The sequence below is a fragment of the Meleagris gallopavo genome, chromosome 2 (genome assembly GCF_905368555.1).
Source record: "Meleagris gallopavo chromosome 2, MGAL_WU_HG_1.1, whole genome shotgun sequence".
NCBI lineage: Eukaryota > Metazoa > Chordata > Aves > Galliformes > Phasianidae > Meleagris > Meleagris gallopavo.
The window spans coordinates 8,811,545-9,326,557 of NC_139405.1; the positions used below are offsets into that span (position 1 = coordinate 8,811,545).

Genomic DNA, 515,013 nt, shown 5'->3' on the forward strand with positions numbered 1-515,013 from the left:
CAAGCTTTACCTTCCTATTCTATCTGCTAGAACTTCAGAAATTTGAAAGGCTGGATGAAAGAGATTTGTGATAGATTTCCAGTCACAAAACTCTAATCCAGCTTCAGATGACCCCCAAATGCAGAAGTTGCACTCAGATACTTGTTTTGGGCCTGATTCAGTGAACAAAGTCCCTTGCCAAGACTTTCTTGAACAATATCTTAATGGCAATAGCATTTCTTTCATCTGGTCTACCACTTAGAAGATTAGCAGTCTCAATGAAATATTATTTTAACTGCATTTGAGTTTTGTGTAATACAGGTTAACAGGATTTCTATAAGCAGAAAAATTGTACATGTTATGCCTTGATAATATACCAATAACTGTTGATCGTTATCAAATGACCAAGCATAGGAACCAGCAAAGTTAGCTCACTTCAATCCATCCACAGTCTGTCCAAACAGGAACTGCATGTTCTACATGATTTGTTCAACTAGTAGTTGCTGAACACAGAAACTGAAATCTGAAAGTATGGTCCAGATACCCTAATACTAAGTACAAAAGCTATAGTTTTTAAGGCTAATGATGTGTTAAGTCCTGATATTTCTTACAGCACTGGATGGGCAGCAGACATACTTAGGAAAGAAGCACTTCTTGCCTTCTAGAGGAACAGTGAGCATGTGGCAGATGCAAATCTGTGAGTAGCAGTGATACCTAATGCCTGGCAATGCAACTGAATGGAAGCTGCTGCTGCTTCTGTTGTTGCTGTTAAAATGGGGTAGGTGAGAAAGGACTGCCTGATGACTCAATGAAATGTGTGGTTCACACAAGCTCCTGGCAGATTTAGTATTTTCCCAGAAATTGGATGTTTTACTTGGGCATGGAAAATTGAGTGATATATCTGGAAATGAAAAAATGGAGTCTGCACAAGCATGGGAGAAACTGGCTACATTGCCCATTTTCAAACTTCTTTACCTATGCAAGCGTGATGCCACAGGTTTGCCTGTCTCCCCTCCCTCCTGTAACTAAAGCATGAAACTGCTCATAGAACTCACAAAAACTCGCATGCACAGAAGCGTTGTTGAAGAGGAGAAGGAGAGCAAGGAAAGGACACTGAGAGTTAGGTGGGAATAGCATGCGATCTGAGGCCAGATGCAAACACTGTCAGAATGAAGAGTTTTAGGAATATAACATGTTTGAGGGAGATGTTTGAAATTTTCCTTTGTTAGCTGAGTGAATTGCAAAGCAGAGGAAGCCTTGCATGGCTTAAAAACTGTAAGGAGAAATATGGATCAGTGTGGTGGTTATTCTGGAGTGGCATCTGCTGTAACAGCAAGGATCAGCATCTGCGTGTGGTGTGAGGTGCTCACAGCTGTGGCAGCTGCTCGGAGCTCAGCGAGGAGATGGACAGCAGTGATGTGAGGGGCTCTCAGAGCTTCTGCTACATGCTGCTTCCTAAAATAGACTTTCTTTGCCCATCAGCACATTTGCTGTGATATCTGTATTATGCCAAAGCAAGGTCTGTAAAAGTCAATTCTAGGCAGCTTATTTTAACTGTAAGAAAGCAAACAACAGCATATTGAATCTTGAGTCAGAGTACATGGTAATGAATGGGCTCAGTTTCCCTTTTGTTTACAGTGATATAAATTTGAGCTAACTCAATAGGACAACGTTTGATCTCTGTTTATATAAGTGATAAGCTGAATTTGGCTCAGGATATATTTCTTCTAAAATGACTAGAAATGGTATATATCATAACACTAGATACCGTATTTTTCATGACGGGGGGATGATTTTATTTACGGTGGTTTTTCTTTATATTACTGTCTGTGCTGTGACAGACTACAATAGAGAGATAACACACACCATTGAGGCATAAATTAGTTAACAATTTATAGTAGACTGTTTTTAAAATTGAGCCATAAAACTCCCAGGGCTTTTGTCTTACAATATTTGATACAAAACTGCCTTGGAAAAACATTAATTAATTCTAGTGGGCACTGGAGTAGACAAGCTGGCTTCATACCACACATAACAGCAGAAATCCCAACAGCAATGTAGACAACTTTCAGATGATCTTCAAATATCAGAATATAACACAAAATTAGCATCCAGAATGCAAAACTGTTTCCTAGCAGCTTTCACTCCTTTTGTTTAGCTAATTCCTCTACTATGAGTGTGGTTCTTGTCTTGTCTTTGGGAAGAGAATGCCTGTACACTTGATTTCAGTATAGTTAAGTGTCTCTGCACTCAGTGCAGGGTATGTTTGTGCATTCATAAGTGCAGTTTTATTTCCTGTTGGGCTTGATCTTGCAAGCTCTACTCACGGGGACAATTTGTGTGATTTTAGCTCTTCTGCAGCAAAAGTAAAAATACTCCTCGTGAGGAAAGCCTGCCTGGGGAAGGGTCTTAATCCTCTTGTGTAGCTTAAAGCTTAATGGACTAAAACATCCTAAGATGCTAAGAAACAATTTGTACTTCCAGACAACTACCCTGATCTTTAACTCCCAAATACTCATATGCCTTTTACAGCTTTTTTGCTTTGCTTTTTAAATGATAGAGAAAATTTAAAGTCAAGCCCAGGTATTTAAAAAATGTCCACCAGTGGTTGCAGACATGGAATTTCTTGTATCTAATGCTTTCATAACAATGAATCCCTGACAGCCATGAGAAATTTCTCCACTTTGAAAACTGAATTTGATCTTTGGAACCACCAGACTTAGCATTAGTGCCTCGATCTGAAAGCCTACACAACAAGCTCGTCGTTTCAGCTATAATTATAGTCATACAGATGTTTACATCTGCACATTATTCTTGCCAGTTGATTTCAAATATTTTAATATAGATTTCTGTTGAGCAGTTTACTGGCTTAGAAGTTGATGCTAGTTAAGTAAGACACCCCAGCCTATTTTCTCACAGGTATTTAAAGATGTTTATCACTTGAGGGCTATTCCATAGCTTTTAAGAATTGAATGTGGATGTTCTTAGTCCCCAGACAAATAAGGGAAATTCAATACTGTGAGCCCAACACTGAACTTTCTCTGATTGCAGTGTAAGGCTTAAGCAAGCTGTGCAAGGTTAGCTGTTCCCTTTACTCTGACAGCTGTCTATAGAAATCTGGGGCAAGATGATGTTATCTTTCCCCAGCCATCTCTCACATATAGGAACGGAGAACTTTTCTGAGGAATCTTAAAGACAATAAGTTCCAATTAGGAGTTTATAGAGCTAACACAATACAATATTTCTACTTTCCTGATGTAAAGTAGAAGGATTCTTACCTTGCTTGGTTAAGAGCAGGTTCACTGGCAGCTGACACAGGAGCTGGAAGGAAGAACCGGACCCCTGGTCGACGGTCGGAGAAACTTCTCCTCACAAATGGCTGAGGACTGGCAGCACTCAGGGACAGCTTTCTGGTTCGAACTCCCAGCTGCTGGAAAAACAGGCTGCTCTTTTGGGAAGAGCTTTTTGAAGCTTCAGGCTGACCCGTGACCTCCTCTGAGGGTTTGCTGGGTGCTGGTGGAGATCTTGCTTCAAATAAGGAAGAGGTGGCTGGGCAAAATATTGAATGTACATTGCTGCCCTTTTTGGAGGAGGAAGGCTGGGGCTCATCCCCAGCATCCAGACCTGCTCTTGATCTTCTGTAGGAGTGAGATGGGGAGGTTGGTGGGGATGGGGTGATGGGAAATGGAGCAGGGCCTGTGTCACGGCGGTATGCTGGGGAGCCTGGTGGCCGGTGTGGGCTTGATGAGTTCTGTTTATGCTCTGCAGGAGGGCTGAGCAGTTTGCGCTGGGCTGGTGGAGAAGGCAGCTTCTTCTGTGAGGGAGGGCTGGGTGCTCTGGGGCTGGCAGGGGGACTGGGTTTCCTCTGCACGGTGGGCGAGCTGGGCTGGGGGTTGCTAAAAGCTTGCAGAGAGTGTCTGTGATGTGCTGGAGGGCTGAAAAGCCGTTTCTCAGTTGGAGGAGAAGAAGGAGGGGTTCTTGCTGGGGACACCCTCCTGGGGAATGCTGAGCCTTTTTCATTTCTCCTGAGAGAGTCAGGAGAGCCGTGCTTCTGGTACGGCACTGAAGTTGAGGGTGAATTGGCCTCCATGCCCTCTGAACTGTTGCGGTGTGGTTTTGAAACCCCGCTGGGATTTTGAAGAGGGATAATTTTATGCGTTTGCTTGTACAAATCTGCAGCCTCTTTTCTCTGGGTCGCTAATATCTCTTCCTGACTAGGGATGTGCACATTGGTAGGGTTCAACTCCAGAGAATATATCTGCAGTTTATCATCCCTTGGATCACTGTTCCTTAGAACTTTGTTAGCAGCCACATTGGGGCCATTGATATTTTTGCTTGGTAATAAGTCAATGGACTGAAGAGAGGCCCTCATTTTTGGGGAGACTTGTGTTCTCTTAGTAGCTTGAAATTCTGTTTGGAAGGCTTTTTGGCATCTTCTGATGAGCTTCCTTCTATTCTTGCAGTTTCTTCCATCTCAGAGGAGTCAAAAGTACTGTCCATTAGCATTTCAGGGGGTGGTGGTGGCAAGTTCTCAATATCTTCATTTGTCTCTTCCTTTGTCTCCTTGCTTAATTCTGCAGCTGATATAGGAGGAAAGGTTTTTGCAAAGTTAGAACAAACGCCACTGTTGTTTGAAAGGTTTGTGCCTTCTACTGGCGAAATGCGATGCTTAACATTTAGAGGCGCTAGGCCTCCCTGAAAGGGAACAGTGGGTGGGATGACTGGAAGTCCAAATTTTCTGACGCATTTTACTGGTCCTAAAGATCTTAAAGGTGCGGCTTTTCCAAGCTCATCAGTGGGACTGAATGTTTCAATGAGCTTTTTGACAGACTGGCGGGGGGCACAGCTGCTGCCACTGAGCATTTGAGTTCCAGAAGGCTTGTTTTCTTCATTCCCTGATGATGTCTCTTGGGTGGGCACAGTAGCTTTCAAAGGCTTCTTGTCTCTTTTTTCATCCAGCTGATGGGCAGGATTTTGATCAACTATGTACAAAGGGACTTTATCCTGGTTAGGCAGGATGCTGAAATTTTTTGAGAGGCATGCCTTCAGTTTGCTAGAAGACCTAGAAGTAACTTGCTCATCCTGCAAGTAACATGTTGTTCTCAGTTTCGTAGGCTCTTTGTTGTTATCTGTCTCCTTCTTTCCATAAAACATTTCTAGCCTTTTGCTGAGCTCCTTTTGAGTTCTCTGAAGCTCTAGGAGGGTTGGGTCCTCTGCCTGGCTTCTGAGGGACTCCTCTGACCGGGATCGCCGTTGTTTACCATAGGTTTTCTGTCTGCCTGTTGCTGTACTAGGCCTTGCTGTTAAGATGGCTGTTCCGCTCTCATCCTCCATCCATTCTTTATGCCTAGACTTAGCTGGGACGAATTTGATTTTTTCACTGATGGCATCTTTCATCTTCAGAATCATTTCCTCTGCTTCTGCATTTTCTGTCCTTTTGATAGACTGCCTTTGTGTGCTATCAGTGACTGCAGGTGAAGACTGGGGCCTCTTTGGCAGGGCATCCTTCCCCATTTCTGATAAACTTGTGTTGTCGTCATCCTCCCCCAGGGTGCTCCCTTCATCATCATCATCTGAAGGAAAATCTATTGATTCACCAACTTGCAAATGTTCATGATCTTGAGTAGAGTCAGACTGGAAGGAGTTACAGGAGTGGCTTTTACTCAAGCTTGCATCTCGTGCCATGGTGGAAATACCTTCTGGTATTCCTCCCTGACAACCAGTTCCTTCTCTATTCTGTACAGATGAATGAAGCACATCTTTAAAATGCATTTCAAATGTGTAGATATGAGATGTGGCTGTGCCTGGTGACCTTGTCCCATTGTGAATATGCTCCATCATTCTGCTGTGCTTTTGGGATAGAATGCCATGCACAGAGGAATCAAAGGTTGCTTGTGCTCCAAGCTGGCTGGAAGGACTGAAGTCTTTGACGGATTCATTGTCCACACCAATGCCACTGTCCTCAGAACAGAGAGTCCTGTCATCACCATGGAACTGAGGATTCCCCATGGTTGAGGCTTCAAGCAGCCTTACTGTCTGAAGCAGGCGCTCATCAAACATTTGCTTTGCTTTCAGTTTTCCTTCCAAGTTGCTTGCAGCGGTCTGCAGGTAGTTGCATGTCTCCTGCAGGGCATCGGAGGTGAGAGAGGCTAGCGTTCCATTCAGTAACTGCATTTTGTTGATTGTGTACTGTAGTAGTTGTTGCAGAAGATCAGGGTGCTCCTTCATATCACCTTTTTCTGATGGCCATGCCAGATTCCCCCCCACGTTTTTGAGAAGATTTTCCCCATCATTAGCAATTTCTTCCAAGAGCTGGTTGATTTCATCAAAGCGAAGCACGAGGAAGCTTACCATCTGTTGTAGGAAGAGCTGAGTTTGGGCAGCCTGATCAGCCATATGAAGTATTGCTTCATACTTGGAGAGATTGGGATTTAAGTAAGCATATGCACTCTGATGAGCCTTAACAAGCAGTTCTGGGAAATCCACCTTTTTCTCTGTCTCACACGGGGACAAAATGGACTTTTCTTTAGTTTTGCTAAGTCGACCTTGTTTTGCTGACTTCTGATTCTTTGGCTTCTTCCCTTTCTTTAGGATTTGCTTTGCGTTGCTTTCATTCTTATTATCCGAAATGAACACTGATGCTTCTGATTCACAGGAGCTTTGCTTTCTGATCTGTATAGCCTCAGTGATGTGTTTTTGAGATTCAATCAGTTTGGATATAACTTCAGCCTCTGTGGCTGTCCTCTCAATTACTTTGTCTTCCCTGGAAATGGGGACGTTTGGATGAGAGTTGGAAGAAAACTGCAGATGATCACTCTTATCCCGCTCAGATGTTTTCTCCTTGGTTTCTATCAGGCAGTTATTCCTCTGGACCCCATATTGGTGAAACTCATCAAAACTGTAGCAAGACGAACCTTTAACTAGCAGTGGGATTCCTTTATCTGTTGGATCAATACGCAAAACATCTTTGGGCTTATTCAAAGCTTAAGGCCACTTCTTGCAAGAGTATTAACAATCTCACTGTGAGATGGTGTGCAGCCCATCTTTTCTTCGTCTTTGGCTGTATTTTTGATTTGAAATCCAGATAACTATAGAAAATACAACAAAGAATCAAACTCACTGTCTCATCCCGAGCTGTTGACTGGCCTTTTTCTCACAAGTTTTCCATCACAGTATTAGTTTTGTTGATGTAGTTTGCCTTGAAATCTCATATGCTCACCGTCCAGGATCTGGTCTTGCAGTTGTGCATTGTCCCACTGTATGTTCTGTATGTTTCCCCACAAGTTTTCTTCTTTGATTAAAAAGAAAAAAAAAAAAAAAAAAAAAAGTGTGTGAAAGCTCTGCTGGATTTAGGGCTAATGGATTAAGAGGACTTGCGTGCCTCACTTCTGTCTTGACAGATGTCCACTGCAAGTAAGACTTTAAGCTCATTAGGGTAAGCAGGCACCAACCAGTCAGCATCCATGTTGTATTTATATAGGCAGATTTTTTTCTGCATTATGTTGGGTGCCAAGAGGACTTGGTACCTGCCCCTGCTTCTTTTCCTTGTTGCAAAACTGTAATGCATAATTGAATGTAGTGATCCAAAGGAAGAAACTGTATTTTGAAGCCTTTTCGAAGGGAAACTACTTGAACATGTGCACAAATGCCATTAGATACTGCTTAACCAAGAAAAAGATGACCTTGATGGAGTATATAGCAGCTGGAGAATACAAGGAGAATCAAATGGGTTACAGGTACTTGTTATACTTCTGCCTTAAGGGGCTTCAATATTCTTCAGTATTTTAATTTTGGGAGAAAAAAGACAAATCTCAGGCAGAACTATCAATTTCAGTCTTTCAAATGTATGGGTTAGGATCACAAAAAAAAAAAGATAATAGGTCTCTAAAACTAAACAAACAAACATAAAACAAACAAAAAAACCCCACTGAGTTTCATGGGATAAAATGCTTCACAAGCACAAAAGTTACTTGCTTGCCTTTACTTCTTCCTCATCTGCCAGAGACTGGTTCTTTTAATGAATTAACTTCAAGAGTTAAAACTTTAAGGAAAAAAAAGTAAAATAAATAAATAAAAATATAGACCCATTTCTAAAAAGAAGTTGTTATTCAAACCACTTAAAAAGCCAAAACAGGATTGTTCCTTTTGTAAGTTTGGCTATCACTTGCTGCATCTTTTTCTTGGAAAAACAACCTCCAGGATAACCTAACTCTGAAAAAGAAGTTAAAGAAGCTGAAGCAGAAAGTGGAACACTGTGACGAAGCAGAAGAGATCTCAGCTGGTGTACTGTGCCCAAATGAAGAGTACTCAGTAGAGGAAAGATGTGGACCTGCTGGAGCACATCCAGAGAAGGGCCATGAAAGTGATCCAAGGGTTGGAAAACCTCTCCTACAAGGTTAGGATGAGAGAGCTGGGGCTGTGCAGCCTGGAGAAGGGAAGGCTTCAGGGAGACCTCAGAGCGGCCTTTCAGTATCAAAAGTAGGGCTAGAAGAAAGAAGGGGACAGGCTCTTTAGCAGGAGTGTTGTGGCAGGACAAGTGGAAATGACTTCAAACTAAAAGAGGGGAGGATTTAACTGGATATAAAGATGAAGATTTTTACATTAAGGGTGGTGAGGCACTGGCACAGGTTGTCCAGAGAAGTGGTGGATGCCCTGTCCTTGGAGATACCCAGTATCAGGCTGGACAGGCTCTGAGCATCCTGATCTAACTGTAGGTGTCCCTCTTCATGTTAGGGGAGTTATACCAGATGACTTATAAAGGATCCTTCCAACTCAAACCATTCTATGATTCTATATTGTCCAAGTATTTACTTACAAAGGGCAGTACATGGGTGAGGATGATAATAGCACTGACTTCCTGTTTCCCTCTTCAATATTCACGTTTGATGGATTCATCTTTTAATTTCAAAGAGTAGCTTTTCTACTAAAGTTATCAATTTCTCAGCGTCAGAAAAGATTGCAGAAAAGAGTGGCTAAACCTATCTCTGGGGAGAAGCCTTCTGCTTCTCTCTAGCAATTTCTGTGTGATTGCAGGTAACTTGTCTGCTTCCCCAAAATGTTTCCATACTGCCGAACCTCTAAAACATTTTCAGACTTGAATGAGCTGCATACATGACTCATTCCTTGGTGCTGTAGCAGATTGTTCTCCCGGAAAATAATTACTTTCTGTAGCCTGTTTATTCGCATTTCTTCTGTTCAACAGGAGCTGCAAACTTAACTTGTTTTACAAGGGAGAAGACATGCCAGTGACTCCTAGGAAAATGTTTAAAACTATTCCTTTCTCTCAGGTAATTTTTCTGGGACGTATTAATTGCAATTAATGTATGTGATGGCACAGCCATATTCCTCAGTGCTTTTCTGGAAAACATCAAGCAATTATTTCTTGGCTCTGCTTCTTCCGAGTCATGTAGCTAATTCTTCAGATGCTTCTGCATCCCACCACCATGTGGCTTACCCACAGTGGCTGACTTATGATGGCTATGTATTTATTACTCTACAATTAATATTAACTAATATTAACTTATGCTGTTTTATTTATTTATTTTTAAGTAGAGATTCTGAGTCATAGAAAACATGTCTGAACAAGGCACTTGTTTTGTCCTAACTTTGTTGCTTGCACGTCTATGTAGTATAACTACTTTAATGTTCTGTCAAACTTATTAGCTTCTGTGAGAGAGGAGAAATTTTATGTCTGTTTCCAACCACTTATGAAACTGCATTTGTCACTGATATTCTTGTTACTAAGTAAATATATATTGTGTTGAAAGTCTGAGGTATTTAAAGCAGAAAAAAAAAAGCTTTACCACATGGAAAATGCAGAAGAAAATGCTTTGTCTCATGGTAATTTAACCAAATGAGATGGCAAGTGAAAATGGTGGTAGAAGAGATTACTGATGAGGAGAGTGACAAGCAAGTATTTTTGACATTAAAGTAATGAGATGAATTTGTCATCTGTTGTTTATGAATGCTATACATTGATGTAATTCCTGGTAGAGTTACTATAGTAATACTTTGGCTTACAGTGCTATAATTTACAGAACAAAAATCAAAAGGTAAACACTTGGTCTGAGTCTATGTTGTTACCTGTGAACTTGCTGACTTGAGCCATTTTACAAGTGCCCCATGTGAATACAGGACTGTGTTTGAGGAGCAGAGCCTAGGGGAGAAGCATGGTAAGATCATTAAGGATTAACAGAGACTTTCCCTTGAATGTTGGATTTAGTTTAAAATGCCTTTTCTCCTTTCATACCCTTTCTTCCTCCTGTTAAAATTGGCAATATTTTCACTGCTGCTTGGTTGCATGGCACTCTTACAGGGAAGAACTTAAATATTCTTGAATCCTACCAGAAATAACTGGTGCAGTAGATAATAAAAACCATACTAGTCTGCAAATGGTCCTAGAAGCACTGTAAATGCCCTTTGAAAGGCAAGAATGAGGCCTGAGTCTGGATGGAGATGTATGGTACTCAGCCTTCAGAGATGTTGTCCACGTAGTAGCTGTGGGATGGATTTCAGGGTGGGATGATGGAAGAATCTGTTGATGGAAACAAAGAGTAGTGGTGGTGGTGTTTTCAATACCAGCAAATTGAATATAACCAGAGAGCTGTTCAAACTGTTGGTCTATAAATCACTAAACAAATAGGAAATTTAGAAGAAATATAGTAGAAAAATTAGAGACGCTTATGTGGATCAGCCTCTACAGGGGCTGTTAACTGCTCAGATGCCCCATGGGAATAAAGCAAAATCATATGGGACCTAACACTGCTCAAAGTCAGCAGTGATTTTGTAAGATATGTTTACACATGCTCACTGCTTTTGAAAGGAGTATTCTGGTCACTTGATCATCATTACTCATTGCTGTGAATCCCCTAGTATTTAAAAGACAGCTGTCTGGCAGATGTTCACTGCTGTTTTCAATGGTTAAGACAGTGCTAGAATGTAAAAATTAGAACTAAGAATTGTGGGGAACAGAATAATGTTTCAAATACAGATTTCCAGAACTATGCAAATGTACATAATTAAAAGGAGACAGGCCTAGCCTCAGCAGTAGCTGCATCAGTTCTTACAAGTGGATGCAGGTTTGTGGTTGTGGAACAATGTCATGGAAAGCAAGTTTCTGTCAGGTGACAGAATTTAACAGGCAGGCAGCTGGTTCTGTTACTTCTGCTGGGAGGTGGCTGTGTTGTTTTGGAAATGGATTTAGAGGCTAGGTCCATGTGACTTGTATTCCTGAAAAAATAATCCAGGCCACTGTAGAAAACAGTGGAGCTGTTAAGCCTACTGTGGAGAGGCACAAGGCTTCCTTATCTAAAGCATCTCAAGTGATCTCTGAACATCAAGATAAGCACTCCTATTGGCTTTTTCCTGCAGGGTGCCTCAAAGCATGAGCCGCATGTGTATACGCAGCTGTCCTGTTAGGCACCTAACTGAGGGCAGCTCCCGGAGCATTCAGTGTCTCACAAACGTGCTTGCTGCTCCACTATTCTCACTATTCTTCTGATCTTTGCTCCAGAGTAGCTCTGCTGGAAGCTGAAGTCTTCCAAAGCTATTTAAATGACCCTTTTCCTCTGATATGAACATTTGAGAAGATGAAGGAAGTGGTTAGTAATGCCCTGTTTCTGCTCAAGAAGAGAAATAAAAGCAAAATAGTACTTTACATTTAAAAAAAAAAAAAAAAAAAAAAAGTTTTGTTGCTCACAAGCTTTGTTCTTCATCATCTTCCTGATGTGGTGAGAGGGGCTGTAGTTCATTGTTTGAGACATTACAGTTCTCCAGGTGCTCAGCAACTATACTGCCCATGGCATCACAGAATGAGTCAGACAGGATAGGCTGGACAGAATTTTATTTAGACTCACATCCTGATATTGTAAAAAGATTTTGTAAAAAGGCATAGAACTAGGCTTTATTTTTAATTTCCATTGTGGGGTGGGTAAGTGGAACTCAGGACGTGCAGGCATTTTGTCAAGCACAAGGGTTGATTTCCCTTGTGGCTGCAGCCACAGGGACATAAGGATTTATTCCAGGTTAAAATGTTTGGGATTTTACCTTCACTGCTACAACCAGAAGGTTCTGATGAACCTGAGATGCTTGGCTAGATGCTGCCTGCTTTCACTTTCTAACAGAAAAGTATCCATATCCAGTTTTATCCTCATATTCAGTGTTCACTTTGAATTAATACACCATTCTCCACAGGGTATGGCAGACAGCAACCATAATCATCTGTCCCACTTTTCATTTTGCTGCATTAAACAAGCCATGCTCTTGTGAGCCCCTAAAATAGACTGTTCTTTTCCTTGGTTGTGCTAGGAAATCATCTGTGAACATGTGAGATGAGCTCCATCTTTGAGGAACGGCAGTCAGAACTGCATAGTATTTCCAATAGGAGATGGTAGAACTTGCTAACATGAATACAACTGGAAGTTATGCATCCTAGGGTAACTATTTACTTTTTATGTGATTCCACTGTTATTGGCATCAATGTTTCTTGAGTAATTGTTGACTACAGTCATATCTATCTCTTAGTTGCTTTCATTATGATGAGATAATCTCATAATAATAATAATCTCATAATAACAATAATCTCATAAATGCATCCTTTTCCTAACAGCAATTCTTTTCTTTTGTCACATCAACTTTTTTTTTTTTTTTTTCCCCTGCCAGAATCATTGAAGAGAAATACAAAACAAGAATTAGTTCCAAGAAGAACACCTCTGGATGTCATTGCTAACCTTCCCCAGCCCAATACATTCATTCAGCTTTGCTTTGAGCACTGTTTCCCTCTGTGCTTGCACTTTACTCATGTTGTTGATCTTTTGAATAATAATCTGCTCCAGAATTGCTAATGATTTCCCTATCAAACTACTGTCCGTTATTTAGTATCTGCCCTAAAGTTGTCTAGTGATGTTGTTGATGCCCTGTTCCTGGAGACTTTCAAGGTGAGGCTGGATAAGGCCCTGGGCAACCTGACCTAGTTGTGGTGTCCCTGCTTATTGCAGGGGAGTTGGACTAGATGGCCCTCAGAGTCATCTAGTCCAACCGTAAGGATTCTATGATTCTAATATCAAGCATCACATAAAACGTGCAAGCTGGTATCAAGCTTATCTCGCTTATATCTATGTCTTTTGTTAAACTTCAAACTCCTTCTTTAAGGTACCCTTCTGGTGAGCATAGCAGATCTGCATTTACCCAAGTTATAATTTTCTCTGCCCTCTTCCAAAGTATGAAACGTAGCTAAGGAGTGGAGGAAGGACTACCTTAGTTTTTCCCTAGATCTCTGGCATCATTTTACTCCCACAGCTGCACTTCCCTGTTCTACTTGCAGTTTTCAAGTCTCTGGGAGCTAAGTTCTTTCCAGTTCTTGCCTTGCAACTGCTCCGTTTCAAGGTAATCTGCAGTTGTTGTTTCCATTATTCATCTTGCCTCCACCCCCGCAATTAAAAATATCACTGGAAAAACAAAAACAAAGACTGGTTATAAACACCAAGTGCATCTGGTGACCCAGCTGGGAATGTAAAACATAGCAGCGTTTGTCTAAGTTACTATCTATGATTCTTCCCCTCCAGTAGCCTGGGCTCCAGTTGTATGGAGTTGCATTTTCCATGGCAGGATCTCTCAGTTTCCTGAGTTTCTTTGGATCTAGATCACTGTTAGGTTTAGAGTACGGAGCACAGGGACTAGGGCCCTGCTTGCCCACGGATCCAGCTGCAGCGTGCCTGCCTTTAATTCTCCCTGACTTTATTTCCAGGAGTGCTCTGAGCAGGGCGGGTGAGCAGGGCAGGTGCAGAGGATTAAGCACGCCGCTTCCCAGCCCTGCCCGCACCCAGCAGCGACGAGAGCTCCCACCTCCGCTGCAAGCTGCTTCCGGGTGAAACCGGTTTTCAACCTGTATTTAAGGCTGCGCGTTTTATTCTACAGCCACGCAGGGATGTTCAAAACCGCCTACGCCGCTTAAGCAACGCGAAGCCCGTGAAGAGAAGCGCTGGGGCGGGCCGAGGGGGCGGCGCTGGAGCCGATAGGCGCACGGGGCGGGGGCGGGTCGAGCCCAGCGCTGCGACGGGTTCGGGGCCGCGGGTTGGGGGCCGGCGAGCGCGGGTCGGCTCGGCCGCGCTTACGGCAGGTATGGGGCGAGGGGGTGACGGGACCGGGGTGGGCACCGCGGGGCGGCGTGGCCCACTGTGCGAGGCTTCCTTCCGACGGCTCTGCGTGCCCTCTGCGGGAGCAGCCGGGCGCCGCCATGCATGGGCAGGCGGCGCGGCGGAGGCCTGGCGCCCCGGGCTGCGGTTTTCTTCTTGCTCCCACGGACGTACATCAGCAGGTCGTTGTTCGTAGTGCTTGTCCAAAATGGCACCCACCTGCTGACCAGGCCTGCTGCTGGGCTCCCGGCGCAGGTGTGTGCCATCGCTTCGAGTCCTTCAGAGCTTGCAGGTGCTGTGTGGTGCTTGCAGGGAAGCAGTTCGCTGCTGCTTTGCAGTAAGGTTGGAAATAGTGCAGTCTACACGAAAAAGTGGATCCTGTGTTACACAACTTCTTGTTGGGTGTTAGGAAGCCTATGCTTGCCCTCAGCCTTGGCAGCAGCACTGTATGTGCAGATGATGACTATCAAATTCTCTTAATTCTTTTTTTCCAGTGATATTTCTCTTTCGTTTTCAGGTTGCATTTGGATCACAGCAACGTATGGCTGGCAGATAGTAAGTATGGTGCACTCTGCTGCACTAAGCTGCATCTAGCAGTATTTAATAATGCAGTGAAAAGGAAAAGTGGCATTTTTTTTCATTGAGTTTCTCTAACCATTTCCTTCTGCCCTTATTGACTCTTCCATACTTGGATTTCTGGAAGCTATTTCATTCCGTTTTCCATCTGAGTCAGTATATCTTGGCTGTTATTAATATCTCAGTGCTGTGCCGTTCTCTTTGGAACGGAAGTCACGACAAAGATGGTGTTTTTCCCCTTTTTCCATTTCTTAGAAATTGTCGTCAAACTTTTGCTTTCCTTTTGCCTTTCCAGGTGCGTGTGTGTCACGCTAACTGTTGTCATGCTCATGTACTTGAGCTTGCGGGCTCTGGAGGTAGTCACAGGTGCAGAACGTGTTGCCTTGACCCTTCATGTTTCAGTTCTGAGTCATAAAATGGTAATATACTTCAAGATCCTAATAAAAATCTCACGCTTTAAAGATGTAGGCCAGGGGCTGTTGGCGCTGGTGTGAGCATTTGAAGTCATTCTTAGTGGCGTTGTGTTGGCACATTCATTGTGGTGCTTGGGTCTTAGTGTCATCTGCCCATCAACCCGAGTTGTTCCCCGGCCTGCTTTGCTCAGTTGTTTGTTTCATTTGTGTGGGATGGATTGAGTTCTTCCTCTGGCCCTTCCATGTAAAAGATGACTTGGCCACTTGCAAAAGCACTGATTCTGTTCTGTTCAGTCTGTTTGTGTGCAGTACACAGCACTGTTTGTACTACCTTTCAAATCTCTCTGCTGATCTCTAGTTCCAGCTGATTTTGCAATCGAACCTTATGCATCTCACCTGTTAGGAGCTGCTCAGTCAGGTGTGGCTACTTTTGATCGTATTGCTTTTGTTTTTTCACTGTTGTACTGGCAGTGCTGTGTGGAAATCTTTTAATTCCTTTTTTTTTTGTTTCTGGCTTAATGGGTTCAGTTGTCTTCTACATGCATGCATATTACTTGTGTGTTCTGTAAGAGTGTTGTATGTGCTTCCCATGGAAAAATGATGTGGATTTGTACAGCTTTGTTTTGATCAGTCTCTGAACAAATATCAGAGGGTAGCAACTGTATTTCACTGTTCCTTACAAACAAGATGAAATTACCACCTTACATTTTAAAAGACTTCCTAATGCACTGTACAAGAAAGTCATTGCTGTCAACGTTTATGATAATAATAAAGCTATTCAAAATGTAAACTGTATGTTGCTAGATGAAAACACCAATTGAAATAATTAGTGATAATTTTGGCCCTGTTGAATTGACTGCTGAAGCCAATGCAATTTAATAATGTAGTTGGAAGAAATAGTCCTGTCATTCCCAGTAACCTCCCCCTTGATCTTTCTTTTGTGCCAACACATGCATTTATTTGTACAGGTGTAGCGGACTGAGGAAGTAAGCTAGTAGGAGAAAAATGATCATTTGTCATCTGGACCTCTTTTCCAAGTTGAGAAAACTTGGAGGTGAACTGTCCGTGACGTGGAAGAAGAGATTTTATTTCCTTCAAGATTGGCAGCTGCAACCGTTGCTAAAATGTTTTCTATGTGCGAGGTCCCAAATGGTGTTGCAAATTTATTTGGGAAAATGCTAGAACAAATGCATTCACTTGTTGTGTGTAGGAGAGACAAAACAAATCTTTAAAATCAAAATAACAAAAAAACCCACTTTTTCCTTCTCATTCACTTGTGCATGGATAAAATGTAATAAAACCAGGCATGCCTTGAATCTCCATTAATCCTTTCTTTCAGTGAAAGTGTTTAAACAATTCTGAAGCCTTAAAGGACTGGCATAATGTTCTCCAAGATGAAAATGTAGACTCGTTTAATAGATGTGCTCCTTTTGCTTTACTTAGCTAGGAAGTTTCAATACACAGAAGTTCAGGTTTTTCAGCTATGAGATTCAGTCTGTTTCATTCAAAAATAAATTTTTTTTTTCATTTGTTGCTGGATTTGCCCAAGTAGATGTCTTATGAGTGGTAGCCAGCTCTTCTCTTCTCTTAGCAGGAAGGCAGTAAGTAGAACGCAGCATGGCCTGGTTGGAACCCGTCGCTAGAGCTTTGTGTGGCCATCTCATTTTTCTTTTCTCTCCCAGGTTGCTGTAAGGCTTGAAAACTTGGTTGGAAACAACAGCTGGGTGGGTGCTCTAACACGGCGGTAAGCGTGCTATTTTAATACACAGAGAGGAGAAGCTGGGAAAGGAGGCGATAGAATCATGCATCCAGGAGTGAATCACTCAGTGATTAATCTTGCCGCATAAAGCTGCAGACAGTTCAAGTCATGAGAATTAGAAGAGGAGAAAGCAGTAGCTGGGAGCGTGTTCTTGCTGATAGTGTGAGAGAAAGATATGTGCCAAATGTGAGGAAAAGTATCTGATGCTTTAACCTTTTCCTGAAGTTGTAAAGCATCTAAATCTGTTTGTTATTGCTTGTAGTTCCTAGTTACAATGTAATTTTCATACTGCCTGAGTGGGAAACTGATGAAATTTCATGCTCTCCATTAATTACATGTGAGTTTGGTGGTGAAATCAAATCTAGAAGCTGAGTATCCTTGATACCATGCTGCAATCACTTCTAAGAATTAATACATTTTATTAGTTCGCTAGAAGATGATATTTGTGTGTTGCATTTTAGTGCAACAGAACTAATCCAAAGAATTTCTAACAATGCTGTTCTTTTTTCCTTCTTGCTAAAGGGGCTTTCTGGAAGATGACCATAGAGGGTATCCCAGAACCTTCCTTTGAAGGAGATTCTTTCACTGAAAGAGATCGATTTCTGTTTCCAAGCTCTGAAACATCTGTAACTTTTTCTGTTGCTGCAGCACCGATGCCTTCAGACTGTGGTACGTATGTTAACAGAAGAAGAGTTTGTGGTAAACAGTGAGTAAATTTGAGTGATAAATACTGAGAAAAACTATTGACTCCTTATACTCTCTTTTCAGAAAAAAAAAATACTGCTTATTAAATGGATTTTGTTATTTTAAAGGGAGATGAAAAATTAAGACTCATGCTTTTCTCATTTTTTCTTATTACATATACTTTTAATTATGTCTTTTAACTTCTACTGTTTCTTCTCTATATGTGGATTGGATGCTTACAGGTCTAGATGTAGAATTGGATATCATATTAAGGTGCAAAATTGCATTAATTAAATTCAGCTCTAGTTGTGCATGCATCAAGCTTTTTCTCAGTGGACTTTCAGTATTTAAACAGTGTTTCTGTTGGAAGGGTAGGATGTTTGTAGTAGTGAGGGCTGTGGGAATGGTTGTTAATGGGAAACTATAGCACCTTCTGGTGACTGGCTTTTGGAAAAAATGTCAAATTGTCTTCACGTGTTTATAATAATATTTAAAACAGGAACTACAATAGATTAAAATGTCCTTTTGTCTAATGATCTTCATAGGTAGCTACAATTATAATGTCTTCAAAACGGCATCTATATACCTTAAAAACCAAAGTTTTAAGGTATCTAGATGACATTATCATCTTACTGTAGAACTTTTTCTTTTAAAAGATTTTTCTATATGATGATCTTGCAAGCACTGCAGCTGATTGGCTGTTAAGCACTTATGATGGTTGCTGTTGATATATTTTAATATTTTTTTTAGCCTTGCTGGAGTTGTTTACTGGTATGATTTGGTTCATGTTAATAGCTGGAAAACTTGGCAGAATAAGTCACGTAAGGTGATTAATCTTGTTGGCTGGTCATGTTTCCTTCATAGCTTTCAGCTTGAGATAACTGAAGTCTACACAGGGGCTAAATATTAAACGAGAAATCAGAAGATCTGTGTCAGTGCATAGGACATCAGTTAAGAAGCATGCTTTCTGTAGTGCAGGGAAAGGAGTGGTGTTATTTTTTTTATTTCATGAAGGCGAGATGCAAATAAAAAGTCGTGCTAAACATCAGCGATGGCGTCTTCCTTATTCATTCTTACTGAATCAAGGAAGTGCTGTTAGAGGAGCACTGAGTACTCGGGAAGTGAGCTGCATATGTGCTCTTGTTTGTTAATCCGATCTAGAATTGTGGTGTGCTCTCTTTGAAGAAAGGTTAGGGTGGTACGTCCACGTACACGCAGTCCTGTTGCAGATGTCTGATGCTATATGTTAATTATCCTTCGTTAACTATCCATTCAGAGAGCGTTTTACCTGTGGTTGGTGCAAGCTGATGTACGTTAACTTGAAACTTTTTTAGAAGGAAACTCCATGACAACTGTAGCAGGGGTGAAAGCTGAGTGTTTTCCATTATTCCATCGTTTGAAGATGGTAGTTGGTTCTGCTTCCCTTCCTTCTGCTAATAGCTACTGCTATCCAGATTCTTTCCGAGTTGGAAGAAATTCCATCAGTTTAAAACAGTACAGTTTTTGTATATGCACAGATATATGCATGAAAGTAATGCGAAATACCATGCTTGAATAATAAGGTATCATGACATTCTCATGACTGAATTTTGGGTTGCCTGAAGCAATCTGAAGCTTAAAATCTTAAAGATAGTTGGTTTTTTTTCTCTCACCTTGATTTGATAGCTTATTTTGTTTGTTACCTGCAGTTGCTATCAGGTGGGATGGATACATTCAAGACAGGAAAAAAATGGAAGCCACTAATGCCTTCCTGATTTGTGTGTATGTTTTGCTATGTTTTATGTGAACTCTGATGGAAGGAGAAGGAAAAGATGTTTTATGGCATATGGAAGAATGGCATGTATATTTCATCACTTAACTGAGACATCAAGAGGTTTGCCTGTGCTTTGGGAGCAGCTTGATATCAGCAGCATTGCCTCGCTTGAATCAAGGCTGAGCCATTGTTGGCATAACCATTGCTCATCTCTGCTGGTCCTTGCCTAAACTTAACCTTGTAGTACTACTTTATTTGATCCCAATTCAAAACTTTTTCTGACTGATAAGCAAGACTTTATTGTAAATAGACCAGACATTAAAGAGCCTTATCTGAATTAATCAGATATTCTAATTTTCTAGTGGTTATTAATGGAGTAATCTCTCTTGTGTTCTTTGCCTCTGAGATTGAAAACTATACATATTCTTGGAGAACGTTAAAACTTCTAATTGTACGTAAGCACCCCCCCTTTTTTTTTTTTTTTTTTAAAGCAGAGTTTTCCTTCTTTGATCCCAATGACGCAGCGTGCCAGGAAATACTTTTCAACCCCAAAACGTCCGTTTCTGAATTGTTTGCTATCTTAAGGCAATGGGTTCCACAGGTCCAACAGAACATCGATGTTATTGGGAACGAGGTGAGGTATAAATGAAGGTCCTCGGACACTTACAGCATTAAATGTATGCTTTAGTGACACCAATTTAAAACAGTTGATTTAAAAGCAGGACTGTTCCTAAATGCACATACAGGTTTTGTCTTCTCACAGTTACTGGTTAGTGCCTTATATCTCACATACTTTCTGTTTTCAGTTGGAAAGGAGGAAAGGATTGGTTGACAATTCAGCATGTTTGGATAGATGGTAGAAAATGAATGTTTCTTCTCACAGTGGTTATTTCTCAGAGGCCCTCAACCTTGGTGCTTCATGTTCTTATTTAAGAGTAATTATAAAATTGATGCATGAAGTTTCACTGAAGCCTGACCTTAAGGGTGATGTTTCCAAGGCCAAAGTGAGGTAGAATCCAAAATATTTTTGAGACTTGCAGTAGGCTGCTTTCATAGGACCTGCTGTTTGTGTTCTATCTTACATTCATATTTTTCTTCTGGATTACAGGCTTTAATGGGTAAAATTCTTCCTACCATAATGTAACAAGTTTTCTAGGGGGGAAATCATTATTGAGAAACCAAATAATGGGAGGGTGGGACTTCTAAATGCTGCAGTTTTCCTGTTGTTCAGTAAAATTTTTAACTTTTCAGCATATGTGATATATATCATTAGTAGTAGTGTAAGAAAGTTTTAGAAGTGTTAAATAATGAAAGTTAGCTATATTCAGATAATGCTGTCTATTACATTTCTGCACCTTGCTCAGTTCTGCAGTTACAGTGTAGCCTAGGAAGCTTCTTTGTTATTAGCAAACAAAAAGAACCCATATCTGAATTAACTTGCTAAGTAAGGCTGATGTCAGGGATGTACCACAGCTAACGTGTTTTCTTCTCGTCCCTCAGATCATTAAAAGAGGTTGCAACGTGAATGACAGAGATGGACTGACTGATATGACTCTTTTGCATTACACTTGCAAATCAGGGGCTCATGGTATTGGTGAGTAAAGAAATGTCATTATAGACGTACCAGCTTAATTAATTCAGAAAGGTTTCTACCATTGAATATCACAGAATGTTTTCCTGCAGTAAACTGTAGTGCTTAGTTTTGGCTTCCAGTGGCTGTCAGAAAGGAAGATACAGAACTGTGATGAGGTTATGGCTGTGACAGTGGTGTAGGTATTTCAAAAAGCAGTATTAGTTTTAAAATCTGTTTATTATAGCAAACTTTGTTTCAAGCTGAGGTACAAACTGTGAGCTAAGCTATGTTTTGTTTTATACATAAATATGTGCATATTTCTGAGGGCCTGGAAGCAAATCTGATGCATGTTTCAAAACAATTGCCTTGCAGGTGATGTTGAAACCGCGGTAAAATTTGCAATGCAGCTTATTGATCTGGGTGCTGATAGCAGCTTACGCAGCCGTTGGACAAATATGAATGCCTTGCATTATGCTGCTTACTTTGATGTTCCAGAACTTATTAGTGTTATTTTGAAAAATGCAAAGCCAAAAGGTAGGTGGTGTTACTGCTGTTTTCGTGTAGTTGTTTGTATTCTGTTCACTTGTGCTTTGTATAAACTGATAGAGAAGTATCTAAGAAACAAAAGCAAATATGTTAAATCTAAAAACTTCACATGAGCCAGCAGCGTGTTCTTGCAGCTTGGGAAGCAAATGGTATCTGGGCTCCTTCAGAAGAGGGGTGGCCAGCAGGGACAGGGAGGTGATTGTTCCTCTCTACTCTGCCCTTGTAAGGCCCCATCTGGAATACTGCATCCAGGTCTGGGGTCCCCAGTAAGAGAAAGGCAGGGAGCTGTTGGAAGGGGTCCAAAGGAGGGCCACAAAGATTATTAGAGGGCTGGAGCATCTACCCTACGAAGACAGGCTGAGGGAGCCTTCCAGTACCTAAAGGGAGCCTACGTACAGGTTGTGGATGCCCATCCCTGGAGGTGTTCAAGGCCAGGTTGGATGGGCCCCTGGGCAGCCTGGTCTAGTCTTAGATATGGACGCTGGCAACCCTGCCTGTTGCAAGGAGGTTGGAGCTTGATGATCCTTGAGGTCCCTTCCAACCCAAGCCATTTTATGATTCTATGATTCTAAGTTGTTTGAGAAATAAGGGGATGGACACAGAAAATGAAAGGTGTGGGTGTTGTGGCAGGTCCCTGGGGTTTTTAAAGTGCCTTACTCATTGGGAAGTGTGTTTGAAGCACTGGGAGAATGGTAAAGAAGAGGTGGAGCTGTGACTGAAGCAGCTTTGACTTGCTTGTTTTTCCCCACATCTCCACTACGTAGAAGTTTATATCTAAGGAACAGCTTGACTTCAGTGTTTGGCATAAATAAATACATACTTCTTAAGAAGATAAAACGTCTCTTTGGTGGCCTTATCAAACGTGGAAGCTTCACTATTTGCATACTACTGCACAGCTTCTACCAAACTTTAAACTTGTGGTATTTTAACATTTGACAGATAAAAGGCAGCTTTGCTTACATAGCTGTGGTTATGACTGCAGAAAGGAATACAGTCTTTTTTTCGTGCATGTGCACGAATGTATTTGTATTTGGAGCATTTGTAAAATACAGTTAAACTTTAATATCTTTCATCTTTTTAAAGTCAGTCAATATTTCTTAGGATGTATCAAGTTCACATACAGATCATTTAAATATGGAGAAGTATGCCAATGTTTACATCTTATGTGCCCCCAAAAGTATTAATTTGTATAAATGTGTTAGGATGCTGATAAAATCAGGGTGAATTTTGTTTGTTAGTTTGTGGACAGGATTAGTGTTTTTTGGGACAGACTTAGCTGTAGAATACCAAAAGTCTCCCACAGCTCTTAGGAGGAAAGCTTTGGGTCCCTCATCAGTATTTCAGATTGGTTCACTGTTGCAAATATTCTTGTTATTTGGTTTGTGGATGAAATCAGCTGGCATTTTAAATAAATGGTTATATACATAACTGACTTAAGTTGACACCTCTCTTGTATAGTTCAGGAGAAGTACCCAAGACTAACTTAGAGCACATTGAAAGATATACAGGGAAAAATTAATGCCAGTGTGTATTGTGAACTTCATCTGATGCAGTGCTGTGTTTTCTGAGCTGTCTGTGCCAAACCCTTCTGTGTGCAGTTCTTTGGAAACAGGAATTACGAAAAATGGCTAGCTCACATTTAATTCTTGGCCAGTGTAAGTTCATCTGTGTAAAGCAGAGGTAGAATCAGTTTTCCATTGCCCTGTTACCTGCTTACAAAGGAAGGCACCTGGTTGAAGATGCATCTTGTTTAAACATTTCAAGTCAAGTAAAATATAAGTATCAGAGAAATATGAACGTACATGCAAACCTGTTTCTTGTTATTTTGTCCCTGTAGGTTGGGTATCTCAAATATCAACAGTTTTGCACTTAAGTCTTCAGAATTATAAAGTAAATGAAAGTAAAGGCTTGTCTTCCAAATTAACTCATGGTCTGAATCAACATTTGCAGATAAGGTTGATGCTCTATAGAATTGCCTCTCATATGTATTCAGTACGTAGCTCATTTTGTTTCTGTATAAATGTTAATATAAATTATAAAACTGTGCCCTCTCAGGAAACTTTTAGGGTGGAAAGTACAAGTAACATACTTACCTCATGTGACATTTAATTGCAGATGTGGATGCTACCTGCAGTGATTTCGATTTTGGAACAGCTTTGCATATTGCTGCATTTAACCTATGTACAGGAGCTGTGAAATGTTTGCTGGAACATGGAGCAAATCCTGCCTTTAGGGTAAGATGTTAGGTTGTATACACCTCAGTAATTATTTGTTTATCTGGGGAAATATAGCTGGAAAAATGGAATAGTCTGTCCAGGTTTGGTTAGCTAAATATCTATTATGTGAAGAGAGAGCACCTCTTGTTTGTAACTTGTAGTGGATGATTTTTGTATGCTTTGTCATATTTGTGTGTTGAAGTTTGTTTTTTTCGTGTCCATGTGTAGTTCAGTAGTTCAAGTAGAGTTCCATTTTTGATGTTTTAACTCTCATTTGTGTCTTGCATCAATTGTGATGGCAGAGGTGGATCTCTTCAGAAATACAGAGGTGAAGCACGTGGCCTCTGGAAACTCACTGTATTACTTAGTAGTTTACTTGGTCAGCATGAATAACTGATAATAAAAGAACATCAGCTGCTCTGCTTTGTAACCATACAGTAGACCTGATGGAGGTCAAATGCTACTGTATGCAGGCCACCAGTCCTGTATGTATTGTAAAGTGTAGCTGGTATCTCAGTTCTCCATTTTCAAATTCATTTTCATGGGACATTGTAACTGTCAAAAGTCATTACATGGTATATCATCTGATGACGTGAAATCTTTTGAGACATCATTGTTCAGCAAGTTCTATGTGATATGCAGTCCAGATATCTTTGAAAATGTTTTTTCATATCCAGGTGCTTTCTTTTCCCACGTGTCCAGAGTACTGATAATGTTCTTATGGTTAAGAATTTGTTATGCTATTAAATGCTGTGTTACGTTATGCTTTTATAGAACGACAAAGGGCAGATCCCAGTGGATGTGGTTCCTGATCCAGTAGATATGCCACTGGAAATGGCAGATGCAGCAGCTAGTGCAAAAGAAATCAAGCAGATATTGCTGGATGCGATGCCTCTGTCATGTGACATCTCAAAAGCCATGATTGCAAACTATGATCATATCACAGGCAAGGCCATGCTTTTATCACTTGGCCTGAAGCTGGGAGATCGTGTCGTTATTGCAGGACAGAAGGTATGATGAGTAACTTGGTAAGTGTGCAGATGACAGTGAGCTGTGTTGTGTGTGCTGGGTGCGCTGCTGGGAAGGGATGTCATCTAGGGAGCTGGGAAGTCTTGAGGGGTTGGCCCAAATAAAAACCTCATAAAGTTCAACAAGGCCAAGTGCAAGGTCCTGCACCTAGGGCAGCAGGGATTGCGAGCAGCCCTGTGAGGGAAGGGCTTTGGGAGCAGCGGTGGATGGAAAAACTCAACGTGAACTGGCAACGTGTGCTTGCAGCCTAGAAAGCCGACTGTATCCTGGCAGCATCAAAAGCAGTGTGACCAGCATGGCAAGGGAGGGGATCATCCCCTTCTGTTCTGTCTTTGTGAGGCCCCATCTGGAGTACTGCATCCAGGCCTGGGTCCTCCAGCACAAGAAAGGTGTGGAGCTATTGGAGTGGGTCTAGAGGAGGCCACGAGGGTGTTTAGAGGGCTGGAGCAACGCTCCTGCAAAGAAGGGGTGAGGGCTTGTCAATGGTTTACGGGCTGGTTTGGCTGGGCTTGTTTAGTGTGAAGAAGAGAAGGCTCCAGGGAGACCTCATTGCATCCTTCCAGTATGCAACAGGAGCTTATGAACAGGAGGGACGCTGACTCTTTACATGGTCTGATAATGCTAGTACAAAGGGGAATGGTTTTAAATGAAAAAAGGGGAGGTTTAGATGAGATGTTAAGAGAAAATTCTTCGCTGTGTGGGTGATGAGTCACTGGAACAGGCTGTGCAGAGAGTGGATGCCCTGTTGCTGCAGGCATCGAATGGGCCTTGGTCTCTGATCAAGTCTTGGGTGACAAACCTGCCCATAGCCAGGGGGCTGGAACTAGATAATCCTTAAGATCCTTTGCAACCTAAGCCTTTCTGTAACTCTGTACTATTCTCATGACTTACGGACAGTCGGTTTATTTATTCCTTTGGAGACATATTTCAAATCTGAGTGTCTGAAACCCCTTCTGGAAGGTCTGAATTCTGGATGCCAGTAAGGATTGGGTTACAGAAAGTAATGAGCTGAATGTATTTGGAAAGCTGCTTTGACATGAAACGTCTGCATCTGTGAACAATTTTTTAAGTGTCTTGTACTACATCAGCACAGTTCATTATTTATTAATATTTCTGGTGTTACATCAGGATGATAGTAATATTTATTGCTTAGCATTCATTTGTAAATTAACCCTATTAGCTTCCAGAAGGCAATAAAAAAAAAACAACACTATCAGTTCTACTTAACTTAGGATAACCCAGTTTCACTGGTGCAATGCAGCTGAAATCTTTGAAGCAGTGCTTTGCTAAAGGGATTGGTGTGTTGTTCTGTGGAAGTATAAGAACATAGCTTTTACTGGTCTAACTCACATTTGAATAGCTTTTAAGAAGCTTGTTAGACACTATTTAAAAATGGATTTGAAAAATTGAACTTTGTAGTTAATGGTCATACTTCTTATTCTGATATCAACAGATCTGGAATGATTGAAGAATATTAGTACTTTTTTTTAAAGATTTAGAATATTTTTCTGGTAAACATCGAAGGTATTTGTGAGCAAAATTTTATGTTTGTGTATGTGTGTATATATGAAGTTTCAAAAAATAAATTAAGAAACTTTAAATCTAGTATTTCCATGGAATCTTCAATTCAGCAAGTTTTCCAGTCAGGTTTCTAGTACTGTTCTTGTGGAAGGCACTGAAAGTAGAACTAGGTGGGCATGTACCTTGCTGGGTTTGAGTTGTATCGTACAATAGGTGCTTACTGTTGAATTCCTATCTGTTACATGATCTGTCAATAGCAGCTGCTTCTGCTCAACAGACACAGATGACTGATAGATATTGGAAAATGCAGTGGCTGGCATTGAAAGATAGGAATGTCAATCATCGAGGGAGATCATTATGTTTGTATTTCTCATCTGTTCTGATTAAAAGCTTGGTAATTACCAGCTCTCTCCTTCCTAAGCTATAGTAGATTGTTCTGAACCATGCATTTTTAACAATATCTTTCTATGTTGTTGCTTAATGCTTTAGGTTGGTACGTTAAGATTTTGTGGCACAACAGAATTTGCCAGTGGGCAGTGGGCTGGCATAGAGCTGGATGAAGCAGAGGGAAAGAACAATGGGAGTGTTGGAAAAGTCCAGTACTTCAAGTGTGCACCGAAACGTGGTATAACCTTTATTTTCATTTCTGAAATTCTCTTAAAACATAAATTAAAAAAGTATTGGAAGATACAAACCTTTTGGGGAAATAGATAGATTTGGGTGTGGTTTCATTGTTCTATTTGAGTTAGTCCTTGCACCCTACAAGTGCTTCAACAGTAGAACAAGCCACAGTTGTGGCTAAAAGAATACTTAACAGCTTTAAGAGAAAGCAAAAAAGTGTAACGATGTTAATGTTGTCCGTGGTTCTTTTTGGCCATGCAACCCTCTTTTCCAGGTATATTTGCACCTCTCTCTAAAATAAGCAAGGCTTATGATCACAAGAAAAGCTCCATACGAAGTTCTTCCACACGATCTTCACCTCTGATCAAATCCAAGAAAATAGATGTGACGCACGTAACTTCCAAAGTGAATTCTGGTGAGTGTTTTCTCTTACGTTGAGACAGGATAGAGAGATCAAGAATGAGCACCAATCCTGTAAATATTAGTATGAATGTACTTATTTGGGCTTAAGTCATTGCGTGGGAAGAAAAGGTGATAATGGACTGCATGTTGCTGTTACTTGATGTTCATTGGCCAGGTACTGGTGGGACACTGAGTACAGTTGTTCAGTGATTACAATGATCTGATGTGCTCAGAAGTTACAGTCTTTATTATAAACTCTATAGGCACTCATCAGAACGTTTATTCTCAAATGTTCCAAGTGTTACCTGAGTGGCTCTGATGTCAGTGACATGTCTAAAAATAGTGTGATTTAATTTCCTGCGATGTTCCTGGGTAACTTGGAACACCTTGCTGAAACCAGTGAAAATCTGGAAATAAATGTAAATACAACTTTGTTTGCAGAAACAGAATACATTTATTTTCTGGCAAAATGATCCTGGAGCTATTTAACTGATTGTGTTTTATTTGCTAATTAAATTCTCTGAGTAAATCCAGAGGCAGATGAGAAGAGAATGGATATCCTTGTGTTAAATATTACGTATATGTAATATATATAATATTACGTATTGCAAAGGATGTCTTTTGCCTTTTGAATCCTATTTTGGTGATTCTTACTAAGGCAGCTCGGCTTCAAGGATGGAAGAATACTCTCACACTGCCATGTTAAGTGGCCTAAAGCCTCCCCTCTTTACCAGCATGATGCAGGCTATAAAACAGTGTGCGAGCTGGTAAGAGAGCGGTGTTTTAGCAGCATCGTAGAGGATTCATGTAACCCAGCATGAGAGGAAAGTAAGCCCTAATTATGTGTATTTACAATCAGCAAAGATTTAAGCTGTTTGTAAACTGATGTCCTGCATGACAGATTGCCCAGAGTGGTTGAGAATGCTCCCATCCTGGAGCCCTCAAGGCTGAACTGCACTGGGCTGTGAGCAACCTGGTTTAGGTGGGAGGTGTCCCTGCCTATAGCAGGAGGTTGGAACTAGATGATTTTAAAGGTCTCCTCTAACCCAAACCATTCTATGATTCTTTGATAACACTCTTCTGTGAATATTATGTTAGCAGTACTGCTCAGGAGCACGTCTGTGTTGACTTTGTGTTCTTCGGTGATTGATACAGTTTGTTGTGAATCGTTCAGAACCTGCTAGACTATGACAGAGAGCAGTGAGGCCTTTGTCACAGACACAGTGCTCAAGTCAGGTTAGTCATGAGCTGCCTCTTCTGTCCCAAAAGGTGCACAGGCTGTCTTTGTAAAACATTTAGACAGTTCCTTTAGGTAAAAATCAGAGTGAGTTACGCATCATTTGCCCAGCGGTGCTTACATCCACAAACAGTAATCTTCAAGCTGTCGCTTTTAGGATGTTCATGTCTTGAAAGGTCCACTAGAACGAACATGCCTGACTGATCACTGGCTGCTGTGGGAGGATGAAGCTGCATAACGCATAACTTAGTTTGCCTGTGCTCATGTGCATTACTAGATTAAATTTCTTCTTTCCTTTAAACTCCATGCCTGCTTATCACTAGCTTGTAAAGATTAAAAAAAAAATAAAAAAAAATTTATATGCTTTTTGTAGATGCAGTTATAAGTTGAAAAGTAAAATGATACTGTATAGAGGTTTCAGATTTCATTTATTTCTGCTGGATTTGAATCATCCATCAGATTGATTATAGGTTTTTTTTTTTCCCCAAGTTTCTAGAAAAGAAGATGACTTCAAATTGAGAAATACGCTAGCCACAGCATGGTAGTTTTTTTTATCTGATGTTTTGATGGCTAAAATATAAAATTTCTGAAAATGTATCTGCACATGAATTCAGCCCCTGCAGCTGAATTAAGCTGACATACAGTTAAATAAAAAAAGATGGGAATTCTTTTTTGTAAGAGGGAAGGGGATGCACCAGGATCAACTTATTCTCCTTGAGGTAGGGTAGGGAATGGGCAGAAATACACAACAACTGTTCGTTGCTTGTAGCAGGTTTCAGTACCTGTTTGTGCACACCACACCATTGCTGCTCTAAGAGTTAGGCTCTTCTAGGCCATAAAAATGGCACTGGCATACTTGCTTCACTATTTGTAGACTGAAGACTTGGTCTCAAACTTTATGTAGTCTTCAGCGTAGAAATTGTGAACTGAATACCCGTGAATAATATACATGAAGTGCTTGTAAAGTCTTTGTGTTTATGCAATAGATGTAAATGCTTGAAAGATTTAAATGAAACTCCTTCACTGTAAACATGAATATCTCACAGGCAATTCTGTTGTGTGATGAATAGTTTGGACTGTTTTAAAATGCGTGAAGGTGTCTGACATCCATGAGAACAATTCTGCAGCCTTGTTTTACCTGCTCAGCAAGAGTCTGAGGAACTTCACAGCTTGATCCATTTAATCTGTGCATCTGCTAATCTGCAGGTCTTTTAGATTGAGTTTGTACATGGCTCCCCTTAAAACTGCTGTTTGTTGTTAGCACACACGTATTTAATTGTATATTTATATATATTATTTATTTATTCCAGGCATAAATAAGTCAAGAAAACCCAGTGGTTCTGAAAACAAATTCATGACCGTTAACAGGGGAAAAACTGTACCTGCAAAAGGTAACTAAATCAATGTTACTTTTTTTTTTATTTTAAACCTAGTCTCCTAGTAAATGATCTTACAGAGTATTGCAGGTGTACCTCCTTGTGTTTCTGAGGAAGCCCTTTTGCTCTGTGCTGCTCACATTCCATAATAATCTTCATCAAAATAACAAGTATGAGAGAGAATTCAGAGAAGACAGTGCGATAACTAGAGGTGTATAAAATGTGACTTAAGAGAAAACACTGTAACTTGTGATTGGATGAATAAAAAGACAAAAGGCTGAAGGAATAAAACAAGAGTCTTCCAAATGCAAAGAACAATATAACATCTTCTGCATATGTAAAGAGAGTAAGAAAAGAAATCTTGAGCTAAAAGTCTGGTAACTTAGGCTTTATATTACGGGTAAAAACATCCTCTAGCAGTAGTAATTACGTGGTGAAGTAAGTTGCTGAAGAAGCTGTGAGATCTCCCTGACAGGAGGTTTTTAAGAACAGATCAAACTCTCATCTGCTGGGGAAAAGCTAACACAGTTGTTTTGCCTCATGGAAGAGGAATGGCTTATTTGAGCTGCTGAAGTCCTTTTTGCTGTTTCTTCTCTTCCCATCCCATAATTTCCCACAAAATGAAGCATCTCATTGACTGCTTTAGCTTTCTGTACTGCTGTATCAGCAGTTGTTGTGTTCATGTGAGAACACTGGGTGGTTTGACCTCCATCTAATGTGATTTCTAACTACAGACTTGTAGTATGTGATTGCAAATGCGCACATTTTTTATATTGTGGACTTGGAGTTGAATTTTTCCTGTTCTGTCATCGTTCATTTACTAATACGCATTATCATTTGTTCAGTGCAGCATAGCTGCAGGCTGTTCCTCAGGAGTCTTCAGACTTCTGTCCTCTGCCCATAGGTACCAAAGCTGTTGCTTTGATCCATCCCCCTGTGTTTGTCTTTCTGCAGTTCTTAATGTTTTTGCCGAATAGAAGGATTAAATCTTACTGAATACAGTAACCCCATGCTGATGTTGAGGTGCGTTGCAAAAAACGATATTAGTAGGCCTCTCAACTTTCTGCAGCGTTTGATACGCAGGATTATCTTAATATATGACATTGATAAATTGAAGCATAGATGAGACTGGCTGTACTGTGCCTCACTTTGTGAAGAGGGTAGTAGGGACAGGAGAGAACAGAAGGAGAGTCTTGAAAGTGAGGGATGAAAGCTGAACATAAGTCTTATCAGACAGCCTAGATGTCAAGGTTTGCAAATGGATATAAAAAGTGATTTATGTCCCATTCTTATTTTATAGAGCAGACTTTAATATTAATACAGTATGGAATGGGATAGAGTAGGCTTTGATCCAGATAATAATTCATTCATGTGGTATCACCTTTCTTAGGCTTCTCATCGAGCCTTTAACAGGCTGCATGCTGGAGGAAGGGGTGATATGATCACTTATTGACGCTTCCATAGCACAGTAAATCTGCTTGAGGCTGTCTGCAAGAACTTCTGTAGAGTAAGAAAGAAGAGCCTTTTGGAGACCTCTCTCACCACTAAACTAGCACCTTTCTGCCAAGGGAGGATCAGATCTACCTATGTCATTCCTCATAGGTGGTTGTATAACAAGTACTACTGAAAAGCCCTCTATTTTTGACCCTTCACTTTGTATTCAGCCCACTGGATGGACAACAAATAACTTCTTTCAGAAGCTTTCCATTCTGCTTACTCTGTTCTTTTCCAAATATCATCTCTGAAGGACTATTTCTATTTATTTGTCTCTTCAAGGTTTTCCTGAATACAGCAGCTCTTCCTCTTCTACTACCTCCTTAGAAGGCAAGCAGAATTACGCTAAGAAGCGGAACTCAACTGGCAGCAATAAAAAGCCACTGACTAGAGTGTCTTCTGCTTCATCTAGAATTAGTGCTGGTACGGTACGTTTCTGTGTTAAATGGGAAGGAATGTTACTGTTGGATTGAATACTAATGTAGAACTTACACGTGCGGTTTCAGAACTGGAAAAGGTTAAGGAGAGGCACTTGGGAAGTAGTTTATCTGTACATTTTAAGCTTTGCAACTTCTTAAAAGTTTTCTAGAACATCTTCAAGCAGAAAAAATGTTAGTCTTGTTTGCCACTGTGCCTTTCAGCTGCTGAGAAGAGTTTCATGCTGGGGCAAAGCAATTCTATAGGCAAAATCTGTATGTATTCCCATGTGTTTAAAATACACTATGGTAAAGATAGACCTTTGACCAATCAGTTGGTTCACTATCTCTGAAGAATTTCTTAAAGATGTAAAGCTAACAATGCCAAATGTTGTTCTTCTGTTAACAGGATTGTACAGTTCTTCTCCAGCTCCAAAGAAAACCCCTTATGATGAGAGAGGAATTCAGGTTGGAGACAGAGTACTGGTAGTAGGACAGAGGACAGGCACTGTTAGGTTTTGTGGGACGACAAAATTTGCACCAGGTAATTGCAGCACTCTTTGTGTATGTTGTAGGATAGTTCGGACTAGGTTGCACGTGAGAACAGAGACATTAAGAACTTTATCTTCACTCCCTCCAAAATACTTTAAATGTCAAGTTCTGTCTGTATTATCTTTCACTGAACATAAATAAGATAATAATTATATATATATATTATTATAATATATAAAGGAATAATTGTAATCTATTGCAGGGTTAATGCAAAAGCAGTACACATTGGTATAAGTACCAAAGTCTGTTGGATTGATACATAATCAGCAATATTTGTCTTATAGCACTTCGTGGCATCAATACTCTCCATTTCCTATTCTTTTTGCTGCAATGCAGATCTTTATGTCTGGAAACAGGAATGGGAGAATCTGACAAATTGAGACCTTTTAATTCATGAGTTGTCATTCCTGTGCTCCTTGAGCTGATAATTAGAATTAGCATTTTATCCAAAGCCTTAGTACCAAGTGACTTGAATTAAATTTTGGAGTCTTTTGGGGATGGATAGCATAAGGCCTGCTAATGGAGTATGAAATCTAGTGCATTTACATAATTAGCTCACATTTATCACTCGTTACAAATGATCAGGCTTATTAATGTCCTGATGCCTGCTCAGCGTTGTGCTGGCCAGTTCCAAATCACGCCCTTCTCTCCGTGTCATACCGTCAGCCTTGCAATTTGTATTAATTAGAACTCGATAGATGGAGAGAAGGAAGAAATTATTATCAGAACTGAAATTTTAGTGCTGATGGTCTCAGATGAAAGCATGTGATCACAGGGCTGAGGAGGGAAACTTGAACATCTACTGCTGTTCTTTTATGTCTCTGTTGTCCACTGTTACATTCAATAATGTTCCATTCAACTTCAGTATACACACCAAATGTTTTACTCTCTCTGTATTAAGTAAAATAACATTTTTTCTGAAAGCATATGAAAATGCTGAGAGACTTATTCCTATACAGCTTTTTGCCTAGTTATTTTGTATTATATATTTTGAGATCTATACCTGTTTATCATTATTACCTAGCCAGTTTCTGTTTCCTTAATGCAAATGAATACCTAGTGTCTAGACAAAGGAAAGCCTGCCGTGTTTTGGTAAGAGGTATCTTTGGGTTGTTTTAAAACCTGGTAGGATTCTGGTGTGGAATTGAACTGGACAAGCCTCATGGTAAGAACGATGGCTCTGTGGGTGGTGTCCAGTACTTCAGCTGCCTTCCTCGCTATGGAATATTTGCGCCTCCTTCTCGTGTTCAGAGGTAAGCACTGAAGCAGGTGTAGTGGTTTTGTTGTCAAGTGCTTTCTTAGTATGTCTCCCATGAAAAACAGTTTTGAAGTAGATATGAGCAGATACAGAAGAAATAATCTTTGTTTTCTTCTGCTAGTGGAAAGCCTGTAACCTCCATTAAAAAAATCTCCTGGTTTTTAGATCAGCTTCCTAAAAGCAGAATATAAATTGGAAATAATGCTCCCCCATTTCTCTCGCTGCCACTTCAAGTATTTTCATTTCATGGCCTCCATCTCCAGGACAGCCAGTGTTCATTCAGCCTTACCTTTCTGACCTAGTCCTGATGCTCCAAGCAAAGTTCAGTTCTAAAAGGAAGTAGTATTTGGACGTGACTGGAAATCCTATTTTCATTCCAGCTAACTGTATGGAAGTCCCAAGAATTTGGGATAACATCACCTCTAAATGATAAATGCTCTGAATAAAATAACTTGAGTATACTCCTTAACCATACGCATCTCTTACATACCAGCCTTCTTACACCAAGGTCTTTTGGGTGGGGTTGGGGAAGGAAAATTAGAACTTAACTAGTGTTTGACAAGAAGTACTCAGCAGTAGTTTTTACTAAAAATTGCGTTGAAATGGTATCTTTGTTGTGTTATTGCTTTTCAGATTAACAGGTTCGATGGATTCTCTTGCAGAGACTTCGAGTAAGATAAATCACGCTTTTCCAGGTAGGTGGGTAAGATGCTGTAATTTACCATGTAGCTTATGTAGCCTGCTGTAGGCTACCATTCCTTAATTAGAGCCTGCAGCACTAAGGTCACACCTCTGAAAGCACATGAGATTTTCAAGGAACCCAAGGTTATTTTGTGAAAAGCCTGCTTCCAGTTGCCTCTTTTCAGCTTGTTTTAATTTCTTTCGTCTCAGAACATATAAAACATTATGGACACTTACGTTCATGAAAAGTTTCATCAGTTTCCAAACTGGAAGGGAGAATGTGTAGCAAAGATAGTGGGAGCAATATAAAGGAAAACACAGAGATAAGGGACTCGTAAACAAAAATCTTTGTAAATCCCGCATAGCTCATTAACTTTCTCATTTAGGTTTTAGACGCAGTTTAAGCACAACTTCTGCATCTTCACAAAGAGAGATAAGCAGAAGAAACTCCTTTGCTAGGTGAGTATTTGGGTTTTAAGATGTTTGGGTGAGCCGGCTGATAGCTTTACTGCTGCTTGCTGCAAAGAAAATCTTTGTGCTCATGAAGTGCTAGATGTTATTGTATACACGCACTCTTTTTCCTCCAGAATTACACAGTAGCCTATTGTTTTTTCTGTGCCTATCCTAAGATACAGCCCTTGGATTCAAGGTGGCATCAAAATGTTTTCCAATTGCTCATCGCTGCATATTTTACAAATTCTTGTATTGCCATTCAACTGTTTGAATTCAGCAGGCCTTGGTAAAGGACTGCACTTTGTCCTGCCTGCTGTACCACCTACCATGAACATCAAAATCTTGGCATTGAGTGACAGCAAATGGGTTCTCCAAGTATTTCAGACTGCCCTCTGTTGTAGCACACTGAAGTTGTTACATGTTTTGCTAGTAATATGAGATCAAACACAAGTTTTCTTATGCACTGCACTAAGTTAGAAATGTGCTTTGGGTGTTTTATAGAAAGATACCGACTTTTTTCCCCCTGTTTTTTAAACTAGATCCAAGAGTTCTGTGTCACGGCACAGCTGGAGCCACCCCAGCACAGCTACAACAGAGGGACTGGTGAAGCTGCACGAAGGCTCGCAGGTTCTTCTCACCAGCTCCAATGAAATGGGCACCATCAGGTACATTGGTCTGACAGACTTTGCGCCAGGGATATGGCTTGGCCTTGAGCTGCGAAGTGCCAAGGGGAAGAATGATGGCTCTGTGGGGGAGAAGCGTTACTTTACCTGCAAGCAGAACCATGGGGTCTTGGTTCGACCTAGCAGAGTAACCTACCGGGGGATCAATGGGGCGAAACTCGTGGATGATATCTGCTGAGCCAAAAGATGCTCAGATGATAGGAAACATCTAAAGCACACAGGATGCCAACTTATTTTTGAATTATCAAATCTGCATTTATATTTTATGTATAGATAAATATATATTATATATATTTGTATTTATATATATACACACACACTAGGTATATAGAGATATATATAAACAAACAAAAGTTTGGTGACATTAAGAAGTCAAACCACTGCTCTATTTCTCTTAATGAAAACAGCTCTTACCTGGGAAGGTAATTCCAAAAGCATCTTGGTTTTGAGCTGCTGTGTTATTTGAATCATGCTCCAGCTGGAGAACATGAGTACACCTAAAGTTCTCTAGAGTTGCTTTGTGATTCATGCAGTATTTAAACGATTTTCCTCTGTGTAGTAATGAACTGATAATGCTTTGTGCATTGCCTGCTTTTGAACAGAGGGGGTGGTTAATGAGTGACATTAGTCTGTTCACCAGGCACTATGTCAATTTCAATACCAGCTGCTAGCAATAAAAAAAAGACCCTTTTTTCCAAGTAGTTGTGAGATATTTCTATGTTTTATCATCAGATTCCTCTTCTTTTTCCCCTGCCATTATCTCCTCCTGAATCCAAAAGGGCTGATAATAAACACGTATTGCAGTGATCCTACAAAAAGCAAATAAGTAAAGAGCCTTTAAAAAGCACAAACGTAGTGCATGTCAGGCAGTAAATGTATTGTATATAATATGAAGCACTCCTTAAAATAATGCACTTTGCACTCTCCTGAAGAACTCTCCCTCATTTATAAAGGTTTGGTGTGCTGCAGGCAATGGGTATCATAGTTTTTAAATGCACAGAAACCCTGAGAGGAGCTACGCAACATAACTGTCCAGTAGTCCTCTACAAATACAGCAGTATGTGTTATGGGCTGGGTTTTCAAGCAAGCTATAAACACTTCAATTATTTGGTTTTTTTTTTTGTACAGTTTCCAGTGTAAATTCTTAGAGTCTTAGGATAAGTTAAAGATAATTTTACATACAGCACTGTAACATAAGTTGACATGACATCACTTGCATATCAGCCTTTTTTAAAAAAAAGCTTGTACTTGTCCATGTTTTAAACATGTAATGTGTTTTAATTGCTCACCTTTATCTCACTATTATCAGGGTGGTTCTGTGTTCCAGATGATCATCTTATACTTAAATGATCTGCTTGCTTTTACCTACTTGAAAGAAGATACACTTTAAATGAAGTTAATATCCTATTTTTAGACAGAATTCTGCTGCTATTATGTTATTTTAAATACTACAGTAGCTATTTTTCCTTGGCTGTATTTAAAATATTGCATATTGTACTCTAGCTTATGGGGTGTTATTAATTGAATATAAAAGTTGTAAATTTTGAACGTAAAAAAAAAATAAAAATCAGTGCTTTATATTTGAAGATGTACCAAACTCAGTGATGTACTGAACATGACTTTGTCCAATATCTGTTTCTTGGTCTATTAGTAAAATGAAAGCCTGGTGAATAGTACAGCAGAGAGAAGCTTCCTGAGATCTATACAGCACATACATCCTCTTATTTCTATTCCTATTACACAGGCAGGTACAGTGTGAAACAGCAGCTATGGAATACCACATGAAAGTTCTGATGTCTCCTAGCTCTGTCATTGAGGGTTGTGCAGTCACTACAGAACCCAGCACACAGGAAGCCAGTTACAGCCATTTTATTGGTCTTCATGCCTTTTGGTTCACTACACTTGTTTACAATACAAAGACACTATTCAATACAAAATACTCAATTGACCATATATTAGCATTCTTCTTCATAGTATCCCTGAAGTGCACAGGCCCTTCCTTTATAAACAATGTTGCATAAACTGCTGTACAGGAGACAGACATTCCTCTAATGAAGCTCTGTTACTAAAAGAAGCCAGATGCAGACAGTTCAGACAGTTCTCATGACAGGTTTAACTTTGGGACAGACACTTTGTGATGTCTTTGCAGCTGTGAAAGACAGTTCTATGCTATACCCACCTCAAGGTTCTTGTCACCAAGCAGACAGGCTCAGTAAGAGGAGCAAACGATGCACAGTTCAATCCTTCATGGCCTAGCAGAGACCTCTCACCTGGCGTGAGCATGCTGGTCCTAAGAACCCTCCGCATACCCTCTCCCACCACCGCTCCATCCTCTACCCCTCTGAAAGTGGAACCTGAAAGTGGAACCACCCCAATGCCTTGCTTCGTTTCCAGGCATGATGGAGAAACAAGGGTCAGTAGCAAAACCAAAGATGGAAATACAACAAGAAAGGCAGATAAGCAGCCCAATCTACTTGACCTTCAGCAGCTTACAAATCAGCACTGGATCAGAAAACCTACCTAATGTCTATAGGACACCGATAACAGCCACAGGGAAATAGGTGCTTTTCAGAGCGTGAGAGTGGTGACGCAGGGCTTTCCCATTCATGCTGTACATCCTGGAGATCGTACTGCTTCCTGCTTTTCCACTGCAGAGCAGGAAAAACACATAAGACAGGAATGTAGATGTTGCCAATGAAGAAGAGAAACAGTCTGAAAGCAAGTTGTTCCACAATGCAAATTTTTGAAGTATCTAGCTCAAAAAAATTATACTAATGTTAAAAGAAAAAAAAGGAAAAAGTGATGACAAAAACTTGCAAGAGATTTAGAGTAAGTTCAGCTTTTTCTCCTCTGACACTCTTGTCACTCAAGTCTTGTGTGGAGGGGCCTGATAAAGGATCTGGCATTTACATGCTCTTTGGTCAGGTAAGCTCACAGTGGCCTAAGCCCCTTCTGGGACTTCAGATCTGGACAGGTGCATCTCTCCTGACAGGTTAAAAATTTGCAGTTCCTAACTGGACAATAACTGGATTAAATGTTTCTGCTAATGGTGTACACATAAAAGAAATTTGTTGGAATGGAACTGGTAGAAACCAGAACATAGACAATAACACTGACTACTACTTGTTGTGTCAAAAATGCTAAAGTAAATGCTATTAAAGACCTTCTTGTACAGAAGGTAAGACATCAGCTCATCACAACTATGATAAGTAATTACTCGGCTCTTTAGACACACACACAGTCTCTATATTAATCATACCTCTAAAATACCATCTGCTAATTTTACATCAAAGTACTCAGCCAAGTTTCTGGAGTTGTCCTGGACTGCCCATAGAAAAAGCCTCTTCATTCCTTTCCCCAGCTCCACATAAACTCCTGCAAGTAATTCTTTACCCAAGGCGCAACTGCAGGAGAAGTGCAGCTCTCAGAGGCAGGTGAAGTAGGACTTGGGTGGCTCCCGTCACAGCCCCAGCTAATCAGAGGTGGGACAGTAATCAGTATTGCTTAGGTGGGAATCATTACTTCCTTGACAGAGGAAATCAATTATTAAGGAACGCTTTTTACATTAAAATAAGCCCAAACGAGTGCAGCTGCTGCCTACTTTACAACTTCTTTGGTCTTGTGTATTCTTTTATAATGCTCATCAGCACACAGGGCAGGCTTGTTGACACATAAGAGAGCAAAACAGCCTGTCTGCTCCTATGCAAAGATGAGCTAAAGAAAACAATGAGGAGCTTCAACCCATTCAAAAATCAGAAAGCAAGAACATTTAAATTAAGATTGCTCTTACACATGAATAATACCATTTCCTTAGGCAGACAGGAAGCTGACTTACCTTGGTGTTTGGAGCCAGGGCCAGATTCTGGATCACCTCACTGAAATGGAATTTCTTGGACCGAAGAACACCTCCATCATCCTTTGCTGATGCTTTAGGAGGCTCCTTTCTATGGAGATAGGCACCCCCTTTTCAGACTGCACTGATGCTAAAACAGCTCCTTACAACCATAAGTTGAAGTTACTAACGCATATCTTTACACGTGAATAATTGCCTACGTCTATGGTTTGACAATACACTTACTGGAATATTTGTCATGCACAGGGTGTACAAAATGAGTCAATGCAGTGCTTGTTTTTAAACCACTATCATACACGTTTTGTTAAAGAAACAAGGGCTCTCGGCCCTTCAATTACAGACAGTATCTGGTATCTAGATTGTGGCACGATGTCATCTTCTGCCTTTATCTTGTTCTTGCTTGTACAGGGTATGTTGAAGGTTACTTTAAACCTTTGAGCTACACAGGTGGCAGTCCATCTTCAGGGCACAGTTAAAAGTTTCTCTCATAACCACGGTCCTTTAAAGCTTCACTTTGGTTGCACTTGACACGCACAAGTTTGTGATGAAGGACATTCATTTGTAGAACAGAAGGAATTTTATGGGTTTTACTCCGTTTCAGTATTCAAGCACAGGAGAAAAAACGAACAACAAAAAACACAGAGAAAAACAACACCCCTGCTCCAAGCCAGAACCCATCCTCTGTGCTTCCTGCTGTCTCTTGCAAGTGATGTAATCTGACCAGTCTTCCTATTGCCCTGCCAGTGACACCATAACCGCTGTGCATTCAAGGACTTTCAAAGACAAGACTGTAGCTGGAACACAACTTGGGAACGTACCATTGCATCACCATTCAAAGTTGTCGTCTCCTTTTTCAGTTTGGACAAAGGACGCTTTCCCCAAACCTGCTCTGGCCTCTGCCAGTTGTAGGTGCTCTCCAAGTGTTCCTCAGTAACCACAAGTTTGGCACAGAAAATCCCAGACGTGAAACACCCAAGGCAGCGAGCCGTGGCTTTACGCTTAAGCAGAGAACGCAGAACTGAGAAAAGCTCACAGGAAGGGCATGACAACAACCATGCAGATGAGTTAATGCAACAGGAAGCTGGGCCTTGCAGTTAACATTTGTTTCCTGTACCCTCCCTCCCTCCTCCTTGTTTATTTTACTGTACTGGGGCTCTGGTGATTTGAAGCCTCTTGGATTATTTGAAATTACAGGTTCGAAGGTGGCACTTCTAGAGCAAGTTGGCACAAATAGAAGGTAATGCCTCACATCACTTGCTCGTGGTGTACTGGGTAACAGGATATTTCTTCAAGGCTTGGGACTACAGGGGGGAAAGTCAAGAAGGTAGAGGGCTCTCAGGGCCCCTGCTGGGATATGTGGCTCTTGTTTCTAAGGGTGGGGTCCTCATAACTGCTAGCACAAGGTGGCGTGGAGGCTTCCAAAGGCAAGCCCTGCTGTTGGTATCCATAGTTGACATTCCCACAGGGGAAGTGACGGAGCCTAAAGAGAGGCACTTCTTTAACACTTGCTGTTAGGGAAGATGGCTCTAATAGCAGGGAGGAGCCTGGTAGCCTGCCAGTCACTATGTTGGGCCCCACAGTACAGTTTCCTTCGTGTCCTAAGTTCTCCCTCTCAGGCATCTCTTTCTCCAGCAGAGGTTTGTTTTTGCTGGCCTGCTTCTCGGCAAACCAGGAACCATAGGTTGGATTCCAGAGGTTGGTAGGCTTGTTTCTGGAGCCCCGGCCTTTGTGCAGCTCAGAAGGGGGGTTGGACTGGGCATAGGCCATGTTGATATGTCCCCCACCTGAGGCTGCCTGCACCTTCCCAGGGACTGATGACTCCAAGGATCCTGCTTTCCCTAGAGCTTTTCCTGCAGTGATGGCTGATGGCAGGGGTGGTGGAGATGGCAGGGTTTGCTTGTCATCCTTTCTGTCTTGGTGCGAGGAAACCAAGAGAGGAGGAATTCCTTCTGGATCTTCTGGGCGTATCGCTACCTTCTCTTCCTCTTCAACTGATGGGCCATATTCTACTGGCAAAGCAGTGTTGATGACATCTGGGTCCTGCAGGAGAGAAGAATGAGAATTTCTCCAAGTCTGCTGCCATAATGCACACTTAATACTCAACTAGAAAACTGAGATATCTGACCATGGTCATACTGTGATCAGAAAGCATCTTTCCCATCAACTAGAGACCATATCCCGCATGTAAAGGATGCTGACAAAATATGGTTGCCATGAGAGGCAATGAGATATCCATAAATCTGAACTCTCAGAAAAAAAAAAAAAAAAAAACCACAAAAAAACAACCCTAAAACTTCACAGAGAAGAGTAGAGAGCATAAAAACAATAAAAAACATTTTTTTTTTTTATGTCCAGCCAAATTTCCTGTGGGAATGTTGTCTTGCAAGCTGTATCATTTCAAAGTTCATAACGTTCTCAGATAATATTGAGAAAGTTCCAGTCATGAAAGTATTGCTTCCACTTAACAGGGGAGGAGTGGGAAGGCATATAGAAGGCAATAATGGCAGACTACTCAAAGCTCAAATCCACAGAGAGAGAGGTTTTGAACTATTTAAGCAATTTTGAAAATTAAAAGGAGAGAAATGTGGTGTTCTAGGCAACTCTACTACCAGACACCAAGGCAATCTACAGATAACAGAACACAATGCTTTCCAATCCCAGGATCCGAACTCTCATGAAAAACTGATCAAGACTACCAGATATTGAGGGAAAGAAAGCTGTCTGAGGCAAATAATTGCATACACCGAGGCAGGCAGCAAAACATTTTCCAAACTACTCTACTCCTTATGAACTACAAATGGTGGTTAAAACAAAAATTGGAAAGCTCAGATTTCAGGATGGAAAACCAGACATACCCTTTTTCTCTGCTGCCTAGTCACGGAATCCCACTCTTAATGGCAGCCCCTACCTGCCTTCTCCAATGCAGTAAGAGTCAAAAAATTGCCCACAGCTGCCCACTTGAAAAAGGTGCTCCAAGCCAGGACCATTTCTGCTCAGTGTTGACCATGTCTTGAGAGTAAACACTGGGACAAAGCAGCTGACATGAAGCCTGTGAAAAACGTGCAGATGCTGGCCTATCTTTCACTTGTTAGTCATCTGTGTCTTCATAAGTGTAAGCAGAGCTATTTGGTCTGCTATTTCTAGAGCTGTGCAAGCCTATGGCATCAGTCCCTCTGGACTGCTGACTGCAGAAATGCAGTGCCACCTCCTCATCTCACACTCTGGCTTGCCAAACTGCTCATCAACTAGAAACATCCTCACCCATCTTACGGGAGATGAATGAACACAGATACCTGAGTGCAGTACTCGATCCTCTCCAAGATTATGGCAAAGTTTGGCCTGTCTTCTGGCTGGTGCTGCCAGCACTGGGTCATAATGCGGTATCTGAAAGAGCAGAACAAGAAATCTCTTAAGTGGTAGATTGTGTTAGTATGTAAACAGCAAGCCACTGCAGCCTACAAACCATAAGCACGCATTGCTACTCTTCTAAGAAATACAGGGGGTTCTGACATCAGGGTGAGACAACTGATATACTGGTAACTACAGAAACGTGGCTGCCAGTAGAGTGAAATCTGCACCCATCAGAAAAATAACTCGTCCACCTGAAATCCCTTGGGGAATTCATTAAAGGCAGGGTAGGGGAACAGATAATAGAACCCATTTTTTCCTACCTGTGACCAAGCTTACACACTTGCAGTTTCACAGCTATTCTAAGACAGAATTAGTGCACCAGCTTTGACCAAACAAGCAGTGGCCTGTACTTTTTCCGATGCCTAAATTCTTCCACAAAGACGACAGAAAAATTAACTGCTAGAGAAGTCACTGGCACTGAACTTCAGTGAGGCAGATCAACTACAATCAATCTAAAAAGTCATTAGCTTTTAAGTAGAGAACAGCATTCAAAACAGAAACCTGTTTGCATGAATATATCAAAGTTAGAATCTCATACACAGGGCCAGGGCAATTTTTAGGTGGATCCATCCTTCCTCCGTTGGTTACAAATTCCAAAACCTCCTGGTTACTTTTGCTAGGGTAAGGCATGTATCCCAATGAGAATATCTCCCACAGCAATACGCCAAAGGACCTGAATAGAGAAGAGATCAAAGTGAAGGATACAGGAATGACTACCATCGTCACTGAGGGGGAACATCTGCGACAGGAACCCCCTCCAGAGCATTCATCTGTCTGGCTGCTTGGAAATCACCATCTTGAGTGAAACTGCATAAGAGCTATAAGCAGCAATGGAAACTCAGGCACCATCTCAGCTCTATCAGAGAGGGTGCCTTTATCCTCTTCTCTGTGTGGGCTTGCTAAGGAGCTGTGCCCTGACCAGCAGCCCCTTCCCCTCCAGGCACAGCCTGGGCTCCCACCTCCCTACAGCCCCAGCAACCTTCCTCCTTCACCTTGGCTTCGTCTCAGCACTACAGCAGGCGAGGTGAGGCCAAGATGCATTATAAGCAGCAGAAGTAACTACACCAGGGACTCGATTCTTCTGGACGAGCCCTCTGCTTTCAGTTCACAAGTTCACTCAATTTCTTTCCTCCTCTGGCTGCTGGAAATTCAAGAGCTCATGGTGCCACTAGGACAGGAGGAACGTGAAAGCTGCTGAATGTTACACCCTTCTCCCTAACTGGCAGGATGGATCCTGTCTACAGTCCCTTATTACATGTTGACTGCTTTCATTAGTTTGGAGCTAATGCATTCCTCCCTATAGCAAAAAAGCAGCACATCCAACTGCCTCAATCTGCCTTCCCTGCCTGCTTGCTGCCCCAGCAGCACCTGCCTTTGCTGACTGCCTGTTCCCTCATGTCCTACAGGATTTCTGCCTCTGAAGGACCTTGCTTGACTAAGGGGGAAATGAACAAGAACACTTTTTTTTTTTCTTTTACAAAACATTCACACTTCACCCAATGGATTACAACAGACAGACACATGCACGTACACGCAGATGGAGCAGTAAGGGAAGCTCACCATGTGTCTGTTTTTGATGTAAATATCCCTTCCATGAAAGCCTCAGGAGGCATCCATTTGACAGGCAGCATTGCACACCCTCCCTTCCGATAGTAGCTGGCTCTGCAGAGAACAAGCAAAACAGCCAGGAATTCAAAAAATGTTCTAAACTCAGAGTTTTTATAACAAGGAATATTAAAATTATCATCTGAGGGAGGGATTAACTTAGGGAAAAGAGCATGCTAGAGAAAATGCTGAAGAGACCTGTTTCTTCTCACAAAAATGATGGCAATGGGCCACGTAAGGACTGCTCTGCAATCTCCCTCACCTTAGGCCTGATCCAATGAAACTGAGTTATTCTTATTTGTGTGCATACTTGAGTATCTTTCCTCCTGCGCTTTTCAGTCCCAGCAAGACTTGCACATCATCTCACAGGTGGTGGCCTCAAGCATCCCCAGCTACTGTAAACAAAGCCTGTCCCAAATGTACCCAGTCTAAAGCACTGCAAGAGGGATCCAAAACCCTTAGTAGAACCTAAGAGCAGCAAGGAGGATGGTCAGACATTATAGCTGGGGTAGTAGATAGAAAAGTCACCTCCTATGCTCCAGAGACAAGAAGTATAACAGTCTTTATGCTGTTTTTGTTTAAACTAAAAGCTAGAATCCCCAAATCCTGTGCTGGCAGCTACAGTATGTATCTCATGCAAGCCAATATTAATGTTCGTAACTAAACAGCCTGAGCACACAAAGCATACTACTAGACACTGAAACATGTGCAAACTTCAAAGACACCTCTGAAAACTCAGCACCAAAGCATTCATCTTGGCAGCTGGTTCAACTGATGGTGATGAGTGTGACAGATGTTACTTTGTCCCAGCAGAGTCCTATCTGACAGTGGGGCAGAGCAGGGGCTCTTTGTGAAAAGGGAGATGGGGGGGAAAAAAAAAAAAAAAAAAAAAAGCAGTTCTGATATGCTTGTGTTTTTTTGAAAGTAACACTCTGTTCACATCACCTCAGGCTGTGATACGGCAGGCCTCAAGTTAAGCAGAACCAGGCCCGGCTTAGTAATTGCACAGAAGAATCCCCAACCAGGAAAAAAAGAAGCTGAGACTCTGGAATAAAGAGTGCGGATGACTGACTACAAGGCTTTCCTTCCTTTGAGTCGGAGGCAAATCAATTCCTCAGCACAGCAGGACACGGTGCTGTGCTTCTGCGGGTGCTGTTTAGAAGATGAGATCTCAAACTGCTGCCCTGACTGCTTGTGGTCATTAAAGGCTTCCTGACACTTTCTTGCAAGAATAGAGTAGTTAACTCTGTGTCCTGACTGAATTCCAGTTTCGGTGATTGCATTTTCCTAACTTTCCTCTGCACTCCTCCTCCTTTACCTGCAGTAAATTGAGGAGATGTATTGATGACACCAAGCCAAATGGGCAGGGGTAGTATCAAGCAGAAAGATTAAATGCAGAAACGTTGGGAGCCACAAAACAGAAGGGCACATCAGTGCCATTCAGTGAGACAGCAGAAAGGCAAGAAATTGTGGATAGAATACAAGAGGGAGGAAAAATGCCTTCCATGGCCATCAGACTTCATTACTCAGAATAGACTCTCGGGGAGTGGTAAAAGTCTCCAAAGCACACCTAAAGCATAGGGGAAGGCAAAAACCAACAAAAACATTAGGGGGATTCATTGGGGTTGGATGTCTCCACTTTTGCCTTGCTAGAGTTACACAGAGCAGCACATGAGCTTGCTGTCCTTCGGAGACGCTTCTTCCTCGATTTTTGTGAGCTTCTGCTTGTGGATAACCTGGCTTTAGATCTGCTACCTGTATATATCCCGGGCCATGCCAAAGTCTCCAATTTTAGCCACTCTTCCAGGTCCTCGACAGGTAAGGAGGCAGTTCCTAGCAGCAATATCCCTACAAAAAAAGGCAAGAAAAGCAAGAGAGAGAGAAGAAAATCATTCCATGGTTTTGCAAAGCAAAAAGAAAACAAAGAATAGTACCTATTTTCCTGAAGTGCAGGGAACTCCCACCACCCAGAAGATCAGTTTCACAGGTAACTAGTGATGTCCCACATTTCAACGTATTCCAATAGCAGGAAAAGTTCTTCTCTTAAAAAATTTCCTCCTAAAGCTTCATTTAACATCTCTTAGACAGGATGGCCTCCAGCAAGCCTCTTGTCACCCAGGAGCTATTAATTTTTCTAGGGAGTTGCAAGCAATGAGGTTGATTTCAGCAATGTATCAGTGCTAGCATCAAGCTGTCTGGGGAATGACCCATTGATCTGTTCCTAGCATGCTTGTTCAAATGTTGTCCAACAGGTATTGAACTGTCAGAGACAGGAAGAACAACAACATGCAAAAGAGCCTGAATCTGTGGACGCAGGTAAAGCTCCATCTCTGCTGAGCTGAAATAAACCCTGAGACCAAAATAATATAGTTGCACCCCTCGTGAGTAATTCAGAAAAGTGAACTGCAATCAGGCTACAACAGCTTCACGCAGCTCTTTGCAAAGCCACATGCTAGCACTGGGCTCGTCTATTGTAGGCAGAGTGGCTATGCACATTCATCATGAACAACAGCAGTGCAGGATTAGTGGGAGCCAAAGAACAACTGCTGACATCTCTGCTTCCCTCGATACTTGCTGTTGTTAAGACTTGGAAGGAATACAAATGTGGTCACTCCAGATCATGTTAAATGCTATGACATTCATTTACAATTTTCTAAAGTTAAGGTTGTAAAAAATTAATAGAAAATGCTAAGGAAGCTGTAAGACGTGGGAAAACACACTGACTTCTGCCCTATGTTCTCTGCCTTCCCAATGCCCTCCCCCCTCTATATTCTCCAGGGTGTTTGCATGGCTATATGCAATGCTATAGGCAGAATTTTGGATGCTTCTCAAAAACCCTTTTCTGCAGAAGCAGGTAGCAATAGTCACTAAGGTGCTGTACTTCTAGCTGTACTTGTACTTTGAGAGGGAGAAGAGTTCCAGAGTGAGCAGGAAGACACTAAGCCCAATTCTCAGTGGGGAGGAGCTTCGAAGACATCTGTCACACGATTGGGTACACAGCAAAGGGAAACAAACTGGCTGCAAAAGCACTGAAAAAAAGAGCTCAGGATCTTTGATAAAGCCACAGACCTCTGCAATTTGATCAACAGCAGCATTTCTGTCAATTGCTTCTGTTATTCTGGTTTTATCTACCTTGTTCAAAGCTATCCAGCCACTAGAGTGCAGCAGGACATAAACATATCAAACAAGGGTATTATGAGTCATTCTGGCCTGTATGCAAGTCATCCCCATGCTGACACAGATGCATTCATCTACCTGTGAATGAAGTGATTCTCCTCCAGGTACTGACACCCACAAGCAATGTCATGAGCCACGTGGAGCAAGTCCAGCATGGAGAGGGAGGAAAGCTGATTCTACCAAAAGACAAAAGGAGAACGTGAGTTAAAAGCAAGAACACAGCATGATTCGTGACTGACAGATCACTGGGAACTATCCATCCAGTGATGTAGCTCACACATTGATATCCAGAAGGATTAAAAAGAAAAATTGCACGAGAGATCATATCCATGAACTATGGAAAGCACGTGCAGGAGGACATCATACAAATCCTACAGACAGAATCAGATCTGACTTGCCAGCTCCATCCTGGAATCCCCTGTAAGAATCTTTCACTGTTTTGCATGACACAAATGGATTTCCCCCAGTTCTCGTGGGAGACATTTCTGAATTTTTAGTATATTTTTATTTGAGGAGATACATAGCCTGGAGACCTGATGCTCCATCAATTACTTTATATTATTTCTTGCTCTTCTCTGCAGTCACCTTGAACAATGAGAATGACATTTTGTGTAATGGCATGAGTCACATTTGCTCTTTTCCTCCTCCACATCTGTGTGGGTTTTATTTTGCCCCTCAGAACACTGACACAGGTTTGCTTAGCCAATGGCTACAGAAGATGAGAGCTGCCAACTCCTTTCTTCAGTCCCTCTGATGAAGTCTACAGCCTTAGCCAGCAGAAGCCAGATGCCTTTGTGAAAAAGGTAGGCTGAGCAACAGCTCCTGCTTGTGGGCCTCTGAGACCAAAATGAGGTGTGAATTAGTGATCCTGCACTAGTCCTGCAGGAGAGGAGGAAATTACTTCTGCTGATGACAGGGCTGATGACAAACAACTAGGTGGCAGTGATTGCTTATTCCACAGCAGCCATTTGCTGGGTAAGCGTTTATCTGTGGCCTTAACTATTTGACTAAGCAATCCTATCCCACTCTCCAGTTCTCCCTGCTGACACCTACCCACCTGCCCAGTGCCCAAAAAGCACACCTGTGCATGGGTTTTTCTCTCAGGGCACACCAACCAGCACAGTCTCCAGTGATGGGAACTGCTGCCTGTGCCAACCTGTCTGTTGCAATGAAACACTGCCCAGACTGATGTGATGCTGTCAGCCTTATCACTGGCTCTAAAGCACCATTGAGTGGGACTGAAAATAAGTTTGTGATTTGCTGCCAGTAAATATTAGACACTGTCTAAACCTAAACAAGCCCTCATGTCTCCTTAAGAGGTTAGGAAAGCCCTAGCCTCCATATTTGACTAATGCAATGATGGAAATATACTGTGTGAACAAAGCCTATTTTTTCAATGTGGTGTTATAAAACAAAATCATTTGTGACTATCTACCATCTGCCTGTATTTTATTTACTCACTACATTGCATATATATTTAATTCATTTTTTAAAAGCCTTGATTGAGTCTCCCCTCTGAACCTTTTGTTTTGTGGAGTAACCATTTCCTAAAGGCATTAAAATCTTTCCTCCTGCCTCCAACAACATTTGTGGGCAAGGGGAATTCATCTTTTTCATCTCTCCAAGTTAAAGTGACTCAGCAGCTACGAGACAACAAGACAGCTACAGTAACAGGATGCAGTTGCCCCTTTTCCCCACATTTCAGGGCACAATCAATGGGAATTTAATATTTCAGACTATCCATTCTCTTCACTTTTGAGCAAGGCTCAAAATCTTGTTGTGAGAACTGAGTAAAAAGCCCCGTTCTTTACTGTGCAATTGACTCCAGACCTGAGCTATAGTGCAAGTCAGTACAATGAAGCCACAACAAGCTAAATTGAACAACACAGCTTTTCTCCCTCCACCCAACCCTCCTTCCCCCCCCCTCCTCCCCACTCCTTGGATGAATTTCTTCCACCTTTTATTTGGCTAAATACAATCCTAAAACAGATGTGACTGCCCAGCCAAGGACACTTTAGCCATGCAATTTGTTTGAGAAATGGATGGCTTGGATTCATTTTGCAGGGGAAGGAGCCTTGAGACTCTAAAGAATTCACTTCACAGCTGTTCACAGCTTCTGCTCCCCAGATGAATGAACAATGCCAGCTGCCAAGCACCACTGCTCGGAGCAGCAGGCTGCCAGAAGCACTAATGTGACACCTCCCTGGGTGAGGCTGGAGCTTGCTAAAGGGGAATGAAACTCTGTGTATTGTTCAGTGTAATCACTGCTCTGTGTAACAGGTTGCAGAATGCACAGGGAAAAGTAAAAGAAAGTAAAGAGCTGGAAAATACAAAACTGACTAAAGGAAGGAGAAATGGTAAGAGTAATGCACAGATAAAGCTCAGTAAGCACTGCACCTTTGCTACTGAATTAGTCAGCTGGGTCTTGTGTGTTCAGTTAATTCCTGTTGGAAGCAAAACTGATTGAAACCTGTTGACTGCACTGTTCTCCCTTTCCCTCCCTTCCTCCTTTTCCAGGAAACTAGAATCACAGTTTCCTGTGCCTACTCTCTGCCTGTCCTGAATCAGCAAAAGGAAGAACAAAGGAGCTCAGGACTCATTCAGATTAGAGTACAGATACAACCAGCAGTACAGAGCCACACTCAAACGTGATACGTGTGGTGTATGTACATGGGTACTGTCACTTCAAGTACGTGCAGAAGGTAAACACACCTTCACAGCTGGATACCATACATCATAGAGAACAACACCCTGCACATAGCCCATCTCTCATCAGTGAGTCTCCTAGCCTGCCTGTTTTTGAGTCAGCAGAGAAGCACGTGTACCACAGGTGATTTCTCAGCACTCAGAGTTGCTCAGGAGCTGCCTGGGCAGCCAGACAGTGAATTACCCTGTCATTCACTCCAGGTCAATCTCAGATAACCTCAAAGAGATTGAGAAAGACAAGACGAAAAGAGGAAAGGAAGGAGAGACAGAAGAAAGAAATAGCAAGGACACAGTGTATGCTGCTGCCTAGAGCAAGTCCTCTGTCTCTTCTGACATTAGCTTTCACAGGTACAGCACAGAGCTACCACTCACAGAAATGAAAGCCCTGACAGGCAGGGAGGAACTCATGGCTGGAGTAGGTATGGACAGAAAGAAACCCCTCAGATGCAAAGGCTACCATGACTACATCCTATAATGAACCTAGAGGTTCATTTTACTACAAGTAGGTCAAAATTCCTGCTGCTCAGGACTAATGGTCCTCGTGCTTCCTCACAAGACCTTGATCATTGCTGAGTTGGCTTCTTTTAAGAGCAAAAACGAGGATTCCATTACAAAGCAATGGATGCCTTTGCCCTACATCTGTTTCACCTGCCACTTTATACATATAGCACATTCTGTCCTGGCACTTTTGAAAAACACATCTACCATTGGCCCATGCCATTTCAATCTGCACCAGCTGAAAGCAGAATCCACATTGCAATACACGAATTTCCCCATTCACCTGCCACCAAGTCCATCTGCACGACCTGAGAAGAGAACCTCTAAGTGCTACAGAAACCCAGCCTCTCTTTATAAAGACTGCTTGCTCAGACTCAGACTTCTAGCACCTTGAATTTTTGTGCGTCTAACTTTTCTTTTACCCAGGCAGAAGTCACTTAACTGCACCCTTTCCAAGACCACAGTGGTTTTGGGCAACACATACCATTTTACATGCCTGAAAACTAGCCTGCGAGGAAAAAATCAAGTTGATCTTTTTCCAGATGCGTCAAGGAAGACTCTTATTTAAATCTGTCAGAGCCAGTGTATGTCTTTTTGTGCTGATAAAGTCAAGCATTTTTTCCTCTGTCAAATAAATGTAGAGACAAAGAGTGAAACTGGGCTCTGGCACTAAACTTCAAGTGGGTGCCTTTCTAATCCAGTCGCTTTGAGCAAACTTTATTCTTCTGAAGTACTGATTCTTCTCCAGAAGTCATAACACATTTCTCACACATTTCTAACAGTCTCCCTTTTCACACTGATGCTGATTTCAGGGAAAAGCTTTAAAACTCTGGACTAGCTATTAATTCAACAGCTCCAGGCTAGATAATCTACTAACCTATGCAAAACTTCCGACAGATATCCACAGAAATGCACTTGATTGACAGTTTAAACATCAGCTTTATCATTACTTGTTCAACATATTTTTGTTTCATTAGATAGGATCTGCAGTGTTATATAGCAAAGTCCATCGATGAGGCTCCTCTGCATAACCACAGCAATATTTATTGCATATACATTTGCATCCTGACCTCAGGAGTAGCTTTCTGGCAACGGAAAGCTCTGACTCTAAAGCGTTGGAAAACGGTAGCTGCATGGATCAGCCCTTCTATGGTTACACATTTGCCCTGTGGCAGCAGCTTACTGAATACAATTCAATTTTCTTTTTTCTTACCGGTCTGGGCCGCGTCTCCCTCAGGAACGATTTCAGGTCACCTCCAGCCATGAGCTCTAGCAAGATGAAACGGGGCAGCGCCTGCAAGCTCACTCCGATACAACGCACAATATTCTGGTGATTGAACTTGCTGTGGAGAGAGAGGAGGCTCATAATGGATTAGCTTTGATCCAAAAAAGCACGATTATAGGAAAGAATCAAAATATTTTGCTGTGGGGAATGTGTCTGACTTTTTTTTTTCTCTTCAGAATAAGTAACTAATCTTAAAGTCAGAGGAACTGGATTAAGCCAAAATACTCCCTTTGCACGGTGCAGAAACAGAAGGTGGAGGTTGGGAAAGAGTGGCTTTTAGCTGCTTTTCAGTTTCCTTATATTCTGTGTCCTCTTCATGCAACAGCAAGACTTGTGGGTCACATGAAGCACAGAATGTCTGTTAAGAGTCTGCTCCTACTTTCTTGTGTCTCAGGGCACAAGTTGGGCTAGGGCAGAGTTGTTCCAAATAACATGCTGACACAGGGATCAGCTTACATAGAGGCATATTCCTCTAGGCCAAGTCTCTAGTACTTATTTCTTCAGGCCTTAATGTGAAGGGGAACTACTTCCTTGGATTCCAGGACGCAGTCTCTGACAAGTGATGTGACAACAGCACTGGGTTAATGACATCTGTTCATTTGGAACTTTTTTGCTTATAGTGCTGTTTTACACAAGTCCTCTTGTTTTACACAAGTTCATCTTATCCATACACACCTAATAATGAGAGCTTCCATGAGGAAGTCCAGCTCGTCTTGCTCTGAACACACTTCAGGCAATGTCTGGAAAAGAAAGAAAGGTTAACAAGGAGAAGACATTTAAACTGACAGATATCCAACATCTGACACAGTGAAAAGCACTAATGTCTGCAGCCATCCCTGTTTCTCTTGAAAGAGCCCTTGTTCTAATAATAGCTAGACCATTAAAAAATGGACTGTGAAGCTTGGTGAGAGATACAGATCAAGACACATAAAAGCCACTATCATCCTCCTCCTGGTAAAGGAAGCACCTCAGAGCACACAGGGAACAGTGCTAATATATGAGACTCCACTGTGTACAGAAGGAAGAATGAGACCTTAGCTCCTGAGCTCACAGACAGTGCAATACCATTACCTCCCATCAGAGCTATTTAAGACTACGCTGCTACATAACCTCTCGAAGAAAACAAGGTAGCCAAGCTGCTGAAGGCCTGAAGAACCCTACCAGACTTCCTTAAGATTTGCCTATGCACTCAGTGCATATTCATCCCATAATGGAGTGGTGAGAACCATGGAAATCGACCTCCTGCCTACAGGCTTTTTGATGTACGTGCCAGCTGCTCTTAGCCACGTGAAGACTTCTGTCCCGCTGACTCAAAGGCTTTGAACAGATTACCACACCAAGGATAGCATGCACAGGATGGACAGAGGGCAGACTTATTTCTCATTCTTGCTGCAGCTTTACGGGAAATGTTTATCTATTTACTGCTAATAAACAATTTCTTTTAAATCTTACAAGCCCATGTGCGACAACCTGTACCACCACTGTGATGAATGGAAGTGCTGCAATAGAACAGCAACCTTTCTACACACATCCTACAGTAATGCTTAATTCATCTCTATTTTTATAACGCATTGGGACTCTTGGGTGAAAAGTGCATGAAACCATCATGATAACTCATACGCTGTCACTTACTTTCACAGCCACCTGCAAGGGAGTGGGGTCGCTGGGGATCCCTGCCACCTGACCTTCATATACCTCACCAAAGGCTCCGTGGCCCAAACCCCTGGACAGACCAGAGAAGACAAGAAGGTTTTACTACAGAGAACATACATTATAACACTGTGGTCACAGCTCACAGAATGGGCTCACAATTTTCATGGCAGTGAAACAGGGAGATCTGGATACTGGCACTGATAACAATGCAGCTCACACTATGCAGCAGACTGAACCTTTGTATAATTGATCCTGGACCTAAAATGTATGTGATTGGTAGAGAAAGCAATCCTCAGAAGTGAGCTGCTCCAGCAAAATCAAACTGCTGGTACTGCAAAGTGTAATGGACAGCATTTTCTACTGCTTTGGTGCCAGTGCTCTAGTGGTGGGTTCTCCAAAGCAGGTCAAAAAAGATGTCTCTAAGCATTGGTGTTTCCACACCACTAATTAATAGTTCCCATGTTTATGCACTCCGGTGGAGAAGATATTGAACAAGAAACTAGGAAGCACAGTGGTTCTCAGAGGACCTAGATTTCAAACTAATGATATTTTCCTTTTTGTTCTGTGACTGTAGGTAAATATCTCAGCAAGGAAATGGTGATAACAGCGTTTTGTAAAGCACTTGGCTCTACGAATTCATGCTGAGAATTGTAACAAGCACTGATTATGAAGCTTATGGCTTTATGTCGAATAAGGAGGATACAGGAAAGAAAAATTAAAATAACCACACACCACATCCTGTCCTGTGTCCTTGTGATACAGATTTTGCACGCCTGCCTATTCAGTCTTTGCTCACTGAGTATTATGCCAACTGGTGCTACCACATGACCCTCTGTCATGCTGTGTACGCTCTTTTTTTTTTAAATACTGTTTTTGTATACCACATAGGTGGTATACAATGGTATGGGAGAGATCTCCTAACAACACAGTGAACTCTCTCAGAGAATGAGACTACATCCCAGATCCCAGGACCCTCTTAACAGTGCATGAGTTGCACGTTGGGCAGCATAAGCTTGAGACTCCCAGAGATATTCCTGCATCTCAGTCTGGGTTAAAAGGTGCTCACTTCCACAACAAGCACTTTCCTGGTAGTGCCAAGTCTGACCTCAGAGCTGCACCGAGTGTCTGTTCTCTGTTTTTTGTGGCCAGCGTGCTCTGTTAAGAGCAGTCTCAGCAGTGAAACCACAGTGAGGCCTGTAGTAACACAACCACTTCTTTAATAACATTTTGTAGGTATCGGCTCTGCTGTGCCTGACCAACTTCTTACAGATTACAAGTCTACTGCTCATAATTCACTTTCCTGTTTGAAAGCCCAACATCCCTGCCCCTATCAATTCCCAGCTGCATCCTCTGCTCTCTGCAGCTTGCCACACTTCAGATGTCCTTTCAGAGCCCAAGTAACAAAGGCAGCAGCAGCACAGGATACACTAGAAACTTCTAGATGCAGTCCAGCAAGATACACAGGCAAGGAGGAAATGTGGTAACAATGCATTAAAGCTACAGGGCACTGCAGACTGCATGCACAGCTTTATCAGCATCTATGTCTTCCAAGCTCTCCTGATTCATCTTGGGATTTCTGTATAAAGCTATGTGGTAGTGGAGTGATGCCACATTAATGTGGATCAGGGAGAAGGCAAAGATGAATTTACCGGATGAGGGAGATGTTTTTGCGAGGCACCTCTTTGAGGTCACTAATGGATGTGGTCTTTCCTGCAAAGCAGTAGTTGGGATTGTAGTCTGTCATAATAGTGGAGGTACGCAGCTTGCTCAGCTTATATTCTGGGCTCTGTAACTCCATTTGCATGGCTTGTAGCTCCTGGTGCTTCCGACGATACACTAAATACAGAGAACATGGTAAACCAGTGATGCAGCTTGCCTCTGGGAGACGAGGGCAGCTGTGCAGTATATCTCATTGGAATTAGATGCATGGTCAAATTCCAGTGAATGAAAACAGACAGTGATACTGTCATATTTCTGCACATCAAGTAATTACAGATAGAAAATGGAATCTGAAGTTATCCAGGAACCTCTGACTTATGTACCTTATGAAGAATCCAGTTTGCTCATTAACTGCTTGGAAAAAGCAAAATGAATTTCACTTGCAGAAGTCTCCGATTTCACAAACCTAAGGTTTTTGTTTTGCCCTGTTTAGTTTAGCTGGACTTTCCGATTATGAATCCAGATTTAAACCTGAGGGAGTCTGGCTACAGTCAACTTTCCTAAATCATAGAAAAGTGACTAAGAGTCTGAAATAAATTATTGCATTACATTGTTCCAAACAGACAGACTAAACTTTTACTTCAGAATAAAACATTGTACGTAAAATAAATCTAGTTTGCAAGTCTTCCTGTTTCTAAACAACAGAGTTGGACTAAATTTGAAATCAGCTTATAGTAGTTTTATAGCTCTTGAACCTCTTCACTGGTACCTTTGAAATCTCACTGGAAATCGCACCTTGAAAAAAGACATCCTGTGGATATTCCTTGGAATAGTAATTGATATTGCATGTACTTTTTTCAAAGCAAGATGCCCCATCTTGTACAGATTAAATCAGTATCACCTTTACCTTGATTTCTATGGGAGCTGAACTGGGCCCAAACATTATGACTGTAACAACTACTGCATCCACTCCAACAGATGTTCCTCAGAGGAAGAATTTAAGGCATAAACACTCACTGGCAAAGGCAGATGGATGTAACGACCTATCCACAAGCCCTCCCTGTCCTCCATTTTCCTCCTCATTGCTTTTGCTTTGATCTTTTTAAAATTGCTGCTCTTTGCTGAGATGAAAATGATAGTCTGGTTGGACAGAGAGCGGATTATTCTTCCACACTCTGAGATATAATTAGTAATTTTTAAAGGGGCACTGCCAGGCCAGGAAGCACGTATCTAGGCCCATATGTGTGCAACTGATAATTCCCAAAACTCTTAAAATTGAAACAGCTGTGCAAATCTAATTTACCAGTTGCCATTTGTTACTCTGGGTACGTCACTCCCTCCTCTCAATTCTACACAGTGCGGACAAAGAAAGGTGGCAGAGCTGTGGTTTGAATCACTGGCTGATTTTCCCTGATTCAGATCTGTTCTGCTTGCAACCGAATGCAAGAAAAGCATTGTTTAAAATAAGAAAATGAAAGGGTGAAAAAATACCTTTTTGAATTTCAAATAAAGATGCCAAGAACATCCACACTCTACAAATCAGCAGGCTGTATAATGAGAACTTTGTGAGAATTTCAAGTTTAAATGTCATACATTAAGGAGCTAAATCTGTATACAGGCACACAAATAAAGAGGTCTGCTTTTAGATAGTAAGCACCAGCAGCTCTCACAAAAACAGTGACAGCTCTGTTCTGGCAACTTTACACCACAGCACAAACAATAAGATCTCTTTAAATATGCACTCAGTAACTGAAACTCCTCAAATTGGTCAATGTGGTTAGAAACAACTACAGAAATCCCAAGTTAAAGAGTGTGTGTGGGAAGGTACCATTCATTACAGCAGCAACTAAAAACTGCATCTCCCAGGGTCCGATTATTCTTGGCTCAGATCCAGCCATCACATAAAAATATTTGCAGAGAAACACTCACCTATCATGATTCCTGAAAAAGCCAAAATTAAGGCAGCAACCAATGCTGAGGTCACTACTGACAAAACCAAGGAGAGAGGGAGATGAACTGTTGGCTCAGCTGCAACAGAGACAAGAGGAAAAGGAATTACATTTGACACAATCTTCAGACACTTTTTTTTTTTTGCAGCTAGATTTTTCTGCTCCTCCTTCCACTTACTTATCTGCTGCTCTTATAGCATAGGAGCAACATCTGACCCAATAGATGATCTCAGGATCGATGAACTCAAATATCTCATTGTTTTACTTTCCTCAATTAATACCAAGCCATTAAAACAGATGGTTTGCTATCAAGGAATTAACATGTGCACTCCCTGTATATGAAAACAAGACCATAAAAGCTGGGGGTAGGAGGCTGGGGAGATGGAAAGAACATTAAATAGCCTAGTCTAGAGTGCTGCTATCAATGCCAAATCAGAGCAGAAGGAGGACTGCAATATATCATCTCCTAAACACATCTAGTCCAGGCACACAAAACTGATAACATATGCACTACAAAGTATTCCCTAGCTGCACCCTCGCTTGGATCACAAGCCACTCAATGACCGTCTATTAAGGTTTACTTCACCCTGCAAAATGACCGTGCTTTTACTCACTTTACAGGTGCCTGTGGAAAAAATACAGAACCATTTTTTCATGTCAGTGACAAAGCTGAGAGCAGGATCCCAAAAGCCTGGAGTCACTTGCTATACTGCTGGGCAAGAATATGAAATAAAACCTTGTAATGGATTTCTAAGCATTCGGTTTCTTTAGTAAGGCAAGTATAGGTACTGTCTTTTGATTTCCTCAGAGACCTCTCATGCAGAATTTTTTACAGATCCTGCACATACACCTTGTGTCCAAATCACAGCAATTGCACTCCCCTTCACTTGTACATTGCCTCGGGGTTCTTCAGAGAAATAACCTGGAAACTTAGTAGACAAACTCCTTTTCTGAGAAAACTTTCATGATTTCAAAGCAAAATGTGACCATTATTGTAACCACATCTGCTGCCCTTTGCCTCTTGTGGATAAGATTTGGCTCACAATGCTCAGTGCCCAGTATGTCATTGATATACTATAAAGCAAACCAGAGATGCTGCTCTTTGCACCATACCTCTGCACTGAGATGTGCGTGTTCTAGCAAAATAACTGTACAGCCAATACCAGCAGAAAAGAAGATAGATAACATACAACAGAAGCCATTTTTAAGAGAGACAAGATAAGATTTCCAGATGCTTTACAGTCCAAACAACAGATTTTGACCGTGTGTTTTCTCTGTTACGTTACCAGCCTACCATCTACTTACCTATGCAAGACACACCATCCTCAGCCAAGTCTGTGCCTGGCTCACAAAAGCAAATGACTTTTTGAGTCTCAAGATCAACACGGCACTCGTCCATCTCACAGTGACTGCAGTTAAGGTGCAGCCTAATATCCACCTCTCCATGCCCCTCTGTCACTAGGGAATGGATGAAAGAAGCAATGTTAAATACTGGAAAGATCATTCATATCATTCCCTCGGGCACTGACAGAAAGGGAGGCATTGTGGTCTCAGTTGCTAGCTGTGGCAGAGGCAGCCCCATCTAAGAAACTGTATTCTCTCCACCTTCCATGCTGCTGTCCTTTTCTCACATGGAAAATAATGTCCAGCTACATTAACCAGCTGAAGTGCTCTGGCTCTCAGTAGGCAGTTCAACCAGGGTAGCAAACCCGATCTTCCAGCAGGCAGTGAGACTCACTCTTCTCTTAGCCTTTACTCTTTCTGAGATCAAACAATGCAGTATTTTCAAATTTTTTTGGCTGAATCTAACAGGTCGGAGTCCATTTGCATTTGAAAACATTTCTGGCTGTTCCTAAGCAAACTTCCCCCCTCCCCCCTCCCCCACATAGATATTCCCATATTTTCTAAACACAATGAAAACACCCAGTGACATCTGGGCATACACAGGCCTAGAGATAGCCGGAGTGGCAGTATTTCTGGGGAGCGTTTATGCTCAACTGGATTGGCTAAGCAGTCTTTCTCCCTGTTGTTTAGAATGACAATAAAATGTATCCAAAGCTTTCTGAAGGGTCTTACAGATGCAAACTAGTCTTAACATGAAAGAAACCCACTAGAGGAGACTGCAGACCAACATGAGTACCTTTAAGTGCTGGAGTGTATAAAGTACCAATCGGGTTAATAAAGGACACACCATCCTCCCCATCCATCTCTGGATCATTGTCCTCTGCAGCATTGCCACCTATGTCAAACCAGAAGTTACCTTAACAGACCGAGGCTCGTTAGCACTAAAATACAGATAATCATTGCAACATGCGTGGCTTCAGTGTATTTAGGGAGACATCCAAATGAGAAAAGAGAATACATCGAAATATTTAAAATATAGGGATTGCCTAGTGAGTTGTGGTATGAAACACTGGTCTTTCAGGTCTAGAACTTCAATTTATAGAAGCAGATTATTACAGTCCTAGGTCTGTTTTAGGCAAGCTATTGCAAACTAAGGTATGTATTTCATCTTTAACCATTTGGATGCTGTGAAAACACATAAGCCCTTTTCTGTATCAATGTGGCCAAGAGACTGGAAAACACCAGTGCTCAGTTCAGTATCCTTGCTGATCGAGGTATGTGTCAGCAGAGGGAAATGAGTGAGCTGATAATCCCTCTTCTCCTTTGCACCCTGAAAACAGGGTGGTCCACCAGGAATGGGGACTGGAGGAATTTGCTCTTCAATTGCTCATTTGTGTTTGGGCACATAAAACATACTAGGAGCAAAGTATGAGCAATCCATGGAACAAGTCAGAAGCATAGTACAGTCCATGTATTTCGTACAAGCATGCAAAGATCCCCACCACCCCCCACAAAAATGGCTTTTCTTCTTTAATCATCTTCAGTACAAAGCAAAATTATATCATGTGAGGCATTCTGTTGGGAAAAGAAGCATTACACAGAAACATTGGTACAAAACATGCACTTATTTAGACTCATTACTTCCTCTCAGAATTTCAAGTATCATGGACTTGATTTAAGCTGTGGAGAACCAGGGGTTAAAGAGTCCACCACAGTGCAGATGGCTGAAGAAACTATGAGGCCCAGGAGATTAAGGATTAGTAGAGATCTTGAATCTGGTCAACACCAGTTATAATCAACATAATGCCATCTGACAGCTGTCCTGAGTCCCACATGAAATTAGTTCCTTGTTGCCTGAAGTCAACACCACCATCATTATTAAGAGGGGCCCTGGCTGGCAGCCTGAGCACAGGAACCGTGGAGCCGCTCTGCCCCCAGAGACCACCTGTGTAGGACTGAGGCCTTCCCATAGCAGGGCAGGGTGGAAGCAGCTGCACCCTTCACCCAGCATAAAATCTGGCATCCAGTCTCCAGGACCAAAGTACTCAAAATACTGGAGCTGGCAGTGGAGCACACAGCCTACGGCTCCTGCTTCTTCAGCATTATAACCCCAAAATGAATGGCTCAAGAATCACAGAAGGATCTTGACGGCATATTTTCCAGACTGCAAAGCCAAGATTAAAGCTGAAGGACTGACATCTGGCTATGCTCTAAGACTAAATGCCATACGTTCATCTAGTGCTAAAAAGGCAACACACAGACATACTATTATGTAACAGTCAAATATGCTAGCTACAGGAGAATTATCTATCAGCCTTTTGCTGACCATTAGCACTAAAGGAGGGGAAGGGACACCTTGAACACGAAGCCACTTTACCTATATATCCTCCGCCTCCTCCACCTGAGGAGCACCCCCCTCCACCCCCTCCGAAACCCCCTCTTGTCTCCCACCCCCACTTCTTCATGGCCTGGGGGCAGGATCTTCCTCCAGTAGCACCTTCCAGCAAGGATTTTCCTGACCACAGGAAGGAAGTGTTATCATTCCAGCCACCTCCACCACCTGTGGTCAACAGAAGAGAAAAAGCATGCGCAAAGGTTATTTTATTTGTAAAAAACAAACACACCACAGGGATCCACTGAATGAACGCTCGTTCAAAGCATCTCAGCTGAAAGTACAAATTTCATTCTGTGGTTAGAAGAGATGTCCTTTCTACACAGTCCCACAATGACCTTACATTAGGGCTTTGATCATGTTAATCATCTGCACTTCTTTTCACCTATCATATGAGGACTAGTATTTCCAATGGAAAATGTCAAAAGATATCCCTACCTACTCTCCAACTACTTGCTTCTAAGCTTACAGAGCATTCTCTTCCTCTTTGCATAAAATAGAATGTTGTTTCTAATGTGGAACAAAAGGAATTCAGTGGAAGGGATGCAAAAACATGTCCCACTCTGCTCTAAATACAACATAGTCACCTGTGACTCACTTTCAGCTTTGTAGATTGCTCAATACAAGGTCTCTTCACAGAGACTCCTAGCCAGCACACAATTATTCTCCTTCTACATAAGCCAAAGAAACTATGAGTATGTCTAAAATAGTGCAAAGAGCTGTATGGTCTTATTATCATAGCAAACTCCCTCCACAATCATGATTTATCAGAGGGTTGTTAGAGTTAGGGTAGCATGATTAGATTGTGGTTGGACTTGATGATCTTTAAGGTCTTTTTCAACCTCAGCAATTCTATGATTCTATGAATTCCATGATCAAAATAACAAACTTCGCTTATCAGAGGTCCAACACTATTTTACCAGCACTCCACCATTTCTGATATCCTTATATAGGCCAAGTATCCTGCACTGTGGATACATCCTACACATATCTGTTGTATTTCCATGCTCCCCTGAATGTTTTCAGAAGTTTCACTTCACCTCCACAGAATCTGGGAAAAATCAAATATTCACAACGGTTTTCTTAAAAAGAATTTTTTTCTTACCTGCAGCTCCTGAATTTCCATTCAGCCCTGGAACAGAGGAATCATTCTCCAGCCTTTCTGGATGAAATGTGTCTGTTTTGGCTCTGTAGGCCCTGCCACCACCTCCTGCTGCAATTATCAAGGGGACTGGTTCTCCATTCTCCATCTTAAGTTCAGAAGTAAAGGCAGTATTCAGACTGAGTCACACATACAAATGGAAGTTCAACCACATGTTGCACTAAGCAGGCATTTAGGACTGCTGAACACTGTAAGTTACCACAGCATTACTTAAGCACCAACATCAAAAGATTAATGAATAGCACTAGTTCTACCAAATCTACAGGGAACAGAGGCAATTGGCAGCTCTGTGAATTATAAATCATGTAACGTTATGTTATAAGCTTCATCAAGCAAAACAGCTAAGGTGTAATGCCCTACACAGTGCAACATAATGTCTGCATTTGTAAAAGACTACTATACTGGAAACTGTCCGAACATGCAGAGTTATGTAAAATTATGTAGAAGTCAGACTGTTCAAACATATTATTCACCAGGGTGAAACTGGTGTTTGGAAAGAGTATCATCTCAGACAATGCACAACAGTACAGATCAGTGGCTTCTAGCTGTAGAGTTGCCCATACAAAACATACAGGCTATCTTCAGCTTTTCTTGTTATTACTTCATGGAAGTTAAATATCTAGCTGAAGTCTCATGTTCTACAATGACATATTTGAATAAAAAGGAAGTTGCCCTTTGCTGTAGGTATTATGCTTCAGAATCTTAGTTTGCATTGAAAAAAAAAAAAAAATCTGTTTCCAACTGTTGCAAAGCCAATTCCAAACCACTAAAGCAAGCACGGTGATACCGTGAAGCCATTCTAAAACATGTGAAAAGCCATCTCTGCTCTGTACCTCTCTATCACGTGGAAACGAAGGATGCCCAGAGCTCTTTGTGGCCCCTTTCTCATGGGTGTATAAAATAGCTATTTCAGGCTGTGATACTGGAGGCAAGTGGCAGTATGTATTCATGCTGAAGGTGCACAAAGACTATGTTTCCATACCTTAAATATATAAGTTGCACCTCCCCCGCCTCCACCTCCTCCTGCCCATTCATTGACACTTCTGTTCACACGTATCTCCTCTTCAATCACATTGTTCTCTCCAATGCAGACTTTCTGTATAACGTCATTAGTCTGCAAACAGAAGAGCAGGGTTGAATTCTGAAAATAAATTTCTAAGTTCTAGCATATACACAAACTGTATGGTCCCTCAACCCTCTCAAACCGTATCTGTCAAGAGCTAAAGTGTATTGGAGGCTCACACGTGTACCAGAGCTAACCTAAATAGTCATAGCACGCACAGTAGCAATGAGCTCAGTGTAGATTAATCCAGCAGCACTAATATTACAATTACCAGAGCTAGGATGTTCAAAGCCTATGAAAACAAGTGCTATCCCACCTTCAACTGCAATGTTGATACAACATTAAAGAAAATACTTAATTAGAAAACCCCCACAATTCCCACGTAGCATTTTTTTTTTCCCTCCACCATTTAGAACCAAACATAACGAACCTTCCACATCAGGCAAATCAATCAATTCACTGACTTATTTCAAACACAACATTAAGCCATTGTTTCTAAGTGCTTCTGGACTACAATCTAAAAACAAAACAGAACAATAATTCCTGCTTTGGTTTTAAATTGGAGCATTAAGTGCATGGAAAGATGGGTTTTGCTTTGAGTTTTTGTAAACAAGAAGAGAGCTTGTGATTTATTTTGTTTTATAAGTTTCACCTGAGTAACCCTATCTTGTTGTGTACACTATACTCACTAAGCTAATGACATTTTAAGGAAAAAATGCACAAACAGTTGTACAGTAGAACTGTTATGTTTCTATCTACTTTCACGTATGTATTTTCTTTTGGAAGAGAGACCTGATAAAAGCATCTTCCTTAAGTTACAAACTATTCTGTTGACCAGAAAACAGTGTGCCAAAAAATGAATGTCATCTACTTAGAGTTTGTGGACTTGTCTGTGGAGCAAAACGACCCTCTCCTTTACCCTTTCCTTAATTGACCAGAACTTGAGTGGGGATGATTAATATGATGACAAAGTCAATGACTCAGAGGGGCCACTAGATTACAACTGAATTAAAAAAAAAAAAAAAAATCCTTCATAGCGAAGACATAACTGATTACAATCCAATCTAGTAAAGGTCCCTTCTACAAGTCAATACAGTCTCTCTGCTTCAATGAAAGAATTACATTAGCACTCAATAAATTCTCAGTGAGATTACAGAGACCTGAAATCTAATGACTCCATATATTACACTGAGCTGGAATGTCCTAGTTATAGATGTTAGATGGAAGTTTGAGTTAGGGCACTTCTTATTTCAAAGAGGCTTCATATTTATGGTTTGTTTGTAGATGTGTGTAATTCCAGGTTTAACATTATTTATTTCAGCACATGGCCTCGAAAACCCCACTTTCTTGTCTGCATCTTTCAAACCTTCTCTGCTCTAACAGACGGTCAAACTTTCACTTCCTGAATGCCAGCCATCTAAAAGTTGAGAAACGCTCAGCATTTAAATGCCCACCTCAAATCTGTAGGTGAAATTTCAGCAGATAAGGCTTAGTTCCATTCATAACAATCTCTTAATCCCAAATCCTCCAAAGAATACTAAAAGATTAACAGACTACTGCAAATGGCAGAAGTTGCTCCTTTCCATCTAGATATTTGCAGCAATGTTTAGCTAGTACCACAAAAATCAGAGCTGTCTCAGCAGGAATTCATTTGTGTCTCCCAGTCCCACACAGAAAATAAACAAACAGGCACTGTGAGGTGGGCATCTCCCATTGCAGAGTATTGTGCCAGCTGTAGGGTTGGACTGAACAGCAGAGCAAAGCCAGAGCTCTTTGCAGTCAGAGGAAAGGAAGGCAGGGTTGACTTCTCCCTCTGCAAACCCACACAGGTGCTCTGAGATATACAGATTAATCAGCAGCTTGTAGTATTATCAGTGGGGCTGGAATGTTGAAGGAGTGAGCCTATTGATATGGCACTTTATCTTTGGATATTCAAACCCTCTCAGTAAAATTGCACATATCCCTTGAAACTAATAAACCCAGATTTCTCACTGATAATGATTTTCTCTGTAAACAGAGAAAATTCCTCCAATTTGTAAGTATTACGGCAAAGCAAAAAGGACAATCTCTTACACTAGGGCAAGCATCTTCTCCTTGCTGTCCCACCAAGATATACAACGTATCATCCTTCTGGAGGTCAAAAATTCCCAGTACAGACACGCCATGGGATCTCACCATAGTGTTCTTCCCTCCTTTCCCACCAGCAGCTCCATAACCTGAGATGCTAAAGGAAAAAGAACACAAGAACATGTGTATAATAATGAATATAAAGATGTTATAATTATGAAATAAACTAGAGAGTTTGGCTAAGCAGATTATAATAACAAAAAGAGAATAGATAGAATGCTTATCCATGTCCTGGGCTCGCTGCAAAACTCAGAGGAGGGATCTCTAGAAGAGATCCTTCCCTACTGGCAGTCAGGTCTTAGATGGGATCTAGGAGAAGTGCAGCCAGGCTCCACCCCTGCTGGTAGTACAGGAGAATTGCCTTCACCTGTGTTCCCGTGGCTGACTGACTCACTGCTCACCTCAGGTGATCAATCAGAGGTTCAGGCTGTGACTCAGCAGTTCCCATACAAACGTGGCACCTGAGTTGTTCCAGACAAGTGGAAGATAATATCAACGACTTATGGGCACTGAGTACTTTGCACACCTGAACTGTATACAGCATCACAGAGCCTGGCCCCAAAGACCTGACAACTCTAAGTACATATAAAGTCAAAGCTTGAAGACTGAGGTCTTCTGTTCTATGTGAGTCTATGAACTTGAGTAGCTACAAAACAGCTTCTTTCACACTGCTGAGGACACACTGCACAAGTCCCTGTAGTTTCAAATTTTAGTATATGTAACATATCTTGTTTCCCAGAAGGCATGCCCTTGAGAGGTTTGCAGTGAGCGCTGGAAAGATCAGAAGCAGTAGAACTAATGAGTACAGCACATATGCCTAAATAGAACGTTACGCACAATATTGATGGGGAAATTTGAGAAAGCAGACTGTCACCGGTACCAGTACAGTAGACCAGATGGGAAACAGTTCTCAAATTTCCAGGAACAGAATGAAAAACAGTAAATGGGCACACTACTGGCAGTAAACAGGGAAGGCAAAAGCCTCCTGGCTTACCTCACAGTCACCATGAATATCACACTGTCTCCAGCCAGGAGCAGCTGGTTTGCACGCAGAGGCTGCTGCGGTCTCAGGTAAGGCTCTGGGACTTTTATTCCAAGCAGTCAAGATTCAAAAGTCCTTACTATTGTTGATATACTCAAAAATTGGACTGCTCAAATCCTCCCCCTCCTTTTCTATGTACATAAACGTCTCACATATTTGAAGCAGTTTTTACCATGAGACTGCAAAGCATGTCATAAATACCATGAAATGCATTTCTGCTGCAACAAAAGACATAGTCACTTGACTTCATCAGCAAGTGAATGGTGGCAAACCAAGCTAGCTCAGTTTAGATCTGAAATAAGTAGGTGATTTTCCAGTGACTTCCATAGCTGTGCAGCTATTTCTGTGAGAGTAAAATTCAACCTGAGTGTGTAAACAGTGATGCAAGGCTGAAAATACAAATTTTTTCCCAGTCTTCCTACCTATTCCAGTAAAGATGCTGTCCTTAACTCCTATCCTTTAGCGTATGATGGGTCTTTGCCTTGCACAGTCCTGCAGGCTGAAAGCAAAACAAACCAGCAGAGCTCAGTGTGTATGAGCACCCTGACCAGGTCAGGCGGGCAGCTTCCTCCCTCAGGGAACAACCAGCTCACTTTCAGCTAGCTCTTGCCCTGAGAGGATCTCACCTTGTGACACTACTACGAGGCAGCCAGCCTGGAGCAATTTTGATGTCATAGCAAACATGGAGCATCAAGTGCCTCATAAAGCAGATTAGATCCTTGCAACGTGACACGACTATGTTCATGCCACTCTCGGTAACCAAAGCAATCATTTCTCAGTAAGGCTGCACTGGAGCCAGCAGAAAAAGTGATAAACACACAGTACTGGGCTCCCCTGAGCAGACACTGCATGAACCTGAAGACTGAGCTAAATTTACTGTAGAATTTTGGAATGCTTAATGAAGTGCGCTGTCAGGCACAGCAAGCTGGCACAGCTAATTGGCTGCAATTAGGGCCATATTTTTCTGTGCATAAACAGATTTTGCATATAAGCAATGATATCACAAAATTCGAGAAAACCCATTTCTGCCTCATTCAAGGGCTGCAAACAAATAATAAATGGCAGGTTTGGGAGATAGTCATTCCATATTTAAAATGTGTATTGCTATTTAAAGAGATGGGCTATCTTGACTTCAAGTTAGAGCAGGATCCCTTTCCTTAGGCAAGACTTTTTAATGGGAGGGATACACTTAAATCCATACTGGCCTTGAAGAAAGTCACACTACCTGAGAAGACATTAGCAAAACACAGCATACCTTCCTAAAAACTTCAGGAAGGAGCAGCATGTGCAAAGGGCGCTGACAGTACAAGCACAGCCTTGTGTTTTTGTTTTACGTTACAAGAAGGGACAAGAAAAAAGAGAATTGTAGAAGTGACATCAAATGGTCATACAGAAAAAAGGACTAAAGGTTCTTGCTTTAAAAAATGAATGAATTTGGTTAATGGATGGTAATGTAATTTGTTACAGCTTGCTTCTTTCATAGTTGGTCATAGGCATAGATGTGGGATGACAAAGTCTTCTGAATGCTTTGAAGACAAGCTAGAAAGAAAAAATATTCTTTTATACTGCCTAACTTTATTATTATTATTATACAATGCTCACCTCATGGATTGAACCAGCTTATTTCGTCTGCAACAGCACTGGAGTATATAAGAATGCAATCTTCAAATGAAGCAATGTACAGTGTGTGGCAGCCTACCCAGGCCTTCACAGATAGTGGGGTAAGCTTACGTTAGCAGAGTTCAGTGAAAAGTTAAGCCTTCTATCTCTGAGAGTTAGTAAAGCATATTTTGCCTTGTGTTCACATGATCTATATTCAGCTTATTCAATTACTAGGTATGTAACTCACTGTGCTGCATTACACAGTGCAAGATGCACTGATGAACCATACCAGCTTTCTAAACAGCCCAACAGCCAGCTGGAGGATTTTATCTCTGGGTCAGATAAATTGGAGATGGGTATCAGATGGACCTGCAGGATTCGCGGTGCAGTAGGCCTGCAAGGGAAAGCTAAATATAGGCTGTGGATTTAGAATCTGGAAAGCCTACTGCTGATATTGCAACTTGATGTTTTCCTAGAGCTGTGCTATGCTATGGGGGTCCCTCCTGCTCCTCCAGCAGCTCCGAATCAGGAATATGTCAAGATAATTTAGGTCCACAGTTGCTGTTTCCTTTCCTCAGGCTGTGAATTCTCTACAGCAGCCTTAGGAAGCACAGAAGAGAATGTCATCTAGTTAATGATATTAGCCATTTGTTATCTATACTGAACTAAAAGCCTGTTAGGTCATTTATAGGACCTTAAATATTTACGTCCTTCCTGCAGGAGCCTCATTTCACCCGTGGTTTGTATTGTGTAGCAAAAATCAGCCTACAATTGCACTAAAATTTTGGCTCTTTCTTGGCCTCCAATATTAAAGAAATGACAATACTGTAAGTTTATTGCCTCTTCTCTTTTGGGCTGTACTTTATATCTTTATTTACTGAATGCTGGTCCTGAAAAATTCTCTTCACCTCAGGCAACTCATTTTTGATAGTTGAGTAAAATACCGTGAATGCTTTCTTCATTATCATCAATCCTTCTGGTAATAGGCACACTGGCAGAACTTGAGCATTGCCTAACCTAGCCAGTTTCTCATAACTGCTTTGCAGCAGACTTCTGTTATAGACTGGTATCTACCCCCAATATACATATTTTTTAAATAAGACTAAAAAAAAAAAAACCAACAAAAAAACCCCCAACAACAACAGAGAATGTGCCAGTAAGTTTTAATTGAAATTTGTCCAAAGACTACACTAGAATTTTCTGCTTCAAAATCCATGACACTATCATTAGTTTTAATAGGGAATGCTGCATTAAAAATACACTAGATAATCATTGATTCATTGAGACAAAGTGGTGCATGTTATGGCTTGATGTTACTATTGAGATACAGTGGGCTAACCTTTGCACCTTTTCTCCCAGTAGGAGCAAAAATAGGAAAAGTGGTAAAAATCAGCTTAAGTTGCATTAAATTGTACCTGATCATCTCCCTTTAAGGACAACTCTGTAGGGGGATTTAAGCATTTTAACTCTCATGTCAAAGCCTAACACTTAGGTGGCTGGCTTCCAAAATCAATTCTACAGTGCTGATAGGCATAGAGACTCAACCTACTATATCTAGTTCCAAAACAGGGCAGAGGCTGATGCAATCTGTCCTGTAAGAAAAGCTGACAAAGTTGTACCTCCTATATCAGATGAAGAGTGAGAAAAACTGAATCTGATCCCAAAATTCAATTGGTAGCATATAGGATGCATTGACCTGGGCTCGGGGAGGTCAAAATACTCAGTTTTCAGTTACTTATAAAGTTCTCCCATCCTGTAAAGTATTTAGGCTGAATATTTATGTGCCTCGGGACAGTTGTTTTTTCTCTTCTCCATTTCACCAAATAGTAGCATCTGCTGGACAACAAATCTAAAACTGGAAAGACTGGAAATCACAAAATCAAGGAGAAGTAGATCTGCCTAAATTTCTGAATACAACACATACACGTCTAAGCACGTATCCACAGCTTGGAGAAATTTTAACACAAACTCATATTATGAGAGCAACAGATGTTTCCCTTACCTGTATGTGTTGGTTGCTGGTACTCTCCAGATTTGAATACCTTGGAGAATCCCCTCAGCTCCGACAATCACACTGAGGTTGGAGTTCCTGTAGGCATCATTGCATTGGCTCTGTGTGGGGCCATAGGCTCCACTAGCACCACATGTTGTGAACAGCCAGTGATCTGAAATGAGAATGTAGACAAACCATGCTCTGAGCACGCAAAGATCAAATAGCTGCTCTGCTCTTCATCCACTCTTTGTTATTGCAGTATCAAGAGAAGAACTTGGCCCTTGAGGTTTTAGCCAGAACAAATATTCACCACAATTCTTTCAAATGACTCATAACACTGTACAGCTTTGACAGCTTCTCATCTAAAACTTCTCAAAACTGCTACAACCATGAGTACGGCTTTATTTTTTCTAAGGCTCAAAAAGGTAAAGATAACAGAGTAGAACAGAAGTAAAACGCAGCACAGACCACTCAGTCTCTGGCTTTGCTCGTTAGGCTGTTAAACAGCATGCTCCCAACTTCAAGAGTGTACATTTTAGCCATTTCAGCTCATATTTACATTTGATCATTGAACCTATTTTGTATGGGAAAGTAGCTGTTAATTAGATAAAAGCCTGTAAATACGACATTATCTCAGTGAGTACAACATAACAGTAAACTGAATAATGATTTAGATGAGATTCAAGTTAAGTTTCAGAAGGCAGAACCCCTAACTGGTCTGTAGAACAAGCATACAGCTCTTCATGTTATAGTTCAGATCTTTGGGTGTAAATCAATGCATATCTATTGCAGCCTTTTTCATCAGATGGAAAGACCAGCTCAGTACAAATAGATTTCTAGAACATGGCTTTGATGATTTGTGCCTCACAAACCTGAATTTTAATTTGAATACATGATGCCAGCATGTTGCAAGATCACAATGCTCTTATAATACCCACCTCAACATATTGGCTCATAAATAAGGAAATATTGCCTACGTAATCAAAACTAACCTCTAGATGGAAAATAAATAGACTGGGCAGTTTTTGGTGCACATTGTGTGATTTATCATCCATATTTGTTAACAAGCAAATCCACACAATCCAATGAACTCTATTATTGGAGTTCATCCCACTGACAGAGAACATGGCAGTATAATAAACTGCCGTTAAAGGCAAAAGACTTGAAACATGTCTAAAGAAAATATTATTTTTATAAATGATGCTGGGCCAGCCAATTCTCCTTCTAGCACTGGCGAAGGGTAGTGCAATACAACATATGCAGGCTTTTTCAGAACTAACTAGCTCAGAAAGTGAGAGCGTTAGCTAGATTCTGCTTCTTGGCACCTGACACTATTTTCTGAGCAGCCCTGGTCCAGAACTAATAATGAACAAGTGTCTGGATAAGAAAGGCAAGCACTTCTACCATTATTGCTGCTGTGGCAGCTCACCTGTCAGAAATAAAGGCAACACAGTAGTAAAGCCAACCACAAGTTTTCACAAACTAATCCTGGAGATGGGCTAAATTCATTCTTCAATGCATGAAATGGATCAAACAATTTGATAATAGTGCAAGAAATAAAGTGGCTGGTACTTCTGAAAAACCTTTATAACTGAGCCCTGGCAGCTCCTGAAGTAATGCAAAACTGCTTTAGGAAAGCTCCCCTATCTAAGCATTGCTGAGAGAATAAGCTCTTATGTCTTACTGCAAAATCTGTATCACCTGTCCTCAAGACCACCCTCCAAGGACCTTCTAGGTACTTTTCTACTGTTGTACACAGATGGACTTATTTTACTTTTTTCTCAAATCCCTCAGCAATGGATAGCTATATAAAGTCTTAAAATTAGTAGATAGCAAATGGAATAATTCCCCTCTCCTCTTCGGACACCAGCATGCTTCCCTCCATGAACAACAGGCAAGAAGGGAAAGCACCTAAGAAAGCAAGCGGGCCTAAAGGTTCCTATGCAAAATGCTTCAGTAGCTCTGATTCTGCAAATACTTATAGTCTTATACCTGAAGTTACTTACGTTTATTATTTTTATTGGGGAAAAAAAAAAGAAAAAAACAATGAAAAAACCCATCATCAAAAACAAAGTGAAATTTCACACAAAATGGAAGATGAGACACCTTCTGTCAGCTATCACAGCAATTTAACATTGCAGCATCCCAGTGGGCTAAACCACCTGCACTGAAACATATGTTTAGTAAAGCAGACAGGTAAATGTCTTTGCTTGGAACAATAAGAAGCCATTTGGATGTCTCTGGTGAAACATCAAAAATGTTCCCAATGGTAGCAGCAGGTGACCTTGTAGAGGACAATATACCCAAAAGATGAGAGAATGATATGGAAAATGGAAAGGGATATAACCTAACACAGACCACAGCATATGCATACTGCTGCTATGGTTAAGCTTTGCATTTAGAATTTACTCCATTTAAACAAACTTCCCTCCTTAGTTATCTGCTTACATGGCAGAAGTACCTATAGACTGTCACACGTGCAACACACAGCATGGCTGTACCTGCAAGAGGCAGCTCTTGGCTCTCACTGGGTACCATGGGCAGGGGATCAATGAACTACATCTTATTCCAAAATGCTTTGTAATGACCCTCTGTTTCCTTAACCAGCTCAATGCCCTGGAAAGAACAGAAGAAAAATACCCTCCTGCTGTAAACATCATGCCACTAAATCTTGAACTGAAAATATTTGGTATTTTCTGCTTCTTCAATAGCCTGTAAGATGCTCACTTCCAGAGCACAGGCAGTATCAGGGTAAGACCAAACCGTGCTGGTGATCTAAGATTAGTGAATGTGCATCTAAACTCTCTGAATTTGACTTTTAAAGCAGAGCATGAGAGGTGTGGAGAAAAAAAAAAAAAGCCAACAATATACTATGACTGGAAGTGTGACATAAGGAGCCTGGAGATGACTGAGCACAGGAGTTATCTTAGATTTCAGAAGCGGTCTAAAGCCTACCTGGTTCTGCACTTGCTGCATTCTGTGCAAGCAAACATATCTAACTGCTCAGTTCATGTAGATGGTGGGCAGGAATGAAGACATGTTTCAGAAGCAGCAGAGCTGTGGTAATATCCACAAAAACAAACAAACAAACAAACAAAAAAAAAACAAAAAAAACACCACAGTTGGAAGAAGCCTGGCCCAAGTGATGTCTGACTGCAACTGATTTCAGGGAACAAAGGTTTCAGTAAAAGCCTACAGTCAGGTATTGCATGATATCCTCATTTGTCACTACTGCTCTGATCTGCAAAAAGTAGTTTTTCTCTTGTTTATCTCCACTTTTATTTTTATACCAAAAGCCATTCCAACATTTAACAGCTTTGCTGCTGAATTCAATGGAACAGAATAGCATGGGAAGAAGTTGCCCCTCATTTCAACATAAATAGCACAGATAGGCCTCAATTACAATTTTGGATACAGACGAAAAAGCTTTCACTTCCCCTCCTCTTCTCTCTTAAGTTTCACAAATCTCATCCTCAATCTGCAGAAACAACAGTAGCTGAAAATCTTAAATCGGCATTAAAACAGATTCAGAGTACTCCCTACCTTAGATAACCCATCATTTCTTTTTGAAGTAAGGATAGCTGTTCTTTTTTAGAGCAAGAATAACCATTCATTCATTCCCTGTAATGTATAGGTTTTCTCTTGATTCTCAAAACGACTGCAGCATGTCTCTTGAGCTCAAGACTTCAACATGTTGCTGCCTGCCACAGCACAGCAGCTCTCCCTAATTCCATCTGAAGCATTATTTTCATCTCCAAAGACTAAAGCAACAGCCCTGATCCCAAACTCCTTAAGCAGGCAGCGGAGAAGCACTTCTTTTTTTCCCCACTCGCATACAACTGTGATCCATTGCATACTGCATGGCACTGCCTCTTCAATCTGCACTGGATGATGGGGAGCACTGCTGGCACTGCTTTGGAATTTTGCCTGACTTCATACAAGATACAGATGCCTGATTTCCAGAAACAGCTGAGAATTCCCATGATGAAAATTAACAGGAAGCCAAACGCAACGTCCCTAATAGATCCTACCATGGGCAGTTGTAAGATGCTAACTGGATTTAAGAACTGGAAATGCCTGCTTAGTGTAGGTGGAAGAAAATAAATGAATCGAGATTCAGAATTGGGGTATTACATTTCAGTGAATAATTTATATATTGATAGAATGCCCACTTTCATGGAAAATTTGGCAGGGAACTATTTGGTCTGCTGCCTGCTCACCCACACACCTGCCCTCCTCAAGCTGCCTGGGAGGCTTCCCAACACACTGCTAAGTTCACAGAAAAAAAATATTGTGCAAGAAATGACATTTAGCCCCTATTAAAATAGATTAAAAAAATAAAAAAATAAAAAAAATAAAATCCTTCTTCCCAACTTTTCTTCCCAATTAGATTTACTGATATATTTATACATGTTGACAATTATTTTCTTCTTTAGAGCAAAAATTCTCATTTCTGCACTGCTTGGCTGGGTACATAAGATGCACAGCAATTAACAGCGCTGGATTTCAGCTGCAGCAAAGGGGACGGATGCCTGGCTCAAGCAAAGGAAAAAGAACAAAAGCCCACAAGACTTGAAATGATTAATTATTTTGAGGCTCAGATACAACTCACAGCCCAAGGCAGCGCTGCCGCAAAAAACAACAAACAGCAAAGAAAAGAAAACAGAGGCACAAAGCCTAAAGCACATTTGTAGTGCTAACGTAGAAAGCAATTTGACTGTCACATACAGCATATGAACCCCACATCACAAAACAGCCGCGGGCATTTTAGCTATACCTCAAGGGTCTAAATGTATTAAATGGCATTTGTTAAATTAAGCTGGTTTGAACCAAGGTCCAACTTGTTCTAAACCAAAGTTTTCCTGTGATTTGAGGAAATCACAAACTAAGCACCATGGTGCTGGGCATCTTTTGGAATCTAAAATAAGGCAATGGCAAAATGCATCAGTGCAATATAACTACGTGTAGGCACTATTAGGGACACATTGCCACAACCTCTATTCAGGCAAGAGGGTATCTCACTTCCACTAAATTAATAAAAATAAGAGTTAGTAAGGGTTATAAAGCCTACCACTTTAGGAGCACAAAAACCACAGTGGCTAAAATTATGGAAGCAATTGATTCTGTTAATTGTCCCTCAGGGACTTCATTTCACTAAGGCAGCTGTGAATGAACACAATGCCATGGACAAGCAGAACACTTCCTTCATCTATTTGTAAAAGCATTCACAAACTCCTTTGAAACATTCAACCCACAAAGGAATTCAGAAGCTGACTCAAGGCCAGGCTGGATGTGGCTCTGGCAGCCTGGTCTGGTGGTTGGCAACCCTGCTCATAGCAGGGGGTTGAAACTAGATGATCATTGTGGTCCTTTTCAACCCAGGCCATTCTGTGATTGTAACAGGAGACCAGTGACATTTGGCTGCCATTGATGAAGGCAATAGAAGACTTGGATATATTATTCAGCTCAACAAGAGCTGCTGTAATTACGAATGTATATCAGATCACAACTCAATGCCATTTCTAGTAAATACACATAACTTCGTTCTTGTATTAGAATTTTCTTACATGTCCATCTAGATAAAGGAAACACCATCAGGGCATCCTTTGAGGAAATTATCTGTGGTCAGTATAACAGGGCAAGGAGCTGGCTTCGAACAATGATGAGAACAGTTTGTTTCTTGCTACATTCAGGAAGCATTAACTAACAAAGCAGCATGAATAAAATTAATTTCCATAAAGGCTGCTTAGTGGGAGATACTAGTAACTTTTCGGATTTTTTTTCTCATTTAGTATTGCAAAAGGTAATAGAAATGCAAGTTGGATAACAGAGACCAGGTCAGGAGGAGGCAGCAAAATTATTTCAAAACCTTTCCTTAGATTTATAGCAGTTTCTGCACAGTTTAAACTGTTGTTTTTAAAGAATAAAGGAAGCTTTAAATTTTAGGCCTAAAATCTGTTTATTTCAATGGTTTGTTTAATTCTAGAGAGCAGGAATTCCAATTTAACTTAGCTGTGTTGGTTCTCAGTATTGTACCTTTGCTATTTTTTATCCTCTAGATAAAGGAAGTGCAAACACTGCAATAAAGAAATTCATGCCTACATCATCTGAGATCCCACTATCCATCCATCTCTGAACGTTTTCTATCACTATTCAGAATGCTCCTCTTGCTGAGGAGGAGGGTACTGAGCCATTTGTTCACTGTGCTAATTGATGCTTAATACAAAAATACAATTCTGCAGATACCTTTATTGCATTACGCCAACAGTTCAGTTAGTATAATTGCGCACAAAAAGCAACCAAATGTAATTTTCTTCTACTTAATACTCGCTTTGCTGTTCCTTTCAGCTCCTTCATCTGATTAACTAATGTGACTCAGAGTTCTTCCGAGAAACAACTATGCAAGTACTTGCAACAGGACACTCTCTGATGCAAAAAACCCAAAGTCTTTGCAACCACCAAGTGTGTGGGGAAGAAACCGGAGCTGAAGAAAATGGCAATCCAGTCCAGAAGACTACGTGGTGACAGCTTCCATGCAGGAAACCATGGTCTCACAATAGCAGATCGGATGGCACAAAACAGTGCAAGATTTGAGGGGAAAAAGCTTAACATTTTTTCATTCATTTTATAACCCACCAGTACGTGGTACAGTTTGGTACCATGTACACTGACACAAATAAGTTGTCAGCAGGCTGATGAGATGCTGAAACATCAAAAGAGAGGCTATCCTCATGGCATTTTGGGCCTACTCAGAAGCATCAGAAATCTTTAATTAAAGCTTGAGCGCTCCAATTCTTGTTATCTCCTTTTGCCTACTGAGAATCCTATTTTCTCCCCTCACATATCCATGATAGTCATTTGTTTACCTAGAATTCCTCATTAGTGCTCTCTGTATCTCTCTGTGCCTGAATTTCCCATACTCTCGTCTTGTCTATAAAAGGAAATTGCATTGGTTTGATTTAAATTGGCTTTTTAATTGGTTGTTCAACTCCCTGTAGAGAGATGCTGTGGTTTGAGCAGTTGTCAGTTTTACTTAAACTAATAGCGAAGAAATTTAAAAACTAAGCTGAAGTAAGCATGCTTTACATCTGCACAACCTCTGTGCAGATTTAATCTGAAATTTCAGTCAAAAGTTCTAGTTACAAATGTGGTTGCTTCAATACTCTGGTATAAGCAGCCTTTCTTGTAACTTTTTGGCAGGCTTCTTCCAGAACCAAGTTTCACTTGCAATCTTTCTGCAAGAAGCTGGTATTCTAGTAAATGACACATTAATGAAATAATTGAAAAGGAAAACCTGTGCACAGCCTTGTGGCTGTCTGTCTTGCATTGCAACTGACGGGCAAATTCAGATTTACATGGATTTTTTGTGTGTTAGCTCTGGTCATCATCAAGAAACTTGAGAGAATAACATCACTATTGTAGCAGTTTAGGGTCTTATTCCCCACACAACACATTCATTGGCCTGTCCTTTATAAATGACAGTGGTTAATAGATCTCCAGAAGCTTCAAGATACTTTACGGTGTGGCTGTGTTATATACTTCAAACCTTTTGCTGGCTTCCTGTGTATGGATCACAGAGACGTGCCAAGCCATGTCAAGCAATGGCAGGGCTGAAGTAATTCACTCAGTACAGGGCCAGAGAATAAAGCGGGGGCAGTGACATTGGCAGTGATGACAATTTATTTCTTCTGCCGAAATTGGATATTCTAGCACAGTCAATGTCTATAAGAGGTTGTTCTCAATTACAAAGGAGCAAATCCAGCCCCTTACCCTTAAAAGCAATGGACTTTATTTGGATATATGGTCAGGTAACCGAAGCGGTGCCTGTCTTTCAGACTGTACTCATAGCTGTGTAGGCTGAGCTGGCTCATAGACTCGAGGAAGGCATTTTATTATTCTGTTGTCTCCTTAGCTACAGAAACAGAGTTTTTTTCTTAGTTTCAATATGATTTCTTAAGAAGGAAGTATTACAGCCGGTGAAGCACCATATGAGCCAAGGATCACATTAGCTGTAATTACTTCTGGCTGAGCTTATATTGGTCAGTGCAGTCTTCAGGACTTCAGGGTGGTGATGATGCTGTTGCTTCACTCACACAATAGTAAATATGAGGCCATGAAAGCAATGGCCTTGGCAGACTCTGCCTGAGGTTTCTTAAATGCATTACAGGATGCAGAAAGTAACAAGATTAAACCAGGGTAAAATGCATAGCCCAGGGACTAAACAAGCATCTGCACTGTTTACTGAGAGCAGGGAGCAGGGAACGTAAAGGTAAAAGGTGATTCAGTACTATAGAGACTACCTTGTCCCAGAGGTACAGAACCTGTCATTTGTTCTCGTTAAACTTCCTGTGTTTGGTGACTGATCAGCCAGCTCCCCCTGCAAGGCCCCTCTATCCTTAACAGCTCCTAGTTTAGTATTGTTTGCAAACTTATGTAGGCAAGCATGTAAATTCAGATCATTTAGGCAAACATGAAAGAACCCTAATGCACAGGTCCACACAACCCAGTATCCTCTCATAAAGGCTCATTCTCCCTACCTAATCCTTTGCTCCTGCATTTTTCTTGCTGTATGACACAGTACAGAAAATATCAATAAACTCCACTTGATGCAACCCTTGGCAGACACTGCAGAGATTTTCCACTGTTGGAGGTCACTTTACCAGAACTTGCTGGTTCATGTACCAGCAGCTGCTCTGCTGGGGCTAATATGTCCAGCTTTTCAGTCAGGCTTGCAAGACTGTATGGAGCTTTTGATCACACTGGCTAGACTGCTGTTGGTATCAGAACTGACTTAGCACTAGTGCATGCATTTCAACAGTACACTGCAGGTAGCAAAGTGAAACATAACGTAGAATAGAACAGATTTAAAGTAGTCTTTTTAAAATAAAGGAATGGGAGAGAAGGAGACAGCACGAACAAACTCCTGGACTTACTCATGCCTACTTACTTACATCATAAGTAGGCATGTACCAACCATACTTCTGTTTTCTAACTTAAGCAGAGTGGTATTTCAAATTGTCAGGTAATTGTCAACTTTAGCACCGTGTGAGGAGAAACAGCTGCACACAGTGCTAAAGGTGGCACTTGTAGCCAATGCTTCTTTCCTGTATTTCCATGGTCAGCCCCCCTTCTCCAGGTAGGTCTGTGGTGCACCTCCAGGTTGGTTGTGACCACTTGAATTGAATTAGTAAGAAAAACTGTCAAGGAAGAGGTAAAAGGAATAGACTGAAATATAAATGCATGTGTACAGCACAGATATTGAGAATGTGAGGGCAAGCATGAGAGAGGGAAGAAGCAAATCCTTGGGACACAGCTAAGCTGGAAAGGGGAACCATGGAACAGGAGAGAACCAGGTATACAGGACTGTCATTTCTGACTAGCTGAAAATGATGTTTCTAAGATCAAGTCCCTTACTATACTTCTTCAAATGGGGAATGAAGATATTACAGAAAAAAGGGAGTAGTTACGTTATTTCAAATCAAGACTATGTTAATTAGAGATGAGTGTTCAAGTTACCACATTCTAGACTCAGTTAAATTGCTTTGATTCCTTCCTATTTTTAAATCATGAGATCAAATAAACCTGTCTTGCAGTTTTTTTTTTTTTCTCACAAATTTGCAAGCAAAATTACAGTTTTAACAGCTAAAGGTAATTGCTTTGTATAGAGTTAGGTTTTTTGTTTGTTTAGAACAAACTTAGGAAAAGTTCTGAAGAAAGCCTTAGGGAGGGGAAGGGGGGGGGGAAAGAAAGGAGGGGAAGGGGAAGTCATATTGCCTTTAGCTCCATTTAACTGAAAACTGCACTTGTTGGAAATCTGCTGTCTGAAAATAATTCTCTGTTCAGACCATTACCTGCTGGACCAGAAATGGGGGCAGTGCCGAGTTGGAGATTTCCCAGAAGTTTTTGTTCCCATCCAAAATTATTCGGGCCTCTTCTACTGGTGAGCAAATTGCTTGAGTCTGGAGTAGTACTTCGAGGTATCTTCTCTCCATTGACTAGAAAACAAGAAGTCACAGACTGATTCATCACTGTGCTGAGTCAGCATGTAATCCAGAGCTCAAGCTAAATTAAGGGCTGGAACCTTTTCTGTTGGGAATTAGAGCCTGTAGTCACAGGATATACCAGCATTAAAAGGAATGGGCAGGTTGACTTTCAATTGCTGTTATGGAAACTGTGACAAATTAAAAATAAATAGGAATGGGTGGTGGACAAAACAAGTGAATGAAGACGCAATGTAGAAGTACAAAACAATCTTTAGCAGCTGTTAGAAAGCTTTTCTTTCAACCAGTTAAAAGTTGTACATCTTTCTCAATTACAGCCTAACTTTAAGATCTCTTTAGAATGTCAGAACCTGAGGTGCATTATTTCTATGCACAATTCCATAAAAGGAAATACACACAAACCCAGACAGTGCAAACTAACACGAAGCAAATGAAACTTTGACTGCTGTTGGATGAGGAAGTGGCTTAGAGGTTTTCAACCCGCTGAAAATGACAGAAGTTGTAGCTTCAAGCCTAGGAGATGAATAAGTAGTCAAGTTCTACTGTTCAACTCAAGTCAGAAGTTTCATGTGTTATGAGCAGCAATCCTCATGCCAGTTTTTGTTTCAAAGAATGGAGCGTCAGATAATTAAACACATTTATAATTTAAGCATCTCAGTATGCATGAGGTTATAAGCTAGACACAACTGCTCAATAAAAATCTAAATGGGGTGAATCTGGCAGCAGAAGTATAGGCTGAATCTATTTTAGAGGCTGATCAATCACAAAGTCTGAATCTAAATCCAAACCTTTCCGAAGGCTATGAGAGTGGAGATCTTAGTTTCTGATTCAGACTTAAATGCACATCAGTCCAAATCAAAGAAAACCAAACAACAACAACAATAACAACAAAACACAACAACAAAAAATTGTTCTAATTTAACTAATTCATTGAGCTGAATGTTATTGCAAAGTTAGTGTCAATCACAGACTGCCTGTCTTTTCTGAGACAGAGTCCAACTGCCATTCATTTTGATAACTGTCACACAACAAACCAGGTCATGTCAAACTCCATAATTAAAGACTGGCTTCTGCATCAGTTTGCCTGGATAGGTGATGCTACTATTCTAGCTGCAGCTGGCTCTCTGACACCGTATGTCTTGCTATCCATTTACTGCCAAACCTGGAACCAATTCACCAGTCAGTTCCACTAATAAGATATGTGCCTGAATGGTCTCCTTTATCTGAGCACAAATATTTCAGACACATACTTCTTTCCAAGAGTCTTTTGAAGGCAGCAACACACAATCCCTTCCCCACAGTTTCCATCCCTCTCCAAATTTCAGCTGCAAGGCAAATAGAAGACAAACCACCACTTGCAGACAGAAGGAAAACTTACTTGTTAAAAAACAGTCCAGACTAAGGGAGACATTGTCAAAAGCAATAATGGCATTGGATCCTCTTTCCCACGAAGCAATGATCTGAAACCAAAACCTGCAGAGATTGGAAGAACAGGGATTAAAAATCTCTCTGGTAGAGGGATGAAACAGAGCTATTCAAAATTAAAGCAGTTTTAGAATGGAAGAAAAAGGCTTTCTTTTCACACACAAATATATTAAATTGATAGAGAAAGAGTCCTAACCCCAAACAAGCAAAGATGATCTGAGGAAGGGAGCTGCATGTGAATTTATGTCCCTTGAGAAGCACACAAGGTGCCACTACTTGTTGGTTGGTGAGTTCAGGATTTAAGTTGAAATTCCAAACCATTAAACTGATTTTATTCTCATAAGCGATTTATATCCTAAAGTGTTAAGAAAAGTATGTAAGCTGGGACTCCTGAAGTCATTTAAGAGTTTTTAAAAGAATCTAGCGGTCAGAGGCTGAAATCAATTTATGTATTTGGTGTTGATCCACCTTCAAGGAAACAAAAGATATCCAACAGTCCTGAAGAAAAAAAAAAAAAAAAGAGAGAGAGAGAGCTGAGACTAGCTAGTCCATAGGAACAGCAGATCTCAATCATCCCCTTCCCCAGTAGAAGCTGTACCTTAAATCACCCTCATTCTCATCTGGATTTTGCAGTAAATAGGCTTTTGCCATTTCTACATTACCAAAAGAAAAGACTGCTGTAAACTCATCCTCATTGGTATTACAAATCGATTAGTAGACAAAAAAATATATATATATAAAAAAATCCACAACCAAATATTTCAAACCTGATAGTATACAGACCATGGCATTTTTATTTATGTATTTATTTTAGGGCACAGACAGATTTGTATTTTCTTTTAGCTTAAGAATTTCATGTTACTTGGAAGCATACAAGGCCAGGTTGGATGTGGTTTGACTTAGTAGTTAGCAGCCCTGCCCATGGCAGGGGGTTTGAACTGGATAGACTTTAAGGTCCATTCCAACTCAAGGCATTCTATGAAACTATGTTCTCCAGATACACATTTGCAACATTAAGTCATAACACTGTGCTTGAGACCAGAAATCAATTTATAAAAGCACAATGACATGGAAGTCAGATACAAAGCCAAGAAGTTGTATGAAAACTTAGAAAAAACATGAAGACAGCAAGCTTTATGATGCAAGCTGCAAGAGAAAAAGAGATGTTCTTTAAACTACGTTCACTTTTGTATCTTAATGTTTTACACCAGGAGAATTTGAAGCCATCTATGGGTCTCTTTAATGTAGACAACTTGCTGATGGCTGCTATTCTATCTTTTGGATGTAACCGTTTAGCCATTATGAATTCTTGCAGATGTTGCAGTTCAGATGACAAACAGATGAACAAAAAAGGTTTTTCTTAGTAGCATTCCTGTTTATTTAAAAAGCTTATACAAATCCTGTTTCCTGCGCTACTGCAAGAATCTAGTAACCAGCAAGAATTTTCTTCACACAGACTCTCATCCCTTATATCCCTTATAGTTACTCATCTAAAACATTTTCTCTCATTGTTTTGGTGGCTATCAGCATTCACATATTAGACTTGTTGCCTCCAGCAGTTTTAAAATCTGCCTCTCCTTCACCATTGAATTAACCTCACAAATCAACACCCAAGTGATGCATTTCTGCTCAGAGTTACTTGCACTTTGGGGACCATATGCCCTTGTGTTTTGATTGAGCTGTTGGACAAAGTGTGCTCTGATTTTCTTTCTCATGTAAGTTAGCATTCCAGTAGTAGAAATGACTGAACTGTATGTGAAACACATCCTAATCTTGTCCATCCAGACAATGAATGGTTGTTCTTACAAAGATTACCGAATGTCCAGTTCCTAAACGCAGGAAGGCATGATACAAAAGAGTATTTCTGTCATGAAGTGGAATGTCATCTAACATGCCCAAGAAAAAATGTAATAGGTTGCTTTTAATTCTTTTTTAAAAGACAGCCTCGCCAATTTCCACTGCAGAAACACTGAGTCCAGAACACATAAGAGGTTTCCTGAAGTTCACCAGTGATGAGAAAGATAGAAGAGCCCCCAAAATAGAAAAATTGTGCAAATGTCAAACACTGTCAGGACCAACCACCAGTGTTGCTCTGGTTGCCTACTAATCTATGGTTTTTCTTTAATTTTCTAACATGAATGCAGATTCAGTACAAGCCTTCCCTTGAGATCAGCATTACTGCAACAAATAGTTCATCTTTTTCTCTTCTCCAATTTAATGCCACTATTAATTTAGAAATATGATGTCTTTCAAATTCCACTGAAACAAGATCATCAGTTAACCAACACTTCAATCATTAGCTTTGGTGGTTTTAGCTTAATAGGCTAATTAAGGGAAATTTAATCAAAACTGAAGATGGAAATGTCACACATCAGTGAGAAGGAAAAAAATGACAGACGATCTCCTTCCTTTGCCCCCTCCTTTTTCTTCTTTCTGTTTGATCCGTGCTTACTGGAATCAATGAAATAACTCCCTTGGCATTGCTGAAAGCTGATACTGAAATACCAGACAGACAAGCTACAGTGGTGACTTAGTGTAATGCAGTAGGTAGCCGTGACTCACTGTTACTTCTACAAAGCTCTAAGTGGGCTATGCTGACTGTGCATCCAGTACTTGATTGAGCACCCATGCAGCACAGATGCACTTTGTGGATGTGGTGAATGGCCATGAAAGGCCATTCATGAAGGTTATTATAAAGAAGCAGCAAAATCAGCGTTCACAGTTTTGTTACAGTTTTGTTGCTTATTGAATTCCTGCAACATCCTCACATGGAATCCAAATCCTGATCAGATAGCTGTGCTTGCAAGCTACATTTCCTCATTAGAGTGAAAATACGGCTTTTATGAAGGGTTTTAATGTCTTTGATGCTAAAAAAATTGCTACTTGAGGACTGGTGGATATTTCTGTCTCTTCTTTTGCCCTATTTGGATTAACACAGCGAGAAAAAAAAGTTCCTTAGATGTCTGACAATCGGGAAGTTACATAAAGCAAAGCTAAGCATCAGCTGAATTGTAAACAGAACATGTAGTCTTTTTTTTTTAATTTTTTTTTAATAATCTGTCTGAGGCAGATGGAAAATGTTGTACCAGGTGGACAAGAAAAATTAATTCAAATCTCCCATTGGGGAGCATCAGCTCAGCTTTTTGAAGGATTCAAATTTCACATAAATTCAAAAACCACTCAGGGGTGACTACTGATGAAATACTTCAGAATCACAGTTAAGAAATGCCACCAAAGGCATAGCAAATTACTTTCATTTAGTTTGTTTCTTTGGCCCAACCCATGAAATTAGAATCCAGATGAGCTGTTCTTTGAAAGGTAACACCAAGTACATTCCAAATAAGTTAAAAGTGACACAGAAACAGGACAGCACTGAACCTTCTGTAATGCAGTCTTCCTCACTTCTCACAATCTTTAGATCCTATTTCAGAGTGCTCAGTATTTGAGACTAACGATATCATTTGGGTTTATCATTCAGTTGCTTCTTTTTGTTCTCTTATGTTTTCCTTGCTACTAACAGAAGACTGGTTCTCCTTGTGCTTCATGCCCCCTTCCCAAAATCTAGGGAAATAAAGAGCCAAAATTAAGAAAATACATCTACATAGCTTCCATGAAGACAAAATATTTTGCTTATGACACCTATCCTTAGGTCTTCACTGCACAGAAATGTTAGATTTCAGGTGTATTACATCCTCTGCTAGGTAGAAGAGAAAAATCATTCTCCTTATATTGAGAACCTCAGCAAATTTCATATGAATTCTCTGCAGCTCCCTCCCTTCTGAATTCCACTTAGATATTCTCTTTGGTTCATACAGCCAGTTAGGTTTCCAGGTAGCTATCTATCTGCTATTATTTTAGAATGTCTCACAGCAATAATTAATTTTTCATCTTATCATAAAGACAGGGATTATTGATCAAAATTGAATGTAAATCTTCTAAGTAGTCAACCCCCCATGCAGTGATGCAATCACAATGTGCCTGTGCTGTTTTGCCTCCGATGGAACCAATTTTTCTCTCTACCTAGCTAAAATAATTACAGCTGAGCCTGCTTGAGATTGAGGTACTTAGCAAAGAGAAACGTTTCGGGTCAGTAACCCTTATCACATACGGGTTCCCATTAACTCCTCTGTTAAAAATGATGTATTGTTATTTCACAAAGAACTTACTATTTGGGATAAAAGACATATTCAGGTGGAATGGGATTATTTGGAGAACTATAAGCATATTAACAGTTACAGAGTCTCAGTTACAGAGACAGAATTAGCCAGTAATAAAAGGTTAAGTTTCAAAGGTGTTATTAAGAGCAACCACACAATATATACTCATACAAAATCTGTCACAGGTACTCACTGTCACCAAAACCCACTTTTTCAGAACAGAACATCTATTTCAAGAGAACAGCAGCAAACTTAGTGCTATAGAACAGCAGGGCAGTGATGCAGATATTAAAGACTCATTCTGTTTTTAACCAAGTAATGTGGGACTACTCATTGGATCCATAGAGGAAGAAAGAATAAAGAATTCTGGGTGAAGAACACACACAGCCAATAAATACAGACATGGTAATGTATAAGGAGTCTAGCTTGCATGAAGAATCATTGGTTCTTTGTGGTAGAATGGGAAGAAACTTCAGGAATAACATGAGACAATCGTGTCTCTGAGCACAAGATATTGCCGAGAACTTTTCTTCCTCAATGAGAAACTTGGTGTCCTGAACTTAAACAGAAATAAGATTTGAAAGGAGTATGATGAGAAAGCAATGCAAGAAGAAATGATCAGACAAGAAGAGTGCTTTGGCACAGCTGGCAAAATGTAGCAGAGTGGTATGACTGTGAGATGACTTCTTTATACTGCAGCAATGAGCCAGATGTTCCCCAGCTGCCATTGAGATCAGAGTTACTGAAAGAGACAGACAGAACAAAAGATCTCATTCCTGAGGACCAAAAGGGAATCCTGCTTTAACATAACCATGAGAAGCTGATGAGCCTCACTGCAGTTCAGACAAAACCAGTGAGCCAGCAAGATTGGAATGGGTAAAGATAGCAGTTTAAAGAAAGAACAATCATCTGGACACCAACACAGAACATTCACTGTGTGTCCTTCCACGTGCCTACTTCAGCTTCACCAAGAGAGTAGGAATCAAGAAATTGTTTCTTAATCAAAGCACTACTTTTCCAGTCAGGTATCAGTCTATTTGAGCTAATTCTCTTTAGCCTTAACTCTACCTAGTAATACAGTTGCTAGATGAGCTGGTGATAATCAGCATTAGCCTGCAGTAAGTGCTGGAGAGTCACTTCTTTACACATGCTAGCATTCCATCTACAAGAGATATTCTTCTCTGAGATACACTTTAACCATACTGTTAAGAGAGCAATATGTCCAATTGTTAGCTATACAAATTACTCATCTGCAATTACATCAGGCTTCTGTTTGCTCTTGCTGTCACATCCCCATGATGATACCATTATTAAAATTTAAGCTCACGTTTACTAATTATAACAATTGTAAAAAAATTGAGCCCTGACTATCACAGAGCTTTCAAGGCTGTGTTGCCTACTTGCATTTCCATGACGCTGGAAAAGGACAACCTTCAGGAGCCTTATCATTTACCATTGGAAAAGCAGCAGAATTTTTCCACTGAGTAAAATAATTCTTTGATAATGTTCTCTACGCTATTCTCAACCCATATATTTAGTGTTACATCATTGCATAAAAATGACCAATTTCCTAGCTTTCTCTAGTCTCTGCGTATGATCTGATTTGCAGATAAACTGTCCTTCAGGGAGGAGTAGTAGCTGGACCCTTTCCCTTCTTCACCCGAGCATTTGGAATTACATTTCTGTTAACCCACACACTGAGCTGATCCTCAAGACTGTTTTGCCAACACCCCCCAGAAAAAGGGAGGATGTAAAAAGCCAGGACTTGAGCATCTTTAAATTTCCCAAAGTAAATGAAATTTTACAGAGTAAAATTTCAACTGCATGTGTTCCTGAGGAACAAATGGCAGGAAGGACAATCCTCAATCCTCTTCCCTCTGTACTCTCTGAAATTAAGGATGTCCAGAGTTCCCCAGGCTAATGCTAGAAATTTAATGTCCCTCAGTCCCAATTTAGCTTCTTTGTCATGCTCCTCCATACTTTCTGTTCCTGCCAAATCACCTGAAATGTTCTAGCTGTGCTTATCTGCCAAAACATAATTTTCCCCCAGGAACTTGAGGGGTATAAAACATTTAAGAAATGTCTGCTTCTAAAGACAGAAGTGGTCTAATAGTTTTGGAAATCTTCCTAATCTTAAAGGTCCCTTCCAACCCAAGCCATTCTATGATTCTACGATAATGATTCTTTGAAGGGCGAGAAGCCAAACACAGAAATAATGGCTAAGCAGTTTTTGAACAAGCATGCTTTTGAGCAGTTTTAAGGCATATTATCTTGTTATTAATAACACTTTCCACTCCGTTCCCCAGTCAAAATGGATGGCACTTTAATTTTGTGTGGAAATGGTACAATAGTATGCTCTATTCAAGAGCTTTACTGCTGTGGGATGACTTAAAGTTTCAGTTACTCCTGCAGGAATATCTACAATATCCTGCCTCATTCTGTCTAATGCAGACCCTCATAGCTACTGACACTAGCACCAATTACAAAAAAAGACATGAACAGTAAACTTTCTGCAGTCCCACCACAGAGTTCACATCAATTAAATAATTCTTACAGTTCAATAAAACTATCTGTCATTTATCTCCAAATATAAATGACATAGAATAAATGCAATACTGCCATCTCCTGAGCACCACTTTGGTGTGTCACTTCCATAGAGTTCCTAATGCATGCATCAATCCAGATTTCCTAAGAAGCAGACTTCACAGTGAAGTCTGAATGAAGTCACATTGAAAGATGCCTGCAGTATTTCCACATTGCACAGGAAGAACTGCCTTCAACTAAATCAGACTTTAAAAAAGTTTTTAAAACAGCACAATTTCTGTGAATAAATAAGGATTAAAAACTTTTCAAGGTACAACAAAACTTCCAAGTTCTCCTTTCTTAAGTCTTAACACCCAACAAGCTCTTCTCTCAGTGAACCCAGCTGTCTTTCTCTGAAAGTAGTAGGGAAGCAAGGGTGTCATAACCCTATAAATAATAGTCAGCACTGTATATCAGTTGGAACTGCGATTCCACATGAAGCATTTCTAGTCTGGTTCCTAACATCAAAGTATCCTCTGTCTGATGGTGCAACAAGAGAGAATTTAAAGGAAAACAGTAGTATAAGAGTACAGAATAATTCAGATACAAAACACTCCCATGGCAACATTAGAAAACAAACCACATAAATAATAATGGCAAAATACGCCAGTCTTGAAAGTAAACACAGCTGAAGAGAATGAAGCAATCAGGTATTTTTACAAATGGTGCTTCAGCAGTGACTGCACAAGCCTAATGCATATATTTTTAAAATCTTTGATGCACACATATTAATTATACATTCCAGACCGAAGCATTGGTTGTGTCCTTGTTGTATTCCCAGCCTACATGCAGCCCCCAGAGACAGCAAGATAAAAGACATTCACACAATGTTTTCTCAAACTTCTTATGAGGCAAATCCTTAATGAAATCCATTATTTCTAGGGCTCAGATTCCCCAAAAGACAAAGGACACCAGTGCTCATGACACAGCCTGCAGATGCCTAAAAGCAGGGCAGCAGGAGGTGAAGTATCTTTGTCTTCTCTCTAAACAGCATAGGCCAGATTACACACAAAAGTAAACAAGGAGCAACAGAGCATTTCCTTAAAGCTGACTTGTAAGAAGCAGCTAAAACAACACTCTGTAAATAAGCATATGCCACAAGATTAAGCATATGCTACCAGATAAACCTTTTATGCTTAAAGACTACAGTCGTAACTGACACAGCCATTTTTATGTTGATCCTCCTGCTACAGCTAACACGAAGGTGCTCATAAGCATCCTTGTCTGATTTGGTAGTAGATGCTTCTCCCATGTCTTTCATCCTCAGATTTAGAGGCATCAGAAGTTAAGGATTTTGTTCTCCAGAAGAAAAAAACCAAAACTAACTGTAAAGCTCACATCAACTCTAGCAAATCATAAGAGAACTGAGACATGCTACACAAATAAACGTGTGAGGAGAATGATTATTTCAAGTCAGTGAAATGGAGATACAGAAGTTACACCTTGCACAACCAGTGAACCAACGGGGGAACCAAAACCACCATTCAGTTCTAAAATTGGATGCTAACTACTCAAGCTATTTTCACTACCTTTCTCAGAAGACACCTCTCAGGGACAAAGCACTTCCCTCTCCCTAAGGGAACTACTTCCAGCAGTGATGTTAGCCATCTTCACTGCCAAGTAGCAAGTGCTGAAGTGACTGATCAGTGAAAAAGAGAATGATGGGGAGAGACTCATACCTGTCCAGTATATCTGGGAGAGGTAAGATCAACCACTGCCATATTCCCAAACCTTCGCTGTTAGCTGAATGCCAGAATGTCCTGCTCAGCTCCTTCCCTGTCTTGTTCTCAACCAGCACCAAGGATATATTTCCCAGCAAGACACCACGGATAAGCCATGACATTCGTAGCTAGAAGAAAGAGAACATAAGAGATTAAACATAACAAGCATTATCCAAAAGTTAACAAATTCCTAACTCTTCATTTCTGTGTTTTCCTATCACCAAGAAGTCAATTCTCTCTCCCTTTTTACCACGTAATCCTTTAGAAAACTCCAGTTTCACCACACACATGGAAGCCTCTAAGACTTAGTATATCCTATTTACTGTTGGCACTACTGCCCTTTCTTCTTGTTAAAGTTGAGTCCAAAACCATATGTTTTTGCTATTACATATGTGTCTGTCATTTAAAATGGAACAAGCTAATAATCTATTACTGCAGAAAAAAGACCTCTCTCCCCTTAGATGCCACTGATGAGATTCAAGTTAAGACTGAACTTTTTCAGCAACATTTTTTTATATGCAGGCAGCAGCAAAAACATGGGGAGCATTAAGTATAATAATTATATTCTCATCCCTCACTTACTATTTTCAAAAATTAAAAATTCTTACCTTCTTGCTTCTACAGACTTCCTAATTAAGATTCAGTAATAATTAGGTGTTGTTTTTTTTTCTTTTAAATTAATTAAAATACTTTAGGGAACCTGTTTTCTACTTTTTGTTGTTACATTAAATGCAATGAAGTCCCTTCCTATGTACTTATTCCTATGTACAGAAAATTATTTCATGTAGATTTCACATTTTATGATTTTCCCTCCCTTGTTCTTTGAAAAGAAAAAAAACCCTTCTCTATCAGGCTAGTCTCAGAATCTTGTATGAATACAGCTGCCTGATCTTCTTGGAAAGAAGAAAAACTAGCTCTTTGTTAATAAAATATATATAAATATTACATCGGGTCTCAATAACCATAAGAGGTGAGAACGTTGAAGAAATAAGTTTATTAAGGCTACATTAATGATGGATTTTTGGACACAGAAAGGTGTTCAGCACAGTGCTAATGCATGTTAAAAGATGGCCCTCAGTCTTAACACTTCAAAACCAACAACTAAGTCAGGGAGCTAGGAATTAAATTTATATTTTGCAAAGGAATATCTGATACTATTACTTTCTTTCTTGCTTTGATGGAATAAAATATTTATATCCATTTCTTAGCATAAAACAGAAGCTGCGAACTCTGGCCTGAGCTCCTTTATTGAGTGTATTAGGAGTAAGAAACCAATTATGTGACAAAACACCAGAAATCCTGTTTTGAGAAAACTTCATCTCTGGGACAGCAAAGTCTCAGGGGGACACAAAGAGTGGACTGAGGCTAACCTAAGGCTGCATTTGTCCTGCTGCGCAACGAAATGAGGAAAGATGATTTGTGGAGTCAGGACTGGTGTACATGATTGGATGTGTTTGCATAGCATTTTGTTGCTAAGTGTACATCAGGAGCAAATTTCAGTGGTGGGCTCTCTCTCTCATTTCCCTAATAGCGGAGTCATTTTATGATCAGGACTAAACTTTAGTGAGAAGTTTGTTATCTACCCTTTTGTCCGCTGAAATTACAGTGAAAATTGCTTTCCCTTCAGTACCACTGGAAGATCTTTCAGATCCAGTGAAGTCTCAGAATCACAGACTGTAGGGGCTGGAATGGACCTCTGGGGATGATCTAATCCATCCCCTGCTAAAACAGGTTCCCTGCAGCAGTCTACATGGGAAAGCATCCAGATGAGTCTTGAATAACTCCAGAGAAGGGGACTCCAGGTCCTTTCTCTTGAAGAAGTTTATCAGGACTAAACTTTTGTTTTTGAAACTTCCAAAACCAGACTACAAAACAGGCTGATTATGGTGGACATGCAACAAATTCAACCTATTGCAGGAAAAACAAATCCTCTAACTGACAAGCTTCATGTGAAGAAGTTTCAGGACACTAATACCAATTGTACTGTAACACCTTATGTGAAATTCCTAAGACAGATAAGTTGGAACAACTTCACTGTGCCATTTTCACAATTCAAAATTGAGGAGGTAAAGCCTTGAACATCTTAATACACACAAGATTTCAGACCTCTGTTTCTCTTGGAGACCTGCCAGACAATAAGAGGCAGAATCTACATTGTCAGAAGTGAGGAAAGAGCAAGCCTTTGATAGCTATTAATGTAACACTAGAGTACAAGCTGAAGCAACTGATGAATTGGAATGGATGCCTTTGCACACATGTCAGCTGTTTGAGGGAAAGATGTAGCTGGCATTAGATGTGGGAGATCAGCTCGCTGGCAAAGTGCAATGTGCAGGCTCTAATGAACTGGCTCCGAGTGAATTGACTGTCACTGTGTCCAAATGGGCATTTTTGGCCACGTTTTCTGTCATTTCTAAGCTTCACAGCAGGGCAGTCCAGGTCTTTTCACACCTGCTGAAGTGAACCAGAGCAGATGATGAGCTGGATGCCATAGTAAAGACTTCCAAATGGGGCTGGCATTCATTCTACAGAATACACCATCAGTGATGGCAGGTGGTGCCACATACATTATGAGTTCCTGTAAATAGCGTAGGGCAATGCTTAGAAAAATCTGAATTTGGGCTGTTGGTGGCATATCCCCAATATTACATATCAAATATCTTCCTCTGGATTAAACCAGCAGCAAAAAAGTCAGAAGCAAAAGAGTCAGAAACATCATTTAGAAATTAATTAAGCACTGCAGGTAGACATTGGTTCAATACTACCTTGCTTTCTGGCTTTAGAACCCACTGTAACTGATGATTAGCTGTTCACATGAAACTCACTGACTCTGTAAATGAAAGAGCCTACACTGATTTGCACAAAATTAGAGGGAGAGAGAACCCACTGTTAAGACACAGCATATTGAAGCAAAACTTTGGTCAGGTGTCTACATACACTGTACTGCAAACAATACCTGTAAAGATGTTTTCCTAAGAATCTTCTTAGCCTATGGGTATGTGGAATACCTGAGCTGACAAGCAGAAGACTCAATTCATCTATGAAAGACCACTAATCTTCATCATTATCAACAGGGCTTGGCAAGTTTAGAGGTGAAGAGAAACAATAAGGATACCAGATACACAGCTCCAAAACTATCTGAGAACTAAGCAAAACTTGCATTTTATTTCTGTAAGCGCTAAAGAAGTAGAATAACAAGACCCTCCTGCATAAACTTTGGGCCTCTGAGAAATTTCAGATCTCATATATCATTCAGTGACACAACAGCAAAGTGTCAGGAGAAGAATCAGTTTCGGTAAGAACAGAAACAGCATATGAACGGCACAAATATTAAAACCAGCTCTTAAAATAAAAAGGATGCTAACAACATTTTGCAAAATAAAGCACATGAAAGGATGTGCTAGAGGCATATCTATGTTGCATTTTTCATGCTCATAAATGTTGTGAATCAATGTTATTAACATGTACATTTCTAAGTTGTTTAAAACTCAAAGAACAGAGGAGAAAAAGAGACATGCCTTGCTGCTGCCAGCATGAGGCTCAGAATGTGCTCAAGGAATTATTTCAATTATTGATTTACACGCTTTAAAAATACACTTTGCATAGGAAAGAAAACTGAGTTAATAATCACATAGCATGAAACCATCTTTCATAACCCAAATGAGAGGGCAAACTTCAACTACACTGTTTTACATCAACATATTATGTTCATCTTCTAGAGAGACTGGGTTTACATTCAGAAAGTAATTTCAGGTTAAAAAAAAAAAAAAAAGTCTGGCTCAGTTTGGTACCTCTTTCTATAATAAATGGAGGCTTACATGAAACAGCTAGTTGAAATGTCAAAACTGCATCAGAAAAAAAAAAATCATTATTTTAAACATGGCCAAAGGCACAAAGCTCTTTTACAGGATCTCTTTTCATTGTTTTGCAGCCCAGCTATACCCTTTAAAATGTTTGAAGCAGGATCTAATGAAAATGAAATCATCTCGTTACCAATTACAGCGGAGTCCCACTTGCAAAGAACGAGCTTCTCTTCTATGAGTATGATGACATTTAAAGCTAATTTTAAGTTCATCACAAATCAGGAAACACCATCTCTATTGTTATTCTCCTCCCATATTATAGCCCACACCAATACCTCTTGCCCAGGTTTTAATTTTCAGATATGGCACTGAGGTCCATCAGATTCTCTTGTGCTGAGCAAAGTGCAGCCTGTCTAAAAACAGTTTCCAGGCTGCTCATGTGTCTGCAGTGACTTTCAAGCAGCAGTAATAGTCACGAACCACCACAAAATGAGATCTCTCAGAATGGTTATAACTTCTGCTGCCCAGCCAGGTATACATTGCACCAAGCCCTCAAAAATGCAGTAGTTTAGGCCTGGTCTTATATCTCTTTATGACAGAAGTCCAAACACTTGGGGAAAACACAGCGCATGACTTATGATTAACAAGCACCACAGCATGCTTTGAAGCATAAGGCTGCAGATGTTGGAGAACGTCTCTGAAAAACGGAATAAAAAGCAAAGTCAGTGTAGTGACTCTGCATCTGCCTAGCAACAATTCTAGGACTGAAGGAGATTGGATTGCCACTTCCAGATGTGGGAGGTCAGAATGCAGTTCATAACTTCCACACAAAGGGCAAGTTCTCCCTTGACATCTGCAAAACTCTTTTGTCAGCTCTCTGACATCTTTGCATAAGTACTGAGAAGCAGGTGGCCATTATAATCTGGAAACTGTGTACACCTAAGGGATATCAGCTGTGGCAAAGTAATTTAGTTTTGCCATGGGTGGCGTCTGAGATGACAGCACTTCCTTTGGACTTGAATTGCAATGTGGTTTCCTGAATTCCCAGACTGTAGTGCAGTTAGTGATGACAGGCATATGGGCTGCTTCTTTAAAATGAGGAAACGTCCAACCATCCTGTGAGTCTGTGCTCTTACAGCCCTGTGCAGGCCAACCAATTCCTACTTTGAGGAGGGGATCAACAAGATGAAGAGAAAGGGATAATAATGCTTTTCTCTACTGTTCAACCTTTACAAAACTTGCCTTCTAATCAGGTCAACATCGGATTAATTCTTCAGAGTTTATGTGCATTCCTGTGCTCAATTACGCATGTTTTTCTTTCTGATGAACTTTTAGATGTGGGTTAAAAATATTTTCCATTTTACTACCGTGTCTCAGTCTTGTTTCTGAATCATTTTCTGTTTCTTTTTTTTCATTGTGTTCACCCTTGCTGGTCACCTCAGAGCATCTCTTTGTGAACTGTATGTACCATTTCCTGCACAATCCCAAGATTTACTAGAATTGCTAGTTTCCCTCTTGCATTTAAACTGGGCATTAAATATACTGCTAATGGGTCAACAGGCAAAGGGCTCTACTGAATGTGCAACATGAAAAAGATAACAAAGACTGTCTGGACAGCAAACAAGGGAGATTCTTTGAAGTCAGGATACTCTAGCCAAGATCTAATAAAGTAACAAAAAAGAAAAACTAACTCAACCAAGAACAAAGGGCAGCATCACAAACTAACAGCTCTGACCTGCCAAAAGCACTGCGGAAAAAAGAAAAATGAAAATATAAAGCTGCTCAAAAAAAACAGGAGCAAAGTGCAATACGAAGCTATATACAAAGTGCAGGGCACATTAGGTCCAATCCCAAACGTGTGGGAAAGTACAGGCTGTGTTTATGACTCTGTCTCCTGCATGGATTTTTACTCTGTTTTCATCTTTTGATGCATGTTCCTAGTGACTGAGCTCAAGCAGAGGAAAGCACAACACGGTAGAACACAAAGATGAAGGGATGTGCCTATCCTGTACTCAGCAGCAACACCTAAGCCAAAGATCATCCAGGATCTAGAGTCTCTCAGTGCTTTATATCACTACTGCTGCAAACACCCATCCAGAATCTCAGTAGGTACTGGGTCTCAGACTTTCTGTAGCTGGCAAGCACCACAGAATGCTTGACTGTTTCCTTATCAGCATTGGGTCCTGGTTCCATGGACATTTTGGCCAGCTAAGAGAGCCCCCCTGCATGGTAAATGCTACTGCAGCAGAGAATGCTCATGATCAGGTTAAAGCAATTAATTCCTCTGTTCAACTCAAGCTAAAAAGTCAACATTTGTTATGGTGGATGTTATTGTCTAACATAGCTCAACACAATAGAGGCAAATTAAAAGATAAGAGAAAAAATAAGAGCTTCAGGAAACAGAGAGGCTAGTGCTCCTGTGTAGCACTAGGAAGAGGGGAGTCAAAATCAGCAAACTGTGGACATCTGCTGGCCTCACTGCTGCTCTCACACTTTCCACGTAAGGCCATAAGTGCCCAAGGCAAATGTGCTCTATGCACGCAAGGGAGGTGAACAAACTGTGCAGGTGGGGTTGTGCATTCAACCCCACCAGCAGGAGTTCAGCTGAACTGGCTGTGCTGACATTGGGGAAGACAGATACAAGAAGGAGGAGGGATAGAAAATGACCAACCTGAGGAAAGCCTCCATCACTTTCATATGTTGGTGCCACCTGTGAATCTGAGGAAAATCTCTCTGGATGGATTGAAACAAGCTATCAGAACTAACAACTAAGAAAGTGAACATGCAAGGAGAACAGGCAGATACATAAAGGAGCATGTAAGCTGTATCAAATACAAGAGGGAGGGCAGGTTTATGGCTTGTTCTGACTGCAGAAGAATAAATGGATCTAATCTGCACGCACATGCTCAGATCCCTTTATCGCATGAATCAAGAGTGAACTTTGTCAGTGGGATTTCAGTTGCCAACGAACATGTCCTGTTTGTGATATGCCAGGTGGAGCTGTCAGCGCTGACAGGTAGAAGAAAACTCCTCTTTTAGAGCCCGACCTTGAGTCAGTTCAGTTGGGAAGTGATTGAGGGTGAAAAAAATACAGGATAGGACTGCGGTATTTTCACAGCCTCTTTTCTGACCTTTACTTCACTGCACAGGAGCTTGTTGGCACCTATTGGAAGAATAAGTGCGTGGGGGAGTATCTCTCTTCTCCTCTTGTGTTGAAAAGTGGAATCAAATTATTCTGCTCACAGAAAGATTGTGCCAGTAAAATAGAATTTGAAGCCACCAGGGGCTCATTGAGAAGAGAAGCTTTTACACTATATGAAAAGACAAGAGACAAAAACCCTTGCCAAACTCCTTTACTCTATATTACCAACAGCTGCAATGCTGGATGTGTCCGGATGCCTTTTAAGTGCCAAGGGGAGTGACGGAGGTGGGATGGCATGTAAGCAGATGAAATACACGACAGCTTCTCCCCTGATGGCAAGTTTAATTATTTGCACTGTTGTATACACAAGGTAAAAATATAAACATATTGGGAAATCATTCACTCTGCTTCCTGTGTCAGGTAGATGATGAAAAATACTTGCTCTTGCTGGTCCACAGCAGAACAAGGTCTTAAAATATTCAGAACCTGCATATGCCTTTGTCACAGAAGGGAGGAAAAACAAGGTAGAATGTATTTCCTAAAGAAGGAGGACATTAATATATCAAGAGCAAACACAGATGTGCTTTGCTATACGTACTGAGATACACAACAGAAGAGAACCAAACTTTAAGCAAAAGAGACACTCAAGTATTTTAATTTCAGAGGATTTTCTTATGTATCCCTTCTTGTCCTTTCTGCATTTTTAGATCAGTGGAAGAGGAAAGGTCTGATTTTTTTTGTCTGTTCTAAGAATCAATTTCCCCAAGCAATCCTGCTCCAGGATCCAGAAGCTCAGGATGAGCAATCAAGATGTGTGACTCAAAATCATAAGCCATAAATACAATCAATGATGATATAATCTGGGAAGCTATAGACCAGATAAAAAGACAGAGATGATATCTTTCTCTAACCAAAAGTTTAAGGGTTAAATACAACTGATTTAGAAATGACAACTACTTGTGCACAGTTATCTAACAAATGTTGATATACTTGCTTAAGTTAACATATTATGACTATTAACTATTAGCTTTTCTGCTCGAGTATGAATTCTGGCTTGTTCTGTATGAATTTATCTCCACTGCTGGTAACTCAGGCGCTCCTAAGAGCATTGCCTCTGTGAGGAGGCATAGGTTTGAGGTGCAACTTGATGAAGGCCTGCCAGCTTGAATCTCAGCTGAGCTAGAAGAAGCATGCACTGTATTTTCTGAGTAGATTTTCTTGGATTTTGCAAATATAAAACAGCCAGCCTCTTCCTCTTTGCATCTATGCAATGCTGGCTGTCCTACCTTAGCTCATAAATCCAATTACAAAAACTGTTTCTACATCATGTGGGATTGCACAGTCAGGGCAAGACACGCCAAGCTTCTCAGTATACATTTAGTGGCATTTCAAGCAGATAACCACCTCTTTTCTTTGCACATTGAAACATTAAGTAAGTATATTTCAAAGACAAACCATGGAGAAAGTGGCTGCTGGGCTACTGATTTAGTGCCTATATTTGAAAACCAGAGTCAGGCATAGTAAAAAGCTTTTTAAAGTGTGAAAGAAAAGAAAACATTATGACTTGCCTCACAGGGGGAGTTCCTCAAAGGGGTTGGAAATGTAGCGCTGGTCATTACAGTGCTTGCTCCTGCTGGTGCTTTGCTGGTGTCAAGGATCAGGGCATAATCTAGATAAAAGAGCAGGAAGAAGGTCAAACTGCAGAACCCACCTTCTGGTTTTGGGAAACTTCCTTTAAAGCCAATGTAAGCTGGCTCCTACTACAGCAGGATGTCAGACAGGAAAATATATTTTTCAATTTCATAGGGAAGCAGCTTCACATTCTCACTGGGCAGCCCAACTATTTTCCTCCTACAGTTATCTTCTATTCCTCCACAACTTCCAATTTCTCTTTCTTGCAAGGGTGATTTAGCATCTTTTTCAACACACAAACTTAGAAACAAATCTTCATCTTCATCAAAACAAAGTCAAACAGTGGCAACAAAATAACATGAGAGAAGTATTAATGCAGCTTGAAGTACTTTTGCTACCTTAAACATTAGTAGTAACCAGAGGAACAAGGGCAGTAGTAACATTAGAGTTCTTCCTTGACAGCTCTAGACCAAAAAGTATATATTGCAATATTTCAGTTCTGGAAGGTACCACTACCTGGATCTTAGTTATTTGGGCTTACAATGAAATTACCTCTACAGCATAGATAGATCATGAATCATCATCATTTCTTTGTCATCTCTCCATAGTAACCTCTTTCTGGGCCTTTGATTTCTTGTTTACCTATGCTTCAATTCATTTGTGGTTTGCAGTACTGTGAGCTGAGCCATCAGGTGGCATAAATCAGAATAGCTGCACTGTAGTCTGTATCAGTTCACTGGAAAGCAGAGAATCTCACTCTTTATGTTTAACAACGAATGTAACTTTGTAAACCAATGTTGGGATTATACACCATTAACTTTGCTGTTATTGCATCCTATTAAGATGCTCTATGCCTCAACAATAAATGCTTTCAATGATTTACATTATTGCATTAGGAAAAGTCTTATCATGCCAGGCAGCCTGCATACCAAAAACTCAACCAGCAGTAGTTCAATGCCCAGGGTATAAACCTTCAATGGTTTCTATGAGAAGGATTAGGAATCCTGAGATTTGCGTAGAGGAAGCAAGCATGCAGTAGTTATATATACATATACATACATATAAATACACAAGTGGAACTCAAGGGACAAGAGCGCAAAGAGAAGGAAAATTTGGAAGCGTGAAGGGAAAAAAGAAGCAAAACAGCAAATCAGAAATAAAAAACGGTTCAGTGTGGTGGAGGGGCACACAGATGAATGCTTCATGTGAAGTTGTCTAGAGGGAGGCAGGACTATTCTCTGTGGTCAGCCTAGGAAACCTGAGGTACTAACTAGCCTCTTCCTAAAGATGGGAAGTAAGCAGGATAGTCCTGCTCAAAGCACAGATAGCAGAAAGATGTTTTTGTTTTACTGAAGGCTGAATCTGTAAATACACAAGAAACCTCCCCACCATTTGCTTATCTTTTTTTGCTGTCTGCTTTCTGCACTATTTACTTTTCCATACCTTCTACTGAAGGAAAACGGTTGTACTCCACGCTCCCAATTCTCCACGGAGAAGCACGGGACGCTGATGAGCCCTCCATCCAGCCACAGTCCCCTTCTTCAAATGAGCAGTAAAAGCCAGAAGGAAGTTCTCCTGCAAGATGGAGAGAAACACACATATAGAAGAACACAGGTGAGCTGTGGATAAGACACGGAGGCACACACAGAAGCTGACTATTTTTACAGAGCTGCCCAAGAAATGCAGACAACTCCACAGCTGCTTTTTATGTGGAGTCATGCATGTGCCTGACCATACAGACAGTGGTAAGGGAGGCAAGCCTGGGACTGTGATTAACTTCCTCCCTCCAGACAAACTGAAGGAAGATGATATATTTCAGTATGCATCATGGGGCATTGAGGAATTTATCCAGCCTCTACTGCTGGGGAAACCTTGGACAGTGATAATTACTAACATGCTTCACTCTTCATGCCTGTAGCCAGCCCAGCTCAGCACTGTGACCTCTCCCCTTTGTGAGAAGTGCCTCTAATGAGGTCTCAGATAAAGCACTAAACCCTCCTGTGCTTCAGTTTCTGCATCTGTAGATCTGTTTGGAGGGGTGAATGGAAGAAAATAGTTTATTTTAAGCCATACATTCAGGATTCGAAGCCCACTCATTCTGTCATTGGCTTTGGATTTCAGGCAGGTTTCCAGCTCCAAACAATGAAGACACGTTAGCTTTTTGCCTTTAAATTAATGAGTTTTAAAGTAATAATCATCACATTCAAAGCAGCACATGTCTGCATACCTTCTTCATCTCCTTTGTCCACATTGCAGATTCTTACAGAATGTGTAAAGCACATCTGAGCCATACACTTACACTGCCGCAGGTAAAAATGCTCCATTGTGCCACAATTCACTCGATTTGAAAATTTATAAAATCACATTTCCCATCATCTTTAATAAAAACACATTGCCTAATTTCTACTGATGATAGGTTCTACCTTTGCATTTCTCTTCTTCAGCACAATGGCAGATTCTGACCTTATTAAGTAACCTCAGAGAAAACGAGCCTTGTAAAATGTCATGTAAAAATCACCTGCATTATAACATGATTCTCACTTACAGTGAATAACTCATCATCTATAATACAGATCTTGTGCCCAGGGTGTAGCTGACAACGCTGCCAGGTATGGGGAAGCTTCCCAGCAGAAAAAAGGGCACAAAAACTTTCTTTTATGGGAAAAGCTAGATTGGGAAAAAAAAGTGCACTTTAAATATGGAGTTCCATTACACATCAAAGATGCCAGAATAGACGTAAAGAAGAGTGATGACTGCTTTTATCCTTCAATATAGACAAACCAGTCCTAGGGTGTGGCAGTACAAAGCCCCTGAACACAGGTGCTCAGTGGGTCTGTTCTTTCTTCCAGTAAGGTAGAAAAAGTGCTGGGATGTTCAGATTTAGCAATAAAAGGGATGATGATATTCCTGGCTTCTCACAGCTTTTACAGTTATGTACTCAAATCTGCGCTAGCAGTTTAGCCTATATTTATTTCTCCTTCCCTGTGCCCCTAAAGATCCCCTAAAACTGTCTTTGTTGTTTTTTTTTATTTTTTTATTTTTGAAAGGAAAGAAAATAAGATCAGAAGTCTGTTTGAAATTGCCAGATAAAAATAAATTTAATGTGTAAACACATTATAAAACCACATATCCGGGAAATTAGTTTTTCCTTTCAACTGTTTGTCAAAGTCAGAGTAAAAAATTCTTGACTTACAAAAAGTAGGATAAACTACAAGCTCCTAAAGCAAGAAAATCTGCTGGTGAGGTGATACCAGGAATTTCATTAGCTTCCGTATGAGAAGAAGAGGCTCCTGAATGCATGAATGTGAAGAATTTTTCCCTCGAAAGCTTTCTGTCTATAAAGTGGGAATCAGTATCCACACCCCAGATAATTCAAAATGTTTAAATATGATCAGAATTCTCTGTCTGAGATTGCAGGTCAATCAAACATCTCTTCACAGGGCTTCAGCTCTCATTTATACACAAAATAACAGGATGGCTTGGGTTGGAAGAGGCCTAAAGCCCACCCAGCCCCAACCCCTGCCGTGGGCAGGGCTGCTCCCCACCAGCTCAGGCTGCCCAGAGCCCATCCAACCTGGCCTTGGGCACCTTGAGGGACGGGGCACCACAGCTCTGGGCAGCAGTGCCAGGGCCTCACCACCCTCTGAGTGAAGAATTTCCTCCTAACATTTAGCCTAAGCCGTTATCTCTTGTCCTGCCTCTACGCTCCGTCATAAAGAATCCCTCCCCCCCCTTCCTGTGAGCTGCTTCTAAGTACTGGAAAGTCGCAATGAGGTCTCCCCAGAGCCCTCCCTTCCCCAGGCTGAACAAACCCAGCTCTCTCAGCATGTCTCCATAGAAGAGCTGCTCCAGCCCTCTGAGCATCTTTGCAGCCTCTGGACCCGCTCCAACAGCTCTGCATCCTTCTTGGGCTGGGAGCTCCAGAACTGAACGTAGCACTGCAGGTGTGTTCTCATGGGAGCAGAGTAGAAGGAGAAACATATCCCTCAACTCTCTGCACTTCTTTTGATGCAGCCCAGGATACAATTAGCTTTGCGGACTGCAAGTAAATACCTCAATAGGCAATTCACTGTCAGTGACACATTCATTTTCCTCCTGGTCTACCCTGAGAAAAGAGCTGGGAAACAGAACAGCATTGTCGGGACCAGGAATACTTCTAGGATCCTGAATCACCTTGCTTCACAGAGGTGCCTGAAGCAAATCTTTCATGTATGGCTTTTTAGTAGGTCCAAACTTGAACCCAGAATCTGACATACAGGTGAGGGGTATATTTTATTGCTTTTGTTTCCCTCAGTCACACAAATTTGTTATCAAAAGATCAAAAACTGAAAGTTGAGGCTTTTTTAAGTCTCTCCTTCAAAAAAAACCCATCTCCCAATTCATTCAGCCTAGTCTTTAAATGTGGAGCTGTTAAGCTGAAAGTTGCTTCCCTGTGCTTTACCCCTCTACAGAATTTGATTATATTGCATTGTGCTGCCTGAGGCTGAGATCCAAAGAAAATGACAAATTATGATGTGTCCTGAATTCCTACTGAAACAGCTTGGCTTGGTGTCCAGCTGAATTCATTTCACGGCCCTACGTTATCTAGGTTGATGCAAAGAAGTCAGAGCAGCAGGAGGAGTCTAAGTAGTAATCCCTGCCTGGAAGCCAGAAAAAGCTCACTGTAGATGAACAAGTAAGGGTATAAATAAGAAGCTATTACTTCCCCAGAAATTTGATTGCTCCTCCACAAATTAATCTTTTATGAATTTTCAGATGTCTTGTGCACCAGTGCAATGTTCTTTGCTGCTCTTTCTTACTTCAAATACATGGAATTGTAAGTGCTGTACGTATAGCTGCTTCACAAAGCGCACTTTGGTTAGCACTCCTCTGTCAGCATCTACTTCTCAGTGTTCTGAATGCTTATACTTCTAACTCGCATTAGTGTTCACACTGCACTGATGAAGGAAAGCTAACCTGATTTTATTGTAAAAACGAGTAAAACGGAGCAGTCATTATGCCTACTGAAACAGTAGGTCATGTTGGGTATTATCACTGGTGAAAGAAACTTCAAAAGGTTTAGGACTCCCTAAAATCAAGAGGCAGCTTATGGATTTGGGACAGAGAATAAAGTAATCCAGTCAAGACTCAAGTACTGTGAGAATGCAAGTCTCTGCTTTTCTTTGAGAAACAGAGATGCTGAATGGTGTTAAACATTTTTTAACCAAGATTCAAGCCTTCTGAATGATTTTGCCTGAGAGGTAGTTAAACTCAAGTGACTTCGTTTGTTTTAAAAAAACAAAACCAACAACAACAACAACCGTTACCTCAATTCTTTTTCATCCTTTAACAGCAGAAAACCAAACTAGCAACTGGAATAATTTATGAAGCAGATGGAGCAGGTTCATTATTGGCTGGCTCTTGACTCAAAACCAGGTGCAAATCAATAAGGGGCAACTACAGTTTAAAGTTTTGAGTGAAGTTCCAGACCTGTACCTGTATTATAAAGGACAAAAACATAAAAGATTACTCATTTTTTGTACAGACCTTTCCCAAATGTAGGAGAAAATCTCAGAAGGCATCTACTCAAAAAGTTTAAAGAAGCACATGAATCTTAAATGTGAGCTTGTTTTCAATGGCTGTCTCTGTGCTACCAAAGTTGTTTACCAAATTCTATCAGAAATGAAGAACAGAAAGGGAAAATACATTTCAATACAGCCAACAAGAGTTTTCCTTTAATGATGGAAAGCACTGCTAAGTTGAGAAGTGCCAGAAATTAAAATTCACTGCTAGAGTTGCAGCTTTTGATCAAGAAAGGAACAAAAGGATGTGAGTATGCAAGACAGGAACCTTAAGAGGATTGCAATGCAGCAGGCTGTTTGTTCATTTGGTTTGCTGGGGGATTCTGCTGCCTGTACCTATCTGTAAGACATATATGAACCCACTGTTGTTTTTTTTTTGCCTGGAAAGTAAACTGGCTCCTCTAGAATTATTTACCTGTACTTTTTTTTTTTTTTTTTGCCAATTGCTTGTGCTATCTCAAATTCAAACTTTACAGGTTCCTATTCTACTTGTCATCCAATTTTTGGCAGCTGTGTGTATGCACCTATCTGCCTACACAGAACAGTTTGAGTCATTCCTAACGTGAGCCAGATACTAGTCTTTCTTACCTCATCTGGTAGCATTAATCCAATTTGTTTAACATTCTTAAATATTCAGTGAGGCAAAGAGTGAAAATTACTCTATAACCCAGTGGTTATGCAATTCATGTGCAAGGCAGAGGATATTACTCTCAATCCTTCTTGAAGGTAATGTTTATATAGCGTGGAGGAGCAAGATCAGGAGAGACTGAATAATTGCTTTCTCTTCCAAATGGTATATTCCAGATCACACTGCTTTGGAAACTTTCAATGGAAATCAGAAGTGTGGGTTCAAATTCATTCAGTCAGAAGAAAGAATCAGTCCTGGGTTTGTCGCATTCTGAGTGAATCCTCTAAATTCTACGTCTCCAGATAAAAAACGTACTACCAACACTTTCATTTTTACTATATATTTTTTAAAAATACATCCACAAATTTCCCACATGTTCTGCTTGATCAACCAATATTTTCCCAGGCTGAATGTTTCTGGTGAACCTGACCCAGAAACTAACAAAGTCACTGGCCCTAGAGGTGTTCAAGGGACTCGGTTTAATGGGGAAATACTGGTGGTAGGTGGACAGTTGGACTGGATGATCTTGGAGGTCTTTTCCAACCTTTATGATTCTATGATAGTTTTAGACTAAACAAAAGTGTATCCACTTTTGTTTCAGTTAAGCTTTTCTTCTCTAGGCTTACTGCCCTCAACAAAAGATCCTTGAACCAAAATCGAAGATGTTGTTACCTAATAAGAGAAGTACAAAGCTACTAAAACAAATTCTCTCTGATAGAGAAAGAGCTCTGCCAATCTGTATTAGTAAAGAATTTCTCTCTTTTTTCTTGTTTTTTTTTTTTCTTTCAGTAAGTTACGATTCATAATCAGGAATTTACTAGTAAAGACATAAGGCCACCATTATCTGAAGTCTTAACATACATCTGCAAAGTATGCTTCTGCAAAATAATCTCCAGAGGGGCATTTCTATCAGTCTGTTAGATCTGTAACTCTGATCCCAAATCAACATGGTTCAGCATCTATCTCTACATCTGCCTCTTTGAAGCTGTCTTTTCCCCCTGTGAGCTTATTTGATTATGACTCAAACAGCAACACAGCAACATGCTTTTCTCTAGGGGTCATCCCTGTCTGATTTTATGCTTTCTACAAAGACTAATTGGTTGCTTGCAGAACAAGCACCGTGACTTTTCATTGGCCACTGATAATTAAAGGGATGTTAACAAATAGCAGGTTTAGGGAGCTTTTTCCATTTAAGAAAGGAATAAGAATCAAATTATAAGATGACAAGAAAAAAAAAAAAAAAAGAAAGAGGAAATGGAAAAAAGAATTATTCCAAGCAGCTAAAAGACTGTGAAAGGAAAAAAAAAAACAACAAAGAACAATTTTGAAGCTCAAAGTTGGAAGCCTTGTTTAAAGGTAATTTGAAAAGCTCCCTTTTCAGCTGCATACATGGCTACACATTTTTCTGACAGTTCTTTCTTGTAAGCAGAAATTCTCAGGAAACCCCTTTCCCTGCTCTATATGTCAGAATCACTTCTTGCCACACCTGCAGAAAGCTGATGAAAATATCCACGTTACTCAGGACTAAAACGATAACATTTTGATCATTTTTCTGTTTTGTGTAAGAAATTTTATGCTAATAAAACTTAGGTGTTCCTGCTCTGGCAGGGGGATTGGACTAGATGATCTTTCCAGGTCCCCTCCAATCCCTGGCATTCTGTGATTACATTCAACACAACAAACAGGCAGAAGCAGAGCAATCAGCAACAAAAGAAGGTTTTAAAGAAGAAGGTTTCTTCTAAAGAAGAAGGGCAGTTTCCTTCTAAAAGAAGAAGGTTTTAAGCGTGGGAGCACAACCCAAGCTCTTCCAAGCCTTTCTTTTTTGTTGCTTGTAGTGGAAAATGGTGCCTTTTGGGCCTTTTGGCTGGGAGCAATGTGTCCCACTGCCAGCACCTGGGGTTGAAAACAAGCTGTGAGGTCTTCTCAAGCTGGGAACTGTTCTGCTAAATAGGTGGTTAATTATCTTCCCCTTCTTACCTTTTCTGTATTTTCAGTAAACCTAAAAATTTTGAAAAACTTTTATGTTGACATAAATGTACTATACTGCTTTATGCGAATAGCTATGGATGAATGCTGGCTAAAAGGCAGCTGAACAAATCCTCATGAATAGCGAAAATAGAGTCACGTTCCTTTAGGCCTGCCCTACGCTATGATGGTGTTTAGTCTGCATTCATGACTAGCACAACTCCACAGAAGGAGCTCTACTGTTCCCACTGATATAGATAGGATTACTCTCACAAGGCAGAACCATTTAAGAATATAACAGTCTATCTGAACATATAACCAATCCACGTTAAATAAGAGTAAGTAATATGTCTCTGTACTTCCAATGACACGAAAATGCATTACACCTACCCACTGCTCATTGGAACTAGATGATCTTCAAGGTCTCCTCCAGTCTACCCCATTTTATAATTCCACGACTATCATAATTTTGTAAGGATGTTCAATTTAAGTGTAGAAAATAGAAATATCATTATCAGATCTGAATATCAAAATGATTTAAGGGCTGGATCACCTCTCCTGCAAGGAGAGGCTGAGAAAGTTGGGGCTGGTCAGTCTGAAGAAGAAGAGGTTAAGGGAGGATCTTATCAATGTCTATAAATCCCTGAAGGGAGGCTGCAAAGGAGACAGGCTATTCAATGGTGCTTCAATGCTGCTGGGACAAGAGGTAGTGAGGACAAGCTGGAACACAGGAGGGTCTATCTAAACATCAGAAAGCACTTCTGTGCTGTGCAGGTGATAGAACACTGGCACAGGTTACCCATAGACGTTGTGGAATTTCCTTATTCAAAAGCTGCATGGACGTGGATTGGGGCAACCAGCTCTGGGTGGCCCTGCTTAAGCAGGGGTTGGATCAGAGGGACGCAGAAGTCTCTTCTAACCCTAACCATTCTGTAATCCTGTTTTAGAGCTCTGTTTTAAAGCTCTCAGGTGAAAGGAAGGTTTTGATACCAATAATACGAAGCATTCTTGGTTCTAAGCAGTTACAGGTTGGTAGCAACATCATTATTTCTACGGAAGTGAATTTAATACTCACTCAGCATGTGTCAGTAACAAATATTTCAAATTATAGCAACTCATGACACAAAGTAGGGTCCTATCACTTCAAGCTTTTAACTAATTTCCTAGATGGACCTAGGCCAAACCACTGTTCTCCACACCAAAACTGTTACTTTCTTTGTTAGCAGCAAAGAACTGAAGTGTGAAATTTGCTAGGAGTTGTGTATCACTGCTGTCTTAAGTTTATGCTGAAAGGTCTTTTAGTCTAGATGTCACCCATACCCACAGTTTGTTTGAGTTACTTCACCAAGGTTGACCTCTGCTCTAGATGTCACGCATGAAAACTAAACTGAGAGTAATTGTTCTATTTCAAAGGCTTTTGGAAGTACAGGTATTTTGGCCAGAGAATGCAATTTTGCATACTAAACCAGTCCTGTCAATAGGAGTCCATAGGCTAGATCTATTGGCAAATACAACAAACCACCACTCCTCAGTATTTGTAGACTGACAAAGGGAAATACAATAGAGGTAGAAAAGATAGAAGTATATATATAAAAAAAAGACAACACATTTTGAAGACTGTTGAAGAAATGCTATAAAAATATCGAAAGTAACACAATTACAGAAATATTTAGGCATATAAAGTTTCCAGAAAACTCAAATTGCTATCTAACTCCTGATCTACAGACTGACAAAGATCAAGCACTAAAGACTGCTGAAGAAAGTACAGAAAATGAGAGTAATTAACAAAGACACAAGAGTAGGAGTTGATCTAAGACAAGCTTCCTAGCTCCACTCACTTTTCATACCTTAGAATTCCTCTCCTTCTTCCACCTTCTGCCACATGCTGTACCATGTTTTGATTAAAAGCACTAACAAACCACATATTTCATAATTCTGTAAAGCATCTAGCTATTTAAGCTATACTCTCTTTGCATTTTTGATCAGGATTTTGTTAATGAGGCAGTAAGAACAGCTTAAAAACCTGCTGCGGAACTAAACAAGGCTAGTACAGAAACATATCAAGTGGTCCACTCTAGGCTGATATCCAGAGAAAGTGCACTATAATGGAGGACGTTGGTCTTTTGACAGTACTGAATTAATTACTACTGAAGTCTCAGGCATTTAAAATTCAAAATAATTTATGCTTTTAGAAGGAGTTGCTTAGCTTCCATCTCCCAGAAGGAAAAGGAGGACAGCCTAGGGGTTTGGATTTACTCACTGCACATTGCTCCTTCGTCTTCTCCCTCAGTGCAGTCTCTGATGAAGTCACATGTCTGGCCCAGACTGATTGATGTGCCATTCCAGCAGCTGAAGGAACCTTCCAGAGCCATTTTTGAGACAGAAGCAGCTCCTAGAGAAAAAGAAAATAAAAGCCACTTCAGATTACTAAATTGTCTTCTCCCCATCCAACATGGCCATGGATAACAATGAAGGGGAGAAAGATGTTATAAAAATCCCTCAGTCCAATAGTTACCTGATAAAGTAGTAGTTTTGTTTTGTCTGTCCAGATCTTTCCAAACACCAAAGAGTCCACCTAATGCTGAACTAAGATTCCCAGGCACGTCTGTCATTTTAACTTGGAAGGCAGCTTTGAACCTTGAAAACAGGGCTGAAACCCTACAATCTGCTCTATGGTACTTATCAAGAACAACATGATATGCATGATGGATTGTGTGCAAGTTGCTGCTAGACTGATGGTACTGAAGACTGACATGCTCTCTCTCTAGTTCAGGAATAACGTCTACATTGCCTGGAAAGAACATAAGCTTTCATCACACTCTCCTGTCAACATGTATTACCTATGACTTGGGTCTATCATATCCTCATATCTTTCTGCAAGAAAGAAAACAGTTTGACCTCTCTTGGTAGTTTTCGTTCTCTTCTAGATCCCCTTCTGCTTCTGTACTCCTGCCCCCATGAATCATGGAGTCCTGCTACAGTCTACATCTACTAAGATACAAAGATCATCAATTCATTTTCCCTGTGCCAAGCAGCAAAAGGCAGCTAGCAACATGGAAAGGAGCCAACAGTTGTGACATGCAGCCACTGAAAAATACTATTAGAAGTTCATACCATCCATTCAGAAATGATCTGGAGAACTTGTCTCTTGGCACAGCCCTTTTCTGGAGGCACTTGATTTCCTTGTCAGTTGAGTAGTCAGAGACCATTCAATGTGATGAGTGAAGTAAGACTTCTCTCAATCTGAATCCTTTCATTATGGCTAAAGTACACGGGGCAAGGACTGATTAGACTACTTAATTTTAATGGTCAGTTACACATGGAAAGTAGGACTTTCAGTCAGTATGTATGGAGGAGGCCAAGCTTGCTAAGTGCAAGAATCCATTCCATAAAAATCTGGGCGTAGACCCAATGCACAGAAACCTTCCCGACTGTCTGCACAGATGAGTCTATAACAATAAAGAGGTCTGTGCTGTGAATCCCCCACTGCAAAAACTCCTGCCCTGTCTCATATTAAATGGGTAAGTACTAAAGATTAAACCAAAGCCTCTGGGCAGAATGAGCCATTGTTTGCCTAACTCATCCATGCTTGCTAAACAGAGCAGCTACATCATGTTCTCTGGTACTACAGGGAGCTGGGAATCATTGGTGATTCAATTAGATCTGCACTTGATACTTTTATTTATATTGCCTGCCAAAATTAAAATTAATGAAGCATGTAGGAAAACAACCACTACTTCTCTTCAAGCTTATTTTATGGTGCAAATCAATTCAGGAGTGGGGGGAATACATGTCAACCTTTTTAATAAAGGACCCGGGCTCCTGAAAAGGGTGATCTGCGTTACTGTCAGCTCAATTTTTTGGACTGCCTTAGAGTCATTCTGGCTTGCTGCATTCAAGCTGCACAGTGCCCTCGTATTTCAGTCAGGGTCAAGGCATGACTACAGAGGAGAACTTTGCAGAAAAAAAACAACAAAAAAGACCAACACAACTCAGCTGGTTGCTGACAGTTTCTTTGGGTCCCTCTATAAAGCTTTATGGCAAAGAGAAGATACCCTCCTCGCCCTTGCAATGCTCTTTGCAAAAATGCACTCTTCAAGACACTGTCAAAAGACTTTACTATGTTAGAAGCAAAGCTCTTTGCTTGCCTTAAACCAGTCTCAGTGTGCAAACAGATGCCAACAAAGCTGTAAGAAGTGGCTCCGGTACCTTAGTAAATGATCCTTCCTCCATGGGGGATGCACCAAACCCATGGAGCACCATGTTGCTTCAAATACCAACTAATGAAAACTTAAGCAGAGAATTTCCATAAGGTTAGAAATATCAGGATATTCTTAAAAATGTTGAAGTCCTAGTTAAATTCAGAAGTATTTTTGTCTTTGAATTACCCCGTGTATCCTTTTGAAGAAACTCTCACATTTATTACCAGTTCTCATATCCAATTTGGCTTATCTGCAACCTTTTCAGCATTGTCTATATTTTAGCCCAGAAACTGTTGCATTTCAAGGTCACATGCAGACGTTCAGAGTAGAGGTTGTTGTAAGCAATGGAGTTGTTTTGTTCACTCAATTCATTACAACTTTGTAAAGGCACTCAGTTTTCCAAGCACGAGTGCATTAACACTAATTTTAATGGAACCAAGGCGCTAAAGAGCATCTACTATCTTCCCAGATGTCTTTGTTGTAGCCCCCAAAATCACAAATCTCGTGAAGTCAACTGACTACGATATTAAAAGCCATCAGTTACAACTAGACATTAAGCAATTCCAGGAGCCTGTCCTCCAAAACAAAACAGCAGATTTGCATGCTTATTCATCTCTGCAGAGATGGCACTTGAATTGGCTTGAATTTGCATTAGATGCACACATACATGCTCCTGGTATAGCTTAGAGATCACAAATAGCAAAGCTGCAGCTGAAGGAATGGCTGGGCTCTGTGACAGTGCACGATGTTTTTCTGTCTCCCATTTACTTCCTTACAGAGTGCACAAAAGCAAAATGAACTGAAGATTAAGTTGTAAGGCAAACAGCTAATCAAAAAAAGCCCAAATACAAGTGATCCTTTTACTAGGCCACTTTATAGAGGTGTCTGTGTACAAGTTCAAGGAAACTTGATTTTCAGTTAAAATATTTTGTAACAGACATTTGATCTGATTTTTCATTTCCCAACCCCCATCATTTCTGGCCAGTGGAGCCAGAAGGACGTTCATCACTAAATCAGGAGGTCTCAACTCATATACAGAAGATGTTCAAGGAGAGGAAAATGAACTGTATCAAACGAGTATCAAAGGAAAATTTGTGGGAGACATCCTTTATATTTACAGCAATGTTTATGTATGTAGTCAGGGGCATCCATAAATTACAGCAGTCATTAAGCTGTACCATGGCTGGCTTAGAGCCTTACAAATCATTATTTAAACAGCAACATTAAACAAATGGTATTTCAGGCTCTAAATCGAAAGGAGAAACAAACAACTCCTTGAGGACCTCACGTGCCCTGCTTCTGACCACAGTCCAGAACTGGAAATGTTCAAATCCAGTACCAGACCTGGGAAAGAAATGATAAGTCTGGTCTCTTGACTTACTTTTAGTTTCTATGCAGCATGATCAGCATAAAAGGCAAAAATGACATGGCTTAGCATAACACAGGATAAACAGCTCAGACTGTGAGGCCAAGCGGGGACATAATTTACTCTGCAGCAGATGTTGTTCTGGGTTGGGCTGCCTCTTCTCTCCTCCATTCCTCCTTGATCAGCAGGGAAATCAAAATGTATTGGCAAGTTCTGGCAAATCGGTCCCTGAGGAACGTGGCTAAACGGGACCATTTGCTTGTGATGGTTGCTCAACAGATCACTGCAAAATAGGAACCTTCTACTGACTGCCACCACACGTGAAAGTGGGAGAGAAGACAAATTCTTACAGGCATTCACAAAGATCTCCCTTATCTTGCAAACTGGCTGCACTACTAATTAGCATGCAGAATCAATCGAGCTGAACACAATTACACCTTCAAGTGTTACATGGAATCTCTCAGGCCATAATTTTCAATGTTACTGAAAGCTTCTGGGACCAACACAGTCAGGTAAAGCACTCCCACTCAGTGCACAGAGAAACAAGACAGACTAATGGGACATTTCCTTGCTTGCTTTGAAACAACTATCACTTGTGCCTTGTAAAACAGAAGAACAGACTTTGCAATAATTTGGGATGAACTTGCACCCTTGTGTGGTTTCCATCAACAAGAAAGGGCTCACTTGGCTATCTTGGAGGAACTGAGCCAGACACAGCTGAACTCTGGTTATGGTGGTTCTTAGGACAAGACCCTGCATACATATAAGGTGAAAAATTCTAACTTCTAACTGCAAATACCCACATATGGAACTCTATCCTGCTTATCTCACCACATATGCTACCCTTCAAAAAATAGAACTTTCCTATGAAATAAATGGCTTTAAACTGGAAGAAGGTAGATCTAGACTAGATGTTAGGAAGAAATTGTAACTGTGAAGGTGGTGAGACACTGGAACAGGTTGCCCAGAGAGGCTGTGAATGTCGCCACTATGGAGGTATTCAAGGCCAGACTGGATGGGGCTGTGAGCAGCCTGGTCTAGAGGGAGTTGTGCCTGCCTATAGCAGGGGATTGGAACTGCATCATCTTAAAGGTCCCTTCCCACCCAAACCATTCTATAATTCTATGATGATTCTCTCTGTTTAAAAATAGTTCCACATGCTAGTGCTGCAGTTTCATGCTCCTCCCCCCAGCCATGAAATGCTACTGAAATCCATGGATTGTGGAACATTATTGTTATTGCTTATTTGATACAAGTACTCACCATTAACTTCTCAATTTCATTTGCTACTCCTTTGGTTGGAGCTCCAGGCCCTGACTCAGAGATATTTGAAAAAAGAATACTTGGGGATTTGAAGGTTGCAGAGACAAAGAAAAACTGTTGCTTAGCTATAATGAAAGGATAGTGAGAATTTGAGGGAGTTTTTGATCATTGACTTTGCTATGAATTGTCCATTTCTCGTGGGCACATCAATTTCTCATTGCTCATCAGTTTTACAAGCAGTGCAGACATCTTGTCCTGGTGCTGAGGATAGCCGTATTATAGGACAAAGCAAATTTTCCACTGATACTGAGACAATAATATCCCTAATTCCAGGAGTTGGAAGATGTAAAATAAAGGAGGTAAGAAAGAGAAAGAAGAGAAAGCGGGGTTCACGTTTAAGGAAACTGAAGCCATCCTTGGTAAATGGCCTTGGAAATCCAACATGATATATGGCAGACACATAAATCGCAATCTTACAGCCAGCTAGACTGCCCTCATGTTCCAGGTACCCAACCCCAGGACACCTGTATTCAGATCTGCAGAAAAGTCAAGCAGTCACAGCTGCAAACGAGACCAGAGAAATATATGCTTGGCAAATACAATGTCCTAAAAAAAATGCTTCAACAAAAGATTGGAGTCCAGATTTCTCAAGCCAAGCAGCCAAATTTAGTCAACAGTTTATAATTTCTAACTTTAATCTTTGTTACAGCATCATTACTGTTACTGCTGTTGTCTAAAGCTGCAACTGAAGCCGCATTTGTATGGAGGTGATTTCTTTTTATTACATTGCCTGTTAGAGGCAGAAAGAACAGCCAATGTTCATATGTCTGAAAGCTTGCCCATCTTTCCAGTCACATAAACTGTCTTCAATCTTTGTATTTCACTTCCTATCTTCAAAATGGGACAAACTCATTACAGAAGCTCTGTGAGGTTCATTAACACTTGCAAAGAACTAAGATGTTATGACAGCAGAGCCTTGAGAAAAACTGTAAGGAAATTATTTACTGTCTTTGAGGTGCAATTTGAGTAATTTACAATACAAAATGAACAGGACCATACACATGATGAAGGTAGGCCAAAAAGATACTGAATAGCTCCCACTGACCAAGAGCTATTCGGTAGCTGTCCTGCATGCTACAGGGGCACAGCTCCCACAGAGAGCTACTCTAAGGTTTGCCTGTTAGAGCCACGTAGAAAACAGAATTTTCATTGCATATGAAATCTAACATTTCAGAATGTACTCTACCCTAAAATAAAAAAGCCAAACTTTCTCAGAGAACAAAAACTTCACAGCAATTCTGGGTTGGAAATACTGACTTTAGAGATCGCAATATGTACCTAAGTGTCATAAAACCAAGAAATCTGAAAACAGTTGAATTCAGACAAAGATAATGCCTTTTGTCAGGAAACTTAAGTGCAAAGCTACTCACTCACATCAATAATTCAGCCAGCTCAGTTCTAACACACTCTCTGCTGCTGTTCTTTCAAAGTGGGATTGTTATGTTTAGTACTCAGTGCTTGCAGTGCCTGCTCCTTTCTCCTTGCCTAATATCAACATTACACCAAAGAGAGCTTAAAAGCACAGCCTAAGAGCAGGCACTTACTCAGCACCACATTTCAGTAGCATGAGCCAGCATTCACATCCTCTGCATTTTCCCTAACTGCTAACTGAATGAATTTCCCACATTACTGTTTAGGTGATGTAGCCTTCCTAAGGCTACAGCAACAACCAGCTTTCTTAGAACTAATGCAGAATTATTAAAATACAGCCAAGTTAGCTGTATTTTACACTTCCCCATTTTTTTTAATTAGGGAACTTGACTGAGGATCTAATATTTATCTTCATTGCTCCTGAGACAGCAAATAATTGCTGAGTATAAGAAACAACACGATAACATCTTTTCCTATTAATCTTGCACAAAATGTAGCCGTTGCTTTGTTGGGGCTCATGGTAACATAAGTATTTCTTCCTCTGTTTTGCTTTCCAGTGAACAATTTCAACAGCACATCAAAACATTAAAAGGAAGTAAAGAGGAAGTAAAAGGATTAAAAGGAAGTAAGGAGATGCAGCAAAGGATTTCATAGAGAAAGCATGATTTTCCAACATGCAAAATATACTGGATACCTACAAGGTTGAAAGTGGCCAAAAAGGATAGAAAATTAATACTTGTTCCCAAATATCTATGAAACACTGTGTACACAGACATTGGATATTGTTATTATTATAACTCACACAGCAGATCTTTAGTTTTCTTTCTGGATATCAATATCCAGACTTCTAACAATGTAATGAGATAATTTGTTTTGAAATCCCAAATATCGTTTTCTTTTGTTTTTGTTGTTGTCAGTGCTTCAATATCAGACCATATTTGCTATTTGATTCCCTTTTTTCCTAAGCTTCCACTGTATCTTCATGAAATTAAAAAAGCCAACAGCCCAGCTTTCATCCCTCTCCTAAAAGCAGTGATTACTCTAGCAGTAAGTGGCAAACAGACACAAAAAACAAACAAACAAACAAAAAAAAACAACAACTAATAAAAGCAACAAGAAAACTCAAAAAAGAGAAAAAACACCAAACTATTTTCTGTGATTTTTACAAAATACAGACCTTGGAGAGGAAAAATAACACATTTACGTATGTTTACAATAACAACACGTACAACTTCTCCCATTAGCTCAGCCATTCCCATCAGACCTCTTTGGATCTGAATGGGCTCAGACGCCAGCTCCTATCAGCCAACAGTACCTTCCCTGAGGGAAATGATGGCTGGACTGATCGCTAGTTCAGTGGAAGATCAATGCTGCTTGCCACAGGTGATGGACTCTGACAGAATCATGAGGTGGTTAAGATCTCAAAGTTTATTTGTAGACAGCAGCAGCAGATTTAACACTGCTCTACTCTCAATATCAGACATAGAACTGCTTTGAGATAAAATGAGCTACTGAAATAGGACAATAGGACTTTTTTGGGTTTTGAGTTAATTCAGGACAAAACGTGTGTAATGTTTTTCTTCCCAGAAGACTAGGTTCAAATCCACTTGAATTATTAAGGTTTATCTTTGCCCGTTGAGACTCCCTAGTTCCAGGAACAACCCAATAATGGATTTGTTTTCCAAAGCACTACATTCAGTAAAACATTAATAAAATTTTAAAGATGATGAAACTAAGGCAGCAACCAGTTTCAAATAATGAAATGAGGCTATGAAGTGCCAAAACCAGACTAACTGATTCCCATTCCAGCCTGTAGCTGTTGCACTGAAGCTTCCCAAATGCAAGAAAAGCAAAAAAAACAAGAGCGGAGAAGACTGCTTGGATCATCAAGAACTGAACTCTGCAACAGTCACATCTCAGCAATCTCTGCCAAAGCAGTAAATAGGTACAAGAGTCTTCCTTGTCATGAAAAACACATAGAAGTATGATGACACTTGCTGTGTTCAACCATCATTTTAGATTTAAAAAGAAATATTTTTCATTTCTAAAATGTAATTTTGCTTCTATAACTGTTCAAAGTAGCACCTCTCCTCTAGCTGTCAGCAGTATTAAATTAAGGTTTATAGCCTTACTGCAGACCAGTTGCTGAGGGAGACGAGTGGAATATTGCAAATCTACACAATCACAAACATGCTTATGTGGATCCTTTCAGCAGGATGCAGTGATGCACACTAATATCACAGCCAAATGCTCGTCTGTGCAAAGCAGGGGTTCCATAATAGGAAATCAATAATTACTACAGGTAGAAGCAGAAGCTTGCCAGGGAAGAAAGTTTTATGTCACAGCACTCTTCACTGTGCCAACCCCTCTGACTCTGCAATTGTACAAGTGCAGCAAATTGTTGTCAAGGAGATAATTTCCACTTTGTTCAAAACCAGAGAAGCAATAGCTCAAAAACTCAAAGCATAAGCAGAACGTAATTGCACACAAGCACTTGCTGCGAGGGAGAGCAATAACACTGGCCACTCATAACAGATTTCCCTAGAGGGGGACCTAATGTGGATAGAGGCAATCCAGCTTTCACTTCTATGCAAGTAAAAGGACATCAGTGCAGTGCTGTCCTATCTCAATGTGTCCTTGAACATCAGTATGTTGGTGGATGCTATGACTCATTGGTGACTTTTCCAGTTGAGTGCCCTGAAGACTGCCTATACTTAGGTGCTTTGAAGTCCAAGGGGATGGAGAAGAAGCAGTTCCTTACTCGTGTGCTAGGCTGTGCTTCAAGCCTTGATAAACTTCAGTGAAATTATCCCAGGAGCAAAGCTGTTGAAGGTCAGTGGCACTGGACATCAAACAGAGCCTGAAGAAGAACTCCTTTCTGGAATCTCTGTCTCTACCAGAGGCTATCTGCTAACCCATAAACACGGTGAAGACTTATGAATCAGGAAAGATTATAGAAAAACAAGAACAAAATGACCCACAGATGTCAGAGAATAACACAGTGACTGGCTCCATGTAAGCAATACACACTGAAGACATCATTGAAAAACACAAGAGATGACACTGCAATTCTAAGACAACCACCTGCGTTTCAGGCACTCTTCCTACTGTCTTGTAGCATGCTGAAACACACTTTGGTTAATGCTCTCCATGCAAGAGCTGTTTCCCAAACAAATACCGAGGTGCAGAGAGAGTGGTAAGAGTTGGTCAATATTATTACTCAGAATTACCATGCCCTGAGGATGAGATGCCTATAGGTTGCTGGCCACGGTGAAAAAGCTAGGTAAATATTAAGCACTATAAAAACAGCTTTTTTTAAAAAAAAAAATAATACACTAACATGAATTTTAATAAAATTATTGCTATGTGTAAAGATAGATCAAGTAGATAGAATATGTCTTCTGGTAATGTGTCTCCAGGTTTTCTTTAAGATCTTTGTCCTTCAACAAGTAAACCACACAATTAAACAACTCTCAGAGGATTTTACACAACCACTGAGAACTGATAGCCCTTTGCACATTTCTCAAACTTTCTTTTGGCCATAAAGTTGACTAGGTGAGATCTAAAAGGTGTTTTACATGTGTCTAAACTTAAAAAATAATTTGGTCTTGATGTATCAATTTAAAAGACCAAATAATGGTTAACAGTTTTTGTATGCATTTCATGAAGTGTTACTTCTGAGCATCGGTGTATGGGAACTGCTGAATCACAGCCTGAACCTCTGATTGACCATCTGAGGCGAGCAATGAGTTAGCCACGGGAGCACAGGTGAAGGCAATTCTCCTATGCTACCAGAAGGGGTGGAGCCTGGCTCCACCTCTCCTAGATCCTAGATTTAAGTGCTGACTGCCTGGAGATCGTTCCTCATGGAGAATATTGTGAGCCTACAATACCAGTAAGCATTCTCCATTTATTGTCTTCCTGTTGCAATAATCTTGCTTAGCCTACCTTTCCTGTATATTTCTTAATTATAACATCTGTATATTCATTGATTATAGAAGTGGCCATCTTTGTGAGGTCAGTCATTTTAGGGGGCACAAGTTCTTCTTGATTTTTCACTTGAGTCTACAGTTTGTTCTGAACATTCACCTTCAGCTGCACATAGTCCCCTCCATGGTGTCTTAAATTATATTGAGTGCAAAGGTATTACACACCTGATATATATAGATATATCTGTGTGAGTGTGTGTGTGTGTGTGTGTATTTACAAAGAGAGCAGTTAAAATATCTGACCTTCAGCCCTCCTGGGTCCTTCCTTTAGGGGGATATGGAGGCAGTAATAATGAATGTCACCATACAATTGTTCTCATCACTGCAGCACTAGGACGTAACTTTTAACACATAGGGAATCTACGCTCAGAAAGTTTAGTGAAATAACACCAACAAAATCAACTACTCTGGACTCTGCACTTAAGTCAGGAAGAGACATGCCATGCCTCCATAGCAAGGATTTCTTGAACAGCAACAGGACTCTTATGCAGTAGTAATTACAGTAAAGGCTCTCAACCCTACTTCCACAATGCTCTTCTTTCCATTTGACATGTAATTACCACTGCTTTTTAGTTAGTAATATAATTTTAAACAGTCTTTCCCTGTTATCACAAAGATGATAAAAGAGCCCTACTCTAGCCTCTAAAATGGATAAAAATCAATGATTCACTGCCCAACAGGTAGTAACACAGTCAAGAAGGTCAGAGGCCTCTGCATTCATAGCAGCCAGGTCTTTATGGATAACAGTCCCTGCAGTCTCTGAAATATTTTCAGCAGAAGAGTAAGAAAACTAAGCAAACCAAGAGTTGGCAAAAACAAGGTGGCAAATCCGGATTAACAGCCCTTTATATGTGTAGAAGCTTCAGTACCTGCAGTAGCAGCCGACGTTTTCTCCATGCTGCAATTCATCCTACTTCCATTTTAGTGCTCTCTCCACTTTAATCCAATGATAATTCTGCTGGGAAGGTCTATGGACGCACCTCAGTCTTTGTCAATTGAAAGGTGTATTACAGCAGCCATTAAGCCTCTTCCAGGTAGATCATGACTAAGTTACCACTTCAACCATGGAGCATATCCTCAGAAATAAAAAGCTTAGCATTCTTTTTGCAATATGCAAGAAAGGAAAGAAAGAATCAAATAACCAAGAACTGTACTCAAAACTGTCAAAACACAGCTATTCAACTTTTTTTTTTTTTTTTTTTTTTTTACGAGTTTCAAACTACCATTCTATTTGGTTGTGTAGGAGCCTTGAATTGCTAGCCAACCACCTTCAAAAATGCTGCCAATCAAATACAGAATCTGACCATTACTCTTAAATTAGCTCTTAGGCTATGACCTTGGGGATATCTCTTCACTTCCTCAAGCTTCCATTTCATTGCCTGCGCCAGAAAGAAATACATCTTGTTGGGATTACGTGGTCTCCTTATTGTTTAGAAGTAGAGCTATGTGAACAGCGTACTTGTTCTTCTGTGCAAGAAAATCTCATTTTTAAGAGCTTATCTAAAATGAAAATAACCTTTGAATAAGGAAAATGTTTTCTAAGCATTAGTTCAAAAGATCTTACGTGACCTGGAAAAAAAATACTCAATCATAGAATGGCCTGGGTTGAAAAGGACCACAATGATCATCTATTCTCAACCCCCCTGTTAAGTGCAGGGTCTTCAACCGCTAGACCAAGCTATTGCTTAGTTTCATTTTTAGAAATGCTTAAAATTTGCTTTATTTTGGATATTAAATCAATATTTTTTTAAAGGAAGAGGTATTAAAATGTATAGCTTTTCTCATCACTTCTAATTTTTCAGTCAAAACACTTAGTAAATTTTACCAGAAATTTGCACATTTTCATCTCACTGAAGTTACATTTTTAACAAACCTAGAATAAAGACAGAGATGCTGCCTACTCCTTTTGTAACATACAGAGGCTCTCAAGTGGAAGGCTGTACTGAGCGTATCAGTAAACGCTATTCACAAGTCCTGAGGGTGGCAGAAGTGCTGGAATCATTACCACATGCTATCACAGCATCTGCCTGAGGAAGCCCTGGGTCATTTGAGCTTGGTCCTGTCCCCTGAAATCTAATCATTCAAACGCTGCACCGACTGAGATGATTATTATTATTATTATTTTTAACTATGTTAACTAGGTTAGCACTGATGTAACTGAAAACATGCTCTCCATTTGGCAAATATTAAAAATGCAAATACTAGCAAAATACAGGTATTACCAGGAACCTCAAATTTGCACAGCAGTGAAACATGACCACTGCTGCTTCACACTGCTTCACATGAGCACTGAGGGCATATTATGCTGCTATTGCTTTTTCACTGAGTACCAGTATGGAAAATAGTTAATGCAAAACTCAACATTAAAAATTTCACTGACAATTAAGGTGACAGATTAAAGTGATCTACATGCAATCTGCAAACTAGTGTGGCATTCGCTGATTAATGCAGTAAATTGGGTAATAACAAATCTTACATGCAATGATGTAAATCACTAACTTCACTCAGCAATATATAGATGGTGTCAACTTTTGATGCTAAGTTATTAATTTTCTGTAGGTGAAGCACTGAGTGTCTATTACAGTCTTAAAATGAGATTATGAGCAGAATAATTTCCAGATTAACAGTGGAGTGTCTGGTACTAATGTAACTGCTCAGTTTTCCAAAATTCAAGTGAAAATTGCTTTTTATTGTGGTGGAAAACTGTAATAGAAACCTACCAGCATCTGAATCCAAGCTTTTTAATGGACATGTATTTGAAGGTAAAGGGATGCTTTATAAATGTGACATATTTCTCTAAAAAGGTGCTCTCAAAAACTCACGTCTCCAAGCTCTGCTTTGATACTTTGTACAATACAGACCTGCTGCTTTTAGAAATTGCAGGAAGGAATGTCACAGAAGAGGCCTGAAATCTAGAATATTTGACCCAACTACTGGAAGCAAGGCGTAGTCCCTCTCTGTATTCTGCAGGTGCTCAGTCAACAGACCCCAACTTCTTTCAAATACAGTCACAAATTCATGAGGTGAAGATACTTCCCTCTACAAATCTCAAGCAGTGCAAGGTTCTAGCTTTAGCAACAGCACTTCAGCTCATCGTTTTCAATGCTAATGAGTTAAACTTGACTGTAACAAGAACTTGGAGTTATTTGTACCTGTTGTACAGGTAAGTGTCTTTGGTTACAGGCAGACACACACCTTCAGCTGCCCTGGCAGGACAGATTATTGCCTACATCTATTAAGGACTGCTTTCCTTTCCGACGCCCAAGGGAAGAGCCACGTGCAAGTACTCCCTAACGTTTCAGACAGGGGAGTCCAGAACAACAGCTCTTACCAACTCAAGGATTTTATGTTAACCTGTCTAATCTCCACCTGGCAGCAGCAATCTGGGCAGGATTTAAATGTCTTACACACTCTTGCTGCCTGCTTAAGGACTAAAGAAGCAAGGCCATGAGATGATGCTGCAACAAGGCAGAGGAGTACCTCAGTGGCTGTGCACTAGTCACTACTACAAAGATGCCATTCTATTACGCAAAATAGTTCTGATTCATAATGATATTGTTATTATTCCTTTCAAGGCAATTTATGGAGGAGTATTTTTCCCTTTATTTTTAAAAGAGAGCATATTGAAAAACATCAGACTTCTAACTATTGTTACCTTAATGGCTTTGAGATCTGTTAGCACAGCTTGGTCTTCATTTCAGATACTCAGCTCAGTTCTGTTTCTACAACTAGGAGAACTGTTAAAAAAAAAAAACAAAAACAAACAAAACAAAACAAAAAACCAAACAACCAAACAGCTGCAGTTATCTGCACATCCAGAGAAAATTCTGTCTCCACACAAGAAATGCACAAGAGGGACCTTTCTTTAAATCAAAATGGAGATTTTAAAAAAAGTGTGTACAGGAAATCATAGTGGCTTTCTCAGAGAGTATTTAAAACTAGTAAAACATAATGAGCATACAAACAAATGAATGCAGGAACTTGCTACAATTTTATACCCAGAACAGAAGTTTTTGTTTTAGATTTTTCCTAGTAAAGTAGACATATTGATAATAGAAATGTAATGGAATATTAATTCCCTGACATGACTCCTAATGGTATATTATGTCAAAGATATCCTGTCAGTTGAAATTTAGGCTAGAACTTGGTGATCTCAGAGAAACGGATTTGAAATGACTAACTCCTGAGTGTAACCAGATATTCATAAAGTAGTCAGAAGGATTATGGTTCAAGGCAAATGCTTCACATAATACAGATCTTAACCTCATTTAGAAGTAACATTTAAGCCATTATTAAGGGGTTGAGTTACCACTTCTGCTTAAATGGAAGAGACACAGTCATTCATTCACAAGGTAAGAAAAACGAGCAAGACAGTGCAAGAGAGGGAACTGATCTAGTGGCAAAGAAGTGATTGGAAAAAAATAATAACATGGATCTTCTATTACCACTCTATGGGAAAGCAGCAAGCGATCCAGTGTCCAAATGCAACTCAATTTGGGCAGATTTTTCAAAAACCCTTCACTGTGAGCTTTCTCATAAAGGAATGTGTCGAACAAAAATCAAAGCTTCTATGTCAGTGATTTTATACGGACACAGAGAAGCAGAATGATCTACAGGATTCCATCAGAAGTCTTTTGGTGTGGCTCTGGTTCTAAGAGAACCAATTTACTTACAACAAGCTGCTTCTGTATCTGCATACTCTTCTGCGTGATTGTTCTGTTCAGAAATATACCTGCTGTTCCAGACCCATTCACCCATTCATAAAATATCTATAGACAGTACTGTAGTTAAAAGCCCAAGTTTGATTATATTTGTAATCTACACAGCTGATTTTTTTTTTTTTTTTTTTTAATTTGTTGGGTTTTTTAAGCCTAGAGAGGATTCTAGCTATGACTGGAAGCATCTTGCCAATGCTTTTACTAATAATGCCAGTATTACACAGTATTCCTGGATAGCACTGTTAGTCTTGAACACAACAGCCATTTAGCTTTTTCAGGGTTTATCCTAAGAGACTTTGAATAAACTGCTGTAAAATAATTACTATAAAAAGATCTATGTAGCATACTAACCAGTGAGCTTTGAGGAAAATCCATTTGTTAAAGATTCATTACCTGACACAATTCATTCAAAAGTAAAGAATCGGTGTTCTTTTAGGAGTTCTGTTAGAAATTCCAGGCTACAATTCTTCAAGCAAAGCACTGTACCTTTTCTGACACTGATGGTGCTATGATGCTAAAGGTAGAATGAATTGATCTCTGAAGTGTCTCTTTTTCTCTCTGCTGATTGCAGATGGACCCGAGAGACTAGCTTTGACATGACACCTGACTTCCAGATACCTGAAGTCACAAAAGATGAATACCATCTTGTCTAACATAATACAACAAAGCATCTGAATGTCTGAACTAAATCTTGCATAGGGAGATTGAATCCTGTGATGTTGTGAATTAGATGACTGGTTTATCATACAAACTTCACTCCCTGACCATACAGTTATGGTCTAGATTGAACTGCTTAGGAATAATCTTTGCAAATAGAAGTCAAGGAGAGCACTTTTTGATCTCCGCTGAAAATATTTTCTGGCCTTTGTTCAAAGCAGCCAACATCAACAAAATTTAGGCCAAAAAATAACCAAAGGTTGGGGGGACAAATTCATTGCTTTTTCTATGCATTCTTTACGAATATTTGGCACTGTGTAAAAGTCACGCAAGCACAGCAAGATTTCTCAAACGTACAGTGAAGCTCTGCCATGCCCAGCCTCTCTGCCTGAGTAACTTTTAAAATGAGTGCAATTTTCTAAAGGGGAGTCCCCAGTGACAGCTCTCAATTATACCAACACAGTTATAGCTTAAGCAATGCCTAGCATTAACTAAAAACTCAAAGCTGACAGCAAGGCTACTCTTTCCTGTTTCATCAGCCAAGTACTTCTACTTAGACTTGTTACAGATGCTCCAGTAAATTCTTGGTTATTATTATTGCTACTAATGGCCTGATTCTGTTCACTGTTTCACTCTCACTTCTAAGATTGATGGAAGGGCCATTTAAAATAGTTTCCATTTCCACCCATCTGATTTCATCCCAGGTGCTGACTAATCTACTACTCACTCACTGTGTCTCTTGCCAAAGGGCTTTGCTCATTTCTACTCATCTACTGCAACTTGCCTTTATGTTTGTACTAAGGTATTTACAATCTCAGTGTAACACACAGACTGGAGACACCTGTGAGTACTGGTGTGAGAGGGCACAGCAATAGGAATACACGGAATAGTAATAAACTCCTCTGTAGTAGTGGCAGAACAGTATCACTGTAGGGTTGCGATGTCAGAAGAGTAAATTTGCAAAACTGACTTTCATTTGGTGGCATCCTGCCTGGTCATGACATGATAATTACCCGACTGGTACAGAAAAGGAATGCACTCTTTACTTCAGATGCTGAAAAATAATTTGAACTAGAGAAGGTTCTGGCTGCTATTATTCTTAAGACACTGCTGATAACTGTAACTGCTAGGAACAGAAGAAGCAAGTAGAAGTACATTTATTATAATTTATGGTGAGCTACATGAAGCCACAAACTAGATGACATTCTACAAATCAACAAATAAGATGAAGACTATATACTATAATGTACACTTATGATGGAGTAATAATTGCCCTAACAGTTGCATGATGAGATTAGATAGGTAGGAATGTTTTATGACTGAAAGGAAAAATAAAGGAATAGGCTTGCCCAAATGAGAGAAATTGCTTGATTTCACTTGGGAGCAGAGCAAGTTGGAGATGCTGTTAAGATAAAATTAGAGGAAAACTGAAGACAAACAGTGTAAGCAGGGAGGACCACACTAAAGAAAAGCAAAAAGCAGATTAAACATGTTCTGAAGTAGAACGTTTTTATAACACGCCACAGAAATTATTATTTTGGATTTCTCATTTGTCTTGATTAGTTGCAATCTATACTTTTAGAAAATACCTTTGGTACAAAATGTATTTTGCAATCTAAGTTTTTAAAAAATGTAACATTACAGGGATATGCGTAACTAGAAACACTGAGCATCAGCTCTAGCATCCTTTACCAAGAAAAACAATGCCAGCTATAATGTAAACCAAACTCTCCCATTGGCTGTGAAGAAACAAGCAATGACAACAAGACTGAAATCCAAAACAGCATTGTTCCTATCAAATTTCTTAGGTTTCTCCTTTTTCCCAAAAGCTATGATAAATACGCAGGCGCAGACCTTCAACCAATGCAATCAAAGCTCCAACAATGACCAATGAGCAATCTTCTTAACAACTTTCACTAACAGAAGATCTACCCAACTAACTTCAGAGTTACTCACTTCACTTTCTTTACTTCATGAAATAGTTCACACCCAATAAATACTTGCATGTAAACTGAGCCACTTGGCATCTCTTTAGACATTCTACTCACTTCTGTTTTGTCACTGATGTGTACCATAGAAGTGCCTGATGAGTTAATGCTACTGCCAAAACTTTACGTTTAGTGTTTCTGAGCTTAGAGTGATAGTTTTCATTTTGGTTTCTTTGGTATCAACTTATTTTCATAGTTATTGCATGAGGTGCATAAGGAGTCAATAATACACACTCTTTAAGTTAACATAAACATTGAGAGTATTACAGAAATATTAAAACTTCTTTGGTTTTATATTCATTCTTTTTTGCACCATATATCACCGTGCTGAACTTACATAAGTGTTGCTTACAGCTCTAAGTGACATCTTAAAAATTCAGCCATAGTTTATAATTTAGGCTTAAGTGCACAGAATATTCAGTACTGTAATCTATGCAAAATCATCTACTTCAGATTGTGGCTAAAAAAAAAAAAAAAAAAAAAAAAAAAAAAAAAAAAATCAACCAAAACAGCTCAGATCCCAGTGCGTCACAATCTATTATTTCACAAAAGTGGATCAATTACCTCTTACCTTCCAAGTCTAAAGGTAACATAGTAGTTGCTTTGTTCAGATTTATAACAAATTAAAAATCCAACACTTACATCATTTTTGGAACAACACGACAAATCTCTCTGTAAGAGCTGACTAAATTATATTTCCTTGTACATCTGGAAAACATTTCCAAACCTCTTGTTTTGCTTATGAATTTGCTGCTACTCCATCAGTCATGCCCCATAGACAATACACTTCAGCCTGGAATGAGACCCAGAATCCAGCTGACTCATTTAAGTGCTTGCAACCTCCCAGTGATACAAAACTTCTGCACTTCAGTTGGCACTTATTTAAAGCAGGAGGGGAAGCGTTCTTCGAATCTCTTTTATGTAATAAAACCTAACAGGTAATTTAAGATCTCTCCATCTGTGTTTGACCTCTCGATCAATATGCCTTAGTACCAGGGCTTTCAAAGGCTCAATTCATAAAAGCAATGTATGCTTCATTTACAGAGATACTCCTTAAAACTGCCTCCACAGCGTATAGTCTTTCCTTTCTCATCTTCACAGGTGGAAGGCATGCCTCAGTGCAATTCAATAATGATGGGATTTTTGAAAACTCCTGGGGGACTAAGGAGCATAGTTCCTGTTAATTTGTGCTCCTAAGTCACTTGGCAGCTTTTGAAAGTTCTCTCTTTCCCCAACTTTTTCCATTACTTCAAAGTAAAGGATCACAATGTGTGAATTTAATGAACTGACCCAGATTCTGATGTGCAGCTACTGGTTTTGAGTTTCCAAATACAGCATAAAGAAGTCTCCTTTGTTCAAGGGGCACGCAGTCCTCTTCAGAAAACTTCACTCCCCAATTATAGATCGTTACATTTTCAAGAAAAAAAATCACCTTTTGCATCTGTTTGTTCTTTTTTTTTTTTTTTTGTCAGCTGGCTTTTCTAGTTACATGTTATGCATTTGATTTGGAATTACAAGGATAGGACTTTTTAACTTCAGTTGTTCTAACACAGAGTGCCTACTTCACTGTATCAATCACTGCTAACACTAATGTGTCACACCTCTCTCACACTAGATACAGCCCCAAACTATTAAACAACGTCTCTGTGGCTTGGTACAGCAATTGGTTTGCTAAGAAAGCTGGTTGAAGTAACCCATGCAGAAATAGAACAGCTGCACAAAGCAAGCAGGACTCCCTGAGGCAGAAAGAGAAAGGTTTTGAACAAGACAAGAGAAGAGCCAGGTAGGTTATTTTAACAAGACTGGGGCAGATAAGTAATGAGACCTTGCAGACAGAGAAAACAAGCTGAATACAAGTACTGCAGAAGATAAACCCTGAGGTGTAGAAGTGCCCTGTGCCAGAATCTAAAGAACATTTCACTGTAGTACAGAAAGCAGAGGAGTTACCCTGTCCTTCGATTCTATATGCACTGCATCACTACAGGGCAGTGGCACCTTAGAATTCAGCACTAGCATGTGATACTCATACAGGCCTTTAAAAATAAGGTTCTTGTTGCTGACATGATCTTGTCTTCTACAGTCTGGTACCACACATAGAGACAATCTTTTCTCCTTGTCCCCTCATCTTCTCATTCTTGTTCTTCACCCTCCAAAACTAATTTTGTTCACCAGTGTCCCCTGCGAGCCACAGAAAAAACTAACTTCCACCTGAACACCCTATGCATTTATTTCTGCATATGATCATTTTAAATATTCATTTTTTTTGCATTTAATCAATTTTCACAGTTTGCTGAATCTCCCTCAGTCTCACTTGGCTTCTCTCCCTGTTTAACATATTATCTATCTAGTTAGTCCAGTCTGGTTGACTAACTGATCAAATTTGACTGCTCTACTAATTAATTGGATTGTTTTTCCCAATCACTTTAGAACTGGTGAAACCTTTAATCATTTCCACCATCTAGACCAGTTCTTCCTGCCTGACAATATGTCATTTGTTTTTAGCATTACTGGTTTATAACCGGCTTTCCTTTCCTCACCTCTTCCCATCTTGCTTATTCTTTTGTTCTCTTAGTTCAATTCCTTCTCACCTAATCATCTCTCTCTTCTGTTCTGACTTCCTAAACCTCCCTGCTGCTGATCATCTCTTCTCAAAGAACACCATAATTCTTCAGTAACATGAATCAAGTTGCGTAGCCATCTTTTAGCATCTGATGAAACCATAACCTTTCCTAGAAAATCCAGGAAACTATAGGCCAGCCAGTCTTGCCTCTGTGCCTGGCAAGATCAGGGAGCAGATCCTCTGAAGGCATATGGAAAATAAAGATGAGCTGACTGGTAGTAACCAAGATGGCTTCACCATGGGCAAACTGTACCTGACAAACTTGATGGTCTTTTATCATGGAGTTACGATGACAGTGGATAAAGGAAGAGCAACCGATGTAATCTACCTGGATTTGTACAAAGCACTTGATACTGGCCCACACAATACCTCCATCACTAAATTGGAGAAAAATGAATTTGATGGATACACCATTCACTGGATAAGGAATTGGCTGGATAGTCACACTCAGAGTTGAGATCAATGGCTCAGTGTCCAAGTGGAGACTAGTGATGAGTGACTGGATCCTCAGGGATTGATGCTATTTAACATCTTCGTAGTCAACATGGACAGCAGGATTGAGTGCACCCTCAGCAAGTTCACAGATGACACAAGGCTGAGTGGAGCAGTTGGTACACTAGACGGAAGGGATGCCATCCAGAGGGACCTGAAGAGACTTGAGAGGTGGGCCCATGCCAATCTCATGAAGTTCAGCAAGGCCAAGTGCAAGATCCTGCATGTGGGTCAGGGCAATCCCAAGCACAAATACAGACTGGGCGGAGAATGGCTTGAGAGCTGCTCTGAGGAGAAGAATTTGGAAGTGTTGGTTGATGAAAGCCTCAACATGAGCGAGCAATGTGCACTTGCAGCCCAGAAGGCCAACCACGTCCTGGGTTGCGTCAAGAGAAGAGTTACCATCAGGTTAAGGGATGTGATTTTGCCCTTCTGCTCTGCTCTCGTGAGACGCCACTTGGAGTACTGTGTCCAGTTCAGGAACCCTCGACACAAGAAGGATGTGGAGCTGTTGGAATAGGACCCAAGGAGGGCCATGAAGATGACCAAGAGGGCTGGAGCACCTACCCTATTAGGACAGGCTGAGAGAGCTGAGGCTCTTCAGTCTAAAGAAAAGGGGGATCGTATAGCAGTCTTCTATTACGTGACGAGGGGATTACAGGAAAGCTGGGGAGCGATTTTTTGTAAAGGCAGGCAGTGACGGGTATAAGGGGAGATGTTTTAAATTGGAAGAGTGTAGATTTAGATTTGATATTAAGAAGAAATTCTTTGCTGTGAGTGTGATGAGACACTGTAACATGTTGCACAGCAAGGTTATGAATGCCCCCAGTCTGGAAGCATTCAAAGCCAGGCTGGATGCGGCTTTGAGCAACCTGGTCTAGAGGGAGGTGTCCCTGCCTATAGCAGGGGGTTGGAACTACATCATTCCAACCCAAAGCATTCTATGATTCCATAGCTAGTAGAAATTTTTATAAATCTATTTAAAACAAAACCTTATGCAAACCTACCCTTTACTTCAAGCAAAATCAGAGACGGCATGCCTTCTGTTACAACCTAGCAGTCCTTTGAAAATAAAGGAGTTTATTAAAGAAAGAGAAAGGGAGGAATAGACTATAATCTACTTACACAATAGATCAGCTCGCAGAAATCTTTGAATTTGGAGTAACACTGGTTTAAAATCATTGGATCATCCATAAATCATAATTGTCCTAATTTCTCAGGTGAGTACTGTGAATCCTATGATTGTTTCAATAAATCCAAGCAATTAAAACATCACAAGAACTAAGTGGCAGCAATTAATAGTAATAAAAAAAAAGTTCAATTTGGGGAAAGCAGATTACAGAGTTCATTTTCCTCCACTGAATCAATGGCTCCTCTGTTGAAATAAGCCTTAATTAAGGGAGAAGGTCAGGATAAAAATCATATACATCATTAAAAAGATAATGTATTGGCCTATTCTTCAAGGTGTTAAAAAGTACTTAGTACCCACAACTGCCAACATTTGCAGGAGGCACTGATGGATTTACAGCATCTCTCAAGCAGCTCCCAGTATCTCATAAGAACAGACATTTCTCTTTGGATAATTAAAGATCTGAATTTTGCAAGTTGAGATTTCTTGCTATTGTTTCCGAACTCAAATCACCTAACATTTTGAATTAGTGGAACCTGCCCACTCTGGTTAAGACAGTAACTGTGTGAGAAACATCCACATTCAGTCTTTCTGTGTCAGATTTCAACCTTCTGACCTTCTATATGAACACATCCATTTTAAACACCTGTTTTACGAGCACTATGACACCATTTAAAACATTTCTTTATACCTTTTTCCTCATCTTAGAAAAAGAAATACACAATCAGATTACTGAGTAAAACAACAGAACCCTAAGTCTCATTCGCCAACACGGTGCCATGACAGACCTATGAAAAATCAAATCCTTTAGATATTCAGGTTCATCTTTCACTCTTTGGCAGGTAGACTGATGTTTTAAACACATTAAATTACTTAACATAATCATAACTGTCTAAATGTGGTTTTACAATAAGTAGGTACTAGCAGTCAGCAACAGAAATGCATAATCACTGATTCATTACTGTCAGAATCTACTCTACTAATATAATTAATATTGCTCCTATATAAGACAGAGTAAGATGTAAATCACTTTACTTTTTATTCCTAGATACTATCACTGAATTTCAAAAAGATGAAAATAAAAAGTGAAATGAAAGATGAGGCCCAAAACAAGTGCTTTAGACTATTTTACTTAAATGGGCACAAACCCACAAGTGAAATAATAATTCCAATAACTCTGGAATTAACTTCAAATGATTTAATTTCACTACAGCCACTACACTCATCTGTAAATCACTACTTTTCCTCCAACATGAGATTCCTAAAGGATTAAAATACTACCAGGTAGAGGTGTTTTTTTGTACCCAGCCTGAAGTCAGAATAATCTCCTTTATGGGAGGAAGAGGTGAATGGGGAAGAAGGTGGTTGCCAATGCAGTTGGAGACAAACACTTTCATCTTAGTATATATTTTCCAAATGTCTACTTAGTGATATTAGATCCAAAGGAAAACAAGCTCAGTCAAACTACACGAATAGCACAGGCCACTCTGAGAAGTATGCAGCCAATCTGCTTTTTTTTTTTTATTTATTTATTTAAAAAATGAGGGATGCTCAGAACTTAAGTCAAACACATGGAATAATTCCCATTGACTTCATTTTACTTTGGATCTATTCCTTGTCTTGTTGACTTCCTTAACTGCAGCATTAACATCAAAGGCAGTTCTCCAGTTTCACAAAAATGAGCTGGGTAGGTCATGTTAGTATTATGGAATCGTAGAATGGCTCATCCTGGAAGGGACGTTAAATCCCATCCAGTTCCAACTTCGTCCTGTGGGCAGGGCTGCCACAGACCACCTCTCAGGCTGCCCAGGGCTCCATCCAACCTGGCCTTGAACATCTCCAGGGATGAGGTACCCACAGCTTCTCTGGGCAGCCTACACCAGTGCCTCACCACTCCAAGTAAAAAATTTCCTTCTAAAATCTAATCTAAATCATCCCTCTTTTCGTTTAAAGCCATTCTCCCTTGTCCAATCACTACCATCAGTCCGAATACAATTTGGTCTCTTTCCTGTCTGTAAGTTCCCTTCAAGTACTAGAAGGCCACAGTGTGGTCTCCTCAGAGCCGTCTCTTCTCCAGAATGAACAACTTCAGCTCCCTCAGTCTTTCTTCATTGGAGAGGTGCTCCAGCCCTCTGATCATCCTTATGGCCCTCCTCTGGACCCTTTCCAACAGCTCCACATCTTTCTTGTGATGGAGGCCCATGCATGGACAGAGTACTCCATCAGGAGCCTCATGAGTGCAGAGTACAGGGGAACAATCACCTCCCTCACCCTGCTGACTACTTCTCTTCTGTTGCAGCCCAGGATACCGTTCACAAGCGCACACTGCTGTCTCATGTCAAGCTTTTTGTCCACCAGCACCCCCAAGTCCCTCCCCGCAGGCCTGTTTTCAATGAATTCTTCTTCCAGTCTGTATTCATATTTGCAATGGCTTCAACCCAAAGTGCAGCACCCTGCACTTGGCCTTGCTGAACCTCATTAGGTTCTCATGGGCCCACTTCTCAAGCTTGTCTAGGTCACTTTGGATGGGATCCCTTCCTTCTAATGTATCAACTGCATCACTCAGCTTAGTATCATCAGCAAACTTGCTGAGGGTGCACTCAATTGCACTATCTATGTAATTAATAAAGATGGTACGTGTTGGTCTTGAGCCTCAAATAGAGACTAATACTTCTGAAATGAAGCACTAAGTATTTTAATGTCTACTTTTCAGTTTTTATAACAATGGACCCATGTTGACTCTGCTCATTGTTTTGTTTACTATTCTCAGCAGTGGTGGAACTCCAAACCAAAGAAAATTACATGTTGGGTTCCTGCTGAAAGTACAGGTCCCGTAATTACAACTGAGGAAATAATAATTCATAATTTAGTTGCCTCATAAATTTTCTGCAAACATCTTACAATTTTTACTGAGTTTTATTTATTTAAAAACTGTACAAAAATATAAATTATTAATATCTAAGTTAGCTGTGTGTCATGACAAGGGGATATGGTTTAGCAGTGGGATATGGTAGGTCAGGTTAATAGATGTACTTGATGATTTTGAAAGTATTCTTCATACTTGATGACTCTATGATACTATTTCTTTGGTCTAGAAGAGGTTAACTTTTCTAGGTAGTATTGCAGTAGAAAGCATCAGGAACTCATTTTGGAAAGATTCTCACTGGTATCTTCCTAAGCTCAGCTAACCACAACGTCCTGACAATTAATTTATAAGACAAAATGCAGAAAGCAAGTATATATGGGAAAATGATAAATATTCAGTTACTATATGAATTCACAAATACATAATTAATTTTACTAATGATTTAGATACATAAGCAATCTTGTTTGAAGAAAAAAAACCAAACGTATTGATCTACTAAGTTAATTCATAAGTCTGTTGCTAGACTATTTATCAAAAAGAATCATGGAAAAAATCATAGTTCTTCATATGTTTCCAGCCTGTAATCTTTACACTTCTTTCACTATCTCTTTTCCAAGTAAAATTACCTTTAGGTCTCCAAAACCTCTCTCTTTTGACAATTTCTTTGCTTTGGATCAATGCTTTTGCTTTTAGTATAACCTTAACTTCAACTTTCAGAAATTTGCATGAGTGTTACAGCTAGAGGATCATTACAGAACTACTTACCAGCACGGAAGGTAATGAGTGTATTTCTATGTACTTTTAGTATCTCCTGAAAAAGCTATTGCTGAATGGACAGAAGCATTAACATAAGAAATCAACAACACACATTCTCTCCCCACTTCAAAATAAATACGTTTATGTTGCCTACTAAGATTGAAAACCTTATAGCTAAGTGCTTTCTCTTGGACATGGTGAGTGTCTGAAATAACCATTTTAACAGCCTCAGAGCATCATTAAACCTTTAACATGTTTTAGAAGCATTTGAACTTCATGCTCCTTACTTAAAAAGTTACTTGAATTGGTAAATCAAATACTGCTAAGTAAAACAACGTCTTGTAATTTACTTGTGCTTACTATTAAGTACTTTAATTAAGACTTTTGGAAATAAGTTAGCAAACTAATTAATTTACAACAGCAATAAAAATAGAAAGAAACCCATTAAATATCATTAATAAGTCGATACATTACTTAGGAAATTAGCTCTATTTTTATTACTAGAAATTACCATCAACTATCAAATGCCACTGTAGCAATTATTTTACTTGTACAAAGAACAAATTTGTAACTTACATTAAGTAGGTGTATTTCTTCCCTGATTTTTTTTTTCCACCTATGGATTACTGCACTTATTTAAATAGTAAGTTGTAAGAAAGAAAATTAGACAATCAATAGTTTAGGTTTTAGACACTGACAAGCACAATCTGCTTAAGACAATAATAGAAAGTCAATTGGATGTAGGACCAAGGGCAATGCTACCTGTTAATTGGCCTGATCCCAAACCTGTATAATTTCAAGCAGCATTTTTATTGATAACAGGAGTTTCCTAATCAGAATCTAATCCCCTGCCACAGGAAAACTTTCTATTAAAAAAAAAAGGTATTAAAATCATGAATCCATGTAAGATGCTAAAATATCCAAGACTTGATGGAGTGTATGAAAATAACAGTGGTGATGATGTATAGCAATGGCAAGAGATGCACCAAGCACAGTTACCATTCATCCTGAGCATTAAAACCAACAATGAAATAAAATCTATCAATTTGCATGGGTTTTCATTTTTCCTATCAGCCTAACCTGATCAAGACTGATTGTATATAGGAATTGGATAATGTGAAGATATTCAAGCAACAAATCACTTTGATTTTCTCATCTGTTGAATGAAAAAGAAAGGGAAGCACAGAGAATTAGGTAGAAATCTATTTCTAATCAATATTTTTTAGCTAGATGGGATTTCAATCTTGAATTTTTGACTTTAGAAATATAGAAAGCTTCAGGATCAGCACCAGAATTCTGATTTGTTAATTTTCATTCCAAATATACTTCTATTTTTTCACTTCAGATGCAAAAATTCTATTTTTTTTCTTGATAAAAGAACTCACAAAATGGAATTCTCCATGCTCTAAAGCAAACTCCAACCCCAAAACTCCACCTTATTCATGCCCCTATTAGCATCTAATTTAGATTCAAATCCATATTCTACCACGGAAATAGCAGCCTAATTTCGTAAGAAAATGCCCCTTGATTTGTTTTTAAACTGTATACAGGTCTTTAAAAGGCTTAGTAAAGTCAGGCTGAAGGGTTATTACTGTTTCTCAGATGTTTCTTTCCCAAATTCATGTGTTTTAGACTCTTCAGTGGCATTAAGGTATCCTATTACCTAAACTGCCTAGAGCCTCAAACAGCTAAAGAAAAATTAGATGTAGATGAATCTTTTCATGTAGCTTTCCCTATTTCCCAAGCCTCAGGTGCTACCTTGCTTGCCCATTACTACTTCCTTTCTAATAAGTGTGCACAGTACCACATATTTACTTGCATGCATAACACTCAACAGTTTCGGCTAATGGAAAAAATAATGTGGGTTTATTTCCTAGTGGTATAATTTATATACCTCGTACTGTAAACAGAGTAGAAGAACCATTTTAGCCAACTGCTAAAAATCTGTAGATAAAAAAGGACATTTGGTCCTTCTGTGCTCACAATTGACTTTAACAGCCTCAGCAACTGAATTCTGTCATCTTCAGAACTGCTTCTTCTCCTGCAGAGAAAGATTTGGAGGATACTGCTAGACAAAAAACTGAATATGAGTTGTCAAAATGCTCTTGCAGCCCGGAGAGTCAATTATAGCCTGCATCAGAAGAAGTGTGTCTAAATGATCTAAGGCAGCAATTCTCTCCCTCTGCTCTTGTGAGAATCCACCTGGAGCATCAAAAGTTCAGCGCTGGGGGTTGGAGCATCTCTCCTATGAAACCAGGCTGAGACATTTGGATGTATTTACTCTAGAGGTGGTTCCAAGGAGACCCTCCAGTACTTAAAGTGGATCTACAGGAAAGATGGAGAGTCTAGTAACAGGACAAGGGGTAACGGTTTCAAACTAAAACAGGTAGGTTTAGATATTAGAAAGAAATTGTTCACTTGAGCTGATGAGGCACTGTAGGTTCCCCAGAGAAGCTGGAAATGCCCCATCCCTGGAAATGTTCTAGTACAAATTGGAAAGGGCTTTCAGCAACCTGATATACTGGAAGGTGTCTCAGCCCTTGTCAGGGATTTGGAACTGGATATTTCATGATATTTCCAACCCAAACCTTAGTCTTCGTTTCAGCTGGGATAGGGCTGTTTTTCTTCATAGTGCCTGGTATAATGCAAAGTTTAGGTTTTAATAGAAAAATGATAGCGCACTGATGTTTCAATTTGCTGCTGAGCAGTACTGTACAGAGTCAAGGCCATTCCAGTTTCTCAGCTCCTACTAGTGAGGGGCTGGGAGTGGGTGGCAGGACAAGGAACTCAGAGGGGGTGGGATTGGGACAAAGAGATATTACCATATACCATATGACATCATGCAGAAGCAAAGTTTCATAGGGAGTAAGAGGCTAGCTGGGCCTCTTTTTTTTGGTGAGCAATTGCTTGAAGTCATTTGTTAGATGCATTCAGACACACACACACGCACACACTTACATTTGTCATAACAATTATTCTTTTTCTTTTCTCTGTCTTAGTAAATAGTTTTATCTCAACCCAGAAATCCTACTTCCCCACTGGGAAGGGGGGAAAAAGCAAATGACTGTGGTGTTCAGCCACCTGCTGGTTTAAACCAAAGCACCAGCCCATGGCAGGGATTTGAAACTAGATGATCTTCCCAAACCAAAGTATTTTGTGATTCTATGATTGTGTGTCATGTATTGGTGTGAGCTTCTAACAAAAGTCTCACTAAAACATTAACCTTTCACTCAGCAAACAGTGCCCGTCTTTCACCTAACCATCACTGATGGCTCTCCTTCAGGCATTGCCAAGCAAAAAAAACGTATGTATTTTCACAGCAGCTGAACATCTCCCATAGCTCATTGCTATATATTGGGAATATATCATATTCCCAACAATATTTGGGAATTTCAATGATTTCTGTCCTATTTACTTTGTTTTGCAGAGTTGCAACACTTCATTTTCATCCTCACAGAGATAACAAGATGTGTTTTGTATGTAACCAGAAAAGTAGGTGCATTCTATCTCAATTTGCCTTGCGCTTCCAGCACAAAGTCAAGCCATTCATTGTTGGGGCCTCGAGATCATCTTTACATACGGACAGTGCAATAAACCTCTTAATACAACTTGCCGTTGTGAAGAGCAACGTAAATAACCAAAACCGCATATACTCTCCAACAAGTCTCCCTGTTCCAGAAGGCTGAAAAGGAGAATGTGTAGCTCTGCAGTATTCCAAGTAAATAAAAATGACAAAAAATAATGTGTTAAGTGCTAGAAGTAATAACATTCTTCACCGACACGCCACCTAAAGATTTCAGTATGATTCACAAGCTCCATAAAGATGGCAGAACTAAAACGCAGGTGCTTCTGACACAAAGCACTAAATTTACATACTTAAATTGATAACTAAGCTTGTATTTAAAAAGGTAACTCCCATTAAGGTTGTCCATTACTAAAATTTCATGCCCTGTATTGAGCTCTTTTAGGGGTAGTTCTGCAAGAACTGCTTTGGAACATTTCCAACAAAGCATGCATTTTATAAAACCAAATTCATGATAGTTGTTTAAAAAAAAAAAAAAAAAAAAAAAAAAAGACTCAAATTATTACCAGGAACATCCATACAATGGCTTGCAAGATATCTTTCTAGGCACCAGTTACCTGTTCTATCTTCTGCAGAAAGTGGAGTTGTCAGGATATGCATCTGGCAAGCTAGGAAGAGTACTCGTCTGTGTTTTCCAAAATGTAATTTCTCTAGAATTTCTTTCCAAAACAGGAAAAAAATATCTTGGTTCTTTCAAGAGGTGAAAAACTTCTAATACAAGATTAGCAAAACTATTCCCTGGAAGGTATCCTACTTTTTGTTTAAATGACTGATCTGACAAGAAATTTTAATTCTATGAAGGTTCTTTAATAGTCAGAAATTATGGTCCTCTCCTAAAAGACACCAAAACGTTGTAAGACAGAAACAATAAAATAAGGTACATTACCTGCAGTGCAGTTCTTCATTGCAAATGAATCCACAGCTGCTATGCTCTTGTTCCCATTAGCAATGTACTCCAGTGAGATCCGAAATGGTTTCTCTATATGTCCAACTCTTCTTTGAAGCAGCACCCATCTGCTCTCATCATGCAGCGAAAGGAAATAACAAAGGAGAAGAGTGATAAGAAAGGCTACTTTACAAGGGCAAAAGCCTCCAGAGAAACAGCTCCACATGCTTATAGTATGAGTACACACAAGTATACTCATACTATAGCCCCACCACCATCCTCTCACAGTGCATCTCAGTCAGGGACTCCCCTCCCAGGGATTTTGCAAAACCAAGCTTCTAAGCACCAAGATTTCAAAAAAGCTAAATGTGGAAACCCCAGCTAGTGGCTCTTCTATCACACTTTGCTCCTGAACTTCTTGCAAATGTCACCTACCATTTCAAGTAATTTTCTTAATTTTCTTTGCAAAGCAAGATGTGAAATTTGTAGCATGCATGCATACCCCTCTCTAAGTATCACTTCCCCTGCTTCTTGTTGGCAAGGACTGTTACAGTCAGACTCAGGCTATGAGTCAGTCTCAAAGGCTTGCACTGCACTGCTGGTTCAGGTAACATACAGGAAGCACGACAACTAAAACATACCATTTCTCCTGGCTTAATTTACTCTCTGAGATGTGAGAGGACAGAATGGGCTTGCTTTCTCTAATGTCCATTTTCTACTGCCTAATCAGCTGGTTCTGCAGCTCCATCTGAGACATCTTGCCAGCTAGCACAAGAACTGCACCTAGATGCTCAGTTACATCACCTCTGATTTAACATCTGACTACTCTTGTGCCCAGTAAGACATGTCTAAATACAGGTAGTAAAAAATATAAATATTTGTCTTTTCCTGAATGTGCTGTAACGCTTATCTGCCTGTCAGTTTCATTTTAGTGCCTAGTAACACTATAGAGAAGATTATTCTAGTAGTTACTGAAAGATATTGCAGTCAAAGGTCACAGCCAGTATAGGTTCATGAATGAAGTCCTGTTTAACCAACTTAATCTACTTTTACAACAGGGTTACTCACCTAACTGAACATGGGTAGACAGAAGATGTAATTGTTTGTGATTTTACAAAAGCTTTGATGCAATAGGTGAACAACTAGCTGAGGGGATATGCTCAAAGAATTACATTAAATGGGGTTACATCACATTGGTGACCAGACATTAGTGAGGTTACCCCACAGCTCCTTTTTAGGGCCAATTCTCTTCAGTGTTCTTATAAATCTAGACATTGACCTCAAATGTGTACTAAGTAAATTTACAGATGATACATGAACTGGGAGGAGCTGCTGACTCCCCCAAGGGTAGGGAGGCCTTGTGGAGAGATCTAGACACATCAGAGAGCTGTGCAGTCACCAAATGCACAAATTTAAAAAGAGCAGTGCCAAATTCTGTACCTGGGATGGGGTAGCCCTGGATATACAAGCTGGGGGATGAGAGCAGCTGGAGAGCTGCCTTGCAGAAATGGATCTGGAGGTGAGGGAAAGGCTCTGCCCCAGAGGGCGGGGGGCATGGCGCAGGCTGCCCAGTGGGCACGGCCCCAGCACTGGAGCTCCGGGTTTTGTTGGGACAGCACTCAGCCACAGGGTTTGGGTGGTGCTGTGTGAAGCCAGGACTTGGGCTCAATCCTTGTGTCCCTTCCAACTTGACAGATTTGACAATTTTTAGGAATGAAATAACAATGGTAATGCTCTCTGGCCCATTTAACTTTTTCTTTTTTTGAACTGTGCACAGGCTGCCAGTAAAAACACTTAATGGCACCATTTGTGAAGGGATGCCTTCCAACAGGAAGCTTCAGCAGCTACAGAATGACCATCATCCATTTCACGCCAGCTTGTCTGCTGCCTGGTCACTCACCATAAACACAGAGATGAGAAATTCTCTGCGAATCCATTCAAGTCATTACTAATCTACTTCTTCATTTTTCTTTTCTGTTACATGAAAAAAACAGCACCAAGCAAAAAACCCATCTCTTAGCATACTGTAACTGGAGATAAACTACACAACAGGTAATTATAAAGCCTACTACAAAGCATCTTTTATTGCTTCAGCTGCAAATTTTAAGATGAGAACAAAAACTTACTGCATTTCCTTAAGTTGATTTCAAGGACTCAAAATTGAGCATTTTTGAGGAATACTGGTTTTTGTTAATGTAATTGGTCAGGGCAACAAATTTTCCGTTGCTCTTTCACACTATCCTCTTGAAACATAAATGTTTCCTTATCAAGTAACTCCTATCGTTCTACTATGTATTGGGTTATGTGTGTTCATCTGTGTGTCTCTCCCTGTCCTTCCCTCACTGAACCATCTGCACCAACAACTATTTGTGCCTGCTACAAGCAAGGATCAATACAAAATCTCTAACTCTACACCAGTAATAGCTAGGAGACTTTTCTGTGTCTCAGCAGTAGTAGACACATTCTTTTTCTCAATAGAAACACAGCAGTGTCACTACACCCTGTTCAATATGACAAAACTCCCATCAGGCAAAGAAGCTGCCAACAGGTATGTAAAAGACCTAAATAAAAGTACTAAGCAAGGGTTGCAAAAAAAGCCCTGGCAATACTAACTGTTCAACTTTTATCTGATGAAATTTGATTTTTTTTTTTTTTCCCCTGTGGTTTGCTATGTTTCTTTCTCCACTCCCCTCCAATTCCAACAAGCAGACTGGTAAGTTTTATGAATCTTCTATTTTCCACATTCTTCTGACTTCTATGCTTGAAGTTCCAGCTTCAGAAGGTGATGCTTAGCATCCTCTCCTTTCCAATCGCCCTCATCCAAATGGCCAACTCCATTTTTACTGAAATTAAATAAAATGAAGCACTGAAAGTGGTTTAAATGCTTATCTTCTTTATGCATGCATTATTTCTTTTGATGTCATCCCAAGTTAGGTATATTACAAGGATTAAGGATATGAATTTCCCTACAAATAGGATAGAAAACAGCCATAGATCTAATTTTTGTTATGAACTACAGAAGCATCTGTATGTCACAAAAATTGTTCTCCTCAGTTTCAGAAGACTGATGGATTTTAATTCCAAGTACGCAGTGGCTCTCAACAATGATTTCCATTTCTGTGCTACTGCTAACCCTCTGGATAAATGTGCCAGGAGTTTTAGGAATTGCTTTTCTGAGTTACTGGCGCAATAACTTTAGTTTGAAATTCTCAGGCTTCTCATAGTTTACCACGGAAACTTTATTAACTCACAGAGCTGTTGCCAAGCAGGTATTTTATTTCACTGCAACGCAAGACTGGAAGAGGCAGATTCTCTCAAGTCCAGATTCATAAAAAAATATATTCAAACCAATTTCTACAATAGACTGCCTGAGATTCAAAGATTCACGTGAAATGATTTCCCAAGTATTAGACCATTTCTTCATGGACACAAAAATAAATGATCTGAACATGACACTAACTGGTAGATTTATTAGGGACACTAAAATAGCTACTGGATCAGTACAGATACCCATGGGCAAATGAAGATAGGAATCAATTTTGCTGTTACCCCATGGCAGAATAGAGACTCTGATCTCCATATCTTTCCATACAACACCCTGAATGTAACAAAAACACAGTCACCTGGAGATCTTTTAATATGGGTTTTCTGGCAGCAGTAAGACCTATGGAGGTCACTTTGAAAGCAAAACCTTCTATTTATTTGCATGGAAAGCACAACAGATAGAAAGAGCACAATAACACTATTTGATAAAGAAGATTGTCAACTACAAACCTGTTTTTCAACATAAGCATTAGCTATGCTATTTTGCCAAATAGAAATTCCGTCACAAGAAAAACATGAGTTTACCAAAGTGAGCCCTGAAAACAGCCACAGAGATTATTAAGGTGCTGATACAACTGATGCATGAGGAGAGGCTGAGAAAACTGTGATTGGTTAACTTGGAGAAGGGAAAGCATACAGAGGATTTTGTCTATGTTTTTATGTTGTGGAAGGGTATCGAATCAAGAGAGGCAGACAGTGATAGCTAATGAAAGGACTTGTTAGTGATGTGCACAGATTGGAATACAAGAGATCCCATTTAAAGACAAGAAAAACATTGCTTAATCTAAGGGTAATTTAACAATTGAAGAAGATATTCAGAAATGATACAGAGTCTTTGTCCTTGGACATATTCAAAACCGAAATGGCTCTGGGTAACCTCTTCTTGCTGACCCTGCATTGAGCAGCAAAGTTGAACAAGTCGATTCCAGAGGTACCTTCCAACCTTAATCATCCTGGGATTCTGTGAAACCTCACTCCCAAAAGAAAGTCATAGCAGATAACAGATTGTTCCTGTTAGCCTCTGTATAACCTCCAAGCAGTGTACAGAATGATGGATTGGACTGGTAAGCTGACAACTGCAAGGACAAATGCATCAGTTATAGTGCATATAGCTATAATCTCCACACAGCCTTCAACAGCAAAGCCTGTTTTTACCACAGCATCAGCCATAACAGCCATGATGATCTCTCTACCACAAACAATAGACAAGACCATAGTTTAACGTCTTAATGTAACATTTTAGGCTGTAAAGCAACACACTATAATGCACTGATTAGACACTTTTCAGTCTTGTTTCAGCAGGCCAGAGCCACCCAACAAAACTCTCACCGAAGTCATGGTAAGAAAGCAGTTGGCTCAGATATCTAAAATCTGGAATAAGCACAGGTGACAGAATAGCTCAGAATTGTGGAACCATGTATTTTCACAGTTTGGACAAGCTCAGATCTATATATTAACTACAGAGAATTTGGTGCTTGAAGAAAGTCTGGACTACACTCAATGTTTCTCTTATAAGGCTGTATTATTGTTTCCCAAGCCACAAAATGCTGCTTGACAGAAACCAACCGCACAACAAGATCTAAATTTTCAACTATTCACTTGTAGATTCATTTACACTCTGGAAAGTGAAGGTATGCTAGAAACACAGAACTTCCACAGCCCTGAAAGAGTGAAGTGATCAAACAGACTGTAGTGGTCCTGAACAATGTGAACTGTTTCTCACTGACCTCACCTTCTTCTTAGTGTTCTCTCTGACCTTCTGTTCATAATTCTGTTTGCCGGTTATGCTCCCCTGCCTCTATTTCACAAGCAGTTACCCAGTTTTAGAAGCATAAGTCAGTTTTCATGGAAACTTAGCTACTGACAGATATTTATCATCTACACGCTGTTTTGGTTGTCATGTAACAAAGTTTCAGGAGGAACATATTACTGATTATTTTGAATCAATATTCTAATGCATTAGATGCCATGACGCTCGCTGCTCTGGGTAATACAAACAGTGACTAATTGCAAGTGCATTCCGGGATGTTCTCTTAGAAGCAGTGAGTTCATAAAAAGATGGACTTGAATTCTTAGTCTGTCTTTGTGGATAAATGACTCATAGCTTTTGAATCCAACGAACATACTCATACATGTTGGGTGCTCTTTCATTGTGCTAGAGATGCTTCAAAGTGCTAAATTTCAGCAAGCTTTAGGACTTGGGTCTTCACAACCTAAATATAGCAAGCATTTTAGTGCTTATTCCCTCAGCCTTCCATCTATATATGGAAGATAGAATTAATTTCCATGCTGACAGCCAGCCTGGCACCTGCCTTACCATCTATGTCTTCAGGCACATGCACTGTGGGTCTCTAGCATATGCGCTGGTCTCTAGCATAGATTGTTTCATCTACTAACATAATCCCAGCCTTGCTCTGATAAAGCCAGTGTTTTCTTCCATTCAGGGCCAATTTGAAAGCAAGCGTCTTAATCATAAGAGAAGATGCAAACAACTAGCCAAAAGAAGGAAACAAAAAAACTCTACAAAGATCCAATTCTAAATCTCATTACCTCACATACATTAAACGTGGGCTAAATGTACTAAAAATATATTTTGGGAAATAGCTGTATGGCCACTCCCCAGTCACAGTGTGGCTTGTGCACTTACAGGAACAGCTATCATGAGGCTGAGACAGGAAGATCATTTCTAGCCTACTAAAACTTAAGAAAAAAAACTCTCTCAATTCAAGTTCTATTGTACTCTCCCATCTCCACTCCATTGACCACCCCACCCCAGAATTTAACAGATTTCTTGTACCTGAGTTACAGTGTGATTTTGTTTCTCCAAATCTATGCTCTCTGTTGTCAGAAACACTTTTCGTGGCTTGCCTGAGAAGAAAATGCAATCTACCTAGGCAAAGGACTTATTCTACCCTTGGTAAAGCATTCAACAAATTTCGAGAAATTACAAAATTAAATACCAGTAACAGGGAATGCATCAGAGTATTTCACATCAAAATCCACAAGTGGCACGATAAAGAAAGTGAAATACTGAAAGCTGCCTTTTGAGAATGAAACCTTGTTAAGGACAGGATTAAATGCAAATAAATAAATAAATACATATATATATTCCTAGGAATCCAAAAGAGAATTTTCCCCCTTTACCAAATGAATTGGTAAAAGAACGTAACTTTCTCCATCCTACATGCCACTGCATAATTATAACTGAGTTTACAGCAGGCTCTGATCTTGCCTCCACGCTGCTCCAGACTTACTTGCCCCATAGGAATTAACAGGTACTGCACAAACAAGGAAGCAGGCTAGATTTTTTAGGCTACAGTAAACAGGAATTTTTTTTGTGTGAAGATGCCATTATAATTCCAAGAGACAGAAGGAGAAAAAAAAAAAAAAAAAAAACATGAACAAGTTTTTTTTGTTTTGTTCAAACAATAGAATACACTGCTTTGTAATTGCTTTTAATTATCAATTTTAAATCAATTTCAGTTTACTGATCTTAAAATTACTTAAAAGACATCAGAGCCTGAATTTGATGGATATATACTTAATCTTGAAAAGGATCTATTTCCTAATATGACAACAAATAAAATCAGTGTATACTTATACAAGACATTATTTTTAGCATTAAAGGAGAAAGCAATGATGTGCAATGCAGAAAGTCTACAATGCAAAGTCGTCTTATCACCTGGCACTCTGCTTAAGAAAAATGGGATGCATTTTGCTCCGTTGATTTAACAACAATTGTCCACTTGCCTCTTACTATGGTCTCTTGTATAGGAAATAAGTAATTGTTAGGGATAGGTTAAACACAGTTAAAACCTTTATTAGTGTCTCTGGATCAGACCTTTAATACCCCCATGACTATTATATTCTACTAGTTTCCAGAATGCTTCTCAGTTGTTCCCTCAAAACGGATTTAGAAGTTGTATTCACAAAAGTTTTGCCATAAAAAAAGATGGAATTGTAATGATTTTCTTTCCTTTCAATGTCTAAGGAAAAAAAAAAGCACGTGGGTTTTGATGCATAAAACTAGTGACCTCCATACAAGGAAATGCTATGTAATTGTTCTAGGCCTGGCTGATGGGTCAGACACACACCTAATTATCTTACCTAGAACTAGAGAACAAGATGATTTTGGCTCCAGACTGTAAAGGTACTGCCTCCCTTGTACTGAGGAGGAAGCTAACTCAACCCTTTTAGGATTGCACTTCTGGGTCCTTTTGTACAGCTAGTCTTTTTACAATTCTAAAACCTTTAAGGAGATCACGGCAGAAGTTGCTTTAGGTTTCAGTGAGACATGAGTAACCCACAAAAGATATCTTTAAGTCATTCTTAAATAACATGGAAAGTTTGCAATTAAGCCATTAGTTTCATTATTATTTGGACCTTGTGCTGTACTTAGACAGCATGCTACAAGACCACAATACAATGATTGTAGACAGGATTTTTTCTAAACAGATTTTTATTTTTGACAGAAAAGCTATGAAAAATTACATTATCCTGTAAACTTTCATAGAACTAAAATATTAGTGTTTTCTTAACCTCTTTTCTGCACATCTTGTGCAAAAGTCAACGTTTCAGGTTTTTTTTTTGTTTTTTGTTTTTGTTTTTTAACTAATCTGGTTAAACTAAATTTTCTTCTCTTTAAAAACTTACATTTGAACTCTGCAATAAACTGAATCAGGTAAGTATCTATCCAGAACTGCAGCCAGCCTCATATTTCAATCTAATTTGTGTGTTTACAAATGAGAATCTTTTAATGGATTTTAATACAGAACAAGGCCCTGAAAGAAACAGCACAGAAACTCAGAGGGATGCAAAGAAGGGTAGTGAGATTAGGCTGCTCAGTAGAGGACTAACTTCTTTCCAGCAGAGAGTCAAGTGGTGTTCTGACATATAAACACACTTGTGTTTTGGGTGTTTTGTTGTTGTTGTTTGTTTTAAGACAAAACCAATGGATTTATTTTATACTTCTCCACATAGCTCTTTTATAGTTCTCCACATCCATTAAGCAGTTTTCAGTTATTCTGCAAGGTCTACACAGACATGACTAACCACTACAGTAAGAGGCTATTGCAATAGCAAATAGACATACAGTACAAATAAATATTCTTTACTAAGGAATACATTCATCTGGCACTCCTTTTTTCCTTCTGCTCTCTGGTTACACTGCATAAGATTGCTTTTTTTTTCTACCTTGTGAGCAGAGCTTGGCTGGAAGCACCCCTGAGATGCTACAGTTAGTAACTATACTGAGACGTAGCATCAAAACTGTTGAGAGAAAAAAAAAAACAAAAAACAATAGCTCAGCACGTTTTTCTGATGCACAATGGCTCTTCAGTGTCATCTCCTCTTGTAGTCCTCTCCCTGTTTGCCCATGAGCTCGATTACATTTCTTTTAATGAAGCTAGCACAGCCAAAAAATGAGATTTCACTCTATGAAACCAAATTGCAATAACTGCTTGCAGTATACAAGCCAAGTAACCCTAGCAAGACTTAGCTTTCATATAACCTATTACACCTTTAAACTCTTATACAGATCCCATAGCTCCTTTACAAAGAAATCAAACATCTCGTTTTTCAGGTGGATGAAAAGGCGGCATAGAAAGGTTATATGACTCATTCAGTCACTCAATAAATAGATGGCAGAAGGAGGATCAGAGATAAATTTATGATACTTATTCCTATGTCCCAATCCACTGCATCATGCTGCTTCTAGTGAGAGTAATTAAATTTCATGCTTCAGAGAGTAATTTAATTGTCTTTGAGGATCATAGGGAAATTCCCTTCTTTCAACCCAATGTACATCATTGCAATATTTTTTTTTTTCCAGGTGTCCCAAAGAGCAGTTCCCTTTTTTAAAATTTGAACAGTAAAAGTGAAACATTATCAATGCTAATTACAGTCAAGTGTGGCCACTGCTTCAGGAAGACAGGAGGTCTCTTCAAAGAGAAGAGTACATTGGTAAGGTATTCTGAAATAACTGAGTTCTCAATAGCTGCATGTGGGAGACCAATTAAATAGGAATCTTTACCTCTGCACTCAGCAATGACTTTTCATAATGCAACTAAAGGAAAGTACAGATACTCTGTCTGCCCACTGGAATGAGCACTTGGAAAATGTTGGCTGAACCAGTGGATGAAAGGAAAGTTTCTACTTGAGAGAACCGCTGTGCTCTACTCTGTATCCTTCAGGGATATGCTGCAGTTATCTAGCAGCTTTAATAACCTGGACTTCAAACTTAAGTGTCAATACACCCAAAGAAAGATTAAGAAAGAACTCTTTGGATCATAAAATTCAGAAAGGTTTATTGAGTATCTACTCCAGGCATTCCCACCCACAGCAAGACAGTCCCCAGGTTCCTGTAAGACACTCCTAAAAAAAAAAATAATAATCAGAGATTCCCACAAACAAAGACAGGAAGATAATCCTCAACAGATGCAACCTTTCTCCTAACTACAGCATTTAGTTGAAACAGAAAGGTGGATGTATGATTCAAAGAAGATTATTTCACCCATTCTTGTGATTTGCATGGAAGGTAGGGCGTGTAATATATGGTGCAAATAATTAAAAAAGCATGCTATGAGATTAATATTGGTTAAATGTCTAATAAATCTATGCAATACAGACAGCTTATAGATAGTATAGATAGGCAACATAAAGGGTAGCATGAGAGGAAATTGCAGGAGTGAAGAAGGAAGATGGGCTACTGGATAAACAACCTCTTTTTCCAATTTAATTTACTTCCTTCAAACAGACTTTTTAAAGAAATGACTCATTAGGAAGGACCTGAATCAGAGAAGATGAAGGGTGCAACGCAGAAAAGTTAAGTCTATTGTTGCATATATAGAAGGTATTATAACAGTTACATTACTGGGCAGGAGAGGGGTTCTCTGAATTGTATGATTGAAATTTGAATGGAGAAAAACCTTAATGAGGAAAAAAAAAAAAAAAAAAAGACAGCAAGTAAAACAATTACTTTATCGCTGTATTCAAAGAAATGGAATCTGCTTACCAGAGCAAATGGCACATCAGAGGCTGAATAGACTGTACTACTTAACAGCTGAAAATTCAATTTTGAAGTGAGAGAAACACACAGCTTTCATTCAGCACTGCAGTAATCACCACAGTACTATCATAATTGATAACAATGTGCTCACTACATTACCAGATTTGGAATGTATGTGAGATTAGTACCTGCTGTATAGGTCCAAATATAAGAAACATTGGCCAAAGACAAAACAAGCTTTTGCCACACACGCTGAGCTTGTTCCGTCCCATAGATCTAATCTCCCCTGTTTAGTATTGGACAATTCCAAGAAAACAGAATCCTAGGAGGCCGTGAAGAATGTCCCAAAGGGAAGCCAAGAGTAGCTCTCCACATCTGCCACTGCCTAGAAATACACGTTTAAGTCACTCTCTGAGATATTAGCTTCCCAGAAGCTGGAGCACAGGGATGTTTTATTTAGCACGGCACACATTTGCCTGTTAGTCTCAACATTTGGCACATATGCTTCCTCTTGGCATAAATAGAAAAAGTCTTGACAAGAAACATGCCAAGCAGACAGACTCCACAAGATGTTTTAGCATAATTCACTGGCTTTTCACAGTCAAATAAAAGGTACCTAAACCAAAAAGCTCACTTCCTTGGATTAACATGGCCAGGGAAATTGAAGGTGTGTTTTACAAGTGATTTTGAAACAGCATGAAAGTGATGGCTGTCTTTAGTGTTCCTCAATAACAAAACCAGGTCTTTTTACAGACTCTCAAAATACAGCAAGTCCTTCCAACGTTGTTATTTTTCAAATTCAGTAAGCTTTTTATTCATTTATTTTTTGCATCAGTAACTACAATAACATTTGCTGGGATAGCTTATGCTGGGAAGAGACCATCTGACACAGTGTCCTAGAAAACTCAGAAATGTGACCTCAAACAGGAAGGACTCTTGCAAGCTCACTCACATTAAGCAAAGTCTGAAAATAAAACCATTCTCAGACTCCCTCACTGGGAGTGAGAATGGGGTGAAAGGTCCCTGCTGTGATATTCCAGGGTGAATTTAGAAACACATTTCTATGAACTCAGGTATAAAGCTATATACTTGGTAGCTGAGGATATTGTAAGCCTAGACTAAGTTAAAGAGATCCAGCATAGATAGAAAAAGGTCAAATTAACCTAGGTGTCATTTCTAGGTCTGACTCGAGCCCTATTTTGCATATATTAATTCTGAACAAGGATGAGTTTTGCTATATGAAGGTGCAACAACCTTTGAGCGCTTCAGACAGCAAAGGCTGTAGATATGCAAAGCATCCATGCAGCTGGCATACTGTCAGCTCACCTACAGGTAAAATAAAACTGGGAAGAAACCCCAGTACTAAGATTACTTGACATTAATCAAGTGTTTCACATCACATCAAGAGGATTTGTTCATGCACTACCTCCTAGGATTGTTTCCTTGCTATTCCTCCTCTCCTGAACAAAATCGTAATCTGAAAGCAGCAGGCTGACCTGGAAGACATGATAAATTTTTCAGCCCTTTTGTTCCACCCTTTTCTCCCACATGTACCATCTGAGTACTTGCTTAAGAGTAAGATTTTGCCTCTCTCACCAAAATTTAGATTGATTCTCAGCATCTCTCAATGACCTCTAATTTTCCTTAATAAACATAACCACAAAGCTCTTAGACTCTGTATCTGACATGAACAATCAATACTGTTGAATAAAAACTAGCCTTTAGACTGCAGTGGCTCTCACCTCTACCTAGCTCGACGGTGTTATGCATTTTCAAGTTGTTCCTGGGTGAACCAGCTTCTGGATAATTAAGAGGTCAGATGCTTCTGAACAACCCTTTTTGTATGGGTAAACTGTCTCAGGATATATTGAACGCTGGCCGTTAGGCAAAAATCCCATCAGAGCATTCAAGCAATTGTATTTTTAGTCAGTAATTGCATCTAAATACAGAACTACCCAGTTCATCCACGTTACTCCCAGCTTTGCCATTAGCTCACACAAGGATGACTTTCTACCAATTAAGTGCATTCATCTGACATGATGACCAACTCTTCTTTCCTGGACAGCAATTCAAAAACTAACCAAACACAAAGATAAACAATGGTTAAAGGTAGACATGCTAAGAAACTGTATATGGGTATGCCTGAAACCTTCTGTTGGTTTCAAGTCTCCAGGCTTCAACAAAACCAGTAACAGCGATTTAGCCCTCTTGCTGCAGTAAGAATGCAAAGAGAAATGGCTGAAGAACAACCATGAGCCTGGGGCCTTAATGAATTCCAGTGGATCCCTCCTAATGCCCTGCTCAATTACAGCACAAGTTGCAAAGGCTCTTCTCTGTATGCAAAAAAGAGCTCAGAACAAAAATCAGTACAGAAGAATAATGACCTTTTGGTCTAGTAATATTTTATATTCACTTGAAGTAGAAGTCATTGAGAATAACTGAGAATTAGGATGCCTGATCATGTAGGAAAAATGAATTTAGTTCAAATAGTTTTACAATTTAAGAGAGGACTTTTTCCTGCCCCTTCCCTTTTCCTTCTACCATTAAAAGCAAAGATTACAACAGTGCACTAAAAGCCATAACAAATTCTCCTCATTAGCAATATCTAGTAAGTGCCTGTGTTTGAGATTCACATCTAAGTAAAGGCACAGAACATGCCACAGATCCATCAACATTTCTGAAGGTGAATGAATAAAGTACTCGGAGAGCAGAGCAGCTGTTTCAATTAGAGTATTAACAGCCCAAGCCCTGAGCACTTGGTACTCCTGGAAGCTCAAGGAAGGGTAGGGAACAGAGCCATCCTTATGGATTATAATTAAAAGACCAAGGCCAATTACACATTATGTTCAGAGCAAAGAGGCAGCAAATGCTTTGGTTGCAACGATCATTTTCTGTTTCAGCCTTCCACATTTTTGTTTTTGCTTTGCAAATGCGAACAATCTCCTGCGGCACTCCTACCCTGCTGCTTATCTGGTTTTCAATTTTACTTCACTAGAAAAAAAACAAACATATCTCTTCTTCCCTACTTCTTCAACAAGAGACAAGTTTGAATCCTGAAACACTTAATGGATGCAAAATGTTCCATGTAAATCATCACGAAAGGAACATTGAATCTACATATTATGTTTCATGCCTGGTAATGCGAACAAGAATTTGCCTTAAAATGTCTGTTAGTCAGACATTTATTTCTCAAACAGCAACTGTTACACAGAAAATAATAGCATTGGCTCAAAGACACACACAAGAGATTCCCTCCTTGAGGGAATTTCTGTTCAAGCACATACAGTAAAATAGACAAATAAAACACAGCGATTTTTACTAAATTCTGACTAAAAATTCAGCTTTATTTCCCTTACCATAATGACACACCAAGATAATGTAGTTACTTCTGGTTTGAGTCCTACCAGAATTTTAGCAGAGCACTACAGCACGATGTGCACTGGGCTTGACCACGAGATACTGGGGAACGACATGTTGCAGTCCTTAACATATCGCTGAATAAAGCTTATGATGTTTGGTTGATATGAGAGAATCAGAGATGCAACACATGAGCAAACCACAAAAGACACTGCTAAAGGCTCGCAGAAATTGCAGCCTGTGGTCAAAGCTGTGGATTTAGCAAACTCTCTGAACAGCAATACTTTCTAGTAAAGAGGGCAGGCCATCTTTGCTAGAAACTCTGAACACAGCCTCCACAAACATCCTTCTCGTTGTAACTCAGACATGCCTCCTATCAGTAGAAGAAACATTTCTCAGTTCTCACCAGAGAAACACGAGGAGAAACAGCTTCCAGACATGTTGCTAAGTTGTAGGAATAGCTTGTGTAATGTATGTATAATAACAGGTTGCAGCATTTGACATACGAGACCAGGTTGCTAGAGATGGGATTGCTGAACCTGTCTTAATCTGTCTTCACTGCTCTTTTCTTTAACAAAGTATGCTGAATTACTGACACTATTGGATCAACGACACTTTAGGCTCAATAGTAGCCACAGTGTCAATTTTTCTCTTTAAGCTATATGCTTAGATCTTCAGTGGTATGAGCCTCATTTATGCTGTAACAGGACACACAAATAAGAAAATGCACATTATTGACTTATTGAAGTAAGCTTTGCTCCTCTTGATGTAGGCCTTGAAAATGAAAAGAGCCAGAAAAGCATCAAGTTATTCCTGAAACTTCAATTGAATATTTTGAACCTTGCTCCCCTTTAAATTTATTTCAGAGTGAAAGAACCATTCCATTGTTAAGTGTGCAAAACTAAGTATCAAGCAGCCTTTCCCTTCTGACCCTCTTCTTATACATCTGGTCTGTGCCTGTTTATCTTGTACTTTGTTTCCCAGTCACTATTCTCTAAGAGTAGAAAAGAAAGGAGGGGAGAAGGAGAACAGTTTTTTTTTTTTTTTTTCTTGTTATTTTGTGTTAGCAAAGGGCAACACTCGAAACAGAAAAATTTATACATGTGGATGAACAGGGCACTTACAAGGGAAGATCATATTTAGGCCACAAAGTTCATCTGTCAAAGAGCTGAAGCAAGCAAAAAGATAGAGAGAAGACTGTGGGTGAGCTAGAGATCTACAGCAGAAGTCAGAGCCTGAAGAACATGTGGCTTATAGCAAAATAAACACAAGAGCCCTGAGTCAGACATGATGTACCAGAGGTAGCTAAGACTATGACAACATTCACATTGTAGCTCTGACGTGTGGTTAAAACACAATGAGAAAATGGATGTTCTCTGAACACTTCTTGGTGAAAACAACAGCCCAGCACAGGACAAACAAAAGCAGTGTATTCAAATAGCTCAAGCCCACCATGGACCAACTCTCTGCATAAACTTCTTCTGTCTTGGACTATTTATTCCCTTTCCTCCATCCCTTGAGATGTCAGGGTGCAGTCACGAGTTAAGAGTAAGAAACACAGCACACTATTTAGTATTCCTTTAAAGGCATGAGAAAATTTCTAGAGCATTTCACACACACACACACACACACACACACACACACACACACACACAGAGTGATATTTTGCTAAAGTGGAAAACTGAGCTGCACAAATTACACAAACTATAGCCCACGGGAAACCTCCATTGTTGGTCATTTGCTTTTGGCTTAGATATTGCTATGAAGAATCTTCACAGACGTATCTGTTAACATCAGAAATAACACAACTGAAACTTACAGGCGTGGAGCAGAAGTTATCTGTAAAAATGCCAGAGAAAAAATATTGCTACACCAAAAGGATTCATAATAGTGAATTTCAACATCATCGCTTCTGGGAAATAGCAGGTGGGGACAGGACAAAGAAAAAGGAAAAAGAATGGAGAAAAGGTGAAGATAGCAGATTAGAGACACAGGATATAGTCTCCTAAAATAAAGCAATCTGTAGAACTGAGTGAGACTACTGAACTTCAGTTCATCTGAAGAGGGTGAAAAAACCAATCCCATTACAGTAGAAGACCAGAATGCCACAGACTAACTCGTGCCCCAGCTCTTGCTAGTAATTGTTCCCCATCTTATGTTCCTAAATTTAAGTCATATGTTGTAAGTCAGCCAAAAGCTGCTTGTGATCAAAAGCTGTTAGAATCAAACAGCTTTTTAAATTCAAAGAGTGCAACAGGGTCAAAGCCTTCTCCGCACTCTTTTAATGTATTTTTTTTTGAAAGGCTAAATTCTGTTAGTAATGGTGACCAACGCAAGGTTGAACAACACTGCTTTTTAAAAACAAAATGAAATGAACAAAACTGTCAAATCTCGCTTACCCCTTTTTTATCCTTTGAGGATAAACTATACTTGGATGTTAGACCATAGATTCAGCTCCCTAAATTTTACTTAAAAATCTGCTAAATATCAACATTAACATTTTAGTTTATAAGAACTACAAAATTTACTGAAGAGTCCAGTAATCCTTCATTTTTAAACTTATCTCAAAGAAAAGGATGACTACAGATTATGTTATGCATCAGCAATGAAGGCAAAGCGTCAAAGAGACACATTTACAGGACCAGGGCACCTGAAATGACAGTCAAAAGAAGACAGGTAAAGCAGAGATGGAAAAAAAATTAGAAACATGAACAAATGACATGCAGAAACTTAACTCCTATAGACATGGAATTGTATTTATATATTGTGTATTTGATGAAGTACAGAAAGTGAAGATTAATATTCTCACCCTGACTCTCACCCTTCATTTCAGGGTGAGGCTCTTTCAAGAAGCAAGCTGAGAATGTGTACTAGATGTCAAGACTAGATCTTTTTCTCACCACTAAAAACTATTCCTGTAGTTTACAGTTTAAACATATTGGCACTGCAGGAAGACATCCCTGAATAAACGGAACACTGTCTCAAAGGTAGATAAATCTACTTCATACATTAAAAAGAGTTAAAAATGTCAGATCCATACTGAAAGTCTACAGTCCGTAGAGTCATGCCTGAAAAGTAATTAAAACGGCTGTGATTCTGCTTCTGAGCAGATTTAGGTTTACAGCCAGCTACAATCTACTGCAGCAAACCACCACAAGTTGGGCAATGACAAACTACGTGTATTAGCATAAGTTTCCTTTGAAGGTTCAATCCCTATCTAAACTCTTTTTTCTGATCTGAATGTATTTACTTAATTTTAGCCCTGATTCAAAGAAAGCTTCTTGATGGGGCTTTTGGTGTGCTGTAACAGTCCTCTTCCAAGCGTTTTTTTCCTATTGATACGTTCTTCATCTTTCTCCAGCTGCATACAGCAAAGAACTACAGCTGAATAATTTATACTCAGCAGAGGTATGTTTCTGCAGGCATAATGTATGAAAGCAACAGGTGGCCAGAAAAATATCTTTAGATGTTCCTTCAGTTCAGCCTGCTACAAAAGAGAGTGCAAGCTGACAATATACAGCAGCTGTATCCAGCACATGTTAGGCACTACAACTTAATGTTAAGTTCAGCTGCTAGTAGTTTCTGTTGGAAGTGCATTTGAAAACTGCTCCTTTAACAAGCCTACCTATAAACCAGTAGGGATTCCACTGGCCAATTACTGGGGAAAGGCTCTCAATCTTGTAGTCTGGTGGGGAATTAGAGATGAAGTTGCCATTACTAAGAGAGTTCAGTCTTTCAAGAAAATACATTAAAAGAGTCGGCTGCAAACACATCCTTCTTTTCTGGAGAAGACAAAGGAAAGTTGAGCTGAACACAGTACAGATGTTTGCTTATTTAACTGGCTGAAATCTTGATACGATGATAACTTAAACTTTGTTTTAAGGTGTTTTAGTTTTTGCGTTGCACATAGAAATGTACTGAAAACACTGCATAGTTACGCAAATACGTTAGTAACTCAAGCTGAAGCGTGTGTGCTATCTTCTGGGAGACTAATGTTGGGAATGATAATAATGAGATTCAGAACTTTCAAAAAGGGACAGGAAAAAGTTAAAGGAGTAATAAATATGCATTTGTCAAGGTATCACTTCTGGCATGAAGTGGCTCCAGTCAAATACATGCAACAAGTCAAAGACACTGATTTTACAGCTACCTAAAAAGACATCTTAAAATGGTCCTCAAAATAAGGAAAAAAAGAGGAAGAGTGTCAGGAAAATTCATTTCTGCTAGGAGTGCAGTAAGATCTGAATGCTCTAAGCAAGTCTGAGGCACCTTTGTATAGAAAACAGCTCAGAGACTGAAGATATCCTTGTCCCAAAGCAATCCAGGTGCTGCAAAAAGGAGGCATGTTTATTTTCTTTCACAATCAGTTAGAAAGAATTGACACTGCTGCTTCCCAAATTTTCATTAGTCCACCTGTTTCAATTTGAAAATCACAGAAAATCCATTCAACCTGACGCTATTTCACCAGGTTTTATTTAAAAGAAGAAAGTAACTTTGAGAAAGTTTTGCGTCAGCTCTCAGCCTACTTCCACCTTCTTCATCTTAGTTGCATTGGGCTGATAAGTCTCAACCTGGCTACTGTCTTCAAAGCAATTATATGCTAGAGGCAGTATTACAAGTATTTGGTCACTGCCCACCAGACTGCTCCAGCTATGACCTTAACAGCAGCTTTTATTTAGAAGCAGAAAGCAAGGTCAATACCCAGGATCTCTTTATTGCTTGACCTATCTACTCACACAAACAAGAGCGCCAAGTCAAGTCAGACATAAGGAAGCACAGTCTTCTCAAAAAATAGACACTTAGGTTTAATGGAACTTACTTAGCTTGCTTCACTCAGACAAGAGCCAGACAAATGTTTATACTTTCAAAAATGACACTTTGGTTCAGTAAGCGTTATACCAAGTTCAGCAACTCATTTTATAACAAACTGATGAGCCTTTGAAAAAAAAAATAATTTTAAATCTGTACAAATGATATGGTATTCAAGATCTTTTCATTTTTCTCCCCCGCACATACACAAAAAAACATTTCAATTTTGTATTTAACTTTCAGCATCTCTAACCCAGGTAATCAGGGAACAGCATGCTACCTGATACTGAATCCACCAAACTGCCATGACCGATCAAAACCATCCATTAGTTTCAATATCTAATATAGCTACATAGTATTTCAGCCCATCCACACACCAGAAAACCAACATAAGTCACAGCCATTTTTGGCATCTTCTACATCCCTCAAAAATCACTTTCAAACTATGACTTATTGTAGAAGGATTATGGAGTTCTTCAATTTATGGCACTTAACAGTCAGATCCTTGCAGCTCACAGCAAAAAAATTATTGTGCAGGGAAGTGCCACACGTGATGCTGTTCAGAGTGGCTGAAAGAGCAAACACTCCTACGATATAAATTAGCTGTAATTGGGATAATGTTCTAACCTTTATCTGACACCAGTGCATCCTTTCATTTAAAACTTTTATGTAAGAAATCCCCTTGTAGGTAATGCAGAGCCAGTCCTTTAAACATCTCTCTCCAACAGATTTTCTTACAATGTAATGTTAGAGAAGGCAGCTGCTTGGGCATTTCCCTCTGCACGCTTCTGTCTTCAAAAAGATTTTTGTTGTTAATTAGCACTGGTTATCAAACTCTTTGTTTGTAATTTGTGTACCATGCTGCAAAACACAGATCAGGGAGACATACAAAGTTCCAGTAAAGGGCATGACCATAATCCTGATTTCTGATTCACATGGATCCACTGTTAAGCACAAATGAAGTCAGTTAATACTCATAGTACTATAATTTCATAGACTGAAAGCATATTTTGTCTCTCTACAAAGCACCAGAACACATCTTTCTTTAACACTTCAGCTTTGCTTAAATCCTTAGGGCTGTATCCTAAAAGCAGAAATTTAATACTATCAGTATCAAACTCAGCAAGTGAATATGCTGGCAAGCACAGCTCTCATAACCACTGATTGGATGATGCTTCTCTACTCTGTTAAAGTTTTGATTGCTTCATGAAATTTTTACATCTATTCTTCCCTCAGAATGAATGGAATATGTTGAGGAATTCTTTACAAAATCATTTTTTCCTCTAGGGAAACTTCCTTCCTTCCAGCAAACATATTCAGTTTCCTTTAGTTTTATTTTAAAAAAGGAAAACTGCACCGAGAAATTTAGTGCAGAAATTGTACTGTGGTTTTAACAAAGCCTCCCACGGTACATAAAGAACATAACATAGAAAAATGAAGTGTTTGTTAATGGAGTTTCACATTTTGGGAACAAGATGGGACTGCACGTTTACTGTCTTTCCCAAGTCTGCTCAAAGCCACAAAGCCAAATGCTCAACTGTTAAGTTACATTCTACAAAGGAAGAGCTGGAAAAAAAGTGTGCCATTCTAATTAAATAGCAAAGGGAGGCTACTCTAGAAGAAAAGATCACAATTTGCAAATAAATCCTTAGATTGAGATACATAAATAGAAATGCATACAGTAACTGTATTTCTATTATCTGTGCTTCTTCATAGAAAAAACTAAGATGAGTTAGATGGCCAACTGGCAGAGCTCAGAGGGTTATCATCAATGGCACAGTCTGGTTGGAGGCTGTAACTAGTGGTGATCCCCAGGGGTCAGTGCTGGGTCCCATCTCGTTCAACATTTTCATTGGTGACCTCTCCCTTTTTCATCATTTTCCTTCTTTCTCTCTTTCTGCCACGTGAATGACGTCTAAAGAAGTAGATCAGTATTTCAGTAAGATGAGGCAATAAAATTGACTTCAACTTTTTTTTTTTTTTAATTTAAAGATAACTATAACATTGCCTTTGTCAATATTCTTTTTAGAACAGCCAAAAGGTTGAAAGCAAAAGAAAAGTTTGTCCACTGACTCATCTCTCTTTGAGCAACATATAAACTACAGAAGGTATGTATTCATAGTGGGTTTGTTTGTTGCTTTTTCCCCCCTTCTCTCACTTCTGTCCTTTCTTCTTCTTTCTTTTATTGTAAGAGGAGGCCTTCCCTTGTGCTGGAAAGGCTTGTTAGCTGGTAGGTTATAACTTCACAAAAGCTATAACCTTGCTATACAAGCAGCCCATAGAGAATATTAAGTCAGGAAGACTCAAGGTCTATTTCAACTCCTGAGAAACAAGGTTTAGGAAAAGAAAAAAAGGGGGGGAACAACAACCCACAAGCAAACAAAAAAACATCTTGCAAAAGCTGTCCCTGCCATTCATCTGAAGGCTCAAGACTCAGCACCCACTGTAATCTCTGGGTGACAGAATGAAGTCAGAGAAGGCTGAGCAGATCACGATCAGCAAACACAAGCAAGGCCGGGCAAACTGGGGGAGGCTCCTTTGACACTGTGATCTGTGGGCAAATTCAGGGAGGCCCTGGAAAGGAGGAACAGCTGCCAGGGGAGCCCTGCCTTGTCCCTGCAGCAGCTCAGAGTTTCCATGTTACCCAACACTTGCTTTCCTCTCATTTTGCACCCAATTGCAGTCCTGTAGCTCTGAAGAGCATCAGCCCAAGAGCATTTTGTCAGAGCTCTCCTTTCTTTTCTAATGTCCTTTCCTCTCGTATCACATATCACTGTACCCGTGGAGGTAGAATGAGGATACACTATGTACTGGGGCTGTGAAGCAGAAACTGATGACTTTAATCTGCTTCTGGGCTTTTAAACACAGAACGACACATTATTTCAGCATTTTCTCAAGTAGGTATTACTTTCTTGTTGCTCCTGATGTTCGCTCCCAAAAATTGTGCAGGACAATTTCAAGCATTCACTCTCCTGGAGTTCACATAGTATGCCTTGAGCAAGTCTGCAATGAAAACCTAAACTTTCTCTATACATAATGACAGAAGAGCAAAAAGGTCTATCTGACTTTATAGGATTTTGTAAGGTAGAGAGGGAAAATGATCTTATTTCATTCTCTTCCTGAACTTTTCAACTCCTGAGAAAATTATTCTGCATCTAGCCCTGATAGAAGTAAAGTTTCTCAGGTGTTTCAACCATTGTGCCAAGCTGTCTGGGAAACATAGGTTACTAGAATGTATGAACGGGCTTCTCTTATGATATCATTAAAGTCAAGCTCTTTTTGCATATTGAAGTTGAGTACTAGGAAAGAATAGTTTCCATGGGCAGCACTGACAAATTCAGAAACTGTTCTAAAAATGAAGAAAGTCTACCAGGTGTCTAAATTGGTACAGTTCACACCACCACTTGACCTCCTCCTGATCATGGTGACATCTAAATCAGCATAATCTCAAACATGGTATGTTCTACCTTAATGCCTCTGACTCTTTGGAATCATAATTAAATCCCCACTAAGAAAACACTACCAGCTGGTAGGAGCAGTATAACAAGGAGCAGAAGAACACAAGAAAAAGAACACTGAGGGGCAGAGGAGATTACTACAGTAATGTCAAAGTAGTCTGTCCTCTGCCACAGGTTAGACCTTCATAAATTTCTTTTGCATATACCCTGTTAATCTTTATCCAGTTACACACAATGAAGGACTGCATAGAGATCTATTATCTTATGCACGGTCTCCAATATCGACCTTTCCTGAATGACAGAAATTGTTTGATACTGCAAAGCTAAGCCATAATTCTGGAGAAGTGCTGAGTTTTGCCTGTCCTCCTTTTTCTCAAAGAGCAGAAAGATTCAGAAAGATTTCTGAAAGAGCAGAACGTTAGGATTATAGAATAACATTCAGGTAATTGCTTTGGTGATAAGAATTATTCATTTTGGAAAATAGAGGCAACGATTGTTAATACATATGTGTCAAATTTCAAAACTACCTTCCTCTTTGTTTGTCTAGAGAAATTCTAAATGAGAGAGTGTTTTTAAGGAAGGGCTTGCAATATTACAAATCAGCTCAGCAACACAGGGTCAGAAAGTATGTCATTCAAGTGAAAAAGATGTGCAAACAAATCTAGACGAACCATGGCAGGGGATCTTAGTGCAAAAAGGTAGATAAGTGCTGTGCTTAAGGGTACAAGTGGATTGATGATAACACAGAAAGAAGGAAAAAAGTAACTAAATAAAAATAGATGGCTCCTATTCAGAGAAGAAAAATTAGAGAGTACACAAAAATTACAAAATTTTGCAGCATTATATGCAGACAGAGACTTAATCCAATCTAAATTTAAACTCAACTTCAACATTTCAGCAGTGGAAACAGAAGACAACTTCAACATTGAAGTAAGGCTTCCAGTTTGGGAACATGGGAAAGTCTGCTTTCATTCTTGCTACCGTAAGGAATGGATTAATAAACTTGAATAAGCCTCAGCCTGGGCTTAGATCTGTTTAAAAAGGTACATGGCAATAACAGAATGGCTGCACTTAAAAACATAATGTGATTTTGCAACTCAGACACACTATGTAAGCAGAATTCAAGTTATTAACACAGTTGGTACTTCTTGCCATTTAAGAATAAATAAAAAAAACTGAGGTGAGAAATTAAAGTTAAGATCACACAGGAAAAGCGCCATTCTGCCTTTTAAAAAAAAACTTTTTCGAGAAATCAAAATGTGAATTATAACGTCAAAACGATGGACAGGTCATAGATACGATCTCAATCAGTACATTAACACATAAAGGCAGAAAGATAAAAGGTGCAGGAGGTTACTAGTCCCTCCTCAAGCCCCATCCACAGAGTCCACATGAACTCTAAAATGCAGTCAGCAACATTTTTCAAAGAATTAATCGCTTTTCAAGGAATGCTGGCCTGTTTCAAACCAGCACTCTTTTAAGACCACAAAATTCATCTGGGAAATTTTCTGGTTTCCAGAAGTTCTTTTTTGGAGGAAAAAGAAAGTCACATACACACACACACAAAAAAAAACTGAGGCAACAAAATGAAGTTGTGGAACGATAAAGCCATTGGATAAGAGCTGAGAAAAAGAATGATATGCTACACTTCTATAAGGCTGTATTGATCAGCAACTATTATTAAAAGGCTTACAATAACTATGAATTGAGATACCAAATTGACTTTATTTCCTAATTGCTTTCATAAACTTGAATTTCAATTTTGGGTCATCTTGGGGATAGATTCCCATCAAGTCTCAGTTTTCTCAAGGTGAACAGTTGCATCAGCCAAAGACAGCTGGAACTCCAGATAATTAGGTCAAGTATGCCTAAAAGGGCAGGCACAAAAACATACAGCACCATAGAATGGCTTCAGTTGGAAGGGACTTCAAAGACCACCTATGTTCAAGCCGCCCTGCCACAGGCAGGTTTACCAACCACTAAAACAATATTTCCCAGAGTAATTATTTTTCTTGTGGGATGTGTTTTTTTTTTGTTTTTTTTTGTTTTTTTTTTTAATAGTAAGAAGCTTGAAACTGCTCAGAAAGATTGCCTCTCCCATAGATTTTCACTGCCCCAGTGAAATACGTGGAAGATAATGTTTGAATATTGTGTCATGTAATGAAAGTCTGCTCATACATTTCTCAAATTGGGCTTTTAAAAACTAGTGAGTACTTTCAAACCCTTCCTCCCTCCCCCCCCTCAGCTCACCAATGCAAAAGCGCAACATGCACAGGTTTTATAACCCAACTTTAATAATAAGCCCATAATAAAGTTAATCTCCCCACCTGAGCAGGCTTGATGTGAAAACAAATCAGTATCAGAAGTATTTTAAATTCCAGTCATGAGTGTGATAAGAAAAAGATGGTAAGAAAATGAACAAATTTGTCTTCTGAGTGTGGCTTAAATAACTTCAGTAAATAAACCACAGAGGCATTGGCTGAACAATGAAAAGAAAAAAAATTGCACAGCTACTCATTATGTGAGAATCATCTATATTCTGTGCTTTATCAAGTACGTATCTTGTACTAAAAATACTATAATTTACATAATTAAAGACTGTATCATAATGAATATAATTATAAGAGGTAGAATTAAGATAGGGCAGGAAAACATTTCAGCATTTCATATTCTGAACACTTGATTTTATCCTTCAGTAATATTCTTTGAATGTGTACATGTATGTAGGAGTACAGCAAGCAGGATGTCAGAGACTCACAACAGCGTCAGAGCTTAATACTCAGAAAAAATGAATAGACTTCAATTTGATTTTTAATTACAAGATTTGGAGAGTAAGACCGCATTACAGGTTGTGAAGGCTCATGGTGGCTTTGGTCAAAATAGTAGCTACCTTTTGCATATTGCCACCTTAAGCTAGATAAAAACAGCTTTACATCTTGGTTTCTGAAAACTAAAGTAGTACCCCTGTGCTGCCTCAGTTGTGCTAAAGAAGAACCAGAAATTACCAACTGACTGAGCCCAAGGGATTTGAAATATGCAAGTCCTGGTATTTTAACAGGCTTAGGAATTCTAGTTTTGCTACATAATTCAAGACTTGAAAGTCAAAAATCAAATACACAATACACGAGGAAAAAAATAGCCTCTAAACCAAACCTCTGAAAATACTCTTTTCTCCACCCTGACAGACACAAAACTTCCCGATTCCCAGGGATACCTCCAGCATGTGCAGCAAGGCAAGCCTTACACCAGCAAGAGACCACATTATTAAAAGATCACCATGCTCAGTTTAAAGTATCAGTTCATTTTAAGATGTGTGTTGGCAAAGTAAAATTACTGTTCCTTTACTGTAGAACACCTGAAAACAACGGACATAATAAATTCACTGGAAAGATGTTATAGAAGCAACCAATATATAACCAATAATAACCAAGCCAGTGGGATGAAGTTCAACAAGATCAATTTCTGGGTCCTGCACTCTGGCCACAACAACTCCAGGCAAAGCTACAGACTTGGGGCAGAGTGGCTGGAAGACTGTGCAGAAGAAATGGATGTAGTAGTTGATAGTTGGTTGATACTCGGCTGAACATGAGCCAGCAGTCTGTCCAGGTGGTCAAAAAGACCAATTGCATCCCAGCTTGTATCAGAAATAGTGTTGCCAGCAGGAGTAGAGAGATGATCATCCCTCTGTACTCAGCTCTGGTGAGGCTGCCTTGTTCAGACTGGAGAAGAGGTTCAGGAGAGACCTTACTGCTCTCTACAACAGCCTGAAGAGAGGCTGTGGCAAAGTGAGGGTTGGCCTCTTCACCTGGGTAACAGTGATAAGATGAGAAGGAATGGCCTCAAGGCACACCAGAGGAGATTCAGGTTGAATGTTTGGAAAAGCTTCTTCTCCAGAAGAGTGGGCAGGTGCTGCAATGGGCTGCTCAGGGAGATGGTGAAGTGACTGACTTGGAGGCATTCAAGAAACATTTAGATGATGTACCGAGGGATGTCGTTTAGTGAGGAAATGCTGGTCGTAGGTGAACAGTTGGACTGGATGATCCTGGAGGTCTTTTTCAACCCTGGCTAGCATTTCTCCTTACTCACTCTTTAAGACTCATTTAAATATGTAAACTGCCTATCTAATTTTCTTTCAGTCCTGTATCTTGCACCACTTTCTTCTCAGTAACACTGATTCAATAATTACTCACTATGCCTCCTTATCCCCATTGCTACTGGTACCAAAGCCGTCTGTTCAAAAAGCAAGACTAGATATCTCATTACTTTCACATATCTACTCAGTCCTTTATCTGCTAGGCACGTTTATATAATTTTATCACTTCATAACTCCAAATGCTCAGAGCTACAAAAGATGGAAAGAAGATGAACTGTATTAGTCTAAACACAAACTACAGCTAGTGAAAAAGTATGTAATTTTTTTGAAAGCTTTTGCAAATTCTCTTTTTTTTTTCCTGTCAAAACCAAGTATTTCACAGAAAATTGCGATACAAAAAGTTTCTAGGCAGCTCTAAAAAGTTTTTAGTTCTGTAGAATGTCTTCCTTCAAAAAAAAAAAAAAAAAAAAAAGGACTAACAGGAAATCATCACAGTATCTCTTTCAGTAGATGAATTTTAAGAGGCATGTTGTTCCTCTGTACACTAAGGTATTTAGAGGTTCAAAGCAAGGGAATCCTTCAGATCTCAAGAACCAAATCTGACTGCTGTCAAACAGAACTGAGCCATCAGGAGGTGATGCCTGCACTGTGACATAACCCAGAAAGACAGGGCAACCGCACATCAGGAGGGCTGTGAGTTGTAAGCAGGCAAAACAATCACATATCTGCTGTTGTTTTCATAAGCCACAGATGCAAGAAAGCCTGAAGAAGCTTGCAGGGCTTCATTCCTTGGTGAAAAGACATTTTACTTTCTAAAGGATAGCCACTTTCTGAAACCCTGCTTGCAGGCTATGTCGATATGCATTAGACACTCTCTTTTCAAGATCAGTTAAAACAGGAGCTCTCAAAACATCAGTGGTGTTCTGTCGATTACACCCATTCTTTGAGGGCTTTGAAGAGATGGCACTTACTCCATAGGGTAGGCATTGGGCTACAAAATCCCCTCTATTTAGTAGAGCATCAAATACAAAGAGAGAGTTGCACCTCGAAACCCAGTGGCAAAAAAAGCCTAAAATCAGCAAATTAGATGCACTTGGACTCCCTCACAACAGACCAAAGCACAAAGATAACTTCAGATCTAACCACATCTATTTAAGGGAGGGGTAAATACCTGGTACAGATAATCAGAGAATGAAATGTAGTATGATATGGTATGATGCTTCGAATTAAATGTGACTGCAGAAATGGAATGAAAAACTGGAGGCTTGGTTTTTGCCTGACCAGTTCATTAGCTGCATTCTCAAGGTTAGCATTTATCTGTTTTCAATAGGCCAGTAACATTACCGGCCACACAGATTCTAATAACCATGGCGTAAAGTGGAGGAAAATGTCTCAAAATTCACTGAGACATGCAGAACTCAGGCACAGCAGTACAATTCTTAGGGAAACTTCAGTTAATTGCATATGTTATTTTAAATATACATCTAGAGTACTTGGGAACAAGAAGTGTCATACTTTTTCTCCCTTGATGTACTGGCTCTTCACATAAGCCGAATATTTCATAGAAACGAACAAAAAAAAAGAAATACACACATCATACTTTTGCTCGTCTATGTGTGCACATGCATCCCTCCTGGTGCAAGAGGAAATTTATATACATCAAAAAATAGAAAATAAAAAAGTCACAGTCAAAGCTCTATGGATAATTTTCCATAGCTGATCATACAATGATAAAACATTCCAAGTTGGAGGGGACCCAATAAGGAATCATCGCATCCAGCGATGATCAACTGATGTAAGAGCTGGCAAATTCACCCTTTTAGAAGTTAAAATATGAACATAAACAGAAGTAAACACTTTACTAAGCTGTTCTGCAGATTTGCTAATAATCCTCATTTCAGAGCTAGGATTTTATCATCTACTTAATGTCAGGACAAGCGCCTGAAGGTTTTGTTGCTGTTTTCCTTCTCTCAGGAAGAAAAGGTGGCTGTGTACTTACCATAGTTTACTAGGTTTCAAGATATTGAAGTTTAACTCCCTGTTCCATGTCAATAAACATAAAGAAACAAAGGAAGAACCCAGCTATCAGGTGGGAGTTCTCTGGGGTTCTTTATCTGAATATGTCTGGTATGAATTTGAATTACAAACGCTGTAAAAAGGAGTTCCAACTGTTTCTTTTTTGAAGCAACAGGTAGCACCATAGCAGCTCCACAAACTTCCAGAAGGAAGCAGAGACAAAGAGGAAATCCTCACTACCCAATGCAGCCTGTTATTTACTAATCATTTCCAAAGAACAGTCAGAGATGAACTTGTGGTCAACTTCCACAGAGTCTGAGAAAACACTTTTGACAACAAATTCTGCACAGCACAAAACTTCCCACAGATTGGCTTGAACCTCCAAAACATTCACTACAACATCAGTAGATTAAAATACATCGTAATTTTGGGTTTAAAGCAAAGATTTCTGAGAAGTGCGATACACTTTTCAAGTACCTCAGTTTGGAAAATGGAGATGGATTATTATTTTTTGAGAGAGAGGCTGTTCTGAACCCTAGCTCAGAGTTCTTCACTTTCTGGTCACAAAAGGAACAGCATATCCCAAAATAAAACTTCACCTCCTTTTGAAAGAGGTTATTCACGAGTCCTGAACTTGTACCAGTGTACAGGCTTTAACTTGCTCTGAAGTTTCTTAACATTCACATTTGATCAGATACCATCTGGCTCTCTGCACCAGCCACAGGTCACAGCTACCGTTCATGTACGGTAACCTTCTATGGTAACCTCTCCCATCATCCCAGCAAACAGACTGGATTACAACACTACGATAGGTTACTGACCTCAGCAGCAGCTATATATTCCAATTTCCTGGCACTGCGGGGAATTGCAGAATCAGAGATCTCTCCCTCATTTAAATTGAAAGCATTAAGTAAGAAATACAACGCCTGGAATATTTTGATGATTCCCAAGAAATTCACTGGTCATTTAAAGACAGTACTAAGATGCTTTAAAATGCTGTATTTGGTGCACACCGGGCACAACTTCTGCCAATAAAGCTTGGTAGGTCACTTTGCAGGAGGACAAAATCCAAACATATAGAGCAGGAGGCCAACTTCTAACTAGATCCAGATCTAGATTTTGACATCAAATTCAAAACTAAACACAAAGCCTGCTCTGAAGTTCCTGAATCAGCTTAGATGTCGTCCCTGAAAAGATCTTAATGTCTTTATTATGAACCACATGCAGAAAGAAATTCAACTGATTTCAAAAGCAGCCACAACAATAGGTCAAATAATAACTGCTGCTTCACAGTTTTACATGATCACACCTTTAGTGTTTGCCTTTCAAGGCAAGAGAAATTACACTGAAGATGACGTCTACTTTCAGATAGAATATTTTATTTATGCAGAGTTAAAGAAGTACACGTTACTCTCATGAGAGTATTACACACCTGTATATGGTAGTGAAATGACTATCTCCCATTTAATCAGCATTACTGGGAGCAGAAGATACATAATGAATACATAACACCTAGCAGAAATGCTCCTAAATTTCTGTCTCTTTAATAAAATTCGCTGACAATAAATTAGGCTTGACCAAGAACATGATAATGCATTTCCTATAGATGAGATTTTGAAATGTTTACTTTGTAATCTCCGTGGAGCCATTAAAATTACTGCTGTTGCAGTCTTATTAAACTCTGGTCTTGTTCAGTAAACCATATTAGTTTGTGTATGTGGACAACTACAGCACTCTGAAAAACATTTTTGCCTCAGTGACAATTAAATGCATTTTGTTATTTAAAAGTTACAGCACCAGGAAACCTTTGTATATGGAACTAGTTTAATTAGAAGGCAGTTTACATATTTCTCAGCCCTTTTTGCTGTCTTTAGCACGTTGGTAAAAAAAAAAAAAAAAAAAAAAAAAAAAAAACAACGATGGCTAAGATTCCTCCTTCCACTTTTTATTTTGGATAAATTACTGTTTATAAGAACTACAGTGAACCAGAGCCTTTCACTTGCACATTACAGGTCCTTTCTTCTTCTAGGCAGCCCCTATAACCTACATGTTCTAGAGAAGTGTATTACGTGCTCAATAGTCACGGTGGAATGCCAAGAAAAGGACATAAGAAAACATTATAGGGCTTTGTTCTGACTAGGTTCCCTCTTTTACCTGACGATGGAGATGACTACATTGCCACTGACTCAACAGTTTTTTGCTGTTAGTATCATTTTTCTGGAAATCTGTTGTTTTTTTGTTTTGTTTTTTAATTAATAGGATACAGGTAAAAACATGAATATAGGCAACAAATATTTAGTAAGAAAGCATGAAGGAATTATTTTTCTCTGTCACACTTGCAGGTTAGCACAGATCACAGCAGTTTTCAGTCCTCCCCTCCAAGATAAGTGCTTTGTTCACATTAGCTAGACTTTATTCACATCATCCCCCCTACACGGAAAACATTTATTTAAAATAGCATTTTTGGAATGCTTTTCTGAGAAGCTGTTTGGCACTCATGACCTAAGGTGAAAGAAAGCAGTGCAAAAAAGCTATTGAAACAACAATCCAAATTAGGTACCAATTTCACTGTAGCGCCTGGGATGCATACAGTCTATGCAGATAACAGAATTTTATGCAGATAACAGAATTTAATGCAGGTATGAAAGACCCAAGGAAAGAGCCTCATGCTAATAGGATGGGGTTACAGCAGGAAAGCATGGAAAAAAACGTTAAATACTGCCTATGTTACTGTTAAGCTGACCACAGACAGGTCATGAGCCATCATTTTGAGCACACCAAAGCTCAGGACCAGGGGAAGCTGTATTCACTGTTTTTCTGCCCTGCTGTGGTATGTGCCTAAACCACAGAGACCACTGTTTTATACTGAGTGCAGTCAGGGGATTTTAGCAAGTCTGAAAAGAATGATGCTGATGATTAATTGGATAAACTTGATATTTGTTTTAGTGCAGCTTTAAATATAGATATATTCAAATGGTGAGCAATTGGATCTGAATGCAAGCTGAAAAGCAATCATGGAGTTTCAGATGTTTGGCTCACTAAAAGAAAATAACGAGGGATTCAATATTCTGATCTAGTCATGTTTGAAAGTGGCTGGGTCCAAGATTTGGTGACCTTATCACTTGCTTCAGAATTTCAGAAGGAAGTTGCCGCTGAAAACGAGGTAGAACACTGACAAAGCTAAGCAGAGAGTTATGAAAAGAGAACCAGTTTTGCTAGAAGACTAAAAATCTACCATCAACTCTAGTGCTTTCATTCATGTGCATAGGGACTCATGTAATTCCCATTGCTTGGCTTCTGGTATTTGCAGAAATTGGCTTAAATGCTTATAAGCTCTATACTGTTTGGTACTTAGGTAAAAAGCATTCTGTTTCAATGATTACTCGAATGGACAGAAAGTCAGGCTCTTACTGGTAGTTTTAAATTACTCTTTTGTTTGCAACAAGAGTCAGTACATTTTTTAGCATGCTAAGACATTACAGCTTGAAAATGAACTATGAGACGGAAAACATCACAGAATAAAAAGCAAACATTTTGCTGATGGTGTAGCCAAACACCATATTAAAATCAATAAACAAAGACTTACAAGTATATCGGTGATGTGTTTCATACATTACATGTCCCCAGTTGGAATAGCATTTATTTATATTGATTTTTTTTTCCAAAAGTTTTTTTTAAAGCCAAAGTTAATTATAAGAAATGTAGAACATAGTATAGCTGCAAATAGTAAACACTGCAAAGAGCAAAGATAAAATGAATCTTTGAATTATGATATTAATTATGAAATAAATGAAGAAAATGAAGCTAACTTTGCTTTCCTGAGCTGCTAACACAAAACAAGTCAATTCAGTTTAACAAGTAGCTGCCTTTCCCTGGTAAAAGTCACTTTTTCAACTTCTCCTTAAACTAAGAACCACAGAAATGAACATGCAGTTAGGAAACAAAATGAGAATTGTCCTTAAAAGTCCTTACGCAGCCCACAAAATGACTGCAAACCTCTAGCTAATCTCTGAAACATTTAAATTATTACTTAATCTTTAGTATTTGTATTACCATGACACCTATGAGCCATGGCACTGTATTAAGGCAGTCCTCCTCCTCAGCAGAATGCCAGACATTTGAGATTAAGATCTGGAAGTCCAACATTTTAAATAAGTTTAAAGGCACGTTCACCCGTTTGTGCACCACTGAACACAGGAATGAGGCAGACTGTTAGAGCTGCTCATAAGGTCTTCCTGGATGCAATACAGCAGCAGAGATGAAACAGCATGCAGCACAGTGGCAATGACATCTGATACAATGCTTGAACACCATGTTCAGCTGCAGTCCACAAGGAGCAGTCAACTTTGCAGTTAAAGGAGAAGAACACTGCTTTGCCAATCACTTAATGCATTTGGTCTTCCTTCAAAAAGGTACAAGTAACTGAGTCAGTATTAAAGTACAAACTATTTCCTGTTGTAAGGAGAAAATATTCCTCTTGGTCCCAGTACAGATTTCAGCCAGAATTTCAAATGTGGAAGCCTCACTTGTATTCAAAACAGACCCTATGGGCAATAAGCACGGCAAACTCTTGAGTGTAAAAGCGAGCAACTATTGACTGACATTTTTTTTTTGTCTGTACACAGCTACACATCATCTCTACATCTTCAAAATGCTGTCGTGCTATCTCCTGTGAGTTCATTACAACCCTACAACACCTGATTTCAGCCCAAGTACACGCTCTGATGCACTAAGAAGTTTCCTGTCCCCACCAGCTCTTAGTTACCTTCAAAAGCAAGACTAAAGAAAGTATTTATCTCCTATGAACTTCTCACCTTAGATGGCTGGTTTGTCAGGCAATTTTCTTCAGATGTGATTTTGTGTTGACAATCTACACCATATGAGTCTCAATTCAATTGCACCCCATAGGATCATGCTGGATGAAGAGCACCAGGATTCCAGGTAATGGAAAGAACGTTTATCCCCAGCAGAACAAGCTGTTGAAGATTTGATAAAACACAACACTGATTCTCTCTCTTCCATAACAAGCTGACCCAATGGATACTTTCCACCATGTCTGCATCCTCACAGATCACACCTCTTGATAGAACCGGATGAGGTTCAACAAAAGCAAGTGTAGGGTCTTACACCTAGGGAGGAATAATTGCATGCACCAATACAGGCTGGGGGATGAGCTGCTGGAGAGGAGCTCTGCAGAGAGGGACCTGGGGGTCCTGGTGGACGACAGGTTGGCCATGAGCCAGCAGTGTGCCCTCGTGGCCAAAAAGGCCAATGGCATTCTGGGGTGCATTAAGAAGAGCGTGTCCAGCAGGTCGAGGGAGGTGATCCTCCCCTCTACTCTGCCCTGGTAAGGCCTCATCTGGAGTACTGTGTCCAGTTCTGGGCTCCCCAGTACAAAAAAGACAGGGATCTCTTGGAAAGAGTCCAGCGGAGGGCCACAAAGATGGTGAAGGTCCTGGAGCATCTCCCCTATGAAGAAAGGCTGAGTGAACTGGGTCTGTTTAGCCTTGAGAAAAGACGACTGAGAGGGGACCTGATCCAGGTTTATAAATATCTGAGGTGTGGCGGCCATAGCGGTGAGGCCAGTCTCTTTTCAGTGGTACGTGGAGACAGGACGAGGGGAAACGGACATAAGCTGCAGCATAGGAAGTTTCGCACGAATGTGCGTAAGAACTTCTTCACGGTGAGGGTGACGGAGCACTGGAACAGGCTGCCCAGGGAGGTTGTGGAGTCTCCTTCTCTGGAGATATTCAAGTCTCGCCTGGATGCCTACCTGTGCGACCTGGTGTAGGGAACCTGCTTTGGCAGGGGGGTTGGTCTCGATATCTCTAGAGGTCCCTTCCAACCCCTACAATTCTGTGATTCTGTGTAATTACAAGTGTGGAAAGGAGCACAAATGCAGACCCAGTAACAGAGGTATCCCATTGAAATTAATCAGCAATATCACAGAGCTTCTGTAGGTATCTTGTGTTTGGTTTGTGCTTTCTTTCCCTCCAAAACCAGACACACTCTCAATGGAGCTGTACAGAAGGCAAAGAAAGAGTTCCTCTTCCCTCCTGCAGCATACCTGTTTCTAAAGTTTGTGTGGTAGCACATACCCTGCATTGCCATCTCACATAACAAACACACCTACACATTCAGACGCAGGTTGAAGCATAACAATTTCATCTATTCTGTGATGCTGCCACAGCACGTGCTCATTTCCACACCTTGCAAGCCCTTCCTGCAAAGTCCTGTGCCCTCAGCTAGATTTAATAAAGAGCCCCCATACTGCAGGATGTGCAGATCAGTCTGAAGCCTGTTGGCTCAGAGAAGAGGCAGCACTGACATGCAATAGCAGATGCTGCCAGCGCAGGAGCCTAGACTTTGTCTGCTCGGTTTGTATTGAGTACTATATTAAAGCAGGAGACCAGAAAGACACTCAGTAAGTGTATGCGGATTGCTAGGTCACGGCCTGAACCAGTGACTGAGTACCAGGTGAGAAGGTATGGCTAATCCAGGGTGCACAGGTGCAAGCAATGTACCCAGGCAACCTCCTCATATTCATTTGAGGGTTAGCAGCCAGGGGAGCAGGAACTCTATTTGGAGATCATCTCCTTCTGGAGACCCACATTTGGAAGGAGTAAGCCACTTTTCCCCGTATCATCTTCTGAACTATATCTTGATGAATACATTTACAAGCATGTTTATATCCTGGTAGAAGGCAACATCATTGCCTTCCCCTGTTCCACAATAAGGCACAGGACGCATGAAGTTTAAGAAACTTCACAGCAATTTTGGCAGTGAATCTCAGTGTGACAGTATTACTTACTTCCATTTCACATACCAAGGATAAATAGTTAGCTCTGTTAGAAATCAAAGGATCCCTGACCTCACAGCATCCCCTCGCTTTCCATATCACAGTAGAAGATTCAGGTAAGAAAAGAGTCCTACAGAGCTAGAGCATAAGACTGCCACACGGTAACCTGGCGTTTATGGAAACAGCTCTCGCATGAGAAATATGCTCTTTATCACCATTACACGGGCTTCACATCACTGAGCATTTCACAGATATCATCTCTCAAACTTATTCATTGGATTAGGAAGACACAAATTATTGTTGTCATGCTCACAAAGAAGTAAAATTGCTTCTGACAGGTTCTTGGTGATACCAGGCAACATACCTGCAGGTAAGCCAATAGTCATAAACAAAAAGAAGAGCTGAACTCACCAAACTGCTGAAAGGGCTCTCCAAATACACAGCACTCCTTCTCAAGAAGCAACCTAGGTCCACAGTGATGCTCTCCCTTCAGTGGCTGCCCTTATATGAGCCCAGACTGACCTTTGGGTCAGGTGGTGAGCACAGGTGCAAACAATGTTCCTGTGCTCCCTGGGCCAGGCACACCCCTTCACCAGGTGCTCAATCACCAGTTCAGGCTGTGACCCAACAGTTCCTCTACAGTTTTTAATTATGTTCTCCTGAAAATATAATAAGCTTTGGTATCAAATATATAATCAGTAAAAAACAAACAAACAAAAAAAAACCCCAAACCAAACTCACCCAAATAAAAAAGTCTCCTCCCTAAACTGAGAAGTCTTTCCCAATTTCAGAACTGCTAGCATTTATAGATACATGAAAACTTGTAATGATAATTTAAATGATGAACTTGTATCGTGAGATATATTTTTCTACCTTAAGTAGAAGAAAATAAGCTTATGCTGGGCTCTGGAAGCGTAGTGTCTATTTTTCTACCTGTGTATCAAATGTACCAGACCATTGATTTCACTAGTTCTGAAGTCTGCCTCTAGCTTGCAGCCACTACACAATAGTAGTGATAACATTTTTAAAAGCAAAAACAAAACAAAACAAACAAACAAACAAAACCCAGCAATCCTGTTGTTACAGGATGATACACTGAGAAGAGATCAATCCTTCCTGACCTTCACAAGATACCAGTTGAAATTCCCTGCACTTATTCTTTTCTCAAGTACTGGAAGAACCTGAACTCAGTGATATCATACAAAGAAAGAAATTCAAGTTTGAATATCGATTTGCTATGGACAATAAAAACCAAATACCAACTGCCCAAAATTGTAACACATAGCTTCAGACATGACCTAAAACTTCTGTAAGTTCACAGGAAATCTGACTGTGAACAACAGTTTGAGGCTTATCACGAATAGAACACAGCTGAGTAAACAAAACAGAACTTCAGCTGAAATGAAAAGATGAGAATCAAAGATCTGTGTTCAATTTTCAGACAGCAGAATCATAAATGTGTTGGTTGGAAGCCATCTGGTCCAATAGACTCCATTATACTGCATCAGCCCCTTTCCAGGGATTGGAATAAGGTTGATGAGTTCTTCAGTCCCTCCATGTTCTTGCCTTACCAAAACCCTGCTCTAACACTCTGAACCATCAGGATTTTTTCTCTTTCCTTCCCGATCACTAAATATTCTCACAGAAATTCAACATTAGCCTCATAAACACACTGGCTTACTCTTTCAGAACCCTTGGGCATATCTAGTTCCATGGGGCTGAATACATTCACCTTCTATAAGCAGTTCCTGTCTTGCTGCCTCTTGGATGTTGCCTGCACTTCACCTTTTCAAGCTGTACTGATGTGCTCAGAGATCTGTGAGCAGGCTGTGAAGACTAAAACAATAAAAACATCTTTTGCCTTTTTTCTTTTTTCTAGATCCAGAAAAAAGGATGGAGCTGGAGCGCAGGGTGATCAGCAATGGCATGAAGTTCAACAAATAGAAATGCTGAGTCCTGCACCTGGGATGGAGTAAATGCCAGACAGGCACAGACTGGGAGATGAGTAGCTCAGCACGGAGGGACCTGTGGGTGCTCGTGACAGCAGTTCAGCGTGAGGCAGCAGTGTGCCCTCACAGCCAAGACAGCATTTTGGGGTCCATTAAATACAGCAGAGCCAGCTGGTCAAAAGAGGTGATTTTCTGCTGTGCAATACAAAAAGGATGTTAAAACCCTTGAAAGCATCCAGAGGAGGGCAGCAAAGCTGGCAACAGGGCTGAAGGCATGTCCTGTGAGGAGGGGCTGAAGACTCGGCTTGTCAGCTATGTAGAGAATGATGCATTTGTGGAAGTTTCAAACAGCCCAACGTCAATCATGAAGCAATGGGGAAGAGAGTTGTAACAGCAGTGCGTACAGAAATGCTTTAGTGAGTCATAGTGGGAGAAAGGGAGCAGATTAAGTTGTTAACTCACTTTTACAGCTGTTTACTCACTCATAAAACCAGCACAGCTCTAACAGTTGTCACAACTTAAAGCCTCCTACCAAAGCAACAACCATTATTCATAATTCCCAACATCAGCATCTGGGACAGAAATAATATAAATGACAAGCTGCCAGTTATAAAACATAGTATCAAAACTGCCGTGTCAGAAAAAGATTAAAAATTTGTAACAGCATCGAATGTTAATATCTTTTTAAAAAGAATTTGTTAAGATGACACTTAGGGGAATTTCCTGGCTAAATACTTCTTGTCTGAAAGTGAAAATGCAACAAAAGAAACGTTTTGATAGAAACACAGCTATCTCAATTACACTTTATCTCAGAAATCTTCATCTCAGAGTGGGATTTCTGTTAGCAGAAAGAGGGATCAATACCTCATCTCAAACACCAATAGAATAGATAAATCCTACTAGGAGGTGCACAGAACAGTATCCCAAGGCTGGTACTCAAGGTGAGGGGAATGGATCTATCGTGTGCACCAGGACAGAAGAGAAGGACTTAATAAGCAAATGTGTGTGTAACTCTTGGAAAGGTGTTGGCTCTTTTACAAAGTAAAAACAGTGCAAGGTAAAACAAAAACAAACAACAACAAATTACTGAGAAACAAAAGTTTTCCTAAGATGTGACCTTATTTTTTTCTAAGCTTAGGGCAGTTTCCAGCTGTAGAAAACACTAGGATAAAAAACTGGTATAAAATCTAAGATGCAGAAATGCTGATAATCCAGTATTAATTTAGTGCATAGTTTTCTGAAATGCCTATTCCACTCCTGAAAACACAGCATTCGTCCAAGAAAGATCTGATCTAGCCTCTGCTCCTCATAAGTTTCACTGCCAAATCTTAGCTTTGAGTTTTTGGGCCAATTCCCATGTTTGGTCCACCATTTTCAGTCCAAGTCCACATGGGAAAACAGGGCAAATCATATTGCATATCAACACAATCCTACGAACTGTGTGCTTGGATTCGTCATAAGAGTTTGGCAGCTTGCAGAAGATAAAGCAGAAAGTTATACGCCCTCCAAAATTGCTGTACGCATTTCTGTTTGAATGCTATGTAAGAGCTGTGAATGCTGTACGCACAAAACTGAAAAGGAAATAGTAGAAAGAAGAGATGCACAATTTAGCAGTTTACAGGTGGAAATATCTCCAGTGACTCAGTCGGGAGCAACAGATGACTAAATTCCCAAAGACCATTCCAGATTTGAACAAACTATATTCAACTTAACAACGTGGAAGTTTTCATTATTGGCATTCTGAACTTGAAGATTCAACTTATGATTAAGATTTATGCTGAACTAGAAAGGTGGTAATAGCAAGTATCTGAGAAAGAGCTAATGAGATTGATGAGAGAACTTTAAAATTTTAATTCTTTGCATCTAACTGTAGCTCTGCACCATTGGTACTGCCTTTTTTTCCCAGAAGTGGGAAACCTGGATTGCCCTGGTATGTACGCCCCCAGTTTCCAAGAGATAGGAATGTCATTGTCATAACGTGCAGAGATTTGGCTTACCCTTAAGGTCTTCATAATGACAGCAGCTACTGGTAAATCTTTTAGAATTGCTATTAATTCCACGTTGGTTTTTTTTTGTTTTGTTTGTTTTTTTTTTTTTGTTGTTTGTTTTTTTTTTTTTTTTAATTTAAGGGCAAAAGAAACTTCATTGTACTAAGAGAAAGAAAAGGAATACAAAGGGAACAACCAACAGGGACACAGGTCTAACCAGTACTCCAAGTCTGACCTGTTCTTCCCTATGCTGGAAAATTATGACAGCAAATGAAAAACAACAGAACCTACTGGCATGAAAGACAACAACAAACTTTACAAATAACGCTAGGAAAAGCAGATCCCAGCAGGTCAAGTTTTCAACTAATAAAAAACATTCTACCCATTCCATTATGCTGACTAGAGCTGGCAACCTCTTTAAGTTGCCATTTAAGGTTGACAAATGCGCACGACCACCACTAATAGTTTGTGGAAGGGAAATTGATCACAAACTATATAGTCGTTAAAGGAAGAATTTCTTAGGTTTGGGTGCTATTCCAGGAGACATAAATTTGCAGAATTAATACAGAATTGTCATAGATGTGTATTTGGATTCTTCTAGTCCAACTGAAGGCACAAAACACCTCTCATCTCAGTGGTGGGGTAATACTATACTTTCTCTGAAATCAGATGTTTTTGAATCCCTATAAATGTCATACTTTGCCCAATATTCATATTTAGGGCAGGTTTCATTTCATACAGACAAATATGTTTATTCTTATCTCCCTGTGAACTCTGGAAGATACTCCAAGATATCATATCTGCTCTGGGCAACAAATTATCCTGGAGAATGAAGTGATTTCATCTGTTGGTCTATTTTATCAGTCCAAAGCCATAAAACTTCTAATTACAGAATTTGCTTTTATTACTTAGAGAACTGGAGGTTGAGATCCCAATTACAGCTGTATGATGGAAAAACTGCACTTACAGAGAAGAAAAAAAAAGGCAGTATAAACAATGTGATGACCAAACTTCTTCCAAGTTCAGCAAAATTGTACAAGTGTTCAGAAGGACAGCAGCCCGAGAATGAAGAAGTCTCATAACACCACACAGGACCATGATACAGGACTGCTGCGCTCTGAATACGGAGTTGCGAACAGCCCCTTGACATTGCTGAACTTCTGATCTGTTATCTGTAGGATAGCAGAAAAGTCACCATAAAAAACGCTTAGTATTTGATAAAGTCCTACAGATTTTTACCTGAATTTTTTATTCCAGATCTTTTGCTGGAGTGCAAAGCATTAATTTGTACATAGCTAAATTCTGTCATGCATCAGTATCAGTTCTTTGTTCCTCTACTTTGTCTTTCTGCCTTAATGACCATCTCACACCATCTCCCCCAGGGAAAGCTTGCTAGCAGCCAGCATTGGCAGTAGCTGAAAATCAACATTATATCTACAATTCACTGTTGCTGCTTGGAATTCACATATTAAAATTTACTTTCTGGAATATTGTTTTGAAGATAAAACTGGCAGGGAGATCTGGGCTCAATTTCCCATATTGCTTAAAAAACAAAGAACTGCAACAGAAAAATCAAACCAAACCAAACTACCAGGGGGTGACACTCTGTTGAGATGTTTCAATGCCTTTCTTTCACCAAGCTTATCTGCCACATGCTGTACACATTAAAACAGAAAGACGTAAAAATACTTCATAGATGCATTGTCTAATTCCACATATTTCAAAACATACCAGAAAAGTGAAATGCATTGAAGATGGCTGCACTCCTGGTTGATGTCTTAAGATTTGCACGAAAGACTGTTAACCTCTATGGACATACTCATAATCAAAAGAGCTAGAAGTGGACAGTGAAAAGACTTGATGCTACCCTGCAGAAGACTGTCATCAGAAAATGCTTGTTTTGGGACACTGAAAAGCTCATGCTCTATTTACCTGATTCTATATACAAGACTTGATATCACTCTTCCAGTCGCCAGTCTGTAAGTGTTTTATACACACTGCTTGACAAGTTATTGACAGTGGAGTAAAGCTGAAAGTATGTCTTCAGTGACTATCTTTTAAGAGAAGTTTGCTTTGATTCAGATTGTACCTGCTCCATGTTTCCTGTGCATACAATTATACACATATATTTTGCTACAAATGATCACAGAAGAGAAATTTTAAAAGAAACAGCAGTATTCACAAAAAGTCCACTCGATTTGTTTTGGGGTGATTAGCACCACAGGAAAATCCTGACTTCAAAATATTATTTATATTGAAAGAAATAAAGGAGATCACACAAAAACTTTCCCTGAGATATATACTGAGACAAGCTGTTAATTTCTAGTCAGTTCTAGTTTCAGTCAGACACTGATATGCACCTTTATAATACGCTGTATTTGCAATATAGATTGGTTAGCTACACTACTTCATAAATGAATTAAATCGTTCAGTCTTCAGTACAGTGCTAAGATATCCTCAATCACACTGGAGCTCCAGGATTAACCTCCCTTGAATGAGCAACCTCACGGCAAATGAACAGTTGATCAACTTATTCTGGAACAGTGCTTCATTCTCACACTCATTCCTCCAGAATTTTTGGGGTTGTACCCTCCCAGAATGTGGTTCTGCAAGTAAATCGAGTGGTTCAGATCCTCCACCAGGCAACTGTGAAGGGGGAAAAAAAATAGAAACAAAAACCCACCACTTAATTGCCATTTTGAGTACAGTCAGGATTTCTTGGGATGCCACTGTGGCTTGCAATCTCAGTGGAAGAGAAAGGAAAACTAACTCCTTTCACTGAAATATACTGTTTCAGTGGTTTGCTGGAACCATTTCTGGCTAGTAATGAAGTGCTTGGAAAACCTCCACCAACAAGAAGCATTTTGAGAATATAGTAATAAGGTTATGCTGTAGATCACTAAGATGTTAATGATACTGTTAACATAAGTTTAATGTAAATATAAATGAATTGTTGTTGATAAGAATTAGATATCCTAATGTTTGATGCATCATCATCAAGGCACAAATGCAAGCAGTACATAAGATATAAGTGGCAAGCTTAAAGGAATGCTTGTTTGGAACGTTTTCTAAAGCACCTGTATGTCTAGAATCCCACTCTGCTAGGCCACAGCAAGGGTAAATAGGGCAAGACAGTGGGGTGTGGTCAGAAATCAGTAATTATAACCACACTTCTTAATTTCTGCTAATGTCATTCTGCTTTCTGTCAGTTCATACTGATTGGTTAGTCAGTGTTAAGATGTTTCTTTGACCCTACCTAAAATTCGGCCAACCTGACAGTCTGTAAACTGAAGAATCTTAAGATAAAACACCATCTGTTCTTCCTGCCTTTTATATAAGCTATTGTAGAAATTGGAAATAGTTGTTCCTTAGCTCTGTTACTCTGCAGCTTAGAGAGGCAAAGAACCATGAATTTCAGTGACGTGCCACTTTTGGAACATTTTCTGGTTGCCTCCAAGATTTTTCCAATTATACACCCAGAAATTAATGCACAAAGAAAATAAGCTCTCTCTCCCTTTCATACAAACTTGAAGACAAATTCAAAAGCACAAATTAAAAAAAAGAATCAGTAATTTTGTTCACTGATCTTTGGCTAATCAGAAAATGCAAATTGAGGTAATTGGTCAATGCCAGCTAAACACAGTTCAGAGATAAGAGTTGGAAGGCCATTTCCAGGTGCTACAAAAAAGCTCATAACGACAAGTGGAGGAGCCAACTCTCCAGTCACAGGAGGATGGTGGATGAAGGCATGAAGTACGGATGCTTCTTCTAGGATGGAGGACAAAGGAGTAAGGAAAAAATCAGCATTCTAACAACACAGTAACTTCCCACTATCAGTATATTAATACAAAAACTCTCAATTATATTGTAAACTTTCTTCCAAATCACTCTGAAGATAACCGAGACCTCTTGGGTAAGGTAAAAAAAAATTAATTACAGTGTAAGAAGGTAATAATCAGCTTTCCATGCATACATACCTCCTGGATGGAGTAAGGGAAGTGGATGAAACAAAATACAAGAAGGTAATCTCCTTATAAAGCATTTAACTCATTCAAAATTCTTTGGTCACAGTGGGAAAAATGCAGTTTTCACTCATAGCATATATAGTATTGTTTGGTAATATAGAAGATCTACAACATAAAGTCTGTACCTTCATACCACAGGGAAGATCATTGCTTAACATGTACATCCAGTAAGTCTTGTTTTCACACTGGAATGCCTTCTTCCATTTAAGGCGAGTGAAAGAGAAGAGATATGTATTCAGCCATTATAACTGTAATCTGAACTACATGTGTAAGCCCATCGAGTATCCTAGGCACAACCAATTCATCATTCTGTGAAAGTATTAACTTAAATTTGTAGTGTTGAACTGATATGGCCAGATGCATAAAATCTTAATTACGCTTACAGAAGAAATACTAACTATATCTTTCTTTTCTCACCCTGCAGTACACACAATTCTCATTTGAAACAATAGCTGAATATGCAATAATAATTTGTAATGTGAAATACTGTTAATGTGTTTCCTCTGAGAGTTCCTTTTTCCAGAACATAGCAGAAACCACTTTTATTGCTCAAGTTTTCATTACAGAAATGCCATAGTACATATATCTTTGGTCTCTCATGTACCTTGCTACAGAGCGTGACAAGCTAATGGCAAGGGTTTTTTCCTGCTTCTCTTCCCCCCTCCCCTTTTTATTATCATCAGTGCACTAATATTTAGATAGATTTACTTTGGAGCAAATAGTAAATGACTAGGAAGCTGTTTTCATTTCTCATTTTGATTAATGAGCTGGAGGAACACACCCTCCCTTCTTTCTACTTCTGTGGCTGAAAACATATTGAGCTTATGATTCTTCTACACCATTAAAAATAATTTTAGAGTTGCATTCCCAAGCAGATGGATGAGACTTGTGTAACACTGATAGCTTTTCCAAAAGGGAATAAGGATCAGCAGCGTCACTCTTCAGGATGAAGGATGTAGGAAGTTACAGACTTAGCAGACTGTTGGAAGAGTCAGAAAGTAAAGCATATGTCTCTCTGTCTCTCTTGCTAGATACATAAGCATTGAACAGTGCATCACAGGCCTCTCACACCAAATAAAACCAAATGTGAGACAGGAGGGAAGGAGGGGAGTGATGATGATACAACACAGTAATAACTATCTAAGAAATGAGAGAGAAAAGGCCAGTTGCTGCATAGAGTGTAACACACTTCTGAGGGAGACTCTGAGAGGAATGGAAGGGGGAATGTGAAATACAGAAAAGAGAAAAGGATCAAGCATATCCCAGAAAGTACTCAGGGTGGTACAGAGAAAAGACTGGAGAAGTATCTGGGCCAAGCAAGCTGTGAACAACAAATTCCAGTCAGCAACTTTTCCAATTTACAAAGACAACCTGTGAATCCTGAACTTGGAATAACTATTCTGATGGAAAGTATAACAGTATAAAAGACTGTTAGAATGGTGTATGTCTTTGTCCCTCAAGGATATTCTGAACTTCCTGAGAACATTTGAAATACTTCTGAGCGGATAAAAAGGCATCAGCTCCATTTTTCACATAAACACTGAGAAAAAATAGTACACATCACTTCCAGTAGGTAACCTAGGGCTGTCACAGGCAATGAACACAAAACACAATACTTTCTGATCTATAATTGAGCAACAACAGAGTAAAGGATGACATTAACCCGCTGAAGTTATTACTGCGGCTTGCTGTGCCAGCACCAAGCAGCTACATTACAATGGATGCTGTTTGTAAAACAAACAGTGTTATCAGTCAGAAGATAACTGAACACAATCAAGGCATAAATTATTACAGCAGACTACTAGCAGAAGTCATTAAGAAAACATCAGGAAAGTTAAAATGCTGTCACATCATCCCTTGAAACAGAACAAGTTGGTAAGTAGCAACAAATCTAAGATTTGCAATCTAGCAATTTGATAGGCAATTTCTTTTTGTCTAAATTATTAGTAAAGTCGTCCTACAACAGAGTGGTTCTTCTTCACAAAGTAACGTTATTTTGAAGTCTGAGCACTGCCACACTTCTCATCACAAGAGGTTAAAGACAGTAGAAGCAAATAGGGCGTGCTGAAATTATTCAGCCTTACAGTTTTGGAAATGAAAATTGTCTCAGCCCCTGCTGAACTGTTCTGGTTGGCCTCATGACACACACATGCTGTATGGTTATAAAATAATGCCTTTAGATTCAGCCCTTGCCGTGTGCTTTTCTTTAAGAGCAAGATCCGTGTAATTATGAATATTAGGGATCCCAATACAGTTCTCAGGATAGTAAAGACGTGATAACTCCCAATGTCTCATCTGAACTTTAATCAAAGTAATTACCACAGCTTATAAGAACAAATCAGAACTCCCATCTCAGAGAAATAGTTATATTTCTGATGTATTTTATCTAAAAATCAGAGGGAAAATGTTCCTCGGTTGGATACTAATGAAGTATCAAAAAAAAAAAAATCTTCAATAATGAATTTGACGTTTGTTACTGCAATTTTAAAGCAAAACACTCAGATTCATTTATCTGCATATTTTACTTCACTTTCCTGAGCTGACCTGCAGCTTTTCTCCCAGGCTCAGTTCATCATTAAAATGCACTCTTGTGCCGCCGTAGTGCTGTACAGCACAGCAACTCACGCAGTGCCCTTATTCCTTGTACACTCACTTTCCCACCACTGCTCACATTTACACAGCTTCCATGGCATGCCACATCCTGGCTGGAGCAGACATGCAGTCTGACCACAGGCACCATGCACATCCCTGTGGAAAAGGACACAGAAACACTGCTGCACATGAACCCAGGCAGCAAAAGGAAACCCAATGTTAAGCTGAAGAGATAGCTGAAAAGTGTTTGGTTGGGGCCGGCTCAAGAAACCAGTACTTCATTCAGCTGACCTAAGGCAAAACACTTGATCAAAGCTAAACTTTTCCCATGAAAAAATCTGATTTCACGGAAGACAATTTCTAGGTAAAAGAAATTGTGCAGTTGTGGCGTTTCAATTGGATATGATGTGCTTCATTTTGAGTTTTGCCCCCTTCTTAACATCCCTGAGACTCTATTACATACTTGGGGTTACTTTCCAAATGGCTGTTTGTTTCTGAAATAAAGTCTAGCTTCAAACGAGAGGCAGAGTTTTTTTCACGGCTTACAGCACCTCTCCTATGTTCTGGAGCTGAAGCATAGCCTAATGATTGCAGTTAAGCCTGTGACTCTGTCAGGAAAGGAAAACTAATACGACATTTTTGAGAGAGATAGAGTTGACTGCAGAGGCAAATAACTAAAAAAAGAAGAAAAAAAAAATAATCAGGATTTTTGCGATTTTAATTTCTCTGCTCATTGAAGCTTTCTACTGTAATGCAATTAAAACCAGGCATCAAAGGCACATGAAATTGGGATTGAGTAGTGATTAATTTGAAAAAGAAGTTGCTTTTCTTTTTTTTTTTTTTTCACGATTGAGTTAGAAAAAGACATCAGTGTCTTAGGAGTGGGGAAAATTAACGTGACAAGAAATGTTGGGAGGGCACAGGGAAAAGAACACTGAACGAGTATCTACAATGCCTGTCCCCTGTGGGGTGGAAACGTGTCTGCCATGTGGTGCTTATGATGAGGCAAAGAATCTAGGACTGGATGCAGACTTACAGCTTTCCTAACCTGAGTGTAATCTTTTTCCCTCTTTACAGTGCCCCTGCAAGTGCTCCTAGAATACAACAAGTACAGCATTTGGATTTTGTGCATATGCTGAAATTCTAGGGATGAATGCCTTCTCAACAAACAGGGCTGGCCACTCACTTGAGGTGAAGGGGATACACTTCACTATCTCTGGTGAAATAAATTCCAGACTTCAACATTTCACCTCTCCACTAAAACCTGCACTCTTTTAGTACAAATATCGACGTAAATAAAGTGCCACTCTGCTGCACTTCTACTGAATACAAACACTAATGACATGCTAAGATATCTCTTTAATGCTCAGTTGTGTACATCAGTATAGTACTACCTACTTCAGTCATGTCTTAATGCTTTAAGAGTCCTCGAGATCGCTCCATGAAAGCTGCTGTAGGACAGCTGCAGCATCACTTGCTCCACTTTGGAGGCTCTTCCTGAGATCATTCACCTCAATGAGGCCAGTTTGCAAGGCTCTAACAGGCTGATGTGTGTATATACTTGGCAAAGGTTTTCCTACATAAGTGGCAGCTGGGTTCTACACAAAAGAAGGCGTCCAAAGCTCACATTGGACTTCAGCAAGCAGTACCAGACCTCAGCACACAGGCTGCTTTGTGCAGACCCCAGCCTCTGGTCCTGGAATATTTTAAGAAGAAAAATATCTGAATCAAAGAGAACAAGCTAGAGGCAAGGAGTGAGGATGAAAAGGGAGAGAGAGAATGAGATCTACTGAGGAATTGGAAAGCCTGGTTAGGAGAAATGTCTTGAACAACAAACCACAAGACAAGGTCACGATGAGACAGAGGGAGCAGGAGCAAGTGAGCAAAGACAAAACAACCGATAAGTGAGGGAAAGATGGAAAATCTGTTTTCCAAGATGGCACCCCTCTGTCTCTTTTCAAGTTATTAAGGAGAGAAGTCAGCAAAATTATATAGGATTTTTTCCTGCTTTTGTAGTGGAATACCAGTGGGAAGCAAGAAGAGAAAACAAAGCAGGATGTTCTTTGAAAACTGCATTTAAAAATTGATAGTAGTCTGCTCATAAACAATGAGGTTGACGGTGCTTCTCGTGTTTGAGAGGTACTGCCAACATCCACTGCCTTGATCCTGGCAATCAGAATCCATTATCTAAAGCAGAAGTAGTAATAGCAGAGTTGGTTCTCTTGCAAACCTAATCTTGACCTGGAGAAATTGCCCATAGGAATGAAAAGAGAACCAAATTCCTCCCCCCCCCCAAAAAAAAGAAAAAAAGAAAAAAAGAAATCAAGTTATCTACTCATGTTAGATATTATCTACAGATCTCTAAGAAACAAGTACCTGAATAGGTCACCTAGCATGAAATAATAGCAAACTATAATCATCATGGCTTTGATATCGATCTACATCATCAAAAGCATTAGCATATATTCCCCACATCATGGCCTCTTGAAAGCCAGGAACTTTGAAAGAAAAGAAGCAGAGATACATAGACAGCTGCTAGACTTGAAAACAGCATTTCCTTTCAAGCTAAGACAACATCCAAGTGGATCAACTCATGTTCTTATTTTCTGGTTTCTGGTAGGATAGTACACTTAGCAAGAAAATCTGCAGATGTTTGACAGCTTAAAAATATTCAGGTCATCCACTGCACTTAAAGTACTGGTAGCAATCTTCTAACTGAAGTTATCTTAACATATCTGAGCAAGGACATTGCTGAGGATAACATTTTTTCTACATTTTGCATTTTTCTTATGCTGAATAAAATCAAATTATTTCGTTTCTTATTAATAAAGTATTTTGATATAAATATTTTGATAAAATCTTCCCCTCAGTCTAATTTTATTCTACTGTAAAGGAATTGTAAAAACTGGTCACTGATCTGAATATGAAGGACAGCTAAATTTGTCTCATTCACTCTACTTAATGATTCTATTGCTCACATTCCTTGCTAGATGAAACGAAATCATAAATTCTTCATTGCCTCACAAAAGAATTAGCCTTGTGCTTAATTTCTGCCGTTTTATCCTTACGCAAAGTTCATCAAGGATGGCAGATGGTGCTGTTGGTTCAAGTCCCAGATTAGAATAGTTTTGTCTTGTCAAAAGGAACTCTATTATGCATCTTTGTGGCCTCAGTCCATCAGCACGAATGGCACACCACGCTGGGGATGATCAGAAAAGGCTCCAATTATATTCAGTAAACAAACTTCACTGCTGCTATTTCCAGTTGAAAATCATATTTAGTCAACCTGATATAGGAGACAACAAATGTCATGAGGTTATTGGCTGACTTTTACAAAGAGCTGGCAACTGTACTCAGTGACTCAGAGAACTCAATGCTCACAAAGAAAACCAGATGAATACAATTCCTGCAAAAAGGTAGTGAGGAGACAAGTAATTCCAACTTTGCTATATTGATTCATTTTAAGAACAAATGTTATACAGCACGGTTGGTGGAAAAACCTTCTGCCATAGTAGAGAACACAAGAAGTCCGATGTAATATAGCAGTGTGCAAAGCATCTGACAGTCTTCTCTGAAAACTCTGCCATTGGTGTTGATGTCAAACCCAAACCATTTTTTTGCCATACTAATCACTGACACTAACAGTTTGTTACTGCTGGCACGACAGAGCCCTCAGCACTTTATATTAGAGAAATGTCATTTGTACTGTACTAGAACTGCACCAGAGAAATGAGAAAACAAAAGTAGCTACGTGATAGGAAAAAATGACTGGGAAATGCATTCAGGCATTAGTAAAGATAATCATCAAATACAGTACATGAATTTTAAACTAAAAGCTCTGCAAATTGTTTCACACTGGTATCAAATACAACAGCCATCACTCTATTCCTGAGAAGGAAGGCCTTGTACACACGTTCCTAGATCACTGAAAAGAACCCCACGTTTCCTCCTTCGCCACTGCAGTAAGGATCAGAAACTAAACTGTTATATGTAGCCTTTATTTTTTTTTTTCATTTTTCCAGTTGGGGAACTCCTACAATTACTGCTGAATATATCTATGAATAAATAAGAGGCATTACTTTCAGAGCAAGCGATGTAATACATTCAGAAGTAAACTAAGTTAGTGTCCAAATTTATCAGTGTTCTTGCTCTTCTTTCTTCAGTGGAAAACATCTGCCTTACAAGCACATGAGAATAATTGGCAATGTTTTTGGTTACGCATCAATGCAGGTGTTCTTTAAAGCAAGGGAGTGAAGTCGCCCTACTGGACTCAAATCTTATTGTGCACATCATGAAGTAAAACTGAGATAATTTAAGAGTATTACCTGAGAACCTGGATTATAATATAGAATCAACCATACGAGTGTTGCTCTTAGTCGACAGGTCAAATTTACGATTTTAAATTTTGCAAGCATCTGGTTAATCAGTTCTCTGAATTTGAAGGGGGGCATAGAATCACAGAATTGTTTGAGTTGGAAAGAACCTTTAAAAGTCATTTAGTATAACTCTCCTGCAATGGACTGGGACACTTGCAGCTAGATCCGGTGCTCAGAACCCTGTCCAGCCTGACCTTGGATGTCTCCAAGGATGGGGCATCCACCACCTCTCTGGCCAACCTGCGCCAGTGCCTCACCACCCTTAATGTAAAAATATTCTTCCTTATATCCAATCTAAATCTTCCCTTCATTAGTTTGAAACTATTTCTTCTTGTCCTATCAAAACAGACCCTGCTAAAAAGTGTCTCCTTCTTTCTTATATCCCCGTTCCTTACAGCACCTTGAAAAATGTGTAAAGCACTTAATATGGTATATTTGCTTCAGATAAGAAGGAGATTCTTAAGAATTAGATTCTTAAGAATTAGCAAGGAAAGCTCCTAGGAAATTGCACATGGCAACAAAACCACAGTACATGGTGGGACAGCTGCAGAAGAGGTTTCATAGAACTAGAAATTTATTTATTTATTTTTAAGTTCGAAAATAAGTAGGAGATTGAGAAAGCAATTATGCTGCAGGCTATAAAAGTTTGCCAAGAGCAGAATGACAGAGAACTTGGCTAGAGGGAAGCAGAAAAATAACTAGAAACAAGGCTGGCAATATTAATGAGGCATGGTGCACAGTCTCCAGAAACAAGTGTTGGAAGTGTTGTAACTATGAGGAAAGCATACTCAGGGTTCCTCTGCTATGTAAATTCCAAGAAATTCCTTACCATTCTGCACTGCAGGAGGGACACTTAAAACAGGAGAAGACAAGACATCAGGACAAACTGAAGCATGTATGAGCATGCTTGGTGAAAGGAAGCTTGGGTGGTGTGTGTGGTTGATGTTTGTGCAGGTTTTAGGAAACTGAAATTCATCCTGGCTTGTCTACACAGATATGAAGTACAAAATGGGCTAGTGGCAATACAGGGCTGTAAAGATTAGCTCAGAATGGCTTTTAAAAATTGAAGTAGAAACCTTGGGAAGAGAGGAAAACAGGAGATCTATAAATCAGGGGAAACAAGTTAAAGGAATGAGGGAAAGAAAGAGTAAAAAAGAAAAAAGAAAAAAAGAAAGACTTGGAAATTGAGATAACCAGCAAAGAGGAACCTGCAAGGAAGACAGATTTTTATGCCCTGGATAGTACAGAGTGATTACATTGCTCAGATTGGCCTGAGATGATGTTTCAGCCATATTTGAAATAAATTTTATTAAAGCTTATTTGGGTTCAAAAAAACAAACACCCAAAACAGCCACTTTCAAGGATGTTCCAGATTTGTTACCATGACCAAATTGGCATCCTTCCTATAGGGTCAGATGTGATAACCTCTGGGGCTTCAAGCACAGAAGCACCTTCCAGAAACCAGATAAGCTCACTAACAGGTATTGTAGCTGCCCCAAACTGATTTCTGATCAGCTTTACTGAGACTGTAATGAACAGCTAAAAAAATAATTAATCATTTTTGAACTTATTTGGTTCATTTTGGTTGGCACGAGAGGTCATATAATAGTATCGCTTCACTATATGATATACCACAAAAATGAATGGCACTCCAAATTCAGTTTCTCGCAATATTAATATATCATTCTTTATGATAGTTTACTTCCATATATATGTCTGGCAGCAAACTGGTACAGTCCAATCTCAACTGACGATACTGTAAATCTGTCTGGAGCAGTTTTAAGTGTTACTGCTTTGGTGCACTTGAGTTGAAATGCAAAAATAAGGCACATTCAAAAGCTCAATAACGCTGCACAAAATCTACAAATAGGAACAAAGTTTCCCTCAAGAAATTACATAGCAGTTTCTCAGCAGCAAAATCACTACGTTATGGGAGAAATGTAGAGACATTTGCCTACTTCCAGTGCTAAAATGACAACTTAATCTACATAATCCAGTGCTCAAGTGGAATGAGAAAACAATCTTTGCACACCTGAAGACAATTGTAGGTCAGGTTTCTAATGTTTCATAAAACTCTGAAGGGTTTCATTTCACCTTAAATTTTCTGAAGGGCTTTGGATTTGAATCTTGTCATCCATTGAAAATAAACTAGGATTTAACTCCTCAAGGTGACACAGTCAACAGAGTTAAAGCTTTCTTCAGACCTACAGTTGAGATACTGAAAGAATCAAGTTTTTATTAGGCAGAGAAGAAAAACATGTTTCCAAAACTGAGCAATTATTGTGAAAAGGACTGATACATTGAAGTCATCAAGTATGGTGCCTTTTGAAAAAGAAAAGGAAAGGAAAGGGACACAAATGTAATCATTTTTTTGCATTCAATTTGCCAGACAGAAATGGACGAAGAGTTGGCTAGTGGATAACAGCATGGGAGAAGCTTAAGGACTAATTTTCTGTCTAGAATAGTTGAAGGTCCATCTTCTAAAGTGAGGATTAGTGGTGCCTGGCATTACTGTTGGAGAGCTAAGTTTCTAATGAATCCATACATCCAGATTATTTTCTGTATTAACTGGACTTCACAAATGAGTAGTTTAGACTGGACGATTTAAACTCAATTTTAGGCAGCAAAATACACAGCACATTTTTCTCACGGAGAATTCTAAATCAGGACTTTAAGTGCTTATATGAAGTACCCCAGATACAAATATTTTGGTCTTTGGTTTTCTTATGTTTTAGTAGAGATATCTGCAAAACAATGTCAATTTTTTTTTTCCCTCCATAAGTTAGTAAAATGTTTTCAGGGAGAAAATAATAATAATAGAAGAAAAAAAGCAAATTCATCATGCCACTAACTTGAGAAAGGCACTTTTAAGGTTAAAGGGTTCCAAGAAAGTAAATTATTTCTACTAAGCCCATGGATTTGTGAGACAGACTAGCAAAAGAAACTATGAGGAGAAAAAAAAAAAAAAAGACAAAAAGAATAAGAGAACAGGAGAAAGAACAACTCTAGTACAGGAATAACCTTCAGACTTCAAGATCCAAGGTCAAATGTGACAGACGATAGCGAATCCTTCATTTATTTCTCTTGACATCTATCCATGCAATCAATCCTGAGTGAAGTTGTATATGCCAGAAATGGAATAGCCTATCATGATTTGTAGTAACCTTCAAAACTAGATGCTCTTTCTTTGTGAAAAGTTCTCTGTGCAGAAATATATATATATATGTATACCTACTAGAGTACTGTCTGTGTGGACAAACAGCATTTTGTGGCATGTTCAGATTTCAGGCTTTATTTCAGAGACATCTTTTACTTTGTGTATTTACAAAAAAGTTTTCAAATGAATCTTAAAAATGGTTAAGGCTCTAAACTAGTCTAGAGATCCTACTCAGCTCAAAAATCACAGGTAGCTTCCGTAAGACTCCTTAAGTCAAAAGACATATAGTTTAGTACTGCTGTGACTTCACCCTGATGGACAGTTACACTGCACCTGAACTGCTCTCTCATTCCCCTTCCACAAAGGAAAAGCAGGACAGAAAATACAACAGAAAAGAGCTCGAGAGTTGAGATAAGGACAGGGAGATCATTTACCAGTTACTGTCACAGACAAAACACACAGCTTCGGGAGATTAGTGTAATTTATTGCCTATTACTAATGGTCTAGAGGAATGAGAAACTAAAAGCAAACTAAAAACACCTTCACCCTTCATCCATCCTCTTTTATCTCCTCCCTCCCACACCCTTCTACCTATTCCCTCCACGTGGGGCAGGGGAATGAAGGTCGTGCTCAGTCCCTAATGCTCCACCTCTGCCATTCTATCATGGTCACTCCCTTTTCCTGCTCCAGAGCAAGGACTGTCCCACAGAATGCTGTTCCTGAACTGATCCCTCATAGGTGTCCCACAGGCATGGGTCTGTAGTACGAGGCCCATGTAACTATCTAGCCCACCTCAACTCAATTCAGAAGGTTAACATTTCAACAAGTCTAACATTTTGTTATTCCTAATCAGATAGCTGATCTGAGGCTCTTCACTCTCTCCATTTTTCAGGGAGGCCTAGATTGCCTTCATGGGAACAGTAACAAGATGTATGTGTGATCTAGAATTTGGGGCAAAAATGTGCTTATGGAATTAGTAATAATTTTCTGTAATGAAAGACCAAATTGAAGTTATGTCGTCATTTGCTATGTGCTTACTAAGAAGTTCTGTTTGATGTACAGTATGTAATATAATTGTTTCTTTCACTTTACTATTAAGAGTATAGTAGAAATGTAAAGTAACAATAGTAATTAAAAAGTAGGATGCTATTTTTCTAACCTGCCCAGCTCTAGCTTATCTGAAATAAACAGGTCAAAATAAATAAAAATCACTCCTGTGTTACAAACTCTGACCTTGTTGAAAAGATTTCTTCTGTGTTTTCACCACTCCATTAAGTACATTTACAATCGCAGTAACTTCATAATTATAGACACATAATTACAGATTTAACAGATGGGAAAAATAATTAACAGGTGAAATGAGATCAGTGGTCACAGCGACAGCCTGACAAGCACCAAGGAGCTCCTGGTCAACATTCAAATTGCTATATTAACTCTGCTTTCCTAAATAACCAATATGATACGTACACATACTTTCTGTCTGCTCAACTACAGTAACACAAAAATGCAATCCATTAAATAGCAACAAGAAATGAATGTGGGCGCAGGAAAATAGCAAAAGAGCATACATGCATCTAGTGACATTTGGGATAAATCAGTGCTGTGCTCCATGGCAGAAACTATAACAACTTTTTTTGCCATGAGAAAGAATTGATAGCACTGAATGGATTCTCTCCCTCAATCATTTGCAGGTGGCTTGTGAAAGACAACAGAACTTTTAGGAAGGCAGAAGAGACTAACCATATCAAGTCAGATAATCTAAAAACTCTACCATGCAACAAATCTAACTGAATATAGCAATATGTTGTTCCTCATAGAGCAGTCCTGCAGATTGCTTAGCAAAGGTCCATCTAAAAGTATTCCAAAACCAGTAAGATTAAATTCAGAGTAAGATTATTTTTTTTTAATCTTTAAAGAAAAGCAAAAATCAAAAAGCTACATTATTCTGCTGATTTGATAAACAGGGATAATTATCTTTTGGGTGGTAATGATCGTTACAAATATTATGCAGAGAAGTTATTATTCTATTTCACAAAGTTTCTGTATAATACAAACCAAGAATCCCCTTGCCAGACTCTGGTATTCCATTAGTCAGGAACCGTTTGCAGTTATCTCTTCTGGCATACTGTTCCTGGTGTCTGCTCCATCTGCCCTATCTTACTGCTACGTAACATGTCTTAAATTACCCAGTTTTCTTCCTATGCAGAATATATGAGAGGCAGTGAAATATGTCAAGTAAGAAAATAAAGCAATTATGCACCTTCTAAATAACAATTTCTGTAAGGCCTAGGCTTTACTATGAAATTATTACTTCTCTAGTCCATGGGTCCAGGTTACATTTTTTCTAGGCTGAATGAGACCATAGGAACAAACAGAACATTACTAGCTCTGCCTTGGACTCTTAATGTATGCTGAGTATCTGCCCAAATGAAAACGTGTCTTTTGCTCACAAGCGCAGCATGATCGAATCCTGGTAACAAATAAATATTTGGTGCTATACTGTTGCTAATAAAATTTCATGGCTGTACACATATTTTACTTAAAATTACTTTCACATGCTGCCAATCAAAACCTTTGCTTGGTTGCTTTCATACCAAGTGAAATAGTATTACCTGACGGCATCTACATTTTTCTCTTGTGAATGTACATGAACTGTGAACACCTTGTAAGATATTAATACATTTAATTCAGGTAATGGAGTTCAGAAGAAAAAAAAAAAAGAAAGAAAAAAGGTACTGACATCTGGTATAGCTCAAGACATGAGAAAATCCAGCCTAGAATTAATACACTGCATTCTTGAAGTGCATTTGTTTCAATAAAGCATTCTTTTTCTCATATAAGCCTGATTTTGAGCAATGGCATAGAGTCACAACCGCTGATACAGGTTTACTCTGAACTGCAAATAATTTCCATCTCTTATTTGCAAAACAGTTCATAAAGCGCATTGAAGCGAAGAAGTGTCACCTGTAAAACTCCGAGCTGTTTCCATTTATAGCACTGAGGAAACCAACTACCTTCCATTCTGAGCTTTAAAAAAGTTGTGATAGAGTAGTCAAAGAATATATTACAAGACAATGCGATTTTTTTTTTGCAATTTCTAACACAAATTAAAATATTAAAAGGAATACCCGCTATAGCATTGATAGTTCATTTAAGAACTTTGTTGAATTATTATTGACTTCTGATCAGTTGTTCTTGCTTCCTACCTAAAGAAAACGTTTTTACAGAAGTGAGATTTGCATGCTTTTTTTTTTTTTTTTTTTTTAATCAGAGATAGTCAACTATTCTCACTCCAAATAGAGGGCACAGGAGCACTTACCAATTCTAGAATTAAGGTTAAGGGCAAATGATAACAATGTTAGCCTATAATCTGTGGCTGCAGTCTGATGGGCAGATACTTAACTATCATTATGTGACCTTTATGTGAGCACAGTAGCAGAGCCTTTCTGCTTTGCTGAGCAGGAGAAGAGCTATTATTCTTGTGGTGAGGAGACAAGAGTGGAGAGGAAAAAATGAAATGGCCAGTTGCTCCACTTGCAAAGTTTTATAGCACCAGAGTGCCAGTGAATCAGCTGTACAGCATGGCAAAAGCCATAGGCAAATCCTACCCTACAGCAATACCACCCTACGTGCCCTGGAAATGCTGCTGTGGGACAAACTGTACTTCTCTAAACGTTTTTGACAGCAAAGCTATAACCAAGACCACCGTCTTTAAAAGCGCACTCCTTTTGCTGTGGTGACAGTCTCTGCCTGCCATCTGCAATGCGCAGCTGAATAGCCTGTATTGTCTTCAGCAGATGGCAAAGGTATGCATTTGTTATCATAGTTAAAGTGATCTTTCTCTTCCCTTTAGGGCTCCTCACATTTGGCACTTGCCTGTGCCCCTGGTGGGCTCTGCCTGCCCGCAGATGTGAGCTAGAGTTCCTCCGTGCAGCACAGCAAAGCACTTTACACACAGCAGTACCCCTGCAAATGCCAAGGAGCAGTGCCGCTGCCAATGCAGGAGGAACTTTGCACAAAGTACGTTTATTAGCTGTGACATACAGCACAGCATTTTCAAAGAGCTAAGGAAAAAGACAGCTGCTGCAGTTTCCCTAATTACCTTTCCCCAGACGTCAACAGTAATTTACAATTTGGATGATATTGCTGGAACTAAGTACAATTTAGATCCACACACAAGCTCTCCTCCTCACTTTTATAGGCCATGTGTTATATGAAAATTACTGCTATTCAAACTGTTTCTATGACTTAGGTTATCTTCTGTCAGGTTTTTTACTGCACATTCTTCTTTTGCTACTGGAAAATACAGAATTTGCTGTAGACAGTAATCAGATAATCACATCTTGTTTCAAGCACAAGCTAGCAGGATTTGCTACTTGAAACTCTCTAATTTATCACATCAAAACTAAAAAACATTTGGGATGCTTAGTAAAAATTATGCTTCTTAACACACATTCCATAGCAACAACAAAAAAATCTGTATACAACAGGGACAATATTAACCTCATATAAATCCAAATTCAATTCTGAATTACTCCACTACTCTAGTGTTTAAAAATATGTTCTGTGTTCAGCTACAGCTTCTGCTAACTAAAATCTAAAAGGATAAATGGAAAGTCTGACAAATTAAGACATCATCAATAATTGATCTTAATTGCACATAGATGATAAAACATTTCAAACAGTTGCACCCTTGAAAGATGAAAAGCTTTCTTCTGCTGGCAGTAGCTCTGAACTGCTTTACTCACAAGAGGTGCCATTTAAAAAAAACAAATGCAAAGTAAAACTTAAAATTCATGCAGATGCACAAAATTGCAAAGACTAATATTCTAGGCCTAACAGCACACTTGGGTAAAGGAGAAGTAAAAAGAAATCAGATCAAATTATTACTTGCAAGCACTGAGAATAAAGATTACGCCAACAGAGACTCGTTAAGTGGATCCAGGAGTTTACTGATGCTTTGCATAATTAAATAAGCAACTCTAGTTTCTGCAGTGACTTAGACCCACACAGTATCTACTCATTGTGGTGTCCTGCTCTCCTTAATAGATGTGTAGCGAGCATTTTGTGGCTTTATCACTACACAATTGTATGTCTCTTCTCAATCACGCTGTGAGTCAATTGAGAGGATGAGACTTACCCACGTTTTTCTGGATTCTGCTCTGTCAAAATTTCACTGCTGCTTTCGTCAATAGGAAGGATCCGAACAACATATTCTCCACTTTGCCGGAAAAACTTATAAACAGCCACTTGAACTACGCATTGCTCACTGCTGCTTCTCAGCCAGGGGCTCATGATGACAGGGCTCTCAGACGCATTAAGAAACAGGAAATAACCTAGGACAGATAAGGCAATAATAAAGCTTTAAAGAAAAAAGAAAAAGACAAAGAAAATTGCAGTGCACAGATTAGTACTTGTAATTTTTATGCCACAACTTATTCAGCGTTCTCAGTCATTCTGATATTATTGTTGCCACCTACTTTGGAAAGTGTGCCCTTGAAGGGGTGTTAAACCCTTCATGATCTTCAAAGGCAAGCAACATTTCAATTCACAGTTGCATGGTTCAAAACAAAGATGATATCTAGATTTAACTCCGAGAAGAAAAGGCATAAAGAAAAAAAAAAAAAAAGCCCATAAATAATATTAGAGGGAAAAACAAGAAACAACAAAAAGAAAAACCAGTCAACCTAATTTTGCTACAGAGACTTCCAGATTTAAGCCCAGGCAAGCAACTAAAGAAGTTAACGTTTGGATTCTTGTTTTTATGTACTTATTATTGCCTGGACTTTATTCCCACCTCTGCAACTTCCCAAATGTGGTCCAGAGCCAAACATTACTGCCTTGGTCCAGTGGCATCCCGATTTGACAAGGTCAAGTATTATACCAGATCTTGGTATCTGTTCTTCTCACACAAATAAAGAATACATTTAAAAGCTCTGTTTGCTCTTCTAAAACAGAAGAGATCAGCATTCTTAAGTCACTAGAGTCAGGATAAAACCCTGACATTTTATTTCTTCATTAATTCTTTCTAATGTATTAATTTTGTATTTTACATGAATTAGCTGTATATATCCCCCTGAGCTCCAGCAATGGGGCTGTGCCCACTGCCCTGGGCAGCCTGTGCTATGCTCACTGCCTCTGTGGCAAAGCCTTTCCCTCACTCTCTGACCCTCCCCTGGTACAGCTCCATGCCATTCCCTCTCTGTACCGACCCTTCCCCATCTTTGTGGCCCTCCTTTGGATGCTCTCTAACAGCTTTATGTCCTTACACTGTGGCACCCAGACTGCAACCAGTGCTGGAGGTGAGGCCACACAGCACAGAGCAGAGGGGACGGTCCTTCCCTGGCCTTGTTGCAGCGCTGGACCTGGACCTGGTGCCCCCCTGGCTGCCAGGGCATGCTGCCTGGTTCATGTTCAACTTGCCATTGTCCACAACCCCCACATCCCTTCCTTGGGGCTGCTCTCATCCCCTGGTCTGTACGCGTATCCAAGGTTCTCCCACCAACACATGTGCAAAACCTAACACTGCTCTTCTTAAACTTCATGTAGTTGGTGATTACCCAGCCTTCTGATTTGCTAAGATCTCTTCTCTGCTAGACCTCTCTGCGCTTGAGGGAGTCAATTGGCTCAATTCAGCACTATCAACAGACTTACTTAGGATAGTCCTTTATGGAGTCACTGATGAAAACATTGAAGAAAACTAGCCCTACATGACCTAATTAGTGACTGGCTGCCAGCCTGATGTGACCCATTTATTACAACCCTTTGGGCCTGCCCCATCAGCCAGCCGCTCACCCATCGCACCATGCCTGTGTCTAGTTGTATGCTGGGCATTTTGTCCAGAAGGATACTGTGAGAAACAGTACTGAAAGATTTGCTGAATCCAAAAAGATTACAACAACTGCTCACCTTGGTCAACTAGGTGGGTAGTCTTGTCTCAAAAGGAGATTAAGTTTGTTAAGCAAGACTTTCCCCTTTCGAACCCATGTTGGTTGTGACAAATAATTGCATTGCCTTTTAGGTGTTTTTCAATAACTCCCAGAATAATCTTCTCCATAATTTCAGTACCATTTGAGGCTTATCCAGTTGGACAGAAGTAATGCATTTTTTATTACACTGTTGCACATTTCAGGTAAATCAAATTACTCTCTTTTCATAGTTGACCAATTTACCAATTTTCCCACAGAGCAAGCACATTGAGGTGTGTAGTCAGGTAAATGAAAGGTCAGTCAGGTAAATGGAAGGGATCAACACTTGAAGCAAGGAAAATTGTTAAATTCCACAGATCGTAGCAAGACTGGTTAGATGTTCAGAAAACAGGATTTTGCTTCCTGCATTGTCCACCAAAAAAATTTTTGTTAGTACTTAAAACATACAGACCTCAAAAACCATTTAATTTCATAGAGAGAGAAATTAAGGCCCAACAAGGATGGACTCAAAAACAGTTTATGTAGCAGCTTATTTTATTTTATTTTTTTAAATATCAAGGCTGAATTTTCAGAGGAATCATTTTCCATGTGGCTGAGTAGATACTGCCTAAAGCTCTGCTGAGACCCAGAGTGCGTAAGAAATCCTGTGGAGCCACAAATGCATGATGCTCACCTTCACACTGGTGTGTGCCAGCCATTCTCAGCTCCCATGACAGTTTGTCTCATCCTAAAAGGATCTGATTAATCACCCTTCAGCAGGTCCCACTTCTCTCCACTGAGTTGAGTCACGAGCTCAGATTTTAATCTCACTGTCACATGCCAATTTAGAACTTGGGAATTGTACTTATGCTCACAAATGTCCCCCACTTTGAAAAAATCCAATTTGGCAATTCATCTCAGGTTCAATAGAGTAATACCAGAAAGGCTAAAAATGAAATTCAGACTCTTATCAACTACTATATTTCATACACACACTTATCATAAAGAGCATTTTTGACATGCTTGTCAAAAACAGTCTTCTTGACATTACATCACATTAATGACATATCTAAAACTAGAAAATATTTGTACTGAAAGAAACAAGCAGAAATAGATAAGGTATGGCCTTCTCAGATGTCAAGACTTGTAAATGAAGAAGTGAAACATATTTGCTACTTTTCTATTAATAAGATTCCTTTATATGAAATAGTAGCCTTTAATCCAGTTACTAAAGGGATGGCTTGAGGAGTTTAAACAAACTCTGTCATTGTTAGTTTTATATACACAATATTTTTGCTGGTCAGTAAAATAAAAACAGAAACCCAACCGTATGTTTCATACTTCTTTTATTGCCAACAAAATAGAATTAGAGCACTAAATCTTGTGGCTTTAATTGTATCATCCACATAAGAACACTGTAATCTCCAACATAACAAGGATCAGAAAGACTTCTGCTGCACTAAGCACTGCAGTAATTGCTGATGATTATGTGACAGGTGCAAGAACCATTTGCTCATCTTACTGTATTGCACAGAAAGTTTTTTAGCATAACAAAGAAACAAATAGAAAGCTCTCATTCCTTTTTCCTTTCCTTTTTTTTTTTTTTTTTTTTTTTGTCCCTTGCAGTGAGTAAATAAACTAGTACACTCTTTCCATCCTGACCTGGGACTTGACTTTACTAGTAGTAAACACACTAGCTGCCACAATAAATACGTTAGTTGCTAATCTCCTATGCCTTGGCTATGCTTACAGGGTTCACCTTGAACAATTTTGGCTTATTAACCATTGTGAGGACAAGTCTACCTGCTGGTTTATATTGCTAAAAGGGATTCCATTCTGCCACAGTGGAAAGCTACCCAGCCATACTTGCACAGGATGTTAGGAATAGCCCCAAACTACACTGCTGTGGAGCGATGTCTAGAAAATCATTCTGAAAGACATAATATTCAGCAGCATTGGCCACACAAACAGTACTCAGTCAGAAACGTCCTGTGAAGGCAAGTATTAAAGCTAGAACAGATTACCTTTTTGTTCTCATTATTTATAAATAAATAAAGGAGCACATAAATACAACTTTGTTCTTGCTTTTGCAAGTTCAGCCATCTTGCAGGTGACAATACTGTCTGCTGTGGAACTCTTGCTCTTATTGCTAACCTAATTTGTAAATCCTATGAAAGAAGTATCAGAGTAGCATCTGGTCCTGTTATTCAGAGTGTTTGTGTTTCATACTTAAAATGAGAGAGACCTGCTATGAAAACAGAACACGCAGAAGCTTTGTTACACACAAGAATCTGAAGATTCGCCCTCCCAAGCTACAATTTAAGATTTACTCGTTACAGAGCAGAGCAGTGAGTTCCTATAGTAACCAGACCTGGAACATAACAGTGTACATTAACATTAAACATATTCTTTTCCACGTAAGCAGTAGACTCAAAACAGCAATTCAGACAAACCCAATTTCACGAATTTGGTGTCTCTGAAGCATAAGCAATGTAACTGTCAGTCAATCAGCTACATACACACATGCACAACAAATTGCTGATAGAGGCCCACATCGTATTTCATTACTGTTGACAGGACTTATGCTACTGCAATCAATGGTGTCAAACCCACAAAGGAGTAATTGAAGTGTCTGAAGTGAGAAATGATACATTTTGAACACAAATCCTCATACTCTTTCCTTCCCTCAAAAGCACAATCCTTCAGTCACTGCTTGCCACTGTTTCACAGGACAGCCTCCCATGGGATCAATACCAGCACTGTGTCCAGGACCGGATTAGAAACACTACTTCAAAAGAATTAAAGAACGTACAGAAATCAATTCCCCATCCATGCAGAAAGAGAGAAGAATATTCTGTTTCACACCAATTATCTGGCAAAATCAGGAGGTATGCACCCACCTGTTCATTAATTTTCTACTTCCCTCTGATGGGACAGAATCTACGTGGCAAACTCTATCTGACACTACCACTTAGACCCTTAAGACTGAAAGATTCCACTATAATTTCCTTGCACTTATTTTCCTTTATTAGCTCTAATAAGGCTCTTGGGATCTTACTTGGTGAATAGCTAGAAAAATCACGGTAGCTTCAAACCTCTGCTGCTATTTTGATGCGAGAGGATGTAACCTGAGCTGAAAGGTCTCTTCACGGCTCACACTGTCAGTGAGATGTTGTACTACTCATGAGAATGAGTAGCCAAACACAGAAAACCACAGCACAAAAATCAAGCTCTTCTCTCTCCGCTTCGTCCCAACTAATCAACAAGGATGCGTTGAAGGGACCTGTATTTGACAGTACATGGCACAGCACGGACCTTTTAATTGCTAAAATCAGGACTCTGAATGGTCTATTCATTTTCAAAAAGATATTCACCAATGAGTCATTTCAGGAGTCTTCTGTTACAGGTTTTAAATTGGACTCTGGCTGCACAGTGCAGTGCTGATATTAAAGAGATGCAGTTAAAATAATCACATTGTAACTAGATATACAGCCACAGACCCAGCCACTTAGCACTTCCCAGGTCATGAGCTCATTCATAACGATCATGCAGAACCACGTGGTTGCAGTGGGGACAGCATTCAGTCCTTTTCAACAAACACATCTGTATCTGCGTTACATGACATAAACCCTACTGGCTGATACGGCTTTGCAGAAACCGTCAATTTAAACTGCAAATACTTTATACTCCACATTCTCCCTAAACACTCCGAAAATATATGAGAAACTCATCACAGTATTCAGCTTCAAATAATATTTTCCCTAACTTTTAATAGCTGATGTCATAGTGCGAGCTTTCCTCATCCTGCCATTTGTGTTTGATAATGACTCTGGCAGTTTGCTCTCTCTTCAGATGAACACAAATGAAAACATATTTACACTTAAGCAGGGGAATTTATTGCAGTGGACATAAAAAGAATATAATAAGACAAATTAATATAGCTCACATGAAAAATTGCTGTTGATCTTTCAAAAGCTTGTTTATAACATTTTAACATTCATGACAAAAAGATCATTGGCTTAGAAGCAAGATGTTTCAAAGATGAAGAGCAGATAGCTATTCAAAAGAGAGCCCATCAATAGGCTTTTAGAATTGGCAAACTTCCATTCTGTTGCTAACTCTTACAAAAACTATTGCCTAAATAGCTCTGAATGCATCTGCTATCTGTTTCTACCCTAAAGCCTTCCTTGACAAACTTTAGGGCAGATACAGCACAGAGCCGGATCAGTTTCTTTTGCTAAATAACCCCATGATGCTTAGTGAGGTCAGTTAGCTCTAACATATCATTTGCCTATTCTGAAGCAGCTGTCTAGCAAGGATGGCTGCAGACCAAAAAGTTAGCAGCTTGAGAAGTTACAGAAGAAGATAATGATTTCCAGGGAAGTATTCACTGCAGAAAAATGGCAACCAGCTCTTCTGGGGCAAACACAAAGGCACCTGTACAGCTTGCACTCGAGGTCTAAGATTTCCTACGTGAGATGTCCATGTATACCAGACACCACACATGCAAGTATGATCCCAAAGAAATGACATCAAATGAGGAAAGGGGACATAAAAATCAATTACAAAAGTGGCATGCATTAGAATTCATGAAGTGGCAAGTATAGTATTTCTAACATATCCACGCTAATAATACACAGTGGACATGCTGATACCTGATACAAATTAAAGTGTCCCCATTAAAGTGCTAAGCGTTTAATTGTTAACCCGAATTAAAGTGTTTAAGGAGATGTCTTCCCAGAGATCACACTTTTGTAAGTTTAATGTATCTTCCGGAAAAGCAGGGCTCAGGACAATGTGAGGCTAACTTAATCTGATTACAGTTATAAAGCAGAAATTTAACAGCCCTTTGCAAAACTGATAGAGTGTTATTCTGAACATAAACTCCATCTTCGTACTAAAAGGATTTTATTACCTTTCACATGCAAGTTCAATACCCTACCAGATTAAATTAGAGCTGTAAAAACTATTAACAGTCAACGTCTGTCAGGGACTATACAGTAGAAAAATAAATGAATCAAGTTTTATGTTCTTTGGAGATGCTGACTGGAAAGAGCATTTCCACTGGTATCACAAAACATCCCACAGAGCTGGTCTTCAGATTCCTTATTTACCATCAACTTCCAAATTAACTATTCCAGTAGAACTCTCATAGCAGAAGTTCAGCATTTGGTAAAAGCAACTGAAAACGGCATGTGGAGGAAATTGGTCTCAGAGAAGAAATGTGGAAGGCAAAAGTCTTTAAAATCATCTCCTATTCAGGTATTTAATTTCCTAAATATAAAGGGAAGGGCTAAGAACTGATAAAGCAAAATAAAGACCGATTTTGTTCTCATAGCAAAGCACCAGGCAAATTTAATTTCTCTTAAAGTCAAAGACCACTCATATAAAACCACGCCCCTCAAATAACGAATATTTATTGTGATCCTTGGAAACCACACTAGTGCTATAGAAACATAACCTGAAGTTTTAGAAGACGAGTCTTTTCCTTTTCTCACAACTCCAGTACCAGGAATATTCCCTACTAATCTACCTATTCTGTTAGAGTAACTCTGAAGTCCTACACAAAGAGGCAGCAGCCTCAAGCAGTGACCTTCTTGCAGCCCTTTTGATGCTCACTGTTGCTTCCCTAGAACATAGCCTGGAGTCCAGAGGAAAACCATTAGGCTCAGAAAAAGACCATGTTATTATTAATCAGTTTAAGTTCTGATAACCTCTAGTATGCCCATATAAAAAGCTGAATTCCATCATTATACTTATTTTATTGTTTTCTATCTGAAGTCTGTTCTTGCTCACCAATAATTTTATGGCTAGTTTTTCAAATGGAAAACAACAAGTAAATGCTCCAGGTATTGTCTACTGTAATGGGAGCTAGAACCAGATGCTGTTACATCCCATTTCCTAAATGACTCAGTGTTTGCTCCTAGCTGAAAAGCATTGAACCAAAGAAAGTAGTTAATTAAAAACTCGAAATTCAATGCTGAGATTAAAATATTTCCTAGAGAATGACAAAAGCGTTTAAATATTTCAGCCTTGCACTGCTGATTAACCAACACGCATCTTCTCATCTACTGCTGACAAAAGTAAACAGCAAGTTATTTTTGTGATCTCTGTTCTGAGACTAGAAGATGGGAGAATTTTTCATCATTGTGAGCAGGACAGACATACCTAAAGGGAAAGCCAAAATGACAGTGGTCCTGTCAATAAAAACAGGCAGAATGTCTTTTCAATACTTTCCAGTGTGCACAATAGCTAAAGAGAAGGTGAGAAAGGAAGCTGAATGCTGTTCCTCTAGTTACCACTTTGCTCGAGTGTGCTTATTTGATTACACTCAGGAAGCTAAAAGCTTAAAAATTAAGAAGCCTGGCAATAATCTCATGCACAAGAATAGAAACATGCCTGGAACAGAATAGGTACTGCAGTAACTCACTGTTCAGTAACATCAGAAACAACATTAAACAAGGAACAAGTTTTGTGAGTTATTCCCCTGAAAAACTAGAAAAACACAGGAAAAGGGGCATAGTTGTTATAGTTCTTTTTGCTTTTCCTTCTGTGCCAGGATCAAGCTTATCATATAAAGGCTACCGCAATGTCAGTGTTAAGTAAGCAAGTGTCATATCTCAGATGCTCAGAGAATCATGACCTTGGTCCAAAGATAATATAAGAAACATAAATCTCAAGAAGCTGGTGTATTTTAATGTCTCATACAGTTTAATCTGTCCTTGTCAGTCTCTCCTCTACATACTTATATGTACCTTCATGCCCACAATCCTTAGAGATAATTAGACACTTGTAGGCTGCCGCCAGCTCACCTCTCAACTGCTTCTTTCTATCCTAAGTAAGACCAGCCCCCACAGCCTCTCTATGAGGGCTGTGTGCTCTGGACCCATAAGCACACTTGCAGTCCCCATTGCATCCCAGCCAATTTCTCCATATCCGCTCTGGCCTAGGAATGAGAGCCAAGGCTGGACACAGCAACCTAGCTGTGGCTTTATCACCAAGCAGGTCTGGATGATAACTTCACTCAGTGGTTGTTGCCTTCCTTGCACCATTGCCTAGTGGGCTGCCTACCCTATTGGTGATAGGTTGGGTCCTCTCTTCATATCGTCTTCAGCAGGATAACATATACCACCGCTTCCCAGCCCAGGATGATGCACCAGCAGGTCTTGTTCCAGGGGCAGAGCTTCTCACTTCTCTCTGTGACTCCTGTTAGCCTAGTCCTCCAGTTTACCAAGATCTCTCTGGAGCAAAGCTCCCTCGTTCAGTGCACCAGCCAAAAAGAGCACCATTTACAAATCTGCTCAGTCATACAACTTACATGAAGATACTGAGCACTACCAGCCCCAGTACTGATCCCTGGGCTCAACTCTGCTCAGTTCCAGCTACCACTGGGCACGAAGCCATTGAGCACTCTTAGTTAGCCTGAGACAAATAGTTCCACTGCTGCTCAGACCTCCTCAGATCCCAAGTGAGAATGCTGGGAAAGATGGTGCCCAAAGCCAGACCTAAAGTCAAGGTGATGTACATTCCCCGCCCCTATCTTGCTCTCCCAGCCAGTCATTTGACATACTCACCTGTTGGGGAATGGAATCCAAGAAGACATACTGCATGCTCTTTTCAAGGAAGATACAAATTGATCTACAGGTCCCCCTTCTTGCCCTTCTTAGAAATGAACACAGTATTTTTTTGGTTGCCAGAGACCTCCCTCAACTACAGTGGTTTCTTATAAATGTTAGACACCAATTTCAGTTTACTTTCACAGCATCCCTGGGTGTACACTGTCCTAGGAATCTAAATACATTCAGCTCCTCTAAGTAGTTTTTAGTGCGGTTTCCTTGTGTTGGCTACCCCTTTCCTGAAGCCATGCTGGTACGCGTCAAGATCTGGCAGCAGCCTTGGCCTGTAAATACAAAAGAAAGGCACTGAGACCTTTCTAGTATCATCTGTCACCAAGTCATGTTGTCAACTCCTACAAATGCTTTAATGTATGCCAAAGAAGACCAATAGGTGATTTTTATACATATTTTTTACAGGGTCTTGTTGAAGGGCATTGAGATGGGTAGCACCTAAGAAGCTTTGTATACCTGAGTCCAAGAGAGAGCTGGCTGCTACAAATTGTCAGACAAAGAAACAAAGAGGAGCTTCAATTATTGTCAATGACCATTACCAAACATATCTCTAAACACAATATTTTACCCACAATACCAATTGTAATTCCAGTGCCTGATCTCTTTACAGCATGCTGTTCTTACTGTGATTGCACTGTGACCAACTTCAATGCTACATCTCTGCTGAAAACGAGCCATTTCTCTACTTATTCTGCAAACCGACTACCATGCTTTTGGGGTGTGAATACAATGAATTGACTGGAATAATAAGGACATTGCATTTCACAGCAAAAACAACAAGCCCTCTGTGCTTATTGTGAGCAAATACCTATGGGGTTTCAATGTCGGTTTTGCATGAGTACAAATTGTAGAAGTTAAAGCTCTCAATGAGCACTACGGATGAAAGATCGTACAGTTTTTTGCTCTAAAACTCAAAAAACACAGCCACAGGGGATCTGTCCACTGAACAGGGCATGCCAATCATTTCACATGTTGTAATTCTAACTTCAGTATGCCTTTGAAAACAATTTTACTTCTCAGAAAACAAATATTTACCTTTAGAACAGCAAATTTGGATAGCACAAAGTCCAGCTACAACACAAATTCATTTTAATTGCAAGAAAGTCAACTAAACTGCACTCAGTATTATTTAACATAGGAGTTTTCTTCTTCATGGAACTCCCAGAAAAGAATAGTAAAACTTCTCTGAAACATCATCCCAGTCTATCAAAATTTCTGCCTCAAAATCACTGGGGAAAGGTGGGTACTAACGCTCACTTTTCATTCTTACTGAAAGTACTTCAGGAGAGAAAGATCCAAACATCCAGACTTAGTCTGTGGCATCCTGAACAAATTAGTCTACTGATGCTCTAATTTCATAGAAATAGGTATAATTATACTAAGTAGGTTATGACTTGTGCATCTGTCTTGCTTGGTTACAATTACTTCATCCTCTTTTCCCTCTCCTAAGATACAGTATAAACAAGATATTCTATTTGTTTTCTGTTGGCTGATGACTGAGAAAGCTGCTGTATTATTAAAAGACTAACTCCAGTTTCAGCCTACAGAAAACCAAACAAGGACTGGATGGCAGGATGGAGCTGAAATGAACTGTGGCTCAGAAAGTGGATCTTACGCAGCCCAGGAAAACGTTCAAGTTTGGAAGCCATCTCCCCCTGACAGAGTGGTTCCATTTGAGTCCTCATTGGAAAGTCATTATCATTATCTGTACCAAAGCAAGATATTTTGATAAGGTGGTGCAAATGAAACTTGATTGGTTTCTGTACTGCAGACACACAGTGTATTTTAATCTCAGTGCTATCTGGTTCTATCTGCATTGAAGTCCAAATGTGTCCTAGTGCTTATTGCTATGGAGCAAGACCCCCCAGAAATATTACTTTTGAAATGAACAAGGACAGAAGGGATCTGTGAGCCTCAAGAGCTCTGGCCCACGAATGGAAATGACTTATTTTAAGACAACTATTCATGCCCTCAGATTTTCACTATGTCAATAGCTGACTTAGAGAAGAACTAGTAGAAATACGTTAGCTCACAAACTGATGCTTTATGGTAAACTGGTGTGGCATTTTATGCTATATGGGATACATGAAAGTCAAAAGTAAGTAGAGTGATTTTAAGGTACTTGTGGGAAACCACCAGTGTCCTCTTCAAACTCAAAAAGGTCACCTGGGATCTAGAGAGAGATGAAGACAGTCACTTAAGGGTTAGTTTTAATGAGGTTGAGGTCATTCTAAAAGCCCACGCTATAAATCACCATATTATTAGGGGAGGAGAGATCTTACCTGTTAATTCACTTTTACACCATTCACATAATTTGCTTACATTTTGCATTTCACCTGCAGGTCAGTTTTATTTGCATGACTATACTGTCTTCCTTTCCTAATTGGATGCACTGACACAGGCTGCCTGAAGTAGCAGCAAGGGATAAGTTGCTTAAATCCAGACAAGATTCTGTTTTCTTTGACTTTGCACAAAACCTTATGACCACCTGTAGAATGATCCAATGTTCAGTAAAACTGTGGTTTTGGGGTTTTTTTTTGAAAGCATCTGAAAGTTTAACTTCTGACCTGAAATCAAACTGACAGTCTTCTTTTAAGGATGGAAAATAAACTCCCCTAGGAATAATGTGGTGGAAGCAGACATTGTAAGCTGAAATACAACAATGAAGAGCAAACAGTGAGTTCTCCTATTTTTGTGACATCCAGCCACACAGGATTTACCATGATTGCTTTTCAACAACCTGAGTTCTACTTAGAGTGTATGTGCTATGGACTGCTACACAGAGGCTGGCAGAGCGCAAAAAGGTTACAGGAGATAGCTAAGCTTCATTGAACAACTCCCTCTCTCTTTCTTTTTAGATGAATATAAATATTGCAGGGTCACATGCTGTACAAATACACTGCTATACATATACATCACTACAGAAGCACTAATAAGCCCGGAGGTGTTTCTGCATATATGTCATATTTGACAGCAAGTCAAATAGTTCCTGCAAGCATTTTTTTTCATCCCAACTGGCCAAGGTTTAAATGTGTTTTATTAATTTTTTATTTTATTTTATTTTTAAGAAAAAGGAATAACATGGCTTTTCTGCCCATTACAAACATATAACTGATTTTGGAAGAGCCCCGCAGAGACCTCCAGACTGAAAAATCTTTCAAACAATTTCTATCTTTGAAGATGAGCTATTGAGGCAATTGATTTGGTTAAATCTCAGTGCTTTTTCTGGATACAGTTGATGGCTTTTTTTCCCCCTTATTTTCTTTCCCATTTCAGCAGTTCTATTGGTTTCCTTTTAAATATTTGACCTAAAGGAAAACACCTTTCATCTTTTGACAGTCTTCAAAACACTGAACCACTCACTTGCATCATGAGAAAAGATGCAGATATCACTTCCAGCTCTTGGCATTTTTTGTGAAAATCAGCTGAATGGGAACTCTGGATACCCGCAGATGTAGACAAAAAGAGTGTGGGTGAAAGGTATGATGTCAGCATCCTCTCTTCAGTGCTACATTCAGAGTTTGACCACAGACAGATGAGAAATTTAGAACCTATAGAGTTTGAGACACTTGATATTTAAAGCCTCTGCTTGAAGCTAAGCTCCCCTAAATACCAGTCAGAAGCAGCACATCTGACTTACAGAGACCATCTCCTGCTATTCTGGAGATGCTGGCACCTTCCAGATTGCAAAGCAAATTGAACACTAAGACATGTCCATAAGTCTTGAGTCATTTTTACAATTTTCACAGTTATTTACTAATATTATGGCCACATGAGCACTGGGCATCGTACTTTGAAAGTGGAGAGTTTGAATAAAACGAGCTGATTCCAACAGTTCTTTTTTAGTAGCCATTAGCTGGTACCCCCTTCTAGTACTGTGTCTAAGAAAAAGGCTCGAGATACTTTAAGAATGGTTTCTAAAGTCAAGTTTGAAGCAGGCTGGTAAATTCAGTTTCCTTTTACTGCTTCATGTCCTACACTTGGTTTAGTGAATGCAATAGGCATTATTTGCAAAAAAATCAACATTGTACATTTGACCAATTTTGCAAAGAAACTAATGAAAATGCCTTCAGGGTGACTATGAAACAAACTAAGAATGATGCTGTATGAAATCATTTTCATTTTAAAATACCCTATCTTTAAAATATTGTCAGGTTTTTCAAGTACAAAAAAAAGGTTTCAAGTATAAATTGCATAATGTCTTTAAGTGGAGAAACATCCTCGTTGGAAATAGCATACAATAGCAAAGCCAAGAAAACACTCTTTTTGAGAAAATACCAGCTTGGTACAGTTAGATAGAAATCAGATGGCATCTTGTGTTACAATAATAGCATCATCTTAAAATATATAAGACCAAAAGCCCACTCTAAACAGAATGGAATGATAAACAAAGCTATAAAAGCCAACTTTTGTGGCCCTGTACTCAAACTAAGAGGACTAGAGCAAATTCAGTTTGATACTACGGCAGAAATACTAAAGGATATTTAGGTGTTTGACTTCAACTTGCTAATGACGTAATGCCTTGTTGCAGGGAGATGCTGCTTAATCAAGAGGCACGTTTCCTTAAAGCAGAAAATACTCTGAAATACAACAGCACTCATAAGAATCAAAATATTTTATAATTTCTAAAGAGTTTAAATAACAGTTAAGGCTAGCACCACTCACATTACAGCATACAGAATAATCTTGGTTTTCCAGAAATAACAGTGACAATTTGTTCCTTGGCCTCTAGACTTCCAGCAACTATGACAGAGGGTTTTTCTGTCATGTGGATACTCATCTGGTCAGAAATTGCACTGCAGTTACTATTTATTTCACGTAGACCATCCTAAAACCTTCAGAGTTGGTAAATTTTGTTCCTTAAGACCAAGATATGTTTAATACAGCACCTTCCTTACCCAGCCAGTTCTTCAAAAACAAACAAACAAACAAATACACATAGCTGCCTTTCCATTTCATCAGTGATACACATTCCCATGGCGCACACGCTTTCCTCAACTTTGCAGTTATTATTTCAAATAGATCAGTAAGAAAAAAGAAAGCTCTCTTTATCTAGCATGGTATATCACGTGAAAGACTTAGAAGGATCTCAGTTATAAGAGAATATGTTTAACAGGAAAAAAGCACTCGTCCTATTGTTGTTCCTTAATATCAGTGTCCACCTGAAACTAAAGCCTTCATACAAACAAACATGTTCAACCCAACCTTTTTTCTTCTACAGCTTGAGAATTACCCTACTTACCCTCTTTTGTCCCAAGCACAATCAATCTCTATACTTAACAATCATTTCCAATTATATTAACAATTCCATGCTTTCCCTCTCCCTCTTTGAGTGTTTATTCTCATAAAGTACTAAGCCTATCGACTACATCTTTTATTCACCACTTTTTACATGCACACAGCATTTTGCACAAGAAGAAGACAATAAGCAGCCCCCAGACAGAGAATGTGTGTAAGCAGAGAAAGGGAGAATTTTCAGCCCTAGACAGCTACTTGTTGATGGGGTGAAAATATTTCTGAGATAGAATTCTGACATCTCACTATTTGGAGACATTTTAATAAGTATCTTGGATTTGTTTAAAAGATTGTAATAAACACAGTTCTGTACTATGTCAATGACGATCTGTATCTTAGTATTGCTTTTCCAGTTCTATCCAAAGACAACTTCTAACTAACTAACTAACTTCTAATAACTAACTTCCATGTTACTTCCATAATAAGAAGATACAAAATTTAAAGAAAAAAATGAATGTGTGCTTTTTGACTAAAGCAAGTCATGCTTGCAAGTCAGCTCTTTCTACCTCTCTGTGCCTGGAACACTGATGGTGACAGGTGATTTCTTTGTGCTACCTTGATAATAAGCCAATTATAAAGCATTTTAAAAAACAATCTCCTATAAAACAGTGTGGTTAATGAAACACAGATATAGCTCCTAAAAATGGAAAATTAAACCAAAAACCAAAACACAACAAACCAGAAGCTTGGCTGTACTAGTGTCTGACCATGAAATGATAAAGGTTTGACAACCCCATAAATTGCAAGCATCTCATTTGGCTGTCGGGAAATTGCTTGCATACAAGTCACCTCAAATCCAATAAGCTTTCCTGAAAGTTTGATTATAAGTGAGATTATAACTCTATTATATTAATCACTGCTGGAGAAACAGACAAAAAAACCCCACACCATACCAGACAACACCCTAATTGAGAACAATAAGAAAGATGAGTAACACATGGTAGCTTACATAGGTGCCATCGCTTCATAATTGCTAAGTTCAATTAAAGGAAAAAGAAGTCAGAGATTCTGCTACTGCTGTGAATTGCACATTACAGCTCAAAAAAAAGAAAGCCTTTCAGGTGGTTCTGAAATCAATCCTACAATACTAACAGCAAAAAAAATATGTCTGTACATTTTTGAATAAATGCCAAAATGAATTAGCGGTGAACGTGCATACATTAGAGAAGAATTGTACATAAAATCTGTAATAAATAATTTGCATTTCCATAGCACTTTTCATCTGAGCCTTAAGATTTGATTCATAACACATTAATTCACGGCACCTCCCTGATGTAAGCAAATGTCATACAGTGATTTAATTTGCTCACCAGGAAAAGCATTGCATTTTGATAAAACAGCAAGTGTCACATAACAATATGAAATATGGTAAGGAATGAAGATGGTAAGATTTAGAGAGAGGAATGTCCCCCATCGTCAAGACTTCAGCTATCATCCTTGACCCTCTTTTACCAAAACACAGTTGTCTACAGCACAGGTGAAGGAAGTAAGACTCCCTTGCAATCTCATAAATACGCATTAGAAGGTAAATCCTCAAAAGGGAGAAATACCTTTACACTTTGTCATTTTGCTGCTGAAAACTCATTACCTGGTGGCCTCACAATGGCACATACATAATACATCAGCTTGCAAATTGACACATTTTGCCCTATATTCTTTTCCTGTATTTTCTTCTGCTTAATTTTTAAAGCTTAAACTAAAGAATGACTTAAATCAAATTAACATTAAGCATATTGAGATTATGAATAGGCTGAACAGCAATGTGCTTCCAGGACACCACGTTGCCTCCAGCCAAACGTCATTATCCTCCTGAATTTTAGAGGATAAACAAGTTTGTCTATTTATTTTTAATTTTTTATCAGAGAATTAACTTATTTGGCATTCAGCAATAGCTGCAGCAAAGTTACTTGCACTTTCTGAAGTGGTCTAGAAGAGGTAAAAGGGGTGATGGAATGAACTTCCTTGATGCAAATGGATTAGTTGCAAACTACAAATCCCTACAATTACTATCATGTCTTGTATACATCTCTCTCTGTTCCAGTTGACTGTACATAGCAGCATTCCTGATGGTCCTAAGCTCACAGCATTAACCCACTGATATTTGTTTTACATTTTTCATATCTCTATGTTATTTTTTTTCATCCTGCGTACTTCTCTTTAGCTATTACCTCCTCTGTTGCAAGTAGCATGCTGATACTTCATCATCTCTGTCAGTTTCAGTACCCTGCTTGCCACCACTATCCTCTAATAATTCCCTACTCTCTCACAGCTTTGGGATTCCATGAAATCAAAGATGAACCAGATACACATATTATCAGCAGATCAGGTTTATTACTGCTACATGTTCCTTCTTTGCCTGCAGTGAGAGAAACCAGAGGGGGAAAAAAATGGAAAAACACTATGAAACACCTGATAATCATTGACATTTGTGATCAAGTTTAGTTAGAAGGAGCATGCAGTCTAATCACTGCTTAATAACATATGCAGAAACCAAAGGTATTACTCAAATGCAATCTGGCTTGCAAGACAGCAGACCCAGCAGCAAAGATTATCTTTGAGAAAGCACAGCTATTAACACAGTTTGAATCTCTGTTCTAAACCATAGTTTGTGGTCTTTGGCTACATTTTTCTTCCCCACTTTGTGAAACTGAGGTCAACATATATAATTTCATCAAGTCCTAAAGAAGGTGATAAGAAACGTGATCGTGACAGAGAAGCAAGTCAAAAAAGCTGCTGTTTGTGTGAGGCTCCATCAAGCTAATAATGCCAGCTGACTGCTTGCATGTTCCAAGGCTCAGAAGATTTTTTATTTTTTAAGTATTCAGAAAAGCTTATAAATCCTACAATATTGTCCCAGCCCTCCCTCTTCCCAAGCAGAGAAGAACACTAATTCCCAACTACATTTGATCCTTGCAGTTTGGTGGACAGGTAATCAAAATGTGCAAATCTACCAGCATGCTGGAACAAGTTGGTCTCTCACCCATAGAATTTACTTGGGAAGGTGCTGGTATCACAGCAGCAGTTGCAAAAACATGAGTGCTCAAAAAATTGTTCACCCCTACACTTACTTTGTAAAAATTAGAATTACTTATTTTTATAACTTGAGAGTGATATGACAAGTAGTCACTAGAAGAAAATCAGAAATAGTTTCCAATAAGTAAATGCAATCTCGTATTAAAAATTGTAAATTCAGTCCCTGATCCAAAGGGCATCAAAATTATTTGAAATATATTCCATTGAAACACCAGAGATTTGTAGTCGTTCCATCAGTTTCGGGGAGTTTTGAAAGAACGTTTTTCATGTAATCTTCTACAACAGGTGTGTGTTTTCCAAAATGAGCTTGGGCTTCCCGATCCAAGAATACAGGTTCTGAAAACCACTACATTACAAAAAATATAAATCATAAAACACACCTCTGGTGTATCATTGGATCTGTTGAGTTTTAAATACAACTTGTCTTTGTAGCACATCTTACCTGGTCATCTTTAAGGTACACACTGCCATAACTGAATTACACTGGAATTTCTACAGAGTCATAAATCATCTGTAAACAGATGGGAAGTTTTTACAAATATTTGATGAAATTGTTTGGTGAGTGCTTTGTGTGCACATAAGATTGCTCTTGAACTGCTTAGAAAGTATGAGAATTCAATATTCTTAATTCACTGTTTGAACTTTTATGTTTGCAGTGTAATGCAAACACACCCTCTGATTCCATGATGTTAACTCTTAGAAGCAACTACTCCTCTCTAGGACTGGAATGCAACTCTTGCGTGATTCTGAAAAGAGTCAAACAGGAGGATAAGATTAAGCCACAATACAAACAAGCTATTAGATTAGCAACCAGTGGGCTTAAAACAGTATTTATAAAAGCATTCAGTTCTGTATTCTCCAGGCAAGAGAGTTGGCTCACTACGCGATTTTCTTGAGCCCTCCTCTCTTCTACAGCCATTGCTGTACAAGCTTTCCTTAAAAATACTTCTGACAATCCTATCCCTATGGACCAAAGACGTATACCTGATTTACTCCCAGTAGCTAATCATGCAGCAAGAATTTTTTGTTACTCTCACAGCTGTTTCAGTAAGGAGATGAGTGCATTAGTTTTCCATAGAACAAATATCTACCTCAAAATATAAGGAAAAAAAATCCTCATATAGAATCATAGAAATATTAAGTTTGGAAAAGACAGCTAAAATCATCATGTCCAACTGCCAACCCACCCTTACCAGTCCCTCAGTGCCACATCTCCATGTTTCTTCACGTCAGTGACCAGCTAACACTCCCAGGTCCTTTTCCTTTTTGCAGCTTTCCAACCACTCCCCAAGCACGTAGCAATGCATAGGGTTGTTGTGACCAAAGAGCAGGAGCCAGCCCTCGGTCTTGTTGAAGCTCATACCATTGGCCTCAGCCCACTGATCTAGCCTACCCACATCCTTCTATAGTGTCTTTCTACCCTCAGGCAGGTCAACGCTTCCTCTCAATTTGGTGTCATCTGCAAACTTACTGACAGTGCACTCAATCCCTTCATCCAGATCATCAGGAAAGATATTAAACAGGGTTGGCCTCAGTATTGACCCATGGGGAACACCACTAGTGACTGGTCACCAGCTGGATTTAACTCTATTCACCACCACTTTCTGAGCCCGGCCATCCAGCCAGTTTTTTACCCAGCAGAATACATTGTTCAAGTCATGGGTTGCCAGCTTCTCCAGGAAAGTATTGTGGAAGGCAGATGAAACCACAATATGGTACACAATATGAACCTACTCTCTTGTCTCACTGAAAGGGTAGCTCAGAGAACATGACCCTGTCAAGCTTTTGGCTTCACTGCAGAAGCTATTAGCAGAGGTGGCCAATTAGTGCCAGTTCACATGGACAGTTTTGTCAAGGTAAAGAGACAGAACTCCTTCAACACAACCCCCACTGACTATCGAACACCCTGCAGATGGCAATGATTTCCAGCATCTGGTCACTGGCCAAACTCAAGCCAGCGACCCTCCCAAACTTATTACCAGTCTCTTGTATTTCAGATAATTTTACAGCTATGAAGATAGGAAGCTGCTCCTACCAGTTAGCAATTCTGAACCCGAGCACACAGCTGTACTGCTAAGTAAGCATAGAGCTTTTCTTAGAGTTTTTGGGTTTTTTTTTCCATTTCAGATTCTACACTTGGAAAGTGACAGAAGTTCCAATACTACACGCTTTGCTCTGAGAGCTGTTTGCCAAACGAGCAGTTCCATTTCTCAGCTTTAAGGTAACTCTGTGGAGAAGCAATTTGAGCAAAAGCAGTTTGTTCTTGGTTTTGGTGTTTTTTTTTTTTTTGTTTGTTTTTTTTTTTTTATTTTTCCCCTTGTTCTCCAAACAGCTCAAGCTGTTGGGTTGGTGGTTGTTCCTTTTTCGGGAACATAGATTGGATACCACTTAAGGAGCTAATATCAACCTTGGAGAGGCGGAGATGAGAGTAAGTGTTCCTTCCAGAGATCAGTACATCTTTTGTGCTTCAAAAGCATTTGAAAGAATATAAATCAAAGCAGAACATGAACTGATGAAAGCAGTTCGCTGCCTAGCTCCCTTGTTTCAGTTGTGTCTTTCTCAGTTTCCCCAGCCAGGTACATTCCCTGAAAGTTACATAACAAATCAAGTAGGTGGGTGCTGGGGAAGGAGAAAAAAAAAAAAAAAAAAGAGGGGAGGGAGGAGGGAGTAAAATTTATTACTGCCTAAAAGGGAAGGTGACTCATAAGAGAGTGGTATTAACAAAGTGACAGTATGAGACAAAGAGGGAGCACTTTGAACTCATTCTAATGATCTAATGACTAATATAATCCATTAAGAAAAGCAAGGGCAAGATCTTTTTCGCTGATTAACGTTGTACCTTATCCACGCTTTTAATAAAAAATTTAATATGTACTGCTCCTCAGCTATCTGCATGTTTAATTAAAATGCCAAAAGCTTCCAGAAAGTATTCATTTCACTCCATCTGATGAAATAGTGAAGTATCCAATTCTTAACCATGGATCTGGAAGCAATAGGAGAAAGTGAGAAGAACAGGGAGAAAAGGAACAACTATATCACAATAAGTACAAGAACACTCATTGGCTTAGCAACCTATGAAGGATGTATGTGAAATGCCTAGACAAATATTAAAAGAATTTAACATTATATTATATTAGTGAAACAAATATTTTATTAAGGACAGAGATAGCATAAATATCTGTGAAAATATAATAATTCTGCTCTAATACTTCACTGATGTATAAATGAAAAGAATGGACTTTTTAGGGACATACACGAACTTCATGCAGACATAATCACAGTATTAAAAAAAACCCTAGAACTCCACATTCACCATTTGCTATATAAGTTTATATAAATATCTAATGCCCTCAAGAACTGAAAGAGAAGATCCACCTTCTTCATGTCTAATGAAGTGCTGTGCAATCACCTAAAACCATGAACATCTCCCACCAGGAAAAGCACAGCAGTGTGTGTGCAGGTAAGTTTCTGCTGAGCTCTGTATAAATACATATCATGGTTAAAGAGGCTAAATGCCATAGAGTGTTTTAAAAATGGAATATATTATTAAAATAGATTCAATTCAAGCACACAGATGAACTATTTTTTAACTACTTCAGAATAATGGACAGGGATCCAGATTGCTTTCCACGCTGTCACAGCTGGACTTCCTGATCACAATCTTAAATAAATTCAAAATGGAAGCCTCTTGCCAAGTTTCTGTTCAGCTGACTGACCTGAACGTTCATGTGCCAAACTCTGTTAGAACAGTCCATTCTTCAGAGCAATTTGCTACTGTAAAACCAACATATTCAGTACTGATTCAGGAATGCTGTTCAGCAACAGCAATTACAGACACTTTTTTTAAGGTACTAAGGTCGCTATGAAGCATACTAAACATCAATATTTGATATCAACTAGTACCAGTTTCTTATTATTCACAGTGTTTTATTAGTAATTCACACAATACTTATTACATTGCACAGTTTTAAGCAAATCACTGTTCAATCAGTGCTAGATTTTAGAGGTTGGCAACCCTACACATAGCAGGGGTGTTGAAACTAGATGATCATTGTGGTCCTTTTCAACCCAGGTCATTTTATGATTCTATGATTTTTTAGAAAACTTTACAATAACAGGAAATTTCCAAGAGAAATTCAGCACTAGACCAGTATTTTTAAAAAAGGTTCAAAGTGATGATTCAACCTGTTAAACTGATATAGAGCCTCATATTAATTACTTTATCAATACATTTTCTTCTAATCTATGTGGTCTTAAAGAGAACTGCAGCCTAACTTATAAATGTTTTGAAAATATTACAAGCTTCCTACAGAAAACTAGCAGGTTTGGTTTTGTTCTGCAGAACAATTGATTTAGTTCCATGTGGTATTTTGATTAAAAAGACAGCAAAGAATCAAAATGGGACAGGTTAAATGGCTTCAGAACTGACAAGTCCTACAATGAGATAGACAGAAGATCATTGTTAGGCATATATACTTTCACAAGGGAAAGGATCCTGCTATATAACTGACATCAGGAAGAATACAGTTGGCAATAAACTCTACAGCTAGAATAAAGACAGTGTAATCATATAAGAAAGGCCAAATCTTTTATAAAAAGGAAACCAGTACAAACCCTCTATATGGCGAATGGCATACAAAGACAAAAACACGGCAATATGAAGATACCCATTCTGGAGAGCAGTGGCACCAAAAAAGAAACAATCACAACATCAGACAATCAGTTGAGCTTGTGGCTGAGGTCAGGCCCAATCTGTGCTGCCCTGACGTGATGACTGAAATGACTCCAAATAGTCATACAGAAGCATGTCAAGAAGCTGGTGCCTGACTGTAGCTCTGAGGACAACCATCATGCTTTCAGGTCAGGCAATGGAAAGAAGCATAGCTTAGAAGAAGTTTAATTACTATCAGCGAAACTCTTTTATGTAAAAAGGTCCTGAATTTTACATTTTTTTAAATGTTATTTTTAAGGCAAAAGTAACATTTTTAGCCTAGTACTGAATTCATTTTCAGGAGAGCTGCTTTACAAAGGGTAGTCTGAATTTTCCCCTTCTAACCCCTCCCAGTTTTTTTTCCATTCTTCCAATCTGTTGAGATCCCTATGTAAATGATAAGACAAATGTACCACCATTATCAGAAGTTTGGCATTTTCACCCTCTCTCTTTCCAAACAACTGAAATTGAGCAAGACTTTGACATCTCAGTTTTCTTCTCAAATGCAGCAAGCAAAATAGAAGTAAGAAGTCTCTTACCACAGTGCGTTTTTAGTAAATAACTTCCTGGAATCAATACACAGGGATTACTAGATCAATTTATATGCACTGTGTACACAGGAGGTCAAATATTGGTCTCCTCTAGCCTTATAATCTATTAATTAATTTATTTTCCACTGACAAACAAACATGACTCCAAAAAGGACAAGATTCACAGTCCATCACTTTGGACAAAGAAAGGGCAGGGGGGAACCACCTTGGTAGGAACATTTTTAATAGAATAAGTTAATTTTGAAGTTATACCTTCAAGTTCATTTTAGGTATAAACTGGGATATAACCACTGAGAAAAATGAATTACTGAAAAGGTGAGCGATCATTTAGAGACCTAAGAGGAACTCCCAGACAAGCATATTATCAGAACTGATATTTAGCTTTAATGCTTTGTTTTTTGAAATGTGTAAAGCTATGGAATAAAGACAAAAATGTGAAGACTCTCAGTCTGTAGATGCTATCCAGTGAAAAGATGATTAAAGAAAAGCAAAGAAGTCTAAAGCAAGTCTCATTAAAATAGGAGCCTGTAATTACAATACACAACGTGATGACTGGACTAGCTCCTTTACAGTACCATCTGTGGCAGATAAAAAAAAAGTAAAGTGACTGCCTTGTATGCAGTTCAACAGTAGATTACTGGCCACGAGAAATAATCTCTTATTAATGTCACTTACCAGCTTTTCCCAGAAGGCTACTGAGTTGTGTTATTGCTAACAGTAACCTTAATCAGCAAAAGGTTTAGAGAAGAGAATGTGAACCTTGATTAAAATACACAAGGTATAGCCTTTCATCTGAATTCAACCACTTAAATGGTTTGTTACTACATCAGCTACCCCGTTAGTGCTGTATGTGATGGCATTCATTTAGTTTTATTATATCCATCATCTTTAACTATTTAACAACACTTTTAAGAACCTCACACATTAAATCAAATGTCAGGACAATTATGTCTCTCAAAAGCTTTTCCCAAGCTTGAAGAAATGGTCTGCAAAATGCACTTTTGTCTAGAGGCTGCTTTGAATATAATGCAAGTACTCTGGTTAACAATGAATAAAATTCCTACTGTAATATACAGACAGTAAGAACACCCTCTCCTACAATGAGGAGATTTGTAGACAAAGGCAAGTGATTGCTAAGCCAACATTCTGGGGGAAAACAAACAAACCCATAGAAAGCAATCGCCCCGAAAGAAGCTTTGAAGTACATCCTACTCATTAAGAAAACACTACCAAACATCCAAAAAGCTGCAAAAAGGAAAAGAACCTGGATGTGTTAGCTGACAGCTGGCTGCACATGAGCCAGCAGTGTGTCCAGGTGAGAAGGAAGGCCAATGACATCCTGAGTTGTATCAGAAATAGCACTGCCAGCAGGAGCAGGGAGGTGATCAGCCTCTGGTGAGGCTGTACCTTGAGTGCTGTAATCACTTTTGGGCCCCTCACTACAAGAAGGACACTGAGGACCTGCAGTGTGTCCAAAGAGAGGCAATGAAGCTGTGAAGGTTCTGGAGCACAGTTCTGATGGGGAATTGGCTGAGGGAACTGGGATTGTTCAGTCTGCGAATATGAGGCACAGATAAGACCTCATCACCCTCTACAGCTGCCTGAAGGGAAGTGGGAGTTGGCCTCTTCTCCCACCTAACCATGATAGGATGAGCAGTAATTGCCTTAAGTTGCTCCAGGTGAGGTTCAAGTTCAGTTTTAGGAAAAATTTCTTAAAAAGAGTGGTAATGCACTAAGGCTGCCCAGACTGGTGTTGGAGTCACTGCCCTAGGAAGTGTTCAAGAGACATGGAGATGTAGCCGCAGGACATAGCAGGAATGGTTGGTGGTTGCACTAAATGGTCTTAAGAGATCTTTTCTGATCTCAGTGGCTCTACAATTCAAGTGTATTTAAACCACAGCTGCTGGCTCACTTTCTCTATGTCATCTGCAGCAGCACTGCATGGGGAGAAGTCCAGAATCTCCACTAATATTCAGCCTTAAAAAAAAATTCTATACAGTAACACACACTTCATGATGTGTGCCTGGACACTGACCAGCAATAGCTTGAGAGTACATGGCCAAGCCCACCATAAGACTTTGAAGCATTACTGTCCAGATTTGTATGTGTGCAAAGATAGCACAGTTACACAACTTAAAGTCTGAAAATAAATAGTCGGAAAAGATGAAGAAAATTAAGATGCAATTGTACCAAGAAATACAGTTAATATTACGAGGTCTCTGTTACTAGAAGCAATGGGCATGAAAAGAGTTCTTCATTTTTTCCAAGTTATTTAGTCTTGTAATATTCCAGTCATGCCAGTACATGCATCCTTATTTTACAGCCAGCGAGCTAAAGCATGGAATTGTGAACATCTGCATTGTGACTTGCTAGGCAGCACTATAATTAAAAGTTGGATTGTATCTTCATGAATTACTAATAAGAACCTGTCCAATCATTTCCTTTAGTGGCACTTTGTACTGTAAACTACACAGTCTCCTTTAAGAAAAGACATTTTCTTTCATAAAAATAATACAATATTATTTATATTATTTATAATATTTTAGTGTCTTTCTACTCAGAAAACTATCAAGCCATCTAAACAATCAAAGCCCATTATAAATTTTCATTAAGCAGCAGGCTTTGGCCAACTTGTGAACAGATGATTGCCATTATATGCATTACAAGGACAATGCATTACATATAGAACTGGCTGTGGATACAGGAACAGCCAATTCTCCTGTGGCAGGAGTCAAATTAGGAGTGCCCAGCACAACCCAGGGCAATCCAAAGCAGGACTGATCCACATACACTCAATGAAAACTCAGTCCAACTAAACTTTGCCAGGATTTGAACTCAACATTCCCTGTAGGTCCTTTCCAACTCCAGATACTCTATGATTCTATGTGCAATCTGTTTTGCAGGATGCTTCTTAAGCCATTTGAGAAATGTTTCAGTAGGAAATCCTCTCTAACAGGGAAAGTCAAAAGAACAGAAGATGTGTTTTTCTCTCTGCTTTTGGGACTGTTTAATCACACATTTCTTTAGTCCAGAACAATTGAACAGATACTACGGACATAGAAGATATTAAAATCTATGCCTGTCACTTTTCAACACTAGTGCTCTAAGTACAGAACCTCAGCACCTTCAGTTATTCATAATGATTATTTTTCACTGATTCCCCAAACCAGCAATTTCAAAAGTAGCTACTTTTACTTCTGATTTTAGAATCAACAGTTTCCTGAGAATTTTCACTGCAATTCCGTACCGTGACTTCATGAAACATTCATTTCTTTAGACATTTAAGTAGAAAGAACTTTTGTCCAAAGCTTTGTATGCCTAAAATGCACGTGCATTTCTATATGTCCTGAAATAACCCAGAAAAAGCTTCTAGAGAGGAGTTACCATAATTCATTTGTGGTCATTATCCTCATTTGATGCCACTGAGGCTTGCCCCCTATTACATTCATGATGCCCCAATCCCTGCAAATCCATGGCTTTTATACTGAAGGACATTTCCTCCAAATAAATCTCCCCACCACAATACCTGGTGTTTCCATTCCACACCATAGCAGAGAAGCAGACAGAATTGTGCACATTTTGTGCTTCAAACCAACCTCCTCCCCTCACTCTCCAGGCTTTCTTCCTTGTTTTTTGGGGGTTCTTGACAAATATAATTTGCATCCACTTCAGAGCATGGAAATCTGCTGTGTACCATTTACGAAACTTTTTATTTAATAAGTACAGATTCGCATGCTGTAATTTATGATTTTAGAAAGAATTAAAGAAGAGAAAAAACTGAAATTCTTTCTAGTCTGTTAACTACGATATCAACAGCACAATCTCTTTGCAAACAAACTTTACTCTTGTAGAATTCGGCTTGGTACCAATTTACACTGTAAATTGCAAAGTAATGAATTTGTATTGGCAGAGGAAAACGTTGCTGCTTTTACAGACTAAAGTATTTAGTAGTAAACAAGATTACTAGGAACAGTTCCCAGTTCCCCAGCAACTTTGTTACTTGTCTTCTCCAAGTCTCCTGAGTCGATTCGTTCTTCTCTGGCCTAAGTAATGAGTACCCTCCAAACCACCAGTTAAGTGTAATAGCAACAGAAAGCCACTTTTTAAGGAGTTTTGATCTTCTGAGAAGTTGAAGTATACCTAAATGCGAGGCACAGGACATGCTGCATCCTCATGACACAAGAGCCCGAGGTTTCAGTTTAAGGAACAACCCTCAGTGACTGAAAAGACACACAAAAGATTTTAAGCCCAAAGATATGCAGACCAAAATCATCATTTTCTCTCAGTCCTCCTCCTAACTCCCTGCTTTCTAAGGCCATGGAATAACCCTTAAGTGGTGAAGCCAGAATTACTGCACAAGTGGGAGTCTGCCTAAAGCTACTTAACAGGAGTCCTTGAAATAGAGCTCCTCGCTGCTCTCATCAGTGCCTTTCATTTAGAAGACAGACACCTGCTTGACTTTCTACAAGTTCCTGCTTTCCCAAGCAGTTTTGTAACTTGAAAGCCCCTTATCTTTGCCTCTGATGTTTATCAATTACAGCTTAGTTTTGTGTAGTACTTATAGACTGCCGATTATAAAATGACATACAGCTACGTGACCAGCATGACCAGAAAAAATCACGTTGTTGATAAACAGAAATCAACACTCTTCATCTATATTTTAAAGTTGCTTAATAAAGATCTAAGAATAATTTGTTACTTTAGCTAAGAACCAAATTAGATTACGCTATTTCCATAGAAAGCTCCTGAAGTACTACAGGATAAGCCCATAAAGCACTTACACACGTTGAAATGTGACAACAAGGCATAGGGGATTTGCTAAGCCTAAGTCAAAGCGGAAGCACAAATCACTTGCAGACTATGGAAGAACTCTATCAAACCAGTGAAATGCTTTGTCCACATATGGAAACATTTGTATAAAACATTCTAATTATAGTTTGGCAGGCAAAAAGAAAAAAGCACAAGTAAATAGAATGCATCTGCTAGAGACAAAGGGATAGATTTTATACAGGTTTTTAAGTGCCTAATACTGCATGAGTATCTAAATGCCATGGAAATAAAGGGGAGATGGATACTGAAAAGCTTTTATTTAAAATAGCAGTAGTTGCATTGAATCATTATTAGGTCAGATTTTTTATTTTATTTATAAATCAAGAACAACTTAATTTCCTGTATGTTAAATAAACCTCTACTAACACTCTGGGGGGGAAATAAAAAGTCTACCCATTGAAATTTATCTGGCTGATAACTGATAAAATAAGAACCTTTTATACTATGTGCTATTAGCTTCTGGAGCTCACTACAATAAAGTATTGGAGTCAGGAGCATTTAAAAAATAGCTTTTTATAGAGATAAAAACATTCACAACACTAGCAAGATATGAATGCTTCGTTATGACAATGTCAGCCAACCCTGGTGGAGATTGATTGAGGTGTTTCTTGCAACAGTCCCTCAAAGAGTATGACAGAGTATAGTAGTTCCTGCAACAATAGCTTAGATATGATGAAATGCTGGCTTCATGACGTGAGAGCTCTCACAGTCAGAATTAAAATGAAAAGAAATGTTGTCGTTTTCTTTCCCAAATTAGAGTCTCCTCAAGGCTTAGTTCACTGAAGTCATCGTTAAGTCCTAGTCTCTTACAAATTAGCATCTGTAGGAGATACTGGTTGCACTGCTAACAATTTATAGGGGCAGACGAGACTTTATGAAGCTTCTTTCATAGTCCAATCCACACACATCTAAAATTATGCTCTTTAAACAGTGATGCTCTTTAATATCTTCATCAACAATATCAACATGGGATTGAGTGCACCCTCAGCAAATCTGCAGATGACAGCAAGCTGTGTGGTGTGGTCGACACACCTGAGGGATGAGAGCCACCTTCCAAGTGAAACGATTCTATGATTGCAAGAACAATAACAGATGCAAACCTAAAGAACAATGGATTTTTTGTTCTTTGATGAAAATCTCCAGGATTATAAGAGAAACTTCCTGCAAGTTAAGAAACTTTAATTCTTCCCCCACATTTCCATACATCTCTGCATAAAAAAAAAAAAAAAAAAAAAAGCCTGAGGAACTGAGCTAATGTACTTCATATTCACTGAAATTAAAGGCAAACGAAATTCTACAAGAATTTATCTCATTTGAACACATTCTGCTGGATTTGATGGTGGAAATTTCATGAGAAGTATTCTTTTTAAAAAGCTCCATTTAGTTTTGATGTCTTGTATGATACTACAGAAACCCAGGATAGCTCAGGTGAGAAGGCACCCCTGGGTCCCTCTATTCCATCAGGGACACCCAGAGCCAGGCCCACATCCAGGCAGCTTCAGAAGGTCTCCAAGGAGAGAAGCTTTATGAGCAATCTGAACTGCCTGTGCCAGTGACCTGGCATCCACACAGCACAGAAGTGCTGCCTGGTTCTTAGGGAACCTCCTGCGTTCCAGTTCATGTCCGCTGTCTGATGCGGATGGCTAACATTCAAAATCAAAGATGTTAAGGAAAGTTACTTTCATTTGCTTTTTTATTAAAGTTTAGTTTGTGAGTAAACCTGCTGTAACAATCAAATATCTCTGTAGCTTCCACTCATTTTAGTAAGGCAACGAATGGCATTCAGGCTTACCTCAGAGACAGCAGATGCAAGTTTCTAACCCTCCAAGGCTGTAACAAATATATCAAAGCAGAGTGTGCTGCACACAACAACATTTGAAGTACTTATTCTAAGGATAAAGGTGGCTCAAAACAGAGAATGACGATGCTCTTCTATTAGAGAAAACAGAATCATGCTCCACTATGATCAGCATTTTCAGAATCCAAGCACATACTTTTAAAAACATATAAAACAGATCAAATTTAATTTAGGTGATAATCTTTATGCCATAATAGCTTTGTACCCACAGACCTCACAAGATTACCGCATTATACTTCATTTGTTTGTCAACCCATTTTCAGGCTCTAATTTACCAAATGATGATTGTTGGGTTTATGAACTACATTATCCAGAATATAGTTCTTGCTCTAACTTGTTCATGCTTTCAAATGATCTTTGCTGGAAGTTTCACTTTTAGACCCAAATTGATCTGTTTTAAGGGGAATAGACTGCACAAGATACAAGACTAGTTTTTAGCAGAACAAAAGAAAACTAAGAAAATTCATCATCTTTAGGTTGTCTCCAACTTTCAGCAAGAATAAAAATTCCAGGTTTAGTTCTTTCAAACTAGTCACTACAGTGTAATTATTGCCATAAGATTAGGAGCCACTTGTCATTGTAGCACTTAATTGGGATAGTTTCTTCTGTTAATATTTTGAGTTTTTTGTGGAAGAAAAGTACTTAATGTGAGGATTAAGGTGCCTAATTCCTACTTTGGGACTGCAGAACAAACAGCAACACAGAACATCTTTAGTCATCACTGGACACCAACACTCAAATTTTCAGGGCTGAAAGCACAGAACACAAAGGACAAAGACATTCAGCTACAATTCAAGATAGCTGGCAAGGGCTGCTTGGGTTTTTATTGGGATGAAACCATCACAGAGATAGAAGTTGGCAAAGCATTTTACTCAGTTAAAATTACGTTCTGCTTAAAGAAATTTGGTCTACCGTTTGATTTTGTGCAGTTATGCATTTTTCATTTCAGGAGAGGTTGGAGACAACTCTTTTCCCCAAGAACAGCACTATTAAAACCGTATAACAGCAGTGAAAACTCAATTCTATTCTTTCTTTGACTTTGCTCACTATTCAGCAAAATGTCTTCTCATTAATTATCCACTTTATCATCAAGGGACGGTTTAATCACAAGAATATCTGCAGTTCAGGCTATCACAGCAGTACTACCACAGAATCTTGCATTGCATGTAATTGGCCAGGTAATTAGAATACAAAATCCTTAATTGCACATTTACCAAACGTAAACAATGCTGCACACAGTGCATGATTGGTAGAGGACATAAGGGAACTATTCAGCTGCCAAATTCCCATTTTTACCTCTCCGTAGCACAGCTAAGCAAACAGCGCAGATGGCTTCCTGCCATCCTGGTCTCCTGTGAAGTGGTATAGAAGGCCTTTCATTCTGTGCCATAAGAAGAAATCCAGCAAATTATCTGTACATCAGGACATTCAAGTCTACATGAAAACAACCCCCCTGTTTTTTCTGAAGCAGGGAAACCCCAGCATCCTGACAGAAATGGCAAGTCAGAGCCTGATACACTTATATCAAACAGCACCACTTTCAAAATTGACAGCACTTCTCCTGGGGCTGTGAAGATCAATCCTGAGCTCTAGGAACTGCTTTGCAGACAATTCAGATACTGCCACAGTAGGTATTTAAAACAACTACGTACACCTAGCAGTAAAGGCAGCTGTTTCATCTCTTGATGGACAGAATCAAGTGCTACATTAAAGTTCGCTGAACTACTGGAGCCCATCACTTAAAACCTAACTCACTGTTCTGATATTTCAATTTTTTTTTCCCTCTTTTCCATGCTGTATGAATTCACAGCCTGCTTTTGTTCTCTGGTTAACGCTTCCTTCTCTCTCAGTTGGCTCTTTTCTGTAATTCAGCACCTGCTTTTCTTCCCCATGGTGTATTTATAAACATCAGTATTTACTACATATGCCAGTAGACTAAAAAGGGCCATTTTGTCATTTAATCAGGTTTAGCATGATCTCTGCTCTTCAAAAACCATCCTAGGAGCCCTTTTCTACCCCAAAGCCAATTTTAGATCACCTTCTTCAGACACAGTTGTCCAGACTGCTCTGCAACATGCCCCATTAGGCACTGTTACAGTTTTGCACAGCGGCAATAGTGTGTCCTCAACTGTTCTGGAAAGCCTTCACCAGACTCTCAGCTGACTGGTTTATAATAGAAACATAGAATGGCCTGGGTTGAAAAGGACCACAATGATCATCTAGTTGCAACCCCCTGCTATGTGCAGGGTCATCAACCACCAGACCAGGCTGCCCAGAGCCACATCCAGCCTGGCCTTGAGTGCCTCCAGGGATGGGGCATCCACAACCTCCTTGGGCAACCTGTTCCAGTGTGGCATCACCTTCTGTGTGAAAAACTTCCTCCTAATATCTAACCTAAACCTCCCTTGTCTCAGTTTAAAACCATTCCCCCTTGTCTTATCACTATCCACCCTTGTAAACAGCTGTTCCCCCTCCTGTTTATAAGCTCCCTTCAAGTACTGGAAGGCCACAACAAAGTCTCCCCAGAGCCTTCTCTTTTCCAAGCTAAACAAGCCCAGTTCCCACAACCTGTTTATGACGATCTGCAAAAACTCTCAATTCTCTCTTCCTACTTCCATCTCCAGCTGACCAAACCCTTGTTTGGAATGGAAATTCTTATTATGCTCCATGTACCTGATTTTTATTTTTCATTTTTTTAATATATGCTACAGTTTTCACCTCCAGAATCACAGTCCTGGAAGCATCAAATTCTTCCTTGGTTTAATGCACTACTAAATTGGCAATCTCTCTTGAGCCTCTGTGGCTACGTTTATCCCACTACTTCTGTGTTCTCTATCTATAGCAACAACTTGTGTAGGATTACTGGATTGACCAACACAAGATTTTACCTCAGTACTCCTTCAGGAATTTCTACTCTGCTTGTGAAGAATCTGCACTTGCCCACACAGGCTTTCCAAAAACAACTACAGCACTTCGTTTGTACCAGAAAAGAATAAAGCATATCCAGCCATAGAACAGAAGGGATATAACTTGTTTAGTTTTTAAGGTGAAAAAGTTATTAATTGAGGATATTTGCTACTCACTCATGTTCCAAAATTAAGGCTTCCTTCAAGGAATAAAAATAATTGTGATAACAGTGTGAAATTCTTAAGGAGACCAGTCATATGGAAAGCTGTTTTCTGGGTAAGAACAAAGAAAACTTTCACAAGAAGCAGTTAATTCAGTTGCTTGGTGCCTAGTGTCCTGGTTACATTAAGCCTTTACAATATGATTCTTACAGAAAGAAGATCTCACAAACCAGACATAATCATTAAGCAAATTCAATCATCTGTATGTTATTCAGATACAAACAGCACCTACATATCCTTACCAATGTAACAAAGCTGAATAGCACAGATGTTTATAGCAGTGGGATTTGCCACTCCTGTTATATTGAGAGGCTACAAAAGATTACTCCTTTCTTCATAGGCTCAAGTCAGCAAAACAGAAATCCCTTATTAGCTACAGTCTAATAAATGAAGCACATGTATAAAGTATTTATTCAGGCAAACGCATATTACCTTTGAGAAAATGAGTTGGATCCAAAATTATTGTAAACAGTGTACCTGCTCTGAAACACACATCTTCCACAAATTGTCTTTCAAATGTATTGAAAACACAGTAACATAATCAGAACTTCCAGGTTCATATAAATGCACCATCATTCATATAGTTAGAAGCTTCATGCCACAGTGGAAGATCAAATATCCTGTAGATATGAAGTAAATAATTTCCTTTAATTAATTCTCTCCACAAACAGCTGCACTAATGAAGGATCAGTCTCTTGATAAAATAGACAAAACGCTGAATTTCAATAGGGCTACATTACCTTAAGATGGTTTAGGAAGCTACCCAGAAGCTAATTTATCTTTGTACACAGGACAGCCCGATCTCATCCACATACCTGGATGTAAACAACAAAGCTTTCAGAAAAGTTAACTGTGCACATCCCACCTTGAATATTCAATAGGACTCACAGGATCTCAGATTTTTTAAAATCAGCCACTTTTTCATATTCAGCCAAAAATGGGCTCCAGGGTTTTGGGAAAAGGACACCTCCATAAGCACCAATCACCATACAGATATCTTTTAAACCATATTCACTTAACAGAAGCATTTTTTTTTTATAAAAATCCAGAAATTGTTTGTCAATGTTTGCAAATGTTAGTATAACAACATTTGTTTAGAAAATATGTGGTTCATAATAACAGAACTTATTTAACTCAGCACAATTCAAGAGTGTTCCTTCCCATTAGAATCATAGAATGGCTTGGTCTGGAAGGGACCTCAAGGATCATCAAGTTCCAACCTCCCAAGAGGTGTGAAAATATACCAGCACATTATAGGATTCTTCAGACTCCTTGCTACAATCTTCATACTTAGCAGAAAGAACTTGAGACTTTCAATTAAAAAAATAAAATAAAAAAATCCGTTCTCACTGAAATCTAACAGACTGGAAAGCCCTGATAATAATCTCAGCTTCATAAAGCTATCAGTATTCCTTTCTCTTTCTTTTTCTAATTCTAGAAAGAAAACATCTACTACTTGCAGCACAAATACTTGACAGCCCTCTTCTCATTGACAAGCCATACAGAAAATGCTATTCGTATATTTGAAGTACTTGGCCTGTCTAAAGAACCCCTTCATGTGAGAAGTCATACATACCTCACCAGATCCTTTGTACTTTTCGAAGTTCCAGTTTGTCTTTTGCAAACTGTAGCTATGCATTAATAACAGCAGTATAAGCTGAAGTCACTCATTGTTAAAATGCGGAGTGATGCGTAGTGACAGGACATAGGGCAATAGTTTTAAACGAAACAAAACAATACCAAAAAAAAGGTAGGTTTAAATTAGATATTTGTAAGAAATTCTTTACCCAGAGGGTGAGAAGGCACTCAACTGAGTTCCCTAGAGAGGCTGTGGATGTCCCATCCCTGGAGATGTTAAAGGCCAGGTTGGATGGGGCACTGGGCAGCCTGATTTACTGGGAGATGTCCTTGCCCATGGTAGGTGAGTTGGAATCGGATGGTCTTTAAAGGTCGCTTCCAACCCAAGCCATCCTATGATTCATCTACCTTACTGACTGCTGTGACTCTATTTTTCTTTGTATTTCACGGTAATATGGTTTCAATTCAGTAATTCACTTTAAGGTTCACAACTATTCAAGATAAATACTACTAAAACTATGGTCTGTATCATGATGTGAGCCAAGAGAATAGAGAGTAAGAAACAAACATTCCATCCAAAGTGAGCTGGGATTTAACTCTTTTCTGAAATCATTGCAGCAAGGCCACTCTTAATGCATTTAGCAGCAATTAATTTTCAAAGCCAAAACAGCTGCACATTGGTGATGCTCTCCAGATGCAAGCTAAGGAATTAAATCATGGGATAATTCAATTGGAAAATTGCTAGTAATTATGTAAAATGTAGCTTCTGCTTGACTCCTCGTGGTGATTGGTAGTTGCTTTAAGAATAGCGAGGTAGTCTGTGCAGTGCAGAGTGAATACAGATAAGTAGCTGTGTTAGGAAAAATCTCATTTAGTTTCACAAAGATACGGGGGTTTAACATCGTTACAACTGTATTTGCTGGCATTAAAGATAATCCATTTTCACTGCACCATTACTGCCAAGGAACAGAATGACCTGCTATCACTTACACACAGACCAGCAATATTAACTTATAGCACCTTCCTCTGAAGGAACTTAAAGTACTCTGCAAACATACAAGACACAATCCAAATCTTAACAACTATGATCTAAAAAAGAGTTTGTTCTTTCTCATCTTATTTAATACACTTGCAAGTGAATAGGCCTGCACTCGCCTAATTTAAATCCTTGGGGCCATGACCCTGACAACTTCTGGGAATAAAGGAGGGTGCTCCTCTACTGCAAGTACTAGAATTCTTAGAATCAAGAAAAGAAGAAAAGGCTGCACGAAGGCCATCCAAAGAGCTCATAGTAATGTTGACAATCAGAAAAAATCCAGAAGAAATTGGTTTGACTTTTGAATTTGGAGTCAAGAATGAAGAAAAAAAAACAACGCCTTGTCACCTGTAAACTAAGCAAATTTATTCTTAAAATGAAAGGCTGATGCAGGTTTCTACATTCCCTTCATAAAATAGCCTTATCAGAACTGAACTTTATTACCATTACAGCATCTGATAGAGTCTACTGATTATTTTAAGTCTCACTTGCTGGCAAACAGAGGGACACAGTGGCTACTGTATGTGACCATATTCATACTGAGACAGTCACGGAATGGGAAAGACACCTAGAAATGCTGACTTCATTTTATGGCTTAATAATTAAAATATACAGCCTCTTAGTAACCAGTGCTGCCCTTACTGGGCTTCTGAATACTGTAACAGACTGTCTTACCTGTGCTTTGGCTATTGAAAAGTTGGCCTGATTATATTTTTGTTTTTTAATTAATTTAAGAAGCATTAATGTTAACACTTTTATGGGACAAAAGATCAATTATTTGCAAGCAGCTTCACAAATCAATCACCCCATATTAAAGTTAAAATTGTTATTTTTAGTACTGCTAGCGACACAATAATTAACATTGATTATAAAGTCACAATCCCTCATTAAGATGCTGTCAATTGGGAAAAAAAACCCTCAAAAGCAATTATTGTAAGTGATTGTAAAAAGATTCCCATCAATTAAAGAAACATCTGGTAATACAGAAAAGCTGATAATTTATCTCTGTTCTCAGTGCTAATACTTTTTGGATCAGAGGTGATGCAGAGGAGAAATTCTCTGCCTGAAAAGGAGTAAAAATTGCATTATGCTGGGTCCAATGACAAGTCAATCTTCTTTAAATATATTTGATAGTGATGACAGCACAGGTCTCAGTAGGAGAGATGACAAGCTATCAAACAGATAACACGTTCTGTGAACCCAATCCTGCAAAAGGTGCTGTTTGAGCAGTCGTAAGAAATGAAGACTTTTGAGGGTTTTCTTTTTGTTTTATAATACAAATAACTGTCATACAGAAGGTACTGATTCTTAGTAGGACTGAGTTTTTCCAGTAACTGGATGTGCTACTGTTTCTGTATGATGCATGCCCTCTGTTGCTCCCCTAGAGTTTTTTTCCCCCTCTCTTGAGCTATATGGCATTATCATAGATTTTCATTCTGAAGATTAAAGAGGTTAACCCCACTGACAAATTTCCAAATTCCAAAAGAAGTCACAGAATGTCTTTTCCCTCTTGAAGTTGTCTTACAAGCCTGCCACACTTGTTATCAAACTGTTGCTGGTTTCAGTTTCTGGTTTAATACTGAGTCTATAGTGAACTAAATAAATGCTAAATGAACCTCACTCCATCCTATTCCTCCACTCCATGCAGAAAAACCTAACATCAACAAACATAACAAGCACAGTTTTCCCAGAAGTACAGAACACTACCAAACAAACTGTAAGGTAAGAAAGGTACTGTGCCCATATTAAATAAATAACAGTGATCTGTAGTCCACTAAAGCTTGGGTGGCCTATTTTATGAATAGTACTCTTAACTACAAAGAACTCAGCAACTCAGCTCTGCAAAAAAAAAACTTGACTGCTTGTAAAAGCAGCACAATAGGCAAACAACCAAGCAACTGGTAAGTCAGTTCATTTTCACAAATCATTCTTACTGCAGTGGGCATATTTCATACACGGTCAGTCCTTGCTGCCCCATACTCTGATGGTTAATGGATGCAACAGTAAGTAATGCACACAGCAATTGATCCGTACCTCTAATACATCTCAGCAAAGCACAAGCAAACACACAATACCCACACTATGGAAGTATATTAGCTCTAGTTTGATTTCATAATGCAATTTCTCACTTGTACAAGGAGAACATGAATGTTGTTCCCAGAAGTTTCATCTGCAGTGAAATGCCCCTTAATCCCATCCTGGCAAATTTCCACTGTACAACAGAACAGGAGAGTTAGGGTTACTGGAAGCCCAAATTCAATTCTTAAGTAATAAACACATGAACTTCAATTTCTGGAGTTTCTCTTGATTTTAAGGTCATCAAGAACTCACATGTTTGCAGAATCTGAGCATCTCAAATTTTACACAAGTCCGTACCCTGTTCAGCTTTACTCAAGCCTGGAATCTCATGAGCCCCTTGGACAGCAAACACCATTAGCCATCTGTTCTGCACAGAATGCCTGCAGCAGGACACACCAGCCTTGGGCAAGCCTGGACTATGCTGCAGTCATTCTGAAGTCATGGCAACAATGGCTCCTTTTTTCAGGAGGTTCAAGGTAAAAGTAGATTTTCTCTACATGGGTAGTCAATTTCTTCAGCAAAACTGAGCCTCCATCTATGCCTCTGAGCATTTTTCTTCATAGATGGCTAAGACAACAAGATATCTATCCTACACTAGCATTCACACTGAAATGAATACAAATTTAATATTAAGTGTTTTAAAAGGCAGCTGTTGCTGTTCATCCAGATGTTGCAACTCATCTGCAAATTTGCTTGGCATCTTTACTAACAGTATTTTTTAGAATCTACTCTGGCATAACACACACTGCACTTAATTAGTAATTGGAAAGTTAATCTTAAGTTCAGCATGGAAAATTCCATGTTCTATGCAACTTCTAGTTGTAATAACAAAACCTTTTTGCTGCAAAGCCTGCCCTATGCACAGTCAGCAGCCTGAAAAGCTGAAATTTGTTATGATGGTTGAACGTAAATCATTCTCTGCCTTCTCCTCACATAGTTCCACACCTTTCAGAAAAACACAGAGTAGAATTCAGTCCGCATCACACGGCTCTTTTAGCACAGCCCTTTATTTCTGCAATGCTCTGAATCAACACCTTGAAGCCTGATCATCTTTGAATGTTCATCTGTTCAAAAATCAATACCAGAGGTTTGCAGCTTGGGTTTGTCTCTGATAAACAAAATTACTGTGACAGGTGAAGAGGAGTTCTGATCTAACCTTTGTGATGCTGTTTAGTGCCTTTCAAGGCTCCAGATGACTGTCAGTGATGACTATCTGGGGTACTCAGCCAAATGCTTCCCTTCATCGCATGACCTTTCCACTCCCCCACTGGAAACACTCATAAGCAATAAGATGACCTACGCTAAAAGCAGCACACAAATTACTGTAGTTCTGTTCTAAATCAGATTTATTCTTCTGGCGTAGGCAATCGTTTGGCTGTTTGAATACCTCTTCAAACCTGGAGCAGTCTACTCGTCATCCTATTTATTCATGTTTACACCAGGTAATTTGGAAGGACAGTGAGAGGGGAAGATCTGCTCACAGCCACAGAACAGAAAGAAGAAATACAGAACAGTGGCTAAAAGCCCACTATTACATTTCTTGAATTCTTAAGGAAATGCAATTTAGAATTGAGTGGTGCTTGCTTCTCTCATCCCTGTTGTGATACCCAAGTAGTCAGCTAACAAAAACTACTTTTATCTGATATGCGAGTAATACAAACCCATTATTATCAAGTCAACTGATTCTTAAAATACCTTTTTCTCATTGTAATAAAAGACAGTCACTTGTATTTATCTTCTTTTAAATTCTGTTTACATATGGAAGACAAAAGACAAATGTCAAGCATTTCTAAATTGGCTGTTATAGACTAGACAGACTATGCCACTGAGTCTAAAGGGGCTTCGAGAAGTGATTTCTTTACAAGAAGAGGCACTCAAAATACAATTGGCTACACAGAAAGGCAAGGGTGCTCAGCATAGGACCAGCCTCTAGGACTGCAGATCCCAAATCAACAATATGTTGTAGCATGTATCCCAGCAGACTTGCTATACAGTGTGGAAGGGCTATATAGTATATCTTCCCCAAGCCTCCAAGGAAAATGTGTCTGAAACTGGGAGAATACTGGAGAATTTTTGGCCATAGGTTTACTTCCCCCTCCTGCACACCCACTATTCTTGTGTTCTAACATTATACAATCTGTTTAATTATTGTGTTCTCAACATAAGCAAACAAAGAAAACAGATGAAACTTCAGGGATAGCAGCTAACTCATAATTGAAGAGATGATTATTCATTAGAATCTATGCAAGTCACTAAGGACTACATAAATGGTCACTGCATGGTATTAAGAAAAAAATCTTAAAAGATGTAAAACAGAACTCCCGCTCAATATCTTACCTTCAACATAGCAACCTTCTTTGATTACTTTGAGAGGAATAAAATAAACAATCTCCATTTAAGCTGATGCAAGAGAACACTCTAGATTTACACAGTTAAGCTAACAGATTCCTCTTCCCCTTGAGGTAACTCGAGGTAAAGATAAATGAAGCCACTTTGGTCAGCTCTAACACTAAACTTCTGTAAGATTTAACAGCTGAAGGCATGTCTGAGAGAATACTCCTTGCAGCATCTCTGAAACAGTACATTAAATTATGCCTTACAAAGATGAAATATTATGCAAGCATTATTATGAACAAAAAAATCTCTTACAGATCTGCATCCAAACGTTTCATCAGAAAACCAAGGACTGATATCAAGAACAGAAATACTAGAAAAATGCATCATTCTTTACCACATTTACAGGAAAAATTAGGCAAAATAGTCAAATCATACTTGGATTTAGCTTAGCCTTCCCTAAGATCCTGACTGAATCACAGTCTTTTCTCTATCACACTTTCAAATGAATCATTTTTCATTTGTCTCGTTGGTTGGGTTTTGTCCTTGGCAAAAGACACAAGAGTAAAACATCCCAGCTTTCAGAGTTCTTTGACTCCCTTTTGATGTCTTCACTCAAGCATAGATGTATGATACCTACTGCAAAACAACTGCAGAAATGTTATCACTGACGTCAAGAACAGCAGCAAAGAATTGTAATTCTTGTCAGTTTCAGTGTTTCTAACATCATCTCACAGAAAATCTGTCTGCAGAGAATCCCACCTGATGATATCTATTTATTAAAAGCAGACAGTGCCAACTTTACACCAAAAATAATGCAGAGCAATAGGCATCTATCTGTTATTACTATCAAAGTGTAAGAGATATGAGAAGTCTGGAGGAGTCAGGAACACAACTCACCTTGGCCTACTCATTTAGTTACACTGTGCTTTAGATTTGCTTTGCTGACGTGGAGACTTCTCCAAATCTCTTTAAAACTGTATGAAGTAGCTATTGTAGAAAAGCATTCGTAGAGATTCAGGTAAAGTGATAGAGAAGTGCAGCTTATTGGACTAACAGGTAATGTAGTTACAGCCATGTTTGGTAAGTAGTGGAAACACCCAGCCTGCAAAGCTGAAAGTATCTTGCTGATACTCCACCAGCCATTACATGTTTATATATATAGTGTTAGCCGTCATAAGCGTGGCAAGAAAATAAAGTACAGAGAAAATTAAGGCAGGGGGCAGGCTAGAAATAAATTAAAACTGTCAAATGATGTGTCAAGTCATCCTTGCAAAAATATGTGTTTTCCATAGTTGAAATAAACAATAAAAACAACCTGCACATGGATGTCCATGTACACAAGAGCTCAGGAACAGACAACACTGCTCCTGGTACACAGGAAAAACAGCACCAACATGTGTTAATGCCAAAGAAAAAGCGCAAGAAAGACCATTTTACCACCCATATATTCCTCACTGTTTGTGTCTTTTCAGCATATATTTGTTGAAGTACATTAGTCACAGGTAGGCAGATAGTTCTCAGAGCGTACTAACATCTGATGCACTCTAAAATAATTTTTTCTTTCTTAGTTTTGGGGAGCAAAACGTTTCACAGTGAGTTACAAGCAAGTCTTCACTAAGTCAAGAAATGAGCAAACAAGATTTCCAAAATCAACAAACCTACACAGTTACCCATAGCCTGTATAAATACATACCTACTGTATAAACAAACACACTGTCCTGCAGCGAGATGATAATTTGCCTCTTTAGAGCAGGCTCATTAAAGAGAAATAACATTGCAATAACAAAGCACAAGTGTAGTACTAATGAGAAGAACAAGATGCAAAATGCTAAGAACATCTGGTCTGTTTCTTCTTCTGACAGAGCATGAGCTGGAAACTGACCATCATAAAAAAAAAGCCCTGTTTTTCTCTTCACAGCTCATTGGACTCTGAAGCAAGCTTGCCTTGTGCACTGAAGTCACAAATTCCTATGGGGCTGTGTTGTAACACTGCTAATGTGTATGTGGCCAAGTATCAAAATTTAAATATCAAGTAGAGCAGCCAGAATTATTCACTATAAACTATGATTTGAAAACCCTCTCTGTTTACAAAGAACTTGACAGTGATCCCTATAAACCCATACATCTCTCATCTGCAATATGGTCTACGAATAACTTTGAGCCTATGCATTGTTTCCAGATCTCACTTCATTCTCCCAATATTTCGCTTGTGTGCAAGGTAAAAGATCAGCTACATAGCACAGCAGCTATTTCCACTGATTCAATAGCTAAACCTTAAAGAGGAAAATAATAGTAAACTGAATTCCTCTCTGATCATACAAAAGTACAGAACTTCAAAAAAATCTTCATAGGATATCTGCAGTTTATCTGAATGCTTATAAATAATAGCATGACTTCATACTACAGCATCATCTTTCGAAGGACTATCTGAATATCTGGATTGAATCTTTATTGACTAGGATAAGCTTTATTCTCATCCAACAATAAAAAGGAATATGCAATAAACAATCACATCAAGGTTGTGTTTTTTTTCCAAAATTTGCAGTACATGAATTTTTTTTTCTTCCAATAAAATTGAAGTTATTTTGAGAAGAAAATTTTGTTTTGTTTTAAGAAATAAAGAAGTCTAAGAAATACTCTGAAATCTTGCTTAGAAGATACATAAGGTAGACCAGTTCTAGGAGACCAAGGCATATCCTGAAACCAGCCTCAGAAATAATGCAAAGGGAAGCATTCTGTCTGCTATGAACCCAACTACTCTGTTCAGCTGTTTACCAGGGGAAAACACATAGAATACCTTCTTCAAAAATATGAAGATTTTTTTTCAATTTTTAGTGGAATTATAAATGTTAGAAGTGGTATTTTTTCTGCAGAAGAGTCCCACACAATAAATAAGTTCAACTAGTTGCTTCTTGCAAGCCCACGTTGATTTATACTCTTTTGTAAATAAAGTAATAATCTGAAAGAAAATATTATTCATTGTTATCTTCCTCATTTTTCTTTGTCTGAGTAATCATAAATTAAGTCAACAGCCATTTTATAATCCTGCAGTTCATTATCTCCCTTTGAATAACATGCTCAGAGCTTTAGCCTTGCTCCACTTTAGTAATAATTACAAAAATGAAAACCAAATTAACGTAATATGCATATACATGTTTTAGAACTTACATAAGAGCTTTTTAGTGAATCGGGGGCTGACTAGGACACTGTCATCTCCACCACTTCCCCTGTCCTCCTTCATGAAACTTTAACATACATTTTCCATTAAAAAGTTGCATCACCTCATGTTCACATTCTCAGGCTGGCTTATTTCCTTCTTCATTCTTATTTGAGGCTGAGGTCATACCTCCCCAGCTCATTTTTATCAAGTAACTGCGTATTTTCATGGGCAAGAAAGATGGGGAGGGACTTCTTATAAGGGTACATAGTGACAAGATGAGAGGAAATGGCTTCAAACTGAAAGAGGGTAGATCTAGACTAGATAGCAGGAAGAAATTCTTTACCGTGAGGGTGGTGAGACTCTGGAACAGTTGGTCAGAGAGGCTGTGGATGCCCCCTCCCTGGAGGCATTCAAGGCCAGGCTGGATGGGGCTGTGAGCAGCCTGGTCTAGAGGGAGCTGTGCCTGTCTATAGCAGGGGGTTGGAACTACATCATCTTAAAGGTCCCTTCTAACCTAAACCACTCTTTGATGCAACAACATATTCAGATAATAGAATCTGCAATTCATTTATCTAATACCACAAGACTGAAATGAGGAGCAGGCAGCCCTCTCACAGAAGCAGACAAATTTCCAGTCCTTTATGTCTAAAACTGCATTTACATTTAGAAACACGCTGACACGTGGTGACATTCAGTTGAGCACAGATCTGGATCCTTGCACTGGGTCCTTCTTCCTTAAACACACAGGATGACCTTTGCACTGTGGTTTCTCTCCCTCTTCCTTGTAAATTCTGACTCAGAAGCAAGCCACCACTGCGCTCCTAGATCAGGGACAACAGTTGGTGAGCTCCAGGAGTCCATGGGCAACACAGTAACCTGATGGTGCTTCTCTGCACCACAAGAAGGTTGCAGGAGGAATGAATTCTCAAGAGGCATGCTTTCTGATGCACGTTTAGTCACCTGCTACTCAGAGCTGTCTCCTAGTGGGCCCTGTAGTACCAAAAACACTGGTTCAGTACCAAGTGTTCAGAACTACAATATGTATGGGTGGTTTGACCCATTACAAGTTTTTGAGAGAGGGAAAAGGCCTTTCCATTTGAGCATGACAAACACATATAACCATACTGCTGCAAAGTGCAACTTCTCCAGTCCGCTACTTCAGTCACTATTACCACAAACTGCATAGTCTAATTTGCCTCCCTAGGAAATATTGCCACAGTTGCAAGATCTGCAATTCCCCACACTTCATTACAATAGACCGCAGTATGTTTGCTGGTGTAATATACTATGAGGGATCATAAATAATTAAGAATTAATCACACTTGTCAAAATAAATAAATGCATTCGGTGATACAGAATGCATGAATTTTTTATAGCATCTTTTTGCTTATTCATGAATTAAAAGTTTGAAAGCCTAAGCAATGGATTGACTGCTCATTTCAATACACACAGTCTTGATTCATATACTAACGTGGGGAAGGCAACATCAACAGTGGCTGCTCAGAGACAGCGACAGGAGCAGGGCCCAGTGGGAAAGCACCTGAAGAACAGCACAAAGAAATGCCAGCCAGTAAGCCAGTTTCCAGATGGACCCAACTTCAGTGTCTCAACACAAATGCATAGAGCATGGGAAATAAACAAGGGGAACTGGAATTTTTAGGCTAGTATCAGGGTTAAGATATCCCAGACCTCAGTGAGATGCGTGGGATGGCTCACAAGCTCAGAGTGCTGAGATGGATGGCTACAGGCTTTTCAAGAGAGGTCAGGGAAGAAGAGGAGGTGGGATAACCCTCTACGTTAGGGAAGGTCTGGAGTACATGGAACTGAGCAATGGCAATGAATGGATTGGGTATCTCTGAGTAAGAGTCAGGGGAATGGCCCACAAGGGAGATATTATCTGGAGTACTGTGTACAGTTCTGGGCTCCTTGGTTCAAGAAAGACAGGGAACTATTGTAGGGAGCCCATCAGAGGACTGCAAAGATGATGAGGGTTGCATCTCCCTTATGAGGAAAGGCTGAGAGATCTGAGGCTGTTTGTCCAGGAGAAGAAAAGACTGAGAGGGGATGTTATCAACACTTGTGAATATTTAAAGGCCAGTTTTCAAGGGGATGGGACAAGGCTCTTTTTGGTGGTGCCTGGCAAAAGGATAAGGGACAACAGGTACAAATTGGAACACAGTAATTTCCATTTCTTTACTGTGAGTTTGACAGCGCACTGGAACAGGCTGCCCAGAGAGGCTATACAATCTTCTTTGGATATATTCAAAACCCACCTCTGCAACCTACTGCAGGACATCTGCTTTAATTGGGGGATTGGATTAAATGATCTCCAGAGGTCCTCCCAACCCCTAGGATTGAGCTTACAAAAAAGCTTGAAGTTATTAGTAGCTCCAACGCATCTTCACTTACTCTTCCTGCCAGCTAGGCTCTGCACAGCAGTCATTCTGTCATTTACTGGTCCACTTAACAGAATCATAGAATTGTAGGGGTTGGAAGGGACCTCCAGAGATCATCAAGTCCAACCCCCCTGCCAAAGCAGGTTCCCTACACCAGGTCGCACAAGTAGGTGTCTTGAATATCTCCAGAGAAGGAGACTCCGCAACCTCCCTGGGCAGCCTGTTCCAGTGAACAGAGAAGAATTTTTGCAGTCTCCAAAAAAATCATATGAAGTATCTTGATGGACACACTTCTACAGATTCCTACAGACAGTCCTTCAATTCTTCCTTCCAAACAGTCAACATTTTTGCATAACAAATGGTTTAGCATCATTTGCAAGGCTTTCACAAAATAGCAAATAATATTAAGCACATAAATCACACCTTTTCACCAACTCTACAAATTCGTGAAACAGTGCATCTCTCTCCTCTTTCACAGAGGAAGAAGGAACTGGGCAGAGGATAGGGGAGGAATATAACACCACTCAAACTCTGCCAGCACAGATTCAAGATCCATCAGCTTCAGACATTTGGCTCTGAAAACAGACAGGTATAGATACATAGGAAAGAATAAAAGGACAAGGAGAACAAACAAGGAGAACAAACGGTTTTACTTCTCCAGACTAATCTCCTGCCTTTGGGATATACTGCACAAAGACTACAAGCCAGAAAAGGAATTTCATAGACATTAACTCTTTTTCTTCCTGAACATATCCTGTCCATTTCTGTTCACACAAGTCTTTTAGTACCAACAGTTGCTCCTGGAAAACAGTACCACAGTTCTACTCTATCTCATTTGGTTTTCTTTTGAACCTGACATCTACTAATTTTACCTGATGCTGGTCAATTCTGTTTTAGAAGAAATAAGGAATATTCCTTCTGCACTCATCCTGTGTTTTATGAAGTTTTGGGAGTTTTTAAACTTCTCTAAATCTTTCATAAAGATTTTATGACAGCCTAAGCTTTTATAGACCTTTGCTACGTAGTCCTTTCAGTATCTCTTCCAGGCTGAGCAGCACTCGTCAATTTAAGCACTCCTAACAGAGAGCCATTACATACTTCAGATCATCCTCGTTTTCATTCCTTTAACAACTTTTCCAGATGTGATAAATTACATTTTGACGTATGGGAACCAGAAAAGAATGATTTATTCTACATATAAGTGACCCACGCATTTATACAAGAGTATTATTTTCTATTTTCTTTTCCCTTCCCAGTAAATACCAACATGACATTTACTTCAGGAGAACCAACTCATCAGCAGTCATAGGTTTATTCTTACTCCATAATCAGCTTGAACGATTGCAACAACATCACAATATACTCTTCTATATACCAAAATCAGACTGTTTAGCCCACCACTTCATTTCAAATAATCTACATCTTTCACCTTCCACAACTGTCTAGTTAAGCATGCTTTTCCAATTCTTTGCAAACCATGCCTCCACTTCCCAACCCTGAACAATTTAATATTTAACTTTGCCACCTCACCGTCTATCCCTGTTTGAGGGATGTGTGATTTGTGTGACAACACACACTGAGCACGTCAAATGAGCACAGTGCTCAGATATTATTGTCATATTTAAATGCTGAGACATTTAAAACTTGTTCTTCCATTGTTCAATTCAGTTGTGATTCCTAGACACTGAGCTGTACCATGCTGCAGAGGGCAAAACAAATAAAACAACCCCAGAAAACCAAACAAAACTAGAAGTAACACAAAACTCCTTCCAGCATCTCTCTTCAGGAGATCTCTCAATGCTTTTCTGCCAAACCTTTTGCATAAAAGGTATATGAAGCATGATGAGTCATACTTAAGGCATTTGACTTACGAGTGTCTTAACATAGCTTGATAGCCAAGTGATGAGGATAACCTAAGCCATCTCAGAAGCAAGTTACCTTATCTGTTTATCTCTATGCATTTCTGTCTGCGAAGGAGATGAAATGAGATTGAGATAATTGGAAGTGCAATTTGCAGGAACCAGTAGGGGTTGGAATTACTTGTGCTTAATTATTTCAGAATGAAACAGACCGCACAACTATTTGTGCCAAGCAGCTGTAATTAAAGTGATTTAAAATAGAGAGATGCTAGCTCCAAGTGTTGATTTTTCAAACGAGGTTTTATATGCAAAGACTTTAGTCATCTGTGAGTTGCAGACCTACAATTCTATAGACGGGCTCAAGAGAAAATTACCAACATTCAACGTACTTGACAATTATTAAAAAAAAAAAAAAAAAAAACACAAAAAACCCACCACTCATCCCAAAGACTTCACCCTAGCACCTCATAAACCTAAATCCTCCAGACTGCATATGTAGAATGAGAGCAAAGAGCAGAATACAAACTTTTGCCTATATTCCAGATTGAGAAAGGAAGGGGATAAAAAAGGTCTAACAACAAAAAAAGCCAAGAGACTAAATACAAAGTTAGAACACTACTGAAGCATTCATCATCAACGTGCAGCACCACAATGACCTGACCAGGCCCTTCACTAGGGATGATAACTTTATCATTCACTGTTTTCCCCATTTTTTCCCATTCCAGGAAATCAACAACTACTATTTTCAATCTAAAACAAACCTATTTTAATTTCTAAACTTCATTAGCAGACAGTTTGCATGAGAATTGAAAAGAAGGGAAATACGTTCTCAGCAGCAGACGTTATGATTCACCTCAAACTTTTACTTAACTGTATCTTTGTATCAAGAAATTTATTACGTGTATGCCTGTTCTCTGATGTGAAGACTGGAATATATTTGCATGTGGCACAAATATGGTCTATCCACAGAACCCAGTAAAATGACTCAGTTTGCTGATGAATCAGCGTTCAAACAATTGGCTGTGACACCTTGGAAATTAATTTATAATAGTTTTTTGGGAGAAGTATTGTCCTCTTGATAGAGATGAGAAAACAGAATCCAAGAACAGGAACAAAGGCTGCACTGAAACTTCTCCTTAATATTTGCCTGAATGTGAAACCTGTTATAAGCAGTCAGACTAAAAGTCTGTAAAGGCAAATGACATCCTGGTGCTGGCTAGTAATGAAAGGATCTGTCACTTACAGATCTCTGGGAGAGAGGCTTCTTGAGTCCGAAGATATAAACAAACACTAATGAATATATTCTGCAAGAACTCATCCAACCCTTCTACAATCTTATGCATATTTCTGGCCTCCATAACATTAATTTATACATCTTATTATCACAGTTTATTCAGATATAACATTAAAAAAATAGCACTTTTAACTTTGCGGCTTCTTCCAAATTGTGATTATTCTCATCCAAATACTGCTTGTCACAGACATCAACCTGATTCAACCTTTACATAATGCTATGTTTGATATTCTGCTTCCCTTATATATCCTGCAGACAAAAGTAGATACTTCATACACAACACAACTGCCTTTGTTTATCACACTGCATTTGTTTCTCATGTTATTTGAATTCATTGTCTGCTACAGCAAAAGAATTACAGCTGCCTAAAGTATTTTAAGAGGAAATGTTTGGCTGGTTGATTTAGCAGCTTAGCATCAACCACTCCAGTGGAGGCACGACACAGCTGTCTTCACTTTACCTTTTGGTGTATTCTCAGAGTGATCTTTCTCTGGTCCATCCGGGATGTTCAGCTGTGAGATATCCTCTGCACTCACTCTCAGCCAAGCTTTGTTGGGGCTTTCCTGATCTTTCGAGGAAAGGGAATATTCCAGCTCACAAGGAGACTCGAAATTGCAATCAAATACTGGAAAAAGAAAACAGACACAGGACATATCAGGTTTATTCAGCTAAGTTTCCTCTGTGCTGGAATGACTTTTTAATGAGTAGTAGGAAAGTCAATAGGGACAGGCAATAATATGTCCAAAACGGACTGTACTAAGAGATCCATTAGCAGATGAAGAGAAGGCCCCAAAAGCCAGTAACTTTGTACATCCTAGGCACGTGGGACAGGCTGGGAGTTGCAGGATTTCATCCTGTGAACCACCTTTCTGATTCCCAGGGTTTGTGAAGCTTCTGGTCAGAAGCTTGATCTGCTGCTGCAAACTTTAGCCTCCAGACAGTACCACCAGCATTTGTCTCCTACAGACATTTCTTTTGGAGATGTTTCTTTTTTAGAAAAGAAATATCCTGTTGCTGTAGCTGTGAATCATTTCTTCATGTCCAATCTGCTGTCAAACCATAGTACAAGTTGCTTAACACGAGATATATTGATACCTTGAAGTTTACGTACTTTTAGGTGACAAGATTGCTGAATTTCCTAGAATGACCAGTCTATTTTATCTTTTCCTGTCAGCACTAAACACAATGCTCAGTAACCAACAGAAATATTTCTGAGCTCAATGTTCCTGAAAAAGCATTTGTAAAAGTAAAAATATATATATACACACTTCAGTTCCTTTTTGGAGCCTTCTATAATGTCTACTGTGGAAGTGGAACAAATAATCTGAATCCACATTAGTCAAGTTAACTAATATTTTAAAAGTTTAATTACATCCTCTATTAAACATCTGATTTCTTCGTGTGCACACATTCTTGTACCTCAGGCTGTTCTCCTGTGACACAACATCTTGTAATCTGGAGGTTAATACCATTGCCCTCAATGCTAATTCATCTTTTTAATAGCAAACTGGAAGGAGCAAAATCTATTTTTCCAGTTTACATTTGATTTTTTTAATCACAGGATGGTTTGAGTTGGAAGGGTCCCTAAAGCCCACCCAGCCCCAACCCCTGCTGTGGGCAGGGCGGCCCCCCACCAGCTCAGGCTGCCAGGGGTCCATCCAACCTGGCCTTGGGCACTTCCAGGTATGGGGCACCACAGCTCTGGGCAGCAGTGCCAGGGCCTTACCACTCTTTCAGTAAAGGATTTCTTCTTAACATCTAACCTAAATCTCCCCTCTTTTAGTCCTTGTCCTATGACTTCTTCACATGGTCTAACAGTGAATCTCCCTTCTGTTCATAAGCTTCCTTGAAGTTCTTGAAGGCAGCAATGAGGTCTCCCCTGAGCCTTCTCTTCTCCAAGCTAAACAAGTCCAGCTCTCTTAGACTTTTCTTCGTAGAATAGAGCTCTCTTAGACTTTTCTTCGTAGAATAGACATCCCAGCCCTTTGAGAATCTTCGTGGCTTCGTCTGGACCTGCTCCAACAGCTCCATGTCTTTTTGATGTTGGGGCCCCAGCACTGAACACAGTACTCCCAGGAGTCTGTAGCTCTGTTCAGGTGAAGCTATCAGAGCGTTAGGCAGATGGTGCAGTTCCACCACCTTCTCTCCCTCCTTCCCAACTGGAACTCCAGCCCCTGCTCTAAGATGAGCACTCATCATTTTGCCTCCTGGATCCAGTAGGATGAATGCCCTTCACCAGTTCAAACAGCTATAGAGCGGCCCCCAGCTGTTGGATATATGCATTTTGTCCCCTTTTGTCCTCCTACACCTCCTGCCACCCCCCACCTGAGGTGCCAAGCCCCGAGTGAGTGGTTGCTGCCAGCCCTGCCTATTCTGCTCAGTTCTGGGGTGGGTCAGCAGCACCCAGGTGCTCCTCATCGCACATAGCTGTTTTACATTCACAGCTTTTTCTCTGCTTCGGAACACCATGGAAACCCTCCAGTGCAAGGAATTCATACAAAAGAATCTTATGTGTCTTTAAATTTGAATGCACGTGTTGCTACTCACTTTAGGTCTCCATCTTCTCCATATAAATTTCACAATACATGAAGCATACTTCAGCTTATGCAGCAGGGAGCAGTGGATACATTCATGCTATAGAGTTTGCTACCATAATATTGCACCCAAATTGCAGGTGACTTTTCTCTCGTCCCCTGGTTGTTCTTTATAAACATAAAACAAAACTAATGTTTGTTTTAAATCTACAAAGTGCTAAGTCTCTATTAAACTTTGCACTAAACCCAAATGGGCAAAAGAGAAATCAAACACCGAGCTGCAAGTTACAGAAAACATTGTTTGTAGAGCTGCAAAATTCCTTGGGTTGGAAGAGACCTCTAAGCTCAACCAGCTGATGTGATACAGCTGAACAGCCTTTAAACGTTATTTTTTGATAGAAAAGGATAAAAAAGGAAGCTGCTTGGTTTGTGCATCTGAAGGGTGTCCTCTATTTAATGAAAACACACTTGCATCTTTCAAAGAATTTGATAGTCCTCCCACTCCCCTCCCTACACCACCCACAGTAGCTGCTCTCTTCATAAGCTCTTATTTAAATTAGTCTCATATCAGACCAAAATTTCAGTTCTATTGTCCTATTCAGTACGAGGAAATGATGACAAAGAAATGCTATCTGATGCAACACAGCAAAGTCTATGCAAATAGAATTCAGTCTTCCAAGCCTAACATTAGTCAACTTCCCACCAGGCTTTCCGTCTCACATAATATCCTCCCCACTGTAGACAGTGTAATATACTTTATATGAAAAAAAGCATTATGTGTGATATATATTTTTCCTCTGATCAGCTGCTCTTGGTGTAGTACCTGCTGCAAGCCCTTATAAACCACATCCCTAAATAAGAACCATCACAATATTTCAATTACTTCCACCAATTACCTGTCATTTTTTATGCCTCTGCCTAAGAAAGGTCTTTCACCTTCCTTTGTGACTTTTTTCGTAGTGGGTTTAAATGCAACACCAAACGCCTGGCAAAACTCACAAAGTAGCCGTTTACCTTTAGAAGCTGAATAAAAGCTTTTGAAATATACCATGTAAAAACAATCCCTGGTCCAAGAATCTTTTGCATTTCCATCCATTTTCAGTGAATGCTGGAGAACAGTTTAACTTATTAAAGTCTATTTTACTGCCGTTACACTTTTAAAGAGGAAACAAAACGTGATGCTTATAATCAAATCAAGGTAAACACCTGTTTAAGAAAGGTTGAAGACATAAATTACTTAGTTTCTGGTATACAAGAAGATACAAGACACCAATTATAGACTGAAAAGTAAATTAAGCTACTATCCAATTGAAAAGCCAGTGAAATCTGTGCATGCTTGATGATGGTAAGAGTCTTGTGAGTAATTCAATTTATGTTAATCAAAGTAGCTATCAGCAATAATTTGGGCACAAACAACTACAATATCTGGCAACGACGTCTGTTTTAATTAAACGGACTGAAGCTTTCTCATAAACAAATGACTTAAAATAGTAGTATAAGCAATTTTCCAAAACAGAATAATCTGCAGAAAATATCCTACATTGCTGCAGGTCAAATTGTGGATCATTCGCTCTTTGGATCCTCTTAGATCCTTTGTGTAAGTGTGCATCACAGAAGCGTGCCTTATTTAGGATAAAAATAATTTTAAAGAGAAACATAAACTGCCTGTACTTTTAAAAATAAACTATTTTGATTGTTCTTTCTTTGGCTTCTCAATAACAGACTAAATTTACTTGTTTTAAACCAAGCCCTCTTTCAAACACCAAAATCTTACCTGCAAGTACTTTTCTCATAGGCTTCTCCTTTAGAGTTTAACATGTCCTTTTCACCCTCAGTCTTCTCAGTCTCACAAATTGCTCTCTATTACTCTCAGCTGATCACTCTTTTGAAACCGAGTGTTTGCTTTTTTGCCTCACTGAGACAGACAAGGGAGAGAGCAGAGCTGCTCTGTTCTCAAAAGGACGAGCTCAAAGATGTAGATCCTAACTGGCAAGTAATCAGTTTAAACACAGCTAATTTATCCTACAGCTACAGAGATAAGTGCACGATGTAGAGGTCACTTACACTGATCAAAATGGGACCAAAACTTTTCTCCTGGGCCCACTTCATCAAACACCAACAATCACATCACCAGCAGTATAGAAATGGATAAAATATTCTCGCAAGGAATGTCTCTTTATACAAATATTGACAGATATTCCTTGTGGAGGAGACATAATTTAAATTGTATAGTAGAGATGTGCTCTGCTGAGTGAGCTTTGAGACCTCCATCAATACTCACTAACCTCTATTATACTCATGTTATGATGACTATAAGCTTTTAATTTATGACAAGGAAATGACAAATTGATTTTCCAGTTATTAATCCTAGGGACAAAGCCAGTTCCTTAAGCCTTTCCCATTCCCTCCGAATAGAAAAGAGCAAAAGGCATTCAATCTAGTTTCGATTTCCCCATCAAGCTATTTCTATCCACTGATACAGAGGTACAGGTGTGATAAGGTGATGCAAGGAAGCCTGCAGGCTGCGAGGTGACCTGATAGCAGCCTTTCAGTATCTAAAGGGGAGCTACAGGAAAGAAGGGGACAGACTCTTTAGCAGGGTTGGTGGTGACAGAACAAGGGAAACGGCTTCAGGCTCAAAGAGGAGAGATTTAGTTTGGATATAAAGAAAAAAATCTTTCACATTGAGGGTGGTGAGGCACTGGGACAGGCTGACTAGTGTTGTGTTTGGGCACCTGAGGCCTTAGCCACCCCTAGCAGATACCTGCACTGGCAGTAACTGCCTGGCCTGGGGCTGCTACCTCTGAAAATGATAAAAGACAGTTACTGGAGATCTCAATACTTGAGCTTCTGAGTCAAGCATGGGGCACACTGCTTTCCTTCCCAGGGAAACCAGTGCTCTCCTAGCACTGGGAGCTTTTAAATTAACTCCCCCTTGGTAGAGAAGAGTCACAGCTGGATGGACCACATCTTAAAGAAAATGACAACAATAAACCATTTGTTTATTAGTTAAGAGAATCTCAAAATGACAGCATATACTTTATATCCACCCAATTCCTCAGTGTGCATCAGGGACTGAATCACCAATATCTTTGACAGCTGCTTTCTTTGGCGGATATCAAGCTACAAAGAAGAGGGCCAGGACTCCTTTATCAATCAATTATAAGCACAGTCTTTCAAGACAGCTATAGAAAAAAGTGCAAGGAGGAGGGTGTGGGTAGTAGCACAGCCAACAACAGCTCTCATTTTCATTCCTCCCGCAATAAAAGTGACAGAGCTCATCCTCCGCATGAGAAATATTTGTCCAGCAAGTCTCCCTTGCATGCAGCAAGGACACTAAGTGAAAGTGCACTTCCAGCACCAGTTCTGACCCAAAGACTAAAGTACTGACTAACAGTGATTGTTAGAAAACATGCTCCAGTTGGCACATAACAGTAGTTGGATGAACTGTCATATTTTGACAACTCATACAAGGGACCTCTTGCATGAAGTTTGAGAGATCTCTAGAGAAAATGAATACTTGAGAGACAAGGGGAAAAGACATTTGTTGTCTTGCTGCATGTTACCCTATTACTGAAAAAATGTTGAACTGTCATTGCATATTATCTGCAGATAAAAAGAAGTTAAAAGGAAAAGAGTAACTAAAAGAAAGATTTTTTTTTTCTTCTTCCTTGTTCAGCAGAGCTTTCAGCTTAGTTAGGCAGATGCTCCTTTGCCTGTGATTTTCCTCCCCATGGATTTCAGCACCATTACACATGGCAAAAAGACAATCTAATCATTAAACAAAGAGTTTATATGCATGTATATGGGGTCACAGCATCTGCTATTTTATATGAAGCAATTCCATTAATTCAGTGTTAATTGAAGTCCTGCTCTATTATATTTATACCACTATCCCCAAAACTATATTAGAATACTTTAAAATTGCAAAATGCTTCTTTTGAAAGTTAGGATATGTTTGAACTAAGGTGGTACATCACTTTTGCATTATCTTTAATAATACAGCATTGATTCATTTTTGCCTCTGTGACAAAGTATTATTCTGCTTGTTCCTCTCCTGACTTTATCTCACCTTCCAAACTGGAATTCATTGCAACAATTAGTTCATGTTTCTCACTATGCCATGCTGAGTCAAGTATGTCATGTCATGATATGTTTATCGTTCTGAAAATGTCCGTATTATTCTGATTTCTGAAATTCATGATGTGATGTATAGAACGAGTGGCCACAGGAACCTAACTGTACCATGCATTTGTCTAGCTGGTGCCCTCTTTCTCACTACCTTCCCTTTTGTTTGACAATCAAACTCATTGAATTTCCTGTCAGCAGTGTTTAGCTGGTATTCAGCTCACGTGAATGAAACAGTGTTTTGAATGCATGCATGAGTACTCAAATTCAGTGAGCTGCACTCAATGTAACATAGAAAAAAATTAATCATCCAACACCTCGGTGAACAGCTGCTGGGTATCATCTAGGCAAACAGAATGACCCCAAATTATTTCACAGTAGAATTAGTCAGATGTGGTTCTTTACCCAAACCCAATTCAGAAAATCATCTCTTCACAGATGAGACTCCATTAGAAAGTGTAAAAATTAAAAACATAAACCCTCACATTGTCAAATTATTTTTCAGAAGACATAGAGCTGAGTAAAATTATTAATAAGTTATTAATAGAGGGCATCTTTTAGATTTTGCTTTTAGAAGCTATTACATCAAAGCTGTGCAGCCTAAGAGAGGTATTTCTGTCTTTTGAGCAAAACTAATTCGGAACAGGCAGGGGAGTTCAGCTGCTACTGCAGGATCTGCTTAAAGAGATGTTCAGACTGCACAACTGCATAAGAGAAGAGTTAACAAGCTAAAACCATTGCCAGCTTTCCACATAGGGAAGGGCTGTCCTTAAGCCTGTTATCCTTGTAAGAGCACGCTCTTCTTTCAAAATAGAATTTTGATGGAGCAAACTTTCTTTCCACTTCTTGCATTTGCCACCTTGCTTGTATCAGAGTCATGCACAAAGTCTGGTGTTGCAGGTTAGCTGGGGGGTGTGTAGAGGATGGGGCAGAGAAGGGTGTACTAATGCCATGAAGCCTTCTGAGCCTTACTGGGTACCCGTCCCCTGGAGCCCCTGGTAGAGAAACACAATCGTTTTTATGGAGTGACAATTTGTTATGCATACCCATGCAGAAGAGAAAATTAATATTCAACCACCAGTACAAGAAATATAATATATCGTTGGGTGCAGTTGATCATGTAAGCCTAAGAACAAAGTTCCATCAGTGTTGCAAATGGGAGATAAGTCCACATATGCAGAATGCATTAAAAGAACAAAACACAACAAAAAAGTCCAAATGAGCTGGGAATTTATCCTGAAAGCAGAAGGAATATTTAAATCACTGTTCTCTTCAGGCCTTTGCTTTCTGTGAGGTAGGTGGATTATGCATCTCTGAGATAGTGGATGATGAATCAGTGCTTGGATAGAGACAAATCTAGAAATGTCAAGACAAGATAGGACAAAGCCTTGTAAATGCTTCACTCTCAGTGCATTGTGTTGTACCAGCGACTATCTTCTGGGACTGCTGCACAGTTTCAGAGATAACATCAAGCACTGTTCCTGTCAGAACTATTAGTGGCAGTCCATCAGAACGTTTAATTCTGAGTAGAAGAAGAGGGACCCTACATTTCAATTTACACAGCCTTTCAATCAAATAAATTTATCCAGCAGTGGAACACAGGACAAAAGTAATTAAGACAACTTACATTTCCCACTTCAGCAATGTCAGTCAGTTAATTAGATGGGTCCCATCAGATGATTAGACAAACAAAGTTTTAATAGATGTTTTACTGAGCACTCGTTTTGAAATCTCTCTCATGCTGGGAACATTGAGGAAAGCTTCTGGCAGAATAAGAAAACACTGTGAGTAAAGGACTGTTGGGTTTTATTTCTGCTAATGGATGTATTGTGTGAATTTGGATTAACCACTTAATCAGAAGGCAGAGGTGGTCCTGGGACAAGTTTACTAGTCTAGGGGTGGGATGAAAAATCTACTAACAGATGCCTAAAGGCTTTACACATTCAGAGGAATTGAGGGAACTTTTATGAATTACTCTCTTAGGCTTGAAAGATGCTCTATTCTGATTCACCTATCAGTCCTCCACACACTGCATATCTGAAGTGGCAACAGTATGAGGTGTTCCAGTCTGAAAACCATGACTCTGAGAGCCACTGCTGCCCCTTGATTTAGAGAAGGCTCTGCCAACCTCTGGAAAACTTAAATTGCAGAGCTAGCAAACAAACAAATGACCCTTGCTCCTCTTTACAATTCCCAACAAATTTCAAGGTATGTGTCCTGAGTTACACTTTCTGAAGTAGAAAGCAGCTTACAAACTGGTACTTTCTGTAGTAAGAAGTAAATCAGTTAAGGTTTTGGGGACTTTTTAAAACTAGATCATAAAGCAGAGTAACCTGCTCTTCCAATTTTTGGCAACACATCAACAAATTCCTGCCTTTCCTTGCAAAACAGATGATTAAAATAAGTTAGAATTTGGTCTCATCCAACCAGATGAAAACATAATAAATAATTTCTGCTTAGATGCAATGCACTTATCTCTATGTAATGCTATTAGATAGAATCAATGCTTTTAGGTTTTAAGAACAAGATCTTCCCTTAGAATGGCTTTTCTTTCTGAAAAATTGAAAGAGTTTAGGAAGAAGTAATAAAGAATAAATTAAAAATCATTCTTGCAACTTCTAAGAAAGCCAAGTGGAGAAAAAAGATTGTGCTACTGTCCCTTCCCAAATGAAATCGGTGTGTCCTCATCGTTCAAGCAGATACAACAGCTAAGAGCAGATATTGTATGCCAGTGGAAAGAATATATATTGCACACATAAAAGGCTGCAACATAAATTTGAAGAAATATGGGCCTCCTTCATATAGGTAGGTCAAACTTTTCCCTCAAGCAGATAATTACAGACTTGGGCTGAGTAAATCTTATTAGCCTCTCAGCACCTTAACTCCTCTCATAGACTGCTAGCAGATATATAGTAGGCATATACTACTTCAGTGGCTGTGGTTTGTCAGGAAATATGTTGTACCAGAAAACAGATTAAAACAGTTTCCCTAATTTTGGAAAGAATGGAAGTTATGAAAGAAGACGGCGAGCATAACTGAGTTTGGTATGCAGCACCTCTATTTACATCACTGGATTCAAACATAGCACTCAAATATTACAGTTCAGGACCCTGTTTTGGAGGAAGAAGGGTAGGCTGGGGCAGCCCAGGTCATCAGGCACTTCTGTGGGGATGGCAATGGGCCAAGTCTAGCTCGGGATATGGGGTTACTGGGCTGATGTGCAGGGAGATAAGAGGCCCCAGGGGAGGTTGATAGGAACATTAAGGCAAATTAGTGCCCTCAGTGGCTGACAGGATGGATATTTTATCTTTAGCTTTTGATTGTTTTGCTCTGCTATTATACCAATATCCTTAGGCAGTTAGGTACAGACTCTTGAGAAGAACTCATAAACAGCACTTACTGTGTCGTCCTCTATGGGAGAAGAAAGGAGATGTATCTCTCATGATCCAGGTCAAGTTCCAAGAAGAGAGACCAGGAAGAAGAGGAGGACTGCTTGTTGGGAGATCCAAACTGCTCGGACCTTTCATTAGTGAAAAGAAAAAGAAATACCAACATTATGTATGCCACACATTAAGTGCAAGTATCACTTAATACTTATCACTTAATAACTTTATAGACTACATGCACTGAGCACCAACATTAAACTGCTCAGTTTTTCCTGCCGGACGTATGTCTGTAGAGGGAAACTGGACATAAATTTCTATGTGTAACATAATTATCATCACCTAGAAAAAGCATCAACTTTAATCTTACACAGATTCTATGTCCCTCTATTTATTTATTCTTAAAGTTCTGCTAGCATTTCAGGACCCCGCACATGGAAGAGGCAACTGTGTGCATCTGTTCAGTGATTCTATATATCTCAGAACTGGAGACTGTCTGTGCAAAAGTGCATTACTTCTGCAAAGCCAAGGCAATATTGGAGGTGCAAAAAGAATCTGAAATAGAACTCACGGTCAGTGAACAGAACTCTATGGGCTTTGACAGCACAGATTTTTGCTGGGAATGTTTAAGTTGGTTTTTCTGAAGATTGTGAAATCTTCAGTACTCTCCTTTCGTTTTTTGAGGACCTTGGGGGAAACGTAGGATTTAGCTTTGTAGAAGTACCGACAGGCAAAACTTGGGTTAGGGAAGTTTGATGCAATAAAATACATCTCTGGCTTGCTGATTTCTTAGAGAAGCCACGAAGAAATTGTAGTTCCAAAGGAAAAAGTAAGAAGTGCATTTTTAATCTGTTGATGTTCTTGTCAAGTAAGAACATTACAGATGCTGGCATGAATTCCATTAGTGTTGCACCTGAACTAAGGTTTGCTGTAATAAAACCAAAACAAAATGGTAACACCTGCCAGTAAAAGTTTGGTAAAACTTTCTGTAGCAAAAGGAATTAACTAACTTGAGTGATAATTAATTCAGAGCATTGAAGAATTGTTCTCCTTGATAGATAAATAATAGTGGTTAATAAAAAACCCCCAATGTTTAAGTGGATAATAGTAAGCAAGGTAAATGACTGAAGCCTTGGTAAAAACATTGCTTTGTTCTGCTAAAGCTCTGCTTAGTGCCACTTAACTCTTCCACTGAATAAAAACAAAAAAATAAAATGAAAATAAATGAAAAAAAATAAAATGAAAATTCCAAGTTCTAGTTGAGCCCTACCTCATTCTCAGTGTAATCTCATTTATGAGAGTCCTGTCACTGAGTAACGGCAGCAAAAAGAAGAGAAAAATAACTATTTTTATATGAGCACTGTAACTCTCGCTCATTGCTTTAAGCAATAGTCTTCATGATAAGAATGGATTTCATGCTGTTTTATAAGTTATTCTGAAGTAGCAAAAAAATTAACACCCCTAATGGCTCAGCGAAATCCGGCCTCTGTGCTGTTACAGTACAATAAGTAGATACCCCTGTTATGGACTGGAATTTAGAAGAAAGAAATTCATGCCAGTTATTTATGAGGGTAGGTAAGAAACCTGGCGTCCTGTCTTCAATTGTGAATAACAAAGTAATAAGTAACAAGGATATAACCTTTATTTTCCTTCCTTAATATGAAGTCATAGTTTACACCTCTTTCAATAGCCCGTGATATGGGCTGATGTATATAGATTAGCAAATAATGTCAGTTTCATTACAATAGATGTGGTTGTTACTAAAACAGATTTTGTCCTACAAATGTGCTTAACTTCAATGCTAATATAAAATAATAAATTTTTATAAAATCATAAAAATTGAGCTCCTGTAATAAGCTTGTTTTAAAAGCAATAGGCATATTATTACATGCGTTTTCCTTGTGGTGAGCATGTCTGACCAATATCAATACCCTTGTTATATAATATCTCCATCCAGTTACTCTCCAAAATAGGGAAAGATCAAAGAATCCTGCAAAACAAGAACTTTGAGGCCTCCTTAGCCCTGCAGGACCCAAAGGAGTGTAGTTGTCAAACAGAGTACTGATAGGTAGGTAAGTCTTGGGTTCAGAATCCTATCAAAACTTAACACAGACCTGAGAGCCACCCACACCCAAGGAAAAGCAGTCTGAGAGGAGGTCACACAGTTGCATTCCTCTCCCTAATGCAGCTGCCACAGCCCTCGGAATTAAATCACTCTCAGTATCCTGACCAACCTTACCTGGGACAAGAGCCGAGGGATCCCCAAGTCCCCTGGCACGTTCAGAAATATGCCTCTGACAGCTCTAATACAATACACATCTCATTCTTCAGAATTCATTCCTACTTTCAGCTTCAACTATGCTTGTGTCCCCACTGTCACCACTTTATGCAGTACATTGAGATAAAAAACGAAGTTGAACATCTGACAGGTAGTCCTGACACATGAACTTCTGCTCAGTCAGCAGCGAGAGGTGCAGAAAAGATAGCATCAAAAATTAAAACTTTTTTGTCTCTCTCTTATTTCTTTTTAAATAATAAAACAGATTTAGTGCAATTCATTTAAACCTAATAACTCTTTTTTTTTTTCCCCCTCATACTCCATAAGATTAATCTTGTAACTTCATCTCAAATGATTTGGCTGGGCTATTGGGCTGAACTTGAAGACAAGAAGATTGTATCAGAAGTTATGAATCCTTCCCGATTAAGTTATCTTCACGGAAAGATGCTGTGTAAAAGGTTCTGTGTAGCCAAGAGGCTACTCTTCACGGTGAGGAGTTATTAGATTTCAGAGTAAGCTATAGGTTAGGAAAAGGAAAGACCTCTCCTCTTCTACCTTCAGGGTGTTTTATGATCAGAAAGGTAATTACAGAAGACCTGTATATCAGCTAAACAAATGCTCCTTGTGCAGCAAGGGTAATGCAAACCTTGACTACACTGTAGTCATCTCAACAGATAAAGGCTTTTCTCTTCTCCAATATGATTAATATTGAAACCAAAAATGACTTCTTTTTAAATATGCTAACCTCCCAGTGCTGGTTGTCCATGCCATGGTGCTCTATCACTTGTCAACAATAACCCTAACCTTTAAAAAAGAATAAATGGATTAGCAACTAAAAGCTGACAGCCAATTTTTAGTAGCCAGACATTTGGCAAGCTATAACAGATGTTTCTTTGATATTCCTGCCTAAAGGAATATCCAGGGCCAAATTCTGACCCAAGGCACTCAATCACAGCTAGAAACATGCACCTGAAGAGAGCATTTGACATTTCTGTTTTTAAACTTGTGCAAAGAAGTTTCCTTAGGGGATGTGAAATTCATTCTGCTCACAGAGATTTTGGTTTAAAAAAAAAAAAAAGAAAAAGTTTCATATGCACTGAAGTCAATCCTCCCAGCCACAAATTTATTAAATAAAATATTTATGTGCTATTTTTAATGAAAAATATCTCTTTAATAGAATAAGCTTTCATGTTCTCAGAAAAACAGGCATACAAGAAAAGCTTTCTTCCCGGGTCCTTTTTAAATAAACGGGATTCCTTCCTTTATCATCTTTTCTGAACGAAGGCAGGCATATAGCCAGTAATTAACATACAGTTTTCTAAAGTTCTGTGTAGTGCAGAAATGGAATGGAATTTTTAATCAAAACACTCGTGCTGTCTTTAACTAGAAAGCACACCTTCATGTTTCAGAATATTTTAGCACAAGTCCTTCGCTTATTGCTACCTTTGGATATTGCCTCGTGGATGTGCTTTCTCACATAGCTGTGCTGCATTATTCCCAGTTTCTCACAGCTAGTCCTCATCAAAGTTACAGTGTAGCAGCAAAACAGGATGGAAAGCTTTTTCCAAGAAAAACACTAAAAATATATTGAGAATCCATGCAGGCAACCCAATATCTTCAAGCTTGGTGAGTGAATAGCTACCTTCACATCTACATTTGCAGGGGGATGTGTTCTTACTACTATTTGTGAATCTGAGGTGACAAACCCATATTTAGCTGTCATCTACATTTCAGATTTGCAATTCCTAGCAAATCTTACAATCAGATGCTTAAAAACAGCCTCCATTAAAATCTGGATTTTCCGGTCTCTGGGGAAGTCTAATGTTTTAGGAAAGCTTATTCTGCTTCTGCATAAAAAGTAGCAATTTTCCCCAGAAAGGATGACATAGTAATATCCCCAAATAAAAAAAAGCGGGGGGGGGGAGGCGTGCAATTCTACTCAAGACCAAGCAACCTCCATTTCATTTAAACAAACAATAAATTAGCAGGACAACTGATGGCCCCAGGTGTAGGAAGCATCAGAGACCTGGAGAGATCTCTACACGCACCCCCAAGACACCATAAGAAGCAGCAGCTCCAAGCCTTTGGGGCCCTGAAGCTAACATCTCCTTCTTGCAAAGGATCCTGGTCATTTCTGATGCCCTGCCTAAGACCAGCAGGATTTTCAGGCTCTGTGTAGCTACAAGCACACACCTTAGGAGACTTTGCTGAAAGATTCCTGAGTTCCAAGCTCCAAAAAAGCACCAGATTCCAAACTGTGAGGGGAAAGGGATTCAACGGGGGGGGATTGCCTGAGAATTCCCTGTAATCTCACAAATTCACCGCCAGTCCTCACAATCACACTAACAAGCATCCGTACAGCCTCGTAGGAGCTCTCGTGCTTTTCCCCTAATCCCATTCACAAACGGCATCAATCATGAAAGCACAAAGAGCCCTTTGCAATAGCAAGGCGACCAAGCAGCATCAAATCCAACAAATAACTGAAGTAAACACTTGGTGAAGGACCCATGGACTCAGCTATGCTCGTAAGAGCTTTTGTCTAAATGACACTCAGAAGCAGAAGTCAAATTCTGTCTCCAGTTATGGCAGAGAAGGAGGCAAAGGGCAACCCCTGTGCTCACAGCTGACTGCTCTGAATGGCTGCTGAGCTTCGCTTACACTAATGGGTGGATGTATGCCAGGGTTTATTTTTACAAACCTCTTCTAAGGTAAGAAAATGTTCACTGACAGTCTGTCAAGTTTATCTTTTTCAGTTGGAAAATATATTTAATAATGCATTACGTTGCAATGATTTTATGTCACATGGCAAGGCTGATGAGCACAAATAAACGATAGTATGTGTGTCACCAAACGTGTTCTGGAACACTGTGGAGAAGAAATCTGCATTCAGCAGGCTGTACGGCTCTGTGGGGACACTGAACTCAGTCAGACACACTGCGTGAGGCACAGAAGTGATCAACTGCACTGACAGGCAGAGCTTGACGAGTGAGCTTGGGAATAGCAAGCACTTCCTCCATGTGGAGCATGTGTCACCAATAAAACTGTATTTAAAAGCTGCGTTTAAATCATTCTGGCCATGACTTTTTTCTTTGCCTTTTGTAAGACCCACTTAAAACCTTCTGTTAACTCCTATTACATTTTCATTTCACAGGAAATAGCTCATTTTGATAGAAGAAATAAATGTCTCAAAAGTGACAGAGTGAGAAGACAGGTGTTTCATGGCCTCAACATCTTCTACCAGTCAGGCAGTCCCTTTAACCACACCATATCTCATGGATGTTCCTCGATTCCAGGAGAGTCCATACCAAGTCTGGGAGATGTGGTTGGCTCAGCAGATATTGATTCTGGAAAAAGAGGAGCAGGAAACACCCAAAATGCAATTTCATAAAGATACTTTGACAGGGAAACAAGATTGAAGTATCATGTCTCGCTGCTCATGACAGGGAAAATATTGATTTTCCTGAAAAAAATGTAGATGAAAATAAGAATTTAGGTTTCTTTGCTGATTTCTGTAAATTCTTAGCACTTTTATGCATATCATGAAGTCTATTAAGTTTTTTAGCCTCTGCTCCAAAAGCTACTGGCATGCAGAGAGCATCAAAAACAATTACAATGACCAAGCTTACACTCCACACATCTCAACTAATATAGTTTAAAAATATACTGCCATCTAGAGCATATTATTGCACCTCGAGTGCTCTGCAGCTGCTGAAGATCTCCCCACTAATACACTGCAAAAGGGCAATGAATCACTGATAAAGAGCTCAGGGTCTCAGTTACAGGCCAGCCTTGGAATGGCTTAAGGTTGTTACTCATCTGTGTGTGTACAACAAACCTTTCTTTAAAAAAACAAAAAAAAAAACACAACAGTATACTGATATTTTCTTAAAAATTATGCACAATTAAGCATCACTGTGGGCAACATTGCATTTTTTTGGTCGCTTTCATAATCAAAGGGGAAAAGCCCTTCAGCAGCAGTGCTCCATGTACAAACCTATGCTCTAAACTTTTGGATGCTGGTACCTGGTATCACTTCCTGGGGCTGCTGTATTTAAGCACGGGGCAATATTTGTCTTTGTACTGATAATCAGTATGCCTGAATTACTGACCAGGTGGGCACTGAAATCCAGAAGCCATTATGTACAACAGAAAGACCTCCAGACATCAGAAAAATACAAGTTAAAGTCTGTGGAACTAGTCACCTTGCTGCTGAAATGCAGATGTACTTCAGATTGCAGATGTTCTGACTTATTTACTGCACATACAAAGTGATCTTTCCACTCTTCCCTTGGGTATTTATCCACTATAGCTTAAAAAATAAATAAATAAATAAAACTCCAAAAAGACAACTGAAAGGCAGTATTAACGTTTGGTCCACATGTGCCAATACTAGATATTTCCTCTATCAGTAGTCACTGTAAGCGTTGCTGGCCTGGCCCAGGATTCCCCAATACCATGTTGTTCATTCAAGGGACTCAAGAGCCATAGCATATCTGAAACCAGTATGGTTCTCATCTGTCACAGCCAGGGTCCTGATCCTACGTATTCTCAATGGCCATCTATCTGCATGGGTTGGATTACTCCTCTACATGCATTTTCCCTTATTCTGTAATCTCTGAAAAGTACAGGGGCCAGGCTTTCAAATGAAAAAAATAGTGGTTGTCTTAGCAGAGTTTTAATAATTCATTACACATACTGACTTCAAACTATATAGTACCCTCACCTCTGATTTATGCATAGCTACTTTCATATTTAACACATACACCCAGCTGGAGACTCTCATCAGATGTGTACACTTCTTCCTGCATCATTTTAAGTAATCAGATTAAGGGAAAAGAAAAACAAACCCAGCAGCAACCTCCTGCCCTACATACACTTAAAATCCTCTTTCGTACTATGCTGAGCATACACTAAAACAGAACATATACACAAAATTACTCTTCAAAGCCACAAATACACCTCAGCGTGGATGCAATTAAATGCCCCCTCCCAATTCTAATCCATCTACGACCTGAGCATTTAAGATCCTCTCTTCCATGGAGCTTGGATGGGAGTTTAGAAGAAAAAAGTTAAGTTCACACAACAATTTCATATGCAATGGAAGAATGAACTCTCTTCCTATCATTCCTAATAAAGAATAAAAACATATCAAAGTCCCAATTAAACCTGAGTTAATTTGGGAGGTGTTTTTATTTTCTTCCAGCTGATTTATTCAGATTACCTCAGAAACTCATGTTGCTGCATCCCATAATACTTTTATGTATACCCCTTCATCTTGCAGAGCTCTGTTCGAAAAGCTTCTGGGGCATGTGCGCATCCTACTTCAAAGAGCACAGTAATGCCTGCAACACCTGGCAAAAGTCCACCCCAAAAGCAAGCCAACCTTGTTCCATTGCTGGAACCACTCAGTAATCACAGCTGCAAATGTTGGTCACTAAATAACAGCTATTTGGAAGAAAGCAAAAGCAGTGGCATAAGTCAGCATTATTTTTCCCTTGTTACTATCATTATTACTCCTATTGCTTCAGTGAAAGGAAGTAATTTTTTTTTTTGTTACACACGCAATAGATAATGCTGGTAGAAGGTTCAATAATGGTCCCACATTTAAAAGTATAAGCCCAGGGGCTGCTTCAGACATCCTCGCTCTTCACAAAGGAAATAAAATACAGGAGCTTCAGATAAGAACTGGAGATTTCTTATACAAAAGAGCCAAAAACACTGAAGTGATGTCTCACATAGAAACTGGGGCCTCACCGCACCACACAGACAGAGGGAACAACTTCAGAAACATTACTGGAGCATGAGAGGCTTTGCCCAGTTTTAATACACACACAATTCTGAAACCTTGCAGTCCAAAGCTGGTATTTTTGAAGAAGAAATTTTTAAAACACGCTTGCCAAATCAAAACAAAGTTAACACTGTGGAGTTACGTGAATACGTACATACAACAGACACAAACTGTGAGTCAGTGACAGCAATGAATTTCCTGCTATCTGTATGACTAAACCCAACATATTTGCTGCATGAGACACTTGTTGAGATGTAATCTTGTGGAATAGCAACAAGCATATAGGGTGTTTCTGTAATAAATACCAGACATTTGTTATAAGTAGACAAGCTGCATTGTTTCTAGAAATAGCAAAAGAGGGTGATGACTATTTCAATCTAAAACTCAGCTGTCTTGGCAGTAACAATAAAAATTAGCTCATATTCCCATTACTGGAAAAGATGCTTATGTGCTTGTATTGTCTGTTTTCACTACACCATTTAAATTTACTTGAGGTAAAGGACATCATCTCTGTTTACGAAGCCATAAAGCACCTGAGTGAGGCATGAGAAACTCCTATACTCACCCACATAGACATCTCTGTAATTGCACCAGTACTCTCTAATCTCTTCATCAATGACAATGGGATAAAGTGCACCCTCAGCAAGTCTGCAGATGATACCAAGGTGTGCAGTGTGGTTAACACCAGAGGGGCAGGATGCCACCCACAGAGACCTAGACAGGTTGAGCAGTGGGCCCAGGAGAATCTCATGAGGCTCAACTAGGCCATGCGCGAGGTCTGGTACCTGAGCCGTTGCAACTCTTTCTATCAATACAACCTGGGAGATGAAAGAATAGAGCACAGCCCTTTCAAAAAGAACTGGGAGTACTGGTGGATGGTAAGCTGGACAGCAAGCTGGACATGAGTCAGCGATACGCCCTTGCAGCCCAGAAAGCCAACTGTATCCTGGGCTGCATCAAAAGCAGCGCGGCCAGAAGGTCAAGGAAGGTGATCCTGCCCCTGTGCTCTGCGCTGTGAGACCTCACTTGGAGTGTCAAATCCAGATGTGGAGTCCTCAGCACAGGAGAGACATGGACCAATTGGAGCATATCCAGAGGAGGGCCACAAAAACGATCCATGGGATGGAACACCTCCCCTAGGAGGATGGGCAGTGAGAGCTGGGGCTGTGCAGCCGGAGAAGAGAAGGCTCCAAGGAAACCTGAGAGTGGCCTTTCAGTATCTAAAGGGGGACTGGAAGAAAGAAGAGGACAAAATCTCTAGCAGGGCCTGTTGTGGGAGGACAAGGGGAATGGTTTCAAACTAAAAGAGGAGACATTTAGATTGCATATGAAGAAGTTTTTTTGTTTGTTTGTTTTTTGTTTTTTTGTTTGTTTTTAAAGGGTGGCAAGACACTGGCACAAGTTGCCCAGAGGGGTGTTGGAAGCCTCATCCTTGGAGACATCCAAGGTCAGGCTGGATGAGGCTCTGAGCTACCTGATCTGGCTGTAGCTGTTCCTGTTCAATGCAGGAGAGTTGGACTGCATGGAAATTAAAGGTCTCTTCCAACTCCAACAATTCTATGATTGTATGATCTTCGCTGGTGCAGGCTGGACTGCTGTGAAGTCCCACCTCCCCTTCTGTTTGGCTTCTGGTATGCAGAGGACCAACCAAAATGGCTGTTTTCTCAGCTTTATTTCTCAAGATGCCTCTACAGCCAAGGAAGGATGTAGAAAAAGCTGGGGAGAAGGGCTGGGTTGAAGAACTGTCCCCTTTGCTGAGACATTAGGAGATCTGTAACAGCTAATAGTGAATGGAGATGATCCACAGAGAAAAAAAAAAATCAACATGACTTGTTGCAGAATTGTGTTTCTTTTTCTTGTAAGAGTTCTAGGAAACCGTAGGATTAAAGGATTAAATCATCTGCCCAAATTCACAGAGCAAATTGGTAGCAAAGGTCAGAAAAGAAAACATCGCTTTTTCCCTCTTCCTAAAGGTCCCCACTTCTGCCAGTCCAGCCCTGGCTCTGCCAAATGACTTTGTTCTGGCTTTTGAAAGAGAAATTCTGCACATATGGAACAGAGCCAGCAAGTAGAAAGGCTTTCATCTGCACTAAACCAAAACAAAATGGAGCATCAGCAGGAATATCCAGAAGGAAGGCAAGAAATTTTATGCAGATTTTTTGTTTTTCATTATCCCCCAAGTTCATGTCTGTCTAAATCCTCATCTGTAAGAAGCAAAACAGTCTCACTTGTTTCCACCCAGATCCTGCACTGTTCAAAAAGAACTTCAAGTGATTACCAAAAAGCCTGTAAGAGAAATGATTACAAATGGCCGAGTTAACTGCTTTGGATGGCCTCATCAGTCATCATAACGCGGTCTCAGCACGAGACTCATCAGGACAGGCAGCTTGTCATGACAGATGACACCTCGTTAAGAAGGCTTCCTCCTGTGGCTTTTTCCCCAAAAAAGTCCCCCTGGGATAAGGTGCTTGCAAATAATGGTCCTTAAGCAATAATCAAGGAGGAATCATTGCCAGCTGCCTTCACTGAGCTGATTCAATGTTGGGGACTTTTTTTTTTTTTAACCTTTATTCTCTGAGCATGGAGTGTTTTATCTGCACACACATCTTGGAATCAATGTATTTTCAGCAGTTGCTTTAAAGGTGATTTTAGAGCTGCTGAGGAGAGTGGCAAATTAAGAGTGAGAAAGCCAGAAAGGGCTGAGGCAGCAGTGCTCACCTTGTGCTGCCTTTTCTCACTGCCACCCCCAAATACTGTACAGTAATTTGCAATCTATATGTTGTTCTCCTCATCCTGATAAGGACGAGTGTACAAATCTGCATTACAAACCTGCTGTAGAAATTGATAATCTGAATGTTTTGTTACACAGAACCTTCTGCAACAAACTCCGCAGCAAAGCCTGGTATAAATAAAAGCCAAAGAACATTGTTCCACAGATAGTATTTCATGAACTGGAACTTCAGAGAGCTAATTCCATTCCCAGCTCTCCTTGTCCGCAATGGGATCTAAGACAAATTGTGCAGCGTCTCTTTTTGCCTTGTGGTTTGTTTTTTTCCTATAAGTAAAATGGAACTAATAGTGCTCAGCATGCTTGGGAATCCTGGGATAAAAAGAAGTAAATAGGAGCAAGTTTTTCAAAATACCATTTCCCTTCCAGTCTATTGTCTGCTCCTGAAATGCAATTTTCACTATGCCAAGTGCAAGAGGCTCATTATGAAGAGCAGTTGGTTTCTCTGGTCACAGTGAAGAGGTAAACCATTTGCAATGAACACTGTGCCTGTGAAATTTGGCACGTGTTGGCTGATTTCAGATTGTTCACAGACAGAGCCCAGTTAACAACTACTTTGAAATTACTCAAATATTTACTAGGAACAGATTTCAGCCCTTGGGGTTCTTTAGTTGGTTGGTATGGTGCTTCAGCTATGCACCAGTTGGCCTTTCAAATGCTCACAGTACTGAATAGGTGCTGGATTCAAGCATGTACCTGAATTTCTGTTGTGCGGAAACCACCACGATTTCTTTCTTTCCTTTCCATGTATTGGAATCACAGAATGACTCACATGGAAAAGACCTTAAAGATCATTGAGTCCAACCACAACTTAACCATACTACCCTAACAACCCTCTACTAAATCATGTCCTGAGCACCACATCCAAATGGTTTTTAAACACATCCATGAATGGTGACTTAATCGCCTCCCTTGGGAGCCTATTCTAGTGCTTAACAACTCTTTCTGTAAAGAAGTGTTTCCTTTAAACGCTAAAGAAGATATCCAACCTAAACTTACCCTAGCACAACTTGAGGCCATTTTCCCTCATCCCATTACTTGTCACCAGTGAAAAGAGACCAGCCCTGCTCTTGCTGTAAGCACCTTTCAGATATTGAAAGAGAGCAATAAGGTCTCCCCTCAGCCTCCTTTTCCCCAGACTAAACAGCCCCAGTTCATTCAGTCTCTCCTCATAGGCCATATTCTCCAAGCCTTCACAAGCCTTGTTGCCCTTCTTTGGACCTCCTCCAGCACCTCAATGTCCTTTCTGTACTGAGGTGCCCAAAACTGAACACAGTACTTAAGATGAGGCCTCACCAATGCCGAGAACTGGGGCAATAAAAAGGAATAAATCTGAAAAAAGTAACATACACAGGAAAACAAAGAATGCTTTTGATTGAAAGAATTACCATTTTAAGTGTTTCACGTCAATTTTGCCATCAAGCTTACATTTTCTTTTGATTTTTCTCCCAGCTTGAGAAAGGCCCCAGTATTTTTTGTAAACTGATATATTCCCATAGGAAGTCTATCCTAGACAATACTTCCTGATGGAAAAAATCCAACGTTAGAAGACATCTGAAGTAATTCTAATTGCTACATATCTGAAGGATACCTCTGCTCCACAGGCCCTCTCTGGGGATGACCTGACTGGGAGCTTGGACTAGAAAAGCCACTCCGTTTGGATGGTCCAATGAAAATCACTGAGAGGCAATGAGGTCTTTTAGAACATTTAGCAAAGCAGAATGAATGCTGCTATAGTAACTTATGAAACAATCAAATGAAATAAATTCCTTATTGCTGACAAACTTCAGATGGATATTTATTTGTATTGACAGAGTGAGCTGCATGGCACAGATGTGCACAACTATGGGAATTAAAACAGACTGAGGCCCTGCTAGACTGGGGCCAATATTCCTTATATCTACACCCTTCCTTGATACCATTGGCAGGCAGTTTCAGGACTAAAACCACAAGCCTTCCCTTCTTTCGCAAAGTCAGTTGGCCTTTTTGTTCACAAGCTGCTTGAACCAGTTTCACTAACCGCTTTTCTTCTTTGTAGAAGTTCTTTTCATGTGACTTAGCAAGCAGAAATAAACAGGAGCTCATTTCACCTTAGCAGCCAGCCCAGCAGGATTCATAAATGAACAGACTTTGGATTACCCATGGCAACAGTTTGAGGCATCCCTAGAAACTCTAAATAATTGCATGAAACATAAGTAATTGTACTAAGAAACTGCCAGTCAGAATGGTTGCAGAGAGTTATCTTGCATTAAAAGCTTTTGCTGTGTGCCATAATGCTGTCTTGGAACATCTTCCCCGCTCCTAATCCATGTGCTATGGAGATGACTGTATGGGCTCTAGGCATGTACTGAAACTGTCTTGCTTTGAACATGACAAAAGTCACACCAAAGCCAACCCAAGCACCTGATGTGCCACTGATCTCACACATCTGCACTCCTATTTCAGTGAAAAGTGCCTTATGAAGGTAAGCAACCTTTTATCCATCTCGCTAACAGCAACCTGGGCAAGAAAACCAGGGAACATGCTTCTCTCCCCTGGTAACTTGATCTCAAGAAAGACTTCAAGCAGGTTGTGTTAAATCTGTGAAGAAAACTTGAGCACATAATAAAATACCAACATAATTTGGATGCCTGTAACCTGCAAAGAGAGGGAGACATGAGAATAACGTGGTAAAATTTCAGAGTTCCACAGCGGCAAACAGATGATGCAAAAGGGTAGATGTGGCACTCAGAGACAGGGAGCAGCAGGCATGGTGGAGATGGGTTGATGGTTGGACATGATCTTAGTGGTCTTTTCCAACCTTAATGATTCTGTGATTCTGATTCTATGAAAAAAGCAGAGCACATTAAAATTTTTAGCACTAAGTCACTTTCTTCACTACCTGGCAGTCAAGGCATCAATTTCCCTAGGCTGCCAGGAGTCTGCAGGAACAGGGTGCAACTGTGGACAGGCACAGCTCCCTCCTCTGTCTTTTATTACATGCTCCTGCCCTGTGATTCAGTGCAGGAGGTCTGGGGTTTCTCATGTCATGGAAACAGAACTCCTGAAACTCCTTTCTTAGTACCAGAGCAGAACCTGCTCCAAGGAGAAGCTTCTTCCAGCGTTTAGCAGCCAGGTGCCTCTCTCACTGGGGCGTACAGCACTGGGAGAGCACTGAAGACAGGCAAGGGTAGAGCAGGCTGGTTTTCATGATGAAGTACTGAGAGTGTTCTTCTCAAAACACGAAACCAGCATCTGTCTGGCTTATGAGGTTTTAGATTCATATTAATCTCAGATGCCTGTGCTCCCTGACCCCCACGACCTAATATTTATCAGGGAAATAGTGCAAACTTGTCCTGTACACTCTTCCTGCATTGCTAAAAATAGTAATTAACCTGTTTTTCTGTTTTGTGCTATCTCTGGAGTGCACCTGCTTACTTACACAAGGTTGATCAGAATCCATCTCACTACTCACAGGAATTAATGTCCCTATCTCCTCGTGCAGACTGCCTGAGCTACAAAGTCACTTCTCCAGCTCTGAGTTTCAATCTGTCAGTAGTTCTGCTTCCTGACCACTGCAGCCTGGGGAGCTGCTTGTAGGAAAGACACGAACTTTCCCTACTTCCTTTCTGTTTCATAACATGAAACTCTTCTCAAGGCACTGCCCTCTGTGCCTCCAGCAGCCCCTAAGCTATCATTGTGGGAGGACCAGCCACAGCTGGATGCCTCTGCAAGACATCCGCTAAAAGCAAAAATAAGTCAATCCCTTCAGTCAAACCCTCTTGAATTCTGAGGTGTACAAAATCAAATTCCAGACCGGAACCTCAGCTTGGAGGGATCTGTATCATCTCACCTTCTATCACTGCAGAGCGTGATGCCACTTCTACTTTAGTCTAAAAAAGATTCAGCGCATATCCATCTCTGTGGATGGGTCAATCACAGTTCATATTGCCATAATCAAAATCCAAACTGCTACTTTTAAGCCTCTTTTTGTGAAACCTTGACACCAGACAATCAGAATTGATAAGGGATGAAATATGCAAAATTGCTCAGGATTTCATCCTTTAAGATTATCTATTTAGCTTCTTTTTTTTTTTCCTCTTTCCCATTTTCAAGGTTATGCTGCCTTTCCAGAAATATAGATGCAAGCTGTGTACTTACCAGCCACAGAAACAAATCAGAACACACATGCACGTAGGTTCTCTTGCCTTCCTTCGCCCAATTTTGCGGGTGCTTGCAGTTTGTTTTGTTTTGATTTTTTTTTAACCAAACGGAATGACGCTTCCAAATTTTCAGTATAGTTCTATTTCACAAAAATCAGCTACGTAAAAATATTATAATGGGACTTTATATTAATGCAGCAACGGTACTCTATGATTCTATTCTGTGATGCTCAGCTGGGCAATGAGTGCAGTACTCTCCTACTCTGCAAACACAAGGTAAGGACAGAGTTAAGATGGGCTTCTTCTGTCCTTGTATGCACAGCGGTAAAAATTCTGTCAAATGAAATGATGGTCTCAGTAAAACCTGTGCAGTCCCAGTGATTTCAGTGGCCAAGAGGGGTTACTCACAAGAACCTGGGTTAACAGTGCTGTTATTCATAGCTCTCTGGTGACTAAGAGCCTCTAAGCTGTACCAGTTCTTATTTTTGGTGGATTATAATAAAGGTAGAGATTCCAGCTTCCTCAAAGCTGAATTGGTTCTGCAGTGCTAAGAGAATAAAACCCATCATGTCGCCACTAACCAAGTTTACATGTGCCTGGTGATGAGTGGGCCAAGAGCAGCCCTGCAGAGAAGGACCTAGCGGTAGTGGTGGATGAAACTGAGTATGAGCTGACTGCATGCAGAGAACGCTATTGACTCAATAAGGACTTTTTAAAATATCATTCTCTAGAGTAGAATGGCATTTCAAGATTGGTAGCAAATTACATTTGTTTAGAAAGTTCATCAGGATTCTGTGGCATTCACAATTTTGGCGTGCTCCAGCCCTGCAGTAAAAGCAAAACAACCGACAACATCTGCCTATAAGGCTGGTTTGATGCAGAAGCAAAATTCAGCACAATCCAGAGATATTATTGGGTTGAAAGACAAAGCTTTTGCTATTATACAGAACTTCCATGTGCTGGCCAAAATCAAGGATATGTTTTATTCAATTTTTTTTTATTATTTTTTTATTTTTTAAATCTTCTCTGTGGTTCCAGCAGTGTCTCTATCAGTGTTTTACAAGGGTGTGAGCTCCAGGCAACATAGAGCTAGTTAAAAAGCTAAATCTAGGTGGGATACAGCCCAATACCCACATCCTCAGGCAGAATCAGAGAAACAAAGCTTCCTCTGTCAATATATTGATTTTTCCAGACTTGACTCGATTTTCAAAAAACACTTTTTTTTTTTTTAAACTTAAATTCATCCTGAAATGGCAATGGTAGGGACGAATGGATTATTTGTTTGCTTTTTTGTTTTTACCTACAGAAACTTCTGACCCTGCAGGTATGTGCGATCTGAAAGAGCTTGAGGGTCACATTTAGTCACGGATGAAAACAAAGGCAGGAAAGGCTTTCAGATCAGCGAGTTTCTTGAAAGTGAACAAATCTAATGAAATTTCTTGCTAAATTCAGCAAAAATAGAGAAATGACATGCAGAGAAAAGAGAAATCACAGACACCCTTGCCCACATGGGGGGTTGGAACTTGGAATGATCCTTAAGCTCCCTTCCAACTCGAGACATTCTGTTGTGAATGGAGCCGCTTATTTTTCAGTTTAGACTAAGCTTAAAAATCAACGACAAGGAGAAGCCAAGGGTGCAGCTGACAGGCCAGAGGGCAGCACTGCTCCCCAAAGCCACAAAGGCAACAGGAACCTCCTGACACGCAGCAAGGACAAATGCCAAGCCCCGTAACCCCAGAGGACAAATAACATACAGTGATATGGGCTGGCCACACATGCTTTGTGTCCTGGACCAAACCTTGGTATAACGATCACAGTGTTTTTAGAACAGCTTCTTGGTGCTTCTTTGCAGAGGACAATTCTGCGTAATTCACTGCTAGGAAGAGCCAAGACTACAATCTCAGCACTGAACTTTAGAACATAAATAAACAAGATTTCCTTTTTTTTTTCCCCCCCATTTTTCATTCTATTTGTGTTTTAGGAAACCGGCCTACTAATGCAACAGTAATTCTATAAGTGCAGCTTAATCCTTAACAATAACAACAAACGAGTTTCCTTTGATCTGTTCAAACACAATGTGTTGGACAAAAGCGCCAAGGGCGAGAGGGATATTGGCAGAAGCTGTTTCCTCACTTATTGAAAGAAGGAAAAGAGACCATTTTTAGCAGTTGCTGAAGCAGTCAGCAGATTAGCTTTAGATCAATGAGTTGCTTGATTATTCTATTTCACTCTCGAGTCTCTTTCACGGCTTCTCTTTATCAACCAGGAAAACAAATACATGGATTAAAAACACTTTCCTAGTCTTCGCTCTTGAAGAATAGAGTTTTCAGAAGTGCCTGTAACTCATCTGCAGCAAGACAGAGGTGCCAAAGTGTCACCAGGTATCACGAACTGCTGAGTGAGGGAGCAGGTACCTATACATATATACAGGATGCTCCTGGGTTTGGTGGGGTTCCCTAGCCTGCAAGCATACAGTCACAGAACCGTTTCCATTGGAACAGATGCTTGAGATCACTAACCTTACCAAGAAGTTTAATGGCATCTTAAAGCTATTGCTGGTACCTACATTCATATGAGAAAGGTTGCTTCTAGTTGAGAAAAAAGGGAAAAAAAAAAGTGCATGATTTCTATTTTTGCTTATTTGAATCCCTCTCAATTCTAAACTCCTTTCCCTCCAGGTTCAAAAGACATTTGGAAGATCTGTAAAATATTTTGTCTGTGTGCATATTCTCAGCAGAACCTGGATAAGTCAAGCTCAGAGCATTAGCCAGCAGAGCATGAGGTGCACTCTTGCAACCCTGTTGGGACTCCCTGCTTAAAGACTCCTAAATCTGCCTTAAAATCATAAAATCATTGAATCATAGATCGAATCATAGAATCACCAAAGTTGGAGAAAACCTCCAAGATCATCCAGTCCAACAGTCCATCTTCCACCAAACCAAGTCACTCAGTACAGCATCTAAGGGATGTGGTTTAGTGGGAAATATTGGAAGGTGGGCAGTTGGTAGGTGGACACCTGGCTTCCTGTGGCAATCTACTTATACCCTAAAGCAGAAATCAAGTCATCTTGAACTTGTTTTTCCCATTGTTTGGCTTTGGCTTGTTAAGCTTTTAAAACACGATAAACCTCCCTTTCTGGATGGATGTCAGGTCCTTAATAAGAGCGTTCTGGGATTTCTCCGTCATCTAGCAAAGTCTCGTGTCTTTTCAGTTGCAGAAGGTAATGAAATTTTAATCATATAAATACATTAGTGTTCAGCAATGTGATGAACAGTTATATATTTGTACAACACTGCAAATGAGTATCATCGTGTTTTAGTGCTTTGCAAGAAGACACTGCCACAGTCATTTCCCCCTCTCTGTACACATGCTATCTAAATGTGAGAATAAGTTTAGCTGACAGACATGCAGAAATGATGATTAACAACAGCATTTAGCATTTAAGCCTAGCATATCTTCCAATGTGTACCTAGAACTTAAGATAAACCATCGCTTCTTAGACAACTCTAGTTAAGGACTCAGGAACAAGACTATGGGCTTACTGTATTCTATCTTCTGTTTCTGCCTGTGGTGACCTTTTATGAGCCACAGTGAGTTTTTCTTCCAGCTGAAGTTTGGGTTTTTGGAGGAATTTAAACAGAGTTTAGTTTGTATATCTCACTGAGATTCACTTGGAGCAGCCCAGTATAGTACAATACTTTTCTTTCAGTGTTCAGAACTAGTCCTCAAACATTTTGCATTTGTTGGCACATCCCCCTTCCCACTGCCATGATGCAGGTGGCCCTCATATAGAGAGGGCCACATCATCAGATTTCTAGAACTGATTATATGAGATTCTTCATATAAAGACAGAGCAGAGGGATAAGGCGCACAGCAACCCCCACCAATGCAACTTTGCTGTGGCATTCCACACACACAGATATTAAAAACAAAGACTAATACCCGTGAAAGGAAAGAGTAGTTTCCACTCCCTTCAAAAGCTCCCATTATCTCAGTGTCATGAAAGAGGCTCAGCAGCTACAGAAGCTGAAATCAGTCCTTTCCAATGTTTCCCTAGAAGCAGGACTGTCAGCTTTCTGTAACCCTTTGTAAACAGGCTCATTATTCAAATAAACTGATCTCCACAGTAATTGACCTTAACATTACTCAAAAGCCTGATAGTCAATTATCTTCCAATCTCCCTTCACTGGGCCTTATGGCCAGAATAGCCAATCCATCATCTGGAAGGTAAGCATAACAGCATCTCTTGGGTATTTCCTTCACTACCTATACCAGAAACACTGTGATGCAGAAAAAGCTGAGGAATTATTTCTCGTTCCCTAAAAAGCAATGATACGCCAAGATGACATTCTCCCTTGGTAAGTTTCTTTGAACACAGAATGTGAACCGTGATGCTAACTAACTAATGCGTTGAACACAAGGCCATCCAGTTCTCGGTGATAGCACCAGACCCATGTACAGGACTGGACCGTGCCTCCACCAAGCACCACAACTCCATCAAATCTTTAGGATGTGAGTTTTGGGTTGCTGCAGGATGATTCAATTCTCTCTAGCTCTTCAAGTCAATCTAATCCTGCTGAGGGCTTGGGACTCGCCGCTTGCAACATGTCTGAGACCACAATGTTCAAGTCCCCTTCCTCCCTCTGTCTTCCAAAGCATAACCCTTCTTTCCCACACACTGCTCTTGCCCCCAGGCTTCCTACTCAGCCAGATTGGATAGGAGATATGCCCAAGGCAGCATGGAGAACCCGAGCACAGCACAGCAGCACTACTCTCACACTGGGGAGATGCATGTGGATTGAGGCAGGGCTGGGTGGATATTGTAGGTACTGCAGTACTGCTGCTGTGAGATTCCTGTGTTGTTTGATTTAGAACTGCAAGGCTGTGATGGACTTAATACATTACCACTCTCTGGGATTCAGAGCTGAACCCATCATTTACAGTGAAAGCCAGAACAGTGAAGAGTTTCTTTTCAGCAAACAACTGCAACAACAACAAAAAAATTAACCACACTTGAAGCTTTGAACTTAAGACTTTGAACTAAAGGATGGTGTAACTTACAGCAATATATGCAATACTAAAGCTACAGAACTATCGTTTTATTGCTAATAAAAGCAAACCTCACCTAATCTCAGCTTTGCTCACACCACAGAAATTAATCATACCCCTGCCAAACAGATTTTTTCAGTAGAGATTGTGTGTATCTACAGCACAGGCTTTCATGGCTATGCTCTGCAAAAACAAAAACCAGCTACAGACCCCAAACTGGGGGGGAAAACACTGACAGTCTCTTGGGAGTTGAAGACCAAGAAAGAGCGTAAGGCTACTTATCTTGAAAAGATAGACAAGCTAGCATGGAGAAGGAAGCTGGAAGAGGAGAGCAGGTAAAGAAGCAAAGCACATGATGCTGATTTTTAGCCAGGTGGTAAATCCTGCCCTGCAGTTAGCATCTCTTCAGTGATGCTACTTCAGGGGAACCTCACAGCTAGGCCTGAATTAGCCCACGCTTCTGCAATCTTTAAGATAAGATGACCACTGAGTTATTTGCACTTGAGTGTCCCCATGAGCTAGAGCAGCCCACAGGCAAACATGTGCACTGTGCCCACTTGGGGCAGCTCACAAACAACACCAAAACCTAACATTTTGTGTATCAATGATCTATTGCTAAGCAAAGGCAGTTCCTGGTGGTCAGAAAAGCAGGGTGAGGTGTGGAAAAGACTATAGTAGGATGAAAGCAAGTGAAATCACTAAAGCAATTAAGCTGGAGACAAGCTATCTTGGCTTTTCATGTTACTTCCCCAAATTTAAAACCCACGTAAGATCATCTTCAAGGTCACAAGCAAATATATACCAAAGCTAACCACCACAGGACTCATTAGTAGTTTGTGTTATTATTGAACCTATTAACTGTGTTCAGCAGAACAAGCGTGACTAACAGCTATAAGAAATCCCAGGTTTTTGGTCCTTGAAGGACAAGCCACCAGCATTTTCTAGGGCTGCTGAGGCATCAGAATACAGCAGAGGAGAGTGTAAAAGAAAGAATGTCTGTTACGGCACTTCTGAAATGTCATATTCAAGACCTTACATCAGGACAGCTTATGGTCTGCATAAGGTTCAGCATTTCAGCACAAGCCACAGTCTGCTGGATGCACCCTGATGTGCAGGCAGAACTCAGCAGGCACCATGCAGCTGCTCAGCAGTCCTTCAGCAGTGGGAAACAGAAGTGCCTCAGGATGGAAACTATATCTATATTTTGTATTTGCTTCCTTGCTCTCTTGTTTGTAAGATGGAGTGTGCTGACCTCCCTTTTGGCTTCTTTTGTTTGTCAGAGTTGACTTCCCTGACTGGTGATCAGATTTCATAATTCAGTAGATTCTCAGCTCCAAGGAGTTCAGCTCCTTTGGTGACACTATATATTTAGCAAAATCCTCTACTGTTCAGAGTAATTAATATTATGCTTCTTGCAGATAGCTGAAGAAACGCCTGTCCCAAACTTCAAGTCAGCCAGTGCTAATAAGAGACGTGAATTATGAAAGATGCTGTCAACTGCAACTCCAGGGAAATATTAATGGTTCTCATCACTTGTGTACAGCAAGCCCACAGCCAAGTGGCCACAGCAATGCAAGTGAAAAGAGCAGATGGTAAAAGGGACAGAATCCTGAAAATGTCCTGTATATATTTATTATAACGAGGGATTGACTTTAAAATGTGGGAAAAGTGTATCTTCATTAGACTAAGCTCTGCTTTTCAGCTACAGACTTGGCAACAAGCTTAGATGACAGAAATGAGATCTGAGAAAAGTGGCATGAAGAAGGAATATTTTACTTAATGCCTGGGTAGCCTAAATCTACCAATTAGCTTGGCTCCCACTCCATCTTGGCCATTTCTGCCATTACTAGAGGCTCCCAGAGGCAGTCATTTCCTAACAGACAGCACAAGAAGGGAGAGTTTCAAATATTAGCTCCAACAAGCGTGCATAATTTATCAGGGTCCTAGAAGACAACGCTGTGGAAAAACTGAAACTTTGTATAAAGCCCTGCTGCAGTGAAAGAAAATTACATTGGTTGCCACTGCAAACATTTACTAATTCTGTTATGACCTGTCCTATCATCTCCAGTCAATATCAGCTCCATGTTTCCACGCACTGTTTGCACATCAAAGAGAAATCTGTTCCCTGACACAAGAGCTTTGTGTTCCTAAGCCACAAAAAACATGTATTGGTAGGAAGGAGAGGGACACAGGCACGCAGGTTCCTTTAGGAACACTTGGTAGGTAATGTCCTGGCTTGCATCAGGTTACAAGTGTGGGTAGGAGAGCAAAGTTTCTGTAATTGCTAACCACAAAAAACCAGTCACGATGCTTTTGACAAAGCTGGGATGTGAAGCACAGACTGCCAGGAAAGCTCTACTTGGGAGAATTGCTTTTCCCTCTGATTTCAGAGCTTAAAATCACAAGTAGTTTGGGACTTTTAAAAATCATCTGGTCTACCTCCCCTCTTGTGAGCAGGGACATCTTTCCCCAGACCGGGTTGCCCAAAGACCTGCCCAGCCTGACCCTGGGCATTTCTAATGACACTGCACACACAGCTTCTCTGGACAACCCAGTCCAGTGTCTCACCACCTCACAACTGTGGAAGATTTCTTCCTCATATCCCCATTAAATCTGTCCCCCTATATCATTACACCTTGCCTTCCAACTGCTGGATACATGTTCCCCTATGCTGGGAAATAGCTACTATATTATGAGCTGCAGGTGGTTATGTTCTGATAGCAGAGGTGGGAGACAAGTCGCTCAAAGAATGTGAGGAGAAAAGAAAAAAAAAAGACACTTCCCTGACAAAAGAAAGAACAAGTTGTGCTTCTCTCAAAACGAGAAAAATTCTGCAACACACAGGTGACACAGACAAAAGTTATTGCCAAACTGGTAACACATCATGCTGCTCGTTCCTCTGTGCTTGGTTACAATCCGAACTTCCCTCATACGCTACCTTAGCTAAAGTAAGAAAACATCGCTCAAAAGTGGTTCTTGCCAGCAGGATGGAGGATGCAGTTACATTTAGGAAGGAAAGTTTCTTTCTCATTCTTTATAAAGATTAAAAAGTTGATTTTTCAATTGCTCTCTGAAAACTAAATAGGCCGTCAAGGAGAGCCATTGAGCAGCTCTAAGGTGCTTTTTGTTTGTGTGCTTTTAATGGCACAAATAAAGAATATCTGACAACCAATGACAGAGTGACAAATAGGCAGCTCTAGCTATCATTATTAGTCCAGCTATGAATACCCACAGAGGAGCAGTGCAAAGAAAACAAGCAGGATACAGAAAGAAAGGATCTTGTCATCATTTAAATTCATCAAGGCAGAAAATACGAACTTGCTTCATTGTAGTGCATAGCCTTTAGTGCCAGCTCATACTAATTTCAATGATCAACACAATAAAAGATTTATAGAAATAATTTAGTATCTTTTAAGCAAAAGCCTACAGAAGTCTGGCTTACTCATTTCCTGTATGCAGAACACCTGAAAAAACAAAAATGGACAAGAGAAGCCAGCAGTATACTTACTAGAGTCTTAAAATTATATTACCAGCTTAACTTCAGTCCCAACAGCACCGACTCCCCACTCTAGGCATGAATATTTTATAGGTATACAACAGCGTGCATGCAGATTACATTTTTCCAGGCCCAATTAGCATTAATACGTGTGAAGACAAACAGACTGAAGGCTGAAGAGCATCTGCAATGATCCTTGTGTTAGCACAAACCCAGAGAAGACTACATGCCAACTGATGAGTGCACAGGAACTGATCTGGCTGTACAGGTGCTGCAGGAGATGCATAGAAATGGGCAGGCTTACAAGGGGACGTGCAACTGGAGACCTTTGGAAGGAACTCATAACTCATTTTACCACACGGTCAGGATATCTCCTGGTTTCAAGGCTCTGATTTTCTGTTGGTGGTGGTTTTAATGGGAAGGAGGAGAAAGTAAGAAAAAAATAAAACCTTGAAAGTGTTCAGGCTGCCTGGCTCAGAAAAGACTTCAAAACCTGAAACATACACAACTGCCTAACATAAAGGAATTCCTGACACACCTGGAAACAAGGCTTGTCATAAGTTCATTGATACAGCTTTAGATATAATCTGAGCTTTTGCATAGCAGTTGTCCTCACATTTCACCCAGCTGCCCCTTCATTAAACCCCATTCCTTCTCCTTCAAATAGATCTTCCAGAAAAGGCATCCAGACATGAAGCGAAGGTGCAGGCAGAAGATTTGTGGTTACATATGATACTTCGTTTTGACACTTCATAACCCTCTTTCTCCTTGAGGGGAATTTGTGCCCCAAATTGGGATTTCTCCACTCGCACATCCTTCCTGCACCTCCTCTGTTGGGTTAACAGCCAGAGTTCCTCTCAGAAAGGACAGACAGGACATGGGAACTCAGAAAGCAACCCATGAATCTCTTCCTGATCGCTTAAATGGACCAAGCACTTCAGTTCTCTCCCACTAAAGTATTTTCTTTGTCTATTAAATAACTTCCTTGCTATTCTTCATTATGCTACAGGCCACGTGAAGGGAATGGATGGCTTAGGATGACCTTCAGGTGAGAGCATTCAACCAGGAAATGGAATACTGAGGTTCTGCTTGAAAGAATATTCGGTAGTTACACACAGAGCAAAATATCCTATAGAAAAGGAATTGAAAGAGGCAGAGGGCTTAGCTGGCTGAGGTTATCACAGAAAGGGGCTTGAAGGTCACTTGGACTTCTAAAGCACAGTGTTTTTGTCTGATGCCCTCCCAGTAAAAGTGATGTGATTTTTGCACAAGCACAGGATTTTATTTACATTCTTCATTTCCTTTCAGTCTTTTCACTCTTCTACTTCTCCAAAACCTCATTTTTTACTTGATGTGTGCATTTAAAAGGTTTGCATCTCCAGGTCACTGGGATCTCTGCTACATCGTATGGGCTGAGGCCACACTCTTGAATAACACAGGAAACCACAGCACTCATTCCTTTGCTCAGGAAAGCACACAGAATGTCTTTTAAATAGCAATGTGCAAGAGACACGTGTAAAGCAAGCTCTGTAAGTATCATCTCACAGCAGGAATTCACCTCTCTGTAAGGATTCAGATATAAACAGACTTGCTGTGACATTCATGCAGGACCTCATGCAGGGTCTCACTAAACAGACATATTATGGCAAAACAAGCTAGCACACAGACCACTCTGTGGTAGCTGTGCCCATCTGTGGTCTCATCCCGCAGTACAGGAGGCATAGGCCTATACTTTTATGGGTTTCCTTCTCCTTTAGACACACCAGATTTGTCACATGGCTGCACCAATACTATGCCAAATATAGGCATAGTAAATAAGGCACATAAATAAGCCCTTAGGATCAGTTTCAGATGGATACAGGCTTTAGCGCACATGTCTCTCAACAAGGTGGCAAGACTGACTTTAAGAAGCCACTACTTCTTGACAGAAGATACGTAAGCCAATATAAAGGCCAGGAGTTTCAGCCCTTCTATCCCTGGTTCACGCCTCTCAGATGAACGTTTATCTCATGCAAGAGGCAACATGGCATATTATTTAAAAATCAAGATTGCTCCTAACAAAATTTAGGCCAAATGCATAATCTGTGCAGTAGTAAAATTAGATGGATGGGAAACACTTAACTCAGCTAAACTAGTTTCTCTGACAGGGAAATTTCCTGGTATATTTTCAAACTTTTGTTGTTTCCCATTTTCCTGAAAACCTTGGTTACTTTAAGGCTATTGATCCCACAGGGCAGACCCAGAGACATAAGATTAAATATCTCAATAGTTAATGTCAAGATAAGGCCGCTATTGCACATAAGCCATTTTATTTTCCCATGAAGAGCACCAATTTGCAAGTAAAATCAGTTACTCAAGATTTTTTTTTAAATCTGAAGTTGGTGATTTTGTAATTACTGAATAGTTAATTTTGTGGTAACATAAAAAAAACATCATCTCAGCCATCGTTTTTCTTACAAAGAGCAAAAATAGTCAAAATATTTTGGGGGGGGTTTCAGGGATTGCCACCATTTCTTGTAGCCTTCTATATACTGGGCACAAGCTTAACCTCAGCTCTCCTTCTAAAAAGAACTTCCACACTTCCCTACCAGCCCCAGCAGGCTGCCCAGGGCCCATTCAACCTGGCCTTATGCACGTCCAGGGATGGGGCACCCACAGCTCTGCATAGCAGTGCCAGGGCCTCACCAACCTCCTAACATCTAACCTAGAACTTTCCTCTTCTAGTTTATAGGCATTCCCCCTTGTCCTATCACTATCAGACTGTATTTAAAAAAAAAAAAAAAGTGTTCTCCAGGCTGAACAAGCCCAGCTCTCTCAGCCTTTCTTCATAGGATAGGTGTTCCAGCCCTCTGAGCATTTCATCTATTAGAACCCCCAAGTATTTCTCAGCAGGGCTGCTCTCCAGGAGTTCCCTTCCCAGTCTGTAATTGCGTATCTGGGATTACACCTACCTAAAGTGCAACACCTTGCACTTGGCTGAGGTGAACTCCATTAAGATTCACACGGACTCACTTATCAAGCTTGTCAAAAGCCTTCTGGATGGCATCCCTTCCTTCTGCTGTGTCAACTGCACTAGACAATTTGCTGTCATTTGTAAACTTGCTGAGGGTGCACTCAATCCCACTGCCTGTCATTGATAAAGACATTAAAGAGCACCTGTTCCCTTAGTGCGAATTATTCACACTAAGAAATTACTAGTTCTACTGCTGCTAAATGAGTTCAGTTCATATCCATCATAATTCTATGAAGGAGTTAGCAGATGCTATATCTGGACTCCTCTCAGGAGTTCACCGAAGGCTGTGGGAGTCTGGAGGGCTCCCTGCTGACTCAAAGTTAGTCACTGCTAAACCCATCTACAAAAAGGGCAAGCAAGAAAACACAGGCAGCTTAATTTAGCCTCAGCGCCTGGAAAAGTCACAGAGAAGATTGTCCTGGGGGCTACTGAAAGGCAGTTAAAGAACAAACTAATTGGCAGGCATAGTCAGCATGAGTTCATCAAGGGAAGTCTCTACCTTTCTAATTTCATTTCATTTTAAAATAAGGTCACCCCAGTTGATGGATGAAGGGAAGGCAGTAGATGTAATATTTCTTAGTTTTAGTAAGTCCTTTGATGCTGTCCCTCACAACTTGCTTCTGGACAAATTGTCCAGTGGTGAGACACACAGGTTCACACCATACTGACTAATGAACTGGCTTAATGGTAGAGCTCAAAGCGTTGTAGGGAATAGGGTTACATCTGGCTGGTGAATATTCACTAGCACTGTTTCCCAGGGCTCAGTTCTAGGGCCAGGCCTGTTCAATATTTTTAGCTGGATGCAGGAATGGACTGCATCCTTAGCAAATTTATTGATGATACTGAACTGCGAGGTGCTGGTGACTGTCTAGTGGGATGAGAGACCTTGTAGAGGGCTCTAGATAAGGTGGAGCATTGGGCAATCATCAACAGCATGAACTTCAAGTCATGAAAGTGCTGAATTCTGCACCTGGGACAGAGCAGTGCTGGACAAAGGCACAGCCTTAGGAGATGAGTGGCTGGGGAGCAGCATAGCATAAAGAGACCCAGGGGTGCCAGCAACAGCTGCTCAGTGGAAGCCCAGTGTGCCTAAGCGTCCATGAGGACAAACTGGATTTTAGGATGCACGAGGCACAGCATGACCAGCTGGTCAAAAGAGCTGATTCTCTTGCTATATTTATTGAGTAGCCTCACCTCAAATGCTGCATGCAGCTTCAGAGGGCGGTGTGGGGCTCTGCTCCTGGGAACCGATGGCAGGAGGGAACAGCACAGAGCTGTGTAAGAGTAGGCATTAGGAAAATTTATTTGCCATGAGGATGGTCAGACACTGCAACAGTCTTCCTAGTGAGGTGATTGATGTCCCATGCTTGTCAGTGTTCAAAAAGCATTTGGAAAACACCCTCAGTAAAATGCTTTAACTTTCGATTAGCCCTGAAGAGGTCAGGTTGCCAGACTCAATGGTCTTTGAAGTTCCCTTCCAACTGACCTAATCTATTCTACTCTATTCAATAAAAGTCATCTGATCAAAAGCAGCATTAATGCAGAAACTAAAAGTACAGGAAAATCATTAAGTGATTGATTTGCCATTAAAGCGTTAACGTTTTAATTTATTTAAATTATTTGCTGCATGTTAAATGAGCAAAATAAATATGCATGTTACAATTTGGCCAACTCCTCCTGTTCACAGAAGCAGTGTCAGCAATATGCCTCGCTTGTGTTTGACTCCTTACAGTGACTTCAGCACTGCAAAAAGTCAGTCTTCAAAGTCAGTGACTGAAAAGTCAGACAACTCAATCCACACCAAGGGCTTTACAAATGCTGTGAGGCTCAGCTGTGCTGAGCACCCACCCATACTCCATAGGTCACTCTGGAAGTAATATCTGTTTACTTCCATGTAAATCACAATAGATACAAAGAGTGTAATAACACCAGTAGAGCAAATTCTCAGCTACAAATCACTTTCTCAGCACAGTCACCACCATTAGCTGCTACGTCCACCAGAGATGATCGAGAACCTGCATGCTGTGCTCATACAAATCTGCACCAGCAGAGGTGATGCTGTTGCCACTGCTGAAACTCACCACCCACAGCCTCATGGTGCTCAAAGCCATCATCTGGTCTCTGTAAACATTTAGGAAAGCACTGATGAATGTCAGTGGGGGCCATTTTTTCCCACATGGAGAAATTCAATTCCACCCCTTTGCTTCCTATGCATTTCCATGTCAGACATCATTCTGTCAGACTGCTTTAGATCAGATGTTAGGAAGAAATTCTTCACTCAGAGGTGGTGAGGCCCTGGCACTGCTGCCCAGAGCTGTGGGTGCCCCATCCATGGAGGTGCCCAAGGCCAGGTGGGATGGGCCCTGGGCAGCCTAAGCTAGTGGGGGGCAGCCCAGCCCATAGCAAGGGCTGAAATGGGCTTTGAGGTCCCTTCCAACCCAAACCATCTGCAATTCTTTAATAAAATAGGAGACATTATTTTTGGAGCAACTCTTATATACAGATTCCTTTTTCCTTTGTCATAAGAATGAGTTATTGGGAGTTATATTTTGCTTGTGCATTGATAAAACACTATGTAAAGGACTATGTAATACACCTCTGTTTTGTCTCTGTAACCATTCAGTTCAGTTTTTCCTCAGTTTGGTCAGGATGTACCAAAAGAAAGCAGTAAGACCAGCTATTGTTAATGGCAATATTGCAAGGCATTGTAGAAGAAAAATGATTCTCTTAGAGAAAGAACGGGCTGTGATTTTGGCTGAGATTCTATAGAAGCGTGACTTTTATGAAATGATAGCCACCCTCTACATGGTAGATGTATTCAGGCCTGGGGAACTGCTTGATAGAGTTACATTTTGCAGAACTCACAGTCCTGAGCAATTTAGTCATGAGCATTTCTCTATCACAGTGAAGAAGGCAGGGTACCTGTGGAGCAGCAGCTGCACATAGGCTGCTGAAAGCAGTGGTGACTGCATGCATGACTGAGCTGTGGTAGGCTCCTACTAAAGTAGCCACTCAGAGTGAAAGCCTGAGCCACCCATCTTCCAAATCTTGCTGTATGCATTCCTATTTTGGATTCTGACATTTATATTTATTCAGCAATTCAGATTGCTTTATATCCCCGCCATGCACTTACTGAGAGGAAGTTATCACACTGTTATCAAATTGTAAATTAAGTCAGGATATCACAGCCCTCATAATCCATCAGAGAAAACCCCATAGGACTGGCTTGAAAGGCCAGAATCTGAACTCTAATAAAATGTTCCTTAGAAGAGATGCTTGGATTTGGAGGCATACAACCCACAACACTGCTCACAACCTTTTCCAATATTTCCTATCAGCTGATCAGGCTCAGAGAACTGCTGTTCAGTCTGAACACAGAATCAGTCCCACCCTGGGCTTAAGTCTAATATCTCACACTGAGTAGTTTCCTTGATAGGCTTGACAATTTACATCTTCATTTGTCCCTCAGTTTAATAAAGCAATCTCTCAGGAAATAAACACCTCTAGAAACACAGAAGAAATAGCAATACAAGCCTTTCCTTCCCACAAATCCCCTCTGTTTTCTTGTTTTGCTCCAACAGCACTACATGTTAGAAAATCTCAGGAAGAGATAAGAATTAAATCAATACCTATTGTCAGCATCACATACGTGAGTTCCAGTTGAAAAGAAAGCTCGGATCAGTAGCAGGCAGGAGACTAAAAGGAAAAACCTTTGTAAGACTAATGCTTTATCCTTAGAATTTGTGAGGTATCACTCTGTCAGTATGGCTTAGTCTTGGCCAACTAAGGGTGGCTCTTAAAGAAATCCTCTTGGAGAACAACAACCAGAGCAGGCCTCTACCTCTTTTCTCATCTATAACAGCAGATCAGAGATGTATACATTTGAAATGGGAACAAAATGACCCAGACAAGTTTGATCTAGAAGATCTGAATCAGAAAGTATCAATTCTTACCCAGCTATTGCTTAAGATAATGAGTCCACGAAACACAGCCGAGGAGGGCAGCTGAAGCAAAGCATCAGCTGAATCAGGTGCTAGCTGACATAAGGGTAAAAGCAATGCCTGTGGGAGTGGGACCATCTCACTCACACGAGATGTAGTAATGAAGCCAGAGAAGTCACGTATTTCTCCAAATTACACTCAGATAGTCCAGCAGATAATCTGTAATATTCTCTGTTCATACAGTGATAGAATCTTCAGCCAAGTAGTTCACTGCTTCCATGAACTCATTGCTCATGCAAACCTTTTAATTTCTTTTAATAATGAAAGCAAGCATGGGAGCATGCTACTCAATCCTGGATGGAGGAAAACATTTAACTGGTTTAGAAGTGAGCAGAGAGTAGAATTTTAAGAAGGCTGATTACTGCTTCAGCAAGTTTTAGGGAAGTGAAAATACATCACAAATGGGACAGATCAGCCCTTTTGAAGGAGACGGATATTGCTTTTAAAAAGCTTATCAAAGACCCTGAGGCAGGCAGCATTTGTCTGGGATGCAAGATGTTTACCCGCAGGCACTCAGATCCCTCCAAGAGATGACTGCAGGTTTTCCAGTCACGTTACAAGGGGCAGAAGTGACCTTCTGGAAAGCGGACATGGAGACCTTGACTGAGGATTGACAGAACCAGATCCCAGAAACTCCCTGCTGAATTTCTGAGTGGTAAGAAACAAAGCTGGCAGAACTTTACAAACTGTATTACTTTTAAAAGAGTTGCCTGAGAAAGCATCCACATACACCTCCACAGAAGTCAGCATCTGCAGCAGCAGAATCTGAAGAGAATCATCTTTAAGGGCACTGCAGACGGGAAAACAGAGGCAGTTGTGCAGTGAGTCCCTCTTCGAGGCCGACCTCGAGGAGCAGGATTGGAGCTTGATGTTCCTTGAGGTCCCTTCCAATCCAAGCCATTCTATGAGCAGGCTGACCAGCTGAGCTCCCTGCAGTGACCAGCACCACGCTGGTTTCTTGCCACGAAAAGGGGCTTGATGTAGTCTTTGTTGCCTCCCACTCTCATGTAGGAGACGCCCTGCTCATTCCCATCCTCAGGTAGAGGAATCATCCTCACTAGTCAAAATTCAAAAACTCTGATCCAGTGAACCAGTAAATACTCATCTAACTACATCTAAGAACTTTCTATAATTAGTACACAGTCAAATATAAGTAATTTTTTAAAAATCATACTTTTAAAATACAACTGGTATCTCCCAAGTCATATACTAATTGCACACAGTGTATACCATCACCTAGACAGTAAGAATTAACTACAGAAATATGTAAAAGCTAATGCAAAAATCTCTGGTAACTGCTTCTAGCATTGATTGCTCCAGTTCGTAAAGTGAAATGGAAATATGCATCAAGTAAATATTTCAAATATTTCTTTAAATATTACTGTTTTTCAGTGACAGATGAGGCCCTACACAGATGGAAACAAGATGCTGAAGTTTCACCTTTTTAGGATTTTATCTATCATTCTTCCTACTAAAAAAGGGCAAAGCAATCAGGTATTCTCTGAAGTAATGGGAAACTCAGCATTGAGCCAAGAGATCAAACCAAGAGAACAAACCAAGACTGACAAGAAAGAAAAAAAACAAGAGCCAAACTCACTTGTCTTATTTCATTGGGGAAATAAATGATGAAGTAAAAAACAAAAGAGATGTTTAAAAGTAATTATACTTACATAAGCACAATGCTTTAAGGCATATGTTTTCTTCCTTTCAAAAATGGAAACTAGATTTTCAAAACACTTGTACAACTGATAATTTGTAGTACTGTTCTAGTGATTCTGAAAGACTGCTTTTTACATTGATATGCTATTTTATTTTAATCTTGAGAGCCTTCCACTAACAATGCAAATAAATTAGGGAGACAAAGACAGATGAACAGAAAGGGAGAGAGAAAGAGAGGGGAAAGGACCAAAAGAGGGACACAGCAGGCTAGCTATCTTAATTTAGTAAAATCAAACAATCCTGAGTTAGGTAACAGACAGTAATAGCAACTGTATATCTGCATCAGGACTCATAATATATTTGGAGCAGAAGTAGAAAGAACAAAATTGATCATATTTCAAAGAAAAAAAGAATTGGAAAATGAGGAGAAGAGCCAGGAACTAATACAGCATTTTTCCCCATTACTATATGGCCAAATCTAGAGGCTGTAGATCAGAGAAGGAGGCACTTAGAATATTATAAAATGGATATAAAATCTGTAAAATATACGCGGCATTATTCAAAATGTCTTTTTAAGCAGCATATTAACTGCCTATCTTCTGCCTCTGGACGTAATAGTAGGACTTAGACAAGGCATGCTGGGGAGCTAACCAAAAAGAAGGAAATGGAGACATGCCCAGTGTGTTTCAGGAGCTAATAGGAACACCACTGGCTAATAAGGATAATAAAGCCCCACCAATGGTTCCACAGCAAGGCTATTTGCAACCACCAGAATGCTATATGCATCCTAGAAATGCTCAGATATGACGCAGCCTCACAACTTCCCAAGTTACTACTTTTGTTCCATACGATGACCCTAACCCCTTTTCCTGCTTCCTCTCTTACAATTTGGTCTCAGTGAGAAGAAAAAAAAAAAAAAAAATTCAATGAAGAGAGCATTAATAAGTCACCTTCAGGACTCATTTAGCAGTTCCCCACAGGACCAATCCCAACTAATAGAGCCAGCCCAGAAATACATGGGGAATTATTCCTGGGGCTACAGGAGAGAATATTTTGCATATCTTATTTTCTTCTTCAACTAAGGAGCACAATGCAGCCAACCCTCCCTTGCTGATTAGTGCTTTACTTTGCAAATAGCTGCTCTGAGATTAGCATACAATGAATCAATTTGTCGGCCTCAAAGGAGCTGTCAGTAGGCCCTGCAGGTAACCTTTCAGCAAGCAGCCTTACAAGTGCAGAGACTCCAGAAGAGGAAATCCTATCAACTAAATGCAAGCAACATGTATGAGTTTTTGCTATCAGGTTTTGCAGTGAAGGTGTGATGTTTTCATACCAACGTATCCTTCTTCCAGCCCATCTCAAAAGAGATGAGAAACAACTTAGAATCAAAGAACATCCTGAGTTGGAAGGGATCATCTATGGCCTCCACTGAGCACCACCCAAAACCCAAACCCTATTTCTGAGAGCAGTGCCCCAACACTTCTCGAACTCCGGCAGCTCAGCATCGTGCCCACTGCCCTGGGCTGCCTGTTGCAATGCTACACAAAGATACTTCGGATATTACTTCAGTATGTAAAACAAACTGTGTTGTAGAAAAGCTGAAGGCAACCCTAATTCTTCAGATATAAACCAAACTGTTACAGAGCCACCCATAGAAAAGGTGGATTTGATATTGAAATGTAGTGCTCAAGAGTTTAAAAAAAAAAAAAAAAGCCCAATGTAAAAATCAAACAGCCTCAAATAGTCCAGTGAACATATAAACTAGAGGGAAATGGTTCATTTGAAAACAAAATTTGTTGTTTGAAATTAGAGGAAATTACAACAGATCACTGATGTGCAGTGAAAAGAGCAGCACTATTTGCACAACAGTTCTGCATTCTCAGTGACTTTTGATTAAAAAAAGTGTAAATACTCAGTATGTCGGCAGTGCATTTTCTTAAAGCCTGGCAATTCAGAGGGGTCAAATTCTGTTGCTATTAGCCAGATTTTTGCTGTTCTGCTGTGCTGGGAGCAAAAAATCACATTTCTCAAGAGGAAAATGAGGACCTACAGCCAAGCCCTCTGGTGGTCTGGCTTCTGTTCTTAGTGATGTGCTGCTTAATCCCATGCTCACTGTTCTGTTGATCCAAAACAAAAATATAAAGTGAAGAGATGCTTGGTTACTCATTGCTTTTTGTCATTAGCAGATGCCATACACAAATAATTCCGTGAAGACTGTTCTTATACATCTGTCCAATTACAAGCAGAAAGCAAGAAGCCAACTGCCCGACAACTTCAGCTCAGCCTGACGGTACCAAACAACTGTGAGGAGTGCTGGGTAAATATTTCAGTACTTCAATGCTCATTAGTCAACCCCAGCCACAGTGTGCCGTAACGCTGCAGTCAGGCAATGGCTGCAGGCTAACGCAGATATATACCAGCACCTACCATGCAGGCACCCATCTGAAGGGCAAGGTGCACAGCCCAGCCCTGAGCTCCACAATGCCACGAGGTGGACCTCCTGCAGCACTGTGAGGGAAGCACTCAGCTAAAGGAGGCCTAACAGTGGCAATCACAAGAATTTCCAATGGAAGGCTATGCTGTTAGCCCTACGAGCTGGAATACTGCAGGCAACAGAAATACAATAGTGCTTTCACTCGGGACTATGAGAGCTTGAAATCATGATTGTCAACTAGATGTAATGAACAGCTTATGTATAAATATAGGCTGGATGCATCAGCATAATAAGCAGTCAACCAATAACTGTTAAATGACAGATTAATAAAAGTTGCTTCTGTCAGAGAATAAACTGAGGACATCAGAAGATATGAAATTCAATGAATACAATTGATTCCCGTGAACAGTAACATTCAGCTCTTGTTCTGATTAGATGGAATTGGTTCAGATGAGCATTGCAAACTTCTGAATGCTTTTCAAAAACTGCTGAGGCTTATCAAAATGCGCCGCACCAATGCCAGAAAATGAAAACAAAGCAAAACACCAAAAATTCTCAAACCAATTCTGAAATAATTCATAGGGTTTTGCAGCCATTCTTATCAGCTTCATTCACACCATCCAAATTTTCTTATTTGCTCACTAAATTTGCATCACAGGATAACTTCACACTTTGAATGGGTTTGGAGGAGCAAACTGTGGGCTCCTTTGCCTCCTGCAACTCTAAGAAAAATAGCCAGTCAGTCCAGCCCAGATTTTAAACTCTTTGCCACAGGCAGTGATAATGAAATATGGGATGGGAAACAAACGTAACAACCAACAACTTGATTTTTATAAGAGCAGAATGAGCTAGATAAGTTGACACTTAAAAAAAAAAAATCTTGTGCTGATTCACAGAGCTGAACAAATGGGATGGATTAGTCAGTCACTAGCTGAGAACTAATATAAAGCATTTTATTTCATAGAATCATACCACAGAATCACAGAATGGCCTGGGCTGAAAAGGACCACAATGATCATCTAGTTTCAACCCCCCTGCTATGTGCAGGGTTGCCAACCACTACTGCCCTAGTAATCTACATCCTTCTCACGAAAGCAGAAGAAAATTTAAGTGGTTATCTTGTAAAGCCAATGGCAAAAAATTGTATTTTATCTTTAGAGACATTTGTATAAATGGAGAAAGAAAATAAAGCAGCTTTTGTTCACTGAAATCTACATATAATCCCTGAAATTCAAAATATTTTATCAACTTTAAGTAGTTTTACTATAGAATACCCTCCAGGAGAAGGGCAACACTTAACATCATGTAGTTAGGTGAAGTCACACACAGAAAGATATAGAAATGGTCAATATGTTCTAAATAAATTGAACAGGGAAGTCTGGCAGCTTCAGACTGGGGTTTTGGAAATGATTAACTTATTTTTGATGTCTTCTGTCCACAGGGACTAAAACTGGGTGCAAAGTGAGTTAAGGCCACTGGGTGAAAGCACGATACCTGGAGAAAAAGTCAAAACACAGCTTCTGACGCTGCAAACTCAGACTTGCTGCTGGTAGCACAAATGATCTCTTTCACACCACACACAGAAAGGAAATAATGTAGTATTTCCATCTCAGAGAGAGAAAACTCACTGACTTACACAACAAACAGCAACAGATGGAATACCAAAGAATATATTAGATGCAGTATGTACATGCGGATGGATACTGACACTTCTGCACATCTGCTGAAGCGCTAGAGAGCTGCCACATTCATTACAAGTTCCACACAGGAGCTCCAAGCCACAACAACGACCACAAAATAGCTAATAATAATAGCTAATAATAATTAGAAATAACCAGAGCTACCTCTTGCCTACCTCTACCCTAAGCGCACCAGTCTTCCCACACTTTTTACCGTGTCTTCAAGAGCCAGGTACAGGACATGCATACTCCCCACAATGAGAAGAGTCATTGACTTCAGTGGAAGGATTATGCATTTTTAATGCTTAGTGCTTTTCAAAGGATTTTTAAGTGCTTTATTTACTAGGGTAGGTTTTATCACAGTCCTAGATTACAAGCAAAGGTATCAGACAAACTTGCCCACATATACCAGGCTGTAATCTGCACCCTTACTACCAAAGTGCAGAACTACCTTGAATGACATTTCCTTTTCTTTCTTTGCTTTCTTCAGTGTAAATAGCTGCCCTCAGATCCCATGATTACTGCTTCTGTCTGCTTCGTGGACAGCACAGGAATTAGGCAGAACAAAGAAAAATCAAAAAGCTTTTAAAGTGACAATCAGAAATGCCAGGGTGCAGTTGTGGTCCACTCTTTCCATCATCCATTCCTAAGCATACATTATAATTTATCACATGCTTCCAGAGAACAAAATGAAAGCATTCTGGTTTTGTTGTGTTGTTTTTTGTGTTTTTTGGTTGTTTTTTTTTTTTTTTTTTTGCTTGCTTTTAAACTCTGAAAAGGTAAGGTTTTTGTGGAGTCAATGTTTTCAGTACTGCTTTGCTAACAAAAGCAAATTGCTGTTCTCCACTCAGATTTTCCCAATAGATCTAAATTATTTTATTAGGTGCTATAGGCTGTTTCAACCTCGGACTGGAAATAAAACAGAATTTTGCTTCTGTTCCAGTCTCACAGCTGAAAGTCTCCTCTATATTCATTATGTCCTACATCTATTTGCTCTCTGCCATAAGGCACGTGTAATTGCAAGTCAGTAGCAAAGATTTTTTTTCAAATAAACCTATCAAGTCAGTGATGGTAACATATAACCAGAGATGTAGTGTCTATATTTAGTGATGAATTTAGTGGTCAATAGGGATATACAGACCTGTTAGCCTGATGCCAGCAGAACACAAGGCTGAACAGGTTCTGAACTGTAAAAGGCTGGAGATGAATGGAACTGCTTTGAAAAGCATCTTGTGCCTAGCAAAAGCTGGCAGATCTAACATCTGTATTTGTAAGGTAATTGATTTTCCAAACAAGGGCACAGGGAAACAATTTGATGGAGCACATGGAGAGAATCTATGAGACTGGGAAAGCTGAAGGACAGCAGAGAAGCTGTGAGAGAAACGAGGAAGCAGCTAAAAGCAAAGCAGCAATAACTGGCTGTCCTGGAAGGGGAACTCACAAAGAGAGGTCTTCAGACTGTTCCTACAAATATCACAGGATATAAATGCTGTAGCTGCTTTCCAGACTGAACTGAAACAAGATATTATACAAAGCTGTAGGAAGCGTTGGGGAAGTTGCCACCAAATAAAAATAGGTAATTTCAGTGATATTCACAGTGATGGTAGCTCGCCCTTCTGGGAAGAGGAGAAGGAACACGAGGCCTTAACTGAAAAACTGGACATCTGGATGAAAATCCAGTTCCATGGAGAAAGTGCTTGCATTGTCATATTTGCTGATTAGCAGCAGTTATCAGTCAAAATGAGATACAAGACGCACCCAAGCTGTACTCGGAGCACAAATCTGCTCAGGTGTGTTCTAGCAGCACGAGACTAAACAGGATCGCATGCCCAGAATGAGTGTGAGCAGAAAGATGGAAAGACACCAGATTTCAAGTACACAGACTAGGGGAGAGGGTTTCTGTCTTAATATACCTGGGGATAAATGTAAGGGAAAGAGGGTCATTGAGCCCAAAGCTCTATTGGCATGTCAGCAAACCAATACAAATTGATACGAAGAAAGTACATCTGGAAATGAAAACAAAGTTTCCGTACAGCAGAGGAATGAGGCTGAGCAGTCACGGTTTTGCAGAAGCGATGGGAAGCAGGAAGGGAATCTCAACTACTTTCAAAAGGAATTATTTAAACTTGAAATGGAATTACAACTGAAAATGCAGAGAAATGAACAAGATCACATTGTATGTCACGACATCATAGAACCGTTTGAGTTGGAAGGGACCCCTAAAGGCCATCTGGTCCAACTCCCCTTCAGTGAGCAGGGACACCTACAGCTCCATCTGGCAGTCAGAGCCCCATCCAGCCTGGCACCTGGGATTCCAATGCTTCACCACCCTACCCTGCAGCTGTCCCTCCTACATGGTTTGTTTCAGTTCTGCAGACCATGAATCCTTCCTATTCTTGTTACAGAGCATCGTTTATCACAGGAGACAGTAGGAACACACGGTTAGAACTGTGTGTTACCCAGTGTTACCTTTAGTCATTGCAACTTAAAAGGTAATCTTGACATAAGGAGTTTAATCTTGAGCTGTTCTGAAGCCCTTCAATTCACAGGGAAAAAAAAATAATAAAAATCAATAGCATCTCAAGTATTGGGTGCAGACTTCTACTAAGAGCTTTCCTTTAGCGCAAGTGCATCTTCCAGAGAAACATCATGTACGTAACAAACCTCTAAAAACTATTCAGCTGCTACAGCCACACCATCACCACTCAACTTTTTCTTACTTTTGTTCTTCTCAAAAGCATCTAGTTTTGCTGTAACTGTACTTCAACATATACTAGCAATCAAGCAAGAAATCTAGCAAAGGAAAACACTGCTGCTCATAAAACGTCAACTGCTTTTTTTTTTTTTTAAATTATCACAACAAACTGAGAAAAGCTGCTCTTCTAACACTGCACAGAGACTACATTCACAGCAACCAAAAGCAATGGAGATCAGTCTACGCAACAGTAAGAGAGTAGCAAATCAGAAACTGAGTGCTACTGCTGCAACGGGAAATCCAGACTGCATTCAACATCACAGTAAAATCATAACCAAAGATGTTGTCACCCAAGATCTGCTTAGGTCTTCCACGAAGGAAGGATGGAGATGCTCTAGAAAGCAGCAAATCCAATGAATAAAGAACTGCCAAGTAGTGCGAAGAGAGAACACTCGTGTCCACTTGGCCTCCAGTCCAATGGATGGGAAGGTCCATGGACAAGAGGCCCACACAAGATGTCTGGGGCTGCTCAAGCTCCTGCTGTCATCAGAAGCACATGTGAGACTTGTTGATAAAGGCAAGTAGATCTCTGCATAGCAGGGAGCCCTGAAGGGTTACTTATTTTGCACGTGTGTATGTGCTGTACTTGTCCCTTACTAGGTTGCTGCAAAGTTTACGTACCTGAAATAAGTGCAAGGTACCCAGGTATTACAGTATTGATACAATACTGACAGGAGTCTGTCATCCATTTTAACATAGCCCTGATAATTTGTAGATAACTGAAGGATCTACACAAGGTCCCCTTCATTTCTGTTGGAAATGTTAAGTCTCTGTGATAATTGAAGAACACTAATTTTCCCTAATTATCTGTATTTCAATTTAGTACCTCCTATCCTCCCATTACCAACTCATGCTTTCCCAGGCAGTTATCAGCACAGGAAATAAACAAGATTTCAGCCACATAGCTCCTATTTGTATCTCCATCAGAGCTGCAGTGAAGAACAGGCTGATGAATGACAAGAAGCAGAGAGGTTCATTAACCTCTTCAACAGAGAACATCGAAGACTGGGTTTTATTAGGGAGAATAGGATAGCTCAAGAGTCAGCACTCCTTCCTGCCAAATGTAACTCAGTTGTGATCAACAGCCCTAGAATGCTCATCTAGCAATGATTAAATTAGCCACTGCTATGAAAAGAGTTTGTGGACTTCTTGCTCATAGTTCTCTGAAAATATCACCACTCAACACGAGTCAAAAAAGCAAGGTTTTATTAGACAAGAAGTAGATTATTAGACACAAAAATCAAGAAAAGCAGGAAATGTAATTATGATTCAGTCCTGCTCCTGTTTTCCCATTTGAGATGCCTACCTCTGCCCCAGTTGTCAATATGCATGTGGAAAAAGTTAGAAAAGTTTGATGAAAATGACAAAAAAAGATCAAGTGGCAGAATTGGAGAACTTTTATAGGCTGGAATTCTTCAGACTGAAAAAGAGGTGACTGAAGTGTGTTTTAATAAGAAAGTATGAAATAATGAATTGCAAGGACAGGATGGTAATTATTTTTTATATGCCAAAAGTTAGAAGTGCACAGTAAGGTCACCTGACAAATTCTAAAGCACTATCATTTTTCAAATGATACAATTATTAAATTGAGAGACTCTTGTCCACAAGTTTCATGGAAGAACAAAAGATTCCAAAAGCAATCAGACAAATTCTTGGAAGAAGAGATCATTATCACAGAACCACAGGGACTGGAAGGAACCTCTGGAGATCATCCAGCCCGATCCTCTGCTAAAGCAGTTCCCTGCAGTTGGCTGCACAGGAAAGCATCCTGGTGGGATTTGAACGTCTCCTGAGAAGGAGACTCCACAGCAGCTATGGGCAGCTTGTTCCAGTGCTCTGTCGCTCTCAAAGAAGTTTTCCCCACGTTTGCACGGAACCTCCTGTGTTCCAGTCTCTGCCCTCAGCTTCTTGTTCTACTGCTGCACACCACTACAAAGAGTTTGGCCCTATGCAGTTGACATCTGCCCTTTAGATATTGATAAGCATTGATAAGATCCCCTCTCTACCTCCTGTTCTCCAAGCTGAAGAGCCCCAGGTTCCAGCCTTTCCTCATAAGGGAGAAGCTCCAGGCCCCTCATCATCTTCACAGCCCTCCCTTGGACTCTTTACAGTAGTTCCCTGTTTTTACTGAACTGAGTTTGGAAACAAAGTGTGATGTTTTTTTGGCTACAAATTAGTGGAAACAGGAGAATAACAATATCAAGGAAAGCACCACTTTATACATGCTTGGTTATTACATATTTTTTTCTTTTTTTTTAATGAGTTATGGCCATTGGCAGACATCATAGGTTTCTGGTCTCATCTAGCGCAATCATTCTATGCTTGAATGGCATCAGCTATTTTTGGAAGCTACTACAGAAAACAGTGAAGATTACAGAATGGCACCACTGAATTTCTACATCAATCTCAGATTTGTGCTACTCCATGTAGTACCTAGCTACAAGACTGTAAATGATATAATAGTTATAACCACACAGACTTTCGTTCCAAATGGTTACCATTCCAAATCTTTACCTTATTCCTTTCCTCATGCATCCTGAGTTGCATTACTCAGATATTCAATTATGTCTTTTATCAGGGAGAACAGCTAAGGAACTCTTCAGCAATATTTGTACAGTCAATAAACCCAAGAACTGCCATGAGATTCATCCAAATGAAAGACCCCATTCACACAAGGTAATTCCTTAAGTCAGGACGCATAGCTGAATCTTAAGATGTGTAACAGGCCTGCTAGCTGTGGCTCAATATTAACTGAAGGCTGAAAATTATAATTGGAGGCAGAGCATTTTTAAGACTCGTGGTTGAGTTATCCCAGGAGAGAAATCAAAAACATGACAAGTCACCACAGTGCACTGGTTTATCTCTCGGTTCATCCAGATGATAAGACTGTGCAATCTTTGCTGCTTGCTTTCATTTGTGCTTGTAACATGTCATGGTTTTAGCATTCATAAGATCATTCAGGCTTACAGAAGCCTCATGAAATATTAAAATGTTTATGCAACCCTTTCTGTGCTTAAAGCAGCAACAACGAGGTCTGAGTGTGCAGAGAACAAGAAAAAATAGGTTCCACGTCTCAAGAGGAAACCCCGTACCAGTCAAATGATGGTCTCTGAGCCATCTTAATATTAATCAGAGCAGTAATTTCTATGTCAGCTAACACTGTTTGCATTCCACCACTCTTCCTCTGTCTTGACAAGCGTTTTGAAGCTGTTTCTGGGCTCAGAGGTATCAATAAGCTACAGAACATGCTCTTATTTCAATAAATTGTCTCTCTGAAATCATTTTGTCCCTACAAGTAAAGCATTCAAGCTGTATATCATGAGATGTACGATACATAAAAGAGCACGCCACTTCGATCAAAATGGATTTTTACAGAACCACTTGATGCTTAAAGAGATGAAAGTACTCTAAGTAGCAAGCTTCAGAGGAGGATCAGGAGAAGAATTGCCTTGGCTTAGCAGCACGGATTTCTTCATGGCAAATCATCAGCAACAGGGGAAAACAAATGAACAAGAATACAGCAGAAAATAGTTCTGCTTAGCGTGAAGGGACTCTGAGTATAAATGATGATCTGAGGGCCAGCTTGCTGAGATACACAGCTGGAATGGGACCATTTCAGAGGCAGATGTCTCAAACCAGAGGATCTGGGATAAACAAGGCTCTACAGAAAAGTGGAGCACTTGGACCCTCCAGTGGTTTCATGTCAATGTCTATATGCCTTACAGACTCACTTCAAATTTCACATCCGAGTTCAGGCAAAAGGAGTAAATCCTCATTCATTCCATGTGGTTTTCATCAGCATACTACTTTTCTGGTCCTCTCTCTGACAGAAGTGTTCTATTTACACCGTGTGCCAGACTCAAGCTCTTGTGCCTTACCCAGGTCCAGCACTCTGTTGCAATTTTGCTGGAGTAAAGAAACCAAGTTTAGTTGGAGTCACATATAGAAGGTAGCGCACCATCCCATTTTCTCACCAGTTAATTAGCATGCTTTTTTTACTTGGTGAAACTAGATTCTAACATTAGTCTGGATAATAATAAAGAAAAAATTTAGCTTCATTTTCAATGGTTCATTTTTAAAATTCACTCAGTAACCACTGAGTTCAACATCTCACTGGGCATTGCCTATGAAACACGAAGATCCCAGCTAAAGCCAAGCTGAACTCACACTCTGCACTTGGTCTGACCAGCCCTCACACAGCTGCTGATGTGGCTGAGGGGCCCTCTCAAGCAGGATGCAGTGATGCAGGATGCGCACACACCAGAAAATGCCCTGCAGGCACCCCTGGGCTGAGCAGCAGTGCTCAAAGCAGCATTTCAGTGAGACACCAGAAGATCCAGTGCTGCAGCCCTTTGGGATGATCACAGGGAGGCTTCAATTACTTATTTTTATTTTAACAGCCCTAAAAGGGTTTTTCTCTTTAGAAAGAGTTTGCATCTTTTGGTAAGAGCTTGAAAAGCACAGTTTTGTAAACCTCCTAACAACACAGCTTTTATTACAAATATTAAACCACAGCATCAGATTCCAACGCAGCAGCACGTCTGCAGGCACGGAGCCAGCACTGTGCTGCCTGCTCTGAGCCATAACAACACAAACAGTCTGAGATTTCCCCACTTCACAGCTAAGCATGGGCTCTCACTGCTCATTTTTACCCAGACACTTCCTAGCACTATGCAGTTCAACATGTCAGCACTGGTGGTTCGATCCAGCGATTAATTCCATGTATCAACTAGTCAAGATTACTACATTTTATAGGTTTTGGGGGGTTTTCTTTTTTTCCCCCCAAAAGGTTGGTTTATTTTCAGAGATTTTTAAAAGAGATTCTTAAAGAGTTTGAAAGCACTAAGACTCACAAAAGGAGAGGAAGAACAAAAGGCCTGACAAGACTCTATACAGCATTCACTCAGTCTAAAAGCCACGGGAAACCAACACCTATAAAATCCTGCAGTGCCTTTCCCCTTGTTTCTAGGCATAGCACTGCCTCATTTAATTTCACATACAGCTAACAACTGCCTAAATACACTTGTTCTGTTATCATCTCAGTTATGTGCTGGGAGGAAAAAACAAAGATGCAAAAGAAAAGGTAAAAATGAAACAAACAGTTCCATCCAGAAAGACTTAACACCATCACATTCTCTCTTCTTCTCCATGTCCTAACTCACACACCTTCTCTGCTCCTGCTAACGAGCTGTAATTTAATTTTAAGTTCTGCTGCACATTTGGGAGAACGTGTGTGTGTGTGCGTGGCAGGGACTGGATTTTCATAGAGGTAATTTCAGCCTATTTAGGGGTCTGGTTGACAGAGTCCCTTGGGATGAAACTCTAAAGGGCAAAGTAGGTAATTCAGAAAGACCACAAAGATGCGAGGTTGTGCAGGGAGGAAATCAGAAGGGGCAAAGTCCAGCTATAACTTAAGGCGCCTACCACAGTAAAAGACAATTAAAAATGTTTTTATAAGTAGGTAAAGGACAAAAGGAAGACCCAGGAGAATCTCCATCCTTCATAGGACGCAGAGGAAAAACAGTGACAAGAGATGAGGAAAATGCTACTCAATGCCATCTTTATTTCTGTCTTTATTAGTAAGACTGCATTTATGTTAGGCATTGCCTGGTGGCTAAGCTACTCTCCTGCAACAAAGGAGTTGCAAGTCCCAACTCTTTCACCACAGGAGACCAATCTAACCAGTTGTGTAAGCACGCAAAAGAAAGCCACTGGTCCTTTTTATAAATTCAACTCCTGATAGTCCAGCTGTCACTAGAACGTCATCAGACAGCTTACATGCACACAGAACTCCTGTGGCTGGTATCTTCACGCTGTGTCTGCTTGTGCTTAACTACCAGAAGCCATTTCAAACAGCTCAATGTGATGTGACATGGTGCTGTGTGGATGGTTCTCAATAAACCATACTGTAGTTTTGGGATTCTTGGACTTCAAATGAATTGCATCAGAAAGATTTACATAGGAGTCCAGGAACCCTTCCTTGTGGATCTGAGCCCAGGAAATTGATACATTATCAACAAATATTAATGATAACATAAGAAAATTAATGTTTCTGGGCTAGAAAGTAGTTGTCCACTCAGCTCTCTCTCTTTCTTGTCTCATCGCAACTGCCCAACAGGCATCAAAGCTGTTGCATTTCAATTAGGGTGTTGAAAATACAGCCCTGCAAATCTAAACCTCAACCAACCCAACCAACATTTGCAAAATCAAATACAACAAAGTCAGCTCTGGGATATATTTTAGCCTTTTTAAGTATAAAACAAGATACATCAGAATGGTAAATATCTGCTTTTTAGAAACTGGAATAAGTTATCTTCTGCTGGTGAATTTGTCGTATTTAATTTGAAAAGCACTGATTTCTCTCTTCTGTGTTTCTCTTCCAAACTAAAATACACAATGTAAATGAATGTATGTAATACAGCCTCCTTTCAAAGGCAGCCATTTATCAATGGTACATTAGCAAGGCTCTAAGCTGCTAGCACAACTGGCACAGAAATAGAACAACTGAAAAATAAAACTCCACACAGCTCATTGCAGATGCAGCAACCTGCTAATGACAGAAAGCCCATTATAGAGTATATGCTGCAATATTTTCATGGAGTATGTGACCAAGCCTTACATATGGGCATGTGTGAGCACAGTGTCTTCAAAATGGCCTTTTATTTCCTCAAATGCTTAAGAGGAGCCCAGCCCCTGCAGTGCACTGCTATTCAGTGACCTGGGGTAGGCAATGTGGCACGTGAAGATTGTAGGTGAGTTGATGCCAACCCCACAGAGGAGCTCACTTCTCCAACTTAAACGTTCTCAGGTAACCATTCAAATCCATACTTTTTTTGAAATATCATAACTTGTGTGTAAAATCGGGGAGGGTGATTTCACTTTCCAAGCAAACTTTACCTCTTCCCCCAATGAAACACCAAAGTTATCTATTTTGTAAAAACTCCACAGTTCTCTGTTAATTCAAAAAATAATAGTTATTCACTTGCTTTAGGAAAAGATATTAAATGCTTTAAGGGATTAATGCTAGAGCACATTTTGATTTCTAGAAAGTAGAACCTGAAAACAATTTGATGCATCACCTAATCAAGAGCATATCTCAGTATCCCAATTACACAGTCACCTAATCACCTAAGTTGGGTGAAATACAAGAAGCTGAGGACCAGTGGCTACGCAATTTTAAAGGCTGGCCTAACATTTTTTGTATTCCTCAAGAGGACAATGTGGAAGACAAGTACTTTGTTTCTTAAGAACAGTAGGGATGAAAACGGTGATCATGACAGAGTAATACTCAATTAACAAATATATCTGTGCATATAAGCACAGATGTATAAACACTGCTTATTCTACTTCCATCATGGAAACAAGGAGAAGGTGCCAAAGGAAGCCTTACACTGCAGGTAAGCAGGCAGCACATGGCAGGAGGGGGTGGTCTGTGCTCCCTTCAGCAATTTTAACCCATGCATTTTTTATATTAAAAATAAAAGAAATAAGGGTATTGGAAGAGTATGAGGTTATTAGAAGTCTAGTCTATAGATGTAGCAAAAATAAACAGTACCTGAAAATAGTCATGTGGGTTTTTTTGGTTTTGTTATTAAAAACAATTGGAACTGAGAAAACAGGAGATTCAGCTACAGCTACGATGTAAACTTAGCACCTAAAAAAAGGAAAAAAAAGATAAAGAGGGTCAAAATAAAAGGCCAATATCCAGAATACCAGGCATGTACAGGGCCAGGCCTCGAGCTCTGCTGCATGACATCTGGTGGGAATATCTGAAAAGCCTGATTCTTCACCCACTCTCCCCATGTTGTGGGAATACGGCCTTTGCTTGGTGCTTGCCCAGCTTCAGCAGACAGCTCTAGGACTGTACACATGACATCTGAGACATTGCTTGTAACAAGGAGCTTTCAATTCTCTAAATATATCAGTACTAAAGGAGCAACAATCCCACCCAGTGTACTGGCCGTTTTCCTGACATAAACATACTGATGTAGAATGCACAATAGGACTTCACTGGTGAAGTTGCTTTTTCTCCCCCCCCACCCAATTCCAACAAAACCAGAGAGCACACAAGAACAGATAACAACACGGCTGTGCAATTAAGAGCACTGACAGAAGAGTCCCCTTTACAAAGCCATGCACAGTAATCCTTGCTGAATCACTTAGCTCAAGTCTACACGTTAATTCAATCTATCTAATGGAATTGTAGTGAGGATTCATGAATTTTTGGAGATCCTTGAATGAAAGCAGGAAGTTTTCCTTGCACTATAGCCCCACTAATTCCAGGCTGTCTCTAAAAAAGAGGAAGTATAGGACATGAACAAAACAGAAAGCCCAGTAAGTATTGAAATATCAGAAAGATATTATATCAACCTAATCTGGAGAAGAAGTTGGATTCCAGTCATCATTTATTTCATCTAAAATGAAGAGGGAAAGTGACAGCCACGTAAGAGTCCTATTCCCATTCCAGATCATTTAGTGAAATTTCTTAACATCTGCTGATATCAAATACTTCAGACTAGAAGAATCCATTTAAGAATTGTGTTTTGCAAGACAAAACCATTCTCAAAGGCTACCATTTGAATACTTTTAGGGAAACCAGCCCTCACAAGGCTATTTCATGCTAAGAATAAGGAGGATGATGAAGACCAAGGTCTCACTGCTGATTTGAAGTGCATCATGTCACGGGATTACCAAATAATGACTGATACAAACCTCATTTCCCACATCCTTACATAAATTCAGCAGACAACACAAAGTCTATTTGCACACAAAACCCACAGTACAGCTTTTGCACAGTTTAATATCCAGCATGTTTTAGTGACACAGACCTGACTTAATTCCTTGATGGATTCTGGGAGCCCTATTAATTTCTTTTCAAAGTCTTTGCCACTCTGTGCATGGAAAAATAACCTCCTCGTATTTTTACATTAGTCATCTCCCCGAAATCCCATTTTTCCATATTGCTTTTCAGAACTAGCTTTTGATATACGATCAGAAAAGCATTTACACAAACCACGTTCAAGATCCATCATATAGCAAACAGAAGTTACAGAATCATAGACTGGTTTGAGTTGGAAGGGACCTTTAAGATGATGTAGTTCCAACCCCCTGCTATAAGCAGTCACAGCTCCCTCTAGACCAGGCTGCTCACAGCCCCATCCAGCCTGGCCTGGAATGCCTCCAAGGTGGGGACATCCACAGCCTCACTGGTCAACCTGTTCCTGTGCCTCTCCACCCTCACAGTAAAGAATTTCTTCCTAAAATTTATTCTAAATCCACCCTCTCCCAGTATAAAACCATTTCCCCTTGTCCTGTCAACACAGTTCCCTTTTTCTGGTAATCTCCTAACCTAAATTTCAAGCCATGAGCAAATAGTGAAAAAATTAAAAATATACTTAGCTGTTCAGAAAAAGCCTGAATTCCTCATGGGAGAATAACACTTCCTAGAGCAAGAGACTTTGGAAGGATATCACGCATTCTGAGCAGCTTGCAAAGAGTAAAATCTGCAGCGCTCACAGAAGAATGCACATTCAAGCAGTTGTATACATTATTGCTTATCTTTGCACGCACAAGTAGCCTGAGCTAAACTCACATCCTCCACCAATGCAAGTTCATTCATCATTTTTTTCTTAATATATGCCTACATAACCAAGTTCCTTATGTCTACTCAATCCCAGTCAAGATCAGGACCACAGCGTAGATGTAGAAGTGGGAAATCGTTGTGGTTTTTTTTGTGTGTTTTTGTTGTTGTTTTTTTTTTTTTTTTAAGTTTTCACAGAATGTAGTTATGTCATTTAATATACTACACTGAATGATAAATAGTTTTTATAGATAATAGTTTTTATAGATAATAGATAAATAGAAGAGAATGGGAGAAGCTAGAGGTTCCAATTTTATTATTCAGATTGAAATTTTTCTTGTAGTACGCCTATGGATTTTTCCTCTATTGGGGATTTTTTACAGCCATTTGGCTAGCCATATATAATCCTTAATATGCACTTTATCTTTTTCCAGATAGAAGTTGTATTTGGGAGTAATTATTGCATCAAAGGAGGAGGAAAAGAAGTGTGATACAATGGTCTGTCTGCACATAGGTGGTCACAAGACACTCTCAGGATGTCCACATATCTATCATGTAAGGATGAGGTACATCTTGCTCACAAAGAACATTTCAGGGAGCTCAGGACAAAAAATACAAAGCATGGACATAGTTATGTAAACCAGACCACGGTAAAATAAGTAAAACTAAGGATACCTAAAAGGAAACGTCTCCTTCTGGAAGAGAGGCATAGCCTTAATTTCAAGAACCTCTATAGAAGTTTATCCTACATGGCTGATAATTCCCAATCTCTAATTGTCCTAGCTCATATGTGCTTCAATTGAGAGGAAGGGAAAGGGAGAGCAGAAAGATGCAAATGTTCAGTTGCACTCCACACAGTACTTGTATCAAACAAGCCACAGTGGACTATCAGGATGATACTTTTACACATCACAATATCCATATGCATATAAACACGCATCCCTTAAGGCTTACTTTATTTCTGCTGATACTTAGAAATTATTCATCTGATTTATGAATTATACACTGAATTTATATATTAATGCCAAATACTTCAGCCCAAATAATTTCTGGGCTAATATATTATTTAAAAGCATGTAGGAAGATTAGAAAGTGGGTTAGTTTACCAGCGGCTAGCTTAGGGCTCCAATTTTCTTAAAGACAAATTTAGAACATGAAGAAGCAATTGGACATGTGAGGACAAACTTCCCGATGTTGTAGTCATAAAAGTTAATCTATTAGACCATCTGTGTAAGATGGAGGATGAAAGATAAACCAAACCTCAAAATAGGCAGACAAAATCTATATCAGAGAGTGCTGTGATACCTCTTTGAATGACTGCATTTAAATGAATCATTTCAGTAAGTTTTACACCACATACTATATTAGCTGTTCCACGCTGTATTCATTCAGGAGTTACTACTCTATATCCACAATATATTGCACATATACATTGACTCAATTATTGTAATTTATTGGCAGCTTTGGAGGGAAATCTTTCTTCCCCGGGCTCATTCCTCAAAATAGCTGCATGTACAGATCAACAATAACTGCTCAAAGAAGAGAGAATCAACTCTAAAGTGAAGTCGATTAACCACTGAACAGATGTTTCAGATAATTGCTAGCAACTCCTACTTTCACGTAGTTGCACCACCACATCTTCTATCTTCCTCATCTACACTTTACAATTTCAGAAGCTCTGCATTTTAGGGCACTGAAACACTAAAGGAGCAGGGAGAGTGTCCTGAAGTTACAAAGTGGTAGGAGACTATTTAAATAGAAATCAATGGTCATGCTTCACGTATTACTTGATGTTTTACATTTCTGAAGTCTTTAATTACAAAACTTAGCACAGAATAAGCAGGTGAGTATCTCCTGTTTTATTGCCTTCTCAGGCCCCTGCCTTGTTGCACAGCATCCTCATGGAAAGTGGATGAATTTCTGCAGAAAGATGTAGTCACCATGTTTCTCTTTTGTTGGACAGATACACTATGTGTACACTTCCCTCATTCTAGAAAAGTACTCATTGACAGGAAATTAACTGCACAATTCAAGCTTAAATCCAGACTAGGTCTAGAATACCTATAAACAGTTGTCTTCTGATAGTGGAAACATACAGCAACTATTTACCACTAGGCTGAGTGAGAAGTGTAACAAACAATTGTTCACTCCTCAGAAGCACCAGTACTACGGCTTGCACCCTGTACCAGATTCCAAAGACTGCATGAGACAGGAGTCATTCAGTTCCTTCTCACTCCTCAGAAACAGCCCTATAAAAGCAAGGATGAGATCTCAGAGGCAGAAGCTGAAGCTGGCCTTGCCATTGTGTGCATTACAGCTCCTCCAAAGGAGTCCCTGATTTCAGAACTCTTGAAGTTGTTTTGTGCTACACGATTAATCACATAGTGATAATAGTGCAAAGTCAGTGAAACATTTTATTAACATCCCAGACAGTGAAAGTTAATCACCAGCTTCTTGACTGGTGTTTTTCAAATACAATGCATGCAGTCACTGGTGATCTGGAAATACAGTAATTTATTAGAGCTTCATACAGAGTTTTGTACAATTGATAAAGAAAGGGGAAGATGAGTGGACTGAAAGAATATTTTACTGAAAGCAATACACCCCAGATGCACCTACAGCAGTCATCTGGCAGACATAAAACCATGGCGTACAGACGTGATTTTGTATTCCTCCTAAAGGAAGTAAAAATACAACTTATAAATTACTACAAATAGAAACAAGGTTAAACTCACACTTGCATGTTGTCGGAAAGATTCTCACTGAATGAAGAAAAGCTTATGCAGGCAAAATTTCAGCTAGCTGAAATATACATTTATCTGAATTAACAAGATAGAGAAAAGTCACAAAAATCACTAAATTCATGTGAAGGTTTCCAAACTCTTGTTTGTATAATGAACAGCAAGATTGCCATATATACTTTATACCTACATACTTCTCCCATATTATGTTGCTCTGATTTTCCTAAAGACAACTATTTTTTCATGTGCCAAATATAATACTTTAATGCTTCTCACTGATCGAGTGAATCTTTGACTAGGGGACCTTCCTGATGGAAAAAGCTGAAGGGAGAAATAAAAAAGGAAGCACAAGATAATTTACATAAGTGCATTGCAATTATATCTCCTTAATTATGCATGCAGCTGGCTCTATTTTAAGATGCACCACCGCAATGCACACTCAGGCACTAAGGGTATCTGTCACTCCATGTGTCAGGCCTTTAACATTCTCACCCACCTGCTTGAGAATCCCTAGTAGCAAATCAGAGCAGTCAGGCTTGCGGCCACCTGCCATTCATCAGCTTTGTCAGATTACTGCCAGAGCCTCTTCATATATCTCTCGTGTCAAATCTTTTTTGTACACTTTTCAAAATAACAAGTCAATTTACTCGAGTTATTCCATAAACTTTTCATTCACTACCAAACTAAGCAGCCTTGCTTTCAAAGACAAACATGGATCACATGAACCTAAGCTGTCAGTTAAATAACACACAAAAAAAGTATTCTGTCTTGTTTATATTGATTTAAGATGAGGCAATGTTAAATTCAAGTTTAATCTCCTCTCAAATAACCTTGTTTTACCTATGGAAGATCAGTGTGCACCTATAAATAGTAGGAAGAGCTATGTTTGTCCAGCTTTCAGAGCATGTGGGAACCTCATCTTTGGATGAAAACATTCATCCTACTGAAACAGTGCTATGTTGGAGGTGCTTGGTACACTCAAGATTTTTTTTAGAATAAAAAAATTCTTATTGGAAGGGACCTAAGAAGATGATCTAGTCCAACTGCCAAAGACCACACAAACCATGGCCATAAAACAGATGCACAGCAAGTGTAAAGACTACTAATAAGAACTGGCTCTTCTATCAATACAGAACTGAAAAGCAGCAAAAAACTGAGGTAGAAATTCTCATTTCTACTAGGCATCCCAATGTCACTCCAACACTACCCCACCAGCTCACAAATCTCTTCAGGCACTGGAATGGGCTGCCCAGGTTGGTGGTGGAATCACCCACCCTGGAGGCATTCAGGGAATGCTTGGATTTTGTACTGAGGGATATGGTTTAGTGAGTACTGTTGGTGATTGGTGGATGGTTGGTCTGGATGATCTTGTAGGTCTTCTCCAGCCTTGGTGTTTCTGCGATCTCTTTATATGGATGCCTGTGCTGTTTCTGTCCTCTGCACAATTCCTGCAACTGTGCCCTGTTTAACAAACTTCATCTCCTTTTACAATATGGTTACCCACCTAGTTGACCAAGGGAAGGCAGTTGGTGCGATCTTTTTGGTTTTCAGCAATGATGCTGTTTCTCACAGTACCCCTCTGAACAAAATGCCCAGCATACAGCTAGACAAAGGCATGATGCGATGGGTGAGCAACTGTCTGATGGGTTGGGCCCAAAGGGTTATAATAAATCAACTTGACAGCCAGTCACTAGCAAGTCCCACAGGGCTCCAGTTTAGGGATAGTTTTCTTTAACGTTTTCATCGGTGATATGTTTAAGTAAGTTTGCAGACAACACAAACTGGGAGGAGTTGTTGAATCCCTCAAAGGCAGAGAGATCTTAGCAAATCCTGAGGGCTGTGCAATCACCGAGCACGTGAAGTTTAACAAAAGCAGTTTTGATCACTAAAAATTGTTGAAATCATGCATACAACATGTAGGTTGATGATTGCTATGGCATTCACCATAAAAATTCATTCAGTGACATAAATACCTAAGAGTGCCAAAAAACCACTACACAGACCTATTAAACATCTGATTCTAACAGCTACTCTTGAAGCAAAGGATATAAGCTATTAGAGTTCAGTAGATTATGATACCACACAAAATCCAGTCATTTGTATAAATAAGATTTTTCAAATGGCCAGGACACATTTCCCCATGTTCTTTTAAGGTATTTCATAATGACACTGATAGATGAAATGCTCAGATGCCTGGCTCCATAGGCTATAACAATGCCAGTACTCCAAAATTTATCAAAATGACAATCCAAAGCTATTTGCCTCTAGTTATTATAGACAGGCCAGTTGGATTTTGCACAACTTATCTTAAATGACTAATGAAAGACCCTGGAAAGACAGTCACCATTGCTTTCAAGGTATGCATAACATTGCTCCAAGCTGAACTGTTAAAGACACTCTAGAATGTGAATTTTATTTATTTATTTATTTTTTTTTTTTACAGCTGTTGATAAAACATGGCCCCTTGGGAAGCATTATTATTGTTAGCAAAAAATAACCAAGATTTTCCATTCCTGTGAAATGTATGTGTCTGAAATATACCTTTGAGAAAAACAGAACAGTTGCTTACAGATGAGGGTTAGAGTAGAGCTGGAAAAGCCTTCAGGACTGAGGTCTCAGACTTTTCAGAATGTAAAAACAAAATAGCGATATCTTGTTGAATTCATTTTTTCCCCCTCTACAAACAAGTCTCCAGATCAGGCCTACAAGAAGGTCACTATTCAAAGTTTTGGTCATTAATCAAATGAGATTCTGGCCACATGCAACACAGAAGATATTTGATGGCACTGGAATCCTCTCTCTTCTATATCTTTTGCAGCGTCAAAAAGGCCAACTCCAGAGCTTAGAAATCATATTTTCCTGAGATTTGTTTTGTTTGGGATTTTTTTTATTTTTATTTTTTTTTAAAAACAGAGCTAAGACCCAAGTATAATTTGGGCAATGGATGATTAATTATACCACTACGAAAGAACACAAAGCTCAGAAGAGCAAAACAGGAAATCAGTGTTTGTACTTCCACAGCCTGAGCTGCCAATGCCCCAGTACAATCCTAGGAGGCAAAGACTCACAGCAGAGCTGGAACCCATCTCTGTGTTCCCAGCAAGGCTAACAGAACGAAGCTGAAGAGAAACAGCAGTTGTGGCTTCTTACAGCATTTGTTTGCTGCTTTGGGTTTTTGTTGGTGGTGGTGTTTTGTGTTTGTTAATATATAGAAAAGGATATTTTTCACAAATAAGTTAGTTGTCTTCATCGCTCTCTTAAAGCTAATCCCAATAAAAGACACTTTTTGTTTCTTACATGCTTTGTCACTTATACTCTTAGCAGATGTCTATTCAAAACAACCCAAACTACTTTACCATCAGAAGAAAGCCCTGAAGTCACTCTTACCTACTTTCCTGCAATGCATAATCTTTAAAATTCATTTCATTTTTTCCATGATAATTTTGTGATCTCTTTTGATGCTGAAAATACTATTTTCTTTTCTTTCCTGGGAGGAACTGCATTTTAATCAGGCTTCCCAGAAAGAGCTTTTGCTGATCTTAATGTGAAAAGAAAATGCAAAGGAAAAAAAATAACAACTCAAAAAACAGGAAATGTAACTTCAGAACGACAGAGCTCATTTGGTAGTGCAGAAGAAGTGGCTGAGGTCCTTAAATTCTCTCTTCTCTACAGATGACAGAAAAATGTTCAGAAAGACAAACACTGAAATACATTGTGTCTAAAGACTGCTTGGCTTCTACTGCACATCACAGGAACACCTGGAGAGATGTAATAGAGCACAAGCAGCTGCAATGCCCCCATTTGCTAATCTGAGCACTTTCATTGTCACCTTGTGCTCCCTCACCAACTGCCATTCCTACCTGCAACCCACATCTTATGACTCCATTCCCAGCTGAACTGTACTGCCATTCAAATATTAAACAGCACTAGGGTCACTGATCTACTCACAAAGCAGGATTGTGTCAATGCTGTGAAGTGCTGTCTGTGAGCAAACCAAATACTAGTCCTGTGTGACAAACATATCCGAGTCATGCCCTAGAGCACTTAGAGAACTCATGCATGACTCGGGACTCAATGATCTTGTCAAAAAATGTGTCACTCTCCTAATGAGTCCCTTGCTTTGCACACCACTTTATTCTGCTGATGTGCATTGTGAACAGCCACGTATGCAGAGTATCATAAATCTGAATGCAGTATTCCAAGCAGCAAAGATGTTCATACCATGACATTCACAGAAAAGAGGAGAGTAAGTTTAATAACACGTAAACCACACACAGTAACAACACAGCTCAAGCTGCTCTAAAAAAGCCTGACCAAACCTTACTTGGGAACTGCAAAGGCAAACTCATTGGAGTTTTTGGTGTGGTTGAAAGCAGACCTCCACCTCCTGAGACAAATGCTAACAGCCTAAATGTTTACACTCCACATACCTCCACCTGTAGAAAGCAAACCCATGATCTTCAGGTACCTCTCAGCTGATGTTCCATTACATACAGTTTCAACTGGGGCAGAAGAGACTCACAGGAGTGAGGAGGGGAAGCACAGGTCACAGCTGACAGTGCAACCCATCACTGCCCATAGCTGACCTGACAGATACACCAAGCTGGTTTGTAATGTGTGCCGCTACCCCGGTTATCAGAACTAACCAGGGCATTATATGAGATCCCTACAAGATGAAGAACAAAGCAAACTACGCAAAGCATTCAAATATAAAAGACTGAAGAACATACGTTAGGTCAGTTTCTTATCTTCCTGGCAGTATCACAGATGTTCCCAGCTGACACATTAGAACACAACCTATTCAGCGTTAACAACCTAGGGAGACAGCCAAATCCACTTCTAATTCCCTCCCATTTCAGTAAGACAGCAAAATTCACTGATTTTGTCATTTTACTGAAAAGAGTATAATCATGTAAGGCTATGGAATTGCTTACAAAACAACTCCCCACCACACTCAAATACAGCAATTTGTTATTTTATTGAGTGGCAGTCTGACCTGTTTTGATAAAATAGCTCAACCTGAGCATAAGGTTATCAGATGATTAAAATCGCATTTCAAGGAATATTGTTAACAGATGGAAGCTTAACTTTTTAATACATCACTAAATACATATTAAAAAAAAACAACAAAAATAAACATAGAAACTGGGGAAAAACAGTCTCTCACTGTGAAAACATCAGCTAAAAATAAATAAATAACTCTTCATTTCATGGATGTTCATGATCAAGTCTGAAACTGCCCTTACCTCTCTCTCTCTCTCCACTTTGAAGGGTAAAGATGCCTGACTCATTTTCTATTTAAGCAGCAAAAAACTTGACAAGACAGTTTATCACCATGCTGTGAGCCTCCTTTAGCTTTGACACAATTCTAATGCTACTCAGAAAAACAGTAGCACTCTGCTCTTATGGAGCGCCTTTGAGAGAAGACTTACATGCTCAGAAAAGCAATATAAAAAATAGGACTTGATATGATTTTCTCCAAAGGTTTCTTCCCAAGGAAGATCTGTGCGGGACCAGTCATGGAATCAAAGACTATCCTGAGCTGGAAGGGACCCACAGGGATCACTCAGCCCAACCCTGGGCTCCTCACAGCATCTTGCTGTTCTTAGGCATGCACTAAAAGGAATAACTGAAATTCCCTATTTGTGACCCCAGCAATCTTTAGAACAATAATGGATGCCACAGTGACACAAGAGACACCTGTGCTTTACCCAAAGGAAAACAGCAGAGCTTCCAGACTTTGCAGGATTCTGTCCTAAAGACCCTCTAATCACTCCAGCATAAGGAAAGCATCCATAGCAATTTGGAAGCAGAATTTAGTCGACTGGTGACCATGGAGGCAGGTGAGGGATAAAGGTCTAAATAAAGGTCTTCATGTTCTCAAAGCTAACTTGAAAGCCAGGCTTTCACTGCTAGCCCAGGGACATTCCTGAAGCAGCTCAAAACTCACTATATAAAGTTTTTCTTCTTAGATAATTAGTACCAAAATCCTGACACAGAATATGAATTTGTGATGTCTAAAACAGTACACAGCACACTTATGGGAAAGAGGCCTTGCTATGAAACAAAAACTATGAACAAAGTGAGCATTTCTCACGACATTGTTTAAAAGAAGCCCCAGTTGGACAAGTTTAGAGACTGAAATATATATATATTTATCAATTGTTCCAAACCTGAACTACTGCAACAAATTACAACTAAAAAGGAATCACCTTTTAAAATAACTTTGTGTTTTGCTCACAAGGAAGCAAAATTGCTTCTGACAGGCTCTTGGTGATACCAGACAACATACCTGCAGGTAAGCCATTAGTCATAAACAGAAAGAAGAGTTGAACTCACCAAACTGCTGAAAGGGCTCATGAATAGACAGCACTCCTTCCCAAGAAATAGCCAAAGTCCACAGTGATGCTCTCCCTTCAGTGGCTGCCCTTATATGAGCCAAGGGAGACCTTTGGGTTGGTTGTTGAGCACAGGTGCAAACAATGTTCCTGTGGCCAGGCACAGCCCTTCACCAGGTGCTCAATCACCAGTTCATGCCCTTACCTAACAGTTCCCCTGCACCTGGACCAGTTTTCACTATTTTTTAGGTACTTAGCCTGCTCTTCCTCCTGATAACTGTGTTCATGTGACTTATGTATAATTTGCTCTGACAATCATATTATTTCTTCCTTTTCTTGAATACTTTAATATGGACCCCAAAATACCCCCTCCAAATGCTTGGAGAAAGTGATTTGGAATTCCCTTTGGAGAGGGATCGCAGTGTTCATGAAAGACATGCTAAGGGATGAGATCTTCAATTCTTTATCTGTGTAAATAGGTCTGATTATACCAGTTACTCAGAAACAACTTTAGAGGCAGGAATTTGTCCTCTTTAACATCTCTATCAATGACATCAAAAGTGGGATTACTGCACCCTCAGCAAGTCTACAGATGATACCAAGCTGTGTGGTGCTGTTGACATACCTGAGAGATGCAGTGCCATCCAGAAACCTGGACAGGCTGAGCAGTGGGCACACATGAACCTCAAGAGGCTCAACAAAGCCAAGTGCAAGGTCTGGCACCTGGGTCATGGCACCCCCACTATCAACATTAGCTGCGGGGTGAAAGAATAGAGTACAGCCCTACCAGAAAGGACTTGGGAGTACAGCTGGATGACAATCTGGACACGAGTCAGTATTGTGCCCTCGCAGCCCAAAAAGCCAGCTGTATTGCGGGCCACATCCAAAACAGCATGGCCAGCAAGGTGAGGGAGCTGATCCTGCCCCTCTGCTCTGCGCTGAGACCTCACCTGGAGGACTGCATCCAGATGTGGAGTCCTCAGTACAGGAGAGACAAGGACCTATTGGAGCATATCCAGAGGAGGGCCACAGAAATGATCCCAAGGATGGAACACCTCGCTCTGAGGACAGGCTGAGAGAGCTGGGGCTGTTCATACTGGAGAAGAGAAGACTCCAAGGAGACCTGAGTGGCCTTTCAGGATCTAAAGGGGGACTAGAAGAAAGGGGGCACACTTTAGCAGGGTGTGTTGTGAGAGGACAAGGGAAAATGGTTTCAAACTAAAAGAGGTGGATGCCTCATCCTTGGAGACATTCAAGGTCAGGCTGGATGGGGCTCTGAGCACCTGATGGAGCTGTAGGTGTCCCTGTTCATTGCAGGGCAGTTGGACCAGATGGCCTTTAAGGTTCCCTTACAACTCCAATGATTCTATGATTCTAACAAGGCATTTTCTTTCTGTTCCTTCTCAAGTAAAAAGTGAGTTATGCTTTCAGAGAGACATTTCAAGTTAGTTGACTTTTTCTTTTCAGAAAGCATATTGCCTCATTCTCCCCTTTCCAATCCTTTTAATCTATTGGGAGAAAAAAAAAAAAAAAACAGCCTTATTTCCACACTTTTCAGTGACAAAAGATTACTGGAAATAATGTCAATATCAGATACTTAGGGCTTTTACCATGAAGCATAAAAGGGTAAATTTATTGACCTTTTTAGTTTGAGGTCTGGAATACCATGTAAAAGTATCAAGAAGCAGCACAGTCAGGGTGGGAGAGGGGAAGGGTGCTTACCCTCAGTTAGGAGATACAAATGGTCTGTTTGCACTGTACGGTACTTTGGGGACAAACTGAACATAATTTCACATTAAGTAAAGGTAAAGAAGTTGAGACTAAGTCTTCAGAGAGATAGCACTTAATGAACAGAGGATATAAAGTTTTAAGAAGGTGATTATCAGAACTTTCCATTTCTTTTAATTTAGGCATATTATGATAAGACAGACAAATACTTGTCTGCTCTGGAGAGCTGATGTCTTTTTGCTTTGCATTCACTAGGATTATATCTCTCTTGTCTTCATTCAACTCAGAACCCAGACAAAGGGTACCATAGGTCTGAGAGCTGGCTACAACAGCATGTGTTTAACTGGTAACACCCATGAGCAGCAGCTTATGCCCAAAGGTCCACAGTGCAATGACAAGACTTCAAGAACAAGGGCTCTCAGCATCTCACGTGCTTGTTTGGCCAGTGAAACGACAACACTACTTTAGTGGCTAAACTTAGCAGCATCTTCTTTTGCTCATCATTCTAAGCTAGGTGCTGATTTAAAAAAAAAAAAAAAAAAAAAAAAAAGCCTGAAAAGAAACAATTTTTAATCTTCTGCCACAAAAGAAACCAAACTTTGCTGTGCCGTTGCTGTGTCTTGCAATGCACTAACAGCAGATGGCCTGGTAGCAAAAAGCAGGGAAGATTGTTTCTGTCCAGTCTGCATGTATCTGAGAGCAAGAGAGTGAAGAAGATGTACAATCAGAAGATGCCATTGACTTCAGTTGGCTTATGCCTCCCATCAAACTCCAGTTCAAGACCATCAAGGAAACCTGGAAATTACAACTGCATGGAAGAGAACCCCCTGCTCCCTATATGCTACAGCATAAATCTGTGGCATATCTCCACTTAGTTTGGTCATTCTAGACCAAACTAGTAGTAGTGGGTGGCAACCCTGCCCAGAGCAGGGTGGTGAAACTGAATGACCTTAAAGGTCCCTTCCAACCTCAGCCGTTCTGTGACTCTATGACCGTCATTGCTTTCTCTACAGAATGCTACACTTCAGTGCAAAGTAATATACTGCCTTCAGTTATACTAACGCAACCCTCTGAAATTTATTTCTCCTAGCATTTCAGTCAGTGTCCCAGTGACTCATCTACTTACCAGCTGCACATCTGCTTGACAAAATTTAGAGATCTTTCTTATGCAGTATGTCCTGAATGTCTTTCCAGGGTCTCATGCTTCAGCTGTTTACCGTTTAGAGGATATTGCTCTATTTATTCTCAGCTTCATGGTCCTCTTAATGTTTATCTACCAGCCATATTTCAAGCCACTGTAGTTACAGATAAGGCATTCTGCATCTGATTACTGGCCCAGTTATTACTTGTTTTGTCCTCTATATTTAGATGTATTTTACATGTTTGCTGGCTTCATTTCCACACACTATTATCCTTGTCAGAGAAAGATCATCAAAGTGGCAGGCGTAACAATGATCCTGTGGCCAGTTCCAGGAACAGTTTACCAATTTTGCTCCACAGTCATACCCCCTTAGTTATGATACTCAGAGTTACTGACTGCTTGCAACTTACAGTGAGCTGGAAATGAAAAACAAGCTACACTTTTACCTTTTTTGTGTGTGTATTTTTATTATTATTATTATCACCTATCAAAATACTGATCCATTTGTTCTCTTTTAAGCTTGATGATATTTCTAGTAGTTAATAAAAGTTTAAAGGTGTATTTTATTATTAATTGAAAAGGGATCTAGTTTTTAACTACCTCTAATTCGCATAGTTTGCCTAAGGTCATGAGCTTTTGCCCTTGCAGGAAAATGCAGCTAGATAAAATCCAAGGAGGCTCTCACTGACTTCAGTCTTATACCAAACACTCAGTAAGATACTTCAAAGAATTTTATTTTGGTCATAAAATAAATCCTACAGTGCTCAAGCTCATCTATATTCTACTTTAGACTCACCCTCTTTCTCCTTATTTGCTTGCAATCAAATGAAATTTCAAGGTTTCTTTTGACATCCCTATGATCAGCTTGACAGGCAGTCCCTTAGATAATCTGATCCCTCGGTGTACAGCTGTGGGTTCCTGTGGCTGAATTGGGAATTACAATGCATTTGTTTCACGGCTGTTCTGTTATCCAGGAAGAGGCTCTACAAAACCATAGCATTACCGCCTACAGAGGAAACCTGACTGTCCAGCTCCTTAAGACTCGATCTAGTGTGTCATTGTCTGTTTTCAAGCCTGAGCTGTGTCTTTCATTACACTAAAGGTCTCCCTTCCCATTAATCTTGTTGAGCAGCTCTCTTCTCCAAGCTCTGCTGCCCACAATTTGCGATTCCTTATTGTTGAGCATCCATCACACATAAAATTGGTTCTAAGCACCCCATTACTCATATATTTAGGGATGTCAAAGAAAGGCTTCTATGTAGCTCCCAAAGCACTTTACAATTCCCTTCTGCTTTCCCATCAAAAAGGCAAAAAGGACACAAACAGACAGCATCTTATTTGAACTTACCAGGAAGGTAGATTTCCTTACACAGAAAGTTATAAGGAGGAGGAGCAAGGCAAAAAAAAAAAAAAAAAAAAAAGGCAACAATAAAATACAGTACATTTACAGTTTATGATGCATTAACTGATATCACAAGGCTCAGCTGAGCAAGAATCCAGTCCTGAGTCCTTCAGATGACTTTTTCAGTGCCAGTACAACAGAAGAACTTGAGCCTGTATGGAAACTAACACGTTTCCTTTCTCTCATACTGTAATTTATATTACATAACCCAATGGCATTCCAGAACTTAAGCTATTAGAGCCTCCTTTTGCTCAGCAAGATCTTCAGTTTGGTTCGGGGACCATCTCTATAAATAGTCATGAGATACAGCTATGCCCTGAGAAGTTCTGTTAAACTTCTGGAAAACAAATGGCAAAACCCACCAAAATCATTAATATGGGGTACCTAAAGAATTTCCATTGGGTGAAGAACTTCCATAAGTCTCAGAGGAAGTTGTGTAGTTCTTCTCTAAACAGCAGATCCAAAAAAGCTGGAGTTCACACACTTATTAAAAGGAAAAGGAGGATCAATTGATTTCCAAGGGCTATCTATTAATCTATCTATCCCTTTCCCAGCACAGGATTGCTGTACTCATTCATTTACTCATTCATTCATCACATCTCTGCAGCTGCGCAAACAGATTCTGTAAACAAAATCTTTTCACCAGCAAACTCCCACTGTGCTAGCAATATTAAGTGGCAAGCACACGAACACCCTGCAGAGAAGCAGAGTTCATTGATATTTCTTTTTCCTCTTTTCATATAGTTGACACTGCTTTACAATTGACGTAAAAAAAAAGTAATAAACCTCAATATATTAAGTCTCCATACAGACTGGTTGCTGAAGGCTTAATATCAGCCATAATTATTATCCATAAAATGTTATTGAATCAAATCTTAAAACTTAATGCTGCCTTGTTTCAGGAGATAAAGAACAGTATACGGCTGGCAAAGCAGAAGAAGGTTGATCAAAAGCTCACTGTTTCATGTGGTTTCAAACTCTAAGAACAAAAGGGACTGGGCACTTCAAATGTTATCCAAAATCCAGTGAGCTGAATTTTGTCTCCTTGACAGAATCTAGTGGCACAAATAGATATTCAAGAGATCTTCTTATTTGAGAACATGATACTACCGCCCAGATGGAAGACACAACTCCTTTCTTGAGTTGAGGACTGGTGAACATCACTCCTTTGAGATGCTGTGATGCACCTCAGACTGTAATCTGCAATTAGTAGCCAAATCACCTCAATACTAAGGGCCTTCTCTAAACTGCAACCTCTTTCCATTTATCTGAGCCCTCGTGCTACTCACAGCACCTTGATCAGCTTCAAAAACAGACACATCTGCCTTCCCAGCCCACGTATTAATGCATGAGCTCTCCATCTGCAAAGCAGTTCCCCAGCCAGAAAGCATCATACAGCTGCTTAACGGAGCACTTGGGCTGCCCTAACACTTACAGCTGATTAAGACTGATATTCTCCCTGCCCACAAACATTTTATTTGACCTTCTGCAATCAGGATACCATCAATAATCCAGTTCTCTTCTTCCTTTTTTGCAGTACACAACTGCAAGAATCTCATCTCTCCAAAGAGCTGAGAAGAGGAATGTGACAACAAGAGAGCAAGGAAGAAGCAAAGTGTGCCCTCCCCTCCCAAAAAGCCATAGCGCTTCCTAGCAAGAGCCTATTGCTCCTGAGTAAAGCAAGCTTCATCTCCTGCCTTCCTTGGTTGCTAAGCAAATACTAACCGTTACACGGACACCTCATTGCCCTGTCACCAAGATACCGCCCAGGTGAACCGCACGCTCTTGTGCTTTACAAAGAGAGGTTCTGACTTCAGGGCCAAAGCTCGGGCCAGCCCTGACTATAGATCCATCTCCACCTCTGTAATGCACCTACTTGGCAAGGTAACTGTTAAATTGGCAATGCTTTATGGAATAGTTCCATTTTGCAACAACATAACAAGTACTCCAAAGAACTCATGAAGAAGGGTAATAGAAAATATGTGCAGGGAAACCTATTCTGAAACGTCTACATAAAGAGAAGCCAAGGAATTCCTTTTCTTAAAGATTTTATTAACCTTTTGCTGATGAAAGGAGATTACTGATCAAGGGCTAGATGAGGTCAATGCAGTAATTATATTCTGAATCCTCTTCAAACAAGCCTCTTGCATGATGTAAAATAAAAAAAAGTTGATAAAACAAACTGTTACTTAAACCGAGTCTTTTAGAAGAATAATTAACCTATAATAACTATTCTGGCCTCCTCTTCACCCTTGAAAAGTAATCCCTTCTCATTAGTTTCAAGTTTAATTGGCGTCAATAATGAATTGTCCCTCAGAAATAACCTCTGCATCACGCTCCCTAACGCTGACACGTGCTGTCATACAAGTGCAAAGGCCAGAAGGCAATTTCTGAAGACAGGGAGCTGCTCAACAGATCAAAACAACAACAAAATGAAACAAAAACCCACAACCCAATAAGTTTATTTAGAAGACAAATGTTGCCAACACCGTTCGAAGCAAAGAGGATTCCAAGTAGCTTTGCCAATAATTGCTGCAGTGTTTCCAGTAAGACTCTCAGCTCTGATTTCTTGCTCTTTCCTGGCCTTTTGTGGGAAGCAGAAAAGAAACATCACTATTTAGTACATTCAATATGAGAAAATTGTATTCAACATTTGCGTTCTAACATTATCAAATTCTGCTTTTTCCATCTTTGGTTTCTGTGGTCTCTCTGTAAAATAAATATAATAATGCTTAGAGATGTCAGTAGGGCGATAAGGCTTAAAGAATTTTGAGAAGTAAGATGAAAGGGGCTATAAAAAGCCCAGACATTCTGATGCATCTGACACAGCTTGGTACTTAAGGGGCCAGTAGAAACAGCATGCGAATGCCAATGTATGTACTGAAATCAGAAGTGTTGCAACTTGTAGAGCTCCGTGGTTTCCAACAGGTGAAATCACAGGTATTCAGCTGCATATCACAGGCACTACAGTGACTGCATTCATAAAAGCTCATTCAAACTTTCAAAACTCATCTAGAAAGAAATTTCTAATGACATAGAAGTCCTGGAAAGAACACGATGTGGAAAATATAAACAGCTCCAAAATACAGGCAGCACATCACTGAGTATGTCTATAGAAGGTATTACCTCTTCCTAACAGACATCAAGAAATACATAGTACAAGTAGCCAAACACGGCCATGTCATTCCCCACATTCACCACCAAGTGTTCCCACGTCTTCAACTGATCATCTCACCACAGAGCCATCATCTCTCCCTCTGCCCAGCTCATAACTCAGAGAGAGTGCCGTGGTTTTCTTTCAAGACATAGTTTTATAAGACAGGAGACTGGAAAGAGCTGCTTGTGAGTAAGAAGATGGTGAGAAGGTTGCAGAAAGAGCCCACACCTCTCCCTTCACAGTGCATTGCTAGAGAGGATATCCAAGTCCAAAGCACTTCCACTTGTTTTAACAGGAAAGTTCCTTTGCCTTGCTATAAGCATTGGGTGGCCACTACAAGACTTCTGCAATCAGCAGACTAATTGGAAGAGCTGCTAGAAGCAGGCTTGCAAAGAACACATCCTTTGTTTCTAGAAAGATCTAGACGAAAGGGCTGAGCCTAGCATCACAATTTTGCCATTTCTAATCCTGGAAGAAATAGGCACATCACTGAAGCTACAAATAATCTAAAATCCCACATTCTGTATTAATTTCCAACATCTTAAGAAGAAAATCAGAAACAGAGCTTCTCACACCATCTCCATGAGGTTTTCCCTTCCCTAAAAAGCTAAATTTGCTATTTTGGCTTTAAGAAAGGATAGGATTTTAACAGGCAAAAGCATGGCTCATAGTTTTTACAAAACCAGAAATCCAATCTTTTGTAACATCAAGCAAAAGCGTTGTTATCTTAAGTTTCAGAAGTTGGCTATCCCTTAGCAGGAAGGAAATAGCAACACTATGATTAACTCTGCAGACATGGAGTAAATCAATATGGGAGGCTGTTGTAGTTCTTACCAGAAATCTCAAGAGTTACACTGTATCCTACTGTCTTTATTGAAGTTATTAGAAAGTAATCTAAAACGATTAGATTAGATTTAGTAATCTAAATCTAAATGCAAAAAATAGCATCTTCCACCCAATGGAGTTTAGGAGCCATCGTACTACCGTTGTTAAGCAAAGTGTGTGCCACAGAATGATGGATTTCACGTTAAAGCTCTCTGCTGCCTCCAACTCCTTGCGTGATTCCATCCTCCTCCATGCTCACTCACTGCCATATTCACTAATGGCAGACCCAATATTGCAAGACAATTAAGTCAGAATTAGAGAGTCAAAGCAGAACCTGATTCCTGCAACTACTCAACAACTCTTTGTAAAACATTAAAGGTCAGTGGCAAAAGTAAAAATAAATGCAAAATACTAACTGATATTTTCACACCACAGGGATCACTTTGCATTCAGCACCTATTTTTCCATGCTTGATTCCATCTTTGTGCAACAGTTTACCATTTTCTTTGGAATGTCTGTTGTTAGAAAATAGCCTGTTAGAAAATAGCTTGCATGGCAAGCCACCAGCTCTATCTGCTGGATCTAGCTAGAACGATTCAACCACATGTCACATCCTACAGGAGGGACGAGTGAAGACAATTCTCCTTCACTACCACTGCCATAGATTATAGCTTCTGAGAGCAGAAATATCCAAGTCCTATCTGTGCTGCCACGGCACATTTCTGAGTAGCCATGCTAAGCAGTATAGTGACAACCAAGGAACTACTTGGTTGCCTCAGTCATAAATCACAGTACCCATGTAAATTAGACTTTAGTCTCAGAATGTGTTTCTTGCCTAAATATTTAAACACAAATAACTTCCAGCGATTCCAGCTTGTCATTTTAAGCTTTCTGACATTCATTGTTCAGAGGAAAAGAAAGGTCAGACTTATCAAATCTGCATTTATACTTCCATGACATTTTTCTCCAACCACGTTTTTTTGAATTAGAGGAGCAAGACAAATGTGGCATATTTCAGAACAGACCTTTCTTGGCTCAGCTCTGCAGCCCTGCTGAGCAGCTCCTTGGCAAACAGCTGCTATGGATCAGAGGGCAGAAAGATGTGGAAGGCAGGCAACTTGGACCGTTTGTTGCTAGACAGATCCCTCATCAGTGTCCTAGTCTCAGTGCTCCAAGTTCTGGGTAGCCCAAGCAAATTCTTGGGAAGTGTCCAGGTAGCGTTTAACCTGACTGCTGCTTGGGAAGAAATCTCAAGACGGACTCCTAAAACAGCATTGACCCAAATAAGTTTGCACAGATATATTGAGAAGGTGATGTTTTCTTGACTACGACAAGGTTCAGTTATGATTCTATGACTTGTGAAATGTATAAGAGCTAAATGCTGCTCTCACTTTCTCTATTACTTTTTGACTAATTCACAAATACTGTCTCAAACACAGATCATACTTCCTATTATACAACATTCATGCAAGATATGCAGTGATCCCAATGATGAGATTACATTCAAACACAATTCAGACACTGCAAGACCATCTCTGATTCTGAAGTGTGTTTCTATCTTTGTATAACAAAGCACTAAAGTTTCCTACAGCATTCCTTTGATGTATTAATTCTCTGTATTTAAGGATGAGGAAATTAAAGCACAGCAAGATTAGAGAAGGTATCTTTTTAAGATCTGCTATACATTTTCATACATAATAAAAAAATAAACCCAATAAACTGTGCTCTTTTGGGTGTTTGCTTATAGCTTTTTACTGAATAAACTTATGAATAGGAATATTTGTAAGAACAATGTGTTATGCCTAAAAGCAAATGAAATTCAGGTAAGGTAGGTAAGTGCCTTGGCCAGGAGTAGGGCAGGACAGCACAGAGACCTGGGACTGTCCTGCCCAGCAGCCCAGCCAAACCCAGTGCTACTGACTTCCTTCCTCTTCAGGAGGCATCATCATTTCAAGACGAGGCACTGTGGACTGGCTAAATCCATGTTTCTGGAGAGCACAAGGGAGTGGTGTTCTGCAAGGAGCTGCTATGGGCCCAATACTTAGGGCAGGGAGGGCTGAGAAAGATGTTCCTAGGCACAGTTTGGATTCATTGCAATTTAGCAACTGGTAACCAGCATGCAGCATTCTAACACCTAGAACAACCCAAGGGTAGAAGAGAACTTCAGTTTGCACTAATGCACGTCTAAGAAAGGCATAAATCTCCAGCAGAAAAGACAAGAACTACCTGCATTAGAATGGAAGCCATTCAGAAGCCCTACTGCAATGACTGAATTTTGCCTGATTTACCAGAAGTGGCAGATCACATCTCACATCCCAGATCCAATCCCCTCAACTGTGTATGAGAGAATAACAGAGAGCAACTGGAAAGCGATTGAAGCCTTTTACAGCCTTCTGCTCTGCATGGCACAACTCCAAACTTTATTCTTTGGAAGCAAAAAAAAAAAAAAACAAAAAAACAAACAAAAAAAAAACACAACCAAACAACTAAAAGAAAAGAAAAATACAACTATGAGACCTCGATCAAACGCTGGTGCCTCAGAAATATGTGGAAAACACCAGGGACTTTACTACAGTCAGCTTTCAGCTCAGAGTTCTGATTTTCATTTTCAAAACATCTACTTTCAAAAACATTTTTTCCTCTGCTCTGAAGTTCTTTCTAATCTCATGTAAGAAATTCTTCCTGCAGATGAACTCAGGTGCACAGCAGCACTACCGTAAAGATGGAAAGCCAAATTGTCTCAGTGTTATAATAGTGGTGGTATGCAGTGAATGCAGTTTCGGGGAGAGTACGTGTGGCAAGTTAATAAAATCGGAGAAGAAAGCCACGGTGCAGGAGTAATATTTCCCCTAGCCAGAGGATAAGAAGTTATCCACGGCTAGTGAAGAAACAAAATTGGAATGTTAAATCTATTTCATGAATTAAAGTACACTGACCTTTAGAGGGAGGAATGATTCATTTTCATTCCTGTATGCCCCTTTTTAACACATGCTTCCCACCTTTGCATATGTAAGCAGCAATTAGTTCTCATGGAAAGTTATTTTATGGGCATTTCAGCTTATTAAACTTCCTGAGTAAACTTAACAAAGATGTATTTAACAACCCTACAGTAAATGATTTGGTTACCTATGGTGTTAACGTGATGAAATACAAAGGCCTCTGCAGGGCCAACACAGATGGGCTCTGGATCTCTATGGAGCCCATGCAAGTGTGGAGCAATCATGCACTGAGAGCACCTGCAGGACAGTAGTGCACAAATCCCTGTGAACTCAATGGCTTGACTGTTAAACAACAGCACTCCAGTAAGAACACCTTTTACTGTGTTTGGTAACACGCTGAGACAAATTGCTTCATGCCCCACACAAACATGCTATTAAAAAGGGAAAGGCTTCACTTTGGTGAAATATCTCTCAGCCAGTATCAGAGCACAACAGCTAAAAAGAATACAACATTATTTACAGGACTCTTTTGTAACCTTAAACTCAATGGGAATTCGGCTCCTTGCAGGTTTTTCTCATCCTGATGTACAATTCAATCTCCATTCCCAGGCAGGATAATTTTGCGAAAGTAATTAAGCAAGGTAATTACATTTTTTTTCCTGGGAAGTACTGCAATCCTGGGCATCTCCAGCACTTTTGGAAAAAGAAAAAAAGCAAGAAAATCACTAAGTGTGTCAACATCACTAAAGCCTCTTTACACTGTTGATGGGAGGATTGTGTTGTTTGAAATCCATTTCCAATTAGCTTAAGCAATGTAGGAGAGGCTCAGTTGCCTTAGGAAGGGCTTTAGTTAAGCCCTGTTCAAATTAGCTGCAATAGTGATAATAATTGCTGGAATCTGCACACTTATGGGCTGGTGGACGCTGCTCGTGCTGCTATCACTGTGTCAGCACATCCTCCTGGCAGCAGGGCTACGTGGTGCAAATTTAAGGATGGTAGTGATGTGTGGTGTTCATACAGGCAGCACCTTCACAATGCAAAAAGAAGGGATTTTTAACATCCTCCACAATTCCATGCTAAAAACCTCCATGCAAAGCCATATCGTGGTATAAATACACTACAGTTTAATTACTGGCAAAGCAGATGGAGAATTTAATAGCAATGTTGCACTTCAGGAACATCAGTGCAGAATTCAGGAGGAAGCTGGAATTGTTACAGGAGGTCAGGAACAGCTGCTAGGAGAAGGTACTGCTGAGAAATAGGTAGCTCTGCATTCCTTCTGCTCCTCCTATTCCTGCATCCCCTGCAATGGACTCTGCGAGGCTGTATTGCAGTAAAAGCAGCAGAGCCTTGCCTTCAGCGTGATTTCACTGGGCAGAGCTAACTGCTGCTCATCCCTCAGCAAAAACATGGATTTCTCAACAACACCCAGAGCCTGATGAACTTTGCTTAAAGCTCCGTGCTGTACTCACAGCATCACAGCACCTGCTTATTCATGAGGATATCCTTCACCCAGGTTAAAAACCACACCATCCTCAAAGATGACAGCTATGTGCCCTCCAGCTCCCTCACTGCTAAAGGCTCTGGAGATGAACTAGCATTAAAAGCGAAGGCTGCATCTCCACTGCCAAAGAGGGAGATCCTTAAGGCAAAGGAACTGCACTCATAAAGAATTTCCCAAAGAGAGAAAAAGAAAAGAGCAGGTGGGGTGGCTTTGGGTGTCTTTATTCATATTTTAAAACTATTTTTCATGCTAACATATTGAGGCAAGAGCTGCAGAAGGCAGGGAGGGAGCACTGGCCTCACCCAGACACCATACAGCAGGTGAGCTCTGCCTCACCTCTGCCAAAACTGGCCCAGGGAGGTCTAAGCCAGGCACCTCACTTCAGCCCCAAGCATAAGACTGATTCACATAGAAACTGTTCTGATGATCTGCTTTGATTTTAGCTGCAGGCAGCAAGGAATGAAATGAGTTCCATTGGTAATTACTCACATTGCTGGCCCAGCTTTACAGTTGAACATTAAAAAAAAAAAATCAGCTGCTCCAACTTTGTACTGAAAGCCCAGCACTGACTCCTCTCACCACTTGCAAACGTACCTAGGTTTGATTTGTGATCCAGTAAGTGGCTACTACTCAGGGACACGCCACCAGCACCTCCACAGCTTCATAGAAACTACCAAACTGAGCTCACGGCAACAAGTTATTTGATCCTGCAGCCCCTCTATAAAGCCTTGGTATGAGAGCCTGAATCAGAGCTTGGGTGAAAGGTACCAGGCACAAGCAGGATGGAAATCTCTCCTGATCATTGGCCTGAATTACAGATTGGATTTGAGGATTTGGATTGAGGAGCTGCCCCCTACCCTGACTTCACATCCCTATCATCTAGGACTAAAAATATGAGCCAGGGTCTCTCTTCAGAGAGATGCCAATCAGTGCTATGTGAGCCTCCCGAGATACACGGCTTCTTGTCATACTGTAGCTGATACAGTCCACCAAATACCATCTGTGGTATTAAAAGGGACAGGAAACAACTCAGTGCCAGCTTACTGTGGCTGAATCTGACCAGCAGCTCGTCCACGCAGAGTGGGATGGAGGAGAAAACTGAAAGGTGCAGACACTGACGGGCTGAGATAATGGCAGGTTAATAACAAAGAAAAAATAATTTTAAATAGCAAGAAATATACCGAATGAGCGATGCACAGCACAATTGCTCACCGCCAGCCAAATGATGCCCAGCCAGTCCCTGAGCAGCAGCAGCCCCCCAGCGTTACCCCGGTGTTATTGCTCAGCGTGACACCACATGGTAAGGACATCCCTGGGACCCGCATGAGTGAGCTGTGCCGGTGCTGTCCTCTCCCGGCTTCTCGTGCTCCCCAGCCCCTGCCTGCCTGCAGGACAGCGTGAGAAGCTGGGAAGTCCTCGGCTCTGTGCAGCACTGCTCAGCAATAACTGAAGCAACTGAAGCAATGTGTTAGCATTATTCTCATCCCGCAACCAAAACACGGCACCCTCCCAGCTACGAGGAAGAAAATTAACTCTTTGCCTGCTGGAAAAAAAAAAAAAGCTGGGAGAGAACCGTTTTCTTTGACGTTTGCCTGTCACCCATCTATGTTTAGATAAAGATAATAACGCTGATTTAGCAATGCCCAATAGCATTCGTGTATCACTCTGAGCTCCGGAATGCTTCCATCGTTCCCCGAGGTTCGCCCGCACATAACCTTGGGAATCCCTCGCAGCCCTTTGAGTAAAGAACACACCCTAAAAAACGATGGTGAGCATCGCACAGCCTGACCTCGCTCCCCCCGAGGCTAACGACACTTCCACCTTCGGGTCCCATTTGCGGTCGCCTGGCGCAACGCCCGCACTGCATACAAACCCCTCTGCGCTCCCTAGCAGCCCTCCCGGCCCCCCAGCCCGTCGGTACGTTGGGCGGCAAGGACAAGCCGCAAGGGGAAGCCGCGGCCGGCGGGGGGAGCTGGCAGTGCCCGGCATGCAGCGCCCGGCTCACCTGCCGCCGAGACGTGGAGGAGGAGGCGGGGGCGGGCGGCTCGGATGGCCGCCGAGAGCCCTCGCTCGCCGCCCGGAACGGCTCCGCGGCGCTCGGGCATCACCCGCACCCGCAGCCGCCCGTCTCCGGCGCGGAGCCAGCCGGCGAACGGCTCGCTGAGGTCGAACTCCAGGCGCGCCCCGGCGGCGCAGCCGTCCCGCAGGCTGCCCTCGCCCACCTCCAGCACCAGCTGCTTGGCGCGCCGCAGCCGCCGCCCGCCCGCGGAGGGGCCGCCGGAGAGGACGAGCGGCGCGGCCGGCGGCGGCCGGGAAGGCCCTCCTCGGGCGGCGCGGAGCAGAGGCGCGCAGTCCAGCAGCAAGCGGCCCGTTGCCGAGGCGCGGCCCGGCGGCCCCAGCACCAGGTCCCGCACGTAGGCGCGGAACAGCGAGGGCACGACGAAGTCCACCGCCAGACTCCTCCTCTGCAGCCGCGACAAGCCGGGACCGTCCCGCGGCCCCGCCGCCCCCGGAGCTAAGCTGAGGGCGAAGCAGGCGGCGGCCAGGAAACGGGCGGACAGCCGGCCCCCCGCCATCGCCCGCCCGGCCGGCGGCCCGCGGGAGCGGTGGCCGAGGAGCGGCGCTGGCGCGGGGCCGGTGCGCCCGGAGCCGCTGCTGCGCGCGCTTTGCCGGCTCCAACTACCCGCCACAACGCGGGCATTACCCGGCGAGCGCTGACGTCACGCTCGAGCCCGCCCGCCAGCAGCCAATGGCGGCTAGGGCAGCCGTCGTTATGCAAATAAAGGGGGCGGGGCCGGGGAGGCGAGGGCGCGCCCGGCGCCCATTGAGAGAAAATGGGAAAGCGCGCCCGGGCGGGATGCGGCGCCTCGGGACGGGCGGGGCGGGGCGGAGCGGGGGATGAAGCCGCTGCCGGAGCCGCCGCCGCCGCCCGCGCGTGGTGGAGGGCTGTAGGCTGCGGCTCCCGGCCCCCTCCGCTTTCTCTGTTCGCACATGCGGTGACGGCTAGTGCTGCCCATTTGTCTCCCTTCCCTCTTTGCTCCCAACCTTCTTTCCGTTCCTGGCTTCTCTCCGCCCCTCCTTACCTCCAAAGGAGCCGAGGTCTCCCTGCCAGCCCCGGGTACATTCCTTCTGTTGAGAAAAATAAAAGAGAGAAGTGAGGGGAAGGAATCTCGCCGCAAAAGTCATTCTGAAGAATTGAGCGGAACCGTTCCGTTTCAAAATGAAAACGACAGCCTTAAGAAAGGTTCATGCACCGATTTCCCTTATTTTTGCCTATATTAAATACAATAAAATGGCTGTAATTACATTAGTGCCGTGCCTTAGGATAGCTAATCGTAGCTCATTCATATTTCTGGAAGTTGCCTGCATGAATTAATGACTTCTTATTATCTCTTTAGTTTGATACTTAATGCATGTATATTTTTATAATCTAGGTACTTCAACTATATAATCATTAGGGTGCAATTATTCTGTCATGTGGTTATTCTTCTGCTTATATCAAATTAATGTTAATATACAGATACTCTGGAGCAGAACCACCGAGTAATTCCCCATAATTGTAGCGCTAAAGAGTGTAATTGCAGGCACAATGCTAGAAAAGAAACAAGATCTTTCTGCACAGAGGAGCTGAAGAAGGAACTTCAGGGCAACTGTCACATGAAGAGTTACATAATGCACTCTGTACAGAAAGGCACTTTATGCTGCGTTCAGCCCCATATGGGTGTGCAAACTCAAAGCCCATCCTTTGCCCAAGGAGGCTGTGGATGCCCCATCCCTGGAGGCATTCAAGGCCAGGCTGGATGTGGCTCTGGGCAGCCTGGTCTGGTGGTTGGCGACCCTGCACATAGCAAGGGGTTGAAACTACGTGATCACTTTCAATCCAGGCCATTCTGTGACAGTGTTTTCCCAACGATGCTGGGCTGGGTACATGAGGCATTTCCTCTTCTTGCAAGCTCTTCTTGCTTTGCAGTCCATTAGATTCACTTGCTCAATGTGTGAACTCCAGCCATTCACATTTAGCCTTTAGTAATACTCTGGGGTTTAGGTTTCCTTTTCTTAGATGAGCAAGACTGGAAAAATACTGGAATGCACACAAATGGCCCACTGGACTTTCCACTCAGCCTCTTCTTTTACTCCAGTGGACAATCTCATGAACGTGCACATCTGTGGATTGGGAGCCTAGTCCTCAAACCTGCCTTCTTCAAATTCTGCTGGACTGCTGTCTTCCTCTGCTTGAGCACCATATGCTAGTGAGTCTCTCACAAGAGAGACGGCAATTACTGCAGAAAAGTGGTGTGTTAGGCACAGAAAATGTTCTAAAAATTCCCTCCCATGGTTCAGTGTAGGTTATTTTCCTGCTTTTGCAGATCTGATTTCTGTCATGTGAAGGCACTATGTGGGACTTCTGCAATTTTCAGTTATTTGCATTTTCCTCTTGGATTTGGCCAGCTTGAGCCGAATGCTCAGCTCATGTGAGTGAAAGGTAAGTCTTCCATGGTCCTTAACAGTCTATACACAGGTGACAGTTCCAATTTCTAACTCAGCTACTAGGAACGGAGTAACTGGATCAATCCCTTTATCCTCGACATCCTGCTGAGATAGGCCACACCTTCCCCAATTACCCTTTTTGGCAGAGATTATAAAGACGTTTCACTGACCTTCCTCTCACCAGGAAGCCACAGTTGGCCCCAGCAGTGAGTCACACGGGCATGACTAGAAACTTCACTCTCCTCTGAATGAGACAGAGCCATGCCTGTGCTTCCAGGTGCTCTCCCTTCAGTTGAGTCAGTCGCTGCCTCTCTTCAGAATGCCTTCTCTGCTCCATTCACTGACAAAACTGCTGAGCGGGTGGAAGTTTTGTGATGTGGTTGAGCTAGGACAAAGGGGATTTGCTTCTCATCAGTGTAAGCGATGTGGGCACTGTATGGACCCAAATGGCTCTGCTATCTGTTTAGGGGATGCTCCCTAGGGGACAATATAGAAAAAGCCCTGAGGTGCCTAGGGAGAAGAAACACGGGTTTCATGCAACACACTGCTCTCAGTGAAAGAATCTGCATGTGCTTGGGAAAAAAAAAAAAAAAAAGGCATGGTCCAAAGACAGTACAAGCAGCTAGCAGGCTGCTACCTAATACTATCTAATAGTCCCAAAGAAATCAGGTAGCACATAAAAGTATATATAGATGTGTACTTTTTCCACTGTATTACCTTGCTTTATTGCCACGAATCACAAGGAATTTACAGCTGAAAGCTGAAATGAAAAGGAATCTTTATTAATAGGTACTAAATGAAACAGAAACAGATGTTAATACGTTGAAAGAGAGAAAGTGAAAATGGACCCATTAATGAAGAGAGGCAAAGAAATCAATAAGGGATCTCCAGCGGTTGAGTTGCTGGGCTGCCTTTTTATCTCCCTTTTTGATTGCTCTTTAAGGAGAAGAGTGGTATGGATATTTGGGAAAGAGTTGAAGCCTGGTCAATAGAGTTGTTAATGAGGAACAGATAAGGAAATACTTTGTACAATTCTGTTATAGGCTATGATCAGCAGATCTGGACAATATGCTCCCCAGGTTTTTAATTTAGCTAATGAATTGACTGTGTCACTGGCAATTAATTTTGAAAAGCAGAAGAGATCTCAGGATGTCTCGAAGGACGAGGGTGGGGTGAGATGAAATACAGTTCTAACCTTTACAATGGAGAAAAAGAGTCACATTGGCAGATGTCTGTATTTCAGTACCAGTAAAACAGCGGAAGAGACTTAAGCCAGACAAGGTACTTCAGTGGGAGCATAGCGGTATGTGAGCTGAGTGTGTTACACTCCTGGAAGGCTCATTCTGCCAGGAAAAGACTCAAAAAGCTCAAACATTGCAAATTTGTACCAGGAAAATGATATTACTTCTTGGGGCTCTAATTGCATGGGGCTCTGTAGATGCTGGAAAAGAACCAGAAAAAAATTAATATATCCACATGCTAGTAAACCTGTGCCAGAACTTCATGTGAAATATTAGTAGGGTAATACTACGGCCGGACAATATCATGTGGCCTTAGAGTTAAGCAGAAGACTACTGGAAACTGCAGCACTATGAGTGTAAGATGGTAATACAGTACACTGAGTATGCATCAGCAATTGCTTTGTTTTAACCTTTCTGCTAATACTTCACTGATAACACAGCGTCAACTCTAGGCAGTGCTGCCTTGAAAGGCTTCACCCGCAGCAAAAAATGGGGACAATAATTTGGACAGGACCACTGAAGTGTCAGTGAAGCAAAAGGAAAGAAATATTGTGGAGGAATTAAGCTAGGGCAACAAGGAACTGGTATTTAACAGCAGTGTGTTTCAGCTAGATTCTGGGAAGAAGCAGCTACTACTGAGTATAAGCACTCCTGGTGCTATCCAGACAAATTTTGTGTCTCCCTCCTACCACAGAGTTCCCAACCCAGGACATCGGTTATCTGTACTCTGGGGATGTATTAAATCTGAAGTGTGATACCAAAGCAAAGCATCTGTACACAACAAACTTTTTAAGGAGAGAGAGCTGAGGATGGGGACTGTGTCTAGACATGTCGGGTTAGTGGGAAGACCCTGCAGTGGGATATGGCAATGTACATCTGGCTTGGGACTGTGTGGGAACAGAGCAGACTCCATGTCCCTCTCTGTGGTCTTACTTCTTAAGCACGCTGAGTTGAACTGCCTGAGGTGTGTTAGACCAGCAGGATCCATGTGACAGCCCAACCTTTACTTAGGTAGATCTTTCCTTGCTAGGCCGTGGCAGAACAATTGCTCATCAATTTGCATCTGATTTATGAAAGGCAGAGGTTCTTACTGTCTGCCTTGCTACCCTGAGTCTCGAGAAGAGGAAGAATTTGATTCAGGACTTGTAATTGAGGGGCCAGACAAGAAATCCTATATATCTCAACTGTATTGACTTCAGGGAAGCTTCTTCGAATTCACACCGATGAGGCAGAAAGCAGATTCTGCCCTTCACTCATCACTTTGTAGTTACTTTGGCTCCCTGAGACAAAGGCAGTGAATCAACGATGCTAATTACTTCATTCACAGCTTTGCTTAAAGCTACCTGCCCTTCCTTTGGCTGTTGAGTGTTTCTAAAGTAGCCTTTCATTTGCTGAGATAAAGCATAACAACTTATTTTATTACATTCTTTTTTTCATCTTCCTCATCATGTCAATTAGCATCTTTGCATTTTAACAGAGATGCTGCCTGAAACCATTCTGGCTGCTAATGTCACAATTAGTGTTTCTTCCTGTTGGACCAATTATAGGTGATAATGTTACTGTTTGACAGCGTTTGTGTTCTAATTGAGAGCCTGATTACAAATTGGGTGCTCAATTCCAGCCAAGCTGTTTCTTTTTCACAGGGTATCCCCTAGTCATGGCTTTTTATACATCTCTGGGATTACATATGGAAAATAAAAATAGATGAGTCATCACTTATATGAAATATTTTCTAACCTTCAGACAGTTTCATCTCTCTTCTTTTCTTCTTGATTACTCCAAGCATTTTTTCTTATTTGGTTGGAATGTTTATCAAGGACAGAACATGCCACAGATATAAGCAGGATGGAGCTTCTGAATGACAAGTTTAATTCATCATTTAATGCCCACACTTACAAGTGTCAGCCCTGAACCCCTGATGGCTAATATCACCCAGCACCAGGGTGCATCACTACAACAGTTTTGCCCATTAAAGGAAACAAACAAATCAATGCTGAAAACATGTCAGTCTATGAAATGGAGAAAAACAGCCTATCAAGCAGGTTTTGGGATAAGAATGGAGTAAGATGAATTACTGTGTTTATAAAAGGGGGGAAATCTCATTTCTTAAAAAAGAGAGAGAGCAAGAAAGAGAGGTGGTCTCATCTTACATTCAGTGCTATGTAAAATAGCACGGGGACATTTGACTGAATTACCTCTCCTGTAAATCTGCTTGCCTCACCTTGCATAAATGCAGGAGCCTGCTTTTAAATCTGCAGCAGAATTTATGTCCGTTTGGATGCTGATGTGCACAAGCAGGGTTATAAAGCATATGGAACGGAGCATAAGAACAGAGCAGGGTGGAAGCTGGTAAGCATTATGTTTGTGCAGTCTGTGTTGTGGCTTTCCTACCATGTAGCATAAAACACATCACCAATCAAATGTGATTTCTTCCCTGATCACATGGATGAGCAATATACAGATACAAATATGAACTTGCCTTGCTTCAGTTCCCTCAAGTGAATTGTGTTTACATGAGGGAAAAGGCTGATTTTATGGCATTTGAAGCGATGGCTGAAATTTCAGAACCAATCAAGCTACTACAACATTCCTTCTTCACAGATCCTGAAAGACCTTGCTGGACTGTGGAAAGCAGTTTCTCCAAGAGAACTCAATTGACCACATGAATTCAACAGAGCTATTCCATGAAGTCTAAAACATTTCAGCAGAGAGTGCCTGATGCTAAGCCTCCTCCTATACCGACTGATAAAAACAACAGTTTCCCCAAAACACTGTAAAGCAGTTGGTGTGGTTTAGTTTCACACCAGCAAGAGCCCTCACTACTAGGCAGTACTTGCTAGGCCTTCTAAATATGTTTATCTGAATAGACAGCAGAACCAGCGATTGTGATGTTTTGGGCACAACTTCACCGTCTCTGAACTTTGAGAGGAGGATGAATATGTTGCTCAACTTAACTGAGTCCCAGCTCTGGTGCAAGTCAGTTTTCAGTTTAAAAGATTTTGCTTAGAGGTGCTCTGGTTTTACAGTTCAATTCTTCAGGATTTTTGTTAAACACATGGCTAAAACATACAGCCGTGCTTATAAAAGATTTATTAGCACCAACTCTTTTTGTTCTAGAGGTTGATACATGTGAGAAAATAAAATACTGTACATATTCCTCTGACTCCATTTCCTTATTGCTGCCATAGGTTCTCAAGCTTTGAGGTTTTCTGACATCCTCTTGAATAGTGCCTTTTCCTCTGACACACAGAACCTGTCCCCCTTGTGTAGCCACATCCCTCACCCAGTGCCCCTCTTAACAGAGATGTACTGCTTCCCTCTTTCCTATCTGAAACTTCATGTGCCGGACATCCTTCTGAATTTTGCCCAGGTTGTCATGCTCTATGGCTTTCAAGGTTCCTGCTGATACATGGTCTTTCTGAATCACCTGTCTGGGGTCTCTCTATTCATTGAACACCAGACTCTGTAGCCAAGCTACACCCACATACATTTCACAAGCATTTGTGGTTTTGCTGTTTCAGAGCATCAGCCAGACTACCTCCTTAACACACAGGCATATTCTCCAAACTGTTGCTATGAATAAAATGATCTGGGACTGCTTTTGAGGATTAAGGCTTGGCACATCAGTGGCTTTTGAAATGATTTCTGAGTTTATTATAGGCAGTAACACTACTAAATCTCATTCTTTGGAAGTGGAACAAGTTCACTAAGGCTCTTGGATCAGCGAGTTACAATAGTAGGTCATCTTCCATCTTGTTGCAAATGGAGTAAAAATGACCTTTTTGGAGAGGTGTATAATGATCTTAAATTCAGACAGGTGTATATATCTGATCATTTTGCATGGTTTTTGTTGTGTTTTCCCATTTTTGAAGTAAAAGAATAGTTACAGTTATTCACCTTCTGTCTGATAATTTAATGCTGAGTCAAGCACTGCAAGAGTAATAACAAACAGTAAGTGCATCCGGGAGAGACTTTAGGAAGTGGGCTTCTCCGTCCAATGATGAGCAGATATTTAGGGCTGGCAGCAGAATCAGCAAGCTGCTTCATGAAGATGAACCCTTGGCACTCGGGGTGCTTTTCCCATGAAGTTCGTAAAGTAATACCTCCCTGAACTCAATGACTGCCCAAGAGTGAATGGCTATAAGGTCTCCTGCAGCTGTTTCAGGGGGCTGCGTCAGGAATTCCAGCACGGAGCAATGGAGATATTGTCTTTCTGCGTGACAAGTCAGTCAAATATCTATTTGACTTTGCTCTGAACTTTTCAGGTTGGATAAAAAGGACAATAACGCTTAACTGCAAAAGGCTTTCTTTCATATATGAAAAATGTAGTGCTGCTGCAGGCACATTTGGAACACATTTGTGACAGCAGTGATTGCAGTGCCTAGCTTTAAATGGGAAAATGTTGGCTGGGGGCCTAATTTTCAAATGCAAAGAACTAACAGCTTTCCCATCAGCTTCAGTGAGATTGTTGCTCAGCATCTACGAGCTGAAACTGTGCTCCCAGATGTTGCTGATGGCACCTTTAGGCATGCTGCCAATCACAGCAGTTTTGGGTGTTTTTTTTTTTACTGAAAAAAGTGGAATGACCTCTTAATAGATATATTTCATTTCATTGTAATCCAGAGAAAAGTGCAATCACTGAGTGCAATGGAAACTGTCTTCAAGAGTTGCCTTCATATGCCTGCCAATTTCAATGAAACAGTTAGCTTCAGATAATATGTGGTACAGATAGCAGGTTGAAGAAACCAGAGATCTGTTTCACCATTTCTCTTGGTGCACCATCCCGAATTGTTACTGCTTCACAGATGCTTTGGGATAGATAAAGCAGAAGCAGTGCATTCAGGGTCACAGAGCTCCAAGGCAAAAAGCTAAGGAAGCTTAGCTGTTCCTTTCCTGACCACACTGATGAGATGACAGAGGTACCATCCTCCCATCCCTACATTCACAATGCTCTTTTCTTAGCAAACTTTTTGGGTATTCACAAAAACGTAATTCATTACCTGTGTTCCAAGGTGACCATTTACAGAAATTTGCAAGGTACTGAGATAAGTCTGTCAGCCACTATTATCAGCCTGAAGCAGCTTTTTGTTAATATATTGAAGGTCATGGCTTAAAAAGCCCCTCAAATCTTTCACATAACTATGCAGATATATTTGTAATTGCTTCCAGTTTTCAAGCAGACACAAACACTGAAATTTTATACACTGTTTGCATCCTTCGTTTGAACTAACTTACAGTAATCCAGTGATCTTTCTGTTCATGTGGCAAATGACAGGGCGTAAAACCAATACCAAATTTCCTGATCTTTCACATGGTGAAGGAAAAACTATCCACTGAAAAACAAGCTCTTTTCGACCACATTCTGCAGCTCTATATGAAAATATATTTAGCAATGAAAGAGGATGTTTTAAAAAAAAAACTGCATAATCAAGCTAGTATTCTGTCTGGAATACCCATTTTTGTCAGCTTTCTATTCCCTGTGAATCATTAATATAACAAGCATAAGCAAGGTAGGCTTGTGATTGAATTTACTGTTATTAATTGGTTCCGATCCGCTGCAGCATCAGCCCATGTCTCTCCAGGCAATTAAAGTTGTTTTTTTTTTCATTATTTTAAAGAGTCTTTAATGGATGCAGCCAGTGGGCCATCTATTATCACGAATGAACTCAATTACTATCTTAGTCATGATCAATATTTAGTTACACCAAGTTAGGAAAAATACTGAAAGCTTATAGAGTGGTTAAGTGGCTGATGATGTTAAGACAGCAGGAAAGCTTGAGAGCATTAAGAAATGTGCCTTAAGTAAGTACAGTTTGTCTTGATATTTCTGAAGTTGTCCAGGAAATGAGTGCTAATGATCGAGTTTTCTGACCCCAGTATTGTGAATTTGCATCACAGAAACAGAAACTGACTAAATCTCTCAGTGGGGGAAGGTTAAATAATTATTTACTGTTTCCCCAGTGTGATGAAGGATCTGTTTTAAGAAGCAAATTGACTACAGAATTCTCTACAAATAAGCCAAGCAGATGTGGATTCATGGTCACACAAGTGACTGGCCAGGGTGAAAAAGCTTGTTTTATATAATACCTCTGGACTATTGCCAACCAGCTCTGTAAGAACTTAGTAAATACCGTGTCCCAACAGAGGGGCTTTGCTTTGCCTGCAAAGCCTGCAGACTGGGCCTAGAAAAACCAATAGTCTCATAATGGCTTAAAGAGCAAAATTTATCAGAACCACATCAGTAGTACCTCAGTGTTGCTGTCTGCATCATTCCCATATGATGATTTATTCATTTCAGAATGGGGCTATCGGGTGATTTGAAAAGTTGGAGGGGAAGTCTGGAGTTTCTGAATTCTGTGTGAGATTTTCTCTGACATCACTTAACATTTCTCCATCGGTTCTGTTTATTTGTTTGTTTTTTGTTTTGTTTTTAATTGGCTTCATACCATGGGAATTAAAAGGCAGATAAGAAGAAAGGCTGAAAGAGTAGAAGAAGCTGAGGAAAGAGAATCCACACAAATCCATGAGTTCATGAGCAGACTCCAAGATAGTTTCTTTTCTTTCTTTCTTTTAAGTTAAAGCCATCTCCAGGCCAGTCAGAATATTATTTTTTCTTGGAAGATCTTCACTGGGATCCTGAAAACCTTCACGTTTTCCAGGTTTTACTGGCTGTTCTAAATGATTAAGTTTGTCTTTGCTTTAGCACAGCCATGAAAGGCTGACCTATATTTCAGAAAAGGATAGGAGAAAATTAATTTCTGTGGGTCTTTCTTGGATGATGTCCCAGAGTACCCATTAGAGCCTGCCAAGCAAGCCATCAGTAAAGGATTACAGACTTCTGATGGAGAGGCTTGTTGATGGTCTATTCCTACTGTGATTGAAATATGCTGGCCCCAGGAAAGGAAGACAAGAGCTTCCAATTAATCAATTACACTTCACAAATGAATTGTTAAGTAACAATGGGTCAGTCATTGAATCTTACTGAATTTTCTGTCTTGAAAATGAGCTGAGATCATTTTTGCATGCATGGTATAAAGCTGAGAGACTATTGCAAGCACTAATTTGTGTTGTACTTTGCAAAGATATGAGAGGTTTGTGTGAGATCCACAGCGGAATCCACGGCTCTCAGTTACATTAGATCCACTGAAGCAGCATAAAAGTGTATCAGCAAGGACGGGGGTTTTCTTCTTCCACAAATTGGTCTAGTATCATTTAGAATGCAAAAAACGCTTTGTCCAGATTGCTTTCTGATACTAGAATGTTTAACTGGGTTCAAAGAACAATGAAACAAATGAATGCCAGAAAAATGCAGGAAGGTCTAAAAAGAAAGTTGTGTCCTCCTCTCAAAACCTTTGACATCACATTGAGGGCAAGTAAGTATGATCCCAGTAAGGTCTCCTGGCTCTTCTGAGTCTTCTGGGCAACCCTGAGGATCAAGGGCACTGGCCAAAACAAAACATCAAAGAGAAGTTTGACTTCTTCAGACCTGAAGCAAACAGGTAAACAAAGGAGAACAGCTTTCCACTATGAAATACACCCTTGTTCTCCTCATCCATTTCATCCTACAAATCATTTTCAATCAAATAAAATGTGAAGGTTTTTTTTACGCTATTTTGTTTGTCCTCCTACTTAAAAAAACTTAAGTGTAAATGTTTTAATAAAACATTTTCTTTTGAGAAACAAAGAAGTTTAGCTTTCACTCAGAAATGTTTGTTGCTAACAAATTTAAGTTCAGTGTATTTTCATAATCAGATTTTGATGGACTTAAATCTGCATTTTTCAACAAGTACAGTATTCAAACAGTGACCAAACTCAAACAGATGTAACTGTTAACCTAGAGCAGCCGGTCTCCGATGTACAGCTGACCAAGGGATGAGATTTGTTCTCCCTTCCCCAAATGAGCAACATAGAGAAGTGATAAAATTCTAAGCCTGGAAAGCATGTCATCATTATCTGCCACAAACTTCATTACAACCTGCCTGAAGAAGTTTATTTTCAAAATAAAGTCAAAATAGACTCTGGCTAAGCAGAATGTTCACAGCGTATTGGGGTTTCCTGAACTAAACAACTATTCAGCTTGACTTTACTAAATGCTTGTACTGACATCCAAGCAAGAAATAAGGAAACTCCATTAAAACAAAAAGCAGCTATTTATGAAACAGGTTTTTAACTGTACTGTTTGAGTGTGCTCTTTCCTGATTGCTTCATAATCTTCAAAACAAATCAAAACAAACAGGAATCTTTTTTCCCTATGTAATACACTTTTCTTCAATATTTGTCTGTTTAAAAGTTATTTAAGTGCTGTCGTCTTTTGCACTTGGCACAAAAGAGCCTATAAAGACATTGCCCTTGGCAAGATAGACTGCTTTCTTCAGGCCCAAATCTAGAGAGGTGCAGAGTGAGCTCAGCCACCCCTGAAGTCAAGACAAGGCCCCTGGAGATTAGGACTTCTGAGACTGTTTCATTTCCATTGACTTCAGATTTGCAAGTCTGTGTTTTTTATCTTTCTGTAAAGTGATTTTTAATTAAAACAAAACATTTCAGAAAATCCCTCATTTCATCAAAGCAAAATCCAAAATAGCCTTGTCTCTTTGTGTTTGCTTACTAAGAGTTTGGGTACTCTTAGGAGCTAGGCCTCCTATTTAAAAGTGTGTTGTATTCATGTAAAGGGAAACTGGAAATTTCCACTTCTCCATAAATTTTCTCCAGAATATTTCTGCTGGAAACTGCTTTGCATAAAAAACAAATTTGCCGAAGAAGAAAGTGTAACTTCCATCTTCCTAGTATATATTACATCCTTTGACATCCAAACGAATCATACAGGATTAATTTGCTGTCCATTTGAAAACACTGTGCTTCTGTCCCATCGCCCAGTGACCAAAAGCTCAGTGTGATGCTGTGGTGAAAACCTACTGTTATTCAAGGGTGCATCAGGATAGGCTTTGTCAGTACAGGCAGGAATGTATCATATAGGGCTCATTTCACATGCTGCATTCCCAGTCACCTCTGCACAAAAAAGATAAACTAAAAATGCAAGGGGTGTAGAGAGGGGTTTCTAGGATGAGTTCAGAAACAGAAGGTCTATCTTGCAGAAAATGATAAAAAGGGCTTGGCTTATTTATTCTATTGAAATGAGACTACAGAGGGGGAGATAATCACTCTTCATAGATACATCAAGGAGTAAATATCAAGAAGGGAAAAGAATTATTTAACTTAAATAATAATGCTGGAACAAGATCAAACGGATATAAATTTGTCATGAATTAGACTGGAAACTGGGGAGAATTAGAAGAATGAAATTCTGGAGTAGCCTTTCAAATGAGTAAAAAAATTCTATTTATGTAAACTTGTGATACTTGAAAAATGAGCAGATCTGAAAAAAAGCCTTCATGAACTGTCTGTTCATGCTATATATTTGTATGAAAAGTATTCCATGCTCTGGAGCTTCTACTGATCACCCAACAGGGATAGGAAGAAACTTTTAGAAACTTCTTCTACTTCATACATAATTTTGCTTTTCAGGGCTTTTTTCCTCCTCTTTCCACACCCCCCCCCCCCTTTTTTTTTTTGCTTTCCCTACTGTAGCAAGGATTAGTCACAGGAAAGAGCAGAAGTAGAGATAGGTGCACAAGCATTCCTTAATATCTTCTGGTTAGCTTTGCTGATGTTATTGTCCACATACCTTGATTTGCACTGATTGCTAGATTGATGTCAGTGGCTAATCTTCTCTTAGTATGTGACTTTCTACAACTTCCTGCAGCTCACTCACCAGTCATTTGTCTTTTTGATCTATTAATTTCAAGGGCCAGTTGGCTCCTGTGTCCCCAATCCATGCTGGGCCAGCATTCCCATAGTGCATAGCATTCTCTGCTACACCATTCCCAGAGCTCCACGTGTTTTGGAGCTGATGGTAGTGTTTACAATTAGGAACTCTAAATAAATTAACTGCTTTTTCCTTTATGTATCCCAGAACAAAATGAAGCTTGGTCTCCAGCTCCACTTTGTCCTGTAGATTGTTCTTAGATCTGTAGCACACTGTGCCCAATACAGTTATTTGTCTTAGTAAGTAAGGGTAAAAGGATTAAGTCTTTGAATTCTGTCTGTCATGCAAATTCTGCTTCTAACCGGCTTTACAGAAACCAGTGGCATATTTGAGAGATAAATAAGAGCAGAAAGACAAAAGTAAGGGGGAAGGCATACATTTTCAGCTGAGATTTTAAATGAGATGGAACATCGATGAAGCAGAGAAAAACAGACATGCCTTTTCCAGATGGCGTAAGGCATAGAGAAGTATTTGGTAGAGAACCAAATACTGATTCTTGCTTGGAGACCAGGCACTTGTGGTCTCTGAGCTGACCACTACTTCTGCTGTTCCTCTGTGACCTTGGTGCTATTCTTGCTCATCAATTATGCTGTTCTAGTTCTCCTGGATATTCAGATCTGAGCACTTCTTCCTTTGTATAGTCAGGGAAAAATTGAAGTGATGTGCATCCTTATCCATAATTCTGGAAGATTGCTGAAGGTGAAAGCTAGGACAACCAGTGCTTGTTTCATGTAGGGCTGCTGTTATCTGAGCCGTTCAATTAAGATGAGGCTGAAAGAAAAGCTGATGGGGCTTTAAAAGCTCTCATCTCTCAACAAAGCCGTCTTCATATCCCACGCCTCCTGTGTTCAAGGAGCCCTGGGATTCCTAAAATTGTATTCAGTGTTCTTTCTCTCCTCACAGAGGTCTCAAGGATGTTTTAGGAATTTAGCAGATTGGAATAACTGGAACAACAAAAATTACATCGATTTCATTTTGTAAAAAAAACAACTTTTTTTTTTTTTAAGACGTGATAGGGAAATTCCTTTTTTCTTTTTTAAACCAGCTGTGTTCATTACTTACACAAATATTCTCTGCTCACATCAAACTCTGCATCTGCATTTGCCTACCCACAAGATCTGATGCAAGTGATTTAGGCAGTCCTTCCTCATTTCTGCAGGATTCCTGGCTGAACACTCCTGACATGCACAGACAGCGCTGGGCTCAGCATGAACTGCAGCATAGCAGCTATGTGCCAGCTGGTAAGGGGCACTATGGCTGGTGAGCAGCTTTGAATAAAAGCACAGTAGTTAAAGTATTTATTCAGAAATTGATGGATAAGGATTCGTTAGGAACGTGCCTAGAAAGAAACTTGAGTTTAATTAGCAAACAGGGTTAAAACACTCCAGTGTCTTCTGCAGCCATCTCCCAAGTAAAAAATAAAAATAAAAAAATGCAAAATTCATAGGTCATAAAAAAGAATGAAAATGAATGGAAGAATACCAGATGAATTGAAGGTGACAGGCTTGTGCTGCTGGTGTACAGTGGGCACAATGGCTAAGGGGCACAAGTATGCTGCATGCATCCTGCATTACCAGCTGGAAGCACAGGTAAGGAACACAAGAGACTTCCCACTGTGTGCTCATTTCAATTTCTCTCTTTCCACAGATAGGGAGCAGGCAGAAAGGCTGCAAATCACATTGTAGTTTACTTTTCCTGAGCCAGACTCTGTAGATTCTAACTCTTCACTTAAAAAGAGAAAACCAATTACAAACAATCTGCTTCTGCAGACAAAAAGACCAGCTTGCTAATGAAGGACTAAGAGGAACCCATTCCATCTTATGCCAATTTCACACCATTTCACTGTTAATTTAAATGTTTCCTTTAACAGATGTATTTTTGTTTAAGATTAAGAATACAGTATTTCTTCTTATTGTCCAAACTGTGGCCTCAAGGATTTTAATAAAAATACTGGTTTTATTCCATGAAATGGAAAAGTGAATCCACTCTAGAAGAATTAAGAAATCTGGATAATATCTTCTGCCTTGGTATTCTCAGTTGTCTTGGGAGATATACAATAATATAGAGAGAACTCTAGAACTTAGGTTTTGGAAGGGAGGGAGGATTTTGTCTATTTGACACTCTAGTTTTGTTCCACTTACTAATTGGGCCTCTTTAACAAGAAATGGGACTGAAAATAGGAGAAAACTTCCCAACACAAACTAACAAAACAACCATAAAAAGAAGTCTTGTTTTATGACATGCTCCATTGGTACTGCAACATTCTGCCTATGTGGGCATATTTTTTAACACATTATGCAAAAACAAGTCAGGGAAGATGCTGAGGATTGTAATTTTCTAATTTAATTCTGCCATTTCCAGTAATGGAAAGCCATACTATGGCTATTTATCTTCATAAGTGACAGATGCATTTCATTAAAACTTCCTTAAATAATTTCTCATGGCACTTGAAGGAGGAAAAAAAAGAGTGAGAACATATTCATTTTGTAAGCGTACACACATCAATGTTTTGAGAGCTGTTGAACACAGAAATGATCAATGACATTACATTAAATAGGTCAGGTAAAAAGACATTTGTCCGGTGTTTTTGGAAGAGCTGATGCCTGTTGAACACCGTTCATCTGACATTGACTGTTGCTGGATGAAAATATGCTACTAATATCGCTGTACAGGGATATAATGGCTGCCATTTAGGAGAATCCCGAAACTTTGTGTAATGCTTTGACAGACAGATGCTTCCCTCACAGGTACTGCTGTAGTGCTGCCATGTAGGAGCAGTAGGATGCAGCAGCTGCAGAGCAAGTGATTGCAGAATGATTTGGCCAAGAAGTGAAGAGACTTCTATTCAGCTGAAACTGCATATAAATAAGCAATGTTCCAGGGCAGGTGAATATTCACCTGACTTTCATTCTGTGCTGGACAAGTGACAGTGAAGAAATAAAAGCTCAGATGAAGAAATGTGTATCATGTGCTGTTGAAATTCTAAAGGGTGGATGTTCTGTGTGAAGTCCTAGCCCAAATGTTGGCATAAAGGAGTTGAGCGAAAGCAAGAAAAGTACCACAGAAGGGAGAGCTATGGGTAAAGCCATGTGCCTTTTTTCAGTTATCCTCATAACCAGTGCAGTTTAAGGAAGCTTAGGGAACATTTCCTAGAGGGTCATCAGTTCAAAGAAAATCATCAGTGCATCAAAATCATTCTCCTCACTGATTCGGTTATCCCGTAAAGAAGATGGGATGAAGTGGCTTAGAGGTACTACAAACATTCTGTGCTCCTCCACTGTCATCTTAAAATATTTTTTTAACTTAGAGTGTTGGCAAAAGGGGACAGTGTCAAAGATAGTCTTGCCCAAACTCCTTTCTTGCAGGTCTATTATCCACTCTAGCAATTGATAGCCAGCAGTGCTGGTGAAAAGACAGGGGGCTATGTGAACCGTTAAGAAAGGATTTACCTCTAGAATAAGGAATTGCTCTTCCATACGCTGGTAAAACGGATGGGGAAATTTTCATGGTCTGTATGCAACGCTGTTCTTACTCCAGGGACCCTTTGTTTAAGCCCCACAGCTGTCAAATGAACTGGATGAGTGCCCTGCAGTCCCTGTTGCCATCCCTCTGGCACTCTTCCTATTTGGCCTCAGCACCTTTCACTGGCTCAATATTTACTCTCAACTCACTGAGCAAATAAACCCAAGTGAATAAGCTATTCAAGAAATGCTGCCCTGTTTTTGGTTCGTGAATCTTACAATCTCTTCTCACTGTTTTTCTAAACTACTCATTGAACATGCTCCATTTGTTATTCTCTCCCAGTGGAATTTGTTGACAAAAGTCATGCTGAGTACTACAGCAGCGTAAATCAGCACAGACTAGACAGGTGGTCTGCTTCCTACGCTGACTGTAATGCTAACACTCTGAGTAAAAAATATCACCTTCTTAATGGAAACATCAGCAAATGAATCAAAGCTTGCTTCCTCCAATGTGTTTTGAAGGTGTAGTTTCCTTCAGTAAAGTGCTCTTAGTGCTTTCCACAAGGGCAGAGCCACTGTATTCAGAACAACACCAACCAATGTTTGGTACAAAACCCTACGGTTTAGGGCAAGATTTCACCTCCTCCCTCCAACCAATTTGGATCCTGCCATAAACACATGGTACCCACTTCCCGAATCCCTTTGTTTTTCAGCAGCAATATCCTCCTTTGAGAATTCCAGCTCTAAAAGATCTAAAAGCATATATCATAGTAATTCACAAGTTAAATGAACCTGTCTCTCATCCAGCACTAGGCTTCTGAAATGTAGGACCTCAGTCAGCAGTAAGAGCCCAGCATGCAAATCGTGCACTTGTAAGGTTTAGTCTTCTTCCCTCACTGCTCATGAAGTAAGTCATTACTGATGCATTGCAGCAACACTGTATGAGAAGATGAGGCAGAATCTCTTGCAGGTTTCTTCCCTTGCTATTTTTTGGTGTTATTACTGCTAATGCTTAGTCATGCTGAATTCATGACGGTTGCCTTTGAGTCATGAGGACAACTTGATCCAGCTGGCCCTTGCTGCAAGTGGATAAGACTGCCTGTTTGGGCAGAGGATGAGCACAGAGGAAGTCACGCAGAGAACAACTCAGGGGAGCAAGGCTGGGAACAGGAGCTCATGACCAAGCTTCCAGGGATGGAGGACTTTCTTACTCATGCTCTGGTGTTCTGGGCATGATTCAGTCTGTTCCCACCACACAGCACTCAAGGGCTGGCCACGCATAAAATCCTCTGTGCTGTTTCAGCTGGGGTGATCCTTTAACCATCACTTCCTTACCTCCTGCTGTGTTTTGTACAGGTGATTAGTAACATGCTTCAGGGGAATGTCTTTATAGCTACTAAAAGTCTCCCTTGCAATTAGTCACTGTCCACACTGTGAAACTCATCAAACTTAGAGGAAGGAACAGAAGCTATCTGCACTTGTTGAAAATGGGGAAGATGAAAATGCAGGAGATGTCTTACTGTTTTGCTCTTGGTGCCACAGCTATGATTACTCTCTCATTGCATGAGATTCCTTTAGAAGAAAAGTCTTCTAGCTAAAGAAAGCTAAAAAGACCAGTCAGGTTTTGTTTTGTTTATTTTGAAAAATGCTTTTTATGTTTCTGCTGACCCATAAGGACAATTCTGGTTCACTCAGGAGGGTGGGTGTACGCCTTTGAAAATGAAGAGTTGTAAGGTCCTCCTGCTTCACCTTGCAGATTTCTAAAAGCGAGGAAGGTTAACCAGACCTCTTGGTGGATCTGAGGCATGTTGAAAAACAATTTTTTTAGTAAGAAACTGTTCTCGCATGTAAAATTGCATTTGTGCACCTTGCAATAGATCTGCAGACCTGCATTCTGCTTTGTGTTAGGAGTGGCCAGTAACAAAGATTTTATTAAGGTTTATCCATCAGATGAGGCAAATACAACAAATGCAATAAACAAACTGTCCAGAACAGCAAGCCTCAGACTCTGAATGGACAGGTGTGTCCATTGTCCCAGGGGGATGGATCCCCAGAGTGGCCTGAGACATGTCTGAACATCCCTGCAGCTTGTACTTCTGCTTTGAGATCACTGTGGCAACATTTTCCCCGGGACCAAATTCCATAACAGGCAACGTCAAGACTGGAAGTATATATGAAATAAGGGCTTTCTGAGAACTATTAATGTGACCCAGACATGGAAAATATTTAGCTGGGATCCTCCGTAATTGCTGTAAATTGTCTCCCTCTTGAGGTATAGGTTGACGTAGCAGTAGTTAACATTGTGACCTGAGAGAGCACTTCACCAAATGCCATGGGCACGAAAACCACAACCTGCCAACCCTTCTGAGGCCTCAGCAGAATATGGCAACGCTGAAATGAATGATAATATATTAGAGCAGATTTTTAGGTGGCATAAATCAGTACATAATCATGGTCTTCAAGTTACTTGAACTTCTGTTTCCTTTTCCTGTCCATCTCCTTTGTTACTTTATTACCAGTGTCATAAACCCATAGCCCTCCTGTCCATCTCACTACAAGAATAAAAAACTTGAGTCAATTTGCAGCGCACAGTACATTAGCTTGTGATATGATACCAGCTGTAATGATACCATCTAAGGAAAGAAATAATCAATTCGATATCGTTGGATTGCTTTCGTTTTCTGAAAAGATACTTCTGGTTTTCACATTTGCAGAGAAGCAAGAGTCAGTAAAGACAGTGAAAGATCTACGTTTTCTTTTTGTTGCATAATTCTACTAAGATTTAAATTCTTACTTTTACTAAAGTTGGGCTTAATGAAGTGATGCACTTGTCTCAACACTATGAGGATGAGAGTTATGAAGTAACTGTAACATGTAGTCAGATACAGAAATGAATCTTATACGAGTGAAAAAGATCAAGCAGTGAATGATATCATCTCAAAGCAGTGATAGAAGCATAGACATGCCCACAAAGCAGTTTCAAGGGAAGAAAACTAGCCTGATTTATTTTGTGAAGATATAATACTATTTTAAATTTATGTGGGGTTTCAAATAAATCCTTATAATATTGCTCCACTGGGTTCTCCAGCTTTTTCTGATTGTCGGTAGAACCCAGAGTCACACAGATTTGTCACATGGCTTGGGAGAAAATACGAGTCACGGTGGCAAAAAAATGATGTGAAAGTATGAGTTAAGTCCTGCTTTCATGTGTACAGCATGCCATCAGAGGACTCATAGTAGAAACTACTTTGGGAGTTCACTGTGGTATCTGAGATTTGAATTATGTACTATGACTTGCGTATCATTGCCTATGATGCTTTAAGAGCATTCATGATATATACACAGGAGGTTTCCATGCCAATACAAACAGAAACGGTTCCTCTGATATCTGCATCCAGTTACATCTCTTAAATGTCTGGCTTTCATCTTTTTCTTCCTTTATCTATTATCTTTCTTTGTAAGATGTTAGTTGCATTTAATTGACGGAGTTCCTTAAAGGTTTTATTTTCATCTCTGCAGGGTCCATTTTTAAAAGTCATTTTGTCACTCTCTCACTCACTGCCATTGCCCTCCCTTTTCCTTCTGACTGCTAAGTCAGACTCCATTTTTCCTCCAGTTGCTCCACACAACCTTGTATTCAGCATATTGACCTTTCATACGCTGCCATTTGGATCACCAGCTCTAGCCATCACATTAGCAACACACAATTACACCCTGAAGGTATACTCAAGTGCAGATCCTACTTCTCCACAAATACCTTAATGAATGGAAAGATGCTGATGTATGTTTGAAGTATGTTTTCAGCTCACGTATTAGAGAAAGATTCAGCAGATACTTGAAACCGTGGGCAGTGATGGGAGCACTTTCCAAATGTCTGTGTTCCACCAGAGTGCCCCCCTGCATGGTGCTGTTTTCCAAAGTGCCCATGCATTACATACTTTCTAGAGATTACTGCCAGAGCTGCACCCAGCTGTCACAAGGGAGCTGTCACATCAAGTGCAATCAGATGGGTTGCTTTTGCTTGGTGTGAGGACAGGATACTTTCAAAAGAAGTGTTCTCAGTGACTTATTTGATCAGTTTCGACATTGGTTATAAATACTGACCTTGATATTTTTGTGCTATTTACTGCTCTTTTGGGGAGTGTTTGTGGCCAGTAAAATATTTATGCCTTCTTTTTTTTTTTTAACTTTATTTTTCAGAACTGAAAACATGTTTTTCTGTGAACAGCTGAGATCAGAACTGGAGCAGTTCTGGCTTCTCCTCCAACAATAGCACTGAGTAGTAAATCTGGCACATGAAAAAATTGCCCCATGGTCAATTGGGGATTGACTATACACCTGTGCAGGGCACGATTTAACACTTTCTTTATGGTCTTACAGTTATGAAAAATTGAGCAATACATGAAATGGTGGTTTTCGCATAGTTCAAGATCTCTTTTGTCCAGATCATCATGAATAAAATTCTCACAGTACCAAGACCATTGAGAATGAACTATCGTTCTTCTTTTTAGAAGGAATCCCACTGTGAGAGAAGGGAATTAGGGAAAAGTCTAAAGCAAGTATGAATAAGTATGTGAGAAGAAGGGAATTTAGGTTCATTTTGGACTTGAGGTTTCATTTAGGTTTCACTTCTGGACTTGAGCAAGGCCTTCGACATGGTCCCCTACCACATCCTTATCTCCAAATTGGAGGGATGTGGATTTGATGGGTGGACCACTCAATGGATAAGAAATTGGTTGAAAGGCCGCAGACAGAGGGTGGTGATCAATGGCTCTATGTCCAGGTAGAGCCCGGTAACGAGTGGTGTCCCCCAGGGGTCTGTCTTGGGACCGGTGCTCTTTAACATCTTTATCAATGACATGGATGATGAAATCAAGTGCACCCTCAGCAAGTTTGCTGACGACACCAAGCTGAGTGGTACGGTTGACATGGTTGAAGGAAGGGATGCCATTCAGAGGGACCTCCAGAGGCTAGAAAAGTGGGCCCAGGTGAACTTGACAAGGTTCAACATGGCAAAGTGCAAAGTTTTGCACTTGAGCTGGAGGAATACCAGGCATCCATACAGACTGGAAGGAGCGGTCCTTGAGAGCAGCCCTGTGGAGAACGACCTGGGGGTTGATAGATGAAAAGCTTAACGTGAGTCAGCAGTGTGTGCTTGTGGCTCAGAAGGCAAATGGTATCCTGGGCTCCATCAAAAGAGGGATGGCCAGCAGGGACAGGGAGGTGATTTTCCCCCTCTACTCTGCTCTTGTGAGGTCCCATCTGGAATACTGTGTCCAGGTCTGGAGCCCCCAGTACAAGAAAGACAGAGAGCTGTTGGAGAGGGTCCAGAGGAGAGTCACAAAGATGATCAGGGGGCTGCAGCACCTCCCCTATGAAGACAGGCTGAGGGAGCTGGGCTTGTTCAGCCTGGAGAAAAGAAGGCTGTGGGGTGACCAAATTGCAGCCTTTCGGTACCTAAAGGGAGCCTACAAACAGGAGGGGAATCAACTCTTTGAAAGGGTAGATAACAGCAGGACAAGGGGAAATGGTTTTAAGTTGAGGAAGATTTAGGTTGGATGTCAGGGGGAAGTTCTTTACTATGAGGTGGTGAGGTGTTGGAACAGCTGCCCAGAGAGGTTGTGGATGCCCCGTCCCTGGAGGTGTTCAAGGCCAGATTGAGTGGGGCCCTAGGCTGCCTCATCTAGTATTAAATGTGGAGGTTGGTGGCCCTGCATGTGGGAGGGGGGTTGGAGATTCATGATCCTTGAGGTCCCTTCCAACCCTGGCCATTCTGTGATTCTGTGATTTTGCATACATTACAGCAAGACTTATTCAAAGCTTGTCCATCATTGTAAAGAGTCTCTTCTCTGAGATCCTCCTGAGGAAATGAGATTCTGTGGCAGTCAGCCACTGCCTCAGTGGATCCTCCATCAGCATATTGCCCTCCTGGTGAAAAGATGCAGCTTCCCAACCAATGTTCCTCCTCCTCTGAGCTGGCAGTGATAATAAGACCCTCAAAAGTAGAGGAACTTCAAATATGTGGTACTTTTTTTTGCTGGGCTAGAAAGAATTAATCACAGCAAAAACTAGCCGTGTTCTTAACATGGGCTCCAAGATAAATGTGGAACACTGCAAGGCTTTTGGAAGTGAGGGAATGTGGCACTGCTTTGTTTATCCTGTGCAGAAAGGAGAGCTGTTGCACAGACGTCTGGAGACTTAGGTCAATATTAATCATCCAAAGATTTAAGTCCAATTAATTGACCAACTTTTTTTTTTTTTTTTTTTTTTTAATTAATTAGACAAGCCGTTTTGCTTTACAAACAGCTGGGCAATAAGGCAATCCATAGCTGAACGTTTCCACACAGTTTTTATCCCACTGCTACCAGGGTTTGACCTTCATCTTTCCCTACCCTGCAAGGTTTCAGGGCCACACAGTTAGTGGTACTGTTGCTGATACAGGATCTTCATAGCTTCTCTTCTGCAGATGCCCTACCTCCAATCTGTGGTATGCTGTGATATTTGGCAAATTTTAACTCTACAACCAAGCCACAAACCTGGAGGAAAAGATGCAGAAAGATGGAATATCATGGTATAACCTGGGCTACTAGTGAAGTCTGAATGCGTGTAGGACAGTCATTTATGGCTAGCAAAAAGGGAAAAAAAAGAAAGAAAAATTGCAAATATTTTGACATTTTCTAATAGAAATCATTTTACTCCTCATCCTGATGGGATCTTTTAAGGCTAAATTCAGTCACACTTTTCAGAAGTTAAGACAAACAAGTTTCTCTGCAACACACAATTGAAACCCAAAATTAAAGTCTCTTGGTCTGGTTTCCCTCTGGGCCAACTCAGCTGGATGCAATTTTTCCTGCTTTACCCATACTGTTGCAGAACAGAAAATAAAGGTCAGCTCAACCATTAGAATGTGCTTCCACATTTAGCTTGTTCAATAAGCAGGTAGTTGTGGCAGGCAGAGTGTGTACAATGAGAATACATTCCTATGAACACACTTATAAATAATAAAAGTATTTATGTAGAAGTTGAAGAAAGGGCTGTGAGCCCTCAGTACATAACTCTGGTTTTAGTGGGATAAGCAATATTTTGCACACTCTGACAAATTTTTGCCTAATTAAAAGAACAAGTAAGTGTCTACTGATAATATATATAGGTACAATAAGACAATAATCTAGCCATCCATTTCTAGTCTATCTAGAGATTTATCAGCTGAACCTCTTCAATTCTAGCAGTCTGATCCACCTGGTGGTGATGTTCTTCATTAAATCTGGATCAACGTTATTTTCCTTCCAAATCCAACACCACCACACCAAGTACCATGAAGAACACTAACTCTATGCCAGTCAAAACCACAATACTTGTTTAACCTGCAGTGCTCTGGTGTCACATTTTTCTCTTACACCTCCTAAAACCTGACCTTTGTTTCACTGGCTCCACTCTAAATACTTCAATACCATCTCCAGAAGCAGGTCTGGAAATGTCAGCAGAATTATCCTAATGTTAAGATGCCACTTCACATCAGCAAAAGCTGTAAGTAAGGGAATCTGCCCATTAATGACAGTCAGTTTCTAAGGTTCTGGTCTGACATCACGAAGCAGCCTTCACTGTCTCATGCTTACTTTGTCTTTCTGTGGGGAATCATTGCTCTTTGGAGGACACTTTCCTTGCTTTAAAGTACACTTGCTCTGCAGAGCTTGGGGTTTTGACTGGATTACTGTCCAATGTATCCGAACAGATATTCATGAAATATCATGCAATTCTGGTGTAAATAAAAATCCTTCTTCACACTAAATCTCAAGAACCTGGTCTAGTGAAAGTCTACTCCCTTCACTTTCACTGACGTCAGCTTTCTGTCATCCTCAGTTTAGAGTCTGGATGTTTCCCTATCATGATTTAAAGATAACAAGCCATAAAATATGAAATAGGATGCAGGACTGTTAAGAATAATGATGAGATGAAATGAAAAGCCCATTCTTCTCAAGCTACAGCTTTTCACTTTTCTTACTCTGACTCACATTCTAGGGATTTGTTTATTTCTTTCCTTTTTTTTTTTTTTTTTTTTTTTTCTTTCTTTTCCCTTTTAACTGCTGAAAGAAGAAAAAATCCACCTCGTATCCCAAGAGCTGAGCACTCTCTGACATATGGATGTCTGGAAGCTCTGGCACTGACTGCTACTGCTCCCTGATGTTTGATCCCAGACCCCCACACAGAGTAACATACAGGAGGCTCAGTACCTTGGAGTCCAGAAGGATAAGCCATGCAAATCTCTGATGATGAGTTGATGGTCAGACTAGATGATCTTAGAGGTCTGTTCCAACTGCAATGGTTCTGTGATTCTATGAAAATGCAGGAGATATGAGTCAGACATGAACAAGATCCATAGTATGTGAATAACACACCATCTGAGCACTAGCAACTTATTGATGGTCAGATAGTCAGTGCAGCTCTCATGCTACAACACCAGGTACCTCTGTTTTCCAGAATCCACAGTAATATTCTGCTATTCAGTACTTAGCATTCTGGCTTGTAAAATTGACCATTCAGTTTGCTGTCTGTAATTTTAAAAAATGGCATATTTCTCAAAAGAAATTATAGTCTTTTAATTTGGACTTAAATCAGTAAAACAATCCTATCTCCTGTTTAACATGTCACTTTTCACTTTAAAATCTCATTGTTATTGTCAGTGAAAAGGCTGCATGAATGTATGGGAAAACTGAGGTAGAATCTGTGCTTTAAAGACTCTAAACATAGACAGATTCAAACTAGAGAGTCAGGAAGAGATCCACACGTCTGCTTCAATCTCTGGAAAACATTTCTTGCTTGCCTTTACACATTAGATGCAGAGATCTTTGCATAGATTGAATTTAGAAGTTTACAACACCTGTTCATTTTTTTAGCAGTGCTCACAGGTGGATTTACATGGGCCAGGAGACACGCATAGTCCCTTGTTTGTAGTATATTGGAAGACTTATATTTGCTCTTCCAGTAACTCTATTTGAGAGATGATGAAACTTAATGATATGTCAAAAAGAAACTCTGAAATGAACTGAAATCACCACAATACCATATGCCACATTATGCCTAGGCACAGCAAGAGTAAGTTCAATTCACTATTGCAGCTGCCAGAGTGAATTTGTTTGTTTTATTGGTATATGACTCAGCGTTAATATTTTTATAAGTTCTTGATCATTCTGTGTACAGATGAGTAAAATTAGTAACACAGGAAAGTCAGTCAGCCTAATACGCCTATTCTGGGAGGCAAAGCAAAAGTCAGAGCATCCAGATATTCTCTTTGGAATGGACAGATTTTCTCATTAGCAAGAAAAAGCATTATTCAGGGAGTTGTATATGAAAGCTGAAAGTACTGAGTTCCTATCTTAGGTCAAGCATTGCCTGTAGTGATCTTCAGTAGTTCCTCCCACAGCCTCAATTTGTTGGTCCATGAAATAAAAGTCACTTTTTTTCTACAGCACAAATGCAGTGAGGCTTTATCAAATGTTCACTTAAGTACTTAGTGATTCTGGGATAAGAAGATAAATGAAGAATTAGGTGTTGCTAATTTATACGTGTTCCTGCTAATCAGATATAGAATTGCTCCCAATCCCAAAATAATTAGTCTTATACCAGTGAAGAAGTCTCCTGAAGCTTCTGGAATGAAAAAGAAAAGAAAGAAAGGAGAAAGAAGAAGAAAGGATGGATTTCTGATTTGCTATCAGTTGCACAGATGACCTTAATTCTCACATTCTTGATCACATTCATGTGACCTTGCTCATCAACAATGTGACTCCTTGTGATTAGCACCTTTATTGCTGCCATGTTCATTTTTCAACAAGAAGCAAAGCACTTTTATTATTTGTGTTATTGGTCTGATCTCAATTTTCTTACAGCTTTGAACTAAATCCAGTCACCACTTTTCTCTCTTGAAGTGATCCACAGTACTGTGCTTGGTTAGCAGGACTGCAAACTGTCACTTCATCTTTTTTAACTGTCACCATACAAAACAAAGTAAGTTAGCTTTGCCATAACTACTGGGTTTTGCAGATCTCTCAGAAAAAGCCTCAAATTAAATATCTGTGTCATGACATATGTTGATACCATTTCAAACACTAGTATTCCTATTTTTGTAGGCTTACCCCTATTCCCTCCTCCTGCCTAATGAGACCCTAATGCTCTCATGTCCATCTGAGGGGCTGTGTGAGCTGAGTATGTCTATTAGATATAGTTAATTCCTTTCAAGGTCTTTTTGTGCATGGCTGTGACTGACAGAGACGGGTGCTGTTTGCAAGTATCAGTGGAGCATGACCTCAAGTCGGTACAATGAATGATGAAAGAAAAGATTCATTCAGCATGTGAACTCTGTGCTGAGATTAGCCAGAAGTACCGAGCACATACAAATTGCTGTTTTGTCAGCACAGAGCTTGGTGCAGTTTTGAAATATTCCAGCTATTATAACCATCATCCTCGAGGCTGTGGTAACTGAAAAAAAGAGGAGTCAAAATAGCATTTCCAATCCAAATGTCATTGTCTACGATGAGATGTTTGGACCCAGATGCTTAGAGCAATGCAAGACCACCTGGCAGCTGCAGTCCTCAGTCTGATGTGAAAAGACTTATAGTACCACGCACAGATGTGTTTCCAAAGATCAGAGAAGGGACCATAAGGTATGGAGCCCTTTGGTGATAGATACCAGTTTAACTCCAGTCTTGTCAGGAGTGATGGGAAGTTACAAGAATCTCTGCAGTCTGTCTGGCTGCTTGTTCTACTTGCCCTCATTTTGAGTTTGTGTCTGTGTGCACAGGCTGGCCTTTCAAATGCCATCTCTGCAACTGGTATTAGCAGAGCAGTCAGAGATAAGAAGGGACATGGCAGGTGACTTCTTCTCTCACCCATGCACTTCTGTCCAGAGTGGAGTCGTTATCTGTCTTGGGTGCACAGCCTGCATTAGCATTCAGGATATATGTGCAATCTGTAGTGGGCTGAAACTTAAGAAGTTTGAGGGAAATATCAGTGATACTTTTATGATTTCTTCCCAGCTTATTGTTAGTCTTACCTTAGAATTTTTAAAAACAGTGGAACTGTTAGCAGAAAGATTGGAAGGAACGCAGCTTCTCTCCCTCCTCTGACCAGTCCTAGGAATAACTATCCCGAGATGCAGGACTGCAGAGAAGATACCACATCTCCTTCTATCTGTGTTTCCACTTAGGTAACTACATCCATTTAGAACCAGGTTCTACCATACATTGCTGCTTTGAAATCGAAGAATCCGAATCACAAAGCTGTAGGGGTTGTAAGGGACCTCTGGAGATCATATAGCCCAACCCTCTGCTAAAGCAGGTTCCCTATAGTAGGTTTCCAGGAGGGTCTCGAGTGTCTCCTGAGAAGGAGGCTCCACAGCCTCTCTGGGTGGCCAATAAATCAAAGTTAAGAATATAGTAGCTTCAGTACTTCCTGTGAATAGAATCCTCTCACCTCTTCTCACTGCCTGCCTTCCTGAGGCGTGCTTCTCTTGCCTTTGTATTTGGTTGTATGAAAAAACCTCTGCATCGTCTGTTCCTCTTGCAGTCTTGTTTAACTGGGTGAGCTGCTTCTATTTCCAGTCATCTATCAGTTTTTCAGGTCCTTCAGAACATCAAGATTGACAATATTCCTGCCTTTTCTTAAAGGTGATCAAACACTAAGACAAAGCTTACTATATTCTTCCCTTGCCCTTCTTCCATCTTCCCATTTACAGCTGCCACAGTAAGAGGACATAGAAAAATCTGCTTGAGAGGCAAAGGACAGTATATGCCTTGTTTTGTAGAGGCAGCAATACCTACCCTGGGGTTGCAGCAGCCTGATAAACCTAACACATAGAGGTTTGGGACTTATTTCTGTACATATGCTTTTGTTGTTGCTGTTGTTACTTAGCAGCTAGTAGCTCTTAGAAAAAAAGATCTTGCTGAAGTCTTTTGCTTATTTAATAGTCATTCCCCATGCAGATACAGTTTAGACTACCAAATTATTTGCCATACTTCTGTGCAACATCTGCTTTTTCCCCAACAATCTCCCTTCGTGTGCTGACCCAACCCAAAGCTGTTTATTTTAGAAGACATCGACTGTAAACTTGAGCTGATGCAGAAAGTACTCTAGCTGATAGCAACTGGGTTTGCTATTCTCTCCTTGTTCCTCTCACTTCTTCCATTTGTGCTGCATTCACTCATGGTTTTTCTCTGCTTTTCGTGTGAGTAACTTACAGAATTATTCATTATGACACTGGATTACTATAAAGACACTCAGTAGGAATTCCCATTCAGTTCCTCCTGGTGAGGATAAACAAACACTATTTGTCCACAATCACTTCACCAGATACGTGAACACAAAATAGTTACTAAATCTCCAATTATGAGTGCTAAGGAATAAGGAAGATAAGAAAGGAGAGGGAATATACTGCTACTTGTCAAGCAATTGCTCTAACTGTACATTTTCATTCACTTGCTGTTGTGGGCAAAAGCAAATACCAGCTTTTGGAAGGGTGTGCACACAAAGAATATGTATGCTCAAACCTGAACAGCAGAGTTGAGTCAGCAGTCAGAATACTGCTACTAATGCTACTAGTACTAATAATAAATGAGGCAACATTTCCTAAAGAGCTCTGCAAGCTTGCTGGGATCCTTTTAGTTGCCTTGCAAATCTGAGTGGTGTGCAACCAGTTGCCACTAAGTGGTGTAGATGGGAGAAGTGCAGCAGCAACACACCATCTTTTCACAGCACGAAGACTGGAAAATACCTAGAACCTGAGCTTCAGAGGCAGTAAACTAGACTTCCAGTGCCACCTCCTGGCTGTACCAGACACTGAACAAAATGTAATATGCTGAACAGCCCCTTCCTATCTTATTCCAATTCAGGACATGGGCCTGAATGAAGTTCACTAAGACCATCAAGTTTCAAGTCAGCCCTGGAAAATCTGTGCGAAATGAATGGACACGTAGACACTGCCTCGTGGATCATAAATAAGAAAAGGTTTGCTGACCTTATGCTGCTCCCTATGTGTGCATTTTAAAATATAGATGAAAACATTGGTATTCTTCCTATCCTTGCTTTTTATTCAAATGTGTTTTATTATAGTTTCTCACCTTGCAAAGGAAGAACACTGACTCTAAAGACATCCTCCCAAATGTTTAGGAATGTCTGCCTTTTTATTGCTTTGTAAGAATTCTATCAGAATACAAAGATGGACTATATAGTCGTTTGTTCTGTTACATGAGACTATAATATGGAAAAAGACTCTAGTTAATATTCGTCCTTTCCCTCCTAGTTTGCAATGTCTAGCAATATTTCCTTCTAATGTTGGTGCAGGGATGGAGATAGATATTGACTTTCATCTCTATACAGAATTCTGCCTTTACTGCTCCATAAACTGCTCCAAGAGAATAATAATATGATGATGTCCTGATTTATAAACACAATATAGTTTTTTTTCATTTTATATTTTTACAGTTTCAAAAAGTATTTGCTTTCAGAGATTCCTTTTATCTGAACTTCTACTCAGTAGTAAGACTCAAGGAGATTATCAGCCTAAGAACATACAACCACTGGTTACAAGAGTCTGTAAGCAAAAAAAAAAAAAAGCTGGGGGAGGAATATGAGTTTGAAGCTATTGTTACTTCAGATTTTCCCTTGAAATTGTCTGCCATCAATATGGGGCACGTAACTTCTAAGCTACCTCAGTTAGTCAGGTCTTCCACCTGTAAAACATGAGAATCGTGCTGCTCTACTGCGTATCAAAAGGTTTACAGCAGTCCATTCTTCCTCATTAGTTAAGGACATTTCTCCAAGTGAAAGTATAAACTTAGATTAAAGCAACAGTGACTGCATACTGAAACGCACACGATCTCTGCTCTGCATGTGAGTTACATCAAATTCACCTGGTAGAAGCACACTCTTTACTTGCTTTACATGTGTGTGAAGAGGTGATGTATTTTTTAATGAGATTTGTTTCCATGATAGGAATTGCACTGGCAGTTGCATTAAATGTATGTTAAATGACCTGCTGAAGAGCAGAACTAGCTTCCTTACAGTTGTTTCTTTTAATTAATTTGTACAGCATGTTAATCTTGGATTAAGCTCTGGCTCACGCTATCTATAAGATCAGAGTCACCCTTCCATGTAAGCTTTACTCACCTCATTTTCTTTATAACTGTTAACCCTTTGATGACACATAGCTCACAAATTATGACAGATGACAGAGAAAAAGTAAGAGAAGGGCACTTTGTTCTATCACACTTCCACAAAAATACAGCAAGTTTTTTTCTTTTGTCTCAAGGCAAATGGAAATTGTTAACATTTTCAGCTGGACAGAAATTTGTATTTCTGGCCAGGTTTAATTTACGTACCTAGCATTTCATTGAAATTAAGTTACTTCCCACGTTAATAGAAAATAAATGATATTATATGCAACCCTAGTGACCTCCAAATGGAACTGAAACCTTTTAGGTCCCCAGTACAAACCTCTGTACTGTGTGCTAATAAGTAACTGGTAGCTGTAGATGTCTGTTATCATCCTTATGGATCAATCACATAAGGGAGAAACCCAATGAGCAAACTTGAGTGATACAGGATACATACTTAATCACCAGATAATACAGATATTTGTCAGGAAAGCCTGACTGCTTCTATAATGGAATACAGACATAGGGTTGTATAATTCTGGTACTGCTTCCTCCCTGCTTTTTCTCCCGTCCTACAGTTCTTTCCTTCCTCTAATGTCAAGCCCTAGAACAGACTCCAGTTTTTGCCCTCTTTGTCTGCTTTACCTGTTTGCTGACCCTGCTCCCCACTCCCCACACAGCAGTGCTCTGCCCTGCTTAGCAGAAGCTGCCAGCTGTGGGTGGATGGAGCTGCACGCAGTCCGGCAGATGAGCTGGCACTGAGATGCTGGAGGACTGGAGAAGGTTTGCTGCATATGTCACCAGCCAGGAATTTAGCTGCCAGATTCTAACTAGATCCTGCTGAGGATGTCCAAATTAAAATTAGTCAGAGCATATGACTTGCCCAGTTCATGTGTTCCTGGATACAACAAAAGTAGCTTACTTCATACTGGAGATGTTTGTTCTTACAAAGCCCGCAAGAAGTACAACTTCCAAATGAAAGTACCATCTTATTTGTAAACATCTTAAAAGTCAAGATATTTGCCTGACTCTAATTTTCCTGTGTGCTGAATTGCTAATTTCAGATGAAATTTTCCAAAGTCTGGCTAACTTCAGCTACAGAGAAAGCAATCGCTGACAGACAGTTATAAAACAATTTGGATACCTCTGCAAGGTCTGCCTTCTCTCACAGCAGCACAGAGCCTAATCACATCTCACTGCAGCAGTAGTCCCTTTACCTTCAGTCCCATAGAATGATGCACACAAAAGGCATTGAACTTCTTTCTCATCTCCAACAGACATATCAGAGAAAAATGAACAAATGTAGCACGATATACACCTTACCAAAGGACATAATGTCTTGGTCTGGACACAGGCCTGAAACAGGGGGCCTCTACATACTGTTAACTAGCATAGGTCAGGCCTGTGTCAGATGATGTTCTTCCTTATCTGAGATGCTGACACAAGCTACAGATCATTCCCTGTAGACAGCCTGGACACAGTCACAGCCACCTTGCTTTGGTAGCCACATGGCTTTAGCTGTGCCTTGCCAAGTTATTTTGCTTTATTTACTAGTGGAGAGAGATTCAAATGGGCTCATAACTACAGAAAAAAATGACTATGATCACCCAAGGAGATGATGAGACTGCAGCTTACTTCTCCTTCCACTTATCATCAGAGAGAAAGGCCAGTGGTACTCAGGTCATTAAACTTCCCAAGTAAGGCAGTAAGATCACCTATATACCATAGGGGTTCTTAAAATTGTAGCAAAATAATCCAAAGGTCATTTTTATTCTCATAGGAAGAGACCATAAAGATAGCATATCAAGCACATTACGGGAGGAGATGAAGCTGAGGATCACTACCCAGATGATTCAATAAATGTGATTAGCATCTGCACTTTTTCCCATTTTGTTCATATTATGATATCTTGGCAAAATGCTAAGAACAATTTATAAGGAAAAGGTTATGGATGCTGGCAGACGGGCAGACAGGATCACAAGAGCTTGAACTTGAGGAACAGTACCTGCCAGATTCAAATAAAAAACGTTTGGAGCAAGGAAGCAAGTGGGGAAAGAGTAAAAAGAACAGACTAGCCTGGACTAGTTAAGACTCCATAGGTAAGAGTGACAGCACATGTTTTAGATGTCAATTGCGTGCAAACATCATAATGTGAGCAATAGTTAGAAAAAGAAGCCTTCTAAAATGACCTGAGGGAAGAGCAGACAGAGCATCAAGGAACATCTTTACAAATAGATAATCCTCACAGAAAAGGAAAAAAAGAAAAAAAAAAAAAGAAAGAAAGAAAGAAAGAAAAAAGAGAGAATTATTTACCCAGGGGCAGGAGTGAAGAAAAGACTTTAGTCAGGCCATCCAGAAATGAATTTAAACCAGGGAATTCAAGATTCAAGTACAGAGAGAAACTTTAAAGCTTGCTTTTGGAAAGCAACTATGGTTCAGACTGTCATCATTTCTAACTAAATCCAATGACATAGGTGGAACTGATGGCTTGTGAGTCTATTAAGAGGAAGATACACAAACTTATCAATCACAGAAGAAAATTTAAAGCAGATAACAAAGGAGGAAAGAAAATGAGAACCACTTAGCTGGCACCACTAGTCACAAATAAGTCAGACCTACAAAACCTGGAAAACATGAGAAGTACTTAGAAAATACACCAAAAATTCTTCTGACAGATACTATACCCCCTTCAATTAGGAGGAGAGCTCTGAAGACCTACTGCAGAAACCACAGAATTACTAAAAGTGGAAATAGAATGCAATAAAATAAATCGATTGAGAATGATAACGTTCTGAGAATTCAAACGTGTATTCCTGCCATTGGATCATTCGCTTTAAATTAGCTGAGGTGAGGCAAGACTGCAGCTAGATCTAAGACCTAATGCTGTGCTGAAATGCAAATCCCAATGAGCAATTATACAAAAGCTCTTACTAGGCAAGTTTGGGGGAAACCTTAAAAATAGATTGTAAAGAATAGCCTGACCAGAAATGAGGCAGCAGTGTGTGGAATATTAATTGCTACGCCAGGGGGAAGAAATGAAAAGAATGTGCTAAGAATGTCAACTATGACCCTGCTGTGAGACACTGGCTCCCCAAAGTGTGCAGCAAGGGCAGCTATGCTGGGAGGTACCAGCACACACAGCAGAAGAAAAGAGCTAGACATAGAGGTGTGTGCTCCAGGCCTGGGAGAACACGCTCACCTGCCACAGAGGGCAGGTCACTTCCATAGCCTGCCTTGGAGGCTTGATCTCTCTCTTACAGCTGCACAACATACTATGAAAATCAAACTCAGTATTCTGCCTCACTGATTTTGCACAGGAATAAAGACTAGCTCCTCTTTCCAGTCTTATTTAGCATGCTGATAGTTTGAGTTAGGTGAAATAGACTGTAGATCCCAGACACACAAGCAGAGGATTTTGGGGGAGTTCTGCACGTACAGAAGACTCAAACTCAAACCCGCTCATAACTTGCTAGCAGTCACAGCTTTCTATATTTGTTTTCTCAGGAGAAAAGAGGCAAGCATGCTGCTTTGTTAACACTGCAGGAACATGGCTACTTGTAAGGAACAAGCAAGCTCAAATGTTCTTCTGCACCTTGAAACTGCCTAATTTTCACAATTCATGTGGATCAGTTTTTGGCCCTGGATTAGTAGATTAGTACACTCAAAAATGTGCTGAAACGTGTGCCACTTGGCCATACCCCCAAAGAAACAGAAGAAGAGTCCTGCGAGCCCTTTCCTTCTGCCTGTGCTCAGTGTTCCCAGTGCACTGCCTGTCCCAGGCCTGAGCAAGGGTGCTTGGTAAGTTACCACCAGCAGTGCTCATGGCAGCCAGAAGGACAGTATGTATGTATCAGCATAGCTGCTTTCTGGATCAGATATTCACAAAACTGAGAGGGAAGAGGAATAAATTGTCTAGTTTAGAAGATGGTGCCTCCAAACAGGGTGATATGACGATTCACTGAAAGGCTGCATGTGATTCTAGCCTGTTTTGTGTGCATTAGAGAAGCACTGAGTTTGAGTTTCAGCCACGTAACCCTTCTGCACTAGCACACTAGTAAGAAGATTGTGCGACCTTGTACTGCATTCAGAAGCTGGGACCAGGAAACATATTTGCTTTCTTCTGCATGTTCTGTTGATGGAAAGGACAGGAAAGGACCACATTCTTCTCCAGCACCTCAGTTTTGCATTTGGGATGCAGGGGTTGTAGCACTTGTATTCCTTTCAAGAACGTTTTTACTGTAATACAGTTAAGAAAGAACAAAAATAAGACAGTGCTGCTGTAGTTAAACAGATGCCTACCTCCTTCCCAGTGCTAGGCTGCAGTGTAAGATACCCAGCTGTGAACTCCGTAACCTCATGGACTACCCTAGTACAAAATTAAGGACACAACCTTAACTCTGCTCCCTTCCATGTGTGCATCACAGCACAGCTCTGATGACATGTTTACATAGCACTTCTAAACTAATACAATATCAGGCAATTTTGCTTCTACAGCTTTATTTATTACTTTTGAGTCTGTTGTCTCTATTTAATCCTTTCCTGCCTGGAAGAACATCACTCCATCAGTGAATCAGCATCTCCAGAGAGGAAATGAAATGGAGCTACATTCATAATATACAGCAAATAGCTGTCTTAACACTCAGTTAATGTTCCACAGTGGATTAAGAATTATTGTCCTAGTATTTCAGCTTAGTCCAGATTTAGTGCCCCAGTGGAAGAATTAAGGGGTAGATGAAACAGTGCATGTAAAGCTAGTTTCCAGAGAAACAGAGGAGCATGTTTGCTACCTCAGATACTAAGGCAGGTACGTGAGAATCAGATTGTGGTTCCCCTTCCACAAAAGCTTGAATAAGAGGAGAAAAATGTATTTGGATACCATATGGAATTTGTAGTAGTACTGTAGGAAAGCAAAGATAAGCTTTAAAAAAAAAAAAAAAAAATTCTGATCAGTTCAATTATAGACAGAAATATGACTACTGCCTCCATAGTTAGTGTTTTGTTATATATCACCCAGGTAGGTAATTCATAGATTGGCTCCAGAAGGCTTTACAGCAGCTGATGCACAAATCCTAAACCTGTACTCACAGAAGATCCCCCTGAGAGGTGATGTCTCCGATGATTAATTTAAATTCAAGAAGGATTTTCTCTCAAGTCTGTGTCCCTGTCCCAAGAACATTCTGTCAGCCCCTGGCCACTGCAGCTCCCTTCTCCTCATGCAGGTCTCTGATGACGAAGTGTTGTTGAACTTTGTATGTTCTACGGGACTCTGAGCTGTAAAGCCCAGAAAGAAATGCCCCCTTGGAACTTCAGACAATTCTCACTCTTCTGCAGCCTCAATTATCAGTTGTGCAACCATGAACTCACATAGCTGACTCACTGCTCCTAATCTATTTCCTTCAACTTAACTTTTCTTTGGCAATATTACCACCCTCGCATCTCTTGCTGACTGAACACCAAACAAAATTAAATCCTGGTCTTTCTCCCTGACTGTGCCCTCTTATTTATTCCCTTTATTTTGTTACAGCTAGGATTCTGCCATGTCCCCTTTCCTTCAGGTAAATAACTAGGCAGTTCTGATTGTTGTCTATATTGTCTTTGCACTAAACATCTAAACACCAACGATTCTCCTTTTGCAATGTTTCTAAGACTCAGGGCTGATCATACTCTTTCCCACTTTCACTTTATCTCCTGCCTAACATTATTGTCCCCTTTCTGACCTCTCTGACACTGCAGTCAACACAAAGCACAGTTTCTAGATCAACCCCATCCCTGCATTATGTTCATATCATTGACAATTACTTTTCTCTCCTCATCCTTGATTTCCAACTATGGCATTATTTCTACAACTCTGCATCCCATAGTCCCTTTATCAACTTCCCTATTTATTTCTGTCATTTACTTTGCATTTCATTCTCACAACATTACTGACTCTGAGCACCAACTATGATTATCTTTTCACTCTATCCTTTTCCTTTTTTTCAAGCTGCCATGGCAGAAATGTCTCCATTTTTTTATTTTTAATTTTTTTCACCCTACAGATCAGTGGCTCTCCATTTGCCAATGGAGTTTTCTCTGTTCCAGGAGCCATGTGCAGTGACGTACTTACCCTATCTTTCTTAAAGTCTCTTGTCAAAACCTCTAAGAAAGCAACAGACATCATAAACCCAGAATAACCAAAATACTCTGTACCACTGGACTTGCTGTGAGAACTACAAACACACATTTCTTTGTTGTGCTGCTAGAAAAAAAATCTACTCAGTAAACAGATACAGTAATTGGTGTTAGTGAGCATATCATGATATATGGAGACTGAGAATGAAATCACTAAGTTTTAAATTCATTGTAAAAAACCCTTTCTCTTCACTGAATCACAGTTGAACCACCACTACTATCTCCCCAGTTCTGGGAGAAACATACAGTGCTGCTGGATATAGTTTTACCTGACACAATGTGTTGGTTTCTTATCTACTTCTACAGGTTATCTGTTTACTAACCGCACCAATTATGTTTTATTTGTTATTCCATGTCTGTGTATTGCAAACTGATACCAGGTATCAATCTCAAGCATTCATGGACTGTTAGCCTGCCTCATTCTAATCTGTCCTACAGAAAAATGAAGGGAATACAAATTATCTATTACACTAACATGGACTTTCTTCTCAAGGGTCCCAGGAGTGTCCAAGGCTCATATTGTCTTCCTGTTATCACATCAGAGAGATTTCTTGTGGGTCAATTCCTAATACATGCAGGTGGCCATCTTTGAGCTTAGTTCTCTGTGTTGCTGCTCAGTGACTCTCGTGTTGTTTTGTCATGGACCTGACCTCAACCAGAGGCAGGCTGATAAGTGTCTTTACAGAAACTGATGTTAATGGTTAGATTTTGGGAGAGGAAAAGGAATAAAGTGCACATGCAGATAGCTCAAGTCAATCGTACATCATTTCTGCTCTTATTTTCCACACTAGCTCATGCCTCTTGCCAGAAGACTTTGTTGTCTGAGAAAATGGAGGGACATGCTTTCCTCATGGGGAGGCAGATAATGCTGCTAGTGTAAAAGAATGAAGTGGACTCTTATGAGCTCCTTGGCCTGTGTTTTCTATCCTCTGTGATTCATCTAATTAAGGTACACAGCCTGTAAAACAGGAGGCAATTTGGAAATTCTACTCATTAGCTGGATGTGAATGAGATTTTTTTTCCCTCTTGCCTGTCTTCATTTTATCTATGGCAGTTCTACATGACTCAGACTCCAGAAGGGTTCATGATTGTGTGGGTTGCCTCTGGCAAAGGCAGTAGCTTGAAAGTGAGTGTCTGTCTGCTTGATTTCTCTCCGAAAACAAACACAGAAAAGCCTATTCCCTGTGAGGCTGACCCAGCTGCCATGTCTTGCCTGCTTGTTGGGATACAAGATGATTAATCTCCTCCTACATAGCTCAGTACTTAAACCATATGTGAAGGGGGCACAAGGGCTTTCGGATAAAGCAGGGGAAAAAAAAGACTTGTTTTGTTCTTAATGAAGAAATAATTTTCTTAAGAACAAAAAGCTCTTTGCAGCCAGTGCTTATAAATTGCTTAATTGGAAATACACATAACAGTCCTATGAGGATTAGCTGAGTGCTTCTGGCTGAATTAGTCAGGAAAGAAAAGTTATTTTAGAGATACTAATAAAACAGGAGGTTGTGAAGACTTCCGAGATGCATACAGATGTTTTATTCTAGGCTTTGCATATAAAGCTGTTTTTTAACTTATTGGTTTGGAAAGTCTGCTGATTAGGTTGGAGGCAGACAGAAGTAAATATAAAGGGTTAGACCCTCAGATTAGAGGGCTATAGCTCCAGAAAGCTATACTGATTTTTGTTAGCTATCAAGCAGTAAGGCTTGCTGCCACTGCCTAGGGAACCATTTGAGATTTAATCAAATGAGCCAGAAACACAAATAAATACATCTTTGGCAATACCTTTCCTTGTTCCTGATGGGTATCAGCAGTACTGTTTCTTTCTGTGACAGTTATGCAGGCACACAAGCAGTCTTCCTGTCCTACAGTTTCCACCAGAATGGAAATGTTTTCCTTCATGTCCTGTCCCACCAGCTTCCTGTTCAGAGAGGGAGAAATGAAGTTCAACAAGGCCAACTGCAAAGTACTGCACCCAAGTAAGAGCAATCGCAGATATGTTCATAGACTAAGAGAAGAACTCATTGAGAGCAGCTCTCCTGAGAAGGATTTAGAGGTCCTTATGGACAAAAAGCTGGACATAAGCCAGTAGTGTGTTCTTGCAGCCCAGAAAGCCAATCATATCATATTTGGGCTGCATCCGAAGAGGGGTGGCAGCAGGGTGATTGTTCCCCTCTACTCTGCCCTCATAAGGCTCCAGCTGGAGTACTGTGTCCTGGCCTGGGGTCCCCAGTGCAGGAAGGATATGAAGCTGTTGGAGCAGGTCCAGAGAAGGCCACGATGTTCAGAGGGCTGGAGTACCTCTCCTGTGGAGATATGCTGAGAGAACTGGGCTTATTTAGCACGGAGAAGAGAAAACTCTAGGGAGACCATGCTGCAGCCTTCCAGTACTTGAGGGGAGCTTATAAACAGGAGGGAGACCAACTTTCTACATGGTCTGATACTGATAGGACAGAGGGGAACAATTTTAAGCTAAAAGAGGGTAGATTTTTATTAGATGTTAGGGGAAATTGCTTTTCTCAGAGGTTGGTGAGGTTCTGGCACTGCTGGCCAGAGCTGTGGGTGCCCCATCCGTGGAGGTGCCCAAGGCCAGGCTGGATGGGCCCTGGGCAGCCTGAACTGAAGTTGGGACTGGGTGGACTCTGAGGTCCCTTCCAACCCAAGCTACTCTGTGATCCTAGGAGATGGTGACTCCAGCTGTAGCTCTACTATTGAAGGCAAATTCTAAAAGCTGAGCTAACATTGTATCAGGTATGAGAAGAATAAACACTTAGTATCCTTTAACCTGAGATATCCCAGAGGCAGCAGGCCTTTCGAACATCAATGAGGATGTTCAATGATGATGTTGCCAACTTGGCAAGAAAACTCAAGGTCACAGAATCATAGAATCATAGAATTGTAGAATGGTTTGTGTTAGAAGGGACCTTTAAGATGATGTAGTTCCAACCCCCTGCTATAGGCAGGCACAGCTCCCTCTAGACCAGATTGCTCACAGCCCCATCCAGCCTGGCCTGGAATGCCTCCAGGGTGGGGACATCCACAGCCTCACTGGGCAACCTGTGTTCATGCATCCTTAGCTAAACTACCTTCATTATAATACCAAAAATCACACCTATAGGTCAGTAAGACCCCTTCCCACGTGAAGACCCCTCCCCTGAGCAAGCATAGTATAGACGTATAGAGCAAGCATGGAAAAATTACTAACTCTGTAACTTTGGGGTTTGCTTATTTGCATTTCCTCCGCCATCTCCATCAGTGAGCCGCTGAGGGCCGGGCGGGGCCGCGAGTCATAACGGCTGCGGCGCGTGCCAACACGGCCGCGCGCCCCCTCAGCACCGCCAGCGGCCGCGGCCGCGCGCCCCCGCCGACAGGCTCGCGACGCCATCTTGTGGCCGCTCCGACGCCATCTTGCGCCGTCCCTTTGCCCTGCTTTGATTTTGCTTGGCGTGCAGTCAGCAAATGAATGAATGAATGAATAAATAAATAAATAGTCGCAATCATCAGTAGCATTTGCACAGATGTAAGGGCGGGGGTGATGTTACTAACTGTGCTGCAGCTTTGGCACCCAACGAGCAGGGAAAGAGGTTTTTATGCCCATTTAGGGATAATGGGGCAATGGATGCTCATGCCATGGTCGGAGCGACCTTCTAAATCTAAAAACTAGTTCGTGTATTCCAAAGAACACAAAGCACAAATCTACTACAGAATTTGGAAACTGTGAAAAGACAGCTGGGTAATTACTAGGAAGGTCTCTTTGTCCTCCTTGACCCCAGTTTGTGATACTTACCTTGCCTTGAAGTTCATCAGAGTTCATCTGGATTTCTGAGTGCTGAGGAACACGTCTTTAAATAGAAATTTAATTTAAGGAGAGCTTTTCCTATCACTTCTTTTTTCCTTTCCTTAAATCTCAGTTTATGCGTGGAATATAATTTTATCCCTGTCTGTCACCACGCAGGGTAGCTGTGCCATGCCTACTGGTACAGAAATAAGCCAAAGCCAATAGCTATCATTGACTGAAGCTCAGTTCTACCAACATGAGGAATCCTAGAAAAAATATTTGATTAAGCAATTGTCTATACTGGTGGGAAGTTTAGTATCTGAAAATATATGCATCACAGCAGAAAACATCATCTAAGACCTGTAAACTCAGAAAAAGATCTGTTATAGTGTCACCACCTAACACTTTCCAGGCAGTGGAACAGTAATTTTTGTCCCATAGTTGCTCATTTTCTGCTTCAGTGAAAGCCTCAAAATCAGGAGATTTTCTAAAATTTTATCTAGATTTTCCCTTCAATCTTACCATGACAGCAGTTTCTCCAGAGGGAGCATTGTAAGGACATCGATCGAGAACCTATAAGTACTTCTTTCACAAAGGGGTCTAAATTATGTTGAGTATAATGTAAACAAAACATGGTAGTGTTCTTCATCCAGACAGTTTTGATATGAAGTAGGAAAGGTTGTCCAACTTTTGTTAGTCCCAATAGCAGAGATAGACCAATCTAGAATAAGGGTTCCAGGTCTTTGTATGTATTGCTGTGTTTTTTAAACCTAAAATCTTCAAATCTTCAGTGGAAAGACCAGCGAGCCGGGTGTAATACCATGGTGAGGTATTCATCTGGTCCATTAGCTCCATTGTACCCAGAGTGGCACTTCTACTCTTGGGGAGATACCTCTGGAAGCACGACTTTGCAGAAATCGTAAAAATCTCATGCATAATGCTTTTTAATTCTCACTCTGTCAGAACGGATTTTACTGCAGAATATTCTTTCATAAAAATTGAATTGTTTCTAAGTGGGTACGGTATAAAAAAGAGATACAGTGAACGTAATGTGTGTGGATTTTCAAAAAGCTTTTGGCTAGGTTGTGTTGATAAGTAATGAAGCTGTCACAGGATCACAGGAATTCTTTCATGGGGTAAAAGCTGGTTACAGCAGAGTGTGGGACTTAGTGGTCTGCATGGAGAAGAGCCAGCAGTGGGGTCCTGTAGAAATAAGTGTTGGAATTTGTACTGTTTAGTATGTGACCAAAGCTGGAGAAAGAAGTGAACAGAAAGGAAAATATTAAAACACCAAAATGATTCTATTATTTAAGAAGTATTTTGATAGATCTGGATCAGTTTTCTTCTCTGTAAAACATAGCTCATGCCAATTCTGATATTTTGAACTTATATTTCAAATCAGCATTGAACCAATATTGGCATTTTTGGTGGAATAGAAACAGTCAGCTCTAGTGCTTATTTCCTCTTCTAGTGCTTGTCAACCTCTTCTATTTCAGAAGACTTTACCGTTACCATATTACCAAATCTGCTAACTTTGCACCAAAGAACATCTTCAAAAACTTAAGTTAGAAGCAACTGTGGAAAGGAGGTATACCACCTACCTGGTTGCTCCTTCCCATTACCACAGCCCCTACCCCTCTCGTGGCCCTACCCCTCTCTCTGCCCTGGTGTGACGGCATTATGACACATCTTGCTCAGTCAGGAGAAGGGGTAAGGAGCAGGTAAGCAAGAGCAGCAAGATCTAACAGTGTCTTCATTAAAACATCTCTCCATATGAGACACAGACCATCTGACCTCTATACTGGCAGAATGTGGATGGAAAGGACGTTGTATTGGCTCAGGTTTGAGACTGATACCTGACGCTCTGTGACCAGAAACCCAGCTCTAGGAAAAAAGTGTCAGGTGGGTGGCTTCTGTGCTTTTTTTTTTTTTTTTTTCTTTTTCCTTTTTGTAGCCTGTATTGAAGTTTGGGATTCTCCTCACTATTCCCCTATTTCTGTTTCACTGTAGGAGATGCTTCCCAGAAGGAATCTTGCTGTACTGCCTCTTCCACTCCTTTTTTCTCTTTTATTCCTCGTAAATTTTCTTTTGTCAGTCTGACAACTCCAGGATAATCATGCCACCTTCTTACAGCTTTGTGTGAGAATCTGCCCATCTGATCACGTGGGTGGGCATAGCCAATGTATGTCCTTCTCTCTGTGTGTATTCAAGGGATTCAGCGACAGGTTTCCTACTAGCAATAAACTTCTCTAGAGCAGAAGATGAACACACTTTATGAGGGCTGGAACTGGAACATAGTCTGGAATGTTACCATTGATTTTACAATACAAGCGGCCTCTTGGAGTCACCCCAAGAGAAACTTGGCTTCTTTTCTGTGCAGCTTCCCAAGTGCTAGAGACAACTGTGGGTGCCTAGGGAGCTGAATCCCTTGCAGGCTGCATGCAGTTGTCCCTATCATTCTCTGAGTGCGGTGGTGCAACAAAATGCAATGTGTCTTTCCAGAAGGCCAGACAGCTGCTGGCTTGTAGGATGCATCACACTTCTCTGCGTGGGGTAACTCACCCAGGAAGGTTATCTGAGGTGTGGGCAGGACTTTTGTCACTGCATCGTGTGATTCTTAAAATGCTTCCCCAGCACAAGGGAACATACGCTTTATATTTCTCTTTAAATACCTGTCTTACTGCTTGCTGCTGTGTGGGCTACAACTAACTGCAGCTGTAAAAAGACTGATAGCTAGATGAGTCTGGCTCTGATCTGGCTGGATCTGTCAGCCCAGCTCTCCATCAGCTGAAGAGCCACTCACTACTGTTCTGGTGGTCAGCCTGAGCAGAGCTGCCAGGGGACAAGAGAAGTTGAATCAGCTTCCCATTCTCAAAGACAGGGAAGGCTGAAACCAATAAGCCAGAAAGCCTGCATCTCTGGGGACTGCATTCTTGAGCGTGGAGTAGTTAAATCTCCCACTATGAATAGAATAATATAGTTTTGGTCTTAAAGTGAAACAATTCCCTTCTCTGCATGAATACTATGCAAGAGCAGGCTGACGTACTAACTCCTGTGGTTAAACCATGTACATGTGGAGGAGATCTATGGGTGCTGATGGCTGGTGGAAGAGTGCATGCCCTGTTAGGATTTCATCTGCAATATTTTGGGTAGCTTATTTTGGCAAGGCAGCAGAGGAGCTTGGCTGGACTGTGGTTCTGCACAGATGTCAGCAGGTTATTACCCAGAGGAAGGTGGCACAGAGTGCAAGGTGTACATCTGCCTGTGGACCCTCAGCAGTGACCTGCTCCTACAGGACAAATTGGAGTTGGCACTGGAAGCCTCACTGGGACCTCTTTCCTTGCAGAGTTAGAAACTCTAGGAAGGGAAGGAGCTTGCCAGCACTGCTGTAATCCTATAAACAGCTTTATCTTAAGCTGCTGTGAGCTGAGCTCAAGCCTAAAGGATAAAAATCTCTAAGAGCAATTACTACTTGCTCCTAATGAGTCTCTTCTGATTCAGCTCCACGTTGCAGCAGATCTGTAGAATGTAGGTTCACTTCATCACTTGGGCTATCCTCTGTCAGCATGGCTAGATATTGCAAGCCTGGAAAATATTATGTTCTTCTGATCACATTTTTGGAGGTTGTGGCTCAGCAGTCACACTGGAGTCATCGAACACCAAAACGAAACAAAGCAAAAGCAGCTCATGGTACTTTTGATCAACTGTCTAATAAAAGACACATCAAGTTTATACTGCAAGTTTATTACAGTAATACAATCAAATTTAATAATTTTCACAGCTATTATATTGGGGTATATGTATATATATATATATATATTATTCCCAGCACACATTGCAGTCTGTTTCTCTTTAGTCATGCAGTGAGTAATGTATATACAATTACACGAAAGATTTTTTTCCCTAAAAAAGAGAAACCAAAATTACAAAAGTATGGCTTTGTAAGAAAGTTGTATCATATAATGAACATTCATTTGTACTTGGGCATGGAACATTCAGTCGTAATCAGTAAACAACAGCATCAGTCCCTGTCACGCTAAAGCCAAAAAAAGCCAAGGGAACAAGGAATAGGAAAGTGCCCATCAGTGTTAGAGAATGTCTATATCTGTATACATTCAAAGTATGAAAAATGTAAAAAATGTTTTTGGGGATTAAGTATTACTTTTATTTGTAAGCTGAAGTCAGAGTTAATGGAGACTTGAAGAATGGGTGCAGAGATTCTGTTTTCTTTTATACCGGCAAACATCAGCAGTGGTGCAATTGACTTAAAAAGTGTTACTTCGGGTGTAAAGAGATGCAACTGAGGTCAGATTCTGGCCTGTCCTCCCTGCTAATGGTGCTGCAGAAACAGACAGAAGCATAGGATTAAGAAGTCATAGGTGGCCGAATTCTGCTGTCAGCCCAAAGAAAAGATGGAGATACACGTTTCATATATTTTATTTTAAAAAGCAATTCAATAAAATGCGTCCACTGTCACAAATTCTTCGCTGGATGACTGTTGGCATGCAGAAGCCCTCGTGCTTGGTGCTTAGGGATAAAACACCTGTTTCAAAAGCACAGCTGCTGCCTCTTTGCCAGAGAAGAAATATCCTTACCTGTTAGCAGCACGATGCTTAGGACGTAAACTTATTTCGTTAGAAGGCTGCTTTCTTAAGGCATTGGTCACCGTTGTGTACATGGTAAGTCTTAAGTATTGTGTGTCAGTTGTGAGTTTTACCAGAAGAGGGCAGACACAGACACACGTGTGCGCATGTACACACACACACACACACACACACCCCCAAAGACCCACGGAGCTCACTGAAATGATACCCATTGATACGGCAGGAAAACACATATACACATCAGATCTTTACAGTGCTACTCTTCAAGACTGAAATTTAAAAATGTAACCTGCAGAGCCAGCCTGTAACCCAAAGATGAACAGACTGTACCCTTTTCCTTTTCTCTCTCTTTTCTCCAAGTTCTGAAATAAAAATCTTAGCCACTCTTACTCAGTATGTTTATATGCAAAATGTAAACATCACTATGTAGCACCAAGCACCTTTTTTGATTAATAAAGTCACTGACATATCTGTCGTGCAAACATAGGGATTTTTAAGGACTACTGACCATCGGTTGCAGGAATAGTGGAAAAGATATAGGATTTACTTTTGCTAATAACCTGGCTCGGAAAGAATAAAATTAATGCAGACAGGACTGAGGTAGATTTGGCTGTATCTGATGTAATGACACTGTATAGGTAGGAAGATGAATGGGATATCCAACTAAGAGGGAGGTCCTACAAGATAAATCCTCCCACAGAAGGACATCCCACTCTGCACTCTTGGCACTACAGGTGATGGAAAAAGTCATTCTGTAGCAGAAGCACCAGAACACTAATGGCCCTAAACTCTTGCCCAGTGGAACTGTACATCAAGGTCAGAAGGTAGGTGACTGACTGAGGCTCAGTGAGTGCTTGAGCTCTTGTTAAAATGGTCAGGAAAACAAAAGTGACAGGGCTCTGGTGTGATCTTTCCTGTGTGAGCAGCTGCCTGTTGGTAGTCTGAGAACATCTGAGCTTTTATGTGCTGTCCAACAACAGCCAGCAGTCTTCTAGGCTGTGATAACAGACACAGATATCCTCTGGCTTGGCTAATGGATAGAGGGTAACCTCATGCGTGCATACAAAGCATTCTGTGTGCTACAAAGCCAATAGAGAGCCTAAATGCCTGAACTATGACCTTTGTGATGATCCCTGGCTATTACATTCAACAAATAATCCTTGCACCATTTTAGATGCTCTTGTTCCCATTTGATTGGTCTTGCTCTCTGGGCACAGACCTCTGCCTTATTAGAAAGTGCCAGTGTCAGTAATGCCAAGAATCCCCACCTGCATCATTTGATTTGTAAGATGAACAATCTTCCCCTCCTTCCTGTCTTTTCTGAAATTCTTAGCAACACAGTTCTCATGGAATCAAGCTAGTGATTGATGATTTACTTTCTCTCCTTTGCTGGCAACTCTGCTCCCAGGGCCTAATTACTATTCTAATAATATCAATCTCCAGCCTACACGGCCTCTCGCCCACTGAGATGAGGTATTGCATTGCTATTGGGGACAGCCCCAATCCCACTCCTCTGGGGTGCTGAGCACTTCATAGTTGCTCTCAGCAGCCTCAGGCAGCGAGTGCCTGCTTTGTCTTCTGCCCCAGCACTGCCTTCCTGGGGGCTGCCAGGGCAGAAGTAGCTCAGCCACTGTTTATTATGCAAATCTGCCCTTGGTTCTGCTTTGCTTTGTGAAGCTGTGACAGCCTCCACTTGCTAGTGCGTGATGCGGCCTCTCAGCAAAATCACTGTCCAAGATTTACCCTGAATTTCTCTGACACCATTTGTGCCCTCCCCCTTGCAGAAGGCAGAATAGACTCAGATGAAGAGAGCAGGCAGGGCTGGGAGGACACCATGGGGGAGGTGGGACTGCAAGGGATGAGTTAACCCTTTTTTGTCCCGCTCACTACTCTTAGGGCTGGGCTGGCATTTTCTTTGTCTCACCAGCAAGTCTGCATCGTCACCTAGCACAGCACAGCAGGCACTGGCACAGCACTGCTTCCCAGCACCCGGGAGGGATGTCTGGGAGGAATGTCCCAGTGTCTCTGAAAGTATCTCCCAGATAGCTCTTGTCCAGCCTTGCAAGAAATCTCCCCCTTGTCCTGCAGCATCATCAGTAGCCTGACACACACTGGTGGTGCTCTGAACAGAGGGAAACCATGTGAGCTGATACAGAAGGGTGTAGCTCTGGTACAGCAGTCCTGGCACAAGCAGATAATGTGTGCAGGAATCTTCTCCACGCAGCAAGATTTGAATGCACAGGTCTGTTGCACATCCTTTCATAGCCAGAGCCTTTCAAAATGGGGCTTGTGTCACATGGCATTTTGCACCAAATTTATTTAAAGAGATCAGCAATTTATTCACTGCTGTTCAGAACAGATCTGGGGAAATGTGTTTACACTGCTTCATTAGAGCAGAGGGTTGCACTTATAAAGAGAGAAGGATGTTTGGTCCAAAATAAGAGATTTTCCCCATGAAGGAGTTTGGATTCTGCCACTGCTCTGCTGATGCCGAGCATGGCCTGGAGAGCAAGACCAGCACCTGGAACAGACAGGACTCTGCCTGGACAGGGCATCCTCAGCCCTGCAGAGAGACTACTCTTGGAAAGCTGCAAACACAACCTGCCTTCAGTTCCCAGGGAATTCAATAGAAACTTCTTTCCCAAGAGCAGGCCTTCTGTCTGGACTTGAATGGCAAAAACACTCTGACAAGTGACAACTTCTAATGCATGAATATCATACCCTAGCTTAGGGTGACTAGCAAACAGAGATCGTTCTGAGACCCACTGGTAAATAAAGTTAATGAGCTACATCTCTTTTGGAGACACATTCAAACCTAAAACAGAAGTCAATGATAATGTCACTCATGAAGGATGAGGCTGCCAGTGGCCCTGCACTTATTTTCAGTTTTTCACTGGAAGGCAAGAAAAATATTACCCTCCCCATTACACATCTATAAGGAGGCATTTGGGCTGGAGTTGCCTTCAACCTCTTCACTCCTGAGTGAGATAGGATGCTTTCCATTATTTCTTCTGTCCGTCCCACATAGGAATAAAACTTGGTGGTCTTATCTAAATACGCACACTCCACACTATGACCCAGTGCTAAGTAACTCATTAAAATATACTCTGTAAAACTGCTTCTACGTCTCTGTAGGATCAGCCACAGACTTTTTTGGTTATTACTAGATGATGCTGGATCATTGTTAGAAAGGAAACCTTATGTTTCAATCCTATTCATACATGGTAGTATTTTTCCTGGCTCTGGTAGAACACATATCCATAGTTACACCCTTTGAAAATCCTACTGTGCAAGTTATTTCTTTTTACTCAGGTGCATTACACGGGATACAGTTATGTTGGGAATTCAAATTCATTGATACCAGCTGACAGCTAAAAAAACCCAAACATAAGGCAGTCTCAGCTACAGTTAACTCTTCACATGCACAACAAAATAGAAAACAAGGAAGGCTTTTGCCTTTAAAAGTGCCGTGCCTGCAATCAATTAGAAAAAAAACAAAACAAAACAGAACTCTACATTTAAAATCTTGTCACAAAATACTGGATTTCCCAGCATAGCCTAGTAGGACAAGTATTAAAATCACAATAAAATACACAGATTGGTGGGTGCCCATGTCCCCTAAGTTGCCTTTAAAAATCCAAGACCCAGCGAATAAAGTCAAGGAAAAACATTTACCACATTTTTTGTTGATTGCTTTTTGCCATAGGATGGTAAGGGCTTTAGTGCCTGAGGTATAGGTAGTTCCTGGATGCTTTTGGGGAAGTGGGATGGAGGCAGAGTCTGGAGAATAGTTTGCATAGCTTGCAGATATAAAGAAGCAGGTGTGTTGCCCACCAGGCTGTTGAATTTCTCTTCCCCCAGCAAAGCTGTCCAGTGTTCCGGATGATCCCGTAGAACTTTCCGCATCTTAAATTGTGGGTTGGGCATGAAGAGCAAGAGGTAGTCAAGGCAGAGCTTCTTTGTTGCCATGTTGACTTTGGAGTCCCACATCTGTTCCAGGATGACGTCCAGTGGGGTAAGCCCTTTACTGTCCTCTATCCTGGGAGAAGCTCCATTGCCGAGGAGGATGAGGACTGTCTCTGACCTCAGCAGTTCACAAGCGAGGTGCAGGGGTGTCTTCCCATCTTCCAGATGAAAGCAGCCAGTCCTGTTGATGTACGAGTTCAAGCTGGGGAGCTTGTGCGCAATTTTGATGATCAGCCCCAAGATATCTCTCCTGTCATATGTGACCGCCATGGCCAAGTGAGGAGCAGAGGATGGGCAATAGCAGAAGTGTTCTCCGGGTACCTTGAGAGCCTCCTCTGGAAAATGAGACAGCAGATATTGAGCATAAGGCAGGTGGTTATGCACCACTGCGTAGAGAAGGGCTTCTGAAGGTGAGTATGTTCTTAGGCTGGCATTCTCCTCCCAGTAAAAATACTCCATAGTTCTCATGTCTTCCAGCATCCACACAGGCTTGTGATCTCTCACAGCCTGGTAGAACATATAGGATAAGAACTTGCAGTGCCTGCTCTGATCATCCTGCATGCTGGCCTGGTTGCTGGCCATGGCTCAGCAAATAAAGAGCAGCTCCACGTAAAATCTCTCCAGACTGTACGATCTGTGCACTTGGAATGCAGATCCCGATGCTGCTGCAACCTTCAGGCTGTCATTGCTGCCTGGACTGCACTAGCTTGAATGCATGGGCTGATCATCTCCACCCATTCATTGTTTTTTCCCCTCACTGCAGTGGTTTTGTTTAGGTAAGCACAATCCCACAGGCTCAGTTAACCCATGCCATGCAAGCAGCTGGTTAGTAAGTACATCCTGCTCCCTGCATAGTGTGGGTTACTGGAACGCTGTCAGACTGCAAGTGATTTTATACACACGCAGCTACAGAGAAGGCAGGGAGAGACTAAAATTAGCTTGAGAGGTGAGGTAGTTTTCTGTCTGCATTTCATGTCTAACCAGATCAGCTCCTACATCGCAGTAAGTGTGATAGTAATTTTCATCTATTTTTTGCACGTTGCTCTCACACACAGCTTGTTAAACAGTAAAAATATATGTTGCAACATAAAATGCTCCATGGCTGGTAATATAGAGGATGATACACTCATGAAATCAAGGGAATGGTAGCTGTACTATTAGGAGGGGCACCCTATTTTATAAATAATGGTATGGCTGGCCAATTAGGAGACGCTGATGTTAATGGATTGTCTGTAAGGCATTAGTGATATTTAAGATCCCAACATTAATCTCTGCAGAGAAAAGAGTCAATCAGGATGTGGAGTAACTATGCCTGGAGTCATAAAGCATATTGCTCGATTTAAATGCCTGCCTTTGTTTAGCAAGGAAATATCTGAAGTGCCTCTGTTTTGCACAGCAGGTACATAAACAAATTTAATGGCCAAACCACAATTGCAGATGGAGAGCTTTGATGTAAGCTCTCAGATGTAATGTTCCAGTAGTGGGGTGAGAGTGAGCTGTAATAGGGGAAAATGGACTTAAGCAATCTGACCTGTGAAATGCCCTGGTAAGATGACCAAGGCGCACAGCCTTAAGGGCTGCTACCTATAGGATGAGGCAAAATGACCTGATCAAAATTATATTCATAGAAAAGAAATGAACACCTCCTAAATAAGAGGAACTCCATGCATTTTATAAATCAACAAATTGCAGTAAGATGGTATCTCACCATCATGTTATGAAAACAGGAAAAATACAACAAATGGAGTTTTTTTTTCTTTTTCCATTTAGCAAGGAGACAACAGTAGATTCAGTATATTCAAACTAAACAGAGTATTCAAGCATAAAGTCTGAACACCTCCAAATGATGCCTGGGGTCATTCAAGGAGAAAACCATCACTAATCTGGGTCTACATCTAACATATCCTCCCATCTTCCAAAGTCCTGGATGTTCAATTCCATGCCCTAAACATTTCGTTTTATGGTGAGTTTTCATGTAGTTAGAATAAATGAATGTATGTACAGTTTTAGTCTATTGTTATTGCAGTTATTCTTGGAAATACTGCCTAATAGTTATTTGAGCATATTATTATCCATCTTGTATCCATGGTTGCAATAAACCATGTGTATGATCAAGGGCAGATTCAAAGGGTAACAAAAAGCTCAAGGAAGTCCCAATTAACTGGACAGGCCTGAAAAGGGGTTCAAGAGAACCCAGTGAGGTTCAATAACGCCAAGTGCAAAGTGTTGCACTTGGGTTAGGGCAATCCTATATATAAGTGTAGATTGGGAGAACTCATTGAGAGCAGCCCTGCCGAGAACTTGGGAGTCCTGATGGATGAAAAGCTGGACATGAGCCAGCAGTGTGCTTTTGCAACCCAGAAGGCCAATGTGGCAGCACAGCAGAGAGAGGGAGATTATTGTCCCTGCCTGCTCTGCCCTTGTGAGGCCCCATCTGGAGTATTGTGTCCAGGCCTGGGGCCCCCAGTACAAGAAGAATGTGGAATTGTTGGAGCAAGTCCAGAGGAAGGCCACAAAGATGATCAGAGTGCTGGAGCACCTGTCCTGTGATGAAACATTGAGGGAGTTCGGATTGTTTATCTTGGAGAAGCGAAGGCTTTGGGGATAGCTCGTTGCAATTTTCCAGTACTTGAAAGGAGCTTACAAGCAGAGGGGAACCAACTTTTTATGCAGGAAGATAGCGATAGGACAAGGGGGAATGGATTTAAACTGAAAGAAGAGAGGTTTAGGTAAGATGTTAGGAAGAAATTCTTTGCTCACAGCATGGTGAGGCTATGGCACAGGCTCTCCAGAGAAGCTGTGGATGCCCATCCCTGGAGGTGCTCAAGGCCAAGTTGGGTGGGTTCCTGAGCAGAATGGTCTAGTGGTTAGCAACCCTGCCCATGGCAGCATACTTGGAATGAGATGATCTTTGATGTCTCTTTGAACCCAAGGCATTCTATGATTCTATCATTCTATGATTCCGTGATTCTATGACTCAATGAAAGTTGTTTTGCTAGTGCTCCAGCACTTCCTGTCTGTGGCAGGGTAATGACCAAGCACAACAACTTTTGTGGTGCCGCTGCCGTATGGTGATTGCCAGAGCAGTCATTCTGCAGTAAAATGCAAATTAATTTTTGCATTTTCATCTCCTGAGGATTGTGATTCCTTTGTGTTCCCCTCCCTGTCGATCCAGCTCCAAGGAGATATAGCCTCTGCTCTGCTTCCCCCTCCTTCCTTACAGATTCAACTCATAGGCTCACTTGAACCACAACATTCAAAACTGACCTTTTTTTTTGGAGAGGGGTAATTTGGCATTGGCTCTGTTGCTGACCGAGCTCACTCTGTGGCTGCAGGACGACCAGGTCTGACAGAAGGAACAGTGCAGGAGTCTTCAGCCAGGACAGCAGACATGAGCAAGCCAGGACATTCCAGGTCACAAAGGAGTGTCTCTCATGTCAGACCTGCTACAGAGGTCTGTATACAGAGGTCTGTATCAGGTGCAGAGATACAGAGAAGCCAAGGGAAAAACATTCTGTGAATAGCTCCAAGGAACAAGAGTGCTGAAATCCCAAAATCAGAAACAGCTATTGGGAAACCAATTATATACCATGAGTGAAGGATATGAAAAACATAAAACCTGTAATTACAGGTCACCTTGTAAGTATAGATCACACTGTTAATTACAAGTTACCCTGTAATTCTGCCCAGAAAGCCCAGCACAAAACTACGAGACACATTCATACACTTTGCTGACCTCTGTATGATGTCAAAGGCACAACTCCCTGCCATGACTGAGTACTGCCTGCCATACAGACTCCTGAATTTGGCTTTTTTCAGTAGCTTAGGAAAGCTGGTGCTGATGACATGTTTGATGCCAATGCATCTCTTCTGAATTTAGTTACAAACATAATGCATCTGTAGGATATATCGAGGTATATCGATCAATTAGAAATGGAAGACATTAAGTTGGAAGGGTTTACTGAGGAAGAAGAAGATTAGGAGTTTGGGACTTTTATTTTTAGAATTTTGATCTGTGGTTAAAAATAATGCACCCTAACTCTTAACGTATTTGTTGTGGCTTTCCTTTTGGATAGACTGTAGTCCAGTAGGTGAGCAGAATCAATTTTGAATGAGGAAAGGAAGCACAAGAAAGTAGAAACAATTTTGAAGGATTAAAAAAAAAAAAAAAAAAAAAGCTGATCTTACCCAGAACACCACTTACCATTCTAGCTGAGACCAAAAGACTCTCTAGATCTCCCTTGAGGAGATGCATTCTTCATATTTTGATGGCAATTTCAGCTCATAAAATGATTTGATATTGTGATCTCGTGAGAAATACAGTGTGCTTCTGAGTTATTTGGGAACCTTTGATAGTGTTATGCTCAAAATGTTGTTTCTGGGCAGAAGAGAAAAATACCTGACACATAAAAATAATAACTTACTGTTACAGCACTTGAACAAAAAAAAATCATTATTAGTCCAGGTCTGGTTACTACAGAAAAACAAAGTATAGTTCTATGCAGAAACAATACATTTAAAATCATTATACACACACTTCTTAGTTTCTACCTCAGTTGCTGGTTATGCTTACCCTGGTGGCTTCACTCTGGTGCTGGTGGGTGTAACAGCAAGTCGTAAGGATCCGGAGTTCTTCACAGTGAGGAAAATGAGATTGATGATGATGGTTTCTTCTCCCTCTAGAATCTTCCTGGAGTCATTTTGATAATCGCTGACATGCTTTTACACCTTGTTTTTTCCTTCACTGGACTGAAACTTCAATTTTACATCTAAATTTACTACACATGGTGAGTACATGCATAGAATCATAGAATCATGGAATTATACAACGGCTTGTGTTGCAAGGAACATTGAAGACGGTCTAATTCCTACACTCCTCCTTGAGTAAGGACACCTCCCACCACATCAGGTTGCCCAAAGCCCCATCCCACCTGGCTTTGAATACTTCCAGGGATGGGGCATACACAGCTTCTCTGGACAGCCTGGGCCAGTGCCTCACCATCATCACAGTGAAAAACTTCTTCCTTATATCTTGTCCAAATCCACCTTTTTTAGTTTAAAGCCATTGGAAAAATGAGACATGTAAGATACTATCTTTTTTCCTCTTTGCCACCCCTGGAAGAAATTTTGTCCAGCTCCATATCTGCATTTCTTTTCACTAGCTGATAGAAATGAAGCAGTTTCTTACTTCAAGAGCAGAGTGGGCATGCCAACGGACCCCAACAGTTCAGTGGACAATTTGAGCTCTGCTCAGTTCCTTCCTGCCACATTTCAGCCTCCACTGAAAAGCTGCTTGGGGTATAAAAGAAAAAAAGTCTTTGAGGAAGACTGGGATCACCTCCAGCCAACAACTTACATCTGTCAAAAACTTCAGTGGCATGTTTCTTGCTCAGTTACACAGAAAGCAATGGAGAACTTTGTCAAGAAAGTGGAGGAGTACAGCTAGCACTTGTTTTAGTGATTATGAAGGGATTCTTTTATAGTCTGTACAAGAATGAACCAGCACCAATTCAGTGAGCTGACTAAACAAGGCTTTGAGGTGTTGGAAACATCTACAAACAGACCTGTCCTGAATTGCAGAATATTTCACTTCTGCTTGCAGAATTCAAACAGCAGAAGAAAGAATCTCTGACAATATGATAGAGGGTGGAAATGAAAATCCACAAAGCTTAACTAGTTTGGAAAGCATTTGAAATACACGTAATGAGATCTGTTGACGCACTGTATGCAGAACAAATCAATCCCCAGATAGTTATTTACTTGTAGAAGTTTGGAAGTGAAAGTTAACAACATAAAATGCAACAGTCTTATGTAAGAATCACAAAGAAACAAATAGAGGGTGCTCAGATTATATCCACACTGACTGTTGAGCAGTGCTGTGATCCAGGCACACATACTGTTCACACTGCTATCTATATTCAGACCCCTCACCTGCACACTAGCTGGAAACCTGGAACCACCAAAAGAAGCAGGGGAGCCAGGACAGCATAATGTTTCCGTGCAAACTACTGTTCTTCAGCCTGCGCAGGTCAGGCCTGTGAAGGGCTTAGACTGCTACATCCAAGTGTCACTTGATGCTTCACTTTCCGAGTGCAATTGGTATGAGAAAATACATGAATCAAGGGGGAATCAAAGTGTACCTTTGCTTACTCTACCCTCCCCTTTTAAGCTCAGAGTGCAGTTAGAGTGCTTGATGTACGAAATGCTGCCAGCGAAGACAGAAGTTGATGTAAGACTGAAGATTAGTTTGATACGAGATCTTCTGTCTCCAGTTTCACAAGATAATTTATAGAGATTGCTTAGGTAAATCTGTAGATTTCTCTTAAGAGAAATTCCTGTCATTGTAACCATGTGGCTACCTAGTACTAATGCTTTCTGTTACCTTCTCTGTTTGGGAAAGAAAAGCTGAGAGAGACAGATAACAAAGCATGAAGTGTCATGGGATAAAGGAAGTTTTGAACTCTGACTTCTCACAGCAATTAGCAGACATTATTAACAATGTTTCTTGAGTTGTAATATTTCTTCCTTTAATCCATCACCCTGCTTTAAGAACAGAAGTTATAAAATTCAGAGCCCAAAGTGAAAGCAGTATGCTTATTTTTTGAGCCCCTCTCCTCTCTTCTGACACTGACATTCTGCCATTGCTGCATGGCACTGATGTGCTACGAAAGCATGTTGAAGTCCTCCTGAGTGTCAGTGCTTAACCTGAAGGGTGGAGACCTTTGGCATAGTACTAGCTCTGGCCTCTGACTCTGAGCTTCTCTTACTTTCAGGTGAAGAATGTGGAAATATTAACCTACATCTCATCACGTGGAATGCCACAGGAGATAGGCATTGTGATCCGGACAAGCCTGGGAAGGGGCTACGGGGTCTGAAAGTCAACTGGGCTTAGGGCAAAGAGCAAGAGATGGGCTTGGAGATGGGTCAGGAGCAAGACCTGTCTCCGTGCTTTTTTTCTGTCAATTCCTAGGGAAGGATTGCCTATTTGTAAGGGCAGGCACTTGATAAATACTGGAATAACTCCAAAGGAGGGATAAGTTGCTAGCTCTCACTGAATGTCCCATATCTCTTCAAATATAGGTTAGATCAAGTAGTACACTTGTGTCTGGAGGATGACATGTCAGCTTGGTTTAATCTGCTATGAAAACAACAAGGATCATTTTATTCCATTTTTAAAAATGCTTTTGAGTCCTAATTGCACAGAGCCCGCATGCCAGAAATCCTGGTGTCTCCCATTTCTTAGAGTCTGTTTGTTTCAGCTCCCATTCCTGTCCTAATTTGAGAAGGTATCTTTCAAAGACAGTACTTGAAATAGATTGCCAGGCCTACTCCAAACAGTAACCTCTCAGCTGAGCTCTGTTTAAAGAACAAAAAGCACTTGCAGACAATCTTTACCTACAGATATGTTGAACCAATTGCTGCTTTTCCAGTGAATGGATGAGACTGTGATACAGCCTTACAATGTTGGACATTTTTTTTTGTGTGTGTGTGATGATTATAGGTATCTATGCCCTGTTTTACCATATCTCTACGTAAATGTCAAGGCTGACAACTACTGAGAAAGCAGGCAGGAAGACATGAATACATTTCGTTTTCAAAACTGATGAAAAGCAATGCTTTTTTATACAACCCATAATTAACCTGGAGAATTCAGTGCTATGTGGTATCAACAAGGTTAAATGCTTGGCAGTCTCCAAAGTAAAACCTTTTTTCTCTAAGCATTAAGGTCTTTGTTCTCTGCTTATGCAGCAACTGGCACCACACCAAGGCTGCAAATCTAAGGTTCTGCCACCATGCAGATGGGCAAATAAAAAAAATTGCAGTAGTACCATTCGTCAAGCAATGATGGCAAATTTGTCTGAACCTTCTTAGTGGTTCTAGTGCTGTCTCTGTATTATAAACAAGAGCTGGTCAGAAAGCTAATATCCATGCATTTGTGTGCAAGATGGAAGGTCTACAAAACTGAGCTGCTTTGCAGAATGTATCTATTTCATACCATCCTTTGACAAAACTTATGGTCCAAAAGGACCACAAAACCCAAAGGAGGAAGGTCACCTCCTGCCAGCTGCTGAGGTTTTTCAGAACCCTGAAAGATTTCCCAATTTAGGGCAGAGAAGCTAAATATCCAAAGTAAGCTCAGCTTGAGCAGTAGCTGTAGGAACAAGCAAACTATCTGCTGTTTGAGAGCACTATGAATCCCAGTGTATCCTTACATGGGAACACATTAAAAATCTATTTTTATTGAATTAATTACAAAAAAAAAATCCATGTTGCAAGCAGTTCTGGTAGTTCCTATTATCTGTAGGTTGTCAGCCCATGATTAGCTGCTGGACGCTACTGAAAGCAATCTTTAGCCATACTCTTATTATAAAATTATTTGTTAAAGAAGTCTTCACAGTGTCTTCTGAGGCCTCAGAGGCTGGCTGAGACACTTAAAGGTTAATTCAGTCATTAAGGGGACCAGTTTCTAGGCCCCGCATCTTGCTGTCTCATAAACAATATGCTTCATACAGAGCCAGAAACAGCCACTCACTACTATGTTCTCTTCAGCTTCCAGAAATATTTTCTGCAATGGGCCTTTAGTCTGGGATAAGCAAAAAGCACCACAGAAATACCTGAAAATTGTATTTGTCTAAGTAAGGTTCTTCTGGACTTTACTGTCTCAAACACTTTGTTCAGAGAGCTGTATTGGAATAATGATTTCTCTGAACAAGGCACTTGTGATGACTCAACTAATGACAAATTGTTTCTGTCACCACATTTAACAAGTTCAGACACATTTAAAACATTTAACTAACCGGCAGGAGGCCATCACATCATCTTCCTCTTTATGATTTAATGTGTAAGTGAAGTTGGCCAGTGAGAACTGACTCAATATCTGCTGGATTACTAGCAAAATAAAAAGCCGTAAAAGCATGAAATTCCATGTGGCTGCTTGGAGGAAATGTGACAGGAATGCTCTGGGCATGGTAGTTTCCCATTAATTCCATTGAGATATGGCTTTTGCTTCAACAATCAGCCATCTGTGAGAGAGCTGTCGTCAGCACCCAGGAAAACATAATCCTGTGCACCTCTGAGGTGCCTGAAAATACAAATACTACAACTATCAGAAACTCTGGAACAGCTGTTAGTGCACAGCAGCCTTTAGTGAGATCCCAGCCAACAGCTTGAACTGAAAACTGAAGGAGAATTAAGAGATTTGGTCCTGTTCACTGTCAGAGCTACCCCAACTTTGGTGATTTAGATCTTGATCTGAGGTCAGAAAATATCCTTACAAAAGATTCATCCTTGGGAAACAGAAATTTGCTCTCCTGGCTCCAGTTGTAGAGAAACACTCCTGAAAATGAGGCCATCTATCATGGATGCACACATCTGTCTTTAAACTAGATTTGAAAATCATGACTGGGAGGTTTGTAACTAATTCCCAGTAACACCCCAGCTGCTCTCAGGCTTGCATCTGTTAGAAGTAGAAGCCTGAATTTACATGAGTCACACATCAATCTACACAGAAACACTGTGAAAACAATGCCAAAAAAAAGAAAAGAAAAGCTGTGTGCCAGCAATGCCACGTTTGCATTAAAGCCCGTCAAACAAAGCCCTAAAACCACTACGTACATAGGTGGAAATACTGAATATGTTGCTGCACCATAAAATTCAGAATGCATAGCTATTGCAGATGGCCAATATGCATTATCTTCCTCATCTGTGACATGAGGACTTCTCTTCACCAGAGAGGGGCCCTGTTCTCCCTGCAGTCACGGCTGCCACAGGAGAACTGGGCTGCTACCTGCCAGCCTGCTCAGATGAAACTGTCCTCTCCCCACATTGCCTTGCTGCTCATCAGTCCAATTTGACAGCTTGGTGCTAAAACAGAATCTGCAAACTGTAAGATATTGGTGTAACTATCCATCAGGGCCAAATTCTACCCAGAAATGGATATGGCTCCCTGACTTCGGTATGTTAGCATTTCAGAGCTTGCATGGTTATGTCATGCAAATCTTCATAAAATGAGGATATCAGTGTCTCTGTGACTTTCCCTAGCACACAGTGAATGAACAAAGGGTTAGAATATGGGCTAAAAGGGTGTGAGGTGCACTGCTGTTTCTCCCCTTATTAATGTCTCCTGAATGCATGACCATCGTGTTCTGCTCACATGCTCAGGACTGACAGATATCAAGTCAGGAAAGACTTCTTCCAATCAGTTTGGCAGAAACTGTTCAATTTTTTTCCTTCTTTTCTTTCCTTCCTTCCTTCCTTCCTTCCTTCCTTCCTTCCTTCCTTCCTTCCTTCCTTCCTTCCTTCCTTCCTTCCTTCCTTCCTTCCTTCCTTCCTTTCCCTCTTTCTTTCCTCCTTTCTTCCTTCCTTCCTTCCTTCCTTCCTTCCTTCCTTCCTTCCTTCCTTCCTTCCTTCCTTCCTTCCTTCCTTCCTTCCTTCCTTCCTTCCTTCCTTCCTTCCTTCCTTCCTTCCTTCCTTCCTTCCTTCCTTCCTTTCCCTCTTTCTTTCCTTCTTTCTTTCTTTCTTCCTTCCTTCCTTCCTTCCTTTCCCTCTTTCTTTCCTTCTTCCTTCTTTCCTTTCTTCATTCCTTCCTTCCTTCCTTCCTTCCTTCCTTCCTTCCTTCCTTCCTTCCTTCCTTCCTTCCTTTCCTCTTTTCTTCCTTCCTTCCTTCCTTCCTTCCTTCCTTCCTTCCTTCCTTCCTTCCTTCCTTCCTTCCTTCCTTCCTTCCTTCCTTCCTTCCTTCCTTCCTTCCTTCCTTCCTTCCTTCCCTTTCCTTCCTTCTCTTCTTCCTTCCTTTCTTCCTTTCTTCCTTCCTTCTTTCCTTCTTCTTCTTTCTTTCTTTCTTTCTTTCTTTCTTTCTTTCTTCTTCTTTCTTTCTTTCTTTCTTTCTTTCTTTCTTTCCTTTCTTTCTTCTTCTTCTTTCTTCTTCCTTCTTTCTTCCTTTCTTTCTTCCTTTCTTTCTTTCTTTCTTCCTTTCTTTCTTTCTTTCTTCCTTTCTTTCTTCCTTTCTTTCTTCCTTTCTTTCTTCCTTTCTTTCTTTCCTTTCTTTGTATTTTGCTACGCTGTCCTTTTCTTGGGACAATCATCACTCAATAAACTGCAAAATGTCCTTTGTCTCTCCTGCTTTATCTCTGTGATAAGCTCTATCTGCTCAGTTCTTACCCGTTGAACATTTTTCTCTGGGCGCTGGTGCTGTTTTGTGGTGGGAGACAGGCCCCACTTGAAGGTTTTAACAGGAATTGTAGAGCCTGCAGGGATCCAGACTCAAGAGAGACTCAAGCAACTGCTATTAATATCATGCTGTTAATATCATGCTTTCAGATGGACTTCATTTTGCTCTATTTGTAACCATCCTGAATGCTGCTGCAGAGAATGTTCTCCCAGCTGTGACTGCCTTTCTGAGTGGGTGCTCCCTTCAAGATTTCGAACATTCCTTGCTCATCCTCAGCCTCTGAATCTCCATCCTTCCCAACTCTGCCCTTCAATAGCTGAGTACCAGTACCTGTCTCTGACTGAACTGGGGGCTGTCACCTGCTGTCACCAACTGCCTGAATTTTCAAGTGAGCCTGATTGAGCTTTCCTCCCATCTAGGCAAATCTGGGACACTGAACAGGAAATCCCCATAAATGTCAATAAATCTAGCTAATTTTCCTCTTCCAGATCCTTGCTTTAAACTTTTTTTTTTTTTTTTTTCCCAATCATGGCTGGAAAAATCTCTTGTCAGAGATTGGCCTGCTGGTGTACTAAAATCACTGCCTCTCAGACCATCCAATTGTTTTCCCAGTGCACAGACAGATCCCTGTCTGTGTCTCTCAGTCTGTAGTCATGCTGCAGGCCCTCTGGGGAAGGTACTGTCTCTTGTTCTTTGTTCATACAAAACTTAGATTGGTGTGATCCTGGCTGATGAGGCAGGGCCAGGCAGCAGACATCAGGCAGATGTCAAGAAATGGGGGTCTGAGCTCACAGTCTTGCTTTGACCACGTGCCTCTGTACTATTGCCCTGATGCCTGCTCTCAAAAACCTGTGTGATCCCCATCCATATTTTCCCAGTCTGTTGTCTTGATGTTCTCCCCACACCCTGGACAACTTGGCTTTGACCATTTGGCTTTACCTATGGTTTCTGAGCATGTCTCTGGCCCAGCTCTGTTCCCAGTATGTATGCCCTATAGATGGCTGGGTGAGCAACACTGTAAATGCTGTTTCCAAAATCGAAGTGGGTTTTAAGAAAGCAGGTTTGAAGAACTGAATTGGCAGTTTAACCTTTTTTTTTTTTTTTTAATGTGTTTATTGTGTTTCTCACCATGCACAATAAAAGCAGGAGATTTTTTATGCTTACCTACCTATTATCTACTTAAGACATTCTTCCATCTTCTTGTGGTAGTCTATGCTACAGTATATCTTTCTTTCTAGAACATCATCTCTTTCTCTCTGCAAAACCTTAACCGGGCAGATTTCAAGGAGCTGTTCTGTTTGTCAGGGATTTACAAATGCATAGTAATTCTACACTTGAAGAAAAATCAAATAAAAGGAATAAAAAGATACTCCATTTGTGTACATTCAAGCTGACTCCCTCATCATTGGTTACTTTACATCCTGGAATCCTGCATATCCACGATAACATTCATTCTGTTGCTGTAAAAAAGACACACATGACAGCCAGTTCTTTCTGGAAAGTCTTGGTCTCACTGTATGCAGGCTGCTGTTCTATTCATGAACATACGTGTCTGATGCTTCACAGAAATTCTACAGTACAGGATGTGTGCTCTCATTGCCCAGGTAATCCCTACAGGCAAACACAGTAGTACATATGGAATATTCTTCACTTACACCTTAGTTTTATGAGTCTAGTGAATTTGTGATGCATGGATTGGCTGCCATATGAAATTTACAACTTAGAAGAAGAAATCTGTTGTGAACAGTGTGGATGACCTTTTCTTCAATGCATATTTCAGGTTTTTTTTTCCTCCCTGTATTTACTCTACAATTGAAACAATTGAAACGTTTTGACTATTAAAAATCTGTGTTTACAGCTTTCAAGTAAGTTCACTAGCAAAGGCAAAATCAGTTAAGCCATGCAAATCAACCACAAAGGGCTAGGACCTGTTTTTGTCAGCTGGCAGAAAACAAGCAGGAAATCACTTCTTCATGGCTGCCTAATCTTTGATAAGTGGTATGAGAATGAATCAACTATTGCAATCTTCTACAAAGATGCTTCACTATTCAAATGTAATACTGCACACTCTAGCACATGGAACAAAGGTGGAAAAATATCGCCTCCAAATACCCACAAGGTGGTGCAATTCAATAATTTTAGGAGGAAAACTCCACTGAGGCATTGCAGAAGAGAAGCTAAGACACAACTCCCTTTATGGATTACCAACTATTTCATAAACAATTTTTTTTTTTTCTTCTAAATCATAGGACAAGCATCACCCCAGTAGCAACCTGCACTTAATCAGTCCAAAGGAGCACATGGTTTTCTGGTAGCCATTTCATGCCTCCTCCAGCTCATTCCCTGTTGCAGGGCTGTGTCCATCTCAATGCACGACACTCCTTTTGAGATGGCTCTGCAGCATCATGAATCTGAGTCAAGACTGCCTGCCTATCAGAACATCTCTGCACTGGATTTACTAGAGATCACCCTTAAATTGGTAGCTCTCAAGAGTGCAGTTTAATTTGCTTTAGAATAGGTTAGTAAGCATGAAGGGAAGCTCTTGGGAAGGATAACTGTAAGCACGGTGATGATTCCACTTCCCATACAGAGACTGCTTGTCTTTTCTGCATCATTATCTCTTGGTCACTAAGACAAAGACTGTCCCCATTAGCCACAGATAACAGAAGGATCAACCTCCACCTAAGAATTCAGAGCAAACACAGCAAATACAAGATTTGTTTGCAAGCAGTTGTTGCTTTCTTTTGTGGCAGCACTGCTTACAAAGGACCTTGTCAACAAAGTGAAGGATGCAAACTGTTGTTCCAGTATTAGCAAGACATCATCAGCTGTACTCCACATCAGCTTTCCCACTCCCATGGAGTTGGTCAGGTTATTTTCTAGAAAGCCTTGAATGAAAAGAAGATTTTGAGGACTTGGAATCTTCCTGCCTCAATCAAATTCAGACTCCCTCGTATCCGCCCCGAATCCCTCACTCTAGCAAACAACTTCTTCAGATCAAGGGAGTTTCCATAGGGTACAGTTGGTTGTTACTAACTTGCACATTATCTCCTTCCCTTCATGTCCTGTTGTTTGCTGAATGCCAAATTACCTGCAAGATCAGCAGCTTCTAAGGCAAGTGAACAGCATATGTGGACCAAACATTAAAACTGTTGCTTGAGGATGTGTACTGACTGTCCTCATAAACACCAGATGAGCAGAACAAGAAGTCAAAGCAATCTTTCAGAAAGAATTACAGCTCTTTTACAGATCTTTACCAAATTAAGGCATTTTGGATTTTTTTTTTTGTTTTGTTTGTTTTTTTTTTTTCCCCTGGGCAACCTCATCTGCAGCACTATTCATAATTGTAATGAAATTCAGATAATATTCCAGCTGGGGGTCGTGATAGCACTTCTGCCTGTAGCAGCTCCTGTCTCTGCGGCCTGGAGGAATGTAAAGGAAAATTGAATTGTCCTGACTTTCAAGGGCAATGAATTAAACTTGTGAATAGCACTGTCTAAAATGTGTCTTTAAATCATATGTTTATCACTAAGAGATTTTGAGAACACCACAGGTAAATGAACAGAAGTGGTTACTTATATCCTCAGTTATTCCTGCTGCTTACTGCAGTGCCAGAAAGACAAAGAGGAAGAAAACAGAAGAAAGGAGACATTCAAATGCAGTGTGATGCTGCATGGAACAAAGGGGCAGAAAAACAGAACTGAGCATTTGTCTTACATATTTTTTCACCTCTTTTGTTATCACTCCTTGCATAAAATCATGAAGGACAAGGGAAGGATATATAGTATTCAATTGTTCAGTGCGCTTTCTTGTAGAAGAAGAAGAAATTAGCAATTAGCAAGTTCTCAACAAAAGGAGGAAGTGGCTCTTCACACACTATGCAAGATATCTCCAAAACTACCTGATTTTGGGAGATAGTGAGTGCAAATATTTACACAGGTTGGAAAAGCAACTGGACATTGTGACATCCTTGATCCTTGCAAAGTTCTCTTGCACTGCATTTCCAAATAGGTGAAGGACAAGAAGATAGTTGGGAACAGCATGGATTTATGAAGAATTCATAGTTCACCAGCTTGATGTCCTTATGTGTCAAATGACTGGCTGGGGGAGCAAGATAGGGGCAGGGGATGTACATCACCTTGACTTATGTCTGGCTTCAGGCACCATCTTCCCCAGCATTCTCATCTGGGAGCCAAGGAGGTCTGAGCAGTCTGTGGGGCAATTTGAAAACAGCCCCCAAGGAGAGGCTGTGGGGAGGCTGACCTTGCTTAGGATGGAAAGACGTAGTTGAGAGGCGAGCTGGTGGTTGCCTATAACCATCCAGTGGAGAGGCACAAAGACCACAGAGCCAAATTCTTCCCAGCAGTAGATGATAGTAGAGGCAATGGCCACAGTTTGCAGTTTGGGAGGCTCAGGTTGGACATCAAGGAAGAGGTTTTTACCAGGGGGGGCATGCAGTGCTAGAACAAGTTACCCAGAGAGGCTGACAAATCTCTATGCCCACAGGCTTTTGAGACTTGGCTGCAGAAAGCCACAGCTGCCCTCATCTAGTGTTGATGATGCTTGGAGGACAGGCATGTCCAACCCATGGCCCACTCCTTGTCCTGTGCCATCATGGCAGCTGCCAGCACGCAATGACAATCAGTACACATGGCTTAGCAACAACCAAACATCTCAAACATTGGTGAGCTGACAGCCCTGTCTGTGCTGAAATCAGGACAAGGAGAGATATCAGTGTAGCTCTAACTCAAACTATGGCAAACAATTTTTATGCATTATATATATTATATATATATATATATATGCATTATATTGGCTAAATACACTCCTAAGAATAGCAAAAATATGCAGCCATGCTTTCCATCGTGATAAAGGAATTTGAGAACAAGTTTCAAGATTGCAAAAAAATTATCTTTTTTTGTAGATTTGTGACTTCATTTTCAATCAGCATAAATACATGATCTGCACATTTTCAAATGGAATGTATAGAGTTACAATCAGACATTCAACTCCGAGTTCTTAACAAAGAGAAATATCCCTCGCTTCACAGTCACACTTTATTCACATCATGGCTTTTTGCCAGTTACGTGTATTTGCTGTTTTCAAGGATGAAGCACAGTACAAATGAAATTTCATCAAAAATTTCTCATGAACTCCTTGAGACCTCATTAAGAACTGCAACCACTGCTTCCAAATCAGACTGACGTGTTAGTTTCATAAAAAGGTCACCCATTACTTTTATGGGTTTGTTGCTCTCCTTTTTTTGTGTTTTAATAAAAAATATTGACAATTAAAATGTTTTGTTACTTACATACATTAAATATATATTTTATGAGAGCTGTTCCAATATAATGCCTCCTATTTTATTATGTAGACCCACAACATCAGAGGCAGATGTTGGTGCTACGGCAGCAGAGGTTGAACCTTCCCACCAAAATCCCATTACATGTTGTTGCTGTGTGACAGATGGCAGCAGAGGGATAGTCTGACACCATGGCGTCTGACATGGAAGTGCATAAGGAGCAAAGGGCTGTCACTGAATTCCTTCATGCAAGAAAAATTGCACCCATTGACATTCATCAACATTTGCTGAATGTTTATGGAGACCAAATGTGGATGTGAGCATGGTGAGGCAGTGGCTGGCACATTTCAACACTGGCATCAGCAACAGTGGGTCACCTTCACCAATTTAGGCTTTCGCGGGCATGGCGTGCAGGCTCCTGTTCATTGCTGATGAAAATGCAGAGCTAATGGTGGTGACTATGTTGAAACATGGTGTTTTGTATCTGAGACTTTGTTCCATTAAACAGTGTTTCTGTGCTCACTGCATCTGTTGTAATTTCCGCAGAAATAAATAGGAGGCATTACTTTTGAAGTGACTGGCATATTTGCAGCCCAAGGCAACTTCCTCTTCACTCAGTGCAGCCCAGGTAAGCCAAAAGGCTGGACACCCATAGAGTAGGAGGTTGGACTGGAGAACTGTGGAGATAAAATCTAGAGAGAGCCAACATATTTCATATGGGAGCACTTCTTAGTGTCTCATTTTGTAATGACACCGCTACAGATTTCCAGTGAGTCAGTTTGTTTCGTATTTATGCACCCTCATTAAAAAGGCCATTCTCAGCGTTTCTGAGATGCCACTGTTCTTGGAATTTTAACAGAAATGCTACAGTCACATCATGTTCCAATAAACAGGAGGCCCTGGCCTCCACAGTAGTTGCATGGGAAATGAATGAACCCCTGCTAAGAAGCAAGGTGCCTGTTGTCTCAGCTTGTCTCAGCCTCATCTGAGGATCCCCAAAGGCAGCAGTCACAGCACCAAACCTGAGCTCAACACGTGTTTGGATCAGAGATAGAAAGTGGAAAGAGAAAACCATTTTTGTTTGCTATAAAAGAGAACATCAACGAACATATCTATCTCTATGTATAGAAGGGGTAACACTACCCTCCCACAGGCATCTTGCTGTGGCAAATAGGCTCTGATATGTATATATATATAGGAGTTTGCCCCTCACTTTCTGTAGAATATTTCTGTGTCTTATCTATTCCTTTGCCTCACTGCTAGGGCTAAAAAAAGCTCTTTTGTGACTTCTTGGTAGAGTTGTGTCGATTAGCAACTAGAAGATATCATATGTTCCTGTCACCGTCTGTTGGGATGTGCATGATTTCTGTCCAAAGTGTCTCAGCTGACTTCAGATAACAGCGTCCTACAGACAAAATGCTTCATATCCTTTGAACAACCCAGAGCTTTCCTCCTGTACTTTCCTCAAGCTGAAAAGGAACTTAGAATATAGGAAAGGCAGGGAGCTTTTCAAAGAAAAATATTTATGGGAAAATGGAGAAAACTGTAGAATCGTAGAATCATTTTAGTTGGAAGGGACTCTTAAAGGTCAACTAGTCTAACCCTACTGCAGTGAACAGGGACACCCACAGCTCCATCAGGTGCTCAGGTCCAGTCTGATCTTGGATGTCATCAGGAACAGGGAATCCATCACTTCCCTGGACAACCAGTGGCCAGTGCCTCACCACCCTGAGTGTAAAAATCTTCCTTATATCCAATCTAAATCTCTCCTCTTTGGTTTTGAAACCAAATCCCTTCTCCTATCACAACAGATCCTGCCAAAGAGTCTGTCCCCTTCTTTCTTATAGCCCCTCTTTAGACACTGAAAAGTGAAAATCTTCCCCATTTCTGCCCATATCAGAGCAAAATAGCTTTTTTCATATTCAATAACAATAGGTTTTATAGTGCTTAGTATTTATATAGTTTTAGATGATTCTGTTTTTTCTCTGAGATCCTGTTCAGAGGGAGTGTCCTTGGTATTATTCTTAATTTGGATGCATCACATGAAGACGGATGAGTTCAAGTTAATAAGGCTGCACCTAGAATTTGAAGACATGATGATTCTGGACCTGCAATTCCCAGGAAGTAACCCTGCTCTAGATCAAATGCTAAATTTCCTTCATGTCCAGTGATGCTCAGAACTGAGGTCTTTGAACTTCTTCACACATTCTTCACACACTTCTTTTTATTATAGCTCTCTGAGCTGGCACAGAAACTTTAATGAAAGAGTCACAGGATACCACTTTCAGCTGCAGTCCTGCTGTTTGAGGAGCAATCAATCAGACAGCAGTGAAATATCACATCACATCACGTATTTTGGACAGGCAGAACAGGCAGGTTCTTCAGAGAAAAGAAAATTTCCAAGAAAATTATCTGCACAGAGTTCTGCAAAGATCTAATTCTTCCCCATTCACTAACAGCTTGTAACCATCTCAGAAGAAAATTCAGATATAACAGCCCTATGACAAATGTACTAGCACTTAGTCAATTCATTTTTCTATCCACAAAATGGATGGTTTAAATTCAAGACACTCAGTCCTTTCACCTCCCTGCTTAATGTTTTCAGATGACATGTCAAAAGTATCCATTTTATAAAATCACACTAAAATTAGAGGTGGGAAAAGTCTGGTGGGTCACCTTGGTTAAGCAGGATTGTTTCAAAAAGAATAATTCTGACATTGTATTAACAAAGCTTCAAGAGCTCTCTGATGTGAAAATGATTGGCGCTCCTCCACTTCGCTCTAGCCAGCTTGACAGTCCCACTGGGTGGTGATGGTGAGGAAGTAGCATGGTCCCTTCATTCTCCAAGTTTCTGATATCAAATAGGAACTTTGTCAACAACATGTCATTGAGAAGACAAACTGGACTTTTTTTTTTCCCTGGGATTCCTGACTGCACCTGTGGCAGGTGATGCTACCAAACGATTGTGATTGCAGCCTATTCTATTGTGGGGATTCATGGTCAGCCATTTGATTGTTTTCTCCAGAGCTGTGTGGACAAATATTCACCTGCGGGGGAACACAAGCAACTCTAGCTGTAGGTTCCTCCTTATTTATAGCTCCCTAGTGCAGGACTGCAAGCAGCAGTCTGCCTATCTTCGGTCATCCTGCTCGATTCTGAAGGTAACACACAAGTAAGCAGTCACTTCCTAAAAGCTAAACTGTACTTGCAGAAAAGATCACTTCATCCTAGTCACCACTATGGTCAGATATAAAGTAATCCCTACAGACATCTGAAATCTAAGCCTGTTTAGCTGATGGCATGAGGTCAGACCAAGGAAGTGATAGGGGAATTTGTTTATAAATAACGATGGTGATTGGTTTGCAAAAATACAACCTTCAAAAGGTTTCTATAAAACAGTGTCAAGCTAAAATACCAGTTTTAGTAATGTCCTATCATGGTACTTCTAATCATTCAAATATAAAATAGCTGTGAGATAGCTTCTTAGAGAACCCGAGCTGATTAGATGTCATCTGGCAGGATTTAAGCTGATTAGTGCATTGGTTAGGAAGGGAGCTCTGCCCACCAGACACAGGCAGCACCCGCTCTCTGCGTGGGCACGAGCTTGGTGGACTCATAACTGGGCATGGACTTACAGGACAGAAGGAACTGCCCTGTCTTGCTGTCAAATGCGGCTGACCTTGGCTGATGGGTTCAAATGTGCTGGGAAACCACCTAAGGAGAAACAGATGGACTAGCAGTTCGAGAGCGTAAGCTTTGTTTCCTCAGTAAAGCAAGCTAAACAGCAGCTCCTTCCTACAGTCTCACGTCTCCCTTGGGTTTAGAGCCACAAATGCTCTAGGAAATGCTCCAATATCTGTCCTCTGGCATCTCAGCTGCCCTCCTCTGCAAACTCAGGTTGTATTTCCAGAGCTGTGCTCAAGGGATTATTTTGTCATGCAGGGAATCTCCTCATCTCCTCCATAATGAGCAATGGAGTAATCTCCAGCCCTGAAGAACTGTTGCTGCTCTGCTTCTCTATCACAAGAAGGGAACACCTCTGAGAGAATGTAGCTCAACCAGGGCTGGAGTAGTACTGCAGATGATGCTGTAGCCAAGCACTGCATACATGCAACAAGCAACACAGGTTGGTTTTGCTTTGTTTGTTTGTTTTTAATATTAAATATTGATGTTTAACATGAAAAAAAAACCAAACAAACCATGAAAAATTATGTTATAGACATTCTTCACAATATCCCTACAAAATTTCAGAAAGGAATTAAAACACATACTTCACTGATGCAAAGCAGCTTAGGTTAGTTGCTTTCATAGTGTTTCCTTTTTACATCCACCATCGTTTCACCTTCCCTGTCTGCCAATTATCCTCCTTCAAATCGTAAAATGGCCTGTGTTGAAAAGGACCACAATGATCATCTAATTTCAACCCCCTGCTATGTGCAGGGTCACCAACCAGCAGACCAGGCTGCCCAGAGCCACATCCAGCCTGGCTTTGAACGCCTCCAGGGATGGGGCATCCACAACCTCCTTGGGCAGCCTGTTCCAGTGCTTCACCACCCTCTGTGTGGAAAAACTTCCTCCTAATATCTAACTAAACCTCCCCGTCTCAGTTTAAAACCATTTCCCCTTGCCCTACCACCTCTCATTAAAAAAAGCTCCTCTTCACTGGGATGCCAACAAGAAATGAGCCCCTCACATGCTGGCCCTATAACATCTGATGAGCTCTGCCTCTCATTCTTTTTTTCCCTTTTGCTTCCCTCTCTGAAATAAAGAATGCTACATCTCAATACGATTCTGGAATGCTGTTTATTCCCAGTCTGTGTTGTTTCTATTTCTGTGCCTGCAAATACTAGCTACTTCTGGAGCCCAGTCTGAAAGAAAACATACCAGCATATGGCCAGTAAATGCAGCACACTTGGCTCTTCACAGAATCACAGAATCACAGAATTGTAGGGGTTGGAAGGGACCTCTAGAGATCATTGAGACCAACCCCCCTGCCAAAGCAGGTTCCCTACACCAGGTCGCACAGGTAGGCGTCCAGGCGAGACTTGAATATCTCCAGAGAAGGAGACTCCACAACCTCCCTGGGCAGCCTGTTCCAGTGCTCCGTCACCTCACCGTGAAGAAGTTCTTACGCACATTCGTGCGAAACTTCCTGTGCTGCAGCTGATGTCCGTTTCCCCTCGTCCTGTCTCCACGTACCACTGAAAAGAGACTGGCCTCACCGCTATGGCCGCCACACCTCAGATATTTATAAACCTGGATCAGGTCCCTCTTCTCTCTAAAACTTGATTCCCAGGACTTTTTCAGGGAATCGGTGCTGATTAAATGTGCCAGAATATTTGATTGCATTTGGAGGATCTGCAGATAATCCTTCGGAAAACTGGAAGCTGTATGGTGCAAGTTGTGCCTACACTTAAAAATGGCTAAAATACAACTCTGCCTCAGTTACTCCTCTCCCCTCTGATAGCTTTGCAAACAGCAGCTAATGGTGCTTGTGCAATGGATAAACATCTGCTGAAAGTGTGACTGAGAACCAGCAGGTTCATATTTGAGTGCAAGACTTCTTTGGGGTATCAAAATATGTATTATCAAACACCCTTGAGATCTCAGCTCTCTCCTTCTGTCATTGCTGCTGCTGCTGTTTCTTCAAGCCAAGCTGGAAAATAGCCCTGCTGGGACTTTCAGCCTGGTGCGAATGCTAATCACATCCCCACCTAACCCAAGGGAAGGTTTTGAAGAACATTTCTATTTCAATCACCTGACACAACCAGAAAGAGTGCATTCACAGCTGAAATCCTTTGCAGTTTGTTTCCTCCACATTTCTTTCCTCTCTGGAGTTTTCAGTGCTCTGCTCCCCTGGCCGCCCAGCTACCCAGGTGGCCTCGCATCTTCAGCCCAAACATGTATGCTCATATGAGCATACAGCACTCCCTTCATCCCCCCCAAAATGCCACTCAATGTCCTCCTGCACCCCATTACCTAGAAGACAAGCTGGAGACACTGCACCATTTTGTCCTCATGGACATGTTTTTGGCCACACGCAGCTTTGACAGGACTGGAGATTGCAGTCTCTTGTTGGAAATAAAATGAAAAGCTCTGCCAAAGCCGGCAGTGACTAATCCACTCAGATAATTACTTATGGGACAGATGACTATGATTTTCATAACCCAGTATTCCCCGTGAACCACTGTGACTGAAAACGCTTTGCAGATTTGTCAGCATGCCCTCTGTGTTGGTCCCAGATTTCTTTGCTCCGTCCCTTTCCCCTTCCAAACCAGAATCACTTTGTGTTTTTCAAAAAGCATATTTTTATCTCCTCAGAGGAAAAAAAAAGGAAAAGGCTAATACCACAAGGTTTGTCTGCTATACAGGCAGCAGAAATTACAGGGGCAGCCAGGATTGCTGCCCCAAGTACAATGGCAGTCACTGGGACAAGGGTTTTCTGCCAGTTAATTAAAACACGCTGTCTCCCTGCAGGGCTGTCCACACATGGCTTTTTGGCCCAGATTCTCCAGGTGGTTTGGCTGCATGGGTGGAAACGCTCCTGGGGCCACTGGTACCGGTGTGCTGCTTCTGGATGTTGCCAACCACGAGCCTATGCCAAGAATCACTCCCCATTCCAAGCAAATTGGGCTAGGGGAGAAAAGAAAGGGGACAGTCACATCCCCAGTACAAAGCAGTGTCTAGAAATTAAACCTGCACCTGTCAGTGCCATGCTGAATTATTAAGGCTGAAATTATCCTTTTTCTGCTTGTGCTGGCCAACTCTGCCTAGCAACAGCAGTGACCTGCTGAGCTTCTTGTAGCAGCGTTTCAGTGGCTCTGCTGGCTGCAGCTCCATCCCATCCAGATAGCAAAACGAGAATAACCAGTTTCTCTTCTAGCCAATATTCTCCTCGATTGCTATGTGACAGCCCTGCTTGGTGGCATTTCACGTTATAAACACTGTCAGGGAAGATTTAAATCCCCCGGAAAACAATTCGACTTTAAATAAAAATGTGTATCTATGAATCACTCTTTTCAAAAATAAGTGCTTCTCGGCATTCTGTTTACTGAAACACTGCTTCAGGGTGGAAACAGGTAGGAATACCTCCCGTTTGCCTTTAGTAAAATCGAGGTAACTGTGACATAAATGTCTGGTTTCCTCACAATTTTCTTCCCTCAGCTTCAAGAAAGGATAAAGCACAGACCGCTGCCATCCCAGACAGACCCAGCTGCTTTCTCTGCTTCTCTCTCCCCAATCAGAGAGGATTTAATCTAAGCCTTTAATTACAGACCTCGTTCTAAAAACCGATCCCTGCTAAAATAAGGTACCAATTATACTTGCAGCTCCTCTGTCATACGGGGCACGTGGTGAGTTAATCAGTTCCCCCACATCTGATACAGCCCCTAGTGCCTTGCAAATCTCTGCCTGCAGACTGCAGCTACTGCCTCCCAGGAGCAGGTTAACCCCTTTCTCACTAGCATCACTGCTGGTCTAAAGCCTACATTCAAGTATCTGCCCACCTGTAACCTGAAATGTTTAGCCTTCAGCTCCCAGTGAAGGTCTCAGAGGGCAGGGTTGAAGCTCACAATAGGGAAGATATGGAACATGCCTATGAATGAAGCTTGAAATCGATTTCCTTTATGCCTGCTGAAGTGCAAGCCTGAGAGGGTGCATCCACAGCAGGCTTCAGAGACAGGAGAAACAAGCTGCCCCTCCTACTCACATCTGTGTACAGTGCTGATGTACCGTGCAAGGATGTTTATACTTAACGTCTTTGCCCCCCTTCTACTTCAATGTATAAGTCTGCAGAGAAAAAAAAATAATACAGGGTGAGATGGCTTTCAGCCCATCGCACAGAGCACTAAGAATGATTTGCTTGTCAGACCAACAGCAAAGCCCTTCCATTCTCCAGGCTTTTTTGGGGCACTTTAAACAGAGGATTGCTTCATGGAGACCTCCACTCTTCATCTTAGTGCAGTTGGTCTCCTCTTCGCCTTCCAGTCACAGCCCAGTCCTGCTGTGGTTATGATGCTATATATAAAATTAACAGGAGGATAACATCAGGAGATTATTTCCCACACTGGTCTTTCCATGTAATATATGCTGGTTTCTAGAAGCAAAGGAAACTACTACCAGCAGTAGTTGGAAAGATGAGTCCTTCTCAGCTCGTAGGAAAGAATTCCTCAATATTGTGGGTCTCACTTTGAGAGATACTATCAAGAGACAAAAATTGATTTCTCAACTGCTTTTCCTCGCATTGAGTATTTATAATTCTACAACACCCTGTGAGAGTGCAGGGATCGCATAGCTCTGCCTGGGTGTAAAGAACAGCACAGAGCAGAGAATAAGAGTGAAGCGATGGAGGACCACACAGGCAGTGCACGGTGAGGAGGAATGATCTGCACAAAGCTGCCAAACGCCGGATTTCTTGAGGCAACAAAAGCAGTAGGTTGTGATACTGTAGTGAAATATGCATAAGGGGCCTCTATTATAAGGTGGATTTCCATCCTAAAGTGGTGTCTCAGGCTATTTCTAAATGGTATACACACAAGGCTACTGCAGCTCATTGTTTGCTCAGTAGGCTTACTTTAAGCAGCGGTATTGAGAAAAATTTATCTGGGTTTCAATTTAATTTGTGCTTCTCAGCTCTCACAACATGGCCTCGACTTCTGGATTCAACAACTAATTCAGAACTGGGGCTTGCCTCTGCCTACATGCACACAAAAGATCAGATTGTGGGTGTAGGCCAAGGAATGGAGGAGGAACAGATAAAATAAACATGCTCCCTATCAGTAAATTCAACAGCTAAGATGGAGGGACAAGGATCATTTGCCCTCGAGTGTGATGAGTCAACCTAGACAGAACTACATCACACAAAAGAAAACCTCCCAGGTTACCTTGAACAAAAATAATGAATACAAATTCCCCACCATGAACAATGACGTCTTGATTAATCTAAATTGATCATTTAGCAACCAGGAGAGTGAGTTCACTCCCAGTTGTGTTTGCTGACATGTTGCTCTCGGGCATCCATGGTGAGTCACTGCACACCAGCCTCCCCCCAGTCAAGAGCCACCATCTTCATTTCTCAGCAGCTAATGACAACTATTAGTAACCATGAGCTAGCACAGAAAGAAGTACATGGGCTGCCATTGGAAGGCTGCATGGCAGTGCAAAATGGATTGTGGGTGCATCGATGTCCCAGGAGTTAGGCAGGCTGGCAGCAGTGCAATACTTCATCAGCTATCAGTGACCATTAATGGTGCCTACAGAAATCAGCGGTAATTAACAGGCACAGGAAACTCACCTGCATGACAAATGATTTCAGTCTGCTCTCTCTTCAGGTGCAGAATTGAAATTGTTAAGAGAAAGCTTTTCACCATGTTTCGGGCAGACTCTGACCTATTTATTTTTAATCTATCGCTCGGCTCAGTCATTTTGCTTTGCTGTCCTTAATCCTGAGCTATTCCTTTTGTTTCATCAGCTCACAATTTCTGCATGTAGGCATCTCTGGATTAATCTTCTTGCTTACTATTTTGGGAGAAAGTGCCCTGCATTCCTCTGCTCCTCTGTGAAATCTTCCAAAGATGTTTACTCAGGACTTTTATGACCTGGAGAAGTCACCTCCCTTGGCTCACAAATGGTTTCTGCACTGTCTATACAATATCAGTTTACAACCTTGCTTCTTGGCATGAGGTAAAAAGATAAACAAAAACAACAGACAAATTCCAGACCCCAATAGGTTTGACTACCAGATTTGAGCTGTCTGGAAATGAAAAGTATGGAAGGACTCAAGTAAGCTTGCCACTGAATTGGTACTGGGGAGACTGGAAAACCAGAAAACATGGGACAACTGTGTCAAGTTTAATGACATCCTAGTCCTGCCTTCTTCAATCTGCTCTGCTGAAGTGTTTCTTAATTTGTTCTGCACTATCTAAAGCTGGATCTTCCCAGTATGAATCAGAATCTTTCCAAAATGTCTATACTTTGTGGACAAAAAGCTGTAAGGGACCAGGCTATGGTAAGAAGTCTCTCTCTTATAATTTCTTCAGACTTACACTCAAGATTCCACCAGGTCAAGGGCAGTACGCTTTCATGATTTAAGGTCATATTAAACTATAATAGTTTAATTTAAACAAACAAACAAACATATAAAGAAATACCAAGGTAAGGGCTATACTGTGAGAAGTTCAAGTTGGCCTGTTTTAATCATTCTCTTCCCACTTTAGCAGTGCTACTTTAACTTCAAAATGCAGTCAGGGCCCTGAGGGCACTCAAGAGTGTTAACTATCCTGAGCATCCTCACCTGGAGTCAGCACCCACCCCCCAGTGGCCTCAGAGCTCCATTTAAGCTCTCCATTGCCACTTCGCTCAGTTTTTGCTTAAACTATGCTGTAGATGGGCCTGTTTTTAGCATGGCCTTTTGGGTAAGCCTTACCATCTCTCTGCAGGTAGCCCTCCTCCTGAAGGACCTCACCAGGTGTTTGATGCAGCTAATGACCAGTTTGGCTCTATTTCTTTTCATTCCTGGATGGAGTCTGGGCCTGGTTTGTTGTTTGCAGCCTCTGGGGCAGCGAATGGACCTCGTCACCACTATTTCTTTCTGCTGGCTATTTTCAGATCTTGTGGGATTGCTTGTGCTGAGATTTCCCTTGGCTCCTGGTTTCTGTGCCCTTTGGGAACAGTGGCCAGTTGCTAATTTCTGACAAATATTTTGGAAGCAAGCTTGCCCTCATTTAAGTTAAGAGAACAAGCTAGTAATCTTTGTAGGGAGGGCCAGCTATTTTTGGCGCTTCACTTTATATTCACACAAGCAGAGCTATCCACATGCACTTGCAGATATGGGCCCCATGAGGAATATGTCTACTTATAGCATATAGTTCCTCTTTCTATCTTAGGGTGGAGTTCATGTAAGATGACAGTCCTTCTATTTATTTATTTAGTCTGCTAGAGTTTTCTTCAGCTCTATCTTCTCCTCGCATCTGGAGTTTGCTTTTTGAATGCTGGGCAAGTAGTGTGTGAATAAACATGGGCTATGTGTTTGTCACCTTTGTCATTATAAGCCTGACTGTGCTCTGAGCTGTACTAAAACATGGGATGTGCTCGGACGTGCAGACGATACCCTTATGCTGCATGTTTACAAGGAACCCTTAGTTTCACTAACTGGCCTGTGAAGTCTCTCTAGTTTGCTGTGCTGGTTATCTTCTCACCTTGTGGTTCTGTATGATTACTGCATCTGAACACAACAGGCATAACATGCAAGTGCAGGTATGCTGTCTTTCAGAATTTAGCATGAGGTGGATGCTGTTCTTTTCACACTGTGGCTTTCAAGGGCTAAAATTTAATAATTAGACTGGTTAGTTAGTCCAGTCTAATGAGCCTTTTCAATGCACTCTGGATTTTAACAGGGTACCTGTGAGAGTATTTTTGCTTTTTGCCTGTTAGAGATCTAAGAAGGAACTTGCTTCCACTGGCCTCCCATGTTCCAGTCTGAGGATGGACTACGAGCAAGCCTCTCTTGCCTAAGCCTCTGTATATGAGTGAAGCACCTGTAAGAGGCCTTTTAAAAACCCGTCAAAACACATTAGTAATAAAAATTAGCTGTCACATTAGCAGATGCCTAGAAGCTTGAGTAATAATGATGCAGTGGTAATGGAATACTTTTTCATGTTTTGTTGGCAAATCACTTTTTTTGCTTGCTGTGTTCCTGATCCTTGTCCCCTTCAAAGCATGGCATGTCCAAATCTTCCTTTAAGCTTTTCTCTTTCAGTACAGAGCCTGTGGTGCCCTCCACCTCTGTGTTGGGTATGCCTGCCCCACATCAAGCTGTCACTGCTGCAGCTTAGCTCTGTGCTGAGATGCTGGCAGTGACTTCAGAGTAACTCAGGCTATTTTTACAAATCCCCATGCTAGTCCATCTCTGAGCTGGCCCTGTGCAAGGACAATTACATGAAAGCTGTTTCTTTTGACTTTAGCATCCTTGATAAATGACTTTGTGTAGTTACCTATGAACAAAAGAGTATGAAATATAGAGTGGGGCTGTCTCTTTTCCTTCAACACCTAAAGCTATGCCTTCTGAACAGTGGGGTGGCACTGTTAGAAGACTGATGATAATACTGAATTAGGTTCAAGATCTTCAAGGGAACGCTGTGCTGTTGAGTGTAGCTGAAGAGACCCACCTAGATCCCTAGTGCTAGTGAACAGAAAAGACAACCATCTTTCCTCACTCTCCTGGGAAAGGACAAATGTAACAGACTGGTTTGATCTCTTGAAAGACGTGCAGTGAAAAAGAATGCTATAGGAATCAATCTGGGCCTTGGGTGTGTGTATGTATACATATTCCAAAACTAGTACTTCCCATTGATTATATAAAAAAATGGTGAAGCTGGGTAGCCATTAAAATGTATCCTATTGTATATGTGCTCTCAGCCTCCCTGTGTAGGGCTCTTTCTCGCCCAATCTGTCATTGTTCTCATCCAGTGCTCACAAACAATAGCACAGCCCTGACCATTTGATGAAGTCAACATGCTCTGGAGTAGGGGTTCTCCCTCAAAGCATTCATCTCCTTTCCTGGTAGATGGCTGCCCTGATGTGTTTGGGTGTGGATTCTGAGCATTTTCAGAAATTGCTCTCCCTGACCTGCGATGACTACAGGAATGACTTCATTTCTGCAGGAGAGCTTTATACATTCTCTGGCACGGAGCCTGCTCACTGCCCCTGCTCCTGGCATCTTAGTGACGGCGCACAAATTCCAAGTCCCTCTTTGGACAACGAGTTCTTCCTCTGATATGGCTCTCGGATGCTCTGGAATGTTATACCTAAGAATCTTTTAAAATTGAGGGTGACGGGATAACAAAACCAGCTCTGCCTTTACAGAGGGAATGAAGAGACCTCCTCATCTCTGACCCCAGTCTTCTGATCTCTGTCCGTGACTCCGGAGAACGAGGAGGAATAAAAGCTGTAACAACCCTCCTTCACGGAGAGATCACCTCGCACACTCAACGTCGGAGAAGACTTCCTCGATCGCCGCTCCCGCCCCGCAGCCCATCACCACAGCGCCCGCCGCCTCACAGCGCGCAGGCGCCGCCCTCGGCCCAGGCTCCGCCGCGGGGCGTGGCGCTGTGGCGGGAGGGGCGCGGCCATACGGGAGGGGGCGTGGTCACACGGCGGAGCGTCGGAGCCGTGAGGGGAGGGGGAAGGAAGACACCGGGCACGGAGCCGCCGCCGTCGCCGCTCCCCTCCGTCAGGTAACCGGGGCCGGGGGCGGTGCCGCGAGCTGCTCGGGGAGGCCGGGGCGGGCGGCCGAGGAAACGGCGGCGGCTGCACGCTCAGCGAGGGCTCCGACTGAGCGGCACCGGCCCTGCCCGTTCCGCCACAAAGCGCCGGGCCCCGTTCCCGGCCCTCCGGCAGAGGCCGGTACCGAGCGCCTCCCCGCCGCGGCTACTTTCTGCCCGGCCTGGCCACCGGTTCCACTTCTTTCCCTTCCGCGTTAGGGCGGCGGCGGCAACTTTCCGTGGCCGGTTCCTGCCCTTCGCCGCGTCGGCCGGCCCCTCCGCGGGGCGGGCGCGGCGGCGGGGCCTCCCGTCAGCTGTTCGCTCCGTTTGTTGTCAAGCTGCCTGCGCTGCCGGCGGCGGCGCCGGGGGCCGAGCCGGCGGCGATTGGCTACGCGCCGTCACGTGACGCCGCGCGGCCGGGCCCGCCCTCGCGAGGGGCTTTGTGTACGGCAGGGGCAACGGCCGCGCACGCGCGGGCTTCCCGCCGCCCCGCCATTTGTCCCCGGGGGCGCTGAGTGGAGTGGGGCTGCTGTGGGGAGGGTTCATCTGGCGGTGCGTGGCATCGCGTAGATCGGGTTTTTGCTGCGAAAGTGGGGGGCCTTAGTGTGTTTGGGAAGGGCTTTGTAACTCTACGGAGTGCTGTGGGTGAAGAAATAGGGAGTGTGAAGGCTGCCCTCCGCCTGTCCTGTGGGGCACCGCGCTGTCCCCGCCTCTGGCGTGGCAGCGGCTGCAGGCGGGTCGGCGTACTGCCGTGCCTTAAACTGTGGGCTGAGGGCACTGCTGGTTCGGCTGTGTGCCTGTGCTCACCCACCAGAAACCTTAAAGCCCAGTTCGGGAGGTAACACCAACAGACTTGTCACTTGTCATCTGACAGACTAGCTGCACTTCCACGTATTTCTGTTTTTAGCTTTCCCTCTGCTGGTAGTCATCATAAGTTCAAGTAGTGGTGTCCAAGCTTAGGTCGTTGTTCATCTTTGTTTACTATCATTTGACCTATGTTGAAATCTGGATTGCTCAGCTTTTGCTGAGTTATACAACCTGCTTAGGAAAGGCTTCTCTTAAAAAAAAAAAAAATTAAAAAAAAATTGTGAAATATATATACCAGTATTTAGTATCAAGGTTGTCTTCGTTTCATAGCCTCTACTGCACTTAGGAGTTTCTTAGAGGGTGTGAGAATTTGTTGGTGAGATGCCCTTGAAGTATTGACAGCCTTTCAGCCAGTGGATGTGGTTTGGGTGGAGGTTGTCTTCTCACCATGGAATGCTGTATATTTTATCTTTATCTTGTTTTAACCATTGCTGTCTTCTGGTGAAGATTTGTGCCACGTTGACACTAAGGATTATGAGAACGTCTGAATTAGTTTGATTTTCGGAAAGTTGTGGAATAGATGGAGTGACAAAAAGTCATTTTCTATACATACTGTAAAAGTAAATTTATTACAAAACCAGGAAATACAGATTTCTTAAAACACTTGAGGAATTAAGAGAGAAGGTAACCAGGAAACAAGGAGACAAAAATTGTCACTAATTTGGGGCCCTGTGTAGAGGGGAAGAAGCTTGGCCTGAGTCTGATACCACTTGTAAAATAATACAATATATGTTATCTGGCAAGAGTGTTGTGATGATGTAAGTTACTGTGGGGGAGACGCTGGGGTACGGGGGCTGTGTTAGGAACCAGCACCCATCTGTGTGCCTCTGCTATCTGTAAACTTGAAACAAAATCCTGTCCTAGTGTTTGCATACACCAGCATCATGTATGTTAGCATATTTAAGTGCAGTGTCTACACAAGAAGCTTTCCCTTTACCTGAACAAGCCAGCTTGCAATAGAAAATTACACTGCTATAACTTGCCCAAACACAGTTTTGTGGGGCAAGGCACCTTGTTGGGGTTGGGTGCCACGCGCTGTGTCTGGGCACAGTGTTCATTATGTTGCCAAAGCCTCTTTGGTAGTTTGACTCTTACCTTCTTTGTACAGCTATAGAGTCACAAAACGGTTCTAATGAATGTAGCATACTGTTTGAGTTTGCATCTGTTTGCTTTTGGCTACTCATGGTGCTTTCTGATAACGAACTGTGCATCTAGGCAGAGGCCAGAGGCTGGGCCCTGCTTGCTTTAACAGTCATAAAAGTCACGTTGGAGGACTGCCAAATCTTGGACCTGCTGGGAGACTGTTTTCAGATGCACCCTCACTTGTGAGCAGCTGAAACCTGGGAAGGTAAAGAACAGGTGGGTTTTTTTTCTCCCTTATCAAGTGATTCTTTTGTGTGCAGTCTTGTGTAGCTGTGCTAAGTATTTTTTTTCCTCTATTGCTCGTCTTTGAGATGAGAAGAGGAAGCTTAAGGCCTGTTCGTGAGATGAGAAGATGAAGTTTAAGCATGGTTCTAGAGAAAGTACCTTTTCAGAAGGTTTAAACGTGCCTAGGGGAATGCATCATCATTCCTCAAGGAGGGTAGAATGCTCGTTGGCTCACAAATGATATTTGTTAGAGAAATGGAGAAAGAGGGGCTGTCATAGCTTGGTATAACTAGCAACTGTTTTCTGTTGCAGATCTGAGATGCAGTAGATGGTGCTGAAGCAGCACTGAGGCTTCTGCAGTATCTGCAGTCCAGCGTGTGCCTGCTGGCTGTCCCAAACACAGATGGTCCTGTGTCTTCAAGGGATGCACTCTGAGACGAGAAAATGCTGACTGTTAGTTTTAAAAATGCTAATAAAAAACTCTTTCCATTATTTCTTTATTATTTATGAAGGCATACAGATTAGGTACTACAAATACCGGCCTCATAGTGCTTCCAGTGTTTGGAGCTCTGCGTGCAGATGGTGATGAAATTTCAGTTGTCAAATGTCAGCTCTTTGACAGCTGTTGCTCAGTGTTGTCAAAATCATCACTTAAAGACAGGTGGAAGTGTGGGAGCACACTGCAATAGGAATGCATATAGCACACAGCCACAGTGCTTGTGTTTCCTGTCTGTCCATGCACTTACTGGGAGAAGCATGCAGGCAGGAAATGTTTTATGTTCTGACTAAGGATATGTAGCCAGGTTTGTACCATCACAGCAGTGCGCTGTCAACAAACCTTACTAGCTAGGTAAGGCTATCACTCTGAGTCTTCTTCTAAAGGTGCTTTCAAGGGTGCAAGTAGGATGGTGGTGTTCTGAGCACTGACTTAAGACACTGAGCATGAGGTGCTATCACTTCATAGAAGTACCTGGCTCTTTGAATTGTGTGGATTTGACAGGTACTAATGGGGTATAAAGTAAATAAGTCTGCTGCTTTTATTTTGGATCCATTAATTTAATGTTATGACTTGGTTACGTTATGTCTTTGGTCGTTTGTCTGAGGGCAGGATGGCAATGACTTCATCACCGACAATCCAGTGAAGAATGTTTAGTTTGATTTTAAAGAAGGAAACATAGGCCAAAAAGCATCTATTATTTCTTAGCATCATAGAAACATAGAATCAACTCTTCACCCTTTGGTTTTGTAAACAACTGAAACTTCTGTCCACTGCTTTTGCAAATTCTGCTGGTTAGCATAATGGCATTCGTGTGATACAGTAGTGTTGCTTTCTGAGGTTGTGAACGGCAATGGAAGTTGGCTGGCTCTGCACAAATGGACGTTATTTCCCCTATCTGTAAAGTGCAGATGAGTGGGTAAGTGCACTTGTGTGTTTGCTCTTCCCCTGATTGTAGGAACTCAAGTTTTAATGTTTTGTAATTCTTTTTTTTTTTTCTTAAGGGAGCGAGCCTTCCACTGCCTACAGTGATTTCTTTTTTCCAAATCATTCATATATGTGTGATCCTAAATAGATGCTGACACCTTTCGTATGAAAAGTGAAAACTATAGGAAAAAGAAAATGACACTTCTCTTTGTACACAGCTTGTATATAAGGTATCTGAGTCCCAGTTCCATTCTCAGTAGGATTCCACGTGCTCTGTTTCCATTTTCCCAACTGAAAATTGCTTTCCTTTGGTCAGCTCTGCTGCTGCTGTTTTCTCCAGTATCAAGAGAGTAGATGCCACAGAATTCAGAAGCCTTGGATAAGGGGAGAACAGCATACCTACTGTGTACTACCTTTGCTGGTGTTACAAGTGAATATTGTCATATACTATATGTATGTATATATAGTCATAATGTATGTAAATTGTCTAAAGACAATGTGAGGGGAATGAGCCTGAGTTAAAATTCTCTTCTCTAAATTATATGGGAGGGAAAAGCAGTTCCTTGTTAGTTCCCTTTAAAAGTTCATGATCAAATGCAGCATTGGAATCTGCTTTGCTAGCAGTCATTTTCTAACTTTTCTACCTCTTACAGCTGTGAGCAGTAATGTAAAGAGTAATGCAAGGTGACCAGTCTTCAGCTGGATCCTTATCAGGTTGCTGAGATTCTGTAACAATCAAAACAGGGCTAATTAGAGGGTTTCTAGCTCTTTGAAATGAAATCTGCAGAGGGGCGGATGAGTCCAGTGGATATTTTAAATGTTAGAAATTCTAGTAAGATTATATTAAATTTTGAGTATGTTTCTAAGAGACCACTTTGTTGTGATGCAGATCTTAGAGGTTCATTTTCTAAACTTGGACACGTGTTTATCTTTTCAAAGAGATATGTAATCATTCTGATGCAGTGTGCCCTGGAGAGCTTTCTTCCAGTACCAGTTGGTCTGTTACATTCTGCTGCAACTTCAGCAGGGATTCCCACAGCCGTGTGTTACCATGGGATACATCTTTGTCTTTCTGATAGGATCCATGTCCCACTGGAAGCTTCATTAGCATTTCATTTCTTGATGAGGTATCTTTCAGCTGCTTGCAGCCATTACCTCAGGAAAAAAGCACCTCTTCAGATGCCAATTCCACTTCTGCAGGAACTTCTGATCAACTAATTGTTTTTAATCCACAACAAAATCAGCATAGAAATAATGGTATCTAGAATTGGTAGGAATGGTAGGTGGAGTTGGGCCAAGTGTCTTATGGGTGTATTTGTCACAGTTGCTCTTATTGCTTGTGTTTGTGGTTTCTTCTGGCTGGAGACTTTGGAGTTGTATTGCTACCTTCACATGTCTAAAATCAAACTTAAAACCTGTTCCATTTCTTCTAAGAAGAGCAGTGGGCATTGTATCACCCATGAAGGAAAGTGTCATTCTATTGCTTTGAGTGTTCGTGTATCCTTCAGATGAGACATGGAATGCTATGTTATCATAGAATGGCCTGAGTTGAAAAGAACCACAAATGCTCATCTAGTTTCAACCCCCTGCTATGTGCAGGGTTGCCAGCCACCAGCCCAGGCTGCCCAGAGCCACATCCAGCCTGGCTTTGAATGCCTCCAGGGATGGGGCATCCACAACCTCCTTGGGCAGCCTGTTCCAGTGCTTCACCACCCTTTGTATGAAAAACTTCCTCCTAATATCTAACCTAAAGCTCCTCTGTCTCAGTTCAAAACCATTCCCCCTTGTCCTATTACTATCCACCCCTATAAAGCTGTTCCCCCTCCTTGAATGCCAGCCCCTTAAACTTGAAATAGATTTAGTTTAGGTATTTGTGCTTCCCAGAGTGTATGGCATAAAATACTCAACTTGATGAATTTCCTAATAAACAGCACATTGTTTCCTGCTCTGAAATGTAAAACACCAACAGCGTTCGTATTGCAGTGTGTCAGATTTACTTACACTGTTTCTTTATGCACAGCCATACAAAGCCCTGTTTTCTGAAGCACAAGTGGAGGCATGTTTCACTTGTTTGGTCCTTAAACTTTTATGCAATTGAAATGAAAATAACATCTTCATTTAGTTCCTTTATTGTGTTATCCTTCATTATTTGAGTTTTTGACTGTCTGGTAAGTTGCCAGGATGCTTTAATTTTCGCTGCCTACAAAGGTCTGCAAATCTGTGTTACTCACTTTCTAAGCTCTTTCTCTGATCAGAGGAGTTGCTCACATATTTTAGGGATGATGTTTTGGAAAGCGCTTGGGTAAATGGCAGTGTTTTGTGTTTAGATTAGACAGCTTTAAATGTTTGTTCCTAAAGCTGCCTGGCGTGAAGGCTCAGATGGCTGATAGCGGTAAGTACAGGAGCCCAGTCTGCTCCAGCAGGAGACAGAAACCTCCTGGATGGTGGTAGTGTGTGGCTGCATATGACAAATATGCAAAGCATAGGAGAAATGTATTTATAAAAGGCGGGGGGGGAGTGATTTGGGATGATTACACTATAATTGTTTTGGTGACTCAACATCCTTGTCTGTGCTTCATTTTCCAGTGCTGACTAAGGTGGGTGAGTAGTTGGGAACGTGTACTGAAATGGAATTTCAGCATCATCTTACAGGAAAAGAAAGCAGGGAAAAAGCAGAAGCTTTTCGTTTTGACAACTGTATGGTCCAGTAAGGGACTGGGCTGCAAACATCTGCACCGTATTAGAGGGTTTCGGTTCATATTTTCCTTATTTAATGCAATTAGTTTGTATCTGTGTGTGCCATCTTACTGGTAAGGTGGTCACTTTTAGAGAAGAGATTATTGTTTTGGTTAAGTTTGATATTTCTTAACCCGGTGAGAAAGGATGGAGGCAGTCTGTAGTTCTGATGTGCGGAATGTTCAGCGATGTGTGCGGGACTTCTTTTGATTTTGTTTGCTGCAATGCTTTCTTTATAAGTATGTGATCTTTCTTCTTGCTTTCAGATCCTGACTATTAACTTACATAAGCTTTAAAAATGGGAAGAATTTTTCTGGATCACATTGGCGGCACTCGCCTGTTCTCCTGTGCAAACTGTGACACCATTCTGACCAATCGTTCGGAGCTCATCTCCACTCGCTTTACAGGGGCCACAGGGAGAGCCTTTCTTTTTAACAAGGTTGGTAAGAAGCTGAGGGTGAACTACTTGCTTTAGAAAAATGACTGTCTGGGAAATGAATCTGTCATCAGTTGGCACTGACTCTTAATGGCTAGCAAAAAAGTATAGTGTGTCTGTATCCTCAGCCACAGAGCCTTTCTTTTTCTTGGGATGCATTTGAAACAATAATCTAAGATTTTTAAGAAGCACACCTTACTATTTTAATTCTGATTTGTGGAAGCAGTGACATCAGTTACTACAAATTAGGTAGATGTAGTACAAGTAGTTCAGTCTTGGTTAGTTGAATTTGCTGGGGCCCTCTCACCCAAAGCTGAACGAGGTACTCTGCACTCATGGACTCCTTATGAAAGAATTTCATGCCTCTCAGTTAAACAGCAGTGGTTGTACATCCTTGAGAAATATATCTTCCAAAGCATGAGCTCTTCTAGGCAGGTAGGGCTACAGACTATTACACTTGAGCTTTCAAGTGCCACAAGCTCTTTACTTTTAAAGCACTGAGAGTCATGCCTATTGTTTTCAAGCTTTGCTCCGTGCAGACTAATTCTTTCTATTCCTTCTTTCCTGTACATCTGGATCAGGTGGTAAATCTGCAGTACAGTGAAGTTCAGGATCGGGTCATGCTCACTGGCCGCCACATGGTTCGAGACGTGAGCTGCAAGAACTGCAACAGCAAACTGGGCTGGATCTATGAATTTGCCACTGAAGACAGCCAGCGCTACAAGGAAGGCCGTGTTATCCTGGAAAGAGCTTTGGTCCGAGAGAGCGAAGGATTTGAGGAGCATGTTCCATCTGATAATTCCTGAAGAGGCTTGAATCTTCTCTCAGGTTCTCTTCATTTGAAACTTAAAGTAATAAAATCAACAAAAAAATCTGCTTACATACACTGTCACCTTAGCATCAGAGTCGGATTCATGGACTACAGAGTGGGAAAGATTGTGAGAGTATTTCAGATGGAACCTTCCTTTCTTTGTTCCTTTATATTTTACTTTCCCTCCAGCAGCTGTTTGTAGAAAGATTGTTTTGCAGTTGCTGTAAGTTTTTCTCTCTTGCATTTCCATCTGTTAGATCGGAGACAGTATCTGCAGATACAGTGAGCTAAAAGGAAAATGTTGGAAGAATTTTTCTTTTGTTAGAGAGAGATCAATGGTTGTTTTTGTTTGGTTTTTTTTTTTTAGTTTGCACAAATTGATGTCAGCGTAAAGTTATTTTAAAATTACAGGTGTTTTTTTAAAAGTATATTCCAATTTTTGGCATAAGATTTTAGCTACTTTTTTTTCTACTCAATCTTTTCACCTGATTTGCTAGCTAAAGTAAAGAGATCCGAATTTGTGCCGAGTGCTAAAGGTTCAGTGTTGGTACAGCTTGGGCTGGCCCTCGTGCCATATTCTTGTTGAGGTTGATTGGTAGCACAGAGCCCATTATTTCTTGTCATTCTTGACCCAAAGATGTCACCATTCCTTGTTTATTTGTGAAGTCCCGGTCACCATAAACTGGTGTTGATTGGAAACTATTCTTGAAATAGGGCAAAACTGCTTGGCTTTCTTTTTTTTTTTTTTTTTTTTTTTTTAATTTTAACAGATGTAACTTATACCCATAATAATAATAAAGTAGTTGTCTGTTTAGTCTTGCGTTGCTTACAAAACAAAAGCTGTGTTTGTAATGATAAGGATCCACTGAGAAACTCCTGTTTTGGCAGTAAATTTTTTGTTTCTCTACTAATCTCATTAAGTAGACGGGCAATTGCAAACCTTAATTCTTCAAGTGGCTTTCTTCAAACCCAGAACTTCCTATGTTAAACACAGCTGCTGTGTAAAAGGAGAAGACTGCCAGCATGTTTGTTCATGCATCCAGTTATACAATCTGCATCTTGTGAAAAGATTAACTGAACAGCTTGTTTTCAAATGCCGCTTCTGGTGTTGAAACTCTTTCAACTTAGTTGAACTTTTTCATTGTGGTGTTCACGTTTTTATCTTTCTGGGCAGCAGTACATGTCGCCTAGTAGTACCTAGTGACTTGGGTTCCTGCTTTCTTGTAGAGGTCAGCTCTGTTTAAAACAGTGATCTTGCTTGCCTGGTAGCAAAGATGCTCTTTGTTGACTTAGCTCAAGGGTGCCCAAACACTTTCATTGTCTTAAGCCATAAGTTGAGATCTCAAGGGCTGCAATTATTCTGAATGTTAGATATGTATGATTCATTATCAAAGATGTGTTTATTTTTTTTCATATTGGATAAATTGTGGTCAGAGTGAAATAGATTCCCCACAGGTGTAAAGGGAGAAACAAATAGATCCGGCCTCTTGCCTTTCAGAGTAACTTCTTCACTAGCTGCAGCTCCATATCTGAAACTAAAATGTGAATGCTGACTACGCAGAGTATTTTTAATTTTCTGGAGTTGCTTAGTGGCAATTTGGACACCCCTGACTTGAATTTGCTGCCTACTTGATGTAAAAGTAGCTTTATTATAGAAATGTTATATAGAAGGAAAACAGTAGATCACATACCAGAGCTGTGCTTGAATCAAGCTGCTTAAACAGTAGTGTACTTGTGCCTCAAATCAGTTCTTGCACTGAGTACAGTAGTACCCCATTATCTCGGGTTTTTTTCTGTCTTTCACAAACCCCAGAAGTCCCACTAGCATGGTTCTCTGCAGACTTTTCTTGTACTTCTGACATTACAGTACAATAAAGTATGTTTTGTCCTGAATTGGTATTTGCTATTCTTTTTCAGTTGTTTTGTTTGCATGGAGTCTGTCAAATGAATGTTGTAACCTGTCTTCACTTTCCTCAATTGATTAAATAATTGAGTTTCTACAGCGTGGTGATAAGCTGTGGATGAGCATCTCCCTGAATGGGTTACAAGAGAGCATATAGTTGGGTTTTGGAAGTGCTAAGTAGTGTTTCAAGCATATCATTTGGACGCCAGAAAGCCTTCAATTTATTAAAGAAAAAAATACAAGAAATTTATCATTTAATGGGATTCTGGATGATGAACTTTTGTTTCTGTCTTTGGAAAGCCAACAAGCTAAGCAGAAGTCCAACTTCTGCAAGAAATGCAGAGCTTTAGTTTACTAAATGGCTTAGGAATTGAATAATTGGGTGTCTGTGTATCTGGAATTGTTTGTGCATGCATGCAAACGTTAGGGAGAAGCTTTCTGCATTAGCAGCCGGTCAGATTCAGAAACTAGCTGAAGAACCAAGGTGAGAGATCACTGCAGTGGTGCAATGCAGCCTAGGACTTATTCAAATTTAGAACAAGGCTTCTTCACTTTGGTACACTGTTAAACTGAGATGTTAAAGATGACTTTTCCTGAGGTCTGTGATCTGAAGAATACAGTAGAGGTGAACTCATTAAAACGTATGAAACTTGAGTCCATTGCAGTGTTAAAATGGAATCTGAGAAGCTTTGGATTGCCTTCCACCTGTGTGCTGTTCCCCTCTGTGCCACCTGGGTGGCTCTGGGAGTGTTTCCCCTCAAATTTTGATACTTCTTCCTTGAGATGCTTAGTGTGTGAGTACAGATAACTTACAGGGGACAAGGTGGTTAGTTATAGCACAGCTGGCAACAGAGATGTTATTTTTTGTTATTATTTTGTAATAGGTCATTAGCTTTACATTGCCACATAAGGGATGGTGACAGCACATTGTAACCCCCCTGTTGCATGAATGAAGACCTTGGGATTGATCCTTTGAGACTTTAGTTTGGGCAGAAGCTTAGGCTTCAGCTTGGGCCAGCAATGGTGCCATAGCTTTTGCTACCATTTCATCCTCTAGTTGCTGTCTAGATGTACCCCAAGGTTGCTGACTACTGTTTCAGCAGGGCACAGCTTTGGGAAGATGAAAAGTTTGGATGTTGTGTTTGTGGACTGAAAAAGCATTTTAATTAGGTTTTCTATGGATATTCAGAATCACTCTTGAGATGGCACGTGTATCCCGTGACTCAGAAAAAGCAGCGTGACACTGGGCTGTAGCAGGCTGGCATAGGCTGCTTCTTACTGGGCAAACTTGTCTCCACAGTTTTCCACCAGATAGTAGGAAACAAAGTTGACAGTTGCTCAGTAAATTAGCAGGTAAGGAACTGATGAAGCTGCAGCTCAGGACACAATTGCCCAGAAGAGTTAGCAGGGAAAGTTATTGCATTGACATGGGCAAAGGCTGACCAGTTATTATTATTATTTTTTTTTAAATAGGAAGAGAAACCTCAGCTGTGACATTGCAGCAACGTGTAAAACCAGAAATACTGTGTTGTTTCCTTCTCGGAACTCCATTCACTCCTTTAACAGAACAATAGAGGAAGTTCACTCAAAATGGGTTTCTTGGGGATCTTGAGGGCTTTGCACGTTCCCTTGTACTTGTTAGGGGTGAAACATTTCAGATTTCCCTTGCTTGCTTGCTTAGAACACTGATTAGGATTGCTCTCCATTGACAACAGGTTGATGGTTGGACTAGATGCTTTGGTCTTTTCCAATCCTAATGATTCTAGACCCTGTTTTCATAGGGCTTTGAAGAGCTATGTGATTTAGAGACCCCTTTCTTCATAAGCTATAGATGAAATTGCATAATGCATTCTTAGTTTCACTGTAACTTCCCATTGTACGCTTCACTCTGGCGTAAGGATTTCTTATCCCTTACATCAAAAAAACATAGGAATAGAAATAAGGGGAGAAATTTGGTCTTTGCCTGCATGTCTTCTAGTTGTTGCTGGTAAATCTGCTGGCAGCCTAGCACAGCCTTTCACTCTGTAAGGCCCCTGCTGGAAGGGTAAAAGAGGATCTCTGGTTAAAAGAGGAAGGAAAATGCTAATGTTTGGGATTCAGGGAAAGTGAACCTTGGGCATTGTAGAGATCCTAAGGTCCCCTGAAAAACAGTGGATGATGCTGAATTAAAGTTGTTTCTCTTCAAACCTCATTGAACTGTAGGGCACTAACAGGAAGGAAAGAAGAATCGGAGTGGAGTTTCTGGCCTTTGTGTTTGGGTGAATGGAGCTTCAAAACAAGCTCTGTTTTTGTTCTTGTTATCTGAAGCATTCAGTGTTGTCAGAAATATGCATTCCTTACAGAAGCAAAAGTGAAGGAACAAACTATGCTATTTATTTCCTGTGTATGTGAGAGGGTAGACAGGTGGGGCAGAGAAGTTCTCAGACCTTATGTTCTGACTCAGACTATGAGAGAGATGTGTGCTTGCCTAGCATCGAGATCCGCTGATGTTCACTTCTAGAACTCACTGAAATTTACACCAAGGATTTTTGCTTTGTCCCTTTGAAAGCATTTGATTTGACTATTGCAAACATTTACAGGTGTGAATCTCCAGTATCTCTGCACCTTCCTTGCAGAACAAGCACAGCTTAAGGATCTGGGGAAGTGCTTGATTTGCCAATGTTAGGAGTCAATTCTGGTATTACTATACCAGCATGAGAGATTAGTTGCTTCATTTCAGGAGGAATCAATGCTTTGTCTGTCCCATGTCTGCCTGCTGGGGAAGCATTAACTTAGTGACGTGCTCGGTAGGCCTCCACTCTTGGGATGAGGTTTCTTAATATGATTTCTACTGTAGCCAAAAGTACATCAGAGAGTGATGATTTAGGTCGCAAAAGTAGAACACCCATAGCACCAGCTTTCCAATGGATCGGGCAGCATATGGTTACCCTGTCCCTGCATCTGAGATGGACTATTTTAAGACATAATGGTCCATCCCAAGTTAGATCTCCAGTATAAGAAATGTCAATTCAAGTAATGCTTGGTAAACTTATAAACAGCTGAAAACAGAGTTGTATATTGAAAAATGCCAAGCAGCCTTAATGTTGTAGTTACTCTTTGCACAAACCTTTCATTTTGCTAGAAAAAATGGGATGAGCCCAGCTGCCAACAAGAACACCCGTTTGGACAGAGGGATGGAAAACTGCATTTTTGCCAGAGACCCAAGCAAGGACTCCTTGCCTGACATTTCACCTCATTGTTTTGAAACTGAGCCTGGAGGTCTTTTAAGATGAATGTGGGACTGTTTCTGTGGCTCCCTTAATAGGTAAAAGACTTCTGACTACTCTGTACTTTGATTACCGACTCAATTCTACCTTTAGCAAAATCCTAAGCTGACCCAGCACAGCTGGTGGGGTGTGATGGAGGTGACAGAATTAATTTTCAGGAGAAACAAACAGGGACAAGGACCCCTGCACAGAGCTGTTGGTTTATTTTCCTCTCCCATCCTAAAATTAATAGAAAAAGAGATGGCTGCAGCTGAGCACTGCAGTATACATCCACAGGTGGTGGACTGCCTTGCACACTCCCTTTACTGCTTGTTTTGTAAAGGGGTGTTTTGCTCTTCTCTGATACCTGCTGTGGCCAGATTGCAGAAAGGAATGACAGCCACTGATCTCACTTCTACTTTGTGTATGGCTTTGGTCACGTGTCCGTTGCAGGTAAATCCAGTTTCTCTGCAGAGCACTGATGTTCCACACATCAGCTCCAGTTTTAAGACACTTGTTGTCAAGGACATGCTGTTGCCTTCCCTTCTGAGAAATTCTGTGAGCTGACCCTTACAGGGAAGTGTGAACTCAGCTCACTGCCAGCCCACATTCTGGGAGCAGCTACACCCCACCCATCTGCATTAGCCCTGAACTGCAGTGTACCGACTGCAGTAGTCAATGGCTGTGTTTGAAAAGTGCTCATGGCTGGGTATGTACTGCACGCAAAATGTTAAAAACCCTGTGTTTTAATGGAGAACTCTTTTCTGGCAGTACAACAGGACTCCCTGGATGTTTCAAGATGCAAGGATGAGTGCTTGTGACTGTGTGGAAGGACAGTCTGTGACTGCTCTGTTGCTCTTGAGCTGCAGACTGACATCTTTGGTGTAAAGTATGCTTGTGCCACTTCAACATCTCGAGTTGCATTCTGAGCTTGTGTTTGTTTCCTTCTGAAATAGAATTTCAGTCAAGCTCTTCTCAAAGCTGTGCAGCGGCACTATTGCAATGCCATGTGTCAGGCCAACCCTTGTTAGCCACGTGTAGGTCAGAGAGAGGCTTGAAGGAAACCTAATGCTACTTTATCTTTCCTGTGTTTTGCACTGAGGGCGTTGAATGTGGAGCTCTCTGAGGCAGCTGGTGCCTTAAAATAGATGTAGAACTCCTATTGTTCAGGTGACATAATGAGGCTGAGAAACAATGCAGAAGGAGGTGGTAGCTGATATATTTTGACTGACTCTTTTTCCTGACTTTATTATTATTATTTAAAAGAGTATTTTAAGAATACAGGAAAATGAAGGGCCAGTGTCTGGCTGGAAAAGTTGGGAGGTACGTTCTGCACAAAGACCAAACGTGACTTAACGCCTATGTCTGACAGGAGCTAATTTAGAAATTGCCTCCTGCTCTGCAGAGGGCTGCACTGCAGCGTCAAACTGCTTGATTACCTTTCTGCCCTCCCCTCTTTCTTCAAATGAGGAAGGAGGACCAAACAGAAGCTGTGCTTGCGGCCGCTACTCTCACCATGGATTCAGGAGCACTGCACTGAAGTCCTTGCCCCAGAATGCAGGCAATGCAGGGTAGGTTATGATATAAATGCAGGCACCTCCAGACCTGTTTGTCCTTTACAAGACCCCAAGCATTGTATTTTGGGAAAGAAGAGTTGCCACAAACATCACCCTGGCTGGAGATTCTGCTGAGGGCACTGGGGAGATATCTTAGGCAAGCTTTATAGAACCCAGCATGTCCTCAGGGGTCGTTTCAGTGAAGCAGCATTTACCAGCTCTGGTCTAAATTATGCTTCCTAAAATCCTGCTTATGTCATGTGGAAGCAGGATGAGGACAGTGGCAATGAGGACTTGGGCCTATGCCCAGGTCTGCCACCAGCTAGCTACAACCTCCCAGAAGTGACTCCACATTCTTGTTCTTCAGGTTACTCCCATCCTACGTGAAATAAGAGGGCTATGGAAGAGCTAGAACTGTTCTTGAAAGTATTATTTTGTAGATTAAAGAAGCTGTGGCAACATAAGGCTACAACACTGTTTCTATCACAAGACAAGCTTGAGTCAGCCACTGCCTTTGAAACATCTGTGGTGTTGGCTAAAATAGACTTTCCTACCAGATTTGATGTACATTGAAGGAGTTGTGAAAATATCCCAAAATAGGAGGAGGGAAGGGGAATATCAGATAAGAGGAGAAGAAAAACCATTGGAGTAAAACAACAGCTGTGAAACGGTTTCCCCACTTTTGTCATTGCTATTCTTTTTCCTGCTAGACTGATTAACTTACTGGACCAGTTAAATTGTGATACAGTGAACAGAACTGCTGTGTGGAGCTTACAAGCAGGAGGGGGACCGTCTTTTTATGTGATCTGATAGTGATGGGACAAGGGGGAATGGCTTTAAACTAAAATAGGGGAAATTTAGGTTAGGTTTTAGGAAGAAATTCTTCACTCAGAAGTCTGGCACTGCTGCCCAGAGCGGTCGGTGCCCTGTACCTGGAGGTGCCCAAGGCCAGGTTGGATGGGCCCTGGGCAGCCTGAGCTGGTGGTGAGCAGCCCTATTTTCTTACTCCTTTTTAACCAGAATCAAAAGAAAGTAAAAACAAAAAAAAACTTGAAGAAAAAGGCAGATGCAGAGGTTCACATGCAGTGTTTTTCTCTATCACTTTTGCCAAAGCAAGGAAGGAATGAAGGAAACATGACTTCATGTAAATTGTTTTTCCTTGCCTATTTCTAGACCCATTTTTATTGATTAATTGTAATTAAGCAGAAAGTATTGGAATGACTTGTACGTCAGTCATAATGGACACCACTGTAATTATAATATTCTCTTAGCAAATCTTAAGGCTCCATCGTTACTCCTGCTTAGCACATATTGCCTTGCTGAAGTCAGGGCTGTTTCACCACAGCTTGAGCTGCTTCTGTGGTCCACAAAAATACGACTCACACTAGAAGACACACAATTTATTGACAGTCTACTTAAAACTTTTAACAGTCTGATCAAAGAGTGTTCACTCACCCACTTATAATGGTTCTAACAATCATAAATTGTATTATCTACAGTATTAGAGAGAAAGAGGATACAAGAAAAAAACCTTAACAATATCAGTGTCCAAGCACACACACACAGACATCCTTGGCTGTAGCTTCTTCTGCGTTTTGCTCCTCCCTCTGCCATCTGGGGTGGGCTGCATGCACTGTGGCCCCGAGGCCTTCAGCCCAGCACTGTGTGATGATGGCCGGGCTCCTCCATCCTCCTCACCAGCACGGTGGTGCTTGGGTTCCTGTCTTCCCTCTGCTGGAACCCACCTGGAGCTGCTCACACCCAGTTCTGAGGCTCTCCCCACCGTGTTCTTGGAGCTGGATACGTGCACACCTCGTTGTGTCCCTGAAGGTTTCAAGGCCCTGCAGCCATAACTGTCTGCCTCCCTGTGTTGCGTTTCTCCTGCAGCTCCAGGAGAGCTTGCTGTGCCAGTAGGTGATGGCCAGGGGATCATTAGATAGTAGCTGTTACAGCTAGGCAAGTTCATGCAAAGTTCCCTGCACAGCAAATTCCAACCAAAGCAAGGCTGACAAACCTCCATCTCTGATTTGCAGTGCTAGAACATAGCCCATGCCTCATGGGCTGTACAGCCTACAGACAAACCCCTCTGACAGTGATCATGAGCTGTCACACACGAGTCCAGCAAGGACTTTGCAAACCCTCCAGTGGCTCAAGGCTCCTGGACAGGACCGAGCAATTGATCTTCTTGGAGGCATTTGCTCTTTCCTATCTGGTCTTGCCTCATGTGGATCTGAGGAGGGGTCTGTAGCTCTTGGCTTTGCTGCATAGCCACTATGCAATTTACTTCACATTTGATTTTAATAGCCTGGATAATTTGCACAATTATCCAAGCTCTCCCAGATTACATTCCCAGAGTACTAGTTAAACATTTCAGTCACTGATGGAGTCTCACTGAGCAGGGATTTACATCAGGAATGATGCTCAGCATCTTTTTTTTTGGTGTGGTTGTAGTAACAGCAATTTGCTCATTCTTTTGTGCACTGCAAACCTTGCTTTGGTGGCTTGTTTTACCACCTGTGGGACCACAAATATACAAACTGAATGCTCTGTTATTTGCAACAATAGCTCCAACCTATACCAAGCGTTAATAGAATTCATTTAGTACAGAGTTAAAATGTTTCTAGTGATCTTAGTGTCACTTCTAAAAAACATTGATTAAAAGCACACATTTGAATTCAAGCCACTTTACATATGCATGCATGATCAGACAGCTGAGAGGTGATTTCTGGGCATTGGGTATGCACACAAACACAGCTGCATCCCATATAGACGATTATGGACCCATCAGAAAACAGAGGATAAACTTCATATTCACATTAGGGTAAACTGTTCTAAACAGATGACTGCAACCCGCTACCTTCTTATATGCAATTAATATGCCTAGGTGTTTCCTGCTTGTTGTTACCCTTCTCATCAGCACTTGTGCACAGCTCTCATCCCAAACTCCTCTGTAAGCTGGAAATCACCTCATCTCCTCCTTAATGAAACAAAATATTTCATCAGGGCAAAACATAATTGCACTTACGTAGCATCTTGACATACACATTACTAGAGGACCTTTAATTTTCTACCCATCCCAGTGCCACCAATTTATACACTGGTACTCTACATGAAGATGAATTCCAGTATTGTAAAGCTACATTAATGAGATGTATATATTTTAATGTAATTTATTGTACATTAGGTGTCTAGAGAATTTATTCACCTTTTCTTCTCAGCTTCTCCTTGTACTCACATTACAGTGTTTTACAGATTCACAAAGTCAAAGCCACAGCTACATGTTTCCTGTATAAAGGCATTGCATCACATGCAATATTAGTGTGTTAATCACAGTCACCATCTGTAACGGGGTGCGTCCATCCTCATCAAGGGAAAAAGAATTTCTCTTGTTTGGAGATGGAGACCCCTTTAGATTGGATCCATTTCTTCCTCTGCTGCCTCAGTTTGTTTGTTTTGTCTCTTTTTTGAACTGCAGCAACCAATCTGGAAAAAGTGAAGGATTACATCTGTGCCTGTCTGATAACAAAGCAATATAATATCTGGTAAGAGAAAGTTAGGCAACATGCAATTAGTAACATAAATAGTTAGAAATGGATACTTATTTTTCTGCTACCTACTGAAGACAAGAATAGCAAACATTGTTATTGGTATTACCTCCATTACCCAGTGCAGGCCATTTATAGCCAGAGGGCTTTTTGGTGATACTAAAGATCAAGGAAGCTGCATTTTGCTTGCATATTTTTATGCAGTTTATTAGCTTTTGTTCTCAGACAGCTGCTTGCAAATCCTCCGTCCACATTTGTTATCTGTTTGTTCCATCCCTTCTCTGTAACAGAAGAACTTTGCAGTTTAAGAGAGCGGTTATGACATTATTACAAATGCTCTAACATGCTCTCTCCCTCTCTTTATTTTAGTTCTTCATTCTAAAAAAAAAAAACAAACACTGCTGTTAACACTAGAATAAATGCTGCAGCCAGTCCCACAGCCTGGGCTCACTCCCATGTATGGACATTCCTGGAACTCACATGGTTTTGTTCCTAAGAGCAGCCTCGCTTGCTCAGCCCAAGCAAGGTTTGCACTCCCTGCAGCCCAGCAGGCAGCGGGCACAGCAAGGCCTGCTCTCATCTCCTGCTGGAAGAACCATCTTCCCTCCTGTAAAAATGAACCAACCTCCCACCCCAGAAGCCCCCATAGCCAACCCCCTCCCCAATTCAATGTTTCATTCTCCCGCATCCTCTCCACTAGAGATGCTCTCTCAGGTTGGAGCAGTCACATCCCGCACTCAATTCTCCATGTCCCCTGGGTCCCCACAGCCCGGGGAAGGGCAGTGGCTGCCCTACACCACCACGGGCAGGGCAGGTGCCCCAGCCCTGCTTCCCTCCCTGCTCCCACTGAGCTCCAGCAGCCGCTCCAGCAGCGCCCTGGTCGGGGCGTTATCCCAGCGGGCCATGTCCTCCCCATGCTGCCTCAGCTGCCGCCATATGTCCACGCGCATCGTGCCCAGCTCCCTCCTGGCCACGTTACTCCTCGCCCCCAGCCTAGGGCCCGTGCCGCTCTGCCATGGCCTCCTGCCCGGCCACCTCCCTCCTGATGGGAGCAGGGCTGAGGCAGTGGCCGTGCCGGGGTTCTGCAGCACTCCCCAGTCCCTTTTGTTCTCAGTGTTTCTCCATCCTTTGCCACTGCGCCCTCTGCCAGAGCCTCCTCCATCCTCCTGTGCCCAGGCAGCCCCTGCGGCCTGGCTGCTCGCTGCCTTGTGCCGATGCAGGCCTGAGGCACCAATTGGTTCCCCCCCGGTTCCTCCATCTGCCTGCAGCTGCATATCTCCCCTGCTCTCCCCTTCCTCCATTCCCCCACTTTCCCTTTTCACAACAGCCTGGGCACCAGGAAGCGCAGCGGGGCCCGCCTGACTCCTTTCCCCCCCCTCACAAGCTGGCAGACACGGGCTCACAGCCCCACGCTTCTCCTCACAGGAGCTGCCCTCTGGATCGAGCCATGCTGCTCCATCCCAGGGCTCGCTGCCTCCCTGGCAGGTTGTTTTGGCAAGGGCCGTGGCGGCCGTGCTGTGCTTTGTCCCTAACGCTGCCTTTAACTTCTCCACCCTGGCCTCACAGGCACGGTGGTCCGTGCCTTTCTCTTTCAGGGCTTGTATTTTCTGCACCAACACTTGGATCGCTCCCTGACACTCCTCGACTGTCCTCGTGCTGACAGCCAGTTTGTCTTTCAGCACCTTGTTCTCGCTCATAACTGCCTTTTTCTGCTCACACGCCTCCTGGTACTGGAGGACGCTTCTCACCTGTTCCACAGCCGCAATGCTTTCCCGAGTTTTGCCCTCCTCCAGCTTCAGCCGCTGGGCCTTTATCTCCGCTTTCAGCTTGCCGTTCTCCTCCTTCAGCCTCTGAATCTCTGCTTGGGCTGCCTCCTTCTCCTCAGCCTGACTTTTGGCCGCTAACCACACAGCCCAAGCTCCTGCACATTTTAGCGATTTTCGGGAGAAAAGTTTTGACTTGGCCATTTCTTTTAATCTGGCAAACTCCAGGTCTGCTTGCTGGATGCTTCTGCAGGAGTTGGGGCCCCAGGGGTTGGGACCCCACTGAATAACCCAGTTAGCCAGCTCTGCCATTTTGTCCAAAACTGCAGGGAAAGATGACTTTTAGGAGCAGAGGTTACCCTTCTGCTTTTAATTGTGAATTTTTTTTTTTCTTTTCCTTTTTCTCTCCTAAGGGTATTTCTGTGTTTACAGAAAGGGTTGCTTCAAAACTACAAGAAACAAGAGCAGGGGCGAACCTGCTGTTTGTCTGCTTAAAGGTTTTAACAACCCAGCCAAAGAGTGCTCCTTAACCCTATTACAGCTCCACGAGCAACAAGAGAATATTAGAGAGAAAAGGGTTAAAAGAACAATGCTCTTATCAGCATCAAACCCAATCCCCCTGCCCTTAGTTGCACTCACCCCTCCACAGTGCTGCCCAGGCTGATGGTGGGGACCCTCTGTCCTTGCCAGTGTGGTGATGCTGAGGGTCCTGCTCCCTCCTGCCAGAGCTCACCTGGGGCTGTACTCACACCTGGTCCTGAGGATCTCCTTGGGCCGTGCTCCAGGAGCCGGGCACATCCATCCCAACTGTCCTGGCAGGGCCGTGTACACCTCCCAGACTTTTTCCTTGCTATGCCCAGGGCATTCACGGCCCCAAGGTCATTGTGCTCCACGGGGGAGCAGCTCACAGCTCCAGGGCCGTCTGTATCTCCTTGTGCTGGAGGTTTCAAGGCCCCGCGATCCTCCCTGCCCACACCCACACCCACGCTGTGTTTCTCCTGCAGCTCAGAGAAAGCTTGCTGTGCCCAGAGCTGCTCCTGCTCAATGAGGGAAGTGCAAGGTGCAGCAGACCTGAGTGCAGGTAGGGAAGGGCCATGGGGCCTTTAGTTGCTCTTACAGCTATGCAGGTTTGTACAAAGCTCCTTGTAAGCAAGTCCCAGCCTAAGCACAGATCATAGAACCATAAAATCACAGAATGGTTTGGACTGGAAAGGACCCTAAAGCCCACCCAGCCCCAACTGCTGTTGTGGGCAGAGCTGACCCCACCAGCTCAGGCTGCTCAGGACCCATCCAACCTGGCCTTGGGCACCTCCAGGAATGATGGACCTCCTGGCTGAAACCTCACCCAACGCTGGAGACCTGCTTCTGGAGCAGCAAGACTACTTTGGGAGGGCTTTAGGCATACGTTGTATCACTGTGATCCTTCTGTTTCCCCTTCAGGAGCCTGATGCTTTGATCTGAGCAGAAACAGAGGAGTAAAGGCTGTGTTTTCAGCAGTTCCACAATGGCAGAAGCAGCAAGTGGCCGGCATCCCCTATTGCCTGCCCAATGTCCTGCAGGCCCCAGCCCATGCAGAACTTCCTTCTCTGAATCTCTGCCAGCAGCTGTGATTTGGACAGTGACATGTTTTGGAAGGTGGAACCAGAGGGCGTGATGGACCATCCTTATGGCCAAATAAACCTATTAGGTGATGCCCCAGCAAGCACAGCCATCCTAAAAAGCAAGAATTACCCACATATGTGCAATGAGGATAAATATTTAGTGTACTGTGGCTATTAAAACATGTAAAACCCTGCTTGTGAGCCCTCCAGCCCCTGCCGATTGATACCTGGGGAGGCAGCTGAAGCTTTGTAAACTAGAAGATGTAATCAGATCGTGAAATGTGACAATACAGCTAATTTTTAATTATTTCTAATGCCATTCTAATATCTACTTCATCCTGAATATTTAAAAGCTCTTCCAGATGTATTTCACAAGTCTCAATATCAACCCAGTAACTGGATATGGCATTACAGCAATTTATATCACCTCCTAAAATGGGGATCTAAATTAATCTCTCTACATCTCATTAGTTTAGCTATCAGAGATCTTTTACAAGATAATTGGCTTTCGGTGGCTTTAATTTAATTTAATTTATTAATATATTACATTTATATTTCATAGATGCTGTTTGAATTATTGAACTGATACATCTCAGGAACATAATTCTTTTATACTGCATCAAAGTTTTGCTTTTAGGGCTCGAGAGCCTTCTTGAGATGTTTTAATGATAAATAATAAGCCCGTGTTTGTGTTTGCTTTTCAAGTTAATATCAATTTACATTTGCCCGAGGTTCTCACGGAGGAAAATCGGATCTGGTTTTGGAACATCCTGTTTTGCAGATGAGGTAAACATTGTCCTTCAGCCAACACTCACTGCTCCCAGCACCGTGCAAACTTCAGCCAGAGTGAGCCAGGAGGTTCCCAGGTCGGCAAGGACAGACAAACAGATTGACTGCGTGACCCCAGGGCTTCTTCCTTAGGAAACCAGCCTAAAAATACCTTCCCTCCCACAGCAGAATAGCAACGTCGAAACACCTGACAGTAAATGTGATGGTGATCACCGATGTTTAATGAATAATCCAGGATAGTTTTAATATTTTAGCTTCACAGAATACCTTCCATCCCCAGGAGCTAAAGCCATTTATAAAAGGTGCACAGTTACTAGTTCTGCCTCTTCCATGGAGGCCTCTGTCTTCAAGGGGACAGGGGATGTGATGGCACCGGGCATGCTGTGCTGCACAGCGGGACAGAAATCGTGTTGCACAGCCCTGCTCTGCTCAGAGCAGCACTGCGGGTATCTGTGGCCAGAGACGGGCTTTGGTTGCAGTTGAGGATGAGGGTGAGACCTTCCTCTCCCAGCCAGGGCCTTTGGGCCAAAATGCCCCGCAGACCCCATCCCAGGCAAGAGCTGCTCCGCGGGTCCATCATTTCAACCGCTTCCCAAGCACGGACGCCGGGCTCTGCCGCGGAGGTGGAGGAAAAACAGCCCAAGGACCCCCTCTACTGTCAGCAGCCACCATCGCAAAGGCTCGGTCAAATGGTTCACTTTGAAGCTTTGAACGCTTTAAGGATTTTTTTTCTCCCTTAGGGTCTAAAATCCTCCTGGGGGCCATTCCCTGTAAAACACACTCCGCTGGGCTGATTTTTCCCTATAAAGAATAAAGAAGCCTATGCCAGGGGAGAAGAGAAACAACAACGAGCAGCTTTTACTCCTTTCAAATAACTGAGGCCTCAGGCCCTAAGGAAGCCTGGCGTCTGGGTTTCAGACACTTGCTCTGCTGCTGCTCATTTGCTTCTTTCATTCCATGGGCCCTTATGCCATGGCTGTGGTACCAGGGATATGTGCTGCTAGGAGGAGGACTTGAAGGAGAGAAGAGTGAAATGAGGGCTCAAAGCAAAGCTGTAAAGTCTCCTCTTCCCCATTAGCCCTTGGTCTTTTCAGCATTTTAAAATAATTTTAATAAAACTTAACTGTGGTTCTTTCTTCTCTCCATCTGCACTCTGGATGCCCCAGGCTGACTTTGTTCCTTCCTGTAAAGCTGCAACCGAGGTGTTTTGGCCAGTGCTGTCAGTGTGCCACCACCCTGTGAGATGTGGGGCTCAGACATTGGGGGATCTTAGCTGGGCTAAGAGGGCTGGGGCTGCAGCAGCAGCAGGTCAGGCTGGCACCCAGCACAGCTCAGCTTATTATTCATAAATAATGAAATTCTTCATTGCATTAATCAAACCGAAAAGAAGGTCAGCTTGGTTCATTTTAGATTCATCCAAAGTGAACACTCCTGGTGGTTTGGTTGTCATGGCCAGATGAAGAATCTTCCCCCAAAGACCTTGTCTGAAACCAGCCACAAGGGTTTCATTGTACTCAGTTTTAACCCTGCTGTCTGAAATCCTGCTGTGACTCTCTGCTGACTTAGATTGGCAGCTTTAGTCTGAACCAACCCTTTTTAGTGGATGAATGATTGGTGTCTCCGTGCCTACAAGCTCTGTTCGTCTGTTAGTCAGGGAAGCCTGGTGTCAGGCAGAGCCAGCCCCCTGCTTTGGCATCATGCTCCTGCCCTAGACAAGCAGAAAGCCAAAATGGGCATTTCTAAGCATCTGTGGGAGCTCTGGTCCAAAAACACTTCAATTAGGGACTGGCTAGGGGTATCACTGCCTTCTGAAAGTCAGACACACAGGAGAAGATAACACCTTCCTACCAGCCTCCTCCAGTTCCTTTCTGTTAGATACTCTGTGCATCCAGACACAAGCCCAGCACCTAGAACTCCTGTTTAAGGGGTTCTAAAATTCCTATTGATTGTAATGGGATCAGGTTTAAGCCATATAACCCTTTGCCTACTGGAGCAAAAGACTCTGTGCTGCTGCTCATCACTGGTGTGCGGCAGGTGGACTAATCAGGCCGCAGGACAGCATATTCTTGGCTGCACCAGTGTAGAGTACATTGTGTTTTCTTCCTGCAAAAGGTTGTTATAAATGGTTTACTTTCAACAGAGCTCAATTAAATTTGAGAACTCCTGCAATGTCCACTCCTAATTATCGCTTGGAGACTTTGCAGTAATCAAAAGACAAATGAATGCAGAAGAAGGAAGCAAATAACACGGGCATTTCCATGATTTTCTCCTTGCTGTCTATTAGTTGTGCCCTGTGCTATACTCAGAGCTTGGCTTTCAGAGATGAACCTGCCTTCCTTCCCAGCACCCTTCCTAAGCTCAAGTACTTCACTTTTCACTTCCAAAAAGTCAGAATTGTCCTCCCAAGTTTCTGTGCTGCTGCCTTTCAGTGTGACCACTAAACACACCACCAGCTGATGGCACTGCCCCATTGCTTTTGGGAGATGAGTAATTTCAAAAATGAGTGTTACTGTATGCAAAACACTTCTGTGCCATTGTTGCCATGCTTTTGATCTCCTTCCAAAGCCTGCAGCAAACCACACTGGCAGATGCTTTTTTCTGAGACCTGATCATCCTGACTGTCACGAGGCACTGGGAAGGGCTGCTCTCTTCCAGCTTTTGGATTGGCTGACAAGTGGGGGGGGCTGCTGAGCCTAAGCCCCTGTGACCCCACGCTCATGTCGCAGAGGGCTGGCAGCTCTGGTAAAGTGGGGTGACAGGTGACCACAGGACATGCAGCACAGGTGACAGCTCTGCAAGCTGGTTTGGGTGACGTGTCTGCATCAGTGAGACTGCCAAGGCTGAATCCCATCCTGCATTCCACCCTGCTCTTCAGCCCATGCCTGACTGTGCCCGGCAGTGATGCTGCTGCTCTCTGCATTTCTACCTGAGCTTGGCAAATAGCTCTCAAGAGCTCTCCTTAACCAGCAAGGACAATGTTTAAAGTTACTTAGAGGTTGGTCTGCTCTGTATGGAGAAGAAAAGGTAAAGGAGGGGATCTAACTCCCATCATCCAGCACCTAAAATGGAGGCTTGGTGAAGAAACAGAACCAAACTCTTTCAGGTACATATCAAGAGGACAAGAGGCAACAGGCAGGAGATACAGAATGGAAATTCTGGTTAGAAAACAAGAAAATTATTCACTTTGTGTCTGGTGAGGCAGTGGAATAGGTGCTGGGGGGGCTGAGGGGTCTCTGCTCTGGAAATATTCAGAACTCGGCTCCATCAGCCCTCTGCAACTGTGCCTGCTTGGCAGGTCAGCCTGCTCTGAGCATGAGCTGGGCAAGAGATCTCCAGAGGTCCCTTCTGCCCAAAGCTCTTAGTGGTGATTCATGGCATTCAGTACCATGAGCTGTTTCCAAGGTTAACCTGAGTGTTTACTGATGCACTGTATTACTGAGGTTGCTGCAGGGCCCATGCTAGTGGAGCAGGGTTGGGTGAGACCCAGCATGTCCTAAAACCACCTGCTGAACCCCCCACCCCATTATTATCTCAGCCTCCACCTCCTCCAGAAGGACAGAGCTCTATGAGCAGGAGAAATCACAGGAGTTTGAGGAGAGAGACTGGTTTGACTCACAGGTGGGTTTCTCAGCCAAGGTGTTATGTGACGTGAGTCTTGCTGTGGGGCTGTGGCAGAGGTCCATCTCCTGCTGGCCAGAGACAGGGAGGTCACAGCAGGACATCTCTGCAGTTTGGAACTTTGTAGTTTCGTTTCTGTTGTGCTGAGTAATATGAGAGACTGGAAGACAGGTGCTGCTTAGTGCTGGATCACTTGTGTGTAAAAATATACTGCTCTGTCCATCTCTATACAATACACACATTAAAAAGGAATGAGATCTCTCTCTAGCCATCTCCGAGGCTTGAAGTGGTCCAAGCTGCATTTTTTATTTTTTACACCAAGTGGAAGTAGAGCAGCGTGCTGGTTTCAGGGGAGAGAAAGGAGTGGGAGGCACAATATCACATCCTATTTCCTCTTTTAAACACTTGGCAAGGGAGCAAACTTTCCATTCCCATCTGGCACAAGCAGACTAAACACAGGTTCCCTTCTGATAGCCATCTGCACTCTTCTGCTACCTTTTCCCATCAGTCCTCTGTAGCCAAACTGCAAACTCATGCACTATTTAAAGATACTCAGATTTAGGGAGTGTAATCAAACGATCCCTTTTAGTTACCTTCCTTCCAAGTTACCAGGCAGTGAGAGCCAAGCCAAACAATAGCACTGGTTAATCAACAGGCTCAGGACATGAAAGCAACTCCATTTCCTATTTGTGAATGCACAGATGTTGTTTATTTTGGATCTCCCCTTGTTGGTCCCCCAGGATTAAATCACACGCCTTTAGATGGAGCATGATTGCTTTTCTATTGAGCAGCCCACAGCAGGGCTTGTGTGGGTCTGCTGCACCCTCATGCCTTGCATCCCTGTTGGTGGGTCTCTGCTGGATGAGGCTCTCCACGAGAAGCGGGGTGCACCGTGGTGCTGGGAACACCGTGTTCAAGTGAGATGCTGGTGTGGTCCAGTAGCTGGTGGTGGTCCAGTAGGTGGGACTACCATAAAAGAAATCATTCCTGGTCTAGTCCATGTCACCACAGATACTGACCCTCCTGAATCTGTTGGCTCAGTTTGTTGAACCCACTTGGCACCACTGTGTCCCGTGGTGATGAGACTTTTAATTTCCAGAGGAGAATGCAGTCTCTGCCCTTACCTGTGCCCATTAAGCTGCTCCAGGCTGGCACACACTGATGGGCAAATCTCCTGCAGGAACAGCCGTGCATCGTGGCATTGGCAGTGGCCATGGAGGGAGTACAGAGTGCTGTGAGAGGTGGTTAGTAGGACGAGTGCCACTTGTCACAGCATTGGTGGAGTCTGTAATTTATGCCCTCAGCAGCAGGGTGCTTGTTTTAGGCAGGGAAGGGAGCCACGGCAATAGTTCTCGGTATTGCAGAAACACTCCAACTGCAAGACAAAGCTGGTGCTGGCTGAGGCTCTGTCTGGGGAGACTCCTGCCCACCCACAAGCCTGCTGGCACCAAGCACTTGGTGACAGTCTTCTCCACTAAAATAACACAGAGGATTTCTCCATAGAGAAATCTGCTCTTCTTCTCACTGCTTTTGCATGGCAGAACTTTGATGCAAATCTACATACATCCACCTTGGGCCGGGCTGTGACAGTGTCCTTTACACCAACATCTTCTGCCTCTGGGGTCAGTTCAAGCCTAAAGAGAGAAAAGAGCATCCTTAGAGGCTGCGGAGCACAAACACTTTGGCTCTTCATTGCTGGCGTCCCTCAAGAAGCAGCTAGTGCATTGATCTGCCTTAGAAGGCTCTCAGGGCAGAAGGCACGGGATAACTGGCCTCAGTGCATAAGTAGGAAGCTGAGGATTTCATGGGATTACTTCTTGCTCCTTGACAGATGTGGGTTAGACTTAAGGTCATTGCTGAGCATCATGGCTTGACTTAATAGGCATCAGTAAGAGACTTGCACACGGGGAACGTGCTGCCTCTTGCACACGTGCACGTGCAAAGCAGGGTGATGGGTGCTGTTGCAGCCTGGGAGTAGCTCCCTGAATCCAGGCACACCACGGCCATGGGGACTTGCACCAAGTCTCTTCTCCGTGCAAAAAGAAGAACAAGAAACATAGGAGCAATACATCTCCCCTCAGCTCCCGTTTTGGTGCCTTCCCAGCACTTGGTTCAGGTCCTACCTCCTTCTCCTGGGGCACAGAGATGTCTCTCAGGCCCTGCTGCCATCAGGCCTGCAGCACCAGCCCACCTCACAGGGCCTCACCTGCCTGCGAGCAGGGAGCCAAGCACCAGTGGGACACGCTGGTAATGAAATAGATCCGTTAATAAATAAAACCTGAGTGCAACGAAAAGGGGGAGGGCAGTGGTTCAGTAAAGGATTCAATTTTTCAAATGAAGATATTTTCCATACACCGATTCCGGCCAAAACGCATTTCATTTACGCTGACAGAATATAAATATCAACACAGAGACACACTTTGTTCCTCATTTGCCCTTCTGCGTTCCTGCTGCATCCAGGCCTTGCTGCATGTCTGCTGCCTCTTTGCTGGGGCTGTGCTGGGCAGGGGAGGGCAGCCCATTGCTCAGTGTTCCTCAGCACTGGTGGCTGGTCTGTGAGCACAGAGCAAGCCCTGAAGGTTCAGAAGGCCAAGTGCTGCAGAGAAACGACATTTTAGATATATAATCTGTGCGTGTGACACGGAAATACTGTGCTAGGTGTGAGCAGTGCCAGGTGCCAGCAGAACAGAGATGATGCCTCTTGCAGTAGGCACCAGAAGGAGGTGCTAGCAGGACATATATGAGCCATGCGAGGGCTCGCTGAGCACCAAGTCCTGCTTTCAGGCCTGATCCTGCCCTGCTCAGAACAAATTTGAGTGCATCCAAGCCCAGGGTGCTGGGTGAAACACTGGCCAGGAGGGACGGAGTGTTCACGTGATGCGTCCTCATAAGCAACAGAGAAGAAAAGCAAGGAAAAGCAGGTGGAAAATGGGCTCATCGCATGGCTACTTCTGTGTTCTTGAACCAGTAGTGTTTCTGTGTCCTCCATACCATCCTCCCTTCTGCTCTCCTCTGCTCACCCACCACAGCTGGGCCAGCAAAGGCTTTCAGCACACACCCATTGATCAGGACAAGCCTAAGGGCTCTGGCACACAGAACCACTCACCCACCAGTCCCTCGTGGCTCACTGCTCCCAACTGGTCTTGCAGGACTGCTTTTTTCTTTCAAGCACGGGCCAGAAGTCACTGCAGAAGGCAGTGCTGTGCAGAAAATGGCTGGAAAGAAGGAGCAACAGCCTTTCATTTTTACTTTTTTTTCCTGAGGAAATAAATAGGGCATGCCCTTCAGCAAGTGTCAGGAGGAAGGGGTTGGTGCCAGGTGGGGCAGCATGCAGTTCATATGTTCCAATGTTTCCATGGTTTTGTTTTTCAGTTCCAAGTGGGGAGAGTGTATTTTATTCGTTAAGAAATTTTCCCTGAAGGACTTGGGGGGACAGAGGGCTATGAGCTCCTGTGAGTTGGATGGAGATGATGGAGGTGACACTGCGGGTGTCATGGCACCAGTGATGGCCGCTGGAGCAGCCCCACCCGTCCTTCGGCCAGATGGATACTGCAGTGTGTGGATGTGGGGGATCTGGGATGTCAAAGATGCTGAGGACCCCGCAGCTACTGTGCCATCAGCCCCAGAGCTGTCCATTTCCCTGCAAATGAAGGTAAATGCACTGAATACTGTTTACTGTTGCATTGCAAGCAGGTCCCAAGTGCTTAGTGCAAAAATGTGCAGCAGTGAAACAGCGATCTGGTGAGCATATTGGGGGTGAAGAAAAAAAAGTAGAGATCAGGTGATGCTGGGCTCCATTTCCTAGAAGTGGCTGAAAACAAAAGGCAAAAATTGACTCTTTTCTTACCTTTCTGGGCAAGGTAAACAAACATGGGGTGCAGCTGTGCTACACAACTTCCCTGCACTGGGAACTCCTCCTGCCTCATAGAGGACCCCACATCTCTGAGGTACACAGACACTTCCCCTGAAGCTTTCTTAAAGATGGGGCAGAGCTGCAGTGCTGCCAGTGCACCCCTCAGCCAGGGCAGATCTCAGTTCTCGAGCTTCAGCCCTTCTCCAAGAGGACAATTAATGCACCTATGGCTCATCATATGGATGAGCCTCACAGTGGCTTCCTGCCAAAATGAGGACTAACAGCAACGACCCTCAAGCTCCCCCACTGGGCCCGAGCCAGGTTTGTTCCTGGTGACGTATCTGAGGGAACTGAGCTCCTTCCAGCCCGGATGTCAATCCCTCAGCCTCAGAAATGTGCTTTGCAGGCTGAGCCCTCTCTTAGCGGAGAGCCCATAGCAGAGCAATGAGAGGGACCCACAGGGCTCACCTGTACCCACCTGAGCTCCCACGAGCTGGGTCAGCTCCTTGGGACTGCCAGTAATCTGGCACAGTGAAGGAGACACCTGATGTCTAACACCCACATACGCCATCATTATATAATACGAAACTAAGAAGCTTACAATATCCTGCCGGAGGAAACGACCATACCTATGCCTGCATGCACACGTGTATTTGCAGCCTTGAGGGCTGCCGGAGCAGAACCGAGGGCAACGCGTGAGCCTCGCAGCTCGCACATCCCTCGCGTGACACACGCACAAAGGCACAAAGGCACAAAGGCACAAAGGCACAAAGTCACAAAGTCACGAAGGCACGATGTCACGGCATGCCGTGCATACGAAGGCTCCGCACGGGCGCACACGCAGCGCCCAGCGCCGCACCGCATTACCGCACGCTGAGCAGCGGTACGGAGCGCGCTACCGCCCCGCCCTCACGAGACAGAGCGGCCAGGCCAGGCCAGGCCGCGCCACGCCACGCCACGCCACGCCCCTCCCCCGCCAAGCTCCGCCCCCGAGAGTGGCGCGCCGAAGCCATTCATGAAATGCTGACGTCATGCGGATGGGCGGGCACTGCGGAGGCCACGCCCCCGCGGCTATTTAAGGCGGCGCGGCGCTGCCGGCGGGGCTCAGAGGGAGGCGGTGGTGCGGCGCGTGGTGGCCGTGTGCTCGGCGGTACCGCGCAGCTCCCGCCCTCCGGCAGCCTCGTGTGCCTCGGTGCCCTGCCGCCACCCCGAGGGCGTGGGCAGCCTCCGCCGGGACTTCATGTCTGTGCTTTGTCCCCTGCCCTGGTGAGTGGGCGCTGCCTGCTGCCCGTTTCGGGGGGAGGCGGAGATGCTGAGCCCGGTCGCTCCGTCTCCTGCCCGGGGCTTTGGAGTGGGGGCAGGGGCGGGGAGGGAGCGGCCGGATGATGCTGCTGCCGGCCTCGGCTCGCGGACCGCTCTGATGCCGCTTAAACCTCGCTCAGACCTTCCGGAGCCCTGAGGTGGTCTGAATGTTGTCCTTTATTTCCAGCCCCGATTACCTGAGATCAGCCGAGATGACTGAAGTGATGATGAGCACCCCGGCTATGGATGAGATCGGACTCAGCCCCCGTAAAGACGGGCTCTCGTATCAGGTGAGTGCTGGAGCCCCTGTGGAGCCGCCTGGGCTGGACCATGGGCTTGCTCCGGTAAACGTAATAGCAGGTCCTGCAGTAAGGGCTGGTCAGTGAGTTGTAGTGCTTACTTGGCTGGAAGAATTTGTCTGAAATATCACTTAGTTATCTGCTTAGATTGGCAGAGTGCTTTGTTTCTGAAGTCCCTGAACCCTGGCTTGTTGGGTGTGCACACAGGCTCAGTGGGTGAGGAGATGCCCTAAGGGTCCATGTCAGACACCAGGCTAAGAGGCTGCTGGGGTCTCTCTGACCACGGCTTGCAAATGATTTGTCTGCAGCAGAAGGGACTTGTTTGTACAGCACTCAAATCTTCCAAGCTGTTCCTTGATTTTCCCCCTGCTTGAAAGGGTGAAGTCCACTGTAAGATACAGTGAGGCAGGACGCAGCGCTGACAAGCCCTGAGGTGTGCATGCAAGCACAGTACCTGAAGGCATGAGCTGCATCCATTCTGCAACTGGTGATTAATGTAATTATCTTTTAACCTCTCAGTCCATAACTGAGGTGAAGGGGTGGTCTCAAACTCCAGCCTTTATCCTTCAGCCTCAGTACTTACAGTCAACCAAAGAGTGAGTTGTGTGTCTTTTTGTCTATTAGATCCGAGTTTCCCTACCCTGGCAGGAAACTTGTTGGTGAGGTTTAACACAGGAGCTGTACAGGACTTGTGTTACTCTGCATAGGGTGACTCTTCATGGCAGATTGCAGTCCTTCCTTTGCGGATGTGACACAGCCTGCACAGAGGCACTTGCTCTATGTGGGCATTCAGATTGGGTGTGCTGTTGTACACATGCATATTTATGTCTGAAAAATGAGCTACAGGCCTGTAACAGTGCTCTGAGGCGTGAAATCAACAGAACTTTGGGCCGCGGCTCAGGCAGAAGCCAAAGCTGCAGGGGAGGAAATGGGGCTGCATTGCTTTTTTTGGTCAAAATCTCTATCTGAACAGTGCAAGTAATTTAGTTTATTGCCTGTATGTGGAAATAGCAGTTCTGTTTTAGTGCTTGAGTTAGTGGAAAGCATATGGCCTTGCTTTCCTCTGCTACAGCAGTGGGAACGGCCGTGAAAGTTGAAGTTATTGCACTAGTCTTGCCAGATATTCAAACAAGTATCTTAAACAGTATACTGTATGCAGGCATCTAACCCACTCAGGTCAGATGTTGGTTTACTTATCCAGACTGTGCAGTGGGAGGCAGTCTGGGTGCCCTGCTTATTCGTGATGGATTGCTTCGGTGAGATTTTCCCCTAGTGTTAATGACTTCAGTGAGTCTGTTTGGGTGAACTGGAGAGCAAACCTCTTCAGCTTTGAATGGGCCATCTGAACCTGAAGGTGTTTGCTGTAACAACTTGCATCTATGCAGGGCTTGTCTAGTTTGGATCTGTTCTCTGTGGTGATCTGGTCATGGGGTTCTCAGGAGCTGCAACTGCCTTCTAGGCTTTGGCTCTGTTGTAAGCTGAACTGATGGCAGAAAGGCCTGAGGTATTGAGAGGGCAGATGCTGCTGGGCGGTGTGTGGGCTGGGGATGAGGTCTGCCTCTAAATCAGGTTAGTGCAAAGAAGATTGAGAGTAGGTTGCAACCTTCTTCCTCTTGACTGCATGGCTGAAAATGTCACTGAGAGAAGCTGAAATCATCCTTAAGCAACCGAAAATTGAAGTTAAAATAGCAAGGACAAATCAAATGCAAATAGTATCATGAATCCAGTTCTGTCTTGGGGTTTGGCACTTCTTGCTTCATCCTGCTGATGGAGAGCATTTGGTACGTGGAAAATGGTGTGCTGGTCTGAGGGCTGTAGTGCAATAACTTAAAACCAGACAGAGCTAACAGAGCATGACTGCTCCAGCACTGAGGCTTGAGCTGAGCTGCAGCATCTTACCTCACCCACCTGCAGAGCAGCGCGCTCACAGTGAGCGTGACCACTGTTGGTTACAGGAAGCAAAACGGTGGATCCAGAGCTATCAGAGGTGAGCTTTTAGTTTCCAAAGCTTCTCATTCTCTGTTGCAGAGATGACATGAAACTGGGGTTCAGTGTGCTGCCCTTAGGGCTGTGCAGAGAAGGATCTGTGACCTAACTCATCAACTACTGTTTTAAAGTACTTTTGTTTTCCTAGTAAAGCCTTGGAAGTAAACTGAGGAAACCAACACCTCCAGAGTGTAAACTCTTAGCAGTTTGGTTTCTTCACCCCATGATGCTCACTGAACGTCAGGGCTCCTGCCTGTCTCACTGGTTCCTTTTGGTGGAACCTGTGGCTTGTCAGCTTTTCTTCTGCCCACTCCTTGCCTCTGCTAATGCTCCAGAGTGTGTTTGTGCATCCCCAGGAGGTGTGCATCCCCCAGCAATGCTTCCTGCTGTTCTTTAGACTGCACATGGCTGCAGCGATGTGAAAACCTGAGCTGTAGAAGTCTCATGCCTATGATAACTTAGTTGTCTGTGTAGGCTTAGTAATTTGTATGTGGTTTCATTTGCACAATGTGCTTTCTCGGCATAGATACCTTTTTCCAGGTAGCGTGCCAAATGCTTGCAAGCTGATGTGCTAACTTCAAAGCCTTTTAGTACAGAGCAGTTTTATTCCTGCATTTGTGAAGTAAAGCTGCTCTGAGCCTACTGAAGGTGGTGGAAATGAATGGTGAAATCTGGATGCGAGTCTCAGAGCAGGGAGGCACAGACAAAACAGAAGATGCAGCTGAGGAGGTGATGTCATGCTGGGTCTTGCGCCTGCAGTGGAGAGCTATTTCTGGATCTTTAATAGATATCCCATAATTCCCATGGGACTGCTAAACAAAAAAACTCATTGAAATGCAGCTGATGGCTCAAGATGCCCCTGCTACAAGCAGATGTGCCTACGGAGGACTCTGTGCCCCTCCTGCCTGGTGGTCCCCGCAGAGCCAGGCCTTTTCCCTGCCCCTTGGAGCTGATGTTCTGCTTGCAGTTTCAGCACCAGGTAGACCTGTTCTCTGAAAAGCCTGTCAGCACTATGCCAGCTTGACCTCTAATGCCATCTTGCAGCAGCATGGGTGTTGCTGCCTGATTGAAGGCTGACTTGACATTGTCAAAACAGTGATGTGGGTCCTGCCTTATTTCTTGAAAGTGGATCTGAGCACGGTTGAAAACAGCCACTGAAGTGTTTGTTTTAAGCAAATACTGTGTCCTAAGCTGAGCATGCTGCTTTGCTGCAGCCTGACTGGCTGGTCTTGTTGGACCTCGGGCTACCTTCTGGGGGACTGGCATGAAGAGGCTGAGCTTGCCTCATGCCATCAGCTGGGGTTTGGTTGTCATGGGGAGCTTGAGCTCTTTAAGTCATGATCGCATCATGCTAGGATCTGTCTGGGTTAATCACAGCCACAGTTAGCTGTGAATGACGTCAGACTGGCTGAATCTAGGTGAATAGGCTTATTGCCCTATCCGGTGTTCCAGGCAAAGGCCTGGGACATCAGTATTGTTGGGGGAATTGGTGTTAGTGAGTACAACTTCTTTGCTGGCCCCTGAGGAGCTGCAGTGCTGAGGGACATGAGATGCATCAGAGTGGAACGCCTCTGTCAGCATTCTACTTCACAAACTGGGGAGATAGAAAGCAGTAGTGCAGTGGCTTGGGGGCCTGCGAGGGAGCGACATGGGGCTGACCTGGGGTCTGGTGGTGATGGATGGAGGCTGAGATTCATCTTGTTTGCTTGTGAGGCACTTCTACACTTGGTTTCTCCTGGAGAAGTCCTGTGTGGGAGCTGGTGCTCGCCATTGCTGGGACGCCTTGAGAGGCTGTGGAATTTAGAACAACTGAGTTCTGGATAACTTTACCTGTTCAGCTTCCACGTAGCACGGTTACTAGACAAGATCAGTTAGCTCAATTACTTCAGGGTGAGCTAATGCTTATTCCAGGGTCTTGGATGTTTACTGAAAACATAAGCAGTATATGGAAAGAGCAGAGCTCAAACTAATACCTTCCTAGCTATTCTGTGCAGGAAGAAGTGCTGTGCTGAAATTCAAACTGAGGACAAATAGCTCATGGTAACACCTCAGCACATGTTTTTTCCTCCCTACTTGATGTCTCATTACTCTGATGGAAAATTGTTACGATGTTATGCTGCTGAAGTTTCCCTGCCTCTGTCCCCCAAGATGTGCTTGTGACCGAGGAGTTGTCATAGTTCATAAACCTGAGTCACGCTGTGTGCATAACTAGATGGAGCTCAGTTTCAAGTCATGACTACTGTATGAGTGAAACTTAGCAGCGCTGCTTCTTGTAGCTGGAAAATTCCTCTGCAGAAGGCACTGAGATGATTTAAATACTTCCTGGAAGGAGCTTGCCATGCCTCTTGGTGACAGCAGAATTTAGTTTCAAGAACTTGTATTTCAGATCAGAAACCAGAATTTTAACTTGATACTGCTGGAGAGGTCTCAAACTCACGTCTTAGTACTGGGAGGGGAGGTGGTGTGTGTACCTCAGGGTATATCCTGTCCCTGAAGTGGTATGCATCTCAGTGCAGACCTTTGTGTCTTGTATTAGTAATACCACAATGAGGTAAAACTTTCCCCCAAACAGTAACATAATCTGGAAAGATCTTCTTACCTTAGTTTCCCTGCAATATAACTGAAATAGCTTTCAGCCTCTACGGGAGGGGAGGCAGGCACTTTAACTCTTGGTGTGGAACACAGGGCACAGGTGGATGGTGTTTTGGATGTAAGGGTGTCCCTTGGATTATGGTAGCTCTGAACTAATCTCCTTAGCTGTCTGATGTCTCTCCTGCTTTTGGTGTTTCTCTCCCTGTGAATGCTCAGAGGGGCTGTGAGCCTCCCCAGGGCCAAGGGAACTTTCCATTCCAAGTTGCCAAGACTTCATTTGAGGATATCAGAGCTAGATCATCTGAAACGGAGGCAAACATGACTTTCTGCAGATCATTTCAAGCTTTCGTTTCAAGTACTGCTCTTCACCGCTCTCACTATATTGAAAGATAGGAGTTCCCAGAACATCATCCGGAGAGGCCCACGAAAACCATTCTTGCTGCTGCAAGCGAGAAGCAGTGTTGAGCAGAGCATGAGTGTTTATTGCTTCTTATGCTGTAAAGTTGTCAGATATCTCTTGCCATGGGCTGGGAGCTGTGACATGCTGCAGAGCTGGGGAAACCTGCAAGCATTGCAGCCATCATGCTGTATTAGGGGGTGAGGAAGAGAGGGAGCTATCTTTGAGCTACTTCTGAACTTGCTTTTGGCTGGCCTTCCCAAACAGCTGGTTGGTGGCTGTCGTTTGGGGACAGGTAGTTCAGTGGTAGGCTCACTCTGATAAGTATGAGGAGATTGTGTTCTTTATGTGCTGGGGAGATGCAGAGTCATCTTTCCATGTGGGTGAGCTGGCTAATGCAAGAGGAGAAGCTCCTAGGCAGGTTTCCACAGCCAGGCTGTCCTGGCTGCGGTGCGAGAGGGTGCAGAGCTGGCAGGTAAGATCTGTGCCTGCTGCACTCTTGGGGGGAACTCACTGCAAGCTTTTTCCAGAAGCTTTTCTTCCCATTGTCTAAACCTGGAGAGGGAGCAGATTCTGCTCATGGGAGTGACATGCAGCATAGCACTGCTCGTGTGGATTGATGGAAAGCTGGTGCTTGCTAATCTTGGTAAAAAGAGCCTTGCAACTCAGCTTGTTTTGGGGTTGACCCAGGAGGCTTTTCCATCCCATTTCCCTGGATGTGCAAACGAAGTCTTAATCTGCAAACCACTTCCCTTCAGTCCCTGTACTTGGCCAGCAGTGCAGCCCTGCTTGTCACATGCTAGGAAATTTGCCTTTGTATAATTTTTCCATTGATGGTCCACACCCCTTGAAAATGTAGTTGCAACATCTCACTTCATGCTGCCTCTATGATTAAAAGACATGACTTAGTGGAAAAAATCTTGACCTTCTTGGGTTTGGTCTGTCCTGCAGCTATTTGAGATAAGATTGTGCTGGTTTTTTATTAAAAAAGCTGCACACCATGTTTCAGGGATTTTTTTTATAAGGAAATGACTGCTTAGCTTCTGGAAAAAAAAAAAAACCTGTCAGACTGTTTTCAAAGAAATTGCTCCAATTTGACCCAATGTGCTTAAAATGATAGCAGCCAAAGGTTAGTTTAATTATTAGACTGCTATTTTTCTTGCACAGGAGGCTATTTTCATGACACTATCAGCTTATATAACCTCCTGAACCACACTTCTTTTTCCATTGCAGCCTTCTAAACAATGTCAAGGGTACTTTTTTTTCCTGTCTTGAGTTATCAAGTTGATGCTTTAGAGCTGTTGACTGTACTTCCAGTAATGTACTGAGTGTTTGAAACTGCCTTTGTTTGGCTGAAAAGCCATAAAGCTCCAAGAAACTGTTCTGGTCTCACTTATCCTGAGAGTGGCACTGTGCAAGGGCAACTTGTGCATTGAGTCACTTTCTTGAGCATCTGCTCCCAAAGTTACTCTGCCTGACTATATAAAGTAGCAGCCTGGCTTTTTCAAGTTGATAATCTGGTTCCTACAAAGCTTTTCAGTGTGGCTAATAGCTGCTAGGCTGAAGAACAAGTTGATGGAGTGGGGTTTGGGTAAGGCTTTGCCAGACTGGTGGGATACCTGCATGATCATGAGGAATGTGGTGCTTCATGCTCAAGGCTTCTGGGCCAGGAACCTGCTTTGGAGCTGGAACCACAAAGATCAGAAGAGGTGAATTCTTGCTCCCAAATGAGTATCCAAGTGCAGTGTTCCGATGTGAGGTTTCCTGTGCTGCTCTCCGCAAGGATGCTCTTTTGGCTTGGATGAATTCAGGTGGTGTTCAGAGAAAGCGTAGTACAGGGCTCCTCGTGTCATCTGCACCTCCAGGAAAAAGCATTTGGTGATAAGCCTCTTCAGGCCGTTTTAATCAACCATGATGGAAAATGGATATGCAGATAAAATGTTCTGAAATAGTCTGAGCTGCTTAGTCTTCTGGATACCAACTGGGGGATCTGATATGGGAACTGGCTCTTGTCACTGAATGCTTTTTCTCAGAATGAGGTGGGGCTTGTAGCTGTTCCACTAGCAAGGCATTCCTGTTCTGTTCACTCTGCCATTTAGTTATGCAGACCCACTGTTAACATTCCAGCACAGCTGAATGCAGCTTTTCCTGTATCTATATTTTTGCATTAGTTTCTGGAAGGATCAAAGCCTGTAGCCCTATGGCACTACCTGTGGGTATGGGCCCTGATGCTGCTGCTATGGGGGAGTGGGGTGAGGTATTTCTTTGCATTTTGAGGGACTGGGGATAAGGAGGTCCTTGTACTTTGTGCTGGGATGCATAATTCTTAGCTGTGCCGTAGATACCTCCAGCTCTAAGAAATGTAGTCCCATTTTTGACCTTTGGGTCAGTCTCTACCAATTCCACAGACCATCTTCCTGCTGAATTTCACTGCTGATGGATAGCAGCTGTAGCATGCAGAATACTACCAGAATGCAGCTGAACTTCTCATGCAGACTGTTTCTGATGCCTAGGAGTGACACCAGGCACAGACCCTTACTGTGAGGGTGAGGACTGCTCTGGTGCTGTGCTATCTTGTGCCTCCTCCTCCTTCTGGCAGCAGTGCCTGGAGCACAAGTGTAGTTTGTGTAGCTTGACTGGCAGCAGGAAACAAGATCAGATTTGCAGATTGAGATAGCTCAGTTTGCAAACTCATGAGCATTCATGCAAAAGCTGTGGTGGGAGGGGGTGAGGCTTTTGGGTAAATATCCAAAAGCAGGTGCCTATTTGATGAGCCTTATCCAAGCAAATGTATATGCTTTGAAAGCCTCTTGGGCTGTGCTGATTTCAAGTTCTCAGCGATTACTAAGAAGTTGAGGGGTTTTTCCCATCCCCCCGTTGTGTACTCTGTGTCCAGACTAGTCCACCCTGAAAACCAAGTTTTGAGAGTTGGATGTTAGCTAAGACTGCTTGAGAGCAGCTCCTCTCACAGGCTGTTTTTGGCTCTTTCAGATTTTCCCCGATCCCTCTGACTTTGACTGTTACTGCAAGCTGAAGGACCGCCTGCCCTCAATCGTGGTGGAGCCAACGGAGGGCGATGTGGAGAGCGGGGAGCTGAGATGGCCGCCTGAGGAGTTCCTCGTCCAGGAGGAGGAAGAGGAGGAAAGCTGTGAAGATGCAAAGGAGGACAACAAGGAGCAATAAATGGCATCTGAGGAAAGGCAAGGGACTGCACCCTTCTGAAGGAAGAGCCACACGTTTTTTGAAAGTCTTTTTAAAGAGAAAAGACAAGTTCAACTTTGCACCTGCAAGATTTTAGTTTTTTTGTATTCTCTGTATTGAGAACTGAAGCCCTTGGTGTCACCAGACCTTCTGAGGAAGGAAGGAAGTAACGCAGAGAAATGTTTGCTGTTCTCGAGATCACTATCTGTATTTTTCTGAGGTGGAGGCAGCAGTGAAGTTCCAAGCACGTGGCAGAGGGTGACCACCTGAGGGATGCTGGAGGGGGGAGCTTGGGGATGGGGAGTGCAGAGGGAAGCCAAGCAAAGCAGTGTTCAGCTGGGAGCTGCTTTTGACCAGAAGCCTGAGAACAGAGCGGTCATCTCAGATTTGCTTTTACTAAAGCTTCCATTTTCTGTGTCTGGAGGTGGAAGGGTTTGTAGCAAAGCGTCACAAAATGCTCTAGTGCTGAGGGACCTGTAGCTTTCCCCAGTTCAGCACCTCCTAGGATCAAGTGAGCATCCTTAGGAGTAGTGGGCTTCTTGCTCTTGCTCTTGAGCCTGTACCAATCACTTTCCCAAAGCTGTCTTTTCACCCTCTGTTTGCCTTTAGACCTTTCAATGCTGAACAGCTGTATTTGCAGGGTAATGTTAGGCTGCTGCTTGTCATCTCTGCTGCTGCAAGGCCCCAGTTGATCTTGCAGGCAGTTAGCTTGAGGTAGTGCAGATTTGATGTAAAGACATCCATTTGCAGCATGAACTAATGTAGATTTGAACACATGGATTTTTCTCTCCTGTTTGCCAAGGCTACTGTGGTTGGTCTTGTCTTGTTCCAGTGCCCAAAGCTAAAGGGTGAGGATTGTACCTGCTTGCCTCAGTGTCTTTGAGGCTGTAGGGTTTCATATTATCTCAACTTGCTGGTCAGTGGGCTTGTGAGGCTTGGGGACAGGTTTGGCTGCTCCTGCACAGGGACCTGCAGAAGGCTGCCAGACTGGAGGTAATACAAAGACTTAACACCAGATAGTGTGGATTATCAGTGAGGAGGTAGAGGGGAGCTCTCTGGGGAGTGTTAGCCTGAGCATCCTGAAACAAGGATGAGATAGCTGTTTGTGGGTGTTTAATGGAGTGCAGACTGTTCTGTAAAGTCTGTGTTTGGGTCCTTCTCACTGTATCCTGCTCCAATGAGGAGCTGTCTGTCTCTGTTTGGGGAGGGAAGTCTGGTGCCACGTGGGGTAGCTCACCATTTTCCTGGGAAGTGATGCTCTTGTGGCTTTGTGGGCCAGCTCAGGGAGCCAGTTGCTCTTGGAATAGGATGAGAACAGTTACTACCTAAACCAAATCCGGAGTCACAGAAGAGTAAAAGAAATGTCAAGGCCTTAACCAAACTTTCATAATAATCCCAATGCCACCCTCCTTTGCTTGTAACAGGTTCCATTTTTAAAATCTATTTGAACATGTGTATTTGTATTTTTAATACCTCATGAGTAGTTGAACGCTGGCAGGGGTCGGGAACTGCTTTTAACCTATTAGCAGGATCATTTTAGTCTTGTCTTGCTTGTGTTTTAAACATAATGGCAATAACTTCTCAGCTCTACATAACTGTTTCAGGCAGATAGGAGTTTCGAGATGAGCTTGTGCAAAGCAGGAGAAATTCAGTGTTCCCGCACTGCAGCTGGTCTCTAGCCTTGCAAGCCTGGTTATATTCTCCCTGCCTGTCTGGGTGGATGATTTATCACCAAATGGTCATCATGTAGTGATACCGCTTTCTCTGATGGATTCAGCTGTTGTATCTGTAACACTTGTTCTAATCTTGCTGTCTTACCTGAATGAGCTTATACACCTGTATACCAGCCAATTGTCCTATTTCTAAGTGTTACTCTCAGTCTGTACCACCAAGTCAAAGCTGTATATCAAAGATACTATCATCTGGCAGCAATGAGATGGCAATCCATGGACTCAAAACCTGCTGTCTGCCCTAAAGACTTGTGTATTTCTGTCTGCATCCTTTTGTGAAAGTATTGTGTATATTTCTATTTGTTGAACGCATCTAAAGAACAAAGCACTCCAGTAAAACTACTCCTGTTGTAGGATATACATTCTATATTTCTGTAATTCTTTTTGAGCCTCAGGGAGAAGCTAGCATTTTTTTCAAACTACATTTTTGTCACTGTGACAGTTGTAAATAAAGTTTGAAAATGCTTTCCAAACATACTGGTTTTGTTCTTACTAATGGATGGGTTTGGATGGTTGACTTCCCAGGTAATGACCAGTCCTTGTTTCTGGTATGAGGTGTGCTGATTTGCAAGGTGAACATAAATATCCTGAACCATCATGTCTGTCAGGCTGAGGCTGTCCTTTGAACCTGGAGATACTTGTATTCACCTCAGAGCATGCTCTATGAAATCATGAACCCAAATCAGCTTGGAGAGCATGGGGCAGCATCTTTGCCTTCCATCTTCCTACAGTTGCTTATTGCTGTGCAAAGGGCTGCAGCAAAGAAATGTTCAATTTTTCTATCCCAAAATTTCATTTTAGTTCTCTTTAAAACTTCATATCTTATAACTATAAAGGTTATAAATTTATATCTATAATTCACATCTAATGTCCTGACTTAACCCTGCAGAGCATGAAGTTGCAATCATTAAGAGCTGCAGCTATTCTTAGCTGTGCTTAGTAGCAGTACAGTACCTGTGCATCTTACCTTCCCTGAGCAACAAGTGTGAAGACGTCTTGCCTTGTATGCTGTCAGTGCTTCAGCCAACCTATCTATGTTGTCTGCTTTGGCCATTCTGGGTCTAGAGGACAGCTCTGAAGCAATCAGATATGCTTTTACCTGCAGTTGCATGTTTCAGTTTGCAGTACTGTCAGAGGAAGATCTAGAAGAAACTGCATTTGAGTGTGGTTCTGAACCTGTTTGGTGTAGGAAATGAGACCACACTAGGATTCATTAATTCAAGCTGTATACTTAATGGGATTAAATCATCCCCTGAAATGATGTGATAAGCAAATGCCATGGAATACTCATATCTTTCAGATACCTGGAGAGAAGTTCCTATAATTCGGCAAGTAACAGGCTCTGATCTTGCCTATGTAAATGAGATGAATGGTTAAAATATGCTAATGGCCCTCAGATTTAATTCTTGAACTGAGAGCGTGTTCAACATGAACCCCACAGTTCAACGATTAATTGTGTTCTACTCAACTCTTGTGGATATTTTCTGCTTTGGAAAAAAAATGCAGGGTGGGTGGACGTTGACTCTCCTGTTCTTGAATCAGCCTTTAGTTAAGGTGTGCCTTGGTTTTTCTCTTCCATGGGTATAGTACTTCTCTTCATGTGGAAGAAGCTGCACCGCTTCCAGGATGAGGTACCGGTCTCAGACTTCTAATTCATGGAATGGTTGAGGTGAGAAGAGACTTAAGGAGGTCAGCTGGTTCAACCCTTCTCAAGCAGGGCCTTATGGAGCAAGTTGTCCAGGACCAGATCCAGATGTCCATGTCTTTTCTGGTCTTTGGATCCATCTGTTATGGTCTATCTGGCCCTGAGTCACCCTGAGTGGGTGGTGTAAGGACCTCTTTGCATATATAGCACTTTATTTCTGTTCTTACCCTCATTCCTCCCACCAAAAGCAATACCTTTGGCTGTCATTTAAACGTCACATGTTTGTTCTCACAACTTTGCCCTACAATTGCAAGTGGTGATAGAAGTTGTGTACTGTTGTCTTGCTTAGCTCAGTCTGTTCCCCCTCCCGAACACTTGTTATTTTTGGTGTGTATCCATTTCTTTGATTTTATTGGAACATGTACTCACCTGAGACACACTGAGTAGGTGAACTTTTGGTATCTGGGTGCAGGTAGGTGAAATTACTGCTCTGCAGGACAACAAAGATAATTTGCTGTCACTAGGGCATGTGGAGGGTAATGACTAATCCAACACAACTCCTCACTGCAGGTCCTGCTCTGCTGTGACCATGGTTTCCTTGCCTTTGTGAGCGGGAGAACCAGTGTCACCATCCCATAGCCAAGTGAGGATGGCCTAGGCTTTCTCCTTCCCATTCATACCGCTGTGTGAAGTTTGCAGAAGCTGAGGACAAGGAATTTAATTCCCATGGTTGTTCCCTGGACCCTTCTAGAAGGTGTCAGCCAGGTTGGCTCTTCCCATCACTGGAATGGGAGCAAAATCTCATCTGAAGGCTAAACATGGTGTAGTGGCTGTACTGGTGCCTGTTCAGGACACGTGAGGTGGTCATAACAAAAAATGAAAGCTTATGAGCGTTGTTTGTAGTTGGGAGGAAAGCGGTTTCGGGCCCAACATCGCTGCACTGGCAGGAGAGACCCAGTCACAAGTGAGGGATGACAACGTCAAACACACTGTTTTGAGAGACTTGAGGGGCGGGAGCACTGAGCAGGGAGGGAAGCCACAAAGGAAACACGTACTGAGCCCTCCTTCACTGCCAGCACTGTAACCACACTGTTACTGTAGCAGAGACCATCAGCTTCATCTGATAAAAATAAGCAAGGAAGTCAAGTGTGCGAGAGGGAGAGGATGTCAGAAGCCACGCATGAAAATGTCACAGCTTGCTTTTATTTTCAACACTTCCTTCTTTTTTCTGCAGCCAGTGAGCTTGGTGGGCAGGTATTTCCCACAGCACTCCCTGCAGCAAGCACCGCTTTCCCAGGCATCCCGTGCTTCGGGTTTCTGCGTGGCTGTTGGGTCTGCTGGGAGCTGCACGGTCAGGCCCATGGCTCTGCTGCAAGCTGCTGCTTCTGCAGGCTCCACAGGCTGATGCTCTCAGTTTTGCAATGGTGGAGTTGGCTGCAAGCTGCACTCATGGAAGAAAAGAGGGTGGAGGAATTTCAGGTGTTTGAAAATCTTCCCCACAGGTTGTCTGCATCCAGCAGCCTGAGCCAGGCAGGCTGCAATCAGCTCGACAAATATTTGCCAAGCGTAGGCCTTCCTGCACTGTTTTTGATGACTCTTTTCCATGGGGGTGGCTGCTAGTGCTGTGGCTGGCGGCTCTGCCTTGGCTGCTGCCTGTGGGGTGATGATGGACCCCTTCCAAACAGCGCCTGCTTGGGGATGGGATGGTGCCTTCCCAGTGCCCTGTGGTGTGGGGGTGAGCTGGCTGGAGCCAGGCATCCATGGAAGCTGCAGCACTTGCAAACGTAAACACCCTTGCAAATAACCTTGTGTAGGAAAACCCTTTGCAGCACGCAGAGAGCAGTGTGCTCGCAGGATTTGCCACTCAGCCCCCTCTTCCCTCCTCCCATGCCTCAGAAGCTTGTCACCATCCCCATCACCTTCTAAGCAATTGCTTTAATCCCTTAATGCTCCAGCATTACCTTTGACACTTTCGCAGGAGGGGTGAGGAGTGGGGGTTGCAGCAGGTGCTGGGAAGGTTTTTTTGTGCACAAACCTACTCTGCAGGTGGGAGCAAGGGTTTTGCTGGGGTCTGTCTGCCTCACCAGGCTGATCTGCACCGGGATTATGATCTTCTGCACCAAGACAAGGGATCTTTGTAGTTTTGAATCTTGTGACCTGTCTCGCTGTGGGACGTTCAGCTGAGATAAAATAGGGTTTGCCAAAATGTGCAGCACTAAGATATCAGTTCCCAGCGGGGGCCTGCTCTGGGTATCTGTTTGCAGCAAAGGCAAGGGCTTGCAGGTCTTTTTATGGGGTGCAGACAGCCTTGCTGTGTGCCACTGAGCACACCCAGGGTGTTCTGGCCCTTCCAGGGGCCTTTCTCCATTGCCCCATGTATTTTGGAAAGACCACATTCTCCCAGTGTGCACTGCCAGCAGCGTCCTCCCTGGTTTCTCCCAGTAGTGTCTGTTGCTGCTGCAGGGGTAAAGGATTCCTCTGTGATCTCTGCCTTACTTCATCCAAACACCTAAATCTCAGTAACTACTATTGACCTCTGCAAAATATTTTGGCCACACCTGTGAAATACAACATCTAACAGTGGTGAGTGGTCAGTGCTTTCCAGAAGATTTCTGTACCTATCTCTCCTCACAAACCTCGGGCACTTGTCTACAGAAGAGTTTGGATGAAATAGCTGTCAAGTTTGAGGACGCTTGGTAAGAAAAATATATCAAGAATCACTCTGGAGAGATACTTTCTTTGAGTTTTGCACAGGAGGACAGAGAAAAGCTCCCAGCTGCAAGCACCAACAGCACCTCATGTCCTGGCACTGGGCTCATCACACACAGCTGCCTTCATCTTAATTAAAGCCTGAGAGTCTAGCCTGAGATAATTGTTTCGTCTCTTCCTGTACTCCACAGAGGAGGTAAACATCTCCAGAAGATGATTCATGTTAACAGCCTATCTGGAAAGAATGACTTCTTGGAGGTCCTCCGGCTCTAAATAAAGAGATTTAGATAACCAGGTGGTTTGCATGCCTGGCTCTCAGGTAACTGAAGCTGAACCTCGCCTCTCATTTCCCTTGTGCTCCTGTCTTACAGGATTTGTGTCTTTGTGTGTCGAGGCCTCTGTTTCCGTAGCATGAAGATGACGACCTATGCATACTGTGTTGAGTTTGGCCATGTAAATTTCATGTTCCTTGACCACCACCACAAAAACAAACAAACAAACAAACAACAACAAAAAACACCCACACAAACCAATAGAGTGTTTGCGAAATAAAATGAAACGGAGAAAAAAACACCCACAAAACTGGGACTGGGAAGAATGAGAGGAATATCGTAAGAATGTGGAAACAAGATGGTAAGAGCACACTCATACTGAAGTCTGCAGTAGATCCCATTGACTTTAGAGAGACTTAACCCCATGCTGAATGCCGGACATGTGCTTAGTACTTGATTTAGCAGTTGGCAGCCCTGCCTGTGGCTGGGTCCCTTCCAACCCAAGCCATTCTATGATTTCTGCGATGAACTTTTCCTGTTTTTTTGGCTTTGGCACTGATGGGCAGCCTGCTTGTAGCTGCTCCCTTGCTTCCACACATGGGTTCCCTTTTGAGGAAACCTCCGGCTATAGGCGCGCCTTTGACCACACCGTTTCTTTCTGTGCATCGTAAGAAACGACAGACAAACAGCGTCTACTTACCAGGAATTTGTGGCCTGTATGATTCAGGAAGAGTTATTCTTTCCACTCTAATTTCTCATACGAAAATGTAGCTGGCTTTAGTATTTCTCTTGAGCATTTTTCTGTTCCCATACATTCCAGCCCAGATGCTGTCAGTGATGGCTCCCCTGTGCAGGCTGGCTGCATCTGAATCTTTCTGTGATTCCTCCTTTGCCAGAACCTTGCAACCAGTGGTAGCAGATGTCCCACCAGGGAAGAATACATGGGGACCAGCAGCATGGCAAAGGAAACAGCAGTTTCCCCTGTTTCCTCCCTGAATGCAGGCTTTGTAACACCTCTTGAAGCATTTTGTAGGATAAAGACCCATGAGCAGTGGTGAGTAACAGATTGCCACTTGCTTTGCAGCCAGCTGCAGATGCAGCAGTACGTGCTGGTCTATGCTCAGTGAAATGCTCTATGAGCAGAGCAGATGAAAGGCACTGTGAAAACACAGTAGGAGAAGCATCATTAGCAAGGATGGTATTTTCACTTTGTGTAAGTTGATGCCTGCGTAGCCATTAATAGAAAGAGAAGTGAGAAAATGATGCCTCTAAAGTTTTATTTCATGTCTTGCCTGCTATTTAGTATGCTATATAAAGACCCAGCCTGGAGCTACTTCAATGAAACTATTTGAATTCTTAACATGAAGATGCGTGGAAGTGTTTGCAGGTTTAGGGCTCGTTTTCCTTGCTCAGCTGCCTCACTCCTCCAGACAAATGTCAGCCTTGAAAACTGAGTGCCAAAGTTTCGTCTGTGACCAAAACAGAGTGAAGGACCATGGCAAGGATGGGTTACTGGCAGGAGCTGATAACAAGCTAACTTGGCTAATTACTGTTTTTAAAGTCCAAAGTCACTGGAAAAAATGACTAAAGTTACAGTTCACACACCGACGATGAGAAAAAAGCTGACTGGAATGTCTGAGTCACCCACCCTGAACACTCCTAATTATAAGGAGATATACATTTTATATGCTGCGGTACATATCACCAGTGTGCGGAGATGCTTGGAGGAGCCTGCTGGCTATTGCTGGGGGTGCTGTCTGCCAGGAGATTTGAGGCTGGGTGACATGACCCAGTGGGCTGTGGCAGAGGGTCATTTTTTGTGCTTTTTTGCTGTTTTTTTTTTTTTTTAGTTTTATTTTTTCTGTAGATGATGGCAAGAGGATGCTCTCTGCAGGGTGAGCCCATGCCCGCCCTCCCTACCCACTCGAGGGTGGGAAGAGCAGCAACTGCAAGACCAAGGTAAGCAGTGGCAGTACGGTCGAGGGAAAGTGAAAGAAAATGTAAGGTGCAATTCTTCCTTTTAGAGAAGCATGAGCAGATCAGGACTCTTCAGAGATGAGTGTAAGCTTATGTTGAAGCCCCAGCAGTACCTAGCACTTGGCTCCAGGCTGGTTTGCATCCTCTGCCTGATCCCATTTGCCTGCAAAGGAGCCAGCCTGGCTTGCATGAACCTACACACTCTTTATTCAGGGCTTCTACTTATCCCTTCATATTTTCAGACGCTCACCTTCCCAGTCCAAATTCGGGCAGTGTACAAGAGGATGATATTCCAGTGGCTCCTGGACCCATGTCCAACTCCAGTGCCCAGAGGCATCTCAGGAGGCAGCAGGGCTGCACAGACTGTTTGACCTTCACGTGGGCTCCCCAGACGATCCCACATGACACGTGGGTTTGATGTCGTTCTGCACAGAAAAGCATAAAGATGTCCTGCCGCCAAGTGACAACCTCAGGTGCTGGTCCTGAGGTGGTGCCAACCCCCAGGATGAGGTGTGCTGACAGTATTTTTCCTGGATTACCTTTGCACCCATGTGACTGAGCTTTCTCAACAAAACATGCAAGCAATTTAAGAGCTGAGGCCTCGTTAGAAAAAAAAAACGCTGAGCTTGTGACAGGTAGCTCGTGTATCGAGCACAATTACTTGATAAGCATAAAGCTTTGGAAAAATCCAGCATGGAAAGGGTTAGAAGCTCAGTTGCGTAATTCCTTTAATAAGTTGTTTTGTCATAAGCCTGTATCATAAATGGGCAGGAGTGGTGGAGGCGGTGGCAGAGGAGGAGGACGAGGGCATGGATGAAAGGCTGCTTATAGCCTCTGCAGGCTGAGGAAGGTGAATGCCATAGCTCATTTGCTGGGTGCTAACCAACGTCATTACCTATTTCTTTCCTTGTGAAGTGGTAGCGTCTCACCTGTGGTTTGACCTTGTTCTTCTTTTGTTCAGAACTTGTCCCCTCCCTTCACCTCCTTCCAGTTGTTCCCTCCCTGGGGGTGAGAGGGACATTCCTGTGTTCCCTGAGGGTGTGAATGGAGCAGTTGGGAGCTGAGGGAGGTTGTCAGTATATATACCCAGGAGGAAAAAGGATAATTTATGACTTCTGGACCACAGGTTTCCAGCATGGAGGCTTGTCTCCTCCCAGACAGATCTCAAACCCTCCTGCTGTGCTGGGCATGCCACCAAAATTCCTGCAACCCACAAGCAGAGCTGTCCAGAGAGGACAACTCCGCATTGCAATCAGGGTTTGTTGCTTTGTTTTTTTTTGTGTGTGTGTGTGTGTGTGTGTGTTTTTGTTTTATTTTTTCCATGTAACCTTGCAGGAAAACAATACATTCATGTTTCTTAGAGCACCCTATGATAGGGCTGGTGCATACTTACTGGCACTGCTGCTGCATCCTGGGAAGCTTTCAGGCATAAGCACAAGCAGGAGGGCTGGAGATGTGCTTGTGCTTTCCAACCAAGTCCGAGAAGAATGGGGAGAAGATGATAGCAAATGCACATGAGGGACAAACCAGTGTGTAGAAACACCTCAGCATCTTGTGTTTGCACAAGATATACCCTCAGGTCTATGTGGGGTTGTTGAGCTACCCTGACGCCTGGCAAGGATTTCCTCATAGAGCATGGTGCTGGCAGGGTTTGTGGTTTGTGGGGTCTGCCCTATGTTCTGTGGGACATACCAGAGTATGGCAGTCTGGTTTATCTTGGGAAAATAAACTAACTGGTTTGAGTGCCATAGGAAAGAGGAGGGGTAATTGAGCCCTGGAGTTGTCTGCTACCTCCATTCTGTGGTATTGATTTGCAATCCAGGGAACGGAGCAGAAATCATCAAACACAAGCTGCGAGTGTGGAAAGGAAGGAAGGCTTCAATTTAAGGGATGGCTGTGTCCTGAGGAAGGAGTGCAGGGGCTGATTTAAAAATAAGACCCAAGGGCACAGCTGAGTGCTGTCACACCCACGTTTGCTGCCCTGCTCCCTGCAGTAACAGCCTCCTTAGGAAGACGCATGAGGAAAAAGGAATAAAAAGAGAACTGGGAAATTCTTGAGATTCTTTCCAATGGAAAAAATGTCCATTTATTACTCAGTGTCAACAGCAGCGGACACCTGTGTTTAAACACTGAGCAGCGAGTGGCAAGCCAAAAGGTAACCAAAAGCCTCAGCTGCACCCGGGCAGGTTTGCGGGTGGCTGCTTCCTCTGGGCACCCCCCATCTCTATCTCCAGGAACGGTGGGGCTGGTGCCTGTGTTCTGCAATGAGAGTTCAGCAGCGGTGAGGCTGGCAGAATCTGTGGATCAGGAAATGCCTGCAGCCTTGCAGGGCATGGTCACGCATTCCTCAGTCAGACTGTCACTGTGCCTCCCTCCTGGCCCCTGCCTCCCCCAGACTCTTGCTTCATTCTGACATGGAGCAAGCCTTGGTGCTCGGTGTTCTGCCCGTGTGGGGAGTCAGGAAGGAGGAAGAAGCGAGTTGCCCAAACCTGTGGGGTGAGTCAGTGTCAGAGCAGCATCCTGCTGGGTTGTGTGCCAGTGCTCCTCAGCAGGCACACGCAAGGACATCCGCAGTGCGTTGTGAGGGGTGAGCACCTTTCCCTGGTGGGAACGCCAGGCCCTTCACAGCTGCCCATGTGGTATTGCTGCACAGACAGTTCTCGATCAGCCCAGCAGAGCTCCTGCTTCTCTCTTTGCCATCAGTCCCATTGCCAGTCCTCCAGCCTCACAGCAAGGGGACTGAAAAGCAAGGTAAAGCACAGGTGAGGTCCTAAATAGGCTTTCCTCTGCACTCTTCCTACCTTCTCTCAAGGCATTGTCCATGAACAAACACCAGAATATGAGGAAGAAGGACTTAAAAACATTTTGTTTTCCAGTACCTGGACAATGCTAAAGTGTTGGTAGGAAGCCATGGCCATGTGATGGCACAGTCAGGACAACACCTATTTCCCATTCTTCATTCCTTACCCATTTCCTGTGTGAGCTTGAGCAAGCTGCTTACTTCTACATTCATTTCTTAATTAATGCTTAATTTCAACTTAATGTTGAAATTGTTGAATTATGTTGAATAATAATGTTAATGTTGAAAAGCCCAAACTTACTTGTGAAGAACAGAGATAATAATACTGAATTCCTTCTGTAAAATGTGCAGAAGTGCACCTAATGTGAATGCATGCAGGGATGGATGGTCAGTGACTGCTGAACACACACCTCTAGTGACTGCTGAACATGTACCATGTTGTGGAGCAGCTGTGTTGGCTTCCTCAGTTCTATTACTGTTGCTTTTCTTTTGGATGCTACATAAGAGGTAGACAAATGTATGGCTGTGGAAAAAAAAAAAAGATTCTAACATCTCCTTTCCCTTATCTGCTATCTCCCTCAGGTCTGTTCACTTTCTGAGACAGGGCCCAGGCTCTATTTGTGTATACGGAAAAGGTCTTACTGATGTGATTATGCTGTGTCTGAGCCCTTGCTCTCCTTCCTCCAAGCAGAGGCGTAGTACCTTCTGCAAAGTGAGTTCTTTCTGAGTACAGGTTTGCATAGGCAAGGTCATATTTTTTGCTAATGGGGTGGAAAACAGCACAAGCTTTTTCTAGCATTGCTGTGTCATTTAGGGAACTTTTTTCCTCCAGTTTCAGCTGACCTTCTGGACGAAGTGCACTATGCTTGCATGGTGTAGCTAGAGCCACTCCTGCCCCCTCAGCTCTGCCAGAGCAATAAGTGTCAGAGGATAAAAGGCTTCTGCCACATAAACAGCACTGTCAAACCCATGAGAAACTCAACCTTCCACTTCACTCACTACCTGTAGCTCATATACAGTGCCAGACCCTTCCCAATCTGGCCTCAGCACAAAGAGGGCTGTATTCTGCACCTTTACACTGTTTTCCAACAGGCAGTGTCAGCTGAATTTTTTTTTAACCTTTTAAAATTCAATTATATAACACTTTCCCCCAAACCAATCCACTAACAGCATCCACTAAACGCTGCATAATTCAGCTTCATTTGGTGCCCGTAATGCTACAATTACTCTTCAAGGCTCATTTGTTTCAAGGTCTTCAGGCTGTAAAGTATGGAGTGTGGTTAGCTGATTTTCAGGAATGTCTGCACTCTGGCAGGGAAAGAGAGCTGAAGAAGGAAGGAACCAAAAAGAAATGCATGCAAATTCAATGACATGGCAGGAATTTCATAGGCATTTCAACATAGTGATTCCCACAGGCAAAGAAATCATAATTGTTCGGGGGAAGTATGGATTTGCCAGTTCTGATGATTTTACTGGGAGATTCATCATTTCTAGAGTGTTCTTAGAAGCCCAGCAGCTGGAGTCATCTTTGTCAAAGAGTTTCAGCTGCCTTATACTTGAAAAGGAACATTTCCAGCCTCTTTTTTCTTTTTTCTTTTTTTTTTTTTCCGGATGAAAGCTTGAAAAACTAAAGTAAATGGAAGGTTCAGAAACTGGAAGAAAAAGAGAACCCAGGTCCTATTAAAAACAAGCAGAAAACCAACACAGAAGTGCATGATCAAAAAGCACGTTTACTCAGTGGTTGTAGGGTTTTTTTTGGAAAAGCTCAGTGCCCAAACCAAACCCATTGCCATTTCTGTCTCGATACCAGATTTGCAGGCACTAGTGGTTGGCAGGCCCAGCACTGGGCTCTTGCCCTGCGGAGGAGCAGGCAGCACTCGCTGGTTCCAGGGTGGATGCTGAGGCTCCACCCTCGCTCTTCTTCTTTCTTTTCTCCCCATTTTCTCCTGGGGCTTTTATTTCTTCAGGTCACTGTCAGCCCAAAGCGCATGCCCAAACACGAGTGCTTGCTGCTTTGCTACTGGCCATGCCAACTGCTTGTATGTTGTCTTTGGGCAGATCCTGTAGAGGTACCTCGCTGTCCAGCACAACAGGCTCTGCCAGTGTAGGAGATGGTTAGGTTAACCAGAGCTGCTGACTTGAGAAGCATTAGCCTTTCAGTAGCTGTTTGAAGAGGTGGCTTGAAGGTGCTTTGGTAGGAGTAGAGCAGGCTGCTAACGCTGGCATGGACAGTTTTTTTGTTCTCCTTGACTGGAGGACATTCTCTACCCACTTCTCCCGGGATGGTGGTTACAAAAACCTGAGGTGGGATAGGGAAGAGGTTCCCCTGAACTGAAATGGGAGAAGCTACCCTTTAAGCAGTATCCCTTTGCATACAGAAAAAGGTAGGGGGCTGCTCTGTCAGAGGCTGTGAGTCTGTATGGCACCTTTCAGTAGCAGCATGAGTCTCCCACAGCACCCTGAGGAGCCACGTAGGCCTCAGCAGCACAGCTGCGTCTGCCCTCCCTTCCTCACAGTAGTCTGTGGAGCAAGGCTGCAGGTAATTGTAGCCAGATCTGGGGAGCTTCACAGTTTTAGAAGCTTTACTCACTACTGAATCCACACTCTGAGGTTTCAAGACTTCTTTTGAGCATGTTTGGACTTAACTGAGGCTCCTGGTTGCAAAAAAATGAGCTTTGTCACAGCGTCTGTTCCTGCTTCGAGTAGGCCTGTAGCAACTAAAGCACAATGCTGCTTTCCAGCAGTGCCGTGAAACAGCCCTTGGGCTCACCAAGAGCCCTGCTGCGTGTGCAAGCTCCATACCCTGCAGTTCTGCTGGTCCAAAACACAAACCCTTAATTTTGAGAAAGGATTTTGTTCTTTTTACGTTTGGAAGTAGGAAGTGCTGTGGTTCTGCAAGTGACTAACTAAGCTTCAGCAGCTGTGATGTGAGATGCTGTTTGATGCCAAAACGTACTGCAGTCCAGCCTCTTTCTGTGCTCCTCTTGTGCCAGCGGATCTGTGGGCACAGTGGGCTTTGCAGAAAAGGCTTCTCTTTAGAAGCTGTGCTCTTCGTACAGAGGCTAGCTGTGATCCCATTTGCTCTTCTGTATTTCAGAGAAGCCTCTCTCTTGTTTCAGTGCCTGCATGATTCTACAAAATGTTTGGATTCATAACATGGCAAAAATATCTTACTGAAATCTAAGAGTGAAAATATTTCTGTTTCTGAAAGGACATGTTGCTCCTGACAGAGTGAACTCTTTCTTTCCATAGACAAAACCCCAAATGCCTGTTTTTCTCTAAGTAGATGTTAGTTTCAGCCCGAGGAAAACAACAAATCAGGGAAGAAGGAAAGCCGAGCTTCCTGCAGAAAGCCCACTGTTTATCTGTCCAGTAACTGCATACTAACTCCAGGAGTAAAACAGCTGCTGTCCTTGCACACAGGCAGCTGTCTTGGAATTTAAAGAGGAAATGAAACGAGGAAAGGAAACAAAAAAAATTAAAACATCATGTAGAAAACCATGTCAGAGGTACAAGGAAGCAGAAGTTCTCATTCAACAAAGCATTACATGATTGCTTGGTAGATCAGCAGATATATAAGTGAAATTCTGGTTCTTCTGCAGATAATTGTCATAGTTTGGAGGCTGGATCTTTCTTATAGACCAAGCTTTGCATGTATATCTCGTTTGCATTAAAATGTCTTATCTTCCCTCATGCTGTCTGTGGGAGAGGCGGAACCCTAATCCATAGAAAAACTATGCCAGAAACATGATCAGTGCTACGTCAAGGCTGTCCTTAAAGTACAAATCCAGAGGAACTTCACAGCCTGGTAAGATCAAGTCGTCACTAAGACAGTACTGGCTACAGATCAAGTTGAAAAAGGAAGTTTTACTTTGTCATCACCTTTATGGAGCTCATTTTTGCAGCCCTAGGAGGTGCCAGTCTCACTTTTCACAGCTGAAGAAGATAATGAAGGAGATTTTCTGGCACTTTTTAGCGATTACTATCTTGTCTCTAAAAGGTCTTTGTCTGCAGCTGGGGCATAGTACTGATGCAAAGCTTTCTCCTGGTATGCCTCTCTTCCTTCTCTCTCTAGTCCTCCCATCAAGAGTGAAACATCCCTGTTTAATGGAGGTGCTGTACAACGCCGAAGAATGTCTTCCTGAGGTAAATCCAAAGACAGCCTTTGTTCAGGTTGTATTTGGCATATATTTGAATCTCCTAGCTTTCCAAGGAAAAGTTCCTCCCTCTCCGTCTTGCCTCTTCCACCATCAGTAGATGCCTGGGGAGGGAAGGGGAAGTGCTTTCAGTCGTATGGCTGCCCCTGTCCACTCTGCTCGATTGGCAAGAGGTGGGAAATCACCAACTCCACTGCATCTTCTGCAAGGTGTGCCTGCTGGCAGAGAGAAAGGGTTAAAGCATCCTGCTGGGACACTTGTCTTTGCCTTCCTTTCCCTGGCAGCCTCCTGACTGCATGGAAACAAGGGGATGACATGACTCCAGTCATGTGACTACTAATTCCCCTCTGAGGCTCTTGTCCCCAACAGAAAGTGCAAACAGCCCCAAAAGAGAAATTCAGTCCTAGTTCTGTTCCTCAGTAGAAGCTGCTCATGAATAATGATTCCTGCCAGACTGCTTCCATCTGTCTGTGTTTTCCCTGAGCTTGTTGCTTTGGTTGGACTATGCTCAGGAGGAGGTCCTCTCCTACCTGGGACTAGCCAGCAGATGTTCTGTGGCTTGTCTTCCCTCTGAAGATAAAGTGATGCTCCATATGAGGATGGAGCTATGTTGGGAGTTAAACACACACATAGTTAAATGAGAAGTCTTCTCTAAGAAACTGTGTGTCTTCTTCCTCTCTCTGTCTAGAGGGTGACTGGCTAAGAGCAAATCTGCTGAGAAAGACAGGAAAAAAAGTATTTGGAGAAAGGGAATTCTGTTTTCATGCTACATTTCCAAGGTGAGATTGGAGGAGAGAATGGAGGAGGAACAGAACTTGGGTGTAACACAGAGATCTGCCAAGACCCATGGCAGCTGGGAAATGCATGCCCCAGGAGGCTGAGGAAGCCCTCCAGCTCTGGGTTCCCTATATTCCAAGCACTGCTCAATGGTTTCTGTGAGAATGAAAGAACTTCCTGTTGCTCTGGCAAGCCCTGTTCTTGCCATGCCTCCTAGCAAGTGCTTAGGGAGCTAAGAGCTGTTTTGGCAAGACTTTTGTTACCCTGTTAGAAATTTCTGGAAGAACTAACTCTGATTAGACCAGCTGATACTGGTACACATTTGTGATTTGAGCACACAAGTGTTTTCTAATCTGCTTGGTGCCAGAGGAGGAAGTGGGCGTGTGCTCAAATCAGAAGGACTGGAAAGATGGGCTGAATGTTAAACAGCAATAACTGGATGGGATAACAAGACAAGAACTAAAATGCATTCATTTGGGCAAATCAGACCTTGCCTGTGGTAGTTAGAAACCTGGAGATTTGTCCAAGATTACAGCCCTGACTGTATCTTTCCGGGAAAATGTGACTTCACATGTTGACGGAAACCGCCACGCGCTCTCATTATCAGTACCTTATCAAAGTGTTGACATGCCAAATCTTGGAGAAAATTGTACTCAATGTAGAGAATTTTCTAGCTGTATGACCAGCTGGCTTTAGGCTCAGAAAGGGAGCCATGTAGTAAACATTCGCTATTCTGGAAGGTGCTGGGAAGGTAGCAAATGTGTGTTTTGTTTTTGTTTTATTTATTCATTTCTTTTTGTAATTTTGTTGAGTTTAATAACAACAAATCTCCCTATGTTTGACTGGAATCAGGCAGAATGTTGTAAGATTGGCACAAAATGTGCCTTGGTGCCTGTGGGCAAGGAGTGTGATAATTGGTTTGACCTTGGGATACGTGTGTGTCAGACAGGCCTGTGCTCCAATGGTGTCTGGCTTCAAGAGGCATCAGAAAGATATGTTCAGAAGAGCCACTGGTGAAAATCTATGGAAGGGTGACCTGTAGTCTCAGTGGATGGGAAAATGGTTGTCTACTTCTGGCATCTGTCACGATTTAAAAAAAGGCAAAACTGCTGGTGCCCAGTTCAGGATACTTATGACTTGGGGTAAATCTGATGTTCAGAGTTTCTCTGTATCAGAAAGACAAGAGATGGCAAAGCATCCCTTGCCTGGACTGGTAGCACCATCAGTGGCAATGTATATTGGGGTCAGGGTTAAGGGAGTGAAGATCTGTAGCCGAAATGAAGTGCTGGGAACAGGGCTGGCAGCTGCTACACGGGGTAAGGTAGGAGGAAAAAGAAGGAGCACCCAACTTGCTGTGTGGAGTCAGCAGCAGTCCCAGGTTAGGAGATCTGCTCTGAGCTGATGCCATGGGCTGAAATCCTACTGCTGGGGATCAGAGAAGGGGCTGGAGCTGTTACATTTATCTTCACAACTCATGCCATTTCCCTGGAGCTCCTTAAGGCTTTCTGAGCTCGTGCATCATCACATTATTCCAGTGACCTTTCGTGAAATGCTTTAGACTTGGTAGCAACACAGCCTACCTCTCTATGTATTGAAAATAGGATTACTTTCTACTTTCCACCACAAGAGGAAAATGGGAGTTTGCAGAGCAAGATTTAAGCCTTTGAGGCGTTCCTATTAATGAACCTCCTTTCTAGCAAACTCCCTGGAAGTGGAGATAGGTGAAATGCAAAGATGCCCTTCATCGGTAGGGTGGGCTGTGCCAGAGTTGATTTTTGTGGTTGGGGGATGATCTAGGGGTGGCATTGGTGGTGTTGTGTGCATCCTGTCCTCCCCAAATTCACTCTGCTTTTGAGGTAAGTATACTCACTAATAATCTGTCTGGGGAAAGCAGGGTTTAGTGAACAAAGCCCTGTGAAAAGGGAGAGCCAGAAATAGAAAGGCTGTGAATATAGAAGCCCCAGGCATCGCCTTCCTTTGCCTGGAAGAAGCCTTCCTTATGACAAAAGCAGCCTTCTGACTGGCTCTCGGATGGCCCCAAGCAGTCAGGGGGGGGAGCTTGGGGGGAAGTAAGGCCATCAGAGGCACTTTTTCTTTGAGGCACAGAAGACCTTTTCACAAAAGCAGCAGCAGCAGGAGAGAAGGCAGAGGAGGAGAAAGAGGAAAATAAAGGGAAGTTGTAGCCAGGCCATCCTTCTCTCTCTGAAAACAGTCTTAATACCAGCCCTATAGCAGTGCTCTGAGCATCTTCAAGACCCAGAAATCTGCTAATCAACCCATAGATTGTCTAAGGTTAATAGAAAGCTGGGGACTGAATCCTGGTGGTTTTGGTAAGTTAGCTGTCTCTGCTCTACCCAGGCAGGCAATGAGGAAGCTTCCAGCAGACATCACATCAAAGGACAGGTCTTTTGGTGTGGAAGATTTCAAAGCTGTTTCAAGGAAATTAGAAACTCTGACCTTTGAGTTTCTATCACATGAGAAACCCACACACTGGTTTGAACTTTCTGCAAGCCCCATGTCACGACCCAGGTAAAATTGGTTCTTTCAGTAAGAAACCAATGAAAGCTTTGGATGGGAGCCAGTTTGGACTATGTTTTGCCCACAGGATGTTCTGCTTGTACTCAGTCCTAATAAGCACAGAGAAGTAAAATAAGCTGGGACTGAAGGGAAAGTTCCCAAGGCAAAACTTCAGATGGCTGAAAGGGGACAAATTACTAATAAGAATGCCTTAGTGAGATCAGGTGGTCTAAGGCTCCTGAGTTTCCCATGCCCATGTTAAGGATTTAGACATGAGGCTCTCTCCAGAGAGCTGTGGAAAGTAACAGAGGATTAAAAAGTAAAAAAACAGAAGAAGTTCTGGGCTTCATGAAATAATGCTCTGTGTAGCTAAGTGGTGCCCACAGAACACAATTCTGCCTCTGCTGCATGCAATGACAAAACTCTTGCTGTCTTCAATCTGGTTGGGATTTCAGCTAAACAGTTTACAAATTATGATGTGTTTGATGGTTCTTCCTAGGAACCAACGCTTTTTGTTGGACTCGAGGTCTGTATAACCTTGTCTGTGCCTCTGGGCAGCAGTGAGCGATTTGGGATAAAGGCACAAGGAACAGAGCATGTCAAATACTTGCTTTTTTTTTCTTTTTTTCTATAATATGCTTACTATCTTCTTAGCTAACCTGTCATTTGACTCATTCTGTTCTCTCTGTCTCTTCCTTTGGTCCTTTGCTTCTGGTGAAAGTTATTTGACAGGCAGCAAGTGTTTCCACTTTAGTGTTTCCAGCCTCCTTGCCTTTGCCTGCCTTCCAGCAAGATAAGCAGAGCTATCACAAGCTGGAATGAAAAGCCCTCCTTGGGCTTTCAATTGGATACTTTCAGAACAAGCTCTGAGTTCCTGGGAATATTTAAAACTGCATACAGGAAGGGTGTTTTGTTGTTTTATTTTAGCTCTTCACTGACATTCCTGTGTTATCCACCTCTAGTGCTTGTTGCTTGTGTGGGAAGGAGAGTTATGAACAGTCCAGGCACGTGATGTTCCACTCACTTAACCTTGTCTCTTATCAGCACACATGAGGCTGCTGTCTCTTGTGGAGAGCTTCACCATTGCTGTTAGCAGCTTCTTTCTGCTCATAAAGCTGCTGTCCCTTTTATCCTGTTCCTTCCCTTCCCTAAGGTACTCACCCATCCCAAACTACAACTTCATTTTCTATCTTTGACATGATGATATGTGAAATCAAAGCATATGCAGGCATAAATACTTGGGCAGATGAGGATTTAGGTCTCTACAGGACACGGGATCAAGGGATGACTTTGAGGATCAGACTTTGCCTCGTGCATTCGTTGCAGACCACTTGCCATGATGGGCACTACTAGGACACACAGTTGGGTTTGAAGGACCTGACCTCTGAAGGAATCCCAGGGAGAGATGGAGAAAGACAGCAAGGCAGTGAAAAAAACAACTTCAGTATTTAAGAGATTAGATGAGCTGACAGAAATGTGGAAGATGATTGTTTACACACAGATATGTATACCAGGAAGAAAATTCTTTTCCAAAAATAGCTGCTTACCCTTTATTTATAGACTTTTTTCTTTCTTCTGAGACAAAGCAGGACATTTACATAAGGGGCAAGGAGAGGTGATGATGAATAACCATTTCTTGTGCAGACCGAAGTCCTCATTAGACCTGCCAGCAGGGATAGATGTCTGGGCGTAGCAGAGCACCAGAATTAGCCTCTATCATTTAACTGTCTGAAGTTTAAACAAGCAGCAGGCAGTCTTCTAGAAGTTCAGTGTTTTTTCTTCAAAGCTTCTAAATGATAACAGACCCAGTTTGTTCAGTGTGAAATGTTTCACAGGGCAGAAGCGCAGGCTTAGTTTGCGCCTGAGCTACATCTTTTCATTTGGGCTCCTGCTCCCACTCTCTTAATCACCTCCCAGCCCCTCAATCCCTTCCCAATGTGTGCAATGCTGATTTTGAGGGAGATAGGGCCATGCTTTCTGTCTAAATTTTACAGAGGAAGGAAGCAAGGCTTACAGAAAGACTAAATCCCCACAGAGGGGACAGAAGCACCTGACTTTTGCTGTTTGGTGCACGAGAAAGGCCTTCCAGTAGACATCTGTGGACTTATGCTTAAGGCATCTGATCACTTGAAAAACTGCGAGCAGAGCAGGGAAGTGACAGTGCTACTTTGCCAAGCTATCTCTACATGCTGCCCTGAGACCAGGGTTTGGACCTGTGTGAGACTTGCTTTCTTCTTGCACAGAACAGGGATTTCTACTAAAATAAGGCAGCTGTGAAGCTGTCTTTACTCTCCTGGTACCTCACAACCTTTTGTGCTGCCCTTAGCTGTCTGGCAGAATAGCCTTCATCCTTGTCATCTGGGTCACAAGTGCCACCACTTGCAAAAGTCTTCACAGACAGGGGCTGCCCCAGACCCTGGGCATGGTCTGGTTTTAGAGCTGCTTTTAGAACTGCAGCAGTAACCTGTGGTCACCTTAAAATGAGTTTTCTTGTTCTCTGCACCAGTACTGCTGACATATTTCTCTGTGTTGTCCCGAATGTACCTGTAGTCTTGAAGAAGAAAGAAAGCAGAGAAGGAGGCTGGTTATAAAGGAGAAGCCTTACTTTCTGCAGTTGGCAGTTGCTGACAATAGGAAGAGGATGATTAGAGAAAGGGCACGACTGTTCAATAAGTTTTGGAAACGCGTCCTTTAGCTTTGTATGCATATATTTTTAGTCTCTGAGAGCACAAAACTAAACTTTGAACAAAAATAACCATGCACTTACATAACATCCTTGCCTACCAAGCTCCCACCGCTTAAGCACTCTGCAGTCTTCTGGAGCAGAGGGCTGTCAATCACACCAGAGCCATGACTCAGACATTTACGCACATCTCCACGATGCACAGTCAAGATGTGCACTGTTCACACAGGACGCTCTGCACAAGGCATGTGGCAGCAGATGTGGGCAGCATCTTAGCCCTGCCATCTCAAAGACGAAGCAGAGTGATTACCAGAGCACAGAGGTGCTGGTGGGGAAAGGGGACAAGGCGATGCTTCCCACTTCTTTCCACTTGCCCAGACTGGACAGGGGGAAGAAAGGATGATGGAAAGATTTTTCTTCTATGGCTTCCTGGGTTGCACTTCTTTTAGGTCTTCTTGATCTGTAGACAGAGTCCAGACAGTGAGTTTTGCTCTCTGTTCTCTTGCAGCAGGAGCTGTTGGTCATCTGATACAGCCCAGTTTCAGTGTCTCTGCATCCCTGCTGCTGTTGTCATCAGCAGTGCCAGCCAAGAAGCTCTGGAGCTGAAGAGGCAGGAGTGACATCTCTTTCCTTGGCCCTCTGCCTAGGACAGAGACATATTCATGCTATGGAAGTTATCTGGCCACAGCCACGGCTTCACTTACTCCGGTGATAAACAGGGGACTGCAGGGTCAAGAGTGCCCGTTCTTTCCATTCGCACTTTGAACAAGCATGATTACAGATTAGCAGTGTGTCATCCTTTTCTTCATCCTGTTTTTGGCAGCCGTGCTGTACACAGACGAGCCTGGGCTAGTAGGTGATACTGGTTTGTTTGCCAAAAGTAACATGAGGTTATGATAGCACACTTTGACTCTCAAGGACCAGTTCTGCTGAATATGCTTGTTTTCTTTAGACACCACCTTGGTGGAAAGGGTTTCGGTTAATTATAAATGACCTTCCCAGGGTAAACCTAGTTTTTTCCTGTCCATAGATGGTCAGTAGATGCAGTAGTTATCAAGATTGAAGCTAGAAGAACCACCATAGGGCGAGCTGGTTTTGTTTTTTTTTTTCCTCTTTTGCTACCAGGCCTTCTGGAGTTGAGCATCTCCTCAGCTGTCCTCTTCTTTGAGGAAAAACTTCTGTTTGGAGTAAGGGTATGTGGGAACTATTGGTTCAATGGAGACATGCAGCAATGCGTGTACATGTGCGTGCCTGGGAAAAAACATGTCCTGCAGTGCTGATGGATTCTGAGAAAGCCAGTGTTGGCCATCGTGTCTCAAAATAGCTCATGAAAACAGGCTGCCTTGCACTGATTCCATACTCTCTGACAGAGATGTGTGGCTCTGAAATACAATTTGTTATGCAATTTATCAAAATAGTTATCCTCCAGGGGGTTTTAGAACCCTGGAAAGAAAAGACGAGGAAAAAATAGGGAGCTGTTTTCTTCGGCAAGATAAATAGCAAATTGTTTTCTGAACGCCTTGGAGTGACTTATCTGACCTCAGAATACAGTGGTGCATTTATAGAAAGGTTATTTTTTAACTCAGCTATGGGGAGGGAGTTGTTAAAACATTTGTGTTGTTAGTGACCATGAAAAGAGTATCTTCACATTTTTCATTTTCAACCGCATCAGCTTTGAACGTTGTAGATGAAGTCCTTCCTGCCTTTCTCACACATCACATGTAAAACACATATATGTTCTATGGTCATATATGTCAGGGAGAAAGCACAGTCTAGCAGATTGGGCAGCAGACAGATTTGGTTTCTGTGTTAGTGTTGTTCAGTCCATCAGACCAGTTGCACCACTTTCCAAGAGCCTTAATGCTCTGTCACCAGGGTGTGGAGAGCCTGTCCCACAGGGGTTGTGATGAGAGGATCCATAGCTGCTTTGGAGGCACCATCTCATACTGCAAGACTGAGTGCTGGTGTGTGTAGGTACCATCACTCACTTGCTTTAGACTCAGCCACCAGACTGAAGTATCTCGTGTTGACAGTTTCTACCTCCAGCTAAAATTTTCTTATTTAGAGATGTTCAGACATGGCTGAAGATAAAGACAGTGAAAACTCAGTGTTTTTTCCCTGGTAAAAATTCTAGCAAACTTCTTTTATAGCAGCAGTTCTAATATTCATACTGCTGGGAATTATGAAATTTGGTGGAGCCTGGTCTGTCTTTCCGCCCAGTAAATCTATGTTTTGCTATGGTAAAGCTTTGGGAGAAAGAGAAATTAAAAAAAAAAAAAAAAAAAGTAATTTGCATATGCTCATACAGGTTTTACAGAGAAATTCTCAGAAGATTTTATATTCTCATAACAAGCCCAAACCAAATCTGGATCCAGATACCTGAGATGGAAGCAGGAAGGTTTTCTTCCTGTGCTGCTAGCATTTCTATCTGTTACTACTCAGGCCATGGCCAAGATCAACAGAAAGCCCTGAGAATGTTAATAGATGTACCTTCAGAACAAGGTTTGTACAATAAAAAGACAAAGGAAGGGGCGTAAGGTTAAAATTTCATTCAATGAGTGATCACCATCCAGAGTAGGAACTGAATGTGGGAGGGGGGAAATAGTCTGTAATCATGTAATTGGTGATTATGTTGTACTGCCTACACAGTGAGTTAAGGAGTGTGTTCACTTTATAGTCTCAGCAAAAGAGTTGTGTTTCAATGTGGGCTGGAATGATTTACCTGGCATGCACATCCCCCAGAGATTTGTACGATACAGGATGGTCCCTATATTTCAGTAGATATAAGAATCTTTTTGCATGTGCAAACATGGGTACGTGTATTTATAAAAGCTGGTCCTGCAGGTACGTGTGCAAGAGAACATTATGTGTGAACTCAGTGCACATGTCCCCATACCTCCAGGAAGTCTGTGTTGGACCTTTATGAAGACTCAAGTGTTGTACAAGTCTCTAGCTGTTTAAAACCCTTCTGCCAGCTCCTTTTATACCTCATTGTTGGAAGAAATTAACCTCAAAGGCCATTGGCGGGTCTTGTTGAGTGTTGACTACTGTAGCTCATACCTTTTTCTGCAGTATTTGCCATTTCCACAACCTGGATTGAGTTCAGGATCCAGAAGACCTTTGCTATTGATTTTCCCAGGACCAAGATGTTGCTGTTGAACAGAACTAGAACTAAAATGTAGTTCTCCCCATTGAGTAATACCTTGAGTACTTTCCCAAGAGGGCTTCTTGAGGACAAGGTGCCATTAAAAGTGACAAGTGGCACAAGATGCTCAACCAACATCTTCTTCATTTAAAAGTTCATGTGACTGAATGAGCTTTTCTTGGCAGTGGAAAGGCAGATCGTACTTGAGTCTTGTTTGTACCCACAATGCCATGTCTGTGTTCCTCTCTTTTTATAGAATTGCTCTTGATTCTCTGGGTCCTTTTTTTTTTTTTTTTTCTTCCAACTGTGGGGATTTATCCCGCCAGTTGGTCCAATCAACTCCCAAAATTGAGTGATCATGGGAAGCTGTGCAGTGAAAATAACTCGTGAGAACCAAAAAGGAAAAATGCCTGGGACATCCAGGCTATTAATAAAAGTGAGTGTTTCAGAGCCCTCTGTAAGCTTGCTGTATCAGGGACACAGAAGTAGCTCCCTGTCCACGTAGGCGCCAAATTTCTTCTAAGTTAAGGGGAATGATACCTTGGGCCTCACTCTGGTGAGCGTTGATCTCTTCTGCATAACCAGCGATAAGAATAGAAAGAATGGCCTCAAGCTGTGCCAGGGGAGATTCAGGTTGGACATTAGAAAACGTTTATTTTCCAAAAGAGTGGTCAGACAGTGGAACAGGCTGCTCAGGGAGATGGTGGAGTCACTGTCCATGGAGGTGTTCGAGAAACATTTAGATGTTATACTGAGGAACATGGTTTAGTGGGGAAATATTGGTGGTGGATGGAATGGTTGGAAGGGATGATCTTGGAGGTCCTTTCCAACTTTTGTGATTCTATGATCCTGGAGTGCCTGGTTGCTCTGAGGACAGAAGCCCTCCCAGCTGCAGGTCAGCTTGGCCTTTCATCCATCACCATCTGTGCTTCTTAATGAAGAACTTATAGTGCTGATTTCCAGACTTTACACTATGGGAGCAATTACTGAGCTAGTTGTAATGTCTTCTGTTTCACATTTCTCTTTGTACGTGTGGTGTGGCATTTTAGGGCTTTTATTTTAACTTCTGCAGACTTAAAAGTGCAGACACAAGGTGCATCTTCAGCAAAGGAGCCCATTCAAAGCAGCACATTCTCCACCACAGCTTTAAAGATCACCACTTGCTGCCCTTCCAGCAGATCAATGCTATAAATACAGAAAGAACCCGTTTTACCCTGATCTGCATCTTCCAGTCAGATCACAGCCCCCACCCCTGCTTCCCCTGGTGTTGTGCTGATGCCAGATCAGCAAATGTTCAGAGAAACAGGATAGGCCTCAGCTGTAAGCCAGCAATGTCATCTTGTGTTCTGTTTTTTTTTTTTTTTTTTTTTTAGCATGAAACTCTGGAGTAGTGCAGCTTTTAAGTGGTACTGGCGAAGATAATAAATGGATCGGACAAATATAGCTGGGCATATGCTGAGTGTGGGTTTGGGTTTTTAATTTCCCTTCCTCAGATCTATAATAAGATGTTTCCTGGCTTGTGTGTGAGTGTTTTTAATAGCTTTGTTTTTTTCTTGCTGGATACTTCTGGATGTGGCTGTTCTAGCCAAGCCCTTTCAGTAGCTACAGTGGATATTGTTTTACATCTCCGAGCCGGGAGTACAGTAGGTGTCATAAACCATCCTGCAAATCTGCTTTGTCAACAGGCATGTACATTAGCAGCCTTTTTTTTTTTTTTTTTTTTTTGCAAACTGAAGCAGCATCAGAGGTGGCAGAATAGATTCTGTTTATGGGAGAAGAGTGTGCTTCTCCACAGCTGGAAGGCGTCTGCCAAATATAAAGGCTGATTTTATTTTATCCGCCTCTGCAGTCTTAAGAGGCAGAGGGATTGCTCCTTGATCTTCTCCTGCCTGAGAGGCCAATCCCTAGTTCCAATGCTATCTGCCTCCCAGCTCTTTGCCGGATGCAGACTCCATGACCATGCAACAAGTAGGAGCTGCCAGGACCAAAGAGCAAGAAGAGCTGGTAAACAGGAAGCCTTGCATGATTGCATGCACACACCAACAGTTAGATCACAAGGCTTGCCTGAAACTGCACTTCACATCAAGTTTGCTAAGCCTGTTCTGTACCCTTCATCTTGTAAGCAGAGCTAATTCAGACTGATATTGGCCACTGTTGTCCCATGTCATAAAGGCAGGGTGCCCAGAAAGTCATGCTGAACATCAGCTGCTCACTGTTGGTCAAGTTTCCACCTCATGGTGAGGGTTGATCCATGACTTATGGATAAAGTAGGGCCCCAAGGCTTCAGTGAGTCATGTATGGTGACCATTCATTCCTTGCACTGGGCTTTAAAATAGCTGCCAGTAATGGCAGCTTAGTGGAAGCCCTACAATAAGTGTGTACTTAGAATCAGAGAAATACTAAGGTTGGAGAAGACCTCCGTTCATGCTGACTGCCTGTTGGATGCATTGGCCTCTATCTCATACAGATGTGATGTGAACCTGGAGTTAAGACTGTGGGATGGCTGCTAAATAATGTAGAGGTAACTTGGTTTTGGGAGGCTGCTCTTCTCACATAGAAAATTCTTCCTTGTCAAAGGAAGACAGGCTCCCCTCCTGCATCAGCTTGTGCTTTCCCTTTTTCTTAGTTTCAGCTCTCAGATTGTAGAGGTACACACATCACACTGGCCTCCAATCAACCCAATGGAATGAGACCACCGTACCTGTGAAAGCCTGCACGCAGAACAGTTTATGTAAAAAATAATTAGTTTTCCGATTACTGGTGTGGAATCATCCTCTTTCAGTGTATTAATTACCATCTTCCCTCAGGGGACATTTTAATTTTCCAGGAAGGTGCAAAGCTTTGATTGTATGCCATAGAAGTGGAATGTAGTAAACATGAATGAACTGCTCCAGTGTTGACATCAGGTGAGACAAGCGGGCTGGAGAACTTACAGCAGGCACAGGGCAGTCTCCTGCAGAGCACCTCGGCCTCATCGGTGGTGGCAGAGCTGCGTGTCCTGAGTGCTTCTGGCCTGGTTGTGGGTTTGGCCACCAGCTAGACAGCAGAGGAAAAGGTTCCATGGAGTTTTTATCAGTTGGACACTGAACATAGAGCTATACTGGCTTTCCCAGACTTGTCTCTTTTTTTGACTGCCTGCCCTGAAGGAGATTTTTCTGCTGTTCCTGGAGTGAGAGGGTTTGATAGCAACATCTATTCTCTCAAGCTGTGATGGCAGGAAGGGTTAATTCAATACTGACACAATGTGTTAAAGCTGTGGACCTGGCAGCAATACACTTGGGACAGAGAGAGATTCTGTAGAATGGAGTGAACTCAAGGAGGTGTAATTAGCTGGGCTGTCACATCAGAAAGAACATGTTTATACAGATTATTTTCAATTTCTAGCAACACCTGCTCACTTGCCTTAACCATATTTCTCAGATGAAAACTAATTAGCACTTCCTTGGAAGCCCAGCTCTCTCCAGGTCATGGCTTTATCTCTATCGGGATTCCTTCTGCAGGAAGGCATGCTAATTACTATATCAGGAGAAGCTGATGGAAGCAGGAAACTATTTTAATGCCTAAAACTAATTAAAGGAGAAGCTCACTTGAGCTTCCTTGGCTTGTTTGCACAGGGGTCAGGACTGCATGGTGACTTTCCTTCTCTGCATTCTTGAACAAAAACAGTCTTTTGCATCCTTAGCATTTCTGAGGACCCTGGTGCCTGTGCCAGCATGGCAGGGACATGGGCTGCAGTGACAGAATGGGACCTCAGGGAGGTCTGATGGCTGTAGGCAGGTGGCTTTTATATCACTGTAGTCTATTAGAAAAGATGGGGTATTTTTGGTAATAATTTAGACTATACAGTATGACCTGACTTAAACTGTTCACGAGTTTAAAAAGCACTGCCAGCCTGACTTCTCCACATCTAAGTCTGCACAACCTCACCTCACAAACCCTGCACTGAGTCAGCTGGACTGTTTGTCTGGCTAAATCTTTTCCTCTAGGCAGCTCTCCAAGCTTATTTTGACCATCTTGAAAGATGGAGTCTCAGCTTTTTCTTTCCTTCAGTGTTGTCTGTGACTCCTGCACTTGTGCTGTTTGTGTTCTTCTGACATAGTTTGGCCAGCTTCAGTCTGAAGCTTTTGCTTTTCGTTCCCCCTTTTGTAGATGGAGCCTTTTGGTGCCTGGAGTTTTATACACTCACATACAGTAATCACATCCACCTTCCCAATAAGACGCTGCTCTCAGCTGCCTCCCTATGTGTGCCTTCTCCAGCTCTAAAGAAACTTCTGTGGGCTGCTTCTGCTCTCCTTTTGTTTTTACCGCATTTTTTTTTTTTTTTGTGACCGTTGGCACCAAGGCCTTGTGGTTTTGAACCACGCGTACGTAGGATCTGTTAACACCATGTGCCACGATGTCCCTTGTGTCCATCCACAGTTACCCTGTATATCTTTCCCTGTATTCCTGGCATTGTCATTGATGGGCCAGGGCAAATGCCACCAGACTGGGACAGCAGGACAGGCTGAGCATAACTGTGCTTGCTGTAATCTCCCTCACGACCTCGGAGAACAGAAATCCCTATTCCCCAACTGACCTTTTCAAGCATCATTTAATGTGCCTTGTAAGATTTTATAGAGCCATTTCTGTAATTCAACGTTGAGTTATTATTTAATGTGATGGTCCCCAGCCGGGACCTTGGGAGAGCTAATTGCACATAAAAGCCTGAGAGCGGTGAAATGGGAGGAATCCACAAATGCCTTAAATACCAAATTTTGCTTCTATTATTGTTATTTATTTATTTATTTGGGCATCATTCTGGTTGCGATTCTGCAAAAAACATATCAGCAGTAACGCTGATGAGATCTGTGGTGTGCAAAACCAGTATTATCCTGAGGCCCATAAAATCACTGGCCTATAGATTTTGTTTTAGGGAGAAGGGGAATGACATGGAGCGATGCTTGCCCTCCAGGACCTGGGGAACAAGGCTTACCCTCCAGGACCTGGGGAACAATGAAACTTAAGGAGTACCTGAGTGCTACTGATGGTATGAAGTGTGAGGGGACAGAGGAGTTCTCCTTCTGGTCTCATGTAGGACTTCTGGCGTGCCAATCCCCATCAAATGAGGAGATTTGGTTGTGGCTGGTGAGTAGGTTTTTATCCTGCTGCTGCTAAAGCCACTGGAAAAATCTGATTGATCCAGGATTGCAGGTCAGAGCCTAATTCCCCTTTCTGCAAACACCCATTTACTCATGTTAGTGCTTAATAAAATGTAAGCACCAGTCATCGAGAGACATCGAGAGAATGTGCTTAAGAGCTTTATTCGCTTTCTTAAGTGCTTTTCAGGGTGAGGCCCCATGCAACACATCAAATGCCCTCATCGTTTATCACTGTAACATAGATAGCTCCTTGGAAATAACACTCCAATACAAAGGTCTTTTTTTTTTTTTTAATTATTTTTATATCCACTCCATTATGTTTGCTTCCTAATAACACTGTGTTTGGGTGATGTTCTGGCTGTCTGGTCTGAGGAAAAAATGGCAGGGAAACATGAAGATCTTGGAGTTGGTACAAAGCTTTCAGACACCTGGCTGGACAAAGTTGCAGAAAGTATTTCTCTTAACGTTGCAGGGCCTGATGTACCATTAAGATAATACAAGCTTACAGCCAACCGTCCTACAATAGGAATGCTGAATTCCCTGAGTAATTAGAAGTTGTGTAAGGCAGTCGTGTGGTTTGCAGGGCTTATTAATTCAGTCACGTTTGCATTATAAAAAGGGTAATTAGAGTGTGTTTTGCTTGCCATTGATCTGCATCTTCCGTCATGCCCCTGAAGAGCAGGGATGTGGCACAGAGCAGGCTCCTCAGCCCCCTGTGTGAGGCTGTTGAGATGCAGAGTGCCATGTCTCTGTACAGTTATTTCCTCAGGCTCTTTCTTCACCATGAGGGAGCTTTTCAGGCAGCAGCCTCTGAGGAAGCTGGAGATAAGAGCACATTAGAGGATGAGCTGTACCTACTGTTTTCTCCATGGAAACATGGTTGTCACTCAGTTGTTATATCCAGTAAATCCAATTATGGCCATGGACAGATATCTGGGGGAAAAAAAGCCAAGCTTGTGTAATTTAAAATACTACTAGATACCTTAAAATTGTTGGAGTTTGCTCTTTATGGTCCCAGCTACATGTCATTTTTCATGTTATAGGTGCATACTTTGCCTTTCTTCATCTGGGATGTATTAAATGAGAATAGCACTTGGCCATGATCTAAAAGACAGGGGGCAATGGGTACAAGCTGCATTGAGAGAGTTTTTGTCTTAAGAATGATTTTTTTTTTCACTGAGAACAATACATCACTGGAATGATCTTCCCAGGGTGATGCTAGAATCCCCATTACTGGGCTCTTCTATGATGAGAGCTCATCAAGGATGAGGATGGCAGGGCCCTCCCCAAATCTCACATTCTGTCCTCTGATGGCTTCCAGAAAAGACCAGATTTTTGGCTGCCCTTGTGCTCTTCGCCAGTGTTTCATTCCATGGGTCTGCTCTGAGGCTGGGTTCGAGCCAAGCACCCACGCAGTGGTCATGCTTGTTGCTGCAGTGCATCCTGGCCAGCTCAGAGTAAGGGAGTCTGTCTAGAAATCATTGAGGAAGCATGTGGAACCATACACATTTAGATTGCATTTAGACATGGATGTGGGGTGGGTGAGTTATGGTTTCCTATGCCTGCTGCCATGTAAAACCACCCTCATCTGAGGTGGCAATGATGCCTTTGATATATTTTCTCATTGCAAGTCATAGGAAAGAATCTGCCATCAAACACACAGGTTTCAAAATGGTTTCTTACAGTCCATGGAAGGAATTTATCACTTTAACTGCAGTTGGAGGAGGGTACAAATTAATATCATTTTAACAGGCATTCCATCTGCAGTTCTTGCTTTTCTTTATGACAGGTTTGAGGGCTATTTTGCTCATGCTGTCACTGCGTGACAAGCCGGTACAGAAGTCAGGAGCCCCAGATAGCTTTTCCAATGTTGCTCCTAACTACAGCTTTGAGATGCTTATCCAAGATATGACTCAGCTCCCCCATCTGTAAAATGGACTTTGATGCTTAATCTCTTTTAAGACAAGCTTTGAGAGCTCAGAGTAAAAACCAGGCAGTGGTCTGGCTCCATGTTGAGTGAGAGTTATTTTTCAAATCCATGGCAGTCTTTTTTTAATTCTGTGCTTTGAAGCAGAGAAGCATGAAAATGTTCCATTTTTTTTTGATGGGGGGAGATATGGGGGAGGGAAGAAGGCGGGGGGTGGTTTTTAAAAGCTATATAGTTTTGAACTGGTGTAAAATTAAAAAATAAACTCTTCCCACAGAAGTTTAGCCCTGCACTGGATGAAATCTTGGAGGGCAGAATATTGCTGCTGATTGTAATCGTCAGGCCTCGGGATTTCTTTGCTGTGGAAACCAAGTATTGGTGTTAGATGTATCCCGGTGTTCACTGTCAGTCAGGCTTCCCACATCTCTCAAGTCCTGAGCCTCTAGGCAGGGATGGGAGGAGCCAAATCTCTCCCACTGTAAGAGAAGAGCAAGTCTGAGATCACCTCATGAGACCAAACGTGCATATGTCACTCTGAAAGTAATGCCTCCTATTTATTTCCATGGAAACTACAATAGACACAAAGAGAACAATAACACTGTTTGATAGAGCAAATTCTCAGCTACACCGCCTTGCTGTCCTCGTGTCCACTGTTTGGTCTCTTGAATGTTCAGCAAATGTCAATGAATGTCAGTGGGTGCCATTTTTTCCTCATGGAGGGATTCAGTGACAGCCCTTTGCTTCAGACATACTTCCACATTAGAAGCCAGTGTGTCAGAATGCCCCTCTGCTGCCATCTGTCACAGCAAATGTAGTGGGATATTAGTGTGAAGGTTCAGCCTCTGCTGTCATCCCACCAACATCTGCCTCAGAATCATGGGTCAACCTAATAAAATAGGAGGCAGTACCTTCAGAGCAGCCCTTGTACAATCTATGGGCCCAGACAACATGCATCCCTGGATCCTGAAGAACTGGCAGATGTGGTTGCTGAGTTGCTCTCCATCATATTCAAAAAGTCATGGTTGTCAGGCAAAGTTCCTGGTGACTGGAAGAAGGGAAATGTTGCTCCCATATTCAAGAAAGGGAGAAAAGAAGACCTAGGGAACTACAGGCCAGTGAGCCTCACCTCTGTGCCTGGAAGATCATGGAGCATATCCTCCTGGAAGAGATGTTAAGGTGCATGTGATATAAGGAGGTGATTCAAGACAGGCAGCATGGATTCAGCAAGGGAAGGTCACGCGTGACCAATCTGTTGGCCTGCTATGATGGATGGCACTGGTGGAAAAGGAGGGGCAACTGATGTCATCTACCTGGACTTCTGCAAGGACTTTGACATGGTTCCACACCACATCCTCATCTCTAAGTTGGAAAGGGATGTATTACGAGGCAGGGCTATTAAGAAGATAAGGAATTTGTTGGATGGTCGTAGCAGGAGAGTTGTTGTCAACAGCTCTAAGCACAGGTAGAGGCCGATAAGGAGTAGTGTGCCCCAGAGATCCATCTTGGGACATGAGCTCTTCATCAAGATGTGCTTCAAGTATTTGTGAGGCTGCAATGAAGAAAGAACCAAGATTCAAGCATGGGGCCCCCAGCACAGGAAAGATGGGGAGCTGTTGAAGGCCACAAAGATGTTCAGAGGGCTGGAGCACCTCTCCTATAGAGACATGCTGATAGAGCTGGGCTTGCTCAGCCCGGAGAAGAGAAGGCTCTGGGAAGGCCTCATTGTGCCCTTCAAGTTCTTAAAGCGAGCTTACAAGCAGGAGGCAAAATGACTTTTTACATGGACTGACAATGATAGGACAAGAGGGAATGTGGGCTTTAAACAAAAAGAGGGGAGATTGAGGTTACGTGTTAGGAAGAAATTATTCGCTCAGGGGATGGTGAAGCCCTGGCACTGCTGCCCAGAGCTGTGGATGCCCCATCCCTGGAGGTGCCCAAGGCCAGATTGCATGGGACCTGGGCAGCCTGAGCTGGTGGTGGGCAACCCTGCCCACAGCAGGGGTTGGGGCTGGGTGGGCTTTGAGGTCTCTTCCAACCTGAGTCATTCTGTGATTCTGTCTGAGGTCACTATAGCCAAGTGCAGACCCTGGGCAGATGGAGCTGGATTCTGCTTTGCCAACAACTGGAGCAGCCCCAAGCAACGGGGAGTTTATTCCCTGGCCATCCTTGTTGCGTGGCTGGAAGGGGATCTCCTGGAGCTTCTCAGGTTACCCAGGTGGCCCCATACAGATAGTTCTGCCTACTGGTATTAAACAGCAGAAGATAATGTTACCACAGAGATTGGGTTGTGATCTTTGTACAGATGGCCTTACATGCTGAGAGGACCCAGTGGGAGATTTACTGGGGAAGGAGGTTGAAGCCCCATAGGAGGAAGGGATGCATTGCTTACAGTTAAACCCAATTGTTCCTAGGTGCACATCCTCTCTCTTTCAACTCAAAGGTTTAATTTCATGGTAGATCAGTTACATGGTGCCCAGACAATGGGCCTGAGGCCAATTTCCCCTGGGAATGAATGTGATTAAACCTTTAATACTCATAATGAATACTCTTCCTGCTCATATTGCTTTCTGTGTCTGACTGTCACCCCCTCATCAGGGCAGCTGGGTTTTGGGGCACACGGAGCATGCGTTTATGGACAGAAGATGCTGCGACAGGGAGCGGTTCCCTGACTGAGCTATTATACTGCTTAGATGCTCAAGCTGTGAGGGCAAGGTTTGGGCAAGAGTGTAAGTCACCTCCATTAAATAAGCTGCTCCCTTTATTTCTGGGAACATGGCATTAATTTCATGCGGGTTTCTGTTGGATGGGAGATCTAATGAACTTTTGATGAACTGGGGCTGGAAGCAGACAGTCAATCCTATTGAATCAGCACTGCACAAGGCTGTCCTCATTAATGAATGTCAGAGAGACTGCCTGAATCAGAGGTTTCAGGCCTCTGCTTTTTCTGTTTTAATTGCATTTTAGAGAGTTCACAGGCCAGAGCAAGTGGGGAAATTTGTGATGGGTCAGAAATGGCTGTGGTTTGGAAAGAATTTCAGGCATCCTTCAAGTGACCTCCTCCTCCTCCTTGTGCACAATTGTTGCTTTTAAAAGCAGCAGTGATAATAGGAGAGCAATGGAACTGCCTTGCAGAAGTTTTGCCCACAGCCTTGCAGTTTGTAAATCCTCTCTTTGATCTGTGGGGAGGGAGTAGTACATGCATGGGGTGGTGGGGACAATGTAGAAGAGCAGAGCGTATGTTTGGGGTCAGCAGGCAGATCCTGCTGGCCCTGATCTCGTGCTGGAGCAGATGACCCAGAGCCTGCAGCAGCACTGAGACATTTTACAAGTGGTGTGGCTGCAGCTTCAGAATTAGTCAGCCATGCTTCTGTGCCATTAGCAGGGTTTGTTTAATCTGGAGCCTAGTCAAGGCTTGCATGGCCTTGGGAGCAGATGAGGCTTGTTCCCTTTGCAGCTTGTTTGAAGGCTAGGGGGAAAAAAACCAACACTCTTCTTTCTTGCTGACTCAGCTGGCCAGTGCAGCTGGCCTAGTTAACCTAAAATAAACCAATTAAGGCTGTATAGTAGAAATATCTATCAGTAGAAGACTTGCCTGAATAAAGGCTGTAAGATGTAGCTAGGGGTGCTGCAAATTGAAGCAGGGCATCTCCTGTCTGGAGGGCTTGTTCTGCATCTGTGCAGCTTCTCACAGCACAGGCAGGGTATGGCTCAATAGATCCAAATCCACTGAGAGCAAGGTGTGGGACCATGCAGTGGTGGTGAGGAGAAAAGGTCAATGCTGCCAGGTAAGTCATGCACACAGCACTCTTTAAAGGTTGGTGTGTCCCCCAATTAAGCATGTAGTTATAGTAATCAGAGAATCCTAGAATGAGTAGGTTGGAGGGGGCCTTAAAGGTCATCCAGTTCCAACCCCTGCTGGGGTAATTAGCAAACTTGATGAGGGTGCACTCATTCTCACTGTCTGTCTATGTCATAGATAAAGATGTTGAAGACCACCAGTCCTGAGATGGACTCCTGGAGGACACCACTTGTTAGTGGCCTCCACCTGTTCATAGAGCTGTTGACAACCACCCTCTGCCTGTGGCCATCCAACCAATTCCTTATGCACCAAATAATCCAGCCTTCCAAATTGTATCTCTTTAAATTAAAAATGAGGATATGGTGAGAGACTATGTCAAAGGCCTTGCAGAAGTCCTGGTACATGACATTTCCTTCCCTTTGTCCACCAATGTTGTCACTCCATCACAGAAGTCCTTTGTGTTTCCTGGAGCAAAGGACCACGGTGAAATGAGTGTTTCCAGCTCTGGTTTGAGTATGCCACACAGCTCGACATGACCTTGTAGGCAGCCTGACCCAGCATGAAAAAGGAATGACTGTTATCCCAGCAGTTCCTCTAAACAAAAGAAGTGCTTTCCTGAAGCCCAAGGCCTGGCTGCAGCCAACCTGTACCTGCAGTTCTGGAGCTGCAGGAACTTGCTCTAGGTTGAGGAGACAAGGCAGCATGTAGAGGCCCATATCCTTCCTTAATGTGCGTCAATACAGGGGAGGGTATTTGCAAGATGGGGAGGGACAGAGTTTTTTTCCTCTTCTTATATGTGTGTGTGTGTGTGTGTGTGTATATATATATATATATATATTATGCTCGAAGAAATGCTTCTTTACAAAGTGTATGTCTCAGTGAATTTATAGTCCTTTAAATCATTGTTTTATGGCCTTGGAAAGAAGCTCATAAATGATTGGGGTTTTTCTGGTGGAGATGGTGAAGAGGAGGTGGTATTGGGAGGGAATGAAAGAAACCCAGTACATCTCAATTTAACATGTGAAAAGATGTCCCTAAGGTGAGAGTCCCTTCTAGAAGGGCATCAGGAACTGCAGGACTGGCTGGGGAAGGTGGTATTATGGGATGCCAAGGAGGGCCTCACTTTGGAGCTTGTACTTGGGTTTATCTCCACACTGGTGGGCTGGAAGATCCAGTAGTGGTGAGGAAATGCTCCCAGCTTGGAGGAGGGAGGGAAGGGGCAAAAGGATGGGGTTTGCTTAATTTCTTGGCAAAACTTGCATCCCATGAGGTGTTCTTGGGGCTCTGTGAGGGGTTGTTCACTTGGGAGGGGAAAGACACAGACTGAGGAAGTTTGGGTCAAAGGGGCTGTAAGTGCATTTGTAACAGGGAGAGGAGATCTCTGTGGAAAGCTCAGATCTCAGCATTTGTGTAGGAATCTGGAAAAATCCCAGTGGTTTCCAAGCTGTTTCAACTTTGTCAGGTCAAGGTGAGGGTGCAACTAAGCAACAAGGCTTTCTCCTAGATGGGGATGGGCTTCCTTTGAGGAAGGGGGAGTTATGCTTTTAAATGAAAGCACTTATTTTTCTTTTGGCTTCACCTTACCTGAAGCTTAAACTATATTTAAGAAGAGATCTTACCTCGTTGGGTGCTACCTGCCTTGCAGTAGCTTCTGAGCATGTTCCCTGTCTGTGCAGCTGAGCAAGAACAGGTCGTTCTGGCAGCTCTGGCATCCTGAGAGCACTCTAGCCACATGGCTTGGCTGCCTATGCTCTGGGGAACTTAAGCATCAAACGTGTGGTTTCCTATCATTTAGATAAAGTCAGGGCTCCTCTTGGGCAAGGTAAAGCCAGCAAGTGACGTTGCTTTGATCCTCTTCACTTCAATCCAGCTCTGTCCAAGAAACTGGCCTCATCCAGAAGCCTGCTTGAGGAGGGTGTGTTCTCTCCCACTAACTCTTTGCAGGGCTGCTATAGGATATACATATCTGGGGAGGCACAAGTTGACGTGATAGCCTGTGTGATATTGGTTGTGCATACCTGATGGACAGGTGGGGAGAATGAGCAGGGCTGTGGCCAGTATCATCTGTGCATCTGTATGCACGTGTGCAGATGTGCATACATATCAAACTGCACAGATGAATAATGTTTGCTGCACTGGCACGTATACAGGAAGAAAGAAACATGCGTTTATGGGCTTTGTCTGCTCTACTTGCTCTTATCCACATGTGCATCCTCAGAAATATTAATTGGATATAAGGTGTTGGGAAATGACTGCACGAGCCCATCCATTTGCTGATGGAAACATTTCTTCTGCATGAAAAGAATTACCAGGCAGCAGAGTGGAAAAGCTTCCTACAGAAACTTGCTAGATGAATGGGGGAGGGCTTGAGTAATGAGGCTTTTTGTGGGCTAATATAACAAAACTGCTCCACAAAAATATTATTGTTATGAACATGAGCTAAAGAGAGAATTATTCATATAAAATACAGGTATCTGTGTTTCACATGAATCAGTGCTTATGCAAAGGGAGAGAAGGCTGTGTGAGATGAATACCCAGGACCTGCCCCTCTGCCTGGAAACGATTAAAAAAATAAATAAATAAAAAATCTTTATTATAGGCCTGGGGAGGAGGTACTCATGCTATGTATGAGACCTGGGAAAAACACAGGTTGAAGAGTCCCCAGGGCTAATGAGAAAGCAACATGAGGAGTCTGGATGACTGCTGATAGGCTTATGATTAAGGACAAGAGGCAGAATTTCCCATGGTTTTCCATGCAAGCCAAAACAAATCTTTCCCTCTTTGCACCTACACTACCTCATCTATGAACATGAGAAAAGGAATTGCTGCTGGAAGGCAGCCTTGTGGGCTAACTGCAGTTCACAAGGAGCTACTGCTTTGGAGGAGATGGGAAGAGATTGGGGTGAGAGGCAGGCTGTGATTGGCAATCTGTTGTTGAATCATTTCCATTTTCCCTTCTGTCTTAGGGAGAAATGATTCCCATACTACTTACTGTTTCACAGGCAGCAGAACTTCTTGAGCTCAAAGCTCGTGAGAAACTTTTTAAATCCACCCATAGCCTCCTCCAAAAGCAGTGCTTAGCAGAAGCAGAGGATGATGTGGAGAAGAAGCGTGAAGTTGGCTGGAGAGCTCACAGCAGCACAAGACACTGCCCAGCAGTGCATGCAGTCCCCAAGCCCAGGGGATGGTCATGCCAACAATGTGTCCTTTTGCTCACACATCACGGCCAGGCTGTTACTGCCCGACATCCCCTGAGGTGCCACACGGCTGCACTTGGGCTGGGGCTCAGCTGCGTGCTATATTTAGGCTGTAGATTTGCACCATTAACTTGCTGCTCAATGAGCAGGTGAATTACTTGTTGAGTGGAGTGGGGGTTGCAGCTGCTTCTGAGTGTCTCTGTGCTGTGTGATCAGTGAGGCTGCAGGAGGGGAGGAGAAATAGGCAGGTTTTGCCCAGGTGTTTGGCTTGAAATAGAGAAGAGGCACTCTTGGCTTTTTAATAGAGACCAGCAGGACCACAACTCCTTGCTGCAGCCCTGCGTGCTCCTGCCTTGAGACACTTCACAAGGTCTCTTGCTCAAACAAAATGCTCTGGGTGACAAAATGGAAAAACTGGTCACCAGTGATTCACAGATAGAGCCTAAAAATATATGGCTATTGTTCCTTTCCTTATGACCCAGCTGGGATGAGTTGTTTTTCAGAGGAAGCAGGAAGGTAAACAATTCCAACATGCAGTGGTGAAAGCGGCAGTCCAACATTTTTTAGCTGCCTTAGCTCAGCAACCAGATGCTCTGTGGCCATTGGGTCCCCCTTATGAACAGGAGGGGTGGGACGAGCGCCCGAGGACAGCCCTGCTGCATCTGGGCTGAGCTGCTGCAGGTAGGACGTGCTGGGCTGTGGTGCTTCTCCTCCCCAGAGCACTGATACGGCTGTGGTTCATCAGGGCCGGGGCACTGATGTGCTGCAATGCTGCCCGGTTGTAAGGAGTGTCCTTAGGAATAGGAATCTCCTGTGGGTAGGATGTCCTGCTGCTGGTGGGGTCACCAAGCTGGATGTGACCATGCCACAGCACCTGGATGTCCTGCTTGGTTTTGTTTGTTATTGTGACTTTTTTTTTTTAATACCATCTTTTTACCTACTGACCCTCTTCAGAGTCCCACTGGTCCCTCGGTACAGTTGCACGTGCCTAAACTGCAGTGAGTGAATTAGAGCAGAGCCTAACATGGCTTTGATTTACCCCTGACATTACATAAAATAGGGAAGAATATGGAGTGAGACAGCACTGCTCCTCAGTAATCAAATGTGTAGCTGCTATAAATCAGCACTGCTCCCCTGGTTTCAGCAGTTGCACCCTTAAAGCCAGAAGTGCTGTGACCCCCTCCCCTCCCTCTCCCCCCATGTGCAAAAGGTCGCTCTAAAGCCTATCTCCTAGTGTCAAACCTCATGCAAGGACTCTGCCAGCAATATTTAATTTTGCAGGAACTTTGCTTGGCTGCAGCTCTGGTTTCCTTGTGAGCTGGCCATCCTCGGTAAGGCAGGAACAGAGTGAGCAGGAGCAGCACATCTGTCTCAGGCAATGGAAGTGCCACTGTGCTGCTTTTAGGCTGTGCGATGGCTGGGAGGCACTGGGAAGAATTAACCTGCCTGAGCAGCTCCAGTCTCAGTGCCTTCTTTCTGACAGTGACTTGCAGCTTGTGCCTGTCTTTATATTAATAACAAGGTTTTCTTGTTATTTGGCAGTCTGTGTCCCAGAGCTGCTGGGGAGCAGGTATCTGAGCTTACTGCATTTGATAATCTCTGATAACATTTCCTGAAGACTGATATGTGACCCTTTCCTAAGGGCACTTAGAGTGCTGTCACCCTCACTGCAGCCTCAGACACCTGTAGCGGTTTGTGCTGTCGCCCAGTTATTGGCTGGCTCAAAGTGATGTGCCCTGGGTGTGCTCGAGGCATGTGCAGGGACAGAAAATCAGTAGGACTGGGAACATTCCCTGCCCAAGGGCCTCATTTGGTTCCCAGGACCTCCCATCTGGGTCCATCCCTGCCAGGGCTGCAAGCAGCAGGTGGACTTGCAAGCAGGTTTTGGAATAGGGGAAGGCAGGGGAGAAGCCACCATATGGATACTGTATTTAGGTGCCTTGGCAGCTCAGGGAAGAAGCTGATATGTCCATGGTCCTCAGGCTTGTGGGAAGCAAGGGTTCCTTCCCATCAAGCTCTGTTCTGGTGGGTTGGAGGTGAAATTGAGGGGAAAAACTCAGTCTTGAAGGCATAGCAAGCAGCTGCCCTCTCTGTGTTTGATCCCTGCCTTCCTCTTCTCTCTGGCTCTCTGCTCCTGTCTCCAGGCACCTGGGAACAGCTGACTAATGAAGATGTGCAGATCTTCATCAACTTGTGCATTATGTAGCACATGGCTAAAAATAGCTAAGCTCGTGGGTCTGAGCCCATCTCTGCTGGGAAGGACTTGCAGTGAAGTTCAGAAGCAATTTGTCCCTTGGTGCCATGGTAACACCTCTCCAAATGCAAGCAGCAGGACAGTGGCAGCATGGTGATGCTCCAGCAGCATGTGGGGTGACCTTGGAAAAGCAGGCAGTGGTATGAGGCATTGCCACGGGATGTTTGCAGGAGTCTTTTCCAGCAGCCCTTCCCTGCACTGCAGCTAGCAGCTCCTGGCTGGTGGGAAAGAAGTTTTAAAAGAGGATGGACTAAAATAAGGGGAGAAAAAGGGAAACAACAGTTGTGTTTAGGTAAGAAAGAGTAGAGGTCTGGGAGATTAGTACTGTCCTTCACTCCACATGACTTAAAAAAAAAAAATAAAATAGAATCAACTTCTGCTTGCAAGAAGCTTTTGGATGCTTCTTTGTTTTCCACTCTGCTCAAACCTGAGGAAACAGGCTGAATATCCTGAGCTTTATTTGTATATTTGAAATGACCTACCTCAGATTTCAGAGAGGGTTGGGATTTTCAAGAGCTTGAGTTTTTCATAATTTCAGGTCTGAATACACTATGTACCCTGGTTTGAAACAGGCCCAGCATCGGCCCTTTTCAGGCCCCTTTGAAATCTCCGTCTGGGTACCCCCAGACCAGACAACCCTGAATCTCTACTTCTGCAAAAGCACCTTCACCCTTGCTCTGGGGTCACCTGTGCTTTACCAAGCTGGCCACAGCTGAAGTGTGCTCATCTGAGTAGGGGAAGTGGTACAGAAAAACTGAAGTGGAAAGTGATAGGGATGCAGGTGCTTGGCTAGAGGAGAGGAACTGCAGCAGAGCCATGTTCTGCAGATAACTCTGCCTTGACCCACGTGTTCAGGTGCTTAGGGCTGATATCCCCCAGTTTGGAAACTCTGACTTCTGAGACTCCTGTCTTGATGCCAGAACAGATTTAACAGGGCATGATACATGATAAGTTGCTTGAAATAAAAAGATTCTGTCTGTGGCTTAATAAGTGCTGCAAGAAAAAAATCATGCTGCAAAGTTCAGATGCATGCAGGATTCACATAGGTCTCCAGCAGCTCTAATTTTTAATCTCCTATGCAAGCAGATGTTTCTGCATAGAACCTGCACTGCCCTCACAGCACACAGGAACATCCCAGCGCTTCCTCATTCATGTTCTCTACTGCCAGGTGGTCTTTATGTAGCACGTGCCTACCAGATCCGGATTTTTCTGCAATATCAGCTTCTTCCCTTTGATATCAGGAGTCTGTTGAGATGGAGATTGTGCATGAAATTACACCCTTGGCAGGGTATGGTGAGAAACTGCATTGCCCTAACAGGAACCTGCAGGAGGGATGAGGGAGACAGGCTGCGTGACTCGGGAAAGCTCCTGGCACCAACCCTACCTCTGTAGCAACTACCTACCATGGTTGCAGCGATGTGTGAACATTCACTGGGCATGGATTTGAATGCTTTCCCCTAGGCAGGGCCAGCTCATCCCACTAACAGTGGCTGCCAGTGTCAGGTCACGGCTTGGTGCTTCCTCTGCAGAAGTTCTGCCAGGTGGCCCCCAAGGCACCCAAGGATGGCCTGGCCCTGCATGGATACTCTGGGTGATTTGGATGGTCCTCTGTCAAGTCAGAAGTTGGACTCAATGATCCTTATGGGTTCCTTCCAACTCTGAATAGTCCATGATTCTATACTTCCCAGTTCTGAGGCCAGTGGTGGGACCAGGATGTTCCTCACCTATCCCATGGAGTTGTGCTTGGTGCTGCTCTAAAAATGCCAGCCTTTGTGAAGCCTCGCTGTTGATTTTCTCCACTGCTCTAAAAATACAGGGCTATTAAGGTGAAAGCATCCACCATCTATCTCCCAGGAGAAGGAGCAATTTTCAGTTGGGTTTTGGCATGCAGGTTCTCCACAGATAGAGCTCACAGAGCCTTGGCACCAGGTGTCTGGCACTCTCCGCAATGGCAGCGGAGTAAGAATGGTCATCAGTCTTCAGCTAGGGTGGTGATGAGACGTGGAAGTGATTAGGAGATGGGAACATGAGTGGTAGGTGATCTATCAAGCAGACTTTATTAACTTAAATGTGTCAAAGAAGTTTCCAGTGGAAGGAAGAAAGGGGAGAAGATGGTGCCAAGTCTGTGTGCTTGTAAGTTTTTCCAGGTGCACTTCTGCTTGCTGAAGACATTATTGCATCTGCATGCCCGCTGCTGACCTCCCCTAAGGATTCTGAATCCTTTAGATCTGTGTATAGAATTGCCATGTTGTTATCTGCAAAGGATCTCAAGCAATTTGAACCATATTGATGAAATAGTAAAAATCCTTTTTTTTTAATTTTTTTTTTTTGAGAGAAACAGCTTTGGGAGCATTCCCATGAGTGGCTTGGTGAGGTGTTTATAACCTCCAGTGGGGAGGTTGTGAAGAGCAGTCGGAGCTGAACTAGCTGCTCTTTACCTATGTGTGCATGGCCAGTGGCTGGGACTATCTTCTGTCATCTCGGCATGGTGTGAAGCCAGCATCTTGGCAGCTCCAGTGCCAGGAGCTCAAGGGAAAGCCTCCTAAGCAGGCAGCAGCTGTGTGGCATGGGTGTGGGGTTATGAGCACGCTCATATAGCTGTGTGGCAGCTGATGGTGTGTGTTAACAGATTTTGCAGCTTGTACATCTACTAGGGCCCCTCTCCTTGAGTAAAAAAAAAAAAAAAAAAAATCACTTCTGAGGGAAGCTGAAATATAAGAAAATGCTCAAGTGAATGAACTCAGAGGTGCTAATGGGTTTACTGTTGGACTTGGTGATTTTAGAGGTCTTTTCCAATCTTAATGATTCTATGAAGCTAAGACCTATGATTTCATCTTGTTTTTTCTCATTCATGAGAGCCATGAACCCAGAGAGCTAATATTCCAGTTGAGTAATCCTGTTCCTACACCTCACCATGGCCTGATGTGTGTGGTTTGGCACAACCACCTCTGCAACTGCTTATGGAAGGGTATTTGGTCCATTCATTAAGGCCCATCAGTCTCTTTACTGAAGAAAATAGCAACAATACAAAAGGAGAAGAAGAGACTATAGTGAACCAGCTCCCTCCAGGAAGTACTACCAGAATTATGAGTCTGTTAATAGGAATGGTGTGCTGTTTTTCACACACACACAGTCTGTTGTATAAAACCAAGCAAGTGGAAAGTTCCACATATGACTGTGTTTATTCTCACTTGAAAATATCCTGGGTGAGAGTATTTCTATTGAGGTATCTCAGTGCATGTGATACTGAAGAAAAGCATTGAATTTTAAAGTGCGGCATGCCACATCAGTTGTTTTCCCATATCTGAAACCCACTAAACTGAGATATGTATCTAGATGTGCTGTTTCAAAATTCACCTTTACTTAGATTTTAGAATTTTGGTATGGCTATTATACAGTGTTTTTTTTTTTTTTTTTTTTTTTTTTTTTTTTTTTTTTTTTAAATATAGACCACCACAGGAGATGAGATTCAGTCTTAAACTTCAGGAAGATTCATACCTGGGATGTTGCTTTCAGCCCAGTCCTTATTTCAGATCTCACTGGATAGGACAGATGTGCATCTTTTTTTTTTTTTTTTTTTTTTTTTGTCTCTTAGGAGAAGAAAAAGGAAGTTTCTATGCTGAGGTGATTATTTTTTCTCCATCAGGTTTAATTCTGCATAATACACTTAAATGAAGTCATCCAGCTTTCTTCTTTTCAGTTGCAATCATAACCTTGCCTATCTTTGAGGAGCAGTGCTCCGCTTCCAGCATGTGGGATGCCTCTGCTTCAACGGCTGTCCTCCCACATCCCTGCATGCATTTTCTTCTCCCACTATGGCCATGAGGTCCATGCAGGAGAAGGGTAAGGAATGTGTAGTGATGGCCTCTGTCAAGGGGTGAGGCTACCAAAGTTGAACCATTACTTCAGAGTCCCAAGCTGTGAGGAGTAAGGGGGCTGGATCATTCAATTTACTTTGAAACCAAGAAAGAGAACGAGGTGTAAACTCACAGACTTGGAAAGGCTGGAGCCAATTCTTGTTGTAGCCTTTGCAAATTCCTTCCTTCTCCATGTAGCAAAAAATAACCCTGCTCTTTGATAAAATCCAATCATTTTTACAAGCAAATACCGAAAGCAAATCAAAATATTTTGGAGGTCCTGAAATGTTGATTCACTTCATGTTCCAGCCATAAAGGAAATAAAGGGCTAAAGATCAAAACTGTTTTCATGGTCCTGTCTAAAATGGGAAAAGAAATCATGGCAACTCAGATGTGTTTAGATAAACTTCGCCTCCAGGTTTGGGTTTATGCCTGGTTACCATGTTACTGTATGGGTGTTAATTTCTGTCAGCACGAGGGGCAAAGTTGTTGTTGGACTCCTTCTGGATAAAACCTCTTTGCCCAACCTTGACAAGACCTAGGTTTTCCAGAACAAGGCTTTTCCAAGCTGAGATTGGCATAACGCTGCCATTGCTCTAGCTGCTTATAAGATCTAGGCTTCATGTTTGAACTTTCTCAGGTGCTTTATCTGTTCTGCTGAAGGTGGCCATCTGTAAAGGCAATCCTTTGTCCCAAGACCATAGAGGTATGTAGTGGTTGGTGTCAGTGCTGCTGCAGGTTACTCCCTCTGGAGCAGCCTGGCTGTACCTACAATGAATAGTGTTTGGCTTTGGTATTTTCTGGGCCACAGGTGATGGCCTTGACTCATCACTTGTACTTTTCTTTGGTTTTTGGTTGAAGAATCATCTTGAAGAAACATGGGGGTCATGTTGCAAGCAGATAGGTTGGTGCTTTTCTAATGTGATGCTAATAGTATGTGTTGTGTGCTCTGGGTTATTGTGAGAGAATGTTCAGAGGAGGTGAGTGTGAAGGGTCCCATAGAAGCACTGCAAGTTCACCTCAGATGAAGAACCAGTAGAATCTTCCACGCCTACAGTGCTAGTGCCATGGGAAAACTAGAGTAATGGTCCCGTGAGTTCTGCTTGTGGCTTTTTCTGGAAGGAAATACTTTGAGCCAACTAGTGAATATGTTCTCTGGATGATCATAAACCTATGGCCTAGGAGAGAGGTGGGAAACTACACTATCTGTCAGTGTAGACATGCTTATTTATGTTCTAAACCAAAATTGTATCAGTGAGTTTCCAACAAATGGAAAAACAGAATTGGATTCAGTGGCCATGCTGGGAGAATAAGAGGAAAGGAAGGGGAAGTGGCACCTGAAAAGGTAGTGCAGTGAAATACAGAGTGAACTTCAGCAGTGGTAAATATAGCTAAATCAATTGAGTTTAGTTCATATCCTGAGAGCCATAAACAAATGCAGGTGAAATTTTATGAGCTTTTAAAAAGAACTTTATGGGCTTAGAGGGAGAAGCAGTATAATCTGAAACTAGCAATGGAAAAATAATGTAATATGAATTGCGGCATACCTAGAAAAACATGTTAACCTGCACAAGGATCATAAAAGCAAGGAGAAGAGGCCTAGAGATCAAATTCATGCTTCTCCAGGATTTTCTGAGCTGTATTACCTGTTGAAATTACTCTCTGGGGAGTAAAGGTCCCATGTGCCATTGCCTCAAAGGGAAAAAATGAAGAAGAAATGCAAGATGCATATCTTTAATAGGCTCTGATAGTTATCCATCACTATACTGTTCAGTTTCCTCCTGAGAACCAGAGGCTGCCTCTCTTCACACTTAATAGGAAGCAAAGTACAATCAGGGATGCCTGGATTTGTCTGTTTGGGGTAGGAAGGAGTGGCCTGTCAGCTCACTTGAGACAAAATATGCCATCTCCATAAACTCAGAGAAAGGCTCTGCGTCCTGGAGGCAGGCAATGTGCAAGCTCCCTCCTGTCAGTTAGACATTTAGGAGATAAGGATGCATTTGCCTGCCCACTGACCTCTCCTTGATTCCTGCTGAGCTCTGCTAACGCCTACAGCTGTCTGTGATGATGTCCTGCTCTGCTCCATGTTTTGGTAGGGGTTATTACTTCCTTTAGGTCAACAGTCAGGCTGAGGAGGGTTTTGGGGAGAGGAGATCTCTTGCCACTTAGCTCGAGAACAGGTTCATCAGCTATGCCATCAGCTTCTGTTTAACCAGAGGCTGTGCTGAGAAAGGACCAAGAGCTGTCCCTGGTCACGGCCAAGCTGACCGATCACTTTTAAGTAGTAGTATTCTCACAAGTTTGAATAACCCTGTTTTAATGGGTGAGTGGGGTATTGTGTGAGTGGGTGGTTTCGATTTGATCAGATCCTGTTTGCTCACAGCAGCACTTCCTCGGACCTCTTATTTTTTTCAGTGTGGTGAGGCAGGCTGTGCTGTTCAGTGTTGTTCAGGTTCATTCCAGATGGTCAGGAGCAAATTTCCAGCTGACAGCTTGTCCTAGAGCAGTAATTAGGACAAGAGTCCATTGTTAAGCTCTTCTCACAGGCTAGAATCTATGCTGGAACAGGACTAGCCACCCAGCACTGCATTTGTGAGATAGTCTTTGAAACAAAAGCTTTATTCCAAATAAAATATTTCCCCCGTGTCACTAATCAGATCCGGCTTTAATAGAAAAGTCATCAACAAGATCCTCTTATGGTGCTAATATCTAAGCCTTGCCTTCCTCAGTTGCGTTAGGGTGTATATATACATTGTTAGTACGTTAATGCTCTTGTTAATGCACCAAATATGCGTAAGCAATTAACAGAAGACTGCGTTCGATTATGTCTTGCCAGAAAGTCTCCAGAGAAGTTAGTGTTCATTACTCAGTGAGGAGCACTTTCAACCATGAATGGTGACCTTGGCAGAAGGTCCCAGAGACCACGGAATTAATTAGAAAAGTTTTAATAAAGGCTGGTGCATGGGAAAAAAATCCATAGGACGGGTGCATTGTTCACTGGTGACGATATGTTTGGCAGATACTTATGCCATTACGAATCCAGATCCTGAGTTCATTGCCGGGCTGTGCTTTACGAGTAGATCTGACGACACGCCTGAGAATGGCAGCTTTGGAAAATGTCCTTGAATGTGTTCTGAAAGATGTTTCGCAGTTTGGCAAAAGTGCCGGAACGCTTAATGGAAGCCTGTTGTATTTAGCCAGATGCTTTCTCGGAATAGCATTTCTTCCATGGCATCGCAGCTACAGAAGTGCTTGTGAGCACTTCCACTAACTTGCGTTACCTGAATTAGTTTTCTTAGTGAAGAAAATGGCCTTGAGTGTTGATTCAGTTTGCTCTTGTCCTTTCAGTTGTGTTTTGCTGTTCATAAATATGCTGAAAGATGCTCACAGTCAATAAAACATTTGGAAGCTGGCCAGGAAAAGAACTGCCCCTTCTGCTTCTCCCCAGCGCTTTGCTCACTGGGGATATTTGTTGTTCATTTCTCCTTAGGAAGTTTCAGTGAGTCAACAAGGAAGCAGAACTGTGACCTTGAGTATGGAACCAAAAAACAGATCCTGGGATGACTGCTGCCTGGTGAATATAATCCAAATCTCAACCTGTTGGTGACTACGAGACTATTAGAATGCTGAGGTTCAGCAATTAGCTTACACTGATGCTGAGGTACCAGATGTGTGTCTGAACCAGTTTAACTGTACTTTCCGTAGTGACATTTCTTGCTGTTATCTTCTGGTCTTGTTGCTGTGGGTTTCCTCTCATTCCCTATAGACAGCAGAAGGAGCCCATACAGGTAAGTGAGGTTTCAGCCCGGACCCCACTTAGGCATGTTAACTTCAGCCTCTGGGATCTTCAGAGATGTTGGGCAACTGCTCCATCTCCACATCTTTGATATTATTGTATCTTAAAAAGGGGGCTGACTGGAAGTGTTAGTGTGAAAGCAAACTGCTATGTAGGCACGAATAAGATTCAGGAAGTGTTTTGAGCTCCTTAGATAACATTAGGAAAGTCCAAACACAAATAGAATACGTGGTGTGTCTTTCCATACTGACTGCATCACATGCCAGCAAATCGAGCGATGTGTGTTATCAGGTGCTAATCTTCCCCAGAATGACAGTAGACTTGCTGATAATTAAAAACTTAAAGGAGCAGCTGCTGTCATGCCATAACTTATCTTTCTCTATATCAGAGTATATTGAAGAGACCGTAGTATTATCTGTCCTTGTGAAGCAGCAATTAAGCAGTTACTGATATCTGTTCGGAGATCCTGGCCCATGTAATTACAGGGCTGTGTGTTCTTGAAACATTTGTCCCACGGCCCTGGGGAACTTTGAGCTATTGTATAGGAATTGAGATTTTAATCAAAGCTCATTTAAGTTTTTAGGACTCTTTGTACTGATTAGATGAGTTTAACCAGCAAAGAACCAGCTCCTATAGCGTGGATTCGTAGTCATTCTCTGGTCTGGTTTTTACACTTATTTTTTTTAATGTTCTCCACAAATAACAGCCAAGATATCCTGCCTGAACACCTGCAAGCTTTGGATCTGGAAGAAAATTGCAGTGTTGTCATTGGCTATTTTTGTGTAATGGAGGAGAGCGTGGTTGGGTTGGCGTCATTCTCGGGACTTTGGGTCAGAGCTTGGCACTGAACTTTGCCTTTTAGGAAGGGCCATCTCTTCTCTGCCTTCCCACCAGGCGCTGGGCAGTGGAACGAGCCAGGCAATGGGAACAAAGCAGCACGCTGCACAATAAAGAGTGTTAATATGAGTAATTATTGCAGTATGTCACTGCACTATTTTAAGGTTGCTCACTGCATGCCAAAGAGTGCTCTGGGCAGGGTTTTCATTACAAAACCCTGCCAAAGCACTTCCTGAGGGGATCGTGATAAATATAGATAGCAGAGAGCCAGTCTGAATCCACTGCGGTGTATAGGAGCACTGCACACGCCTTAGGGTCCACAAAGCTCATAAACCAGAAGCTACTTGAGTTGGCTCAGGTCCCTGAATATGTCTGAATAATTTGGCTGACTCCAGTGAGGGATTTTCAGGTAGCCTTTTGGTATGGTGTAGAAGTCGCACTGGGGAGTCAAATCCCAGCTATCCCTACCAGTGCTGCGTGGGTCACATTTATTTCTGCTCCTTGATTAATTGTGATGGCTCCCTGTGAAATATTTAGGCCAATTCCTTTTCGCTTTTGTTACATGGCTTCATTGTTGACCATCTGTGTAACATCACCCTTTGCATCGTGTCATTGCAGAAAAATAAAGGACAAAGGGAAAACGTCTGGCTTTTTTTAAATCCCTTTGTAGAGGGATGAATCCCAGTTGTATATGTGCATGAGCAACGTTGCCACTAGTTAGGCCCCTCTGGAACCAGGGCTATTGTATTTGCAGTGCTGCTTGAGGAGTGATCCTGACTGCTCATCTCCCATGGCTGCCAGACCTTGGCTTTCTATCCAGGTAGTGCAAAGAAATGACTGTATTGAAGTGTTTGTAAGTGGGGACCTGAGCAAGGCCACCTCTCCTAGACCAGCTGGTCTGGTAGCTTCAGTGAGGTGGTAACCCCAGGTGTGCAGCAAAGGGTGGGATGGCTTTGGCCACTATGAAAACACCATTGGCATTTCTCAAGTAAAAGAGCACGTCTCATTTCATATAGGCCAAGTTTCCCTGCCAGCGCTGCTGGGCAGCACTCACAGCAACATGTCCAAGTGGGGGTAACAGACTATTGAGGCAGTGTAGTGGGAGTGGAGTCATAATGGAATGTACTTTTTCTGCTTAGAAACCTCTAGACCCTCCTTCAGGCTCCATCTCTAAGGGCTGGCATAACTCATCTCCCATATTGTTGGTTTGGAGCTATTGCCAGTGTGTGAGACAGATGTCCTACACGTCTGCCCTGGTTTCTGCCCTACCTTCACAACCAGCACACCCTCTGCTGAACCTTCTACTCCAGGCTTGGTGACTGAGGCAGTTGTGGAGCTGGAATTGCTATATATATAATGCATATTTCTGTGAGTTCATTTTAGGGAAGAAGAGGGTGCTTAGTTGAGAGGAGGCTGGATTATGTCTATTTTAAGGCTGTCCTGGCCACCTGAGTGCATCTCAGCAGAGCAGGAATCTATCTTCAGGAGTTCCTAAACAATTCTTAATTTGAAAGTTGACTGGTTTACTTTGAAACCTCTTCATCTTTTTCAGACTCTCCCATGGAGAATGCTCCTCTAGGAAAGGCCTTTGAGTCCTCTCCCTGTCCTGGCCTCATAAGTGACTTCATCCTCTGTCCCAGCAGATGCCAAGGAGCTTACTCAACAGATGAAGTTATGATGAGCAACAGGGTTATCTAATGCCCATTGAGTGTTTTTTTTTTTCCCATTCAACACACGTATGTTTTGCAAACAATACTGCTGTGAAAGGTCTAAATGTTAGAAGAGAAATACCATGCCAGTCACTGGTATCCAATAGACTCCATGGCAGAGGAATGACATAGACCTACGGTCTTTATTGGTTCCTTTTCTTTAAGGGGTAAGGCTATTGTAAATTCAGAAATGCCAGTACTAGATAACAGGTGTGTGCATGCGTGTGGTTACTACTGATTCTTATGATTTTGGCAAGAAATCTGGATCAAAGACAAAGCTTCTGCACAATGTAAGCTTCTGTACAATTTAGCTACATCTGTACAGAAGCTTACATTGTACAGAAGCTTTGTCTTTGATCCAGATGTAAGAAAGTGCCTTTTCTGAAAAAGAAGTCCACAGTTCTGCCTTGTTCGAGTAGGAAACATGCTAATTTGCTCATAAGTTCGTTGAAGGACAGTGCAGACAAAGTAATTTAGTAATAAGCCTGAGCAAAAAGGCAGGAAGGGTTGTTTCAGTAAGGTGATGATGCTTCTTTGCAGCATATGCATTGATTTGGTCATAAAGAATAACACAAATTTTCAACAGGGAGAATGTTGACTCCAGTGGTTTTGTTCTCAGCAGAGAATGCTCTTTACCTGCTGGGAGAGCTGGATCAGTTGACTGCTACCTACTGTATCTAATCATCTGTTTTTGTGGGTGCTGAGAGCTGGAAAACAGGAATAACAACATGTTTAGAGGTCTGATCCTTTCTCATGACCCACAAGGACTGTTTCCACCATTCATTCCAAAGCGACGGTTGCAGGTAGTGGAAGTGGAAAAAGTTATGAGGAAAGATAGCTGTGGAGGTTTGGTTTGGATGTGAAGTCTGAGCTAAAAACAATAATTATTTCCATTTCCCACCCTCACTGTCCCAAACAGCAAACTGACCTTCGGCTGCATGTAAAGATGTGTTTTTGATGTATTTTTCTGTAATGACTGAAAACTGAAGATTTGGGATTTTCACCTTTTTCTTCCTAACTCTCTCCTGTTCTCTGAACTCCTTTCTCATCTCCTGTACGTGCCTTGACTTCTCTGCACTGTGCTTCAAAGGAGTTACATGGTTATGCTTTTTAAAAAATGAATTATTTCAAGTCCTAGAAGTTACCATCTCTTAGCCTCAACTATGAAGAATAAGACCAAGTGCAGCAGAGGAAATTTAACAAATAAAACACAGCTAGATTAGCTCTCGGGGTCTGTTATACTCATTTCAATCCTATTTCACTTCTATTTAATCCCTTGGTTTCAGGGACTGATCAGTACAAGCTAGGGGATTTAAGGACAGAGCACAGCCCTGCTGTAAGGGACCAGGGGGTGCTGGTGGATGGGAATATGGACAAAAGCCAGCAATGTGCCCTCAAAGCCCAGAAGGCCAACTGGATCCTGGGCTGCATCCAAAACAATCCAGTCAGCAGGCTAAGGGAGGTGATCCTGCCCCTCTGCTCTGCACTATAAGACCTCACCTGGAATACTGTGTCCAAATGTGGGGTCCTCAGCAAAGGAGAGATGTGGACCTGTTGGAGTTCATCCAGAAGAGAGAACACCTGCCCTACGAGGACAGGTAGTGAGAGCTGGGGCTGTGCAGCCTGGAGAAGGAGACCTGAGAGTGGCCTTTCATTATGCAAAGGGAGGCTGGAAGGAAGGAGGGGACACGCTTTAGCAGGGTTTGTTGTGGTAGGACAAGGGGAAATGGTTTCAAACTAAAAGAGGGAAGATTTAGGTTGGATATAAGGAAGAAGTTTTTTACAATAATGGTGGTGAGGGATTGGCACAGGTTGCCCAGAGAGGTGCTGGATGCCCCGTCCTTGGAGATATCCAGGTCAGGCTGGACAGGGCTCTGAGCACCTGATGGAGCTGCGGGTGTCCCTGTTCATTGCAGAGAGGTTGGAATAGGTGATCTTTAAGTGTTCCTTTCAACTCAAATTATACTATTTACTATTTATACATGATTTCATGATGCAAGGGTGGAGGAAGTCTCAGGTGAAGAGAACTGATTTTGGTGAGAAACCCTGCCTGTTGCCACAGGTCTCTGGTAGTCTTCAGACATATACAGTTACTAGGCCTATGGCCATGTGTGACTGAGAAGAAAAGCTCCTGGAGTAGAAAATTCCAATTACTGATTTAATGAAGACAAAATTCATATTTTTATTGGGGGAAAACAACAGTAAAAGCTGCAATTGAGAAGCCCATCTCTGAACTGTGATCAAATGGGAACTGGAAAAACCTAGAATTTATAAACGAATGTCACATTTTCCCTTATATGTGCTGGACCACCTGGAGCTCCTGCTAGGCACCTGGGGACTGCAGGGCAAGCATCTCTGACCTCCAGCTCTGAGGAAGAACTCCCATTCTGGGCATCTTTTGTAACATTGAACAGACTGCAAGGAACTTCCAATTATACTGGAGAAGGTGTTGCTCTGCCTCTGTCATCACCTGCCTGGGAGAGCAATATATTGTTTAAGAGCAGGAAGTGGAGAAGCATCAGCTGCTGTCACAGCTCAGCATCTTGAAAACTCCCTGAGGGCAGAGAGCTCCTCCTCAGGCAGAGTAGGAACTGTGTTTAATTTTTTTTTTTTTTTTAATTAAAAAATACCGTTCTCATCTGCCTTTGCCACAGCAGATTCCCTACAGGCTGAGCAATCTCTATCCAACTGAAACACATGTTCAACAACAAGAACATCCCCTGCCAGTTATTTGAGCAAAATGCCTGATGAATCTGTCAGTGTGGGAGTTGACTTGGTGCAGACAAGTCTGGACCAGGTCAGGGTCCATTGGACAAGTCACTGTGACTTCTGGGCACTGACACTGAGCCGGTTGCAGTCTCATCCCTCTCCAACACTGACACAGAGCCAAGCAAAACACATGAAAGTGTCCCCAGACACATGTAGTTCATGCTGCTGGGGAGATCTAGTGTAAAACCCCATGCCTGTCCACTTAAACCAAAACACTTCTTGTCTGAGGGTGCTGTTGACCAGAGCAAGGGTGAGTGCCCAGGGAAATCTGACAGTGACTTGCTGTGGTCCCTGGCCAAAACATGCAACTTCTCAGCGCTTTCGTTTCCCCGACTGTAAAATTTGAGTAAAAATCCTGTAGTGTCGTCTGACAGAAAGCTGTACAAGTCCTGGGGACTTCCACCCTCGCTGCTCTAACAACACAGAATAACCCACTTTAATAATCTATAGCGCGGTTCACAAGTTGGCCAACATTTATAAGCCTGTAACAGCATACTAAGTGCCACATAGATGCTATGGAGTGTAATGTCTGTTTTTTTCTCACTTGAAACTCTTTAGACGTTTTTTTCCTTCTTTTCTCTTTCTCTCCCTTTTTTGGCTACTCACAAAGAAGATACAGGAAGGGCAGAGCAGCAGCGCATGTGAAAAACTTTCGTTCGTCATGCATTAAGATGATGCAGTGAAGCACTGTAAGCAAGTAAGCACTGATTCCCTTAACCTTGGAGACGTTTAGAATCCAGTTTGCTGCTTAATTATTAGGACTGCAGAACAGGCGGGCTATGGTCCCTATGTCCTCTTCTCTAGCAACAGAAGCTTGTGAGTGCTTTCTTCAGCAGCAGCAATAAAGGTCAAAGTCGAAGTGCATCTGGCTTTGTCTGTGCAGGAGGGAAGGGCTGCACAAAATACCTTTATATCCTGGGTGACTTTGGCAGTCCAAACAGCACAGCACTCAGCCCTGTGGGTATCGCTGTTGCATGGAAACTCCAGAGGACAGACAGATGGGTATCTTTCCAGTCATTAGGTAACTAATACTACCAGCACCCTTTTGAGAATGGGAGAAGGGCACAGCCCCAAACATGCACACTCGAATGCGCGCGCACACACTTCTGACAAAGGAGAGCTTCTGCCAGGAACTCATTCACTGGTTTCAGCCTACAAGTGTGAAGCTGAGTGCTTACACCTGTGTGTAAGGACTCTGTAGTCAACCAGCAGCCTGTATATTAAAAGCCCTGAGCGCCCATTATTTTTGTTGCCATCAGTAAGAGATAAATACCCTTATAATGGATCTAAGGATGACAGAATAGGAACTCGTGGTATTTTTTGGTTTGTTTGTTTGTTTTCCTGCTGTTGTCAGTCATGATATGACTGTTTCTGAAACACTGGCCTTTTGTTACTGGACATAATGTGGGTGGTTCATTATGTGAAGGGAAAAGATCACAGGACCATTTTCTTCTAAGACATTACAGAGGAAAGAGCTGTGTTGCTTTATCCAAAACCAGACATTTCATGATGCTGTTGTACCTGCCCACTGACCACAGCCTGTGCTGCAGGTGGTCAGGGTTGGTGCTGAGCATGCTCTCACCACAGCCTTGTTGGCTGCTCTCACTGCAGACATACATGGGTTGTGGTGGCCAAAGGCTTTGTCTTGCTTGAAGTGGGCTTGGTAGGAAAGGCTGCAATGCTTTTCCCATTCAGTTACACAATAGATTTTCATGGTACTGTCGACCTGCTTCATCACTGCCTTGCACAGTCATGCACAATGGAGCGAGCTTGGCATTAGGTGCATTTTCAGATTTTCTGTGTTTTTCTCTCCCACTGATAGAGTGCTTCACCCCTCTTCCCTGTGCTCTGCCTTCTGCAGTCTGGCCCTTGCCTAATCAAGAGAGCTTTCCTGTTGTGAACTGTCGAAGCTGCAATAAACAGCATATCCATTTCTCCATTTATCTGCTTTTTGAATTCCAGCCTGCAATGCCACCAACAATTACTCAGTTTCTATATTTGGAGATCATCAGCACCTCCTGAATATCAAATTGTACTGTTATTATCTCTGTACAATACAGGCCAGTCTCCTATCAGTGTAAACATTTATATCAGTGATCATCACTAGGACTGTTAGAGATCCCAAAATAGACAAGGCTGAACAGGAGTCTGCCGTTATTTGTTTACTGGGGAGGGCAGAGAGAGAGGCAGAAGAGCAGCTGGAGCTCTGATAGCACAGAGCCCATCCACTATCAGTGTAGGTAGGCTGATGTGTGGGGCACTCTACCTGGTGGGATCCCTGGGAGCAAGTGTAGAGTCCTCTGAGCCCAAGCACTATGCTAATATTCTTGGCACTGGGGTGCCTTCTGCACAGACCTGCTGCCCCACAAGCAAATTCCCTTGAATGCTTCCTCAGAGCTTGTTTTCAGACTCTTTTCCTGCCCGGAGAAAGAGATCTCAAAAGTTCCAATCTGACCAGTTTGGGAAATCGCAGAAACTTAATTTCCAAATTATGTATTCAAATGATTTTACTGTCAGCATTAGCCAGCTGGGGGAAATTATTGACATATCTTCCTCAGTGCCAGAGAATGGCTGTGTCTGAAGGCATTTGACTCCCAAGGCAGTGCTTGCTGTTGGCTTGCGATGAGAATGCTCTGATCTCAGGCAAATGGCAGGGTGCACAGACAGGAGGGTGGTGAGAGACTGCCTGTAAATGTGTAAATGTTAACGACATGGATGAATGTCAATGGGTTTTTGCACTTGCTGTGGATTTTGTGTGTGTGTGTGTTTGCTTTGTTTTGATGGACATGCTGGATAGCATAGAGAAGTGCTGATCTAAACCTCTACTGTCAACCAATTGAAGCTCAGTGGCTTTGGCAGCCTCCTAGGAGACCCTTTTCCTGCTCTGAATTTTCAGCTGAGGAGACTCCCAGGGGACATTCCCTTGCCATCACTGTCTTTCAGAGCTGTCAGGATGCTATAGCAGCTCTTGGCATGGCTTTCCAACTCTTGCTTGCCTCGATGAGGCCCTGATGAGCTTAACAACATATGCTGTTTTCTATGCTGATCTATACCTCCTCATGTCAAAGTTTTTTTTTAAATTAAAGTCATTAATAATTGCAATGCTTAATGTAATTACCTTTTGTTTTATACTTCTCCCTGTAATTATTGCTCAAGGGCATTTCCTTTGTGGGTATGGCTAGGCAGAGCCACCCAATGGCAGCATGGGAAACACAGCTCTGGATCTGCTTCCCAGCCTGCAGACAGAGACAGCAGGTTCATATCTCAGTCTTGAACTCTTGCCACCCAAAAAGGACATTTCAATGGTTTATAAACACTTTTTTATTTGTGTGTATTAAGTGAGGTGGCAAAAATACAGATGGGAAGAAAGGATAGCTTGTTCATCACTGGCACCTGGAAGGAGCCCAGGCCTTCCAAGAGTGGTAGCTGAGTTCCTCAAGGACAGGACTGGTGAGACTAAGAGACACTAAGAGGTAAAATCTCATGAAAACAATTGATGCGGTGGAGTTGCAGGCTGTGTTATACCACAGTATTTTACCCCAAAGCATTGCAGATACCCAAGTACATGTTCTAGTTTCCAGCTCAAAGTCCTTTACTAACACCAGAACTAGGCCCTAGCATTGTATTGTCTGTTCCAGATAGATAGAAGAGACATAGTAAATAAAGCCGGCTTCTTATCAGTTCCTCACCCCTGAGACTGTTGTGTTATAGCTCCCCCCCCTCAATGGTTTCTGCCCTAATTTCTAACACCAGCTCTCTTTTCAAAGAAACCTCTGCCAGGAGAGGACGTGACTAAGCAAGAGAGGAAGCTTAGCTGCAGCACAAGGCGAGTGAAACAGAAAATAATCATTGAGTAAACTCGTCCATTCAGCAGGGGAAACAAATGCAGAGCATTCTCTGCAGCCTTGGAGAGCTCTCACTGGCTCCAGCACAGCTGGCCCAGAGGAGCAAACAGTGTGCAAAGCAGGAGGTAGGGACCGCAGGGCAGTGCGGGGCACCCGGCATTGCATCTGTTTCACAGGGGGTTCTTGTACGTGTGTTTATGCTGCAAGGAAGCTGTCTATGTTTGGTTTGGAAAAGCGTTGCTTGCTTAACAAAACCTGAATTTATCCCTGTAATCCTTCCCTGCATCTCCATGGCCAGATTGGAGCAGCCTGTGGAAAAAATTCCTGTCTATTTTCAGAAATAGATAAAAGTATTCAGATTACAGAGTGCAAATCTCAGCTCGAAACGACTGGAAAAATCCATTCAGTGCCACTGTCACTGACCCCCGTGACCCCTCCAAGTAATGAATTTCAGCCGCTTCTCCTCCTCCTGCGTCCTTCTCCCATCGCCGCCTCCACCGCTGCTCCCGGAGCCGCATCTGCAAAATGTCAGCCCAGCGCCCAGCTGTGTGTCCCACGGGGATGTGAAAGGAGCTCTGCGAAACAGCGCCGTTTGTGGAAATTATTATTGATCTCACTGCTCAAGACTGCTAGCGGGGGCTCTGTATGCCAGCATTCCCGTGGCTGACAAACTCAGCCGAGTGCTCTTTGCCTCCAACATCAAACTGCCTGGAATCGGCTCCTTCGGACGAGCTCATCTCAGAGCAGCACTCACTGCTGCACCTGGAGTCGGCCCCTCCAGCCCTGGTTGCTCCTGGAGCAAACCAGCCTTTAGCATCGCTTCATGAGCTTGAAGATTCAGTGGGGGAGATTAGCGCTCACTGAAAGGGTTTTAGGCAGCCCCTGAGGCTAGATGAATTCCTGCTCGTGGTGGATTTAGCAAGCAAAATATTAAATGCAACTGCAGCGAGCTTACGTTTCACTCATATTTCACTTTTATGGATTGCAGGGCAAGTCTTCATAATTAATACCGAGGAGTAGGGCATCCAGCTGAACTAATGCTTTTGAAAGATTAACCTTGACAGGATTTCTTTTTTTTTTTTTTTTTTTTTTTTTTTAATTTAGAACTTCGTTTTCCTTTCCGTAGTGCTCAGAGCAGATCTGGGATGCTGATTGCTTTGTGCCCTGCTCAACAAAGCCTCTCACAGAAACCTCGTGGCCCTCTGCTGCGGCTCACCCAGCTGCTGAGCACCATGCTTGCTTCTCCTCTGACAAGCAACCTGCTTTAGTGCAGATGCTTCAAGGCAACCTGTAGCACATGGCTACATCCATTGGCTATGTGGTTCTTGAATGACTTCAGAATAGATTGAGATCTTTGACTGAAAGTCTTCGCCATGGCATCACATAGAGTACCAGCACAAACGATGCATTCTGTAATCATAAATTTAGGTCTGGATTTATGTATGCGTACAAGCCCATACTCATGCATTGATATTTGCATGCATGTCCTTCCAAGTCCAAACAGAATCATAGAATGGCTTGGCTTGGAAGGGAGCTTAAACATTACCTAGTTCCAACTCCAGATACAGTCCATCTGAACATAAAGGTGAACAATATACCTTGTATGTTGAACACAAGGGCCAAAATATACTAGAAAATACAACGCATTATATTCTCCAAGCTAAGATTGGAGTTTTTTTCTCTCACTGTCTTATTTTTAAGGCCTAAAGAAATACACACACACGCACACAGCCAAAATAATCTGACTCTTGAGCTCATTTCAGTGGTTTTCATTCTCAGCAAGCAGTTGCCAGATGAGAATTGCAGCTTTTGCAAGTGAAATTTAAAAAAACTGTAGAATAGAATCATTTAAAAAATACAAAATTGCTCTTCTACAATACTGTAGGCATTTTTTATCATCTCTTACAAAGGCTATTTTGGTATTGCAAATAGTCTATCTGAAACAAGGAATACAATGTCATTATTTAAGAGAATTGGTACTCAAATAGGAATACCATGGGAAAGGCCATAATTGTCTCTAAAAGTTGATTCACCTTAAAGAAGTGTGAGAGGATATGTATTGTTTCAAGGTTACTGGTTCCACAGATGTGCAGTACAGGCTGAGTGCATGAGCCAAAATGATACCTGTACCTAAAAATGAAGGCGTTTGTTAGAAAGAGAAAATGAATTGCAGGTTGTAAAAAGTTCATGTTAAGTATCCTCAGGAGATCCAGAGGTGTTTGTGTGCTTATGATGAGCCTGAGTACCATAGCAATGCTTTCTCCAAGTAAAAAGCTAACCCATTGTGAGAAAATGTGTGAAAATCCAGAGAAAGAATCATCTCCAACTCATCTGGAAGATGAAACAAGTCTGTGATATCCTGTTCTTTCAACGGGGAACCATACTTATCATTGGATTGTTATATATACTGTATGATCCAAGTGCTTAAAATTGCTTTGGACTGTTGACATCAGCTGAGATGAATGAAAGCAATTCACAGGATTGAGGATCATCTCACAGTTTGTAATGACCCCAGGAATATCTCTCCTTTACAGAACTCTTGCTCATTCCAGGAGTTCCCACAGCATTACACAAAGTTTGCACAGGAGAGCTCACGTCAGCTCCCCTCGCCAAGCTGCCCTGCCGTGGGTTGATGCTGCTCAGTGCAAAACTGCTGTGCTGCAGATGGCCATGGGGATGGGCCTTCCGGAAAAAAAAGAGATGGAAAGAATTGGTAGGGGGAAAGAGAGCAAAGATCAGAACTAAATGGAATTGTTTTGATACAGATGGGAAAGTTGAGTCTTCTCTGAAACTGTCCAGACAGCCCCTCTTGCCTCAGCCCACGTCACAAGATGTGTTTGGACAGCCAGCAGGATGGCTGGCTGTGTTATCCAAACACTGAGCAGCACTCTGCACAGCCCTGCTGTTAGCACTGACTTGTCCAAGCTCTCCTCATCTGGGTGTATGGACGGAGGGTGAACGGATCTGTCTGGAGAACTGCCTGTGAACATCTCCTGTTGTCTCTGCTACCGGTTGGGCTATTTCTCAAGGATGCCAGCTCTGTCTTTTCCCTGTCGTCTCCTTCCTTGGTCCTGACTATTGTTCTGTTCCTTCGTTTTCTGGAGTCAAGGCCTTTTATTGTTTTAGCGAGGGATTTAAGGAAAGGAGAAAGAGCCTCCTGTTCATCTCTCATCTGGGGAAGGTAGTTTGAAAGGGTCTCAGAAAGAGTCACTTAGGTTGTCTGAATAAGTTTCTAGACTTAGGGTGGGCACAAAGTATACATTAGTCAGGCAAAAGTCTATCATGTGCAAAACCTGGAAAATAGCCAAATCCTCCAACTCAGCGTTTTCCACTCACACATTCCCTATCATTTCTGACTCTCCATCTTTATCCCTAAGAGTTATCCTTAGTTTTGAGCTTACCTGAATACAGTGAAGAATCCAGCCTAGAGCAAACTGAATTAATATCCAGCCCCTGTGTATTTCAGACCCAGTAAGGTGGGAAAGAGAATGGAACGGGAGAGCAGTACATTTTGTAATTAAAAAGCCATCCATCTCTTATATGACTAAGTTTGACTAAATGAGTGAAACCCTTTAAGTCTTTCAGACTGAAGATCAACACTTTCATCATCATCCCAAATCATGTATAAGCAGCTGCAAATGATGAAATGCATTTGGAAATACCTCCTACAGCTGGCCTTGGGCATGGAGCAGTAGCTTCCAAATAGGTTGAAACCCAGCTAGTGGACAGAGCAAGTCATAGCAATCCAACTGGCAGAGAGGTGAAGGTCCCGCCTCCAAGCTGGGATGATGCAACCTCCCAGTCGTGCACAACTTTTGGAAATCACAGCTACTGCTTTCCAGCCACCTGAGACCAGGAAGCCTCAGAGACTCTTGTCTCCAGGGCATACTAATGTGGACACAACTTTTATGATAGTGACTCTAACGCTGACTCCATTTTGCTGATAACCGAATGGGGGTTGATGGTGTTCTGCTGCCTAAACCCCCACTCTGCAGCTCTGCACCACCCAGAGACTGATGTGTCCCGGGGATGTTGTGGCATCTCAGTGTATGCTGTCATTAAGTGGTTGAGCAGCCAGGTGGAAACTCATTTATCAGTAACACAGGCAGTGAAGTTGGGGTCCTCCACCACTGCCTGGGTGAAACTGCTCACCAGTCCTGACCTTGGGCATGCTGCTGGAGCTATGGGGCTCTCCTGGGGCAACTTCACTAGAGGGAGGGAGTGGAGGCAGGTGGACCCTTGCCAACAAAACTAAGAAAGAGGGGTCTTCTACTCATTATCTGCATATATATTGCCATTGTCGATTTTGCCTGGCTTTATGACTGTGCTCCCCTAAGCCTAATAAAGAGCTGGGAATGCATATGAGTGGTGGAAATCCATCTCTTTAAGAGCTCTCAGGGAGGGTATGTTTGGTTTTCTCAGGTTTCTAAGTGGAGACTGGAATTCAGTCCTTTATCAAGGGGAGCCATGGGTATATTAAATCCAGACGTTTTTTCTGCTGTAAACCACCTGGCAGAAAGGTTACACTAATTACATCAGATGCATTTTGTCACATTTTCCTGCTTCCATTATGAGTTGTGAGGCTTATGTCAGAGGAACTATTCTGACCACAAGAAAACACAACTTCTCCTATCTATATCTTTGTTCTCAAATAAAATAGGTGACAGAGACATTCATGGGAGACAAGACAGAAACAGGCAGATCATGGCTTTACATAATGAAAGACTAGAGCTGAGCAGAAATGATCCAACTCTGTTGCTGCAGTGCTCAATATCTGCATGTGTGGGGTAGTGAGTTGACAGGTACTGTGCTAGTAGACAGTGCTCTAGATTGCAGCATGGACCTTGGCTTTGTAGGAACAATGAAAGTCTTTTCTGTGCTGTGCAAATGGCTTGCTATCTTTCCCCTAATGCTTAGCAGACATGTTTTGGAGTTACTGGGAAAACGACGGAAGCAGTAAAGCAGAGGTTGGCTTGATCAGGATATAGAGGAAAAAAAAAAGAGAATGAGAAGTGGGAGAGAAGCCATGTTCGTCACACTACAGATGAGCCTTCGTATTCTCTAACAAATCTGTGCTCCTCCAGCAAATACTGCAGTATTGCTAGCCATCATCTCAGACCTTGCATTATCACTCATATGAGCTGAAGCGTCTGGTCTTTTACTGTTTTTCCTTGTTTAGTGTTTTGGGCTATATATATATTTTTTTTTTCTAAGGGTGCCTCAAAACTTGGAGATGTTAAAATGTTGGTCAGCCTTCGGTGGAAATGAACAGTGCTAGGATTCTCCTGGAAAGCACCAGGGTTAACTTTTATCTCCACTCAAAAGAAAATTGCCCAGAGGTGGAAGTGGTAAAAGCTGTTTTTAGTAGAAGAGAAAATGGATGTCACATTTAAAAGAGAGAAGCACAACAAAAAGACACAGTTAAAAAGGGAGAAAACTAAAGTATGATTTGATTTTATTCTTTCAAGATGAGGCGCAGGCATGAAACTGCATTGAGAGACAAAACTCTTAATGACAGATCTTCTGACACGCTCCCACCAGATGCTTATAGAGACTGGAAATGAGTAACAGGGAAGAAATATGGTATTTTCTTACATGATGCAATAAGATGTTGTGCTTCCTGGCCACATATAAAATTAATTTATAACAGAAACATACCAGAAATGCCTGAGGGTAACACTAGCCATAGCAGAACACTGGGGCTTTGCCTTATTTTTCTTTCTTTCTTTTTTTTCTTTTTTTTCCTCAGCATTGAATAATGGGGACAGCAAAGATCCATGTTTCCTAGGGTACACTGGGAGAAAGTTATTGTCTAATAAGATCTTGCACATACTCAGGTACACATAAGTCCTCCATCCCACACGCTAGAATAAATCTTGAGGTTATTTTTGCCACTACAATAACAACATAATGAAATTAGTAGTATTAGTTTGAATAATTGTATTATTGTCTTTGATTTCAGTTGTTCTTACTCTTGCTTTTTTCTAACACATACACGTTGGTGGTATCCATTGCTAGATTGATTGGGAACATGTGAAATGGTTTGCAGTGGATAGTTCTAATGTCCTCTGAGCAAAGGGGACAAATACTCTTTTTGGTCCTGAAACTATCCTGGGCTACCAGGTATCTGACAAGGTTACATTAACCTATAAAAAGTCTCCCACTGATTTCAGTAAGCTTTACCTTTCGCAGAAAAGACCAGAGCAATCAGAGTTGTGTATCAGTACAAAGAATGGGAAAGATAGATAGCCAATCTTGTAATGCATTTTCAATAGTAAATTGACTTGAACTGAGACTTGTGTGTCTCAGAGGTTGGAATGACAGCATGGAGTGGTTGGTGACGAAGATCCATGTGGGGAGAGAGGCAGATTCAGGTGCTGGTTACAACAGTGCAAATGTGCCTTCCTGCAGAAGACATGCTTTACCCCTGACACAGTGAGCAGAAGAAACCACCACTGGAGAGTAAGTTGAGAGGCCATGAAAATGTAATGATTTAGTCAAGGGCTCTTTGCCTTAGTATCAGCTCTTCCACGGTGATGCACATATGCATTTCTAACTGCAGGGCAATCCAAATCCTCCACCTTTGTTAATGTTTCATCATTCACGCTCTAAGAATTACCATTTCCTGTAGAGATGCTGACAAAACTCACTGTTTATTGCTCACAGCATGTCAGAACTGCTGGTTTTGCTTTTTCTGCAAGATGTTTGGAGAGCCACATGCTTTTCCTGCAGCCAGCTTGGTCCCCTCTGTGCCAGCCTCAGCTGTTCGCAATGAGACAGAGCAGAGGAAAATAGCAGCTTGAGACAGACCGTGGGCATGCCTGGGGTCTTGCCCTGGCAACAGTAATGCTCTGCAGGGATTATAACTGGGAGGAGGCCCAAATACAGGACCTGACTGTTGGCTTTGCTCTGCCCCTCCAAACAGTGAACCGGATGGTTGGAAAGAGAAAACTGGGAGAAATGATGTGCAGCAAAATGAGAAATGTGAGGGTTGTGTATATCATGCAGTAATGACACGGAGTCAGGCACCCCATTCTACTCAGAATGTCATCAGGTAGCACAGATAGGAAGGTCAAAGCTGTACATATGAAAAATGAGGACAAAATGTATGCACACTCCTCATATGAAAACAAGCAAGCTTCGGCAGCTTGCAACCTCTCCAAAAAGAAATGGGGGAATGCCTGGCTGGCCACTGAGCTTTTACCATAGCACACTCATGAATGGCTGCTAATGTTGAAACCAGAGAAACACAGATGATTATTTATTAGTTACTGAATTTCATATGACTGGACATATATTTCTCTCTCTCTCTCCAGGGTGGGGAGAAAATTCCTGAGGGTCCCCAGCACCACTGGCAAGCAGCAGCTTGTGTGTGAAGACCATGTGCAGGAGGATGCTACTGGGAGTGCTGCTCCTCGCTCCCCTGCAGTAGCTCACTTTGCCTCACTTTACTGCCTTGGTCTAACAGGCCTCTGAAGATGAGAGCTGCCTCTTGCAGTTTGTTATCCCACGTTTTATTTGCATCGTGCTGTATCTGTCCAGGTGGTTAAACAAAAGGCATCTTTTTTATTATTGTTGTTGTTTTTACTGTGCAATTGCTATGCTTTTTATTAGCCTAGTTTTCCTGTGAAGAATCAACTCTGGAAACTTGGATACGATCCTTTGGCTCACGTTAGAAAAAGATAATAAAATCCTGGGAATGTTTTCACCAAACATCTTTTCCCATCTTGAAAAATGTGCTTCTCTCTTCTGATTTGCTTCCTGATTTAGGGAAAATTTCTTCCTAACTTGCCAGTTTTTCTTCTATCCAGCAGCCCTGAGCTCTCCGAGGGCTCCAGGAACATTGCTTCTGCTCCCCACCACCCTCCTGACTCTCCTTCCACCTACAAGGAAGCCACTTACTTCCGCATCGCTCCGGATTGCCCATCTGTCATCTTACGATATAATATTTACTTACCTTTTCAAAGCATTTTAAATCTCTGTAGGAATGCATTATAAAACTGCATTAGTATTATTCTCCATTGTGTAACTTGGAGAAATGACTTACGCAAGGCTGGCTCCTCTGTCCCCTTTCTGATCCCCATCCATTGTTCGGGTTCTGCTGTCTCCTCCAGGGACAGCAGAAATCCACCCCCAGTTTCCCAGTAACACCCTTAGGCTCCTACGTAGACCCTGAGGAACAACCACCCAGTTCCCTGTATGTTGCTCCAGAAATAAGCAGCTTTGTATTCAAAAGTTGCTGCTTCCCTTTCTGCTCTGCTATTGAACATGCCTGCATGTGAGTCCCAGTATATGTTTTTAGAGGCTCCAAAATGACTTCTGTGATCTTAAAGCAACCTTTTGTACAATGAGAAAACTGAAGACCCTGATAAGAACGACTTAGCTGAATGCTGATGTGCTACTTACTCTGACGTGTTTTCTCTGCCACATCACTTTTCTCTTTAGTACAAAGCTATATCCTTTTGTTCCTTTTGTCTCCTATCATGCCCAAATGCTTATTTTCAGTGAGACAAAAGGCTGTCAAAACAGCAAGTATCTGAACTGACAGCACGTGTAGTTGTCACAGAGGCTTCTACTAAACAGGCTGATGACAGGAATGCAAAACTAGCGAGACTCTTCCATGTTCTTCCTCCTCTATCTCTTCCTTCATTTCTGAAACATACTGGTCAACATCCTTGCCATTTGATGCTAAACAGCTGCCATGTTTCAAGCCAGAGGTGACTGCATTTCAGAGACAAGCAAATGTACTTCTGTACTGCTGCCAGACAGTGATCTCATGTACATTAGCCTTGGTTTTTCAAAAGGCTCCATTGGATGTCAGTGGTGCAGCTCCAGCCCGACCTCAACATAAAAGAGATCGGAGCCTGTTGGCTAAGTTTTGGCATTCAAAAAATGTTAAGTATGTGACTTACGATAACGGACCCATACATTCTGCCATCCTGTTAGCTCCTGTCACACAGGCTTGCTCTCTCTTCTAACCAGCTATTTTGACCAGAACCACTGACTAATGGAAGGTATTTGTAGAAAGCATGCCGTTCCAAACTGACCAGCAGTAAATTGCTAGTGACTGACATTAGAGTGACTGTTTTCCAAAGAGGGATAGTTGAAAGCCCACTGCACACAGCACCAATCACATTTAACATCAAAACAAACCACTAATACTGACTCCTGCCATTTAGCCTGGCTACTACTTGCCTTCTTTCTCCAGTACACCTGTAAGAACACACCGAAACACAGCAAACATGTATTTGTTTAAACAAAACACCTTGGTAATGTGACCTTCTAAGTTGATAGACAATATGTTAAAAATACAAATGCACTGCATAGAGCAGTTCTGCAGTGTTCAGGAGATGGATTGTAAGACTTAATAGATCATTTCCATCTCTGAAATTTCTGAGTCATGATGAATGGAATATTTTAGTATTTTAAACAAGAGGGAGGCATGTTTAAAAAAGACTGAGAGGGATGCAGTGTAAAATCTTTGTACTGTAAAAAGGCAGTCTTGGTTTTTACTGCCCTTGTGGGAAGTCTCCTGTGAACCAAACAGCCAATAAATCAAACAAATATTTCTGAATTAAATCCATCTTCTCTTAGGCTTTGAGGAGTTAAAAAAAAATAATCACACACGCACACAGAAAGCCCACAAAACCAGCAATGTATTGAATTACCTTTCATAGTTATACCTGCAGATGGCTTTTGAATTTGAGAACAAAAAGCACTTAAACTTGTGGTGTTTCACAAATCACCTAAATTCATTATATCACCTGTGCCAGTTACTATATTTGTAGGGCAGTAAATAGTGGCCTTTGTTGTTTGCTTTTCATGGGACTGTGCAAAAGAACAAGTTTAGTCTGTCTCCAGAGATACATGCCTACCTTACTGGCACCAGAAATATCGTACTAGCTTAAATCAGTGCAGTCTTTCCATGCTGTCACTGCCTCCCGTTTCGATGCACACTGCTGTGCTGATACCCTTCGAGTCAGGGCCCCTTCTTGAAAAATTTAACAAGTGCAGCTTAGGCATGTTATGAGCAGCTAATGAATTTCCACACCTAAGAGGGTATGTGGGATCTGGTATCTGGTTTCCTTTATAAGCAGATGGAGAAGTGAAAGTCCTTATGTTGGCTTGTCAATTCTTTATCTGTAGCTCGCCAGAAAAGCAGGAAAATGAAGGCAAGGAGGTGAATGAACCAGATATCCTGTAACTCAGCTCTTCTTACAAGCAGTTAAATTTGCATAGAAGCTCAAGAGAGAGGAAAAATCCAGGTGGAGTACTGCAGTTTTTGCAAATGAGCCACATGAGTTGTGTTAGGGCACATCACAGGGATCAGCACTAAGCCATTCGAAAGGGGTAACAGAGTACACAGAAGCCTTGATGGCAGTATCTCCACTGCTCTCTGGGGTGGAAGTTTTTGGGGAGAGCATCTCACAACCCCTCACCTGTTGCATTTATGAGTCTTTCTCATCCTTCCCTTTCTATCACACAGTTCTTTCCTCTTCCGATTCTTCTCACTTCTTCAATTTACCATTTTACAACTTGAGTCTAACTTTGCAGTGGCTTACATGTCAAAGGATCATTAGAAAAGCATTTAATACGTTCTGATTTATTTAGCAGGTGGAAATAACCATGTGAATAGCAGGTTCTTGCCAGACACATAAGGTGCTTGCGGGTCACAATTTGAAGATATTTTGATGCAAGCATAGCCCAGAACATATACAGCATGAGCTGCTAGAGCGTTTTCTCAATCAAGTCACTGAGGATTTTGCAAGGAATGGGACTACATGAATTTTTTTATCTGCTGTTTTTTGGCAGTTCTAGGGGGGTGTGACTGGCTGCTTAAAGATATTTTCCACACTCCTTATCTTTTTTTTTCTTTTTTTTTCTTGAGTGCCACATGGTCTGTCATTTCCCTGGGCACTGATAGAGGCCCCAAGGGGGCCTTATCTGCAAGTAAAAGACAGAGCTAAGCAATAGTGATTAAAATGCAAAATGTTAAAGGTGTGTTGCTGTTGTTAGAGAAACCGGCTTCAAGCTTCTCCTCCTCTCTGTCATCACTTTCTTAGTGCTTTTCATGAGCTCTATGATGCTACTTGTAAACCCCTGGTGAGCCATGCTTACACATGACAGATTGAAGGAGCACACAGCAAATCATATCACTGAAAACCTTTTACAAATCCTGCCCTGGGTATAGCCCCCAAATATTCTTTTGCTGTGTTAGTACTGAGGTCTTAAATTC

General features: G+C 41.5%; 7 protein-coding genes across 12 annotated transcripts in view; 3 read left to right on the plus strand and 4 right to left on the minus strand.

Annotated features, from left to right (window-relative positions):
- PCARE (photoreceptor cilium actin regulator) overlaps positions 1-7,022 on the minus strand; it is a 7,905-nt gene extending 883 nt beyond the window's left edge. Inside the window, 3 exon segments of the mRNA XM_031552308.2 lie at positions 3,258-4,398; positions 4,401-6,962; positions 6,965-7,022. Coding sequence (XP_031408168.2) covers positions 3,258-4,398; positions 4,401-6,962; positions 6,965-7,022 — 3,761 coding nt within the window.
- Positions 7,023-13,965: 6,943 nt separating this feature from the next.
- On the plus strand, positions 13,966-36,142 carry CLIP4 (CAP-Gly domain containing linker protein family member 4). Of its 5 annotated transcripts, none has more exons than XM_085218857.1 (19): positions 13,966-14,095; positions 14,629-14,666; positions 14,983-15,106; positions 16,783-16,844; positions 17,382-17,528; positions 19,788-19,930; positions 20,797-20,890; positions 21,242-21,403; positions 23,531-23,649; positions 24,406-24,642; positions 26,671-26,806; positions 27,077-27,217; positions 29,752-29,832; positions 31,594-31,734; positions 32,137-32,271; positions 33,409-33,532; positions 34,171-34,232; positions 34,605-34,677; positions 35,211-36,142. In XM_085218857.1, the coding sequence occupies exons 5-19, from the start codon at positions 17,396-17,398 to the stop codon at positions 35,530-35,532; spliced, it is 2,103 nt and encodes a 700-aa protein (XP_085074983.1). In that variant the 5' UTR covers positions 13,966-14,095; positions 14,629-14,666; positions 14,983-15,106; positions 16,783-16,844; positions 17,382-17,395; the 3' UTR covers positions 35,533-36,142. The 5 variants fall into 5 exon arrangements, with proteins under 5 accessions (XP_085074983.1, XP_085074985.1, XP_085074982.1 ...); XM_085218859.1 differs by having other exon boundaries at positions 16,783-16,824; XM_085218856.1 differs by lacking the exon at positions 14,983-15,106.
- Positions 36,143-36,416: 274 nt separating this feature from the next.
- Positions 36,417-328,225, minus strand: ALK (ALK receptor tyrosine kinase). Its single transcript, XM_085218861.1, has 30 exons — positions 327,554-328,225; positions 255,129-255,248; positions 245,527-245,691; positions 196,526-196,721; positions 138,437-138,564; positions 108,751-108,882; positions 99,780-99,911; positions 98,273-98,373; positions 89,721-89,890; positions 81,255-81,349; positions 79,727-79,870; positions 69,885-70,047; positions 65,185-65,335; positions 63,031-63,162; positions 61,992-62,136; positions 60,872-61,054; positions 59,291-59,389; positions 58,456-58,608; positions 57,131-57,229; positions 55,192-55,378; positions 53,522-53,612; positions 52,565-52,629; positions 51,818-51,947; positions 47,479-47,576; positions 45,979-46,071; positions 44,179-44,280; positions 43,157-43,291; positions 42,501-42,591; positions 39,190-41,247; positions 36,417-38,002 (listed from the first exon to the last, which is right to left on the minus strand). Exons 1-29 carry the CDS (start codon positions 328,122-328,124, stop codon positions 40,543-40,545), a joined length of 4,776 nt encoding a protein of 1,591 aa, XP_085074987.1. The 5' UTR covers positions 328,125-328,225; the 3' UTR covers positions 36,417-38,002; positions 39,190-40,542.
- A 44,333-nt stretch (positions 328,226-372,558) lies between these two features.
- Positions 372,559-377,957, minus strand: LOC100543508 (ankyrin repeat domain-containing protein 9-like). The gene has a single exon (XM_085218862.1). It carries the CDS (start codon positions 377,798-377,800, stop codon positions 376,910-376,912), a length of 891 nt encoding a protein of 296 aa, XP_085074988.1. The 5' UTR covers positions 377,801-377,957; the 3' UTR covers positions 372,559-376,909.
- A 28,818-nt stretch (positions 377,958-406,775) lies between these two features.
- Positions 406,776-416,480, plus strand: YPEL5 (yippee like 5). Its single transcript, XM_085218863.1, has 3 exons — positions 406,776-406,919; positions 413,607-413,779; positions 414,358-416,480. Exons 2-3 carry the CDS (start codon positions 413,639-413,641, stop codon positions 414,580-414,582), a joined length of 366 nt encoding a protein of 121 aa, XP_085074989.1. The 5' UTR covers positions 406,776-406,919; positions 413,607-413,638; the 3' UTR covers positions 414,583-416,480.
- Positions 416,481-422,676: 6,196 nt separating this feature from the next.
- On the minus strand, positions 422,677-427,553 carry LOC146544861 (uncharacterized). Of its 2 annotated transcripts, none has more exons than XR_014881850.1 (2): positions 424,946-427,552; positions 422,677-424,774 (listed from the first exon to the last, which is right to left on the minus strand). XR_014881850.1 is itself a non-coding variant. In XM_085218864.1 (2 exons), exon 2 carries the CDS (start codon positions 426,909-426,911, stop codon positions 425,628-425,630), a length of 1,284 nt encoding a protein of 427 aa, XP_085074990.1. In that variant the 5' UTR covers positions 426,912-426,922; positions 427,239-427,553; the 3' UTR covers positions 422,677-425,627. The 2 variants fall into 2 exon arrangements, 1 of the variants encoding a protein (XP_085074990.1); XM_085218864.1 differs by having other exon boundaries at positions 422,677-426,922; positions 427,239-427,553.
- A 9,990-nt stretch (positions 427,554-437,543) lies between these two features.
- On the plus strand, positions 437,544-448,440 carry LBH (LBH regulator of Wnt signaling pathway). The gene is made up of 3 exons (XM_003203708.4): positions 437,544-437,726; positions 437,950-438,052; positions 446,028-448,440. Exons 1-3 carry the CDS (start codon positions 437,701-437,703, stop codon positions 446,217-446,219), a joined length of 321 nt encoding a protein of 106 aa, XP_003203756.1. The 5' UTR covers positions 437,544-437,700; the 3' UTR covers positions 446,220-448,440.
- The last annotated feature ends 66,573 nt before the right edge of the window (positions 448,441-515,013 follow it).

Coding starts and splice junctions, on each gene's coding strand:
- CLIP4 (XM_085218857.1), top strand. CDS start 17,396: ATGACCATAGAGGGTATCCCAGAACCTTCCTTTGAAGGAGATTCTTTC. Junction 23,650..24,405: donor GAGCAAATCCTGCCTTTAGG/GTAAGATGTTAG, acceptor ATGCTTTTATAG/AACGACAAAGGGCAGATCCC. Junction 24,643..26,670: donor TCGTTATTGCAGGACAGAAG/GTATGATGAGTA, acceptor TTAATGCTTTAG/GTTGGTACGTTAAGATTTTG.
- ALK (XM_085218861.1), bottom strand. CDS start 328,124: ATGGCGGGGGGCCGGCTGTCCGCCCGTTTCCTGGCCGCCGCCTGCTTC. Junction 196,722..245,526: donor CTCTGAGAATACACCAAAAG/GTAAAGTGAAGA, acceptor TATCTGTCCTAG/GTTATTTCCTGTTTCTTAAT. Junction 47,577..51,817: donor GGGAGACGCGGCCCAGACCG/GTAAGAAAAAAG, acceptor GTCTTTTGGTAG/AATCAGCTTTCCTCCCTCTC.
- LOC100543508 (XM_085218862.1), bottom strand. CDS start 377,800: ATGGCCAGCAACCAGGCCAGCATGCAGGATGATCAGAGCAGGCACTGC.
- YPEL5 (XM_085218863.1), top strand. CDS start 413,639: ATGGGAAGAATTTTTCTGGATCACATTGGCGGCACTCGCCTGTTCTCC. Junction 413,780..414,357: donor GAGCCTTTCTTTTTAACAAG/GTTGGTAAGAAG, acceptor CATCTGGATCAG/GTGGTAAATCTGCAGTACAG.
- LOC146544861 (XM_085218864.1), bottom strand. CDS start 426,911: ATGGCAGAGCTGGCTAACTGGGTTATTCAGTGGGGTCCCAACCCCTGG.
- LBH (XM_003203708.4), top strand. CDS start 437,701: ATGTCTGTGCTTTGTCCCCTGCCCTG. Junction 437,727..437,949: donor GTGCTTTGTCCCCTGCCCTG/GTGAGTGGGCGC, acceptor CTTTATTTCCAG/CCCCGATTACCTGAGATCAG. Junction 438,053..446,027: donor AAGACGGGCTCTCGTATCAG/GTGAGTGCTGGA, acceptor TGGCTCTTTCAG/ATTTTCCCCGATCCCTCTGA.